The sequence below is a fragment of the Phaenicophaeus curvirostris genome, chromosome 3, assembly GCF_032191515.1.
Source record: "Phaenicophaeus curvirostris isolate KB17595 chromosome 3, BPBGC_Pcur_1.0, whole genome shotgun sequence".
Classification (NCBI taxonomy): domain Eukaryota; kingdom Metazoa; phylum Chordata; class Aves; order Cuculiformes; family Cuculidae; genus Phaenicophaeus; species Phaenicophaeus curvirostris.
This window is the reverse complement of record NC_091394.1, coordinates 70,456,120-71,028,512: the sequence shown is the minus strand read 5'-3', so window position 1 is coordinate 71,028,512 and position 572,393 is coordinate 70,456,120. Positions and strand designations below refer to the sequence as shown.

The 572,393-nt window shown below is 37.6% G+C and overlaps 6 protein-coding genes and 1 long non-coding RNA gene across 14 annotated transcripts; 3 read left to right on the top strand and 4 right to left on the bottom strand.

Moving 5' to 3' along the window:
- Positions 1-10,578: 10,578 nt before the first annotated feature.
- LOC138719243 (carbonic anhydrase 13-like) lies at positions 10,579-29,289 on the bottom strand. The gene is made up of 7 exons (XM_069854325.1): positions 29,188-29,289; positions 23,880-24,077; positions 20,358-20,476; positions 16,752-16,847; positions 15,585-15,647; positions 14,786-14,941; positions 10,579-12,736 (listed from the first exon to the last, which is right to left on the bottom strand). The coding sequence occupies exons 1-7, from the start codon at positions 29,216-29,218 to the stop codon at positions 12,623-12,625; spliced, it is 777 nt and encodes a 258-aa protein (XP_069710426.1). The 5' UTR covers positions 29,219-29,289; the 3' UTR covers positions 10,579-12,622.
- A 640-nt stretch (positions 29,290-29,929) lies between these two features.
- Positions 29,930-35,429, top strand: RBIS (ribosomal biogenesis factor). The gene is made up of 3 exons (XM_069854326.1): positions 29,930-30,076; positions 33,773-33,889; positions 35,263-35,429. The coding sequence occupies exons 1-3, from the start codon at positions 29,954-29,956 to the stop codon at positions 35,329-35,331; spliced, it is 309 nt and encodes a 102-aa protein (XP_069710427.1). The 5' UTR covers positions 29,930-29,953; the 3' UTR covers positions 35,332-35,429.
- On the bottom strand, positions 35,387-51,002 carry E2F5 (E2F transcription factor 5). Of its 2 annotated transcripts, none has more exons than XM_069854316.1 (9): positions 50,803-51,002; positions 44,254-44,363; positions 43,455-43,616; positions 42,213-42,256; positions 40,722-40,786; positions 38,824-39,088; positions 37,919-38,119; positions 37,456-37,500; positions 35,387-36,105 (listed from the first exon to the last, which is right to left on the bottom strand). In XM_069854316.1, exons 1-9 carry the CDS (start codon positions 50,938-50,940, stop codon positions 35,996-35,998), a joined length of 1,140 nt encoding a protein of 379 aa, XP_069710417.1. In that variant the 5' UTR covers positions 50,941-51,002; the 3' UTR covers positions 35,387-35,995. The 2 variants fall into 2 exon arrangements, with proteins under 2 accessions (XP_069710417.1, XP_069710418.1); XM_069854317.1 differs by lacking the exon at positions 35,387-36,105 and adding an exon at positions 36,164-36,602.
- Positions 51,003-55,375: 4,373 nt separating this feature from the next.
- Positions 55,376-81,736, bottom strand: LRRCC1 (leucine rich repeat and coiled-coil centrosomal protein 1). The gene is made up of 19 exons (XM_069854302.1): positions 81,659-81,736; positions 81,147-81,352; positions 80,735-80,800; positions 79,791-79,958; positions 78,519-78,688; positions 78,209-78,418; positions 77,224-77,426; positions 74,671-74,857; positions 74,189-74,337; positions 72,850-73,054; positions 64,531-64,670; positions 63,131-63,332; positions 61,928-62,113; positions 60,535-60,709; positions 59,659-59,822; positions 58,575-58,783; positions 58,249-58,386; positions 56,314-56,449; positions 55,376-55,706 (listed from the first exon to the last, which is right to left on the bottom strand). Exons 1-19 carry the CDS (start codon positions 81,697-81,699, stop codon positions 55,584-55,586), a joined length of 3,078 nt encoding a protein of 1,025 aa, XP_069710403.1. The 5' UTR covers positions 81,700-81,736; the 3' UTR covers positions 55,376-55,583.
- Positions 81,737-85,398: 3,662 nt separating this feature from the next.
- On the top strand, positions 85,399-92,242 carry SLC7A13 (solute carrier family 7 member 13). 2 transcript variants are annotated; one of them, XM_069854301.1, is made up of 4 exons: positions 85,399-86,250; positions 88,804-88,932; positions 90,581-90,945; positions 91,899-92,242. In XM_069854301.1, the coding sequence occupies exons 1-4, from the start codon at positions 85,527-85,529 to the stop codon at positions 92,142-92,144; spliced, it is 1,464 nt and encodes a 487-aa protein (XP_069710402.1). In that variant the 5' UTR covers positions 85,399-85,526; the 3' UTR covers positions 92,145-92,242. The 2 variants fall into 2 exon arrangements, with proteins under 2 accessions (XP_069710402.1, XP_069710401.1); XM_069854300.1 differs by having other exon boundaries at positions 85,400-86,250; positions 88,801-88,932.
- Positions 92,243-153,052: 60,810 nt separating this feature from the next.
- Positions 153,053-553,487, bottom strand: RALYL (RALY RNA binding protein like). Of its 6 annotated transcripts, XM_069854303.1 has the most exons (11): positions 553,287-553,478; positions 552,280-552,366; positions 350,248-350,526; positions 231,840-231,915; positions 211,914-211,946; positions 193,123-193,170; positions 189,344-189,507; positions 188,598-188,678; positions 181,168-181,281; positions 174,727-174,905; positions 153,053-155,717 (listed from the first exon to the last, which is right to left on the bottom strand). In XM_069854303.1, the coding sequence occupies exons 3-11, from the start codon at positions 350,501-350,503 to the stop codon at positions 155,700-155,702; spliced, it is 969 nt and encodes a 322-aa protein (XP_069710404.1). In that variant the 5' UTR covers positions 350,504-350,526; positions 552,280-552,366; positions 553,287-553,478; the 3' UTR covers positions 153,053-155,699. The 6 variants fall into 6 exon arrangements, with proteins under 6 accessions (XP_069710404.1, XP_069710407.1, XP_069710405.1 ...); XM_069854306.1 differs by lacking the exon at positions 174,727-174,905 and having other exon boundaries at positions 553,287-553,487; XM_069854304.1 differs by lacking the exon at positions 552,280-552,366.
- Positions 553,488-554,182: 695 nt separating this feature from the next.
- Positions 554,183-564,611, top strand: LOC138718625 (uncharacterized). Its single transcript, XR_011337128.1, has 3 exons — positions 554,183-554,648; positions 562,566-562,677; positions 564,536-564,611. It is a non-coding gene; the product is annotated as an uncharacterized lncRNA (long non-coding RNA).
- The last annotated feature ends 7,782 nt before the right edge of the window (positions 564,612-572,393 follow it).

Genomic DNA, 572,393 nt, shown 5'->3' with positions numbered 1-572,393 from the left:
TTCTTTGTTGGGAGAAGATGTGAAAGAAAAAATGACAGATATCCTCAACAGTCTTTCAGAAAATGATCTGCAGAATTGCTTTGAACATTGGCAGCATTGTATGCAGCTGTGTGTCAACTCAGAAGGGAAGCATTTTGAAAGTGTAGTTGATTTTCTTAATTTGTTAAATAGAAAAGTTACAGCACAGTCTCAGGGGGGTTGTGTCAGATCTTGTATCTTGTAATTTCTGAGGTTTAAAGTGGGCCTGAGTTGCAGAGTTGTGGGTTCAATGATTTGGAAACATTTGCATGTATGCACGAGGGTGACAGAGACTGAGCCAGCTAGATCTGCTGGTTTGTCTCAAGTTCATCTCTAACATAAATGACTTCATCCTGTTTCTTTCAGTGTAATTCCTCTGGAAATTTACTTTAATAAAATATAAGTGAAAACATCAAGCTGGAACAACAGTGAAAATCAAATGGATCTGATTATGGGGACCAAGAAATGAATAAGCAATTCACTGTAGGGAACAATGTGGCAAAGAATGTCCTTGACTTGATAAAGGAAGGGAAAGTTCATTTCATAATATCTCTAGACTTTTACTGTCAGTGAAGGAGATGACTTATCTTTACAGCAAAGGAAAATAAAAAAATACAAACAGGATTTTATTTTAGGACATAAAGTTATCACTATATTGACATCTAATAGTACTCGCTCGGTATATAAAAGAGATGGGAAGGAAAATTACCCAAAGAAGTCATTTGAATGATTTCCCAGTGTAAAAGACTTGAGAAAATTACACAGAAAAACATACATATTTTAAGTCTTATTTTAAGAACACAATTTCTGCCTTTTGCAAGAATGAATTGTTTTCTCATTTGCTGCTCAATATTTCATCTGCACATAAAAATATTGGTATCTGTGTCCTGTACATCAATAGCCAAACTCCACAGTAAACCTTTACTCCCAAATGCCAGAGAAACAGGCAGGTACAAACTACTACAGATGTAACTTGTCTAGAGAACTTCTGCTGAGCTTCTCCTCATCTTGCAAAGACTTTCAAACTACAGTAACTCTGCTAAAATAAAGTTTCCTTATGTAGCTTCACAGCTGTGAAAAAGTAGTTGTACTTAACATTTAGCATCTGATCAGTAGAATGGGCTTTGGGTCAGGCTCCAGCAATCCCTTCCATCTTGAGTTCTGCTAGGTGCAGTAACTAGTACTCTTTTGTTGGGGTTGTTTAATGCTCCACATTCATTTTTTCTTTAGAAAATCATTCCTAAGTCAAATTTGTCCTAACACTGAGGGAAGAAGAATACTATTATAACCAAATAGGTATCAACTGATGAGTAGGCTTTAAGAATCCCTGGATAAAATCTAACAGATGAGATAGATAGCCTGAGGAGGCCTAATTAATGGCTCCTGGTACAGCTTAAGGATTTTAATGTAGGGTCTATAAGTCTCTTGGGAAAGGAGAGACCTTCTATGAGATGTTTCACTTCTTTCATAGGATTTACTGGGAATCCTCTGTCTTGGTAATCCCATCTATAACATGCACAGCAATGAAGGGTTGCAGCACTGTGCAGGCTGAGCAGTGCAGGGTGGGAAATGTAGGGCATGGAAGCATGTAATAACAATGTCAGGCAGTGGAAGAAACAACTCAAAACTGATGTCAGCTGCAATAGACCGTTTTAGAAAATGGCCAGATGTAATAGCACACTTTGAAACTTTTAAAACTGTTTTTCAAGAAAAATTTCTTGCCAAAATTGACACATGTGCTACCTATTCTGAATTTCTTGATTGTGTTATTAATCAAAGAAAAAAAAATGCTGGAAAAATCCCACCAGGATTAATGGTGTGATGCTTACTACGTTATGGTAATGCATTATAGCTTCCTTGCTGTTTTGGGAGCAGTGACAGCAGCAGCACTTTCTGTTCCTGCAGCCTGAAATAAGCACTTCCCTCACTGCCAAACTATTGCCACTTGATGATCCCCTTTTAGGTATCGATTACATTCATTTCCTATTTTGTCTATGGAGAGCCACCACACACATTTTGATAAATCTGTGAAATTGAGAGGCTGGAATACCTTATCCCTCATATGCACTGTATCAGTCAATGTGTAGCCTATACTTAATTTCTTGTAAATATATGCACGCACATTCCAGGCTGGAGTGAGCTGAGGAAAGCCCCAAGCTTCCCTTTCTCTTCCCACCCTGGGATGGAATTGGCTTCATACCTCACATATCCTTTGAACAGCCCCAGCAGAACCCATCGGCTGCCAGGCTCACCCTGACTTTGTCAGTGTTGGGTAAGACAATTTCTTAAGCAGGAAATTTTGACATTTCGGTCACAAAAGCATCAGATCTGCACAGGAATATTGGCAGAACAAGGACATGCTTTTTTTTTGAGACACTACAAATTTTATTTGTGTTGATAATTTGGCCTGCTCTTATTTCCACTGAGATCTTCAGCAAACTGCCTGTTGACAGAAGCTGAACAGGTTAAAACAGTGAACGAAGCCATAAAACTAGGAAAAAATAATGTCCAGCATGACAAAATCTAACAAAATAAAACCTCATGTCTATCTGGAACATTTGGTAACTAGAGCAACATAATAACATGAATCAATACAAAAGACCCAGCCATGCACTGCCAATACTTTTCTAAGTGGTACCTCAGAATGTATCCTCTCTAGCCCTGCTGTATTCTCACTGTTTCAGCTGGAGGAGTGTTAATCAGGAGAGAGTTGAGGGCCAGAGCAATCTGGTCATCAGGGCCACTCCTTGAAACCAAACTGCTTCCTCATGATAAGGAGACTCTAACCCTTGACATGTCAACACTGTGCCATCAGAAAATGTTTAGATTTACCCTTGAAAATGTGTTAAGACAGATTTGGAAGTAGTGGCACAAAAACCTGTCAGCAACTGATGTAATGGGACGGCCTCTGTCTTATCGGGAGGCTCCCAGTGAGGAAAAGCAAGGATGGGGACATTCACAACCACTTTTGTGCAAGTGATTGGGCTTCCCTGCAGTCCTCTAAGGGAGGCCAGTTCTGCATGTTCATCTCCTTCCCTCACCAAATTGTACGCTCTTCCATTGATTGGTGCTGTTCTGAAGTGTTGTCTAATATCCTTTCATAGAACCTTATTTCTTGATTGTCTTCAGGCAACCATATAAGCCCTTTCTGCAATGGCATCATACTTTGGAGGCATGGTCCAATGGAGCCATTGTGTGTATTGTCTGTGGAAATGCACATATGCAAGAGGAATGCCTGAAACAGTCACACTCCAACTATTTAGAGTGTTTTCAGCCCTTGAACAAGTCACGTAGGATTAACGTTAGGCAGCATTTTACAAGGCTGCCAACTAACGATGTTGTATTTTGCATTACTATTACATATGCTACAGCAAAGTTTGCAACATGAATTTACTTTAGTTATGGGGCCAAGGGAGAAAAAGGCTCCAGGGAAAGCCTCTAGAGAGCTTTATATAATTATTGCAAAGGAAAGCTCTGCCAAGACCCACAGAATTGTTTCCTATTTCACTCATTGTACCCTGCTTCTGGCCTCCTAGGTTTTCCTGGTATGAACATGGCTGAACAGTCCTGTGATCTTTTAACCTCCCTTCCAAGTATTTATTCTATGCATATTTCTTTCTTCAAGTGACATTCTAACTGATTTGAGCATATCTGGTTGATGAGAAGGAGGTGGCAAGACCAGACACTTATGCACAGGAGATTAAGCTCTAAACTGTTTCTGAAATCTCGTTTCTGTGATGCTACAACAAGTCAGGCCAGAGATGAAAGGAGCATTCAAGTACTTGAGTCAATAGAATGATATTGTAAGAATAAAGGAGTATATATTAAAACCTAATTGTGTTCAAGGTTGTGACATACACAATATTCATACTCATGTTTTGTAGATCTGCAAGCATGCAGGGATATAGTTATTCCAATAGGATGGTTGAGTAATGATAAGATTCAGCAGCCCTTGTTTCCAGAAGTTATGCTTTGATATCTCTAAGCATCACAATAGAAGTGACCCAGTTTGCCAAAGGGCTGGGGATTCCATTAACTAGAAGATCTTTTAGGTAGTCAGTTACTTCAAGGAAATTGAAAGCTTCTTTTAAAACAGATAGGCATGGAGTTAAGTACTAGTTTAAAAATACAGATGTAATGTGACTGTTGCAAAGCTACTCAGAAATGTGGTGCAAGGTTGGGAACAGAACAGAATTTCTGTGCAGGGCTGTCATGCTAGAGATGGCTCAGTCCCCTAGAGCACACATACCATCAAAACACAGCTTCCCAAAACCACCTTCTCCCTGAGACGCATGCGTGACTTGCCCCTGGCCTGAAGTCAACTCCTTCTACACATCCAGTTTTTCAGGCTGCAAACCAGAAGGCCACTTTCCTCATAGGGGGAAAAGAGGAGGCTCAATCTCTAATTGCTCCTGTCCTCTTAAATCTCACCCACATGCTCCTGACTCTGACCACAGGACCATTTGGTAATAGTTTAACCACATACCTAACAAAGACTTTGCTTTTTTCCATAGTTAGACAACCTTAAACAGCATTAGTTAAAAGTATTTACTTTACATGCTGATTTCTGTGACACAAAAGTCACAAAAATCTTGAATTTCTGCTGACAGACAAGAGACTAATGAACTAAATGTACATTAATGCACTTGTGAATAAGAAGAGGTACAAAAAGGCTTACAACAGCATCCAGAAGATGCATTTTGGCACCTATAATGAAACTTAGGATGAACGTCAGTGGCTAAATTCAGTAGAGAAATCCAGAAAGTGGGCATCAGCCTGACTCTGACATCTACGAGACATCTAAATACCAGTTACCTGGGAATGCTGCACACAGTGGTAACCACACAGCAGCCAGTTTGTGGAGACTTAAGTGTCCAGACCAAGTGGGGGCAAGGTGTCACACAGCTGCTCCAGTGGGATTCAAAATGGAGAGAGGTGCTGCTGAAGACCTGGGTCACGCTGCTGCACATGGCACTGCTAGTACTCACCAGAAGATATATTATGGCCCTTCTTCCAGGACTGGGAAGTGGACTGTGGTTTTTTATTTATCACAATAGGCACAGGTATTAAATTCACTGCAAAGCACAGCAGATACGCTTGATTTCCCTCTGGAAAAGCAGGGGGTGTGAGTAGCTGACATACTCATTCAAGAAGCAGGTGGCTTTTCTCTGCTCAGCTTGAGAGATACCAGTTGCTTCTCCAAGTGCCCTGATGGGCAGGCCTTGAACGAGCTGCACTGATGTTTAAGAAGAACTCTTTACTGCTGTAACTGGATACTACTTACCTTGCGGGTGAGGTATTATGCCTGTCCATAAACTCAGAAAAGGAAGTGATAGCAACAAGAATATGCAAATAAATAATTTCTTGTTAACTACCTAGCCATTCATTTGGTTAGTGGTTTTATACCTTGGCTGCATAGTTTGTTCCCTGCCAGACAAGAAAGACGACTCTCAGTGTGAGTAAGAAGCACTAGTTAATGTTTGTACAGTACCTACCAATGCAATAATGCTAAGTACTAGAAGCAAAGAACATCTTAGCACTCAAAAACATGAATGATGAATAATTGACATATTGCCCAGAACAAGATGACTACTGACACTAAAGAGGCTGAATATAAAGAGGCTGACACTAAAGAGGCTTAACCCATAATAGAAAAAAAATCCAGTTCAGACATATGAGTGTGTAAAGCACAATTAAACAGCAATACACCCTTCAGAAAAAGAAAAGGAATTTTCCTTATTTCAATACTAACAGTTCAGTCAGTCATGTTTTCCTCTCACATAAGTTACTGGATGCAAGATGCATGGGAGAATTCTTTAATTCAATTTTTTTTCTTTTTTAAATCTCAACCCATTTTAGCAGAAGCTTTGTGCAAGTGGCTCTACAAATGCCCCTGAACACAGTCATGACGCAACACATCCTCACCAGTCACTGGGGAAAAGTGAAGCACAGTCATGAGACTGCTGTATTATTTAAGCAGTATCACACCTAGGCAGTGTGCATACTCGAGTGCTGTTCAGCTCTGATATCCTGGGTGTTCCCATCCTGCTATTAGATGGCCACACTGCAGGGCTTGATTGCTTCCTGATTGCCCTAACGCATAGGTGGAGGCAGTGTAGGTTGTATACATCCTCTGTACATTAACACAGAGGGTGAATTCCAGACTAGTAAAAATGATAGTTATCCAATAAATTGAAAAAAAAAAGAAGGAAGCAGGTCAGGAAAGAACATTTTTGGTAGTGCATTTTCCTGCCCATAAATCCAACTCCCATCTTTCTGTAATTATGAAGATCTTTTTCCAATTAGCATACATTTGCTTGTGTGAACCAAGAAGCCTGCTCTGAGTCCTAACAGTGACATTTAGACATCTCATAACTGAGACATAGGTAGGCAAATGCTTTCTGGAACCTCACACAGAGAGTTAGGTGAGAGCGGTGCCACAGCTGAAGTGAGCACAACCCTTCACCTGAATCAGTCAGGAAACTGAAGCAGAAAGTGGTTTCAAATAACTAGCCAGGTTTTCTATATGAATCTTTACTGTTCCCTTTGCAAAAAATCTGCTTAATGATGATCACTTATGCTTGGTCTTGTTTACTGCCTGTGTGAATTTGTCCTTGCATGGAGCTGGCTCCCAGACCCTTGGGTGCTGGTACAGTCTGAATCGCTGCCTGTGCTCTGCCACACAGACCATGCTCAGAGAAGACCAGCTAAGCCAGAATATGATGGACATACAGAGCCTGATTTCATTGTGCTGGTGTAGCCATGCACAGTCCAGGCTCCCTGTACACCAATGATTTAAATATTCTTTTCTTTTTCTTCTTCTTGCTTTTTTTTTTTTTAAATGCCTAGGGAAACTTCCAGCTAGAAGAAAACACAGAAAAATTTACCCGGCTTCTACAGTGGTTGTTTCTGGCATGTGAGTTTTAGGCATGTGTGGAACTATGTTATTGCAATTGTTTATGGAAAGCTGTGAGCATTCAAATACATGGATTCACCTAAATACAGTCGTTTAAATCAGAACGTCTTCTGTTATGTGTCTGAAAGTAATATTTTTTTTTTTCCACAATCCTTGTTTCACTTTTAAGAAAGGGAGCAATTCACAGTTAACAGCACATCATCAGTACATGAGATATGTTGCAAATGCATCTCCCACAGGCTTAGGCTTCAGGACGCTTTGGGCTGTTGTGTCGGTGGGAACATGACACCCAGCCCATTATCTTATTTGCAGTGACATCTACTGGCAAAAGCAATCTGCAAAGGGCCTCTTTTTCTATTAGAAGCCTTTTTCAGTGTTGGTTCTCGTAAGTTTGGCATTTTTCTTTGTTTTCTTCACTGTTCAGTTGTTCCCAGTCAATTTTACATTTTAGATTATTTAATATAGTTTAGTTATCATCTTTTCAAGCCTAGTATCTCTGTCCTCAATCAATCATCCATCTCTCCAGAATATACACCAAAACAGAACAAGGTTTTGTATAATCATCACCGTTGGCCGGTGCATGTAAGAGTGCTGGGCATCTCTGACATCCAGGAGACACAGTTTCTACTGAGCTAGCATTGCCTCAACATCATATATTTAGCATAGCCATATAACTTCCCACAGAACCTTGTCTGTAGATTTCAGAAGGCTGGTGGAGTCCATTGTCAGCTCAGTTCCATTATACTCAATAGAATCAATCTGCCGTGCTCGAGTCATCCTCCAACTCTTTCTTTATATTCAACCGTATTATTTAGTTTGATATAACAGTAAGATATTGTTCTTATTTATAACTATACTTGCAATGAAATAGCTAACTAATACTATTCAAATAATCTTCAGAAAGTTTTGGATTGCCACTGCCATCTGCAGACCTGGGGACACAGGTTCTTTCAGCTATTCATACAGAGGTAGCTATGCATTCTGCGTAACCATGAGGATTTTAAAACAATTTTGGAATGTACGTTTGGATGCTGAGATGCTTAGTGATTTCCAGGTAAACTGTTTATTCATGACATCATAAACTATGTAAGAAGCTGGAGTTTAAACAGGACAAAGAAAACAGAAATCAAGAACAGATTCTGAAAAAACACCAAGGATGAATGGGTTCCTTCTTTTTCCTCAAAACCATCAAAGTACTGCTTTTTTAAAAAAAAATATTTTATTGAGAGCACATTGCTGTCTGGAGTTCACATAACTGTAGAAAACAGAAGAAATGCAAGCAAAGTGATGGCAATTATATGGCTGATGCTTTACTCAAAATATTTTAAAAATAGAGACAGAAAAAAAATAATCAGATCTTCACAAAAAAATACATTTGTTCTATCTGTTCCATGCAACATATATGATTTACATCCAAAAAAAGAAACTGTCAGAAGCATTTACAAATTCAGATTTATGTATCCAAATATGTGAGTGAAATTAATTAAAGCAGAAGTGATGCAGGAACTCACTGTGCAGCACATCAATCTGTTAATTGGAGACAGATCACATACAAATGTTTCACCACAATGAAACCCTGTACTTGGCAGGAATGAAGGAGAGCTTGATGGAAATAGGAAACAAAACATTAATTTAGACTCTTTTTTGCTTAAGCACCTTATCATTATTTCCTTTCTTATGACGACAGAGATACCCAGAATAGGCCGTCTGTCCTCAGAGGACAAGCACCTCATGAATAAAAAGTATGGAATTAACAGTATCTAAGAGATCAAGTCATAGGCTAGATCTGTAAAAACAAACAATAACAAGACTTAATATGAAAAACAAGCAGGCAATATATCTGTGCCATCGTGGTGGAAATAAAATGCTACTGCATTGTTGTATGACACCTTATAAGTTAAGGGTTTTTTCCTAAGTCTCAAAGAGATGCCAGGGAAGACGTATCAAAGAAAAATGAGCATAGGCAAGAAATGGTAATTGAAAGCAAAAGTGGAACAAATTCTTTACTCCACAGATAAAACCAGAAATCAGATTGTGGGAGGAATAAATAAATATTAGGTCAGAAGTTAGATGCAGTCTCTCTACCAGCACAGTGATAAAAGAGGTTGTTACAATGCTTTTTTTATACTAGTTAATAGATGATAGAAGAAATCTTCTTTAGGGCTGCACTTCCCTGGCATTCGTACCTTCATGCTGAGGATGCAACCTGCAGGTGTTCAAAGTCCCTCAATTATTTGTGACTTTTATCATCTGAAGGCTAGGCAGGATTTATCACTAGCAATCTGCATCATACCTACCTAAAGGTACAAGAATCTAAATCCCAAATTTCCTTTCCATTAAGTTTGTAGAAAATATACTATATATTTATTTATATTATGTTGCTTTATTCATATGCCATATTCCACTTCTTTTCAATAAAGTTATTTTAAAATTGAGTATTTGGAAGACTTGTTTTTATTTTCCTGGAACTGATTGCTTGAATGCTTTTAGGTCCTAGATCACGTCTGGAAGTTCAACAAAGTCCTTTTTGCTGAAGCCGAAGACAAACACTGCAGAGGCAGAGAAAGCACAGGTGTGCAGCAAGTGAGCGTATGGCAGCAAACAGACATCTACCTGACCTTCAGCCCACTGTACTCCAGAAAGAAAGGTAGATACATCCCAGTTCTTTAATTTGACATAAAGACAATTCCCAGCTAATGTTAAACTCTGTCTTCACAACATGAAAAACACCATGACTATGACTAGTGAAGGCTGTAAATACATCAGAGCGCACTGCTTCCTTCCCTCCCAAAACCATCAAAGCTGACCCCAAGGTTCTACTGCAGTTTATTTAATCCTGAGAATAAGTTTATGGGTGAACAACTATCCACCCATATACAATTCTTGACAGCCGCTATTTTCAGTAATTACAATATTTTATATATTTTTTTTGGTCACAAAGCATTTCATTCTGCTTAGTATAAAAGCTTCAAGTGTGTCAGAAGGTAAAAGCCAGCTCAATGAGACCTGTAGCTGTGGGGGTGAGGACATATCTTAGCCTTGTCTGCTCTACAGCCATCATAGTGCACCACTCAGCCCACACTTGAGATTTAATTCCTTGGGAACTTGTCATGTAGTCTGGTTGAGATTCAGTGGAGCTTGGGCATAAAGTTAGTGACTAAGGATACAACCAAGTGCTCAGTGCCATGACTGGCTCCATGGTCTCACAGCAGCAGCAGAGAGAGAATCTGGGAAGCTGTTCCCAAAGGATTTCAGGCAACTGAGCATTTCTAGTCTTTTTCAGAGGCCACCACCAGCCCAAGTGCAGTACCATGTTAACTCAACCTAATGTGAACACAGCATCTCCACATTAGAATTCCTGTGAATGAAGGCTTTTTCTAAAAACTTGTTTACATAACTCTATAAAAACAGTCAACAGTTCAAAAAGTCACTATCAGAATTTTTATGATTGCATGTTTTACCACTACTAAGGACATTTTACTTGAAACATAAAAAGAATTATGCAATACTACACTGCCCAAGGACAGACTCCAAATGAAGGGTGACAATTTTTTACAAAACTAGAGCTGCAGGCACTAGTTATAAAACTGCAGCCTTCCCTGTAGAATTTTAATCTCTTCAACAAAATATACAAGACACATTCATAAAATCAATTTTTTATTTTGATAAAATCCTTATAAATATCAAAGCACTGGATCAACGCCACTGTCTTCAATACATAAAAAACATGTAAAACATTTGTTTCTGATATGAAGCAGTAGCCTTATTACTTTCTCTTCCAACACAAACAAACTTTATAACCTCGATGCAATTTGTAAACATTTTGTCCATGTTCTGCAGCTATTCAAATGACCAGGAAACGTATCAGATCTAACACAAAGTCTAAAAAAGGGCGTGAAAACATGCAACATGCTCCCATTTTCTCCATGCACATTTCCCAGACATCCTCATTCAGAAAAGAACCAACCTGAGGCCTTTTCAGCTGCGGTCCTCTCTTTAATGCAGAAAACTGAAACTGCCTGCAGGTTTTTTCCCTTTGGCTAATACTTACACCTGCTGCTGCCAAATGCCTTTTATTTCTCTCCTGGTCTATTTGTTGTGTTCTTCAGAAATCAATTAGAAGGCACTGAGAGATCTTGCAGCAATAGTAACTATATTTTGGGGAGGAGAAAACAAAAAAACCCCATCTATCTTAAACTAAGCTATAATATCTGTGTCTATGCCTAATTTATTAAGTTATAAGAGGGTATATAAAGCCAATCCTGACTGTGATGTTCCTCATGCTCATCCATCTATTATCAAAAGATTGTTGAGGTAAAGGCCACAGTCTATAACACCTATAAAAAAACCCCTAAATTATGGACAGCAGTCATGGAAGATGAGTTGGTCAAAAGTACTACAGAGATTGGTTGGTAGCTGCTGCCCATCAAACCTCTAGCTGCCTTTTCCTGGTATCACTGTTTTTCACTATGTAGTTTTAACAGTCTGAGGGTAAAGCTAATCCTATACTAAGCTACATCCTATGGCAAATTAATTAAAATTAATAAAAAAAAAATTTGGTGTTAAACAAACAATTATATTCAGATAACAAAAGCTCCTGAGAGTAACACAGGCTCAAGTAAATTCATAAAGACGGACATTCCACCACACTGTTATTAGAGGGCTAATCTTTTATTAAATATTGACTTGATTCTGGCTTCTTTGGCTTGCTCTAACTGCCACCTTTGGTCTTGGAATATAAGTGCAACCACCCAAGTTCAGTTAATAGAAGAGAACATCAGCCAGTACCTGGGAGACATTAGATATGTGGCTAGCGCTGTGCTTCACTGCAAGATGTGAAGTATGCAGCGTGTGTGTCGCACTACAACATGCAACATGTCTAGTGTGAAACAGCAGTAGGAGTCAGATGCTACATGGATATAGAGTTCGAGTTCCTTATTCACCAAATGCAACGGACTGGATTTAGGAATGAACAGTTCGCTCTATGCCCTTCCACCTTTCAGGTTTCAGGACGATTTCATCCATGTGTGGTGGAATTCAGCAATACCTAACCCATCTGACATGATCCTGCAATACACAAAATCCTTACTATTTGCTTTTGTTTTAAAAAAAACCAATCATCATTACTTCTATGAAGCAGTCAGAATAACAGGATCAGATAAATGCCTGTTTTACTTGAATGGTGTTAATCATCACAACTTTTTGTAGGAAGGTGAGCATGCTATTGCAAAAGTCAGCAATGAAATAATATCAGCCTTAAAATATTGTTTTCTCGAGAATGACCGCGTGAATTCTTATATGGAAGCTAAATATTATGTCAGAACCAGTAGAATAATCCCAGAACATCCTTTATTGCCATTGAAATCCCATTCAGTAATATACTGGCAAACCCTGGACAACTCCTCCACCACATCTGACCCTTATGGTTAGCACTGTCCTCTCTGTATGCAATACTCATGCCTCAACGCTCCCAAACCAGTGCACTCAAACACAGCCAGACCTGTTAACATTTGGGAATCTGCAGCAACTCAGGACATACATTTTAAGAAATGACTGCACGGTAACAAATAATAAAACAACACCTTTCTGTTATAAAATGCACAAAAAAAAATTAGTCACAAAGTATATTAACTATTGAAATTAATTCAGCCTTTGGTTTCAGATGGCAACTATTCTGGCTTCGCTCCCTTAATTTCTTCTGACTTCTCTTCCCTTCAAAGGCTGGGGAGGCCGATAGTTTCTCAGCAAGCAGCAGGCGACCTCATCCTCAGCAGTGCTCAGGAGGCTGCGGAATTTGGCTAGCTGCAATCAAGAGAGATATAAGGCTCAGCATAAACCCCTCATGCTCATACTAATGAAAAAGCATGTAGTAAATATTAAAGATACTTGTCACTTCTTTTCCACCAAGAAGAACAGAACTGTATTCTTCTATGGTATGTGGGGAATGGCAATTTCACCATTTCTGTCCTTGCAAATGAAAAATGACAACTCCAAAGGAATCTTCCAAAATATGTGTCAGAATGAAACTGTGCATAAGGATTATCTGTTTCCCATATTCACACTTGGTCTTCCATAACCTGATCTAACCTGGAGGCAGGGGTGTGTATTTTTTAGTTTGATTTTACAGTTTGGAGGTTCAGGAATGTTTCATCCCCAAAATTAGACTTCTCTCATGCACCTGTGTACATTTTCTTGTTCAAGGAATACATTCACAATTAACCTGGAATATTAGGTCTGGTGCTATACAAACCTTGTTTAATTAGCACTTTTGATATATTAAACATCTACTCAAACCAGGAGAGATTCTAATCATTTCCCTTGTGGAAACACAGAACAAGCAATTATTTATACTTCAGTATAAGCTTCTCTGCTTAAGCTGACCTCACCAGCAACTCAGATCAGAGCTCCATGTCTAAATCTTGAGAAATCCAAGTCTAAATTCTTACCTGAAGTATAGTATTTTGTCTAATTTCTAGTATTTCCAATATTTACTATTTCTATATGCCACCTTACTTCCCTGCCTAAGGTAGAACAGCACAAAAATAACTCCATTATAATAGAGCATTTCATTGTACTGCACATCACATTGTAACTGTATTAAGAGCAAAAACACAGCCAATACTACCTTACTTCCCCCCATTCTAAAGCTAACATTTGTAATTCAGGCTCCTTGCAAGTTTCTCAAAACTTAAAATTTATTTTAATTTTTAAATTTATTTTAATTTTTTTCCAACCTGAGAAATGCACCAAAAAGTAGGTAGAGCACATTTATATGTTAATACAGTTTGTGAAAAATTACTAGTAAAGGATCACCATATTTGACATTGTTTCTGACACCATGCCTTTCAAACACATGAGTGTTTGCATGCAGTACTTCACATTTTTAAATATATTAACTGTAGGTTAGCCCAAACTGCAAGGGAAGTGGGGAAAAGACACAAATGAGATAAATGGACACACTGTGCAAACACATTACTTCAAACAGTTACAAACCGAATTTGAAGTCTCCTGACTAAGAAGCATCCCATTTACTGAATTGTCTTAACATTTTGTGCAAAGACTGAAGTCCGAGTATGTGACCTAGGGCATTGAATTTTCTGAGGTATTGGTAATACTGATAATGAATGAGATAAATGCTGTGATGCAAAAATCTTAAGGTTTATAGTAAGAATAGAATATTGATAACATATTGCATGTAACATACTTATCAACATCCAATATTAGAAGCTATGATCCGTCATGCTTCAGTGTCTCCAGGGGGAAAAACTAAGATCATCAGCCCATTGGGTGTCACTGTTGCAACATTAATACATAGCATGAAGCTTAACAAGAAATCTAAGCAAACTCTTTTATGAGGCATCACACTTTTCCTAAGGTAGTCTAACATAAACTCCAACTTATCACAATTGTATTTGCTTTTCATTATTCTAGTAAATTCACCAAGTTTTACATACCTGGAATGCAAGGAGAAATTTATTATTGATCTGCCAAATTAAAATGCCAGCAAAGAAGTTTGAGGAAGATATGCAAATAATCAAACTGAGTGGGATTCCAGGACTTTTTAGTGTCACCAGAACCTTTTTTTCATTAAGTTCCTTTTGGATTATTTTTCAGTGTTCATTTTTGGAGTAGGCAAATTCTTTCTTTAAAAAAATGGATAATAAGTAGCTGGTATACAAAGAAAGGCAACAAGAAGTCACGATAAACTTGATAAAAACATTTTGTCTTTTGAAAATTTGATAAGGTACGCAATGACAAGATCTGAAAAAAATATGTATTTTTGGGTGGCATTTACAATTTCAAGTCTTACAAAAGCAATATTTCTGTAGTAGTGAAAAAATCAAAGATTACCTGTTCAGAACAAACATTTATGGGCTCTCTCAAAACAATCCAGATGACACTCTCAAGAAGAGGTGGAACAGTGAGAGAGCCAAAGTAAGTCCAGTAGTCCAGGGATTTGGGAAGCAGACAGCTAGGATCAAAGTTTGTGAATAGTGCTCTTTTACCCTGGAAAAAAGAAAAAGCTTGTTGTGGTTTTACATTAAATATATTCAGAAAATTATTACAGGAAGTTAAAAAGAAGGAAAAAAAATAGAGTAATATTATTTAAAACCAGAGGCCAAGGCAAATCATGCCAAAGGAGATAGGGCTTGTTCCACTATGAAGTGGGCTGGCAAGATCCTGAATGATCACAGCAGGTGAGTCAGTGCCCTTCTGATGAAGTCTTACCTCTGCAACAGCTTTGCTGCCAGCAAAGACACCAAAGGTATTGTGTTAGCAAAGGCTCCCCATAGTTACAAAAGTTGTGGGATGCAAGTTGCAAGGAGAGGTGAGAAGATGTCAGACTTTAAATGTGGAATTGATGGGGCTGGTGCAGTAACCCAATCAGTCCCTTGTCCTGCCACCTGCTCCCCTCCTCCTCTGCGCCACCCTGGCCTATGGGTTACGACTTCTCCCTTTTCCAGCTACTGGGCCAGAGATGCTCGTATGAACCATGATGCTCCAAGTCTGCATGATTTCTCTCAAACAATACTTTATTTCTAACTCTGTACCTCAGTAAAACGGGAGGAAAAAAAAACCCCAAACCCCCAAAACAAAACAAAAAACCCCAAGCCCCAGTATTAATATTCGTTTAGAAGCATCTGTTCACCTTGATTCTGATGGTGTCCAAGCGGTCAGTAATCTTCTTCAACTGCATATTGCATTCACCAATCTATTAACACCAGAAAAAAAGAAATAATTGAGGTCCAGAGAAAAATAACAAAACCAAATCATCAAAAAGCAAAAGAATAGTGAAATTGTTTTGTGTAACTTTACTTAGGTGACCACGAGTTCTGATGGATTTTGTGAGTACCAGCCTGTGACTAGCTGGTCCTTAGAAATAGTACTGATTGTACAGAATATTCACTCCCTTGCTCACAGTATTTATTCTGGTTACTCAGTAATTTCAGTTACAAAAGACCCACAAGCTTTACATTGCACGGAGATAAAAGCAATTTATTTTTCATGGTTTATATGTAGGGTATTAAAAGCTTCAGGGTTACGTATGAAAACTAAATTGCTTAACACAGTGAAAACATCTTTCTTATGTAGCCCAAGCAGAATTTGTGTGCTAAGAAATCCAGCAAAACTTTCCTTAAATCATTATAATGGAATCTTTGCAACCAGTGCATGTAAGAGCTCCCTGATTGCACCTGTGCCAGTGCCAGCACCAGAGTGCCCAGGAAGCTGTGGCAGCCAGGCAAAAATGATAGATTTGAAGACCTATCCTTTGTCATGGATTGTGTGAATTCTCCATATGCTTCTTTGTACAGTAGTCAAAGAAGGTGTTGCAAGAGGTGAATTTCATTTTAGAATAGGTGCACGAGGCAAAGTGGTACATAGTGATTACAAGGAAATTCTCCAGATTCTGGGGTGGTATGGGTTTTTTTCCTAGTTTTCAGAAGAAACTGTTAGAAACAAACTGCTACTGAAGCACTTGATCCAAATCAGATCACCCTCCTAAAGAAATTTGTTAGTCAAGCAAAAGTTATTCAGATCTGTATGGGGGCAGCTGAATTAAGTTCCACATATGATGTTGTACAGGAATGCAGCCTAGGCAAACTGAAGATTCACACTGTCTTAAAAATCTATTAATCTGATATTTTTAATATACAAGAAGCACATCTTTCTGTATTGGAAAGTAAACAGTATGAAGGAAACAATATTATTTAATACCTATGTAAAACAAGTATCTCTTAGCAATAGTTATATCATCATCATCTCTTTGGGCTCACAATGCTTTTTTATTAGTAGAGCTGAGATGTTCTTTTCTTACCTTCAGAAACACAGCCATGACTGCTAATCCATCTGGCTGACGTGCTGCCTCAACAAAACTGGAATATTTTTCTGAGTTCCAGTGGACCACATGAAGCTGAAAAGCAAGAGACACAGACAGCATCAACTCCCGCTGAACTCAAGTAGTCACAAATTAATACTACAACTTTACTGGTTTTGATACGCCATTCTCTTGTATTCAGAGCTATTCAGTTTTCTAAATGCAAATATTTCATGAAATTTATAAGTATGTTGTTCACAGAAATGGCAAAAGCATTTCCAGTGGCTGGGATTATTCAAAATTTAGCAGCAATCAGCACACTGCAGTGCCTGGCAAACTGCTTTTGGGGCCCCAGACTTAGAACAGAGAAGCTAAAACAAGATATCCCATGGTTATATAACTAAAGCTTTTAAATCCATTTTTAGCACAGCAGATTTTAAAAAAGTGACTGAAAATCATGAGGATGTCATTAGTATTTTGCTCCTCTTCTTCCTTAATCAAGCTTTCAGTAACATTAATCAGCCACATAAATAGCTAGAAAGCAGGCAAAGCAACACACATTAAACTTGCACTGACCCCCTTTCTCTTGTTTAGTTAAGGTGAACATCAAATTTTCATTTTTTATACTTTCCAAATGCCATTTTCTGTGATTACCAGTAGTTAGGCACTTACAAGCAGATTGATTATCTCAGGTTTGAGCACTTGCTTTTCCAACAAACATTATTCTGGAGCTATCCTACGGTAGTTGGTTAAGCAACTTAAAGACACTAACCAGCCAGATGGGGAAAGGAAAAGCCCATGATGACTACCCCCATACCACCCCAATCTATCTTGCTAAGGCAGGTTTGATAAATCCTGGTCATGTTCTGCAGCAGGAGCTCCTGGTTCCCAGGAAGTGCCAGTATGTTCCAGCCTTGAGCCATGGTCGGACTGCCAAGCTGGAGAGAGCACAAACACTCACACAGTACTTAAGACTAAGTACTTCACAAACATTAATTACTCTCACAAGTCCTCAGTGGATTAGTAAATCTTACTACTCACAGTTTTTAGATGAGGAGAGAGAGGGTCAAAAACAAGGCATGGGATTGGCTTTTCTAAAATTGGTGACCATCTTTTCAGACTTTGAACTTTACTCTTTAGGAGTCCTAAAAAGCAGCTCTACTGAATAAAATGGGATGAAACTCTGAAAATAAAAGGCTTCCTTTTGGAATATAGCACTTCAAGACCCCTAATGTAAGAGTGATTTAGGAAAGCTGGAACTTGCTTTAATAGCTTTTTATTGGAAGCAACATAGCTGCATGGTTGAAAAAGGGTTCTAAGAGTGTGAAGATTTTGACTCTAAATCTCAATCCTTGCCTAACCTCTATGAGTTTTAATTTTCCATATCTGTAAAACAGAGCTGTTACTTGGTGTTACATTAATTATTAACAAACAATTAATGTTTGTTAAGCACTTGGACTCTAACGTTCTGAAACATTACTTCCAACAAGTAAGGAATCCTACTGAAATCAAGGATAATAATAATGTATGCTCACGCTGAAACACATGCTAGCTCACAGCATCAGAGATCCTTGAAGGAAAGTTGCTAAAAATATTATGAACACAGTCCCCTAAATCATTCTCAGATGCACTACTATCCTGCAGCTCAAGGCACCTTAACCACTCACTATGAGAAATTCACAAAAGCTATATTTAACAACTTTTAAACAATTGCATTTTTACATACACAAAAAGGAAACAGGTACTCTCAGTCAGAATTGACTTTTATTGTGGATTTTGAAAAAGCAAAAACAATAAAGAACAAAAAGCAAAATTCCCACAACTGAATAAAACCCTCTCTCACTCCTTTATAGACTTGTCATGTCTTCCCCTCCCTTCCCAGCCACCTCCCCCTCTGCCAAAACTCCCAACCCCCAAACAAACAACGCTGTGAAACACTTTTGGGTACAGACCCATTCTCAATGGCTTGTGACTTCTGTTTAAGGAATATATCCCGTCTTACCACCGCTCTGTCACTGCAGCTTGTGAAGAGACCTTGATCAGATCATATGTTGCCACAAAGAATGGAGCCGTAGATCCCTTCTGCTTCCTGGTGGGCTTAGGGGGCTGAATCTTGCAGTCTTCTTTACCTGTACACTAATTCTTTCTTCAACTTGGTCAATGGTTTTTCTTGAAATCTTACACATCTTCTTTATGAAGTTGAGCATTGAAACCATCTTCATGTCTCCTTCTGAGGTATTTTTTTTGTGTGAACAGCACTCAGAAGCCTTGATCTTAATTCAGTGTTTCTTATCCCAAAGCCAAAGTGACATCTAGAGAGCTTCTTGTAGAGGGTTACCCAACCAACAGGTAACGGAAAGGTTTTTAGACTGGCTACAAATTCAGAGATATTTTCTCCTTCCATTTGGTTTCTTAGATGGGAAACATACATATTTTCTCAGCTATAAATTTGGTTTTGGTACTTAATGGTTTTAAAGCACCTCTATTAAATTCTTTATATTCCATCTCACCTGGTTCCTGTGGAAAACATAAGCCTTTAAACACTGCAAATGTCACTTTTCCACATTAGTGTTAGAAAAATGATTTTTTTTTCTGACCACTATCTCTTACAGCATTTCCAGAAAAATCTGATCACATCACTGTGCACACACTTAATTTTTTCTTCTTTAGTATTATGTATTATATAGTATTATTTCTTCTTTAGTATTATTTTATTTTTCCATTACCATTTACTTTTTTATGTCTTTTTAACCTCAGAAAAGTCTTCACTGTCTGAACTACATATTGTTAAAGATCCCAGTTTCATAAAAATGCTCCATGTTACTTCCATTCGCAAAGAGGAATCAGATACTGAATATTTTCCAATATAGAGTACTCAAACACACCAAAGGAGGCAGAGCAAGAGTGAACTCTCCATGCCAGAGCAGATGGTGCACTCCTCCCTGTGGCACTCTGCCTCCACTGAAACCCAGCACCTTCACAGACAGCTGGCACCCCACAAATATTAAGGTGCAGTTCTCAAAGAAAGTCATAACCATCTCATTACTAAATGCACCACAAAATCATAGAATCACAGCATCATAGAATAACCAGGTTGGAAGAGACCCACCCGATCATCGAGTCCAACCATTCCTATCAAACACTAAACCATGCCCCTTAGCACCTCGTCCACCCATGCCTTAAACACCTCCAGGGAAGGTGAATCAACCACCTCCCTGGGCAGCCTGTTAAAATGCAACACTCGTAAGTTATGCATAAATTTTACACTGTACCAGCCCCAAACCACCTAATCCTGGGGTTGTAACCAAACTTCGAAAATATTCTCCAAGGAAGAGACAATGAAACACAGTTTAAAATAATTCTTGAACATTAAATCTTGCTCTTATGAAGTTCTTGTCTTCTGTACTCCTTTTTTAATCCTCTCCAAAGCTCTCAAATACATTCTTTTTTGAGAAAGGACCAAACATGCAACACTTCAGGAGGACCACTTGTCTTTTGGTAAAATGGGGGAGAATGAAAAGTAGGAAGAGGAAGGGCAACATTATTCTTAGAATGGAAAACTAGTCACAAGCTTAGAGGTACAGGTGACTCCATGTAAAGCCTTACCTCTGCCGCATACTTCATTCCATCCACTGCATGCTCAGAACCGGCTTCATCATTGGACCCCCAATGGAAGTGAATCTGACGCAGCCTGTAGGTCCCACTCAGCGGCCCCCCGGTCAGCACTGGAAACCCAAACAGAGGAAAAGGATTCACTGCAGGAATGGGAGCTGCTACCCACATCCTCTAACCTCACACCAGATTTCAGTCTTCGGACAGTCCTCTGTTCCTTCTCAAAAGCTGTCTCAGGCAGCTTCTCATCTCTTTGAAGTAGTACACAAACCCTTACTTGTCCAGGATATGACATCCATAATTGCATTTATGTGTCGATTAGTGGTCTATGGCCCATTAAATGGCATGTTGTTATCACCATGTTTGTCCTGCTACGGGCTAGATACTTCTCAGAAGATGGAAAAATATTTCTATTTTACAAGTGGTTTCCTCTCTTGAATGTATTTGAAAGAATCACAGAGAAATGAAGCTTAAAATACAGGTTTTATGAATAAAGAGAAAAATATGATGTGAACAGAATTTCTTCTCATCTCTGAAATTTGGATGAAAGCAGGTGAAGCTTAGAAACATTTTCAAGGCACCTTCCATTATTTGAAACTACGTTCACTTACATCAGATTGATGTTTGCGTAAAAAGGAGAATATATTAACATAAATAAAATGAAGCCAACACTACACATGCACTGTACAGCTGCAATATTACTGGCACTTAATTAGCCATTTATTTCAAATTAACATGCATATTGGTGAGATTTTCACTGTTTTGCTTTTGCAAGCGCTCAGTTTTTGCTAATGAGAGTTGGAACCAAACCATCTCTACACAGACTTTCACGTGAACCACATTCAGAAAGGTTCCTTATTCACCACAAAACCAATTGCCCCACTTTTTCCAGCTTCGTATCTCCTCTGAGGGTTTGGGAATTAGTCTGGGCTTTTTTACTGGCTCATTGTAGAGATTTTATGGGGAAAGGGTGTGAGCTTTAACCAGATGGATTTTGAATTAAGAGTACTGGGGAGGACAGTAGTAATTTTTCCTTTCTTTCAGGTTTAGTCCAAAACCTAAACTTTGTTAGGAATAAAATACCTCCAAATAAAGGTAAAAGAAAAATTTCTTAAGTTGCCTATCTTCTAACACAAGTAGCCAGGCTAATGAAATGAAAGCAGAACTGTTTTTCTGTGGGGAAAAATATGTGACCTCCTTAAAACTTCAACTAAAACCCATGCTTTTACAAAGCCTATAAACCTAGTGAACAAAGGGGATGGGGGTGTGGCACTCCTAAAACTTGGAGGCAAATGACCCTGGAAACATATAAACATCGCTCTTTTAACTGGTTGAGGGAAAACAATTACATAAAAATGCATCAGCATTCAATGAAACACTTCTGAAAAATGTGGAAAATGGCCTGATGATGTAATTGTGCCACATCATCAGTGATGGTAAAACCCGTCCATTCCAACAGTAATTAGGAGAAAGGTCTGTCTGTCGTAAGTTTTTTGAGGCAAATATTAGCATCTCTTAAAAAAGGTGGAAGAGGAGGTCTTTGAAACATCAACAAAACAATTTTAGAGAATGGAGCTAATGTGGCACCCAAAAGGATAAAGAGAATTACACAAACAGCTAAACGTGACAGCCCAGTTTCGATGCTGGACAAAGTGAAGAAACAGTTCCTATGGAAGTTAGTTAATAGTATCTTAAAATTTGCTAATGTATTTAGTACCAATTTGGGGTTTTTATCTTTTTTTTTTTTTTTCACAGAACCACCATATGGCAGGAGTGCTTACTTCACAGGGGTGCCCCAGAGGCCAAATTTGGACCCTAGAAAACTCAGTATTTTTTGATCAATGACCTGAAAGAAAACAAAAACAATACTGATAAAGTTTGTCAGTGCCAAATATTAGGGAAAACAGTAAATAACTCAGTTTATGGATACAGAAGGATGTAAATTATTTGATAAATAATGCATGATGATTGTCAAAATGTAAAGCCATGTATGTGGCCTAAAGAACTTAGTCTATTCATAGAAGATATGGAGTCTGCTAAAGCAGTCTTGGGGATTACATTTGTTAATTATCTGATCAACATCTGTTAGTGCTTTGCCATAACATGAACTATATCCTTGGAAGCATGGCCTGAGGAAAGCAGTAAGAAGAAGATCACATAACCACTGCTTTGGTACCACTGTAAGCCTGCAGAAATACTGTGTTCAGGCCTTGTCACTTCACAGATGGAGTCAGAAAGTCAGCTTCTTGGTGTATTTTTATTTAGTACTTTTTGCAAAAGAAAAGAACAGGAGTTAAAAGGCAGAGTTGATCATCAGAAACAAAGCGTGACTTTGATTTTTTTCAGTTGTGAGGGTAATTAATAATAAGAACAACTTACCAAATGCTGTGGTAGGTTCATCATCTCTGGAAATTTTGAAATCAAGATTGTATATTTTTCTAAGACATGTGCTTTAGTTCACACACGCCTAACAGGCTTGAAGCAGAGATTAATCCTGGGAAGTCCCGTGGCATCTGACACACATGAGGTCAGACCAGATCACTGATGGTCAGCTGATGGCTTTCAGGCAACATCCAATGTTGCTTGTATTGACAGAAAATTTAAGAATTAATCTAAGACTGTCTGGGAAAGCAAAGTATGACGTTTTCTCCATCTAGATCTCTTCCTTTTGCCACTACAAGCCAACAGTTCCTCAGGACTAAAGGACAGGCTGATCACAAAGTTAGTCCTTTTGACCCTTGTGAATGCACTATATGAGCCTGGATCCTCAGCTAAGCCTCACACAACTATGAAAGGATTTTATAGCTTGTAGAAACTGCACTCCTACAGTTTCAAGGCAAGATGTGCCAGTTTTCCTGCTATCCGAGAGAAAGTTTTAAAGATGATGGCACTAACATTACAAAGCCTCTGCTAAACCAGAGAACTGGAAAATAAGAATTACTGCTTAGAAAAAGGAAAGCTACATAATCCTAGAAAAGACTGGGCAAACAAAAATCTTCAGAGAAGAAAAGGGATCATTTAGGACATATTTCATTTGTTTTGTATCAGCTTTTTCCTGATACAAGATGTCCAGGTATGGATTGCAAATGGGGAAAAATCACATAACCAAACCTGCAGCTAAAGTCAGATAAGAGACTTGAGCGATTCGGTTGGAATGAACCTGTAATGAGACACAAAGGATTCATCTGCAGTGAGAGAGAGCAGCATTTGAAAAATTGTACACAACATTTCAAACAGGGGGACTGGCACTATTTAGCTGGTTGGGGTGGATCAAACCAGCCCTGTGAAAAGGGAACCCTAGCGCTTTTTGAGAAATGCAACCTCAAACTCACATCCAAATATGGTCCCACATTGTATCACGCTGAAAGTCAGGGAAAAAAGTAATCTCTCATCTGGAGGAGCAAAGCTTTACTGTTTATTAGGAGTTCATACCCAGCAGTGAGACATGCTCAGACCATATGTACTCTAGTCAGGAAATGGTGGAAGAAGACACAGTACAACAGGAGAGGTACAAACCTGATTTGTTGACAGTGTCATCAAACTCAACACTGGTGGAGTGCCCGTTGTTAAGGATGACTTTAGCAGAAGTTGGATCATAATTCGGATTTAGAGGACGGAGAGAGGGGTCATACTTGGTTTCCTCGGTTTTGATGTCAATAGGTGACTGACGGTCTCCATTAGCAACAGGAAAAACCTCCTTCCAGCGGGCAGGCCCTGCAATGCATTGGAGGAGAAATCTAAATTGATAGCAATATCCAGCTTTAAATGAAAGAAGACTGTAAATGAATTGCTTTTGTTTGCATATTTAAATTCAAAAAGGGCGTATCAGAAAAATACAGATCAACATATTCCGCCACTTTTGCTGCTCCACATTGCAATGGCAGCTTTCAGGACCCCTTTATCTACCTTACAGGGTATATCTAACCTTTGAACAAAACCACATGTAGTGGGTAATTTTTTAATTATTAATAGTAAAGACTCAGCTATGAACAAGACATATGCAACAATTGCCCTATCAAATCATGCATCCTGTATCCAACAGGCACTGTGCTCCAATGTTTTTTTGACAAGCCATTCTTGTCAAATAGCATGTGTCATTATATCTTTAAGGATTACCTCTTATGTATCCAAAATCCCTGCATTATGGGTTTTTTAATACCTTAATCATTGGCTGCAAAAGACCTGAGAACACATCTTCTACTGACTATGCTGAATGAGATGGGGAAATGTCAAAAAACACAAAAAGGCTGAGTGGTGAATGGACTCTCCTGGGGCCTTTAACCTAAGCATTGCTGTACAACAGATCACCTCCTCCCAGTGCACCAACCCTGCAAGCCAGCTGTCACAACATAAAAGAGAGTGTCACCCCCTAACCATAAAGTCTACACGCACGCATACACATGTGCTAGTATAGCGCTGACAAAATCAGGAAAGAACAGGAACACTCAAGACAGTGGTGCCTGCATGAGGTTTGGATTTCTACCACCTCCTACTGATAAATGACAGAAGATCTTCCAGACACAGATTTGCACCATCATTCACCATAGTTAGCTAGAAATTAAAACACTAAAGAAGCTGTTAATAAATACTAGTGATCTCAATTTGACCTTCGTCTTTATCTCTCCATGCAAGCTAAGTCAAAAGTCAGCTGAAAAGCATCGTCTCTGTAAATCAACACGGATATGAGAAAAATGGCAAATGTCGTTCTAAAACAGCAAGAAAAGCTTCAAGGATTAGATGTGTGTTGTGTCTGTTCTTATCCAGCAAACATGAAAAAGTCCTTAATAAGAATATGTGTGCCGTTGTTGAAACATATTTGAATAATAAACAATGTGTAAAGAGGCTATAGAATTAAAACAGGAACAATGAGTTGTTTGGGGAACGTGGTTTGTGAAGTGAAGATAGCAAACAAGGTAAAGAAAGCAAAGAGGTTAAGGGAAAAGGGAAAAGTCTGCAGGGCTAATGATCTTTCAGTATTATAAAGAGCATAGCATTTGCTTTTCCTCCAGGCTTCTCACAGGTAAGAAGCGTAATAAATCAACCAAGAGAGAATGGATATAAGAAAAACTTAAATAAGAGCACCAGAAACTGATCTTGTAAAATCTGCATCACTGCAAATCCTGATAACTTCCTACACTGAAGGTAACTGATCTCAGTCCAAAAATCAGCCTGTTGGTTTGATTCTTTCTGGACAGCTTAAATAAACACAATTACAAAAAAGGATTAAAAAGTTTTATGTTGTGATTAATAACTTAACTTCAAAAGCTGTCAGACAGTTTTCTCTCTGTGACTTCAACAGAAGCAAACATAGCTCAGAAACTCACAGGTGCTAACGTTGCCCAAGTGCCTCAGCAGTAAATCAGGGAGCAAAGCGTCCCAGTGCCGTGGGGAAGAAGCTTGCACAGCCACCTGGGCAGAGCCTGACTCCTCTGAGCAGCACTCAGAAATGGAAGAAGGAATGCATAGCTTGTAAAGACCAGTCTAAGACTTAGACCTCTCAGGCAGAACAAAGCCAAAGGCCTTGAGTCATGAGTTTTTAAAAAAGCATTTTTGTTAATGATTTCATTTATTAAACTCATTAAGCAATCCTCTTCTTAGGCAAAACATTACAATCCTGCTGGACTGAAACATAAAACAGTTTAAACTTACTTTCTCACACTTCCCAAATGGTCATCAAAGCCATTCAATGTTTTAATTATACACTTTGGCATATGATATTATTGTAATTGTGCTTGGATCCTAGTACCTTGTAGTTAGAGATGCTATGTACAATTTTATCAATTGAAGAAGCACCACTCCATCATTTATACCTAACTAAATGCTGCCATTTACGACGCTTCGAAAAAGCTTATTGATACTTAATTTTAATGCTTAGACTATTACTAAACTGAGGAATGGCAAAATATATTTAACTACTTGGCCCTATTACTCTATCTCAGAAACCAAGATTTAGGACAAAAAATATGTAACCATCTGCTGTGAAGACTGCATGTCTTTATTTTGGACTCAGAGTTACTAAATGTGATACACACTGCTGTCACTTTAAATTAGACTATCACTGCTTATAGTACCCATCAGCACTGAACACACTCAGTTCATGAACTCGATCTCCTAAGGAAAGCAGTTATGAGTTAGTCATGAAATGAAACTTGCTATAGCACCTTATAGTTGGTGCTCTTTCACCCAGCTGGAGATAAAGGTGGTGAGTTTCATCAAAAGGTTAGACTAACTGCAAACAAGCCTACAGTAGACATCACAGAATATGGTTCAGTTGCAGTGAGCCTCTATAACTGCATAGAGTACATACGTAAAAATGAATTCTTTTTTTGGACAGTTTGTTGTTATATGCAGAAAGTTTATTCGTTTGGTATGGTCTGACTTTTGCAAGATCGCATCCTGACTTATTCCTAAAGAAAATCCACCACCCAGTGCACATTAAGTTACAGTAAGATTAGGTCAAACAAAAAAAATTGGAAAATCACATTAGGTAAAATTAAGCGCTATTTTTTAAAGCAGACATCAAAATTACAGAATTACATAATTACTCTCAGGGAGGAAAAAAAATAAGGCATTTTTATCCCTTTTTATTTATAAAACATCTCAGTGTTATAGTTGTAACTAGATCAAGATAGATTTTTGCACTATAACATAATACATGCAATTACTTTCCATATATTTTACTAAACAAATAGTAAACTGAAGGCAACTGATTCTCAATTTGCCTTTTAACTGAGACAATTCCCCTGTTAACTAAGAGAATTGTCTCTGTGAAGAGTGAGAACACTTCCCTCTTCACAGGAACCTTGAGCAGCTAAGAAAAGCACGTGTGGTGCCACACTGAAGTCAGTTCTCAAGATGTCAGTATTACACCTCCATACATAAGCACCATCAAAACTGTGAGGCAAGAACAGTGGAAGGAAACCAAAGGTCAAGGTTTGCATAGAAATAAAATAATGCCTCTTTGCATTTCAAAAATACATGAATCAAAGAAGGGAGGAATATTTATTTCTGTGAAAACCAGTCAGACCATGTCCTAATACATGGGATATTCCATATATGCAGTCATGTATGTGTAATATTTGACAGTTTACTTTATGAACAGAATGATTTGTGTTGCAGTTATTACTGCCAAGCGGAGTGTTCTCTCAGTGTATAAAAACAGTGCTTGTATCACTGCATGTAACAAATGCAGAACTCTGAGTGAATGCTGATGTCTTTCCAACTCTTCAGGAAGTCAACTTTAACATATGATGGCATAAAATTTATTAATTTCACTTTGTTGCTACCTCCACATATGCAAAAGCCAATCCCAGTCTCATGGAAACCATCCGGGACTATGCAGGGCAACAAAATTTTTCAAGAATCATACTGTTCTCCTGCATTTGCTGTTCAGCGAATCAAGAAACAAGCAAAACCAATAAAATAAATGCACATAAAGAGAAAAATCTGCAATGAAAACTGATGCTAGGGAAGACCAGTGAATTGTTGGTTATCCATGCCTCTGTCATTTAGTCTCCTGTGAGAGGCGGTGTAAAGAAGATTAACAGGTGAAGAGCTCCCCACCTCAGCTGTCAGGGCTCCAAGAGAGGAAGAGAGCAAGAAAAATCAAGCTCCAACCCAACTATGTTATCAGCCTGTAAACAGAGTTTTATACGAGATACGGGGCCTCAAGCAAGGTCCAGGGCCACCCCGATAGAAATTAGGTGCCCTCCCCTTCCTAGAAGTTGAGGATAGCAAAGGAGGGGAGTAGGATAAGGGAGAGAAAGTGGGCTTCTTATCTGGATGGTGCATGTGAAGTCTTGGAAAACATACGGCGAAACAAATGTGAAAAACAAGACACATTTACGTTTTCAGGGGAGGGGTAAAGTAGACTGCACAACACTAGATAACACACCTAATCATTGCAACATCACTGCGATCCACCACAACCCAGTTTTTCAGGAAAAGTGTATCCATCCAGAAAAGATTGAACAAAAAGACTAGGAAGGAAAGGTAGTACTTGCACAAACAGTATTGCAAGTTATATATAAATGAAGCATATTCCTATAGGCATTAGTATATGCAAGCATATAGAATTCTCCTTTTACTGTTATAGACTCACAGAACCACTAGGCTGGAAAAGACCTCCAGGACCATCGAGTCCAACCATTCATGGTGTTTTATTTCTCTATTATAATAGACAACGTGGGTTATTTATCAGAGCCGACCCCCCCAGTTTACAAAAGTGCGTTGATTTCTATCCGCATGAGCTGTGAGCCAGTCGCACACAAGGGCCGCGTTTGCATGACTTACAATGCAAAACAGAGGAAAGTCTTTAAGCCTGTTGATGAGCGCATCTTGGGACTTCAAAGACCGACAAGCTTAAGGAAACGGAGAAAAATCCCAAAGCCTCTCCTCTTAGGTGCCTAGTTATACATTCAAATGACCGCTCCTAGCAGCCAGCATCTCCCACCGCGTTACAGCAGCCGAACGCAGCCGGAGCCGGGAAGGCGCTGCCGATACCGCAGTTCCCATCACCGGGACCGTCTAACAAACGCCCTGTACGTACACGCAACCCATGAACTAAATCCCCGCGAACGAAATCCCCGCAGAGAACGAGCCGGACCAATTTTTCCAACTCCGACCCATCCCCGACCCTGCACTGCGCGCACCGAACGCCCCTCCCGGCAGCCAACCCCGCGTCGTTCCCGAGATAAAAACCCGCTCGGCCCCGCGCCGCAAAGCCTCGAAAGCATTTCGGTTCCTTTAAGCCTCCCTGTGCGCTCGGGAGCTGCCGGAGCCGCCTGCGGGTCTGCCCTCGGAGGACACCCCGCTATCCCCCTACCGTTGTGCTCCTCGTAGCCCCAGCGCAGCATGGCTCTGGGCTCTGGGCTCTGGGCTCTGGGCTCTGGGCTCCGCAGCGACGGGATGAGACGAGACGGGACGGGACAGGCTGGGCCGGGAGAGGCGCTTTGAAGGGGCCGGGCGGCGACGCCCTGATGCTCGGGCGCCGATAAGGAGCCCGGGGCGCCCCGCGCCCGACCCCCCGGGGCCGCTCGGCCAGCCGCGTCCCCGCGAGCGGGGCGAGCAAGGAAAGGAGCAAGGGCAGGTGGGCCAACTAAGTGCCTGCGCCTCGGGCTACTCCTCGCCCCGACGGCAAAGCAGAGCGAGCATCGCTGCCGGCCCCCGCTGCGCAGCTTCTCCGCGGCCCCGGTGCTCCCCTCCCGCCCGGCTCCGAGGCGAGCGAAGGCGATTCCCGTCGCGAGCTTCGCGCTTTACAGACGGGACCGGTAAAGACAGAAGGGTATCCCGTAACCCGCTTTATCTTTAACCCCCTGTGCTTCAGGGACTGTGGGACACGTGCTTGGGCTCCGTGGCGCCTAACTCGACGGCCAGCAGGGACACGCGAAGCAAGCTCAGCTCACGCGTGCTGGGAGCGGGCTGGGGAGAACGGGACCCGGGCGCTAGGACCCGGGCGCTCGAACCCGGGCGCTAGGACCCGGGGCGAAGGGGACATGCAGCGCCCCCTGCCGGCCTCGCCCGTGCCGCGGGGGGATTGGCCGCTTCCCCCGGCGCGCGAGCGTGACGTCATCAGGCGCGCGGCGGCCGCCATGGGGAAGAGCCGGGCGCGGGCGGCGAAGGCGGCGAGCGTCTTCCGCATCGCCCGCAGCGGCGCCGCCGCCAAGGCCAAGAGCAAGGGCAAAGCGCGGCCCGTCACCTCCGGGCTGAAGCAGGTGGGGGGCGCCGGGCGGGGGGGAGGAGGAGGAGGAGAGCGGTGTCTAGCGCCCCACCGGCAGGCCTGAGCCCGGCCGCGGGGCTCCGGGCCGGGCTGGCGCAGCTTTGGCTCCTCTTAGGCCTCCTCTGCGGGGCGGAGAAAGCGCCTGCGACAGAGTTGTGTGCAGTTCTGGAATCCCCAGTGTAAGAAAGATATGGAGCTGTTGGAATGGGTTCAGAAGAGGGCTGCAAGCACCTCCCATACGAGGACAGCCTGAGAGAGTTGGGCTTGTTCAGCCTGGAGAAGAGTAGGCTCCGAGATCTTACGGCGACCATTTTGTACCTGAAAGGGGCTACCAGAAAGCTGGAGAGGGACTATTCATAAACGCTTGCGGTGATAGGACATACGGAAATGGCTTTAAATTGGAAGTAGGAAGATTTAGATTAGACATTAAGAAGAAATTCTTCATGATGATGGTGGTGAGATACTGGCACAGGTTTCCCAGAGAAATTGTGGATTCGCCCTCCCTGGAAGTGTTTAAGGCCAGGTGGGATGGGGTCTTGAGTGGCCTGATCTAGTGGGAGGTGTCCCTGCCCATGGTGGGGGATGGAATTAGATAATCTCTCAAGGTCTTTTCTAACCCAAACCAATCTATGATTCTATGAATAGAGCTGCTTTATGGACAGAAGTCTGGCTACAAAACTGCAAAGTACACAATTTCAATACTTAAAGGGGGCCTGCAGTAGTAGGATAAGGGGTAGTGGCTTAAAAAAAAAAAAGGAGAAAGTTAGACTAGATATTAGGAAGAAAATTTCTTTTCAGTAAGGGTGGCGAAGCACTGGAACAGGTTGCCTGGAGAGGTGGTAAATGCCCCATCCCTGGAAACATTCAAGGTCAGGTTGGATGGGGCTCTGAGCAACCTGATGTAGTTAAAGATGTCCCTGCTCACTGCAGGGAGAGGGGACTAGATGATCTTCGTGATCCCTTTCAATCCAAACCATTCTATGATTCTCTGAAATTCCTTCTGAAAATTTGGTATATATGTTGATGTCATCATCCTCAAAAAGAGACACAAGAATTTTGTTTGGCTAATCTGCAAGCATCCACAACAGAAGACTAGAGCTGATCTGCTTGAGGAAGCTCATCTAGGAAGGTGGTGCTGAAGACAACAATTGTTTAATAAGTTTAAATTTATTACACGATGCTTGCAGAGTCACTCATGCTGTAATTCAGGATGTGATCTAACAGAATGGCTTGATCCATGGGAAGTCCTGCTCCTTTCATGTTACTGACTCCAGCCCCATACCAGGCTCTGGGATGTGATCCTGCAGCTCACCTTGATGCTGGGTTAGGAACCCATCACGTAGTAGGTGATTCAACTTGCTAAATCAGCAGCAAGAGGAATTCAAAATGTATTTTGCATTTTTCTGTACCAGGTTGATGAGTTGAACAAACTTGAATATGAATGAGTGCAAAGAGAAACAGTTTGGGTGAGAACCAGAAAGGATGGAGCCTTTTTGGATCTAGAAGCTGTTTATTTGTCTCAACTGTCAAGTAAAACTATGACAGTGAGATGCAGTGAACAGATCTAAGAGCATACATTGATATACATTTTACTCTTAAGTCCTCTTTTTCCCCTTTCTGGCACCTTAGGTGGGCTGTGGAGCACTTCACAGACACTTCGGTGAGCTGATTTAACACACTAAAGCAACGGAAAAGTAAACAAGCAAAAATATTCTGCCATTTTCCTGTGCAGAGAGCATCACAGCCCAGAGGAGGGAGAGCTTGGTTTGTGTGACTGGGAATGATGCAGAGGAAGAAGAATGGGGGCGATCTAAGCAGGAGTTTTCCCCTTGGCAGAAGCAAGTCATTGTAAAGTATCTCCTTCTCAAACCCTGCCTCCAGCCTGAGCTGAGAGATCTGCTGAGAGTTCAGCTCAGCCCTCTAGAAGGGCATATGATAATAAAGCAGGAAATTTAGTGGGTTATTGTTCCCACTAGATTTGGTTGCAGTCTGCTGGGCAAACAAAGTTAAATAGCAGCTCTCAAAAAAGGCCCTTTCAGATTTTCTCCTGGAAGCTAAAGCTGCTTGACAAGTTAATCTGGTAGACAGACAGGAACATAATCTTTGGAAATAAACAGGGAGCCCCAAAACAATTCTATATTGCTGGCATCACATCTTCACTTAGTCTAGAGGGTTCTGCATAATAAAGGGAGAAACAGGTTTAAAAACGTATTCATGAAAAGTCAGCAGCTTATTAGGAGTAAAATTTTATTCTGTGTGTTTGAAGCTGTATTCTTTAATTCATTAAGCCTTTGAGAATTTTTATTAAGCATTATAGGAAAACACTCAGAAAAAAAATTAAAATAGGTGTATTGTCTAATAGATAAAAGCCCTTTATAACTATTCAAACAACTTTTGATATAGATACACACACTAGCTACAGAACCTCTCTGTGGAGGAGTCCTGCTAGAGTAGCTGAGGATATCAGGTATTAAAACTGACTAGATCTTTTCACCCTTGAAAAGCTGGAGAACAGTAACAAACAGGAGTCCCATCCACTCTGATTTGAGCTAAGACCTGAGTCTGTATTTCTTGAGGCTGCATCCAGATTATTATGAATTAAACTGCTAATCTGAATAGGCTTGTTTTATCACCCTCTTGGTCACTTGCTTAGAATAAATGGAATTGCTGTTAACATACACATGCTCTGAAATTATGGAAGCTTTAAAAGAAAATGAATACGTGTAACAGTTCACGGTTTGCTTCTGCTTATGTAAATTGCTGAGAGGTGAATTACAGGGGTAGCCTTTGGAACAACAGTTGGTATCCTGAAATTTGGGGTTGCCTGAAGAAGTAGGAGTGTGCTTCTGGAACACTTGCAATGTAATGGAATGTTTGCAATGTAATAGGCCATTACCTGGCTACAATCCCGTTCCAAACTTGATGCTTCAGAAGCAACAGGTGCTAGGACTCAGATCACCTAGATTTTAATTTGCTGCAAGAGTTGATGGCCCCATGCATCCACCCTGCCACTCTATGACAGATTATTGTCCCCAGAGCACTGTACAGTACATGTCCCTATCTTAGCTCTTTTGCTTTGAAAGCAAGCATCTCTGCTGAAATAACTTATGAAGGCAGATTTAGGCTGATAATTGAGGCTGAGGTGTCTGGCGACCAGATACGCATCCTGCTCTGCTACAGTCATAGCACTTTCTTTAAATATCGTAGTAAAATGTGATAAGATGTTGTCGACCAAACCTACTGTATGAACAAGCAGGAATGCTAGCTGTGGTGCTGAAAGATGAATTACTGAAGAAATTAAAAAATAGTAAGGTACTTGAAAATGAAGGAAGGAGCCCTTCCTGGAATTCCACTCCAGCTAAGACGAGCTGAGGGTGGCACAGCAAGGCCTGTCCACAGCCTGGCTTTTGCTTTTTCTATGTTCTGTTTCTGGATCACTGTGGGCTTCCTTTCCAATGGAACAAGTTTAACTGCTTTCATAATTTTCAGTTTATTAGAACATAAGTAGTACATGACTAGGTGATATAATTAAGTTACAGATAAACTCAAGTTAAAAAACTTAGATTCTAAAAAGCAGTTTTGGATGACATGCATGTAACACTGGCTGTATAATAGCTGTACAAAAATGATGCATTTTCACATGCCAATGGAATTTCAGTTAAAAATACTGACACTATTTTTCCCCTCCCAGATAAACATAAGAAATGCTGAAAAAGTTAGCGCAATAAATAAAGCATTTGCTGAAGTTCAGGAAGAAGTGCAGCAGCTATCGAGAGGCACTGCATCAGAAACTCAGAAGAGTCATCAGGTAAGTTCCTTTTGTAAAAATCTTAGGGGGTTAACAAAAGGAAAATGCATGTTCAAAGCACTATATGCTGGTTCTAAGGCTGCAGACAATTCATGCAGTTGCTTTACATCAAAAAAAACCCGCCTTATTTCACTTGTGTCGTAATATTGAAATCTGGTTAGCATATTGAAGTGCTAATAACTACTGAACTCGAGAAGAGAATGGGCAGCCAAGCCAGGGCATGCTTCCAAAATATATATTTAAATTATGTTCTAGCTATTTTTGTAATTGACTTTTGTAAAGTTAATTCTAGCTCCAGCCCTGGATTTGAAACTTACAACTCAATGTGAATAGACACTGAAAGTAAGAATGAACCTTGCTGTTCTGTACCTGAAGCACCTGATAGTGCTTTGAACCAAACAGCTCTGAAAGCTTAGGACTTAGTAACAACAAGAGGCATGTTCCCTCATCAGAAGTACCAACATCTGAAACAATAATTTCTATACTGGAGCTCTTGCCTGTAGCACTTTCAGTTCAAGACAGTGTTTCATTCATCTTCCTTTGTCTACTCTACTAAAACAGGGCTACAGGCAGCCTTGAGAGCAAGAAATAATTCACAGAATCTAATTGCAGACAAGCTCTCATATAAGCTCTGTAGTGCAGATGCTCTTCCTGAAGTACTGGACATGTATTTGGGGGAGACAGAAGGCAGAGGGTCAGGATGAAGTATGGATGGATCCATCCTGGCTCTTGTGGGAAGTAGGAGTTAGAAGTGGACGTGTTGAGTTTCATTTACCTTATGTGCCTGGGGTGATCAAGTTTCTGTATGGCTGGGAGCAACAGAACAAGTGTTAAATACCTTAAGGAGATGCTGGGGGGAAAATGAAACATAGGTGACAGTGTCATCAGCAGAGGATGAGGCCGAGCAACAGCTTCAAGGCAGTTGGTACCTATGGTCCTGTCCCTGCTAGTTTCGTATTGCATGCAGACCGGGATTTGGACAGTACCACTTCTCATGTGCTGGTAGGGCTGTACATGATGTAATGCTGAATTTGATCACTCAGGCTGTAACAGTATTTTCTTCAAAACTGCAAAATTATGTTGTTGAGAGCATTTCTTGAAGTGAAAACTGAGCCTGTTTCCATTTGGCCAAACGTTACTTTACTAGCATGATGCTTTGTTTTTCTTCTGCAGCATAAAGTATTGGCTGCTTATCTGGCAAGTGTAGTGAATCCTGTAATCCCCCAAATTATTGAATTTTGACTGAAAAAGTAGCCTAGATTAAATATATAAAGGCAAACTAATCTTCTAAGCAACAGGTATTTATTAGTTTTATTTTTTAAAGCAGAGTAAAGATATTGCTTTCTACTTTAAACTGTAACTCATTTTTTCAGGTTTCCACACATCTGGAAGAGGAGCCAGCAAACGTGGATGCTGCCACAAGCCTATTATCTCAGTTATAATGCACACTGGACAATATAGGGATTGCAAGAAATGAAGATCAAAAATACCGATGGCTTTGTTTGTACAATTTTATTAAAAAAATCTTGTTAATATACAAGTATTGGCACACTTTAATACAAACTACAAACAGACCTTTCCTGTCTAGGAAAGTGGAATGTCAGAAGTCAGTGTGAGAAACTTAAAGTGCTAGAACAGAAGGCACTTCACAAAATTGGTTCACTGAAACAATGACTTATGTTGATACCCTCACTTTTCAGCTTGGCAGTGAAAGCTTTAAAACTGATCGAAAAGTTAAAAAAAGAATAGAAAGCTTCTTGGCAGTAGAACTTCAAGGAAAATGCTGTTAACTGTAAGCAAGAAGCCTAAACATTTTTTAAAAAACGATCAAGAGGCTATAAAGCATTTTCACTTTTTTTTGCACTAAAGAAAGCTCCAAATTACCCAGAGGACACTCAGGTGGAAATCGTGCCAGAATTTTTGATAAAAGCCCTTTTTCCTGGTGTTTGAATTTGTTTTGTGAAGTAGTTAAAGGAAGCAAAAGGAAATATACTCCCAGAGTCAGTAAACTAAGAAGTTATACATTCATTATTCAAATACTTAGGTTATGAAGAAGTCTAGAATGTTATAGTTAGAGGTAGATAAGTAGTCTGGTTGACACAATATCTAATAATTTAGTATCTGCACATCAAAGAGATCACAGACTCCTTCATTATCATCCAGGTTAAAGTTGTAGTCATCTCCGGGAGTAGGAGACAGTCGTAAGAGAGGAAAAACTGTAAAGCAGGAATAGTTTAGTGTAAATTAAACCACTTCTGGAATATCAGCCCTATCTCATAATTCAGTATGTCATCACCAGTATCAGGGTTAGTCTTAGTAATTAAAATAGTCTTGATTATCTGATAAGCATGCTAGGATATATACTGTGAGTAACTATTGCTTTCAAACTGTATTGCTTTCAGACTAAGGCAGTAAGTGATGGTACTTTTTTGCTTAATATTTTAAGTGAATTAGCTGGAAAGGAGTGACAGCTGTGAAATATAGATTTAATTTCTCCTCCTGCAGCAAAGGAGCTCCTGAGCAGTTTCTAAAACTTTTATCAGACAGCTATAATTTATATTTTTATTCCTTCATCTTGTTACAGTACTGCTTATATCAGCCTTCAAATATATATAATTTTAAGTAAGAAAGTTACCGTTACCCCCATTTTATAGATGAGTGGAGGCTAACAGTTTCTCTGTGCACTGCATTTCGAGCATGGACTTGAAACCATCTGGAGAGGGAATGCAAGGACAGAAGCCTCAGCCATCATGCTGCAACTCAGGAACTCTAACCTCATGCAGATGAGCTGGGCATACTGTATTTGCTCTAAAAGGGGAGACTACTTCCATTTTAGCTGTGTATCAGCGCATTCACATAATCCCATCTTGTCCTTCAGATATTTAATTACATGGTTCTTTCTGATAAGCCCTGAGCTTGTCTGTTTGAAGGGCCAATATTAAAGAGGGGAAGCTCACTCCAGCATATTTACAGGCCAAGAGGAACACCGCCAGCCAAGTTCACCTCTTTGCTTGGCACCTTAGCGAGATAGAGCAGAGAGGCAGGAAGTATGTGAATTTACTAGCTGTGGTTCAGTTCTGCACTCATGGCCACTGAGGTGCAAGAGCAAAAACGGGTGCTATTTTTCTGTTCTGTTAGTGTATCACAGTTGGCCATGTATCAGTCTGCAAGCAGACATGTAACTATGTTCTGAAATGTCTTCTCAAAGCTCCTGCATGAAGCCTGAGGCAGAACAGACTTAAACCAGATTTTTGTTTTTTAAGGCAGCACTCTAGTCATCAGCCTGTTCTTCCTTTGTTTCTAAATTAAGGCCTGTTGGGTTATTCATGCATGTAAGTGCTTGCTGGATTAAGGCTTTCATATTTTGATTGTTAAAAAAACTAACTTGTATGGAATGGAAAGGGGAGCAAGAACAACAAAGATAGAGAAGGCGGTACAGCGGGAAGAAATAGTTTCATACTGACTCTTAGCATCACATTTAATAGACACCTACCGAGAGTGATGTTCACGCAAAAACCATGCTGCTACTTGCCATTATTAGAAAAGCAAAGATGCTAAATACTTACCATCAGAAGACATGAGTTCATCAATAATATCCCCACCGATATTTCCTGTGAAAAACAGGTGCATGTGTTTATGGAAGTCAACACATGTTCTCTGCATTAAAACACTGAACTATAAAGTACAGTATGGCTTCTGTGCAGTGTAGGAACTGAGGAGGTAGCACACTGTGTATATGTAAAATATGTTCATCTTTGTATCAGTTCATTTTTCCTGATGTGTTTCTCCCACTGATCCCTTATAACCCTAGAGTGATATATCATATGAAGCTTATTTGGTTGCAGAAAGGTCAAAATGAGTTTGCTACTCAGAGCTGGCTCAGTGGCTTCATTAGGAGATGAACACACCTGTTATTTCCTCTATGGGAAAAGTGCTTCTCTTCCTCTGTGTAACTCATCAGTAGCTTGGTTGAGGAGAAGGGCTCAGGAAACTAGTAAACCCATTTAAACAGTAACTGCTTCTTCCTACCTGTGGGTTCCTCCATCTTTGCTATGTCGAATGAGTTTGGCTTGAGAATACAGTTAACATCCAGGGGCAGCAAACCCTGGTAGTCATTTGAGCTAGCTGTAGCTTGGGCGACATCTCCTGGAAGGCTTGGGTACAACACCGACTCTGGAAGGCTGGAATAAGGAGCTGCTGGGGTTGTACTGTTCTGCTGCACGCTGCCCTCTACAAAGACAAAAAGGAATGTTGTAGAATCTGTAGAGTCTGTTAAGGTAAAAAGGAACACGAAATGCCAGCACTCGGCTTTGTCTTTTGAGCAGAACATGGTCAGTGTCTGGGATGAGGTGAGAGGAGTCTCCCTCTTCCAAAATCACAGGCACAATTTAATCAGGACCCCTCAGAAATGCAGTCTATAATAGTGACAGCATTTCCTTAAGCCTTCTTATATTATCCTATTATTATTATGAAAATAACACCTAATATTCAGGCAGTCTCTCACTGTGGCTCTGTGGAAGAAGTTAAGCAACCATGTGGCACAAAAGCTGGAACTGGTGCCTGTACTGTCTGTCTCATTAAAAGGTACATGTTCAAATCACACTCGTATACTCCTTCACAGGTTGGTGATTTCATTCCATACTACATTCTGGAGATGCACCTCAGAATAATTAACAGGATTACATCCAAAATCTGTTCAGCATAAGATGCTAAGCTACAAGGGGAGAATCTGTTCCACTAGACAGAAGAGGCTTCTCTGTAACCTCCTAAAAGCTGTTAGTAAACCCTTGGGGTAGTTCCATAACAGACAGCTGCTATGCTATGCAAATTCTTGATCTTTCTTTTATCTACCACCTTTTCTAACAGTTTCTTCCTTCCCTCCAGTTCCCTTCCACCTCCACCCCCATCTGAGGTAGGAAAAACCCTGGACTCACCTGAGGGTGCGTCTGCAACTGATGTTTGTGGTACCTCTTCTTGATTCAGATCATGTTGTTCTGGTGGATTTTGAGGACCTGCAGCAGGTTTAAGGGGAGTTGCTAGAGCTGCAGGTTGAGATGGGGGCTGTGCAAGGTCATCGGGTGGAGGAACTGGAAACACCATGGGCTTGGATGAGCTTGATTCTTTATTTATAAGCAGCACGTGGATAGGTCCTGAGCTACTTTTAAGATTGATCTGGTATTTCTTCTGTCCATTCTGTCCCTGTAAAGGTGTTATATTATGAATGTTACCATTCCTTGAGAACTTGGAACTTCACAAAACGTAACAGTGACTGCACAGAGTTATTTCCCATGGAAAGTAATAAAGATGTTTGAACAGAATTCTCAAACTAATGCAGAAGATAAATACAGTGCTCTTCTAGTTAGATTTCTGGCAAGAGCCAATAATTGGCACAAAGTTATGAAATCATACTCTGAGAAAAAAAATATTTAAAACTAATACATGCGATCTAATAAAAAACCCAACAGATTACAAACCTGCAATGTATTTACCTGACCAGAACACAGTCACAGAGGACACAAATATACAATTCTTTGAAGTGCTTAACTAAATCTGGAATCCAACTTATGTGAGACTTACAGCAGGGCTACACCTTGCCAATAACCATGACAAATCATAATTTCTGTGCACTTAAATTTCTTCCTTTTAGACCAGGCTTCAGAATGATCCTGATTGGGATCAAGCATCCCAAAACAGTTGGATACTTCACATAGATTGAATGAGCACAGGATCATCAGTTGGTAGAATATTTCTTAGCTGATTTTCCAGGCCTTCTTTTGGCAAGTTACCTAGGCAATACAGCTGGGACTAGCTTTCTATAGCACCATCTCAACAAGACAGATGACTCCATATTGCCTAATTCGGTAAGTATGTTCTAGAAAAAATGATGATGAGAAAAGCAGGAAAGGAGCCTTAGAAAAAGGGAACCATAGCAAAAACTTCAAATTTGAACTTGGTGATGGGAGATTAAGATCAGCTGTGTTAGTCTTGACAGAAAGCCAACTAATCTCCCACCCGTAGCACCACAGCTGCTAACTTTGGTCCCACAGAGAACCTTAGCGTTGCCTGAACTGATTTCAGCAGACACGGACAAAGACAGTACCACTGAACAGCTTCAAGGTTCTAGCTTTGGATGCTCTAATGATATTAAGCCTATGCTTAGCCTCACTAAAAATAGCTTGTGAAACTTCTCAGGTGAATCTCAGCCTTCTACAAGCATAGTGGCTATCATGCTTCATACAATGCTCTCTCCCAACTACACAAACCCTATTCAAAACACAGCACTGCAACAACAACAAAAAATTATTAAAGATAGATAGAGTTAAGTAATATAGCCTGCTACTTCAATCTTGCACATTTAAGTTTTTTGGCTAAAGCAAGACTGCAGTCTGTTTCTCTATCCAGTCTAATGCCATAAGACTAAACATAAACTAAATCTAAACTAAACCTACAATTAATCTAAAAAGGTTTTTTTTGTAAGGGATGTGTTTTAACAGTACAACAGAGAAAAAGTCACTGCTAATAAGTTTCCAAGGGAATTAATGGAATTATGCCTAATTTGGAACATTGCAATGGTTAAAAGCAAGACAGAAGAACAGAGCGCAAAGAAATCCACTACTGTATCTTGTTTTCAGTAGAAGACAATGTTCCTGTTAGTCTATCAAAGCGTACAAAATACACTTTTCCCCACCCAGCCTCTCCCTTTTCAACTGAAACCATATTCATTTTTTCTCCCCCTCTCGCAAACAGACACAGATAAATCCTCTCCTCTAACGTAGTTCGTCTTCCTCATTGTCCCTTTAGAAAATTAGGTAAACAAGAAACCAGCTCATACCATTTCGGGTATAGGTACTTCCAACTGTGTACCACAAGGTGCTTGAATTGCTAGAAGTGTGTCTCCTGATTAAACAGAAAGTGTTAAGTGTTCATATTTTTCTTAAGTCTTGCATGGAATCCACTCAAATTATATACGTTAATTCTCCAAGGTAATTTAAAATACTGCATAATTCTAGCATAAATAAACCTGTGGTGGGCTTTGCATCACCTCTGTAAGATCCAAGTATATCCTGTAATATAAATCACAGAATTCCAATACTTAGACTATAGTTTCAAGAACCTTTTCTTCTAGCAGTACAAGATTTACCACTTCCTTAACCTGTTTGTTACTGTCCCTAGATCCCCTAGTTGTATACTTACTGTGAAGTGAAAATATTTAACTAGTTACCTTTTCAGGTAAAACAGCAATCTGGTCCAGTGCACTTCATGGCTTTGAAGAACAGTGGTAGCGGAAAGATTTAACAGAAGAAAAAAAAGGCCTTCATAATTGTCTTCAGTGCCAGCACTTCCAAGCGTCTAAGCTCATGGTTTCTGCAGCACGTACAACTGGGATGTAACAGCTGGCTATCAAATTCGCCTGTGGCTTCTATGCATACTAAAATGTATTACTGGTTAAAGTCGGGAGCTCACAATTACATCCACAGCACTGGCACAACTTGCCTTACACTGCAGGTCACTCACCTACCTACACACCTTTTCCCCTTTGTCCATAACTTGGAATAATGCTTTTCTTTCTCTGCCTCCTCAGAGACATGAAGTACTACGTGACTGGCATAATAGGTGCCTTTGCATTTTGTGATAACTTTTCAGTAACAGCTCATGTTTGCTAAACTCCGCTGTGGTTGTCTAATCCTGAGTTTTTATCCAAAAACAAACCCAACCTTCCTTGTGGCAAAGAAGAGATGGTTCTAAGCCTAACTGGATGCTGATGAACAACCTTCCCCAGGGCACTGTGGCGTCAGAAGAGGATGACAAGGGAAGTAACTTCTGCCAGCAATTCTTGGCAATGTCTTCAAACCTCCTGTACAGAAGGAATCCTTTTAATTTAGTAGCAATGTCCCATCACTGAACTTCAGCTGGTTCCATTTATATAATATCATCACGAGCTTCCTCAGGCCATAGCTGCCACCAGAAAATTTTAGGAAGTTTGGACCTGCTTGGTCTTTCTGGTGGGACCAATATACCCTGTTCCTGGTTCCACTGAAGACCTGAGGCAAGCTGCTGCAAAGAATGAATACAGAGACATCCAAAAGTAGTACTCCAGAAATAGCTGAGCTTTCATCCCATACCATCTGTGATTACAACTGGAAAATGTCAGAACTTGTGGGTCACAAACGTTATGAGGGACAAGTACTTACAACTGATACTATTGAATACTTCTAAATTAAAAATGCTTATAGGGAAAAGGCAGGTTAGTTAGCAAGTTAGTTTTCAAGAGTGAGATGAAGAAATCCCTCACTTTAAGAAATACAGCCTAGCAGCAACTTACCACTGAAACAGTTGCATATATCTTCATGCGTGACATAAGAAAATGTAATTTACGTCAAGGAACATTTTTCCTTAAAGCAACATGAAACTGGTATTTGTTGCCCTTAAAAAGAAGTTTGTCCAAACTCAGGCTAACCTATAAACCTATTGCCGTTACTCTAGGCCATAATCAAGGCACAATTTTAGGCTTTCAGAACAGCTAGTTAAACATAGCAGAGTTCTGTCTTTTAAAGAAAAAAAATCTCTATATATGAAGAAAACAAAGAGGAAAAAAATGCATAGCTTGAATGAGAAGAGATTCTTCTAAAAAAAAGAACATGTAAAATCTTGTTTTGAAGAATACCATTTACCTCATGAACTTGACACTACAGGATTCAGGTATGTATTAGGACTTCCCAGAATCCCACACTATTACTACTAGAGGGGACATGAGAGTTTATCTGCCACCCCATTCCCCTCCCTCAAGGTAGGAACAACTACTAAGACATTCCAGACAGACGTTTGCCTCCCCTCTTCTGGAAAACCTCCAGTGATGGATATTCCCACCACCACCCTGCAGTGTCAATTCCAGTGTGAGCCCTCTGAAAGGGAAGTTTCTCCTAACATTTAATTTCTGTCTCCTTTCTACAAAATCCATTTTACAGCAACAGTTTCTGTAGAGCAATTGCAAGCAATTTTTAAGTATTTATCGTTAGTACTAAAGATAAGAAGAGCACTTTTCTGCTTCAAATCTCAGGTGTCTGTTTTGCTCAGTATCTTGCAAGACAGCTAAATACATGTAAAAAGGAACCCTGTGTTCACGGGGTATTTACACACAGGATGTTTTTCCAGTTCCAAATCCAACAATCTCCAGGACTTTACCAATGCAATTTATCCTTAGGTGATAAATCTTTTCAAGAGAAGGAAGCAACAAAAAACGATTCATGTAAAGCACTGCTAAAAAAACTATAAAGTCACATGCTGGAACACAATGCAATTAATTTAAAATAAGACGCCAGCATTATACCATGGACTTAAAAACTACTGCGCTACATATATGCTAAATTATTTTCAGCACAGAGATTAAAAAGTCATGTAAATAAGATTTGTATTTTGTGTCTTTTTGAACTAAAACCAGAAAAAATATTACCCTTTCCTTGCTTCTGGATGAAACAGACTTATGTTATGTTTTACCCACTATCTACACTTTAACTGTTGCTTTAATTCTAGTTCCAGCATGCACACAACTCATTTAAAAGGATATTGGTGGTTTGTAGAATCATCCATGACATTCTTGATACTTTGCTGAAGCCACAGTTTCTGCTGATCCAATTCTTTTTCTTTTAGCTCTAGATCTTCAATTTCAGCCTCCAGGTATCTCAACCTGTCAATGACTTCTTTTGTATTGCAGCCAGCACCTACACCTCTTAAAAAGGCATATGGGTTCAAGAAACCGTAAGAAGTGAAAAACTGGAGCAACACGCAGATAACTTCAGACTATTTTCAACATTTTGAAAATATACTAATATTCAATATGAAGAAAATGTGTGTTTACTCTCCCAGCAATGTTTTAACAGAAAAAATAAAATTCTTAACTTTAAATAAAATTTAAAATTCCCCTTTATCTATTTTCTTTTGTAATGTAGCCTTTTCTGCATTGGAGCTAGTTTGCAGGCCCTCTCTCTTTAACCTCTAACTCTTAGCCTTCAGTGACCCAGGAGAAAACAAGCATGGACAACTGGAGGTAGAGATGGTGTGTCTCAACACCCTTCCCAGATTCACCCAGAGCAAATCTTTAAACTACAAGTGCTAGTTATAAAGTAGCAGTACCAGTTTTCTTAAAGTTTCTCTACCGTATGCTTTAAACTTGATGTTATGTATCAAAGATGAAAGATAAAACACAAATAAAATTCATTTGCAACTTTACTCTGATTCTAAAACATCATATTGCTTATTGATAATTGCAACATTAATATTACAGTGTCATATCCAATGACAAGTGGAAAGAGACAATTTTTGTTGCTTTTGACCACATGAAAATTTGTAGAATTGGTACAGCTTACTTCCACTGAATGCTGTTTTTTGACTTCTTCTCAATGAGATCAATCCCCTCCAAAACATTGGTGATATCATAGATCCTTCTCTTCTGCCTCACAGCAAGGGTATCAGCAGCCTGTCAAGAGGAAACATCCAACTATCAGCAACTTGCACGCTGAGAGCAAAAGGCATTTAAGCCATTCCCTTGGAAAAGTGCCAAATAATGCCACTCTGAAGGGCAAAGGTGCAGATCTTCAAAAGCCAGATGCTCAATCATGAATTCACAAGTTCAGCATCTACACGTAGCACTCTAAAGCATGCTGAGTGGAGTCACCTCTTTGAAGGCCAGCAGGCCTGCCCCTGTCAGGAAGGAAAGTTCGTGTGCGTGGCAAAGAACACATTTGGTAGTGGGAGCGTGTGCCATTCAACTATATGGAGGAGCTTGTAATGCTCTTTTTGGAAAGCAGGAAAAAGTAGGCAAGGCAAACAGCAACACCCTGCAGTGCTACAAGCCTCTGAAGCCAACAATGTATTAAGTTTATCACCCCTTCCACTGACATCTGAGGTACAGCAAGCAGTCCGTCCTTGGCTTAAGCTATGCCGGGACACAAAACGACAGGGCTGTAATTTCACTAAGTGGCTGAAGGAGAGCTGCAATACTTCAAGCCAGCATTGCCCTCTACCATCACACCGCACAAATCCACGTTACAGTGTACCTGGGCTCGCTCAGCCTGTCAAATTGAGTACCAAGAGCCATTTTACAGGATCCTGGTACAGCTCACAGGGATGCTCACCACTATCACACCAGCACTTTTATGGTAGAGGTGGCTAGGCCGTGTGCCTGTGTGCTGCCACAGCTCGTCACTCAAAGCACAGCATCAGGCAGCATAAACAGTCTGGCTCATGCCATAATTGTCTCTGTGGTGACTTTTATGTACATGATGCAAAGGCTTAAGATAAAATAAGCAAACTTGAGCTAGTCATGCCTTCCACTCTCTCACGTTTTTGATGCTGTAAAACGGCCCAAGTTAAAAGAACATTAACCAAAAGGAAAGAAAGCAAAGAGGAGTTTCACTCTGTACCTACTCAGGACACTCAGACACAATAATTACAGGGATTATGTATATTAAACAGATTAAAAGAAAAAAAAAAGAAGAAAGAGGAAAAATAAAGAGAAGGATAGCTGGAAAAGACTTTTGCAACCCAAATCTGAACTAATGACTAAAGCCAAATAATTTCCACTAGAGGCACATAATGATTTATTTCAGTTTGTCCAACAATCTATTAAATTAATGCTTTTAGTAAAGTAGCCTATAAGAAGAGCACAACCTGAGACAACCACAAACAGGAAGGAAAACCAATAACAAAGTCCATATAATTCCTTTTGCAGTATTTTCTGAACCACAGACAAACAAACTAATCTTCCAAAGAAATTACACTTCCCTATCAGAAAGTTAATTACTAGGATTTAGTACTCAAATTTACACTGGTAAATGTTTTAAAGCAGAAAAAATAATAAAGAAGAATGGTGGTTAAAAAATACTACTTATAGCAAAGAAGTACAAACACTATTCTTTCTTGACAGTGATGTACCTAGTAAACAAAGTTTCTACTGACACTGTTACCAACATTTATCTTTTGTATGGTCTTATGCAGCAGCCTGTTAAAATCTTTACCTATCTAACAAAACAACATACATATAAATATACATTATAGATATATAAATATATATTGTAAAGCACACATTTCGCTTCTCTCCAAGGAAACAGGCTCTTCAGTTACGTGTATCAGCAGGTATGCACCTGCTGTCTTCACCTGCTACTTCCGCTCCATCTATACACACTGCTTACAATTGCAAGAAAAGCCTTAAAAGCCTAGGAAGTGACAAAAACTGATGTTGCTTGTGCCACATTTAATCAGCATCCTGTATATCTCAGTCTTAAGAGGCACAATTTCTACAAGCTCTCTGCATTATTCAGCGCAAGGAGTGGACAGTACACAAATCAGCTGCTATTCTGATTAATTACTTTCAGACTTTTTCCGTTGCTCAATGCACAGACCTTAGGACTTAGGACTAGGATTTAGTCTGCTGCTTATGGTTTGAATGATGAAGAAGCTGCTCTGGAGACAGATTTCATTACCTCATAAGAGTTTTTTAAAATGCTTGGCTGTGCAGCATATAAATGCTTTACTGATCTTAATGTACTTTCAAACTGCTGAAGTTTAAGACTAAAACAAAAAAAAGTCACTAATTTTGAGTGCTCAGCTCCAGAAGTTTCAAAGTTAGAGTGGTCTCAGTACTTCAAATTCTATTGCATTTTGGATGCCCAAAGGAGAGTTCCCATTACTACCAGCAGTGAAGATTCACTGCTGCTGCAATCCAGGCTCCAGAACCCCAGGTTAGGGACTGAGAAAATGAAGGGCACAGTTACAGCGTATCTGACTTGACTTGCACTGCATATAATTCAACCACAGCTACCAAGTCCAGCTACTTACAACAAGAATCTCAACAATGAAATCAAATTGGGGCTAGTCTGGAAAGTTTAAACCAGACATTCACTAACTTTCTGTTGCTGGTCATATAACCTAACTATTTTCTCAAAATTTTATGGGGTGTTTCACAGATATTTTAAAAAACAATTGAAAAGTTCCTCCTCCACACTCTGCAGTTACCAATGTAACACCTTCTGGTAGGCACATTAGCTGAGAAATTAAGTTCAGGCATTCAGATCCTCCACACAAACCATGCACTAATGACTTCAATAACTAAAATAGCCTCATGAGATTTCTAAACAAATCTCCTGTTGTCAAAAATACTTTTAAAACTCAGCATTTCACAACCTTATGCCAAGTGGTTGAAACAGATCCAGGCAGCACAAGAAAGGGACATTTATAACAATGGCCCTCTTACGGTGGCTGGATGTAGCTTCCACGTTCCTTCCTCTCAATCATTTGTATTTGAAGTTCTTTCATAAAATCTTTCTAGTGTAAAGCTGCTGCACTATGGTCTCTCCTCCTAGCATCTCCTCACACCCTCAACTTTTACGCACCCAAAACAAGCACTATATGAGTGTCTCACAGGTTTTGAACTGGAAGGAAAACATCTAAGCGCAGTGCTTTGGTTCTGTGCGCACTCAGATTGTGTAACTTCTGGAATACAGAAAATGTACTGTTCAGCACAGATTCAGTTGCAGGCAAGCACACATACACAAAACTGCCCAGAAATAAAAGAAAAGACAAGCGGAGAAAAGGATAATCAAGAGTTTGGGTGTACTCTCATCTAACTTTTTCTGTGCCTTCCCATGAACTGGCAAAAGGCAGCGGGAATTATCAGCTGCACTGTGTTAGCACTGAAGAGCAGAGGAATTTGCTACAGCATCATGACAGCGTCATACCTAAGAAGCTTAATGAAGCAGAAGGGCCAGCAATGCCTGCTTGCTCTCCATTTATCAAAGGAAAGAGGTCCTGCATCTCCCAGATTGTGCTCACAGCAGATGACAACACCTTCTCCCCAAGAGGACTGTCGACAGTGCAGTGGTAGTTTTAAAATGAAGGGCATGCTTGGTAATACGTACGTAAAACTACTTAGTATCACCGCATGCATAGAGGTTAAAGCAATATAAAATTTAATAGGCATGGGTTTTCTTCTGTGGAATAGGGCAAGCATAAGGCAGTTTTTATGTGCTCCTGATCAATACATTTGTAATAATAGAAGCAAACAAGTATATTTCAGAGTACCTGGTGTTTTGCACTGATGATCAGAACCATCAGTATAGCAGAGATGGCATCCTGGTGTAAACCAAGCCCATTTAAGATATCAAGGCAGAAGCAACTGTATGCTGCTGAAGAGAAAGAATACACAATGTTTTGGGAGTCATTTCAGTGGCTTATCCCTAATCCATTCACCTTGCTCTTTTTATCTCTCCCCTACAATTCGCAGGTTGCTGCATAAAGGAACCTTGTTTTCTTTCCCTTCCATCTCATCCCTTAACGTTTTAAGTTTATTTCCATAACTAGATTTGTGTATATAGGGTTATTCTGGGGCAGTTATGCAATTATTCGAGAATAGCTGCTTGTTTTCAAAGTAAACACTGTAGAATTCAAATTCCAAGCAAAGAAAATCCTCACTTCCACTCCCATGAGTTGTCAGATGTTAGCAGAGACTTGTCCAGCATTAAACCATTTCCAAGCAAAGTTCAGCACTCCCTGCACCTAAAGTGAAGAACAGCGACCACACACAAGACAATGCGTCACTCCTGCTTCATGATGGGTCAGTACACACGTCCACTAACAGACTGCTTAACTATAATTCTAGATATACTGAAAAATCACAGGTAAATGTCCTATATAAAAGCTTTTCACTCTCAATTGCTTAATCAGAAAGCCAGAAGTACATTTTATGTTTCCAAATTATATTTTCTTCATAGGGCACTGCTGGTTTTGCTACGGAAATACTAATCAACAGTACAACATTAGATGGTCAATATCTGTCAGCAGGGAGACATCTGAAGATGTTCACTGCATGAATCACTTCTTGGAACGCTCTGTTCTGTTTCAAGGCCATCCTGTTCTTCAGTTCACTGAGCACACCGACACAATGTGCATGCTGGTTTTCATTCTTCCTTAGACACATGGTTTGTTTATGAGAAATACCGATTTCAGAAATGTGTGTTCTGACTCACAGTTTATGAAAGCATCAATGATTTATTCACTTTGGTTAGTATTTACTTCCAACGAACTGTATTCTGTAATTCAGATACCAGTCTCTCAGAGGTCTTTTGCAGAATCCACTTATTTTTCGCTGGCTATCAACCTTTCTATTCCCTCTGAGTGGATACCTTCCTCACAAATAGGAAACACTGTCCCATCCCTCTACACAGTCCAACTTCCTCTTTGGGTCTTTAAGCTAAGCTTTTCAGCCTGATGTCTTAAAAACTGAGTATGTTTTGCTTGTCAAATCGACCTGAGTGATGTTGTAGCACATGACAGACAATAACAAGCGCTGCACAACAATCCTTTAGACGTGGACAGTTTAGTCCCAGTTTACTAAGGAAGGAGATAGTTAAATACAAATAAGTTAATCAACTTATCTGTGGACGGTTTAGTCCCAGTTTACTAAGGAAGGAGATAGTTAAATACAAATAAGTTAATCAACTTATCTGTGGACGGTTTAGTCCCAGTTTACTAAGGAAGGAGATAGTTAAATACAAATAAGTTAATCAACTTATCTGTACGACAGCATAACTAACGGAGGGATATAAAGCCTCCTAGGGTCCTTCCCAGTTCACCCTGAAGTTTCACTAGCCACAGCAACATCACCAAAGTGCCTGCTCTCTGAGGAGGGACAATCAAAAAATCCCTGGGAACACCATTTACCTCCTGGAGCCCATTAGTCAACTAATAAAGCCACTTTTCCAGAAAGGGCTTCAGGTAACCGAAGTGCCAAGTCAGCCTCTTACTGTGCTTTGCTTAACTCCTCAGCAGTTTGCGGAGGACCTTAACTGGCCAGGCAAAACACACTTTTGCCTCGATGCACTGTGCATCCAGACAGCTAAGCTGGGCCCCAGTCCCTCGGCCAGGGCGACAGCCAGTCCCAGAGAACCAGCAAGTGGGACACAAAGCCGAAGGTCACTTCCAAGATAGAGTGACCTCCCGGAACAGGGAACGGGGCCTCGTTGCAGAGGTCCTTCTGCTGCCTTCGCGACTCGGAGGTTGCAGAAGCAGATGAAGAGAATTTGCCACCCACCCCACCAATTAGGCAGACTTAGACTAGACATAAGGAAGAATTTCTTCACCATGAGAGTGGTGAAGCAATGGCACAGGTTGCCCAGGGAAGCTGTGGCCGCCCCATCCCTGAAGCTGTTCAAGGCCAAGTCAGATGGGGCCTTGGGCAGCCTGACCTAGTGGGATGTCCCTGCCCATTGCAGGGGTGGTGGAACTGGACGATCTTTAAGGTCCCTTCTAACCCTAACTATTCTGTGAGTCTACAATTCTAAGTCACTGTCTTGAATTCTTATGCTCTGTGGACTTCAAAGCTTCTCTACTTTTGCCCAATAGTAACTGAAGGAAGGAAGCACACCTTAGTGAAGGCTAAGACCCACTATATTTGGCCACCACTGCAAGTGATGGGGTAAGCATCCAAAATCCTCAAGTGCTTCTTGCTGGAGCATCAAGTGTCCTGGATGATCTTTAAGGTCCCTTCCAACCAAACTATTCTGTGATTCTATGATCCTAATTAAGATGATTTTTACAGATCTAGAACAGTACTAAAAAGGCGAAGGTCTGTTTTTCGGCATCGTTATCCCTTGCTAAAAGGACATCGACGGGGACAACAGAGGAAGAAGTTTAAGGAACGGCCCGTGGGCTGAGCGCGCAGAAAACATAAACAGGAAAAAAAACAAAACAAACAAATCCATAAGCTCGTTTTTATACACGGTAACCATTTTAAAAAGGCGCCGGGACGCGCACTCGGCTGTCAGCGCCCCCCGGGCAGCCGCAGCCCGTCAGCGCCGGGGAGGCACGGAGGGAGCCGCCCCCGCCGCCGCCGCCATGGCGCCCCCGCCCCGCCCTCGCACCGCTTTGAGGTCCAGCACGCCGTCCTTGGCCTCCTGCAGCAGCGACACGAACTTGGTGGTCAGCAGCCCCAGGCTCTTCTCGTGGCGGCTGCTGCTGCCGCCGCCGCCCGCCACCGCCGCCTCGGCCGCCGCGGCCATGCCGCCCGCGGGGCCGCCCCGCCGCGCCACGTGTCGCGAGCGCCGCAACCGGCCCGGCCCGGAACGCGGAGCCGCCGCCGGAAGTGACGCTGCCGTTGCCGAGACAACGGCGTGTTTGGGCCGCGGGGGGCGGGAGCGGGAGTGGGGCGGGACGTGGCCCCCGGGGGTCGCCGTCAACTGCTCCTCGTCACTCGTTTCCGCGTTTGCGTTTGGTCTACATCCACTTAGATTAATTACAAAGTGGGGTCTTGCGTCTCGTGAGGAGATACGGGCGCGCTCATGCTCCAGCAAGAAGCACTGGAGAATTTTGGATGCTTATAGGGGACAGGACAAGAGGGAATGGCCTCAAGCTCCGCCGGGGGAGGTTCAGGCTGAGCATTAGGAAGAAAAAAATTCACGGAAAGGGTCATTGGACACTGGAACAAGCTGCCCAGGGAGGTGGTTGAGTCACCTTCCTTGGAGGTGTTTAAAGGACAGGTGGATGAGGTGTTGAGGGGCATGGTTTAGTGATTGACAGGAATGGTTGGACTCAGTGATCCGGAGGGTCTTTTCCAACCTGGTGATTCTATGATTCTTACCCCATCCCTTGCAGTGGTGTCCAAGTATACTGGGCCACAGGCTTCATTCAGGTGTGGCTCCTTCCTGCAGTTACTACTGGGCAAAAGTAGAGAAGCTTTAAAGTCCACAGAGTGTAAGAATTCAATAGATTAACTTAGAATCATAGAATGATTTGGGTTGGAGGGAACCTTAAAGATCATTTACTTCCACTACCCCTGCAATGGGTAGGCACGCGTCCCACTAGATCAGGCTGCCCAAGGCCCCATCCAACCTGGCCTTGAACAGCTCCAGGAATGGGGCAGCCACAGCTTCCCTGGGCAACCTGTGCCAGTGCCTCACCAGGCTCTTAGTGAAGAAATTCCTTCTAATGTTGAGTCTAAATCTGTCCTTCTCCAGTTTATAGCCGTTGCCCCTAGTCCTATCACTACAACCCTTGGTGAACAGTCCCTGCCCAGCTTTCTCTAGCCTCTTCAGGTACTGGAAGGTTGCTATAAGGTCTCCTCGGAGCCTTCTGTTCTCCAGGCTGAACAAGCCAAACTCTCAGTCTGTCCTCCTACGGAAGGTGCTCCAGCCCTCTGTTCATCATTATAGCCCTCCTCTGGACTCGTTCCAACAGCTCCATATCCTTCTTATGCTGAGGATTCCAGAATTGGACACAATATTCCAGGTGGGGTCTCAGAAGAGCAGAGTAGAGGGGCAGAATCCCCTCCCTCAACCTGCTGGCCACACTTCTTTTGATGCAGCCCAGGATATGGTTGGCCTTCTGGGCTGCGGGTACACATTGCCGGCTCATGTCAAGCTTCTCATTGACCAGGACCCCCAAGCCCTTCTCTGCAGGGCTGCTCCCAATCACATCATCCCCTATCCTGTGTTGAAACCGCTGATTGCCTTGACCCAGGTGTAGGACCTTGTACGTGGCCTTGCTGAACTTCATGAGATTCACACAGGCGCACTTCTCCAGCCTGTCCAGGTCCCTCTGGATGACATCCCATCCTTCTGGTGTGACAACTGCACCACTCATCTTGGTGTCATCTGCAGACTTGCTGAGGGTGCACTGGTCCCAGTATGGACCCCTGAGGGACACCACTTGTTCATCTGGACATCGAGCCACTGATCACTACTCTCTGAATACGACCATCCAACCAGTTTCTTATCCACTGAACAGTCTGCCCATCAAATCCATATCTTTCCAATTTAGAGAGAAAGATGTCATGGGGGACTGTGTCAAAGGCTTCACAGACTTCAAGAAAAGAAAAGGGGAAAAGACCCTTGGATACCCCATCATGGGAGGTGGTAGAGCACATTAGGAAGCGACATAGCACTGAATATGCCATGTCACGTAGCTGTACCTTTATAGACAATAGCAGCATGTTCAGGGCAATGTATGTATGTATAGCAGCAAGTAGTTATGCACTGTCTCTACACCCTGAGTCACATTCCGACTGGTCTCAGGTAATACAGGAATTTCCTGACTGAATGCATGTTCAATATTGATTTAAATAGATACATTATCTTGTCTGGAAATGAAAACAAAGCAGAATCTAATAATGCGATCTGTTTTAAATCATCATGATTAATGCAGGAGAACATGCCTCACGTCTGACAAGGGCAGACTTCACATTTCGTTTAGATTTTTATTTATTCAGTTATACATTTAGTAATCCCAGGCTGAAATTTATCCCTGTGAACAGGAAAATTTGGCACAGCTTTGGTCTATAGCACATTTTTAGTGTTTTATAATTTTGAGGCCTTTTCCCAAGGTAGAGATCATTTAAATATCTATTTTAAAGCTCTGAGGAAGCCGTGCAAGCACAAAGAAGGAAGTGGTGCCAAATGTAGGATTAGCTGCATGAAAAACAAATAATCCAAACGCTACAAATGCGTGCATTTACCTAAGTAACATAGTGTGAGATTTCTGAGCCAAGAACAAGGAACAAAGAGTTTATGATAAAACCAGTAACAACTCCCTGTGATGAAATCAGAAAATATTTTCAGAATGAAAGTATTGGAGGAAAACTCTGAGCCAACTGAATCAGGGTAAGAGCAAGTTCTTTTACCTTCCTGGTGCATTCCAAGTAATTATTTAGTTCACCCATGGTGTGGCTAGGCTAAATAATAAGCAAAGAAAAAAGAAGCACACAGGAAAGTGCTTGATAAACATGACAGAAAAGCACTCTGAAACGCTCCAGAAATGCTGCAATGTTTCTGCATGACTGACTTCCATGTAAGTGCTATAGAACAGCTTTCCAGCTAAGTGTTTCCTCACATAATACGGCTTCTGCAGAAGCATAAGCCTGCAGAGCACGAAGTAAGAATGAGAAGTCATTTTCTTCTTCATTTAGAGAACATTGATACATTTCTATCAGGGAATTGAGATCACTGGGATGCCAGTAGACCAAGAAATCAGGCTAATTTTAAGCTTCACAGCAAAATATACTAGACTGACATTTGTTAATCCAGTTCTGCTAAGAGCTGGTTCTTATACCTGGCTAGTCATTACCATTATGTATTAACTTTGACCTATTATCAACTGTCTGTACAGATTCAAAGCAGTCAGTCCTTAACAGCTATATCCCACCTTTGCTGGGAGCAAACAGTATCACAAAGTAGATGCCTCCTGGTTAGCTGCTGACGGCTCCACTTCTGGGTGGCCTGCAGGGCCAGGTGCAGAAGCTCTGGAGGAAGGGAACCAGAGCTTTAGCAGGTGTCTGCTTTCTGCTCCCCATTAAAATCTCTAGATTTGGGAACTTAACCTTTTATAAAGCCATGCAATACCTAGACCATTCCTAGCCCTCCACCCTTGGACAACGTTGTGTGAGTGGGATGGAGGTGGTGTTTTCCCAGGTCACTGCAGGTGCCTTATTCAGTCGTTTGGCTGTTTTTGGTTTTGCTTTGCTGCTGCTTCCTTTCTAAACAAAAGCTTTCTTAAAGCTGGCTTGTTGCCAGCTCTCAAGGCTGTGCTTTGTCAAAGAGCAGTACCTGACCATCAGCGAGTTGGTTTTGGTGCTGTGGTCTCTGCTTTCAACTTGTGCCCATCTTTTCAAGGACTTTGTTACATCCCACGCTTAAGCTATATTTCACAACAGGAGGCAGCTGGTATCAAACTCTTGTTCACATGGCAAGTTCTCATCAGTTTATATCAAGCCCAACAGGCCTTGCATGGTCAGCAAAAGGCTAGGGCCTTTTATTAGTGCTTCCACTGCACTGCTGGGCGCAGAAATGCTTATGTAATTATACTATATCAGTGTGCTTATACCTGGCTTCTGAACAAGCTGATGGTAAAATCAACTTCGCAGCTTCTATCATGATTGGAGCAAGAGGACTGTGCTTTAGCTCCTGCGAGGTGCAAGGTGGGAGGAACTAGCGCCACCTGGTGTAGCAACAAATAACTGATTTTACCACTTAGAATTTTACTTGCTACTGGCAGCATTAAAGACTTCAGAGTATGGCATAGTACAAGCACAGTTTGGGATCTTCTGAGTACAAGCAAATGAAATAAATGCCTGAGTGCAGTGGATATGGTAAAGTATCCATCATGAAAATAGTAGAACAAACATTTTGACATAAGACTTACGATTAACTTCCATAAAAAGCTGTTCATCACCTCCTACTTTTCAAAAGCCTGGTAGGAAGCCTATTGCGATAAGAGAACCGAACCATGCTGCCAAAAAGGCCACTCGAAGTTGCAGGGGTTATGCTTTCTTTAACAACGGTGGCAGATTAAACGTATTTTTGGTAAATTCTTATCTCTCATTGCAAGAATCTCTACCTCAGTGAAGGAAACCTTCAAGCTATCATTTTTGGGCCTTTCCTTCTACATTCTTTTCTCTTATTAAACATGTTAATTCCTGACTTGATATGATGCTTTTTATCTGCAGATGTTTTGACAAAACAGCTAAAAATAACCAAACGTTAGAAATAACTATTTATTATGAAAATATGGTAAAAATACTTATGTCCCATTCCCAAAACATCAATACGTCACAAAGAAATAATTCTCTAGAAAACAAGGAAAAGTACATTGTAGTGTAGGAATTTGCTTAAGTTTGATATATACACTAAAAATATGTATTATATAATGATCTTCAAAGATCTTGTTGAATATCATTCAGTGCATGTGTAAGTCGTCGTATTTTATTCTCCATGTTTTTTTTATTGTTTGCTGTTTCCTGCAGAAGCTGCCGCATCTCTTCTTCAACATGGTAAACCTGAAAGAGCAGACAGAGATCAAATAGAATTCTTGCTTTTCCTTAATATACCCAAACCTATATAATCTTGGCAATTTTTAACATTGATAAGCAATGCAAGAGTTATATGTTTATATTTAAATAAGTAATGCACCACTTTTGACATAAAAGCAAAATTCTGCTACTGCATTCCATAAAAGTATTAATTTACTATGAGACAGCAAGTAATATATCAAAACCAAAATACCCACTGAGCAGAAAAAGCACTGGTTGCCTCACTAAGCAATAATGCAGTATATGACAGGAACAGTAGCTGTTAACAAGCACAGGTGAGTTAAACGGATTATCTGGCATAATAATTATTTCTTGTGTGGGTAGATAAGGAATATTTAGCTACTGACTCATAACAGCTACGTAGCATGCAACTTTGCTTGAATGCAGAACATCATGATGGTACAGTTCAAGAGATTTTCTTGCTGTGCAAAGACTGAGTACCAAACCAGGGCCGTTTCCATTCAGAGATTAGCCAGGTGGATACAAACAGGTGAATTCAAGCGCCACTGTCATAGCAGCTGTAGAATAATAAATGTAAATAAAGGAAAAATAATAAATTTAGTATTAAAATTACTTTTTCATTTGCTGCTTCAATTTGTTTTTCTTTTTCATTTGCCAGCTGCAATAATTCTTCCTGATGAGCTGCCAACATTGACTCAAGTTGTTTTCTAAAAGTATTCTCCATTTCATGAAGCTTTTCCACAGCAATCCTAAAAAAATGATTAAAAGAAAAAATAATCACGCTTTTGCAAGCAACTGAAGTATTTTGCTTTGCCCAATACTGCCTTCGATAAGGTTTTAACAATGTAGACACGAAGACAATTAATTCAATATCTAGCTTCAGAAGATGTCCAATTTTCTCAACTACATCTTCTGGGTTTAAGCACTGTGTTTAGGGCTTCTGGCATTCCTCTAAGCAGAAACATTTAATCACTAGCAAAGATTCAGGCTTGCTACTGTCAACATGGATAAAAACTCCACCGATTTTTGAACATCTACTTAACCTGCTTTTGCTTCCTGAGAAGCAATCCTGTAAACAGCCTGTAAGCCTGTGTCTCACAGAAACAGAAGTGTCTGCTTCATGGAAGTGGAACATTTCCTGACTCCAAGTAAATTCTGCTTTTAGGAGATAACTCTAAAATATGTAGCACCAGAAAGCAAGGCAAATTATTCCACTATGCAATTTACACCAAAATTTTGAAACAAAACAGAATTATTTGGGACAAAACTTGAATTTCATTACGGATCTTCCAACCATTCCAAAACCTGGTATTACTGACCATCTGAGGTGGTAAGTTGGTTGTTGGGTTTTGTTTTTGTTTTGTTTTGGATTTTTAAATCAAACTTGACCACCAAGGTATTTTCTTTCATTTATTAACCAGATGACTTTCCTTAAAAATAACAGCAAAAGTGTAATTAATCAGAAAGTTTAATTTAAAAATAAAGAAAAAACCTCAGTCATACTAGCTTATCTTTCATTAACAGTGTGGTTATTGCTGCTCAATAAATATGCAGTCTTACTAAGCTGCTAATCTTTTCTTAAGAATAGTTGTGAGGAAGGAAGAAAAATAAGAGAAAAGGGCCATAGAACAAAGTAAAAAATCATACTAACGATCTAAGCTCATCACAGGCAGCAGTCTACCAAACTTCTCCATAGTGCCAGAGATACATGAAATACCTGAGCATCATCTAAGTCCCTGACCATTTTCAGGCTTTGTTTCTGTATCATCTCATATTTACTATTAATTGCTCAAAAAATTGTCAGCACATGAGGAATAATACAAGAAATTAAAAAGCTGTTGCTACTTGTATAGGAAGAGAATGCCTTAAGGGTAACCTATAAGGGTCTGCTTGTCACAGACTGAAAAACTTATTTATGTTTACCCAAGGTTGTGATAAGTATTTAGGATCTGTTCTTAACTTCCTGCACTACACACAAGGTATTTTCATCCTGCAGAGGTGACAGTGAATGATTAGACCCAGACTGTTCAGACCCCTCTGTAGTGCCTTCCTACCCTCAAGGAGATAGATGCTTCCACCCAGCTTAGTGTCATCTGCAAACTTACAAAGGGTGCAGTCAATGTCTTCATCCAGGTCATTGATAAAGATATTGAACAGGACTAGACCCAGCACTGAGCCCTGGGGAACACCACTTGTGACCAGCCTCCAACTGGATTTATCTCCATTTACCACCACTCTTTGGGCCTGGCCAGCCAGACATTTTTTTTACCCAGCAGAGGACATGCCTGTTCAGGCCAATGTCAATTAGTTTATCAAGCAGAATACTGTGAGAAACAGTATCAAAGGCTTCACTAAAGTCCAGGTACAAGTCAACTGCATAACAAGAATTACTTCTGTGCACAGAGAGCTTGCAGCAACTGGTCTCACCAAGTACTTAAAATGGTATTATGCATAGTTTCACCATATAATCAAGTGGTTTTGTATACTTATTAACAGTGCAACTCTATAGTAACTGAGCAATCACAAAATAAGCTATTAAAGTTTTCACCTCTGAGTTTGAAGACTTTTATTTCTCTCTTCAATCAGCTTCCTCTCTTTGATATCAAAGTTCTCCTTCATTTGTTTAACTTGAACCTCCAGCCGACTTAACAGCTCTCCTTTACCTTGCCACTTCATTTTCAGTGCACTGAAAATAAAATGCACATATTTGCAAAGAATGGTGATACCACTTCTTAGGAGCGTGAGAATTATTCCATGCTTCCATTTTTCCACATTTCTGTGGCTTTTAACAGCAAGCAAGTACTCTCTGAACAGAAAATAACTTCATAGCAATGTTGCATACCATTTTGATCCCAAAGAATTACTGCTACTCACCTGTGTGCATTTTTAATGTCATCAAGTTCTCCTTCTTTTTCTTCTAGCAGTTGCTCTAATTCTTGTTTTCTATCATTTTGCCTTTCTAATTTTTTCATTAGCTCTTCCAATTGAGCATCTTTTTCATCCAACTGTACTTGAAAAAGTTTCTGAGCTTCCGCATTTTCTTGATGCTGTTTTCTGATTTGTTTGTCTTTTTCTTGTAAGCCCTTTAGAAGATAAATATTTCAGAACACAAAAACTCCCTTCATTTTAAGTTCATTGTTACCCTTAAAGAGTATCCTGTTTAGTCTATGCTGGGATAAAGCAGAGACAGACACGGGAAAGTTTATTCTTCTATAAGTATTATTTTATGAAAAATAGTTAGTGAAGTATAGCAATTAAATCATCTTCATAAGGAAAAAAAGTCAAAGTTAAAAAAACCTCAAAACATTAATATGAAATTGAAAACAAGTAAAGAAAAATTAATTTAGAACTCTAACACAACTTATTCTACATACACAAATCATTGAGCTGACATTCTGGTATGTGGCTACACAGTTTGAGTAGCGCATCTAACCTGACTGACATAACACACTACAGAACTTCACTCTGATTAATAAACTTAAGTCTTATGTCTCTAAATGAGATGAATGTAATTAATAGAAGAAAACATAGTAGCTCTGCAGTTAGAATACTGATTTCCAAGACCCTAATAAAGAAAAAAATATTTACATTGTAAAATAAACCTGAAGCAAACTTAAAAAAAATTCATTTTTCTTTTAAACACAAAAATTACGTTATCCTATTTTTTCTAATCTCACAATTGTTATCAATAATAAATTGAAGCAAGGTAAAGACAAGAAAGTTTTTAAATAAATATGGTTCAATGAGAGACCTGAAGTAGCACTTCTGTATATAAAGTTAACACAAGGCCCTCTTCTACTTTCAAGGAAGTCAGTTGCCATTGATTATGCCTGATTACGCTTTCTGAGCTAGTAAAACTAGGAGTGCAGAGTCAGCTTTCATTTCAGATCTTACAATAACTTTCACTTGCAGGTCTTAACTTTAGATAAGCACATAAATTTTCAGACATGGCACTTACTTCTTTTAATCTCCTAATCGTTTCTGTCTGGTCATCCACTATTTTGTTTTTAATTCTTATAGTATCAGTGTCCTGTTCCTTTTGCTTTTTTAACATCTCAATCTCATTTGTTAAAACTTCAATTTTTGCCTCCAGTTTTCCCCGATCTTGTGCAAGATGAGCCCCTAGATAAAACAGGATATTCCCACTTACAGCACTTAATTTACAGACAACTTCAAGATGTGCAATGCCAGGATGGTGGGTGCGCAGGAGGGAAGGGAAGAATCACTTTAAAAACCAAAGATGACCATTTCACCCACTTGAAACACTGTAGGGGTTTAATCTGCAGGTAGGTAGTACTTAAGAGGAAATGTAGAACTAAAGGTCTGTATTTTATCTGTTGAAAACTCTGACAGAAGTCAATAGATTCTTGCAGATCTAGCCAACCAAGAACCCACAAGGTGGTGCTGAATCACATCAGCCAAGGAAAAAATAAGAAAACCCTAAGGTTTTTTTGACCCAGTATTTAACACTCTTTTTTTAAAGATATCTACTGAAATTTTCACATTAGTTTTATCTGACACACAAACAACATTACATAGCACTTTATAAATCCTTACTTTCCTAGTTTCTTTTATTTAAGACTTCTTTGTATAACGTTGTGGTATTTTAACATTTTGCAGAAACACATAAACTGCATTCACAACTAATTTTGGCAACTGCTGTAATAGTTCCTATAATGGCTTACTATTACAGAAGATCTATTTTTGCACATCATCTTTACATCTAGAAAAGATCAACAAGGCATCCAGAGACCCTGTCATGATTACAACTATATTGGAGGGTCAAATACCACCATTTTTTCTATAAAATAAAAAAACTCGATTACAATTTTACCCTGTTGTGCCAACTCCTGCCCCCATATTTTTCTTTCCATTTTTAACCCATCAATCACAGATTCCTGGGCTGTCAGCTGAGAAATAAGCTTTCCATTTTCCTTTTTCAGAAGTTCAATTTGAACAGCCTTCTGTTTGTCCTCCTCAATCACAGTTTCAAGTTCTTCAGTTCGACACTGTATGAATAAATATTGGAAAATGACAGTAAGATCCTTTAAAACAAGGATTCAAAATTTCAAATCAGTTCTTAGCAGCTAGGTAAGTAATTCTGATATACAGTGAATTAAGTTAACTGAGGAATATTCTGCTTGCATACAGGGTTCTGTCTGCATCTCTTCCCAGTAATGAAATGTGAATGGTTGCTTCAAATAGACATACTTCAGTCACAGAAAACTGTAAAACAGACTTCTAAATAGCCACCTCAAATTATCAATGCCATTATAAAACCCCATTTAGAATTATAGAAGCACAACTCAAAAAAAAAAAAAAGAGAAACAGAAAATCAAGTTAAGATATTAAAAACGAAATCAAAGGAAAACAGAAGCTGGGTTGAACTTCCACTTTCCAGGATAAAGATTTATCTTCAGTTATGCAGGCTACTGTTTGTTTTACAGATTACAGCTGTCTAATATAGTTATTCTAACTTTGTTTTTAGCAACATCACTGACTGGCAGAATCCTGTTCTGTATAGAAACACAGTGTTTGGACACCCCAAGTACAACACGTACTAAGGAGATTTAAAACAGCTGTGCAGGGATTGTACTGAAGTTCTAACATAAGGATGGACTGGATACATACATGGACTGAATCACACAACAATTTAAAATTGACATTCCTGAGATTTTTAAGAATGATTTATGGACAATGTAGTACTATAATATGTTACCATACAAAGATCAGTAGTGCAAGATAAAGCAACTGTGTGCACAATATTTAACATTAAAATAAGGCAATTAGTAGTTTCATGCAGCTCAGAGATACTAAGCTGCTAATACCTGCATCTGATTAATTGTGAAATTTCATTTTTACTTCACATACAGTGACCACTACAGAACCATATTTCATAACTTGGAATCCACATAGGGTCAGTGGTATTAATACAGATTTTTAAATCTCTGTTTAGAAAGACCATTATATATGAACTGCTAGCACTCACAATGCAAGGAGCGCACTTCTGAACACATGAATAATGAGTCTAGAGTTTGCTATGTGTGGAGCAAAGTGTTTGTGAGAAATAACAGTGCAAGGTACAAGAATAAATGCTGATGTTGAGTGCTAGGTTTTAGTGGAATAGGAAATGCATATCAACAGACTTTGTATGGATTATGACTTTTATAGACAAAATATTACAAAAAACCCCATATATATAGTTTAAATGTTTTGGAACAAAGTACCTTCAGGTTTACTGTAGCTTCTTCATTTGACTTAGTTAATTCTGCAATCTTTGCTTTCTGCTCTTGCACTATGCTTGTCAGGTCTTGGATTAGACTTGTCATCTCTTCTTCCTTTTGTTCAAGTTCAAAGAGGGCTCTTTTATGTTCAACCAGATCAGCAGAAACAATTTCAAAATCTTCTTTGACCTAAAGTTTTATAAGAAAAGAAGACTTGAAAAATGCTAACATTTGGAAAACCTGTGTATGGATACACTCAAAGGACATGTGAATTTTAAATAGAGAAAAAAATGGAAGTTCCAGGAATGGTATGTGAAATTAGTGACTATCTGAAATTGGTTTTCTGCCAGTTTGTTGGCAATACTTCAACTCAAAAAACCTGGTTCTGCTCAGCTACAAATTTGTTAAAAAAAAAAGCTAGAAAAAGAAATAATTCATGGGTGGATGGGAAACAGAGTAGAAAAAACATAGCTTGGGAAATGAAAACAATGTCTTGTTTTAGTCTTGTTAAGATTGACATTAAAAACTGGAAAGAACTTAAAATTATTTTTTTTTTCCTCTCAAGAGAAAGATTTGAAGGGTGAAAAAACAATCTTTTCTTTCCTCTTTTCTCCTATATATCCAATTATTTCAAATTAAGAAACCCAAATTTAATTTAAAGATCAAGCATTTAAAATTTTTATTTCACTTTACATATAAAATAATGTGAACGCTAGTCACAGAACTAAGTTATCAAAGGAATTTTGTAAACAAGTTTTGAATTTGAATTTCAAAATCCATACCCAAAACTCAATTTTAAAAGTTAAACAGGGAACTTCATTATTAAATGCACTAGTATATATTTAACCATAAACTTAACAAAACACCACAAGAGATTTTACAGTTACTAAATACATTCTAATGGAAGGTCAACATCTTTTAAAGGAAAATAATACCGCCAGATAGTAGTTTTTCTAATTTTTTTTGATTGACTTCTTATGAACAAAAACACTGGGGTTTCTGAGTGCTGACTTGGCATTTGGTGTTTATGTTCTAATCAGTGGTATCTCAAAGATTATTACCATTATTTTTAAATGCATCCTTAGAGCAACGACCTTAAGGATTAAAACAATAAAAATAAACTACTCCAACCAAAGAAAAAAAACCCAATACATTTAAGAGCACTACAACTCCACCTAGTTTGAGATGAAATGTTCTTCATCCTACCTCTTTAAACCTTTTTGCTTCAATTGTCAAAGCTAAACGAAATTCATCTTCTAACTGTGTATGCTTCTGGTTTAACATATTGATTTTCTTCTGAAATTCTTTAACACGCTGCTCGTGCCTCTGCTCCTCTTTAGCCACAGCTTTTGACAAAGCGTCTTGAAATTCAGGTCCATTTAAAGCAACTCGGGTTTCAAGTTCTTTCCTGAAGTTATCAAATGTATACTTGAGACAAGAACTGCAGTATGCACAATGCTATTTCATTTGATTTCATTAGCATTTTTTAAAAGGCATAACGAATTACAAAATAAATGCGATAAATTCCTTAGTTTCACAGCCAGATTTTATTCCTCTATGAGAATGGCCTTGGGATGGGGAAAAAGTGACTACTGCTAAAACATGCAAAGGAATAACCTTACTTTTTAATCCAAATTTTTGTAGAAATTATTCAGTTGCTTTTTTTAACGCTAGTTAGCATTTTTTGCATTGCTGTTAACAAAGTTCTGGAAGAGATACTAGAATCAAGGGTAAGCACTGTACATCCAGATATCCTCTTTTGCTGTGCTTCTCTTCACCTTCATCCAACAACTATCACTTCTCATTCAGACCCAAAACAGCAGTGCGGACCTACAGGGTTCCAGGATAAGCCTCCTTGCTGTCTGGAAGCTTTCCCATAGGAGACTATTGAAGCAAAAATTACCCCGCACTTTAAGACTACTCTGTTCATCTGCTTTAAAGCACAAACAAAACATATTCACTGTCCCTCACAGTATGTCTTTTGTGGATTTATGAGTAAATATGATAATAATTGGAAGCTCTCAAAACTTTGTATTTGAATATATTTATCCTTGTATACCATGCACCAGTTGTTCCCTTAGTTTGCACATATACTTGATTGTAATAGCTAAACAGTACTTACATCCAAGTATTCTCCACAAAGATAAAATTTTGAGAGGAAAGAGAAAAAACAGCCAAATACGCCACTCTAAAGCAAGATACTGTGGAAGCTGATTGTTTTTTTTTGTTTTTTCGAACACCTTGTGTTACTGTAGTAGATGCAGCTCTTCAGTTAATAATTCAAATGCAATTTTATCTATTTTCTGGATCAAGTACTTAAAATACAAGAATGCAGCCATATAATAAGAAAGAACCTATCATATGAAAGACCAGAATAACACAGTTGCCTTACATGTATCTTTGAGCCAATAATTTACAACATATGAAGATGTTCTTAAATGATCAAGAAGATGAGTGGGAAGACATTACATTTTTACAAATATCATCTCTCTAATTAAAAAAGACAAACGAACCCACATCTATGGTTGACACACGACATTTAAACAAAACACGTGTGTAACACTAGCATCTCTATTTTGTGAAAAGAGAATGGTAAGACCTCATACCTTTGCTCTTGTTCTCTTAATATAAGAAGTTCATGTAGTTGTTTTATCTTCTCCTTCTGCTGTCGAAAGGATATTCGAAGTAAATGTACTTCTCTTTCATTTGCTGATGCTTTAAGCTCTGCTTCTTGCACCTGTTTCATCTGTGAAGATAAAAGAAAAGAATAAGATTTTCTTAAAACTGTAGTCTGTTCTTCATGTCCTACACTAGAATACAAAAAACCTGGTGCTTTATTTTATAATAGTTTTACAGAAGTCTACCTGGGCAATTATGTTTACAGCATACACCACAACTATCAGTATTTTAATTTTTATGGAATTTCATTATGCTATTATTTAAGACTAGATGTTTAAAATTAAGTCTTAGCATAACCTACTACTACAACAAAAAAAAGCAACTTCTATGAAGATCTAAGAACATTTACTTAATTTATAAAGAATTTGAAAGCGTCCTCCAAAAGTGGGATGAGTATATTGGCAGAATGATTACAAACTTTTGTACTGTCCCATTTGTATTATTTTTAAGCAAAACATTTCAGACATGTTCACTATCGTTTCCTTTAAACACTCCAGTTACAAAACCCTGCATCTTTCCCAGTTTTACCGTTTAAAGTTGCTGAACGGAGCTGCTTTCCAATGATTTTATGAAAAATCAAGAATCAGTATAAACACCAGGTGGCATACTCCACTTCTTCCACTCAATGCAAGCTTTTATGAAAAAATCAATTTTATAGTCTTAAACCTTTTATATACAGAGCTGTTTTCTTTTACTCAATAAGCAGGAAAAAAGATATAAGAATTATTAAAAAAGATTTTAATTACTCATAAAATTATAATTCAGAATCAAGACACTTCAGAAGGCTGCTAGTTAGTAACAAGCAATAAAAACAGTAGAGGTGATGTTAATGGACATATTCTTATTCCTAATTACCCACAGCATTCACCTCAATGCTTTTGTGCTCAAGTGGTGAGCAGTAACAGCTTTAACTATCTTGTCAACCTATACTCCTAAGCCAACCAAAGAGTCTCCACACTTACACAATGCTAGCTCTTTGCTTTCTACAGTATCAGAGCTGTGAATGGTTAATGGGCTACACAAGACTTTTCTATCAGTTATCTGCTAGAAGCTAGAAGGCACAGACAACCTAGTTTAGTTTCCAATTTTCACGAGAAAACAAGCAAAAAAATCCAACCCCAACAAAGACAAAAAAGTCCCATGTCTTTTCTCTTTCAGAATTCCAACACAACTATGCCCTCACCTTGATTTCTGAACAATCAATCAAAATGAAAAATAATAGATTAAGGAACAGATATATAATGTCCTGCACAGACAAAAACCCCATTGTTTCTAATGTTCATTTCCTGCAATTTCCCTTAACATATGCAAATGATGCTGCATGTCTTGAGTTCCAGCTTGAGAATGCCAGAAGTACGCAAAGTTTGTACAATATATTCACTTGTATCAAAATTGTTGTTTGGCTTGAGTATGAAGCCAAGTCCTCATATTCTTCATGTTAAGTCTCTTTGTTCATGAGTAACATTTAAACATACCCCACTGTATTCCTGTTGTTCTGTGGATGAAGTGAAGCAATTCTCGACTAAACTGAAGAACTTACACCCAAAAATTTCAAGTAAGAACATATGCAAATTCAAAGGCTGCCAGAAAACAGGCTGCACATCCAGATGCATAATAACTTATTTATCTTTAATCCTTTAAAGAAGTAATCTAGTAACACTGACTGAAATCTTCAAATAGTGACTACCTAGAGCATGAAGGCAACTGCCAATGGATACTATGAGAAAGCTCTATAAAAATATTCTAGTATTTGTTAATATTAGAGTTGATAAAATAGGCCAAAGGTATATTAAATCTGAACATTCAAAATGATAAATTAGTTTCTAGAGCATCCCTCTTCTTTGTAGCATAAGAGTATTTCTATGGGATTTTAAAGACAGGAACAAAAACCTTGACCTTAATAAAATTTTGCAGTTAATAAAAAATGATGTTATTACCATCAAAAGAGATGACTAAAGTGATAGGGCCTGTCAGGTCTAAAACAAAATAGATGACCCACTGATGATTTGTATTGCATTGCTATGTGTACTGCTTAATCTGTAGCTTCTCACATTGCTATTATCAGTAGAATTGCGCTGTGCTATTTTTAAATACATGGAGTCTAAGAAAATGTACCATAGTTGCACTATCAGTAGAACTGGGCTGTGCCACCTTAATTTTAGCTTCTTCAGCATACACAGAATGAGCAAGAGAGCAACATTCTGGCTGACCAATCAGCATGAGCATGAACACTTCGAACTAAGCAGGAATGCCGCACCTCATCAGGTCACTTATTTCAAACATAAGGAGACAGCTGGATATCTCTTAGCTCTTTTCTTGAGCAGTATCCAGAGTTCCAAGGGGTGGAGCAATAAGCAGCTGAGATCAGAGATTCAGCATTTTTAGAATGATGCAAGTTGTTTATTTAATGATATAAAAGCTGACCCTCCTGCAGTGACTTCGGAGATTTCACCTACAAGTAGACACACTGTGTAGGATCTCCCAATTGTCTGGGAGGGCTCTCCAAAATCCTCCCTGCAATAAGATGCTCTCCAGCGACTGCAGATCTCGATGATAATAGGACAATTGGTGATTTATCTTTCTTAATTACAACATTAATGGTAATTAATAACCCCCTGGGAGCACCGCGACCTGGAGCACGGCGAAGAGGAGCGTGGCAAAGAGGCGTGGGGCAGTTCGAGCAGCAGTTGGAGCAAAGAGGTACAGGACAGTTTGAGCGGCAGTTGGAGCAAAGAGGTGCGGGGCAGTTTGAGCGGCAGTTGGAGCGGGCAGGGCGAGAAAGCAGGGCCCAGAGAGGACCTAGAGACTAGACAGAAGACACCGAGGACGATGGTGGCCACCCAGCAGAAGATTAAAGCTGCTCCGGGTGCTGCAGCAGGCAGGATGGATGCTGCCACTTAGACAGAGCCACAGTGGGTGCATGCAGCTACCCAGACCCTGGGCTGCAGGCAGTGCCCCGCTCCCACACCAGCTTGTGCCTCTGTTGCTGGCTCCACTTGTGAAAGCTGTGCTCGAGTGGGGGAACTCCATCGTATGGTTAAGGGAGTTAAGGGAGGAGGTAAAGAGGCTGAGGACCATCAGGGAGTGTGAGAGGGAGATAGACCAGTGGAGTAGTGCCCTCTCACTAACTCAGCAGCCTGCTGGAGCTGGTGTGTCCAAACACCATCCATCTGCAGACTGCAAGGCTGGGAGAACAAGAGATGGGGAATGGCAGCAAGTTCCTGCCAGATGAAAGAAACCTGCTCCCCTCACCCAGGCACCAAAACCCCAGATCCCCCTGGTGAACAAGTACCAGGTGCTGCAGGTGGAATCCGACCCTGAGGATGAGGATGATGGCTCCCACAGCTTAGAATCCTTCCCTAGGCCGCACCATCCTCTGAAAAAGATAAAAACATCCTCCATCAAGAAGAAGAGGAGGGTGATTGTTGTAGGGGACTCCCTCCTAAAAGGAACGGAGGGACCCATTTGCAGACCGGACCTGCTCCACAGAGAGGTCTGCTGCTTACCAGGGGCATCAGTGAAGGAGGTAGCTAGAAAACTTCCTTCCCTGGTCCACGAGACAGACTACTGTCCTCTGATAGTAGTCCAAACTGGTAACGATGATCTAGTAAACAGAAAGACCAAAGCCATCAAGAATGACTTCAGGGCCATTGGGAAAATGACGGAGGACTCTGGGGCACAAACAGTATTCTGCTCCATCCCATGGCTAAATAGAGAAGAGCTGGAAGTCAGCAAGAAGAATTTGATTAATGCCTGGCTCCGAGCCTGGTGTGAGGAGAGGGGCTTTGGCTTCTTTGATCATGGGGTGGCTCACGCACCCCCAGGCTTTCTTGCTAAGGATGGGACACGTGTGTCTCCTAGGGGGACTAAAGCCCTTGCTAGAAACCTAGCCAAGCTCATAAATCGAGCTTTAAACTAGATGTGAAGGGGGAGGGGGTTGAACCCAGGCTAGACAGGAACAAGCCTGGATGTTGGGCAATGGTGATTCGGAGCGGGTGTGCTGGTGTGGACCACCAGTACCTCACCACACAGAAAGTGGGGGAGAACACACCTGAGGGTGGTAAGGGAGATGCAGGCACTCTGGCACTAGCTACTCCAGTTACCAGGCAATTGGGAACAAACTCTGTTCCCTCTAAGAGGGCTGAAGGCTCAGCAGCTCAGCTGAAGTGCATTTACACCAATGCACGCAGCATGGGGAATAAGAAGGAAGAGCTGGAAGCTGTAGTAGGGCAAGGAGCCTATGATGTCGTTGCCATCATGGAAACGTGGTGGGATGACTCATATAACTGGCGTGCAGCTATGGTGGGGTACAAACTCTTCAGGTGGGATAGGAGGGGCAGGAGAGGAGGTGGGGCAGCCCTCTTTGTAAGGGAGGACTTGGACACTGTTGAGATGGATTGTGGTGATGAGGAGATTGAGTGCCTGTGGGTTAAAATCAGAGGAGCCCATAAGAAGGTAGATTTTGTGATGGGAGTCTGTTACAGACCACCCAGCCAAGAAGAAGCAGCTGATGAGCTCTTCTATACACAGCTGGGGTTAATCTCTAGATCAATGCCTCTCATTCTTGTGGGAGACTTCAATCTTCCTGATACCTGCTGGAAGTACAATACAGCAGAAAGGAAGCAGTCTAGGAGGCTCCTGGAGTGCGTGGAAGACAACTTCCTTGCACAGCTGGTGAATGAACCAACAAGGGAGGGTGCCCTCCTGGACCTGCTGTTTGTGAACAGAGAAGGCCTTGTGGGGGATGTGGCAGTAGGTGGACGCCTAGGACAAAGCAATCATGAGATGATAGGGTTTTCTGTTCTAGGTGAAGTGAAGAGGGTGGTTACTAGGACAGTAGCATTAAATTTCCAGAGGGCAGACTTTGAAATCTTCAGAAGGCTGGTTGGCAAAGTCTCATGGGAGACAGTACTTAAGGGCAAGGGAGCCCATGAGGGCTGGGAGCTCTTCAAAAAGGAAATCCTAGCAACTCAGGAGAAAGCCATCCCCATGTTCCAGAAAAAAAGCCGGCAGGGGAGAAAACCAGCTTGGTTGAACAGAGAGATCCTGAGTGATATCAAGAAGAAGAGAAATGTTTATGGGCTCTGGAAGAGGCGACAGGCCTCTTGGGTGGACTACAGGAGGGAAGTGAGATTGTGTAGAGAAAAAATCAGAAGGGCTAAGGCTCAGCTAGAAATCAGATTGGCAAAGTCTGTGAAAGATAACGAAAAATCCTTCTATAAATATATAAATAATAAAAGGAGGACTAGGGAGACCATACAGTCCCTATTGGACGCAGAAGGAACAACAGTGACAGGGGATGAGGAAAAGGCTGAGTTACTTAATGCCTTCTTTGCCTCAGTCTTTAATTGTAAAGAAAGTTGTTCCATCTGTGTACAAACCCAGGAGCTAGAGGAGCAAAATGAGGCTCCAGTGATCCAAGAGGAGGTGGTCAGAGCCTTGCTAGCCCAACTTGACAGCCACAAGTCTATGGGGCCGGATGGGATTCACCCAAGGGTATTGAAGGAGCTGGCGGATGTGCTGGCCAAACCCCTTTCCATCATCTTCCAACAGTCCTGGATTACTGGGGAAGTCCCACTGGACTGGAGGCTGGCTGATGTTGTGCCCATCTACAAGAAGGGTCGCAGGGAGGACCCAGGAAACTACAGGCCTGTGAGTCTGACCTCAGTGCCAGGGAAAGTCATGGAGCAGGTGATCTTGAGTGCTATCATGAAGCACATGCAAGAGAACCGGGTGATCAGGCCCAGTCAACATGGGTTCACAAAAGGCAGGTCTTGCCAGACTAACCTGATGGCCTTCTATGACGAAGTGACTCGGCTGCTGGACGAGGGAAAGGCTGTGGATGTGGTCTTCCTGGACTTCAGTAAAGCCTTTGACACAGTTTCTCACAGTATTCTGCTTCGGAAACTGTCAGCCTCTGGCCTGGACAGGCGCACACTCTCCTGGGTGGAAAACTGGTTGGATGGCCGGGCCCAGAGAGTGGTGGGAAATGGTGTGAAATCCAGCTGGAGGCCAGTGACAAGTGGGGTTCCCCAGGGCTCAGTGCTGGGTCCAGCCCTGTTCAATGTCTTTATCAATGACCTGGATGAAGGCATCGAGTGCTCCCTTAGCAAGTTTGCGGACGGCACTAAGCTGGGTGGAAGTGTCGATCTGCTGGAGGGTAGGGAGGCTCTGCAAAGGGATCTGAACAGGCTGGACTGCTGGGCTGAGGCCAATGGGATGAGGTTTAACAAGGCCAAATGCCAGGTCCTGCACTTGGGGCACAACAACCCTATGCAGTGCTACAGACTAGGAGAAGTCTGTCTAGAAAGCTGCCTGGAGGAGAGGGACCTGGGGGTGTTGGTTGACAGCCAACTGAATATGAGCCAGCAGTGTGCCCAGGTGGCCAAGAAGGCCAATGGCATCTTGGCTTGTATCAGAAATGGTATGACCAGCAGGTCCAGGGAGGTTATTCTCCCTCTGTACTCAGCACTGGTGAGACCGCTCCTCGAATACTGTGTTCAGTTCTGGGCCCCTCACCACAAGAAGGATGTTGAGGCTCTGGAGCGAATCCAGAGAAGAGCAACAAAGCTGGTGAGGGGGCTGGAGAGCAGGTCTTACGAGGAACGGCTGAGAGAGCTGGGGTTGTTTAGCCTGGAGAAGAGGAGGCTGAGGGGAGACCTCATTGCTCTCTACAACTACCTGAAAGGACGTTGTAGAGAGGAGGGTGCTGGCCTCTTCTCCCAAGTGATGGGGGACATGACAAGAGGGAATGGCCTCAAGATCTGCCAGGGGAGATTTAGGCTGGACATTAGGAAAAAATTCTTCACAGAAAGGGTCATTGGGCACTGGAACCGGCTGCCTAGGGAGGTGGTTGAGTCACCTTCCCTGGAGGTGTTTAAGGCACGGGTGGATGAGGTGCTAAGGGGCATGGTTTAGTGTTTGATAGGAATGGTTGGACTTGATGATCCGGTGGGTCTCTTCCAACCTGGTTATTCTATGATACGTATATTCTTGTAGTAATGATTAGACACTTTGCCTTTAAAGCTGCTACTGTTAACTTGTTGTTAATCACTACTAATCATTTGTCACCCTTCTTGTTTTAATAAGTTAAATAAAATGATTTCACATATTATTCCATAGTTTGGGCATTTTATGCTGATCACGCTCTGTGCTTAGCACTGCAGTATAACAATAAGTTATTTCTGCAAACCCATCAAAGGAAAAATGAAAAACGCATACACCAATAAAAGAGAAGAAGTGCAAGAAAAGAGAAGAAAACACTAATCTCACAAAATTTAGTACTTTTCAAAGTGAACAAGCTGATATGTGATCTAAACTGAAGTCACTGCTAGATCCGTAACGGCTGCAGGGTATTAACAGGTAAGGAAGAAAATGGAAAAGCCACTCATACTGAAAGAGGAGCTTAAAGTTGAAGGTAGCTAATCGATAACTTAAATGGCACTTGTAGTTTGGCTGTCAGCACACTCCTTAATTCTGTTTTCTTTCAAGTCATCTGAGCGACAACACGTTCTAGAACACCATACTAGCCATTCAGAGACTTTTCAGGATGGATACGTTAGGATTCTATTTCTGTAAGTAGATGCATTCAGTGACACAGAAACGGCCTAGCATAGGAATATAACCAAACAATAGGAATAGATACTGGAGGATACAGTATTTGGCCACTGAAAATTCACCAATGAATTATTCAGTCAGAAACAGTGGCAGTATCTGGTCCAGCATGTTGATTTTATGCATTTGTATAGTAAGCAAAGTGCCTCTGACATCAAAAACGTCAGTATATTATCGCAATAAACAGACAAACCAAGCAGAATCTTTAAAATAAGTTCTCCGCAGTTACTAGTTTGTTCGGGTTGCAATTCAAAGCATCTAATTCCTTAGATCAGCAAATCAAACAGAACCATCAGATTTCCATCCCGCTACTAAAGATCTTTACTGATTTCAGCAACAATTTAAAAAAACCCAATCCTGTCTTTGTTACTGTGTATTTTCAGAAAATATGAACTCTCGGTGTTAGGTACATAGCTCCTTTTTCTTAAAATCATAATCACATGACATTTCTATTTATAAAATACATTAATTGACAATTCAAACAGACACTTGTTATTAATTACCACTATGCAGAAAATAAAATGATCAGTTTTATTGTGGAAAACTCAGACTGGTAAAGCCTAACATTTCTTAATATCTAGGATTATAGTAGTTACTGTGTTGCCACTGTATTATTTATGAAAAATATTTACCTCTGTTGTTCGTTGCTGCAATCTCTGCATCTCCATCTTGGACAGCGTTTCTTCTAAAGCTTGCATGGCCTTCTTATATTCTGCTTCTTTATTTCTTGCCTGATTTAACTCATTAATAAGTCTTTCAGTTTCACCTTTCAACTGCTGGACATCTGCTTGCAGTCCTATTTTAACACCTCTCTCTTTCAATATCAATTCCTTTAATCTGAGAACAAATACCATAATGTTGTATTTAAAGCATTTTCTCAATGTATTTGGCACCAAACTAAATACTAAACAGACATTAGTAAGCGGTGTAGCACTGTATCATGCTCTGTGTTGATTTTTACCATGTACATCATATCATGTAAAGTTGTTTAAACATATGTAAAATATTACTGAAGTCCCTTGTAGCACCTCTATATGGAACTTCATATTAAAAGAAACTAAGCTGAAGACAGTTTCATAGATAGGTCTTTAAGAAAGTGACATGTTAGTATCATTTTACTTTACACAGAAGTCAAACACATAGTATCCATCTGCAATTTGGCAATTTTCATCAGAAAACTTCGAAATATCCTAAATATTCTAGCAATTTTTGAAATCTACCTCAAAAGAAAAAAACATAATAAGCCTCTTATCCAAGATACTAATAAATAATGGTGGGAATTAAACCTAAAACAAGAAGAACAAAAGAGGAAATAATCACAGTCATGGATGGTAACTCAGGATGCACTTGGCATATTCCTTCCTTACAAGAAAGGAAATGTGTCTTTGATAAATAGAATGAAGTTAGGACAAATAGAGCAGACATCTCCAATCGCAGCTGACAACAAGCAATGCTTTGTTAGAATGCTCAGAACTCACAAGGATGATGACAGCAGTCTACATAAAGATACGCTACACCTAACCTACACAACATACTGCCTATGGGCCAACTCTGGCCTGTCAGAAAAGCGTTTGTTCAAGTGCACTGTGCAGAAAAAAAAAAAAAAAATGGATAGCTGTGTATATGTGTGGAAAGGGAGATGGGGAACTGGAAGATGAACTTACGGTATGAGACAGCTACTAGAGCTTGAGCTGAAAGTACAGTTATGATACAGGTTGCTTGGAAAGCAATGGCTAGAAATGGATGTATGTGACATAGTGATACTGTACCAAGACAAGAACAGGAAGAAAACTGCAGACCTGCAGAAATAATTTCATTAGGTAATACCGGAAGAAATACTAGCACAACTTCTTGATGTGTTATTTTCAAGTGTATTTTTCAAAGCTGTTCTTGTTTCTTAAGTCTATAAATCGAATTATCTTGAATTAAAAAAACCCAACACAACATTGCACTACAGCACTGTTTCCTTACCTGTCTGTAGTGTATACGGCCATACTCTGAATATTCTTTTCTTCTTTGGCACACTTCTGTAGCTCTCTGACGTGCTCGGTTAATTTCTTCTCTGCTTGCTCTGCTTTCCATCTCCTTTCTTTCTCCTGATCCAGTTCTTGAATCAGTGCCTTAACAAGAACGTGGTAAGCATCAAATTACTAGGAAACACTCAAATGTAGCCAAAAATGACAAACAATATTTATAATCATAGAAAAAGATTTTCTGTCTTTCTGGAATTCATGGATTACAGAGGAAAGTGCAAGCAACCAGGCCAAAATCCCCTATAAAAGTCAAATAAAATAAATTCTCCTCCAGCAGACACTATAAGAAATCCATTATTTTTTGAGGATATCCACACAAAATTATTTTTGTCACCTCTGCTTTTAAAGTTTCACCAGGAGACATATGCTTGTTTTCATGTAAAGATAAACTCATTCAACTTGAAATGATGTAAAACATACTCGGTATGTTGATTCCTCTGTGGCATTTGAATTAATTTCTTCTATTTTTTCTATATTGCTCTGTCTTCCAGTTAATATTTCAGTTTTTCTTCCCACTACTTTCAAGTCTTGAGCATCTGATGACGAGATGAAATGAGAGTCTCTCTGGCTGGAGTGTGGACACTTCGAGGAACTATTCTTCACTTCCCTATAATAGCAGGACATGAAGGCATATTTAAGAATATGCAGTTTAAACAGTAACAGGTGATTCAGACACTTTCACAGAACAGAATCTTACAGTTTAAATAGAAGCTGAATTTTAGAGTTCAAAACCACACAGAAAATAATTTGCAAACAGATCATAAAACAAACGGCTAAATTAAAATCTTTAATTGCAAGATATTTAGGCAGTGCTAGTAGATGCTACCTGAAAAAAAATCTTATGGTCACATAGATATGAAACAACTTTAGAGAAGTAGAGTACCTATAGAGCTTCAGTGACTGACTAACCTAGTATATTTCAGTTTATATAATCTATTCCTCACTTATGATATTTATAACTTAGATCAAGCAAATGACTAGGGCATCCTCAGTTTCATTACAAAAGATGGACAGTTATATTCTTGACCATCATTCTGTCATCATGAATCTTCTTTTTTAATTTGACTCAGTTCTGCCTGTGGACAATTATTGTGTCTCCACAATGTAAAAAAAAAGATGACAGTATAAGCTGTTAGAATTCTCAACTGGAATCTTCAGTTCTTGGACTTCAGTAAAGCCCTTGACACCGTTTCTCACAGCATTCTACTTGAGAACCTGGCTTCCACTGGCCTGGACAAGTGTACCCTCTGCTAGGTAAAAAACTTGGCTGGATGGCTGGGCCCAAAGAGTCATGGTAAAAGGAGCTACATCCAGCTGGAGGCTGGTCACAAGTGGTGACTCCCAGGGCTTAGTGCTGGGTCCAGTCCCGCTCAATTTCTTTATCAACGACCTGGATGAAGGGATTGAATGTACTCCTAGTAAGTTTGCAGATGACACTAAGCTGGGAGGAAGTGTTGGTCTGCTTGAGGGTAGGGAGGCTCTGCAAAGGGATCTGAACAGGCTGGATCAATGGGCTGAGGCCAGCAGGGTGGGGTTTAACAAGGGCAAGTGCAGAGTCCTGCACCTGGGACACAACAAACCCACACAGCTCTACAGGCTTGGGGAAGAGTGACTGAAAAGCAGCCTGGCGGAGAAAGACTTGGGGGTGTTGGTTGACAGCCAACTGAACATGAGCCAGCAGTGTGCCCAGCTGGCCAAGAAGGCAAATGGAACCTTGACTTGTATCAGAAATGGCATGACCAGCAGGGGTAGGGAACTGATTCTGCCCCTGTATTTGGCACTGGTGAGGCTGCACTTTGAATATTGTGTTCACTTCTGAGCCCCTTGCTACAAGAGAGACATTGAGGTCCTGGAGTGTGTCCAGAGAAAGACAAGAAAGCTGGTGCTGGGGCTGAAGAAGTCTTGAGGAACAGCTGAGGGAACCAGGGTTATTTAGCCTAGAGAAGAGTGAGGGGAGATCTTAACACCATCTACAACTATCGGAAAGGAGTTTGTAGAGCAGTGGGTGCTAGTCTCTTTGCTCAAGTGATAGGTGATAAGATGAGATGGAATGGCCTTAACCTGCTGCAGGGGAGGTTCAGACTGGACATTAGGAAAAACTTCTTCATGGAAAGGGTTATCGAGCACTGGAACGGGCTGCCCAGGGAGGTGATCAAGTCACCATCACTGGACGTATTTAAATACAGGCAGATGAAATGCTTAGGGATACAATTTAGCAGTGGACGGGTGTGGTTGGAGTTGATGGTTTCAAAGGTCTTTTCTAACCTAGGGATTCTATGGTTCAATTTCCTTTTCACATAATGACAGAAAAATCTCATAGAGGGAAATGACTGAGCAAAGAGTGAACTTCAGGAAGTTTCAAATAATACATACTAATAAACGAAGGACTAATACAGAAAAAAATGATGCATAGCATTATTTATATAGCTGTCAGATTAAGAAAAAAGAGGCTTGCATATTAAACATTTAAAAGCTGTGCCAGATGACATGTATCTTGTTTCCTTTGGGGTGTGTGGAATACTTCAGAAGTTTGAAAACTTTTTCTAATTGACATATTTGTTACAAAGCTTCCGTAGCTAATAATTTTTAGAGCATTATTAATAGAGCTAATTTACCTAACTTACCATTTTCAGCAAAAGGTTTCAAGTCAAACTACATCCACTTTGACAATATTCATAGAATCATAGACTAGTCTGGGTTGGAAGGGATGCTTAAAGGTCTTCTAGTCCAACTCTTCTGCAATCAGCAGAGACATCTCCAACCTGATCAGGCTGCTCAGAGCCCTGTCCAACCTAACCTAGAATGTTTCCAAGGATGGGGCTTCTATCACGTCTCTGGGCAACCTGTTACAATGCCTTACTACCCTCACTGTAAAAATTTCTTCTTAAACCAGGATAAAAAACATTACGCCTTGTCTTATCACAACAGGATCAACTTAATTCATTTGGCTTTATATGGCCAACAATGGGTTACCTGTCAGTTACATTCTTCTTATGATGATTTGCATGACACTTAGTAGACAAGGTAGTTCTGCGGTAAGTAGGGATCTTGCTTCTTTTCACAGCCTTCCTGTTGTTCTCTTTCCCACTCTCATTTTCACTCTCAGAAGTTGGATCTGTGTCTCTCTTAGCTTTGAGAACATTTGGAGCAGCTTCCCTTCTTGAGGCATCAGATACCTAAGAACAGAAAAAAAATTATCTATAGTTAATTAGAAACTGTAAAATGTAATTTCTAACATTTGTTTAGGTGTTATCTTTAAATAAGTTAACATTTACAAAATAATTTTGATACATAAGTAAATAACTGCTACCATACTATTCCTTCCTTCCTTGCTAAAACATTTTATTGTTTTAAAGATAAAATAAACCCAAGAGAACAGCATGCTTGAGAACGTGTTGTATGTCTTTGAAACACCTGGAGGCTGCTTAAAATCCTTAGACATAGAAGCTTGGTGCAAGTTGTAAATACAGCACTTAAAACCGAAAAAGGCCTGCAAACATGCAAGGCATATGATAAATTGCTACAACACAAACCTGACAAACATATCAGACTAATTTGACCTAGCAAAATTAATTTTCACCAACTCTATAATCCAGATATTTCACTGCATTCCACGTTTTACTCAAGTTCAGTTACACATATTGATGGCTTCAGGGTAAAAATAGAAGATTTTCTATCTAATGTAATTTGATCAGACATTATATGGGACTGAGAAGAGAACTATGTTTTTTATTTAGTATGCAAGTTCTTGTGATATAAAGTACAATCTTAAGTCCAGAAGACTTGTTTTTATTTATTCTCAATTTCTCAAAATTAAATATACATTAACACAAAGTCAGCACATACACATCAGCAGAAATGCTCCACCCTGTCCCAGCAAACTCTTGCATTATCAAGATTTATCATTTAATGAAAAAAACTTTCTGTGCAATCCCAGGAACAGATAAATTAGAATTACCTTTTGCAGTATCTGTGAAATCTGATCTTCTATTTTTTTAATTCTTATGTCACTATATATTTTATCAAGTTCGGCCTTCTCTGGTTCTGAAGAGGAGACAAGCTCTGTAGAGGAGCTGATCGCGCTTTGTACTGGTTTTCTTGCACGTTCATGAAAACGAGCTAATGCCTGGTCAATATGTGGTGTCACTATCGGTAAGGTAACATAGTTCTATTAAAAGGAAAAACAACCCTTTTAACATTAATGCATTTCACACAATATAAAAATAAAATATATCCATTTTAAAATCGGTAAACAAAAACTATGGCACCTGATTTCTGGATGAGGGGCACCCAGATGAAACCAAACCACCCAGCATGTCTTCTAAACACTGTAAATCTGAACAGTCATCTTCTGCTGGGTCCACTGGTTCACCAGAAATATTTCTTCCATCTAGAATTGTTAGCTGGGGCAACGTCTGAAGTACAGTTTCTCTATAACCTTGAGGAAAAGACCACGTTGAAATTGAAATTAATATCTGAAAGAGATGTCTAGTGTATTTTAGGAACCCTGTCATCTTAAATTATCAATCGCAATTTTATTCAAAGAAAAAAAAAGTAGTGAGTTATCTACACTTTTCCCTACCCATCAGGCTTTCAACAGACAACAGAACTAAACAAATTAATTGAGAGGCTGCTAGCTCTGGTCTACATGGGGATAACCCCACCATTAACAGCATACTGCAGCTGCACAGACAACCTTTTAATATCCGCCTATTGTACCAGAACAGCTGACTGAAGTACAAGAATAGACAAACATAATGGAAAAGCAAGTTCTGAAGGGCTGAGGTAACTTCATCCTTTTTCAGTGAATGAAGTAAGGCATTATGAAACTGTAAGGCACTGAAGTTAAATTTCTTTAATAGAATATGGGATCCTAAGCATTGCAGATACTTTTGAAAGTGCCACCAAAGAGATGGATTTGAAGAGGTATGTAAACACAGGAGAAAACTAGTAGAATTTTTTAAGTTATCTCCATAGCTCTAATAGTCCTGCTCCTGCTTCTATGCCACCTGAATGCACTTGCAAAATCTGTTCATGGAGGCTTTTGAGAACATTACCTAAGGCCTTATTCAGCTTCCCTTAACTATCAAGATTTCTCCATAAAAAGTGTACACATATTACACTGATAATATTTACATGCTTATGTTATGGTTGTAATTTAGCACTATTTTAATTCCTACTGGTTTATTCTTTGTAGCTGGCAATGAAAATTTCAGGTGTAAGTATTTTAGGAAGCACAAGGACTGACATTAAAATATTTCCAAAATTATCTTTGAGCTGTCCCAAAAGCATTAATGGTCCACTTCTACCTTCCTGTAGATTTTCCCCTTTTTTACATACAAAGAAAACAAAAAGCCTACATCCAACACAATGCTACAGTTTAACTTGTTTGAACACAGGGTTCAACATTTAAACAGTAAACATCTTGACAGAATTTAAGACTTCTATAGGCCGGTCAGTTTGTGAATGAATTTGCAAGCTTCAGAACCTGTCCGGCAGCTGAAGGGTACAAAGTATCCACCCTAACATGAGATCCATACCTGCTATGTGACAAACTGGATTGGCCTTTCCATTTTTTTCCAGTGTCAGATTTGTCAAACAGCGCAGCCCCTTTGTGCATTGAAGTAAATGATTAATATTGTTTATACGATTGCCGTGAAGGTCAATATGGCTAATGTTATGGCTGGTTCCATGAAGGCACAGAAATCCTGAAAGTTTGAGAAAAAACAGAATTGAATGATTTCTGCTATGATCCTAAACTATCAGGTTTCAACCAAATGGTACCTTGTTCAAAAATATTCAGTAAATCATACATAGTAACTGGAAATGATGTAACAAATTCTGCTCCACATCCATGTCTATGTATATTAATTATAGTATACTACCACACTGTACAACACTTAAGCTAGTTATGAGAGCTAACTTTAACAAAACATCAGTTTCAAACTGTTAAGAAGCATATAAAAATAAACACTGTGCCTGAAGTTTGTTTCCATAGTTCAGATCATTAAGAAAATTCTTAGCAATGTTCTTTTTAACTTCCTATTGGAAATTCCCTTGATTCTGGAGCTTATAACCTTAGTTAGAAGCAACAACTGACCATTTCAACAAAACATTCGCAATATACTCATATCATCACTGAAGTTGCATTTTTGACCTATAAAAAGGAGAGATGTAAACCTTTTGGAAGTATCTTCCCCAACTATTGCATTTTTCACTTTGGGAATAAGTTTGAGACATTTAACGCACTACTTTGTGAACAAGCTCAGCATCACCAAGTACAGGACAATAAATTTCAGTTCTGAACAACCTCTGCTGTCACAAACTTGAAAGCTGAGAGTAGCAGCAATTGCCACCTTTAGCAGCATTACTCAGTCAATTGGCTGTACTACTAGAAACTCATGAAAACACATTTTGTCAAATTTTTCAAAATTAAAGTGAGGCAAATGGTTTTTATGGCATTCCACATACAAAAATCACTTACCAGAAAGATCATGTATGCGATTATATGACAAATTCAGCGTAGTTAAATTAAAGAGCTTTTCCAGCCCTAAACAAAATACAGGGAAAAAAGAGACAGTAAAATTTTCAGAAGAATGCTCTGCTTTCATCAAATCAAAGCCTGCAAAGTAAGACTTTTAAAATTATAACAGCAAGTTATGAAAATAAGCTATAATTATAATATAAAAATCCTTTTTTTTCTCCTTATGAATTAAAGTATTGTTCTATAATAAAGCTTATGGGTGCTATGTACTCTTTTAAAATATTACATAATATGCCTAGTAGCTTATAGTAACTTCAGATAACCCTAATTACATGCGTACTGTCCAGAAGTAAGCCTGTACACATCTTATAAAAGCTTCCTAAGTAGCTAAATAGAAATATACATTGTGGACCTTCCACTCTCGTTATCAGGTTACAGGACAGGCTCAGGGTGCGCAGATTCGCCAGGAAACTCAGCCCCTCGATCCGGCGGATTTGGTTTGATGACAGATCTAAATGCTGAAGATTCCGGAGGTGGCCGAGCCCTTCGATCCTGGAGATGCTGTTACAATGCAGGTTGAGCGTGTGTAGGTCTGAGCTCAGGGAGACCTCCAGCAAGCTGTGAGGAAAAGGCACCGGCCATCAGCCACGCCCCTTCATCTCCGACCCCGCTTCATTCCGAGCTCCTCCTTTCAACGCGGGGTCCCCTTCCCTTTAGTTCTCTCCCCCCGCCCTTCATCTCCGGCCCCACTTCATTCCGAGCTCCTCTCTTCATCTCGGCCCCCTCCCTCCCTTCATCCCCGCCCCCCTTCATCCCGAGCTCCCCTCCCCTTCATTCCCGTCCTCCCCCACTTCATCCCCGGGCCCCGCCACGGCATCTTCTCTCTCCCCACACCCCGCGCCCCCGGTCCCGCCCGCTCCTCACCTCTTAAGGCCCTTATCCATGAGGCTGAGCTCCCCCGCCATCCCGTCTCCTTCCCGCCCAAACCGCCGCAACGCTTCAAGCTGCCCACGCCGCGTGCTTTACGGCTGAGGCGACAGCGGCTTCACGACAGCCCCGTCGCAAAGCCGCGACCCCGCCTTTCACCCTCTACCCGCCGCGGCGGCCGGGCTGTTCGTGCTTCTTAATGGAGCATCGTAGAAGCGCTAGGTTGGAAAAGAGCTCTGAGGCCATCGAGTCCAAGCATACCTATCCGCTACTAAGCCATATCCTTTAGTACCTCATCTACCTGTTTTTTTAATACCTCTAGGGATGGTGACTCAACCACCTCCCTGGGCAGCCTCTGCCAGTGCTTGATAACCATTTGAGTGAAAATCTTTTTCTGATTTTCGGCCTGAACCTCCCTTGCCGGAGCTTGAGGCCATTCCCTCTTGTCCTGTCCCCTGTCACTTGGGAGAAGAGGCCAGCTCCCTCCTCTCTACAACCTCCTTTCAGGTAATTGTAGAGAGCAATAAGGTCTCCCTTCAGCCTCCTCCAGGCTAAACAACCCCAGCTCCCTCAGCCGCTCCTCCTAAGACTTGTTCTCCAGGCCCTTCACCAGCTTCGTTGCTCTTCTCTGGACACACTCCAGGGCCTCAACATCCTTTGTGTAGTGAGGGGCCCAGAACTGAACACAGTATTCGAGGAGCAGTCTCACCAGTGCCGAGTACAGAGGGAGGATAACCTCCCTGGACCTGCTGGTCACACCGTTTCTGATACAAGCCAAGATGCCATTGGCATCCTCATCCCATTGGTCTCAGCTCAGCAGTCCAGCCTGTTCAGATCCCTTTGCAGAGCCTCCCTACCCTCCAGCAGATCAACACTTCCTCATGTCTTAGTGTTGTCTGTGAACTTGACAAGGGAATATCGCTCATTTTGCAACACCTCTTTACAATGCCACACAGGCAAAGCACAGGAACAACTGCAAAGCCACGCACAGAATGAAAAGAGTAAGTTGATTTATCTTATCTCGTGACCCGGGTTGACTCTGGGAAATAGCACCAGGGCAAAGGGAAAGCGAGTAGGATCTTCTGCAGCTATTAAGTAGCACTCTCTTGACCTCATTTTACTGTAAAAGACAACTCAGTAGCTGCCACTCAAAAGAAATGTCTTTGTTCCCCTCTGACCATATAAGCTGGTGTACTGTGGCATTTTATTTTGTCGCTGATAAAATCTTTCAGTCTGCTTTACATGTCAGGGTAATCTCAGGCTTGGTTTGCAAATATGTCTAGGTTATTTTAATAATTTATCTTTGCCCTGTATTCAGCAGTTGAGTCTTTGGATAATGTCATCAAAGTGACAGTGACCAGATATTGAATAGATAGTTGGGTGTGAGTTAGGAGACACTGACATATGAGACCTTGAGATAATCATATAGACTGTGGTGATTTATCGTCTGAGCCAGAGGGAGAAGTTCCCAGAAAACCTGGGAAGTGCACATTTATGATTTGCTTCAGAAGTCTCTGCGATTACATACTGAAAATGAAAGCAGTTTGTCTGTTTTGTAACCAGCTGTGTTTTACTGAGTTCTGCCCTGGTAATACTCATGATGGTGTTCAGAGCATCAGGTTTTGTTTGTTTGGTTGGTTGTTTTTTTTTTTAGGAATGTTGTCATTATCTCTGTTCTTACTTGCAGACTTACTTGCCTACTCTGGCAACAATACACCATGAATCTCCAGAGCATTTCAGTGAAAGTCTAGGGACATTTATCTGAGGTTGGCAGAAAGCACACACAAAGTAATAAACTCAGTGGGTTTTTTGAAATCAGGCAGCTTTGTGAAAAGTAAAAAATACGTATTAATCTGCTTCTTGGAATATTTTAGAAATCCCTTGGCTATGCTGGAAATCAACATTCTTTAGGATGAACAGCAAAACAAAATCAGTTGCATATGTACTTTAAGTTGCCATTTAGTGCAATATTGATTTGTTTTTAAAATAGTAACCCAAATCCAGCTGTAAATGACAGAACACTAAAAATAAAGAGTTAGAAGATTGCTGGATAGCAAAAAATGTACGAGACATTTACCAAGAAGGAGACTCAGAAAAGGCAGTGACATAAAGAAGGAAATCAAAGATTTAAACTGTTTAAAATGTTTGTCACTCTTAATTTTCCATTAAAGAGTAATGGTGAATAAATACTTTGAATTATTATTAATCATTCATAATACATGGTAAATACATACTTGAACTTAAATACTATTGCAATTCATAAAGTGAATAAGTGCAATTTTAAATGCATGCAAAATTTTATAAATAGACATGTCTTTACTGTATGACTAATCTTTTTGTGTTCTGTAGGACTTAATGTTTTTTGGAGGTGGAAGTATGTAGTGAGTGCTGCAGTGATTTGTGGAATATGAAGGAATTGCCATGCAGTTAAACGCTGTTCTGGAGCTGTGGATCTGTCACTAACTATCCTACATATTTTCTGTATGGTAATGAACCCACTTTAACTAAGTCATTGAAGAAATGAAAAATAAGAGTCTGTGCACATGTCTATTTAAACTACAGGTCTTTTACATGGTAGCATATAACATAAACCTAACTTTTCAGACAAATTAGTTTTGTTCTTGAGTGAAAATTCTGCTGTCCAGGACCAATCTGAGCCTCTGTGCCTTTTGAGATGGCCTTAAAAGCTGTGAGTTTTGTTCACTGTGTTACTGAGCTTTGACCTTTGGGACAAAAGTGATTCTGCAACTTGACTGGCAAAATGTAAGAACTTTGTAGCCACTAGTTTGCGTACTTAACAATCCTTGAAGTATATGCTGAGGGGTTTGTTTATTTGTTTGTTTTTCCAGTCAGTTCCCCTCTTTCTGCTGATGTTTCTCTACATCTCTTAAAAAGAGTAAATGCATTTTTCTTGGGCCAAACATCTATGGTGACAATACTACATATGATTGAGAAGCTCCTTTTCCCTATTTTGAATGTAAAAATGATGAATATACCACAAATTTTGAAATAACTAGAAAAATCAGTGGCTATACCTTAAAAGGCACACACCAGATTGACAGGAACTTTCAACCTTCATCTTTCTGTTCCACAGCCCTCATATAGACAGTGGAAACAATGACATGCCCCCTTCTACTTGCAGAAGTCTGGAGATTAATACTTACTTAGAAAGTGCTTGGTTATTACTATAACAGTGAGAGCAGTAGAAGAGCTGGGAAAAAATGGTAATTTTCTTATCAGCGTTTAATCAGTGAAGTATAGGCAAGTTCCAGTATACTTAGTAAGTGGTGGGTATTTGGCAAAAACGTTCTGGCGTTCACTGGTGATTAGTCATTTTAATGTATTGACAGTGGAAAAATAGTACCGGACTGTTCAACTAATGCCCATGTCACTGACAATAACAGGGAGGCCTGATTTCTTTCTTCATGCTGCCATGCCTTTCTCTTTTCCCTGTGTCTCATGCAGAGATCACATTTACCCACTTCTCACAGTTGTCTCTGAAGACATGCATAAAAATTTTGAAATCTGTTGATGAAAATAAGCCAAGAAATGAGCATTTACTGTGCATTATTTTTATGCCAGTTTCTTTAAAAATGCCCCCAGGTCTTAATAATTTCTAAAGTACATATTAAACCAACATGTACATGATTTGCCAGTGTTTCTTGAAATATTTGGTTAATCATCTTCACACACAGGACATCAAAACCCAAAGAATGCTCTCTTCTCCAAATGATTAAGCCAGGCTTCCCATAACATTTCACTAGCAAGCTGGGCTGGGACGGTCTGCTACCAGCAAAGTGAAAGGGTAATATATGTAATCCAGCTTCTGAAGTCATATAATCTGCTGTGAGAAAACCAGAATAAAATGGGAAAAGGAAAAAGCAGTGATCCCAGAGATGTGAAAAGAAAAGGAAACACCAAGATGCAACTCAAAAGAAATATAGGTTATTTTGATGGGGTAAGTTTTATTATAGGATCAATCGTCGGTGCAGGAATCTTTGTGTCTCCTACAGGCGTGTTAAAACATTCTTTACTAAATGTTGGTGTTGCACTAATAATCTGGACAGCATCTGGGCTGGTTTCTCTGATGGGTTCCCTCTGCTATGCGGAGCTGGGAACTGCTCTGCCCTTCTCTGGAGGAGAATACAGCCATATTAAAAGAGGCCTTGGATCCCTACCTGCCTTCGTATTTATCTGGACATCAACGTTTACCAAGCCAGCATCAAATGCCGCTCGAGCCTTGCTGTTTGCTGAATATGCCACCCAGCCCTTCTACGGCATTTGCCCTGCACCAGAAACGCTGAAGAAATGTTTAGCCTTGGCAGTTCTCTGGTCCCTGGGGATTTTGAACGGCTGCAGTGTCAAAATGGCTGCATGGGTGCAGACAATTTTCACTCTGCTGAAGATGACAGCCTTATCTGTTATTGCTGTTGGTGGTATAGTTCTCCTTGTTCATGGAAGGAAGGAGACTCTAGCCAGGTTTGAGGATGCATTCAACTCAGAGATCCCCGATGCGTCACAGATTGCTGAAGCCTTCTTCCAAGGACTGTATGCATACGGTGGCTGGTGGTCCCTGAATTATATGGCAGGTATCTCACTCCTTTTCTTCAGATTATGTTCTGTGGTCACCTTTCTTATGTTCCTCTGTTCGTCTTAGTAGAACTTGTCTCTCTATCAAGACCATAGGGTCTGTGAAGATACACAGTTTAAGCAAGTCTTGTGTTCAAGCTGGTATAAGAGGTGGCGTTCCTACCTGGGGGCTTCTCTCTTCTTGTACAGTCTTTAGAATCAGATTGACATTTCCAGAGGAGCACAAGAGAAATCAAAAAAGTTAATTTAAAATCTCATGCTTAAACGGAATTTTTCATACCATAAAAAAATGCTTTTTGTCTTTCTCAGTGTCAGTGCATTTTTAGAAAAGGATGCTTGCATTATGAAATCCACACCAAACTGTGTGCATAGTAAGGGTGAAATGAAAAATGATAATTAATTTATTTTTAAATAGCTCTGCCTTCTCTGAGATTATCCAGGTGGTTTGCACATGGAGAAATTATTTTTGAATTGTGTTAAAATATAGCAATTTTAAGGGATGATCAGTAGTTACTACCCTGGGAGTTTTGCATGGAAGGTGAAGAAGAGTCTGAGAAAAGTGGTATAAATCCTTTCATATAATTCATACGTAAAACATTCAAAATATTTTTTTTAATATTCTACCCTATTTTGTATCTGATGACGTGGCAGTAATAAAAAGAGGATTTTCTTTTCATGAAAGCTGCAAAGAGATGATGTTCATGATGGTAGTTATATGTGTCACAAGTTAAATGAATAGTGTTTTATACTATCAGATATATAGAATTAAGTTCTAAGCAAATGGATGATGCTTTTTTATCTTTAACCCTGTTTATCCATTGACCTCTATCACATGTAAAACATTAAATAAACCAAACGTGTGAAATGCATAACACAAAGTTCAATGGCGAGAACAGTGTGAAAATTGGGTTAATGTTTAAAAAAATGACTGTTATTAATAAAATCCTTCTATTCCAGCATTAACAATGTCCTGCAATAAGAAAGGTGATATGAAACAGCAAAGTATAATTTTGAAATTGGTAAAATATGAATTTATTTTTCTATCAGTAATAAATACCATACACTGGGCAGCACAGCTGTTTAAACAGGTGCAGCCTATGTAAGAGTCCTCTTCTGAATAGAATTTCATATTCTTCAACAATAAGTTCATTCCTGTGAGCTTCAGCTAAAGCATCAGGTGCCAGCTGGATGACAGACTGAAACAAGCAACAAAACAAATAGAAAGACAAATATAAATTGGCCATTTTGGCAACTGTCCTGTTTGAGCTCAAAATTGCTAAGTGTGTTTCTTACATTTGAAATAAACCCCAAGTCTCTGATAGCCCATAGCTGAACGTTACTGTTGTGCTCATTCAGTCCTAATGGCTCTTTGCACATACAGGTTGGTATGCTCAGGAATTCTGGAAATGCTGAGGGAAGTGGGAAGGGGAGAAGAATTGAGAGGGAAGGGGTAAAGGAGTGAAAGAGACAAAAAAGACCCTTTTTGACAGAGATGAGGATAAATTATTAGGGTTCTGGAAACCGGCTCCATTTTTTGCTGGGACTATTATCACATGGGCAAGGATGTATGCCAGTGCTTCAGTTGTACAGCTGCAGAGTTTGGAGATTTTTCTTATTTGATAAGAGTAGTTTTAAGCTGAAATGCCAGGCTTAGCACTAAACTGTTTTCCTTCTCCAGCTTTGCCCTGGAAAAGGTAATCAACAGAGGAATCCATCTGGGAATGACCCCCTTTTAAAGCCACTGCGTTACTGCTCTTTTGTCAATACCTTCAGTCTCTTCCCCTTACATTTTCTGTATTTCCTGATGTAAGGACAAAGAGAAAAGCTTTGTATGAGAATAAGAAAATACACTCAAAGTTCCAGATTAGGACTCATGAGGTAATGTAAGAGTAAGTAAACTGACTTCAGAGTCTGAAGTTCAGGCTTGTGATTTAATAGGATGGCTACTTGAAAAGTTCTTAACAAATGAATTCTCGAATGTAAGTCAGATATTTGTTAAATCAGAGAAAAATTATCACAGAATAGGTAAGAGATTGGTTTGGGCTAGAAGGGACCTTAAAGATCTTCTACGTCCAACTCGCCAATCACAAACAGGGACACTTTGCACTAGGTGAGGTTGCTCAAAGCCTCATCCAACTTGGTCTTGAACACTTCTAGGGAGGGGGCATCCACCTCTGGGCAACCTGTTCCAATGCCTCACCACCCTCACAGGTAAAGAATTTCTTCCTAATAGCTAATTATCAGTAATTTAAAAAAAACCTTTTTATTAGTTTACCAAGCCTCTATCCATCCCTCCATCCAAGACTGTTAAAAACAGTTAAAGAAGAAAAAAAGAGATTTGAAAAAAAAATTGTTTAGACTTTTTTGTTAATAAACTATTTGAGAACAGCTGTAGGACCTCACAAACAGTGTAGTTTCGGAGCCATGATTAGGATTTGGGCAGGACTTTGGAGTTGGTCTTGTCAAGGTCTGTGCAGATTTGCTCCTGAAACATGCTTACAGAAGCTACATTGCTTGCTTTATTAGTCTTTTTAAATTGTATTTTTCAGAAGAGATGAAAAATCCTAGCCGAAATATCCCCTTAACTGTGATGACTGCTGTTCCAGCAGTAATTGTTTTTTACTTACTGGTGAACATCTCATATCTGACTGTCCTCACACCTAAGGAAATTGTCTCTTCAGGTATGGATTTGATTTTTTTTAATTAAAAGGTGTGGTCTATTAGCATACCTATCTGATGTCAATTTACTGGTTTACTTCTCATCTATTAAAACTTCACCATCAGAAAGTCTGGGTTTCATTCTATGAACTGAATGCAGATATATGTTATTAGGTGTTGAAAATGTTGGCTTATACCTGCACTGTCTAAAAAAACCAAGCAGAAATGTATCAAAGCCTGGAAAACTGGGGAAGATCGGTTCCCTGTTGAGTATGGAGAAGACTTTTGTTTTGCTGTCGTTTTAGTCCTCTCTCCTCTTTCCTTTGCTACCTCATTATGTCTTATATGAAAGGCAATACCGTTTAGGAGGTGGACAAGTCTACCATCAATAACATAAAAAAAATGTGGCCACAAATTGTAGCCATTTAATGTGTATGTGTGGTGGTTATTCATGGCAAATACTGTGGTTCCTTAGAAGAGCCTGTATGAAAGTACAGTTAATGTAAATCCTCTCTCACGTCCTGTACCAGTCAGCTGTCTGTGGAAAGGTCTAAGAGGAGCTGTATTTCCCCTTCATTGTCCAAACAGCATCTTTTAAATAACACTGTAATGAGACTGTGCTGTCAGACCTTGCCTCCAAGAGTCACAAAAACCATACCTCATTTGGATGGATCAATTATCCCATTTTTCCCCTCTGTTAGAACAGCTCAATAACATGAATGGGAGCGGTGTATCTGTCATTCAGCAATCTCCCATCACCGCTCAGCTGTTTAGCCATTATCAGGCTGTCTGCTGGGAGAGATGCATACATTTGCAGATCAATTCTACAATGAAAGAGGCAGCTGATACCAGAGTATCCCTGAATAGCAGCTGCAGCTCCAAACATTCTGGGGTAGCTGTGCTTGTCTATGTCGGCTGGGGGGATAGCCTGAAAATCATAGCTTGTGTCAAGCATTCTATGCATTGCTGCAGCTCTTGTTTGTTCACTACATATTTTTTTGAGTTGTTTCCACCAGCTCTAATAACTTCCTATGCTGCACAGATCACTGCAGAACCTATATTCCTTGTGGTAGTTAATTATAGGCCCACTAAATATTAGTCCACGCTACAGCCTGGGTTATAGCTAATTTCCAAGAAATATCGACTATCTCTAGTTCTGAAACAGTCTTTCACATTTTCCAGTTCCACCCAAAGCCAAGCCTCATTAATAACATGCTCGCTGACACGTCCATGCCTGTCCATGCACTCATGTTGGCAGTTTCCTCATAACAGTAGTTCATGTCACCACTCTGGTCATGCTGGGGACTAATGTGTTCATTTATTTCCCCACATGCCCTTTCCCATGTGTGTACATTTGTGATTCATGGCAGTGAGATGCAGTTTGTTCCCACTGGGCAGTCCATTACTGTGGTATTGGCCCCAGCAGGTTTAGTCGGCTTGCTCCAGCAAGCCGCACTCTTTCTTGCTGTCACCTCTCTCAGAAACTTTAGCTCTTGAATTAAATACTCTTAGGATTATAGTATTCACGTTTGACTACGGTAACAAAAAAACAAACAAACCAAAACCAGGCATTGCTGGTAAATAGTAGGTATTTATTTTAAGTTTAATTTCTGTTGAGACTGTCGTAGAAACATGGTACCTATACTACATTAATGCTTTGCTTTCTTGCAGTTGCTGTGGCAGTCACGTGGGCTGATCGAGTGATCCCTTCTGTTGCCTGGATCATTCCTCTCTCAGTTGCTGTCTCAATATTTGGTGCCCTCAACAGCAGCATGTTCACACTGGGTCGATTAAGCTATGCTGGAAGTCAGTCAGGACATTTACCTGTTTTAATATCCATGCTTAATGTCCACACCTGTACTCCAGCACCAGCGATGATTTTTTCAACCACTATTGCATCCATTTTTATAATTCCCTCTGACCTTATTATGTTAACAAATTACTTTGGATTTTCTGCCTGGCTTATGATTGGATTGACTTGTGCAAGCCTGATTGTACTTCGATACCGGGAACCTCATCTACATAGACCATACAAAGTAAATGGAAATAAGTTATAAAATACTTATTATAAAAATATAAAAAAAATAAAAAAACCCCAAACTTCTTATAAAAATACAAAAAAAATTTATAAAAAAATTAAAAAAACCTTATAAAAATATATAAAATGTCTCTTCCAACCTGGTTATTGTCTCTTCCAACCGGGTTATTCTATGATTCTATGTGTTTGATAGGAATGGTTGGACTCAATGATCCGGTGGTCCTCTTCCAACCTGGTTATTCTGTGATTCTATGATTCTATGACTTTTGCAGATTGGTTTGAGTCAAGGGTAGCATGCAAAAGTTATGGAACAAGTGCGGGTTAAAGGTGGATAGTCACTACAAAAATGCAAATAATAAGCACAATCTTGAGAGCCTTATTCAAAAACTTTGCTTTGCTGTAGAAGCAAAAGAAGCCAACAGATGATTTCTGCCCCAGAGGGTTTTCACCTGAAAGCAGGAGATATATCTGTGTGCAGAACTGCGGAGATGTGCAAACAACGCAAAATTATACTAGTGTGGAGCAGTAACGAGAACAGTGTGGGATTCAGGCTGGTGGTTCACAGTTAATTAAACCTTGATCTGCTGTCATCTTTCTTGACACAACCACAGACAGTAAGGATAGATTTAATTTTAGGAACTTAAGTTAGACGTGTATGCTCATTGTCATGTCTTCTAGACACCCAGCCCCTAGTTTCTTTTAGGAGCCCATAAAATCATATCTGAATGAAGGACTTTTGGGTCCTGCCTATCTCTTCCCCTTGATAAAAGAAGGAGCATGAACAAGTGTCTTTTCTAAGATGCCTACCTTATAGGGAATTTGAGGTCAGATAAATCTCATCTTGAGTAGAATTGCAACAATGTGAGAAATGATTCTTTTATGAATGATGCATAAAGTCACATCTACTCAGTTTATTTCCTAAAACAGTTTTTTTTTTTCTTTTTCTTGCAGGTGTTTCTACCAGTTGCGTTTGTGATGGTGGCAATGTCTTTCTTCCTAGTTTTAGCTCCCATAGTCTGGTCGCCAAACCTCCAATATGTTTATGCTTTCCTGTTCATGTTGGGAAGTCTTATTGTTTATATCCCTTTTGTACATTTTAAATTGCATTTTGCATTTCTTGATAAAATTACTTGCCACTTACAACTCCTGTTGGAAGTTTGTCCTGCTGATGAGTCTGCTGAGAGCAAGTGTGAATAACAGCAAACATTTAATACCAGTACAACCAACAACCAGCAGAGGATTTTGTTTAACTGAGATTGTAGAAGTTAGGTGTTAGACGTGATATGTAGGCATGCATGCATGTGCATGCAAGTGTTTGTATCTATATATATATAGATGAATATGCATATATTACATGCATATATACATTTATATACATACAATTATATACACATGCACACATATGTATATATACATGCACATATATGTATAAACACACATACATATATATACATTATCATAAGGGGTTTGTATATGTTTTTGTGTGTGTGTATACATGCATATACGTAGATGGATAGGTATGCTTATTTAATAGGTACAAAGAATAGGTGCAAAGAATCTGTTTTAAACTGGTAAAATCTGTAAAATGCTCTGTCTCGATCCTAAAGACATAGTTTATATGATAAATGAGTAACTGCATCATTATATTATATTACTTCTGATTTCCAAACTAAATTATACATCCTTATTAGAACTTCTGATTTTAAAGGCTTTATACTTCTATTCATCTGCTATGTTTTTTGCCTGAATTTATTTTTAATAAAAACCATTGGAGAATGTCACAAAATTGACTGAGGCTTTTTTAATCCCAAGAAAAATGTACATGGTTCATCTTAGCTATTCAAGAACAAGATGAAAGCTTATGAAGCATCAAATCAGACAATAAGAATTATTTATCCTCCTTGTCACAGCAATAAAACTAAAGATACATAGATTGCTTTACTAAATTGTTTATATCTTAGCATTAATTTTGACTTTTTGCTTGGTTTCTTTTTGTACTATTGAGATATGGTAGCTTGCTTAGGTCCACTTCCCCCATTTTTGTTTTGTTTATGAAAGCAAGATAAATAAATCCTTTTTATTTTGATAATTTGGCCATATTAGGTTCAGTGAGTATTTAAACTTAAAAACAAAGAACCAGAACACAAGAAACACCACATAATTAGCTGATTAGTCTAATATATGCTGTTATTTTTGTAATTGCCATAAAATTACATGTGTAAAACGGTTTTTCAAATCTGTCTGTTGAAACTCAGCAATACAACCAGTAGATGGCTCCAGACTAACATCTCTCACACGGCGAGGTTCTGGGTTGCTGGTTGTTGTTTTAGTGAAATAATTTAAGAGATCATTGTGTTATAACATAGTAGAATGAAAAAGTTCTTGGTAGAAGACTGAATTCTCTGATATATGAAAAATTTAGAGGTCACAATGATAGATAAAGACTTTATACATAGCTACTCAAAGTACAGGGTGCCCATCAGTAGTGCTGGAAGCCATCTGAAGGTTTAGAAGGATTTGACATTGCAGTTTAACAACCCCCTAAATGAAAACAGGTACATGAAGAAACTATCTTTTCTCACAGCCAGTAATGTATACAGAATAAACATTTGAAATAAAAATCAAACCCCTTAAAATGCTGGCGGAAGGAAAGCCACACAAGCCAGAAGTGAAGTGAATACAGCTGAGCTGGAGAATGGATCCTCCTGAAAGCAAGACAGTTTAATAGTGCTATCAGAAAAACATTTCTCATGCTATTTAAATGTAAAAATTCACAAGACTAGACAAAACTTTATAGGAGTTATAATTTAAGAACTAAATTCTAGGGAGTATTAAAAGGAAGGATTTTCCTCTGACATGGATCAGGGATTTGCCAATGCAGGTGTGGTGCCAAACACTGGCGCAAATTTTCAACAGACCTTGATCAAGTCATCTATTTAAATACTGATTTTAATCTATAAATAAATATAGGAGCCGTTAGAAGACTTAATTTTGTATTGGAGATCACATGGTTAGAAAAAGCAGACATTGAGGGCATGTTGCTCAGTTGGATGTATAATTTCTATGTAATTTCCTCTCAATAGATCTACTTGACCTTGTTTATCCACTTGAATCCCATCATGAGTTGAAGATTTAGTGAATACATATGTCAGGGTAATTGGAGTATGTATCTATTAATGATACAAATCTTGAATTTAGAGGTTTAGCAGTTTCCACAAATTAGGAAACTAAAAATTCCCAATGAAATTTATATACCTTTTATAATATGAAGTAGATAGTTTTCCTGTTAACGAAAGGCTGGGAAATGGCATATAGACAGGCATACATACACTGCCCCCCCACTCCCAGATTTTCAATGATTATTGCCAAAGAATTAGCAAAGATGAGAACAGTAAAACCAGACCAGAACTAAAACTGCCCATACAAACTTAATCTGCCCCCTCTGTGAAGGCACTTTACAATGACCCTTGACTGTCAGATCATAAACTGTTCTTTCAATATATACTTTTTTTAATAAAATGGTTGTTGCCCAGGTAATTCACTATTATTTTCTTCCCATTTTCCAAGTGTAACCTTGCACTTTATCACTCTCTGCTTTGATGCTGTTCTTGGTACACATTATTAATTTCTTACACACTTTTCTGTGACGTTCCTCAAGACAGCATCTGAGCACTTCACAGCCACCCACTAACTTAACTTTACTCTTGCGAACAGTGGTATCATCTTTGGGGAAGTGCATTAAGCTGATGTGTGGATTGCACAACAAATGCATTCTGTGATGTTCCCCAAGATCTTTCAATTCAGATTAAGCATCTGGATGGAGAACCTCTGGTGGAGATTCAGATGCAACTACGGATGTTTCTTTATGTTAGGAAGCAGGGCCAGGAGAGGGGGACAAAAAGGAATCAGTGTGAATGCATCTACTATGGGTATTTAGCCACTATATACAAATTTCAGTTTTTACATGTCTTTTTGATGGAAAAAGAGGAAATATGGCCAAAATTGCTCACTAATATTGGTTTCCTAAGCTGATGTACCTTGTTTTCATAGCAATATGATCAGAGTGCATATAGTATCCTGGAATTAAGTTACAAGAACCCAGAAACAAGGACAAATTTTCACAGTTATTTTGGTTTAGATGAATAGCAGGCAACCTATAACTTAACCTCTGACTGACTGTGGGCAGCTGCAGTTCCTTTAAGACATTATATAGTCTATGAAATGTTAAATTACAACTATGAGAGTTTAAAATTCCACCAAATCAAACTGTGAGGATTTAAGATGGGACATAGAAAATGAGGAAAACAGAATTATGCAGATTTAAAAAATAATTAGTTTAAATTATTCCAGTATTACCTTAGAATTTTATGGGGAAAGAGAACTTTGAATTCTTCTGGACAATATTCAAATTCCTTAACCCAGCAACTCTTCAGCAAGTGCCACCTCATTCACTACATCAAATTCCATCTCTAGGGCAAGTGAAGGACTGGCTACCTGAAATTTAGCATCTTGTTCAATACAAAATGTTGATTTTTTCCCATACCTGAGTAAGGCAGAAATCTTCTGAAAAATAATTATCCTTTAAAATAACATGCTCTTTGGAAAGGGACTCACACAACTGAACTGAAATAATATTGTGCAAGCAATTTCAGATACGGTATTTCCTGTCTTCTCAATCTGAGTCATTTGATGTTCTCTTAATGCAGCCTTTCTTTTGCCTGAGTGTTTTAAAATGCTAAATCACATACAGTATGCAATTCATATAGATTTCTAATTGTTGCTGGATCATTCTGCGTTTCCAAGCACTAAGCATAAAGGAATAGAATTCAAATTTATAACTTGTATTAGCTTCTCCGGCCAAGAACAATTCAATATTTTAACATTATAGTGCGTTTGCAGAGACACTAGTTGGTCTCAGCTGCTTTCCTACTCGAACATATCTCCGAAAATGCTATATAGAAGTGTGACTGTTTCAGTACTAGACTATGTCAGATTTTTTTTTTAATTTATTTATTTGTCTTTGACTTCATAATTCTTTTAGCACATGAATACTTGCATGTTTCAGAACTCCAGCCTTACAACAAATAAACTTAAAATGTGGATATTTACTTTTAAGCGCCCATTTTGCATGCAAAGTCCCTAGCTGTTTTTCTAGATTCCTAACACAATATTTGTATGTATGTCTGCATTATGGTTTGTGTTGTTTTTTTTTGTTTTTTGGCCATTACCTCCATAAAAAGACAACATAAAACCCAAATGATAATCAGTCATATTGTCATATTTTAAAATTTACTTGTCATTATACATCGTGCTAACTTCATGTGTTATTTCCAACCAAAACATAATCAACTATTGATAAAAGACTGGTTTAAACAGGGGATGGATGTGTGAGGAGGTGCCTGTAGGTGTTTGGCATGTAAAGGCTCAGAACTTCCAATGTCTAATCTTAGGTTTGATACATGGCACTGTGGGTGTTGCTAAGGTTCCCCACACCTTGATTTCCACATCTGCTTAAACAGAGACAATTGTATTTTAACAGCTTACAGGTCAGTTTACTTGTCACCAACTCTTCTGGATTGCAGTCAGAATTTATTCTTGTCATTGGACTCTGTGACTTATTTCAAGGTACGAGGGACCCTGAGCAATCCCAGTTCTTGCTGGTTTTATTTGGAGGGTTAAGAGCTATATGTGCTGCAGAAACTTTGAAGCTTTTTATGTTCCACTTTGGAACAGAAGCTTAAATATTTTTACATTAGTAGGTTGGGATAACTTTTATCCAACAGATTTAGAGGCACTGTTGAGGAGTTTGACTGTTAATGTTGATCTTCAATAACCTTGCAACACAAGGGAAGATTCAGGAGGGCAAAATAAAGTTAACATGCCAATATTTAAAAAAAGAATAAAAGAGATGACCCAAATAATTATAGGCTTGTCAGTGTGACATAAATCCTTGGAATAATAATGGAACAGCTAATATGAAACTGAATTAGTAAAGACATAAAAGAGAGTAGCATAATTAATGCCAGTTCATTTGTGTTTATAGAAAATAATCCTATCAAACCAGCTTCACATTGTATTTTCTGTAATTTTGATGATTAAAGGATAATAATGATGTATAATACTCAAACTTCTTTTCTTGAAATGAGTTGAGAAAAGTCTTCTGAAATATCTGGAAGATGGCAAAAACAACATGACACACATTAAACGCTTCAGAAACTGGTAAATGAAATCTCAATTTAACCTGTGAGAAGGAGTCTCTGAAGCAGCCCCGCAGAGATCAGACCTTGATTCTGCCCTCGTTCATGTGCCTGTCAGCAGTCTGTAAAAATGGAGCTATTGCTGAAAAAAAATTTATACATCACTAAAATGGAGAATGGCAAAAGAAATTTAAGATGACAGAGCCCAGAGCCAGAAAAATCAGGATTCTGTGATCAGCTAGGCAGAAGCAAACAACATACTCTGTAAAAGTTATGGTAATATGTGTAATAGTCAAAACCATTCCCCCCTTTCTGGTGGCAGCACATTATTCAATTGGTTCTGCTGCTGCTGATTATAGTAAGTTGTCCTCAGTCATTGAGGTCAACTGAACTGAGATTCAGTGAGATCCTGCTTCTCTGTGTGCATTGGCAGCAACATTTAGACCTCCTCTGAAGAACCGGTTCCAGTTCTCTCTCCACAATGGGAGAAGTGGCTGTGATTTCTCCCTGAATCCCATCCAACAGCAGACAACTAATAACACAAACCCAACTTTGAACAATAGCTGGAATTTTGATATGTTAGCTTAGCCAAGTGGAATTTTTTGACTTGATGCAGAGCAAAATATTACTAATCAGCTTTTTAATTCAGCAAACAAAAAGACAACAAGATAAAGATACAGCAAGATCCTGAACCATAAAGTTGAAGAAATTCAGACTAAAATTGAAGTACTTTTACATTATTTTGGTAGACTCAGTATGTTCATTCACAGCTCATTAAAAAAAAAAGTATATTCAGGAAACACAACAGTAACTTTTATTACTCCCATTTCTTCTTAATCCCTTTTTGCAACAAGTAGGTTGCAGCCATTGGCATATTTTTCAGGAGAAATTTCTGTCAATGTTTAAAAGTTTCTCTTTTGCAGCACTTTTTGACAGCTTTGATTTTTTTCCAAAATTATCTAATAATTTCATTTTGTCGTCTTGAGCTCATTCTAAGCCAAAAAGGTTACAGCATTGTTTTGAATTTAGTTTCAAAGTTGCAGAGGGTAAACACAGCATCTGCCAAAATGTGTCAGTTAAGTTTGATCATAATATTTCAGTCTCTGCAAAATATGCCTTTCTTGTCTGCGGTTTATACTTGCTGCAAACAGTGTTGGAGTAGTCTGGCAGAACTGCTGCAGCAAGTGCAAGTGAACTACTCAAAAAGTCACCTGAATGTGAAAATATGCAGGACACTGAATTGTGGTCTTCAGCTTTATCTCCAGGATGAGAAGTTTTTAAATATGCTGTCAGAAATGGCATTTCCTCTGTGAGTCCATTGCCATGCAAGTTTACTACCTGTTATCTTAACGCTTGCTGCTTGAGGTTTTGTTTCCACTAATACTCAGGCCTGGGTGATTGGTCTGATGTGTAAAAAATGCATCACTAAAAGTATTTCCCTTATGTATTTCATTTGACTTTCTGGCTTGGTGTTAGCTCTTTCTTTATTTGCTATTATTGAATTAATGTTTACCATAAATATTTTATTAGACTGACCAGGTCATAACAGAACGTTCCCTGTTCACAAAGGGAAATCTTCACTAAAATTAAGGCTTTTTTGACATTTATTTAATGAGATTGATTATATGACTCCTTCTTAATTTTCTCATAAGTGAGCTTATTCAGTGTGCTCTAAGAACACTAAAACTGGGCTTAGTGTGCTAGATGCAGTCAGAAAAATAATGTAATGTAGAGATGTTGAAGGGTGAAACAGAGAAATTTTTACTTGATCTACTTGAAGTATATTCCATGTCTGGCCACAGCCTCACACTAAAGTTATTCTTAGCTAGTTATTTGCCAAGGCTTTGAACACCTGCTCCAAAGCAGAGATTCCCAAGAAAGGGCTCTGTGTCCTGGAAACATGTATTTCTTGTTCCTGGACTGGTAATATAGAAATTTGTATTTCAGTGTCTGTGTCAAAATTATTAAGTATGCCTTGCAGCATCAGCTTACCATTTCGTCACCTGAGATTTTCCTTAGCTTTGTCTGACCCAAAGAATGTCAGGTATTATTTTGTATTTTTGATTCAGGTTAGATAAAATATTTTAAGGAACCTAAGGCCTAAAGGCGTTACATAAGGCACTTCACTAGGAATGCAACTGTTGGAGGATGTATTCTTGTCCAAAATTTACTTTTGTTATTTAATGGCTTTTAATGAATTTAGTATATAGTCTGGTAGTTTTGTGTAATTCCCATTTTTGGAATTTAGATATAAAGTAGACCAAGTCAAACACCTTAAAACATTAAAACCTTATTGCATTGTCATTATTAAATCTAATACATCTAGTAAAATGTGTATATAACATTAAAGCAAATTAATTTACTTAATATGCATTTAAAGAAATAATTTACTACTTCTCCAGCCTCCCCATACCTTTCCAACCACTTCAGCTGAAGGCCAGGTGGGTATCAGTACTTGCATCTTCCTCGTCTGAGACTTTGTATGAGGGCCAGGCAGCCTTCATCTGCACTGGTGTGGCAGTGAAGCCCACTGAGTGGAGGTTTCCTAGAACCAGTGGAGGTATCAGGAACCAGTAGCCCTAGGGAAGTCACCATAGCTGCAGTGTCTGGTCTTAGCCTCTGTGCATTTTTTATACACTGCATAATTTCCCTGGTTGTGATCTAACACTAACAGAGGTGGTCAAACGGGTTGAAAGATGAAAAATTAATCCCCTCAGAGCCAGAAAGCATTCCTGTTTCATACCCAAGCTGAGATAAGGTGAATTTAGTGAGAGGTAACAGTACAAAACAAGAGATCAGTGATCTGGCAGAGGAAGAGGCAGAAATAAACCTGCAGGTAACCACAGGGTGATACTGATCAGTGAGCAGCTGGCTGTGTGAGCTGATCTGAAGCACATAAAAAGCAAGAAACTGGGAGGCAGGCAGGAAAGCAGCATTTATCTTTGTCTGCTGAGTTTCAACGCAGCTTAAAAGATCTGCCTCAAATAAAATACACTGATTTGAGTTTGCAAATCCAACTTTAAATTAAAGCAGGACTGTATCTGAGGCTTGCTGGAGTGAAATCACAGTGAAAGTAACAGGCAAGCTCCCATTAACACAGAAGGACTTTATTTCTTTATTGGCTTGAATCATAATATAGGATGCAAGGGTCTTGCTTGAACTTTCATTCCATATAAATGTTAATGCATTTAAGAACACCCTGCCTACATTTTAACTCCTTGAAGGTCTTTTGAGGGTGTTTTCCTTAAGTTTCTAAACTATTCTCATTAAATTTGTTAAAATACATCTCTTAGAATATTTTCACTTGTTAAAAAGAATTTGTCCCTTCATACTGTAGTAACCCAAATGAAATGGTTCAAAATTAATGTATTGCAGTAGTCTCTTTTGACACCAGAATTTGTCTTGAAATTTTTCCTTCGTGTAATTTTTGAGACTTTTCAGCATTTTTCTTCTTACTGTAATTGCATGCAACATCTCTTCTTTTCAGTCCCTTTGCGCACTGAAGACCTGCAATAACTGCTGCAGTATTTAGTAGCCCACCACCATTCTTGCACGTCCTCATGCCATCACTACCTGTTGTAATCTGCTCTTTCAGGTAGATAATGGGATACATTCTGCATGTGTTCCCAAAACAAGAGGACTGCTTGAAAATGTAGGATTCTCAGAACGACAAACTGAAAGCCTGTGGCACAAACACACTGATTGACGCAGGTGAAAAAGCAGGAATGAGCCCATCTTTTTCCCATAGCCTCTTACTATTTCAGCAACCTGAGTTGAAGTTGGAGCAGCAGCAATTAACTGAACTTTCCTTACTCCCAGAATTTGGTGTCCCCTGAGTCCCTTAAATGCCCACTGCAGATGCGTCACACCAATTAATTGCTGGGAGCTGGCTGAAAATCTGCTGCTGAGGGAGCTGCCACTTCCTACTGACACACAGGGAGACTCTGATGAAAAAGCTGACTTCAAGTAGTTTCGCATCATCTGCTCCTTGTCTCTGTGTACAGCGTATCTTTGAGGAGAGAATGGAGCAGGAAGCTTCAGTGTGGCTCCGATGGCCCTGTGCACACTCCTTAGGTCTTTGTTCACAGTACCTCAACCTTCAGCCTACACCTGCCTTTCTGCTTTGTGATTTCTGTTCCAGAAACACTTGCAGCACATTTGCCAAGGCTTTCCTAGCCTTTGTCCCAATCTCCATCACCAGTATCACCCTTGAAGTCATAATGCTGTGCTGTAGAAAGGGTCAGGCTTGATGTTTGTCACTGGTAACTGATGCCTTCTACTAGAATGTGATTTTTTAAGGGATGGAGGAGGTAGAAAAAGAACCCTTTCCAGGGATTCAAAATGAGATGACTGGCCTGTTAGATCTCCACATTTCTGGCTCATTATCTTGATGAGAAAGAAAGCCATCAGTCACTCTGCTCTTTCAGTGTGTGCAGAGACACAGAAGCATCTCCCTGTCCTTATTCAAAGCACTGGCTGCCAAGGTTTGCTGGCATGGTCTTCTACATCATCTCACTGCTATGTGAGATAACGCAATTTAAGTAATGCTTAAAACTAGTGAAAATTATATTGAGGATCATTTCTGCCCCTATTACCCAAGAAATAGCAGAATTTATCATTTTGACGCATCATTTTGCAATAGCTTTCCTCCTTTTTGCAAAACTATGAAAGTGCAATACGTCAGTAAAGTTTTTCTTCTTGCCAGTGCAACTTACTGTGTACTTGCTGAAGTATTTGCTTTTATCTGAATGAAGTCCAGGAGTCTAAGGTCACAATGGAATAGCATCATATGTTTTTCATTTTAAAGTTGTTTTGTCTTGTTCCCATCTGCAGCTATTTTGCCTTTCTCATATATATCTGGCAAGTGAACTGTCTGTCTGGTAAACAGCTAATTTTAAGCAAACATTGCAATGGTTTCACTAAATGAGCTTTGAATTTTCCACCGCTTTTATTCACAATATGAACCTAATTTTAAATGTAATGATCAAGTCAGGTAGTGAAATATACTGTGCTCAATCAAAGCATTTGTGTGATCATTTTTGCTCTTCCTGAAGAGCAAGTTAAGGAGCAATATTTGTAAGAACTTCAGAAATGAGTTTGAGAAAAGAAATGAGAGGAGCATAAATCGGGTAATGAGAAAACAAAACTTATTTACTGCATTATTGACAATGAATTATGTTCCTAGGAGCGAAGTGCTATTCAAAGTATATAGGATGTGCTTCTTCAAGGATAATTTTCTTGAAGAATATTTACCTGCATTGGCCAGTAAAATATTCTTTATTTTTTCCTTAATATGATATAAACGGTTTTGTACTTATAAAACATTTTTGGTTGTATATTCTTAAAGCTGCACATTTTAAATGTCTTGCAAATTTAAACATCGTTATGTTCAAACATACATTTTGCAAAGTTTTCTGTAACATTTGCTTTTTCATATCAATATTTGGACAAATTGTTTTTCGCTTATATAAATCAGAACATGGATTTTTTGCACTTAAACTTGAATTTATGCTGGAAATGTTTTTCTAGTCAGTTTGTTGCAATGGGAATTAGAATAAAAGCAACAAGAAGACAGAAAAATGACTTTTTATATTGTAAGACAAAATAAAACTAATTGTGAAGTCTGATAACTGGAAATAAACCTGATAAATTACTGTCTCTTTTCTTTGATATTGAAAGAATACAGCTATTTACAAACCATGAGCCCATGAACCTTATTAAATGCAATATAAACTCTTGGGAAAGGGCTGATGGAAAAATATTCTAATATTTAAAACATTTGAGACCTGCTTACTTGTGTTTCATGTGTCTCTGAAGGTTTCAAAGTCTTCAGCATCTCCCATGTTTGTAATGCACTGAATCAAATGGGGATTGGGATCTCTTGATCTGCCTGGCTGGTTGACTAAATCACATTGTGTAAGTTAAGCTGATCAATCCCTGTAGTTAAGTGCTAAGACAGACTTTCTTTTAAGAGCTCTCTCTTCTTTTTGAAGATGCAAAGACACAAATGTTCTTACGTGAATATTTTTTAAAAGATGAGAAATCTTAGGAATGAATCACTGTCAATTTAAACAAATTTTTACTGCAACTACGTGGGCTCTATGAAATAATATGGAATTCCGGTGAGATTTTTCACAGCTGTTCCTACCATCCTCTAAAGCTCAGGGATTTGTCTATTTAAGGCCAGAATGTAGAAATACAGACATCTAATTAAGCTCAATACTCATTAAGATATTCATATAGCTTTCCTACACCATTAAATCAAGAAACAGAGCAGTGAATATCATGCACTGTGTAAGAACTGTAAAGTCATTCAATCCTAGACTCACAGCAATGTTGGTTGGGAGAATCTCTGTCAGTCATCAAGTTCAATCTCCTGCTGAAAGTGGAACTATCATCAACATTAGTCAGTTGTGCCAATGTCTAGGCACAAATCTTGAAAGTTTCCAAGGATGGAGATTTCACAGCCTTTTTGGGTAAGCTGCACTACATTCCCAGTGAAAAAAAATTTCCTCATGTCCAGCCTGAGTCTCCCTTGATGGATTGTGTGCCACTGCAGAGGAGCTGTTCTCTTTGCCACCTGTGCAGCCACAGTAACTAGTAACTGCTAGTTGCTCTGGCAGCATCTTCTCTGTCTAACCCCTGCATCCGTTTCCCATAGTGCTCTCATGCCCTTGGCAGCTCTCCCCTGCCTTACTCCTTTCTCAGAATAAAGAGGATGCACACTGGAAAATAATCCTTATTGTAAAATTTTAGGAAAGTATGAGATATGAGTAGGCTTCAGAAAATGACCTCAGGGTAAAAGCAGTTCCTTTTGATGAAAATATCAGCTCCCAGCCCAGTAGCATAAAAGAATGAAGCAAATACCATGCCAGAGGAATGATCAGTAAAGAACTAGAGAATAAAAGACAGCACAGCACCATGCTCTTTTGTAAGTTAAAAGCAGTGTGTGCAGTTTCAGTCCTATATCAGAAGGATATAGTAAACCCAGAAAACATACATGGGTCGCAAGTGTAAGCAAAGACAAAGACTGACTCCTTACTACTCATAGATTATGAGCCTGGAAAAGACTGGAAATGCAAAATGCAAATTGGCTTGTAAAGTTATAAATGACATTGACAAAGTGCACAAACAACATTTTTTTCTCTTTTTTTTTCAAGACAATATCTAGTAGATATCAAATTATATTATAGTTGGCAGCAAAAAGCAAAAAGGAGGGTATTTTTCACACAATGAATAATCTGTAGAATTTCTTACCAGTGGATGTTGCGGATGCTGGAATTTTATCAGTATTCAAAAAAACAACTGGAAGAATCAACAAATGAAAATCCATTGTGGATTGTTAGCAGTTGTATCTCTAGCGTAGTAAGTGCTAGTGCTGCAGCTTGCTAGAGACTGAGAAAGTACCCTGGGAAAATTTTAACAACACACTTGCTCTCCTTTTTATATTTTTTATTAAGTGTTTGCTGCTGGACAGCATTGGAGGCAGGACACTAGGAGGTAGAATATCCTTTGGTGATCCAGTACAGTTTTTTTATGTATATCTTTTGTGTTCTTATGAAAATCATATATACAGTATTAATATTTTCTCCTGAATTTAAATTATATTCAAAAGAATATGAAACATGTATTTCTAAATCCTCCACAGAAAGAACACTCTGTCCTGCTAACACCAACCCACTTTGTCAGCCCAGTGGTGTGTATGGAAAAATGTGAGATGACTTTATTTTAAAGTCCAGAGCGGATATTCTAAGTGAGAAACAGGCAATTTGGAACAGGAATTCACTACACTGTCAAATATTTTTCATATCTTAATCCCCCTGAAACCTCTTCTGTAGGGACGTAAAATAAGAAAAAAAGCTCTCTAGATTTTTTGCTATATTATGAGTGTTGTTGTTCCCAATTAGTGAAAGTTTCCCCATCCATGTGCAGACTTTTAGCTTATGGGCTCTATTAACTTAGAGACAAGACTTCAGAACAACTGGTGACAGCTTTTCTAGGGCTTGAAAAGATTTTTTGGGGACAGCTTTTTATACTTAAAATAACAATGTTCTTCCTAAGATCAGTATTTTACAACAGCTATAGTCTTCTTCAATACTATGACAGTGATCTCCTTTGTGCTATCAATACAATGATGAAACAGTTTTCCCCTTGCTTTTCAGTGAAAGTTACTATATAAAACTAGTCGAGCCAATTTCCTAAGGCAAACTCAAGACACTATGCAAAGACTGTGCTTTCAATTAACTTAAGCATATGTAGACATACTCTCAGAGTATACTAAACAAAAGCTGAATTAGGATTTACAGAGTCCCACAGCTTTTTCCTCCACAGCTAGGATCAAAAGACATTGACATTTTTGAGCAACTTTCTATTTGATGTCAAAGAGCTTTGTATCCAGACTAATTCTGGGATAAGATTAATCCCTGTGGCAACCGTGAAATGTAATTTTAGACTGTTTTACAGTCTCTGTCATGTGTGGACATGTTCATGGTTCTTGCCCTCTGATAAGAATAATTTTCTTGCAAGTGGTTTAACAATTTTTGCTGCTGTGAACATCTTAATTTCATGTATTTGGCTTCCAAGGCAGAAGGGAACTACGATGAGTTTGTACTTTCCTGGGTGGGCCAGACCCATCTAAACACAGCTGTTAATACACCTGGAACAACCTGTGCTGATCATCATGGCTGGGTCTTTCCAGACCTTGGACTTCCAGGCTGCAGGCTGAAATTCAGCCTGCCTTGGCTCTGGTGCCAGCACTGAGCATCATGTCTTGGCTGTCCACATGGACCTGCTTTTGCTCATGTCCCTCTTCTGATAGACTATAGTTATAGATATCTCTTACGTCTTCAAAAGTTGCAAGTGTGTATGAATCAGTTATTTTTCTACAGCTTTTACTCACTCATCAGTTAGCAGCCTCTTTCCAGATCATGTCCTCCTTACCGAAGGTGCCTGCACAAGTGCTTGCTGTTACCATGCACCGCAGGCTTTGGAACAGCGCTGGAATTTAAATAAATAAATAAACAGATCATGACTTATCTATCACTACTTCAAGAACACATATTTTGTTTTAAAAATGCAATTCTGGGCTCTTAAAACTACCAAGGCCAGAGGGGAGAAGGTGGGAAGGGGGTAAAAAAAAAAAAAAAAAGAAGAGCAAAAAGGGCATTATTAAGATTTGGATTTCAGCTGTGCAGAGCTGAACCTTTCATAAGGGAGTGTACTAATGTACACTGTAGTGTACCAATATTACTACATTGCTGTTAGTGCTTAAATATTTTTCATATCCACACATTCAATTTCACTTTCTAAAACTCTCCCATAATACTTTGCATTGGAAAGAAGGAAGAAAATATATTCCAATTTTTTACACCTCTCTGGCAAAGGCTATAAATCAGTTTCTCTTTGGGGACAAATATGTAATCTCCTATATAATCTCTGACCTTAATAACAAGACAGAACAACCAAAAGCAATTTTTCTTGTTATAAAATTGTGAATACGTAACCAGTTCTAGGTAACATGGTGACTCTTGATAGGAGAATCTGAAGGAAGGAAGAATTCTCAGAGCGACAATGAATTTCTATTACTAGGCACAAGAGGAATCTACTTTGAATATTTACAGAGATAAATTAGTAGGATGTGGAATTAGTATATTTGGAGTCCTGTGCGTTTCCTACCAATTACTGACTTGCTAAGAAGAAAATGTATTTCTAGATTATGCAGTTGGCAAAGTCATGGTGAGGTTTTGCAGTGCAAATCCATACCTTACTTCTGTCTAAGATGCTTCCTTAAGTTTCCAAACCTGGACGTACCTTAAATGAGCTGAGGGCTAATACTCAGTGTAGAGCCCTGAGTTCAAAGTAAGCACAAAACCTGACAGTATGCTGTACCCATTGCACCCCTCTGGAATGTGCATTAGTGAAATAAGTTGCACAGTGCCAGTGATGACAAAGGAAGTAATAATAACTGTAAAGCCTTATTTTTTTCCCTGAGAAAATGAAAACTTCTATTGTTGGGTTTATTTTCTAGTCTATTTCTGTATTACTGTGGTCTGTGTTCCAAATACAGATCTGCAGTAATTCAAGATAGATACTGTATAAATCTGATCTTCCCCCCCCCGCCTCATAATTCCTGTTCCTTCTTTACTCTTTTTATTGCTAGTAAGTTCCCAAGGTCTGGGGCTTGTGTATGATACCGTTTAGTTTTCCTGGGTAAATAAGATTTGCCACTCTACGATGCACTGTGAAACCTCTTCAGAAACTACTTCACATAGATTTTCATTAAGTTTGGTTAATCACTCACTTGTGTCACTGCAGTTTAAGCAGGATTCATGTAAATTTACAATAAGGTTAAGCAAGAGAAAAAGCTGGCCTACGTGGGCCATTAAAGACAACGCTCAAAGCCATGTCAACTTCAAAGGGGGCTTTCTCCACAGGGCCAACCCTCAGCTATGTAGCAGTGCAAAGAAAATGTAAGTTCTGCCCCAAGAGGATGGTGTTGGTGACCTTGTCCTTCAGTTCCGTAGGTGGCATTGTTCAGGGTTTGGGGGCAGAGAGTGAATCTTGGGAGGGGCTGTGAGAGGGACAAGGGGAGATTTCAGGGGGTGGTAGGTCACTACCATAAAATGCCAGAACTTGGATGTGGGATGGACTCACAAAGCTCCAGGGAGGAATGATGTCTGTGTGTCTTCCCTCACTAGTATCTCTTACCTTCTCCACTGAGTGGAGTCTCCTCTGAGCCCTTGGCAACATGCAGTTCGTTCCCTCCACTGCCAGGTGTAAGCAGGTCTGGGAGCTGCCCTTCATCCTCACTGAAACAGGCAGTAGCAGAGGTTGTGCAGACAACAGAGTCCCTGCACTCCTCAGGCATTTGAATTTTCTCAGCAACCACTTGCTCTATTTACATTTTTGGCAATTATAAAGACTTTCTGCTCGCAAATCCATTATTTCATACCTAAATGGTTCTAATTTTTTTTTTTTTTCAAGAATAACTGCAATTCGTCTAAAGTATCATTATTCAGAGCAAAAGCCCAGATTCAGCGAACATAAGCGTTAAAGAAGATTGTGGGCTTGTAGTGGAATTAAAATGAAAATGCAAATATAGATAGAGACAACAATTTGTTTTTCTTTTAATTTTTATTTTGCTTGTGATGATGCTGACTCTTGGACTTCAGATATTTCTTGTTTGTAAGTCAAGGAAGTTTTTACCAGTAGGATGACACCTAGGAAAGATAGATACATTGGGTTTCATAGAAAGTAATAGGAAGAATAAAATATTTGGTAAATTCAACCTCAAACTCAGAAATAAGTGAAAGGCAATTGTATCAACTGTTTTACATGGCAAGAAATCAAAGATATTTTATTTATAAAATCCTGTCAATAGAACCCCAAGAGTTTGCTTATGGATACATATCTATTCTTTAACTCTTGATCTGTTCAAATAAGAGGTAAAACCCTCCCAAGTTAAAGTTCAAACCGATAAAGCTGTGGTTATAATTTAAAATATTAACGTTTATATTTCATTATTAGTAACAACTAAATTCAGTTTTGCATTACACGTCTAATGTCCTTTTTTTGATAACTAATTAATAATATCACTTTAGCTTACATGTTTTAAAGCTGTTAATGTAGTTGTAGATATATCTGAAGAAAAAGCTTACATATTTATTAGACATATTCCACTCTGAATATCAGTGAATTGATCAAAGTATAGGACAAGAAGGAAAGCAATGATAAAGAAAAAAAAGTATTTTTTATGTGTTTTTTTAAAATTCACTTTTGTAGCCTCTCTTTTAAAGGTGGCAGCGTGAAATAGATGTGAAACATACAGTAGAGCTGCATGTCACTCCAGAGGAAGCTCCAGGCTGATGTCTTAAACAGTCCCCCATCTTTGTTCTTTATTTCAAGTCTTATGCTGCAGTGCAAAAGAATTCTATATGTTTTGTGAAGATACTTGCCTGTGTGTTATAGATAACAGACTGCCATGCCTAGAAAGGACCTGGCTTGTTCTTGACTTGAGCTGGCTCTCCAAGAGAAACATTAGTTGTCTCAGAGATAAAAACTGGTCCTTGGTTTGTGCCATGGTGTAGGTTGCCTTTAGTGTTTAAAGACACTGCAATAATGTTTTCAACTTTTCCTGAAGGCTCGCATAATCCAGATTGATGCTGAGTTGCACATGATGACCAGAAATAATTGTAATTAAAATTATGTTTAGGTTTTAAAAATTTAAAGTACTGTTCTCAACATGTCAACTTTTTTAATCAGAGTAATTTTGTTTGGGTAGTTGGACTGGGAGCATTCTTTCAGTTAGTACTTACTCCCTTGATACACAGCAAATCTTTCTGTGATTTCACGTAAATCCAGAATACTTCAATTTCCATCCTCACTTCTGTGTTGTTGCTGTGCTCTTAAATTGATTTGATCCATCAAAACAGTGGATGTATTTCACTAGAAAATAATATGACTAAACAGGAGTAAACATAGCGCTACAAAAACACTTGGGGATCTTTCATGATGAAAGTGCTGTGCTGTAAGTAATTTATTTCCTGGCCTGGAGAAACTTCTTTTTGACCAGCTCAAAGGTATAGCTAAATTGACTAGAGTTTGTACATACAGAATACATCTCTGGAGATTACCCAAACTGAGATGAGACCAGATACTTTAATTTGAATTTTTTTTATCACCTTAAATTAAAAAAGGAAGAAGGATATTTAAAATCTGGATGCACACAAAGAAACTCATATTCATCCTACTATTCAATGTTTCTTCTGAAAAATATGGCCTTTTCAGTATTCTTTTGTAAAAAAATAAAAAAGGTTCATATTTTATTGCTTTAGCGTGAATTCTCATGTTTGAAAAGATTGATAACACAAGGCAAACAGCCAGGGCTACACTGCAATGTAGAATGGCCTTTTCCTTTGCTAAAATGCTGATTAAATGAGTTCTGACCTATACTGTTTTTTTACATCAGTGCCCTTTCACATATACATGAAAATGGAAATAGAGATAATTAACATCAATGAAGTGTGACTTAAACACGGAAACAGATTTTTATAGGTTCCAAAGTGAAATACTATTTTCTTCTTAAAACCCCTGTGGCTGCTTCTATGTGTTGTGCTGTACACCCAAAGTTCAGGCTAGAGGTTAGATTTAGAAAGATGCTTTTTTCAGAGGCAAAGCAGGTGACTGTGTAAAAATTTACTCAGTAGCTCCAGATTTATTTTAAAAACCAGTGCTTAAAGTCACTTCCAACCCAAAGTATTCTATGATTCTATGATTCCAAGTTGAAGAGGTTCACCTTCCTTGCATCATTAGTCTCTAAATGTACTGACTGCAGAAGCGCTCTAATTAAGTCACTGTAGCAAATTACTTATTGATCTTGGAGAGGCTCTTGACCCCAGAAGCAAATTTACAAATTGTTCATTTTTATTATATTAAGAAAAAAAAATCTGCATCTGAGCTCCACAAAATTTGTTTTGGGGTATTACAATTTAAAGATGAGTTTTGTGGCATGCATCCAACATCCAATATTTGTGCTTGGCTGGTGAAAGCACCAGCTGTGAACAATCAAATACAAATTATAAATATCTGTTTTCTCTATTGTGTTGTTGGAGAAGGAGCAGTTTAGTGTAGTTGCTTTTGCAGCTGGCCTTTTGTCAGTGTATTTTAAATGAGATGGTTGTGGGGAATGAATTAGTCAATCAGTTTGTAGAGTTGGCTCTTATGGGAAAAAGATTTCCACTGAAAATTATATTTCTATAAAACAATATTTGTCAATTTTTAGTCTGTTGGAAAAGGTAGAATAAAAATTCTAAAATTAACTGGGAGACAAATTGATAATTTTGTATTTATTAAAGTGACAGAAGAGATTTGGACCATTAATATCCTGACCATCATCACAATTGTGAACATGTTGAAGTCTGCAGCTCAACAAAGGATCAGCATTTTAGTTAGATATGAATGTATGTCCAACATCTGGAAAAAAGCAATCTAGTTCAGGGAGAAATCTTCCTGCCCAGTTGAGATGTCAAGTCATCTAAATTTTAACATAATCTAGATTCAGCTCTCTCAAAGAATGTAGCCCTCTGCTCCACTTATCATTGAAAATGAGCTCTGATCTCACCTAGTGTGATCTACCTTAGATAGATTTGGGAGAGACAGTCTAGTCTGTGTCCAACAACATTTCATGGTGAAGTTATTAAGACCTGCTAATGCAGATGCTGATGCTAAAAGCAGAATGTTTTTACTGTTGCATATGAGTTTTGTTTGACTGGTCTTTAATCCAACAGCTGAATCTTGTCCAGTCCCTATACGCAATGGAATGTATTGCATAGGTTTATCTTTCAAATCAGTCTTATTAAGCAATAGGAATTAAAGGTCAAGAAACTCCTTTAAATATGGTGACAAGATAAATGAGTAGATATTACATTAAACGGGTGCTTGACAAATACTAAATATTAGCATGTTTCATAGATTTAAATAGTCACAAACTAGTGAGTCAGAAAAACACAGATGTATTCTCTAATCTTACTTGGATAACGGGAATGACAGTCTGGGCAATTATCTGGAATAATTCATACAGAGTATGAATTCATGCAAAGTATGAATTAGTATTTAAATTAGAGACATGCTTATGTTGCTGTTGTAAAAACTGCTTTTCAAGAATCTCTGTCTACCATTATGTTTTCCACTCATGCAGCCATAAATTCTTTCATGTCTCATTCCAATATAATGAGCAAAGGTGGTGATAGAAAAAGCTGAGGACAATGGACAAGTCTGTTAGCCACTTTCTGGACTAATCTGAAATATGGAGTGGACTAATCTGAAATATGGAGGAGGGCAAAATTAGCAGAAATTGAACAATGAAGCCAGTAGAAGTGAGGCATTGAGCTTAGAGATGGACGAAATTTTACAATATTGTGGGGGTTTTTTTTGATGATATAGGACAAAATGAAATTCCAAAATTAATAGGAAACTACTGTTAAAGAATGAAAATCTTATTTTAAAAAAAAGTTGCAATGGAGAAGCAGAAGTCTGTGGAAAGGATGAAACCTGTGTCATAGACAGGATAAGGAAATTCTTGAAATTATATAAACAAAAATGCACGTTGAGAAATGTGTTGCTTCATTGAGAGAAGGGTTTGTGTTGGCAGGTAAAGAGACATTTTAGGGTTATTAAGAGGACACCACTGCATGGATAAAGTGATGTTATATCAGCATCATTAACTTTTTGAGCCAAACTTGAAAGGTCATTAAACTTCTAAGATTAGTAACACAAGATTTACTGCCTATGAAGCAGAAAAACAGTTGAGACAGAAAGAAAGGAAAGGTATCAAAATACAATTTTATCATACCCCATAGTTTCCCTAAGTCTAGACCAGTATGTTACTAAAAAAATGCAATTTGAGTTAGCGATTTAATTTTGTTAGATAAAGGATGGTGTTCTCATGTTCTACAAAATCCATTTAGCTCCCAACTGCAGAATTTCTCACTTTTTGTTAAAATACCAGTTAAACACTTAACCTTGTTAATCTTTAACCAAGAAAATGAACGCTACTTTTAAACTCTTACTCAAGTTGCATGCTGTATCATAACAACAATATTTCCTCTTGTTTAGGAGGACTTTGATGTTGCATCCAGCTGCTCTGCTAGTGTAAGAGCTATGCAGTAGTGGCTGGTTATCTGCAGTTTCTATTACACAATTTATGTGGTAGTGGAGATAAACAAAATAGCTTGCCTAATGTCTTAAAATAATTTAAGAAATTTTGTCACATGTTTGAAATAAACACTTAGTATTTTCCATCACTTTTCTTTACTGGGATTTATTCTTCTGTGTGTACACCAAGCTTTCCTTGCTAATGGATCCTGATAGGATTTTTGTTTATTTGAGTTTGTTGGGTTTTTTTTGCATTCTGCAAATGGTGAATAACTAGCATCAGATGAACTACTGCCAAGATTCCCTATGTCATGTGTACCTAGTAGATGAAACTGTCTATGGATGGTATTCATTTCACCTGACGTTTACATGGCAAATATCACTGGACCAATGTGTAGGCCCTTTCTATAAGGATGGTGGAGTATAAGCACCTCCAGAAAGCCGGGGACTAAGACTTCTGGCATAAATCAAGATCTGTCTTGGAGACCATCTAGGTAATGGGCTTAAAACAGACATCTGCCTTGCAGGTAGCTGTTTGTTTGAGCGTAACTGATGTGGAGAAGGAGGCAGATGATGGGATGGGCTCTTGAGAAGTGGCCAAAACTATGTCTCAGTTATATAATGCTATACAGTAAGTTTCCAGTAAGTTGTAACCATACCAGTGTTACACAAGCTTCAAGTCTCTTCTCAATCTCACTATTCATACCTTGTCACAGAATATTTTAGCTCTGAGGCCATGACTTAAAGACCCTGGGAAGGGTTTGCATTTACACAGTAGTAGCATGGTAGTTGCTATAGGCAAAATGCACTAAATAGTTATTGTATTTTCTTTAATTCAAGTAATTTATAGGTAGAAAAATCCATTTAAGCTAAGCTGTATGATAAAAGGCAAATCTAGGCATGTATCCAGGAATGTAGTTTTCTTCTTCAAATAAATGTCACAGCTGTCAATTATAATTTTGCACTGAAAAAGTGGTCTTCAAGATGTGTCGTGTATTATTAGTGATCAAGTTTTTCCTACCATGATATTCTAGGCATGGAAATAAGGAATCATAGAATAGTTTGGGTTGGAAGGGACCTTGAAGATCATCTAGTTCCAACCCCTTGCCATGGACAGGGGCACATCCCACCAGATGAGGCTGCCCAAGGCCCCATCCAACCTGGCCTTGAACACCTCCAGGGATGGGACATCCACAACTTCTCTGGGCGAACTGTTCCAGTGCCTCACCACTCTCATGGTGAAGAATTTCCTCCTTATGTCTAGTCTAAATCTGCCCCTCTCCAGTTTGTACCCATTGCCCCTAGTCCTAGCACTAAAAGCCTTTGTGAACAGCCCCTCCCCATCTTTCTTGTAGGCCCCCTTCAGGTACTGGAAGGTCACTATAAAGTGTCCTCAGAGCCTTCTCTTCCAGGCTGAACAACCCGAAATCTCAGCCTGTCCTCATATGGGAGGTGCTTCAACCCTCCGATCATCTTTGTAGCCCTCCTCTGGTCCCATTCCAACAGCTCCATATTCTTCTTATGTTGAGGATTCCAGAAATGGACACAATACTCTGGATGAGGTCTCACAAGAGAGGAATAGAGGGGCAGAATCACCTCCCTCAAGGAAGGATCTAAAATGAGGAGTAATACCTTTAATCAAATCAATAAAATAACTCACAAGCTTTTTGATGTAGAAACCATCTTTCAGGTATTATTTTTGCCTTTGTCTTTTAGAAGGAGGATGGATTTCTTGTACAAGTACGCAATTGTATCTTTCTGCTGAAAGATGAATGAGGCATTTTCATTGGAAGCTGAATTTAATTTGGTAGAATAAAATGCATGTTCTTTTCTAAAATTTGCTATTGAGAGATAATTGTTTCTTTGTCATTATTATTTCTAGATTTCTCAGTGGAGGAACAAACAGGAAACAGTTGGCAGAAAATCATATCATTAACAGTCTTAATAAGCTTGTGTTCTAAGTTTTTTAGAAGTGTTCCTTTTTAAAATTATTTGTTATTTTATCACTTTATACTAGAGTTCTTCACTCATATCCAGTCTCCTGAAATCTTCATTATAGATCCTGGGTTTTATGACACCCTCTTGCTCTTTTAAATGGAAAAGACATCATTCTGAGCTCTTGCTCAAAGCTACAAAAGAATGTCTGCCAAAAAAATTACCAGTTAAATAATTACTCTTGTTTTACATTATTAAAACAGCTGTGTAGAATAACTTCCATTAATACACGAAGTATTCACTGAAGTGTATCCATGACATGGATTAGTGAATATGTAATGAAAATACGTCTTAGTATTTTGTCTGTCAGTTTTTTCCTGATACTACAAGTGCTCTGGCATCTGGCAAGAATTTTTGCATTTTAAGGTAGTTTGCTTCATCTGATTTATATTTGCCAATTTATATCTCCAAAAAAAGCCAGCACCATTCCCAATGTCCATATGTAATTAATGAACAGAGAGGAAAAATTGTATTTAATATCTCTGACTAATGCTGTTTTACAGCTTTCAAAGATCCTTTACATCCTATCATTTTAGTGCATGGAAAATCTGAGGGTTTTTTGCTTTATCAGACTTGGCTTCCACCTAGCCAGGAACTCATGACGGAAAAGTGACACATCGTTTGAAATAGAAGAGATAACGAAGTGTAATCAGCTTTGGCAATAAATGGCAAACCTGCCAATGACTGGCAGGGTTTGTATTTGGTACTGTTATATTTTTTCAGGAGCTCTGTTTGCAAAATCATCATGCAGCTTTCATTTCCTATCCGGCTCTGCGTGCAGTGTTCTTGCAGGCCAGGTTAAGCCTTCTGGGCATCACTGCTCTCAGCCTTAGCTGTCTTCTTCAGGTTTTTAACTTCATCTATTCCTTGGTAAAAAACTTCATATCCACTTTTCTGAACTTTTGTATCTCCCCTTTTCTCCTGAAACTTAATTTGATCTTTGCCAGTCAGGGGGTCTTTTGCCAAGATGTGATTTGTTCTTTCAAGATTGGCCAAAGAAACAAGAAAACATTTGTTTATCAACAAAAGGAAATTCTTTATAAGAAAGTTCATGGGATATTTCAGACTGTATGGAATAAATAGCAAATTCTCCTCTACCAGATTTGATGAACTTCCTTTTATTGATTTAGGTAAGATATCTGTGTCTGCTATCAGTGCTGTCAGAAGAAGTTGATCTCAGTGGTGATGGCCCAGGAAGTGGCTTGCCAGGCACGTAGCCTGTTGCTGTTCAGCTCATCAGTGTATATGGAAAGCTTTGTCATGAGTACATGAAGCCCCTGAAATCTCTCTAGCTCTACTGATAGCAGCTCCAGGTGATAGGCTGCTGGCATGTCCACTGGCTGGCAGTGGTTTCCAGTGGTTTGGTGCTGTGAGGTCCACCACTGATAACCTCACACTTTTGTTGCCTGTGAAGTGACCAGGAATCAAGTGCTGTGTCAGAGCCCCTAGGACTACTGCAAAGGCCAATGCAGAGTCCCAGCACATACTGGCCCAATCCTAGCGCAGAATTGAGGCCAGACCCTGGGTGATCATCAGGCCTTGTGCTGTCCCATACCAGAGACCAGAAGCCTTGGTCCCAAAGGCGCACAAAATACACACACTAGCTAGTACTTTATGGCTTTCATAAATTGACTAGGCATCTGTAAATGTACTGGCCTGTTTTAGGATACATGACAAGAGTCCCTACAGTAGCAGACAAGACTTGTAAAATCACCTGATTACAAGAATTCTTTTGGCATTCATATTTTGATAAGGGCATTTATCAAGATTCAACTCTAAGGTTAGGTACATTCACTACTTTATTCCATTGGATATAGGAAGATTCTTCATTTGGATAAATGGTCTTTCATGTATGGACAATGCACAAAGTACATAAATTATTGTGACAGAAGTAGTTTTATCAGCTTTTGGCTTCCTTTAAAAGGCTGCAGATCACTGAATAACTGCTCAAGTCTCTTAGTGGTAAACAGCCAATATGACTTTAAACAAAGTTATCAACTTACTTTCTCTTAACTTTGTTGGTATTCTTACTGGGATTCACTGCTTCATTTTTAAAAGCATTGATAATGTGATATGATTAACTAGACATATGATAAACTATGTGATAATGTCTAATGTCTATTTTATCACAAATCAAAGTATAGATATTCGATGTTTAATGAAAGTTGCACAATATAAATGAAACATTGTAGGCTTGTAAATGCAAATAATGGGGCAACACTGTCTTCAATGTATCTAGGATTTTACCCCACATATGCCCCATGTCTGTTTTATTGAATTGCTCAAGTAAACATGGATTAAATATTTCTTGTGAGTAAACCAAAATAGAACCTAGGCCTAAGGCATTATGTTACTAACTTTCAACAAAGTAAGATTCATCCAGAAAGCTTTAGCTACCTCTGAGTGAAGGATAATTACAGAAATATCACTGTTTATTTTTAAAAAGGACATATTAGGATAAAATATTTGTCTCATTAGTTTGTATTTCATAGTCTTGTTTTATTATATTTTGTTTTTAATAACACAAATGTTTGTTTCAGCAACAGTTTCAAAAGTCCTTATTAAAATGCTTCTGACAAGTACTGCTTTTTCCAGAACTAGATTGTACAGAAAGAATGACAAACAGAATAATTTAGCAGCTAATAGGCACTTTTGACTCTAATTGCTAAAATTAAGTTATGTCAAAAAGAAAGGCTTGTAAACACTGGGAATCAAACTTCACTATGGTTTTCACCAAGAAAATCAGTTCATCCTTTTAGAGTCTATTCTTTTGGGATCTACATCCAACAAGACTGTTTAATAACCATGGCTACAACTGAATCTTTCAGTATCTGAAATATAAAATATTGAAACAAGAATTTTGTCAGATTAATGCAGCTATATTTATGTTATTGCTTTCACTCATGAAGTGTCATGAAGAGTTAAAGTTTTATTGAAACTCTTACTTAAAGTTTGATGGAAAGGTCTTTTCCAAAGAAAAGGAATCTTCCTTCTCCCCTTCTTCTTCTTGACTCTCTCTTCTTTCTCCCCTCTTCTTCCCTTTGCTCACTCTTCCTTCCATTTTTAAGGCCTGCTTCTAGGTGTTAAGGTTATAGAGCAGTACTTGAAACTTGTGACCAGAGTACACAGGAAAAATATCCAAACAATGCCTAACAGAAAACAAATACATTGTCATGCATTTATTTTTCATGAGTGTTAAGCAGAAGCCCTGCTTATAAATATTTGAGGTTAACCTCTTCTTGCAACCGTACTACGTGCCTTCTCTTCGCATGTCTATTCTAATGTAAAGAATTTTATTTTTGCTGCTCAAAATAATATAGCCCTTACCTCACTGCTCTCATGTCTCATTGCATCTCATGCCATCCCATGCTACACGCACAGATAGCCAGGACCTTTCTTGCTCAGTGCCTACACAAAGGCTGTGAACTAAAGCTTCTCAAAAGCCTCCCATCTTCTCCTCTGTACTGTGCTGCACTATTCACCCCAGAGAAAATTACTGAGCAAACACATAAAAGGTAAGAGATATACTTACTTCCTATCCTTCTGCTGAGAGCTATTCATGCTATGGAGATGGTGGCTAGGAGAAGCTTTATAAACAACAGAAGTTAGTTTCCTAATTTTTGTACTGAGGTCTCTGTACAGTTTTTTACACAGGGGTCCACTGTTTGCATGAGGTTGATCACTGATCGATCGGCACAGACCCTGAGGATAGCAGAGCTCTCTCAGCCTTGAATGTAAGCTAGTTTCTCCAGAAATGTGCCACATTTTGCTGGGATGGTCCCTGGCCCTTTTGTCCCTTCCCACAGTCCACAGCTGACAACAGCTTCTGTAAAGCATCAACGTAACTGAAAACTTTACTGTCTGCTAGCCACTGCGCACATCTTCAGCTTAGAGATCCCAGTGGAGATGAACAGAGAGCTGCTGTGCAGTGAAAACAGGTTGGAGGCACAGCTCACAGCTACCATCTCAGCTGATTGCCTATCAGAGCCCTGGCTGGTTGTCCACACTCTCCACTACCCAGGGGCAATACTTGTGTCAGAAGCAGGGACAAATGTGGGTGTCCAAGGAAAAGCACACATAAACCGAGTCAGAACAGGCTTTACGTGTCAGTAAAAATTATGAGGACTTTTGACAAAATAGTTGCCTAGCAGCAGAATTATACAGTTGGGCCCAAACTGCTGCTTAAGGGCAAAAGTCGTTGTCTGTTGGCAAGATTTGGAAGAAGCCTCCAGCTGTTTCTCATGGTAACTAGGAGCGTTTGCTTGTTTAAAACTTCAGAATCCATGAGAACATGATGCAAAATTGGAGAACTGTGCCAACATGTAAGCAAACTGCAGGGTCGTTTTTCAAAGTCAAGCTTAAAAGTTAAAGTAAGGAAAGAGGATATTTGAGTCAATAATAAAGCAATCCTTTTGTCTTTAAAAGTAGATTACAACTTTTCTTCTATTTGGTTTGGTTTTTGTTTTGTTTTGGTTTGGTTTGGTTTTGGTTTTCTGCTAAAGGGTAAGCATTGTATTACCTTTCAAGAATTTTATCTGGGGATCAGTTTGTTTCTGGTGCAGAGAAGATCTTGCTTTTTCCTTGACTACAAATGTGCATTTGTGTAATCTGAGTAGTTAATTTCCTTATCACTTTATGGATTATTAAGGTGCGATGATCAAAATGCAAATAGTCAGAGCTGATCTTTTAAAATGGTTTCCAATTGACTCAGATTTCTTACTGTCCCTCTGTGCTAACAAATCTATAAAGACTACCTGTAGAAGTGAGAATTTAGAGAAACAAAGCAATAAGCTAAGAACCATGACAGCTTAACTATATTTAATCTCAGTGATGTAGCGCACTCATCTTGAGGGAAGAATGAATCTGTGGAATTGCAAGTGCTTTATCCACATTCAGAACTTGAAAAAAATTTACAACCTGTTTTTAAACTGTATTTCAATATAATGCCTCCACTATCCTTAAAGAGGAAACAGCCTTGACAAAAATGTAAGGGAAAACTCTAGCACTGACATCTTGAAATGACAGATTAAACTATTTCAGTGAAGGCTGGGGACATTACTGTCTTGGGTCAGTTTTATAAGCTTACAAATGAAACTATTTTACATCATTGCCAACCGTCAGCTAGTTAGTTGATCTAAATCAGTCCAATTTATTTAAATCGGACGCAGGTGATTTACCACAATATTGAACCAAAATCTTTAAAAAACTACCACAAGCTTTTTGGAGGTACTGTTTTAACATTTCTGTAAGACAATTGATGTTTAGTGACGCAGTGGTGTGTAAAGCTAGTGCCTTTTGCCCAGACAATGTACCTTGAAACATTCAAACCAGAAATGTTCCTTGCTGTTATGAGGCATACTGAGTTTTGTAGCTGGTAGTTGTAATTGAACTAGCACTGGTTTTTGCTCATTGGTTAAAAAACTTCTCAAAGTGGGAAGTAGAAATAATATTCTCTGGCTTAGGTGATAAATCATAAACATGCAGAACAAGTAGATACCAACAAATCAGTGGATCATTTATCCAAAGTATTTGGCAAATACTTATGAATATCAAATAAGTACACAGAATTCAAGGTCTGTTTATGTTTGGCATATGAACAGAAAAGAAAATTTATCAATATATTCATAATTAGACCTGTCATATTCTGTAGTTACTTGTTCTATAATTTCCTATAAAATGCAGTCAAGCGTAACACACAATTTGCTGAAAATACTGCTGACCATTGGATCTAGGAAGAATATGCCACCCAGCCTAATGAAGCATAAAATAACGTTTTCTCCTCTTATTGCGTAGAGAAAAACATTATCTAGAAAGATTAGAAAAAAAAGAAACATTAAAATCCAAACCTCAAATAACAATTTTTTAGTCTATTATTGCTTAGGGAAAAGTAGTAAAAGGAAACGCAAGAATCCAAACCCATTAGGCACTGAAAGTTGTCCAGAGGAGTCGTGGGTACCCTGTCCCTGGAGGTGTTCAAGGCCAAGTTGGATGAGGTTTTGAGCAACCTGGTGTCCCTGCCCAGGGCAGTGGGGGTGGAACTAGTTCATCTTTAAATTCCCTTCTGATCCAAACCATTCTATGGTTTTAAAAATATTATGAATGAGGGAATAAAGTTGTTATAAACTGTTGCAAAACTGAAGGGAAATTTCAGAGAAAGTCCAAAAAACCTTTGACAATATCTATGATTCTGCGACAAAGTGTTGGGAGGACACGCAAGGGAGACCTCATTGCTCTTTGCAGGTCTCTGAAAGGAAGTTGAAGCAAGACAGTTGTTGGTCTCTTCTCCCAGGTAACAAGGGACAGGACAAAAGGAAAGGACCTCCAGTTGTGTCGGAGTGGCTTAGTCTGGGTATTGGGAAACATTACTTCACTGAAAGGGTTTCAAGCACTGTAACAGGCTGCCCAGGGAAGTGGTGGAGTCACCTTCCCTGGAGGTGTTTAAGGGACGGGTGGACAAGGTGCTGAGGGGCATGGTTTAGTCGTTTCCAACCTGGTGATTCTATGACTCTATCTTTGGAAAGACATAAAATATGCAGATGTAGTGCCTAAGGGTATGGCTTAGTGGTGGGCTTGGCAGCGTTAGGTTTACAGTTGGACTTGATGATCTTTAAGGTCTTTTGCAACCTCTACCATTCTATGATTCTGTGATTCTATATTAGGTACAACGGAGCAAAGACCCCTCAGTGAATGTGTTCTTCCATTAAGCCTAAGTATGCTTATAGTACTAAATATATTATTCATATGTATTTTATAGGGAATCCTGACATGACTATTTTTATCCAGTAAATTCCAAGCTCCTTCAGCTATCTCTGTTGGGCACAGAAAGTGTTCAGTACATCATAGAGGCAGATCCTCAAATAGAGTTTAGATCGCAACCAAATTATTGAATAAAGGACGAACTCTTGTGACATTTTTCCAGAGGAACTGCAGCATGTCTGTGAGCACTTGTTAATTTAACAGCTACATTCCCTAATTCACTGTTACGCAACACACCATTAGTTTCCTTTTATCAATTACATCAAAGACCATATAAGCATTTTTATCTAGTGAAGAACAGAATTTTTTCACGCACACAGTGCAAAACAGCGGACAGCCCCACAGCTTTTGTGAACTGGGCTAATAGGCTTTAGCAACATTCAGCTAAAATTTCAGACAGTTTGCCACCGCCGGTTCATTTCATCTTCTTTATCTTAATGATCCCTGTTGTATTGTGTGGTATTTACAATGTTCTACAGAAATTAAAGTGTCAACCGCGAGTCCATAAATGCAGGAAGAAATGTTTTGTCCAGTTCTTCTGTTCCTATAAATGTATGCCTTGTGGACATAATTAACGGAGTAAAACATGTCTTAATACATGTCCTGTAGTGATTGTAAGCATTGTGATAAAATACATTTGTCAACAATAGATGAGAACTGACACTCTCTTTTGACGGAACATTATTAACTCTATAAATATGAATGTGCTTGTTTCTTGCTATAAATGAAACACTTAGACTCTAAATAATCTGACTTTCCAGTTTTCCTGCTATGAAATCAGCAGGGAGAATGTTCACCCACCAGCTTTCTGGTACTGTAGTTTGAAAAGATTAGGACATCGATGCATGCGGGGTTTTTTCTTATTCTTTTCATGTCTAATCACTTTTAATTCTAGCTGCTGATTTACATAGGAAAAACTGAATAACATTTTCAAATTAAACAAGTGTGCTTACAGTAATTTGTAGATAAGTGCACTGCCGCAGTATCTGGTGTTTCTTAGAAACAGGACAACCAATGGTTTCTGTGGCTTTGGAAGGAGGCAAAAGTTGCTTTGAAAGTTCTGAAAAATAAAGAAAATAAGTAAAGGCATTCCCTGGATTATGAAGGCTTCTTTCAGAGACAAACAGGGAGAAGAATACTTAAAAGAAAAATACAATGTGGGATGCTTGCCAGTAATCTGGAAATGGTTCAGAAAAAGTACTAGGTTTTCTTTGTGTACTGGCCTCATGCAAATTTTAAGGACATTATCCATAATCTAAACATAAGACAGTGAAGTATAACTCAGAGGCACATAGATGGACAATTATTCTGTGAGACTGAAATGGCAAGTGATGAGGAAGATCCAACTGAAAGGGAAAGGTACTGCTAGTAAAAAACAGTAAAGATAATTGGGCTTACAGACTGAATACATTAGTAAGCATAGTTTCTTAAATGCACGCATTTAGCTATAAGCAGAGTCAGATTTTTTCTTGTTAGCGATGATTGTCAGAAAATATCTATTTCATGGGCTGAAACTATTTGAGGGAACAAATCTGAAGAAATGAAACGCATAAAAAATAACACCATCCCCAAATACCTAGTGGTTCAGTGGCTGCGACACATTGTGAGTGCAGGAGACATGGATTCAACTTACTGCTTTACTGGATACTTTCTTATAACAGAGGATGCCTCTCATGCATGAGGCTGAGAAAAATACAACATACAATCATGAGCAGAGCTCTGCTCACTTTCACAAAAGGAATATACAAACCAAGGTTATCAGTTGCCTCACTTGCTTTCTACCAATTATTATAGAAGTTGACAATGAGGTATGAAATCTTTCAGACAGCTACTTTATGGAATGGAGAAAAATGTTTCCTGATAACTGTCTTGGATGAATCATCTCCAGGATGTACCTATTTGTCTCTATTGGTTGTGGGAGAAGTTACAGAATCACTAGGTTGGAAAAGACCCACAGGATCATGGAGTCCAACCATTCCTATCAACCACTAAACCATGTCCCTGAGCCCCTCATCCACTCATCTTTTAAACACCTCCAGGCATGGTGACTCAATGACCTCTCTGGGCAGCCTGTTCCAATGCCCGATGACCCTCTCTGTGAATTTTTTTTTCTGATGTCCAGCCTGAACCTCCCCTGGCGGAGCTTGAGGCCATTCCCCCCTGTCCTGTCACCTGTGACTTGGGGAAAGAGGTCAGCTCTCTCCTCTCTACAACCTCCTTTCAGGTAGTTGTAGACAGCAATAAGGTCTCCCCTCAGCCTCCTCTTCTCAAGGCTAAACAACCCGTTTCTTCAGCTGCTCCTCATGAGACTTGTTCTCCAAATGATAAAAGATTTTTGTTCGATAAAAGAACAGTGCTGAAGGTCAGATCCCTTTTTTTTTCGTGCTAGGATAGAGAAATAGATTAGCAATTGTGTTGAACCTTAACATGCAGTCAGCCTGGATAATTTCTACTCTGAGTAAAGCAAAGCTTTGCTTATTCGCAGGGATAGCAGAGGTGAAGGTGCGTGCCATTCTTATGGTCTTCTGCAAAAAGTGTTTCTTGATTTCATTCAAATGTGCAATGAAAACACTTGTTACCCCACAATAATTCTTTTTTTTTATTTATACCACTCATGAAACTTGAAATGCAGCAAAAGGAATGAGATGGCACAACATCTAGTGACTGGACAATTTACACAATCCATAAAGCTGTAGAAAGCAGGCTATCAGCTGCCATTATAGAATGTGGCCCAAAATTTCTTTTCGTTTATGTCATTCACTTAATTATTGTGAAATTTTTAAACACGAGTCTTTTCCTGAAGATTGTTCTTAATAGTTTGATCAAATTTCTGGGTTTTTCTCTAATTTATATATGTGCGATATATGTACTCAGTCACAGTGGCAGGCCTAAATGAGTGCAAAGTTTGAGTGAAGCTCTATAACCTTCCACTCAAAAGTTTCTCAAATCATCTAATACCTTCCTCAGAAATAAGTATATTGTGGCCTAGAGCTGGCTGAATAATGAAAAAAGTTATTCATGGGTAATTATTCTATGAGAAATGGCTGAATTTACAATAGGTTTTATTCACAATAGATTATTTGACCAGGTTCACTGGGGACTGCTGTGAATCAAATTTTCTAGGCAGTCAGTATATCTCCTATATGAAATGCACATCTCAATGCTATTAAATGAAATTAAGCATTTCTGCAATATTATTCATGGTTCACTGTAGCCAAAGAAATACCTTATGCTCTGCAGCAGTTTTTATGGTGATATAAAACACTTTAAAACTATCAGAGTGTTGTCTTGGGATTTGTTTGCTGTTAAATACATACTTTTCTGGATCTCCATTTCTGTATAATTTTAATATTTTTATTTTACGGTGCCTGTATGATGGCATCAATACACTGGCTTAATGAATAAATAATTTATTTGCAGACTGTTCTCTGATTAAATACTTATGAGATCTAGGGGTTTATTGTACTTCAGTTGTGTGTAGTATATTTTCTTATTATTTACTCATATCCTCTAACATCTTACAGTAGGAAGAGTACTGTAGTGATGGGTAACGGGGATTTCAGCTGATAAAATATACAGTTGACTTTTCAAGAGCAGGTGGCAGAGCTAACTTGAACTTCAAAAAGCCACACTGTGCCCCTGATGAACTCATGAGGAGATCTAAAGAAGGGTGTAATGACAGCAGTAAACAGAGCTAGAAACTGCATAGTTTCTTTTGAAAATTAATACAATTTATTCTATCAGTGTGGAATGATTGCTTGAACTTCAGTGGGTGGTGCTAAACACAAAAGAAGCCTTCTGGCAGTCTTACAAGGTGAAGGTAATCATACCATTCTTTAGATGGTATCATTGAAATATGAGCGTTTAAGAATGACATCAAAGGTTCAAGGCCAAAGCAGTCAGATTTCCAAAAACCTTTTCCCTTTATGATCAAAGAGGAAAGATTACACCTTAAATTTATTACTACAACTTTAAAGCCAATGGAAGTCATTACCTAACGTTTCCTAAACTGCAGGAAAATAAACAAGTTTTTATTATGTTACTATGCCTGCATGATACTATGATTTTTACATGATGTCTGTAGGGAAAAAGACATTAGAAAAGATTAATTTCAAAAGATCCATTTATCAACCAAGATGAAAGTTAATGTTACCCTATGTTGGAAAGAGTTTATATCAAATAAAAGGAAAACCCCCAAACTCCAAGTCTCTATTCCTTCTTTTTAATTGTCTTTCATTTCTGTCTTTGTATAAATGAGACCTTTGGCTCAATTTCTCTGACTGATTGTATATTGATTTTTAGTCTTGCACTTTTCCACAAAACAGATTTTAGTTAGTGCCTATTGGTGCCTTATTTTAGTTAGAAGTTTCTGCATTTCCAGTTTGCTTAAAATTAATAATTCCTTATTTCTTTTCTGTCTTTGGAAAGGCCAAAGTAGTAAAATTTCCCAGACCACTGGTGCTTCCTTATTTGCCCTTTACCTTCCACAAATAGAATAATTTCATGCAGCATCAGAAATTTGAAAGTATAAAATACAAATGAATATATGGACCTCTGCTACTCACCAACCAAAGAAATATCTGGTCTATTTACAATGAGTATGAGACAGATGATTTCTACGTGTAGCATCTTTAAATGGATGCTTGGCAATAATTTTTTTTGTTTGTCTGAAATGTGTTTGCTGGCTTACTGTGATTCAGCAGGTACTCTTAGCAGCATGACAGCAAACACTCATGCCTTGTAGCCACCCAACAGTTAATACCCTTCTTGTGGACTGTGGGAAAAATGGCCCTAAAACCTGCAGCTCGTGCCTTAGAAATTTGTTCTCTGTCCTCTGTATCCAGGGCAACCTGAGCTTGAACCTCATCTCCTAAAATCATAGAGCTCAGGAACTGGGGCACTCTTCTGGGTGTTGAGAGCCTTGGTCCATGTCCTCAAGAAGAAGAGCAGGTATTCTATGAAAAATTAAGTAAAAAATTATCCACAATGCGTTTATAGCACAAAATTGCTTTGCTTTTGTGAGTGCTTCCTGGGATCCACCTGCCCCTGAAATCTCTCTTTATTTCTGCACCTTCATTGCTTTTGTTAAAATAAGCTTTTTAAGACCTTGAAATGAAAACTGCAGAGATCATATCATGATTGCTAACATATCAGTTCAAAATAATTTTGATTAGTCGAGAGTATTCTTCTTCCTCAAAATGCTGCTTCATCTTTACCATAATTTTGAAATGTTTTCTTGGATCTGCTGGAATGCAAGAAAAAAGGAACCATCTCACTATTTTCACAGATTTTCCAGTGCCAAGATGGTCTAATTTTATCTCAAAGCAAAAATAAGCAGGTTGAAATCCAGCATTTTAATCCTCTCAATTTGTGAAGGAAAACTTACTGCTGAATGCAGATTTGTTTTATGGATATCCACTAATGAGAAAAATAAATGTTAAAATGTAGCTTAATCCAGTTCAATTCTTGGCTGTTCTCAAAGAATGCTATCAGTCCAATTTCAGAGAAGAAAAACCTTGTTATCATAGGAAATTAAAGGCCATTGATATATGGCCTGATATTTTCTTGATTTAGACATTTATGTCTATTTGGTTCATTTGACTATACTATCTCAGTGCTGGTTAAAAATACTGAAAGATAAATTAGTGAAGAGATTAGCTGGAGTTTTATATGAAGCTAAATGATGGCTGCTGTTATTTACCAAAACTAACTGTGGAGGCAAGAATATAATAAAAATGAACTGAATCAAATGCATTTTTGAAGTGGATTCTTACTGGCCTCACAAGATGTCTTGTGATAACTAAGGTAATGAGTGGGCAGCACCAATGGTCAGCATAGTTCAATGTATTGTGAAGGCTAACTTATTTCTCTTATATCATATTCTGAATATGATCTTTACGCACTCTAGGGAAAATACAGATACAAAAGATGCAGAAGAACTTGAGAATGCAGCTTGTAGGTGGCAGAGGGATAAAGGGTTTAAACAATGGCCATGATTTTCAGGGAGTAAATAAGCATAAGGAACCACCTTGCCTGTCACCAGATCACATTTTTTAAAGCAGTGTTTTGGCCTACAGTATCTAAGACTTCACTAACTGTCTTTCATGTGTGTGCTGGCAGGAGAGAGAAAGATTTTGGCTTTGCCTATATTTCTCAGTTTCCTACAGACTGGGAAATGTACATAAACTGGAGAGAGAATGTTGTTACCTGGCTTAATTTTCTCCCATCTCCTAGAGAAATTAGAATCCTATAAGTCAAACTCCTTGTAGGTGAGTCAAATTACTTATAGACTTGCTGCAGTAGCACCACACTGCTGCTTGCCTGGAAGCTATCTGCAGTCTTTTTATAAATATCTAGTAAAGCACATAAACGAAAATGGTAACATGCTCAGGGTTCACATATAAAGTACGTTCTAAAATTAAACTTTTGAATCTTTTATGTAGAAATTCATGCAGTCCTGATAAATCATGAGACAGGTCTTTGGGAATAGATTCTTCTGAATTATTAGACATGCACATACTGTGTTGGAAGTGTCATTATAATGCATATAATTTTAACAAAATAATAGATAATCATAGTGAAGTGCTGTCTTTTTTTTTGGTTCTCTCTTCAGTAATTGGAATAATTGCCAGAGGTTTCAGTTGTCAGCATTGTGTCTGGAAATGCTTCATATTAATTGTGTCAGGGTCCATGAGGTGAAAGTGAAATTCCTTTACCAAATGGGTGACAACACTTGCTAAGATAAAAGAAAAAGGTAGCTATATTGGCACTGAAGACATCGGATTGCCTGTCAAAATAATACTACAGAGAAAGAGAGAAAGACACTTAAATAAAGTTTACTTCTTTTGATGGTCAGAATGAAAACAAGAAAAAAGTTTATATGATTTTGATTTTCTGAAGACAAAAAATGCAAAATTTGTGAATATTAAATCATCATGTCTAAAACCTGATATTTTAAGTAGCTGCCTTGGTCTGCTGTACTTATGTCTTCCTGAGTTTCTTATTAATTGCAAGACATTCCATAAAGTAGTGAGAGACAACATGTGAAAACTGACACTTTCAGGAAATACTAGGCAGGGCTTTAGTTTTGCGAATGTCTTGCATGTGACATCCTTGATGCCAAAATGACTGCTTGGGATAGTGGTGCTGAACTCAAGGCCCAGGAGAGGCATAGGTTGGGGTTATGGGAATACAGCAGCCCAAAAGCATTTCATACAGCATACATATTTTAAAGTATTAAGCAGAATAACATACAATTAGGAATCTTTATTTGACTAATCAATGTTCCTAATCTACTTTAAATTAACTAAGCTAGTTTAATATTTTCTATCAAAGCTGGTGTTAAGATTTCCAACTTCATATTATGCTGAAGAAAATGGTAATAGACATAGACATTTTCAGAGCATGTATTATTATAATTTTCCATGAAAGGTAGTAGCAGATTTCAGAGAGACTCAAATAAATAAAAAATAAGAGAATACCAATACGTAACGTGATAATCATTTATTTGTTTTCTCTGTTTTAACGATCCTTCGCTTCAAACAGTGCTAGGTTCAACACTGGAAGAATAAAAATTTTAAAAAGTAGTGTTTTTCAGAATTATGGAGGCAGTGACATATAGTGTAAACTCAGAACATAAAAATCTGAGAAAAATAGGTGCATTCAACTCTTGTCTAAAATAACTGCTACTACTTTCCTCTCAGCTTTACTGGCCTAATGGTCCATAAATTTTTCTGCTTCTCCTGCTACAGTAGAAATATGAGTATTGCCTTAAAAACTAATTGGAAGCCTTGCTGGGTGAAACTTGATATAATCCTATTTTAAATCTCTCAGCCACAGTGAAGATTATAATAGAGAGCTTTTTTCCCTAAAAGTACACTATTCAATAAGCCTGTTTGTCTCTTTTTGGTTAAATGTTTAAGTCAGTGGCACTTAAGAACTCAGGTGTTTTGTGAATCAAGACCTTGGTTTCTTGATAAAACAGACTATTTTACATCAGAATATGCAAAAACCCAAGCCACAGGCCATTTGCGTGCATACAATTTAAATAATATGGGCTGTAACTTCTGCTGATGTAAATCAACTTAGATTTTGATTCCAGTGATTGCTGGTCAACCTACATCTGTTTAGGATGGTCTGGTTCCATTCCCCATTTGTGAGTCTGAATACATAGGATAAAGCACAAAGCTATGCTTTGCTGATTTACTGTTTGAATCGCTCTTGAGGCTTCACAAAATCCAAGAGCCTCTATCAGCCTCTTGTCAACCTCTTGGTTGACAGCCGACTGAACATGAGCCAGCAGTGTGCCCAGGTGGCCAAGAAGGCCAATGGCATCTTGGCTTGTATCAGAAACGGCGTGACCAGCAGGTCCAGGGAGGTTATTCTCCCTCTGTACTCAGCACTAGTGAGACTGCTTCTCGAATACTGTGTTCAGTTCTGGTCTCTTCACCACAAGAAGGATGTTGAGGCTCTGGAGCGAGTCCAGAGAAGAGGAACAAAGCTGGTGAAGAGGCTGGAGAACAAGTCTTACAAGGAACGGCTGAGAGAGCTGGGGTTGTTTAGCCTGGAGAAGAGGAGGCTGAGGGGAGACCTCATTGCTCTCCATAACTACCTGAAAGGAGGTTGTAGAGAGGAGGGTGCTGGCCTCTTCTCCCAAGTGACGGGGAACAGGACAAGAGGGAATGGCCTCAAGCTCAGCCAGGGGAGATTTAGGCTGGATATTAGGAAAAAATTCTTCACAGAAAGGGTCATTGGGCACTGGCAGAAGCTGCCCAGGGAGGTGATTGAATCACCATCCCTGGAGGTGTTTAAGGCACGAGTGGACGCGGTGCTAAGGGGCATGGTTTAGTGTTTGATAGGAATGGTTGGACTCGATGATCCGGTGGGTCTCTTCCAACCTGGTTATTCTATGATTCTATGATTCTACTGTCCAAGAAGGAAACAAGCAGCATGATCTATCGTTAATAACTTCAGTGTCACATTTACTTCTAATGTTTAAAATAGACAGGAAGAACTCAACTCAGTGAATAGAAATGTGCTGCTAATTTTTATTTTGTTCCAGAATAGACTGATTGTGCTTGAGGTATGTATTCAGTCTCGGGAAGGGACAACTTTCCGTTAAGGGTGGCTATCTGAGGGACAACTGTCTAAAGGGAGCCAGTAGAGTTAGGGTTAGACTTTGGGCTTCGGTAGGGTTGGGATTAGGGATAGGGTTTGTGTTAGAGTTGTCCCTGTGGAGGGTTGTCCTGTGGAGAGTTGGTTGCAGAAAGTTAGCCCCAGAGAGATGTTTTAGACCTGGGAAGCTTAAGAGGGTCTCTACTAAAGAGTAGGGAGTTACAGCACAGAAGTTAAAAATATGTTACAAAGCATGAACCAGCCATTAACAGATGAGATTCAATATGGACTGTCTCCATCAAGATTTTACTCTGGATCAGCTTACCCTGAAGCGTCTTCTGGCTGTCTCAAAACATTGAATTGTGCCCAGTGGAAGACAGTGGTTCACTCAGAAACTTGGTGGAGGAATTGAGAGTGTCACTGTTCCTAAAAACAGGTCTGTTCTGCTGCTCTTGGGGAAGAAGCTTGTCACAAGATTTATTTCTGTTAGATCAGAGAAACTATTTCACAGCAGCAAATACACACAGATTAGTTTCTCCCCTGGAGCACATTAAAAATGAGAAACATGTATTCTGAGGTATGTTTCTCCTCAAAATATGGAGAAAAATCTCTTCTACTGTGCTAGATTTCACAGATCCCCAGCATACACTCCCATGGTAGGATATGAGCTCATTATTTTTTCCTCTCTGCAGGCACAGCTGGACACCATTTAAGCTCCAAAAAGTAGGCTCTACATGTTTCATGCTCTCTCTTTTTCTGTGAGGTTAGACTACCACTGGAGAATTTCAGCTGCATTTCTCCCTGCACAACTCCTTCTTCTGTATTCTTCACAGCTGGAGAAGGGTCCTCCTTCACAAATCATTAAAGAGAAACTATGTAGACCATAGATTTTAAGTACGTAGGTAACTGTAAAGTCCAGTAGTTTGATTTCCCATTTGTGCAAGCCAGGGAATTTTATCCATATTGTAGATAGGTGTTCCTGGGGGCAGAAGTTCAGACTGAAAAATGAAGCAAGAAAACCCAAAGTGAGAGATCTCTGCTACTTTGTGCTTCCCTTCATTTCATTAAAACAAGCAAAACATTATTAGTCAAGAAATAAGAAGCCTTCGCTACATCAAGGACAACAGATAGGACATTGACAGGTTCTTCAAGAGACAATGCTGAGGCAGGAGACTCTTTGAGAGTGTGAAGGAAATGCAGGAGCTGCAAGAGGGCACTCATTCAGCCGGATGAAATCCTGTGATTTCTGGCAGCTATTTAAACTAAAATAAGTTAAACAAGTGCTCTGGCAACAGAGGATAAAAAAGGACTGTTGGGGAAACATCCTGGGCTGGATATCTCTGCCTTTACAGTTAGGGTCAGTGCTACAGAGGTGAGTGCAAATGGAAAAGGAATAACATGAACAAGTGGAGCATGGGCATGGATGAACTAGGCTGTTCAGCATGGACAGGAGGGCAGGAAAAGGAGGGACACTTGCACCTTCTTAACAAGGGTTAAGGGGACCCCTGAATATTGAAAAACTCCAGCAAGAAAACAGAGGTCAAGATGAGATGAGACTAATTTTGGTTAGTTCCAACCTCCCTGGAATGAGCAGGTCCATCTTCAACTAGATCAGGTGGCTCAAAGCCTCATCTAACCTGGCCTTGGGCACCTCCAGGGATGGGCCATCCATGACTTCTCTACAAGTTTCTCTTTAATGATTTGTGAAGGAGGACCCTTCTTCAGCTGTGAAGAACACAGAAGAAGGAGTTGTGTAGGGAGAAATGCAGCTGAAATTCTCCAGTGGTAGTCTAACCTCACAGAAAAAGAGAGAGCATGAAACATGTAGAGCCTACTTTTTGGAGCTTAAATGGTGTCCAGCTGTGCCTGCAGAGAGGAAAAAATAATGAGCTTATATCCTACCATGGGAGTGTATGCTGGAGATCTGTGAAATCTAGCACAGTAGAAGACAAGCCTGTTCCAGTGCTCCACCACCCTCTGAGTGAAAAACCTTTACTTAATATCCAACCTAACCTCCCTTGGCACATCTTCCTGCCATTCAGGGCTCTTGGGCCCAAGAGACCAGAATAGTGCAGCACTGAAACAAATTCACCAGAGAGGCTACTAAACCTCCATTCCTGGTTGTTTCCAAGACTCAGCTATGACCACAGGTGACCTGATGTAGTTGTGGGAATAATCTTGCTCTGAGCAGGATGATGTACTTGACCTCTGAAGGTCCTTCCAGCCAACATTTTTAAAGTTCTCTGTCCACCACACTAGTAAGACAAAAATTAGGAGTATAGTTATGCATGTGCTAGCAGAACAGCTATATTCATGATATCTAAAATTTACTACAACGTAGCTTTTGTGCCTGCTTTAATAGATAGGTTCTGGTATTTTTTAATTAGGAAGGTAGTATTCCCACCAAGGATGCCCACTTCCAATATCTTTTAAAACTATCTCACTGTGAATGCTTGGAGTCTGTTGGATGAAACAAACAATATGGTGTTCTGGAATACAATGGAAGATAACAGGTCCTAGTAAATGTTCACAGAGTCACAGAATAACCAGGTTGGAAGAGACCCACCGGATTATCGAGTCCAACCGTTCCCATCAAACACTAAACCATATCCCTCAGCACCTCATCCACCCGTGCCTTAAACACCTCCAGGGAAGGTGACTCAACCACCTCCCTGGGCAGCCTGTTCCAGTGCCCAATGACCCTTTCTGTAAAGAATTTTTTCCTAACGTCTAGCCTAAACCTCCCCTGGCGGAGCTTGAGGCCATTCCCTCTTGTCCTGTCCCCTGTCACTTGGAAGAAGAGGCCAGCACCCTCCTCTCTACAACATCCTTTCAGGTAGTTCATTTATGTAGCCAACCACACTAGAAAGCATTAGCTCATATTAACTGCAGAATAAGTTAGCCAGTTATGATAATTCTGCTTGGTTTATGCGGCTTTATACGCCCAGAAGACTGGAACAAAATTTGTCTTCAGACTGAAAAAAATGCCTTACCTTTTACTTCCCAAAAGACCTTATTCAGTTCTGTAATGATAGCTTCCTAGTCTTGTAGAGCTGAGTTATGGATGTATGTGTAGCCTACAGGAATAAATTCAGTCAGCCAATCATATAATGGTGTTGACCACACAGAAAAACACATAAATAACCCAAATATCCTCTCCATAAAAGGTGACCTTGCAGTATAATTAGATCAGTAACAGCAACATGTTGGTTATACTTATTAGAAAAAAGGAACAATAGGCTTTTCTAGTAATTTGTTTTAAAGTTTTTGGATTCATATTAAAGGGAACAGATTTCAGAGAAATGGAAGCATTTCTCTAACATAAAGAACTTTTTGCAGTTTTGATCTATGACTCTTCCTTTAAATTAAATATTAGGTGACTGATCATGAATCAAATGACTAATTTTACAAGACTGAATATTATGGTTAAATAGTATTCCTATTTTTCTCTTATTTCTTTTATATGATATTCACTTTAGAAAACATTAGATATAAGGTTATCCAGCATCAGATGATATCATGGTAGCAAAAGGAGTTTGGAATAGGGTCAGCACTGTCCTTGAAATGCACTCTTCTGGGAACAGGCATGTCGCCATGTAGCAGTAAAACAGCTGCTACCTGTGCTGTATTCTCTGCTTTTTCATGTGAGTAATCAGAAATGGAACCTATGTTCTGCAAATATGGGTGTAGAAAGCAATTTTATTTTGGTGGAGGACAAACACATATGATTAACTTTGCCAAAGCCAGAACAATTCCTTCCCCTCCCTATCTCTGGGATTTCTAGTCTATCCCCAAAAGATTACAAGTCAAAGAAAGAACATCCCTTCATTTCAGATGGAATGAAACATTTTTCATTTTTTTCTTCCCCCCCCCAACTATATCTTTGCTGTGATCTGTCACCCCACTAAAAACCCTCAAAGACAAAGTAAAACCTCAGTGTTATAGTAGAGGTTTGTTTTCAATCTCTGTCTCTTTCTTCCTGTGAGAACTCTAAGGATGGTTTAAAGCAATAGGAAGTCTGATATATCTAAGGGTCTGGTTCAATGCCAAGACTAAAAATGAGTTTGATGAAAATCTCTCTATGTAGCATCTGAAGCAATGCCATAGATAAATATAAATTTCTAGAAAAGATATCTCCCTAGTTGTTTAATATATTTGGCAGTCCAACCAGCATGCCAAGCAAGATTTGGAAGTACTTTTCTGCACTGCGCTGCGAAATCTACTTCCAGCACTGATTGGAAGTGATTTCCTAACTGGCACAAGATCTACATACACATTTTTCAGACTGAAGGCTGTGTTGTAGAACACAGTGAAGTACAAATTTCCCAAGGTAGCATGAACTATTGCACAGCAACTGTGCCAATTCTGCAGTGTCTCTGCCAACCCAGTGCTTGGCCCTTCCTTCACAGGAAAAATGAACTCTCCAGGATCTTCTGGGTAGCTACTGAGACAAAAAAAAATAAAAGATGAAAATCAATCAGTCTTGCCACCCTCACTTCCCACCCATTATCCTTTTATTTTTTGTCTTGTTTAGTGTTTGATAGGAATGATTGGACTTAATGATCTGGTGGGTCTCTTCCAACCTGTTTATTCTATGATTCTATGAAATCATAAATTGCAGTAAGACTAAGTAATTTTCATTCTATTTAGTATCCCTCGCACAGAGAAATTTGGGGTTGATGGGTCTTAAGAGATGATTGGTTTTGTGATGTATAGTTAACCTGCCTCAGAGAGAAAATCAGGTATTATCACCAAATAATTCAAAATAGGTAAATTTGTATCTGTACTTCAGTGTATGCTATAAGTACCTCTACCAGATTAGAATACATTCCTATTGAGTCAAAGGTTTAATGAGAAAGCTTCATTGCTTTTTAAAGAAGCAAAATGCAGTACAGGTGACAAGTGGATTGAGACAAAAGTGGATGTCTTCTAAAGGTCAAGAGTTGTGGTATTAATAATTATACAGTAATTGTTTGAAAGACAGTTAGTTTTAAATACCTATCTTTTTTTTAATAATCATGTGTTCATTTTTGTCTTCCTCATTTTTTTTTTAAAATCTTAATTATCGTAGGAGACTATTAAATGCATTGAAAGGGTCTGATTACTTTATACTCTGTTATGGTGTGGTTTTGCTACAGAAAGATAGTTTCTATTTTCTATTCAGAGTTTAAAATGCTTCACTATTTGTAGCGTCTTAAAGCAACATGAAATTTTTCCTAGAACTGTTTCTGAATACCACATATCATTGTCAGAAATTGGTAGCTGTGCTGGTGTTAGGTACCAGACATTACTTGCTGTCCACTTGTTACTCAGTGTCACTGTAACACTTTTGCAAAGTTTAATGATTTATCCTCATTTCTAATGTGTTTACCAACTTACCCACCCTCAGATTTTATATAGATCCTTAAGAATAGTCTCCTGTGTCAAGGACTATTCATAGATCTCTTCACATCTCTATGGGTAGCTTGCCCACTCACAGCTGTGATACCTCTATCTATGGAAAAGGAGAAGTTGAAGCTGCAAGCAGCTTTTCTGAAATATCCAGCACTGGCCACTTGTAGAAAGCAAATGCTAAATAGGGAGATACTGCTGGTTTGCCTCAGCATAGTGACTTGTATTTGCAGATCCAGTTTTGCAGCAGTAAATGAGGATTCCGAATTATCTTCGTTTTGAACCCTTTGCTCCACCTACATGCAGAACAGCAGCTCATATAACATGCTTGGAAATGCTTGCTTAAAATGAATTGATCAATAACGGAAGAAAAAGTTCACTTCCTTTGAGATAAAATCTGAACAGCATCACACACTTCACACAGCTAAGCTCTAGGAGTATTTTTCTGTCTTTTCAAGGCTTGTCAGAATGCTAGTAGAGGAGACAACGCTCGGGTATAAATACAGAATGAGTCAATCCTAACAATCTTTTGATTTGTGTGGTTGAAGTTCAATTTCTACAACTTATGTACTCTGTGAAGGAATAACACAGCAGTAGAAAAGAAACCCTGGAGTTTCTGTCTGATTGACAACTCAAGATCAATTGGTTCACTCCGACACCTGACTGAGAAGCTCCCCTCCCCCTTTTTTATTTCTTTTTATCCAGAAGGACCTCACATATGGCCTCTGAGGAATGTCTAATAAGTAAAAAAAAAAAAAAAGTTCTTGTCCTCCCAGCAGCTTGAAGTAAGGTCACTGTACTTTAAGGACCTGTATTAATGTACAGGAGCCAAGACATTTATGCAGGTACAATTAGTTGATCTGCATGTCTGAAGAATGTTTCGCAAGTGATAAAAATCACTAAAAAGCACTTCTGTAACTTTTTAGGTACTGTGGCTGCTGTGCCGATTTTAGGTAACAGCAACAAATTGCTGTGTATTCATCAGCCAAAATATCACTGTGAAACTTCATTAAATCCCCCAAATCAACAATCTCAAACTATGAAGAAGAAAGGAGCTGCAGATATCTCTCCCCTAAGAGAACTGGCTCCATTTTCCAGATGTTCTCATGCAGATTGATAAAGAAACAATCCAAGTTTGCATCACCGGCCAAGGCAGCCCTTAAGAAATAAAGACCATTGTGTATTTCCAAACTATATTCAGTACAGTTGTAAAGTTGCAGAAGTTTGATCAGGATCCAAAAAGAGAACCAACCAACACTTTCCCTCCTTACTATTTGGCATAACTGACAGTCTAATTCAGCTTTCTTACAGTTGAAATCACACAAACTGACTGAAATGCATTTATAGTTCTTGGTCTAACAGATGTTTTCCCATTTCAAAAAAGCTGGGAATTTCAGACTTTAAAAATATCACTATTGCCATGGTTTTCTTTCCTATTACTGTGTTGTGAATTAGGTTTATCACTTAGGTTTGATATTTTCCTTATTTTTCCTTTTCTTTTTTTTCTTTTAAAGGAATTGGGAAAGGTTAGTTTGTGGCTTTTACATGCTTTCTTGAGTCCGAAGAGTTAGAACACGTATTCCCACATGCAGAGAAAAAGACAAGAAAAAATGTCTTGATGTCCTGGATATCATTTGTTTAATTTCAGTTTACTGCAAAGAGCTACAAGGAAACGAAAAAAAAGTAGTAAAGTACCAGAAGTGCAAGAATTAATTTGCTTCATCAAAATACAGTTTGCACTGAAAATGACTGCAGGATTTTCCACACAATATTTTTGTACAATAGTTCTGGTGATGTTACTCTGTGTTCAGCACAGTCAGTAGTGGGAGAAGACAGACCATCAGGCACTCTGCTTGCTTTCCCAAGCTTCCGTATTGGCCCAAATTTACCTGCAGGCAGCCTTGTGCAGGCAATGTATCACCTGAATCGTACTCAGAAAGCAGGTTGGCAAAGGGGCTGTATGGGAATGGGAAGAACAGGGACCCATGTTAGGCACAGCAAGGAAATTACACCACTCATCCTTTCTGGAAGAGGAACCTGCCACCCTTTGTTTTCCTTTCTAGCACTGTATAATTAGAATGTGAGACACTTTACTATCATATAGTAAATTCAAAAAGAGAAAAGTCAGGTCTACTTGATGAAAGGATCAAAGAACTTGGAAAAAAAAAAAAGAGTTGAAATGCAGTTTGCCTTGTGGATCCTTGCAAGGAATTAACTTCTTATACTATAGCCGTCTTGTCCAGAGAAGGTTGCTTCAGGTGTTGGAGCAGCCCTTACACAATTTCCTCCAGGTGCCAGAGATGCTTTGGTATGAACCTGTTAGATATGAAAACAGGATGCAGAGATGTGCTCATTTTCTGATGGTTTCTGCAAAGCAGATCACAGCAGTTAGCAGCATCTAAATGGACACCTGGCCATCCTTTTAGCTGAGCTGGCTTTGGGCAAGTGTAGTACCATGTGACAGACAAGAAGTTAAACAGTACTACCTGTGTGTACCAGTGCAGACAGTTCTGCATTGCTGTGATCCTCGCAAACATATAAAGCTGCAGCTACTGAAGATTTTTCTGGGAAATCTATCTATGCTAGAGTAAAAGAGAATGAGGAGATGCTCCAGAAGATAGATCTGACATGCTCTCCGAGACTGCAAGGGTGAGTATATTGATCATAAGATTAATATCAACCGAAATCTGTCACTATTGAATTCTCAAGTATCTTGTATAGGAGAAGATGCTGAGCTTCTCCATGACAAAGCCAAAGGCAGATGTATCTATTTTGTCTGATCCAAAGCTGTGTATTTTAAAACCGAATTTAATCTCAGTGTTACAAATGATGGACAAAGCAAAAGATGTGTTTGCTATAGAAGAACGGTATTTGTGTGAAGATATTCAGGTTGCCCATACAGGCGTGAGCAGTAATCCAACCTTTCCAAGAAACCAAATAGTTACACACATTATTTCACAAATTACATCTCAAAAGAGCTTTTCAAAAGATACTAAGATGGCTCTAATAAGTGCATAATAATAAAATTTCCTTCTCTTGTTGTTGCAGAAGGCCGGATAATACCACATTGTTAGTACTTAGTAGTGAAGGTTCACAAAAATTTCTGTGAAAAATATGGAAATGCCATTTCACTGAGTTCAGAGAATGCTAAAATATTTCTAGGTTTAATTCAGATATACACTGAAAGAGAAGATAACAGTGCAGAAAGCAGCACTGCAGTGCTGGAACCGTCTTGCCTGGAGCCAGAGCATTGACTTTGTGCAACTTGCTTGCTGAAAAACTCATTTCACCCTTCTTAGTGGAATTAGTACTTAAAAGGCCCTAGGAAGAAACCCTACTTATATTGTCCTTTCTTTCTTGTGTTATTACAAGCTGAAGGAATAATGTTGTCTTCAGTTCTGCTAAATTGCATGTGTGTGTATGGTGCAGGTCAGGGAATAAAAACTGACATTTCCAAAGTTTGTAATCTGCTTTCAGATCTATATACACAGCTCCAGTGTTTCTTCAGCTTGTCTTCTAGACACACAGAGTGCAGTGGTAATTCTGGGACACCATTTAATACACTCAAGATGTATTACTGAGGTACACAGTAAAGGGATCACAAGTAACTGTAAATCCTATAGGTGCCTCTTAAACAGGTAATGCTTATCCCAAACTAGATATGATGTGGTACATTGTGAGACTTACAGGCTCTCATATAGCGGCCACAAGGTCTGAGATTGCCAGATAACACCAAGGACCTGGATTAGAGTGAGGCAGAGTGCTGCCAAAATGTAAATGTACATACTGAAGCAAAAACTATTTAGTTTCTTTTTGAGGAATCTCTCTTTCTTTCTTATCTATATCTAATCTATATTTATAAACTCTCAGAAAACATAATAATGATGCTGCACTATATATATAATTTTAATAATATAGAAACTCTGTGTTACGTTTATCTGGCTTGTGTTAGGGAAGGTGTAGGGCTCTTGAAAACAGCAGAAGCTAGCAATGCAGAAAATCTATCTAGAGGTAAAACATGACCAATGAGATTGCATGGATTTGCAGTTCTATGTGCATGACAGAGGGAGAAGGACTGTATTTTCCATTATAGCACCATTGGGAAGCAGAATTTGCTGTCTGCTTTTTCCAAGTGAAATCAACTCTCTTCCTAGCAAACCAGCTATCATAACACATAGATAAGATTTTTTAAGATATTTTACCTTGACTTGATATGATTAAGGTAAATTAGTCATATCTTGAGGATACTATATCAGCAGCAAAAGCAGAACAGTTGTAAATATAAGTCTACTTGTGACTGAATAAATATCTAGGGATATAGGCAATGTTTTTTTCACATGGATTAGGTTCACAATCAAGGATATCAATGCTTTTTTCCTTCAATGCACCAGGGGGAAAAAAAGTAGTATTCTGCCTCTGCTTTTTGTTATAAATGACATACTTCAAAGACTCCTTCAAATTTTAAATTGTGAACTGTATATGAAGTGGAAAGGATAGAAAAGTGACGGAAGCTGAAAGAAGAAATCCAAATATTTTAGAAAATTACCACATATAACTACTTCTTGCTATTTAATACTTCCTTTCAAATAGTTTTACTTTGGTCTAAACAAACTGTAATTCACAAAGGCATGATATTGAACTTCCACTTGCTGTAAGTATTAGATATAAAAGGCTTTTCATGTTGGAAAGAAAGAGTTGTTCTGCTTTCCCAGTTATAAACTCAACAGATTTTTCAGTGATTTCTTTCCACATAAAGTGATGCTTATAAACACCATTTAATAGTGTCTTTATATCTGGTGTCCTCAAGAACTGTCAATTTTACAGTAATGGAAAATATATAAACTTCAAGTAGAATTAAAAAGAGTGAGAGAAAATGAAATTGTATATTGAAAAATCAAGCTGTTCATAAACAACGTTCAGTCCCAAGAAATCTAGAAATGCCTCACAGGTATCAGAGTCAATATTAAGGCAATCATGATGATTACATTAGATAATTATTTTGTTTATTAAATGGAGAAGGAGATTGAACTCCTTTTATAAAGTAAACAGGTGTCTGAGAGGAAAGTTTGATTTTTCTTTTTTTAAAGAGTAGCCCCAAACTACCTCAGACCTGAGGTTTTTCTAAAGGGAGCTACAAGAATTAGATCCTCAGATGCTCCAATATATGATCAAACTTCCCTGGGTTTCTCTAAAAATTCCAGCTTTAAGAGTTACAATAGGTGGGGGAAGATGTGTCGGATTTCCTTCCCTTGAAGTGAATTTTTGTTTATGAAAATATTAGGTTTTAGTGTATTAAACTGCAAATTACAAGAAAGAAAGAAATCTGGGAAGATTCAGGATTAAAAACTATGAGTGCCTCCTCAGCTCAAGGTCTTATAATCAGAAGTCATTTGAAAGGTCTTACATACACATTTATCTACAAAGTTTTGTAAATACTCAGTACTGTGAGAAAACTGCTTCCACATTCATGAAAATACAGACTTATCAACAGTTTTGGTCTTACTCTAAACATAAGGGGCACTTATGCAAAGCTAGTATTTAAAATTTAAATAAAGAATGCAAACACAGCTTGTCTGTTGAATTACTCACTCCCTGCTGGCATCACCTTAGTAGTCAGCCCAGGAAAACTTGGCTCCATATTGTGGTGCAACTCTATCGGAACATGGTTTGCATCAGATTGAACTAACCTATTTGAAATAACCTTGGAAGGAAATTATAAGCCCTGACAGGTCATCTTCACCTGGCATAAGATAAGACATAAGGAAGAAGGCTAGACATAAGGAGGAATTTCTTCACCATGAGAGTGGTGAGGCACTGTAACACGTTGCCCAGAGAAGTTGTGGATGCTTCTTCCCTGGAGGTGTTCAAGGCCAGTTTAGGTGGGGCCTTGGGCAGCCTGATCTAGTGGGAGGCGTTCCTGCCCATGGCAGGGGGTGGAACGGGATGATCTTTAAGATCCCTTCCAACTCAAACTATTCTATGATATTCCAAAGTGACTTTTCTGCTCTTCTTCCTTTTTTTGGCCTCACATTCCCACTGCCTCCTATATATCACATATTGTGACCATGGAGTTCAGCTGGAAGTCTGACCTTGCAAAAACCCCTGACATCCTCTCCCCTGCCTTTCCCAACAGGTTTGGGCTATCTTTCTATTAATTCAACTAGTTTATTCAACCCACTCCATAAGATCACTGTAGGGGATATGGGATGGTGGGCAGCACTGCCCCTGCCTCATAGCCCTCGTCTGGGAAACTTTGCCTCAGTCACAGGTGTGAGATTGAGCTAGTTTAAACTAGGTTTTATTTTACCCTAAAACAATACAAAACAAAACAAAACAAACACCAAAAACAGACAAACAAACAGAAAGAGGAATAATGCTTACAACTAACAAACTTAGCTGGAAGACTTTTCTGATTCTGCTGCCTTACTGCTTCTGTAGCTGACTTTGTTCTGACCTGGGACCTGGGAAGCCCCAAAGCCTCCAGTAATCAATCAAGGCCAGTGCAAAGTTTCCCAGAAGATACCTGGCTCCTTTTTATGATCCAATATTAAGAGTGAAATACAAATGTCAAAGCAGCTGTTTACATTGTGTATCTCGCCCTTATATAATTACTTGCAATATACTTCTTTGGGTCTGCTCTCAACAGTGTGCAGTTTGTCTTCTTGATTGAATTTGTGCATAATTAATTGAGTATATTTCCAATAATTTTAGCTCACAAATAAACAAGACTTTATGTAGTTTCTGATGTGATCTTACTTTCTTTCTGCATTAAATGCATCTTGCCAAAATCCAAATTGTTTACAGCCCTCAACTCTGACCTTAACAGTGCACAACAGATGCATGTAATCTTTATATGTATGAATCACCTGTTATTGAAATCTGTCACAATGCATGCATCTCATCTAACTGACCTCTGTAATGCACCATAGATTGTGTCATACTTCTCATGCAGACTGAGAAATAGGGTAAAATTTAGTTGATTGGAAAATAATAAAAGACTACCTTGCAAATGATAACTTTGGTGGTCCAGTGAATTACCATAAGGAAATATAGATTTAGAACAAGTTATTTTAGTTCAATAATCTGAAATAAATTATGCAGATGTAGGAATGCTATTTTTTCCTTAAAAGGCAAACCACTTAACGGAAATGCTCAACATTTGTTTATTTTCCCAGAGTGTTTCATTCCATGAGAAATATGGATACTTCTATTCTTGCTTTTAATATATAGAAGTATTAAAACTATCAGTAAGAATCTCTGAAATATTAATGCAAATGCTGAAAAAATATTTTTCTCTGCGGAATTAAAAAATACTGATTTTCATTAAGCTCTTTTTAAGTAAATAAATAACTCTGGTGCTGTCATTAATTAGCATGCTCCCTTTAGCAGCTCCTTTGCAGTAAACCAATACATTTACCAGATTATTTGCGTGCAGCATTGACTTGGTTTGTGTACATCAGAGGGCAGCAAGAGTCCAGCTGGTCCACTGAACGGGATGAGCTGGGAGTTGAGAGCAGGCATGGCAAGAGCGTGTGGTGATGAAGGTACAGCCCATTGTATCAGGGCAGGGTGGTGGTAGGAGGAACAGTGCCCATCAACAGTCCCAGGCAAGGTGAGCACAAAAGTCTCAGAAGAGATAGGAACCACAGCTGGAGACAAGGCTTCTACAGCATAGGTGCAAGATCTGTCCAAGAAATCCGCAAGCCAGGACAGCCTCCCTGCTCCCTTCTTGTGTTCCTTACAAGATGATAGAGACCAGATAAAGACAATCATCTTAAACAAGGATATCCTGTATCCTCACTTCTGTGGTTCAAGAATTTTTGTAAGCTTCTCTTAAGGAGAATATAATTTTAAAGACTTGCCTTGAAAAAAATGTTTAGTTGCATTGAATTACTGATACATACAAGTCCTAGAATTCAACAATAAATGATACAAAGAAGAAATCTAGCCAGAGTTTCTTGACTCTGGCTTCCTTTACCAAGGCTTGTGTATGCAGACTTGCCAATGCGCAGATCATCACGGACAGAGAAAAGGTCTGACCCTGATTGCTAAATTAAAGGTTTCATCACTAAATAAAGTTAACTCATGAAAAAAATGAATAGCTTCCCTTGAAAATTTTCAGAAAATTAACTTTTTACTCAAAGAGTAAGTGCTGTAATTCAAGTATGATTTAATGCTTTGTTTATACATAATAAATAGGATGAACCATGGCAAAATTGAGTGCAAAACTATGCAGTTTCAACCAGAAAACTCTCATTTTCATGCTGATAACAAAATCTGTATTACATTACGCTTGATCACAGCAGGCCAGAAGACTCCTGTGTGCACAGTTTAATAACAATGTACAAACCAGCTAGGAATTATCACTAGATTAATTGTATATATACCAAACCAGACAGTGGAGTGATATAGTATGGGTAACATGATCTTTCAGCTAAGAATATGAGCTATTCTTGTGCCCTTTGTTTTCTAAAGAAGCAGGAAATGCTGTATAGATGACTTGGCATAGCTTCACCTCCTCAATTTCCAGCAGTATATTTGTACTTCTCTGAAGCATGAGAAGCACGTTGTAAGCTGAAACACAATAGTATTCTTGCCCCTATGCTGTGAATGAGTCATTACAGTACAATTTTGCTCAGTAACACTAGAAATATAGCTGTAATGTGTCTGTCTCTGCTTTACATCTTTTAAGCTTTAACTTGCTTCCATCAAGTCCTATTATCCAGTCTCTGATCATGTTACACTTAAAGGGTGCAGAGAGAAGTGCTAGAAATCCCTAGGTAAATAATCATTCCATAACCTGTTTCCACACTCTATGCTGTTAATTAGTCTTTAGTTTATGCACTTGAGGGAAAAAAAAGTTTATGCCCTTCCTAAAAGAACTGTTCCTGTTTAAATACTCTTGTGGAAATTTTCATTATCCATAGAATGGCTAATCCTTTTCTGAATGCTATTCAAGCTCTTGTCTTTTATTATCTAACTCATAAAGAAACAAGTGACATCATAATTATAATTCAGGGAAGCTGGCTCAGATACTGCAATTCTTTCAAGATCCTCAGCTTTAGCCAAGAACACCAGTGTAAAAACTAAGAGCAGAGGAATAATTTTTAAAGAAATGCAAAGTCTCTGCATTTGTATTTTTTACTTTTAGTCAGATTATAAAGCTGGACATAGTTCAAAAGCTGCTACATACTTCTCAAGACTGATATCTCTAGTGCTGTTTTAGGTGATGGGAGTCTCAACAGAAACTTTTGTAGGACGTGTGAGTATGTGAGCATGAATATATAGTGCAACAAAAAAACAACAGAGCAATATTCAAGACAAGAACTACACGGGTTATTAATTATCAGTGTAATGCTAATATAATATAGGTAGTTTTTTGAGAAAGTACACAAACCAGGCCCATGTCTTGAAAGAAATTTTGCACCTTTCTCCTACATGCTCCTTTTTATCTTTTCCACATGACTGTCCCTTTGACAGCTAGAGAAACACACGGAACATTTTTTCACAGCAGCAAGAATGCACAAGAACTCTGTAATTAATTTAACTGCTATTAAAAAAACCCCAAAACCTCTTCACATTTCATGTATAACAATTTAATAGAAGTCTGTAGTTACACTCTTTACATTATTCTTCTTCTAAGACAGGAGGACAAATAAAGGTATCTGTGGGGTTCATAGAGTTCTGGTGGGGAGGTATTCCACAGCCCTCATGGTAGGGGTTGCCTCTGGGACTCAGACTTCCCTTCTCTGAAAATGACTCTGTTAGCTGGTGCTGGTTGTCTTTCAGCTGGGTTACAGAGAAGCTTTGGTGTGGCTTTAGTGAGTAAAGTGTGTCTAACTCTAAACCAGAGGTGAACCCATAATTCAAAGGGGAAAAAAAGGCTACATCACTTCTGTGTTCATTTTACAGTTCACAGTGAGTAATTATTCTTATTTTTCAAGCTCCTAGAGTGCTAAGCTGTGAAAATGGGCCTTCAGTAATTTTCTTTTAATTGGGAGCCCAGCAGTACAAGGATGGCACAGGCTGGGGTATATTTTGAAACAGCCTACTGCAGTTAGCACTGTGGCAATAATTGAGGCTAGATGTGACTAAAGTATAGTCCGTCTAATGACAATAGTATGTGCCAAAGTCTGATGTTCTTTCATAGGTGATAAAAAGGTAATTTAACACATGCTACATCTAGTTCTTTTTTCAGTCAGTAACACTAGATCAGGATTTCGGTTTCTGCTTTGGTTAACTATTATAGGGCTCACCAGTAACTTTCAATTTTATTGCTGCTAACTTACTTTTTCATAAACTGCCCAACCTACTCTTTCCAATTTTCTATGTCAGTCTTCAAGAAATTCTCGTTATATAAGCAGATTTTTGGAAATTTTTGCTGACATGAGCATGAATTATACAGCTGTGGCTTGCAGTTGAAAATGTACTTCCTTGGTCAAAACTTTTCCTTGTGTTCCTCAGCTCTTTTTACTGGCATCTTTCCCCAGTTATCCTATCAAAGCACAACAGTAGGGCCCATTCAAGAACCAAAACATCTGCATCTGTGTCATTTCAACTGTCCTGAGTAACTGAAACACTTCTGGGACTGGAAGGTATGGACAGAACTATGTCAGTCCTATTCCTTTGTGGAGGATCTAAAGAGGGGTCTAAAACAACAATAAACATTGGTGTCTATGCATCTAAATTGCTTTCTTAGTGTCTCCATTTTAGATCCTAATGAAGGATGCCTGAGGAGCTAAGTGTATAGCATTGCCACTGACTCCAGTAGGACTCATGGACTCAATTTACCATAGAATGACTGCATCATGGAATAGCTGAAGTAGGAATGGACCACTGGGGATTGTCTAGTCCAGCTATATTATGTGCCACCGAGGCACATCTACACCAGCAGATGTAGGGAAAGTCTTGGCCTTCCTTTGCACTGTGGATGGGTTGGAAAACCTGAGCTGGCAGCACGTGTGCTAGCACTCGTACCAGGAGAGTTGTGGGGCGGAGTGTGAAATATAAGCTACCACAAACACACCCGCTCCTGGAAAGCAGTATAGATGTGTAGGTACTGCACATCACCTGTGTGGTTATACTGCTTCTGCATCTAAGCTGAAGGGTCAATACAGGTTACAATTTTAGATTTATTGGCTCAGATCTTTACTGGTTTATGGGTCTCCTTGATGCTCTCTGTTACTCTGAGTAAATGTACTTAATCTTTCAGCCATGTGTTGCATTAAGCAACCTTCCTTGAAGGGATGGTTGCTGCTCCCTCTGCTTGAAAACATCCATCTTAAGTTCAAGTTAAAGACTGTCATCATGATTAATTAAAAACAATGTCTGTGAAAGGCAGAGTCTGGAGATATAGGATCTAAAATATGCTTTAGGGATTATAAGGAATCTTAATGTTACATAAGAACAGAGTAGATTAATTTTTTGCATTGCAGGAACTAGTAGGAGGAATTCTGTATTCTAGGTTATGCTGGTGACAGAATTACCATTATGCATTGTTTTGACCTTGAAATGTATGAAGCCGCCCCCCAAGAATGTTGATAAAAATTATAAAAAATATTCATCAAGTATTTAGGCTGAAATCAATTTGGTAAATTTCCAGGCCCATCTGATTTAGAAATTTTTATTTATTAAACCATATGGTGTTGACTAAATGGCAAAAGAAAATATACAAAAATTAATAGTTCATGTTTGATATTTGTTTGAATCCAAAATAAATGTAAAAAACACTAAGGTAGAGATACTTTTTCGAAGCGACAACATGCCACAGTACTATGATCCTAGCACAATTATAGTGGTTCAAAATAAATAAACCCAATTCTTTTTGATGGCAAATATCTTAATTTTCTCAGTATTCCTGAAAACAAATGCATCACTGGGATACATTCTTTATATTATGCATTTCTGTATTTGCATTGGATACCTTTGTGCCTTTCTAATTTTTCACCTGCATTGCTGTGAGGACTACAAAAATTTGATTATCATTGGTGAAGGAAACATACAACACTATGTTAGCACATAGAGATTAAAGAATTTTGTCTTGCACGCTATTTGTTCCAAAACCTGGTTAATACTGTCGACTTGGAACCACTGCTACCAGGGTATTTTTCTGGAAATTAAAATGTGATTTATGACTTTAATTCCATCACTATGTTCACAGTAGTAAAAACTTATACCCAGCATCGTGCAAATTATTTGGTTTTAGAACTCTACCCATAAGAATACAGAAAGGTATGATCTACTATTCTAAAGAATTTTTCAATCTGTGGTGATTTTACCAGTTATGTATCCTATGCAGTCCTCTGAAATTCTACTTGTTACCAACAGAAAAAGCCTGTGAGCCAGCTAAATGGCCTCTCCATGTCCTACATTCCCTGTCTGTAGCCAAGAAAGGATTTAATCTTCTGTGACAGCTTGAGGTCTGTATATGAAAAATGATCGACAAAAACATTTTTAAAGAGGAGCTAAGAAGCTCTGTGAGAGTTTTGGTCCTCCAAACTCAGTCTCTTGTACCTTTACTGAAAAAAAGTGAATGTTCACACTCTCAAGGACTTTCCCCAAGGCAGTGGACATGGGAAGACATCTAATCCACCTGCAGATCTGTGGATCATACGTATGTGGGTGTGCACATTTCCACTCACTCTTGCTCTTCATTCCTAGGAGAAGACCACTTCGCTGTATTTCTGTTCTCTGAATAAACCTTGTAGTTTAACAGATGAGACCAGCCACACAGAAGGAATGTTCCCACACAAATGTGTTCCCTACAAAAGGACACCTTTGAAAAGTACTGAGGAAGCTGCTGGCAATCTAACATCTGCTTGGGGTGTTTGTTTCATTGACTAGGCAGCAGAAGCAGATGTGCTCTCTTCATAGCTCTGCAGTGCATGATGTTTCACAGAACTTTTCTTGTACTTTAAGTCTGCATTTGATAGACTAGCAGCTAACTTAATTTGTCTACACTACTGCCCACATGCAATACCATTGGCAGTGATTTTTGTCATTTTTCTTATAGCCATTATTGATTATTTGCTGTTATCATGTTATCTTGTGACACATCTTGGATCTTCCAAAGCCAGCGTGGAACCAATTGTTCCTAAAGAGTCACATTTAAGCTGGTAGCTCTCCTGGATTACTTCTTTTCCACCTTGTTGGTCTATCACAAAAACCACTCAGAACTTGCTATTCACTTACAAATGATCCTCACATAAATGGAGAAGTATCCAGATCTGAAAGGTCACTCATCCTTGAAATCAGCACGATTGTTTTTATATAGTCTGATACACTTGCTCTCTGAAGCCTGCTACCTTAAATAATAGTGCTCGATAGATAGATTTGTAAAGCAGCATTTCATACACAGATGCATTGATTACAAGTGATGAGATACGTCATTGTAAGCATGGTAAACATGTATCACTGACAACTGTTCTGTATAGAACTACAAAAAAAATGTCTAGGCATTTATTTGCTAGGAATCATATATTGCATAGAAATCTGTCCTCCTGCGTTAAGTAGAGTGCTGATGGAGATCAGAGTATAGAAGACTGTTGGTGAAAGGGAAGGGAAGGGAAGGGAAGGGAAGGGAAGGGAAGGGAAGGGAAGGGAAGGGAAGGGAAGGGAAGGGAAGGGAAGGGAAGGGAAGGGAAGGGAAGGGAAGGGAAGGGAAGGGAAGGGAAGGGAAGGGAAGGGAAGGGAAGGGAAGGGAAGGGAAGGGAAGGGAAGGGAAGGGAAGGGAAGGGAAGGGAAGGGAAGGGAAGGGAAGGGAAAACCAACACAAATTCATCACTTTAGACAGTGATTTATATGATTCATGCACAATGATTTGTGTAAAAATTACATAAATCAGAATTTTGACTGACTAGAAATCTGACTTGTGGCATAGCTCCATTGCTGATAAGAAAATGTCTATTTTATTTTGATTTGCTGCTTTTAACAGCAGTGGTTTTGTAGACAAGGGCATCAATCATATAAGGGAGGTCTAAGGAAAATAATAAAAAAACCAGATAGCCTTGTACGCTTGAAAGCTTACTTATTTTATCAATTCTGCTTGTCAGTCTAAAATGATACCTTTTTACTGAACTATTTTCCTGTTTGAATTTATGAATTAAAATTTCTCTTTTATGCAAATACTTCCTGAATACTCTATTTTCTAAATGTTTAGGTTTTTTATTTTTATAATTTCTTCCAGTTTAGCATAGAAGAGAGAGGGAAAAATGAGATTTAAAAAAAGAGATGAAATTAAGAAAATGTACTTTAAAAACTTAAGAATATTCTGAAAATAAGTTTTCATGGTCTTCCCCTACTAGTCAGAGATAGTGAACATTACTTCTACTACATGGGAATGATTTAAATAACTAAAGCTGAAATAATTTTAGAGAACATTAAGCCAAATTCTTTGCTGGCTTATGACAGTTCTGTCTCATTTACCTGAGAGGTATTTTACCTATTTTTCATAAGAAAAACTAGCATAACATATAAAAACACTTACTTGTGGTGGAAGGCAAATATGAGGTAAAGTGTCCAGGTGCAGCTGGCAAAAAATCAGCCACTAAATAGAAGTGGTTTAAGCCTGGACAGCTGTCTAGGCTAATTTTTCTAGTAGTAGTGCCCAATTGCCATCTTATAATTACATCGTCTTTCTCCTCACAGGACCAGTGTACATTTTCTTGGAGTCTGGCATTTAGATTGTGTCAGACTTGTAGCTTTCCCATCTACAGTTTTCCCATTCATGGAAGCATAGATTTACTGTAAATGTAAACCGTGACTAGGTATTTATTAAATCCCTCCCCATCCTCATGGATTAAATATGAAGGCCAAAATTCTAAACAACTGATTAATCTTCCACATGACTGGCTACACATTGTTAAGGGTTGAATTTGCAGGATCAGCCAAAATCACTTGGAAATTTGGGGATATATCCTTTGAAAGAATAGTCAGAGTCACGGCATTACAGGTAGGGATGTGAAAATAAATAAATATGCGAGTGGTGGTTCTTCAAAAGTAAAATTAATACAAGTGCAGCACATTGTCTTTCAGTAATTTCCTTGGTCATCCCCAGGCAAGATCCTTTCAATGATCATTCAAGTTTCAGTGCCCCATTCCAGCTGCAGCCCTACCACACCTTATACCCTCTCTTCCTCCACCATGTTCTACCGTATTCCTGCTGCAGTAGCAATACTAGCAACAGCAATATGAGTTATCACTTTTTTTCTTTAACATTCTAAATGCTGCTGAAACTCATAGCGTGATCGCTGTTCTGCTTAAGAATCCACTTGGAGTAAGCACCAAAGGTATATATTTCATGACATATCAGCAGAGTTACCCCAGGGATGAGTTCAGTCATTATTTTCCACAACATTAGCTGTCTCTAGTTAAGAAGAAGCATTTCGAATTATGTAAAGCACAAAGCAACAGAAAAATATTTTTTTCCATGTATGCATAGCTACACATCATAGATATATTCATATATAGTAATACATCACAGAGTAGTTGTGCAAATCTTCTTCTCCATAATCCTAGGTTCTTGAATATACGTACCCAGAATAGTATAATAAAGTTTTGAATGCAATCTTTAGAAACCCTTTTTCTTAGTTAGTTGGATTTATATGGAATGGTTGATATGGGAACAAGATTTTCTGTTAAAATGCAATGTAACCATTGTGGATTAATTCTGTTCTCACAAGTGTGGAACAGTAATCTTTCTTTGAGAGGTTAATCAAATAAATACATAAAATATCTATCAATGAAAACCATCAAGCTCTTATTGTCTTGAATGAGTTAATAACCCCACCATCCAAAACCCAACAATTGTTTATTTTCTACAGCACTAGGTGTTTTTATTAAGCAGCTTATCAGAGGGTTTTCTTATCAGTTTTCAGGAACTGGTTGTTGTAAGGGCATGCATCACCAGAACAGGGCTGTTAATGTTCTACACGAGTACCTTTACTTTCTCTATCATCCTCAGAGCCAGAATATTTAATTGGTGAGAAATGCTCAGAGCTACAGTACTAACTTGTCAAGTTGCACTCGTCTTATACAGTGTACAGAATCTTTCCTGCAACTTTAGTCGTATCCTTGGCAAGACTTTCTTAAAGAATAAATTATCCATAGTCAGGTCTGTCCTTAGCTGACTGTTAAAATTGTCAGGTTTTGGCCAAAAGAAGTATCTTCTCTACTAGTTTAGGTTGTCCAAAATTCCTTACCTGTGCTCCTGAAATTCAGTGAAATATCAACACTGTATCTCTCTGTTTCTCTTTCTCAAATCACTGAAGAATTTCCTCTTTAGGAAGTTTGTTCATATTTCTTCTCAGTCATATTTTAACACAGGGCTGGTGTTTAAATTTCTCAGACAATTAAAATGATAGTAGTATTTACCACATTATTCTCCATTTTATTTACTTAAGAGAAGTACTTTATACTATGGTTACCTGTTTCTGTTTGTTCTTCTTGCAAAGTCTGTGAAGCATGGTTGTATTCCATATGAGAAATATATTTTTCCTGGGAAGTTTCTTTGTCACATTTTAAGAGAAGAAATTACAGAACTGAATTAGTGCATAAATCAGAGAAAATATTTATTTACAGACATGTAAAAATTATGTTACAACTTTTCAAAGAAAATTGTAATGAACCATCAATCTGCTCTACATGGGCAAACCCTGAATGTTTTAGTTCTAACTTGCAGTGGCACCTCTTAAAAATATGACTGCTTACAAGGTTGTAGCTATCTACATAGTTGAAGTACAATGATTTTTCAGAACTAAGAATGGATCTACAGAGAAAACTAATAAGAACTGCAACAATATGTAATACAAGAGTTTACAAAAGTAAAAATACCTTTTCTTGATCCAAACTTTAAAGCTTTTTGGTAAATATTTTCTGGTCATGCAGCTGCACAGGTTTGAAACAAATATCTTTAATACACAGAGTGGACAGATCTGTGTGGAAAATGAATTGGTTTAGTTGAGGACTGTCCATAAAGGATTTTATAGGATTCTTGACTATACAAACTAACTGACGAAATCCTTTATGTTTCCTATTCTTCCATATTGCAAGGGATGAGTGATGTTAAAAACCCCCACAATTAACAAAACTCATGTAAATGAAGTATACGTAGCAATGGCAGACAACACCAAGCATACAGCATACATGGAGAGAACTATCAAGCTCTGTTGAAGCAACCAGCACCCTCTGTAGTGATTTGAAGCAAATATGCCTTTAAGAAACCTTATCAGTAATTGATTGCATGGCACAGCAAGCTTCTGGCTTGCAAATGAAGTAGTGCCTCATGGTGTTATCAAAGGTGTCTTTTTGTGTTCAAAATATATTCAGGACTTAAACTGTGATGTGAAACAGTGTCAACATCATGAATGTGCAATCATTTCTGTGAATATATAATTGGTAATGATTGGAAAGAATTTCTAAAAATCTAATAGAGTGCTTTGTGTGGTTGTTAGCCCATCTGGAATGGAGATGATGAAGAGATAATACATCTAGCTGTTTATCATACATAGTTTATTAACACCAATATCAGAACTGATCATCTTGGGTGACATACTGCATCTTTTAAGTTGGGCAAGAATTTATGTAATTGAAATGGTGAAAATGCCGATTGAGCTGCTAAGGTTTGGAGTTCTTTTTTTCAAACTGTCAGCCAAACATGGAGATCCTAAAATGGCAATTCTTTTTGCCTTTTTACAGTTAAAAATGATCATAAATTCTGCTAATAGATAGAAAGTGGTGAAATATTCCACCCTTTGATTTGACCTAATATTTCACTTACACAGAACTAATGTTTTTTGCTGCACTTTTCTGGAACAGTCATCCTTGGTGGATTCTGAAGCTGCAATTCTTTATGCTCAGGTGTAACTACTTATACTATTCTTTCCTTAATTAAGTAGCTAGGTACTACTCAGCACTTCTGTAAAGTAACTCCATAGACAACAGACAAGCTAAATATAAGATACATAAACATAACTGAGAGCGCTATGTTACATAATCTCCTAATGAAGTAAATTTCCAGTCAGTGATAGATTATTAAATTCAAATGTATGCTCTTCCAAATATTTGAAGAATATCAGTCCTTCTTTGATGACTGTCTCTGTGCTGGAAACCTGACCAGAGACCTTGAGCTTCCACCTCTGCATACACCCACTGTTTGAGGTGATTCTACCACCTCAGAAACTGCTGGTTTTTATAGGCATTTAAAATTCAGTGTATTAAAGAATGACTCTGGTACCTTTATTTTTCTCTTGCTTTCAGCCTACAGAAAATGATTGAAAGGGCAAGGGAAGTGTTCATCTTTGTGGCACTTGATGATACCAAATACCTGCTGCCATGGATATCAGTGGCCATCAGGGCTCTGTGCTGCACAGTGGCACGCAGCTGTCTCTGAGCTCCATTTGACTGTCTAAGGTACTTCTTAAATGAATGTCTCTCCCTCTTGGAATGCCATAGCTATTAAGATTTTTTTCTCCCTGCAATCACTTTAAAGTTGTCTCTCTTTCTACAAGAGTATTGTTCACAGAAGGGTGTAGGTAAAGAAGTATCTGTTTTTCATTTCATGTAATCTGCAGGGCTAAGGAGATCTAGCTTTGGAATAGGGAACAGGTTGGTACTTCATTAGAAAAGAAGATCTTATACCTTTATCATACATACTTTGTTACCCTTAATATCTCAGTAACACAAGAGAAATAGTGCATCCATTTTGTTTGAAAGGAAATATGGTTTATTAAGAAATTCTATACTGAGATTCCCCCTCAACATCTGTAATAATTAATTATTCCAACTGCAGGCTTTTACAAAGGCTTTAGCAGTTCAGGAGTGGAAAAAATACTGCCAGAAAAATAAACTGAAAATATTCAGCAGGCTAACTCATGTTGTCAGATATTGGCAGTCTATAATTAATTTACCAGGCTAGGCAGGAGACTGTCATGTAAACTTTCCATGTAGTAACAGCAAACTGCTTTTAGAGACTTTCAGGAACAGCTGTAACAACTGTCCGATGAATGGCATTACAGAGGGTGCTTATCTGAAGAAAGGGATTTATGGGAAGATCCAATTTATCAAGGATTTCTCTCTTATTTTGACACTTTCACTTTTTAGTTGTTAACGCTATTAGTAAAAATAATTATTTCCAATGATAAATACAATAAATAAAATAATGGAAAATACCATACAATGTATTTAATTTTTGTATTTTGTTTGAATTAAACTGTAAACAAAGAAGTGCAATATCACCTGACTCTAAATATGGTAAAACAGTAAAACATGCTAATCATAAAAATAGCTTTTAGAAATATACATTTGTATACAGTGTTTCCCACACCTGTTAAATATGTCCTTCATATTATTATGATACAGTACATTGGCCTTTAAGACATCAAAATTAAAAAAATAATACCAATAATTAGCCAGAGAAAAACACATTTACAATCTAAACCATAAAAATCTGACAATTGTACAGCTTAGAACATATAAGAAAGGGAGTTTCTAATATTTGAACAATAACGTCCATTTTAATAAGTAAATTGAATTTTCATACAAATTGAATCAAAGGTTTTGCTAGCCAGTAAGAAACCGCAGTTCACATTTTTCTGTGGGGAAGTCAGAGTCTCTCTTCTCACCCTTCAGGAGGTTCACACGTGACATCTCATCACTTGATCTGTAGAAACTGAGAAATAAAATGTTCACTTTAGTACGAAGGCACAGAGTTTCCTCCAATAGAACCTCAAAAAGAAGCCAAACAGAGAAAGAGTAAAAGAGGGAAGACAACTAAGGCTTGACATTTTCAGGAATCAATCAAATTTCAATACCTATCAAACTTTCCTGCCTAAAACCACAATCAGGACTGTGCAACAGTCCTAAGTTACACTGCATGGCTCAAAACAAGATTTAGTTCCGACCCTTTACATTGACTGTGTGTTTTCAGCTATGCTTATAGTTAGCAAATTAATGGATCTCTCCTCAATGGCTTCTCCTTTGATGTTGTCTATTTTATTATTGTTGTTGTGTACTTGCCATAGGCTTTAATTGCATATCACTTGTTTTCTTTTGTTAATTTACCAGCCACAGTATGGAACAACAGAAGTACAGTGTCAGCCAACACTTTTGAGGGTCATTCGTCCAGTAGAAGGCGGAGGTAGGTGTTATCTAAAAATCTGAGAGTCCTGCTATGTCACTTTATAATGCTACTAGCTTCAATAAGCATTCAGTGATGCTGCAGGGCAGCATGACATACCAGCTCCATCTACCCACAGAAAAGCTGACAACACTTTTCCAATCACATCTGCCTGGAAAACTGACAGTAGAAAATGTTAGCGGAAATAATTTCTTTTTTTAGTAAAATTTCACCTTTTTTTTTAATACATTTGACAGGAGAAATATCTTTCAGTCTTTTTCTTTTTTTTTCTTTGGTTGTATCATTATCTGTAACTGAAACAGAAAACAGCTGACAAAACTTGATACGTCTCTGATCAAAACCTGAAGAATTTTCAGATTCTATATTCAATTTCTCTGTCATTACATTCAGTTAGTTTTAAGTGTGCCTTCTTCCTTCCCAGAAAAAAAAAAGAAAAAAAAGATTATTTCAGTTAAAATTTTCATGTATTGAAAATCTAGATTTCCAATGAAGAAGGTTTTATCAGAAATGTTGGAGTCCCTGCAGGACTGGTCCTCTGCCCTTTGAAGCAGCCAGCTGTTAGATATTTCTCCCTTGATGCAAAGGAAGCACCAGATTTCTGGTTGTACTCTTCACAGGTAACCAGAATTAGGAGAAAAACTCATGTGAGAGATCCCAGAACTTTCTATTTTTTTCAGTTAAAATACCTTGAAACTTCTTTACTTGCATAGAGAAAAATATTAATCTCTATTTTTAGCTCCTTGGACAAACTTAACTACATGATAGAGATTTTAAAATGTTCCTCTTCAGTCTGAGAGAGGCCTAATGGTTGTTAAGTAGCTATTCATCTTACAAGAAGTAAAAAAATCCCACTATACATCCTATTAGCTCCAGAGAGAGTTCTTCTTTTCTAGCCTTCACCTATGCTTTGCTGTTCCATTATGCCATTATAAAAAGTAATAATTATGCAAGTAAGAAGAGGGACAGATTTTCAAGCTATTTATTGAATCTTTCTCCCAGCCATAAAACTTTTAAGCATTTACCTGTCACCAGCACTAAAAAGCTTCATTAGGTTACTGTTATGAAGTGGTACTGCTAACCATCTGGATCCCAGTCATTAATGCTGCTTTGTGTTGTTTAGAAACAATGATAAAAATCTACCCTCTCCACCAGTTCAAAATCTTGTATTCTTCATTCAGTGCATGGGCTTGTTATTTGTCTCTTAATGCAAATAATCTTAAAGACTGAGAAGAAACTTTAAAACCTGAAATGATCAAGCTTTTATTTTCCATAGAATGACAGCAACCCAGGGCTATGATTAACCTAGTGTAATGCAATACTAATTTTATTCTATTCTTTCTTCTGAATAGTGTGCAATTTATCAGCTGGCTTTATGGTAGTGCTGATGGTATTAAAAGACCTCATGATGACTAATTTTTTTTTAATCTTTCCATTTCCTTCACGTTATAGATACAAAAAAACCATCCTGACACAACAAGAATGAACTGAATTACATTTAAGCCAGCAATAAGGCTGTCATTTGATGTAGTTCTAACAGAAAACCACTTTAGAAAGCATGATTTAAACATAATGCATTTTAAGAATTGAATAACCCAACTGAGCCTATAGCCTTGGCAGCCGTAGACAATATCAAAGGAACAGTATATACTGTCCTAATTGCCATCATAATCTCTGAAAAAAAGGCTGGAGATAGGTTATGGAATATTTATTGGTTCATTTGCCACCTGAAATTATTTCTGCTGATTTTTTCCCTTTCCCAGCTTTCTGAGCATGAACTGCTGGAAACAGTCATTTTAGGCACTGTATTTCAGTTTTCCAGAAATGCTATTGCTACTGTTATTATACTTTCAGTATGATCCTTCTAGCACTTCTATCAGACTCAAATTATAGTAGATTCAATTAATTTTAACTTTACATTATTACAATATATGTAACATTGGAAGGCCAATATTAAATATTAAACACCTCACTAAATTGAAAGTGCAGTTCTACTCCATGGGTCCCAAGCTATAATTACTAAAAATGACAGAGTAAGTCAGATAAAACTCAGTGAAGATCTAGAGAGTTTTCTGTTTTATCTTTTAAAGGATCAGTGGTTTTATCATTTATCTCCCCTCAAAGCCTAGATATTTCCAGTCTTTACATATGCAGATCTTTAAAAATGTCCTGCATGTAAAGGGCATTATTCTGTGGGAGAGCCTGACCATCTGATTACCTGCCAGGCGACCATTTCCTCTAAGCTCTCTACTTTGTAGTCACCAAAAAAAAAACCACAGTAGTGTTAGTTTGCACTCTGTATTTCTCCCTAAAATCCTTTTATGAGAAGGCAAGCTCAATATAGGGTAAAGACCTGCAGGCACTTTTCTTCTAGAACAGGCTGGGACGCCCCAGTATCTCCAGTCTCCCTGAGCAGCCTGAAGGTGTAATAGTGTCCACCACTTCTGTAGAAGATGGATGCCGCTGGCTTTTCTTAACCCATTCACGTGGACTTTATTTGCCTGCAGGAGGCATAAGTTTTAGTCTCTCCTAGCTGGATCCAAATAGAGCTCAGCTTCTTCCATGCTCTGGTTATTTTCTTCTTCCTTACAGTTCTAAATAAAGGTAAACAGCAGGTATATGTTCCTTGGTTTTCATAAATATCTCATTTCCTTCTCACAGGGTTTATGGGAAATATGTTCTTTACCATGCTTAACTTCCAGACCTAGATGTACAAGAATAAATCTTACTATCTGAGAGTATAAATTCAGTGTGTGTCCTTGGGAGGGAGTATTAAAAATGCATCATGACTAAATGCCACAAAAGATGTACATGATTAACATCCTCCCTTGTAGCATGTGAAGAAAATGTTCAGAGAAAAGTCACATAGAACACAGGTGTTACAGAATTTACTCTATGGTTTACCGCACAATAATTATAAGCAACAAGAGCATCCAATACATATATGCAAGATGTTCACCTAACAAAATGCATCTGTTTTTAAACAATCAACTGCTCTGAATGGCTTTTGTGATAACATTAATGTTAGAAATACCCAGAAAATGCAGTTAAACAGTGGATGGATAGATGAGGGTCCACATACACACATGAGCCTGAAACCTAAAGTCTCAAATATCCTTCCACTTGCTCTTCTGACTCTTTTTCCTTGCCAGATAAAAGCATTTTCAGGACTGAACTGCTGAGTTTAATAGCTGTAAGGGAAGCATCTGAAGTGGATTCTGATTGTTTCTTGGTTTCAGGTAAAATTACATTTCTATCTCTGTCTGGCTCCTGTTATTAGGAGAGTTGATGCCTGACACCTTCCCAGGTTGTTGCTGATGTCTGACTAGGCTTTGGCAGCAGGTTATTTAACTGCCAAACATTGCTCTCTGCAAAACAGCTTCAAGCCCCATTAAAATGCAGCTGCTGCACTGTCTTTTCACTTACAACATCGGCTTTCATACTTGCACTACCTCAGACTGCAATCATAGCACCATTGCTTTTATTGTGCCTGATGCTTGTTCTTATACTGTTATCTCTACAACGGAGAATACTGCACCCAGGTCCACAGATGCTAATACTATGTCCTCTAGTGTAGAATACTCTCTTTCACCTCTAATATGTTTTCCTGATGATGAAATGTACTTTCTGGACAGACGAGGAGGTGAAAAACTGAATCTGTTTGCAGAACAGACTTATTTTAACACAAAGTAGTAGTGCAAGTTGCCATTCTGTTTATTTGCTGCCTCTAGCTCAAGACAATATCCTTCCTTTCTCTTAAGCAGGCAGCTCACACTGAGTGTAAAACCCAGTAATTTATGTTTGTAAGGTTCCATGGGGGCATGTGATTCTATTGGCTTTTACACAGCATTCATCATCATGAATGGAAATCCTCAAGCAATGAACAAAGCTTACCAAAGACCCTTGAATTTTTATTAGCTTTCACATTGACTCTATAGCTGTGTTCATTTGAAATACGCCTTGTATTGTTCCTTGATTTAAAGCATAAAATCTCTAATTAAGTAACACAGTATGTAGGTGATTTAGATAATGAACCCATATGAAATGTAAACGCTCAGTTCAGTAGATGTTAACAGGGGAATACGAATGTGTGTTACATCAGGTTTGCTGATGTCATTTGTAGCACTTGTAAAATATGACAGACAAAAATTTATGGCACTAAAGCAAAACTTTTTATAATTACCTAGTGATAGAATATTCACTGCATATAACAGCAGAAGGAATTATACAGTTTTGTAAATATTAATAAAGAATAATTAAAGGAAGCAGTTGCACCTTCTTTAAGCCTTTCTTCAAATGATGAAACCTAATCATTATCTTTTGCACTCTGTCAATCGTACTTTAATTGCTGAAAACACCTCAGAATTGTTTTTCTGTTCAGTGAACAGTTTAATTGCTTTGAAGTACTAGTACTTCTGTGAATACATGTGAGAATGCCTGTTTTACTCATCAGTAAAGGCAAACTTCTATCTATCTCCTTTGTATTAAAATGCTCTGTTTCAATTGCTTGCCTGATAAAAATCAGCAGGAAGATTGAGATAGCCCTATAAAATACTAAATTTTCCCATAGATTTACATATCTTTTCTTTCTCAGAGTCCTGTCTAGGAAGATTTGTGATGAATACTCTTAATTGTAGTGATGAAGACAGGGTCTAATATTCAAAAAGTACCAGTGACAGTGTGCTGCAGTTAAGATGATGTTCAAGTGTGAAGCTGATGGAACAACTTTGGGATTAGAGTTGCCATGGTCATTTGCAAGCTTCTCTGAGAGTAGCTATGAGGGCACCAATGAGGAACAGGGGAAAAAGTGCATCTGTCTACCATGCTTAACTCTGTGGGTTTTCTACTCACTGTATTGGGTTTTTTTTCAGCAAAATCTACAAAGTTCTTTTAGCTGTAGAAGACTCAGGGACTAGTAGTATAGTTTCTGGTGATGGTGGGAGGAATCTGAAGCTGAAGGCATTGGATCTTCTGCAGAGTGTAGGGTGGGCTGCAGGATCTCCGAATAGGAGAAGGTGGAAGTTGTGAGAAGATGGGAAAGTGGTGCTTTTGCAGCACTCTCTGCCTTGAAGTCTTTACCCAGAATATACTCACAAGGTTACCCCACTGTGAAGCTGTGCTCCCACCACCAGCACTCTGTTTCATGATCTCTCTTGGATGATAAAGATAAATCAAATACAGTAAGGCCTCACTGATACTGCCCCCAGAGTTCCCTCAGCTCATACCAGTGTGCCTTGAGAGCAACTCAACTTGGGATCCAGTGCCAAATATAGCAAAGGGGAAAATAATTCATTCTCCTTTAACTCTGGATACAGGTGGATATTCACAGTAAATTCTCAGAGGCATGACTCTAATTGGAGACCACTAGGTTTTTTTCTGCTTCTTGGGATTCAGCCTGTTCCATGCGAAGTGAGTCTAACTGAGTCCTAGCATGGTAAGAATTGTCCTTTATGATTCTGAATGCTATGAAAAATATGTTTTTAGGATGCAGAGTGCTGTCAAATTTGTAGAATAAATTTCTTTCTCAATTAACCTCTACTTGATGTGAAGAGTAGGAACCGCCCAATGTGAGGTGATGGTCCATTTAGTGTTAATACTGAATTATAGAATCATTTAGATTGGAAAAGAACTTTAAGATCATCAAGTCCAACTGTAAACCCAACACTGCCAATTTCACTTCATATTGAAGGAAATAGTTACTGTCCAACTGACACTAAAAGTGCAGGATTGAATACACAGCTTAAAGTGTAAAGGAACTACTTGTACTGAGGCCACTCACTGTGCCTACACTTTAAGTAGCGTATTTTTAAAATATATGAGAGTTTACTAGAACAATCTTAAACTAATTACAAGGAAATCCCCTGCTAAAGTTTCCCAGTACTGCCAAATTAGGTTTTAGGTGGGTATCAAAAAATAAAGTACACTTGTGCAGGAAAAAGAAATTGTATGCAGTGACAGTAACAAGAAAAGGATGCCCTATCTAATCAACCTAAAAGGAAGTTGTGGAGAGGAGGGTGCTGGCCTCTTCTCCCAAGTGACAGGGGACAGGACAAGAGGGAATGGCCTCAAGCTCCGCCAGGGGAGATTTAGGCTGGACATTAGGAAAAAATTCTTCACAGAAAGGGACATTGGGAACTGGAACAGGCTGCCCAGGGAGGTGGTTGATTCACCTTCCCTGGAGGTTTTTAAGGCACGGGTGGATGAGGCGCTGAGGGGCATGGTTTAGTGTTTGATAGGAATGGTTGGACTCGATGACCCGGTGGGTCTCTTCCAACCTGGTGATTCTATGATTCTACGAACAGGAATTTTTTCAGTTACTTGGAGGCAGAAATTTTGCTCAGCATAAAGACCAGGTGGAGCAGGTAAAAAGCATGTAAATAGAGCAGTGATGACGAGGAGAGCTTGATGGAGGAAACAGTTGGAAGCATTTAGTGTGAGATTACAGCGTATATTGGTTTTTGTAGCAAGGTTTGGGTAGCGAGGGAAGCTACAGGAATGGCTTCTGTAAGGAGCTGCTAGAAATTTTCCCCATGACCAATAGAGCCAATGCCAGCAGGCTCCAAGATGGAACTACTGCTGGCCAAGGCTGAGCCTATCAGCAACAGTGGTAGTGCCTCTGGGATAATATAGTAAAGAAGTGGGAAAAGATTCACAGCAACTGCATCCACAGAGAGAAGTGAGAATAGGTGAGCAAAACAACTTTGCAGGCACCAAGGTCAGTGAAGAAGGAGAGGGAGGAAATGCTCCAGGTGCTGCAGTGGAGATTTCTCTGGACTCCATGATGAAGACCATGGTGAGGCAGGCTGTCCCCTTCAGCCCGTGGAGGTTAACAGTGGAACAGACATCTACCTGCAGCCTTTGGAGGACTTCACACTGGAGCAGGTGGATGTCCAAAAGAACCTTTGACCCCATGGGAAGCATGTGCAGGAGCATGCTTCTGGCAGGACCAGTGGAACCAAGGAGAGAGGAGCCTACACTGAACCAGGCTTTCTGGCAGGACTTGTGACCCTATGGTGGAGCAGTCTATTCTGAAGGATTGCACGCAGTGGAATGGACCCACCATGAAGAAGTTAATGAAGAACCATAGCCTGTGGGAAGGATTCATGTTGGAGAATTTCACGGAGGACTGTCCCCTGTGGGAGTGACTACTCGCTGGAGCTACAGAAGATTGTGAGTTCTTCCCCTGAGGAGGAAGGAGTGGCAGAGAAAACCTGTGATGAACTGACCATAAGCCTTTTTCCCCATGTCCTTGCACTGCTGGTAGGGTAGTAGGTAGAAAAAAAAGTGAGTAAAACTTACCTTGGGAAGAAGAGAGGGGTGGGGGAAATGGTGTTTTTAAGATTTGGCTTTATTTCTCATTATCCTACTCTGATTTGATTGGCAAAAACTTAAACTGATTTTCTCAAGCTGAGCCTGTTTTGCTCAGGTAAATGAGCATGGTAACTGGTGGTAACTGGTGAATGATCTCTTCCTGTCCTTATCCTGACCCACGGGCCTTTTGTTATATTTTCTCTCTCCTGTCCAGCTGAGAAGGGAAGTGTCTGGGTGGGCATGTGGTGTCCAGCCAAGGTCAACCTGCCGCGGTTCTTTTGAGTGTCCCATGCTGGGGCACACAGAAATACTGGGAAATCTTGGAGAAAATGTAGGAAAGAGGAGAAAGGTGAGACTAACACTGGTGCAGCAGATACTTAAACTGCACAACAGTGTACTGAACTAAGAAAGTCAATTAAATACATAGGATGTAAAGTTACCTGCAAAAGACTGTTATCTGTGAAAGACTTTGCTTGGGAATGCGATCCAGTTGGAAATGATAATAAAAGCCATTTCTGCTTGGTATTTTCCTGCATAATTCTTATTTGAATTCAAAGTGCATTGTAGTGCATGACTGTTTTGTTTTATGAGGATTTCAAGAGGCATTCTGCTAAAACTAAACATTAGAAACCTGATTGTTGGACTTGGGGTTGCACTGTGGTCTGCAAATGGTGCAGAATCATCTAATAGCTGAGAAAGGTTTACTGTAACACTGCAAAGAGGAAGCAGAGAAGAATTTAACTTTTTGATTTTCTGTTTATCGGGGCTGGAACACAACTTAGTCTTTTTGGAAGACATTATAAAACTGTGGTGTACTTTTAGAAATCAATAGCAACAACAATTTGGAAACTTCAGATATACATATCAGCATAACAGCCTGGCTAAGATGGCATTTGATTAACTTCCAAATCTTCATTTTAGCAGACTGAGCTTGTTTATTCCTCACTGATTGCTTTTTTGTTGGAAAGGCAATTACAGTTCTATCACCTTCTAAATAACTCCCCTTTTCTGAGGGCTGTAAATGCCTATGTACAGATAAATTCAATCTGCCTTTCATGTTTTCGTATTAATCATGCAGAAAATCTTCTTAGCAACACATTTATATTTTCTCAAAAAAACTGAGACCTTTTGGAATAATTGGGTCACTAACTGCAGTGGCTCTGAAATTTGTATTGAAAACGTAAAAACAGATTTAAAATTTGTGTCTTTTTATATGGAAATATAACAACCTTTTGGCTTTTCAGTGTTTACCTCTCTCTACTTGCATGAAGACTTTCAACAGAAAAATGTTTCCTCTGAGGGTTTTTCATTTACCATTCTTGAGGCTCAAGCATACTGATAAAGCCTGTGAAATGAGTGTTTTCTAGGGGAACTAAAGCTATTTAAGACTGACACACCAGGAAAAATGCGTGATGCGTGTCAATTGCTCAATTTCAGTTAAATCTAAGAACTTGAGGATTAATCAGATAGGTTCAAAATCATAGCCAAACATAGACCCAATGACTGGTCTGAATCATTGTGAAGGATTTCAGTGTCCCAGTCAAAGCCCAGAAAACACCAGTGTAATTTTCCCATTCTCTCACCACATTCCTGCTGTACCTCATACTAGTGCTTTGACATCTATGCTAGGTTATGTTCTGATACCTTCTTTCCAAACACAGGACTGAGGAAAGTTGGTCACAAATAATGAGTGAACCAAACTCAACCTGGCACCTTCCACAAGTTATCCAAAGTCTACTTGAGTCAATCAAAATACAGGGAGGTAAAAGAAGAGCAACTCCCCCAGATTCAGTGAAAATTACATTGGCAAAAAATATTTGGAGTAGAAACTGGAATCAATCTTCATATTTGAAGTGGTGAGTTACTTCAGTTAAATATGATGTTTCTTTACTAGCCACAAGTTACAGCAAAAAGCTGTAATCTTTTTTTATAAGCCACCATCACCCTCTCCTTAAAAGCAATCTAGGTTTGCTTCTGGGTGGTAGATGTTTGACTGTCCTTCTTTCAGTACTGCACTCAGGGGTTGACCCTATGTTCACAAATTTTAGGCTAGCAAAATCTGTGGAGCCAATTCGGATTTGCTTAGATAGAATAAACATAACCAGACTACTAGTACTTAATATGAAGGTCAATTAAATTGTACTTTAGAGGAATTAATCTCATTTAGGCAAGTATTTTGTGTACATGTCTGAGTGAATTTTTGACACATCATTTCTGACATTTCTGACATCATTTGCCACCAAGTCACAGGTTGCTTTTTTTTTTTTTCCAGTTGGAGGCACAACTGTTGTTTGTGTCAGCCAAAGCTATCGAGTACCATGTCTATTTTATTCTTATTTAAAAGTTTGTGATAAACATACAGCCTTGCCTAAAAAGAAAAAAAATCCAAAATGAAATTAGCACAAAAATGATTAATGAATACTGAGTCATGATAAATCTACTGACATTGGATCAACAATGAGCAGAGATTCCATTCCCCCCAAAACAAAGCACAAAAGCTACCCTTTCCAAACACAAGTCCATAGAAACGCAATGCATGAGATTGATAGAAAGCACATAGACAATTTCTAAAAAACATTAAAACATGTTTAAGAGTAATCAGAAATTATTTTACTTATCAGAAATATTGCAAAGATGTCACCTATGCTATCATTTCCAAATAGATATATCACCAACTGTCTATGAGGCTGTAAATCCCACATACAAACAAGCACTCTGTATTGACAGGCATTTACTAACTAAGTGTAATTAGGACTAGATTCATGCAGCATTGGGCTATAACCAACCATTACTTCAGGGTGTCTAGGGTAGTCCAAATGCCAGAATTCTGTGAACAATTCTTCAGGGAATAAAGCAAACTCCCCCACCCTGTTTAATATTTGTACCTGTTTATTGTCTCAGAAAGGATGTACTCCATACAAACTGCTTAAGATATGTGATTCTTCAATGCTCATCTCAGGAAAAGATGACACACAGTGCCTACTCTTGCTCTACGTGGCTGGGCATTCTGCTGGAAGGTGCTGGCACAGTTTATCAATGTTCACTCTACAGGGTCTGAAGGGTCCTATCCAGAATTGCCTTGCCTATAGACCAACCTCAAAAAGAGAGGCCATGCTAATAGTTCTTAGCAGAAAATGTAAGAAGTTAAATGTCAGACAGGTCAAGGCTGATGCAGGGTGCAATGAAAAATTAAAACAAAAAAAATTGAAGAGTATATTCGATGTAGTTTAACGGGCAAAAATAAAAATTGCAATTTTCTTGACTGGAAAGCACATAATTTTTATAAGTTTAAACCACATATATACATATATGGAATATTCCTTTCCCACATGTTGTCTGTAGGACCAAAGGCATTGTTTGCTTGACCTCAGAAAGAGGGGCTGAATCTATATGCAGATTTGATCTGCTGAGCTGCATTGCCCACCATGTTGGCTCATTTGTAAAGCTGAGAATGGGACCCAGATTTCTGGATTCCTCATTCTTTGCTTAAAAATAGACAAACTGAAGGAAAAAAACCCATTATTTTCACTCTCTTTGGCATCAACAATGTAAGATTCTAATGGCCATAAGTTAATTACATTATTTACATTATAAATGTTTAAAAAATTATGCTTTTGAGTTTGTTTTTGGTTTTTTTATTAATTGAGGACTGAAAAATAAAGAGCAGATTCAGAGGGATAGATGTGAAAGGTAAGGAAATTACTTTGCTCATTCATTTTTCAAATATGCAATTACAGGCAGGGAAGTCCAGTGGTAAGACAGAAATGAAGAGCATGATAACAGTGCTTGCATTTTCTGCGAGTTCCTGTGTGATATGTAGGGGAGAGGATGTAAATAATAATTAGAAAAATATTATGTAGTCAGTCAGGAGTAACCTGGTTAAAACCCTGAACACCACTTAGGAGGTCTTCCTCTGAGAAATTGACTGGCAGGAAAAATGTGGAGGAGGAGCTGATAGCAAGGCCTTTCCAATGACTGATAGACCAGTGTGTGAACAACAAACGTGTCTGCTGTGCTACTGCATATATTAAATATAACAAAAGGGCATGTCAGGATGTTTCTTACAATTCTTGATTTCATGACATGCTTTTATTACTTTCTCCAGTTTTTCAGTCACAGGTTATTAGATTTACTGCAGATTTAGAGGGTACAACACATTAGTATCTGTCGAGTATGCTGTCCCTAATGACATCCTTAGCTTGCTCAAGTATAAACATCTTGCACTGATATTTATCAAGTGAACACAATCTTTTACCTGTTCATTTGTTTTAGGAATGAAGAGCTTCATGTTTCCCCTGATACTGAAAACAAGATTTCAATGAAGTTCAACATGTTCAGTGCATTGAAAAGACTAAATATTTCTCTATTTCTTGGTCTCAATTATATTTGAAGTAACCTAAATAAGATTTCTGGCACCCTGTTGCTTCAGCCATTAACATTTATTAGAAGTTTTGTCTTTTTTTTCCTAAGTAGTACTTTGTATAAGTGCACTCTGCAAGCTGCAAATTGCCACAGTAGCTATCGATCTTTTTGACATGCCTAATCAGCCTAATTCTGCTGATAATAGAAGAGTCAGTCTGGTCTGCCCTGGTGCTATTGACAGAAAAAAAAATGTACCTAAAAGGGCAATGAAAAATCCAGTGTGATTACAATAAAAAAAAAAGTACTATCAATCCTATCAAGTAGCCATATATTTTATCATTTTACTATTTGAGATATGCAAAATTTAGCTTAGACTACATGAAATTAAACAAACTTTTATTCCTTTTCTGTAGATCTTGTTTTACTCTCTGCTGAGTATTTTCGTTGTTGGCTTCTCATACAAGATGTTGAAAGTAAAGTTTCACTGTTTCATGCAGATTTGCTATTAAATAACTTTAATTTCCCTTTAACTACTTATAGGAGAGGGAAACGTTTTTGATGAGTTTTAGCCAAAGTACCAGTTGGTTCCATTGATTTGAATGATATTTGCATCAATTCTTACAAGAAATATAGCTATTACTATAACATTTTTCCTTTTTCATATTGAAGCTCAGTGCACCAAGAAAATTATCTGGTCTTTGGGTTTTTTTTGTTTTTTTTTTTTTTTTTGTCTGTGGCAGTTTTGGCATTTATGTTTGAAGCATGATGCTCTAGCAGATCTTAGAAATAAATCCAATAGACTGAGAACATGCAATGCAAAGGTAGTGGATAAGAGTAAGAAATGAAATATTCTTGAGGTGTCAGTGTAACTGAAATATACTTAATAGAAAGGAACTATAATTGTTGTCAGAAAAAACTGCAGTGAATCCATATGGTAACTAGAAATGGGCCTTGCATAGTCTCTGTACTTTTGTTTCTCATATAACTTAATAAAAACGCCTCTCAAGACTTTACATTAAAGGTGACTCATCACTGTGGAACTCCCATATAATGCTTGTGTGACTTCATTATTTTTAGTGTAGCTACACCAGCATAAAATCACAATGCTGTGACTGTGAATATACCCTTCAAATTCTGTCCAAGTTCTAACCAGAGTCTGATCTGAGTTACTACGCCATAAATCTATTGCATTTGAAACAACTGGGTTCACATGCTCTACCAGAAAACACTGTTTACTCTACTGAATGCTTAACTACTGAACCACCATTGAGCTATTATTATTACAGTTATTTATTATGAAAAACTGACAGTTTGATGGAAACTATTCTTCTCAGGCAATGTTATATAGATATAAGTGCTTGTGTATAAGTAATTCTGATCAATTAGTTTGTTGATATTTTATTAAGTATTAGCTGAAAGTGATTTTTTTTTCCAAATCCACAATACTTCAGGCTTTCAGCTAATTAATTGGATGCCACCTCTGTTATTTACAAGGGGATTGTGATGATAAGTTACAGTTCATTTTGAGTCAGTGCTTCCTCGATGATCAATTAGTGCCATTTACAACAAGTTCAGAGAAGTTACAGAAATGCTCTGGGTGTGTAAGGAAACTGCTGCACGTGTTGATTCAGACATGCTTTCCCTGCATGCTCTCAGCTAATGCTATTTCTAGTAGGGAAAAGGAACTTGTTTTAGAGGCGGTGAGGCCAAGATGCTTCTCAAATATCAGAAAGTGAGTTGGACTGTGCTACAAAGGTAACTTCTCCTCTCCACTGTGTAGCTACAGGAATAAAAGGTGGTTATTTGCTTTCTTTCCCACTCCTTGCAATTTAAAGCTGTGGCAGGCACTTGAAAACTGCTTGATACCAGTGATGACTTGTGTTCTGATGATTTGTGGCCTGTTTGTGATTTCTGTGTGAGGTGAATTTGGTAAACAGGAAGATCTTTCTTCCTAGGAGCTTATTTTCTTTAAGATGAGACAGGAAGCTGAGTAGTTGTGCTGCTTTTTTCACAGTGTTGCTGAGGGACAATTTAGATTAAAAGCAGTAAGAACGGATATGTGCCCACTAGGAGTAAACACAAAGGTTTTTAATTAATTTCAACTAGAAACTGTTCTATGCAAGAAATCTTGACTCATTGGTCTGGTGAAATCTGAGATAACCAACTTCTTGCTTTTTTAACTAAAAGGAGCAAAAAAAACAGACCTAAAGTTTTCATCCACTCTAGCTATCTCTGACCTTCAAGTAAGTGACATGAGTTACACTGCAAGTTAATGATTATTTTATATATATACAGCTATAACATATTATTGGATGCCCTTATACAAAGCGCAGTGAAAGGCCAACAAATAAGAGCAAGTGGGTGAGAAGCATATGATACTCTTCACTGAGTAAGTTGAAGTCAACTATTTGACTCTGTCAGTCTCTCCTACTGTTATCAATATTCAGAAGGTGTTTTAAGTTTGAAAGTTCATTTTACTTATATTCGATCTGTTTCTGCTATATGCTTTGCTTGATTAAGGCTCTTATTGTTTAAAATTTTGCAGAATGTACCAGAATCAGAAATTATAGTTGGTTGCTTAAACAAAGGGTTACATCTTTAGCAGGATGGAACATCCTGGAGCCTGTCACAGGTGACTGGTGGTTCAGAACGAGCGGACCTTGAAGGAGGAATATTCTGCAGCTCAGCAAGTTAAGCAACCGCTGAAGTGACCAAGAGTAAACTATCCTATTTTAATGTTGTTATAAAGCGTGATAAAAGTCATGCCTAATGGTTAAGGGACACAGGACCACTCTGTGTCCCACTTCAGCACTCAAATGCAATAAACAACATCTTGTCTCAGTGTGTGAGACTGGCTTATTGCACACCAGGTAAGAATATTTGTCTGTGAGAAAACACTAGCGTATTCATACATAGCTGGATAATATATAGAAAAATATCCATTTAAACAGCTTTTCAGAATGTCAAAACAGCAAAAGTCTTTGGGAATTGTTCTAAGTACATCCTGAAACTGGAGTGTCTGCAGCACTGCAGACACTTACTGAGACACATTTGTGGAAAAACGGTACAAAGAAACTTTCCCAATTACTGATGTTTGATGCCTTTTACAGATACTTCAAATGCAGCATGTCTCTTTTTAGAGTTCAGATGGGCAATCAGGTTATTGTGGCGTAAAACATTTTCACACTTCAGTTGAGCAGTAACGATTGTTTGTTGTCACATCTTTAGCCCATAGAAAATGACAGTGCAGGGATGAACAACATCCTGGTCTAAATGGTGGATGAAGAAAGACTGCAGCTATTGAATGTGACGTGGTTTTCTGTATGTAGCTAGGTAGGCAAAAGAAGAGTCTAAGGCCTCCTTTAAATCCATGCCTGATTTAACTAAGACTTAGGATGGACTACTTCACATTTCTTTACGGTTGGTCTAGGCTGAGAGCAGGCATGAGAACAGCTGCAACCACTCAGTTAATGTGCAGTAACCTGTTCCTCCAAATAGACAGTGTGTGAATTTAGAGAACTGATCCTACACCCAAACCCACAGCATGTATGCTTCATAGTTGCTTTCTTTGCAAGTTAGAGATGGAAACAGAAAAAGGAATATATTTTTGAGTCCTGTAGTCCAACGTGCAGACTCACATACATAGATTCAGAGGCTCCATCCTGGCTGCATCTGGAATTTCACAGCACGCCTGTCCTTATTGAACATTTCCCTTTACTGATAGCCTTTGGGCTGGTCACAGGGGAAGCAAAAATGAAACAACAGTATTGTTTTGCAGCAGGTATTTGGCAAATGCCTTGGCAGATTTGTAACTAAATATGAAGCACTGTAAAAAGGTTAAGATCTAAATTTAAGTCATGTTACTCTCTCCCTCTAATAATATTTTTCTGACTAGTGGACTCACAACCAGGTTTTGGTGCTGAACTGACATCAGAACATTATATATGCCTGTTTCAAATGTTTTTCTATTTGCTTTGCTACTCTGACAGAGTTTTTGTTTCATCGTCATCCTAAAGCCCTATAGCTTTATATTTGGAACAGACTATAGCTTTCATTAAAAAATGCCTTTTGGAGTGGGTTCCTTATTCAGAGTCCAGGGTTGTGCTTTTACACACAGAAAGTTTGTCCTAATTGTTTCACACTCAATGCGTTTCATGCCAGCTCCTTCCCCCTCTTTTTTTTGCTCACATGAGTTATAACTGGCTCCATTCCAAAATTACACATTTACTATTAGTCAGTTCTTTTTCCCAAATAACTTAGTTTTTGTAAAACAGGGGAACAATATCTGCTAGGACTTTTTGTTTTGTAACGAGCTTACCTATCTACTTTAATGTTCTCAAAAAAGAGAGTTATGCCAGATAGAACGACACAAAACCAGAAGAAGCAGACTGTAATTCCAAGTATTCTTAAAGGGTTATTTTCTATATGATAATATCCTTATTGACTTTCTGGTTATCCAGCTATACGTGACTGGAGTGGAAAGTAAAACTTACAGAAAGAGGCCATTATTTCTACATAAATATATATAAGTATAGGTGAAAAAAAGACTGTATTACAATATGCACCATAAACTACCAGTTTCATATTATAACAATATTGTCCAATACTGCCAAATGTCTGGGTAAAAATTGTAGATCAAAGATGCACAGTTCAATTTATAATTGCCTCTCTGTGCAAAACACCCATTGCACGAGATTTCTTTTAAGTAATCCTTTGTACAGCAATCTTTTATCCTATCCATAGCGGTTTTTCATTCACTGATCCCCTAGGCTTTGCAAAAGAAAGAAAGTGTTATTTTCCCATTGTAGCAGGGAGGAAAAATAAGGTGAAGTGGCCTCTTCCAAAGCCTGAGGAAAATGGCAAGGGAGGATGAAAAGCTCAAGGATTTTATATCAGTAGCAATCTTGGTTCTGGGCTTTAGTGTGTGCAATACTCCCAGCTTCTTGGCCAGAGGATCCAGTGTTTAGGAAGGTAAAGGGCCTGAGCCTGCCTGGCTCCACTGCCTTGTCACTGGCCAGGATGCACCTGACTGAGATGATGCATATAAGTGCTCTTCTTTGGCCTTTCCTTGCTAACACAATGTTGGTGTTGGGGGGACATTGTTCATGAACCCTATGGCACAAGACATAGGACGCTTCTCTCAATGTGCAGTGAGCGACCATCTTCTGTCGCTCAAGGGGTGCAGTAATGGCATGCAGAGAAACTGGAACTGATTTCCCACCCACACTGTGCCTTAGATTTACGTCTCAGACCTCTGAGCTGACTGGAATTGTGTTTGCAACACACTGCATTTCAACGAATATCATAACATAAATCTTGGAAAGGCTTTTTAAATTGGAAGCAGTAGTGTATAAATGTGGCTCTGCCTATTCCAGACTTCCACTGCTGGTAAAGTTGTTGTGTTGCTTGCTCTTTAGAAACTTTCCAGTTAACGCTTTTGCTAGATTAAAAAGTTCATCTACACCATGCTTCACTATACCGTGTAGACAGATTATAAACGTATTGTTCTCACAGGGTAAAATCACAATACTAAATGGTTAGGGGCAAACCTACTGTATGTTAACTTTCCCATTTAGTATTTGCAGTAGAGAGTCTGACACCTATTTAGTTCAAAACCCACCGGTCTTGCTAAACTGTGATTACCTCTATTGCCAATATCGCTTCAGCTGATGAGGTATTAGCCATGGTGGGATATTACTTTTTACAACTATTTATTCATTGCAAAATTTGGGCTTCCTACAAATTAAGAGTGGCAAATGTTACAGATGTCCCTGATACCTGTAAAGGAGAACCTGTTCCTTTGAGAAAAATTGATAATGTAATCTATTCTGCATCACATTTAGAAGACGAGGCAATTCAGGTTGCACTAGCTTCTCATGGGCATAATGCTCTTCAGGTTTTATAGATTAAACAGTGCTTTATGCTGGCTATAGGGATTTAAACCCTCAAATTTTCAGTAGGTTTAATTTGTGTTTATAGTAAGCAGTACAAAACGCTGGTTGGTCATATGTCCCACTACTGCAGACCTGGTGTTGTTTCAACTGTGCCTATTGCTGATTGACTCCTGTCGGCATCATTGAATGTTTTTTATAGTGCAGACATGATTAAATGTGTGTTAAAAGCCAAGCAGGGATAGTGACACTGAGTGACAGGAATGATTTCTGCTCAAAGCAGAAGAGAATGGAAGTTGGGCAGAGAAGGAGAGTATTATAGAGTCCTGGTGTCTAAACTAATGTAACTGATCCATCTTATGAGGAATGAAGAAATAAGTATAAATTTGACTTTCAAAATATTTTTAATGTATTTCTAGAAGAACTCAGAAGTTTAACAGTATGATGGGCATTTCATGAAAGGTGCAGGCTCAGGCTGAAAACTCAAACATTTCTTGGCCAAACATTTCTCAGGGAAAAATCCTTCCATCAAAATTCTTTAGGGGGCAAGGCAGTCTGCTTAAGAAACACATGGAAGACAGGAACTGGGAATTGTGGGGGAGAGCATATTTACTAATGAGAAAGTTTTCCGTCCTAGGTTCTTTCTTAATTTCAAAATGCTCCAATTAAAAAAAAAAAAAAAAGAAAAAAAGTAACATTTTCCTTTTTCCTCCACATTTCATTAAATGTAAAATAATAAATGTAAACCAATTTAAAGTACATTTCATTTCCTTTCTAAAATCACCAGCTGTAGTAAAATATATATTTTCTCTTTATCCTCAGGAGGCCCTATACATAATTGTTACTGCAGTCTATGAAGAATGTGGGACTAGGCAGAACATCACCATGCTGCTGTGAGCATTTTTTTTAATGCCAGTAGATGGTTCTCTATCATTATTTGTAACAACTGTATAGAGAGACATGGCATGGTTATTCCTTACCAGCTCATTGCTGCCATCCTCATCAAAATCCTCCTCTATACCATCAGTCATCTCTTCTCCATCCCCATCTGCATCTGGCCCTCCTTCAATCGGCTCTTCTGTAGAGTTATCTGCATTCTCTGATATGCATTCCTCTTGAATCAAATCAGCATTATCTTCCATTTGTTTCTTTTGAGCTTCTGTAATGAAAACATACTCTATAGAGATTCAGTAGATTTCCCTACTGGTGGCAAAGAAAAGTGCTCTGAGGAAGAAATCTAAGCTTCCATCTCCAGATTTTTGTAAAAAAAAAATAGTTTTGTAAAAATCAATCTGTTACTATCTACCAGGAAAATATGACCAAATCCCTTGTTTTCAAAAATTAGTGTGTAAAATGGTTGGACTCGATGATCCGGTGGGTCTCTTCCAACCTGGTTATTCTATGATTCTATGATTCTATGCTGATCTATCCCATGCTGTGGATGAAGGCTTGATTTACCAGCAGATACAGCTTTTTGATCTTCTGGACTATGGTTTGCTTTGGGAATCCAGTTGGTATAGTCACTGTATATTTATTAATCTGTAGACAATGAGAAATTTCTAAATCTCTATGCTCTGAGAAGGTGAAAGCTGTTAAGTGCCAATAAGTGAACAAAGATTTGCATAAATTTGCTGTATAGCTCCACAACCATACAGATAATCAACAAATACTCTAGACAACTTTTTTATGGAATAAAGTAAGTTTCTCCCTGTTGGTGTAATGTGCAGAAGTAACTGCAGGATACTGATATAGGGCTTCTTATGATTTCTGCAAAGCAGTGAGAAGAAAGACCATTTCCATGGAGACACAGATGATCTGTTCTGGTTGGCTTAGCACAGATAGCTGTATTGCTGTGATTATGTATTGTGAGACTCCTGGATATCCTGAGGAATTTCATCCACCCAGCAGATATCCAAAAGAGGACTAAGGGAGTAATGTCAGAGACAGAATGGCCAAAGGAGTGGTTGGAGGGATCAGTCTTATCCCTATTCATCTCAGGAGTTTAAATGGATTCAAAGTGAATATGGAACAGACAATTGGTTGCATGTAGCAGGAGTACCAATGTCTTTTCCATCTGAGGATGACAATATCCATCAATTATCAAATTTCTAGAACAAAACCATTTCTTTATTTGTTAGATTGATAGTTCTGTAACACTAGCAGTGCATCACCTATCTTATTGGAAGGCAAAAGAGTCTGCACATTGCCTGTGAAGCTCTATAGTTTTCAGCTCTATGAATATATTATTATTTTACTAGAGATTACCAGCTGCATATAATATTCAGATCTGCTTGTATTTTTCTGTAGCATAGTCTTAAACCAAGATATTTGTTTTCCTTCTACCTCTGCACATTTATTTTGCAACTTTCATCTCTTCAGTCTTTGTTAGTCTCTAGTCCTTCATTTTCAAATTAATTTATGGAAAGCTTAGAACAATAAAGTTTCTCTCCCTTACTTAATTTCTTCAGAAAGATTATTGAACTCAAAGAATAAAAAGTAAACTTGGATAACTGCTTCAATAGTGCTGCAGTCATGCACATTAGTAGAAGATTCAGCTTATGGGGCCTCATTATCTATTGGTAAAGTGTTCTATACAATGCCATGCTAGTTATGTCATTGTGTTCCTTGCCTTGCTGCTCAAAGAACTGCTTACTGAATTAGCTATGCCTGGTATGTCCTGCTCCATCACCTTCTGCTTCAAGCCACTTCTGAGATTAACCCAGCTGTGGCAGTAACAACTGAATCAACTTTGTTCAAGGCTTTCAAAAAAGGGTTCCTGAAATTATTGATGACATACATTTAAATGGGAAAACTTTTAGGATACAGATGCTAAAATATTAGGTCACTTAACTGTCTGAATGAGAACCTAGACTGGATTCTTCATGGGAGTCTAAAATACCAGCTCAACAGTTAACTCTTTTGGGCTCTTCTGAGAAGCTACACTTAAGATCCTACCTTTCAGAACCCATCTCTGATATTATAGGGAAAATATTACTATTTTTTTTTTTACATCAGAACAGCTTCCTCTCCCTGGTATTATGATTTTTTTTTTTGTATTTACAGGAAATCCTCTTATCTATATTCCCCCTAATGCCAGGGGTTGATAATAATAAAAGACAGAACATCACTTGTTTCTGTAAGGAGAGTTTTCATGGAGTTGTAGAAAAGTAACCAATGTATTCATAACCCTCTACATCAGCTCAGGAGACTTAAAGGGGGATCCAGGTTTAGTGGTGTTTCTGAAGTATTTTTTCTCCTCGCACCCTCCAATGAAAGGCAACAAATATGGGAGACAGGTTTGCACCTGATGTTTTTAAATATCAACAATTTGAAACCAGTTTTTAATCTCTGAAGAGATTATTCATTGCTTGTGTTCAAAAGGCATAACAGTAAGATTCAATACAAATCAACGTTTTCCTCTTTTAGCTGATTTCTATTTAAATGAGTTTGCTATAGTCCTTTAGTGAAAGTGAAAATTGGATATCAAAGTACAATGACATGCAGGTTGTTTTGCATAGTAATGACTTTTATATAAAGCTCCCTGAAGTAGAGATGTGCCATCTCAGAGCATTTCTGTCCACAAATGATTCAATGGAGTGTCTTGCAATTACATCTTCACTGATTATAGCAAATTTTATCTAACTTTCATGAAGTACAAAATAGAATATAATGAATATATATTGTGTACAGTTCTTCTAAAAGAGATAATCACACTCTATACTAATGGTTTACCTTAGACTAGGAAAAAACAACTCAACTCATATTGTGCAGTAAAATATAACATCTGAGAGATTGGTCCCTGCATGTCAACTTAGAAAATGATTGAAAATCAATATAGGTTTTTTTCAAAAGTTTTTTCTTTTTTTTTTTTAAAAAAAATTATTAACAACAAAATATTTTTCCATCATTTTCTGTCCTAGAAAGGCATTCTTTAGAGTTATTTCTGAATGCCAGCAGGAAACTTTTGGATTAATCATAGAATCATAGAATCATAGAATAACCAGGTTGGAAGAGACCCACCGGATCATTGAGTCCAACCATTCCTATCAAACACTAAACCATGCCCCTTAGCACCTCATCCACCCATGCCTTAAACACCTCCAGGGAAGGGGACTCAACCACCTCCCTGGGCAGCCTGTTCCAGTGCCCAATGACCCTTTCTGTGAAGAATTTTTTTCCTAATGTCCAGCCTAAATCTCCTCTGGTGGAGCTTGAGGCCATTCCGTCTTGTCCTGTCCCCCGTCACTTGGGAGAAGAGGCCAGCACCCTCCTCTCTACAACCTCCTTTCAGGTAGTTGTAGAGAGCAATGAGGTCTCCCCTCAGCCTCCTCTTCTCCAGGCTAAACAACCGCAGCTCTCTCAGCCGCTCCTCATAAGGCCTGTTCTCCAGACCCCTCACCAGCCTCATTGCTCTTCTCTGGACTCGCTCCAGAGCCTCAACATCCTTCTTGTGGTGAGGGGCCCAGAACTGAACACAGTATTCGAGGAGCGGTCTCACGATTAAGACACCTCTGCAACATAACAGGAAATAGCACAGGCACTAGAACAAGAAGGATCCATACCTAAATACCTATTTTGCCTGTGACACGTTTTACTGCCAATTCCCACCAATATTTTAGACAATTTGATGGAGCTCTGTGTGTCCTGTTGGCTCTTTTGAGCTTCATGTAGCTCACTGAAGTTTGGCAAAGGACACAATTTTGAGTGCCCAGACACTCAGGCAGCTGTGGATTTTGAGGCAGAATTTCTTTCACACAATTCACACAAAATACATTAAAAAAAAATTTGCCTGAGAATGGAAGGAGGAAAAACAAAAAGAACATTGAGATTTTTCATAAGGCTTCCATTTCACTGCTGTCTCTCATCAAAACTGACTTGCTACTACATAGCTCCAATACAGAGATGTACTATGTGATTTATAAGGAAATACCATAGACAGTGGTAAAGAGATGTGATCATCTTCTATATATAGTGTGGTGAAAATACAACCTTTTAAATCTCTCATAACTGCTCTGTATGACTTTAAAATGCTGACAGGTGATATCATTCAGCTAACAAAATGATCACTGCAATGATAGAAGTGAAGATCTTGATTAAATTAAAATATAGTGTTGGATTTTGTAATTTCCAAGCTTTGCCTCAAAACACATTTCAAACCATAGGAAAGCTGAACTGAAGGTGTGGCTGATTTTACAGAGCCACCACAGCTTTACACAATAGTTTAGTTTAGAAGGGATCTCTGGACTCTACAAGTCCAACTCTTCATCAAAGCGGAGCCAAACTCAAGTTTGGTTCAGGTCCATGGGGCCTTGGCCCAATGAATTTTGAATGTCTCCAAGGACGAGCTACTGCTGTTTCTCTGGCAAACCTGCTGTGCTACTTAGTTGCATCTCTTTTCCTTATATCAAAGAGGAATTTACCTTGCTGCAACTTGTGACTCTTGTCTATCGCCCAGACAATAATTCCTGATATAGACCATCTAATAATTATTAATTAGAATCATAGAATCATAGAATTATAGAATCATAGAATCATAGAATAGTTTGGGTTGGAAAGGACCTTAAAGATCATCTAATTCCAACCCCCTGCCATGGGCAGGAACACGTCCCAATAGATTGGGCTGCCCAAGGCTCCATTCAGCCTGGCCTTGAACACCTCCAGAGATGGGGCATCCACAACTTCTCTGGGCAAACTATTTCAGTACCTCACTGCTCTCATAGTGAAGAAATTCTTCCTTATGTCTAGTCTAAGTCTGCCATTTTCCAGTTTATAGCCATTGCCCCTAGTCCTAGCACTAAAAGCCTTTGTGAACAGCCCCTCCCCATCTTTCTTGTAGGCCCCCTTCAGGTACTGGAAGGGTACTATAAGATCTCCTTGGAGCTTTCTCTTCTTGAATCTGAACAAGCCCAACTCTCTCAGCCTGTCCTCATATGGAAGGTGCTTCAACCCTCTGATCATCTTTGTAGCCCTCCTCTGGACCTGTTCCAACAGCTCCATATCATTCTTATGTTGAGGATTCCAGAACTGGACACAGTACTCCAGATGAGGTCTCACAAGAGAGGAATAGATGGCCAGAATAACCTCCCTCGACCTGCTGACCACACTTCTTTTGATGCAGCCCAGGATATAGTTGGCTTTCTGGGCTGCAAGCACACATTGCCGGCTCATGTCATGCTTCTCATCCACCAGCACCCTCAAGTTCTTCTCTGCAGGGCCGCTCTCAATCACATCGTCCCCCATCCTGTATTGAAATTGGGGATTGCCCTGACCCAGGTGTAGGACCTTGCACTTGGCCTTGTTGAGGTTCACGCAAGGCCCACTTATCTAGCCTGTCCAGGTCCCTCTGGATTACATCCCATCCTTCCACTGTGGCAACTATACCACTCAGCTTGGCGTCATTGGCAAGCTTGCTGAGGGTGCACTCAATCTCGCTCTCTGTATCATTGATGAAGATATTAAACATCACTAGTCCTTGTATGGACCCCTGAGGGACACCACTAGTCATGGATCTCCACCTGGACATTGAGGCATTGACCACTACTCTCTGAATGCAAACATCCAACTAGTTTCTTATCCATCAAAACATCCACTCATCAAATCCATATGTCTCCAATTTAGGGAGAAGGATGTTGTTGGGGACCTTGTCAAAGGCTTTACAGAAGTCTTAATAGATCAGATCCATTGGTTTACTTGCGTCCACTGCTGATGTGTTTACCCCATCATAGAAAGCCACTAAGCTGGTCATATAGGACTTGCCCCTGATGAAGCCACACTGCCTGCCATTAATCATCTCCATGTCCTCCATGTGCTTTAGCATAGCTTCTAGAAGGATCTGTTCCATGATCTGCCCAAGCACAGAGATGAGGCTGACAGGTTGGTAGTTCCCAGGGTCATCTTTTCTACCCTTTTTAAAAATGGGCATAATGTTACCCTTCTTCCAGTCACCAGGCTCTTCTCCTGATTGCCGTGTCTTTTCAAATATCATGGAGAGTGGCTTGGCAACCACATTGGCCAATTCCCTTAGGACTCTGGGATACGTCTCATCAGGTCCCATAGACTTATATATGTTCAGGTTCCTCAAGAGGTCAATTATTACAAGCATGGCCAGGGTCAACAACATCTAACTTAATTCTGTTCAGTCAATTTTTAGTGATTTTTTTTCCAGCACATCTAGTAAGAAACATTTATTTTCTTTTTTCCCTATTACACCGTAGAAAACAATTCTTGGAATGAAATTGCATGCCCTGTGAAGAATACTAATTTATCCTTCCAATAGTTGTACCTGGGAGTTAATTTACCTTGCTTCAGGCCTCCACTATGTAGCAAAATTTCTGGAAAACTTCTCTTCTCTGTGGTCCATCTGCTTGACTGATAACTAGGTTCTAATTTAGTTAACGTGACAACAAATTGCTTTCACCTACCTGCTTCAGCTTTTTGCTGCTTTTCAATCTTTTCCAGTCTCCCTAGCAAGGAGTCAATTTTTGTTTTGATTTGAGTTAATTCTTTCTTGATTGTTTGCAACTCATCTGATTTCACTGTGGAAAGAGAGCAAAGATATAAAACATTAAATAAAACATATAATTATAGCCCTCCTGAACAAAACACATTATTTTTTCTTTTCTCTGTACTTCAAAGTCTACTTTCTCATATCTGACAGCTTTTCAGGGATCTAACTTTAAAAATTAACACTGTTATTTAAAAATGTTGAATCGTAGGAAATCACAGGATAGTAATCCTTAGTGGCAAGGGGTTATGTGACGTGTTTTGCTCTGTAATAAGCATTTCAAGCAAAATATCTCAAGGGCATTCTCAGCAAATCCACATTACTTTTACTGAAAAACAGCCTATAGTGAAAGAATGATTCAAATATGACAAACAGTTCACAATCTTCCAATGCTATTTTGCTGGACGATTTTGTAAAACAACAATAATAATAAGATCACTTTCAATAGCAGGAGGTATTTTTCAACAAGAGTGAATGGTAATGTAAATGCTAGGGTAGCCAAAAATGCAATCTTAAATTCCAGTCAACAACTTCATTGCAATTGGAGGTCTTAAGTATTATTGCTTCAAAAGCTTTCAGTTCTGATAATTTCTTGTACTTTTTCCAGGTCTAGATAACACACGAAAATATTTATTTTTATGATTGCATCCAGGGACACAGAGGCAGTGTCCATAAATTAAAAGCTGAAATTTCCAAATCTTGAGTGCATTGTGTTACTCTTCATTTTTGTGCCGTACTGCAGTCTTGTCTAACATAAGAAGGAGCAACTGCTTTGAGGGTGTTTTGGTTTCAGAAGTAACAGCACTGCTGCACTTATGAATGATCTCATTATCAGGACACAAAGTTTTTATGCTCAGAAGATAGTCCACACAGATATACTTGCTCCTATGTGCTAATGCATCTTGTTGAAAAGGTGATGAGGAGAAGATGGGAACCCTGTGCTGTTATGGGAAAATAAAGCCATTTGTAAAGGTCAAGAGCTGATAACACAGCTGCCACTCTTAAGATCTTGTAGGATGAAAAGGACCATTACCTTAACCTCTTATGGACTGGAAATGGAAAAGCACTGAGCAGTATTACTCTTATATCTTTCTCATTGATGAAGTAGGTTGTGCACTGACTTTGGGATGTATATCCAGAGCAATGGGAGGGCCCTTAGAAAGCATTGGAAAAGGCATATTTTGCCATGTTCCACTTCTTTCCATTGGATTTCCTAGCTGCATCTTGCCTCATCAGTCCTGCTCATTGACTCATGGGCACGTATCTCTTCATGATGTCTCATGGGTATTTTTTATTGGACAGTCAAAATCTGTTGATGAAGTATGTAGGTAAGATACTGCCTGCTTCAATAGTAATAAAAGAGTGCTTCTAAATCAGCCTTATTGCAAACTTGGAGCACATTCATTGAGGTTGAAATCAAGGCTTTTTATCTTAGAGTCTGAGTCATGTGCATTATAGTTATAACAAGTTGGCTGAAGGCAGTAGGTTGCTACATGCAGTAATAAACTTGTTTAATCACATACTCATATTGAGAAATTGCAAGTCTCCTGCTATCATAGTCTGAAACCCCGCACCTCATACTGGATGAATGGTAAGCCTTAGAGAACACTGCTTAAAAGTAGCCTTTCTGCTAGACCCTTATAGTCTGTGCAGTATTTGGTGGAATTATTCAGTGTATTTATAGAGGAAGGCCTTAAAATGTTCTTAGAGAAATAATGGGTCACTGTCCAATCCTCCAGATCAGTAACAAAGTGTTAAGATTCTGACAACTGTATATTTAGAAGGTTACTACTTCCCTGGGGGTTGTTCTGGGCCATAGTGACAAAGCAGCTTAGATTCCAGGGTGAAATTGTGTGAATACGTGCAATGGAAAAATCTAAGTGTCTGCAGCAACCTGCTATGAAGCCACCTAGTAACAGATCCTGTGTGGCCAACTTGTTGTGTTGGAGGTGCTCCCTTGATGGGAAAACAGCAGGCTTGCCAAGGCTAAAAGGTCAAAATTCAGAAGCGACACCACAAGGATCTAATGGTGCCCAGTCTAACAAGAAAAGCGAAGATCATTTGCACGTCTGGATTTGGTAATGAAACAGGCACATACATAGGGGTACTGTTCAACTCAGGTCAAACCTTCTGCATCACAGGGGCTTCCCTGTGGTGTCTCAGTGAGAAATCAGTTTGGGAAGAAGACTGCATTAGAGGGAAAAAAGACACAACAGCGAGGATTCAATAGCAAGCAAAGATACTACAGATGACTGAGGAGCTCTGTTGCTACCTAGCAAAATTTCTCCATAACAAAACTATTTCCTTGAGCTTTGATTGCTGAATCTGCCACTTATCATTCATGTTTAATGAAGTGATTCTGTCATACGGTCACTCATTTCAAGTTAACACTAAAAAGGACTGAAAGAAATAGATGGAAAAGATTTTTAATGAATCTGCACGACAATTTCCAAATTTTGACCCTGGTTCCAACATTGCAATGGTGCAGTTATTTGAGTTGCTTATTGTCTTAATTTGCAGGGAGTTGTACAAATCTTCAAAATTCTTCTCCTAGAGAAATTCCACTCTCAATTACATTTTACTGGGTATTTCTGTAGTAAGCAGCAATTACTAAAGATAGATTATGGCAGGTCCTGATGAATAACAAGCTGAATATGAGCCAGCAATGCACCCTTGTGATAAAGAAACATCCTGGGCTGCATTAGGAGGAGTGTTTCCAGCAGGCTGAGGGAGATTATCCTTTCTCTCTACTCAGAACTGGTGAAGCCACATCTGGAGTAGTATGTACAATTCTGGGCTCTCTGTTACAAGAGGGAATGAAGAAGAGTAAGTAAGCCTCTTCTCAGTAGTGCCCAATAACATGAATAACATGTTAAAGCGCATGAAATTCCATCTGAACACAAGAAAAAGATTTTTTTTTTAATTTTTTTTTTGGTGAGACTGGCACAGGTTGCTCAGAGAAGCTGTGCAGTCTTCATCTTTGAAGATATTCAAAAGCTATCTGGACACAGTTCCGGGAAACCTGCTGTAGGTGACCCTGCTTGAGCAGGAGAGTTGGACCAGATGAACTCCAGACATCCCTTCCAACTTCAGCCATTTACGATTCTATGATTCTATGGTATACACATGATTCTACGGTATAGAGCTTGGGAAGAACTTTAGACTTTTTAAGCATAGCATTATGACAAAGAAAAGATATGAAGACCATAAATACTGTACTTCAAATGTCTTGCTTTGAATATAGAAATTCTTCTTTAAAATGTCATGGATTTGGGTTGCTTTTTTTTTTTTAAATTGATCTCAGGCAAGAAATAAAACAGTTGATAAGCATGAAAACAGAGCTGCATGTGTCCAGAATTTCTGTTCATGTGCTGTTGAGTAATAGAATAGATGACAGAAATGCATGTATTAAAAAGGAAAGAAATTACTAATGAAATTCCTCAAGCACTGGCACCAAAATGGTTAAATATATTCAATAACTTTGATGCAAAAAAAAAGTAAATAAACAGGTGAAATTGACTGATGACATGAAATTGGAAGGTATCACCTTCTCAGAGTGAATTGGAATGGAAGGAGAAGTCAATTTAAGGAATGCTACCTTAGAAAAAACATTATATGTAGTTGTGCTGAAAATAAGTCCTATACGTCATTGACTAACAACACAACTCCTACTCTAAACATGGAAGCTCATCAGTGGGAAAATGACGGTGACAGAATTATCCTTGAGTGTTGTTGTATCAAATTAACAATAGTCTATCACTAGACTCACATCCGTGAGAAAGAAAAAGCAGTGCTAGGATGCATCAAATGATGTATTGCTCAAGACGGAGAAGTACAATGCCATAGTATGAGGTGAGAGCTCATCTGGTATAATATGTACAGGTTGAACCACTAACTTTTAACAGATAAGCGAGGAGAAAAGCCATGAAGAGGACTAGAAGAATGGAAAGCCTGTAGTGTGAGAGAAGAGTTTTACTTGTTTGCCTGAGAAAAAAGATGGTAAAAGGAAATAAAACTTGTAAGCTAAGAAAATAGTGACATAGCAAATGGATATGAACAAATGAGAAACAAATTAAAGCTGGAAATTAGAAGAAACAGACAGACAATCCCCAAACTTTAGCCAGCTTTCAAATGAAAGTTAAAGGATTAGATGATGCAGCTAATTGAAACAGTTAGGAATTAGATTCAGTGACCATCTCCAGGCCTCTGCCAGGAATACAAGTGACTTCCAGGATGCATCTTTCATTGAAGCATCTAGCACCAAAGCAAACTGCAAGAGATTTAAATGCAAGATATATAAAATTGAGGTAAATTGCTTTTTTAGAAACAAAAGTGCTGCTGTTGAATCACAGCTATATTTGTGAAATCTTTTTTTTGCCATAACTACAAATTAATTAATCTACAAAGTGTGATTTAGATTTCTTTGGAAAGAACTGACACATATTTTTATTTAAGCCCTTTGTGTTAAATATAAAATATATTATCATATTGTATTAGTTCAGATTTCACTGAAAAATGGGTTAGCTGATGAAGCTAAATATAAACTATAAGAGGCAAAATGAATTTCAAAGACACAATTCAATACATATTGTAACATCTTAAGTGTCTACTCCTTAATCTCAAGCACATAGGGTATAAAAATTTCTTTAACACTTTCCTCCTGTATTCACATGTGTAGTATGAACGTGCAAGCTCCAAGAGCGTGAGTTTCTATATTTTCAGAAAAAGTGCTTTTTTCCCAGTACTAAATAGCAATCTCCATCTGCTGCTTCATACCATTAACATGAAAAACTACAATGCGTAATTTCTACACTAGCATGCTTCATTTTGTGAGTTACTTCTGATAATGTGGAAGGATCAATTTCTTTCTTCCTAGTCTTTGGAGTTAAAAGGAGGACAAAATATTGTCAACTGATCCTTGAAAAAATCATAGATTCGGGAAAGTTATCAAATCCTCCTAACTTATTTTGTGTTTTGGAAGAAAACTTAGAAACTTTAGGTTCTATCTTTCGGTAGAACAAGTCTTCACTACACTAGCAGACATTTTTACAGATGTACTCATCAATGAGCGAGGAATTTTTTTCATTCTGTTTTTATAACATCTTTGCTGTGTGCCACAACAAACTTCTGTCTTTGGATTGCTGCTTTTCAGAAGTGTGTGCCTCTAATTCTGTTAACTACATTGAGACATCCCATGTTCTGACCTTGTAGTACTACATACATGGCTTCATATTTTTGATCTGGTCAGATCACGGAGAGTAGCTATGAGAGTGTATTCCTATGAGATTTCTACTAAAATCACAAAAGTCTACATGGGGATGTGATCTCATGAGAAATTTTGGGGGTGAAATCTTTCAAGCATAGGTGATACCATTTTGGCATAGTTAATTCTGAACCCACAATTAAAATGTCATATATTTCATTAAAACCTGAAATAGCTCCCTTCCACACACTATGTTTCTCCTTATTGAAGAGGTCCTTTATTTAACTAGCAATAAATTACAATTAGCATCAACAATGCAAGGGGTTCAGTAGCAGTGCAAACAACAAAATGTTGAATTGCTTCATTCCAGAATTACATATAACCAACTTTTCAAAGAAAATGGCAAAAGAAGCCATAAAACGCACATTCTCTAAATTCGAACTAGAAGTGTCCAAAGGAATGGCTCAGTTATTTCCCTGATAAATGTCTTACAATAAGCTGATTATATTCCTGTCCAGGTCAACTAAATCATGTTTCTCCTTTTATGATGGATTGGTTGGACTTGACAAAAAGGAAGCAATTCTATGGGGAAATGAAGCATGAAAGTCTGTATACTGTGTGCCTGACTCCTTAGGAAGGTGTGCTGCATGCAGAAAGAATATTTTGTGCAGTTTTTTTCCAGTACAATAAGTAGTCTCTGCAGTTGAATTCCAGTTGTCACTCTAAAGAACTCAGGGTGGAAACCAAACAGGTGTCAAAATGTTAGACCATGTTTTTAGTGATGTAACTTCGTTCAGTGTTAAAGAGCTGGTTCCAAAGACAATCACCTGGAGCTCTAAGACTGACACTTTTAGAATTCACATCACACCTGAATACATTGAAGGATACTTTCACCAGGGCATATCACTGTCTGTTAGGATCTCTACTCTCCTGATTGCACTTCCATTATACAATTTACAGGTTCTGCAACATTTGCCACGTTATGCAGTGTTTGGAGGTTTTATAGGAAGTGGCTATGGGTACTCAGAGTAGGGTTGAATCCTATAACCTACATTATGCATTACTTAAGTACAAAACATTTTCCAAAATGCATAATAAATAATAAAGTAAATTTATTGATTGTTTTGAGAAACAGACAGCAATATGAAAACCCAGATTTCTGAGTGAGAGATTCTCTTGATGTCTATTGGGATGTCCTCAGATCACTAGAAGAATTCAGGAGTTATTCTTGTCCTGGACAAGGAAAAATACACATAAAAAACTTATCTGAAAATAGTTTATTTTCTGAAGAAAAAGTGTGTCCAAAAAGCCCATTCTTACTAGGCCACATTTTAGTACAAATAGTGAATTGTGTGCACTGTTAGTACTAACTTTTTGTACGGGCAAGGCAACAGTAAAGAATGAACAAAGGAGTGCTACTAAATGAATCTGTAAGTCTGTATACTTACTAAAGCTTTGATTCACTCTATGAAAGAATAAAGACTCAAGGGCCAGAAAAGATTAACAAAATTATTTAAATTCTAAAGCTGCTAAAATGAAGACATTGAACTGTATGCTTTAAAGTTAATAGGAGGAATCATAATTAATTACCTAAATTATTGAGGAAAGAAAAAAAGTAGATATTGGCAAGTGGATTAGTTTGAGATGTGTATGAAAATGTCTAGGCTCATGTTGTTCCTCCAGAGTATAAAGGTGATGTTGCTACTCCCAGACATCCTTTTAGTGTACGAGTGAGCTTTATAAAACAACAACTAAATTGTGTGCTAGGTATCAAAGCTCTCATTATTGGTAATGTACATATAACCAGTTCTTTCACTGGGGACTTGTGTGTGATTCCACTGCACAGCCAACAGAGCCTGTTTCTCAGAACATCATCTTTTCCAAAGGATGGTTTGAGCTCCGTGTTCCTCAGTGTACAACAGAATCTTTAGTTCTGTTTATCCCAATTCCATTCTTTCAGTCATGTGCATATTTACCACGTGTTTTCTTTCAAGGCCTCTTTTACTTCTTGCAGTAAGATGTACTGTTGGTGTATTCATTTATTTCATGGTTGTGTGTAAGACAGCATGATTCTTTGTGGGCCAGTCTGGTACTGCAAGTGTCTTATTGAAGTCCCTTCGTTCTTTCTCATATAGGATCCCTACCTGATCTTTCTCTTCCTCTTCCAGTGGCGCTTCCAAGGACAGTATCACTCCACATAAGGGGCAGGGGAAGGCGAGTGGGTGCTGAAAGATGCACGAAGAGGAAGATGAAGTTCCCAGGACATACTATGGGTTGGGGAGCTTCGTAAGCATGAAGGAGGGACTGCCTATTGTTTATCAGCTCTTCCATGGACAGCTCACTAAAGAAGGGTTGAATAATCCCAAACAGCCAATCCTGTTTTGGACTCCTTTTTGAACAGGCAAAGACACTTTGCCTCTTCCTATCCTCAAAAAAATCTGGCAGAAAATGAACACACACAACCCAACCTCCCCACCACCACCCCCAGATCACCCCCCACCAGCTAACACACCACCCTCAAGTCTCAGCAGAAATCAGTAAGCCTCTGTCTATAACAAGGGTAGTAGATTTGCATTATTATTAGCTGTTCACAAGACCTCATGGTGCGTAAGCAGCCAGGATTATAAGTGATTTTAAACAGGCTTCTTCTGAGGCCAAGGGAGTAATCTGTAGATCAAATTTTGTTGAAGAGATTTCCTTCAAAAGTTACATCAGTGTGCTCTTTATCTTTCAGGAAAGGCTTGGTAGCTTTGGTAATCAAGCCAGTTCCTCATGCTAAAGTCTGGTTGTAGAAAATGACTACAACAGAACAATATAGTAGAAGCTACCTGCTTGCAGAAGTTGCTAGGATCATTGTTTCAATGATATCCAGCTGGTATGAGCAACTCACATTTGGATCCTGAGGAAGAAGCCCCACTTGAGGTGGATCTTGATGTTCCTTTCATGGAGAAAACCCCTTTGCCTCTGCGAGTTGTTGTCACAGCCACACGTGGACGCTTCAGTGGAATCACTGCACGGGGTGGTGGGGGGACACGGCCGTGGTAATCAAACAACCTAGAAAAGATTAAGTCAGCGGTACATCAAAAAACCTTCTGTGATTTCATGTCATGGAAGCCCTGTCAACTAGATTTTCATGTTATCTTTGAGAAAATTAGCCTCTGAAACTGTAATCACTTTATATCACAGTCAAATTAGATTTCAAGGACCTATGCACATTAAGTGCCATATTCAGATTTCAGTCACAGACCAATGCATAGCTCGGATATTTTTTGCATAATTTAAATGAGAGATGCGTTATGGGACTTTGTTATTTGCTGTACAGGAAATCCATAGCCTGCTTTCTACAGGTCCACAAAATTTCATTGCACACAACTAACAGTACCACATTTTGTTGGGATGACATTTCAGCTCCTTTATTACATACATGGCTTAATTCTAGTTTTCTATCTGCTATCTTTTTATAGAGAAAAATATTAACTTTTCTGAAGATAGCTGTCACCATTAAGAAATATCCTGCAATTTGTAAAATAACAAAATAGTCTTTATGGTGAGGGACCTGTATGTTCTTCTGAATGTATAGAAAAGAGGTCCCAGTAGGTGTTCTCTTTATTGAAGAATAAATCACTGCAGAGTCACTAAAACACCCAGGCAAGCTTAATAAAAGTCTTGTTCAAATCAAAGCCACTGTAACATGTAAATATGCAGAGAATTACCACTACAGTCAATAAAAGATATTCTAAAGCCAAAATGAACTATTTTTTCCAAACAGATACCCCAATCCTAAAAATGCGGTTATCAACAGTGGATAACTAACCTGTGTAGAAGAAAATAAGGGCAATAGAAAAGGTAATTAAATGCACAGATACATTTAGAGCATAAAAGCTATGGGCTCTGAATATGACAGGTCCAGAGAAAAATGTTCACTATATTAACATTCCAGTTTAGAGTCTGAAGTAGAGGGACAAGCAACATTCTCACAAAACATTCTCAGTTTTCTTTCAAACAGTATTTGCAACTAGTATGTATGGAAATTTAGAACTGCATGATTAATTTTTGCAGTCCACAGTCCTGGCTATTGTCACCCAGTTGGGTAGACAGATGCTCTTTTGGAAGCAGGCACAGAAGGAGCAATAATTCACTCACCACAGTGTCTAACAGCACACTGAACTGGAAGCAGAAAGTCTTTTAATCCATTTTCTGGTAAGTAAACTCCTAATGCTTAAACCCCGGGATCCTTACTGTTGTCTGTACTATAATCCTACAGACAATATTACCACCTCCCTCCTTTTCCATAGCTTCCCACAAAACGTGTCAATAGAGGTCCTATTGTGCCTACTAAACTTGAACTTCATCACCTTGAATATTCTTACTGAATAGCCAGTTTCTAACCATTGTGAGCATAACTAAACAATTCTGTATGAAGATGAATACTAAAACATTTTTTGAGTCTTTTAATAGAAATATTAAAGTTTGTTGTCACACATCATTTATCTTATAGGATGATCTGCAAATTAGTTACAATCTCCTGATTGACGTTACTGGAACAAAATATTTGAGAACTGTCGGCTGTCATGCAAAAGATGATTTTGCAATTATTCTTCCAATGCAAAATTATGCTTCCTTTTTTTGAATACATAAAAGGACTGTTATCTAATATTACTATTCTGACTTTTGTTTTGGAAATTATGCAAAGCTTTTGGGCTTGGCATTTTGTTGCACCAAGTTCCACATATTTCAGTGATATATTTTCTTTAAAAAAAATCCTTCCTTTTATTATTTTTTAAGTAGCTTGCCTATTTTTCTTGTCCTCGTAGTAGGAGAAATGATAAAAAGAAATGCTCAGTTCTAAAGCAATTCCTTTTCTTTCACTCACCTTTTAAATTGTGCTGCCTTGATATCCTCATACAAATTTTATTTTACAGCACTGATCATTGCTGTCACCCTCTTTTGACCCCACTACTGTTTTAGTCAAGATAAGACAGGTATATGGAAAATTATTGAATATTAGAAAATAAGACCTATGGTTAGGGGTAAAGAAAAGTTCAGAAGTTCAGAAATTCCAAGAACGATGACAATATTTCTTAATTTATATTTCCTATGTGCATGTTGACAGTACATCGAACTTTCTTTTCCATGCCTACTATATTGAGCTTTTCATCTTCTGCTTTCATTACCTTGGATATAAAAGAAACCCGTAATGTCCTAAGCTTTTTATGTCAACAGATCACCATCTCCAGCCTTGTGAGGCTGATCTCATATCTGGGTTTTCTACCATAAAACTTCTAGTCTTTTAATCCTGAAAAATTTGTAAATCAGAAAATAATACTATTGAATAGATTTATGGATACATTTAACTGTCAGCAGTTTTTCATAATAAGACAACCACCAAGATAGACGCAAAGTTCTGATGAAACAACCTTTAATGTTCCATAAATTCGTTGTTGTTGTTGTTGTGGAAATACAGCCATTGTAGTTGTGCATTTGTGCTATGCACAACATAGAGAATTAGTGAAAAAAACCCAACACATTAATATTCAGATGGCATAGATCATAAACAGTACTCTGTTTAAAAACAAAAATCCACAGAGTAAATTTGGAGCTGTGACCTTGGAGAAAGTAAACACAAGCCTGTGGAAGTTAACTTTTTGCAGGATATGCCCCTGCTGTCAAGGCTGGACTGAGCAGAATGAAACTATGTTGATGGCTTTTACTCCATATGTTTATAGCTCACTATTTTTAGCACTGTGCAAAGTGACCATGTTCATTTACATGCACACCCGCCCCCACCTAGTGGCTTGGACTACATGAAAAAACTAAACAAAACCCTCTTGTTTGTGTATTTTCCTACAGTGTTCTTATGCAGAAATGTACATAGCACATGATAACTTAAGTTTAAGGTGTAAACCACTCCCCTGCTATTGTCCATTGCTTTACAAAAAAGAAAGATCAGGAGAGGCTGGTGGAGTAATTCTTTGTTCTTCTCTTACTCAGCCTATGCTAAACCATGATACTATGACGCAGGGAGACAACACTACTATATTATGAGTTGGTTATCCATGGCCACGCATATTAACCCTGTGTTCTGGTGATTCTGCTACATCTGCATGAATACTGCACATAATGCTGAGCTAGGCTATGTGTAGCTACTCAAGGCATAAGTCTCTATTTGCTTAGGTACCCGCACTTCTTTTACTCTTATAGAAACATACTTGCTACTCAAGGTCCTCCTAAACTTCTAAATGTTCTTGGAAGATAAATTTCTGAGGAGACACACTGTATGTTTCCAGACATGGATGAGAAGACATAGACACAAGTGTCATACTGAAGAATGTTACAGCTGCTATATGTTCCAGTGAAAGTAAACCTGGAAGAGCTCTGTAGGCAGAAACACTGAGCAATTAAACTACCATTAAATTGTCCAGCACAGAAAATGTCCCAAAAGCTCTCAGAGAAGGATAAAACCAAAAGAGATATTTAATGATCATACATTTTGTGATGTTAATCTTCTGTTTGTGATATATTCAAATAGTTGTCTTCCGAGACGCAATAGAAATAATGAAATGAATATTATGTAAAACCAGAACAGACCCATCTAACTGAATGCTGTGATCACATTATAAAGAAACAGTAGAAATGGTGTTGCATATACAAAAATATAACCCCACATACCGGTTGTAGAAATCATCTCTGTAGTAATCATAATCGAAGACATAGCCACTGTGGAAAAACACAGAAAAACAAGATTGAATTGATTTATAGAAAAATACACATTGATTAAAACATTTGTGGCTTACTTTTATGTTCCAAGCCCTTCCACTTTCTTTCCTCAACCATACACTGTAGATTTTGATTGTCAGTGCTGTTGTCAGCTATTACTGTAGTATGTTTGAAAATGTGAAGTCTGGGGCAAGCAGAACAGTATAAAGAGTTGACAGCACATACAGAAAGGATTTAACACGCTGTGACAACTCTGTAATTAGAGGGTCATTATAGTGTAATTCTTTGAGTGAGTAAATGAATTGAGCACTCTAATACTGAAGCCCTCTTCATTGCTGGGCTAACAGCATAGTCAGTGAACTTGGAAGACTTAAATACATGAAAGTTTGGTAAAAGAGTGAATAGATGAGCAGAGATAAGACAATGTTTTTGATTTATGAGAAACATGAAAAGGGCTGGACTGGTGGTCCTTGAATTTGCCAAATCTTCTTGCATCATAAAGACAAAAGAAAACCAATAGGAAAATGACTGATACAATCAATAATGTTATGAAGATGCCTTTCCTCTCAGGTTCAGAGGGGAATATGCATATGAATCAGGGGGAAGAAAAGACTCCATCAAGGGAAAGAAACATAGTTAAGACATTTAAAAGGTCAAGGGAAATGCCTTTTTGACCTGTGAATTTCAAAGTCAATCCTGGATTTATCTTCCATATTTTCATAGAATCATAGAATCACCAGGTTGGAAGAGATCCACTGGATCATCAAGTCTAACCATTCCTATCAATCACTAAACCATGCTCCTCAGCACCTTGTCCGCCTGTGCCTTAAACACCTCCAGGGAAGGTGACTCGACCATCTCCCTGGGCAGCCTGTTCCAGTGTCTGATGACCCTTTCCGTGAAAAATTATTTTCCGATGTCCAGCTTGAACTTCCCCTGGTGCATCTTGAGGCCATTCCCTCTTGTCCTGTCACCTGCTCCCTCCTCTCTACAACCTCCTTTCAGGTGTAACATCTTGGATAAGAACTCTCTTTTGAGAGAAGCAGCTTTGCACAACAGTCAGCCCCTAAGAATTTCATTCTTTTACGTTGTTCCCTGTTCAGATAACTTCTGTTTTGAAAGTGAACCCAGTCCTTAATGTTCCTTCAGCTTTGCAAATGACAATTTCAACCCACATGGTGTAATGCCTATCCATGGGGCCAGAGCAGGAAAAACCAGAAGCATATTTTGGAGTCTGGTTTTCACATGACAGTGATTCTTGTAAATTTTTATGTGTTGATATATTATGTTTTAGAAATATTTCATTGCTTCAGAAGCATCTGATACTGTTATTGTCTGTAATTTTCACCTAGAGAAACTGCAGTGGTTTTCAATTAATGTTTTACAGCTGAAGCTATCAAAACAACTCTGCTACAGATGTCGCCTCTAACCTTAAATGCTTTGCATTTTTGTGTGGTTTAGCTCAATCATTTCCTTTCTACTGAATTAAGAGGCAACTGCAGGTATTCTGTACACTGCATGACAGTTAGTCTCTAAAATAGGCATGCATATGACTTTAGCTGCAGGAAACATCCAGGTTGTCCTTATTATCCATCTCTTTGCCAAAAGGTTACTGATCATGCGGCTGGAATATGAGAAACAAACACATTGTGGCTTCTAACAATGCAACCTGCTAGCACAACTTACAAACTAAAGGGAATTGATTTGCTTATTTTCTAGTCACAGTTTATTGTAAATTAAATCATCACAATTCAAGGGCATATCTGTTAATCAAGTCCTTGTGCCATCATATGGGTGCTGGGGACTCCAGCAGGAGGTGGGGAGGGAATTTCTACTTCTCCTAGAGATCTCTGTGCTCTGGCAAAAGGCATTTCTGTGTGGAAGTACCATTCATATGGAGTAGGAAAGAGCCAATTCTTCACATAAAGGGACTCCTCACCATGTGTCACTGCCAAAGATGGGGCAACAGCTACCTGACTCTCAGGGTAGGAATAACACCCAGTGGTATTAGAGGTGGATGGGCTGCTATGAGTGCTCAACAGAGCAAGGGGCTTAATTCCTTTTTCCCCTTTCCCATTACTCAGCCTCCTTGAATAAAGTTGGTGGACTTCAAGTGTAGGTCATGGAGGAAGGACATTTATCCTTCCATGCTATCAATTAAAGTAGCAGAAGAGGAATATACTGTAAGGCCTTATATGAAGGCATTGACCCTTATGGAATAAGACAGGTAAAGGAGGGGTTTTAAAGCTTTGGGAAATCTTGATACGGATCATTCTTTATATCCATGAACTGGGCCTCTGTTTCACTCTCTGAAATACTACCTGCAACTGTGGTAGCACAGTCAACATGCTGTTGCTCCTGAGGTTAAGCATCCTTCACAATCACTGCAAGACATCATGTGAGACCCTTAGAGGTCTAGGGTTCCCAGTCCTCTTGACTGTCGTGAAACAGTTGTCCTGCATATGTACTGAAAAAGCTATGATCCAACAATAAAGAAAAGAACAAAAAATGGATAACCTAGGAGTATAAAGATCTCTTCTGTTCTTCCAACAGATCTCACTTCGCTTTTTTTTCTTTTTCATTCCCTATTTCCCTTATTTATTTTATTATTTTTTAAATTTGAATGATGACATTTCATTTGTAATTATATGTTAAGGAGATTGTACAGTGAAAGCAACCAGTACATTTCTCCAGCTACAGCCATAATTGTTCACACTTGTGCATGCCAAGGGGCAGACATAAACTTTGGTCAGTGCTGTGGTATTAAACACAAAGCAGAAAATTAACATAAATAATCACTGTCACTGAGATCAAGGCGACTGCAGGACTTTTAACCTCTTGAGAGTTATTCCTGAACAACCCACCAGCCTGTGTTAGAGAGGCTGCAGGAAACCACTTGCACAGTGTTGAATACCAAATACTCAGAAAGTCAGAAGCAGGGAAAGGTTTAAATGAAACTATGAGCTGGTGGAGTCAGGAGTTTCCTAATGGCATTGTAAACAGGCAGATTACTTACCCATGAACACATGCCATCTCTGCATATAAAAACCAGAACTGTGTGCTGATGCTGCTATTAATGGCATTTTGGCTTGTATCAGAAACAGTGTGACCAGCAGGTCCAGGGAGGTTATTCTCCCTCTGTACTCGACACTGGTGAGACCGCTCCTCGAATACTGTGTTCAGTTCTGGGCCCCTCACCACAAGAAGGATGTTGAGGCTCTGGAGCGTGTCCAGAGAAGAGCAATGAAGCTGGTGAGGGGGCTGGAGAACAAGTCTTAGGAAGAGCGGCTGAAGGAGCTGGGATTGTTTAGCCTGGAGAAGAGGAGGCTGAGGGGAGACCTTATTGCTCTTTATAACTACCTGAAAGGAGGTTGTAGAGAGGAGGGAGCTGGCCTCTTCTCCCAAGTGACAGGGGACAGGACAAGAGGGAATGGCCTCAAGCTCTGCCAGGGGAGGTTCAGGTTTGACATCAGGAAAAAAAATTTCATGAAAGGGTCATTGGGCACTGGAACAGGCTGCCCAGGGAGGTGGTTGAGTCACCCTCCATGGAGGTGTTTAAGGCATGGGTGGATGAGGTGCTGAGGAGCATGGTTTAGTGTTTGATAGGAATGGTTGGACTCGATGATCCTGTGGGTCTTTTCCAAACTAGTGATTCTGTGATTAAAATGGAAGACAGAAAAAGACTCTGCAATGCATACACTGAAGACAAGAAAGCTCATCAATAAAGTGTGCTTCTGTTAAGCAAAATTCACAGATCCTTTCTCTGATCTAGTATCACCAAGACAATCTTGTGTGAGTTGCCTCTTTTAGCTTCACTTCACTTCACTTAACACCAAATCTACTTTAAATTGTGCATGCCTGAAGAACAAAGATGTCCCATAAGACTGGATTTTCAGAATTGTAATGATGTATGTATTCAAATTTTCTATGCACATTAGCAGCTGCATGTGTCAATAAGGCGAACACAAATTTGTGCTTCTGCATCTTTGAAATAAACCAGTGGATTTTATTATATCTTTATTTATCTGATGACATTGTATATTGAAGACATATCTTTCTTGTGTTCTGTGTTCTATGCCCATAAAAGGTTTTTAGAAACTAATAATCACATGCCTTTTTAATTTACTTAGCTGCAAACACTAGTGAGTGTAGGTGACTTCAGTCTAGATATTCTGATTTTCGAATAGTTGATGCAGAACAGAGTAGAAATAGCTTTCGTTATTTTCATGGCAATAAGAATTTCTGTATTGAATGCGAGACATACTCTAGTTGGTATATATTTTTTTCTTTCCACAGATACAGAGTTGTTTGTAAATCATAAATGTTGACGAATCAGGCATAATGTATCGTAATTCAATTGACAGTGCTATCACCATTTATACTGTCAAATTCTTCTCTGTTGTCAGGGCTGGATAAAAACATTAGATACAAAAGTAACATTCCTTCAATCAAACTCTTTTTAGGAGACAAATATCAACCTAATGGTTGAAACTAGTATTCCAGTCACTTGTAAAATTATTGCTCTTGTAATTTAAAAAGAGTGCTAGAATCTTTTCCTGTTGAGTGCAAAATGGAATCAGTCTAAAGTGACATGATGGTAAAAAAGGGGGTGGGTGAGGGTAACTGGATGATTTAGAGAATAAGCACTGGGAAATGTAAACCTTCCCTGTTAGAAAGTCAGTCAGATGGCAATGACTTCCATAAGCTGTTGAAATAAAGGTGGAGATTGAAGCCAGTTTCGGTGGATGGCTACCTACATTCCCAAAAGTCATGAATTAAACTGGCATTAGATAACTTATTAATTGATAAACTCAGTACCAGTGTCCAAAGCTAAGGGAATACATGGACTGAATCCCACCTTTACTTTAGAGATTATTTGATTTTTGTTATGTCTGAGGATTTTGATTGAAGTAGAAGGTTGTTTCTGTTTTGAAGATCAGGCTATGTATTATGCAGAAAAAGAGAATTGTCTCTAGAGCTTGCTTTTTGCTGACATACGTGCTGTCAAAAGACAAATTTTCTAAGTGATTCCTTCAGATAATATATTCTTTGGTGTTTACAGCAAAAAAGGGGTAGCCAGAAGAGGAAAAGTAGTTGCAGAAAAATATTCTATGGTCATTTCCATAAGGCAGTTTATAAGGGCAAATAGGTATAGTTAAAACAAAAAACTAACCACAAAAATCTCCATCCACTTGTCTCAAAATGCCAAATGATGGAACATAACCTACTATATTTCAATTACTAATCAATTTTCCTGCTATATTTTAAGCATAAATTAAGAAAAGATTTGTTCTAATCCTACGTGTTTGTTGAATTAATAAGTGCAAGACAGGTATTTTTTATTCCTGAGGTGAGGGAGAAGTATGTACTTAAAAAAGTACAGCAAGAAATGTAGTACGCTAAATGGAGATTTATTTATTTTTTTTTGTGAAATTGAAGTTTTCAGCAAATCTGATCTAAACAGGTTAATTTTGTCCAAGTAAGACATGTACATATAAAACAATTAACATACAGTACTCCATTTCCCATTAAAGTATATTTCTGCAGGCACTAAGGAGAATTTATTTGCAATATGACTAGGCTGTATTTTTTTCTCTCTTCAGATACATCCCCTCTTTATCCTCATCCTTTCTCCTGAGAACAGTTTTCCCAATGATATGTATTGGGACAACTGCTGAACTTACTCTCTGACTTAAATTTTAAGCAAAACTTGTGCAAATATTAAAAGCTGTATATACACAATCATGTTATTAAGTCACTTAGATGCTTTCCTGTAGAGAACTAGGCAAAGCTTATGAAGCAGAGGATTGGAAAGACAGTAAGATCAGCATTCACACTCTGGGGATCAGCTGATTTGGGAACTGTTTATAGCTGCCAGATTCAGGCAATGTTGCAGGGATGTCAAGGCAAAATTTAACCTCAACAATTTTATGTACAGCTAAGTGCTAAGTAATAGAATTACTCCTAATAAAAACAGCTTACAGTCTGTGCTTATCCTTGTTAGCCTGATGCTTTTTAGAAGTGAAATAGTAGCTTTTGTATGTAAAGAAACCTGAGTAAAGCTATTTAGTATCTCCTTGACCTTTCTCCTCCTGCTGTTATGCTATTTGTCTGTCATCAAAAGTAAACTCCAATTACTTATACTTCCCATGAGAACATTTTATAGCAAGGTAATGAAAAAGCTTTCCAGTGGCCTAACCAGTGGCCTAAATATTTCCCAAGGTGTTCTTTAATCATATAGAGTGACTGAGAAATTCTTATATCCATGCGGTACATTTTTTCTTAGTACAAGAGTAATGAGTCCTACCTCTTAAAAATGTGTTTTAAATTCAGTGTATTTGAGGTACTACTGTCAAGCTACACATGTGATTGATTATCCAATTAGTAACATTGTATACATTGGAGGAATGTCATTTAGTTTGGTTTGACAAGTACAGAAGACTGTCATTGACAAGTATAGGAATAAATGATGGGTTTAGGCTTTGAAGTGTTTCTACAGCATTTCACTGAACAGCAGATTGATAAATTAAAATCACAGTGATAGCACTGGAGCTGAAAGACAAATTTCTTCAGATTGCAAAAACAGATCTCTGAAAACTTTGCTATGTAATCTTGAGAGAAGCAGTCTTAGGAGCACTGAATGAAACAGAAAAGCACGGTTCACATAAGATAAATCAAATACAATGTGACAAAGCCAAAGTTAATGTCAAGAAAAAAAAATGTTTATTGAAAATTGCACCGCATGCTTTCCTCTCACAGTTTCAAACTGTCAGAAGGCTTCAATTAAATTTAATCCGTTCTCATTTACACTAAGTATACTGATGTAATTGAATCATTTTGGATTGAGCAACTCAAATTTTTAACCAGCAAAATGAAGACATGAAAGAGAACATAAATGTCAGTGTCCTGAGTAAGGCTTGTGAAGAAAGGATATACTGCTCATTTTTCCGAGTGTGGTTTGCAAGTGATATTATACAGTGTAAATGAAAGTGCCAGATACTGGGAATCTAAGAAAGCATTCTTTTACTCCTGATCCATTATGCAACAATTTTCATGGTATGTGGATATGGGAAGTGCATCTGATACAAAGGAGATTCTTTTATAACTGAGCACAGGACTAGACTTAATTCCAGGCTGGTCAGAAATGAGTGGAGAGGGCATCTATGCATCATACATCCAGTTGAGTATCCTTCAGTGCAGTGCTAACTATGCTGAATACACTTTCCTTGGCTTCTGACAAATCCATATCTTATAGTCCTTCAGTGCTCTGTAAGGACCTTTGCCCACTCACTTTCTGCCTATACAGTGAAGAAAACAAGATTTGTTTTCTGTAAGGAAATAAAAAGTCACAAAACAAAGGAACTCCTAAAATATCAGTGGAAAGACCATTTGATTTATGGAAGGGTATTTGAACGTCACTGTTCTCAACTACCTCACTATAAATCCAGAGTGAAATGTTGAAATCAAGGGATCAGAAATAATTATTTGTCTTAAATGAATGTCTGGATTTTTCCATTATGTTCATTCTCATATGGGAAAGAGGATTTTTGTCCCAGATAACTCACCTGAGTGTAGTATGTGGCAAAACAGCCTAGGAGCTTGTTGTGGTGTTGGTATTGCTGTTGATCTATACAGTTTTGGAGACATGGTAGAGCTATTGATTAGTTGTCACATAGACATGACATGAGTATGAATCATCTAGCTGAAAACTTCTTACATTTCCTTTCTAATTTGCAAAGCAGTATTGTTTGACACTTACCAAGAGATATTCTTCCCCACAGGGAGATTCTGTATGGTTTTTTTTTTTGTCTGGTCTAGTGTCTCAGCTAAACTGCATGGCTGACCCCATGGCCTCTGCAACTTGCCTTAGGCATGGCATTCCTTGGAGGGAGCTTAGACACATTTTCCTACCTGCAATGGGCAAGAAACTAGGTTCTGTGCCAGTCTTTTTTTGGTAAGGAATATATTTTTCTCTTTTTTTTATTTTGTCTAGTAAGGGGTCTTTCTCAAGCTTCCTCATATGGTTGTGCTCCTGCCTTCCTGGGCATGCAGGGAAGCTACTGCAGTCTGGGTACTCTCCTGCTTTACTCTGCCTGGTACATTTCTCTCTGGTCATCTCCACACTGTAAGGGCTTACTCCACTCCTGGGCTTACTGACAGGGTGCCAACAATATGCGGTATTAATCTCTCATTCAAGATTTTTTGTTAAGTTTATCAGATGCAGAGTTTGATCAGATAACACTTGTGGCTTCACACATTCAGTAAATCACATGTTGTAATCTCTGTTAAACATTTTAGTAGCATAACTGATGTTAACTTAATGGCCCCCAGTCTTACTGTCACATTAAAAAAAATTATTCCAGAATACATTTGGGGAGTTCAGTATGTGTTTGATATAATCTTCTCATCTTCTCCCTTGTGCTTCCTAGATGTTACAGAATCTCTTATAGATATTCCTTTATATCATGGTATTATGCTCCAGTGTGATAATTGCACAGATTCACATTCTGACAACTTGCTTGTAGCAGATGGACAAGTTTCATTCACTTATTATTACTGCCTTTTAAGAACATAATACTATTTTTTTTTGTAAAATGCCACATTCGATGACTGTAATACTCAAATTGAGAATATTTGTTAGCTTGTTTGGGAAGAACATTTACAAGTGTTTCTTTAGTCTTATCAACCCTGGCAAAAATGATTCTATGTATTCTATGTATCCTATGTATCCTATGCATTCAGACTCTCATTTAGAAAGACATTCTTCACTCTTCTCTAAGATATAGTTACCATCACTGTTCTTAGACAGTGATCTGTATATCCATCTCTTCTCCTCTATACAGATTAATTTAATAACATTTTAGATATTAAGAAAATGACTGCACGAAAGAAGGCTTGGGGAGTGTTAGCTTCCATTACTTCCATTTTCTGTAGCATGTGGCTCTATATCCTGTGGTCACAATTCCTCTCAGATGGGGATTTCACTTGCGCTGGTATGCATGAGTGCTAGTAAACATTTATAGAAAGTTTCATTTCATGTGTTTTATCACTGTGGGAAATTCAAATTAAAAGTTAACAATATAGACACATTTTAGACTAAATTTGGGTTTTTATAGTCTATTGAATTAAGCTACCGTAACAATTTAGTGCTGAGAATTGCCTCCAGCATCACTTCCCAAGCAGCAAGACTCTATGAAGGAACGAAAGCTCTCTCTCCCGCTTCCCTCTCCTTTACCTTCTCACACAAATTTTGCATTCTACATTTTGCAAAACTACATTACCACCTCTCACCCTTATACGACTTAGATAACTAGAATGTTATTTTTCTATGAGTACTCCTATTCAGCAAGATGGTTTTATAGCCTATAAAGTTTCAGTCAGATCATGAAATACACCTAAATACTGACATCTAGCCAAGGTCTGCTTGAAACCAAATGGTATTTGATTCCAGATTTAAAATGCAATCATGATTAATATGTATGTATGTAAATAAAAATGTTAGTTTTTCAAGGAAACAAAGCCTTATTTGATAATTCTCATCTTCCTCCATCTCTACTGAAGAAATGTGAACACTTAGGTATGATGCTGCTATATAAGCCACACTAACAGCAACCAGTTTTGCTTCATTGACTTCACTGTCTCAGAAGATGTAGCTTCCGTTTCTATCCCCTATAGTTCAGTACCTCAAAAAAAAAAAGGATAAATACGCAGGATGAATTAAATTTCTTGAGATATGCTTCAGTTTTCCTCCTTTATGTATCAATCCTAATTTCTGATTCTAATTTCTAAGGGTTTTTGCTATTTTCAAGTAGTCAAAAACAATTCACAGGAAAAATGCAGCCTGAAAGTTGGTAAATTTTCATCTTGACTATTTGTTGTTTGAAGTGTACCTGAAATCTACCTGTAGTTTCTGTCCCTTGATTTAGATGACAAAAGAACAAAAAAGGCCATACCTAGTATGTACTGTTTGGTAATTAATTGCTTTTTGTTAAAATTCCTAATCTGCTTGTAAGTGTTATCTGGGTGGTTAGGAAAATGTTTGACAGAAGTAGCCACAGGATGATAGCTGATTTAGCCTCCCATCCTTACTCCTGAGAGGATGGGCTACAGGACTGAAGCATGAGAGAGTTCAGAAAGGTTGGTTTTGTATAAAGCATTAGAGACAATGAAAAAAGCCCCAAATAGTAACTCTATACTTGTTGGAAATGAATTTCTTAGAATCATAGAATGGCTTGGGTTGGAAGATCATCTAGTTCCAACTCCCCTGTCATAGGTAGGAACACTTCCCCCTAGATCAGGCTGCCCAAGGCCCCATCTGACCTGGCCTTGAACACTTCCAGGGATGGGGCATCTGCAACTTCCCTGGGCAACCTGTGCCAGTGCCTCACCACCCACATCACGAAGAATTTCTTCCTAATGTCTAGTCTAAATCTTACCTCTCCAGTTTATAGCCATTCCCCCATATGCTATCACTACATGCCCTTGTGAAATGTCCCTCCCCAGGTTTCTTGTATGCCCCCTTCAGGTACTGGAAGGCTGCTAGAAGGTGTCCCCAGAACCTTCTCTTCTCCAGGCTGAACTTTTAAAAAAGTGCTTTAGCATCAGCTTCACAGTCACTATTATATCAATATAAACTGTCCATAGCTGGTCATGCGTAACAGTTCTGCTCTGATATTTCTACTTCACGTTTAAGGTACATACTCCAACTCTTAATTCTACTGTAATACGTAGTTGTGAAGAAATTCTTATTATTGAACAAAACTGATCTTTACATGAGTTCAGAACCAAAGCTGAAGGCTTTACAAATGAAAGTAGTTGAAACACAGTAATTAAACTGCTAGCAACAAAAATCTTAGCATACTAATGTTAAGACAGATTGTGACCTAATTCCTGTTTATTTTTGTGTACATCATCAGCAAAACTGTTACCACCTGTTACACCTGTATGTACTTCCCCACAGGAGTGTGTATGGCTGATGTTGACAAAGCTGCACTTTGGCCTACAGAACAATAAGTATTACAAGAACCCAGTCTCACCCTGTCATAAGAAAACCCTCAAACTCAATGGATAACTGCAGATTACTTTTGAACTGCAGTTATTGGAACGAAGGCAGAACCCCTCAAACTAAACCAAAACCAAAATGTCAGAAAATCAAGATACTCCTTGAAATAAACTACAGCTCAGGCCAGGGGCCATTGAATATGACCCTAAACACAGTTCTACCTCTTCTGAAATTAAGGTGCGCAAAGGCTTTGTACTAATACAGTTGAAAAGTGATCTGTAAATGAGGTTGTATCTCAGATTAAGCTAAATTTGTAGATCCTAAGATGGGATTCATTTTACCAGTTGAAAGCTTACCTAGTATCAGGACTTACCCCAGTTTTGTTATAGTTTGGATGAAGGGTATACTACAGCTTGCTTATACACAGCTGAATGATCCAATAAGGCAAAACGGGAGTTGTTGTTTCCTAGTATCATGCACAAGGCAATTAACAGAGCAACACTAAAGACAATGTCTCCTAGCCTGATGCTTAATATCTTTTAAAAGAACTTAAACAACAATGAAAGAGAAATAGGAGCTCCTGTTTGCCTTGTGCCAACATGTTTCTCCGATGTGCCTCTTTCTGCACTGCCTCCTCTCTCAACAAACTTGACACTCTGGGACAGGACATTCTTCTGATTTCATAGAGGGAGTCACAGGCTGAAAGTGGCACTGCACATGCCATGCATCTAGCAGCTTTGTGGCTTCTCTGTCTATCCATAGAGCTGGAAGGCATTTTTTTTAAGATATCTTATCCAGCCTCCTGCCCAACAGGTCACTATATCCAGGGCTTGACCAGGTCAACTTTGACTTTACCTAGACTTGGAAAACTCAGCAGACAGATAGAAATTCAAAAATCTCTCTGGAGGACATCTTCCATTTCTTTCATGACCTCAACTCTGGTGATGCAGCTCTTTGTGGGACACAACACTTCAGTGAAATTATCAGAGTTTAAAATGGTATAGGATCAATAAAACAATTCCCTTTTACTTCACATCGCTACTCATGGTAGTAAACTTCATCCTTAGGGCTTTACACTCCCCTTAAACACAAAGCTTGGAACGAGGAAGAGAAAGGATGGTCCCATTTAAACAAAGAAAGGGTACTCACATACTCTGTTGAGAACACATGAATAGAAGGTAAAACATGACTGTTTTTATAAATTCTATAATTTTACATTGCAAGGAAAAACATGTATTAAATAAACTTCTAGGTAACACAATCTTCTTCTGCCCCCTTGTTTCTCTTCATCCTTACTTAACCAAGCCAGTTGGCCAGCATGGTTAGCACTGCTTTTTGAGTGCTTTCTTCTTTGATGTATTCCCTTTGCTTTAAAAAAAACCCCAGAAAGATAAGACCCCCCCAAACAACTAAATTAGGATCTATGGCAGTGCTCAAGATTTCTTTTTATTTTTTTTTTTTAATGAGAATGTCAAAACTTAAAGCACCCAGTCACTTAGAAAGCCAATGTATATAAAGACTGCTATGAAGCAAGAACTTCTCAAACAAGGCCAGGTGCTGACTGCTATTGTAATCTTAGGTTACCTGTCTCCAAAGAAGATGTTGTTTTATCAAGGAGCTGGAAATTATATTACTGCATAAGGGTGTGAGGTAGACTTCCATGTAAGAGCTAGCATAACAGTACTGACAGCCTTTCTATGGTTTGGTCTTCTAAGCACACATTTCTCCTTGCTGCCCACCTTTCTCTTCTAGCACAAGTGCAAGTAGCATGTTAGGTGGATTTCACTTAATAGTGGAAAAGATTAGGTTGATTTCTAAGGTGGAATCAGAAGGATTAGCCATCAGATCCTCTCTGAATGTTTTTATAAGCCCTGGCACACTAAGAAATTAACATTAAGAAGAGTTTCAATGGTTACTATCATACAAAAGCGGTAAGAGCAACACAGGCTGAAGAGTAGTGGGCAAATACATATTGACTGGTTTGAACAGCATTATAGAGGATTTGAAACTCAAAATATCAAATTTCAAAATTATTATGTCTTTCAATACATTTAACAAGGGGAAGATATTGATATTAATATTCTAGGAAGTAATATTCTAGGAAGCAGTGAAAATAATGGAAGTATTTCATATGGCAATAGTCGTATAAAGGGTGGACTTTCCTTTCTATTCATATATTCCTGCATCCTTGTCTACTTCCTTGAATTCTGCCCCCAACCCCCAACCCCACTCCCTCTGGAATGTTTCAGCCTTATGACTTTCCTTCAGAAATATTCTCTTGCTCTCCTCTGGAGAACATCCAATGTTGTACATTGGTGAGACTAAAGATATCCAGTACTGAATAATTGTACATCATTAACCCAGAACATAAATGGCTTGCATATGGATTGTTTTCCTAGAATAACTAATGACAGAGTAGTCTTGGATGATAGAAAGAAAAGAGACTAAATAAAAGGGAAAGGCAAATAGAATAACCAGAAGAGGAAAAAAATGATCTCATGCTCTGTTTCCTTTTTCAATTATGAAGCACATTGTTACAGATGTTATTAAGGGGAAAGAGGAGAAAAAGGATTTATTAAGGTGCATATTTGTTGAGTTTGTTGTTAATAAAAGTTAATGGAGTTAGGAAAATACTTTTTTTTTGTTAGATGTATTAGTCTGTTTTCTCTGCAATGTGTATTCTTCTGTGTGTTTGAAACTGGAAGTGATGCAGAATGAAAACAACCAGAAACACAGAGAAACCATAAAATAATTATTTAGATTGAAGATAAGTAGAAAAACACATAATCTTGGATCTTTAAACATTGAGTAATGACACAAAAAACCTGAGAAATGCAGTAAAAGCAATCAACCAACATTATTATTACTGTGGCTTTGTAATCTCTTCTTCAGAGATATCTTCAAACAAAAAAACCCCTATGTATTTATAAAACAGTAATATTCATTCACTCTTTCAAAGCCTTAAAATAATGGAAAGCAGGCAATTATAGAAAAGCTTGTGGGTTTTAGCAAATTGTTGGAAGAGAAGTGTATCAGTAATACTGCTCAAAATTAAACCATGTAGATTCTCAGTGTCTTCCATGTGAGGATCTCCAGCTTTCCCTATGTGCTGTGGTCTCTCAAATCCCTCCTGTCTCTCTGGGCATTACCCTGGCAGCCCCACCATGCAGAGAGCCCTCGCAGTCCCTTGACTTCTACTTTTGTCCTCCAAGCTAAACCTTACACATAACAGAAGAATTAGCTGTTTTAGAAGGTATCTTCTGCAAATTCAGAAGGCTTGCTTCTTCCTGTTTAAGTCACAGACTGTGAGAAGTTTTAAGCATGAAGAATTACTGCCTGTCTGTGAACAGTGAGTTTAAATAACTGCCAAGTGTATTCAGCCCTCCCATACTTTTAATGAACACACAGCATCTGAACGCCTGGCCTGAATGTGAATGAGAATTACAAGATTATGTTCAGTTTTGTAGTTTTATTGGTTTCATGTTAGCAATGCAAAATGCACCCAGTCATTCCTCTTCTTTTTATATAATGCCTCTGCTGAAGGAAAATTATTTTCTTAGTTGTCCGTCTTCAAAAACTGAATGGGGACAGTAGAAATAGTGCTTGCTCCTTCCACTGGATGGGGGACGTGTTATGGTAGTTGTTGTACAGAAAATGACATGTGGCTACATCCAGGTTTGTGCCTTACAAGTTATCGTCTGGGGAAAAAAATCCCACATCTCCTGTCCCGTCAACCCTACACAACCACACAAAAACTGACTGTGAATTAAAAACATCTGCTTATTTTGGAAGTGAACTGAATACTATCCTAACAGAACCTGCAGGGACTAGGCTTTTTAAAATTACCTCTCTTCTTCAAAATGGGATCCTTCAAATTCGTGTTTGAGTGTAAAATGGTCTTATGTGAAAGAAAACACTAGAGAGCAAGAGGAAGAAATGTGAGTGACAAATTCCAGTTTTTAGTTGTTTCTCAGAAAAATTCTGCCTAAAAGAAATGAAATAATTTGACTTTTTGTATTTTGGAAGCACTTGGTAAAGCCTACCAAAATTCTTCCATCTCTTCTAGAAGTCTGTACCTGTGATTGGAGAGGTACTGTCATTAAGCTGTGATTTGGAAAAACATGACTTTTTTGGTATTTTTGCTTGCCAGTGAGGAAAGCATTCGTTCTTACAGATCTCTAATCTTAGTGCTGAGAATGTAAATAAACTCAGCAATTAGTGCCAATTTTACTTGACTCTCTTCTTTCTGCCATGACATTCAACTATTCATAATGTTATAAATACATACCATACATTCATTTCACTAGTGTCTCTCTCTCTGGGCTTCCCACTTAAATTTATACTGTTTATAGCAAACAAACAATCTTGAAAAAAAGAGTGAAAAATTCAGCAGTTTTTATTGTATTTTTAAGCATCCACACAATAGAAAGAGAAATTGAATCTCAGCTGGCAAGCAGATGGATAAAACCCATGCATTTCTAAAGACCATCTCCCTGGAGAGCTATTGCCTGCTTATCCTGAAGTAATCCCATTCTCTGCAGCTGGAAGTAGGTGAATCTAGGTTCTCACTAGCCTCAGAAAAAGTCAGCTGTTTCTTACTCCCAAATTCTACAATATGGGACATATTATTAAATAACACCTAACAAAGAAGACAAACAATTATAGAGGTTTGAGCAACTTTTTAGTTGCTGTGATGGACTGTCTACCAGTGCATTTGTTAAAGTAAAGACTGGATGTTAATATGAAAGTTGCATGCAACTACAGTTAGATACAAACAAGAATTAATTAAAAGGATATCTCTTTGTGAGACAGTTACAACAAAATTATGGTTTCTCTTGGCCATACAATTTTCTTATATGTCTTAAAAGATGCTGCAGTTGCTGTGTCTTACAAAATGAGTTTTGAATTTAGGGCTCAGACTGAAGACCAATTATAAATTTGCATGCAGTATTATCTTGAGATTATCAAAGACTAAATTTTTCGATGCAGATAGTTTTCATGAATCAGCTGCTATGCAATCATGCATCATCATTATGGAAGGCGACATGCCAAATATGGTGAGAACATGTGATAATTAAATAGATAATTAAAAGTTGCTGGCATGTTAATTTTTTTATTTGTTTGTAATATTATATATCCTTTGCCAAAAAGTGGGATGAACTTAATATAAGCTGGCTCTTAGGTTGTCCTTTTTGCAGTACCTTTTCTTTTGCACCTCTTGACCTGCCTAGTCCTTCTAGGTCTGAATCTTTCAAACTTCTGCCAGAAGTTAATTTGATGTATTGTCAGTAGTCTTCACTTTGGTGGATTTTTACCGGAACCATTGCCACTGATGGTACAGTCTTCTAGGCATTATGGCTATTTGCATGACTTCTTTTTTTGTTCTAAACCTACATGAACACAGGCACTACATAAGAAGAAGAGGAAAGAAAGTCCAGACAGCTCTTTGTCTTGCTCAGGTTGAATATGGACACTAAACCACAGAATTGTGGAAGCAACACCTGTGGGAAAAGGATTCTGTATCCCTACAACCTATCACTTGTGCTTCAGCCTTCCCTAAGGCTTTTATTTTCTTCTCCAAGAGACAAAGTAAGACAACACATATCTCCAAGTCAGCTTTGTATTCTAGCCCAAAATTGTAACATTAAATTCAGATACTCTTGTGTAAATAGATCACATTGGTACAAGGTTATTACTTCAGTGACAAATTATACCCCTATCTTTGTTGGAGAGTAAAGGAGCATGGATTTTAATTCTTGGCTATGCATTTTGTATAGAAAGAAGGATAAATAAAATTTCCTTCACCAATGAAGTACTGAAGCTGTTCTCTCCTTGTATTCAAGACACAAAATACAACAGCAAGAAATGTAGTCTGCTTCTGTCTGAACCTAGATGCTTTCTGAGAAAGGGGAAACAAGGTACCGTTTTAAGAACCACTTTTCCTTTGCAAGATCTCTCATGAGAAGGCTACAGCCCTGCACATACATGCAGAACTCAACAAATTGTCAGTCTCAAGTTCTTAGGCTGCTACTCTCAATATTCCTTTCATCTACCAAAAAAATTAACAATGGAAAAGCACCAAGAAGTCGTCAGCATAGGCATGGCAAAATGAAAAAGCATAATTAACCCCTCAGGTAGTACAATGAAAATGTAGAAATGAATCTCTGTTGCAGAAAAGAGATGAACAGGAGGCTGGTGTGCCATCTGTAGATAACCTGAAGTGATTTAGGTTGATCTTTTGACCAACCTTGGCTGCAGGAGGCATTAAGGGCACCTGTGTGTCAGTCTAATTGAGGCTGAGACAACATTTATTCTGCAAACATTCACTGTATTTTAAAAGCCTGGTGGTTGCAGCTGTCAGCCTGGTTTAAAACCTTAGCTACAGGTCTTGGCATAAGAGCTCATCCTCTGAACAAATGAACCCCTCAGTTACCATAGGACTAAGAGGAGCATCTCTGACAGTCTCAAGGAGGTGGATGTTGATTTGGGGCCCTCCTCAGAGCATGGTGCTTATACTCTGCCTGAAACCCTCCTTTGGGGAGCAATAAAAGGCAAGAGTAGCAGACTGGCAGTGACTAATTTTTATATTTTCTATCCTTTTCACTATGAACTTGCAAAAAATAGCTCAAGTCCTTTACAGGCAAACTTCTAGGAAGTCCTAGGACAAGGCTAAATCTATTTGCTCAGACTAGGAATGAGGAATCCAGTTTAGCGACAAAGTCACATACAATGACTCTGCGGAGGCAATGTGGATTTACACAGCGGCCTGCAATCCTCTCATCTGGAAAAATCCCTATAAAAATCAACTTTTGTCTGTACGTCTCAAACATTATCTTGGTGCAAGGCTGTATGTGTTTGGGGCTTTTTGCAGTTTGGTAGCAGCAGAGGAGAGAGAGGTGTGGGAGCAGCTGCAGCTCACCCCGTGCATCACCCCGATGCTCACACCTCGTCCTCGTGCTTGAGGTGTGGCTTCTAGTGTACAATGAGCTGTCCTGGGCTACTGTGGCAGAAGGATTGGCAAACCCTGAGGAGGCAGAAGTGCTACTTACTGCACATGTGCTCCCAAAGGGTTCACACAGAGGTTACTCTGTTGAGGGTTTACTGAATTGTGACCCAGCCCCAATTCAAGAACTTTCCTGAAGGAACTTCTGCACATGCCCCAGTTTGAGAATTTGCCATGCACAGAAATGGTGCAGGTGCAGTGAGACTACTCTTCATATGCTAATAGGGGACAGAGCTGCTCTATAAATAACCTGTGCCAAGAAGTACATGTATGAGACCTGTGTCTTGTGGACCGTGTTTCCTGAGGAATCTTTGGTTGGAGTTCAATGAGGTGGTGGTTATTTTTATGTTACATTTATCTTTTTCTGCTACTTCTCTTCTTTCACTCTTTCTGCCTTATTCACTCCTTATTCTCCTTCTTATTCTCCTCTCCTTTTATTTTTCATTTTCAGGTGAATTTGGTGCTATCCAAGTCCCTGTTGTAAACTCTTACTTTGGCTGTGTTCAAAGCACAGATTGGAATCTGAGTTGTTGCTTTGACTGTGTTCAAAGTAAAGACCTGTAATTTTGAGTTCAGAGTAAATAATAGAATTTTGAGTATATAAATAATTAATATTTTAAGTATATAAATAATCATAATGTTGTAACAGGGTGTTTATGCTCAACATAGTCTCACAAATTATACTACATAGTAAATGAATAGATAGATATACATGGAAATATACATATTCCTACTTACCCAACAGACAGGAAAGGTTCCTTTGATTCAAGTCTGTCAAGTAAATAATAGAAGTTTTAAATACATATGTATAGTTATTGTACTTCAGAACATTTACATAACAAATTTAAAAAAGCTCCTTCAGTATCAAATTTAATTGATGACCAATACACAGCTTAATAGCAATAGAATGGCCCGATTCATTATGCTTCACTCAAAAAAAAAATCCCATTTACCTAAGTGAACTTTGGTTTAGAAATGAAATATTTATAAATCAGCACATCTGGGCCTTTTAAATTTCACATTCAGATGGCTGGTAGAGATATTACATGGAAAGGCTAAATGAACAAGTAATATTTGGTCTTCTTGTTTTTTTATGTTAACATATTTTTCTTGATGGCCATGATTTAGGGAAAGTATTGGCTTTTTATTTTTTTGACCCCCCCAACCCCAACTTTAAACATAAACTTTAGTACAAGAGCTTTTCTGGTTTGAGGGCTTCCGCACTCATTTTGCTTGCTTTCCAACACCCTCTATTCATATGACACAGGCAGTTTGTCATCTTGAGAACTTCTGGCACATCTGCCACAAAGAGCCTTGCAATGGAGCTGGATGCCACTGGTTTAGTAGACCCAGAGTCACACACAGTTATAAAACCAATTGCTAAAAGTGTTGTTCTCCAACTCTTTGCTGTTGCTGTCTCTATAAGGAGCTACACCACTTGTGTGTTGACAGGAGCCTCTTCAACTAGTGGTTTCCATGCAACCAGGATAGATTTTAAAATCCTCATCTGTGCTATTGTAACTGTTTTTCCACTCTTGCATCTGTAGTAGACTGTCCTCAGTTTTGTAGCGTGTCCTGGCTGCAATGATTTTATTAATATCAGCTGCTTGTTAGGACAATAAGTATATGACTTTAGGGTCTTTTATAAACATATTTAAAGCAAATTTACAACTCAGTTATTTTGACAAGTTACATGATGTGGAAATGATGCAAAAGTTCCCTATTGTGCTAACACTGAGAGTACTGTATTCGGAAGAACAGGAAATAACCCCCATTACCTATAGTCTCTTCGTAATCTTTAAGAAAATGTTTCTAACAAAAAGCAAAGTACTCCATATCTAGAACTGAATATTTCATTTGTGGTGACTCCTTCCATCTGAAATTAATTCAGTCCCTCAACAAAATATCTGAAGTAGAACTGTAAACATGACTAATTGTAAACAAAAGTACCATAAATAACTTCTCTATGTCTTGAGAATGAACCTTTTCTGTAAGTCTTCTTTGTAGAAAAAATAAGTACATTTGCAGTTATTAGTAATTTAACAAAATTTTTTTACCAATCAACTCACAAACCAGTAGACCAGTTTATTGCCTTTTAACCAGGAAAGTATTTACAAAACATGAACTTGTCAATGTGTTTTTAAAAGGATTATATGATCTTTTCTTTAACTGAAAAATATTGCATGTGATCTTTTTGTAAAGCATTTACTACTTCTTTTCCTGAATCACTAGTGAAAGTAACTTAGGAGACTGTCTTCATTTACAATGTCATCTTCTGATGTATTTTAAACATAACTCCCTGGGGTTAGATTTCCGGCAGTGCTGGAAAGGACACCTTAGATAAGGCTTGAGGACAGGCCAAAATGCATCTAAAACATAATAACATCTCTGTTGTCCTCAAGGCTATACCTGACCTTTTAATTTCTCCCTGAGGTTGTCATCCACATGGAAGTAAAACAATAGAGAAGGGGATCACTGATGGACTTGTGTGTACCTGGAAGCATAGTGGAAGCCCAAAGCTGGGCTTAGTGGGACAATTCTCTAGGGCAGCTCCAGTGTTGTCACAAACACTTTGCCTCTCGGATTGCCGTCCCACACACCAAAACTCTCACAGCACCAAGAAAATCCTTATCTTGGCATCCTTGGTGCTTAGGAGGTAGCACCAGAGAGCAATAAAGACGCAGGGCCCTTCATATGCAGGTTGCATCCTTCTGCCTCAGGCTCTGTGCAGCAACCATTCCAGCTTCACAGACCTGTTTTCCAGGTCTAGTTCACACCATTGCAGCTAAATGTCTGCACCATCTTTACAGCTTCTTTCTGGTGTATGAGGAAAAGCCCAAATAGTGTGTTATTTTTTTTCCTGTTTTCTCCCTTTAATGGAAAAAGTCAGATCAATATACCTAGTGTTTCGCTTCAGAGATTAACTACAAGCAAGATGTGTAAAGAGTGAAAGCCTCAGAATGTATTTACAGACTTCATAATACAGAAATTTTGTAATGAAGAAAGGCCAGGCACTATCTTGATGGAGATCATTGTGGTGGATTTTACTTGCAAACAAAAAGTGTGTGGTAGAATGCCCTGTGGACAAAATACTGCAATTAAAAATATGTTTGAAATCCACTCTCAAGACAGAATTCAATTTGATTCAAATAGTGCTGCCCTAGGTTTGACCCCTCTCTAGTATATTTGACTAAATGATTTTAGATAATTTGCTGCATTACTTTAAATTAGTTGAAGTGTTCCTCATAGTAAAGGAATGCAATTATCTGTCGGCCTTTTATTTAAATTGGTAATTCAGTATGCAGCAAATTAATATAAAAGTTTTGTAACTGCAACACCATATAAAATAGCATCCTATATCATCTTTATCGGTGACAGTTTTCAATATATATTATAGATTTTTTTACCTTTCTTTTCTAGCCTGTTATACACCGAATTCTTCAGCATTTTGTGGAAGTCTTGCATAACTAAACATGATATCTCAAAAAGAGGAATCCTGATAAGCTGTCATATACCACCAGGAAAAATATGAAAACAGAAGCTTTCTGTCTTGGAAAATATATTGAGCATGCAAGAAAGACTAGGTTGGACAATAAAGAGTAGGAATAACGTTTTAATTATTTAGGAATGACAATGAATCTGGAGTGATCAGGGTTTTTCTTTCTTTTCTGAACTGGATTTCCTATCAGAAAATTTCAGTTTGTCAAGGCAATATATCAGTTTGAAGAGGAGGGAGGTAGGTTAATGAGTAACATGACTGTAACATGGCAGACTGATGTTGTATTTCCCTTAGATTCTGAGCTAAGACTTTTAGAAGTCTCTGACTTACTTATCTACATATAATGGATAAGATTTTGCAGGAGGAAAAAGGATTTTTATACTAAAAAAATAAGGACCCTAGAAATTTCCCACTTAGTATTTTACCCCTTACAATCTGTCTTGGACAGACATTTTACAAGATCTGATTAACATAATTGTGTATTTCATGATTTTCATTTCTATTAAGTTTGCTTATATTAATGTAAATTATCTAAATACCATCTTTGACATAGGCTAAACATGTAGATGGCCAAATTTTTCATGGTTTGCAAACAAAAACACAGGGAAATGTGACTAGGTTAAGGGCATGTAAATTCCTCTTTGCCTTGTAAACAAATAATTTAAGGGCAGGAAGATCCCAAAGTAAACTCCACTTTCCTTGTATAGTCGTTCTATTAAGATTAGAGGCAAGGTAGCTTTTAATATCTGAGGCCTGACCCAAGATAGATAAGTCAATATCATTTCTTGTTAAAGAATCCTCACCTCTCCTTCCCAAAACCTATTTACAGGACAAAGTGGATAATGTTTCTAATAATATCAGTGCTATAAACAATCAAATGGAATTTAGCCAAACATTCTGTATGGTAACTCATTATGAATCAATCTATTTTTCCTCATGGTGATTATATAATTTAATCTTTAAGGAGTTAGTAAGAAAAACATGGAACTTAAGGCATTTCTTAGGATTCTTATTCTGAATTTTTAATATAACAGAACTGTCTATCCTGAATCTGTGAAAATGATGGTCAGGAAACAAATTGGTTTTAGATGAGTCATCATTTTGGGTTACCATCTTCAAATCAGAATTCTCAAGGAGGAAAACCTTAGTTGCTGACATCACACATTTTCTGTTTTACTGTAGAACAGATGAATAGTTTTACTTTTTAAAGCATGTGCATTATATCCTTTGGTAACTTCCAATATTTGTATACAAATGCAGGCAGTCCTAATTAAAAGCATGTCTTAATTTACAAAAGAAACATTATTTCATGTAACTTCCACTATCTATGGAGACTGAAATAGTCATTGCTAGTGTACACAAGGTAATCCCTCCCTCTTTCCTTCTTTCTTCTCTCCTTCCCTCCTTGTCATTTATAGTGGTTTCTGTGATTTCAGTTTCAATCCAACATGATTTTTCCAGATATCAATAGTTGTTGTCAGATCAAATAGCTCAATTTTTCTTCTGAAACTTCCATAAATGTTATGATAACATTTGACAATTTTTTTTAAGTACTGTTATAGTCTGCCCAGGGAGGTGGTTTTGTCACCATCCCTGGAGGTACTTCAAAGACGGGTGGTTGAAGTGCTGAGGGGCATGGTTTAGTGATTGATAGGAATGGTTGGACTCGATGATCCAGTGGGTCTTTTCCAACCTGGTGATTCTGTGATTCTGGAATAAATAATTGTAAGTCCAGCTGTATAGAAGAACTTTGTCAGAAGTGTTTCAGAAGCAGAGGGTGTGGAGGAAGAATTTACAGCTTTATGTAAACTTTTACAAGTGCTTGTAATAAATTAAGTAAGTTACACTTCCGAGTGGTGGTTGACATTGCAATTGATAACTCTGGTTAGAAAATGGAACTGTATTATTTTCATGACTACTGTGTAATATCATATACTGTAATATGAAATTTTTCATATTAGAATATTATTAGAATAGAGTGACCTGGGAAGTTCTTTTCTACAGTGATAAATGTTTATCTTATTTATTGAAACCTAAAATTATAGTACAAAATGAAACACATCCCTCAAAGCATGAATGGAAACTAGAACACTTCAAACTTTAAATTCTGTTTCCCAGTGCACACTTACTCCTCTAACATGATAACTGACTTAATGGATAGAAGAAGAGACAGGTAATAGGTAAGATTTAGCCCAATTTTTAAAGCTTTTGATATTGCCTTATGTGATAGTTTCATATCCAAGCAGGGAAAACATGATCTAATTATCTTAAGGGAAACATACATTAAGCCAGTAAAACCCAACATGCAGAAATTTGATTAAAGTTCACAGCTGGAATATTTAAATTTACTAAAACTAAACTTTACTAATTTCTGAATATTTTTTTCAATAAGTAAGTTACTCGATTAGTAATCACTCTAGGGATAAACATAAGTTTACTTAAATGAAGTTATCCCTTTGGCTACCAGATTCGCTCTATGCAGCGAATATATCTATATCTAATCCTTAAAATATGGAATCTGTATAATATTTAGTCCTTTATGACAGCATTGAAGCACACTATGCATTCTGACTAACAAAAAAGGCACATTTTTTTTCTAACATCTTATGATTTCTGGTAAGGTTAGATATTTAATATTGAGAATAAGTTAGCTCACTTCATTAAGCATCAGGTTTTCCCCAGCCCCATGAGGAAAAACTGGCACCCAGAAGAAGTTAACTTTCCAGTATATCTGTAGATTATATGGATGATATACAATTAATTTCTGGTGATACAGATAATTGAAATTATGTTTGGTCCTTATGAGACCAGCTGGAACATTTTCTCTCTTTGAGTGGTTGTGTTTACCCTAGAGTTCAGTTTGCACTGAGGTAGTTACTCTGCATATTATATGCTTCAAGGTGGAGCTGCTTTTAAGTTTTTCAAATTTTTGAAATGAAAGGAGTGGAATATTTGGCTCAGTATACATACTATATGATTTTTAAGCATTTTATATGTCAAGAAAACAAGAAGGCATGGGTGAGAATGCCAGGGGGTTTAAAATAACTTTTTTTTTTGGAAAATAAACCCGGCAGAAGTCAGTGAGTTTTGATGCTGTACATTTTATTTAGCCAGTTCTTCTTGGCACCTAAGCACATGATAGAGTAGTCTCAGGGCATTCTATGCAGAAAAAGGTTTTCAGGGAATACTCAGTGTAGGATACTATCTACAGTACCTGATGTAATGTTGTATAACCTAGCATGCTGGAACTGTGCACTGAAAACTAGATGCAATATTATGGGGGTTTTCAAGGTTAGCCTAAGATAAAGCAAGGTTTATCCTTTCTAATTTCTTCTGCCTTACTCTATTAAATAGTTTTGTTACAGATTTACATAATTTGACCAAGTTTGGGGGGGTTACATAATTTGTAAACATCAAATTCTAGACATAAGTACATATTTCAGGTGTCCCTAGGATTTCTTTCCACATGAATTAATAGGACAGATAAACTTTAGCCATTAGTTAGCAAAGTGCAACTGAATAACCTGTCCAGAATTATTATATCTCTATAAAACTGTCAGCTGAAAAACTGAATAAAAGGTAACTTTCAATACACAGAGGAAGGGCTTTAAAGGGACTGCCTTTTTTCTGTGCTATTTCTCACAACAGGAAGAGGCTAGAATGAAATATAAATAAGCATACATAAAAGTTGGTTTTAATATATCAGTAAAACAATACTTTGTCATGTTAGATGGAAGGCTTTGGTGGTTTCGGTAGGAAAGGGAGGCATGGGGAAGAACAAGAAAGGAAGTAGTTTCCAATGATCCTCAGTAATGGGAGGCCTAAAATTTTAGCCAGCAAGAAGAGAGTAAAACACAAAAGCTGTAAGTCATTAGAGGTTGTATAATAATACCAGAGTGCTAGAACTGAAAAATAGTACCATGTTTATCATAGAGAGTTTAGAAGCTGGTTATAGTTTGTACCTGATATACTATATTTCCTTCTATGTATCCATATTTCACAAAGACAGCATGAACGGTGACATGGATTCTCATGTCTGACATAAATATTAGTGTGTTTGAGAAAAACTAAGTTGTGACTTGGAGAGAAACTAATTCAAACTCTACATTTAAACACCTTCTTGGACAGTTATGGACTAAATTTTCCTCTTACACCACCCAAAAGAAGTCTCCTGTAGCCAAATGGAGTGATAAGAAAGCTAAATAGAACTTAGTCTTTACACATCTGTATGGCATTTCCAGTCAGGAAGAAATGAATACTCAGATTCAAAGTGATATTCTTGCAAAAATCAAGAATAAGAATTCTTTTTCCTTCAGGTAAGAACACTTCTGAGTCTGATCTCATTCCCAAAATGACAATATTGTCAGTTTGGTACCTTCGTTCAAGCATGCAAAGGAAACAGGCTTGAGAATGAAAGTAACTCCACGGCACTGCTGGCAATTTTAATTTGTTTTGTCCTGTGATCTGCTAATACTTGCTTAGTTTTTCAAAAATCTGTGTTTCCAACAAAAGAAATAATTTTAAAAAAAATACAATGGTGTACTTAGCTATCTACCTAAAGTCCTCTTTCTGACAGCTTTAATCATCTTTTGCATGAAGCTGATGTCATTTGAGCCTCTTCTGTTCTGAATCAGAGTAAGAACATTCAGCTCAATATGTACTGGTCTAAAAATGTCTACAATGAGTTCATCAGGGTGGGCTGAATGAAACAGTGTTGACTGATCTAATGCACACAATCGATATTACTTTACTGCATAGCTGTTTGTAGTCACAAAGAGATGAAGGTTAATACAGGCATTGCCTTTGAAGGTCCCAAGGGTAGAGGCTTAATCTCCTTTCCCCTCAATGACACTAGTAACACTTAAAAGTAGTTACAGAATGGGCACTACTCTGACAATGTATGATTCATGTTTGTTATGCTGTTTCCTAGAATAATCTCATTCTTGCAAGACTGAAAAATATCACATACGTTTTTATGCCAATAGAGATAAATTGCTCATTTCTTAGGACTCTATGTAGACAATACATTTATTGACTTTCAGTAAAACAGCCAGTGCTTTTGCTAGAAGTTCTGAGAATACCAGCAACATAATCTACCAAAATGGTATGGAATTTGTAACCTATTGTTTAAAAATAAAATTGTATTTGTCATTATTATAGCAGTACTATCTAAGTATCAGTTTGACAGGCTGGAAAACACTTGCAGATAGTATGCTCTAAGACTAGAAGAGTTCACCAAGAAATAAACCTGCAGGGTAATTTCATTGCTAACATAATTCACTGCATATAAATATGTTGCTATTGTCCCTTTGTGCTGCACACAGTATAGACTTCCATGCTATTTGTAATCTTACTTAACAAGCCATTTTCTCTTAAATTAAATATTCTTTAGGTCTCTTCTTCTGATATTATTCATAAGATTTTAAAATAGCCTCTCATATATAAAGCCATCCTTACTTATTCACAGAATACTAAATCTATACACTATACACTAAATCTATAACTCAGCATCGTATTTCTATTGCTGTTTGTAAGCTACCTAGACTGTGCCCTTGCAGTACAAAAGCAGATCCCAGACTGAATTACAGCCTTCTGTACAATTAGAAGTGTTACATTATGTGAAAACCAATGCCTAATTATGAGCCCACAAAGTGGGCTCATAATGCTCTGAAGCATGGCCTTTCCCTGCATCTCTGATCACTGCTGCAATTAAGGGTTTACTAAATTCCTGAAATGAAGAATCCTGCTGTTTATTTGCCATGGTAGGACAAACTTTTCTCTGTTCTGTGTTGTGAACCCTATATTCTTACTTTTAAGACCTCTATAAAGTTAATAAGACAATTACCAAAGAAACAGAGGTTGCAAACTCAGATACTGTTTCTATGATTCCTGCTTCACTAAAACTCAAATGTGGAAAAATAAGTATCTTGCCTGTTTCTGACTTTTTTAATACGTTTTAGGTACTATCATTTTTTCTTTTTAATCTAAAAGAAACACTGCTGAATACCTACAGAAGGCATCATCTTCCCAGTAGAACACATTGAATCCAAATTCTAATTATTTCTTAGATCAAATGTAGGAAGCCACGCAGTAAGAAAGGGTGGAAATCTCACATGTAATAGCTGATAGGAATGAGGCTAAGATTGTCAAGATTTAAACTGCATGAATGACTAAAAGGACTATTTCAGTTTGCCTGCAGGCAGAACCATCAGTGCTCTAGATCTTCTAGGAATTTACTTTCCAGATTATGAACTAAAGTTTTTTCATTGGTATTAGCAGCGCAAATTCTTGGATAAGAAAGGAGTCACAATAATTTCAATGTCATCAGAAGGTTGTGAATATCTTTTCTCTTCCACTGTGGTATAAACAGTGATTAGAAATCATGAAAAAATAAGATATTTTACAGTTACTTACTTTAGCTATAGCATACTGCTTCAGTTTTCATGGGAGATAAAGAAATCAAGAAAGATGATTAAACAGCAAGGGAAAAAAAGAAAGAAAGAAATAATAAGAGAACAGGCTGTTCTTCTACAAACTTGCTAATCTCTGAGCATGACTATGATTATGTTGTCTGATCTTTTGCAGAAGAAAACAACATCATTCAGATGACTACATATATCATCTTCTGCAAAAGGCTGCAAAAGTACCAAGCTAGGAGAAGGGATGCACCTCTTCTGCAGATGTGTAAATTGGTGTCACAGGCTTCCTCTTAAAAAAGAATAAAAAAACCCCTTACCTGTAAAAACACAATGTAAGCCTAAAGAATAACTCGAGGGGAGATGGGAAGAAAGGCATGTGCTAGTCTTTCAGTCTATGCAGGACAATATTTGATATGGAGCTAAGTTAAGAGCACAGTTTAAAAGCTCTGGTGAAGGTGAACACAAAAGAAAGAAAAAGATTTAGGATATAATGATAATATGAGAGGGAATATCTGCCCTTGTCACTAGTGACAGATTCTAAAAGGGAGTTAGCAGTATTTCTGAAATAGTATAGGGGATTTTTTTTCATTTTTTTTTTTAAACAGTTTTGTTGTCATGGTTGTTATTGGAGTTACCACACAGATTGGGAATGACTAAATGACCAAATCAAGAAGACAAGTGTATTTGATTTATTTTGGTCTTTTAAACTTTAACTGTGATCTGTCTCCAGAAGCAAAGGTTGTACTGGATGTTACTGAACATCGGAGACTACTCCCATTTTCCCCTTTCTCACCTTATCAACTGCTTCACTGTGAAAGGACAAACTTTTGTCCTTAGCTGGTTCCATTGACCCCTCTGAGCACATGGGTTTAATCTTTGAACATCTCTGGCACCAACTTGATTGCAGTTACAATGACATAATTCAGAAATGCAGAGTTGCATATATTGCCTTCCGTTGGCAAATATATTTTTCTTATTCTTATGGTATTAGTTATTTGACAAAAGGATGAAAGAAAATAAACAAAAATGCAGACCAAACTCAATCACTGGTTTGCTGTAGTTTTATCTTTGTGCATTCGAATATTTTTAATATAATTGAGAATGCTAATTATGTTCTTGACACAAGGAAATCTTCCACTATTGTGCATTTTAGGTGAGACTTTCAGACTAAATGATGTTTTCTTCACTATGGTAATGACTGCTTCAAATGTGATCACTGAGAAAATTCTTTGATGAAATGAGTGTAAATAATATCCTAATTATATTTATTTATACATGTCTAAAAACTTTGGTTTATGGGAGCTATATCTTTGGTCAGGAGCTGTAGAGCAACAATCATCTTTGATTGATTCCAAATAAAATACCTTATTTCATGAATGAAGTTAATCAAAGACATCAGGAAGATACATGTCTGTAAAAATGAAATACTTTTATTCAAAAGAAGTATCCCACTCTGTAGTCTTTTTATGATGTATTAATCAAATTATTATATTCCAAAAGCATAAATGATTCTTTTTCATTCACTTTGGAGAAAAACATAAGAGGCATAGTCACAATTTAGCGCAAAATTATAGTATCAGAAAATAATTGGTCAGGGTTATTTTCTGTTGTCTGGACTGTGTCTTTAGGCTCTTGAAGGCTGGTGGTAGGAATGAAAACACAAATGCATTAAGAAAAAGAAGGAATAAAGAAGTAAGTTGTCAGAAATCTAGGACACCATTCAATCAAGAAAGATCCTTATACCGGCAGTTATTTTTATTATATGCCAGTAGGTTAAAGTGTGTCGCTAATATACTGCCAATGACATGCTGCAGCAGCAATTATGCAAAATAGTGCAGTATTCAAATAGAATAGTAATGCTTGTTCGACAGAGAATTTGTTGAATTTATGTTATGCTTGTAAATGGAAGCCTCCTACCCTGGAAGAAATGATCACGTTGCCCAACACTCTTTTTCACATTTTCTCCTGAAATCAAGGGCACCTAGGAGTGCTTAGAAAAACAACTCAAAATAATGTTTGGCTCTGACGACTAAGGAGCAAACCAAACCATACCAAACCCTATAACTGATATCTTAAAATGAATCTGAGAAGCAAGGAACAAGTAGAGAAAGACTGTTAGCAATGTTTTAAGCCTCTGCTGTAAAATAAAACTTCAAAACCAAAGCAAAAGCAAGATGTGAATATAATCCAGTCACTTTTGTGGTGGAGATTATGAAAGTAAAATGTAATGAGGAAGCTGATAAAGATTTTTTGTCAAAGAATACTTTGACATAAAAATATTAGCATACGCAGTAAATAAAAGTGCATAACTTTCCAGTATATTAATATTAGACATTTAAATAAAATATTTTCCTCCAGTGGCCATGGGACTTAGGAAATGACAAAGTAAAGGCTGTTTAATATGGCTAATTAGTAACATGTTAAATCAAGCATGCTAAATATACATTTCAATTGCGTTACATGGGGAAATGGTTGGGAATAGGAAATGACTGTGTATCTACAACCACTCAGGGTGCTGAACTGTAAATCTGGAACTTCAGAGATCAGCTTGGAAAGAATTTCTCCTCAAAGGAAGCCTTTTAGAGGGCCACCGTGTGCTATGGATGGATAGTGCTGTGGGAACTCAGCTACCGCTGGGTGGAGATCTAGCCAGCCAAGACAATATGGATTACTGTGGCCTTATGAGGAAGATCAGAGTTTGGCAAGGGTGAAAATAACTAACATGGGGAGATTTAGTCTTGGAAATGTGTATTGGTCAGATACAATATTAAACTCTATGGCACAAAGAGAGCGACCAGATACCCCAGCAGTGCTGAATAACTTGCCTTCCCAGTTTGCTTCCAAATCCCAGTCCCCTGCCTTCCCATCTTAGTACACTCCTGTGGGATTTCTATTTAGTAAACAAACTGGATTTCTTAGAAAGCAGGCCCAGATGTGATCTGGGGCAACACCCAACTCACTCCCACTTGCACCAGTGTTGCTGCACTAGTTTCAGCTCACCATGACCCATGTGGTCCCCAGCAGGTCCCCTTCAGCACCTCCACTGGTGCCTGCAGTGGCTGTGCTCATTTTCAAGCCACTGAAAATCCCATTATTCTACTAGCCTGCAGCACAATGTTTTCATTAATTCCAGAGACTCAAAAATAGGTGCTCCTCCTATTCCTCTCAAATTCCCCTAGAGAATACTTTGAGCCCACTTCCATGCCAACAACTGTACAGAGGAGTCATGGTGATTCTGTCCTGAGGCAAGGCAAGTCACAGGCAGTGTGTGTGCAGCTTCTCTACTCTGTCCAGTCTGGAGCTTGGCTCACCCCTGGAGCAACTGGCAGCGGAGCCACTAGCAATCTCTATAGTTTAGAACTAGAAGAGTTTGGTCCTATTTCAATAAACCCAGCAAAGACCTCCAAAACAGAGAAAAAGCTTTGAAATCTTGTATTTTATATTTTATAGAGCGTGGTGGTGGACTGAAATGAAGAACAAATAGCTAAAATATTTTTGTCATGTAGAGTAACAGAATGGTGTTACATCAGAGTATGTGTGGTTGGTGGTTCATTTGGGTGTAAGCCCATAGGAAAAGAACAGTAAATGGACTTTTGTTTGCTGACACAGAACTGCTTTAGTGAAATACTGATCAAACCACCACTAAATTAAAGAGATAAAGTGCAATCTTTTATTTTACCGCAACAATGCTCCCAAAAACTGCTTTAACACATTTGTGTCAGTACCTTTAGTCTTCATCTTATGTTTCAAAGATATAAAGATTAGCTAGTAAAATAAACTTCTGCTCAAGGCTAGACCCAAATAAAAAGATTTTAAATCATTTAAAGATGCAGATTCATTAGGCATTTGCGGATGACACTAAGCTGGGTGGAAGTGTCGATCTGCTGGAGGGTCGGGAGGCTCTGCAAAGGGATCTGAACAGGCTGGACCGCTGGGCAGAGTCCAATGGGATGAGGTTTAACAAGGCCAAATGCCGGGTCCTGCACTTGGGGCACAACAACCCTATGCAGTGCTACAGACTGGGAGAAGTCTGTCTAGAAAGCTGCCTGGAGGAGAGGGACCTGGGGGTGTTGGTTGACAGCCGACTGAATATGAGCCAGCAGTGTGCCCAGGTGGCCAAGAAGGCCAATGGCATCTTGGCTTGTATCAGAAACGGCGTGACCAGCAGGTCCAGGGAGGTTATCCTCCCTCTGTACTCGGTACTGGTGAGACCGCTCCTCGAATACTGTGTTCAGTTCTGGGCCCCTCACCACAAGAAGGATGTTGAGGCTCTGGAGAGAGTCCAGAGAAGAGCAACAAAGCTGGTGAAAGGGCTGGAGAACAGGCCTTATGAGGAGCGGCTGAGAGAGCTGGGGTTGTTTAGCCTGGAGAAGAGGAGGCTGAGGGGTGACCTCATTGCTCTCTACAACTACCTGAAAGGACGTTGTAGAGAGGAGGGTGCTGGCCTCTTCTCCCAAGTGACAGGGGACAGGACAAGAGGGAATGGCCTCAAGCTCCGACAGGGGAGGTTTAGGCTAGACGTTAGGAAAAAATTCTTTACAGAAAGGGTCATTGGGCACTGGAACAGGCTGCCCAGGGAGGTGGTTGATTCACCTTCCCTGGAGGTGTTTAAGGCACGGGTGGACGAGGTGCTGAGGGATATGGTTTAGTGTTTGGTAGGAACGGTTGGACTCGGTGATCCGGTGGGTCTCTTCCAACCTGGTTATTCTGTGATTCTGTGATTCTGTGATTTGTTTTTCTGTAGAAGTGCTGAGCTAAAAAAGGAAATTCACAACAATTTTGAACCTTCTGGGATTCAAGTCCCTCTTAAATACTGAAAAACAATTCAAATCAGGAGGAATGCTGCTGGAGCTAAGAGTTATGGCAGATTTAAGCTGATTCCTGAGCACTATCCTAATCATATCTGTATCTGTTCAATTAATATGCTTACAATTAATAATGTATTTAGAAGCTTTCTGAAGTGAAGCCTAAATCTTTCTATTCTCCAAGCATTTTAAGGCCTAGTACAAAGTGGAAGTTCTTTTATGATCGATTGAGTGGCCTCACAATGACACTGACCTGTTTCTGCAGCACTCTAACTCCGTCCCTGCATGTCTAGCCAGTGACCTCCTTGTTCATGCAGACCATCTGCTTGATTTCTTGTTTATTAGGAGGGATCATTCTTGAAACTGAATGAGATGATTCTTGGAAATCAGCCAGCTGCTCTGGCCTCCTCCCTTGGACAGTATCCTATGGGATTATTTCAAACAATGCAAATCTGCTCTCCAGCTGTCAATGGAGGTGAGCAAAGGAATCTTCAGCTAGTAGGAATTAGGGTATTAAATTACATTTGAGAGAGAAGAAGTGGATGTAAGTTCTAGTCCAGTAAATGGCAGAACTTTCAGTTGAATCAGAGAATCACTAGGTTGGAAAAGACCCACAGGATCATCGAGTCCAACCATTCCTATCAACCACTAAACCATGTCCTTCAGCACCTCATCCACCCATCTTTTAAATACCTCCAGGAATGGTGACTCAACCACCTCCCTGGGCAGCCTGTTCCAGTGCCCAATGACCCTTTCTGTGAAAAATTTTTTTCTGATGTCCAGCCTGAACCTCCCATGGTGGAACTTGAGGCCATTCCCTCTTGTCCTGTCCCCTGTCACCTGGGAGAAGAGGCCTGATCCCTCCTCTCTGCAATCTATTTTAAAGGCATTGTGGACCTAGTGTAAGTCATGCGGATGACAGTAAGCTGAGTGGAAGTGTCGATCTTCTGGAGGGTAGGGAGGATCTGCAAAGGGATCTGAACAGGCTGTACTGAGACCAATGGGATGAGGTTTAACAAGGCCAAATGCCGGGTCCTGCACTTGGGGCACAACAACTCTATGCAGTGCTACAGACTAGGAGAAGACTGTCTAGAAAGCTGCCTGGAGGAGAAGGACCTGGGGGTGTTGGTTGACAGCCGACTGAACATGAACCAGCAGTGTGCCCAGGTGGCCAAGAAGGCCAATGGCATCTTGGCTTGTATCAGAAACGGCGTGGCCAGCAGTTCCAGGAAGGTCATTCTCCCTTTAAACTTGGCACTGGTGGGACTGCACCTCGAATACTGTGTTCAGTTCTGGGCCCCTCACCACAAGAAGGATGTTGAGGCTCTGGAGTGAGTCCAGAGAAGAGCGACGAAGCTGGTCAAGGTGCTGGAGAACAAGTCTTAAGAGGAGCAGCTGAGGGAGCTGGGGTTGTTTGGCCTAGAGAAGAGGAGGCTGTGGGGAGACCTTATTGCTCTCTACAACTGAAAGGAGGTTGTAGGGAGGAGGAAGCATGTGACAGGACAAGAGGGAATGGCCTCAAGCTCCACCAGGGGAGGTTCAAGCTGGACATCGGAAAATAATTTTTCATGGAAAGGGTCATTGGGCACTGGCAGAGGCTGCCCAGGGAGGTGGTTGAGTCACCATCCCTGGAGGTGTTTAAAAGATGGGTGGATGAGGTGCTGAGGGGCATGGCTTAGTGGTTGATTGGGATGGTTGGACTCAATGTTCCTGTGGGTCTTTTCCAACCTAGTGATTCTGTGATTCTGTGTAATGACTTTTAGACACATAAACAAATTACTTGGGTATAAAGCATTTTAGGCCATTGATTAGTCTGTATGAATTATTCATGTGCATATCCTGCTATAAATGTAATGCAGGTTTCTTTTCAGACATGCAGGGTGAACAAGTTTGATGCCTCAAGTACTTCACAATAAATAAATCTGTACAACCTGTGTGGCACTCCTGCTTGCTTTCCTTCAAAATGTTCCAAAATATGTCCAAAAATAATTTTTAAAAACATGTAACAAAGGAGACTGAATAAAAAATATTTTAATCTTTAGTACTTGGTTGCACACCATCATACTTCTTCCAATCCATTGGATGTCTATCTTAAGACGGCGTCTTCTAACCATATTTCCTGAAAATTCTAATGAAAACACCACATATGGCAAGTGCCAAAGCTTGTTTAAATTATTTTATAGCACATCTACTGTTTCTTTTTTATCCACTAAATTGGTTATCTTGTCAGAGAAGGAAATTATATTGCTTCAACATAATTCGCTCCTGTTAATTGTATGATGGATTTTTTTACTGTCTTATTATCCTGTAGGCGTTGATAAATTGATTGTTTAATAGTTTGTTCTAGTACTTTTCTGGGAATCAAAGCTAGGCTGACTTGATAGTTTTCTGGGTCATCCTCTCCTTAAAAATAGGTATAATGCCTGCCCATATCCACTGTTTTTCTGCCTTACGTGACCTCCATAATTTTTTGAAAACAATCATTAATACTCCACATACAGATTTAGCTAATCTTTTAAACACTCTAGGGTGAATCTCATCATACCATTTCCACTGAATTCAGTTATTCAAATACTTGTTAGCTAATTCTTTTCTTCCATACCCTCTTGTTAAAATTTATTTTCATAAATAGCTGGTCAAATAAAATAATCTCTTTTGCTAAAGCAAAAGCAGTATCTGCTGTCTTTTCCTGCAACATAACACCTGAAAAACCAGAGGAAGTTACTTTAATAACAATCTTTGTGTTGCCTTTTATACTAATATGTGCATTAACTTTTCTGATGTTCTCTTAGATAACTCTGCTATGGTTTTCCACTCACTCCTAGTAATGGGATTTTGATTTCACATTTTGTACAATTCCTTTTCACTTTTCAGGATATTAAAGAAACTTGATGCAGCCATATTATTCCTTTAGTCTACTGCTTCCACTTCAGAAGTATTTTGCATTAAGCATAGTAAATGCAAGATTTTCTGCTTAGTTTTGTCCCTAATTTTTTTTTCCAAGAGATCCTACTTACCAGTTCTCTGAGCTCATTGAAGTCTGCCCTTTCTGAAATCCATTATCCAGTTTCTGGTGATCTCAGTCCTCCCTTTTCACAGTGAGTGTTTTGAGATAAATAAATTTTTAACCAATGCCTGCCTTAGTCAAAATAAAATCTAAAGTATCTACTTCCCTCTTAACTTTCACTGTGTTATAAGCTGACCCTGGCCAGCAGCTAAGCACCAATACAGTCACTTTTTTATTCCCCTACTGTTGTCCTTCATTGGGATGAAGGAGAGAATAAGTAGAGCAAAAGTGATAAAAACTCATGGACTGAGATAAATGTGATTTACTAAGGGAAGAAATGAGGGAAAAATCAAGTGGTAGAAAGGCAATTATTTTTCACCTCCCATAAGCAGACTGATGCCCAGGCAGTCTCCAAGCAATGCTTACTTTGGAAGGAAAAAGCTCCTCAGTTCTCATTTCTGAGTATGATGTTGTATAATATAGAATAATCTGTTTGGCCTGTTTGGGTCAGCTATCTCAGCTGTTTTCCTTCCCAAATCATTGAATATCTCCAGCCTGTTCATCAGGAAGGCAGAATAGGAAAAGTAGAAATCCTTGAGACTGTGCAAACACTGTTCAGCAACAGCCAAAGAGTTGATGTATTGTAGTAAGAATTTGAAAACAAAGCACCATATGGGATCCTATGAAGGAAGTTAAAGCTATCCCAACCAGATCAGTACGATGTTTTGAGATGAGTATGTTTTCAACATTTTTAAGAACTTTGCAAGCCACTGGTCTCACATATTATGTATCAGACACCAAAATAATTAAAGTTCTCCATTGCCATCGGATTAGGTCTTCCACAAGTTGCTCCAAAAAGCCTCTCATAATGTTTTGGAGAAATAGTCTGTACTAGTTCTATGATAGGATATAACCTAAGATCTTTTTCTTATTAAAGTTCCCTCAGAACTTTTCACAGGTTTTGTCCTGTCTATAGAACAAACATTTATGTGAAACTATTCAGAAGCTTAGAGGTGGAACTGAGTAAAAATGCCAGAAACTATAGAAAATCTTCAAAAATCTTTTGAAACAATGACACAGGAACACAGTAGACCATGGCTACCAGTAAAACCTACAGAGTTTAACAGCTTGCAGTTGAGAGTGGTGATAGAACAGGGATTCTATTCTCCAATAGATTCGACTTCTATCCCTTTGCCTGAGGGCAACAATATGATAAAACTTTACATTACTATTATGTAGCACACAGACTCAGATCTAAATTGCTCCTGGCTGTTTCATTCTGATATCCCATCCTTGAATATCCATCTGAAGCTTTCAGACCAGACCAAGCTTGAAAATGTTCTGCTTAAGTGTCTCTGATTTCACCACTGAGACATTGCTTTCAGAGCCAGTCTATCTATGTTTACACCACAGTAAAAATCAGCCTTAACTCCTTTCATGGATCCAGAGCATAAATTCTGTAGTACTTTTATGAGAAATGAGGTTTATTGAGCAGAAATGCATGCACGCATGTTTGCCTACCAGTCCCCCTAACTATCTGTTATGCTTCACTAAGCTTAATTGGTTTTGAAAAAAAGCTGGGGATTTCTTGAGGTTTGTACAAGCTGTATGGAAAAACACACCTGGGAATAGGAGAAAACCACTGTCAATGCCCTTCTGAACACCTGAGGAAGAAGTCCAGTCTTGTTAGAAGTTGGTTCCCAACCTTGACACTTAAATCTATTAGAAACCAGTTCTGTTGCTCTGAAATTATTGGTTATTTCACCGAAGCCTACAAATAAAAAAGTCACAGGAAGGAGGCCATAGCCAAGCAATAAAGGATAAGGATTAAAAAATGAAATAGCACTTAATATTTTAAAAAAGGACGCAAAAAATGTACTGATTGTAGTACCAGAAGTGGAGACATTAATAAACTCTTCACGAATTACTACATCAGTCCTTTTGTCAGTAAGTGTACTAAATGAGAGATTTATAGTTTTATTGTGTACTTCATTATGATTTTGTTAAACACCACCCTTCTACATGGGCCTAAGGTCTGCTTCTTTTCTCCTGCACTTCCTTTTTCACTTCAGAAAAATAAAAATGTGGTTTGGAGGGAAAATTATATTGCCAGTACATAAAGAACTAAATAAATACCTTTCCATTGCAACACATCTACATTGAAAGCTTGAATTCCAGACTCAGCCCCTGTGTGTGTGTGTGTGTGTGTTTGTGGAAAAAAAAGAACGTGCAAGGTTATGGCATTGCTTTCAAACGTCTTTTAAAATATCTAACATAGCAAGACTCTCCATACAATACCTCTTACAGTTTAAAGCTGCAGCTCCTTCCTTCAGATTGTTCTTGCATTGGCAAATAACATCCATGGTGTGAATAATGAGTTTTTGGCCTCAGTAAAACATAAGGTATTTTCTCTAAGAAATAAAATTATGGTCAAACTGATTTAGTTTTATCTGTTCTTCTGAATGTCTGTATCATCATCTAAATATCCAATTTTTTTACAGCAAACAAACTCTGATGTTCCTTTACAAGCAAAAAGGGGACGTCATGTGCATGTTGTGATAACTGAATCTAAGTATCAGTCAGGAATTTATTTGCTAGGTTTACTCCTGATTGGCATAAACTATTTTTTTTTTAAAGACAGTCTTCATACAGACAGCCTTTATCTCTGGAAGTTAGAACTTTTTGCTCTAGAATGAGTCAACAGGTACATGCAGTGTCAGACACCAGAATACTGGCTCTTTTAATAATATTTATAACCTTTTGGTGTGTACAAGAGCTTGATTATATTTTGCACAGGCATCAAAGAGCAAATGGAAGAAAAAGCTTTTGTCTCATTCTTGGGCTATGCAGTTACATTGGTAGACACATTTCAGGTTACCATAATTTTTCTAATAAAAATTGAATTGTAGTGAGTTAAGATGAAATCTCACTTACCTGTAAAGTGCTGAAAGTGGCCGCTTATTGCCAGGTTTTGGTCTGTATGGTTTTGGCTCTCCTGCCATGTTGATATCTGAAAGCAAACATTTGATATCTGTAAGCCAAATGTCTGGAAGACAGTGAAAACAGACATCACACCTAAAACATCTGTCTGGTTTTACCACTTCTGAACTGATGCTATAAAACTTTCCTAAAAATTCTTGCTGAGATGCAAGAAGATTTTAGGCAAAATGTCACTTATTAGTAAAGGAAGATATTATGTCTCAACCATACATGTATTTCCAGTCTTGAAGCTGAGGCCAACACTATTTCCCTTATACAAGGAGATTTGAATAGTAACTTAGATATTGAGACAAACTATGATCTCATCTCAAATTCTGTTGTGGAGGAATATAATGTTTCTGAAGGGTTTTCATTTAGAATCTAGAGAATTGCACACTGATCCTTAACTGACACTTCACTGTCCACTGAAAAAGAGACATATTAAAAACAAGTAAGACAGCATCTACTTCCATAAAATCTTGTTTTGCATATACTTGAGCTTAGGTAAGTACTTATAATTCTCAACAGCATCAGAAATCTTGTGCACTTTTCACTGGCATTGTTCCTGTGTATTTAGCGTTGACTTTTAAAAAATATTTGAAGCTTCTATAGACATTAGTCATGCTTCTGGTTCTCAAATTATTCTCTTCTTCTGAATCATACTCAAAAGCATACCAGGAAATACATGTCTACTATTTTGATTACTTTTGATTACAGACTCTTCTGTGAAGAATGCCTTACTCAAACTTAGGACGCTGTCTATGTAAAAACAAAACTATATTAAAAAGTTCCTCACTTCCGACTGGGTGTTCCCAAGTTGACATTACAAAAATATTATGTAGATAAAGTAAAACTTTTGATTTGAGTTTTTTGAGTAAAACATTAAAATAATTTAAAATATATTTTCCATTGAAATTTGATATTTTGAGATGAAGCAACATTTATTTAACATTATCAAATGTCCTGAAATGAAAAAAAAGTTTGTAGAAATATTTCATCTGAAATATACTTTTTGGTAAAATTTTCTCCACAGAAAATATTTCAGAGTTAAATCTTATTATAATTCCTTTTGTAGGAGCTGTATTACTCTTAAATCAATATTTCCCATAAACTATCAAATGTCTTGTTTTACTTATCTCTCTGAAGTTAGGTGTTATTGGAAAGAATTTTCAGTCCTCCTTGAAATGCTTTCCTACCCTTAATTTTAAGCAAGTGCTTTACTGAATATATACTAATCTTCCTCTTCCGTGGTTGTTAAAAATCAGCTACAATTCCCTTATTTATAGAAGTATAAATTCTACTGATGCTGACCCAACAAAGTAATATTCAAGCATTTCTGAAAGCCACTTAGGAATTTGGATATCTGTGCTGCAATTACATTGGCTCCTGGAAATAACAGAATTGGAATGAAATTTTAATCCTGTGACCTTTATGATAATTAGACCTTTGCACACTATTTTAATATGTCAGCTTTAAGGTCATTGACTGTATTGACTTTCATGATCTCCTACTATAACTAGGTCAGATTTTAGGGGAAATAAAATAGAATTATAATAAGTTCTTGGGAAATACCTGAGGCTGTGGGATTAATCTTCACCAATTTTTCATGTCTCTTTTCTGCTGTTTTTTTACAGCTACAGCCCAGGTCACTATTCTCAGATGTATAAACAATAAAGGACTTTAAAAACTTTTCACATCTTTCTGGGACAGATCAATACTGTCTCCATGATTATTCTTGTAGACCTACTTTTCCAGCTCTACAATACTCATTTTTAACAGAGATGAGTGGTGTAGGAGGCTAACGGCTGTTTGTTATCTGTTCCCTTTATTTTTATCAAATGCTGATAAAGCTGTAAGTAAACATAGCTGTAAAGCTCTTCAGAATCAGTTAAGAGTTCATCACAAATAAATCTCTAGATGCAGTAGTAGAAAATAGTGAACTACATTAAATAGACAGTAATAGCCAGAATTTCTCTTTAACACAGGACATAGTTCATAGAAAACCTGTGCATGTGGGATTTTTCTTTTAATATGAAAGTGATTAAATAGCTCTGCAAGTCCCTAAACACGTTGTAGCAAGTTAAGAATGGGTGTAGAGAATGGTTTAAAAAGTTAGAACATATTTTCACCTCATTATTTTCAGCACTATTTACTCCAACCTCAATTTTCGAATTAAGATTAGAAGTGAACTTATCAAAATTTCAAGGGATAGAGTATTTCTAGCCCAACTGGAAATCCTGTGAGATAACTTGTTCTCTTGCTTCATTCATCATTAGTTTCACAGCAGACATTTACATCTACTAGGTCATAAAGTGTGTGTCAAATAAATTTGTTGGCTGCAGCACAGAGATTTACTTGGGCTAATGGTTCCACTCCAAGGGATGCAAGGAGGTATCACTCCTTATGCTCCAAAATTATCTACTGCACTTTTACATGAATATGAACCAGAGAACTTGACAAAGGACACAGACGTTCACATTGCTTCTATATGGTAATGGAGCAGCCCAGGGACTCTCACATTATTTTTTCTGTTCGTATACTATAAATGTTTAGTCAGACATCAACATTAAGATAAATTCAACACTGAAATTCAAAATATTAAGGAATCACTATAAATAGGAAAGTGACACTGCAGATAACAGGACATTATAATGCTGTCATGTATGCTTTCTTTGTGCTTTCAGAATCAAACATGATTACTTTAGTAAAATAAATGCATCTTCAGTTCTATTTATTTCTGTTAGCACAGCAGAGATTAGTTAAGTTATGAGGTCTAGATTTCATTCAAGATTGTGTGTCATCCATAGAATATACCTGATTTATAAAAATAGCAGTTTTATTTCTAATTATACTGAAAAGTGTGTCAAAAGTAATGAGAAAAAAACGACTTAAAAAAAAGAATATGCAAACCGTTTAGAGAGAGCAATGATGATTTTCTGTGGCTACACAAAATTGTCTGAAAGTGCAGCTCAACACAGCCTGATCTACCTTCTCCTATCATTGTTTCATACCACTGCCTGCATGCTTTGTCTAGGCAATACAGAAACGACCAAGGAGACTGTCGCGTAAAGCTTCCATTTTTGGAGAAGCAGCGTCAGTTAGCCTTGAGGCTTTGCTCATAATTTCGCTGCTAATACAACCTGAGAATCTGGTCCTGAAGGCAAGTGTTGCCTTTAAACAACCTTTGTAAGTGTAAGCAATTATTTATAAAGTGTATCCATACCTTAGAAGTATTTCAGTACTTCTCAGTATATCTGCTCTTCAGATTCTTTAAAAAATTTTATTAAACAAACACAAATCCAATCAATCATTTGGGTTCACAAAAAGAAATGCCACAAACTACCTACTTCAACAGGCACTAGCTTAACCCATGAAAACTAGGACTTAAAGTCTTTCTGCTGCAAAACTAGGATCTATCTTTCTGGCTACATTTATACTATAATATTAAACACACTTTTCCCAGGCACTAGTACTCATTTTTCTCTTGTATTAAATTGTTAAAGTGGTTCCTGGCATGATGTTTATCCCCATGTAACCAGTACTTTCCCATACAATTTCTAGACATAGGTAAGGAATCGAGCTAAGGACCATTGCAAACTGGCATTCCAGTTGTAGACACGCTGCTTTGCAGGATAAGGCCCAGAGTTCCAAGTACCTACAATTATTACTGATGCGGCTTCTGAGCATGGCAGGATGACTTGGAATCAAGCTGCAGAGCTAAGAAAACTCTAAAGGCCTCTGTAGCTCAACAGCTCGTTTTCTAAGACATGTTTGGTCAGGTGTTTTCCCATTCATTCTTGTGAATAGCTGCAGAAACTGAGACATACACTGAAAAATCCCACAGTTGCTTGACATAGAATTTTGGATGAAAAAGGGTGTCATTGTCTCCTTTCAGATCAGCTCTGCTTTAGATCAACTTTTAATTAAAGAAATGGTAATCAAAATCAATGCACAGAGAAATAGATCATTCAATGAAAACGTAATTTATATCCAGACAAAAATATGGATGCATCAGGATGTAGATCAGGATGCATTGTCTCCTTTCTTCAGATGACCCAAATTATTTGGGGTGGAAGAGTAAGACCAAGAAGTAGATGTAATTTAGAGAAAACCTCTAGACGTATAATTTATACCATACATTAACACTAGTAAAGCTAAAGCTAATCTATCTTTCTTATACCCCTCCACTAACCAATCCCATAAATCTCCGTGTTGTGTACTAGAAGAATTTTAATAAAGTCATATGACATTTTTTACATCACAGACTTTCTTTTTTCTTTCTATGTTACATTAATGACGTGCAATCTTCTCCCTTTTCCTGTCTCTAAAATGTGAAAAAAAAGTGGAAAGGAAAGGACTGTTGTCAGTTCTATTCAATTCTGTGCCCAAATTGCATGGCTGTAAAGAAAAAATGTCCCAGAAAATTGGACAAAAACTCAAATTAACTTTCAAGTCTAGTAAAATATTAAATGAAGGTCTAGGTCACATATTTCCCTTTTCCATAATGGGATTAAGAATAACTTGCTTGTGGGCCTCAGCAGCATTTGGATTTTCACTTAGCATCTTTTACAAAGATGGTAGCTATTGTTAATGCTTCATACAGAAAGAGCTGCTTGTTGAACAGTATTTGAAATTGCTTTGTTCAGCCATCTCTTCTTTCATTAAATACTGCTAAAATGAAACGAAGCTATAGGATTATATAAACTATCATTCTCAACATCATTCAGTAACATGTGTCAGGTGTTGTCTTGCTGGAAAATCACTTTCTGTTCCCTAGGGAACTGGGTTGGTGTGAGGACAAGTGACAGCTATAAGGGGAAATCCTGTACTGTCTAAACACCTGTCACAAACCATTCCTTCCTGGTGCTGGAGACAGCAGTCTCTCCTTTAGCTGCAGAACTCATACCAGTGTGCTTCACAGCTGATGCAGAGCATTGGTCTGCCTTGGATTTTCTCTGATTGTTGCCATCCTAGCACCTCCTGCCCCAATTAACAACACAGTCACTGGGAAGACCTTTCCGGACCCTTTGGGTGCATGACCAACAGTGGTCCATGGCCTGCCCATCCTGGCCAGGGAAAGGAAGAATGATAATTTTGTGGCTTCTAGAAGCCTTCCTATAGATTCTGCTGAGATTACAGAGGCTGTGGCCTCCCAAACTACTTGCTGGTGCTTGAATCCCTGCAGATCGCTCTTGGGGATGGCTGGAGTACTGGGCTGCAAGGGAAGGAACACTGCAGAGAAAATAGCATGTTTTCCGAAGTGCTTCCTAAGGGAAGGAAGCCTTGTTGTCAGCGCTGGATTTGTGGGTTCCACTATGAGAAAATCCATGCTGCTGTTTTGCAGGTGTAAGAGCTTCAGACTCAGCTACACAGGACAATGCGGCCACAGACACTTGTCTGCAGACCAGCCGTGAGAGCTGCAGGAGTTTGTGTGTTAACTGTGGAAACCCCTAGTTGGATTTGTGCCATGATAGCCATGAAGCTGTCTGTCATAGGAGCCCTTCAGTCCACAAAGACAAACTATAGATGCAGGCAAATTGTCAACTGCTTTTTTTTCTCACCCAGAGAACATTTCAACATGACTTTTTTAACACTGACTAATTCTACTCATGCAAAAGAGTGGCATTGACACGAGGATATAGGAAAGCAATGGAAAAGTACATCAGGCACTTTCTGCTACCCTTAGGAAAAGACGACAAATATTTTAATGTAAGTATATCCAGCCAAAGACAAAAAAAGTAGTTCAAGCGAGGACTCTCATATGATCCCAACCCCTGCTTGCACTGTACTTTCTCATTGCTGCTATTAAAGGGAAGCAGAACTGATCCTCCACTTACAGCTTTTTTTTTTTCAGACAGTGAGGTGTGTAAAGAGCACCTCTCTTTCTTTGTCTTCTCCTGATCACAATAAAGATGCTGTTTACAGAAAGAAAATAAAGCACCTGTCTTCGTTCAGATCAAACACAGTCACTACAGGGCAGCAGCCAACAAACTCTCTGCTGCTTTTCTTTGATAACAAAAGATAGTTATTGCCGTGAGACTCAGACAAAGCTTATAGTTGACTAGATGTCTGAGTTTCTCCAAACTGAAATTAGCCTCAAGCAGCAACCTTGAACAGTGCAGTGGTGATACAGTATGAAAGTCCCTCATCTACCTCTTTCACATTTCAACATGATTTATCCAAAGGAACATGCCCTGAACCTCAGTAATTTCCAGCCCTCCATCAAAATAACTTTTCTTCTTTCTTCTAATACTTGGCTACTTTCTCTGCCCCACAGCCTTTTATCTAACTCTCCTACTAATGTTAGCTTCATACTCCAAGCAATAGTTTTTCGTGACAATTGAAATTTGTAGAGTGCAAAAGAGTTCACTATCCCCATTTCCCCAATCCTTTTGTCTTTCTCTCTCTGTCTCCTGCAGATGGTGAAATGTAGTAATGCAAACAGGAACAAAAAGTATTTTTCCTAAAATAACTAACTATAACAATATTTTTTTTAAAATTACCAACATTTGTTTGTCTGCACTTTTTAATCATATTTCTTGGACTTTCCAAAAAAAGATTGCTTGCTTTTAAAATGCATTTCCTTATAATTCTTAGACGTAAATGTTCCCAAGGCACAAGTGTAATGGCTTCCACAAAAATACTTTGCAAAGCACAGCTCATTCAGCTCATTGCAGCAGCCCTGGCATCTGTTTTGATTTGGGCAGGAGGGCCCAGTAGGCCCAGGGGCGCAGGTAGCAGGAGATGGTGTGCTGGTAGTTGGGAGGGCAGAGTGTGTCCCTTGGAAAGGCTGGCCACTGTAGCTGCTTCTGCCCTTGGAACTTGTTGATACAGCCATCATCACCAAGAGCTAGGTGCATTTTTGATACCCTGAACTTTGTTGTCAAAACTTTCAAGGGTAGGTTTGACCTTGAGGGTATTCCTACTGGCACAAGGCTTTCATCCAGGCTGACAACAGATCAGAAAAGAATCATGCTGTGGATTTCACTGAGTCTTGAAAAATGACATCCACAGAGGACAGGAGAGACAAGACAGACCTCTGCAGCCCCAAATGCACTTCCAACACTTCCCACTGATGTTATTCCCCAAAACACTCCTGATTTTATTCTTATTCTTTGTCCTGAGATCCTTCCTCTGTTTTCCACTGTTCTTGTTTTTGCAGTGATCTCATCTTTTAATTTTGGCCCAACCTCACTTCAACAAAGTCCATGCCTCAAACAACTACTTCCAGCTGTACAATTCTTTTTTCTAGATAACCTCTGTCTGCCTATGATCTTCATGTTCCAAGTTTTTCTGGATTGGGGAATCTATAGATGTTATTTTAAAGCACACACTTTGGATTGCATAACACAAGTCTGACAGCATTTCTCTTGAGATATAGTCACTTTTTCAGTGCCAAATTCATGAAAATTTTTATCCTAAATTATAGATTCACAGAATCACAGAATGGTTTGAATTGGAAAGGACCCTTAAACATCATCTAGTCCAACACTCCTGCTATGTGCAGGGGCAATTTTCACTAGATTATGTTGCTCAAAGTCCCATTCAATCTGATTTTGAACACTTTCAGTGATGGGATATGCACAACCTTTCTGGGCAATCTGTTCCAGCGTCTCACCAACTTCATTATAAAAATTTTGTTCCTCGTATCTAACGTATCACATATTATGGTTCTGAAATGTTTTGTCTTTGCAACACAACCATTGCAAAATATATGATGGACAGCCACAGAATTAGCTGATAAGTTTCTGTATAAAAAAATTAAATAATCCTTTAACAATTTCAAAGTTTTGTTATTATAAAATAATGTAGCAGTGATATAAAGTAAAATGCCATGTGGCACTTGCTAGCCTGAAATTTACAATTTTTACTAACAGGTCAGGGTTGAATACGATGACAGTGGAAGTGGAAATAATTCCATTGAAATTTGGCACATGGTGGGAAATATTATTGTCAAGGTGATTTACATACAAATTATATGCCAAATACTGTATTTCTGTATTAGCAATGCTTAGATTCTAGCCATGTACTAACTCTTTTTCATTGTCAGTGCATGCAGTTCTGACAACCAAACTACAACAGCATAGAAGCTTAGTGCAAAAGCAGGGCATATAATAATTGATAATACTGACAAGCTTAAAATGAACAATATACAGTGTTGTTTTATTCAGGTTTCTTTGGCATTTCTGGAAGGAAAATACAAAAATAGTTGATAGGAATAGGGAAAATGCAATATCTTGTCAGACTGATGGTTCATATACATCAGTTTTCTGCCTCTAGCTGCCTCAGATACTTTGGAAGGAGATGCAAGAACCTCAAACTACTTAGAAACAAGATTATTTTCCCTTCATTCTCTTATCACCTCAGCATGATTATCCTAAAATCCTAAGTAGTTTAGGATTAGTATAAGTCCTAAAGCATGATGTTTTATCTTTTCTCCTATACCTATTTCATTAGTACATAACAGGTGCTGACTGGAACTGGAAATCAATGCAACTTCAAACAGTCTTGCTAACTACATAAGTGTCCGGTCATTCTGTTATTCTTACTAATGTAATTATTTACATTTGTGTAGTTTTTTAAGAGCAACAAAAAAGTGCTTCTCAACAAGAAGTGAGTTCTGTTTAGGCTCTTATATTTCACAGAATCATGGAATCACTACATTGGAAAAGACCTTTGAGATCATCAAGCACAAATGTACCTGTCCACTACTAATTCATATCCTTAAGTACTTTATCCACCTATCTTTTAAACACTTCCAGGGACAGTGACTCAACCACCCCCCAGGGCTTGATAACCCTTTCAGTGAAAAAATTTTTCCTAATGTCCAATCTGAACCTCCTCTGGCACAGTTTGAGGCCATTCCCTCCCATCCTATCGCCTGTCACTTGAGCAAAGAGATTGGCACTCACCTCTCAACAAATCTCCTTTCAGTTAATTGTAGACAGTGATAAGGTCTCACCTTAGCCTCCTCTTCTGAAGGCTAAACAACCCCAGTTCCCTCAACCTCTCCTCATAAGGCTTGTTCTCCAGACCCTTTCACCATATTCATTGCTCTTCTCTGGACAAAATTAAAATTTTCATCCAAGTTTCTAATCCCTACCCAAAGATCCTGAGTGTTCCTTTTGCCTCATATTTTTGCACATTTATGCCTCTGTGTGAAGAAATTCACAATATAAGCATGTATTTTAAACTGGAAGTACTGTAATTCATCTTTATCACACAGTTTCTGAAAATAGAAAGTTGCAAAGGAACACTGAGGAATATTGAATTCCTGAATCTGGAATAAATTGTTGTTGTAAAAGTGAAAGCTGGAGTCAATGACTTTAATACAGCAAACAACACATTCCTTAGTCTCAGAAATTTTGTATCTGAAATTATTATCTGTCAGTATTACTAAGGGAAGACTGGTACTGTAGACCTATCTTAAACCTCAGTGTCTGCAGCTTTTAGAACTGTTACATTCGTTCTTTTTTTTTTTTTGTCCCCTCAATGCAATGCAATAAGAAATTCCAGTGGCTAATCAAATGAAACAGCTCTCTAAGCTCACCTAGAAACATTAATCTTCTGGAGATGCTGCATAAACCACTGATCTCATGCCTGTCATTTAAAATGAGGAGCGAAGTACAAGGAAAGATGCAGGCAGACTTTTAAAAACCTTGGCATTGTTTCTTTAATTTGTTTTAAGTCGAAAAGAAGATCCCTAAGTCTTGCATTGCAACAAACAAGAATGGCCAGAGTAAAACACTGGGCTGAATGATCCCTCTGAATAAAAATGAACATGACTCAATGTTGCTTCAGTGCACTGTCTTCTAATCTTAAAGTTCACCTTATCAAACATTGCTGTTTATATCATGACATATATTTACTTGAAAGCAGAGCCAGAGATACACCTAAATCCTAAAAATATGTATATTGGCCTGATGTACATTGGCCCAACAGTCTACAGATAGCTGTGCATATCTTCACTCTGCTTTAACCTCAACCTTAAAAACATTTCCCACAATGCCTGACACTACTTATCAATCTTATAAGCATTTATAATTCCATGTTTAAGAATATCTGTACTTATTTTCCAAGCAATTAACCTGAGTGGAAAAGCAGTACTCATGTGAAAAAAGAGAGAACTTTTTATGAAAGTTTCAAAAGTTCTGTGGTAGTGCAACCTTCTGGTTCAGTCTGTGGTAAAATCAGGTTTATGTCAATGTTGCTACTTTTCACTCTTCAATCATAACTGACATAATAAATAGAAGACTTTGGGAGAGGAGGGGCAGCTGGGAGATGTCTTTTATTTTGGGCGCATTTGTTATGGATTTTAGTTTGTTTTTTTTAACGTGCTGAGGTAGAATCTAGTAAACTTGAGCGAGAAGGAAGAACATTGTGGTCTTTCACATTCACCTCTTTCCTCATTCATATAGTCACTGTCAATGTGAAATGCTTTACTTTAGGGAAAAGTACATCCAGCAACAAAACCTCCCGGGGATTCAGGATGTCACAGTCTGCAATGGAGTTATTCCAAAAGTGACAATGGGAAATTCCAGCTGGCTGTGTGATGTTTGCATGTGTATTTATGGAAGAGGTATTAGAGAATGACTTTGTGCTTGAGCACATGGCATTGCGTTATCAGTATTGTCCAGTCAGTGAGCTACATGAAGAACTGCATTGCAGTCTCAGCTCAAGCTAACTCCTTCCTCAGCTCATTTTCCTTTTACACAGTGATCCACACAGAAATGAAAATAACATTAAGAAACAATAAATTGTAGTAAATGTGCTCATAATTTCATTTTATGTCATTCACTAGGATACTGTCACCACCATAATGGTTCCAGGATGAATAATAACAATTAACCCTTTTTGTGTGCATGTTGTGCTCTTTATTTTGGTGTTATCCCCCAGAAGTCTTTTCCCCCTCTTGACTGCAATGAGTTCTAAAGGCTGAGATTAATAGAAAAAAGTCATGAACCAGAACACGGAAATGCTTCTCAGCTTCAGCTCATATAAATTGATGCTGGCTAAGATCTAGCATCAGTTACCCACCAGAAAGCCAGTGTTCACGTCAAGATATACCCAAGTTCTGGTGTGGGAGGGATGTATCACTGTTTGGGACGGATTCATGTTTTCTTTTAACACAGTTATTCATTTCGATTGGGAAATAGGAGATGTTCTAACTGTTGTCCTGTTTGCAACAAGTAACTCACAAGGGTATTTTTTCTTCACTTATATTAAAATAATTATTTTAATATTTGCATTATATTAGAATAATTATATGAAAATATTATATGAGAATATTATATTAAAATAATTATTTTAATATTTGACACTTCTCCTAAATGAAGACAGTGCTCTAATCTACTGCATTTATGAGATCACAGCTCCAGCAAACACTGCTTGGATGCAGAAAGTCTACTAACCCTTCTCTCCAAGATGTGTAAAATAAACATGCCCACAAGTTACTACATAGAATAATTAATGTCTCTCTGTATTCTCTAAATTAAAAATTGTTTGTTTTCTTTCTTTGATAAGAGTTGCAGTTTTGGGAAGGTGGATAATAAACCTGAGAATGAAAGACTATCCCTGAAGGAATACCAAATCTACTTGCAGTTAACAGTGACTCAGTTTTGAGTTCAACAGGTTTTTCAGGATATGCTACCCCTGGACATATAGGCTGACAAGGACAGTCGTGATGGATAGCACACAGCACATTTTTTTTCTGCTGGGATACCAGCCAAAACTGAAATAGCAGTGCCGCCATAGCAGAACAATAAAAGAGGGCAGATGCAGTAGGGATTAGTGTTATCATTGACATAGACTTCAGCTGCCAGAGGAGGAAACAACCTCTTGTACAGTAAATGTGGATAGGAAGGAAAGTGAATTAAGGCAGCCTATTAAGAATAGAAATATTTCGCTCAGATCTCCTAATGTTCATAAACTGGTTATGTCCTGCTTTACTTCTGCCTTTCTCTGTACCTCTGATTGCTTCACAGGCAGCTCTCATATGAATCTGTGGGCTGCCTGTGAAAAATTTTCTGGCATGTGTGACGCTGTATTACAGCAGTAAGGCTGCAGAACTTATCTATGATGGCACAGACATTCCCTAGGACTTTAAGGATAAAATGAATGTGTTGGTTTTCATAGAGGAGTATGGTGAAGTTTTGTGGTGCATGCATAGAATCTCTCATTTGCAAATTTCTGAATGTATTTTTCATGCATTACCAAGACAATTAACTGTTGGAACATTTGCATATGAAAAGACTCCCTTCATACACAGATTGCCAGGTTCCTGGTTTTTCTAATCCATCGCATTTTAGCTGAATTAATTTTTATTTAATTCTTTTTAAATTGAAAGAAAAAGTAAACTGAATGAAAAGCATAAAGCACTGGAAAAGGTATTATGTTACAGGTGTAAATATGCTTAATGTACTAATACATCTTAGATATTAATACTCTAAATTTTAAATCTGCATTTAGCAAAATTTTGCAGTTTTACAGAATGCATTATTTGCAGAATACATGTAATGAGTCTTTGGTTTCACTGGTTCTACTAAAAGTTAAGTATGAACACGTATTCTGTTATGGAAAAATACTGGGACAGAAGTGAGTCACAAGGTCTTTTCTTTACATAGTGACTTCTTTAGCTCAGTCACTGACATCCCAAGAATGAAAAGAATCTATCCAAAGGTCAAATAGAAATTATATTTATGTGACCCAGAAAAAACACCTTGGCAACAGTTTTAAAAATTTAATCTAATTAAATATGCAGTGTAAATTTTTTTAAATAAAATAATGAATTACTTTGTTTTACTGTTTTCCAGGTATATTTATTTGCCTAATATGTTATTTCAATAGCTGCTATTTTATTCAGTGATAGAAACTGTACAAGAAACTTTCAGTGTTAAATCCCTGTACTCAAGGGAAGGAGGACGTAGGAAGCTAAAGATCCATACTTCTGCCAAACAAGCAATGGGGAAGACATAGCACTGCTAACCAGTGGGCAGCATAGCCAAAAACCTGCATTTTGGAAGAAAAATCTTTCAGTCATTAATCTAGATGTCAATTTATATGCCAGTATTAAAAAAATTAATTAACAAAACAAACAGAAAACAAAACAGGACCATATAAATAGTTGTATTTTGAGAAGAGCTCATCTTTTAGTTACTTTCAAAATTCATGTGTTTCTTCCCTTCTTTCTCTTATATGCTTATATGCAAAAGTCAATGCCCTTTATTTCCTTTGTTATTCCTCCACACAAGACTTGTTTAACAGCAATAGGTTTGGAAATATGAGTCTTCTCTCTTAGCAAACTATATAAAAGCTGAGCTTTCTTACAGGTAACCCATATTGTGAGGCTACCCCGGAAATAGCTGTTTCTGTGACTGTCATGAGCAAGTATTGGGCCATGAGCTTTCATATTTGTTGTCCCGCATTTAAATAAATGGTATGCATGGGACTCCAACTTTTGTACCCTGCAACCATTCTGGCATGCAAACACTTGAGCTACATGGGTCTCTGACCATGCAGGAGCAGCCACCTTTCCCCTGGGACTCACACGCAGCTCTGTGGTGTCTGCTGCATCCAGCAGTATCATGGTCACAATGGGGGATAACACACTGAGAAAGTGTTGGGGCATCCACAAAACCAGGAACATTTCATATAGGTTTCTCCGGTGTTAATTGAAATGTTGACTTATTGACATTGTCACTGTGAGACACAGTTCAGTAGTTAAACCAGTAATTTTCTCACAGAACAACAGCAACAGCAGCTTCCCTTTACTGAAATGGCCATACCTGAGTTACGATACAACACAAGATTTTAAATGGTAAGCTGTTTTAAATTATAACATAAAATTATTTCTCTACAACCAGGCTGTAACTTTGTCAAAACTATTTGTATTTTCCCCAGTGGCTTCACCCATTGAGCAACCTAAACCCAAGATCTATATTTTTTTTTATTTCTAAATATGTAGATCTCTAAACAAATTACTCCAAAAAGCAAATTGCCAAACCATTAGAAAACAATAAATATCCCCGTCCCCAAACTACTAGTCTCTTTTCCTTCACTCTCTCCTTTGTGACTCCATATGAAATTGGAGAAGCAGTTGAAAAAGTTTGAATATTGCAAATAAAATTAATTACTGTGCCCATCATTATACGATAACACAGATAAGGTCGATAGGGGTTTATGAGAAGTTCAAGGAGGCTTTTGTCCTTGTGCTGCATCTGCAGTAAGCCTGTGCTACCACACAGCTGAATAACCCAAACCCTGTGTGGGAAAGAATAGGACTGGCCAGGAGTGCTGTTGTAGCTCAACTTCCAGTCCAAACTGAGTGTGAGAAGCTGTTCCTATTGACCATTTCTGAAACTCATGGCACTTCCCTTCAGATCCCTGGGATATGTGAAAGATGTCATATGATTTTATGCCTACAGCCATGTCCGAGCTCTTGACTGTATTAAAATATTCTGTGCTTTTGGATTTAGGTTCTCCTGCAGCAAGGGAGACAGAGCCAGAAACCGTATTTTCTTTCTTTCAGCTTTAACTCCACTAAGAGGAAATGTATTATTGCTGCCACTTGAATACTTTTTTAGTTATGATTGAACTGAGAACAGCATTCAGGAAAAATAATCAAATGTGTAAACATTTTGGAAAGAAAATGGCAGTTGGGATTAGGAGTTTAATAATTAGCGATAAGGAGTCTATCTTTTTACACAGTTTCTCTAAATTTCTCAGGTAAATATAATTTCTTGAAATGCCATTTTGCTTACTCTATCATTTTAACTGGAGCCCAAAGGAAGAGTTTGTTATCTTTCTTCTGGGAAGGTACTCAAGAAAAGTTCACTGCAGTTAAATGCTGGTCTTTATTTGAATAGCAAGGCTCTTAACATGACATATGTGAGTCTTCCTGACATTATGAAAAAAAATATTAGAAACAAGAGAGTAATAAGAAGGCCTTGTGAAAAGGACATTATAAGGAAAAACAGAGAACTAGTGACTTTCTCCTTTCCTTCTAATCATGAGCAACGTGTTGCTGACTGTAATGTTTTTCCTCATTTTAACACCACCAGTCTCTAAGTTCTGTCCTGAACGTAACTTTTACTTTATCTGTAGCCTTAGATAATAATAGTTAGCATAGCGACCAAAGAAAGGGCAGAGCCTCCCCATATGGCAGGTAACAGAAATACCAAACTGTAGGTGAGCATTTGAGAAATCACACAAACTAATACTGTAGAAGCTGAAGGCAAAATCCATTTGGCACAGGAAGCATGAGCAGTAGAGCATGTCATTTAGCTATACTAGAAACAGAATTAGTTCAAAAGAAAAGAACTAGTTCTTTATTTACTCCTAATAACTAAAATGCTTGTACCTGTGAAATTGAAATTTAGCTGAGAGTTTTGTTGATTTGTTTTACCAAGTTTACATATTTATTCTTGTGTTAATAATTCGGCTTAAAGAAATAGTAATCAACTAAATGTTGACTTAAGTGGGGTTGTAAAAATCACATAGAATTAAGAATATTACTTTAAGTACCAAGAAATAGGAAAAACTCTGCCATTCTGCTATGCAATCTTGGTGGCAAGATCTGAAAGCTGTAATGGTGGTGGGAAGAGACAAAGGCAGGCAAGAATCAGAGGCAGTTCAAGTGTAAAACCATCCACTTTGCTGTATGCACAAGATGATAATGAAGAGGAAAAATACCTTATAAACTTTGCTAAAAATCCCATATTTAGCTAGTTTTACACCATCAAAAGTATCATTCTTTATTAAAGTAAAAATTACCTTTATATACTTTGCATATCTGGTCTTATTAAAAAATTCAGTAAACCAATTTCTTTGGTTTGTGCTAAATCACAAAGTAAGACTAGCTATACCTGTGCACTAGAATGATTACCTCTTTCTCCCATCTCAGCAGTGAAGGAAAGTGGTGTATTGGGGAAAAAAAGAAAATACAGTGAGTTACCACATATGCTCTAGAAACTCTAAAACAGCAAACAATAAAAAGCCATAAATGATCACAGAGGATAAGAAATACCAATGAAAGTAATAAAACATAAATATTTCTATTATTGGGCTATATCAAACTGCTCAAGTATACAAACTATGAATAGCCAACACAACTCCATTCTCTGGTAAACTGCCATTTCCTGACAATCCCTTTCGAAAAATTGTCCACAACATAGATATGAAAACATGTTTTAATTTGTCAACAAGTATTTAGCATGCATTTTTCATCTCTGTGGTTAGTGATTAGCAATATAATGTACTTGACCTGTGTCACTTTTTTCTAAATGTCTCCATTTCACGCTTTGACGCTGCACACAGTCCTGTCAGTCTCATTTACATCACACTCAGGCTGAGCTCTGGGCATGTTCCTCATGACTGCACGGATGCCTCTTGTGCTATGACTTAGCACATTTACTAGTTGGTCTCATTTTAGTATCCTGTAAGATACAGCCACTGACATGAAAAAAACAAACGTGACTTATGCTCTCATAAGAAAAATGTCATAGATTATATATTGCCCTGCAATTTCCTGACAGTGAATGGATAATTGTAATCTTGAGCATGTTACTATTGAAGGCACTAAGATTTAAAATAGTTACATAAATACATCCAATAACTGCATATTTTACTTTGTTATCTGGACCTGGTTTATATATACATTTAATTTTGCTTGAAAAATCCTAACACTTAAATTTTCTCATGTTAAATAACTTCCTTTGTGCATGTTTCACTCTAAAAATAGGTTCATCAGAGTGAACACTTTCCTTCATCTATCACCAATAAGACCATCAGCAGATTATATAAATGTGAAATAAATATTCTATTTTGCATGAAATTATTATTTATAAAAGATTTAATACACAAGACCACAGATCTTAAATACAAGATTTTGAGAAGGAAACAAAGGAAGGCCTGAGGTAATTAGACTTTACAGAGATATTTAATGAAATAGAGGTCAACTGTTTTTCTGCAGAGGACAGAGAATACCCAGATACACTTGAGCTACCTTAGATCAGCTGTAACATGGTTGCAATGTTTACATAACCTTGACTGGGAGTATGATATTTTTTTTTGTCTGTTTACAGTACAAAGTGATGTTAAGTTAGAAGAAAATTGTAAGGAGGAAATTGAAACAAGAAAGAGGCCATAGCACATGCAAACTCATAGACTGTCATTGACAAACCTCCTGTATAAGAGGGAAAGCTGATGTGATTGTCCTTGGTAAAGGGATTGTTTACTCTTTAAAAAAAAATGTAAATGGGATCATATGATCTCTGCAATAAAAATTTTAAAACAGCTATCTTATTTATACAACTAGTTTTATTGTAATCTGTTTTTAAGTCTTTGTATCCCTAAATTCCTGCCCATAGCTATCGAACTAGCCTTGCATATTCCCAGAAACCATATCTTTCAGGTAATGTGGAGCCAACAGGCTTGGACTGTCAAGACTGCCCATATACAAAGCTTTGACTGGTGAGATCTCTTCTGTAATAATTATTGCTTGCATATTCAAGTCCTCCCAATTAACAGCAGTAATTAATAGCAGAGTATAAGTATGAAGTTTAAAGGATCTGAACTGCCATTTATTGCTATAACTTTTCAACACAAAATCATATTCAGTTAATCCAAAACTACCTATAGTGATGGCAGACTTGGTAAGGTAGAAAGAACTCAGCCTTTTAGTCATTGTATTAAAGAAAGCCATTGCCATTGTTACTATTAACTGAGTTGTTTTAGTTTTAAAAAGACAAACATTGAAACAAAATTGTTCTGAACAATATAATATTGTTATGCTTACATATTAAAAATACTCAGTGTTTTTATGCCCTGTAATATTCACTTATAGCATTATTGCTCCAGTACCTTTCTTCAGTACTGCCACTTACAAAGGAGATCATAAAACTGAATATCTGTAATTTTTTTCTAGAACTTGTTCAAATAGAATTTTAAACTGGGGGAAGAAAAGAAATATTACGGAGTCATCATAGTTCCAAAATCATGATGCCAAGAAAAAGCCAAAACCAATGAACATTATGAAGTGTTGTCTGAGAGAAATTTCAAACCATGTGAAAATATCCCATTGATAGATTCTGCCCTTAGGAAATCTTGGTTTTTTTAAAGTCATTGTAACTGATGGGGATGGCAAACAATTTGCAATATACTGGCGATCTACCCTTCTAATGCAAATAACCTGAAGAAAGACACATGATAGTTAATTTCTTAGACAAAACCGGTTATATCTAATTTCAAATTTCTAGCATGGTAATTAATTAAAAATGTTGCACTTCCATCTCTCAACATGGTTTGCTACACTAAATGGAATACCTGCTTTCTGATCACAGAAACAACAATTCTATTGTACAAGCAGGAAAAGGCTTTTGCATAGTTTGACTCTCATGCTGTCCTCGGATTGTTTGAGCAGTGTAATGACTGTGTTATTTCTAAGCAATTTGGATCACTGCTGGTAGGATTAAGCAAGTCAGAAGGAGCTTCTGCAGCCATCAACACAACATTGACTAAAGGCAGAGATTCAGGAAAAAAAAAGAGATCTGTGATCTGTGGAACTCAGGGGAGTCACTGTTGACTCCCCCCATGAACTAAGAACACCACTTCCCCCTCTCCCACTTGAGTCATGAAATGATGCATAAATCTTACTTACTTATCCTTCTCCTTCCTCTTCCACATCTTTAATACTTCTCAATAGTATAATCAGGTTCTCAAAGGAGGAATTAAATGGTCTTCCAAACCCAAGGACAAGTACACAGCAGATTCCTTGCCTTTGCTGCTGCATCATCTCTGATTAAATTTATGGCAGACAGAGCATCCATCTGTAAACACTGATGAACTGGTGAACACATTACTCCTGAACTGGAGACTCCTTTACCTAAAACAGATTCCCCCATGGAAACTGTCAGCATGCCCCAGAAAAACTTCTCTCCTCAGAACTTCACTGGGACTCCAGAGAGGGACAATATTTATTCACAAAGAGCATCTGAGTGTATCTGCTTGGATATCTAATAGAGGATTTTGTCTCCTGCATGGGTTGTATGGCCATGTTCAAATGGGGAAAAAAATCCATTTTCCTGGAAGCATGTGGCCAATGATAAACACCTTGTACAGGAATTCTGGTGATAAATACAATCAGCGCATATCTGCTACAAAGGGATATCTTCTTAAGCTCCGGCTAGCAATCAGCTTAGTTCTGATACAGAGGGATTAATACAGTCACAGGATTTTGTATCAGCCAGTATAACTAGAAATGCCACAAACTGGATAACACATCAGCTACAAAGGATAGATGTATATATATCCATACATTGCTTCATTCATTTAAAGTTGAACATAACAAAAAGATCATTTCTGATCTTCTTTTGTTTTGACATAAGCATGTACTTTGCTTTTTAAAAAAATCAACAATTTCATTTCTCAAAATTCACACAAATCTTTGGAAGCATGGAACCAATTTTTTTAGTAATTACATTGGTTATAGTCGTCTAACCTCTGAGGTGTCAGGTTGCTGAAGAGCCGACTCTGGTGCAAACCAATTTAGCACTAAGCACTGTGTATACAGCTTTCAGGGTACGTTCTCAATAAGCTGTAGTGATTTCATACTTATTTTAAAAGATTAAGAATATTACCTATGTCCACTTTTACAAGCAGAGAAGGATTAAGCTGTGTTTATGCGGGTTATTTATCATCCAGATTAGCCTTTTGCTTTTTTTGGGGTAAAGCTGATGGGTTTAGCACGCGAGCTTCAGTAACACTCATGGACTTCACCATATATAGTATATCCAGGGCCTGACGGTTTTAAGATCTGTCACAGAAGCTTGTGTTCCTAAATCCAGGGGACTCACAGTTATACTTCAGGGAAAGAGAAACTAAATAACAACACTTATCAGGATCATGGTAAACACCAAAATTACATTTCTTAAAGGAGTTTAAAATTAAGATATTTGAAGAAACATATTTGTTCTGTGTATCAGCAGAAGTAATGTCTGGCAAAGTCCACATGCATTCATTTCTGATTAAAAAGACTGCTTCAACAATAAAAATAATTAACCAGCTTTGTGGCAAATCAAATTTATACAACTCTGGAAATGAAACAGGTATGACCTGCACAAATTCTTGGCTGTCCTTTTGTCACGGGACTGCAGTCTCATCTTTTATTTAATGACCCTGCCAGTAGTTATATAGCACAAGATAAGTATATGATTTGTGAGTCAAGGAAAAAAATAATGCTTGTTATGTGCCACACCTGAACAATATCTGTGCACTGATAATGAAAGAAATGCACCAGAAGGAGCAACTCATGCGCTTTGATGAAATCAGGGAGTATTAATTAGACACACGCTATTTAAGACTATAGAGCAGCCTAACATGCCATAAAATTAAGGGCATGATAAATAGCAGGTTGATTGCATATCAGGAAAACACTGATGAAGTTATGCTCCATAATTAATTAATCCCTTCAGAGTACAACTGTCTTAGGCTTTATAAAATATCACCTGAATCACTGAACTAGCTTTGAAATCGTTCCACAGGGGAAATTAAATAAAACTGATGAAAGACATATAATAGATATAGCTATCTTTAGTACTTTTGGGTTCATTGGAACCTGCTGAGTTTCCAGAAGTTTGAGCGGTATTTCAGAGGAAGAACCTCTGGTCCTTGTAGGCAGAGCTGTGAGCTGAAGAGGTACACAGGAGAAGAAATGCAGATGTATAGTCTTTCATTAAGTTTGCTTGTGATGTTCTAATTTTGTGAACTTTTTTTCTGCTACATAAAGAAAATAAAATTTGATTGCAGATTACACCCAGTGAGGACATTCATATAGTTGCAAGTGTGTGATCTCCTCCAAGCTGAAACCAGGGATGCTGTTTCCATTTCTGAGACTGGTTTTACTTTATTTCTACAGAGTCAAAAGAGGAACAGTTACTTCTCCAAGGTGCAAGTTTCTTCCTACAATAGCATAGGGGTTTTGGTGTAGAATGGAAAAGAGCTCCATTTCCTCTCTTCTTCAGCATTGTCTCTTTTTCCCTACACCTAACTTACTTACTTATAAGACACATAAGGAAAAATGCAAATTAATGCATAAAAGATAAAACAGTATTTAATTAAACAGAATAGTTTTGAAGAAATAAATGGCAAATTGTTGCTTTATTAATGCAGTATAAATAGAAACAGATTGTTACTGAAAGAATAAAATAAAATCACTTTGGAGGACTATGTTCTATATTTTACTGGAGTTATAGAAATGTTATGAATGATGCAATTCAGTGGGAAGTATCCAGGATGTGGCTTCCTCTGGTTCTGAGACTCATCTTAAATTAGCTTGTTCTACCATTACCTTTGATCATTAGGAATGTACATTCAAGCCTAGAGATCACAGTGTGAGACAGTATTCTATTTACATGGCCTACATCTGTGACTCTCTGTGTAGAGCATTTACATTAGTTTTATTATTATTACTGGTGTTATTTTTAATGACTTATTAAGGACAGCAAAAGAAGTTTTCTAATTTCTAGAACTTTCATTTATCATTGGAAAAATCCTTCAATATATCATGCCGACTCTGATATGGCTGCATTACATGGATAGAAAGATCAGTAGCAACATTGAGTCCAGCATTGCCATCAAAATGTGACTAAAGATTAATTTTAAAAAACTTTACCTTGACAGGATGGTATTAAATCCTTTGAACTTCAATATAAATATGAACTCTATAATAAAAAAATTGCTCTCATTTCATATTTTCTAGAGCCTAGAGCACCGTGCTCAAACACTGTAACATGAGGTGTTAAGTTATATTAATGAGCTAATCTTTCTGAATAATTTATGTTTAGAAAATTTACATTATAACAGTGAGCAGTATGAGTGTATTCCAAATGGGTTACAGCTTCCCTTACACTTATGGCAGGTTTTATGAATTGGCTGCTTAATTTGCATTTGTTTGAAGCCCAGCCAAAAATATTGTTATTAAAAAAAAAAACAACAGAACCCCATTTCTTTTTCCTTTACTAAATATCTTTTAAACTGATTTGGCTGGTGGTATTTCAGAACTGAGTGAATGAAAATATACGTACATGCCTCTCTGCTGTCTTTCAATGTCTGTCTGATAAAAGACATACAAAACTGACTTGCCAAGTTTCTTTTACCTCTCATAGGTGTAGAGAAACCAAACTGGGAGACTGAAGTTTCAGTTAAAGACCACGAACAACCCATGTGTCTTAAAAAGCATCAATCTTTCGTATAGTATATTCTTCAGGCCTCGCTACATGGTTTCCCAAGAAGGATTGCATAAAATATCATATCTTATAAAATACTATTTCACAGTGGTTTTGCAATGAAACAAATTATTTGCCAACTATGTAAATGCACCTTATGTTCTGCTACTGTCCATGACAAGAAACTTACTTACATGGACCAAATTAAAGGATCCAGGTATGCTTTTGAGCACAAGACATAGGTGATTTCTTGCCAACATCCCAGCTTCCTGCTGGGGAGAGCTCCACCAACATCCTTACCTTTGTTCATTCCTGGACTCTGCTATACACAGAGAAAAACCTGAGTATGGAGTTGAAAGGGACAATCTTGTGCTTACTTAACCTAGATCCCAGGGAAAAAGGACTTCAGAAATCAGTGTAAATGCTGGATTAGTGTGCATGTGTATCTACATACATGAACAATAATTACCTGGAATATTTTTTACATACAAAGTAGACCCTGTACTTTTTAAAAAGTCACAGGTAGGAAAATCATTTTACTTCGAAGACTGAAGTACATTGGGAAGGTGCAACATCTAAGCCTCTAATAACTCCAAAATATTAATGCTTAATGGCTATGTGACAGTTTGTGTGTAACAACAATGGCTGTTTGTATCCATTGATCTCAGCAAACTGCTACAGCAAATGGCACTAATTTGACACTTCTATGGCAGTTCAATAGATGCTCCAACCAAGCAGCTGAACAGAATAAATGGGCATTCACTTGTAAGATGTTCCCCTCAAATCTGATTTAAATCCCAATGGAAGGGATCCCAGGCCATGTTACATGGCTGCTTTCTGTGAAAGTAGTGCACAGGATGACATGATTGTCTCTTCTCTGAGCAGTTATACCTTGATTCAACACTATTTCAGTCAATGTGAATTTTCTGTTCCAGTATTGCATGATCAAAACTTTAGATTCATGTAAAAGTAACCAATAAGAACACATGCAGGAGATATTCAAGGGCACAATGTGCTGTTGAAAGCTTGCTTACTGGAACTGACTTTCATCAGAGATTAGTTGGCAAATTGTCGCTAGACATTCTTCCTTTCTACTCGCTGATGCATGTCCAGATAGCCGTGGATGATGTACATCACTAACACATAACCTAACTACACGCAGAACATCTTTGCTTTTTAATTGCATGTTTTCAGTCAGAAATAAATTATAATGGGAAATTATATATATCAATTCCCTTTAATTTAAAATTCTTTCCCTTTAATTTAAAATTCTCAACATAGAGCACTTGTTCATCACGTTCCTGACTTATAAATTCCTAATGGGTAGAATGTTACATAAAAGAAGTGTAAACATCTGCAAAAATTGTAAGCTGGTTACATGCATGCTTTTTCTCCCTCCCCGCCTCCCCCCCAAGTATGTGCATTTCTGTTTATACGCTTAGAACTTCTTTTGAAAGCAAAACTTCTTGTAGCTGCTTTACATTCTTCAAGTTGACTGTTTGAGCTACCAGGTTCTGTAGTCTGTAGCTGACTACATAGTAAAATATAGATAATTCTAGGGCAGATCTCTTGTTTGAAAACATACAGTACCTTGTGTAGAAGGAGATTTTTTTCTTCAGCATTAATAATAGCATTTTTGGCTAGTCAAATATTTTGAAAACTGAATTCTACTAAGCTTTCTGAGCTAACACAATAATGTGCATATATATTCAGGCAAAGAAAAGATGTAAAAATGCATGCTAATACATTTTTATGAAAAGGAAGAAAGAAATTAGATTTCATGGTGGCTGCACAAACATTTGCAGTGTGGGAATTCATGCAGATGTATGGCCAGGTCCACCAGATTGCATGAGATATTCTCCTTCCTCACTTTTTAAAAAGACCCTGGTCAAAGCATAGGTCCAATTTACTATAAGAAGTGATTATAAAACATTTTGTGTTTACTTTCAAAATCTCGCTAGCATTGCTATCACAATGTTAATCTGGAAAACAAATATTTTTCAATTAATTGCTAAGTATGGTATACTTCATGAAAACACATATATTAATAATCATGCCTCTATAGATAAGAAATAATTTATTGTCTGGGCGCTTTCTGGTGAAGTATAAGTAAAATTTGCATGAGCAGCAGGAAAAAAATACTTTTTGACTAAGATCAAAAAGAATCCAAGTAGGTTCATTTTGAACAGGAGTGTTTACAAAAGCTTGTCTGTGACAGTCAAGATTTACTAAAAATTCATGCAAAATATCTGTAATATACCCAATAATTTTTTATAAACATGCTCAAAAAGCTCTTTATTGAAGATTTTATAAAAAATTACAAATCATTGCATGTGCGTGATTCGTCTCCAGCTGTTGGAATGCACTGTTGGCTGTTTGCAATGAACTCATTGCACACGTCTAACTAATGAACTTGCCTCAAAAAATGTTTTCTTTACTACGTGTGGCACCTGCATTAGCGGAACACTGTCAACTGTAACACAATTTGTGTGGTAGAAGACAGATTACTTATGTTTCAAAATATACGTTACTGAGGGCTGTGACACTGTAGACTTTTCTTCCTAAAAAGCTGATTAGTGAGTATCAATAAGGATGTAAGGAAAATAAGAAATATCTTGGCAGATTTTCTGCTCTCATGAAAGTAGTTTGTAGACAAACATGTCAAACTATTTCAATTTTACAGAATAAAAAAATAAGTAAAAATGTGCTCAAGCTAGATCTGTACAGGTGTAAGTCCATCTTTTTAAGACTTAGTCCTCATCAAATATGTTAAATGGAAGATATAAAGTGATACCCAGTGAGAAGGTCAATCAAATCAGTAGTTAGCTCACCAGAAATGAAATCATAATTTATGTTTCTGTTTCTCAGGATAGGTATCTCATTTTACAAATTACCAGTGTTAAATTGATGAGATTTTCTTTTGTTTTTAGTCCAGCCACTGAGAGCAAGCAGGGAAGTACCATCATTACTCTTTGTCATGGCTTAACCCTAGCTGGCAAATAAGCACTACACATCCACTCTCAATCTCTCCCTTCCAGTGGGATGGGAGAGAAAATAGGAAGGGCAAAAGAGAAAACTCCTTGGTTGAGATAAAGACAGTTTAATCATAGAATCATAGAATCACCATGTTGGAAAACACCCAGAGGATCACCGAGTCTAACCATTCCTATCTGCCACTAAACCATGTCCCTGAGCACCTCGTCTGCTTGTCTTTAAAATAACTCCAGGGATGGTGACTCAACCACCTCCCTTGGCAGCCTGTTCCAGTGCACAATGACTCTTTCCGTGAAGAAGTTTTTCCTGATATCCAGTCTGAACCTCCCCTGGTGCAGCGTGAGTTCATTCCCCCTCTTCCTGTCCCCTGTCACTTGGGAGAAAAGGCCAGCTCCCTCCTCTCCACAACCTCCTTTCAGGTAGATGTAGAGAGCAATAAGGTCTCCCCTCAGCCTCCTCTGGGAACCTCCTAGACTGCTTCCTCTCTGCTGTATTGCAGTTCCAGCAGACATCTGGTAGATTGAAGTCTCCCACAAGGACAAGAGCTAGCCATCTTGAGATTTCTCCCAGTTGTTTTTAGAAGAGCTCACCAGCTGCTTCTTCTAGACTAGGTGGTCTGTAACAGACTCCTATCACAATATCTTTCTTTTTGTGGGCTCCTCTGATTTTTATCCACAGACACTCAATCCTGTCATCACCATTATTGAGCTTGAGAGTATCAAAGCATTCTCTAACATAGAGAGCTACCCCACCACCTCTCCTTCCTTTCCTATCCTACCTGAAGAGTTTCTATCCCACCATAGCAGCACTCCAGTTTTAAAAGTTGTCCCACCACACTTCCATGGTGGCAACTACATTGTACTCTCCTTGCCCTGCAAGAGCTTCCTTTTCTTCCTGTTTATTGCCCATGCTGTGTGCATTGGTGTTAATGCACTTCAGTTGGGCTGTTAATCCCACAGCTCTCATAAAGGGAATAGTCTTCATTCCCAAATGACTGGTCCTTAGATTATCTACCCCACCAGTGCCTTTTATGTCTTTTCCATCATGACATGTACTCACCCCCACTCACTCTGAGCTGACAAACTGGAGGTCCCTGCCAGCACACCATCGCTCAGGCACTGGAGTGCCATTTCAAAGATCAGTCCTGTCTCGCCTGGTTTCATCCCCCTCTCCCTTCGCATCTAGTTTAAAGCTCTATTAATGAGCCCTGCTAGACTTTTGGTCAGATTTTTTGTATCCCTAGGGGACAAGTGTGCCCCATCCCTGGTAAGGAAGCTTGGTGGTGTGTAAGCCAGTCCATGATCAAATAACCCAAAGTTTTGCTCCTCACATGAGATTTGGAGCCAGGTATTAATTGTCTTATTTTTCTTGCTCTCTCCCTATTCATTCCTTGTTGTTGGTATGGTAAAAACAATGAGTTCATTCACTGCTTCCCATCTGCAGGCAGGTGTTCAGCCATCTCCAGGAAAACAGGATTCCATCATGCATACCAGTTACTTGGGAGGAAAAAATACCAGAACTCTGAATATCAATTCCTTCCTTCCTTCTTCTTCCCCCTAGATTTATACACTGGGTATGACGTTCATATAGCATGGAATATCCCTTTGATTACTTGGGATCAGCTGTTCCAGCTGTGTTTCCTCCCAACTTCCTGTACACCCTGCACCTATTTGCTGGTGGGGTGGGGTGAGAAGCTGTAAGGGGCTTGAGTCTGTGTAATCACTCCTCAGCAATAACTAAAACATCCCTGTATTATCAACACTGTTTCTAGTGCCAATCCAAAACACAGGCCCACACTACCTACTATGAAGGAATTAACTCAATCTCTGCCAAAACCAGAACAGCCCTTTCTCCCTGAATTTTTTCTTTAAATAACAGACTGTAAATTTAAAACCAATCTTCCCTTCAAAAAAGATAGCTTTTAAATTAGAAAGACTATTTTCAGAATAATAAAAAAAGGTGCTGAATGTTGTGACTTTCTGGCATTAATTTTCAGTTCTGTGCTGACAGCAAATGTGTCCTGCAAGGAATGGCCTCAAGCTCCGCCAGGGGAGGTTTAGGCTGGACATTAGGAAAAAAAATTTCACAGAAAGGGTCATTGTGCACTGGAACAGTCTGCGCAGGGAGGTGGTTGATTCACCTTCCCTGGAGGTGTTTAAGGCACGGGTGGACGAGGTGCTAAGGGTCATGGTTTAGTGTTTGATAGGAATGGTTGGACTCAATGACCCGGTGGGTCTCTTCCAACCTTGTTATTCTATGATGCTATGATTCTAATAAACCAAAACCAAAATGCTGCAAACAGCTGTGCAAAACCTTCAGTGAGCCCTAAGGAAATAATATCTGAATGCAAGCAGTGAAAACAGGCTAGAACACCTAGAGTCTGCTTTATCACAGACCTGGAGGTGACCCAAAATCAGCAATAGGATGTTGTTAGGAAACTATTAGTAGGACAGATATGAGTAATTTGAAGAATAATGGGTATTCTGTTTAAAGAATTGCAGCTGGATGATTTTCTACGGTAATTTCCAACTCTAGGGGGAAAAGAAGTCTTATAAGTCTTATAATACAACATGTATTTATTATTTATTTATCTATTTTGGAAAAAAACAGCCCTAGGCAGATTTTATTTTGTGTGAAGTTCAAGAGAGAAAAAAATTAATAGTTCATAGCAATCACTGCAGGGTTCTGCAAAGGAGGATGAGGAAGAGATGCCACCTCTCAGCATAGGCAGCAAAACCTACAGCCATGATCCACAACGTAAACTGACAATGCAGCCTATTTTTCAGAATTTTTAACACACTAATGAACGAATAAACCAGAAGAAATGAGGTGGAACAGAAGTAAACAGAAATTTAAGGCCAAAATGTGAGCTCCTCAGAAGTAAAAATGTGATGTTGAATGCTCCATAGATAGGAGCTGGAGTTAAAATGTTCGTCATATGTGCTCACATTCTTCATTGTAATGTCACTCTAATATACTCGATATCTCTGTCTCTTCTGGCTGCGCATGGAGGAAGGCGGGAGAATGGTTCCAAAGTATTGTCCAGAAATATTTCTGGAATTTACTGCTGAAGAGTCTCAGAGATAAAGTTGTTGAAAAAATGCTGGACTTATAATTAGGTCTTGGCTGACGCTTCACAACCAGTAAGTATTCCTTTAATATTTTATCAGATTTTGGACAGTAATTTGAGAGGCTTGAAAGATATTTTCAAAAACCTTATAATTATTTTCTTTGTGAAAGTGTTAATATGCACGTATTGTGCCTGGTTTTATCACTGGTTAATGCTGGAAGTATTTTACTGGATATTATTATTATTGGAAGTCTTCCATTTTTTGTTTGGGTTTTTTTTTTCATTTTATTTGTTGAATTTAGTAATAAGTACTTTCTGTGATTTTTTGAGAAAATGTTGTTCATATCAAAAAGACTGGGATTTCATTTGTCTATAGTTTTAATTACGGAAAGAGGCAGAGATACAGGGTTTATGTGAAGTTAAGACCTGTAACTAAAGATAGGATGGAGGTGATCTTTCCTGCTTTCTTTCTTCATAGAAAGTAGAAGAAAGGCAACAAAAAAAATCAGTTTGGCTGTGCAAATTAAAAAAAAAGTGTTTAAAATCAGGACTTGTACTGCTTACCTATTCACTCATGCAAGTACATTTTTTTTAAAAAATGATTCTTTATATGAAAATATGCAACAGAATATTTTTCACTTAAGAGAACAGGTTCTCATATGTTCTGAACCCTCTGAGATTTTCCTCCTTTTTCTGAGTAGACAGGTAGGTGGCACTGCTACAGCAGTGTACAGAGATTTTAGCAGAGGAAGGCCAGAATCCCTTAAACATTTCCAGAATATTTTAGATTTTAGAGGTTTTATGACAATAATAATCTTTTCAGCATGCATATACCATTCGATTTGAGTAGATTGTAATCAGATAGAATGCATAATCCATAGCACGTGTTTAAAAGAGATTTTTTAAAATAGATGAGAAGTCTGGATTCAAAATCTATGTTATGGGGAGGGAAAATTGCAAGTACTTTCAGGAAATTATGACAGATTATAGTCAGAAAATGTATATATTAACTTAGACTACAGTCACCTCACTTTAGGTTCTAATCACTGGACTTCTGTTTACTCAATTTAAGACCACGAATTGTCTTTCTATATAGTTTGCATTAGACTATGGTTCATTTTTACTTTAGTAGATTTAATGTTTAAATATTATTGCTATTATTTCTGAATCTCAAGTCACTACTGGAGTGCAGTTCCAGAACTTCAGAACTTGTAAGTTTTGATTTTTTTTAGACGATTAACCAACATACAGTAAGTGCTGTTGAACTAATGATAGATTGTAATGTTGGTGAACATAGCAACATTTGCTGCCAACCTAAGCAGGGTCGAGAAATGGAATTCTATGTGTGCTTGAAAACCAATATTACATTTCTATTTCTCATACATTCTTAATTTTCAGTGACCTTTCAGATTTGGACTTTCATTGGTGTGACACATTCATTTGCTAATTCCCCTAACACACTTCAAATCACATAATCCAAATTGCATGATTTACATATGTTCATCTTTTTTGATAATTCCCTTTTTATGATCTTTAACAATAGCTGATGTATTTTTATGAGATCTCCATAGCTTTCCAATTACTCTTTTTTGTTGCAGCATTGTAGTTTGTCTACTATTCTACTAACTTACTTATGCAATACTCCCAATATTAAAGCTGTAACCTTTTTAATGAAGCCAAAGCTATTATTAAGGTTTTTTTGCTGCCCCATAAAACTGAAATGACTGGTTGGATTTCTTTGTTATGTTCTCCACCTGCATTTCAGGGGTTCTGACTTCAGCTCTCAGACAATTTTTGGAAGTAATTTCTGAATTTGTACTTGTATTATTTATTTCTTTATCAACCCTCTTCAAGATAGACTGTAAGTTCTTGATTCCCCAAGCTTGCCTCCTCACTTTTAGTATTTTCTCCCAGCATTTACTCTTCAAGGACAAAAATTCCACTTTTCTTCTGGAGGAAGACTCCCACTGAGCAGTGCAGAGCATCTTGTTTTGCATGTATGGTTTGTTCAGAGTATTAATCTCTCAAAAGATGCTTTTTGAAAAAATTACCTTTCAGTACTTTTGGTTTGCTTGTACAGTCTAGAAGCAGAAAAAACTTGTATGCTTTAGAAGTTTACACAGACACTAGAAAAAGTGTCAAAGAATAAATTATAGCTTATTTACCCTGCATGCTTCAGTGAGGGATATATGTCTCAAGTTTTACTGTTTAGGAAATGAATAATTTCAAACAAACCAACCTCCTGAGGTCACAGTGAATTGCCTTTAAAGCTATGAGAAGAGTGCTTCTTTCCCTGAAGCCCCTGACTAGTTAAGTAGCAATTATATTTTTTTTAATAATGATGTTATCCATGTGATGTGAATATTCAATGACATTTGTACTTCTGCAGGTCATGACTGTCTTCTTCCTAAGACTGATTACTGATACATCTAATTGCACTGCACTCTGCTTCCTCAAAAGGTATGCAGCAATAGGAATATCCTGGGGCTATTCTAGGACAGCTTTATACAAAGAAAACTGTCTCTGTATCATGCTGAAGAGATATTCCCTTGTTGTATGGATCTCTGATGTTTCAAGGAAAGAGGAAGAGCTTTCTTATATGTATCTAGGTCAGTAACTACACTTGTTTTCCCCAATGAGATTTGGTTTTCCAGTCACTTTAACTCCTAGCACACACTGAATTAAAGGCTGTGTTTCTTCTGAGCAGCAGCAGCCTTGGTGCTTGGGTCTATTTATTGCCCTAGGAGGCAAAACCGAGATGGAAGTCATTATAGGCTGACCAAACTGTAATATGGCAAGGCTCAACAGATGCCAACTTTATTTTTTAAGGCCGAAAGTGATTATGCCATCTATATAGGTAGACAAAGATGATAACAGCAAATCCATGATGAAAAGATGGCAAGTGGGACCTTAACCACTAAAAGAAAACATAGTAGGCAGTGCAGTAGATCAAAGAATGCTTATAGGACAAAACGCACATTCAAAATGGAATTTCATAGAATTTTTCATCAGACATTATTAGTATACAAGCTATTCTTTCTCCAGCAAGACGAAGATACTTGAAAACATACATCAGGTGACACTTGTGGATAACAAACCTCTAATAACTGCTCTAGTTTAAGCCAAAACTGTCATCACCTCCTGCAACAGCCACCTGCATTCTACACTGCAGCATTACATTTCATCTCTTATTTAACTCTTTTATAAATGCACATACTACTTTCTACAGCACTCTGCATGCAAGGAAACTTTGGATTCAACAAAAAAATGTTGGGATCTGAGGGCAAAGAATAATAGTACATTTGGCAATTACAGGTAAAGATGTGACATGCCTATTAAGAGGAGAGAGAAATCACTAGAATAGAAGGAATTATGATGTTTTTCCTCTCAACTGTTCTTTTAAAAAATACTGAAATAAAACTAATCATCTCTTGGTTTTAAAAAAGCAAATTCTTCATAACATCTGGATGATACTTTAAAAAAAATTGCTGTTCACAGCATGTCAGCATAAAAAACCAGCAATGACTATTTCAGCTAAGTAAACTGCAATATGCCATGGAAACATACTTTACATGGAACTGATAGCCAACCCATGACAGAAGTCATTTAATGCATTTAGAGTATAATTTCAGGGCCATTTTATTGTTGGTAGTATTCTTCACATTGTAGTGAATGAGTTTGGGATTAGTGCTTTGGAATTAACCCCTTAGAAAGGGAGAGTGTTTGTAGTTCCATTTATGATAACCATTGACTTTAACATCAGTTCCAAATATTCAAAAATAACTGCTAGTTGCCTCAGCTGCCGTTGTGCTCTGATTGCTATTGCTGGCGTGCATAAAAGATACCATAAAGCTCAACAAACAGGAGGCTGAAGAAAGCAAAGGAGAAGTCCTTTTCCCCTCTTATTTTTTCCATCTTTGCTTTAACTTTCTGACTGCTCATTTAGAGTTGTAACAAGGACATCCCACATCAGTGTCTGCACCCTGGGCATTGCTCTATCATCTCCTTCAGGGTATCATAGACACCTTCCTCGAAACGTGGCTGTCTGCCACACTGGCCATTACTGTCTCTCCTTTTGCACTTCTGAGTCAAATTTACAGTGTTAGACTGAAGGACCATTAAGGATCATCTTCATTCTTCTCATACAAAGCCTTCCACACTAACCATAAATAAATAATAGTTATGTGAATTTCTTAAAGCTGGTTTAAAAGTAAGTAATTTTTTACAATGTTATTGTCTTCAAGGGCAGTAGCCTGCCTTGACTCCTGTAACAATGAATTCTACAAGAAAGACACCAGTGAAAAATGGATGCCTGCTACTAGCTTCATGAGAGGTAGCTTGGAGGCATGGCATTTCCAGAAGGTATGAATGACTGCTTCTGCATGGAGAAGATCCACATATACACTACAGCTTACTGTGAGGCTTATGATCACCCGCCTCACTGAATGTAGCCCCAAAGCAGGTCAGTCAAAGATTCGAACCTTTTATTTCAGAGGAGCTTCACAAGATGTGTTTACTGTTTTTTCAGTGTTTATAGGACTGCATTTGTTGCGATGGTTTTCCCTCACTTAGCTCTTAAGTCTGTGCAATGAAACAAGAATCCAGACTATCATCTGGATAACATCCTGAATTAAGGATAAAGCACATTATAGATCAGGGTGTGCAGACATATATATATGCATGGAGATTGTGTGTGCATGTGTGGGTAGGAATATAGGAACATTCATACAGAAATAGCCTTAATCTGAATTTTATTTAGTGATGGAATTTTCACAGTTTACTATGATATCTATTTTAAATTCTCATTATTCAGAACCATGTATGGAATAAATAAAATGTGTTACCTACTTAATATGAGTTCCATTTTGAATAGATTCAAAACCAAGGGTACAATGAAAGTAAAAAATTAGTTTTGGACTAAGAAGTCTCGCGTATGATGCTGCAGCTGAAAAACTATGTAGGGAACTTTTACCCCATTCATACAGACAGATGAGTAGACCCATTTTTTGCATCTACTCCTCCAGCAACAGTTTTCTACCTGGGGTGGAAATTGGAAATGGAGATTACTTCTATTTTATGTCAGACAATATTATCATTTCTCTATTTTTTCAATTCTCCACTCTAATATGATGTACTTTTAATTTAAGTACAAGATTAAGTAAGATGTCTTTACAACTTTCTTCAAACATTAGAGAAAAAAAATGGGTTAGGAAAGCAATGCTTATAATAATGTTCAGAATATAGCAAATCCAGAAGCAGAACTTCAATGAATAAGAAATATCCACAAAGCTCACTTTTGGTTTATGCCAGATATTAGTGTTTTATTGAGAGATAGAGAGGAGACAAAACCCCCAAGGTGTTCCCTGTATGTATTGGAAATTTTATACTGAATATATTTTATTATTGTTTATTAAGGGCCAAGGAAAAGACCTTCAAGTTTGAAATGGAACGTGTTAAATGTAGTTGACAGAAGATGTAGTACTTGCCTACTGTTTAATACAGCTGCTACAAGTACTCCTTGTGTTCCAGAATAACAGTTGGATTAAATCCATTGAGTTACATGAATAGGAGCAATATCAAAATTACTTCAATTGTTTCGTTTGCCTGTTAAGAATTTTGCAGTTGATAATTAGCTAAGAGATACTAATGAAGCATCTATGTATACAGTACTGGTATGTAATATAATGGAGACAGTTTTATTGAGATAGTTTATTGATTAGTTGATTAGGATCTTAAAAGTAGAGGCAGTTTTAAACCAAAAAAGTGTTGCAACAGCCACCCTCATTATTACAAATTTGATTCTAATTATGTTTCTTTCCTCTTGGCAAATCACAGGTTTTCCTTAGGGTCAGCAGGAGTGGAGGTGAAAGCAGGAGAAGGCAGGTTCTCTTCACAAAATAATTCTTAGAAGTGTCTCGTGGTTTTCATGAATGACTATGTCCCTACAACAAAAAACCTAACAACTTGGCTACCCAGACACAAATTTTGTTATTGTACACTATAAATAGGCTTGAACAGGAGAGAATGCAAGAATGCAGCTGGCTATCTAAAGAGCTCCCAGTTTACATAATAACAGCAATAGTAATTAATATTTTAAAATGAATTCAATTAATTAAAATCTGGCTGTATATAAATAATTTTCTTTCACTGCTGCTACAGGAACAAGATTTATGACAATTCATTTTATTTGAACGTGAAGCAGATGATTCATTTCTGTGGCAGACAATTTAGCAGAGATCCGTCCTGCAAACTTTCTACATGCAGCACATTCCTTTGTTTTGTGCAGGAAAAACTGAAAGAGATCTGTACAGACCAGGAACTGAGGCCAGTGATAAAGCTGTATAGAGTCTTTCAATTCTGAGCAGTAACAATGCTCATGTCCAAATAAAGTCCGAACTTATCTTCTTTTGAACTGAAATACCTCCCATCCTGCTCTCTCCTTGAAAGCAGACAGTTCCTACATGGCATTTTTCTTAGAGCAATATCTCTTTTTTTCAGCCTCAGGCATGCTCTCCATTTATAACTTGGCCTCTTGCTAGATTTCCTCACAGTAACACATACTTCATGACCTGACCCACAGTACTTCATTTTCACTTGCTTCATCACCCTTCCATAATGTTCTGGAGGAGACAGGTTTAGCACTGAAATTCCCCCAGCTGATGCGGTAGCAATTTAAAAAGTCAAACAGGTGCTTGACTGGAAACTCATACATTTAGAAGCTGGTGGATTTTAGAGGCTGCAGTATCTTAAATACACAACAGCCACACATGCATGTTTCCTTCCTTATCAGTTTCTGTGGTTTGAGAAAACGAGTTAATTCTGAGAGTTGGGGTGAAGGAAAATAAAATAACTGCCCTTAAACTCCTGGTATTGCAGGCTCCCTAAAGTGAACCACATAAAGAAGTCCACCAAATGAACACTTGTCAACCCTATCAAGTCAAAGGCTATAGCTAGCCCATCATTAAACTTGAATAAAGGATGCTGGTCTGAACTTGTATTTGATCTCTCTTTCTTTGTTGATACTATAAAGCAATCACTTACTGAGGGTTTCCATAGTAACAAGTGAGCTATTTTTTTTTATTATTATTATTTTAAAGCTCCTTCATGCACTGAACATACACATACAGTGAGGTAGTTGCCAGGGAATAGAATTCCTGCTTTCCTGGTATTATTTAACCAGAGCAGGGTAAATGCTTTACAATTAAACTGGAGATTTATTTCCCCTCCTTTGTAAGAACATTAAAAAAACTTTACAATTTACTTACATCTTTGGTTTCTGCGTTTGCTCTTGTACATAGTCATTCTGAAGAAATTCCACTTTCTAAGAAGTAATTGCCTTGAACACAGACAAAAGAGATGAGATCGTGCTTCTGCTTTGCAGTGAGACAGTTGCTCACTGACAGAAGGTAACCAGCAATCTCTCAGAGAAAGGCAGGGTAATACCATTCTCCTAAAATCCAGGGGAGATACTACTGGCTCTAACTATTTTCTCTGTTACAGAGCTCAGAGATGAAATGTATTTATTTCCATGTTTTTTCCTATGTATTTGAAACTAGCTAATAAAATATAGAAAACATATAGAATCATTTAAACAAAGTGGTTTAAAGTGCTATTCAATAGCCTGTTATCAAGATTCCTCGAAAAAGCCCTGATAAAACAAAAATTGCATAAATGACCTAAAAATAAATTAAACCTAACTTTTCATTTAGAGGTCCTAGAATTATGCATATGAGGAAATTAAATGTTTTGGGCTAAATTTTCAAAAAAAATTGCTGTTAAAAAAATCAACACATGTTGATCAATGAAATCCTGAGTTCATTTATAGGTTATTCAAAGAATAATATATAAAATTCAGGGTTTTTTCATACCTATGTTTACTTCTGCATTATCTTTCAGTGATTTAATCTGAGGAAAGGTATTTAAGTGACATTCTGCTGATTGTTCATTTTTATAGCTAGTTCATTGCCTACTGGTCTGTTGAATCACAAGGTCATGTGAAAAAAGTGGCAGCATACTGCATACATATATGTCACCATTTCAAATAATCCAGACGTCTTGGTAGTGGGAGCAAGGGAAGGGGGAATAAATTCTTGTGGTGTGAGCAGATGAGAGGTATGATGACATTCAAGAAAGAAGATATCAGTGCCATCTATGGAGCTGGAAAGCAGTAGAAATTCCATTTCATTCAGCAGTAAATCCACCTTCAATAAAATTGTACAAAAGTATTTCTTAATTTTTTAAGAAATTCATGTTTTGAGATCCCCTTCACGTTTTCAGATCCTGATCACAGATACCACAAATACAGAAGTGTCAAAAGATTAGAGATAGAGGATGTAGTAACATAAAAATAATAAGTATAGTGACTGAAATATCTTGAAAACTAAGAACAGTAGTCTTACTGCTGTTTAAAATATCTAGCTTGACAACAACTCTCTAAACTACCCAAGAACTGTAAAGCTAATATCTTTGGGTTACATTATAAAAATTTACCTTTGGTGCCTAAGGATCATTCATGTTTCAGAATGTAAAGAATTCCATTTCAAAGAAAGAAATAGTTTGCAGCATCCATGTAAAAACATTGACCTACATTTATTTTCTTGATGAAAAAAAAAAAGACATTATAAAGAACGTCTCTCTTTAACTCCATACCCTAAAATTATAATTTTCCCATCTTTTTTTTATCCTTCTCAGTTTGTTTGATACACACACATACACACGTAAATAAAATAAGCATTTTTAGCTTTATGCATCATTTAATTTTCCTTTCAGTTGTTCAGTATTCATATGTACTCACATTGGCACACCTCTAGCTACTAAATGAAATCTTTATATTGGCTTAATTCATCTACTGTTCCTTCTCTGTCAAAACCTGACCACATGTTTTCATTTGGATTTGTATCAGCATAGATGAGGATAAAGTGTAGTCTGAAGAAAGCGAAAGCAATGGATGAATTTTTTAGATTTATTTAGTATTTCAACTACAGTTGTCTCAAAATGCCACAGTTAAAATAGCACCATCTCAGTTGTGGAGGTCAGCAGAAAGGTAGGAAATTGCAAAGCACATCAACAGTGACAGCAATGAAAAAATTTGCTATGTTCTTGCTAAACATAGCGGCAAACAAAATGTCTGTACTGTATAGAAAGACCCTGCGAGCTACACACCCAAACATCATCATGCAGCTTATATCCATTAAACATAGTATTTTTGCAGTAATTTATATGCTTGGAGGATAATTCCCTAGTTTTCCTGCTTTACGTTTCCCAGTGTTTATTTTCAGCTGAATCAGATCTGTGATCTGACTCAGATTACAGGGATCTATGGTCTCCCTTTAGGCTTGTTGCTTTGTGTACCAATCCCTGTTCTCTTTTCCTGCTCTATTCCTACTTCTTACTGAAGGCTCTGATCCACATCTTAGTTTCAAATTTTCCTTCTTTCATTGGTTTGGTAAAATGTTCTCAATATTTTTCCTCAGTCCATATTAGATCATAAGTATGGAACTAATTTCTTTTCCTTGTCAATCATGGCTATTTTTTGTTGATTTTTATCATGTGTTTAACCTAGTTATTTATTACTAGCTCTCCATATTGTATTACACATAGTACATACAACAAAATGTATATTTTTCCTTTCTTTTATGCATTATTTTATTATGACAATTTATGTGTATGCAAATATATTGGTAATGGTATAATCAGAGAAGTACACCAAACTGAAGTTTCATAGGATAGGGATTCATTTATTTTAAATCAATGATCCTTGAAAATACAGTCTGTATTGGTTTTACTTTGTATGAATTGAAGCGTTGATTTCCTCAGTACAGTAAAATGCATTGGCTAAAAGTAACGTGAATACACTCTGTTTGATAAATCATTCTAGGTCTGGTCATAAAAAATATTGCAGAATAAGTACTTGAATATGCTGGCTAGCTTTGAGTGGGCACAGCAGCCTCCTGTTTCTGTGTTACTCTTCACTGTTAGAGGACTTCAAAATTCACTTCCATGCTATTGCATCTTAAACAAAAGTCAGAATCTTGCATATGCCTGGTTAAATGCAGCAAGTTTAGTGACGTGGGAAGAAATGAATGGAAACTCTTAGCAACAAAAATCATGTAGTCAAATTAGGCTTATTACTTTTCTACAAAGCTTCATCTTCTTAAATGATTACAAAAGTTTAAAATATTCTTAAAACTGTCTGTTGGAATGAATTTTATCAGTTTATTGCTGATGTTGTAAAATAATTAATAATGTCCATGTCTACACATCCCATGTCACTTCTTGTCTTTCTGTCCTCCCAGTCCTATAGGTCCCAGAAAGGAATTTTTCTCTGAATACTGTAATAAAGTAATCAAGTTGTTGCCTAAGCAGCAGTAGAAAAAAAATACAGATATTTTACAAAGTTAAGTGCTGACTTGAGTGTCATATATTACTCATCAATAAACACTTTGTCTGGGCTGTATCCTCAAGTTTGTTTTTAATAAGAAGATCTTAGTCAAAAAAAGAAGGTGGAGGAGGCTTAAAGTATGTTCTGTCTCTCAGTGTTTAATTCAATGCACCCAAAGAGACTTCTGAGATAATATCCTTCTAAAGATTCCACTATGGTTATTTTTACAACGACAACTAAGAAAATACTGCATCTAAGAGGATGATTTTTTTTTTCTTGGAATAAATTATGTGTGTAGAGATCAACGTTTAACCTCTTCCAAGTAATAATCACTCTGGGTTACAATTATTCTTGTGTTAAAATTATACACTTGACGTGCACCTTTTATTGTTTAAAAAATTAGGACAATTATCTGGTAATAAAGCTTTCTAACATGGTATTAAACATATTAGACAAATAAAATCCACTTTACCAAGAAACATCTGTTAGCTATTAAGGCAGGTTTGTGATAACATATTCTGTTTATGGTGCAATGAGGACAGAGCTTAAAATATTGGCCAAACCATATTCCTTTGTAACACCACTACAGTACTGAACAAGCTGTGGCAAGCAGAATAACAGAGAGGAAACTTGTACTTCTGATGCTTACAAGTGTAAGTTAGAATTAAGGAGTTTCATAAATGCTTTTCAAGAGATGACAAAACTGCCTTACATTCCCGAAGCAGACCAGAAATAAAGACCAATGAGAGAATCAAGGAAATGAAAAGGAATTACATGGAAAAAGAAAATTATAAGATATATGACTGATTGTTTTAAAATATCATCAAAGTGGCCGCTATTTGTTAGTACACAATCCACAGTACATTGTGTGGATTAAAAAATTATGCAAACTGAAGAGAAATAGTGTAGCATAATACTTTCAAACCAGCAGTATTTCCTTTCCCTAAAGCCAATAAGACTGTCAAAATGTTTAGACAGTCTTCTTTTACTTCAGCCAGTTTATGGCCAGGCATTCACACCCAGAAGAATATACAGCTTGCAGACATCATGAGAACTTCAAGTATTCATTAAAAATCATGTTAAAATGAAATTTGTTACATTCACAGCATTTTCATCATCCACTAATTTAGAAAAAAAAAAAGAAAGCAGAAAAAATGAGTTTTTTCTGGAGCTGTTTGATTTTTAGAAAACTATTTGGCTGTTTCTTGTCTTGCTTATCATCTACATTTCTGCTGACCTGTTTTAACTTTCTTCAGAACTATCAGACAGTAATGGCACTTTACCACAAAAGATTCCTTTCTAGATAGCAGGAGAAAGTCCCCAAGGTACTGGTCCTTTTTTCACTATAGGGAGTTTTTTTCCATGAAACATCTTCACTAGAATATCATTTATCTAATACTAGCATTTATCTTTAACCTTTAAGGAATTCACTGTCAAGCCCCCTTCATTAGACTAAGTTCTTTTTATTAGATGTGGCTATATCACTAAGCAACAAGATTGTAGAAGTATGACAGAAAGCCAACCATCTTCATTCTCAGGTAGGAGCCTAAAGGCTTCTTTCTATCACCGTTCACAGCGTGTTCCCATTCCTCAAGAGCATCAGAAAAGCATTTGGATATTTTTCTCTGACTAAAACTCTACAGTGATAAAAAACACTCTCCTTTCTGCTTTTGCAAGTGGAAAATGGTAAATCAATCTGAGATGAATGCCATTCTGACTCCTTTCATTTGCTCTACACATTCCATAAAATAGAAGTTTGTTTCTCCTGCTTAGATAAGTTTCTTTCATAATACTCATTGTTTCTTTCATAATACACATCATTTCTTTACAAGTTCATTCTTGGCTAGTTTCCTTTTGGTTTTGAGCAATTAAAATGTTTTGTTTTGTTTTTTCTAAGTCCTGTCTCCTTTTAATCTCAACTTTACTTTGATTTTAGCTAGGTTTTATCTAGCCCTGACAGGTTTTCATTTCTTCTACTACAAGATTTTGTGGTAGTTTGGCTGGGAGTCTTCATCATCTTTTAGTTAATCTTGACAAAGTTGTCAACATCCAGCAACAATATTTTTTAGTTATTTTCGCACTATTTATAAACACTTGTTTAAAAATTGAGACACTGTTAAGAGATATTCTGTTTCAAAATTCTCTGATTTTGGGATGAAAACACACTCCATTAAAAGGAGTTAGAAGGTTTGTGTCCCAAATAATTTTCCAAATATAAACCAAGATTCCACTAAAAAATATCCTTTCTTCAGGATTTGCATTAATATAATTCAGAATGTAAATTATGTATAAAGAGATGGTCTGCATTTTTCTGATCATTAATTTCTTAATTCAATTTATGAACCTTATTGCCAGAAAAGCTTCCATTTATTTCCCTTTACACTAATCTTTCCAATTAATATAATCTTTAATGTTTTGCACAACATACTAAAGCTACAGTTCACATATTATCCTAAATAAAGCACAAATAAAATCATGTACATGGAAACATATTCATTTAATACGAAATTGTAGAAAAATGGCTATGAGATTTATGGTAACAATTTTTATCTGTGCTAGTTAGTAGTACATTAAGAATTTAATTAGTTTAGGTCATTAAAACAATCCTAATGAGTCTACAATTAGCATTTAGAAATGTAATAGTTTTTATCCAGTTGGTAAATTTTTAATCCTAGAGAGAAAATGTCAGAAAGTCATTAAGCGATAGAGACTTTTCCTTCCTTTTCTTTAAATCTGAAATAACTTGTGATGCTTATAACAGTCACCAGTTTCCATCACCTCAGATCTGGTAGATATTATAGGTTACTGCAAAGCAAAGGGTTGACAAATACCAGATGTGGCGTAAACGCAGCTTTGCTGAATTAAAATAATATTACGTTTTTAAATAGACTAGTGAGTGTTCAGTATTGGATTTAATAAAATATGTTTATACATAGTATTTCTAGAAAAACAAAGGACTCAGTATTGGTAAGTTTTCATGAAAGATTTAAGACAGCTTTTTCTATCAATCTATCTTGATATTGCTGCAGTAACAAAATCATTCCACTTCCATATAGTTAGTTGTTTTTAATGGGGATTATTAATACACCCACAGTGTCATATTCTGCAAACAGATGATATCCATTTCAATTTGATAAGTGACATGCAATTCTGTTTTCCTTTTCACATTCCTTTCAATTATCGCACACAAAGCACTTCAGCGTGCTAAATTTAATGGAACAAACCTTCAGAACAGAAGCCGTTCTTGCATAACCCGAGAACATCAGAAAAATCCGCCTCAAATACATGAATCTTGATCACGCTTAAGGGCTCAGAAGTACTAGAACATCTCAAACAGGCTTTTCAGACATAACCTTTGAAGAAACCATTTACTTTCATCACTACTGTACCATGAGATCTTATTTTAAAGTTTTAATGTGTTTATTGAAACAGCAGTAACATACGTTCAAAATACATTTTCAGTCCTTCACAGTTATGAAAATTGGCTCATATATTCTACAGAACAGAAAAGGGAGAGCTTGAGAAAGAATCTCTTGTGAACAAATGAGGCACTTAAAATGTCAGTTTAGGGCTCACAGCAATGCAAACTTATGATGTTTTATGGTATGGCCAATGAGTAGCTGTTGTTTCAACTTTTCATTTCAGACTAATGCTTTTATAACAGCAATCAAGAGAAAGCTGAAAAGGTTCCATTTTCTTTTCACTTTGTATGGAATCTTTCTTTCTCAGTGTGTAGAACTCAAGACAATTTTAGTCATAATCAATGAGTGTAATGACTGTCTTGAAAGGGAGAACAAGGCCTTGAACAGACAGAAAAAGTAGATGATGATTGATTTTTGGAGTTATGGAAAAAGCTGTATGACATCAATTCACCACCAGACCATGATAAAGGATATAACACTATCAGCATACATACAGAAACATCCTTTGAAGCACAGGGCTCTACTCACTCTCTGGAAAATACAACCATGACTTCAACCTCACAACTGCTCCTATTTTGGGTTCTTTTTTTTCAGACTTGTGGAAGAGTTGTGTCTATATATGGTAGGAGGGTGGGGAACGTGCTATGAAGTAGCTTTTACATTAAAACTAATAATACATCTGAATTAATGTCATAATTATGACTGGAGGATGGGTGGGAAGGTAGCATCTTTTCCCGGATGTAAATGAGGCTGTATGTCTATGATGGGATTATATATGTTTTGAGTCAGCTGAATTCATAGGTTTAGTTTTTAGGATATGACAGCTATACAGCAACTTCTCTAAACATTGCAATAAGATCAAAGACATTGCTGAATCAATGGTATCCAATATAGAAACAGGATATTTTGTCTATGATTATAGCAAGTCATAATCTTTGGTTTTGTTTTAAGTTCAAATAAAATTTAATCAAGATGGGTAGAGCACAATATTTAACACCCAAAACTCTACTTTTTCAAAGAACAGCTTCAAAAATGCTGTTTACCCATTTGGGAAAAGGTTATTAAACATTTAAAACACATTTTGCTTTTAAAAAACTGTGGCTAATAGCTAGAAGTCCAATATTTTAAAGAAATAAAAGAATCATTTTTAGTAACAAAGGGCATCTGAATACTCTGTTGCATGATACAGTCCTTCCAAATCAAATGCATTCTCTACTTAGGAATGCTTCAAACCCACAAGAAGTAAGAGGAACTTGGAAAGAGTACTTTTCACTTTGAGATTTTACTACTATCAGATCATACTGTGAATTAACTGCTAAAAATGCACATAGCAACTCTTTTCAATGAGATACTGAAACCCAGAAAACGAAGTTTGCTCTCAAAGACCGGAAAACGAATTCTAAAAAGATGTCAGTTCAGTAGAGGAGATAAAGAATATTTTTATCCCCTTATGTACTTAGCAGGAAAAGTACTTTCTCATCAAGTTGAATAGTTAAGAGACTGTGTGTGGAATTGTGAAACAAAGGTTTGCAAGATGTTTTATAAAACTCTATCCTGAAGTTGTAGGCACAGAAGCATTTAGGTGCTGGGATTTTTATTATCTGTTCTGTGGCACCTTGGAAAATTAAAACTATTTCAGAATATAGGGTCCAGTGTAGAAAGAAAGGGTCCAGTGTAGAAAGAATCCTGGCAAGCGGATTTTTGATAATTTTTTCACAGTTAAATCCCTCCCTGCAGAACAATATCACAAACTCCACACTGTTCTGACAGCAGCATAACATGTGAAGATAATTTTTAAAGATATTAACATTTTTAAAGAGGCTGGCAAGACACAGGTCTAATAAGCAGACCTCATTCAGACAAATAAATGTTCAAATGTTTCAAATCTTTCAAATATTAATAGAAGAATTTCATCTGGATAACATCAAATTACTGACCTTTAAAACCTCTGACTTTGTGGAAGGGGAAAAAGGATTAAGTTTCTTTTAAGTTATTGTACAGAAAACATACAGTGAGTTTCAAGAATGCAATATTTTTTATTAATGATTCAAGGTGAAGAAAATAATCAAATTTTTAGCCATTGTAAAATAAAGGTTATTATATGACTTAGTTGCCTGCATCCATAGATGACTGAGTTCTATGATATGGGAGGTTCTATGTTATGCGGCATAAATTTAGGAAAATCATCAAAATTATTTTAATTTAAATTAACTGAATATTTGGCTCACAATATTTAATTTTCCAGTTCAGTGAACTTAATAGAATAATCTTTCAAGCAGAAGGATAAATTTGAACTGCAAACGGTAGCTCTGGCTAAACTTATGATTAATTGTGCCATTTCACTGCCCAATCTTTTCTTTTTTTGGTAAACACACATTATTGGAAGTAGTCTTGAAATTTTCAGTGGCGACAACATTTCCAAGAATGGATGTGTAAGTATATACTACAGCCCTTCATAAAAATAGGTTACCGAATTTACATTAAGAAGTTTTTAGATGTTCCTTTAGTATCTGCATGTATGAAATGATGTAACCTTAAACCATGATCTAGGATCAGTCTTGAGATATTAGCAAATATAGAGCATCCCATGGTAAGTAAAATAAAATACTACAAAGGAAAGTAGAATGAAAGTGTCATAACTACAAAGAGAGCTTTAAGGGTTTCTTTCATAATACAGATATTTTTTTTAAAAAGTTATAGATCATTAAAAAAAGTTTTTTAGCATTTCAAAGTATATGACACCTATTGAAACATCATCAACACTATTTATTATATATCGAGATTGCTCCATTTCACCTAGACAAAAATGTCATTGCATTTTAATGTATCACTTCTCTGGAAATCTCAGCAGCATTTAATTGTAAACCAATTAAAAAATACAGCAATTTAAAACACATACATGAATTTGTCTGCAAAGGCACCGTTAAAAACCAAAAAGCTCCCAACCATCTCCCAATAAATGCTATGTAGTTTAAATAAATTGATACTTTACTAATTTAAAGATTATCTTCATTTTTGTTAGCAATGTTGCTTGTATCAGACAAATGTCAGACTGGATGATATTTAGCAAAAAATATGCATCTTCCAAGCCACAAACACGCTTCCAGACTTGATGCTACATGTAGTTTGGTTCCAATCTGTAAAAAACCTGGAAGATGCAGAGAGGTAACCTATGCTAAATTTGGAACATTCTTTCCTTTGTCTAAGTCATCTGCATGATAACTTATACAAAGAATCTAATAGAATATAGGAGGAATAGGCCCATCTAATCTTGTCTTTTAAAGAGATCTACATGGATGAATGAACAAACTCCTTTATTCAAAGGGCTGTAAGATTCAAAAGGTGATTCACCATTTATATGAAAAATGGAAATGTATTTGAAATGGAGATATGAATTGCAAATTTAAGATACCCTAAATCAAAACATAGTCATGATGAAAATGATAACGCTCTTTCCTTAAATTTTATGTTCTTTATATTGACAGATTCCACACCATTATAGAGACTTATCACCAAGGTATTCATAATTTCCTACTGAGATTAGCAATTAATTGCTCTCCAGCGAGCCTTCAAATCTAGAATATGAGACATCTACACTCTGAAAATGCAAATAAGAACCTCAGGTAAGTCAAACAAAAAAAAATGTAAGGGTGACAGGTGATTTCTCTCCAAATCGTAGGCAATTGGCCATTGGCTATGGATAATTGGCTTGCCAATGAAGACTGAGGCAAAAAAGTTTTCAAGTACCTCAGTCTTCTCCATATTCTGGGTAACCAGGTCTTCTCTTTCCTCCCATACAGTGCCCACATTCTCCCTAGTCTTCCTTTTATCATAGTTATAGAAGCTTTTTTGTTGTCCTTGATGTTTTTGGTGAGTTTTAATTCTATCTTGGCTTAAGCTTTCCTAACGTGATTCCTGGTTGACTGGACAAATTTTCTGTATTCCTTCCAGGCTACCTACCCTCTCTTCCACCCTCTCTAGGCTTTCTTTTGTGTTTAAGTTTGTCCAGGTGTTCCTTGTTTGTTAATGTTGCCCTCGTGGCATTTTTGCCTGACTTTCTCTTTGTTGGGATGCATTGCTCCTGATCTTGAAGGAGGTGATCCTTGAATATTGGCAAGCTTTCTTAGGCTTCTCTCCCCTGCTGGGATTTATCCCATAGTACCCTACCAAACAGATTGCTGAATAGGCCAAAATCTGCTCTCTTGAAGTCCAGGGTAGTGAGTTTGCTGCGTACCCTTCTTATTGTTCTAAGGCCTTTAGCCTTTTTCTAGAGATAATAAATTGTGTTCTTTCTTCTGCAAGTTGACGTTGCAAATCTAGTACTTTTCTTATACATGTCATGTTTTTATCATTACAATTGTCAAAAGAAATCTTTCATGTATTATTATTCTGTTACTGTTCACCTGTTTCACCTTTCTTGCCTATGAATTTTGACTGGGAAACACTATGTAAAACTTGAATCTCTTGTGATATTTTTCCTTGATTTTCTACTACTACTACTCATTAAATTACTCCAAGCTGGAAAATATGCATGGAATGGGATTTCCATGTGTATATTTAATATCCATAAAGAATCTAATAGAAAAGCATGCTTGAGAAAACTCTACATAACAGTAGTGTAAAGTATCAGTTATTAAAATTTAAGCATAAGACCTATGGAGAATCAGAGAAATAATGTGAGTGCAAGGGGAAACTGTTGAACATGATAAGCCAGAGAGAAAGGCAGTAGCGCTGATCACATTCTGTAGAAGACAGAATGAGTCAGAACACCTATTTTTGTTGTCAAAGTTTTAGTTCAGTTTTGCCAAAACCATATTATTCAAAGCATTTGGTCTTGAAAAATTCAGATCAACAGGGCATACTGCTTTGAGAAAGCTTATTTCAATTAATTATGGTTCACAGCTGCATATATAACTACTCAAATACGTGTGGTATCTTCCCTTTAGTGCCTTCCTACGTTTTACTTTCTTTCGCTTATCCTCTCTGAGCCCCTGAAGGTGCAAGGACATCCAGCTTCTGTAAGAGATTCAAATGACCCAGAGATTCTAGCCATTAAACAATGTGCAGGATAAGATCTGAGCTAGAAGTTGCTCAAGAAATTGACAAAAACTCAGCATCTCAGCAAATATCTCCAAGAAAATCAACCTGGCTTTCAGCTGGTTATGCAGATACCCAAGCCAGACTCTCTAAATCTTTCCCTCTGACACTTGTGTGGCTCTGTACTCAGCATTCATGAGGCCACACCTTGAATACTGTGTTCAGTTTTGGGCCCCTCACTACGAGAAAGACATTAAGGTACTGGAGCGAGTCCAGAGAAGGGCAAAAAAGCTGGTGAAGGGGCTGGGGAACAAGTCCTGTCAGGAGTGGCTGAGGGAACTGGGGTTGTTCAGCCTTGAGAAGAGGAGGCTGAGGGTAGACCTTATCACTGCCTATAACTACCTGAAAGGAGGTTGTAGCAGAGTTGGTCTCCTCTTCTAAGTGACAGGTGATAGGATGAGAGGAAACGGCCTCAAACTGAACCAGGAGTGGTTCAGATTAGACATCAGGAAAGATTTTTTCACTGAAACCATTATCAGGCACTGGAACCAGCTGCTCAGGGAGCTGCTGAGTCACCATCCTTGGAAGTGTCTAAAAGAGGGTAGGTGAGGTGCTAGGGGATATGCTTTAGTAGTGGACAGGTGTGTTTGGAACTGATGATCTCAAAGGTCTTTTCCAACAAATTGAATCTATGATTCTGTGAAAGGAAGCGTTGTTATTTCCCAAACATCACACAAAATGTGACAAAATAGTTCGGCTTTGCAGCCTGCCTGAATTTAACTGATAGAAAAGAATCCATAAAACTGCATCAGTGGTACACAAGTGATGGGACAGACCCAGTACCACAAGGGTTTACAATACAAGGCAGAGAGAAAGACCTTCAGCAATGACATATTGCTTTAAAGAAGAACTTAAAAAGTACGAAAACTTCAAACTTAAATCTTCATTCTCCCTCCGAGGACAACTTCAGTCTCACAGCTGGGTCTCTAGTGCCATCTTCTGACACAGGCTTCCATTGCATCTCCCAAAAGCAAGTTCCTCTAGAACTGAGTTCCCCTGTGCTTTGTGCCTGTGGTAGTACTCGTAATCTGAAATTTCTTGTCAGAATTATAACTATGATTAATTCAACTTGCCTTTTAAAAATTTTGTGCTCTTCTTTGCGGACATGTGGGGATTTTCAGTAGTGCTACTTTTTTATATCGTCATCATACATAACAAATGAAGATGTTCAGAGGATTCTGATTCTACTTAGTGCTTTTAAATAAGCAAACCCCCAAGTTGCTATATGAAAATCTTGGAGTTATATTATAAACTAAAATAGATACCAGGTTTATAGTAGGGAAAAAGTAATTCTCTGCAGTAGCCAGCTGCAGATTCAATATGACCAGATTGACAAATTTGAATGAATATGCTCAAATAATGCCCCAGGGTTGTAATTTGACATTACAGTAGCTTTCTCTGATCTCCAGGATTTGAGTTGAGGTACTTGTCTGTCTGAAAACCCTTTACACGCAAGGAAGATCTTGGCTTTGAGGACACTACGGTTTAGTAGGTCTATCACCTTAATGTGGCACCTGAAAGTAGGAAGTTTTAAAATGCAAAAATTGCATTTTCTAGTATGAAGAAACTGGACAGCACCTACTGGAAAAAAAAAGACATTCAGAGAGTAGTTGTCTGGCAAATATTAGGACAAAAACAAGAAAGATTTTTTTTTCTTTTTTTTTTTTTTGTTCAGATGCTGAGGCAACTCAACAGTTTTACATTGATCTGGTGAAGTCGGATTTCTATGCAATCATTTCAGAGGAACACCAAGAAACAGACAACCCTTTCACTTCTTCCCATCTCATAGAGAGTACAGGCAAAATTTGCATTACTAATCCTTTTTACACACCTTTTTGATTTAGAAGTCTTAGCTGAAAAATGTGTTAGAAGCAGTAAAATAAGAACTTGTGAAAGAAATATTTAAATGTAGGAAAAAAAAAAGATTATTGGAGTGGAGAATTTCAGACAACTGTGAGCCAGTAATAACAGTGGGAGATAATTTTGCTCAGATTTACAGCTTACATGAGAGATTTAGCAAGATGTTTGTAGGAAACATATTGATTCTGATGATAATGGTTACTTCTATGCTAATCATGGGAAGAACAATTACACTAGTATCCCAGAACACTCCCTGCTCAGGGGGGCAGAAAGCATTTGGGGTGTTATGGAAATTCTGTATTCTAATGATGATAAGATGAATAAACAACTGAGTTGTATTTTGAACTGAAAACATAAGCATGTCCACAGACTTAAATAAAACTGAAATATCACAACTACACTGAGAAGCACATTTTCCTCAAATGGAAGATAATATCTGCTGGGAAGAAAGTGGAAAAGTCAGAGTTGGTAACAAGTGCAGGTCTTTGAAAGCATGTTTTCACAACACAGTAAAATCCTCCCAGTCTTTAAAGAGCAGTTCTGCATCTCTAGTCAGTAAAATATGTTCTTGCTCTGCAGTTACCTGGTCATGAGAAAGATACATACAAGGAATGTCTTTTCAGTGGGGTATTCCAGGCATTTTCATGAAAGGGACTACAGCAGAAGTAGAGAAAGTTCAAAAATATTCATAAGCTGAACGGTGAGAGAGAGACCATTATAGAAGTTGTCCCATATGAAGTCAGAAAAATTGAGTGAGTCCAGAGAAGGGCAAAAAAGCTGGTGAAGGGGCTGGAGAACAAGTCCTGTCAGGAGCGGCTGAGGGAACTGCGGTTGTTCAGCCTTGAGAAGAGGAGGCTGAGAGTAGACCTTATCACTGTCTATAACTACCTGAAAGGAGGTTGTAGCAGAGTTGGTGTCCTCTTCTAAGTGACAGGTGATAGGATGAGAGGAAACGGCCTCAAACTGAACCAGGAGTGGTTCAGATTAGACATCAGGAAACATTTTTTTTCACTGAATGGGTTATCAGGCACTGGAACCAGCTGCTCAGGGAGGTGATTGAGTCACCATCCCTGGAGGTGTTTAAAAGAGGGTAGATGAGGTGCTAGGGGATATGCTTTAGTAGTGGACAGGTATGTTTGGAATTGGTGATCTCAAAGTTATTTTTCCAACCAAATGATTCTATGATTCCAACTTTTCTTTAAAATACTGAAAAAATCCGGCATACTTACCTTAATAAGCCAGGAAGGTTTAAACATACTTTAGTTCTGCTTTTACCAGGTTTTATCTGAACATTCGGCATTTTTTTTTTGATAGCATCAATTCTAGCAGCCAGTTCATATCTTAACAATTTCTAATTAACACTAGCCATACAAAGCCAGAACCCAACAGGTACCTAGAACATCTTCGAGAAAGGTGCAGAAAAATAGGAGGAAATATTTTCCTGCTACAAAGTATTTTAATAATTTTCCTATTTTTACTTTTTCTGCTATGTCCTCATCACCTTCCCAGTCTTTTTATTGCAATGCCACAGATTTTTAGATAAATATTCCTTCTACATGATAGCACTGTGCATGGGGTTAGCATTTTGAAAAGAAATCTCCATCTCCCAATTAATTAATCTTAATTAATTTTGGTGGAATCTTACATACAGGTAGCTTCAGAGAATCTGTTATTATTGGCTTAGCATTTCTACTCTGACAACTGATTGAACACGTTAGAAAGTTTACCAACTGTTAAGAGCAATAAACATGCACTATTTTTTTGCAATATTCATATGTTCTTGTAAGTAAAATAAACATCATCATATAATGACGTCATTTAATAAACTTATCATATTTCTTTACTTATTCATGACACTGGAAATACAGATGTAACGAGGAATCATATTCCTTATGTGTATTTCCTTCTGTGACCCTGTTTCTACTTTGTTGCATCCCTTCCCTTTGCCTTTTCTTAAAATGAACTTCACATCACAGAAAAGTGAAGAAACCTTGCCATCTTGTGGTCAGTGGTAGTTACTATGTTATGAAAGGAAAACATGAAACAAACTGCAAATACTATACTGGTCACCATATGGAGAGCTGCAGCCTCAGTGAATTAAAGGAAAGAAATAGAATAAAGCAAAAATTTTATGTGTAAAGAAAATGTCATTCAGTTTTACCCATGCTCTAGAGATAAAAAAGATAGAAATAGCTCAGAGTAAGAAAGAATGAATTAGGGTAGGCTGTACATATTTTTAGATTAATCTGACAAACTCTGTTAACTCCTGGAGATGCAGGGAATATGTTTTTGGCAAATGGTTGACATTTTTCCAAGCAGTTCTGTCATCAAATTCACAAGCTGCCATAAAAAATTCAGATTTAGGTGAGCTGGGAAAACCTCTTAAGGCTGCTATGGATCAGTAAAGTAGCTGTTTTTCATATTGCCTGAGAGCTCAAACAAAAAGTTGTAGTGGCCACCCCCTTGCCTGAAGCGAGGACCCCAAGGAAAGAAACTCCCCAGGTGGTATAAACTTAACAAAACAGCTCCTCTGTCAGCCTTTTCACTTGTCATGATGGACAGATTACAAGGTCATACCTATGCTCTGGTGATTTGTGGCTGTTAAAGCAGTTGACAATCAAAATTATTTTTGTCCTAATTTATGCAGGCAGACAGTCTTATTCTCCCCTAACTACCTGACCAGACCTCACATAGCACAAGGGGCATAAATTCAGATTCATTTGACTGACACTTAACGATTAGTGCAGTGTCCAGGAACAGTTCTTCTTTTCCTTCAAGCAGTTCAGGTTGTCTCCACTGCTTTCAATTTGCAATTTTTTTTCCCCTAAGTCTTGCAACAAATTCAGTGGAATTTTTGCATACCACCCCATGCAGTTAATGTCACTATTCTATTAAGGAAGAAAAATTCTGGGAAAAAAAGGCCATTGTTTTTGTGTACTTCAAATGGCAAGCTCTCACCTAAGGCCCCAGAGTAACTTTGCTCACTGGAAGTGATATGTGTTTAAGAGTTTCTGGTGTTGAAAACCATTAAAAATCCATAGAAGTTACTGGAAAGTGAAACCCACCTAGGACTTTTCTCTTGCACCAAAGGCAAACTACCATGGAATAGTGCATGTCTATACAAAACACTTTTATTCCAAGATAAGGTTTTATCTAGACTACCTATTGAAATGGTCCTCAGCTTAAGCTACCTCCCAAACCGTGCTTTGGTGTTGCCAGGTGAGTCATAGTTGGCTCAAGCCAAAATCATCCCAGAGACTGTCCTAACAACTTATGCTATAGATAGGTGAAGTCTTGAGACCTGGATCATTCCCTTGTGCAGTTTAATGACTATGAGGTGTAGCCAAATACTTTCACCTCGGATTTATGTCAATGGCAGTGGGAAATTGTTTTAGAAAAATTTGGCTCTGAAGGTAAGCACTGAGTTATGAATGATTGTAGTATTCATAAAAATATATTATGTCCATTAATATTAATGAAGATCTTGTCTCAAAAAAATAATTTTTCATCTTATTCTCCGTTACCTTACTGAAGAAGAGGGAAAAACACTGAGGAAATTCCGCTGAATGAGGAAAAGAAATGTAGATGTGTTGTGGCTCGAATGGTGCTGGAAAAGTTTTTTTTCTATTTCTACTACTGTGTTAATGTCTATTATAACACTACAGCTAAATTTGGAACATAAAAGCCTGCAGATCATATGCTATGTTTGAGATCTGCTCAGGAGAATTAGAAAACAATTAATATTGCATATTCATTAATGGTAGAGAACTTCTACATTGTTACAAGAAAAGACAATTTGCCAGTAAAGTGTTCAAATACTTCACAATGAAGCAAGATCCGTTCTACTTTACCTGGAAGCAATGGTAAGTAGGACAAGACAACAGATTTGTTTCTAGAAACTTGCACGATTCATGACATTTCCATTACAAAATTAAGAACACAGAGTTGAAACTGAAGTAGATGTAATTTATTTGCAATTGAGGACAACAAGAATTATAATGAAGAAAGTCACATATAAAGGCAATATGGGTTATCTTTGAAATGAAGACTGAATTTTATGTCTATCCTAGCAATTGCCTTCTTTGCATGAATATTAAGAAGAATTTGGTAGTCTGAACCTAGACAACAATGTCTGAGACTCAAAACCTGTTTCAACTGGGATCCCATGAATGACTTACCTAAATCATTCATTTGAAAGCTGTGAAGCTTCATTCTAATAAAAAAAAATAAATAATGAAGATACTAACAATCATAAGTAGAAATATAAACAGAAGCATATTTGATTCTGACTAATTTTTAACCATTGCAGTCTACCTATAAAAACAAGTCTAAAGGATACAGCCAGCCTCTACCAGCAAAGTCCTTATGGTCTCGGCTACAGTTTCCCTGTGGGTTGTATTGAACAAGAAGATGGCAGGTTCTTTCAGACTACCACTTCTGCATGGCAGGTGCATGGTGGGGAGACGGAGTAGAAAGTACCTGTGTATGGTTCTGTAACAGTGTGGAATCCTCCTTCTACCTTACCTCACTGCAGTACCAGAGACTCCCAGAGGGAGCACCAGACATGTATGAGATTTGATTTATTCTGACCCTAGGGAACAGCTCTGTGCTCGCTTATCATGGCAACTAGAGGATTTGCAGCAGTCCATGCCAGCAGCATGGATTCAGACTCTCAGTTCAAGGCATACATTGTAATAAGATCCTAACCATAGGCAACTTCTATGCAACACTTCACAATTTCACGTGCAAAAAAAAAAAATCTAATTGTAGGACAGAAATGAGTCCTGACACATTCCATCAAGGTTGCTGATTAGGGTCATCATGGGATGACAAGCAAGCAATGGAACTTGCCTAGACTATGGTTCAAATGTAGGCTCACAGTCTAGCTTGAGAGTACCTTTTGATTACATACCTATACACAATTTCTCTTGTCAAGAAGTTAAGCAACTTTTGTTCAAACCAGTATAACCCCAAGGAAACCACTATATTCTCATTCTACCAGGTCACTGTTATTGAATCAATGTGAATGATGTCAATTCCATAAATCTTCTTATAATGTGATTGTTACAAAGTAAAGATGAATTCTTCTGGTTAACTTTGCACATTTGTATGGTACACAAGTATAATCTTACAACATCAGCACTGTGATGCTTTGCAGTTTCAGTGACCAAAACAAAAAAAAAAAGGATGCTACAACATGAATAACTTGCAGTCCTTTAAACAGAATCATTATGTCAGGGAAGGTCATGGAACAGGTCATCCTGGATGCCATCTCACATCACATACATGACAACCAGGTGATCAGGCCCAGTCAGCATGGGTTTATGAAAGGCAGGTCCTGCCAAACTAACCTGATCTCTTTCTATGACAAGGTGACCAGCTTGGCAGATGAGTGAAAGGCTGTGGATATAGTGGACTGAATTTTAGTAAATCCTTTGACACAGTATCTCATGGTATCCTACTTGAGAAGCTGGCAACCATTGGCCTGGACAGGTGTAGCCTCTGCTGGCTTAAAGACTGGTTGGATGGCCAGGCCCAAAGAGTTGTGCTAAATGGAGTTAAATCCAGCTGGAGATCAGTCACAAATGGTGTTCCCCTGGGCTTGGTGCTGCATCTTGTCCTGTTCAATATCTTTATTAACGACTTGTATGAGGGGATTGAATGCACCCTCACCAAGTTTGTGGATGACACTAAACTGGGAGGAAGTGTCAATCTGTTGGAGGGTAGAGAGGCTTTGCAAAGGGATCTGCAAAGGGAACAGGCTGGATCAGTGGGCTGAGGCCAGCAGGATGAGGATTAACAAAGCGAAGTGCAGAGCCCTGCACTTGGGACAGAAAAGCGCCGTGCACTGCTACAGGCTTGGGGAAGAGTGGCTGAAAAGCTACCTTGCAGAGAAAGATCTGGGGGTGTTAGTCAACAGCCAACTGAACATGAGTCAACAGTGTGCCCAGGTGTTCAAGAAGGCCGACAGCATCTTGGCTTGTATCAAAAATAGTGTGGCCAGAAGGAGCTAGGAAGTGATTCTCCCCCTGTACTCAGCACTGGTGAGGCTGTACCTTGAGTACTGTGTTCAGTTTTGGGCCCTTCACCATAAGAAAGACATTGGGGTCCTGGTGTGTGTTCCCAGAGAAGAGCAATGAAGCTGGTGAAAGGGCTGCAGAACAAGTCTTATGAGGAGTGACTGAAGGAACCGAGGTTGTTTAGCCTGGAGAAAAGGAGGCTAAGAGAAGACCTTATTGCTCTCTACAACTACCTAGAAGGAGGTTGCAGAGAGGTGGGTGTTGGTCTCTTCTCCTGAGTGATAGGTGATAGGAAAGGAGGGAATGGCCTCAAGCTGCATCATGGGAAGTTTAGACTGGACATTAGGAAAAATTTCTTCAGAGAAAGGCTTATCAAGCACCAAAACCAGCTGCCCAGGGAGGTGGTTGAGTCACCATGCCCATAGGTATTTAAAAGACTGGTAGATGAGGTGCTTGGGGACATGATTTAGTAGTAGACAGGTATGGTTGGAGTTGATGACTTCTAAGGTCTTTTCCAACCTAATCATTCAATGTCTGTCTTTAGGCTAGGAAGAGTTTTCTCCACTGCTAGGAGACAAAGTGTACTGAAATAAATATATTTTATGAAAATTGCCAAAATTTTTCCTGAATATTACATAGTCCACAGTTGCTGGAGCATGGGGAAGTAAAAGCTAATTTCAGATTGGCTTGAAATTACTATACACGTTGATGATTTTTATTAAGCATATAGACAAAATTATTTGCTATATGTCATAGCAGAATCTTAAAAAATCTTTGTAGTGCACTGTCTTGGAGTAACACATTTAATTTGAGCAAATCACAACTAACAGAATCTTGTTTTGATTAAACCTATATATGTTCTTGCTGTAAAGTCAACATACAATGCAGTTAAGCCATTTGATCACTAAGAAGAAGTCGACTGGATGATATACAGTGGAGACATCTAAAACAGAATTGCTGGAATGTACAACCAGTTGAGTACCTGATTCGTCGATCACTTGTCTCTTCAGACTAGCATCAACTATTTTGCTTTTGCACATATCCATGTACAGTTCAGGGTTCTTCTATACCGAGATCCCCAAAATGCTCTTTAAGTCTGTTGCTGCTGTGCTGCAGGGCAAACGCCTCCCATAGCAATTAACATTTTGTATGGTAGCGCACAAAGCTAGACCAAGATTATGCAATGGCAAGCTCTGTACAATTAACCACATTTGTGGCTGGTAGGAGAGAAATCTGCATGACTGAAAGATATTCAGCTGTTGGGTAGTCAGGAAACAGAACTGTTTAAATGCTTTTGAGATCTTGATGTTTCCATCCATTTTATTATCTGGGAGCCAATATCTCTGCCTCAGCAAGAATTACCAGCAGAATTACCTGAAAGATTTCATTTCCAAGGCACCATGAATGAGTTACTTTCCTCTTGGGGTTTATGGAAGCTGAACTATAGAATCACCATAGAATCATAGAATCCTATGATGCATTCCAATGAAGTGTCCTTTGCTGTGAAGCCTCCGCTCCTCTGAAGAGGGAAAACTTCAGAATAAAGGGAAAGATCTGCATGTTTTATCATGTTTTGAAGGATGGGGTCAGGGGATTACATGTGGGCAGAAAATATCAAAGTTGTAAGTTCTGCTAAGCTTATGGAAATTAGGTCATCTGTTCTTCCTTGCAGGTGAAATCTTACATACATTTTAAATATAATTGTTACAGAATCAAAGAAAAGAACAGAAAGGAGCATTAGTATAGCTACTGGATATCGCTGTGCCTCAGCAAACCTGTCACTCCCCTAGAGTAATGGCGAAAGAGATGATAAGAAAATAAGACCTCAAATAACTGATGGCTGCAGAAGATTGTCAGCAGTGCATAAAAGGACTATAGTCAGGATGAAAATAAAGAACTTTTCCTCTTCTCCCCACTTTGTAAATAACTCAATTAAGACATCACACATGCTGTGACTAGAATTTGCTACTGAATTCATCCTGTCACAGAAAACTGCTCTAGAACATCAACTCTATTTTTGAAAAGAAGATGTCTGCTTCATCTAACTACAAAGGGCTAAGTAATAATGCTCAGCTGACTTTTCAGAGAGCTTGAAACAATAGGTCTGATATGGGCTAATTGCCTCTATCACCAGACTCAGGCACTCTGAACCTGCTGCTCTACAAGTTAATTATCTTTCAGTGTAACAAAAATACAGAATTCAGTGTGGAGACAGTTCATTCTACCATGGCCAGATGCCAAACATCTGTTTTGCTGCTCTGCTTCATCCTGTCATTTTCTCAGTTTCTTTCTTTCACAGAAAAATGTTGCTTGAATTTTATTTCCTTCTTTACTTTTCACCATTATAATCAAAAAAACCAGGATTCAAAACAGAGTAGGGACAAATACAGCCTGGCCTGCAATAGTAAAACTGAGTTGATATTTTAATGTTACAAAGAAAATTATTTGCATTTGGAATTCAAAACCCAAACTCCGTTGTTGAACAAATTACCCCTCCTTGGTTGTTACACTTGAGGGCTGCAAACTTAACTCAGAGAACAACTGTTTCTTAACATGGAACATCTTAGGTGTCCAATATAGCTAAAGAAGCGATCAATTCTTTGCATAACTAGACAATAATTCTTACTTTTAACCCCAACTTTTAAAGATCACAGACCATATTAAAAGATGCTATTTAAAGAGGTGATTGAGTACCTGAAGGTTGTCCCTAAAGTTTTAATACAAATTACATGAATAGTTTCAGCCATTGCAGTAAAATCCGTGGTGCAATTTCACCTATGAATTCCTCATTCTTTTGTCAATCCAGACTCTGCTAGAGGATCTGAAGCCCAGGATCTGAGTGGCAGCTAAGACAGAAATTGTGATCCTTCCCCCAGTGTCTTTTCTTGGTTTTCTTTTACACTTCCTTTTGTCTACTGGACACGTGACTTGCTTTCTGACAAATGCAGGTATTCATTGTACAGTGATCTAACTTGGGAATTACATTATCACAAATTTAATTTTGGAATCTCACTTCCAGACACATTTGTAATAATGGATCACCTATAGATCTGAGCTTTCTTAACCCCTGAAGTTCTCAATACTAGACAGTACATGAGCAAATGTAATTGAAGATTTCATCAGATGGTGGCAGTAAAGGACCTTCCAATGTCTGAACTTCAGCCATGTGTATCCAGCATACTTGCTGCTTATCCTATGTTTTGTTTTCAACTACCACCTATGATTAGGAGTAAACATTGCTCTGCATTTGTTTCAGCAAGAGGAAAAATAACAAGTACGTGGTTTATTACTTGTTTCTCAGAAAAAAAGCTGTTGAAACTGGAGGCAGCTCTCATAGTACAGCCAAATAAATTTAAGAAAAAAACAAATGAGTAAATAAAAGCAAAAAAACCTGCACAAGTAAATAAAAGAATGATGAAATAACCCTGCAATCCCCCAGACAGTGAGAACTTCCTTGGATATTTTTAGCTAGGTGTTAGAAGAAATTCTAACATTGACTGACTTAATAAGTATTTTTTTCAGAACTTACATTTTGTTTTCTCAGTTGTTCTCAGTATCATTAACATTAAAAAAATTACAATATCAAAATAGGCAGGTTCTTTTTGTGCACTTACTAAGTCTCAGCTGTAAGTAAAGAATCAAATCTGAACTTGAAACCTGTAGGGCATAGAAGATATTCATTATTTGTAGATGAGATTTCATAATTTAAGAGGCAGAAGATGGATGACCCTGTTTGGTACTATGGCTCTGACTTATGCCATAGCTCCATTAGCAAAACTGTGGGCAAACAATTAACAGCAAGGTCAGATATTGCCAAGAAGAGATTTGAAAATGGTTGCAGGAGAAGAGGAAAGCAAAATAAAAGTAATATTAAATGAGAATTGAAAAATTAATAGAGAGAAATGAATAAATATATATATATTAAATAAGGATATTTAAACCATCAGGTAGTCTGAAAAATAAATACAGTTCATAATATACTGCACTAACTTGCACAAAACTCGTTTTGATTATTCCTTCCCAGTTACTCTCCAGGTCACATGTTTACCATTACTTTAGTCTATTGAGTGTGAGAATGAAGTTTAGATTTAAACTTCAGAAAAGAGCTCTGATTCTGCAAATGGCTTTCCTGTGCCTGGACATACGTGCTGGCACAGAGTTTTAAGGACTTCAAGAGGCGTGTGTGAGATCCTCTCCAGTCATGCAGAAGAAGCTGGATGACTGAGACAGTGTAGCCTAATCAATCAAGAAATTATGTCTATCCTTTCCATATTTTACCATCTGTTTACCTGCAAATGGCTTCTATTCATAAAGAGTCAAAGGACATTGTAACATAGGCTGAACTCGCTGGATCCAACGGGAGTTGCCTGCACCCCTCTGTCTGCTAATTTTTCATCCCAAGGATACACACTACATCCTACCTGTCGCCCATCCTCGCATTTCAAGGATGCACCAACACTCTCCACATATGCTTTTGATGAAAGCTCTGTACTTTCTTGTTCCCAAGATCTCTGAAGTTCTAATAGTATCAGTACCCATCCCTAGGACTACCAGTTACCTTCCTTTGCTTTCTGTACCTCACGCATACTTCTGCTTGTCCATTCATTCCATAATATTGTTCCTATCTCTTCTGTCATACTGTATCTCTGTCTACGTCGGGAGCTTAGCAACTTTCTGCACTCTTTTTTTTTTCCTGAGGAAAATATCATATAAGGTATCAATACAGGCAGACATTCTGAGACCACAGAAATGACAGAAAGAGCTAATTATCTTTATCTTGAACATGCAGAATGCCATCACATTTTTCCTTGGGCCATGGGCAATAATATCGAAGGAGTTGTTGCTGGGTCTTGTAAACCAATTCAAGACAAAAATGATTTCTTGTGGTCTTCTTTTCTGTATTTCAGATTTTTTTCTATATGACCAGAGTCCTTCCCACTGTAGTTCCTGCCACTTCCATATGCCTTATATGGAGTTAGTGACCAATATTTGTAAATAGCATCCAAACAAATGCATTCCATTTGTCAAAACTTGACTTTAGTTGTCTAGTAATGGAACCATCCTATGTCTGAAAGTCTGCTGGAGGTATTTGCATAGATTCATTCAATACAGCAGAAATGAGTAAATAGACAGGCAACTTTAAATCACCATCACATAGCTCCCTCCATGAAAAGTGGTACCTTGAGTTCTGATTCAGACACTGTGTCTTCTTTGAGATGTAAGCAGTCTATCCAACTTTCAAATAGACAATATGTTAAGGGGAAACACCCCCATCCTCCACCTCCATTTCCCCACCGCATATGCATCTGCACAGGGAAGGTGCTGTGCTCCCTGACCAACCACTTATGATAAGCTAAAGTATGTAGGGTTACTTCAATCTAAACTTAGTATAAGGTAGCACTGCTGCAAATCAATAAACCACTGAAGAAACAAGCTACCCCGAACACAAATAGCAAGTTTAAAAGCACAGAAATGAAAGGTATTAATCTCTTTTTTGTTCCCCATAGGCTTTACTGCAAAACCAGCATTAGTAAATCAGGCAAAAAAAATCATTCTGTTATGCACTCTTTACCAAAGACTGCAGCAAGCCTAAAGAAATCTTCCCAAATGATAGTGGCACAGCATATTTCATAGGATTTTATTAAGAAAATATACATGAATAGTGTTATCTAGCATGATACTACATCCAGACTTGGTGAAAATTGATGAACACCAGGATCGATAAGTTTTCTACATCTTGACGCTTCTTATTCCACTAGGTTATTTAGTTTTATGTTGTGTATGCTACTGCATTCGTCTGTGGAAGCAGTCACACATTTTCTTGAATTTTACCGACTATTCATGTGTGGTTCATGTAATGAAAAAAACAAGATTAAAATAAATCGTACAGGAGCTATAAGGAAATTATAATGGCACTAAAAATAAAATATGCATGTATTTTTAAATATCCTGGACAGAAAATAGTACTAAAGTACAACAAAATGAAACAAGAAATGGAAGTTAGCATCGTACTCAGTCAGTAGCTGAAACAACTCAGACAGAAAAGAACCAAAGTGCTTTAGATAGCTGCTGTTAAAACACTTCAGAGACCCTGGAGAAATCCCAGAATACAGGCACAACTAATGGAGCCCAGTGATGCAATTTTACATGGTTCAAAAAAATGTCATATTTAGGGATCTCTGAAGTCTTGTACCTGGTTGATGCAATGTAACCCATTACCGTATTGTCTGTTTTATGTATCAAATGTAGGTGGGAGAGAAAGCTTAAAATCTCACAGGTAATGAAAAATAAAACTCATCTAGAGTTCCTAAATTAGACCATAAGGCTTTAGAAATAATTAGGTTAAATTGTGTCATAAACCACCATACAAAACATACAAGTCTGCATGTTACTAAGAACTATCAACAGAAATTGGCTAAGATTTGCAAGGTAATAATTAAATTCCAATCCAAGAATGACCTCAGAGTCATTAAACTCTCTACAGCAGCAAGCACTGCAGAGAACCTTCACAGATAGTGACAAATAAAAGTGAAAAATCTTCTCAAGGACCTAGGATGATCTCAAGCTGCCCTCAACAGAAAAATAAAAATGCAGGAGGAAGACAACAGCATCCTTTTTGAAAGCTTCTCTTCTTTCAGTAAATGTTGGGGTTTTTTTTTTTCTCAGTACTGCATGTTCCATCTTTCTCAAACTTAACATCATTATAGAAACAATGCAAGAATGGAAAGTGTTTTCTAGACAAGAAAGAAAAGATTTTTTTTCTGGGGATAAATGCAGACAACTTAGTGGTTTGGCATAGTTATAAGCATTCTGTTTTTCAAGATTTGAAGGAAATTTCAGATTTTCCCTATTTAAGGATTGGAATCTGCAATAGGACTATTACAAATTTCCCACAGCTGCAATGAGAAAAATATGCATAACTGAAGTATTACAGACCAAACCTTGCTCATGATTTCAAGGTCATGTGTTCTGAATGAGTCCTTTCCTTGGTCTTTGACACAGCATATATGTACATGTATATGTAAAAAGTAAGGGAAGTCTAAGATGCATTACCTCAGTGACAAATTTCTGTGAGACATTTTTTATTAGCAAACTTTAAAACTGTTAAAGGAGGAATTATTAAAATTGTTAAAGCTGTGAGAAACTTGAATGGTGCTTTCTGCCAGGACTGTGAAATGCTCCCTACGTCTTTCAACTTTTGTCATCATATCTTACCAGAAATAAGTCACCTTGAAACCTCCTTATTGTATTAACATAATTTTTGACACCAGTAACTCCAAGTCTGCGTGCGAAGATTTACTATTTAATTCTAACTATTTTAAACCTCAGGAGTTCTGTGTTTCTGGGCAAGATGAACTTAAAAAAGATACTATGGAAGGTTTGGCAGTGGAAATCCTAAAGACCCTAAACCTGTGTTGTGAAGAAACAGAACATATGGCTGTGGTGGTGTTGTTTTCCAACCAAAGAGGCAACTTACGATCCACAGAGATGTATTAATGACATTTTATTCCCTTAAGACTGGGGGGTTTTTTACTTCTATGCTTACTCCCTAAGAGACTACCAAGTACTAACTTGTCAGCCATGAGTGGGACATACATGAGGCAATATTCTAAACAATGAGTGTAAATAATGTTACATCTAATAACAGCCTTCCATGCTTTATATAAAGTCATTTTCTGTCATCTATAAGATACACAGTTATGTCTATCACATCTTTATAAATCTGGAAAACTTTCATCAGAGGTGTCCATGATTTTAAACTTCACACTCTCTGTGAAGCTAGCTCTCATGCTGCCTCTGTTCGATTCATGAATTTTTGAACGTATCTACATTCCATTTCCCCAAATAAGAAAATAAATGCAATAGAGACTGCAGAATATTTGAATGCCAAACTAATGCAGGGGCATATAAGCCATTTGGCTAGAGAGCAAGAAAAGGCAGGGAACAGCAACCAATTCCTAATGCAAACAGTACCCATCAAATATGTTATAAGACATGTAGTGCTTTATGCTAAGCAGTTCAGCAGGAGAAAGTGTGGGGCAAGAAACCATAGGGATAGTGTACTAATTAGTAAGTAATTAATTCACAGTGTAATCTGCTCCCACTGAGAACAATGTACTTGTCTCAGTAGGACTTTTAGAAAAATAGGAATAATAGACTCTCATAATTGCAAAAGGAAGATACCCACCTTAGTGCCCAAATGCTTAATTACTCTCCTGCTTTCCAGTATTAAACCTATACCTAGGCAGCTCAGAAACTTCCTTTAGTCTAAGCCATCACAGGAACTGTCGGTACTGAACATGTAGTTCTGAAGTAGGGTCTCTGCACACTGCAGGTCTGCCTTGCATTATAAGTGGAGCCATTATATTATATGATAGAACTACACATTAACTACCTGTGAGCTTTCACACCTTGCCTTTCACTTCTTCCTGTGCATATATTGTAGTGGGAGCACTGAAATATTTTCACAATAGCACAAATAACTGGAATTATTACACATCCATTAAAAATATTTGAGCCTATTCTTAGTAGGGTCATGGAGTGACCTTTGCAAAAGGTCATGCAAAAGTCTTTGCATGTAGCTGCTATTTGAGGGCTCTTAGAATAGTAATGTGAAGAAAAAGAAATTCCTTGGAAACACAAGTGTACACACAGGATTCTGAGCAAAACAAATCTTCTGACACTAAGGATATGAACAACTGGGAAAGGTTATGGAGGTTTTTTTGGGGGGGAAGATGGGTGGTTAAATGGTAGGCTTGTTTATAGGTTCTTCTGAAGGAGTATATAATTTCTCCAGTTGTGTCCATATGCTTCACAGCACTGCTTCAGAAGCACTTAACCAGACTCCTGCTGAGTTGTGCCTTTGAAATGCCCTAAATGCAAGAGATCTTTATGAGTCACAAAACCCACCTTGATAAGAAAGGAGGTCAGGCTGAGACAACCTAGCAAAGGGGTTTCATCAAGCTTAGCTGAAATACACTATTGCACATTTGACAGGCTGTGTTTTATTTCTGCCCTTCTGGTTTAGCTTAAATATTGTTGCTCTGATAAACTCGGTAAACGTAATCTCGGAGGTATAGTGGTATAAAAAATACAAGCAGCAACAATGTGTCTGAGCTTGCTGAATCTATAGTATCATCATAGCATTTTTGGTGAATCTTGGTATTTGGGTCTACCTAATATTTCTGAGTAATAAGCCATAGATGTCTTGTTAGAAACCATTTTAGACCACTAAAGACTGATTTTCCTATTTTATTTTGGTACTTGTCAGGTTTAAACTAATTTTTGATATATCATTCCATGCAGCTGGTTGAACTGCAACCTATAGCATAAATGAAGCTCTTTGACAATTATTCCTTAAGGATAATATTGTAAAAGATTAGCTGGTGTAAGAAACTGATTTTTTTCTGCACTAAATTACTCATATTGCACTGATAGCACTGATCATGTGGGATTTGTAAATCAGAAGGTAAATTCTAGGCAATAATTTGTTCAAGGGGTTAAGAAAGAATTTTTTTTAAAAAAACCTTCTAACTACATTCAATATAGTTTCTTTAAATTCCATATATGAGAATAATTTTTTGTCTAAATTTGTTATATTAGTCCTCCATAGCAATCAGCAGTCTGGCATCCACTAGGATAGCATCCACTTTTGGGGTACTACAAGAAAACAACACAGGAATGAACAGGAAAATCATCCAAAGTTTAGAAAAAAATGAGGTACTGAGAAATACTGAAAGATCTAGTCTCTTTAGTTTAGAAAAAGAAATAAAAAGAAAGAGACATTAAAAACTTCAACTATTAAAAATGAAATTGTTATTTAAGACTGCATAGAATATAAAAACAAGTAATCATTTTAATGAACATAAAGAGATTTTTCTATTATATATTAAGGCTTGTTTATTGTTAAGTGCATTTCCTAGTGCATTAGGAAATTCCCTTACTGGAAGTTCAAGATGTGAACCTGATAGCTGCCAAGTATAAAACAAAAATACTAATCCAGACACAGAATGGGAAATTGGACCTCCTGAGAATCTTTCCAGGCCCAGATTTTTTATAGTAACAGTTTGGAGAACCCATTTAAACTGGAACATTTCTCCTCCTTTTTTTCCTGTGGTCTGCAGCCTACCTATCTGTAACACATTACACCTCTGGTCTGCTTTAGCTTTTTTTCTTGGGAAAGGATCTACCTTCTTCAGGCATTAATAGAAAAAAAGAAAGGTGGATAGCCTGCCTCCAATTCAACAGTCTCCCACCAGCTACAGAACTGAATAGAAACACAGTGGAATCAGACTGCTTTGTGATCTTTGTAAAACTACAAAGAATATGTGATACTATACACTACATAAGAATGTGTGACATTGCTGTAGCTGGGCAGTGTATCACTTCTCAGACAAATTGCTCATGTGGCATTTCATCCTGCCTATCTGTGAAACCTGTTTGGCATTAATGAACATATCCAACCTAATTTAATAATCAAAGAGGTAGCTGGGATAGGCTTTTCCTTTTAGAGACATGGAGGGTCATTCGCATGTTTAAGACACTGAATGGCTTGGAACTGGAGGAGCTGAATGATGTCGACAATACCAACACTGGGATTTGGGGTTTTAGAGCCGTTTTTCACAGAAAGGGTCATTGGGCACTGGAACAGGCTGTCCAGGGAGGGGGTTGAGTCACCTTCCCTGGAGGTGTTTAAGGCACGGGTGGATGAGGTGGTAAGGGGCATGGTTTAGTGTTTGATAGGAATGGTTGGACTCGATGATCTGGTGGGTCTCTTCCAACCTGGTTATTCTATGATTCTGTGATTTCTTCATTATAAATGGAATATTCACTTGTGTAAAAGATAGGTTTCTTAAAAATCACTCTTTTGCCATGGAAAACTTCCATAAGAACTCAGGATAATCAGAAATTTCATGGTTTCATTCTAAAAAAAAGAAAAAAGGTGTTGTTTTCAGTAACAGCAAGGTATGGCAGAATGTTTAGGAAGAAAATATCAGCTCTCAAACATGGTACACTCTTGCACATTCAATTTTCCTTTGAGAAGGTGAGATTAGAAAGAGGGGACCACATGGAACACTAAGTCTCAGTACTTACTGCTGTACTGGAAGATGCTTTAACAGTACAGGGATGTGCTGTTAAATGTAAGTGCTAAAACTGAATTATTCACAGTGAGCCCAAACTTTTGAAGCAACAAGTACTAATGATTTAATTGTTATTGATTTCAGCTGGAATTATTGGACTAACCACCTACTAGAAAAGGTTGACTTTTGTGATGCAGAAAACCATAGATTAAAATGTTCCTCATTTTGAAAGAAATTACCTTTTCTATTAAGAACTACAACCTCATGGCCAAACCAATGAGGAAATAATGACATCCTTGGTACAGTGTACACTGAAATGTACAAGAAATGAGAAAAAAATATAAAAAAGGTTGTGAGGTCTCTTTCACATGCTCGTTAACACAGTCTCATAATTAGGATTTTATTGCCTTGAGCACACAAGCTGGTTTTGCCCCTGAAAGTAAACGTTATGGTCTTGTTATTATTGTATCCTTTAACTCATTGTTGAGTTGCAAGTGAATGTTATTTCAATTATTTTGTTCTTCACAAACACACACTTTTTTTCTCCTCTGAAATCATTCAGAGTTTTTTCAAACACAGGGACACTGATAAAATTTTCACCATCTCTCTCCCACTGCTACATACGTTAACAAAAAGGAACCAGATATCATAATGATTACTGCTCAGCCTTTTAGATCTAGGTGTTATCTACTTGTAAACACCCAGGTTAATAAAAATGTGTGCATGTAAGGTCACATTCTGAACAAAGGCATTTCATCCTATTTGGTATGCTAGTTTTAATGATTTACTTCCACTTGAATTAAATATATCATTTACATTCTGTAGATTTGGATCTTGAGTCAGAATGGACACTTGCATAAAATGGATTATAGGAGCAACTAATAAAGCCAGAAGGCTAATTCTTTAGTGTGACCTGGAAGCCCTGTTAGAGCCACAGTCTCTTGATTAAATTGGTAAATGTGACAGGACTGGAGATGTGTAGTTTTTGTCACCGTTTTTTTATTACCTTCACTTTCAAACTCTATTCCGTCTCACCAAATGATTTCTGCTACTAATATACATTGCCATGAGATAAACATGCATAAAAAAACAGATTTTGAAGGCACTAAGTAATATGATATTAAAAAAAGAAAAAGAAATATTGCTCTGAAAAACCCAAGGTTTCATGTATGGATTAAGTTTCATGAAAAGCTTCAGTAATTTGGCTATGGTATGGCTAAAATGTCTATCAACCTGCTAACTAGATGCAAATATATATGTATATTATGCAAGACTGTAGTTATGAAGTACGTAATACAGTACTACATTATGCATCTGTTTTGAATAACTTTGGATAGATATATACTGAAGGTAATATAATTGCAGACTTAAGGACTGCATCAGAGAAAGAAAGGTTATTTAAGTTTACACGTTTTTTTCTTAATGACAACTCAAGCAGGTTTAAGTATTCCTCATAGAATCATAGAATCATAGAATCATAGAATCATAGAATGGTTTGGGTTGGAAGGGATCTGGAAAAATCATCTAGTTTCAGCCTCCTTGTCATGGGCAGGAACGTCTTCCACTGGACCAGGCTGCTTAAGACCCTGTTCAATCTGGCCTTGAACACTTCCAGGGAGGGGGCATCCACAGCTTCCATAGGCAGCCTGTGCCAGTGCCTCACCACACTCATCATAGAGAATTTCTTCCTAGGGTCTAATCCAAATCTTCCACCTTACAATTTAAAGCCATTCCCCACCCTGTCCTATCACTACATGCCCCTGTAAAAAGTCCCTCCCCAGCTTTCTTGTACCCCCCTTCGGGTACTAGAAGGCCTCTGTAAGGTCTCCCCAGAGCCTTCTCTTCTTCTGGTTGAACAACCCCAACTCTCTCAGCCTGTCCTCGTAGCAGAGGTGCTCCAGCCCTCTGGTCACTTTCGTAGCCCTCCTCTGGACCTGTTCCAACAGTTCCATATCCTTCTTATGTCGGGCATTTCAGAACTGGACAGCGTACTCCAGGTGGAGTATGAGAGCGGAGCAGTGGGGGTGAATCACCTCCCCTGATGCTTCTTTTGATGCAGCCCAGTTTGCGGTTGCCCTTCTGGGCTGAGTGCACATTGCTGGCTCATGTTGAGCTTCTCATCAATCAAGACCTCCAAGTCCTTCTCTGAAGGGCTGCTTTCAATTGTATCATCCCCCATCCTGTATTGAAACCGTGGATTGCCCCGAGCCATGTGTAGGACCTTTCACTTGGCCTTTTTGAATCTCATGAGATTCACACAGGCCCACTTCTCTAGCATGTCCAGGTCCCTCTGGATGACATCCCATCCCTCTGGTGTGACAACTACACCACTATAATACATTGTTAGAGATGAGCTCTTTGTTATTCTTTAAAAGGAAGAAGAGTTTGCTATTGTATAACCAACAGTTGTTAGCCAGGCATGGTCAAACCTCTGCAAGGAAATTGGGGTTTTTTTGTTTGTTTGTTTTTTTCCTTTTCTTTTTAATAGAACTGCTTTTGAGATGTATCGACCGATTCAGCAGGGAGCATTACAGGCTTAAATAACACGCACATTTTGTGCAAGCAGTATTAAAAAGTCACAATCCTTCTTAAATGAAAAGTCTTCAGATCTTATTCTGAATTCCCAGTTCTTGATTCCATTGAAACTCTTCAAATTCTCCAGATCTGTTGTCATTTATAAATACATTTTTCATGCCTAGAGGCACTTATCTGAAATCTGTCCTTTGAAAGGGTCCCTTGCTACACTATGTGGCGACATCACTTAATGCCTTTTCTAAACTAGTCAAGTCCTGTTTAGAAACTTTTTGGGTAACTGGAAATAAAAAATGTAGAGAAGGTCAGTGTAACTGATGACTAATCATAAAAACACAGGATGAATCCTGGATAAAGAAACCTTAATACTGAAGCTTCTATTTGAATTGAGAGTAACAAAATTACAAAATGGCATCCTTCAATGACTTACATTTTTTTGTTGTTGTTTCTTTAAATTTCAGTTTAAGTTTCATACTCTTCTTCTGCAAGGAAAAAACACATTGGAAATTCTTTGCAGATCCTTGCAAGCAAAAAAATATTTTGAGGCCAGGGCAAATATTTTTTTGGGTTTTTTTTCTGAACAGGATGCATTATTGAATATCTGTCCTCCACACTAGACTCAAGTCAACCAAAAACCTGTAGTGCTTTTGAACCTGAAGAGTAGTAGTGAAAATTCAATTTTAGCACGAGGGAGCTATGTCACTTTTTTTGCAATCTTTTGTTTAATCAGGAGGATTCATCACAAACATTAATTTTGTTTCTGTAATGAGAAAGTAAATGAGTGCAGTTTTTGAATCTCATGAGATGGTAGCTCTTCTCTCCTAGTTCATGCTTGCAAAGACTTCCATAAGAGAAAACATTATTTTAAACTCATGTGACACTTGAACAATAACCACACCCTTCAATGAACCTCAAAAACCTCTAAAGTTTATCAGGAAAACCAGAAGTGAGTGTTTCTGCACATACTGTGCACTCAGTATTGCTGAGCTTTGCAGCTGAAAAAAGAAATACTGTGGATACATTGCAACATCTTGTATTTTGAAAATAACACATCAGCAAAGCATCAGTATACTAATGAATGTTTCACAGCTGCAGTATTATAACTAAAAAGGCAAGAAATACATTAGAAAGACACATGGCTGAATAGGGATGCCTCTGTAAGGAGACATTCAGCTACACAAGGATTCAGTTTTCCTATACCTAATATATATAGTTTTTGAAGAAGTTGTTACAGAAATTAGGGAATATTCAAATTCTATGTATTACTTATAGTCTAAATATCTTTTAAAACATACATATATGGACAAATGCCTAAAAAATAGTTCGCCCAAATTTAAAGCCAAGTCTGTAATAGTGGTCAGATAACAGCTGCTTATTTGATACGTGTATCTTTTAATTTCCTTTCTCCTGAAGGTTATTTCTCTTTTTGTATGCCATTGTGTAAAATAGACTTGAAACCATATTAAGTGGCTGTGAGGAGTTGAGGGTGGAAGGAGAAAGGGGAAAGAGAAGACTAATGATACTGCTATGATGTGACATAATAAATGCTATGACAATTCTGACAGGCTGTGACCAGTAAACAAATTTGCAGTGGAACAGAGGAGATTATGAGGTTTATCAGGTTCTCAAAAATCCAGATTATGTCTGGCCCAGTTGCATATGCCCAAGTTCTTGCTTAGTTACACTCTTAGAATCATAGAAACATAGAATAACCAGGTTGGAAGAGACCCACCGGATCATCAAGTCCAACCATTCCTATCAAACACTAAACCATGCCCCTTACCACCTCATCCACCCGTGCCTTAAACACCTCCAGGGAAGGTGAATCAACCACCTCCCTGGGCAGCCTGTTCCAGTGCCCAATGACCCTTTCTGTGAAAAATGTTTTCCTAATGTCCAGCCTAAACTTCCCCTGGCGGAGCTTGAGGCCATTCCCTCTTGTCCTGTCCCCTGTCACTTGGGAGAAGAGGCCAGCACCCTCCTCTCTACAACCTCCTTTCAGGTAGTTGTAGAGAGCAATGAGGTCTCCCCTCAGCCTCCTCTTCTCTAGGCTAAACAACCCCAGCTCTCTCAGCCGTTCCTCATAAGGCCTAGTTCTCCAGCCCCCCCACCAGCTTCGTTGCTCTTCTCTGGACTCGCTCCAGAGCCTCAACATCCTTACTCTGGATCAAAATGAGAACCATGCACATACATTAATGCTTTTATTTTAGTCCTTCTCTGGAAAAAGTAATAAATTTGGAGAGGAAATATCACTGGTACCCACCTTAAAGAGAATCAAAGTTGCTTGTACCAAAGATATCATGATGGACTGAAAATTGCAGGTAACCTGAAAACTGCACTAATCGTGATAACATGTTCACCTTGCATCTATAACTGGAAATACTGTCCTAAAGGCATCCTTCTAGAGTGACATCCTTTGCTCCAGCTGAAGCAGTGGAGATTCATGCTTGAAAATTGGCTTGTGGACTTCAGATCATGAGTGACACACAGAGTCGCATCTTTTGACCCAGTTTGCACTGTTACAAGGACATCTGGTGGTTCTTCAGGAACAGTATCATATAAGTTTTCAAGACAGGCCACATCTAAGTGCCACAGGCTGATCAAAACCAGCATCTGCTCTTTACGAACAGTATTTCCAGAGGCTTTTTCCTTTTTCTTCTACCCCTTTTCCCATACTCACACTTATTTCTAGGAAAGAAATCTTCCCCAAATGCCACTGAGCATGCTCCTTTAAGACCTCATAAGCTATCAAATACCAGGCCCCAGTAGTTCAATATTAGACTCAATTCCTGGGTACAAATTGTCCTATTTGTAAATTACCATTTCAAATCTCTTACATTTAAAACATCCCAGGAAGTGTTACTATTTGGCACAAAGCTGATGATCAGCACTCAGTTACAGTCACTACCACAGCATCACTTCCTTATGGCAGCAAACAAGACCTTCAGAAATTTAGTTTTCAAACAACATCCTGAAACATACATGATTATTTCTATCTACAATGTTTAAACCTACAAAACCTTCATTACTCTGCAGTTGAAATATACGCTCCAGTCTGGTCTGTACTCTTTAAGCATTTCACATCTTAGAGAAAACTTTTATAGCAGGTTATTTAGTATGGCCTTATTATTAGGATTGTTTACTTGATTTTTTTCTAAATTTCTGAATGAGATGTAGCATTAAATACGTTGGGGAATGACATAAAGTCACAAATTAGTTATGAAAAATACATATGAAAATGTAAGAATTTTGTGAAGTACTTTTTTGGTATTTTTCTTGATTGCTTTCTCACACAGCTGGTCAGCGTGCTAGAAGTTGGTACCTGTGTTACTCTGCTGCCTTCTTCTCTTACTCACACAACTGTCTCTACCCATTGTACCCTATTAGGAAATTAGTCCTTTTTCCTTTCACACGGTACTGTCTTATCTTGCCACCCATGTGGACTGTGAGAGTCAGAATGCTAAACATAATAATTGACATTACTTTTAATGCCAATAGTTACCTTATGACACATGAAAGAGTTTATACTTTGTAACTTTTTTAGATGTAGCTCACTTTCTCATTTAGCAGGCAAGTGATATATTGCATGGGCATTTGTTATAGAGTTGTGTTAGATAGTTTTCAAAAGTACCTCGTAAGTAAGAGGCTTCTACCTTCCTATTTTTAACCTTTGTCTGCTTTTCTGCCACCACATTATTAGGCATGAAAAATAAATAATCTGTCCTGAGTAATTTAGGGAAATTCACATGAGCTAATTCCAAGTTGCTTACTATTTTTAAACTTTTTTTCTGCTTTTTGAGTGCCATTTTATTAAGAATAAAAATATTAATGACCTGACCTTTTCATGACTGTAGAAAGATACGTGTACAAATGAAGAGCAGAGGTTTTCAAATCAGAGAGAAATGTATAATATTAATGATAACCAAAGCTTTTATGCTGCATGCCCTCTTTATTTCTCCATGTGATTAGATTCTCTCATTAGAACGAAAACCATTTATCATCTTCAATGTACAGATAATATGATGATTGATGGCTCTGCAACCAGCTGTACAATATGCAAATATGTGACTTTTTAATATTTTACAAAACATCGCATGCATACATGGTTGTTTTAATCCCTTTAACACTCACATTATAAGCATGCTGTGTAACATTATCACAGCAGGGCCACTGGACCTTCTCTTATCAAAACAGACCTGATTTCAATAACAATCCAATTTTTTTCTGTTGACATTTTCATAGTACACTTGGGCAGCAGTTCTATAAATGCAATCATTTTGTTTCCAGCACAGATGCAAAACATCATCTTTGCTAAGAGTAGGTTCATTAATATGTTCCATGTTATTAAGACTCAACATATTTACAGTTATGAATAAGTAGAAGAATCCTGCCATCAGCTAGGGGAGATGTTATATTTCCTTCTTACCTCACTTTTGATGCTAGTTTTTATTACCTACAGCAATATGATGAACATATGCAAAGACAGTATGGAGCCAGTGAAGTGAAGTCTGCAGCTCATGGGAGCCAATCACTGCCCCAAGCCCATGGAAGGGCTAAAGATAATGTGTGCTTCACTCTGAAGAAGGGAAGGAAAAGGAGGATGATTTTATAGAGCCCAGCACTTCAGGAACCTGATTATTTTCATTTGAATGAGGAACTGGTGAGAAAATATGAACGCAGAAAAAGTGGAGAGCTCTTTTTCACATTAGCCACATCTTTGAGATCCAGTAGAGTAAGTCCACAGACAAATGATCTAATCACAAGGAAATATCTCTTATGACGGTCAAAAACATGCACCACTGGCAGCCCTTCAGCTTTGGATAAATAAGTCAGGATTTTCGTTCTCCAATTTTACCTAGCATAGTTAATTTAAGACATTTCAAGACAAAATTAAGAATCATAGAAACATAGAATAACCAGGTTGGAAGAGACCCACCGGATCATCAAGTCCAACCATTCCTATCAAACACTAAACCATGCCCCTTAGCACCTCATCCACCCGTGCCTTAAACACCTCCAGGGAAGGTGACTCAACCACCTCCCTGGGCAGCCTGTTCCAGTGCCCAATGACCCTTTCTGTGAAAAATGTTTTCCTAATGTCCAGCCTAAACTTCCCCTGGCGGAGCTTGAGGCCATTCCCTCTTGTCCTGTCCCCTGTCACTTGGGAGAAGAGGCCAGCACCCTCCTCCCTACAACCTCCTTTCAGGTAGTTGTAGAGAGCAATGAGGTCACCCCTCAGCCTCCTCTTCTCCAGGCTAAACAACCCCAGCTCTCTCAGGCATTCCTCATAAGGCCTGTTCTACAGCCCCTTCACCAGCTTTGTTGCTCTTCTCTGGACTCGTTCCAGAGCCTCAACATCCTTCTTGTGGTGAGGGGCCCAGAACTGAACACAGGATTCGAGGACTGGTCTCACCAGTGCCGAGTACAGAGGGAGAATAACCTCCCAGGACCTGCTGGTCACACCGTTTCTGATACAAGCCAAGATGCCATTGGCCTTCTTGGCCACCTGGGCACACTGCTGGCTCATATTCAGTCGGCTGTCAACCAACACCCCCAGGTCCCTCTCCTCCAGGCAGCTTTCTAGACAGTCTTCTCCTAGTCTGTAGCACTGCATAGGGTTGTTGTGCCCCAAGTGCAGGACCCGGCATTTGGCCTTGTTAAACCTCATCCCACTGGACTCTGCCCAGTGGTCCACCCTGTTCAGATCCCTTTGCAGAGCCTCCCTACCCTCCAGCAGATCGACACTTCCACCCAGCTTAGTGTCGTCAGCAAACTTGCTAAGGGTGCACTCAGTGCCTTCATCCAGGTCATTGATAAAGACATTGAACAGGGCTGGATCCAGCACTGAGCCCTGGGGAACCCCACTTGTCATTGGCCTCCAGCTGGATTTCACACCATTTACCACCACTCTCTAGGCCCGGCCATCCAACCAGTTTTCCACCCAGGAGAGTGTGCGCCTGTCCAGGCCAGAGGCTGACAGTTTCTCAAGCAGAACGCTGTGAGAAACTGTGTCAAAGGCTTTGCTGAAGTCCAGGAAGATACATCCACAGCCTTTCCCTCATCCAGCAGCCGAGTCACTTGGTCACAGAAGGCGATCAGGTTAGTTTGGCAAGACCTGCCTTTTGTGAACCTGTCTTGACTGGGCCTGATCACCTGGTTCTCTAGCATGTGCTTCATGATAGCACTCAAGATCACCTGTTCCATGACTTTCCCTGGCACTGAGGTCAGACTGACAGGCCTGTAGTTTCCTGGATCCTCCCTGGATCCTTCTTGTAGATGGGCACAACATCAGCCAGCCTCCAGTCCAGTGGTACTTCCCCAGGCTTCCAGGACTGTTGGAAGATGATGGAAAGGGGTTTGGCCAGCACATCCGCCAGCTCCTTCAATACCCTTGGGTGAATCCCATCCGGCCCCATAGACTTGTGGGTGTCTAGTCAGGCTAGCAAGACTCTAACCACCTCCTCTTGGATCATGGGAGCCTCATTTTGCTCCTCTAGCTCCTGGGTTTGTACACAGACGGAACAACTTTCTTTACAATTAAAGACTGAGGCAAAGAAGGCGTTAAGTACCTCAGCCTTTTCCTCATACCCTGTCGCTGTTGTTCCTTCTGTGTCCAATAGGGACTGTATGGTCTCCGTAGTCCTCCTTTTATTATTTATATATTTATAGAAAGATTTTTTGTTATCTTTCATAGACTTTGCCAATCTGATTTCTAGTTGAGAAACATCTTAGCTCAGTTGACTATATTCAAACTTGACTGCTGATTAATTACTCTCTTCCCCTCTTTTCCCTCCCATGCCTTTTCTTTTTTTTTAATTCAAAGTCAACAGCACCTGACATGCACAGTCAAAATGATTTTGTTTTGTGGAAACAGTAACATCAACTTTACTGATGTTCACTGTAGACCTCCCTCTGAGCCTTCAAGATTCTCTAGGTGTCTTTAAGGTTTTTAGACTCCTCTTTTCTCAAAACATTTCTTCATGACTTCCAGCTTTCTATCTGTGGGGGAAAGATTAGTCTCTCTTGCAAGATGATGAATGCTGCTTTTTAAACAGCCAGACATTTTGCCATCAATTGATACAATAAACTTCACTGTGATGATTTCTAGAGTAACCATTTCTTGCACTGGATATGGACTTGCAGTTACAAGGGAGTAGGGGATTGGTGGGGCTCCCATGTGACAGAGCATTCTCAAAGGCCTGTTCCTTCACTGCAAGAAGTTCTGCTTGAAATAATATTTTGACACAAATACATCCCCAAATGTATATGTTGTACAAGAAAACCTTCAAATTCTTCCAACTCTGTATGAATATGAATTTCAAAACTGTTTGTTATGCCCACAAAAAAAAAAAAAAAAGTCTTTCTCGCATCCTTTGTCACTGCTGTCAGAAAACACACTGGGGAGACTGGAAAATAGTATGCTTAAGACCGTTTTATCCCTCAAGGTGGTGACTCAATTACCCTGTTTTTCTGTCCAGTGGCAGTACAGCTACATTCAACCAAATATTTGAAAAATTATTGCCCAGAGTTCTCCAGATACGGGGTGGCTGGAGACTTCCATTAAAAGACTAATCAGGCAGCTGCCTGTCCCAGAGTCTGGGTTGAGATGGCTCCTGCTACTTCCAGGCACTGAGAAATTCTTAGTCTTTGCATGTATGTGATGAATATCTAGCTTTGATATCAAAGGGCTATTCATTGGTGCTGCATATTTTGAGAAGATTGTGGTGGATGGTTTGTGCATCTGTAAAATGATCAGCTGACACAGCATCTTGCAGCTCAGCAGACGGTCTGCACACCTAGGCATGTGACTTCCAACCCAATGTCTGGACCCCTTCTTACTACTCCCCAACACCATCTTAACCTGCTACTTTATGGAGAAGATGGAAGAAGTGAACAGGAAAGAAAGGAGGAATATGAGAATCTATTACTATTTTTGTATTTTTCCAAGTGAAATGTCTATCACTACCAGAACAGTGACGTTGCAGGGCTGTCCATCTTTCCCTATCCTTCTTCTGTAATTAGTATGTTCGTGCTTTGTATTGCAGTGTGCACGCTTTGTACAAGGGTTTGCAAATTTTGTGATTTATCTGTATTGCAAGGAAGGGCTGCTCTACACATATCTTTCACTTTCAAAATTAGCATGTATTCTGCGTACTACTCTTCTGGGAATTACATCATCCAAACCCTCCCTGTTCTACAATGATTTTTTACTAGGTCACATCATTCTAAAAAGAAACAAGAGTAATGTGATCTTTATAAGTTTCTTGTTCTTCTCATTGACCTTGTGATAGTGGTGATCAATTTGTAGAATTTTGAGGTAATTTATATTTTACTTAGCACTACCACTATAGTCTTAGCCAGTCATCAGAATTTCATTGTTTACTCTCCTTTTTCCTTATAAGAAGAGATGACTAGATATATGCTTATTTAAAAAAACCAAACAAAACAAAACCAAAACCAAGCAACTAAGCAACCCACCAATGAAATACTAAATGGGAAAACACCACCAATATAAGCATGATGCTGTAACCTTATTTTTCAAAGCATACATCAAAGGCCCTTCATCCATTGAATCAAGGCTTAGGAGGTGAAACACCTGTATAATAATTCCACAAGTGCTGTTTAAAGGATGGTACGTTGAAATAGGACTGATAAGACTGCACCCTGCTAAGCAGCCAGACTTACTGGAAAGTAACACACAAATGACCATATTTTCTCTCTATTCCAGTATAAAACAGATTCAGCCTTTGTTGTAAAGCATACTGTATCCTAAGGCAAAGCATTGTATAAAAAACTACTATCTTACAAAGCCATCACTACCAATTAATCTGATTTCAAGATATTGTTTTCTTAATAAAGTCTTTCCACTAGTTTATGGTACAAAATCACAAACGACTTTTATTCCCACTGAATCAGTTTTCTGCTCACTGGAAGAGTAGACTTTCTTCCATTCTGCAAGAAATAGAGTTGTAACACATATATCTAAGATGGTGTTCTCATAGAATATATTTTTTAGAATACTGAGCAGTAATTGCCATACCTTTTTTTAACTGCCAGCTCTAAACTTATAAAAAACAGTTTTAGTGAGGTTGGCTGCACAACGTGAGGTATGAGTTACTGAGATGAGATGAAGCTACAGAATATTCCATGAAAAAAGCAGAGTCCCAAGGATGGTGAGGAAAGACTGGAGTCCAAACTCACAGCCCTGCAGCTGGGGCACAGCTGTTTTCTTTGGTCCCTGTGCATAGGAGGGAAACCTGCAACTGCACAAGGTACTGAAAGCAAGACCAGGAGTTGGAAGAAGGAAGTGATTCTAAGGGAAGGAAGTTTGGGCAGAGGACAGCATGTGCTCATGTTCTTCAAGTGCCATAGCCTATCTGGAAGTCTTACCAAAATAAAATAAACTGTTATATGTTAGGTATCTAAAACTGTTTTACAAACACTGATTTTTAAAAAATCAAACTCGAACTGTATAATGAGTTAAAGTATTATTGATTGATAAAGGTAACTACACAATTTATCTTCTGTATAGCCCAAATTAAATATATCATTATTTAATGGTATACTAACAGCATATTTGTTCTACAATAATCATTCAAAGCCTGCTAAAAGATCTATATCTCAAAGAAGGATGAGTTTGCCCTTCTAAGTCATTAACATTACAGAATCCTGTCACCCTACTATCCTGTCTTCCTCACATACTCCATCTTGATTTTTGTCATAAACTGGAAGTAACTATTTCTCTGCCAAATCTAAAAAGAGAAGGTAAAACATGCATAAATGTGTGTAAAATTGGATTTTTATAGAGATAATTTTATTCTGTGAATATTCAGGTAATGAAATTGAAAAATGTTTAAATATTATGGCTCAAACAAATATTTTCTTTACTAATATTAGTGTCATAAAACAGTCTTTCTTACTTGAACTGAGGTGACAATTACAATAAATGCATTTCAACTTTGACCATGGATTGAGATCATTCATTAATCTATGCACATTGTCAACTCTCAGCTGAGATTAGATTTAAATTCAATTATTTCTTTAATACATATAACATGTAAATTTCCTTCAGCACTCTGTTATTAAATAACTACTACCTCAAGCTTTTTATCTCCTGCTTGAGTCACAGAATACCTAGTTTCGTCGTTCAGTATTATTTCTAATTAGAGCTATTAAGTTAATAACTGATGAGCTTTCTTTTCACTGAAAAACAATCTGCTGGACAAATCTTCCCTTATTTTCCCAAAACCTATCTTGTACTAAGGAAAATAATTACTGGAAATCTAAACTTTTATTTTGTCTAAGTGTTTGCAGATTAGATGTTTGCTGTTATTAGAGTGCTGAGCTGCTGCTTTTATATGAGTAGATTTTAACAGCAGACATCCTTATGGAAATAAAAGCTGTCCTTTGCTGTATTAGAAATAATAAAATTCCAAAAGCTGATTTTTTTATTTAAATACTAATGAAACAAAGGAGATTTCTTGTATCTTTTAAAGATTTTTATTTTTTCCTAATAAGCACTTCCTCAATTTTTTGTCACCGCTTCTGATGGCTATAGAGACTCTTAAAACCAATTAAGGTTAAGAGCAACCTCTAGAGATTATCTAGTCCCATTTCATACTGAAAGAAAGGACATCTAGTTTAGGCTGTTTAGGGTCTTGCTCAGTCGGTTTTTTAATATCTTCAAAAGAGGAGAACTCACAGCTCTCTGAACAACCCGTTCCATAGTTTTATCACTTTACTGAGTATAAGGTTTTTCTTCTCATCTGATCACTACACCTGATGTGCAAAGTAAAGAATATAGCTCTGTCTTCTCTATGCCATCCCATTAGGCTGATGAACAGGATCTCCCTCAACATCCTCTTCAGGCTGAGCAAATACAGCTTTCTCAGTTTGTCTTTGTATGCTATATGGTGTCAAGCTGTATACCCATGATATTCGTCATGTCCTTTCACTAGGCAGTCTTGGGTAATTCAGTATCTTTATTTTACCAGGGAGACACAAACTGGACCCAAATGGTACTCCAGATGCCATCTCATAAATATTAGATAGAAAGGAAAAAAACTTCATTCTGCCTGCTGCCTACGCTTTCCCAAACATAGCCCAGCATGTCAGCATGTTGCTGGCTGCCTTTGCCACAGAGGCACAATTTAGTCATGATGACCTCCAAATTGTTTCTTTAGATGGTCTTCTCTAACCAGTTGACCTGTACTGTTGTGTGAGTATATGTACAGGTACAGGATATACGATTTCCTTGTCCCTTTTGTTGAACTTCATGAAGTTCCCATCAGGTCATTTCTTCATGCTGTCCAGGTCCACCAGAATAGCAGCCCTGGCCTGTGATGTATCAACCACCCCAGATCACCAGTTTGGTGCCACGTGTAACCTTGCTGAGATGGGTATTTCGCTGCATCATCTGGATGAAAGATAAAAGCATGAGCATGAACACTGTTGATTCCTAAAATACACCACTAGTAACCAAGAACCAGTTGGGTTTTGTACCACTGTTCCCAAATTGTTAAACCTGGCAATTTAGGCAATTTTCCACCTATGTTAACTTCGTTTTTGCAGATGTCACCTATTTGGATTTATAAATATATTGTGGGAGACATATTGTGCTGTAAGACTTGAGGAACATCCCCTGTGTATTTTCCTGCATAGTACTATAATGTGGCCAACTTATGCAATCAGTTTTCCTCTAACCCTGAACTGCTGTTGAAATACCTTTTCCTCAGTTTAAAAAGGCAGAAAAACACTTCAGCAGGAGACAATGAACTTCATAGGTCCATTCTGTAACAATTCAAAAATTCTTAATGCTTTTAATAAAATTCAACAATCTTAAAAAAAGCATTTAATTAATGTCTGACTTTAAAAGCAGTAATGATTATATCTAGTACTGAAGTAACCCTTTGTAGCACTACCACCATCCTGCTTTCTGATGCTCATCACTCTGCTGTCATTCTGCATTCCAGACTTCACTTCATCTGCCAGGCTCTTACACAGCTGCCACAGAGTCTGACATTTAGCCTTTTCTGCTTAGCTTTTGTCAGTCAACCTTGTTCCTTGTCTGAACTCCTGGAATGCACTTTGCAAATAGTTGGATACTGTCAGGTGCACTACAATTGTGAGATTGACTGTTTCTTTCCCTCCAAAAAGCCTGCAACTGTGCCAAGCGTAACTGTTTGCCTACTTGTCTTATAGCCTATCTATCACTTGCTTGGGTATGGGATGATCTGAGAACTGTCAGATAATGGCTGAGCCAGGGCATTTGTATCACCCCTGGGGAAACACCTGTCAGCTGTTATGTACAGCCTAAAGTTTGGTAAGCAAGATGACAAGGAAGGCTATAGAATCAAGAGAAGAAAACTCATTTGTGGCTGTCAGAAAACAGGTTGGGCAGAAATCATTGCTGGCTGCGCCAATCAGTGTCTCAATTGGCAGTTGTTTAGTGTTTGGACTGTTCAGATGCATCTTGCTGGTAGACTGGGGTATATTCTGTGAGTCAAGTGACTTAAATCACATTTTTGCTGCTATACTGTCATTTGTAGGACAACAGTTTCCAAGAATGGATGGGTGACAAATGACAAAAAAAAAACCTGGGCAGCTTAGAAATTCTAATGTGAAGATGGGTGTTTAAATACCTGTATAACTGAGCTCTCTATCTTCTTTATTATAAAAGGCAAAAAGACTTTAAATGAGAACAAAAAAAGGTTAAATTATAGGAAACAGACATAAGAAAGGATAGATTTTCACAGAACTCAGAAAACTAAGACTCTTTACTTGGGATGAAACAAAATGTTCAAAATTTAAACTACAGTTTTCTCTCATTTGCATTAAAAACAAAAATCTAAATCAATGATGTGGAGTCGATAACCAGAAGTTCTGGAAATTTTTTTCTGGAAATAAACTTTGGGCAAGGTCCTAATTCTGCAGAAGACTTTCTACAAGAGAAAGTTATTTGCTAAACATAGCATGATGAATAAATCTTTCCAGTTCATTACAAGATAATCTAAGGTTCTACAAAACTATGTATGCAGAGACAATAGTTCAGAAAAGGACACCTATGCTGCTAAGTAATTCTTAGAAAAATTAATTATCATCTCAGGTTGACTACCCACATAGCTAAAATACAGGAACAAATAAAATGATGGTCTTAGAGTAGTTCAGGGTTTATTAAGGGCATACAAAGGGTAGAAGAGAGATAGCCCTTTCCCAGAGTCACCCCACCATTAAGAGGCAGAGGGAGGTTTATAAGCATGACTTTTCAAGTCACTAAAACTATTTCCCAGAACAGCCACAATCTGGAGTACAACACTTAGCCAGATGTTGTGGAAGCACGGATAATGACCGTAAAAATGGGCTGCTAATAAGCTGAGCATGAGTTTTTCTGACAAATGAGCTGTTGGGAAGCAGTAAGCTTGCAGAAGGTGAAGTTTTCTTGAACTGTATGTTGAGGTAGCCTAAGTGCTCTGCAACAATACAGGATGCCCAGGTGGGGAGCTTCAGACAGTACCTCTCCTCTTCTTTCCTATCTATCCTTCCAAAGAAAAAAGTTCACGTGACAAGACATTAGGATGCTGAAAACAAACATTTGATTCTGCTTTAAAATTTAGTCCTTTTTATCTTAACTTCTACAGTGCAGAACATTTCCAGCCACAGATACATTCAGTACAGTGATATGGTTTCAGAGTGAAACCTTTGATTGTCCCTATTTAATATGTGCTGGCTCAGTTCAAAGACTGTTATTTTTGTTGATGATATCTAAACCTCTCTTGGAGAAAGCTAAGATGGGAGCTCCGCTCCAAGCATGCAACAAACATTCTCCCAAACCTAATGAGGACAGAGGCTAAACCAAAGAAAGGTACTTCAGATGCCTTCATTCATATCTTGTCAATGCCAAACTAAATCTTGGCTGGAGTGAATCCCTGAATCACACACAGGCTAAAAAATGTAGGTTTACAGTGTAAACTAGTCTGATTATTGGTCCATTTCTATTTCACTAAATTGCATCCTAATAGAGATAAAACTTCAATATTCAAAAAAAGATTCCTTTTCTAAAGTCTTGTAAGTTTGAAGCCCTGGGCAAGAGACAGTGAGGTACAGCATAGTGTGGAAAAACCTTCTGAAATTTGGAAATTTTTTTCCTCCTGCTTACCAAAATAAGCCTTCATTATGAATGCCATTACCAAAATTATATCAACTGGCATTTCCTTAAATATTACATTAAAGATTTAAAAATACAGAGGATTTAAGTTTGACACCTTAGCATTAATAGGCCATGCAGTTACTTGTGACTATGAGGAGCTTTCTGTGCATGGCTTAGGTTAATTTTCACACTTGCCCAGCAGCAATATACATAAAGCATCTTGCTCCACCAAGCAAAAAGAATGGGGCTTCTATGCTTAAGGATATTTTGGGCAGAGTATTTTCCTGCATTTGCCAAGAGGGAGCTTATTATGATGAAAAGCAAATATGTGATTAAATTCTTAGCAGACTCCTTTAGAGTATCAGCATGCAGAAAGGTTACTTACCTTAAGTAACACTTCTTTGACATTTGTTGTCTATATACATGTTTATGTTGTGGTTTGTGGACAGTTGTGTTCTGAAAGAGTTTTGGGTTGGGCGTGAACATTTGCCTCGATCCATCCCAAAAGCAGATTTTAGAAAAGAGAAAATGAAACCCCATCCCTTGAGTCTTCAATTCCAGTGGTTGTCTAGTAGGACTTAACTCTAGACAGTAACATAGGAGAGCGAACTGTAAATTATAACCTCCTTGACAGAGAAAGAGAAGCAAAGGTAGTATTTCTGTATATTCCCAAATTATATACGACATGTAATAAAAACTTAAAGCTGAAGGTACTGACTTTAAAAGTTCCTGGAACTGAGGCTGTCAGGTTTACTCTCTCTGCATCTGTGTTAACTTGCCTGCACTTTGTTTTCACCTGGTCTAGTTCTAACATCAGTTTTTATTCCTGATACATGGCTATTTCTTTTTCCTCTTTTTACTTTTGTTATTTTTTGTATGGCACAACTACAGTCTAATACAGTTATAAGTAAGAAGTAGTTACCCTGCGCAGAAAGAGATACTTGGGACTCAAAAGTAATGACATAGCATCAGTAAATGCAGGCTTCATATGACAGCAGAGGCTTTGCTAAGTGGCAACTTGGGAAGCCCTTCAGAGGAATATGGGCATGATTAGTACTGCGGCACAAAATCACCAATGGTCAGATAAAGAAATGCAGATCTGGAGCTGGACAAATCTGATTTTAAGGAGAACAAAGAGAATAATGAAGTAGTGTCTACCCTATTTGAAAGGCACCTTATGTAGTGCACTTGGACGTAACATGGAGATGCAAACCAGTGAAGGAATAGCAAAGGTGTTAAAGTGTTTTAGCAAACATAAAATGACCTGTGGTGAAAACAAAAAACAATTCTGTGGTTAGACTCTTGAGATTTCATTTCAGTTATACTAACAATAAATTCTTGGCTTCATAAACAAGACACATGTATTTTTTTCCCATAAACAAGGTTGCACAAACAGTTGAACAATGGGTACCCTAAGTCTCTGTAGGTCTGTTTAGTCAAAGACCATTTCCCTCTCTGTGCTTCGTCAGAAATATCAGCATTAGTACTACAGAAGTAACACTTCAGACTCTGTGCTGTCATCAGCCATGTGAAAAAAAACCAGACTGCTCAGGATTATTTAGTCATCTCTACTGGAATATCATAGGAAATCAGTTCATCCCAAAAACCAATACTTTGCTGAAGACAAACTAGAAAACTTCAAATTAAATACCATCACATCCATGTCTAAGAGATAGCATAAAGCAGCAAATTACAAAATGTCTCCTGTGGAGTCATCCTTTTTTTTTTATGCCTTGTGCAGCAGTGGGAAATAAAACATGAGTATTCTTTCCCTAGAAATCACTTTGGGTGAACAGATTTCACCTGAAGACTCTGTAAATGTGTACAACATCCTGCATGTCCAAATATACTTCTCTCTAAAGTACACCAAATAAACATGCCTCGCAAGACGTACTTTAAGAAAATAAATCTAAGAAACTTTTGCAAGGAAGGAAAGTGAACTGGGAATGAACTGAGGAAATCCACATTATGAACTGGTGAGCAGAGTTTCAAACCTCTGCTCCCTAGACAGAACTGGTATTTGCCTTAAAGAACAGCCTCATATCCACACAGAGATGTCAGAAGATGCTGAACAACCTTGAAACTGGAAGGGTTGAAGACATGCCTGTATTTTCTTTCCCTGCATCTATCAAAGAATTTGGTGTATTTCTCTCTCTGTCTGAAACAGAGTCAGCAGATTTCAGGCTGCAGGACTCACTTTTGCCTTCCCTTGGCCATCAGCTTCAGCTGGCCTGCCACAAATTTCCCTATCAGTCCCCCTGACTGATTAATGAGAAGGAGCAGATGTCCAAGCCTGTATCTATCATGGCAGACAGCTCGTTCTGTTATTTAACTGCATGATAAGCACAACCTTTCCTTGTGCTGGAGGGCCCAGCACTAGAAGGCAGAGCCTGGTATTGACCGAGCTGTCCACCTACATCTGCGTACTGAAAGCACACATCCATTGCTGCAGCTGCAAGGAAGGAACTAATTATAGACCCATCCTAGTGCCTGGAACAGCACAGAGAAACTGTCACTGTAATGTAGGATGATGGGTTCTTGTGGAAAGAAATCCGTGTTTCCTTTTCTTTTAGACATACTATGTAATTTATTTAGATATTTATGTGTTTCAATCTAAATGGACCAGAAAGTCCCTTGTACGTGGTTTCCATAGCACTTCAAATATTCTAAAACTGAAAATTTACTGTTAATTGGTAAGGGTAAACAAAATCTGTTGAGAAAAACTGACCATAACAACCACTTATAACCTGAGAAGGGAAAGGCAAAAAGACGAGAATGATATGGTAGAAACAAATATGTTGGATTATGTTTCCACAAACTCCAATTATTAACTTGCAGAGGCTGTTGGCAGAAATTAGTTTTTGGCCTTTCTTTTTCTGGCTATTAAGGTTCAACAGAGCTCTGGCAATGTTGAAGTAGAGGTATTCATCTAGTCCTAATTGACACAAATCCTCTTGTTCAACAATGTCTGCAAAATATTTTTATATAACAACAAAATGTGTGGAGAGCTTGATTTTAAGGTTCAGGTTTTATTAAGCAAATAAGGGTAAATACTTCTAGTACAAAAACAAGTGACTCAAGTAACTATTAATACTCCTGTATGAAACCTTGTTTTGTCCAAATACTTTTCTTGAAAATAATTTTTTTGTGTGATTTATTTTAAAGGAGTTTTTAGTAACATGCTCTCAGAGGAAGTGCATCTGTAGAGCCGAAAGGTTCGAGGACAGTTCTGAAGTTTTCACTGAGCTTCGTTTATTCTGATTAAGGATCAAATCTTAAGACCCTACTCTTCCACTCAGTAGAAACAGAAATTTGATCTAGGATCTGCTGGCATCTTTTGTAATGAAAGCTAAAAGTATTTTGTCCTGAACAGAAGTACAATTTTAAAATCTGGCATTAGAACTGTAATTGCCTTCTGGTGAATTCTAGTCTAAAGCTTTTTTTTAGGGCTGTTGTAAGCAATGTTTACACTTAGTCTTCCACATAAATATTTAATTTTTAGAAGCAAATGTAAGAGATGAAACCATCATGACAAGGACCCAATAGAGATTATGGCCTATTAGGGAAAGATTATGGCCAAGTAACAAAAGATTATGGCTTACTAAAGACTGGGCCGACCTAAGATACAAGGTCCAGGGCTTTCTGACTGTTGAGACCCCCATTCCCTGTTCTCTCCCACTCTTGCACTGCTGACATGGGAAAGCTAGGAAATTGTTGCCAGGAACGCAGTTCTGGAAGATGTAGATCCCTAGCCTATCACAATGATCACAAATCACATTCAACTAGGTACAAAATGAGATCCTGCTGGAAAGCCAGTTTTAGCCAGTTCCTCCTCAGAGTAGTGTGTCTACAATCGGGGAGTCTCCACTTAGACTGAGATGCTGCCCAAAGCAACTTCCCAGAGACTGAGAGCCCTCGTCTTATAGATGAGTAACTGTATGCACTTTGTGTCACTCTCCTAAAGGATTATTCACGAAACTTAGGAATTCTTAAGGTAGTCCTGTAGTAATAATTCCCAATTGACATCCAAGCCTATAGTTTATTTTTGTTTGTTAGAGTGCTATGTAAATCCTGGTTATTTTCAATGACGAATTGTTCTGTTATGCGGTTGCCTCTGCAACAAAGCATGATAGTGCTGTTATTGAATAGATTTAAGATATTTGAGCAACCTCCTCAGTTGTGTTCACAGAACTGGCAAACCTGCATGCTGGATATAACATGCTTATTCCTGGGTTCATCAACAAGTTGCTAGAGCAAAGGCATTCTGTCATAACCGGCATGACTGAGATTTGCAAACTGTTAATTGGTGAACCTTTTGCACTTAGGATCTATGTGTGAAAACGAATAGGTTGAGTAAAATTTAATGATCATCTTCTAATTGACAAGGAGACATCTAGACCCCTAGGAAGTGAATTGGGAGATGGCAGGGGTTATCGTTAAAAGAATATCTCCATATTCCTGTTGGGAGTCTATTGGCTGATTGGTAGGTTAAATCAAAATAATTTTATAAATAAGAAGTGAACTGATGGTCATTTTCAAAGGGCAAAGCATTCCAAAGCTCTTGGCTGAGCAAGGGAAGTCTATCTCATCATATCTCTTTTAGCCATAATCTTATAGGATGTTAAGGTGTCGCCTGTAGACATGGTAATTTTTTAAAGAATCTGTTAAACAGAGACTGAGTTTTAATGAATAACTGGTTTTCTTCATGTTCTAGACACTTTACCATTTGAGAATGGAAACTGTGCTTTGGGAGAGTGATCATGCACGGAAAAGGTTGTTCATACTCAAATCAACTCTTGCTGAGAAAACATGACTATATCAGGAAAATAATCTGTTTACTCTAAAGAGAAAATTAAGAAAAGGATAACAACAGACATAAAAACCAAAAAGGCTGCTGCAGAGAAAGATATTTTTGTTTTCTATGTCCATGGTAGGCAGAAAGACAACTAATGAGTTCAAAACAAAGACAAGAAGATTCAGTTATTATTTGAAAGAATGGGAAATGCAACAAAACACTGCAACAGATAATTCAGAGAGGTTTTGAAGTGCCTCTGCTGCCCACCCATAACTGTATCAAATCATTAGAGCTGTTTAACACTAGCTCAGAATGACCCAAAGGTAACTTTCATGAATAATTCAGCATTATAAATCTTGCCTTAGAGCTGAAAGAGTAACTAGATAAGATCTTGTGATGTTTTCCAACCTTATGATGTCCTTAGGCTAGTAAATCCTGTCTATTTAGATTGTCTATTTTGCTAATAACCACTAGGAAATAACTATTAGGAAATAACTATTAGCTGATAACTATTAGCATAGTCCAATGATCAATGTGTGTCCTACTCTGTGACATAAGAAGAAACAGTCTGGTATTTGGAAAACCACCCAAAAGTTCACCAATTCAGTAGTTTCTTAATTCTGACCTATTAGGTGAATCTTTTGTGCTACAGAAAACATACTTCTGAATTTATGAATTCTTCTAAAAGTTACAAGGATGCTGAATTCCTTATTTTTTTTTTTCTAAATCAGGAAATGCAGAAGACTATTTTACTCTAATCTGCATCTTAATATGTTTAGGTAAGAGTTTCATTTAACCAGAGGAACGGGATGAGGAAATATTTAGATTTGCTAGCTAACTGTTCCATCCTTCACGGAAAAAAAATAGGCCACGTCAACTTGTGTAGAAGCTCATGCTACCAGGTGTTAGAAGTTTGAGCTAGAAAGTGTCTCTGTAGAGAATACTTTCCCTATTACTTCACAGTGCTAAGACACACTGTGTTTTATACTACATGTTGTACATCTGTGCTATCTTGTAGACAGAAGAACACTGTTACAAGATCTTCAAGAGGAGACTCAGTCATTTTGAAATCAAGAAGTTCACTGACCACATCAGGAGCAGTGAAAAGACCTAAGCAGCAGACCCTCCTGTCAGGAAAGAAGGGCGCTCATTCAGCTTTAATGCAGGGATATTTTTCATGTAAAATATTTAATACAACAGTTTAGTAGGACACCTATAATACATATGTTATTGATGAGACCAGAAAGTAATAACTGAGCTTTTAAAGTGACCTTTCTCAATAAATAGATTTGCTGCTCATTTTGCCAGACATCTAATACCTAAATCATTTGGCTTTCGGTCACTATTTAATGATCCTACTCTTCTTTAGAATTCACGGTGAAATTCAGAATTATTTATTAGGCACTATTATGCTACTTTAGTTTGGAAGCATTCTAAAGTGGGTGGTCAGTCATTAATTCATGCAGTTTTCACTGTAACATTAGTCATGATAAATTAATTCACTTTACTGTTATGTGTGATGTGCAACTTAATTTATAGGAGTTAACTCGCTAATTTTGCAATTAAAATGACATTATCTTAAAATGTAACAATATTTTTTCACAAATATAAAAAGATCAGCAAAATTTGTAGTTAAAATGTTATGTAAGCAGACACACTTGTGCTAAGGAATGCTAATCAAGTTCTAAGAGCAGCTGCTAGGGAAACACTTTTGCACTCACTAGTCAAAAAAATATAAAAACATTTAAGTACACCATTCCACTGGTACTGCTCGTTCAATGCGCTGTTAGCATATGTTTTCCACCATGCAGTTTACTTTTTCTGGGGTCCAGGAGAAAGGTGAGAACAGCATATAGTGAAGACGTAGCAAAATATTTATTGCAAAATATTTCAGTTGAAGATGATGTTAAAGATGAAGCTTTTGATTAACATCCATAGCTGCTGAAGTACAGTCTGTACTTGCTTGCCAAACCTCTTCCCACCATCTACCAGCAGTCCTGGCTGAATGGGGAAGATCCATCGGACTGGACGCTGGCAGATGTTGCACCCATTCATGAGAAGGGCCAGAGAGAAGATCCAGGAAACTACAGGCCTGTCAATCTGACCTCAGGGTCAGGAAAGATCAGGGAGCAGGTCATCCTGAGTGCAATCACACAGTGCATGCAAGACAGCTGGGTGATCAGGACCTCTCAGCACGGGTTTACGAGAAGCAGGTCCTGCCAAACTAATTCAATTGCCTTCTATGACAATGTGACCTGCTTGATGGATGAGGGAAAGGCTGTGGATGTAGTATACTTGGACTTTAGTAAAGCCTTTGACACCATTTCCCACAGTATCCTACTTGAGAAACTGGCTGCCACTGGCCTGGATAGGCATACTATTTGCTAGGTTAAAAACTGTTGGGATGGCCGGGCACAAAGAGTTTGGTGAATGAAGTTAAATCCAGTTGGAGATCGGTCACAATGGCAATGGCATCTTGGCTTGTATCAGAAACAGCATGCCCAGCAGCACCAGGGAAGGGATTCTGCCCCTGTACTCAGCACTGGTGAGGCTGCACTTCAAATACTGTGTTTGATTTTGGGCCCCTCACTAAAAGAAATACATTGAGGTCCTGGAGTGTGTCCAGAGAAGAACGACAAAGCTGGTGAATGAGTTGGAGAATAACTCTTATGAGAAACAGCTGAGGGAACTGGAGTTATTTAGCTTGGAGAAAAGGAGACTGAGGGGAGACCTTATTGCTCTCTACAACTACTTGAAAGGAGGTCGTAGAGAGGAGGGTGCTGGCCACTCCTCGCAAGTGATAGATGATAAGATAAGAGGCAATGTCCTTAAGCTGCATTAGGGAAAATTTAGACTGAACATTAGGAAAAATTTCTTCACTGAAGTGTTTATCAAGCACTGAAACTGAAAACCCAGAGAGGTGGTTGAGTCACCATCCCTAGAGGTATTTAAAAGATGGGTACATCAGGTGCCTGGGGATATGATTTAGTAGTGGACAGGTACGGTTGGAGTTGATGATCTCTAAGGTATTTTTCAATCTGATAACTCTCTGATTTAATAAAATATTTAATAAAAATAAATTACTATCATCAGTTAAAATATGATCTATATGAATAACTGTATACTGCTAAGGTCTGTCTGGGACATTTTTCTTATCTCCTGCCAGACATTTATATTTCACGAGTTTACCTCTAGCCACCTAAGTTTACAATAGAAGTAAATGGAATTAGAAGCAGTAGAACTGTGGAAGTAATACATAAATATACAGACAATGTAATAATACTTATGCATTGTATATCTGTGTACTTCTATTATCTTCATACTTAGATATAAAATCTTAAGGAACACAGGATGAATTTTAGCACAACCAATTTCATTACAAGGAAAAAGTGTGTGCATTTTGGCAGGTGATTTTGCACTCTGTAGGTAGCAACAAAGAAAACATGCAAAGTAACTTGTTCATTGATAAATTGAGTCAGACACCAGCATGAGATAGCCAATAAGACCTGTATTGCCTCATTTCCTTGTGACAGCTGTTGTTATTAGTGCCCCAACAAAACTTAGTTATTTCCCCCCAAGCCTGTGGTTATTTTTTGTAAAAAGATATAAAATGACAGACTCATACATGCCTACACAATGATAGAAAGAAGCACTATTCCTCCTCACCTGACCATCAAACCTGTAGCTCCAGAGAGACATGGAACACTAACAAGACTTTAGCCTACTTTTACCCTGAGGAGAGAAATTAGGTCAGATCCTTATAAAAAAAAATAATTCCTCCTTGTACAAAAGACCCTTGAGCATCTGATTTGTAAGCAAGTCCTACTTGAAATCAGTAACTCACTTTGAAATATGTTTGTGTATAATTCTTTAATAATAGTACTCAATACAACTGTTTATGAATCTAATACCAAAGACTATATACTAGATTAAAAACTGGGGTGAGGAAAAGAAGACAGAACAATTGCCCTGAACAGAATTCCAGACTGGAAGGGACCTCAGGGATCATCTGGTGATGACCAGATGAAACAGTCAAAAAACCAAGATTTTCCCCCATGGGAACAAGTATATATAATCCCTGAGTAGAAAAGCAGATAAGAAGATGGACTCACCCAAGTCAAATGCATGACTAAGTAGCAAAATAATTCTGCCCCAAACCTTTATAATCTCATTTTCAAAGAGCTGAAGAACACAATATCCTCCACATACAAGGCACAGGCATTTAAACATCTGTCTGTACTCAGGTGACTTTTCTATCCTTTCCAGGGGCAGTGTGAGTAGGAATCCCAGTGGTCTTGAGATGTAACTATAACTGTCTATATGCAAGCATTTAATCTTCTCTGGTTATCTTATCTTCAAGATTCCATCCAGTCCTACTGCTGTAGATTGTTGTCGTAAACCAGAAAGAGATGCTTTTTTTCAAGACTGTTCCTTGCTGAAAAATAAAAAGTAGTACTCATGGTTCTCAGTGTTTGTTTGCTAATCAGCCTGGACACATGAAAACTTCAAACATGTAGTTTATTTCTCTACTATTCTGTCATATTTGCAGTTGTGGTGTTTTGGTTGTTTTTGTTTTCCCAGAGTGGGAATAGGGGGTTCCCAGTGACTGAAAACCAACATGTCATTCTATTTCAATAGGGTAAAAAATGTTTGCATTTCAAAATCCATAACAGGAATCAGACACTTCCTCTAATGAAAAGGAGCGATACTGACTGCAGAGAAGCTAACAGCCTTATAATTAGGGCATTCATTTGAAAATTGAGACAGCCAGATTCAAGTCTCTATCGTAGCAACCTGACTGGGGACTTCAATCCAGGTCAGTGCCCTAAATAGCAGAGTCTGTGGCTCTGCAGCAGAAGTATTTCTTTCTGACAAAAAATGAGTGTCTCTCCTACTCGAGGGGCAACAGGGAGAGTGAGGAGCTGGGGAGGTGGCCAGAAAACCTGTCTAGATTCAAGATGGCCTTTATAGGAAGGTCTAACCCAGCTGTTACAATTCTGCAGAAACCCCTCAGATTTAATTAGTGTTTTACAACTTAAAAACCCACAAAAAACATTTCTCAGAGGAAAACTTCTGCAGTGTCTTCTGAGTAAATGATTGTGTAGAGGTATAACCTGAAAAAATGGTGTGATATTAGATATACAGATTTTGGAATAAAGCACCCTGACTCCATTTTTTTTTTTTGTTCAAGCATTGTTCTTGCAGAACTAAAAGTCACTTCCATGTATACATGTGGTAGCACGAAATGCTTCTTATTCTCTAAATCCATGTTTAAGAATCTAGATTAAAAAGTAGTACCCCAAACAATTTTACCTGTAAAATTCACCCCATTCTACATCAGAAGCTTGCATACAAGTTGTCTACTAAATGATTTGACAATTTCTGATTCAACTACTATAATAAAACCAGCCAGTAAGTAGCTTGATTGGCAACCCTTTTTCCTTCTTTCCACGTAATGGCTTTTTAGCACTATTTAAATATGAGCCCTGCAGAGTCACAGCTTTTAGTACAGAAAAAATATACAGAGCAGTAGTCAGTTTTCAGTCCATGTGATATCTAAAGGTCATGAAGAATGAAAGTGGTCTACAGCTGCTTTTATCTAAATAAAGATCTGAATCGAATACAGTCAAATGACACAGTTGGTAGTGCAAGTGCATTAAGATATTCCACCAGGAATTATGTTGGCAAATGTTAATTTTAACTTTTATGGATAGCCTAATTGCATTTATTTTTGCCTAATTACATCAGAAAATCTCTTGAAAGTTAATTTCTCTATGTAACTGCAAATGCATCATTTAAGATTACCTCAACCTGATGGTGGCATCATTTTACATATAAGCAGAGACAAGGCTGTACACAACAGCTGGGCTTCTGGCTCCAGATGTTTTTCAGAGAAGTTTCAAGGAATACATTTTTTTGTGTGTATGGCTGTCCTTACTGCTGGATTAAAGAGGTAGATTGTATAACTATTCCAAAGAAGAAAAGCCAAAAAGGTGTGCAAAAGGGATTTTAACTGCCATGTGATTTCAAACACATTTCTTTTTCATTTGTGGAGTAAAGTGACACAATACCTAGAGTGGCTGATGTAATCAGGTTTATTCTTGAACTCTCTGAACTTAAATGTGATTTTGCTAAGGAAATTGACTTGATAATGCTAGAACAAACTCATAGATTCTACCGGCAGGAAAGGAAGATTGTTCCTTAATGAATGAGTTCTGTGATCTAGAGATGCTTCCTATAAAAAAATTTTTTTAAGCAACCACATGTAATTAAATGCAGAAAATAAACAGTAGTAAACAACAGCTCTAGCTGTACTTTACAAGAGAAAATTAATTACCTAGAACAAGCAGCAGATTTTGTATTTTTTTCTAGTTGAAATGATTCACCAGCTAAATAATAGTATGATCCTCTCTGCTTTAATTTCTGTAGCTGGTGTTTCAGACGAGAAGTGGAGTTGATTAATTTTGATAGAGTCTTCAGACTAGTCTTTACTCAGAGGCAGTGATTGAAACATTGAAAATATCCAGAAAATGTATTTCATTTTCTACAGTATTTGTCACCATAAAAAAACAAAACAGCCAAGGTGATTACATTACCTTTATTATGATGTAGAGAGATAACTGACGGGACTTTCTAAATCTAAGGCAACACTCTTAAACAGCCTACTAAAAAATGTCAAGTACCTGAAAAATTAGTTTCCAACCTACCCAACACAGTTTTTTTGCATGATTAAGGAAAATATAAAATACTTTGCTTGTTTTAAAAGGGTAGAATAAATCCCTGCCTTGGTTTTGGCTGGGGTAAAGTTAATTTTTTTCTTAGTAGCTGATATGAGAATAATGTTGATAACACACTGATGTTTTAGTTGTTGCTTAGTAGTGCTTATACTAAGTCAAGGACTTTTCAGCTTCCTGTGCTCTCCCAGTGAGGAGCTACTCAAGAAGCTCGGAGGGAGCACAGCCAGCTTAATCAAACTGGTCAAAGGGAATATTCCATATCGTATGATGTCGTGCTTTGTATATACATGAGGGGGAGTTGGCTGTGGGGCTAGGATCACTGCTTGGGAGTGTACTGGACATTTGTCAGTGGGTGGTGAGCAATACATTGCACACCACTGACTTTCTGTATTCTATGGTTATTGGTATTGGTACTATTATTGTTGTTATTATTGATATTATTATTATTTTCCCTATAGTCCTATTTACTGTCTTTATCTCAACCTTGGATTTTTGCCTTCTTTAATACTCTACTTCCCATCCCACTGGGGTGGGGTTGGGGAAGACAAACTAAGCAGTTGTGTTGCTGGGTGGAGCCACGACAACCCAACCCACTGTTCCTAACACATCTCATTGATTCAGGAGTATAAATATTTATTCAGGCAGTAGATTTATAATTTCATGTAAATAATAAATATCAATAATAAACCAGAATTTTAGCATGTGGTGCAAAGCCAAGTAACTTCTGTATGGTAAGATGAAGAATAAATAAATCCAGAACACAATACAAAAATATTTGTTGCACTCAGTACTTACAATAAAAAAAACAAAACTATCCAATCCTATGCTAAGTAAATGGCAATCCTTTCAGCAAATTAATGTTATATGAGATCAAGGCTTATATTCTGTCAGATGTATGCAAGTTTAGGTGTGTCATATTTATTCCCAGGAGACAGCATGTGTAATGAGTCTGTTGTGCATGGAATGTATCAGCCCGCCTTTATTTGTGCTTCACAGATGGTTCTGCAATAAAAGCAAATGATTTAGCACTTTTACCATTCAGGCAGAATGTCCCTTGCAGAGTGTATGCATAAATCTGAATGTTCACAGATGTGTTGGACTTTGTGCACACATGCTGTCAAATTTTCTTCTGTCACTGTCCTGACAATTCTTTGAGCTTTAAGCAGGTAGGAAAACTAATGCAACAGCAACCTGAACCATCGCAAGCACCACTGAGACAACAGCCAGAAGTAAAACAAGCAAGTGACACCTATGATGAGAATAGAAACCAAAATAAAATACGAGCAGATTAGAGCACATGATCTGGTGACCCTGACCAGCATACTGTGCAGCTGGTCAAATTTGACAGCCCAAGTCAGTGACCTTGCCTTTACATTATTAATTTATTTATCTATTTTTAGTAACATCTCTATACAGCATTCAGCCTTCTTTTCTTTCAAGTCTTTCCAAGTTTCTGTCTCCCCCTCCCTAATGCCTTATCTCGAAAGCATATTTTATCAGAGGAGTTGGACTAGATGATGTCAGAACAATTTTGTGATCCTGTGAGTGCATGGGACATTTTGACCAAAATGCACTGTTTGCATTCTGCTCTGTAAGAGAATTATCACAATGCAGATCTCTTCAGCTAGGCTCCACAGACAATCTTTGCAACACCCACCTCCTAAACATGTCCACATTTCTCAAACCAATCACCTTGTTGCTTAAGCTAAGTCTAACATTTGCAGGACAATAAGATTACTTAAAAAAAAAAGGAAATGTTACTATTGAAAGCCCTGATGATGTCAAAGCATCATCTCTGTAAGGAGCATGCACAGAAAGCAGGCACACTGTAATGTGCTCTTTGTGAACTCTGAGCCATCTATAACACTTATTTTTGCATGGTGATTTCTTTCGTAGGTGTGGCATGTAATCATGCAGAGGTGTGTATCACTGTGGACAAGTTTAAATCTAATGTGACAGGACAGAGAACTCTTCCAAATATAGAGGAAAATAAGTGCTTTTTGGATCCCTGCCTATTTCAGGGTTGAAAAGCAACAGTAAGTTTTGAAGCAGCTGAACTTCAATAAAATAGCAAGTCTGCCAAGTGTCTCTATCATGTAAAGGCAGATGTGTTAAGTGGAGAATGAAATCTCAATGAAATCTCAAGGTCATAAGTTTTTGAGTCTTCCGTTTTTGTCCACAACAGTTTCTCTTCACTGTTCAAAAGTTTGTCTTCATTCACATGTTGATCTTTTGTAAGACCTTGAACTGAGGAGGAAGATTATTTAATATAATTTGAAATCAATAGTGAATGCAGTAGCACTAGATGTTGACCATTTACTTTTGGTAGTACTCTCATTCAGCAGTATTACTGGACTTCATAAAGAATAGAGAAGGACAGGTCCAGCTGTGCAGGTAGAGAGGTTAAGAGTTTTCGAACCCGTTAGCATGTTTTAATATGACAGGAAGAGTTTGAATGAGTCTTATCAACCTTGTGAATCCTTAATATCTCTTTGAGAGCAAAATATTCCTAGACTGAAAGGGTATAAGTGCTGCCTATCATCATGCAGTTTTATGTCTGTTGTCCTGGATCCCTACAATTGCCTGAAACTCAGCAAGGAAGGGCAGATAACAGCCCTAATGAGATTCAGTTAGCACCTGCCAGCTGTTCAATTAGCTTTTCTAAAGCATATATTTTCCAAATCATTTCCCCCTCATTTTCATCACAGTTCTAATATTTGCTACTTCATGCCCTGTTTACAGCAATATCCTCTGGTTCTTGTTGCAGCTACATCCCAGTGATCCATGTAATCCAACATCTTCCTTGAGGACAGCCTTGTTTTTCTCCATTTCCTATTCTGGCAGTAAACCAAGATTTGAGATTCTTGTGTTTTTGCCCCAGCTGCATTCATATCTTTTTCTCAGTGCTCTAGGCTTCTAGTTTCCCCAGTTTCTTTTTGCTCCGCTTTTCTCCAAAGGCAACTGCCCATCTTCCCCAGCTCACACGCTTCACAACCCTGCTGCCACACACCTCTTGCCTCTTCCTCACTCCCAGGGAGCCTGAGACTTGGCTTCTCTCCTGGCTTCCCTCCAACTTCTCTGTGACGTAACCACAGGAGGGAAAGGGCCAGTTTTCAGGAATGAGTTACCAACAGCTCCCCACATTGCATCTGATTTCTTTTTGCTTTCCTTGGAAGCAATGCCTTCTTTCCCACACAAAACCCTAATCTCAGGGTAGCCTTCAACAGTCAATAAGTCTTCCTTTGCATCTAACTTACAAGACAAACAATAGGCATCTTCAGTGAGAAATATTTTTGTTTTTCTTTTTGTACTGTGTCTCAGTCAGTCATCTATTTCTCTCTTATATGTTGGATGTGATTTTAAAGCTACATACTGAACAAGTCAGATTTTAAATATCATTTATAGGGAAAGATACTCTACAGAAATCTCCTACACTTAAGTAAAATAAGTTTTCTGGGGAGGAACCTAAGGGAAACAAAATATCAGTTTACGTGATTGACATTCAAGGATAGCTTTGACCTAAGTTATGTTTCCTTCTTAAAATCAAAAGGACCATCACTGATACTGGAGTGGACCACACAGAGTAGAAAATAGGAAAGAAATCCTTAATACAGCTCCTAACATATGCTGTCTAATGGCAAAACCATGAAAGAGTACTTGATGAATATTAATAAAAAAATATTTTTTTTTTCTGAAAACAAAAATAAACTATCTATTTTCTGTGAAAGGTATAGATTTAGCAAAATCAGTTACTGAGCTGCACAATATTAATAGAACTGAACACCTGGATTTTCATATATATATTTCAAGTCTCTGTTTTTAGGACACTGTGTAAGAAGTAAAGAGAAATAAATAAGAGGCAGTGTAAAAAGCTAAGGTAGAAAATTGTCTGTTCTCCCCCATTTCCACCAAAGTGTCTGGCCCATATTTTTAGTGTATACATTCACTGCTCTTTAAAAATAACTCTATGATGTACCCTGGCTGTACAAGTCATGGACAAACACTGCCCCATTCATTCTGTGCTGCATCAGTATACATGAAAAAAACATGTGTCTATCAATGAGAAACAGAGAAATCATTTGACAGTGCTGATTCAGCCCTGGGGGCATAAGGACAATACATCAGTGATGGGTAGTAGTTAATAAAAAACTTAGCTACGCTACCTTTTTTAGAGCTTGATTTTATAGTCACAAGGGGACACTTGGCAGGTCTACCCTTCTTGTGTCAGAACAAACACAAATGGATATAAATATTCAACATATAAAGAGTGTTGCAGGGAAAAAAGTAGGTATATTACCCCTGCAAACTTAAAATCCATAACTACTTTATGGCAGGAACATTTTAAATTTAATGAACAGAACTGAAGGATGATGTACAGTGCACCTAAACAGGTCTAGAAATGCTGTACAAGTAATGAATGCCATATAGAAGGATTTAAAGTTATTCTCGAATCTAAGTAAAGAAGAAGGACTGAAGGAAAATTTTAAATATTTCAGTCAGGTCAGTGTGCTGCTCATTGGTGTATTGACTTTACTCAGCCAAAAGGTACCCTAGGAAAGAAGCTATAGTTTCAGTTCTCTCCTAGTTCCTTCCTGCAACCATGATCTTGACGTTTGTACTGACAGTAAGGGAAAAATTTTTGGAAAATCTCACCTTTCCTGTAAACCTCACTGAGTAAGACTGATTGCCAGCTAAAATTTGTAATCTAGTTCAAGAACACTCTAATGAAAATATGACAGAAATTTCTGTTTTCTTCCAAGCACAAAGGGCGTAATTTCACATAGACTACACAGAATAAATAAATAAACAAGGCAATTCTGTAAAGAGGTTGATGAAAAATAGTTGGGAATTCCCCATCCATCATTTTTCACTAGCCACAACTTATATTTTGCATGTGTCCTTTCACCTTCTTGTCACATTTTTATTCCCTACACTTAAGTAAGTGCCATTCAACCTGAACCAATGCCTGGATTGTGGTTTAAAGATTCAGATCATTTGAGGCTGATTGAAAGTCTTTCCCCTAAGTGTAACTGCAGCTGAGCCTGTGGGGAGAAGGATCAAACTAAAATGTTGAGGTCCTCCTGCGTTTTCTGAGTGTGAAGTCTCTGAGCTACTCTTACATCTTCAGGGCGCAGCACAGTCAGGACTAAATGTGCTGAGAAAAGGATCGAAATAACACCAAAACCAAATGAATATGCATCAATACTGGCAATGTGCAATTATTTCTATTCCCTTCACAAAAAGTGATGGAAAAATAAGAGGACAAAAAATCATTTGCACTGCTCTTCTGGTCCTCCGACAGATAAGCATGTTGTGATTTGAGCTAAATTAGACTCAGTTTTGTAGCTTACTCAGTTACTCTAAGTAACTTCATCCTCTGAAAGCTAAGTGCATGTTTTTTAAATGGAGCTTCTGGTTATAAGTGATAACATAGGCAGATGCTTATACTTATTCCTATAGTAACCAAGGCCATCCTCGATCTGGTGATAAAGGGCCACACATTCAAGGAAGGGCAGACAGGATAGGTGACCCTAAACTGACCAACAGAGTATTCCATCCCATCTATGTCATCCATGGTATAAAACTGATACACCATTTGGGTCTCAGCCCTCTTCTGCGATGGCCGGTGAGGACCCATCTACAAGAAGGGTCAGAAGGAGGACTCAGGAGACTACAGGCCTGTCAGTCTGACCTCAGTGAGGGAAAAGTAATGGAACAGGTGATCTTGAGTGCTATCATGAAGCACATGCAAGAGAGCCGGGTGATCAAGGCCAGTCAACGTGGGTTCATGAAAGGCGGGTCTTGCCAGACTAACCTGATCACCTTCTATGACAAAGTGACTCGGCTGCTGGATGAGGGAAAGGCTGTGGATGTGGTCTTCCTGGACTTCAGTAAAGCCTTTGACACAGTTTCTCACAGCATTCTGCTTCGGAAACTGTCAGCCTCTGGCCTGGACAGGCGCACACTCTCCTGAGTGGAAAACTGGTTGGATGGCCGGGCCCAGAGAGTGGTGGGAAATGGTGTGAAATCCAGCTGGAGGCCAGTGACAAGTGGGGTTCCCCAGGGCTCAGTGCTGGGTCCAGCCCTGTTCAATGTCTTTATCAATGACCTGGATGAAGGCATTGAGTGCACCCTTAGCAAGTTTGCGGATCACACTAAGCTGAGGGGAGACCTTATCACTGGCAACTACCTGAAAAGAGGTTGTAGAGAGGAGGGAGCTGGCCTCTTCTCCCAAGAGACAGGGGACAGGACAAGAGGAAATGGCCCCAAGCTCCACCAGGGGAGGTTCAGGCTGGATGTCAGAAATAAATTTTTAATGGAAAGGGTCATTGGACACTGGAACAGGCTGTTGAGTCACCATCCCTGGAGGTATATTAAAGATAGCTGGATGAGGTGCTGAGGGACATGGTTTAATGGTTGATAGGAATGATTGGACTTGACGATCCTGGAGGTCTTTTCCAACCTAGTGATTCTGTGATTCTGTGATTCTGTGACCTCATCTGTCTGATTGCTCCTAATCCCAGGTCCATGTGCTCCTGAATGCAGTTACTGAGTCCAGCTCCCTCCTAGCCATGGACCCATTCCCTCATGTCTGCTCTACAGCATTTGTGGTGATATTTGGTTATTCAGGGGTGGGAATCATTTATTTGTATATATTGCATTGCTTTCTAATTATTTTCATCATCACCATCATCATCATCATTTCATTAAATCTGTAGTTTTAGTTTCCAACATTAAAGTCTTTTTCCTCTTATTTTCCTTTCCCCTTTCCCTGAGTTGAGGGGTGGGGGTGGTATTTGGGAGTCCAACTGCACAGTATTTGCTGCCAAAATTACCTGAGCTGGGCCTAGATCATGACACAACTGTATGGCTGCTGAGCTATTACCCTACTGTCCCTAAAACTTCAGACCTTGATGGGCTACAGCAAGAGGAGGCAGCTCCTAGAGCTCTCTGTTGACTGGCACAATTGCTGAGAGGCCTCTTCAGCAATGGAAAATTAAGAGAGTGTGTATTTAGCCAGATGTGGGGCTGGGAGAGGTGCAAAGCTGTCTGGAGGACACAAAATGATTGATGTGGGGCTGGGAAGCATATAATTAATTGATGTTGTTATACTAAGAATGCATAATAAATTGCTGTATGTCTGGAGGGACACAGATTAATTAATTGGGGCTTAGGGAGAAACTGGTGCTCTTAGTAGCACTGGGCAATATTTTATGCAAATATGTGTAATGTTATGCAAATTAAAAATCTACTGGGGTTTTTGTGCCATAAGATATTGGCAGAGATGTGCCTGCATTGTAAAACAAATTCCCTCTGCAGCTACAGCCTGACTAGAATTGGGTGAAGAAGGTAAAAATTACATCTTTTAAAATATTATACTGTTAGTAAAATTCTGTGTTAAAAATATTTTCTACTCAGATGCATACATCTTGTTTTCCACGTGTTTTTATAAATGTGTATTGGTCTAAATAATTAGCTGAAAAAAATACAGTAATGAAACTTTTCAAATTATTTGATGACCTCTGCATAACTGACAAGCTGGCAAGATGTGCTCCTTGGGAAGAGAAATTACAGGATGCCCATGAGGGGAAGTGCATTTCAGTGTATTGTGAGAGGGCTGTAATTGCTACACTCTGATATAAGAGAAAGAGAAAGGATCCTGGCTACAACTACTAAAATAAGCATCTGAAATATGAGGGCAGTAAAACCCTAATCTTTCCTGACCTGGTGTCGGCCCAGACACACAATATAGAACCATCAGGGATTAATCATTTGAGGAAGTAATGCAAGAAGAGTTATTGTATCCCCTTCAAAATTTTGCAAGACTTCTCTGAAGAGAAAACATTCAGGAATGTGGTGGATGTCTGTGATCATCATTTGAGGTACTGCAGTAATTTAAAGTAGAAAGTAGCTATAGAAGAAGGATGAGATCACTAATGGATGTTTCAAGAAACAGTGATTCTAGCAAGAACAGTGCACTTTCTCCAAATGAATTTGATTGTAGCTCTTTGCACCAGGGTTAATTTCATCCCGAGAAAAAAACCACTTAAGACATTGAGATCATATTAAGCTAATGGCATTATTATGTTGTTTGTCTTTCTTTTCCTAAGGACAAATAACTTTATGACTACAATGGTCAGAAAGTTGGGTGAAAATATGTCTCTGCTTGTCTGGAATGAAAAAGTAAGTTGCAATAAAATAGAAGTTATGGGACTGATGGGCAGATTTTTTGCTTCTGTAGCAGAGAAAGCTAAAACAAGATTGACTTTATAAAAAAAAATATGTAAATTTCTTACAGATTATTACCATTCTTTTTCATATCTTTCCAAATATAAAAAAGATCTTGTAATAAATATATATATAAAGACATTCTGTGGTGTAGAAAGCTCAGTTTTCTAAATCCTATTCACTCCCTCATTAATTGTAAATATCACTGGGGAAAAGCTTCTTATTTCTACTGGCTAAATTAAGCCAAGCGTGTTTTTACATGGCTATTGCTAATCTGATTGTCAAAGCTGCTGACTCAACAAGACTATTTGTATAATTTTATATGTTTGTCATTAATATCAGACATACATCACTGGAAATCCTACTAAAATTTTTTTTAAAAAAACTTTATTTTTCTTGATTTATCTTGTTTATTCAAAGTGACTGCAGAATTCTAGTCTTCAGAGGCTTCCATAGCTGGTCTGACAAAAAAATTCCAGTCTTGTTTTGTACAACAGACCACAGAATTCTGAGCTTCACTAGGACATATCCTTTATAATACCATCTGATGCTTACTTTAGAAATTTTAAACTAAACTTTTGGTAAACCTGTTCCTAATGTCCTCACTGCTAAAATGTGCTCTATTTCAAGGTTTTCTTTTTCTCACTTCAGCTTCCAGCCTTCAGATTTTGTTACACCTTTCTCTCTCATACTGAAGAGCTGATCATTAACGTGTTGTATTGTCTACAGAATTTATCAGTGATTTTTGTTGTGTTTACAGCTGAATAAAACAATAGTTAAAGACCTAATTTACCATGAATTGCACAAAAGACATACACTTGCTGTACAATTACTTCCCATTTACCAATCTTTTGAGACTAGTTTTTAATCCATTTGGCATGCACCATAGCAATGTTGTAAGACAGTTTCTTAACCAATTTTCCATTTGGAATGAATCAAGTGCCTTGCAAGAAGTAGTTACATCAGATCAAGCATACTATATGGTGTTAAAATATATATATATATATAAACACACACACACATTTAATTTCTAAAGCCCTATTTTCAGCAAAGTCATGCTGACGTTAGTAAAATTATCCCCATATTAATTCCTGATCAGTCAATCTCCACGCCAGCAATTTCACTATTTTTTCCTGCAATTTAATCAATTAGAATAGGACTGTTGTAGCATGACTTGGCTCTTTTACCATTTTAAACTAATTATACAATATTTGTTTCTTCTGTAGTGTGTGTGCTTATAGGGCTCACCCTTGTTAAACAGTCTGGGATAGCAGCAGCTGACAAGACAGGAATAAATCCAAGGATGTGATTGAGTGGGATATCCAAACTTCCTGAGACAGTGTTTGCCCCAGACTGATATAAGTAAAGAGGATGGCAACTATTGGGCCAGATTAAACATTAACTGAGGAATTATCAGGAGACTTGTAGGAAAAAAAAAATCAACTAAACAGAAATGCAAGAGAAACATGAGGATTTGTAGTGGGCAGGAGAAGAAGGGAAAGGAGAAGCAGGCAGCCTAGTATGACCCTGCCAGAGATAACCCCATGGCCATAGATGCCCCCAATCACTGCCTCCATCTTGCCCATGGCCAGCATGGGGGCATCTAGGGACTTGCAGCCTGCGGGTGCAGTTATGTCCTGAGGGCTGTTACCCACCCCCTAGGGGATATGGGGGTAAACTGGAGCACATATCTTCTACAGCAGGGGTGTACTTTTTTGGGATTAATTCAAGAAGGAGATTTAGAAACTTTGGGAGCATTTATGAAGATTTTGCAAGTGCCTAGCATTATGGTTGATCTCTTGTTATCAACATGGCCTATGAATTCCATTTAATTTTGTGTTATTAATAAATCAGTAAACTGGTTTAATCCTGATTTCGTTTAAATTACGTGAACAGAACAATTTCTCCCTGTGAAAAACCCTCCCTTATGAAACTCTTACTCCAGTTCAAGACTTACTGAGGGTAGCTCTGCAAATCTTAGCAACTGAGACTCTCCCTGGAGAACATTACTGCTAGTTCTTTAGAAACTCTGGGAGGAAAGCTAATATTCTGGATTTAAAAATAACTTATTTTTTAGCTCTGTAGTGAGTTCTAGAGTGGGAACCATGTCATCTTCATTCTGTGATGTGAATGTATCTCGCAATTTCCAAACAGATGAGGAAAAAACCCTTATGGATACATCTATATTGAAACTTAACCAGCAAATGTCCCATATTTTTTTCTCAACAATACATTGATACCCTTCTTTCAAACTGTCTTTGTTCCTCATATTTAAAAGACTCATAAATATAACATAATTTAACTTACTATATATTCTATTGTTTCAGTTATCTACAGCTTTCTCAGATGGCTAGTTTTTTTATGGTGTGTTTTTAAGCAGACCAACTTAGTTTCATTATAATTTCTCTTTTGGCAACAATTAAAATATTTAAATTAAATTAAATTAATATTTTGAATGAATTAATAATTTTTATATTAAATTAATAATTTTATAATAATAAATATCAAATTAATAATTTTATATTAAATTAATATAAAAATATTTTAATTCTTCCTGATCGTGTTCATATTTGCCCATTTCAGCTCTTTCTCCAAATTGAGCTTGCTCATGTCTGCTTTCAGGGTCTATAAAATTAGCCTTTATGAGCAGTAAATACACTAAATAAGAGCAGCTTGTGGCTATTTGTACCTAAGCAACCAGTGCCTTTTTTTTTCATAATCGATTCCTCTGTAACTATTGATACTTATTTTTTCTGCACAAGGCTTTGGAATTAGGAAGCTGATTTTTCTAATAAATAGACATTTAGCTTGAGTTCAAATTAAGCACAAGAGCTCTCAGTAAAGTATCTATTTTCTGTCCTTTTACACAGATTTGATACCTTCTGTCTTTCCATTACTTCATCTACTTTATTTTAAAAGAATTAAAATCCACGTTAAATTTCTAGATTCTTGAAAGACACTAACACACTGTCTTCTTACCAAGATGTCAATAACATAATGGCATGTAGTCTGACAGAAGCTTTATTGAAGTAAATAAATTGGGGTCTGAATGCTGCACTGTAGAATTTACTGTATTTTTTTCCCTTGATGTTCTTATTCTAGATAGGTTAGGATGGGTGCCAAGCAACTGTTAGTAAGCACTTTTCATGTGTTTGTACTTCTGAAAATGCTGACTCCATAAAAGGTGAGGTGACTTGCCTTCATTTCTGTAGACATAAAGAAATCATAAGCCAAAATGAGTACAAAATATGGTAGCCATCATTTTTTTGGGATTTTCATTGCCTCAGCTCATGAATTTTATACCTTCTTATAAATTGTAAGAACAATTTGACAATTTCTGCTAGTATCGCAGAGCCAGAGTATCCCTGTGAATACTAATGAACTTTTACTGGAATAAATATATTGTATACAGTGGTGATGAAGTTCACTGTCAAAGAACCTCACTATAAGTATATTGCAAGCCATCAAAATTTAAAACAAATGGCTTGGAAGACTACTGGTAATTTTATGTAGTCACTACAAAAAAAATTCGCTTCCCCCTGTGAATTACTGTCATTGGACTGCCCTGTCACAAAATTCATGGAGCACATGTACCAGGACTGGGAGAATACTATACTCAGAGCTAAAGCTTCTGTCTTTTTCCTGAAACTGTGGTTAAATCAGTTAATACCTGCAACATCAGGCCAAGTCCTGAACCTATCTCCCTTTCAGGCATTGTTTCCAAAGCAATGTCCAATTTCAGAAAGAAAAGACAGGAAGATACAAAAAAATATGATGCTTTGCCTTTCCTCTGTGCACTCTTCCTGTTAATTGAATATGAATCATGGGGAGATAACTCCTGTAGTTTGACTTTTTACAAAACATTTCTGTCCAGCAGCTTATGTGGTTAAATCATATTGTTTGAACACAACTGAATCAATCACTTTTTGCTTTTGTAAAATTCTACCACATATGACATTGTTACTGCAAGAAAATTGGATTTAATGTGTCTTTTGTCAAATACTGGATAAGTAACACAATGAGGAACTACCATTCCTCTTTTTGTTTCTCCTCATCACAAAGCGTTGTGGGAGCTTGCACAAGAGCTTTTGCCATTCCTGTTATGGCCACATAGTCCTGCACCTCCATCTTACTGGGATGGTCCCTCAGAGGGAGCAGATAGTGTGTGGAATTGCCAAAGCTCACTGTTAGAAGGTGAAGGGAACAGTCCTGACAAATAAATTAAATAACAAGGGAGCAAGAGCTGCAGATTAATTATGTACTTGGTGGGGTAAGAAAAAGAAGAAAGTAGATTTTCCTGGGAGAGGTAAATAAAAACTAGGAAGAGAGGAAACTTATTGGAGAGGTTAAGATATATTCTTTGGCTCAGGAAGGTATGATGGTGAGCAAAGTGCTGATATCAGTGGAAGGAACAGAAAAAATATTCTTTGTATGGCAAATGTAAATGAAAATCAAGGGTTTCAGGATTTAAAAAACAAAGGTGGGGTGGTATGACCTTAACACATTTTATGAATAGGGGAGAGTTTTCCAGGACAATCTCATAAATATAAAATAAATTTGTAAAGTTAACAAGGAAAAATGGGCTAGGGATAGACAGTGAAGACTTTCGTGAGGAAATAAGATGATAAAGGAGCAGAACTTGGAAAAGGTTGAGGGGGAAAATGGGAATATAAAGAGAAGCAAATCACATGCTCAAGGTTTTGAGAGGTCTCTATTCAGGGGCTCTGTGCCTGGTCTATGTGGCCTGGAGTAGGACAATACATTTCTTGCTGTTCCAACATGTATGTCAGACAATTCTGTAGTCAGAATGGACCTCAGTGTTGAAGAGGGATCAACGAGATAAGACAAACTGGACAATTTCAAGCAAATCAAGCTGAGAGCCACGCCCAGGCTCACTAAGGACAAGATGACTAGGAGCAGCCAGTTCATTTACTGAGCCAAATTATGCTTGACTAGCCCAAAGAGCTTTCTATAACGGCATTAATTGCTTAGTAGATAGAGGAAGAGATGGTGTGAATGCTCTTCACCTTGATGTTAGCAAGGTCTTTGATGCAATCTCCCATAGCATCCTTACAGCCACGAGTGGGAGGTTTGGACTGTATGGGTGGATTCTAAAGTGGCTGAAAATTAATCTGTGCTGTCACTATTTTGAGTCAGCACAGGAGATGTAAAATTTGCTGTATAGCAGCAAACAGTAGGAGAGGTGGACAGATGCCTACATCAAATTACTGCAGCAGTCAATTGGAAATGCTCTCTTTTAAATGAGATTTTAAGAGTGTGCAGGAATGAATGTGATTATAACAGAAGTGTTTGGATAACATGAAAACAGGGAACACTCACATTGGAGAGAAGACTAGATGAACAACTGACAGAACTAAACCAATGAGAAACTACTAATATCCTGAGACTGACACAAAGGAAAAGGAAGTATTTTAAGTGTTTAAGCACACCACCTCACACCTTAAAAAAAAAAGGAAAAAAAAAAGATATCTTAGACATGGTACCAGAGACAATCAAGCAGGTTATGTCCTGCTTTCATAGATATATAATTATAAATGTTTTTTTTCTTTTAGCAGTGTGATAAAAGACATGTCTGTGCTGTGCAACAAAGTAGGGCATAACGCACTGTCATCATAAGACTGTCATCAAGCTAGCTAACAAATCTGAAACAGGACAGTTTCATTGATAGCTGGGAGACAAGTTTTGGCTTACTCTGGTGTGCATTAGTTTTGGAAATGATGTTGTATTCTCTAGCTAGAATACAACTCATGCTAGTTGTATTCTCAGCTTTCTGCTATTCATCTGTAATATGGCAGGAGAAAGCTCAGGGCTCATTGTCCTGGTTTTGGCTGGGATAAAGTTACTTTTTTTTCCTAGTAGCTGCTACTTTTTGGATTTAGTATGAGAATGAGGTTGATAAAACTTATTGTTTTATTTTTTGCTAGGCAATGATTATACTTGGCTGAGAGAGGATTAATTTCTTTCCCAGCAGTTGGGTTTTTTTAGATTTCATAAGAGAATTATATTGATGATACGCTGATGATTTTAGTTGTTGCTAAGAAGTCAAGAATTTTACAGTTTTCCATGTTTTGGGATTTTTCAATATCCCATGTTTTGCTAGTGTACAGGTGCAGAGCCAGGACAGTTAACCCAAACTGGCCAACGCATATTGCATACCATAACATCATGCACAGTACAGGAATGGGAATTTGGCCAGAGGGCAGACAGGCAAACTGGATTCTGCATTCAGTATTCTGCTTGCTGCTATCTCTGCTTACCGTGATGTCTGCGTTTACTGCTATCATTGTGTTTGCTGTGACCTATGCACTTGCTGCTGTAGCTGTGATTCCTGTCACTCACTGCTATCACCATGGTCACGGAAATTGCTGCTGGGGACAGGCCAATCATTGGGCAGTGAGAAGCTGTATATGAATATATTCTTTCATATATATTGTTATTGTTGTTATTTCTTTGATTGTGTAATTAAAATAGTATCTTTTTCCTTTCAGATTCTCTTCCCCATCCCACTGTGTGGGGAGAGGTGAGAGAGGAGCTGCCTACTGTTTAACTCATGGCTAAGGGCTAAAATACACAACTTACATATCTAAACTTACTCATATTTCAAATGAGAAATTCCAGGCTGGGTTTGAACCTTAATAGTGTCTTTCGATAACTATATTATGATTTTGTAAGTAACACAAAGTATTCTGTAAAGTATAGAAAGACTTTATGCAACTTACAATAGACGTGAAATTATCTAGCTTTATACTAAGTGACAGATAAATTATTTTTCAGTTGCCCTTTTGAATATTACAAGTCTTAACATGAAAATGGTTCTAATTCAACTGCCAGTAATTTTCTAGAAGAGACTAAAGCCACTAAAATCACAACAGTTGCAACAATCAGGAGCATGAACAGTGTTTAGTTCTGAATAATTAAAATACCTAGAAAATAAATTTTAATCAAAACTTTATAAGGATATGGTAGAGTTCAGCAACACTAACATTTCTTCCAGGTAGGAAGGAGCCATGGCATGGAATCTGAACACCTAATTTGTCAAATCCCCGCCTTTTTTTTAACCTGTGAATTCACTTTGTCCATATGAAGTGCTGAAAAATAAGTGAGTTATTAATAGGGTGTTGGTATAATTCCCCCCAACCAATATATGTGATTTACACAGTTTAGTGGAAGTAATCTTCTATCACTGAAAGAACTGTAGGATTAAGTGTGAAACCTGAGGCAAACATTTGATGAGAAGCAAGATGATTTCCTCTGCTCTGTTTTCTTTAAGTGTGAAATGAAAGCAGGCTTAAGACACGAAATCATATCTAAGATTGTAAATATGTCTTCATAAGCATTTCTTGTCTCTGTTAAGCTAAACAGAAAGAGAACTGCATTTTAGCTGACCTTGCTGTTAAGAAGGGAGAGAAAGGGAAGAGTGAGCCTAAAATTCATCATGCTAAAGATCTGCCTTCATGACCTGAGATTATGACTGAGTGAAGGATTTTTGTCTGCTACATCAGTATTCTGGCAGAAGAAATATTTACTGTACTCTTTTCTCCAAAGAGCTGAATGATATCTTGGGATGGACAGCTATTGCATGGCTTTAATAGTCACAGTCCTAAAGACAAATAGCAGGGCTGGGATTTACTTGGATTCTACAGTACACTAAAATAGCATTTACTCTGTCCTGTCACTCATTCAGTGCTAAATATCTAGAGGGAAAAAACCCCTCATATTTCAATTGTAGATTAGAAATATAAATATTAGCATGTCAGATTTAGATAAGAAATCATCTGACGTGTTCTTTCCATACACCCTGGAGCAGATATGAATTTTTCCATATGTCTTTTGGAACAAGGTCAGCAAATGAAATATTTTAACAATATAGTGAGAAAACATGGAGATATGGTAGGTACACATATAAAACCAGGTAACATGATATTGGCAGCACTAACTTCAGCCATACATGATGAAATAGTGAATCATAGAATCACTAGGTGAAGAAGGTATTGCCCCATGATAAATCAGACTCAGTCCAGATGAGGTTCTGTTTGAAGTGAATGAAGCCAAATGCATTAAGATAGTCTATCAAATTGAATCAAGCCAGGTCAAGCAAAGAAGTGGTGCTGTAGTCAACATGAGATCTCCTAGAACAACAAAATCAAAAACTGCAGAGCATCCTAGAGATAATTCTTCTTTTCATACAGTACATCCCACTTGAGACACTGAGACAAATGTTATGAAAGAACCTATCATGACAGTAGTTTTATCCCTGCATGATGGTAGGACAGTTCACAATGAAACATTATAGAATAGATATACAAATGTTAATGACTCCAGCAGCCAGTATTCAAAGCAAAAATATTTAAGAAAAGGTACAGAATTTTGTCTGCCACTAAGGAAAATAATTTTTGTAACTTCTTATAATGCTGCACATACTTATGTTCAAATCAAAGGGGAACTGCTGGATATTGTTTGCTAAAAAAAACCTCATCAAAATATTAATGGAATAAAGGCTGAAGTACTGGGAACTTTGAGGTAACATTGCCTAAAGGTTTTTAAAAACACTTACAAAATTACACTGGATTACACAGACACATAAACATGTAAATATTCATTGCAAGTAGATTTGAAGGACTTAAAGTGTAGGATGTTATGAAAAACAAGGATGAAATGGGGAAAAATGTAGAAATTAATGCAGATGAGACTGTATGCTATATACAGATATATCAGGCTTCAGAGAAGGGTGCAGAAAGATCCCATAATAACAACTTGTCCATGATTTTTAAGATGAGCCAGCTATGAAGAAGACTATGTGAATCTTAATATGCGTCTGCGTACAGCCTTGCAGGAAAGTTTTTCTTACAATGACTCTTGCTGACTCTTGACACTTAGACAGATGAAATAGTTAACATTTGCATGAGTCCATATCAGGCTGTTCAGAGTAAAAAATCTTATGTCAGGCACAATTTTGCAAATTCTATTTTGTCATAGTTTAGGAAAATATGAAGAATTTCACAGGAGGAGACTCCAAGCAATCAAAAAGGAAAGCTTTGTTCTCATGATCTCACCTCATAGCTAAACTGTTTTCTTAATATGCATTCGTGCTTCCCTGAACATGAAAAAAAATTAGTTCTCCGAGAAAGTCAGATTTAAATTGCAGATTTAAAGTCTTTGTAATGAGTTTGAGTGACCAAGTCCTACTAGGAGAGAAGTAGAACATTTTGAAAGATACAAGAAAAAAACTCGCTCATTCTTATTCTAGATATTCTCAGTCTAATGAAATTGTTCATTCCATTAAAATGTGGATTTTATTATGTGATGAAGCATTCAGCTTGCTCTTCTAGAACAGGCATATATCAACCATGCAATGGTATCCTACTCTGAACTGCTGATAGAGTGATGATAGTTTAAAATAAGCCCTCCTTCCTTCATATAAGTTGCTTCATATGCATGGATAGTACCTGAAATAGTTCATGTCAGTGTGACTAAAAGATGAGAAATTATTGATTAAAAAACCCTGCAACAAACAGGACTAGGGAGTGAACACAAGAGTTAATGATCTTTTTTGGATTCAAGAGCATACGGAAAGACAACTGGGTTATACTGCTGTAACTTAGTCTGCTGCTGTGGCTGTAGACTGTCACCAAAATATACCTCACTGATACAACAATAGAAGGTATAAAAGTATTGGGAGACACTACAGTATGCAATGGGAATGGTCATATGGAAATTATCCATTATCAAAAGATCTCCATGAGCAATATTCAGTGACCATATCCAAGGTCCCCTACAGTGAGACTTGAAACCAGTGCCTGCTGTTACACAGGCGGTACCAGACCACAAAGGTGTAGGTAGGAACGAAGAAGATGGAGACCTATGCAATAGATTTAGATGTGGTCCCCATTCCTGCATGCAGGAGTAGGCTGAAACAAGATTACAACGGTTCCAAAATAGAAATTTGATTAAAGTCAGTTCTGGTCAAAATTTAACAACCTCTGAACTAATAAGCGGAAGGTCAATTAATAATTTTCCAGAAGTTCTGTAATAGTCTGTCCACGTCTGAGGGCTGGACGCTGAAGTCATTGACTAAGATGTGATTTAGTGGGAAAGACTTCAGTAAAGACAACAGACATCTAAGTTGATATAAAAGGCATTACTTTCATCATAACTAGATAGACACAATACTTGAGGATTTTGTTTGGATGTTTTTTGCTTTCATAAGAAGACTGTTTGGTATTTAAATTTTTTCTAAAAAATATTGGATCAAAGATTTCTCAAAACCTGGCCCTAACATTGACAGCTAGTTTATAATAGCAAATGGTCTTTTTTGAGGAAGCATCCAGCATAGTTATATGACTTCAGAAAATTTAAGTCATCCCCACAATAAGCTAACATCTATAGCATCACAGGTTTTATAACTTTGTATACAGGTTTATGGATAAATAATTTCTGCTGTTTCAGGTATTTGCTTATTTAAACATATTTTTTGGTTTTAACTTACATGGTAACAATAATTCTTCATATAGCATTTGACATGTGTGGTTTGGTTTTGCTTAAACACTATTCAGAAAAAAATGGATTATTACATCAGAAGACAAAAAATTTGAGGCACAGTATCTGAGTGTTGAAAACCATACACTTGCAATTTATCGAGGCTTAAATACTTTGCTGTCTAAGGCTCACTTGGATAATTATACACATCTTACTGAATCACAGTTCTAAGATTATATATTTGTAATGCAGTGCTGATAAGTACAAAACATTTGTGCATTTGCAAAAGTTACAACGGACCAAAGAATTTTTCACAAAGTATTCTTTCTTGTCCAGTAATATGAATATGAAATATCGAAAGTCATAAAAATAAAGGACCAAAAATGCATTTTCAGTATATAATTAATTAGTATAGGTGTGTAATAGTCTATATCTTATGTCTCATCAAAATATATGTTAAAATACATTCCTACTTTTCCAGTATATTGATACAAACTGCAGTCTTTACACACTTGACAAAAGTAAAATAAGAAACTTCACTTTGCTTATCCATTATACATTTTAAAACAAAATAGCATTGTTCTCCTGTTATCCTTCACAGGTATATATGGTAGCTAGATGTAGGGGAATAAGAGTAAAAGGATTGCATCAGTAAGGCATGAGTTATAACTGTACAAATTAATGTCTTCTAAGGTGGTTGTACTTACATATTACTGACTGTAGGCCAATGAGAAAGTTTGAACAATTAGTAATACGGTTTTGAATTTCCTTTCTTGCTGTACCATTGGTTTAAAGAAAGCTTTGTCAACAAAGAAATTTGCATGCATGTGTAATTTTTCAAGTCAAAGTGAATGTTTCACAAATGAGTTCACTATGGAAGCATAAGTATTTATTAATTTTAAATACAAACATTCATGACATAATTAATGTTGCCTGATTCTCAGATTGAGTTGAAGACTTGATTCACTCTGGAAAATACTAGTTCTGCAAATATGGAAATTTTCTCACTGTTGCTAGATGTTACAAATAAAAAATAGAGATCTGTTTTGAGTAGAGGCAAGGGAAATAAGAATAAAAACAGCCCTATTATCTATTCAATTTACAACAAATATACATGTTGAATCACTCTAAAAGCTCTCCCTAATACCTGCTCTTGTCTTTGGATATTTTCTACTGGGTAGTCATAATTTAGAAAGCTCCTGAAAAGCTTCTATGTTTCTCAAAAAGATGTGCAATGGAATATATCACCCAAAATAATTATCTGCAACCACCATCCTACCTTAGGCTACATGTCAATTTGGTACTCAGAGACTACATTTAATTTAGACCTGAAGGCAGACATGTATGAAGAATACTGTCAGCAACAAAACAGGATTGAAGCCAGAGTTAAACTAATTTGTAAGTTAAAAAGGGCATCAACTGAACAACTAGGGTCTTCCATAATCTTAGTACTGTAGTCTTTTTCTTTTTTGTGAGCATTGAAGAATGAAATTCTATGGTGTTTTACGGAAAGCAACAGAAGAGTCCAAGAGCACTAGCCTTGCTTTCTCGAGGTGCCTATAAGGAGGTTAAAGGAATTATGCTAGTTTAAAAATACATGTGAAAGAGGAAAAAAATAGGCAATATAGTTTAAAAATATAAACTATACACAAGAAAACAAAAGGGATGTTATAATCTAGAGCTTGCTATGATAGCTACACCAGAATTTTGGATGAAAAGTTTTACATATATTTGGCAAATGCATAATGTAAAAAGGAATATAAAGTAGAAAGTTATGGAACATAACTGCCTTTTATGTGGTATTTGGCTTCACGGCAATCACGTGTGCTGAGATGGAGAGAAAAGTTAAATAGCATTGATGTGACCCTTGTGAAGAACTACAAAAGCGGGCGAAAACATCAGGTGGAGAACTATATTCCCCATCACATGACTGAAAGTGCAACTCTTGCTGCAGCTCACTGCTCAGATGACAATGACAGACTTGTGCCATTCGCTTTAGAGTAAACAGGTCTCTAGTCCTCATCTGACCACAGAGGGGTGAAAACACCTTTGGTAAAGCTCATGGACAGACTCAGTATTTCCTAAGAGTAATTCCTCTTTGCCCTGCCTTTTTGCTTTATGTGGCAAGGAGGCGAATATGGACAAATATCCTCTAACTTGTAGATGTGTTTAAATAGATGGAAAATTTAAAGGTGATAAAGAAGAGGGGATTAGGTAGATACATTCCCACAGCTGGGAACATAATTTATAGTTTTGTCCTAGATTGACTTGAACATATTCTTGGCTTCTGCCTGAAGAAATTCACAAGACAGTCATTGTGAATCAAACTCCTGTGCCCAATACTGACCTGTCCCTGCACTGCTGTGAGGCAGGAAAACATGCTATCCCCATGAAGATGTAATATTACTTCAAGAAACTACACTGAACTTCACAACAGTACCAAAACATTTCATAAGTATGGTTTTTTTGATCTCTTTGCTGCAGCTTTTCAGAGTATGTTGCTCTTCATGAAACAGAAAACTTGGAGATAACCACTCAGGTCATGAAATGCACTCCCTTGAAGTTGTAATATCCTCAGCATAGCCATTACACATCACTGGTCACCAAAATACATTGATAGGAGCTTGAGAGTTGTCTGAGGAGAAGATTAGGCCAATTATAATGACCCTCAGGAAGCTGGCAAGACTAAGGACAGTACAGATGTTTCTGAGGAAGTCATTAAACAAAATGCCTTGTTACGGAGCCTAACACTTTGGGACTCCGTCTGGGAAGAAACATTTGGATAGAACTCTAATGCATAGCATTAATGAGATTCCCTTGCCTATAACTGGATGGGAATTGCAGCAGTATCTCCAATGAGCTCTGCAACACTGTATACAACTATAGGAATTTATAGGTTCAATTTTTAATTTCAGTTATGCACATGCAAATAGTTTCTGTTTCATGGGCAAAGCTCATGTAGAAGATATCACAGTTTTGAATGACAGGACTCCATAGACAGGAGCTAACATAGATAGTCAGTTTGACAAATCTAAGAAGGAACTAAGGTAGATTAATGAAGTCTAAATTAAATTATTCCTTCTTCTGCGAGGTACTGAGTATTAGAGTGTATATTACTACCAAGGACATACTACAGGATAATATTTTCCAAATATTCTTTTTATCAAACTCACTACCGTCCAGCCCTCATTATATTACTTGTATATTCTAATTCCATCTAAAAAAATTCAGTTATATTAGTAATTTTTATTTGTACATCTGTAAAAGGCTTTTCTTGTCCTTTTTCCATACCTTGATTGTTGATATAAAGTCACATGTTCTGCTTAGTTCAGAATGCAAGGCTCTCAGGACAGACAACAAAATGTTTTTTCATTGATTAGTTTCACAATAATGAATTTACCCACTACTTCCTTCAATTCAAATGCAAAATTTTCATATAAGTTATTCTTCTGGGTCACAATGTCAAGCAAATTTTACCTATCAGCTCCTCATTATTTTAAGGCAACTGTTAATAACTACTGCTAATAAAAAGAATTCATAGTAACAGTTTGTCTAATGAGGAGTATAACTTTTACAAAGTCATTTTCTTTGTCAGTCAATATTGATGACAATTGTATTTCATATACAGAAAGAGTAAATGAGGTTTGGAACAGCTAAAAGACAATTTCACGTTGCTTATTCTTTATATTCCTTGATAATACTACATAAGGAATTGAGGCATGAAATAGGCCATCACAAGACTTTGGGAATAATCAAAGTATTTTACGATTATACAGTTGAAAGTTAGTATTGAATAACTTTGCTATTCTTATTAAAAGATTTGAACAATTCAAGTAATTTTCGGTCCTTTAAATTCTTTTACAAAAACTTCACTCTCTGAGTAAAGCAAGGGCATCTCTTTGTAAAAAGCACTTGGCATATTATAGATACCACAAAAATACTAAAAGAGACTAGCAACAGTAGTCATAGTAATAACAGATCTATTGCCTTAGGAAAACACAGTTTAAAAAATCTGGTCAGACTAGTGTGCAAAGAGCTGTAAATAATGCACTGATGCCATTACATGGCCTATTGCTTGGAGACCACTGCTCCAGGACACATCTTCTAATAATGCAATCCCACAGACTGACTTTTCTGCCTTGCTTTGTCACTTGAGTTCTTTTATTTCACTCGTACATATAACTTTTCTTTAAAAAATTGTAATCTCCTTGAAAATGTAATTGGATTTCTTAAATCTGTTTTTCTTTTGGACTTAAAATACAGAGGTTATAAAACTTTAAATTACCATTGAGCAACTGTGACAAAACAACAACCCATCTAACAAAAATACCTCAATTTCTACAAATAATCAGAAAAAAAAGATTTCTATAGCCTGAGAATCTAAAAATGACTAAGCCATATCCATTCTTTATGACTTGTTACAGCCAAAGCACTCACTACATTTCAACTTTCCTGACACAGCTATTACACACATGGATTTGGCTCTGAGCAACATAGTTCAGAGGTCTAGTAAAAGATCTCTGACTTCTACCAAACATCTTGCTATACTGTCCATCATTGCTATATATATATGACAGATGGGGTTAGACCTGTAGTCCAGATGATTTTATCATTGTCAGCCTCTATAGCTAAACTTTCTGCAACAAGAAACATCCAGACCTTACATAAGCATTCATGACAATGCAGTAGAAAATCAAATTGTTACACTTTTTTTTTTTTTTAATTTGTAGTTTGGATGCCCACAATATTACATAAGAATAACTTCAACATAAGTTTTTCATAATAAGCTTCTCTAAATGAATAATAGCACTGCAATTTTATTTGGTATAATTTCAAGGGTTAACAAACCCATTCTCTTGCTTCTACATAAAATCTGACATACCACTGGGCCATATATAATTTTTAAAGCACTAAATGGAAGATAACAACATCAATTAGATGATTCTTGTTATATTACATTAAATTTATTAGCTGGAATCTAAGATAAAATATATTTTCCTCGCATGAGTAACCATGTTCACTGCAATGTGATTACACAGAGAAGTATAAAGCAGTCAGAAGTGATGTGTTTCATAAATCAACATTTTATAGCACTAGGCACTTTGTAATATCAAGGTAACATCTAATAGTTTGAATATTCTGCCACATCCAGCATGCTAGAAATATATTTAGATGGACCATGGTAAAAAAACTTACTAGTCCCTAAGGTACCAGCAGCAGATGATATTTCAAAAAGAAAGGAAAGAGAAAACAATATTTCAATGACATGAACAAGCCCTTACCTAGTGGCTGTCCTGCTATGATCCTGGCATTCTCTCCTGCCACTGCAGCCCTCGCGTGCCTCTCACTCATGTACTGTACAAATGCATAACCTTTGTGCACTGAGCAGCCAACTATTTTCCCATATTTTGCAAAGATCGCTTCAATGTCGCCTTTTTTGACAATGGCTGTGTTCAGATTGCCGATGAAGACTCTGGAGTTGATGGACTTTGGGTCATTCTTATTGGTGACATTGCTGGTCTGTGTTTTGCCAGTCATGGTTGAATCACTTGGACTTAACCCTTGAACAAAGAACAAAGAGAATTATGTTTAATGCATACAATTGCCCCTGACTTTGGATTATTTTTCCAGCAAAAATTCAGTTTTCAATTATCACTTATGTTGAACCTAGAGTCAGAAGAGTTGTACTTCCTAAAAATGATTATTGGTAAAGCCAAGGTAGCACATTTTATGACATTGTTTACAAGTGAAATTAAAATTTCTTATTTTTATATATATAAAATTTATCAGTATATCTGTTAATACAATGCTGTGATAGTGGAGCTTTACAGTAATCATATGTGGATTTTTGCTCAGAAATTCAGTATTGACTTTTTAAGCACCTAGCCATCTAGAAACTGCAAAGCAAGAAAGTGAATCATTATCTTATGCTAAAGAAATGAACATCCAAGTCTATGTAGAGAATAAATTATAACAGTAAAAGACAATTCTGCTTTTATTTGGTAAGTGTCAGCTGGAGCAAATTTCTCAGTGGTTAAATATCATTGACCATTGTGAAGAAAGCAGGGCAGGTAACATACAGATCTGCAATCAACATGTTTCTATTAAAACAATTTCCCTATTAATTCAGTACAACAAAAATAAAAGAAAGGAGAGGGGAAGTACAAGTGGATTACGTTTCTAGGATTAAAAAGTATGAAAACAATCTTCCTTAATTATAGGAATACAGAGTAGAGTTGCTTGCTGCTGTGCTCTTTCCTCTGAGTTCACAAGTCTAAATGCATTCTGGCATATCACAAATCAAAATATTCACATTATTCCTGAGAAAGTTTTGGCAAAAGCAAAATACCTACTTCTTAGTGTTCATCTAGTCTTCACTTCTGAAGTGCACCTAATTTTATTAATATGTATACAAATTACACCTCCCAGCAGGCCCCTCCATTTACATCAATTTGTTTAAATGGAAGTAAAATTAAAGGAATTGTCCTATTCTGCAGCTGGGGGTCTTTTAGTCACATCAGACAACAGAAATGTCAAAAATGTGCGCACCTCTAAATAGTGAACACTTGTTTTTTTAAGAAGGAGTTCCTTTAGACAGCAGTAAAATACAGATCATCTCTTACAGCTAAGAATGATACTATTTTTTAACCTGTTCATACTTATGATCATGTCATAGTAGCAGCTCAGAAAAGAACAGTACTGACTTGAATACTGCTCACAGTTAAAGCTCAGTTCATTTCTCAAACGGAAAAGAAATAATGACCTCTACTTTGGACACCTAAAGCTCTACCCTAACTAGCAGAAGGCTCATATTTTAAATGAATAGCTACCATTAAGCTAGACTGACAAAAAAAGAAACAGTTGTTCCTGAACTCTGCACAGCTCCCGGTGAACAAGATGACCACAGCTACAGCCATCAACACTTTGACCGTCTCCATCAAACGGGATCCAACCCCCACCCTTCAGGTAAGAACACACAATAGAATTTTGTGGGCAGTCCTCCCAAGTCCTAGCAAAAGAGTATTAAAGGAATGCATGAAGTGGAGCTATCAGTTAAATAGCTTCCACTTGCTTAACAACTAAATACACCAGCTTCATATGACAACATTTAGAGACAACACTGTAGAAAACAAGAAAAAAAATGTTTTCTTGTACATTTATAGATTTTAAATACATTGTAGTGACACAAGACACTGTATACATGAAAAAATTTAGTCTTGGAAAACCAGGATTTTTGCCTCTGAGCTTTTTCATCCGACAGCCTCAATAACATATATTTTGAGACTGCTGTGCAGATCATCCATGTTGAAGTCATGTCTATATTTAGTTAACTTGAATATCATGAACAGTCATAATAATATGTTTGGTACCATTATAATTTGAAGAGAAACCACCTACAAAACATAAATATAATGCATACTGGAAACCATGTTTGCATGGTGATATTACCCGATATGATGAAAATGATGTTATCTGAGAACTAGAAACTTTAAATCCATCTTAGGTATACCTGTTTTTACACAGGACTCAAAGTGACAATAATTGACAATATTAGCTTAACGAGACCTAATGGCCCAAACTGAAGAAGTGACATGGCAGAGTAAGCTAGGCATAAAGATAAAAGTTAATGCTGTCAAGTAGCTGGTGAAAGGGAACCACTGGTGTTCCCTGTGGAACCAAAATGCACAACAGTTCAGCATGCAAATACCACTTCTCTTCAGAAAGCATAACACGGACATCATTGTGTTAATCTTCAAGAAAATCCAGCAAAAAAAGCTATATCTGTCCTTATGTAGTTCTTAGTATCTTGTTCATGTTGTCTGTGTAGGTTTATTATCTGTGTAGCTGAACTGACTTTACTAAAGTCACAGAGGTAGTGACTCACAAGCAAGACCACTAGTCTAGAAAGCAGTAGACGGCAGGTAGACCTGGGTTTTCAACTAGCTTGCTGTATGATTCTCAGTAAGACACATTTTGTTCCTCTGTTTTCACTTTTTAGGCATCAAACTTGCATTTTTCTTTAACTAAGATCTGTCTCTCAATGTAATTTTATATAGCTTTTAATACAAATATGTGACCTTAGCTGGAACATTTGGGCACAACTGGAATACTAATAACAAAAATGACAAGAGGATAAAATCTATAGAAAATCTTCTGCCAAGCAAGACCTGCATGAAAATTGCACACAATGAAACTCTCTAATTATTATCATCACAACTGTTTTCAAAACACCAGAGTACTACACTCTGTATTTCCTCTATTGGTTAACCATTTAACATGGGATTTAGTAAACCTTTCCATTTTTTGTTTAATAAAACTTCTTACTTTAATTTTGCCCAATCTTGCTATGCGGTAATTAAAATAGACTTTGAATAAGACATTGGAGGTTTCTTTCTTGTAGTCATTCTTTGCAATGCAAATTTACAATATTTTTATAACACAAAGAAAAGTAGTTGTCTAGTAGGTTCTCATTCAAATGAGCAGTCAGGAAAATGTATTGCAGAAATTCAAAGGGTGAGAATAGTATTAACATGTGAATAATTGAGATTTGATTGCCTTGCTGGTTGACATACTATACTATTGTGAATATTTCATAAAAATCAAAGATACATGGGATCTTCATTACAATAAGAAAGAATTTACGATAAGTTTTACACTTCATAATTTCCTCCTGAGAGTACTGAATTATACCTGTCTTCTCTAAAATCACAAACACTGCAACTCATACAACCACAGAAATAGATTAAATAGTGAGAGAACCATATCTAAAATAATCTCATTTCCTTGCAGCCTTTAATAAGGTATCTTGCTAATTTCCTATTGTTGCTGTGACATTTTCTGGTAAAAATTATCCTCTATACACCAAATATATCTTTTAAGAAATGCTTTCTGAACAGCATCTAGTTGTCAATACATCTCTTTATATTTATTTATTTAATACACTTCCTTATATACAGCATTTTTTTTGTGCTGTGGCTCATTTAATTATTCTACCCAGAACTTACTAATTTAAGTCATTGTACACTTAAACATAAAGGTTATAAATTAGACCATTTGCATTATTACATAGACATCTGGCTCAAATAGCAAGGTTTGCAAACCTGTTTTTAACATTAAAATTTCTGATATGTTAAACAGGATTTAAAATGTAAATGAGTAGTATAAGATTCCTACTGTCCAAAACACACACGGGATAAGTCTAAACCACTCAATTTGAGGTGCTGAAAAGGGGGGTAGATATTAAGCCCTGCCTTCCGTCACTTTTCCTTCACTTTCTGGTGAAGTTCAGTTAAGCACTAGCATGACAAAGCTTTGCTTTGTGTCTGAGAAACTCATTCTCAGTTCATAAAATGAGCATTTGAACCCATATATTCCATTTCACAGGAGGTGATCATCCTAGGACTTTGTAGCTAACACCAGAATAGTGATGACAAAGATTCTTTTTAGAGTTTGGCTGTTTCCAGCTGCAGGGAGAAGCACAGGATCTGAAGCAAAAGACAGGGAAGTTGTCCAATTGTACATCCCAGGAACACTTAGGTATTTTGGAGGGGAGATGGGGCAAGACAGGATCATGACAATCTTATTGGACCTCTTCTTCCATGCTGCTTATACATCTTGCATTTTGCAAAACAATTTGGGTCATACGGAGACTTGAGAACCTAAGCTGCTTAAAGGGATTTTGAGAGCAAATCACTTCAGCATCTTCCTAGTTGTACAACTGTTTCTCATCTTAAAAAACTGATTGGAACTCATCACTCCAGTTAAATTTCTACTGAATACTAAAAATTTTTCTCTGAAATTATCTTTATGCATTTTCTTGTGCTGAATAGACCAAGAGGCCAACTTGAAGAAATTTTGTTAGACTCAATAGGCAAAACTCTTTAAAAGAGTTTAAGAAATATTATGAAAGATTTGGATTCATTTTTTAGTTTCAGTTTTGCTTTCAACAATTTTAGTAATAATTTCAGGAGCCTTGATAAATTTGTCTTTTTATCCTGGAGCTATTTTCTTTCATGTTCTAATGTTGTTTGAGGGGGAATGTCTTTAAATTGGAGAGGGGGAGACTTAGGTTAGAGATTAGGAATAAATTCTTCATGATGAACATGGTGAGACACTGGAACAGGTTGCTCACGGATGTTGTGGATGCTCTTTCCCTGGAAGTGTCCAAGGCCAGGTTGAATGGGGCCTTGAGCAGCCTTGTCCAGCGGGATGTGTCCCTGTGCACAGCAGGGGAGCTGAAACATGATTACCTTTAAGGTCCCTTCCAGCCCAAACTGTTCTATGATTCTATGATTATTTAAAGCAAATAGAAGAAGTCTGTATATATGAATTTACTACTTCTCACAGTGACTTTAGGAAAAATTAATGTCTACTGTGGAAAAACCAAAACAAGAAAGCCGGGAACATTTAAAGAAAACTGAAAACCTTTCTGAAAATATCTTTGAACTGTGTTACCATATTACTTATATAGGGAGAGATTTAACATCATGCATCTATGTACTTATTATTGTTTTTACAAAGATAATGTTAGAAAAAATGAGACATGCTTTCATTTCTAACCCTCCCCCCCAAAAAAAAATACAAATTCAGTTTGAGGTCATCTTTAGAAGTGAGCCAGGAAATAATCAGGACTCTGTACTACATCTATGTAATAACAAAAGACTAATTCTGCAGGGAAAGATTTTTAAATATGAAAATTCCCATCATAGACACCTTATTCTAAGCACCACTAAATGCCAAATCTTAACTTTTACCATTTACAATAATAAATTTTGCACAGTAAGGTGCACAATACACATTTTATAGTCAGGATTCCTGTCAGGAAAAATAGAAAAAGATCTAAACAGACATGTGGTTGGCCAGTGAAATCTGTCTCAACAATAATATCTACAGAAAAATGTACCAACTGCAAAAACTAATTGCTAAGATCTCTGGGAGTTGAGCTGAATGTGGTCATCCTGGCGTATATCAGACATCACAGTATTTGTCCTTAGATGAACAAAATGCAGCACTATAACACATGGTCACTTTCTGGCCTCAAAGACATGGTGCTATCTTCATGATTTCTAAGCAACTTTTATCTGTCGTTCTATTATCCAGCATTAGTTAATAGCTGAACTTTGGTAGATATCAAAATTCAATCTCTGCTTAAATAATTGAGATTTTCAGTGACTCAGTCTCCTTAAGATTTAAGAATCAAGAAATAGAAAATATTTATCAAGAAAAAAAGCATTAAGACCATAATACATTTTCTCTCCTTTTGAATTACTTTTTAGCAACAGTGGCAACATTCACACTATTGCAGTGTTGCATACAAAGTTAAGATATTTAAACATTGGAAGTGTCCTGGTCCTGCAGTGGATAAAATGACCTACAACTAGATATATCATGCATTGGTGCTAATGTTTTATGAATAAAATTCAATATTAACTTTAATTTCTTTAAATAGCAGTCATTAAATCTATTTTATCTCAGCTAAAACTAGTCCTTGGCAAACCCCTATAAAATACTACATACCTGCTGGAAGTAAGAATATTGGCTATACCATAATGGGAGGGAAAGAAGGAGGTAACGGAAAAAACAGAAAGCTATCAGATAAAAATATATTTTGTCTTGGAAAATCCATTCTTCTTCATATTTTAAATTATTTTTTAGTGAATCCCTATATCTGGGTCACACAAATAAAGAAAAACTTATTCATAAATTGTTTAGCTAAGTACACATCAAAATATTTGAGCTTTTCCAATCCTCATTCAAGTCAAAGAATCTTCTTCCCTTTTCTCCTCCTAAGAAATTCTACCTTTTACACACTTCTTATTTTTTTATGGTTTAGCTTTAAATTTTCCTTTCAATTACTTTTAAGAAGAGGTTGACACACCATGTCTATAGCACAGACAACACTCCCTTCAAGATTTCATTTCTGGAGCCATATAAATAACAAAATGCATCAATACTCGCTATGCCACATCTTGTAAAGAAATAAAAAATAAAATGACGTAAACAGATTGCACTTCATCTCCGGTTGTCACTCTTCACAAAGAGACAAATACTCTATGTGGAAGGTGAAGAAAATGTATCTACTTTATAATGATATTATATGACTATATAAAGGTATTTATAACTAGACATTAACAATACCATTCCAGACAAATACCATAAAACACCTTTAGTAATTCATTATTTTAGGTCAGTTGTTTAAACATTTGAAAGATTTAGGGGGTGATGGGTACCCTCTCTCAGGAGCAGCACCACCTCCAGGAACGGAGAGGAAAGAGGAGTAAGTCTGAGGTCTATACAGTTAGACAGAAGCTACAGCTTCTCACTGTGCTGCACTAGCTCATGGCACTGAGACCTTCTTCTACTCAAACAGGCAGAAGAAAATGAAACCTGTTGGAAGAGCGTTATGGAGATTTTCCCTCCCATTCACATAATTTTTGTTCTCAGGATATTGAAAATAATCCTAAATAACCATGTAAAGAAATATGGATACCTAACAAATGAGGACTCAAATACGGGTCTTTTTTACACATCATATTTAAGTCCTGTTTCATACAAATCTTTCCACATTCATCAATTGTAAAATTAAAACATAATCCTGTTGGCTAGGATAAAAAAATAATTATGATAACACATACCAGTATAGTTGTGTAAATAATACAGTGAATACAGGAGAGAAATATTAAACCAAATCTAAAAAAGAAAGCTTAGATTATCTGGGAAACTGAGTGAAGAGGAGTTTGAAATAGGGCAAGTATGTTACATTACCTAACTCTCTAATCACATAAGAGATGAGCTTTTCCTGGAAAGAGTGAAGGGACACAGAAATTGAGGTCACCTAGCAAATTCCAGAACAAGATTTTCAGTATTATCCCTCAGGTAACATCTCATCTATTGTGAGAATACAATTAGAATATTTTGACATTAATTCCAGGCAATAAAATAAAGGGTTAACTTTCAAACTTTTCTTTAACATGTCTTGGTTACAACCTGTGCACTGGATATGTCTATCCAGGAAACTAATAATGGAAACTTTTCATCTTGGGATGTGCTACTTTTATGTGCTGTCAGTCAGGCTCCTGGAGATAGAACTGAAAAAGATTATTTTTTTAAGTTCTTATTTAGAAAAAGGCAAACAAATGTTGCTGATTTTTCCATTCATTTCTAATATTTTGGCCAGATCTATTTCCAGCCAGCTATCTCATCTACTCTGAGTTATCATTTATCATTTACACAGCAAGCTATTTTAATCTTTCCTGATCAGTCATTCCTGCTGGTTTCTTAATAATTTTTAATGTATTTCTGACTTTCTACAGTTTTCATGGCCTAAATCTGTTTTCAGTCTTCATTTTTAGGTATAATGACAGTAAAAGTTGCAGGACTGCTGTGTTTTTATTCACTTAGTGACTTGGTGGTATTACGAATTGCCTATAAACAACCTTAGCTATTTGTGCTGTTATATATACATTTCAAGCTAATTTCAAGCATTTTTTGTTCTCTGATTGCATGTTCCCATTTGGCAGTGTTGCTTCCTCTTGGTTTTGCTTTCTCTTCAGCTTCATATCACTGTGAGGATTAAATGAGCCTTGGCAAGTAACATTCTCCTACTATCATTTTTTATATTTCTAACCTTTCTAATATACTTCATCAGTTTTTTCTGCTCTCAAGGGAGTTCACAGTCTAAAGCACAACATCTTTTAAAATTTTAATCAGTGAATTGTTATAATGCCTTAGAATTTAAAGCCATTATTCAAAACCAGGTCTAATAAGGATACCTGTGACATGGTTAGATGCTTCCCCTACACAACACTGTCATTCCAAACCTTCTCTATTATATACTAAGTTGTGGGACATGTGACATTAAATGTAGTGACATTCATATAAATTATTTTTTTGAATTATTCTTAAGGGAACAAGATTACTTTGTCATGCTTTTTTTTAAAGTAATGTCCCATCTTCATTGCTTGTGGAATTGCTATATATGACTCATAGATGGACTATTTCAGCCAGTTTTATTCTACGGAAGAGTCCAAGAAAACTTTCAGTAATATTATTTTGACTAGAATTTTGCTCCCTTATGTTTCCTCTATTATTTTCTAAGACTCTGAAATCAGATTTTAATCATGTAGAATCATAGAATCACTAGCACTTCATCTACCCACCTTTAAAATAGCTCCAGGGATGATGACTCAACCACCTGCCTGGTGACCTGTTCCAGGGCTTGATAACTTGTGAAGAAATTTTTCCTAATGTCCAATCTGTACCTTACCTGGCTCAGCTTAAGGCCATTTCCTCTCATCCTATCACCTGCTGCCTGAGTGAAGAGACCTACAGCCTCCTTTGAGGTAGTTGTAGACAGTGATAATGTCTCCCCTCAGCTTCCTTTTCTTAAGCTTAAACAGCCCCAGTTCCCTCAGTCACTCCTTATAGGACTTGTTCTCCAGCCTTTTCACCAGTTTCATTGCTCTTCTCTGGACACACTGCAGGACTTCAATGTTTTTCTTGTAGTGAGGGGTCCCAAAACTGAACACAATATTCGAGGTCCAGCCTCACCAGTGCTGAGTACAGGGGCAGAATCCCTTCCCTGGTGCTGCTGGCCACACTGTTTCTGATACAAGCCAAGATGCTATTGGCCTTCTTGGCCACCTAAGCACACTGCTGACTCATGTTCAATCAGCTGCCAACCAACACCCCGAGGTCCTTCTCAACCAGTCAGCTTTCCAGCCACTCTACCCCAAGCCTATGGCACTGCATAGGGTTGTTGTGTCCCAAGTGCAGGACTCTGCACTTGGCCCTGATAAATCTCATCCCTTTGGCCTCAGCCCATCAATCCAGGGATGCCTGTCCAGACCAGGGGTAGCCAGTTTCTCAAGCAAAATACTGTAGGAAATGGTGTCAAAGGCTTTACTGAAGTCCAAGTACACTGCATCCACAGCCTTTCCCTCATCCTCCAAGAAGGTCACCTTGTCATAGAAGGTGATCAGGTTAGTTTGGCAGGACATGTCCTTCATAAACCCATGCTGACCCAGTTGTCTTGCACATGCAGTGTGGTAGCACTCAAGATGACCTGCTCCATGACTTTCCCTGGCACTGAGGTCAGACTGACAGGCCTCTAGTTTCCTGGATCCTCCCTCTCACCTTTCTTGTAAATAAGTCTGCCATTTGCCAGCCTTCATATGGAACTTCCCCATTCAGCCAGAACTGCTGGTAGATGATGGAAGATGAGGTATGCCATGGTATAGGCTGCTGAATATCAAAAAGAACTCAAGAGCTTCCAAATTGTAATCCTTCCTCTGCTACAGACTTGATAAGAGGCCTTATGCAAGTCACTTAATCTCTCAAACTTATCCTCTTTCTTTAGAAACTGGCAATTATACTGTTGATATTCCAGGTCAGTGGGTTGTTGCATGAATGAATTGAAAGAATGCAAAGCCCTGCAAAAATGCTAAGGCACTAATAGAGAATATACATTTTGATAGAAAACACAGGACTGTTTTGAGGATTAGTGGTATCTCTTTCCTGTCCATACCACTTATACTTGTATATTTCTAAGTACTTTTTCTGAATTTTCTTTTCACAGGTATTTTTTACAATTTATCTTCAGTATTAGTTGATCAAAGTAATTATTTGATGTTTCATAATGAAGGGAGGAATTTAACAGTACTCGGCTTTCGTAATCAGAGACAAATTAGAATCACATTTGCTATTACACTCACTCGATAACGTCCCTCTCAGATGTCTGTCTTGGGGATTTATGCCAGATAACCATATTGTGCATCTGATTTAGAGGAAGAAAAGCTAGTACTGACAGTGAAGTAATCCTGATATCTGAATCTAGCTCTGCCAATAACTTTCCCCAAATGATGCAATAAATCACTGGCATATTGTGCTTTTGTTTTATCCATATCATTCTTTTACCCCATTTATTCAGCCTGGTTAGATTTTCATATTAGTCATGAGTGAACTGCATCTTTAGACTCAAGCACATTTGCCGACAACATATGGTAGACTGCTACACCCCTGCAGAGCCTCGGATTTATTCGTTAGCCTATGCAGTACATCCTGAGTCATAAACCCAAGGTATTGGGCTGTCATTCACCTGAACACCTATCCAGAAAACCTAGTCTATCTTTTCAAACTATGAATATGATATGCATATATCAAAGTTTAAGATTAAAACCACAGTCAAGAACCAAGGGATCCTTCCAGCCACTGAGGATATGCAACAAGACGTCTAAAATTCCTTTCCTTGATAAGTCTTACAGTTCATTGTATGCACAATGGCAATGGAATTTTATCCATGGTATTAGTAAAGTTTCCAACATCTATGTGTAAACTATTCAGGCATCTAATAAAGAAAAATTTGAATATTGATTGAATGATGATGTTGTTAGAGTCTTAGAGTCAGTCGTATATTTCAGTCTGATTTCAGTCTTGTACTTGAGTCTGATTTTAGCTCCCTTTTCCACCACAGTCATGCAACCCCTTACTAAGTAGATACATAAACTTTTCTGAGACATTTCATAAACACAAATCAAAAGCTGTCTGTAGAACTCTTCTTCCTCTACCCTCTCATCCTGAAGGCATCTAAGGAAAGCTGTGATCTAGTTGCCATCACTGAAACTTGGTGTGATGAATCCCATGACCAGAGTGTGGTGATCGATTGCTACAGGCTGCTCAGAAAAAACAGATGGGAAAGAGGGGTGGAGGCATTGCCCTCTATGTCAGTAAAGGGATAAAATATGAAGAGCTGGCATTGAAGAGTAGCCACAAACAGGTTGAAAGCTTATGGGTCAGAATAAAAGACTGAGGAACCTGTGGGATCCTTGTGGTTGGTGTATACTACAGGCCACCTGATCAAGGAGAGCAAACCGAAGAAGCCTTCTTCCTCCAGCTACAAGAGACTTCATGTTCGCAAGCTCTTATCCTACTTGGGGACTACAACCACCCCGACATATGCTGGAAAAGTAGCACGGCAAGCTGTAGGCAATCCAGGAGACTCATGGAGAGTACTGAAGATAATGTCTTTATCCAGCTGATAGAGACTCCCACCCGAGGAGATGCAATACTGGATCTGATGGTCACTAATACAAGCAAACTCATCAGTAAAATTAGGTTTGGAGGTAGCCTGGGCTTCAGTGATCATGCACTGGAGGAGTTCAAGGTCCAGAGGCATATGGGGCAAGAGAGGAGTATAGTCAGGACCCTAAATTTCAGGAAAGCAGACTTCCAGCTCTTCAAGGAGTTACTCTGAACAACCCCCCGGCACATGATCCTAGGGAATAAGGGAGCGGGACAGAGCTGGCAAATATTTAAGGACGCTTTCCATGAGACACAAAAGCGCTTAGTCCCCATATGTAGGAAATCAGGCAGCAAAGGGAAGAGACCACAGTGGCTGAGTCAAGACTTGCTGGTCAAACTCAAGAACAAGAGGGAACTGCACAGTGCAAGCAGGGACAGCTAACCCGGGACATGCATCGGGATGCTGCCTGGTTGTGTAGGGATGAGGTCAGGCAGGCCAAGGTGCAGCTGGACCTGAACTTGGCAAGGTCCTACACACTAGTCAGGGCAATCCACGGCTTCAGTACTGGATGGGGGATGATGTGATTGAGAGCTGCCCTGCAGAGAAGGACTTGGGGGTGCTGATTGATGAGAAGCTTGACATGAGCCAGCAATGCATGCTCACAGCTCAGGAGGCCAACCATATCCTTGACTGCATCAAAAGAAGTGTGGCCAGGAGGTTGAGGGAGGTGATTCTGCCCCTCTATTCCGCTCTTGTGAAACCTCACATGGAGTATTGTGTCCAGTTCTGGAACTGCCAACATGAGAATGATATGGAACTGTTGGAACAGGTACAGAGGAGGGTTACAAAGATGATCAAAGGGCTGGAGCAGATATCATGAGGACAGGCTGAAAGAGTTGGGGTTGTTCAGCCTGGAAAAGAGAAAGCTCCTAGGAGACCTTATAGAGACTGTACAGTACCTGAAGGGGGCCTACAAGAAAGCTGGGGAGGAACTTTTTAGAGAGGTCTGTAATGATAGGACTAAGGGGAATGGCTATAAATTGGAGAGGGGAAGATTTATACTAGACATTGGGAGGAAATTCTTCACAATGAGAGTGGTGAGGCACTGGAACAAGTTGGTCAGCAAAAGTTCTGGATGCCCTCTCCCTGGAAGTGTTCAAGGCCAGGTTACCCAAGGCCTTGGGTAGCCTGATCTAGTGGGATGTTCCTGCCCATGACACGGGGGTTGGAACTAGATGATCTTTAAGGTCCCTTCCAACCCAAAACATTGTACAGTTCTATGATTCCATATGTCATAGTGTGATCAAGGAATGGATCATTTTGTTGTGCAAAAGAAACGCAGAGCAGACTTTGCCACCGTGATGTTTGTTTTTGTTATTTTCATTCAACTCATAGATGGCATCATTTTGTTGAACTTTTTCTGAATTTCCAGTCAAGTGCAAGTGTCAAACAATTGTGGAATGGTCAACCTTTAACTCTTCTGTAAGATCTGAAATTGTTTTTTGTGAGTCTTCTTCAATACTGACCCACAATTTATAGCCCTCTATCACAAAAAAACTTCCACAACCCTTCTCATCTTCAAGGCTCTTGTTCCTGTTATGAAATTTTTGGAACCAATGTTGAACTGTTTGCTTGTTGATGGTCCCCTGGCCAAAAGCTTGGTTATTATTACTATCAGTTTCAGCTGCTTTATGTCCTGCTTTGAACTCATACAACAAAATTACTCAAATCTGCTTTTATCCATGTGTAATTTGACCACGTAATATAGAAAAGAATAAACAGTAAAAAAACCCCCAAAACATTAGCATAAATAAGTAGGGTAAATTTGCACTTTAAAATGGCATACTGCATGAACACTTATATAAAAGTTTAATCCAAAATAAGCAACATGGTTTATAATGACAAAAAATAGCAATTATTTTTGCACCTACCTAGTATATTGTACCTAAAAGTGCATGGTCTTGCAATCACTAGATCAGCCACACCTGAAGTGAATGTAATCTCTCATTCCTTATCAGGAGCTGACTGTATTGCCACTCAAAGTGAAACTGTAGCCTTCCCAAGTCAGTTGCAAAAAAAAAAGTAGGATTTTAAGTGCAATTAAATGGAATTTTTGCCTCTTAATGTAAGTCAAAAGTAAGGGCACTAGATATGTTTCAACTGCAAAACATTTTTAAAGATTGTAAAAGAATGCTTCTGGTAACACTGAGTATGCAGTACATTGCTTTTTCTTTCCACGCTGCCGATACATGTGGGACAGGATAAGAAAAAAAGGATAAATGAACCAATTTCCACTCAATTTTCAAAATGAAAAATGATTATGCTTTATTTTTTAAGCAAAAAAATACAAGCCTTAAAAGAAAATTTTTAGAAATTTCAGTACAAAACATTAAATTCTAGAATTTTTAACATAAACATGCTTCATATTATCTCCTCTGCACCCCCTGAGACTGAATAAACTTGAGTGGATAAATGTCCCTATGAATCTTACACTTAAATAGTTTATTCTGTTGATTACATTCAATCTCTGACATCATGCTACAGAGCTGTAAACTATCTGATAGGAATGCAGTAAAAACTGGCTAGAGTAAATAGTTTAACATGAATAATTTATTCCTCAGATTTTCTACCCTGTAAAGATAATTCTATAGCTCTTGCTGTCATAGTATCTAACCTCTGGGCTAATGGATGACTATTATTAGAAGGATTCATTATTAAAGTAACTCTGCTTTAAATCACAGTATAGCTTTAATTGGCTTAACAGGGATGAGGAAGGGTATAAATTGAAATGGCAGGGTTTTTGATGTCATCCTCCAAGTGAATTTGAACAGATGCAATTTATGTTTTTTTCTTCAACAACTTGAAACGACTAAGGATTTTCCTTCTTGTGAATGTGTCCGTTATGAAAAGGTCTTTGATAGCCCTTGAATTTCAATAATTATTATTCTAAATATTCTTTAATTTTATCTAGTTTACCTAGATTTTGTTTGATCTAGCATGTCCAAGGTTACTGTTTGCTTCCAATTAACTTTTTGTGTGTTTCTTCAAACAAGTTTTCTCAGGAAACGCTCAAATATGTATTAAAACACATTCACACTAATAAAACTTGGCTACTTAAAGGTGCAAAACAAAAAGACCACAGAAGCAGGCAAAGCTAATTATAAGTGTGTATGAAATCTATGGAAGAGTTGTGTGTGTTATTTCACTTGGCTTAAGTGATTAACTTCGGCAGCTTGAATTGATTACTTTCAGTCCATACTGTCTTATCATCCCAATAACAACACATGTGATACTATGTGTGCTTAACTTGGTCTTGTCAACAAATATGAATTATTTGACAGAGTTAATTATTTTGAAACTAAAACATACTCATCAAGGGCCAGACTGGTCTTTTAACATGCATGTCACAGTTCCCCAACCACAGTGCATACCACATAAAGTCCCTAATTTCTGCTAGTACTGTTATTCTCCTGATGTGTTTGTGTATTCTTATATCCTTTTTGGAAAAAAAAACCAAACCCTACTAAAAAGCATCTTATCACTTTTCAAAAATTGTGTAGCTGCTTTGTTAGCAGTACAACAACAATTCCTACATACGTATCTCATTTGTGTAAGTGATGAGAACTGTCATGTGAGGAAGGAACTGTTCATCAGTTCCTGCATGTGTTACATAAATCCTTTCAAGAAAAAAAAAAACAACCCAACATTGGAATTATTTTAAATTCTAAGACTAAGCTGCAGTTGAGTAGCATCATTGTATCATTGTCATCATCAATAAGATATGCCACTTAAAACAGCCTTTTACTATTTTTATCCATCCTTGCAGTGTTTCCTCTAAAACTGATTAGATGTTGATTACAGATATTCTGACAAGTTATTCAACTCCTGATTATTGGGAAAATTCATGAGATGTTGTGGAATAAGAAACCAGAATAAGAGATCAATAGATACAAGTAACATTTTGGAGAGAAACTGGAATAAGCTTACTTTAAATTAAATCTTCTAAGCTAGCTCACCTTCAGTTTATGTAAGGACTTGCATTTAAAATTATCTGTATATTTACAGCAAAACCATGCTGATTTAATGCTTTTTTCTGCTTCTGTCTTTGTGTTTTTCATTGTAGAAAGAACTAGGAGTCTAAAGAAGAAACAATGTTTGAGGAAATGGTTATTAGTCCCTTATTTCTTTAATTTTAATTAATATGTGACTTTCATCCCTGTCTTTAGTATTTACATAAAGGAAATTTAACTGCTACGAGCTTCTAGAAAAGTAAAAATACATTCACAAGAGAAGTGTTTGTCATGGTTAGGAAAAGGATCTGGATGAAATTTCCCTACATAGGTATTACAAAAAAAGTGATTTCCTCAGATGTTTCCAGTCATTTTTATTGAGCTATTTCTTTCTCTGTCTGTTGACTCCTCTAAAGGGTATAATAAAAAAGAAGTGTAAAGAAACACATTTAAGATGGAGTGGAAAATTGCAGCCACCTCTGTCTTTTATATATTGGTAATCTAAAAATAACAACTTACTATTTGATGCATTTTCCTCTCTTTGAATGTTTGGAAAATGCTCTGAACAAGCCATCCATTCTGAAACACTGAAGTTCTTTTGGAAACTGAGATCTTTACTACCAGTCCAAAATAAATTGGGAATTCTAATGTATACACTCATGTTAAGAAAAGCAACAAATTACGTAGACATGCACTTATTCTTGCTTTCCTTTCCTTGATGAAGCAGTATAAAAGACCTGTGAAATGCTCTGACTAATACCAAAGTTGAAGCGTAAACTGTAGGATCTAAGGACAGTAAAGATGTCTGACAGAGTAAAAAACTTGTTCTTTTGTTTGTTGCTATGTGACCTATAAATCCTCAGATGTATAACTTACACATTTGGACTGCTTGACATGAGTGGAAGGGATACATTAATCTACGTGAAAGCATGAGTAATACATGCAGTGTAGTTACAACAGCTAAAGCAGAAATTTGTAATAACCTTGTCCAGAAGAACAATTGCTTTGCAAAGCATAAACATTTAGTCATGTTTCTAAACAGTTCAATGGCTACTAAGATAATACTTCCAAGAACTTCCATAGAAACATGGACAAACATCTAATGTAACATTGTAACAATCACCCTAATGTAATATTCACCCTAAGTAAGTTTGTGGATGACACTAAGCTGGGTGGAAGTGTCAATCTGCTGGAGGGTCGGGAGGCTCTGCAAAGGGATCTGAACAGGCTGGACCACTGGGCAGAGTCCAATGGCATGAGGTTTAACAAGGCCAAATGCCAGGTCCTGCACTTGGGGCACAACAACCCTATGCAGTGCTACAGACTGGGAGAAGTCTGTCTAGAAAGCTGCCTGGAGGAGAGGGACCTGGGGGTGTTGGTTGACAGCCGACTGAACATGAGCCAGCAGTGTGCCCAGGTGGCCAAGAAGGCCAATGGCATCTTGGCTTGTATCAGAAACGGTGTGACCAGCAGGTCCAGGGAGGTTATCCTCCCTCTGTACTCGGCACTGGTGAGATAACACCTTGAATCCTGTGTTCACCACAAGAAGGATGTTGAGGCTCTGGAGCATGTTCAGAGAAGAGCAACGAAGCTGGTGAAGGGGCTAGAGAACAAGTTGTACAAGGAGTGGCTGAAGGAACTAGGGTTGTTTAGCCTGAAGAAAAGGAAGCTGAGAGGAGACCTTATTGCTTTCTACAACTACCTGAAAGGAGGTTGTAGAGAGGAGTGTGCTGGCCTCTTCTCCCGAGTGACAGGGGACAGGACAAGGGGGAACGGCCTCATAATAAAAACTGAAGAGAAGTCCTATTCTTCACAGGAAGCAGAACTTGGCAGATCTCCCCAAAGGAAGAAAATGCTGTCTTCACACTTTAAGACTAGCCCAGTAAATAATGGTTTTATTTTAAACAGAATGCAAAATAGCTTAAAAAAAATGTCCCGAACCTCTGTAATTAAATTCATTCCCTGACCACCAGAGATCTATGAAAGTGTACCACGCCTTCTTTCTGTTTTTATGTCTCTGCAACTTTGCTACTCACCTGAACTCAAATGGACTAAGAAATGAAGATAAATATCTTCAAATAGTAGAAACTGTGTCTTTAGTCATGTCCTTGGTTTAGAAAGAAGGACAGTTTGAAGTATTCAGAAACTATTCAAATTCTAATCTCTTTCATGTGAAATCCTGAAATACTGAAGGATAAGGAAGAGCAAAATATAGTGGGATTAAGTAGAAAGAACTGCTGTTAATAACAATGGCATTTTGGAAAATGATGCTTTTTGCTCACATACTGAAGATTTAGAGGGCAACTAATTTCCAGATGCCTTTCCCTGGAAGATTTTATTTTTAGGACACTTAGTAGAAAAGAGAAATTGAAAATAATAACTAGGAACAGAAAGAAAACACCTGACATCTTAAAGACTGGTTGCTAAAATGCAGGGTGGGAATATAAATTATAATCAGCTTTCCTATTTATTTATGTGCTGTTCTATCTTTGCAAAAAATACAAAAGAAATTCCTTTGGTTGAATGTCCAGGGTTTACATATATAAAATCTGTACCATTAAAGATAAACAGGATGGGATTATTAGACTTCTCAATTTAAATCATATTTCTAAATAATTTTCCATCAATATTTATCAAAGTGATGTTAACACACTAAAATATCCTGTCATGATCTTTACCTAGTACACATAAATAGACATTTATGCTTTTTTTTTCCCAGGGACCCATCCAGGGTGTTACAAGTCACTGATGTGAGTGACTGGTATACTGCTTTTTCATTCAAAGAAACTCTGAAAGGGGAAAGTGCATCTTTAATTCTGGGATAGTTACAGTTTCTAACTGCTTATTTTCTGTATAAAAATGTTTTTTAGCACAAACCCAAGCAGATGTTTGCATCCAAGTTCTGGTACATTCCAGATTAGAAACTTAACCTGAAATAACAGTCTGCAAATGTAAGCACACCACCCACCATGAGCAAAGCACAATCCTGTGGTTGTTAAAATAGTCTAGACAGACTAAAAAAAGAAAGAATTAAAACAAATGAGGTGCCCTTATTACACTTGTGTTTAAACGCTGAATAAATCTGCCAAGACTTTTTAAATAAAAAGATTCAAATGCTACTGAGAAGAAAGCTGTAGGCACTATCTATTTGTATAGGCGTCAGTCTCAGAAAAAGGACTTTCCTCAGCTCTCTTGGTAAGCCAGGCTGATGCATCTAGGAGTATACACAATGCAAGACTGAAGTTATTATGAGGAATTCAGGCTCCATTTAACAAAAGTTTATGAAACATTTTATAGAATTCAAAGAGATTCTTTCTAAAGTGTATTTTTATTACAATCACTAAGTTTATATTATGTTACATTTTTACTTTTAGCCTTGATTTTTCATGAGTAAAAACAACGCACGTTTTATTTGTATAGATTTTGCACTGATTTCAAATGTGTTGGTTTTGAAACAATACTGTACATCTTCTAGTGCTGACAATGTAACTTTTGGGCTACAGTTAAGGTGACTTATGAAATGGTTATGCACATACTTTTATAGAATTACCTATGCCTTGGTTGATTGTATTTGATTTCTCAGGAACTGGGACTTTTCTACTAACTCACTTGCCTAAAGGATGATAGATGCTAGAAAAACATTTACGACTGTCTCTCTATCCCTGTTTGTATGAAAAGTTCTACTTTTTAAAAGTTATCGGAAATTTGATGAGAGAATTTACTATGAACTACATAGTATCATAGACAAAAGTATGTTATATATATATATATAAATAATTTCCCTATTCTCGGTGTTAGTGCTACCATAAATACTTTCACATCTTTTGCCTTCATCCTTTATTTTCAGTAAGTAAAAAATGGAGAAATAGATCCACATGCAGTCATAGTTTTCTGTAATCCAAACTTTGTCCAAAAATAGAATAGAAAAGCATGTTTATATGCCAACTACCTGATCAGCCGTCTAGCTACTTTCTCAGAAATGTCTTGACACTAATATTTGGGTTTGGGTTTTTTCTTCCTTCTCTATGCTATGAGTTCACTAGATCTTTAAGGTAAATAGTAGAACACTTCTGAGAAACTCAAAATATTAGCATTCTCTCAGACAACCCAACTGTAAGAATTACAAAGAATCATAAACTGCAAGAATTATATGAGCTTGGTTAATAATCCTCTAAATTTAAACATATATCCACCTTCTCTATCTTAATATATAGTTTATGAATTCAAATACATTCACTTTAAAGTATTTACTATACTAATATTGAAGATACACATAACAAAATTTTTCCAGCTATTGAGATCCAAAGAATCTTTAGAAACTAATAATTTTCAAATTGAAGTACATTTTTAACTAGTCTGTAATTACAGAATCAACTAAATGACATAATGGGTGCCAGAAAGTAGACTGTAGAGAGTAGATTTTTCATTTTGCTGCTGATTGAAATGAAAAAAGGAAATGTTTCAGATCAGTTTAAAACATGAATATGTTTTAAATATGTGAAAAATGGGGAAAAACATTGTCTCTGGTAAAAGCTAGAAGACAAAACAAGACAAGAAGACAGGCATTTTAAAATGTCAGTATATGGGAAAATTCAAAACTATTTTAGGAAGCGGACATGTAAAATACTTTGATATTTATTATCTCTTCATTTTTCACACAAAAATAATGTGATGAATTTTACATAATATTAAATGTAGCTGCTGGAAAATTTTACAGTTTTTCAGTGATTGTTCCATATTTTCCAAATGGCATCACTTCACAAATGTTAATGAGTTTTCTTTCCCAATGTCTCCTGCTGGGAAGGAGGTTCTCTATCCCACCATCATAACAAACTGGCAAAGTATTATCTTTAGAAGCACACAGACTCTTATACAGACCTACTTATACACAAATGTAATCCCCATTGAAATATAGCCAAAGCGATTAAGAGAAAGACTTAAATGAGAATTAAGAACACTATAATGACATCATTCCGTGTTCTTGCAAAACCTCTCTTATGAATGATTTGGTTCACTCTATTTTAATATCTGTTAGCTAAAGTCGTCACTAAGATTTTTTATTATTATTTGTCAACGAACGAGCACGACCACAATGATAGGCAGTTTTAAAAGGACACACACGATGTCACCTGCACTTGGATGAACTTATTTTATTCTAGCCTTGCTTTTTCTTGCGTGTTTCAACAAAAAGAATTTTGATAGAAGAGACTGTTGAATCTTCCCCAACATTTATATAGTTTATAGTTGCACAGTATGTACTGTGGGTATTTCCAGATGCTGTGAGCTTATACAGCATTTCAAAATAAATTCTGCAGGCACCATACCAACTGAAGGCTTACAGATGGCTGATTGAGAAAAGCCAATAGAAAGTCTGAGTCCATGTAGCAGCAATTTCTGATTGAAACAGTGCAATGAATTGTACCCACTGCTTATTTCATTTTGGATGGGTTTTTTCCTTCTAGCATCACTCAGTAGAGCAAATAGCCTTCCTGTTCCTTGTCACTACCTTTCATGACAGACCAGCAGGGAAAACTAAAAAGTAGAAAACTCATGACTTTCTTCGTTGTCTGGCCTCTCCCAAGTTCCAAGTAAATTATATTCTTGCTAAAATTTCCACAAATGCTTTTAGAGGGTATTTGTGATTGCACAAGACTAGTATTGACAAATATGTCATTTAGGGGATGCAAGATATAAGAAGCAAAGAAAAAGAGTGCACTGAAGCACATATGTCCAGTGCAGAAAGACATTCTAACATAATCGCTCTACAGGTTCTCATCACCAATATTTTGGGCTTATTCCCTCTTTTCGTTCTACTTGCCCTTCCTGACAGAGAATAACAGAGCAGGAGCACATCTTAACCCCAAGAGCAGAGTGTCAGCCATGGGTACCCAGAGAAAAAAGTTTATTACTTAAAGTCATGGTGGGGCAATCTCCTTATGCTCAAAGCTCATATTGATTTCTGTGAGGATTTAGAACACTACCTGGTAAGTATAAAAGAATTAAAATAAACACAGAGAAACATAGCAGGATTTCTGGAAGAGAAATAAGATAAATTTTTTGATTTCTCATTGTCACTTCCTATCTTCCCTCCTTATGTTTTTAACAGAAGTAACAGCTTCTGTCTGTGAATTTCTTATATGATCTCTGTTCTTCCCTTCGAAACAGGCAGAAACTCTTTATCTAAAGATGTTTTCCCCCTTAACTGACTGCCACCATGAGACCCAAGGAAACAATGTATTTAACAAGCAAAGGAATGTGTTGCAGCCCAGCAACAGTTTTTACTAAATTATAGAAAGATATCATTGTGTCATGCATGGCACTATGAAAGCAGCCTGAGACTTGGAACTCATTAGAAACTGTTCTGGTTTCCAGTGTGTAATGCCACCAGCAAAAGTGCTGGACATCAAGCAAGTAACTGCAAAAACATGATATATTGAATTCAAGCTTTGAAACACTAGGGGTCTAACTTTGAAAGGAAACAGAATGCTCAACACAGGGAGCATCAAAATGGTTAAAAATCTCAGTGGAAAAACAAGTCAAATTCAGGAAAAACATTTATAGATGGAGAAACTTTTCTCTCAGGAGTGTGAAAACAAGATATGCCTTTCATAACAAGATTCTCAGGTGCTCTATCCCTGCACGAGAAAAAATTATTTTAATAGATTCAAAAGCTTCACTTTACATTGACGGTGAGAAATATGACCCATTTGTAAACAGTGATTATGTGCACACAAAATCCTAAGTTAGAAAACCGGTAAAGATGCTAAAACCACTGCTTCATTTGCATGGAGTGCGTTGTATGCTTCTGTGGTTCAGTGCATCAGGTTTTATAATAGGTAACATTGCTTTTGTGATTCTTTTCTCCTTTGCTGGAGCCGACAACAAAATAAGAGGTTACAGTAGGAATGTGGACACTCAGAATAAAAGTAATGCCACTCCAGAAAATCTATTTCTTCCCCCTCTTCCTGTTCCATTGTGATGCAAAATGTGGTACTTTAGGCAAATTTCTCTTTGAACATAATCCTCATTTTTCTACTTCTCAGTTCAAATACAGTGAAGTTTAGACTTGTCCTGATTTGCCGGTGAGTTGATGGGCTTTTGTGTTGAAGAGCTGTTCCTTCTTGTCCAGGTCAAACACAATGGTAAGACTGTCATCTCTTCGAATATAGGAAATTATGGATAATATAATCATAGAATAACCAGGTTGGAAGAGACCCACCGGCTCATCAAGTCCAACCATTCCTATCAAACACTAAACCATGCCCCTTAGCACCTCGTCCAGCCGTGCCTTAAACACCTCCAGGGAAGGTGAATCAACCACCTCCCTGGGCAGCCTGTTAATGTACCTTGAAGAAGTTAGTCCTAAGTGCCTCAAATTTTGACTGAAAATCAACAAGTGCTTCTGATTTCTAATTTTTTTGCAACCCTGTTTTCCTAAGTAAATAGAATGATGTCTTTTCCCAGTAATACGGCATGAGAACTCTGTGGCCAATGCCATAGGAAAGCTCATGCAGAAATCAAAAATTCTATATACAAAATATATTTTGAATGAAAGATAGCCATTATTGAAAAAAATGGAAAAATTGACTACTAATTAAGGGAATGCTATCATCTATCACGGGAAATGAATGAAGCTGTGATCCTGTGCAAAAAAAAAGGACTGCATGTAATAATTCAATCCAAAGTCTGCGTGATGAAACACAGCCCAAAGTAGGGTAAGTTAGGATTAAAAGAGTACTGTGAAATAGCTGTCATTTTTTAACTTCTGTGGTTTACTTTGCACTGTAATTGGAAAAAAAAAACCAACCAAAAAACCCAAACCAAACCAAACCAAAAAAATCACAAAAAGCCAAAAACAAGCAAACTTTTGTTTGACAAGGAAACACTACAAACAAATCAATCCATGCCCCCACCTCTTCTCTCCTCCAAACTCTCCAGCTACCCATCACACTGCCACTACCATCCCTCTGAATATTCAACAAGAAGTTTAGTCCATCACACATGCCAGGAACATTTTTTTGACATGGTCCTCTCTTCTGATAGATCTCTGAAGACACAATTACTTCAAGCAGCTGCACTGAAGCAATGCTACCAATTATACAAAAAACAGATATGTCCTTGGAGCTTCTTACTGGCAGCTGCACTTAATCTATTCTAGGTATTTTCTATAGTCGTATATGATTTGTAAACACATAAAACCAGGTTTTCTTAAAAGCGATCCTATTTAAATCTTTGTTCAGATGCCACCAGCTCTGGTACCCAAAGATGAGTAATACAAATATGTTTTGCATACACAGATCTTGACAATCATTTACAGTACAACATCTCTATGAGAAACAATCTGTATTTCTGAAATATATTTTTTAAAATGTTTATATTAGTGGTTTTGGAAGAAACTTCTTATTCCAACTGGATTTTAAAGGTATAACAAGTGCGAGAATCCAAGTTTTCTGAGCTGTTCACTAAAAGGAAATTATTTAAACATGAGAGTGTCTTTAAACATTTTAGAATCTTTTGGATGAGCCTCCCAGATTTTGAAACTTTACAACTTGCAATTTAAATTTTGGTTGGTTTTGGTAGCTTTGATTTGCAGGGTTTTTTGGGGTATGGGTTGTTTGTTTTTTTTTTTTTAATTCATGATATGTAGGATTAGAAACTTAGACTAAGGGGAAAAAGTAGTCAAGAGGAAAAAACAATGTTGCTACATCACATCATACTGTAAGCTTAAGTACAATGGAAAAAAAAAACCTTTAAGAACTTTTGATATAGTTTTAATAATTTGTATTTCTCAGCAGTAGGAGACAAGCATAGCAAGATCTACAGGAATTAAATCTTCCAGGTCGTGGCTTATGTATGCTAAGGAGAGTCAAGTTTGAAAAAGCTATGCAGTGGACTTTGACCTTTCTCTGGTAATTAATAAAAAGCTAAGTAAATTTAGTGTTCATGGCAGGTGTCAAAAAAAATATCTTCAAATTTCTTAATACTTTCACAAAGGACAGAAGAGCAGCGCTGCAGAAAGTTAAAGAGTTGAGGAATCAAATTACATAATAAAAGAATTATTTTTAATCTTCACTTATCTACCTAAACCTTCCTGAGATTTCCTTCAGAAGTCCAGTCTATAACTTCTTCCATATTCCTACCTTTTGTAAATCCCATTCTAAAGCAAACTAAACCAAAGAAATTAGAAGAAATGTAGTCAGCACTTACAAAGCAGTGCCCCTGAAATACTTTCACCATGTGTTTTTTATTTTTAGTTTATAACACCAGAAAATGAGACTGAGCTGGAAAGATACTCTTAAGATACTGTATATCAGTGCATTAAGATGAAGAAAATGTTCATGAAATATCAGAAAAAAATTCAACATAGAGGTAGGTGTTTTACAAACACCTGGGTGTGATTTTATTAAAAAACAGTTCCTAAATTAGTTCCCTTAAATCTTGATGTTACTCAAATGTCCTTTCTCATAAAGAAAACATCCTTGATTTGTGCTCTAGACTCCAACTTCTACCAGTTGTATCATTGAAAGAGCAGCAAACTACAGAAATAATTCTTTAAAATGATCCAAAAGCACATCCATCTCTAGAGTTTATTCTTCTGAGAATGGATAACAGAAGCAAAGCCCAGTCAGAGAATAATCTGCAATATGCCTTTTACATCTGTTACAATTCTTCACAATAAGGATGGTGAAGCACTGGCACAAGTTGCCCAGGGAAGTTGTGGATGCCCCCTCCCTGGAAATGTTCAAGGCCAGGTTGGATAGGGCTTTGGAATCTTTGTCTAGTGGACAGTGTCCCTGCCCATGGCAAGGGGTTGGAACTATAAGATCTCCAAGGACCAGTCCAACCCAACCCATTCTATGATTCTAAGATTCTGCCTGCAAGTAGCAAGGGACAACAATAACTTCTATAGTCTATCACTAAGTCTGTTGCATTCATAGATTAATTTGCCTTTCCCATAAAACCTAGATCAGTTCTGCTACCTTCAGTCAAGCTGAATCAAGTAATCCCTGTTATTTCAGTGAACCACAGAGTATAACAAAAACTGAATACAAACTGCATGATTTAGCTAAATTGCTTAAGTCTAGGAACAGCAGCTGGATAGTGGAGGGTAAAGTGATAGCAACAAAACATTATGTGACTACAGTAACAAACTCAAAAAGCAAACAGTTATTAACAGCAAACTTCAAGTTGCAAGGGGAGGACTTCCATATTAATTCACAGACTGCAATAAATAATTTGGACACTTCTGTATCATACCTGAACACAGAGATCCCAGTAAAAAGCAAAATGACACTGAGACACTGAGAACTTTTAAAGATAAAGGCAGAAATGAAATGATTACATTTATTCTACTCACATTATTCAAGTAATGATGTAGGATCTAGAAATATAAAAATAAAACCTTCCAATCCAAAGCAAATATGTTATTTGTAGCAAATGGGATAGTTAGTCAGGACATCCTGTTTAAACATATATCTGAAAAGAACTGACAATTTAGTATAACATCTTGTTCTTTACTGCTTTTATTAGAAGGTTACTTATGGTAGGAACCTTCTGTTGCTTACTTTTAAACAGACATTTAATAACATTTATACAACTAGCAGTACTAATTATTCCAGATAATGCATTTTAACACGTCTTATCACATAAGCAACCCAATTCTTTGGTTCCCAGCACTCACAAAGATTGGAGAAAAATAGCCCACTTGTGTATAGGGCAGAAAAGTCAAACTGTCTGAGAGGAAGGAAGAAAGACTAACTTGTTTTAGACATGTCTAGTTGCAAGTATATGAAACTTGTTAACAAGAAGGAAATAACTGAAAAAAATTTCAGAATTGAAGACCTGGCTAATGTGCTCAATTAGCACATTTTAAACCTCCCATAGTTTCATTTAAATTGCTGTTCAGCTGCTGCTTTAAGGAAAACTAGACCAGGGATACGTATAATTTAAGACAATTTATGAAATCAGATCTGCTACATATGAAAGTAAGACGATAGCACACAGCAGGGTACTTGAGATTCAGTCTAGTCTTGTACTGGGTACATTTTCTGGTTAGGGAGTTTATTTTTTCGCAAATAGAGATGACTGCAAATGGGTTGACACAGGTGCAGAAACAAAAATACGGAGGATATGATGTGGTCTGTACAATTGCCTTACATTTGCTTTCTTGCTGACCAAATTCTTGACAGCCAGTGTAGAACATATTTTGTGTCTTATTCATGTTATCTGATTTGTTCTAATTACAGCATTATTCTAGTGTTTATTGGTAAGCCCTGCTCAAAGTAGTACTTTTCTTTTAGCTCTACAGAGACACTGGTTTTCTATTCATAACATCATTCCCAGATACCCCTACCCATACCCACTCTTCTTTATACTCTATTGTACTACATTATTTTTAAATTATTAAAATATGTTAATAAAATTTCTTTCAAAAATATAATTTCATAGACTCTTTTGGTTGGAAAAGACCTTTGAGATTAAAAAGTCCAACAGTACCCTTCCACTACTAAACCCTGAGCACCCTATCTATTGGTCTTTTAAATACTTTTGGGGATAATGAGTAAAGCACTTCTCTAGGCAGCCTGTTCCAGCGCTTGATAACCCTTTCAGTAAGAAATGTTTCCTGATGCCTAATCTGAACCTCTCCTGGTGCAAATTGAGGACATTTCCTCTCGTCCTATTACCTGTCATTTGTGATAAGAGACCAACATCCACCTCCCTACAACCTTCCTTCAGGTAGTTGTAGACAGTGATAAAGTATCCCCTTAGCCTCTTCTTCCCTCGTTAAAACAATCCCAGTTTCTCAGCTGCCTCTCATAAGACTTGTTTTCCAGCCCTTTCACCAGATTGATTGCTCTTCTCTGGACACACTGCAGGACTTCAATGTCTTTCTTGGAGTGAGGGGCCCAGAACTGAACACAGTATTCGAGGTGCAGCCTCATGGGTTCACAAAAGGCAGGTCTTGCCAGACTAACCTGATCGCCTTCTATGACAAAGTGACCCGGCTACTGGATGAGGGAAAGGCTGTGGATGTGGTCTTCCTGGACTTCAGCAAAGCCTTTGACACAGTTTCTCACAGCGTTCTGCTTGAGAAACTGTCAGCCTCTGGCCTGGACAGGCACACACTCTCCTGGGTGGAAAACTGGTTGGATGGCCGGGCCCAGAGAGTGGTGGGAAATGGTGTGAAATCCAGCTGGAGGCCAGTGACAAGTGGGGTTCCCCAGGGCTCAGTGCTGGGTCCAGCCCTGTTCAATGTCTTCATCAATGATCTGGATGAGGGCATCGAGTGCACCCTTAGCAAGTTTGCGGACGACACTAAGCTGGGTGGAAGTGTCGATCTGCTGGAGGGTCGGGAGGCTCTGCAAAGGGATCTGAACAGGCTGGACCGCTGGGCAGAGTCCAGTGGGATGAGGTTTAACAAGGCCAAATGCCGGGTCCTGCACTTGGGGCACAACAACCCTATGCAGTGCTACAGACTGGGAGAAGTCTGTCTAGAAAGCTGCCTGGAGGAGAGGGACCTGGGGGTGTTGGTTGACAGCCGACTGAATATGAGCCAGCAGTGTGCCCAGGTGGCCAAGAAGGCCAATGGCATCTTGGCTTGTATCAGAAACGGCGGGACCAGCAGGTCCAGGGAGGTTATCCTCCCTCTGTACTCGGTACTGGTGAGACCGCTCCTCGAATACTGTGTTCAGTTCTGGGCCCCTCACCACAAGAAGGATGTTGAGGCTCTGGAACGAGTCCAGAGAAGAGCAACAAAGCTGGTGAAAGGGCTGGAGAACAGGCCTTATGAGGAGCGGCTGAGAGAGCTGGGGTTGTTTAGCCTGGAGAAGAGGAGGCTGAGGGGTGACCTCATTGCTCTCTACAACTACCTGAAAGGAGGTTGTAGAGAGGAGGGTGCTGGCCTCTTCTCCCAAGTGACAGGGGACAGGACAAGAGGGAATGGCCTCAAGCTCCGACAGGGGAGGTTTAGGCTAGACGTTAGGAAAAAATTCTTTACAGAAAGGGTCATTGGGCACTGGAACAGGCTGCCCAGGGAGGTGGTTGAGTCATCTTCCCTGGAGGTGTTTAAGGCACGGGTGGACGAGGTGCTGAGGGATATGGTTTAGTGTTTGCTGGGAACGGTTGGACTCGGTGATCCGGTGGGTCTCTTCCAACCTGGTTATTCTGTGATTCTGTGATTCTGTGATCAGTGCTGAATCTGTTCCTTGGTGTTGCTGGCCACGCTGTTTCTGATACAAGCCAAGATGCCATTGGGCCACCTGGGCACAATGCTGACTCATGTTCAGTCGACTCTCAACCAACACCCCCAGGGCCTTCTCTGCAGCTTTCTAGCCACTCTTCCCCAAGCCTGTAGCACTGCATGGGGTTATTCTGTGCATGGCACTTGGTCTTGTTGAACCCCTTACCATTGGGCTCAGGCCATTGATTGAGCCTGTTCAGCTCTTTCTGTAGAGCCCCCTTACCCTCAAGAAGATCAACATTTCTGCCCAGCTTAGTGTCACCCGTGAACTTACTAAGGGTACACTCAATCAATTTATCCAGATCAATATCTTTATCATTGACAAAGATATGGAACAGAGCAGGACTCAGTGCTGAGCCCTGGGGAATACCACTTGTGACTGGTCACCAGCTGGATTCAATTCCATTTACCACACCTCTTTGGGCCCAACCATCCAGCTAGTTTTTTACCCAGCAGAGGGGATGCCTGTCCAGGGCAGTGGTAGCCAGTATCTCAGGCAAAATACTGTGGGAAATGCTGTCAAGGGCTTTACTGAAGTCCAAATACACAACATTCACAACCTTTCCTTTGTCCATTAATCAACTATAGAAGGTGATCAGGTTAGTTTGGCAGGCCCTGCCTTTCATAAAGCCATGTTGACTGATCACCTGGTTGTCTTGCATGTGCTGTGTGATAGCACTCAAGATGACCAAGGAAATATTTCCAATGCTAGGCCTACTGATGTAGCTTGCTAAACTGATCACCAACCTACATTCCAGACACTATCTTAAATTGAAAGTGTTCTTGAAAAATCAACATCCAAACATTTGTATGTCTTCCAAGACTGCAACACAAGAGTGTATTCCAAAAAAATACAGATAATTTTTATTACTCTGACACTTTCTCTAACACCATACAGTTTATCTTTCTATGCCTCAGTACTCTTGGGTTTGTGCACAATCAAAGCAAGGAGCCTGTGGGTCATGGCTACAGGCAGTCCTCCTCCACCAATATCTACTTCTGCTTCCTAATTATATCATCATTAGAATATAACCAGTAGCATGTCTTCCAGAGGGGTCACCATTCATTAATGCAGGCAGATAAAACTGTGATCCATTGAAAGTAATGACGTGGAAACATCCACATCAGTTCTAAAGCCCTTGAGACCATGCCTGTAATATCCTCTGTAGTCCACAAAGCGCTGTCAGGCACCTTCTGTTGTAACTGCTCAAGTGAAACAATTACCCACATAGTTTGTGGCTCTGGACTTTGCTGTATCAGAAGGAAAATTTCTGTGTGTTATCTTCTATCTGTATATTGCCTAGCACAATCTTCGTTACCTCTCCTAACATGCTTTCTTTTTAATTTCCTTTCTTCTTTTTTTTTTTTTTTTTTAAGTGTCATAGTTTTTTTATTTGCTCTTTGCACTTAATTCACAGTCAAATGAAGGCCACCAAGTGGGAAGATGGTCAGACTTCTAATACAGGTTTTCTGGGCAAAATACTTTCTACCACCTAAACATGTAATTTGGGAACAATATACTTAGTGTTGATAGGCTTATGAGTTTTATTTCAGAAAACTAAAGCTAATAATTTTAGCAGGTAGGAAAAGCTTTTTCAACAGATGTTCCTAAATCAAGACTAAAAAGAGTCTTTTACGTGTTTATAGACAGTGATTTTCAACAATTTGTTACAACCAATCTTTTCCTCCTTCAATACCTTCACGCTCTTGACTGTAAAGACACAGGTACTGTTAAGTTTCTTTTCCCAGGTGATCTAACCTTTCCCACTGAAATCCTGTTTGGCTAAGAATTGACTTTCTTGTCAAATCTCCATTTTCTAAATCTCCAATTCTTTTAGTTTTCTTTGCATTTACACTGGTAGAAAGGGCAATAGTCCAGCTGGCCAGGAAGAAAATAAAACAATCCTTCATGCTACTAAGAACACTCACAATGAAATATTTCTATGATGTAACATATAATATCAGAATCTTTAATTTTCCAAAATATTTTAGTCACTTGTAATGACAGTAATAAGATTTTCTTATGACAAGTTCCAATTCTTTTCTCGTGCTCCCTTACAATGAGACTTTGCATTAATATTTTTCCTAGTATAAAAAGGTGGAAAACTTTCCTGGGAAAAGGACTGGTTTGCATATTATGCAGATTATTTCACTTGCTTGATCACTGTAATAAATGCCAGAGAAGATAAATAAATACTCCTTGCAAATGAAGCATTGCATGCAAATTTCATTTTTATTGGGATGACACTTGGTGACCTATTTTGGAGTCTTGAATTGATGAGCTTTTCCTAACCAGGCATGTTTTCTAATATTCAGTTAATGAATATAAGAAAAAAAACTCAATGATTTTTATTTAAAAAATACATGCATAAGAAACCTCATTAAAAACTTGGGATGGAGAATATCACATTGAAAATGCTTGAATAGACAGAGATTATTACAAAGCTCAGAAGAGCAACATTTCATGAATAAATCAAAAGGTATTAAGATTAAACAAACATGTAAAGTTTGAAAATTAAAGGAGGTCAATTAATGAAAGCAACAAATTAATTCAATTTTCATTCGAGCACTTGACTTTAAACTTGCTGTTGTAAAAATAAACACAATTTCATGGTGTTTGATGCAGAAAACCTTGTTGCAAGAAGCCCAGAATATGTATCAAAACTTCATTTCCCTGATTGCTGAGGTAAGACAAGCCATAGCTTTGTCCTAACTGGCATGAGGATGCAGGATTAAAATCTTATTATAATCAAATCAATACTCATATCACATCAAACAAATCAAGATGAACATTGAGCATAACAGAGAAAAAACATGCCTATTGCAATTAGAAAAGCAGCTATTTACGACATGAATATGCTCTTAGCAAACAACTTTGTGGGTACTACACCTTATTTGAAATTAAATGGAAGTCTACTACTGATGCTCCATGCTATAAAGAATAATCTGAAAGCACAGTACTTCTGGAAAACAACAGAAGGATGTTTATATGTGTCATACTGGACCACAGTATTGAGAAAAATTTCCTCAACCATATCTGTAACATGGTTGGAATGTTGATTTCATCAGAAAGGCCTTTGTGACAACTTTTTTACCTATTCCACTGCCACCGAAGAATCAAACAACATAGAACAAGGAACCAGCTTCTCAGTAAATATGATTTTTTCTGCACACGTAGCATTCCAGAACAAAATGAGAATAAGTTTTTGTGTCTGGTTAGCAAACCTGAAGAGCTACACAATTGCAGAGTCAGCAAGCATTTCTTTCAGTGCTCTTCCATATAAAGTTCACTATGGACAATTCATATTTATCCAAAACTTAAAGAGGAAAGAGAAGTGTAAGATGGCATCAGATCTCAAAATCTTTGCAAAGAAATTACTTACATAGATTTTTATATAATACTTTAATTAAAAACTGGTAGCGTATTTATTGATACGAACAATATTTTGGAAGTTGCTAATAAGAACACAGAACAACTGCTCTTCAAATCCAATTTAAATTAGGCTTTACTACATTTTGTGCAATGTGAATGATGTTTCTGAAACTGTAAGTGTTAAGGGAGTTAATTGTGAAAGTAGCAGAGAGGCCACCTACTAGAAAATGCATATGGTCAATGACAAAAAGGTACGTCTAGGTCTAAATGCCAGTTTAAATCTCTCCTCTGCCCTCTTAAACTAAGCAGTGGTCTCTAGGGAAAGATACACAAAGGATGCAGGTAGTAGAACGAAACTGAGCACAGGCAGAGAATAGTTGCCTCTTATCAAACTACGTGTCAAAAATAATACTGGAATCATTTATTTCTGAAATATGAATTTGATAAGACCATATTTCACCACGTAATAGCATCTATGTAGATGAAACAATAACAGCCTTTGTATAAGTTAGGGAGAAAAGACTTATTTGTTTCACAAACAAAACTGCTCCTGCCATGACCTAATGCATGACTGCGTTTTCAAGTAGGGATGTCTCCATGACTCTCTTCCTCAGTGATGCCTATGCCTTTCACATTATCCTGAGAGATATAAATTGCAAATGCTCATGTGATGTGGCAGCACTGGAACATGTACTCAGACCTCTGAGCTCTTAACATGATGTGTACTCATGAAAAGTTAGTTACAGTTAAATAATAGATTCTTTATCAGAGAACTGTTGGGTTTTTTTTCTATTCCTTAGAGCTTATCTAAAAAAAATAGAATTTAGAATAGAATTTAGAGCTTATCTAAAAAAATAGATTTTTTTTCAAAACTGCAACTCATTTTCCAAAGCCATCTTCTAAATAAAACATTTTTAATGTTTATTTTACTGGCAGGGACAATTTTGAAAGGATACAGAGGGACAGAAAAATATGTATTGAGTCTGTTGAATAGCTAGAATCTTAGTCTGTCTTCTGTCTTTTCCTCACATCCCTGTATCCTGGTCTTTCATGGAAACATTTTCTGCGGTATAGAATTTAACTTTTCTGTATGCATTTATTTTAAACCTTTGCAAAACACATTTTTAAAGAAATACAGGATTTTATAAAGTGGATCATCCTAGCAAATCAAGAATTTCATCATTCTTATTAAAAATCCTTGTGTAGGGGCTTGGCACTGATGGTATAATTTATTCTGCTCTTTAATATACAGTATTTGAGCTTTCATTTAGGCCAGTAGCACTTGAGTAAACAGTTATCTATTTATTTTATGGCTTGCTGAAAGTCACCAGACCTTAGTACGCTCAAAGAATGAAGATGGGACCTTTTCAAATTATCATTATTGCCTAAGCTTGCCAAAATTTTCTTAAGTCAAACATGCACATATTTTAACTTACTTACTAGTTTTAATCAAGACAACTTCCTGTTCATATTTTTTCTTTCCTAGACTTCCTTTTTGAATTCATTCTAAGATGTACAGCTGAATTCTTCATTTTCAGTGAAAAGAAATTATCCATTTTTATTTACATGAGCAGCTACAGCTGTACAATATTTATGTATTCATCCTAAGTGTCTGAGAGGGTATCAAACCCAGCAGATACTGTTCAGTGTTACAGAAGAGAAGCAGTACTGAAAAGCATAACAAAGTCCTCTCTGGGATACATCAACAATGTCTGACTTGGGTAGTTTGAAATGCTAACAACACGCCATCTGTGTTTTACTGAGGGTTAGCTACTGCTTAAATGATTGTGATTAACAGCTAGAGCTTTATACACTAACAAGCCAAGTTTGATTGTAATTCTTTGGAGAGTAATCATCACTCTACCCTGCAATTATACAAAATGTGTGTTGAATTAGAAGCAAAGAAAAAGAACAAGAAATAACTTTCAGACGTGCAAAACCAGGCTATTGAACACAAGCCAAAGGTGAGATGGTTGGTGAGAACTGTGATTAATTGTAATATTGCTGATATACCATAAAAAGATCAAAGGAAATGACAGTGTGAAGAATTACTGGGAAAAATTAAGACTATGTCAGGAACATAACTTATACTAAATAGGTAGATAAGCAGCATATAATTTCAGGAAAAAATATAAACATTTGATTTTACAACAGAATTGTGAACTATATAAAATCTTTGACTTTACCTCACGCCTTATTTCTTTTGCTGATCGTTAAGTGTTGAATGACTACTTTCACTTGTGCCCACTCACAACAGATGTGCTCTTGCCTTTGCTTCCAACTTGCTCTAAAGCTGTAATAAGCAAGGATTAAAATCTATGCAAAGTTCCATTGAAATCTTTAATCTCAGATTAATTTTCTCGAGAAAGAAGGAAGAAGAATATTAATGCCCAAAACCCAGGGTTTTTTTCAGCAGCAAATTAACCTTGTTTACAATGAAGATACAAGGGGATGGTTTTTTTAAATGTGAGAAAACAAACAGATTAATTATAAAATTACCATGCTTGATTAATCTGTTTAAAAATATTTAAGAAACAGACATCAGAATCTCCTAACTGTTAATAATTTCTGTTCCTTTATGACAAACAGCCAGTCACTGTCGTCACATCACACAGAAGTTAAAAACCATACGCGTAATGCCTGAAGGTGATATGGAATTATAAATGGACTAGTAAAATATGTTTATCAATTTCCTTCTGAGCTTTCAAAGCAACACTGCAGTCAACCGTACATTTTAAGTATTTAAGGAAGAGTGGAATGTTTAGCCTAGGAGAGTGAATATGTTCCCCCCACCCCAAAGCATATGTTTCTTCTCACTTAAAATGTAGAGCTATTGCTCATTTAACACTAACTCTGCCTCCAAACTTGCAGCTCCCTTTTCAGTCTTTCCCTATTCTATATCTTGCACCTAATCTGTTTTTCCCCTCATCCTTTCATTCTGCAAGACCCAGATCAAGGCAATGCTGATTTTTACTGCCTTAGGGCAGACCTTTACGACCAAGCGCAGACCTTGCCACTGTTGTCCTGAGAAAGAAGAGAAGCTGAAGATGCAAGCAAGGCAGAAAAGTATGGTGTGAGACATAGAGTCTAGTTTGCTACATGAACTGCTAGCAGAGTAGGTGGGACAAGGAAGAATCTTCCTCCCAGACTTGCAACCTCCTCCATATTTTGTGCCTCTGGGTGTGAGAAATTGTCACCAGGCTGCCTTTGCATGACTCTGCCACAGGCAAGGCAGGCAGCTCAGACAGAGCTGCTGCTTTTTGCAGAGTGCTCCTCAAAACAGCTCCCTGCTCCAAATAGGCCTGGAGCATTCCCCACTTCCACTTCTCCCAGCAGCACTCAGTTCTCTTCCCTCCCACAGGTGTTTCACACTCACGCTATGACTCGCTCTCCTACCCAGTGCACCTACAGTCTTGCTGCTCTGTGTCAAACAGGAGTGTTAAAGAAGTGGTCATTTATAGGCCACATCAGCTCTCTAGCCCCCTTCTCCAGCAAGATAAGCAGCTTTTGCCTAGGTCCCTAATCATCCATAATCTTCTCTTTCCTGCCTGATTAGCTTCTATTCTGCCAATTTGATGCTTTTCTTGAACATCTACTCCATCACTCCCTTCTTTTCTAATAGCTTGTGGAGAAAGAAATACTTTTCCATTTCTTTTTTTATTTTTTCCCTTTAATCTTCCTTGCCAGCTCAACACTCCCTGCTTCATACTCTTCACCCCCAAAATATACATTCTTATTTAGAATATATTTTATTAACTTTAAGAAAAGGAATTAAATCTCTTAACAGATTTTTTTTTCTTCTTCTTTTTCTTCTTTTTTAGCTGCAAAAATGCTGACCCTAGATCAGCAGTTTCAAAGTGTCATCAAATCTATACACACATCAAAAGGAAAAACATTCCAGTCATGTGCAATAAATACCTGTGTCCTTTATCTTGGAATAACTACCAATTGCTGGTACTGATTTCCAGTAGTAGGACAGAGATCTTGCAGCACTCTTGTCTTGGGGGCACATAGTGCTAACTTGGTTTTACCTGTAGTAACTGTTATGAATGTTGATTTTGAAATGCAAAGAAAACAAAATCAACTAACTTTACATAACTCTCAGCTATCTCATTTTTTAAAATCCAAAGCCTTGTTCAACTGATAAGTCTCATTCATTTATAAAATAAACTCAGTAGAACTGGAAAATTATTTTGATCTCTTCTCCTCCATTTGTATAACTAAGAGATTTTTCTTACTGTATGAAAACTAATTGCCCTTTGACTGACATTTTACAATCTCTCTCATATCTGTTACAGTGATATCTCAGAAACTCTAGTGCCTGTAGAGGATCAGAGGTTTCTGAGATGCATTGTTCACCTTCAGTAGGCTTTACTATACATTCTTCTTTCTACTTAGGATTGTTCTCTGCAAGAATCATATGGAATGATTCAGAATCACCATCACGCTTCAAAACGTAACTGTGCAAACACATCAAGCAAACAATGAGTTTAACTACTGTCTTAAAAAAAAAAAGAAAACTCTTTTTTGGTGAATGTTTTCTCTAGTCATGCTCAAATTTATTGCCTGGCCACAGCAATTCTGATTTTGAACCACTGACCAGGCTCTGATCAAACTCTGCATGTTAGGCAGGAGAACTAGGGAGCCCCAGTGAGCCATGAGACATTGCTCAAGTCCCTTAGGCAGCCCTATCAGACATCTTTTGTCAGAGCAGCATTACTCCTGTTGCAATACTATGCATAGAAATGGCTTACAAGGAGGCTGTATGTTGATGCACACGCTCAAAAAAGTGCTGGCATAAGAATCAAAACCAATATGAGATAACTCAGATTGTCCCGAAGGACAGACAAATTCAGAAGGAAAATGCCTTTCTTTAAGTATAACAGCTGTCCTATGGGGTGAACCAGAAAACAATCAGTTTATTTACTTGAATTACTTAGAAGAATCACAGAAAAGCTTACAAGAAGAGAGGACCATGAATGTGTGGCAGAGAGTCAAAAAAGCCTTTCACCTTTTTAAGACTTTGATTCTCCTTGATTGCAGCTGCTTACTGGAACTTCACCTGGGTCAACAGACCAGCTGTGTAGAAGCAGACATGCAGCCCTATTTCTGTAAATACATGCGTGGGGTTTGTTTTGTATTTCATTCTTTAGTTCTGGCATCATGAGGTCTTTAGAGCTGCTGTGCTGAAAAATTAGACTTTTTCAGAGATGTTTTCTAAAGTAAAAAATCTTACCTGAATTCCTGTGACTAAAAAACTATAGCCAACAAAGTTTAGTTTTATATATACACACAGACCAGATATATATGTTAAACGTTTATATATATTTACATATATGCACACACTAAAGCTACACAACCAATACATTTTTTGTAGCCTGTGTTTGCCATATACTTTCGTTGTTAGTTTCTCTTCTATATAAAAGTTAGTCTGTCCCAAGTTTCAAATGGTATTTTTATAAAGAGTGGTATCATCTTCTCACATACAGCTCTCAGTCAGGTTTACAAGGATTAATTGATTTCACTATTGTTAAATTTTATAAAAGAAGACCACCCAGAAGATAAGAACACAATTATTTTTAAGCCTATGCAGTACAAATTGTAGGGTGGATCTATGTCCTTGATATATGTAATTTATAGATGTGGACTATTTGAACTTGTAGTTTTAAGGTTTAGGATATTTTTAGCCCAAATCCGGAAAAGAGAGAGGGATTTAACAGTTCAAAGTAGAAATGTAAAATCTGTATGAATACACAGTAAAATTAATTTGAAAATGAAAATTGTAGCACTCGGCATTTAAAGTTTTACTTTCAAATGGAGTTTTTCATAATCTATTTCAAACAAAGACAATCAATATTCATTTTCCAATTAAGGTTCCAGAGTTGAGTGCACTGAGCATGATTTTTCTTTAATTCACGCAGAACAATGCCCACGTATGCAGTCAGCAAGAAAAATTCTTTTTCTATTATTGAAAAGGAGAAAAATGGTTACATGTCTGTATCTCTGGAGTTTTCATATCCTATGGTAGGACCCATTTGAAAGACTGTTATTGATTATGTTAATATCTTTTGACAAGTTAAATGTCTTAGAGAAGGGTTAATTAGGAAAGAAGAAGGAAAGTCTTATGAAAGAAAATAAAATTGGTACATTTTATTTTTAAGGTTACTCTTTATCATTACATCTGAGTCTTCAGTGAAAAGAAAACAAGAAATTATGACTGTGTGTTGCAGTTAACACTTTAAATATTTTACTTTTCTTTTTGATAAATGTAATCCCCTCTAAACTGGTCCTACTAAGAGGAATTGGGTTATAATTTCTTTTTACCTGTCAGAAAGACTCGTCTGTTTATAAACTTGAATGGAACAAGATGCAAACTAAATCTCAGGCTGACATTTTGTGCAATGGACCTGCAGAGGCAGGAGGATGACATGTTACTCAACCTCGATGACGGACAAAGTACTAGAGTAGAGGGCTATCACTGCAACTGATATGTAGTTTTAGCCAGGAGGCAACCTTGAAACTATTCAGAAAAAATTTACTTAAATATGACAGTGGAGGAAAGCATTCAATTTATCTACTAGCATAAACATATACAGTTGCTACTAATCTAGTATATTTTTAAAAATTAACTTCAAAGAAATCTTTGTTTTAATCTGGAAGGAACAGTAATCTTCAAAATGGTTAATCCAGATTTCTAATATTTGGACTTTAGGAAATAATTTTTCACCAAAAGGGTCATCAGGCACTAGAACAGGCTGCCCAGGGAGGTGGTTGAGCCACCATCCCTAGAAGTATTTAAAAGACAAGTACATGATGTACTTAAGGATATGGTTTAGTGGCAGATAGGTATGGTTGAACTTGAAGTTCTCAGAGGTATTTTCCAGTGTGATGATTCTATGATTCTGTGATTCTAATTATTTTCTCCAGAATCCTATCTCAATAAGATAGGGCTAAAAAGGCAAAGTCATCCCAAAATAGTCATAAAACCAGAAATAAGACTACTTGTCTTAAAAGCTCCAGGACAGGTTTAGAACATATTTATTTTATTTATTTTCTGTATTGGGTTACAAGGTCATGTGTTCATGGTTGGTTTTCCTGTACATAGCATGAAAGTAGTTGTGTCTTCATTTTCTTATTGGCTTGTTTATACAGAGGTTAAATTCTAGTTAATCTTTAATGCAGCAAGTCATGTATGCGTGTGTGTACATGTGGATTTTTTTGTATAAATACGTATAGATCCATATGACAAACAACCAGAAGATATACTAGAAAGTTATAAAAGCTTGCAACATTAGAAATATTAACTGAAAATGTCTTAGACTTTGATGAAGTCTGAAATACTTTTGATTTATTGTCCAAAGAATTGTATTCAAAATCTATAAGAAGGGCAATTTCTGCTTGAATTTCTGCATCAAATTAAGACAAAACCACAGAGTTTGAAGATCTGTAAGTTAAAGCTCTCTTATGGGGAGAGAGGTGATGGACACGTCTCAAAGACCAGCTATAGGTCTGCTAGAAATAATCAATTAACATTTTATTCCATATATCTATTTTTACACAGTGTTTATCTTAAAGCCATAAGTTAAATTCCAGACTGGCTTGTTTAAGTTTACACTGAAAATTTCCCATAGTCATTGGCTTAGAAACTGGCAGTTAATGTGCAGTAATCAATATCCAAAGCAAAGCCTTATTACAAAAAATGCTGTGCCTTCATTTTTCAGATACTTTTGTATCGGTATTTTGAGATGAATACAAGTGTATAGATTTTTCTAATATGAGAGTTATCTTCATGTCTCTGCTTTGGGGATGTATTTGCAGAAATTAAACTCTCTTTTGGGAGCTTCAGAAATAGATGTGCAAGATAAAATGCATACAGGCAAAGTTCTGCTTTCTTGTAGACAGACATTTGATGAGTGAATCTATTTTCTGTATACCACCTTTGGAGGGGATAGCATTGTCTTCTAAAATGTGAATGAAAGAACAAAGCACGTTAAAAACAAAATCCTGGCCTCAGATTTGTCTGTTATAACTTGCATCTCTAATTGAAGCCTGTGGAAAGAAGAAGCCTTTCAAACTCCTTTCCTGAAGGCTGGAGGGAGACACTACCATTCAAAATCGAATCACAGTCTTAGAACAGTCCTCAGTTCTGTATCATGGCAATGGAAACTGGATGGCAGAGGCACTGGCCATCAATAATACCAGGTGAAGAAAATCTCCATTCACAGGAGTCTTCAGACATTAGATTAATTTGCTGATGATTAAATAGAAAGTTTCCAACACCAAGCTTCTATCATATTTAAGAATGGAAATCCACTAGACTTGAAGCTAACAACAGAAAAGACCCATCTTTGCCCTGCTTGTTTTAGTACAATGAACTCAGGTGAAGGGCACCACTGCTATCCAGACTTCAGCAGCTTGGTTTCTTCTGTCTCTATTATAAAGTCAACGAGAACCATTTACTACATAAAATATAGTTTAAGTGATTCGACACTGGGTCATCAAATCCTCCAAAAATGACAGAATGGACATTGCAATTGCCACATAAAAAGAAAAGGGTTGGTGGTACCAACCCCTGCTTTCTAGAATCATTGCATTTACAGTTCCAGCCATTGGCACAGTTAAGTTGAGCATCCAGGCCATCAGATCACACCAAGCATGTACATGTCCATGGCACAGGATACAAAACTTGTACTCTAGATGCTCTCGGTTCCTTGGCAGAAGGACTGTGCATTACTGTATCTTGGAGTGCATCCTCCACTTGGGCTTCAGAGGATAAGAAATTTAAATTTTGTGTAAACTCCTTAGTTTCTGTCCAGGTTTGCACCATGTGATTGGTACCTTTTCTGCAAAATAGATCTGTAACTTTTGATTGAAGTTAATTTATACTAGTGTTTACTTAAAGAATCCTTACCATGAAATAGAGTAAATAGTGACTTTATTTTGCTTTTCCTTTCTTTATTTGTACATGACTTTCTCTTTTTTTTCTAGCTCTCTCCCCTTACTCTCTTCCATGATGTAGATGAAAAGGAAAGAAACAGTTCTAATTCCCCAAATCAAATGTCAGATAAAAAATTGCTTCCATCTGAATTTAAAATAAATTAAAATAATTCCAGTTTAGTTAAATTCCAGACCATTTCTTCCTTTTTGTATTTTTAAATGCTTTTAACAAAATGTCACTGAACTGCAGTATTTCTCTCTCCCTCTCCCTCTCTCTCTTCCTCTTTCTCTTTCTCTCACACACGCACACACACACACACACATACACACACACTCAACTATCACTGGATATAAACTGTGCAATAAAGATGTAGTAAAGATAGTCTACTGACAGACTGACTTACTAAGAGATTTTAGTTGAAATTATAAATAACTTGTACTCACTGACCTAAATTAAATGAATATTGTAGAGATAGTGCTAAAACTTAAAATATAAATAATGCACATTGAACATAAGTAAAGTTTAAAAATTCATCATACAAAGAAACTCACTTTTACAGTCATAGGTAATTGACATTGAAAAACAAATACCCATAATAGTTGTGCTTAGAAAATAAAACCTTAGAATCAATGTTAAAACCATCTCTGGTACCACTCAGAGATTACATGATATGCAGAAAATGAATTCTGTTATGGATGTAACAACAGCATCCATTACATTTCTTTTTATTGCCTTTTGCATGATCCTGAAACACCCACTAAACCACACCTGTCTGATTTCCAAGATGACATGCTGACCTGAGACAGCGTGAAAGGCTCGATGACTCCACTACCCACAGGTGAATCCAAAAATGCCTCCATGGCCCTAATCAAAAAATGCCCCCATGTCCCTAATCCAAAAATGCCCCCATGTCCCTCATCCCAGAAGCTTTCACTGTCATCAGATCTTTCCAAATATTTTTAGTGTATTATGGAACAAGGTACTGCAAAGGCAAACAGTCTTTTGAAATCATGTAGAGAATAATTTAGCTGAACAAAGAGGGCCACATACATTAATTCAGTTTTGAACATGTGTAAGTGGGCATCTTAGGCCACTGTAGTTGAAGCTTCCCTGTTCTGCAGGATTACATAGAACACTCTTTTTTTTTTACACTTATCTTTTATCTTTTTTTTTTTCTGATCCAATTCCTCCTCCAGGCTTGATCCTTCAAGCTAATTCATCTTCCCTATTCCATGATTAGCCACTGGAGTGAGAAGTTTTCCATGTGCTGTGTGGGACCACAAAGGCAGCACTTGTGCTACCACTGCATGTAGGTGTGTGCTCACAAGGGCAAGAGAAACAGTACAAGGTGCTAAGCTTTAATCCTTTGAGAGTCCTCTCTTCAGGGCTTGTTTATTATTCACAAAGTAACAGCAAGTCAACTGCAAAAAAAACACATGGCAATAGTCCCCAGAGGCTTTCTTAGCTCCGATCAGCCAGGACAAATGGTCACACTCTCCCCTCTGATCCCGGTTCTGTCATTCCCTCTTGCTCGAGCAACCATATGACCAGCCAAGATCACTTTAATGCCTTACTGGCTGTGTTTATAGTGAAAGCTATAATGGTTACATCTAAACTCAACAGGAGGAAATTGAAATTCAGTGGAATTTACGATTGTGAAAAGAATTTCTCAGCACTAAATGTTCATGGCAAACATTTTAATGGCCATAAAATTAGGGCTTTTGTTCCCACAGCTAGAAGACAACAGAATATCAATACAAAGGGTTTTTCCTGACACAATAACTGAAAACATTCTCAATCTAGGTATCTGTATTCCAGCTGATTTACTAGAATAATTTACACAATCCCTGGTGATGTTTATCTGATTGGGCCACTGCTGAAAAATAATACAATATGGAATTCAGCACAGGTTACTCAGAACCACATGCTTTGCTATGTATCAATATGCAACCTCCTACTATATGCACAGCAAAAAGAAACCAGTAGAATTTTCAAGCCTGTCTGAATCACACAATTTTTTTCCCCATCTAATTTGCATCTTTCTTTAGAAGTAGTCACCAATATAAGACCACCCTTTGGATCTGACCCAGAGCCACATGACTCAGAAAACAAGATTTACAAATGATATATGAGTCACCTTGCCAGTGGAGGTAGCATCCAGCCTGGAATTACAAGCTGAAGAGTAATTTTAATGATTATTCTCCATATATGAAACATGACCAACATTGGGTTTTAGCTGAGACAGCAGCAAAGAGAACACTTTCTTATCACAATGAAGAGGGTTACCAAATGTGTAGATATGACCTAAAAAGAAGACTGTAGTCCTAGAAACCACAATTCATTGGATTCTGTGTTTTTATGATTTTTTATGTTATGTTTTTTTGCAGAAATTAATCAGCAATATTCTTAGGTATGAATGAGGAATATGGAAGCATTGTTAAATGTTTTGACGTTTTACCACCTTAGGTTTGCTGCGCATCAACTTGTCTTTACTTTCATGACTGCTTTGAATTTAATTGCCTGTCAAAGTTTCCTAAGGTGCTACTGTGGATACAGGGGAGGAGCATAGAAACAGAACCACAGTGTCACAGAATCGCAGAATGTTTTGGGTTGGACGGAACCTTTAAAAATCTCCTAGTCCAATTTCCTGCTGTTGGCAAGGACATCTCCACTATATCAGGTTGCTTAAAGCCCTGTCCAACCTGACCATCATCATTTTCAGTGATGGGGCATCCACACCTTCTCTGGGTAGCCTGTTTCTGTGTCTCATCACCTTCATCATAAAAAATTTCTTCCTTATATCTGATCTAAATCTACCTTTATCTTGTCCTCAAGATGCTTTTGCCCACAGCATCCTCAGAATGCAGAATTGGCCTAATTGCTTTACTTTCTCCTTCTCCATTGCATAAAATATGCAGTGGATGTAGTTTTGCAACAAGCTATTTTGGTGCTTTCTTCTGTCAATATGGTACCAGCAAGTAAAATTCCAATTGCAGAGTTTGTGTCTACATTTATTCTCAAGCAATATTCATGTCTAGCAGCAGACAGCTAACAGAGAGAGCAGACAGATAGTCTGTTACAACCCTGGAAGCAGAAATCTTTGCCAGGTAGAAAGAACCTAAACCATGACTCCAAACAAAGTTGGAAAGGTGAAGCTGATGCTGAGATAGTTTTCCTTATTGGGAATAGCCTAATCTTTGTGTAGCTCGTAATGGAGAAAAGTCATTACATTCAGTCTGTAGGGAATCACTTTTTAAATGGGTCAGAGACTACATATTTCAGAAGTTAGATTGTTGACTATAAAGGGCATAGTTTCATTCTACAATAAAAACAAGCTTGATGTTCACAGAAATAACACTGTCACAGTTGCCCTTTAGAACATTGATCCAGTGCTGGTAAGCATCAGGAAGAGGACAGAAAGCTTGCTGTGAGTACAAGCCACAGACATTGTGTTATCGAATTGCAGTGAAAACAAAATAATATGAACAAAACAAGCTTGAGAAACTCCTGATGCCAATATTTTTCACCGTAATATGGTACCTGCAAACAATCTGCACTGCTGCCATAAGGAAAAACTCATTTTTATAATAGAAATATTTGCCCACTAGTCCCAACTGATTTGTCAGTAACACTTTTAATGTGCTAGGAATGGTAATGTGATGATTTTGAACACACTTTCATGCTTCCTTTGACATTCCATGCATTTCAGTGCTGTCCCTGAACAAGAAAATCACATAATTAATTCTGCAAAGAGGCTTGTCATAATCCAATGTTTAGTATGGACCTCTTTTTTCTAAAGAATGTGAACTCTAAAATACAAAACTCAGTAGGAAACAGACACAAAATGTACACATTTTTCAATAGAAATAGTCTGTGCTGACACAGCTACAGCTTGTTAATGTAACTGTTAGATTGATAACTGTGAAAGTGAAACCCGAACAATGAGACTTTCCTATCAAGTTTTTCATTTCCATAGGTTACCTCAAGGTCTCCATTCAAATTATTTGGTCTCTTATATGAAATCAACAAACATGAACCACTCCATTTCTCAGCACCAGTTTCTCCTTGTTTCACTATTTTTTCCTTTCAAACTCCTCACCTTCCACAAAGCATTGAACCTCATGAGACCAAAATGTGATCCAGCAAGTGAACTTTCACATTATACAGTAAAGGTATTTACTGTAAGGTTTCACACAACAGATGAAACACCAGACAAGAAAAAAGAGTTTGAGATGAGAGAGAATTCATTTGTTTATAACCATATTTTTTCACAATAAGAAATACCAAAGCACAGAATAGCATAGCTTTGTGGCACACCAGGGCTATGATAAAGCAGCGACGAGAAGCTAAGACTTAAATGGTGCAAATGCCTCAACATAATAAAGAATACACTCTGTATACAAAAAAAAAAAAAAAAATCACTAGAAAAACCTGTGAGGGCACATGCTTTTGTCAGCCTTTTTACCTCATGCTTTAAGAATTGCTGGTTAGACCTATGCTAAAATTACAGGTTGCCAAAGCCTGCCTTCTGACTTTGAAGACAAGAGGCACTGCACAGATCTAATTCATCTGGCTAAACCCTTCCTTGCCTTCTGCTCATACCACAACATCCTCTTCCCTGCAAATGAAGTGGCTATGTTTGAACTACCCTTGCCTTATGCTTCTTGTAGACTGTACACAGTGATGAGATGCTTGTTGGTGCAGGACACAGCACAGCAGCTCACATGCCATTGACTAAGCAGTCCTGACTCTTTAGTGGCTGTGCTTGAGACTCTGCCTTGACCCTGTGTTTGACCCTTTGGGCATTGGGGGAAAAAAACTTAAAATAACAGTCCTGTCCTTAAGATGTAGGATCTTATAGGTGAAGTTTAAAGATGTCTCTCCTGAATTGCCTCTGAAGTTTAACCAACACTGCTCTGTGCAGAAAACTGTTCTGTCAAAGGAGATGGCCCTGAAATCTGCCTCTGAAGGATGAGAAAATGCCATTGAAATATAACATCACTGGGGACAAGAAAAGTTTTGCCAATTTCCTCCAAGGGCAAAACACACATTCAAATTGTTGCACCTTTTGAAAAGAGAAAAGGTGCATCCTACAGAGCCATCTTTCGTTTCTCTGTACGCCCATTAATAGGATTAACAGGAAAATTAAAAGCAAACTTTCCTGGTTCAATTTGGCTCTTTTGGTAGAGGAACAAAAATCATCACTGGAAAAAAAGAGAGATATACAGGAGGAAAACTTTGTCTGCTGAAGTGAAGCAGGAACAGTTTACTTACCACTAAGGTGACTCCAATAGGATGGCTGTTTGCCCCCTCCCTCTATTTACTACATATGACATGTTACACACGCAACCTTTGCAGCTGATGTGTTACACTCAGTTGGACAAGTCATACAGCTTCGCCATGACTCAGCTGCTGACCCGTTCACACCTGAAAGAAAACCTTACATTTATCTAGTCTAGTTAAATTGAAGGTGCCTTGGGTAAACTGCCTGTTACTTTACGAACTGCTCCACACAGGCCTCATTTTAGCTAATCCCTAGGCACTAACAGAGTACGTCTAACAGAAGACAGGGGGAAAAAAGTACAGGATCTTTTTGTTTTCTAAAGAAGGTCAGACTGTGTCCTGTCAATATGAACGACTTCACTACATTTTTAGAAATGTGAACAAAATAAACCTATGGATAATAAGTGGTGGTGTGAATGAAACAGAGCTAAGTCTGTTCTTGTCAAAAGAATTACATACAAAGTCGCATAATTGCAAAAGAAAAGTATTTTGGTTAAATCAGCAAAAACAGATTGAGGTTTAAAACATTTTACAAATAATTAAAATATGACCTTGATCCTCAGTGTTGCTTAGAGATGTGTCTTCCATTGCCAATCCAAATTACTATGTAGTAGCTTTATTAGAAAACAACACAGCTCACAAATTACCAAACATATATCTCCGAATACCTTTTAGAATTAGCTTTCATGCTTGAGTGAGCTAAGCAGTAGTTGATTTTATAAGAAATATAAAGCTGCTCCTGAAAACTGCTGAACATTTTAAATCCCACCAACCAATACACTACAAATAGCCATGTAAATGTCACTGACTGTAGTCCATACTTCCCTTATGCAGAGGAATCAAACTCTGTAAGCAAAATAATCAAGGAGTGTAGAAATATCTGTGCAATTATAAAAACAATGCAAAAAATAAACTCACTTTATCCCAAGGGTCTAATCCTGGCAACAGTCATACACAGAGGTAGCTTTATTGTAGTCTGAACAGAGACTTTACTGCAATAAACATTCCTATACAAGTGTTTCCAGGATCAGTTCCCAAATCTATAAAGAAACCATGTTAAGAGCTCAGGTAAAGTTGTTTTCTACATTTATATAGTTTACATTTATATAGAATTACATAAAAACATGTAATTTAACATTAAAACTATGCTATGAAATGGAAATAATTTCTTGAGGGTTTTTCCTCTATTGGTTATCAAAAAAACCAATTTGAATAAAAAGGGAGATATTATCTGAACTGTAGGTGTTGTGAAAACTGTGCGGTGAAAATTAAAATACTAGTTTGTGCTGCAGCCATAAATTACTAAACTAATTATCTAGTAGCAGGCATAACTGAATCATTCAAAGGGGTAATTAGCAATCAGACATAATGAGTAGCGCTACTATTTCTTGTCATACTGTATTTAGCTTCTGCGCAGCCTAGAGGAACTGAATTATTTCCTACCCTTCTTGGAGGGCATTACTGCTATATTGAGTGCATCAGCCCATATTATTACTCCCAGTAGTTTAATTCTTCGTTGGACTGCGCACTTCTGATTTCTCCTGTCAAAGTTTTGCCTGATCTCCTGGGTCTTTTTAAGCCAGTATCATCTTCACAGTTTCCTCCTTGGCCTTAGCATAAATGTAAACTGTGGCATAATCAAATTATATAGCTCTTTCATTATTTTTATTGTATTCCTCTCTGTGAATGTATCTTATAGATAGTTCATGTTTTCTATAGTGCTTGGAAATTATACAGAGTGTAAAATGTAGGACTTGCATTAACTGTATATCCAGAGACCATAGAAGGGAGGTTTACTATTAATGCTGACCTTTCAGGTAAGAAGGTATGTTGTTGATGGAAGATAGTTTGGGGAAAACACATTATTTTCCCATAATTTCAACACCCACACATCACAACTAGGAATAAAATCTACAAAAAAATACTGGTGTTTCTTTTATTTGGGAAAAAAGTTAGCGTGTAGATTCCTCAGTTTATTTGAGGTCTGGTTTAACCTTGTCTTTCAGTACAAAAGTTTGGTTTCAGCCAGACAATATCTTACTGTGATGAGCTTCACATTACTGATGGTCTCACATTTTCCTCAATGTTTTGTACATGAGCATACTCAAAAATATACCTGTCAGAAAGTTCAGTAGAATATAATGAAAGTGAGATTCTACCAATATCCTTGCATATGTACAGCACAGTTCAAGGATTATCTAGTATTACACATCAGTAGAGGAGAGGATCACATATGAAAACTGGTGGAAGCAGAATTCTGCATTGAAGTAAGTATCTTAGAGTTATAAACATTATCAATGTATTATACTATTATCTTCTATTATGTTATAATAATACACTTAATGTTATATTATGTTAAAATGTTATGTTATGATGGCGTGACCAGCAGGTCCAGGGAGGTTATCCTCCCTCTGTACTCGGCACTGGTCAGACCGCTCCTCGAATACTGTGTTCAGTTCTGGGCCCCTCACCACAAGAAGGATGTTGAGGCTCTGGAACGAGTCCAGAGAAGAGCAACAAAGCTGGTGAAGGGGCTGGAGAACAGGCCTTATAAGGAGCGGCTGAGAGAGCTGGGGTTGTTTAGCCTGGAGAAGAGGAGGCTGAGGGGTGACCTCATTGCTCTCTACAACTACCTGAAAGGACGTTGTAGAGAGGAGGGTGCTGGCCTCTTCTTCCAAGTGACAGGGGACAGGACAAGAGGGAATGGCCTCAAGCTCCGCCAGGTGAGGTTTAGGCTAGACGTTAGGAAAAAATTCTTTACAGAAAGGTTCATTGGGCACTGGAACAGGCTGCCCAGGGAGGTGGTTGATTCACCTTCCCTGGAGGTGTTTAAGGCACGGGTGGATGAGGTGCTGAGGGATATGGTTTAGTGTTTGATGGGAACGGTTGGACTCGATGATCCGGTGGGTCTCTTCCAACCTGGTTATTCTGTGATTCTGTTATGTTATGTTATGTTATGTTATGTTATGTTAATATCAGATAAAATGAGATATAATATTCACTAGTAAGTGATTAGGCACCACTCTCCAAAATTTTCTTTCGTCATTTGCAACTACAGGCAAAACTCTCCTCTGCCCTCTATCAACTGTCAAGGGCTCTGGTTGTGTTTTTATGGAGCGGCCAAGCCCTTACTTGTGGGGATCTGGGCTAATAACAAGCTACCAAGACTGAAGTCCTTGCAATAAGTTGACACAATATGGCAACAATGGAGAAAATATCTCTTCATGAAATAGAATATAACTTATGTACCAGCATGAGCAAATTCCTCTTTCTCCTACACCGAATATCTTGTTTTGCAGTTGTCAATGACAACTAATGTTTGCTGTTGTTAGAAAATAAGTAGGAATTGCAGTGTGGGATTATTGATCAGCCTCCCTGTTGATGGGCTCTTTATCACATCATTTCCTTGCTCACTTTGGTGTTTCTACAAAGGCCAGGACTTGACATGTAGCAGTTTGACCCCAAAACCAGATTAACATAATTTAACACCAAATTAGCATTCGCAGCTCAAGAAACGCTGACTGCAACTTCAGGGCTGCTCCATTTAAAAAGCAGAACAGAGTTTTTATGAGCTGCATCTACTTTTTAGTCAGTATTGATGTGTCAAGAGTAGTCCCACTCTGAATAGACTGACAGAGTGTCTGCCTGAGGCAAACACTAGTCTTTTCCATCAGTTTCTAGAAGCTGTTACTTTTATTTGAAAAAAAATCCCACCCACGAGAAACTGCCCACTTTCAAACATCTAAATGTGGATATCGGTATGGAAGGATGAAAAGAGTTTATTTTACTTTTTTTTTTGTTCTCTCACAGCTGCATTGTGCTCAAATAAAGGTCTCCAGGAGTTGTAACAGCATCTTCCTTGCACTATGACTACCAATTTCATGGCTGTGGACTGTAGATTTACATTGGTCTTTACATCTAGATAGCACCTAAGTTGCTAGTGCCCTAGTGCCCCAGTCCTGAATACATTCATTGAAGATAAGCAGATCATAGAATAGTTAGTGTTGGAAGGGACCTTAAAAATCATCTAGTTCCAACCCACCCCCACCACGGGCAGGGACATCCCACTAGATCAGGCTGCCCCATCCAGCCTGGCCTTGAACAGCTCCAGGGATGGGGCATCCACAACTTCCCTTGGCAATCTGTTCCAGTGTTTCACCACTCTCATGGTGAAGAAATTCTTCCTCATATCAAGCCTAAAACTGCCCCTCTCCAGTTTAGACCCATTCCCCCTTGTCCTATCACCACCAGCTTTCTTGTAGGTCCCTTTCAGGTAATGAAATGTCACTATAAGATCTCCTTGGAGCCTTACCTTCTCCAGGCTGAACAAGCCCAACTCTCTCAGCCTGTCCTCATAGGGAAGGTGCTCCAGCCATCGGATCATCTTTGTAGCCCTCCTCTGGACCTGCTCCAACAGTTCCATATCCTTCTTACTTTGAGAATTCCAGAACTGGACACAGTACTCCAGAGGAGGTCTCATAAGAGAGGAATAGAGGGGCAGAATCACCTCCCTTGACCTGCCGGCCATGCTTCTTCTGATGCAGCCCAGGATACAGTTGGCCTCCTGGGCTGTGAGCACACATTGCTGGCTCATGTCAAGCTTCTCATCGACCAGCACACCCAAGTCCTTCTCTGCAGGGCTGCTCTCAACCACATCACCCCCCATCATGTACTGAAAATGGGGATTGCCCCAACCCAGTTGAAGGAACTTCTACTTGCCCCTGTTGAACCTCATGAGCTTCTCATAGGCCCCCTTCTCCAGTCTGTCCAGGTCCCTCTGGATGGCATCCCATCCGTCTGGTGTGGCAATGGCACCACTCAGCTTGGTGTCATCTGCAAACTTGCTGAGGGTGCACTCAATCTCACTGTCAATATTATTGATGAAGATATTAAATAGCACTCGTCCCAGTATGGACCCCTGAGAGACACCACTAGTCGTAGATCTCCATGTGGACTTCAAGCCACTGACCACTGCTCTTTGAATACGATCATCCAACCAGTTTCTTATCTGCCATACCGTCCACCCATCAGATCCATATCTCTCCAATCTAGAGAGGAAGATGTTGTGGGGTATCGTGTCAAAGGATTTACAGAAGTCTAGATAGATTACATCTATTGGTTTACCTGTGTCCACTGCTGCGGTTACCGCATCATATAAAGCCACTAAGTCAGTCATACAGGATTTGCCCATGATGAAACCACGCTGGCTGCCATTAATCACCTCCCTGTCCTCCACGAGCTTTAGCACAACTTCTAGGAGGATCTGTTCCATGATCTTCCCAGGCACAGAGGTGAGGCTGACAGGTCGGTAGTTTGCAGGGTTGTCTTTTCTGCCCTTTTTAAAAATGGGCACAATGTTACCTTTCTTCCAGTCACTAGGGACTTCTCTTGATTGCCATGACTTTTCAAATGTCATGGAGAGTGGCCTAGCAACCACATTGGCCAATTCCCTCAGAACTCTGGGATGCATCTCATCAGATCCCATAGACTTATAAATGTTCAGGTTCCTCAGGTGGTCATGAACATGATCCTCCCCTACTGTGGGAAGGCTTTTAACCCCTTGGTCAACATCTTGTTGTCCTATGATCCAGGAGGGGTGAGGAGAGTGGTTATCAGTGAAGACTGAGGAAAAAACGTTAAGTTCCTCAGCCTTCTCCTTGTCTGCTGATACAAGATCATCATTTTCATCATCAGTGGGGTATGTTCTCTTTAACATTTCTCTTTTGATTGACGTTTCTGTGGAATCCCTTCTTGTTGGTCTTTACTTCCCTTGCCAAGTTCATCTCCAGTTGCGCCTTGGCCTGCCTGACCTCATCCCTACACAACCAGGCAGCGTCCCTATACATGTCCCAGGTTACCTGTCTCTGCTTGCACTGCCTGTGCAGTTCCCTCTTGTTCTTGAGTTTGACTAGTAAGTTTTGACTCAGCCACTTCAGTCTCTTCCCTTTCCTGCCTGATTTTCTACATATGAGGACTGAGCACTCTTGTGCCTCATGGAAAGCATCCTTAAATATTCACCAGCTCTGTTCTGCTCCCTTATACCCTAGGACCATGTCCCAGGGGATCCTACCGAATAATTCCTTGAAGAGCTGGAAGTCTGCTTTCCTGAAATTTAGTGTCCTGACTATACTCCTCACCTGTCTCTAGACCTTGAAGTCCTCCAGTGCATGATCACTGAAGCCCAGGCTGCCTCTGATCCTAATTTTACTGATGAGTTTGCCTGTATTGATGACCATAAGGTCCAGTATTGCATCTCCTTGTGCTGGGCTGTCTGTCAGCGGGACTAAGAAATTATCTTCAGTACTCTCCAGGAGTCTCCTGGATTGCTTACAGCTTGCCGTGCTACTTTTCCAGCATATGTCAGGGTGGTTGAAGTCCCCGAGTAGGATGAGAGCTTGCAAGCATGAAGCCTCTTTTAGCTGGAGGAAAAAGACTTCATTTGATGGCTCTCCTTGATTGAGTAGCCTGTAGTATACACCAACCACAAGGTTCCTGTTGGTTCTTCTGTCTCTAATTTTACCCACAAGCTTTCAACTCTTCAATGACAGCATATACAGAGTTCAAAATAAGAGAGATTATTAGCTATTTGTATGAAACAAATACATTACACTCCAGAAAGCATATAGTTTTAACTGGATTGTTACTAGTCATCAACAGAAGGCACTTCGAATTCACACAATTTTTCAACCTTATTAAAAAAATAATGTGATTTTTGGCAGGTTGCTGAAATTTCTTCTTAGTGAGATGTTGCAAATAATAAACCACATTTAGGATTGTCTCACTACTATATCATTTTTGTTTGTAATAATTATGACTTCCATATTGTCATGTATGTCTTCAGGGAACATTACAAATTCAACCTCACTTGTATACTTTTGCTTATTGCATTTCCCAAGCAACTAAATTTTGCCCTCTGTTTAAAAAACACATTAACAAGGTACAGTTAATAAAAGAAGGAATTTTCAAATAGATCACAGATTATTTGATTTTTTTTTAAAATTTGTGCAGCCATGAAAGTCAAGCGTTTACTCTAACTGCAATTTCATTTTTATGTAATCCTTCCATGGAATGATTTATAGCATTCTTCACTCATGTCAAGTGGTCACTGTGAAAGCTAATGTTCTTTCAAGAAATATGAAGCTCCCTGTTTTCTTTTTTCTTCCCCTCCTTGCTTCATCCTGCCTTCTCTTTTTGTTATCAAAAGGAGAATTAGGGCATTTTGATTTAAAATGCACATCACACATATGGGTTAAAGCTTTTCCACTTTGATCTCCTAAAAACCTCTCAAACCTCTTGATCAAAGAACTCCTTCCTAAGGTTTGAGTTCCGCAGCCACTGGCTGTTTCACTGATAATGGTGAGAATCGGATCATTCTCAGGAACACATCCTGCAAGGCTGGCCTTGAACAAATGGAGGTAGAATGCTAACATTCACTAGCTGCATTCAGATTTTCTCTACCTTGGCAGTTTGTTCTTCCTCATTATCAGCTCTTCCATATCTCTGGCAACAGATCTATTTCTAATATGCAAAATGTACATTTTTGACATTGTGCAAGTAAGAAACTTTAATCTTTCTATGTCTTCATTTATTTTACAAATTTTTATTAAAAATATTTTCATCTCAGTCAAGTGATAGGAGATTTCATACCTGACAGCTGTGTCACAACAGAGTTCTAATCAATGCCTATTACAGTAAAATATGACTGTGGTAAAACTAGCTGCCTCTATTCCTAAGGTTGTTATCTAATCATTTTTAAAATGTTATTCCAGTCACTGACCACATAGGTTTGTTGATAACCATTTTCTCAACTCTTTCCATGCTTTTGACCATATTTTACATAAATATGTAATCTCCAGTGGCAAGGTACTCAGTGTTTCATCAAGAATAAATGTGACTTTTTTGGGTATTTTAACACCCAAGAGTTTTGAGCACATGGAACCTGTCATTACACTGCTTTAAGAGCAACATACATTAACTTATGGAAACAATCCTAGAAATGTAATTCTTACTAAGTGAAATCCCCACTGAGATTTAAATCTTTGAGTGGGGGAAAAAAATAAAAAAGCAGATTATATTTCTTTTTGGATGCAGCTTGTTCTGTCCCATTGCTTTCTGGGAGCAGGAAGGGAAAGGAAGAAAAACGTGTTCTTTCTTTGAAGATCATAGAATCATAGAATCACCAGGTTGGAAAAGACCCATCAACACCTCGTCTACCTGTCCCTTAAACACCTCCACGGAAGGTGACTCAACCACCTCCCCGGGCAGCCTGTTCCAGCACCCAATGACCCTTTCTGTGAAGTTTTTTGGTTTTGGTTTTGGTTTTTTTTTTGAGATATAGACCTTGAATTATCCTGTACTGAGTCTTGAAATCATCATTATACACAGTCAAAAAGAAAAGGTTCTTATACAACAGAAATCAGATAAAAGGACCAAAATAACCTCTGAGATTAAAATAACTGACAGAAAAAACTGTTAGTTTAGAAAAGCTAACATTATGACTTCAATCGCAGATTTTAAGACACATTTTCAGAGATTCCAGGTTTCTGTAGAAATCTTTTCTAAGTATCATTAAGTTCTAGTCTTTGTCTAAAACTGGTATATCACATCTAGTTTATCTCACAGCACAGCAAAATGATGAAAGTAACAGCAAAAGTTACTTTTAGAAGCACGCTTTTGAAAAGCAGCTATATTCCTAGTCCTCTCCTGGACTAAACTTAGTTACATGATTGCAACTGAAAGCAGAATTCCTTCCAGGTTTTAAACATGTATTTACAGTGACAAACACTTAAGGCAGAAGCAATGCCCTCAGATACACTTCAGCAGCTGCATCCATTACATGTTTTGAAAGCAGATTTTGCCCTTAAGAAGTAAAATAAAGGACAGTCTCATAACCTTCAAGGAAGTCACACTTAAACGTGACACTAAGTATTGAAGCTGGCAGAGCATCAGCTACATCTAGACGATTAGAATCCATATCGTTAAAAGTAAAATATTTTTAATATAAATACATATTGCATATAATACAAAATTCAACAAAAGCTTTTCTCCAGTTGTCTAGGTAAAGCTGATTTCCATTTTTATATTGGAGATAAATAGCACTTATTTTTAACATTCTGTACTGCTTATATTTTGTGAGTTAGTAAAGACAGATTATGGATGAAATTCTCAGCTATGAAGCACACTAGCTTTTGAATCTATAGTTAACCATTGCTTTTCATGCTATCATCAGTTTCTAAAAGTATAAACAGCTTAAAATATAATTTTTTTTCCACAATTATATGTTTTGGAACAATTTCAGGAGGCTGTTCTCACTAAAAGGTCTGAAAATCACCACCATGCCACCAAGATTTCATACTCTCAGCATTAGGATACAATAGTTTTTATGCAGAAACTGACTTTTCTAACTTTGTGTTCCTTATGGCACAGTAATTGTGCCCTTTTCTAGGCTGATTTTAAAATCTTTTGCATTTAGAAGGAAGATTCAAACATAGGACATATAAAACCTCCTTTAACTTGATTTCAAGTGCTAGCTACTTAAAAAAAATACACCAATTTATCTGCTATTTATATTTTAATTTGCAGAAAGAAACAGAAAAACTTGCATGAATACTAAGGTATTGTGATTTCATGAGAGACACATTTGCTTTAGAACAGACCTAAATCGAACTCTAAACTCTATTATTTTTATTATGTCAAGCATCGTGATGGCAGCATTGCTTCAGAGATTTACACTTACTTTCTCAAGTTCTATATTTGTCTATACTTAAAAAGTTATATCCATTTCTAATATAATATAATATATTAAAATAAATAATATAAAATAAATATAATGCACTGGAGGAAAATTCAACATACTTCTTTGAAATGCTTTCTTTCAACACCAATTCCAACTTCAAAATACTTCAAAGAAAATGTCTTTATGTACCTGTTTCATTTCAAAATGGATGAACACAATGAAAAATAGACACAAGAACTTTAATGTCTTAAATTGATGTCTGCCTACAGTCTGCTTTCACAGCATTCTTTCTTCAGGTTTTAGAAAGTACATATTCATTTCAGATGTATTTGTACTAAACACAGAGCAAAGACACAGAAACAAAGTAAGTAAGGCTTCTATATACAAATAATTATTCGATACTTATTCATTAGAGCCTCAGATTCTAGTATAAAGCAAGGAGAAACATTATAAGCAAAACTGTATGGTGAAACCTAGAGAGAAGTAATGTTTGTTTTGTTAGGGTTTTTTGTTGTTGTTTGACTATATTCCAAGAAAAGACACAATTGCAGTTCAAGTCCTAGCACAGGCCCCTAAGTGGAGAACTGTTCTCAATTAACTTTATTATCTTATGAAGTTTTCACTTATGAACAGGATCAGAATTACGAAGATTCCTATGCTAGGAAGTTTTGATAAATTCTTATTTCAAAGAGTTAGAGAAAAGCAGTACAATATTCACACGTGTATCAACAGAGCTACTGCTGTAGCTATATATTTCAGTGGCTTCCTTCTTTAATGGGTTCTACAGTTTCCCTGCTTAGGTTTAGCACAGGCTTATCAGAACCTTACATCAACATTACCATTGCACAGTTTCTTCCCTTATGTCTGCCTTCTTTTTATGGCAAGAGCATTTCAGAGAGGATCAAAGTTTGCACAAGCAAGTTATTTTCAAACAAGCCAGTTTGGCATAAATCAAGTAAGCAAACTTCAAGACTGTAAGGCTTGCTGGCAGAGATGGCAGTCTCATATCTAGTATAACACGTCTAGTATGGGCAAACATCACAGTGTTAAAGCTTCTGTAGATAAGTGGCTGTCTGCAGCACTGACAGTTCACCAAGAAAAAAAAAACCAAAACAAACCCAAAAAAAAAAAATTCAAATATTTTCCCTACTAAGTAATCAAAGTCAAAGATGAACTGTGGGCAATTATGCTTTTATAAATGGAGCTAGAGTATCCTAAAAACACCAGACAACTTCTCTCATGGAAAGATATATTGCAAGCTCATTTCTGATAAGGGGAAAAATGTTCACTTGTCTTCCCCAAAGGAGAAAAGCATTTGTATACAACTTAACCTACCAGAAGTTTTGAAATTGATGAATTGTGTACTTGCCCTTGACTTCAACTTCAGAATGCTATCTCCACTGGACACATCAATGCTTATAAGAAGAGTTCCTCCAGCTGATTTTAAAAAGAATAGCTAAAGAGTAGGTATCATTAGAACTTGAGTTTAATTTTGCAGAAAGTTCAAGTATCAGTTTCAACAAGCAGAAAAAAGATGCTGCATTACAATGGCTAGATCACTGCATTTGGTAGTTCTGCAATAAAAATATGCATGAATAAACAACGGATGTATCAATGTGATTTTGGCTTATAAAAACTGACAGAATTGGTTGATATACTTTAAAGATAAACACACTCATAGGACTTGTTTCTGAAGAAAATTACTTTCCATACTATCCCCATACATAAGTGTATAAACTTAATACTGCAGCGTTCTAAAGAGATACGCTGAAGTTTCAGTTTTTTTCAAATCTTATTTCCAGTTTTATATATATTTTTATAACTAATTCTATGATGATATGTAAGGCAAGTTTCAAAGGAATAGATAACATGACTAAGGCTGAAAATCAATCAAAGAATTCTCCTCCAAACAAATTGACTGCTGTCATGTCCCATCTCTGACTACAGTTTAATTGAAATAGATGGAAAGATAGAGGAGTAATATTTATAAAATTAATACACTAAACACAATAGTTCATTGCATTATTTCAGCTGTCTTTTGCTCCCATTAATATGAAGACAGCCTCCCACCCCAGCAGAAGAAATATCAAATCATTAGAACTGTAAAAATTAGCAGTGTCCCTGCCTTGGTCCACAAACATTTATTGGTTTGCACAGCTAGAGAATAGTTAAGAATGCAATAGGTCATTTATAATCAATACAGCAGCTTGCTTTTCTAGAAAAGTTGTGTAACTATTCATAATACATACTGTCAGCTGCTCACATAAGCCAGCGATGTACCTTTGAGAACCACACAAATGTTTTTACTATTTTTATGGCATTTACATCAAGTCTATAACCCAACGCCTATTAGTAGATAGACTGACCCTCTCTTTTCCTCCTCTTCTCATCTCCAAATAACATAAACCACTACATACTATTAAACATAGAATATTAGAGTAATATTTGTTAATGATATAACATTAACATGTATCTAACTTCTTAATGTAACCTTTTTTGATCATCGCATAGATGGATTTTTTTTAAAAAAAAATCTTTTTTTAAGGATAAATTAGGCAAATATCTTGGCACTGAGCCAGAACAGGGCAGAGCCGTCTGCCAAACACAGCTCCAATTAAGTTCCAAAACTGAAGCAGTCCACAATCTCCTCCAGAGCTAATACAGTATTTGATCAGTTTAAATGTACACAGCAGATTAATGCACAAAAGTAGCACGACTGTGGGAGGAACTAGCTAAGTAAAGGATTCTAATGAGGATTCACAGAGCATTATTTTGGCATAAGGCCCTAAATCTTCATACTGAAAGAAATAAAATATATGAAGTCTGAAGGCTTTGTTCCTTTGAGATCAACACAGAGACCTCAGCTGAGATGGAAATGGAAATTCAATAAAGAAGCAAGCACTGGAATCTTAACAGCTGAAACTAATTATTAGGATTTTTTTTGCTACAGCTTATGACAGAGTTTGAACCCATTAAAGCACTGAAAAAAACAATATTAATAAACTAAGCAATATTTTCCAAGTTACATCCTTAGAATTCAGAGTCTGATTATCTCATTTATTCTTCACATCAGAACTAAGACCACCTAAAACGTATAAAAAGCCAGAACAAGACCTGAGAATTTAATAATTTTGTAAACATAAAATAACTGAGATGAAGGCCTGTGCTCTGAAACTTCTGAAAACGTGCAGAAATGTCAAGTACTTGAGAGTTTCAGGAGGTGGGTGCTCTTTTTTTTTTAAAAGGAAAATTTATTTTAAACACATGGGATCATTCATCAAGATATAAAATGATATTGCAAGTTTGTTTCAGTACTCAACAAACAGCACAGAATAGAATTTCTGGATGCATTTTCTTCTTGTTTATGAAAAGTTTATTTCCAGAGTTTACAGAACAGGCATTTGTATCCTGGAGAGCTGGTTGTTCCCACAGCCCACTAAGAGCAGTTACTACTTAACATATTCCATTTCCTCAAGCAGGATAGGAAGTGAAGGGTTTAAAAAAACAACTAAATAACAGAGGTCTGCCCAAACCACAGCAAATTCATGCTAGAGTATGAGTCTACCCTTTACAGCATCACAATGTAAAAAGAAGAAAAAAAAAATCTGTCAGCAAGCTAGTTCATCATCCTAAGGACTCTGAGAATGTTCGAATTCCTTTTATATCTGAGATATGAGCATACCATCCTCTGGTGCTATTACTAATCTTAAATCCCCTACAAGCTAAACCACTTAAAAAATTAGCTGCTCATTTATTGCTGTTATTTTTCACTTATTCAAGTCAACCTAAGATAATTCACTACAGTTGAAGCACAGCTGACCTTCAGACCTCATCTCCAAATGCTAAACTTAACCACCGCACTGTTCATAATTGAGCAGATGGTTATGGGCTTAATATGCGCATGTGAACTTTATACAGTCTGTTCTCCCCTCCAAAGAAGAGACACGGAAATGTATCAAGGTCATTGAAGCATTCCCTTTGCTCTTCAACTTAAGCAGAATGGGGAAAGTAAGAGGAAAGAGGTGAAGAAGAGACAGGCTGGAGGCAGAAAAATGAAAAACATCCTTGCCATAGTGGCCCAGTCTTTCTGTAGTGCTGAGTCTGTGTTTGTAGCTAATGAAAACTGAGACACTCTGCTGGTTCCAGTGCTTTGTCTTTTGCTTCTTTATGTTTAAGTCTACTCCACTCTCCCTCTATTATAGCTAGTTTCTTAATTTTATCATAAGAATTTCATAATTGATAATGACTACTATGGCTGCAGACAATAATCATAAATAACTCTCCATTTCTATTCAGTAAAAAGTGTCTTTGATTTGGCATGTATAATGAAGCAGCTTTACTCAAGTTAAAATTAATTTTAAAAATCATGCTACCATCCCTCAAGTAGTTTTTATTCCGCACATAACCCCCAAAAAGATTTCTTCTAAATATATTTTTTTATTGTTTCATTTGTACATTAACTTTCCCAGCTCATGCAGATGTTTGAATACAAACCTGAGAATATATTAATGAATAAAAATCAGTCTCTATACTGGACCATAAGCATTATACTGACTACTACAGTATGCCTCATCCACCTCTGCAGGTGGAATCCAATCCTGCGGATGAGGATGATGGCTCCCCCAGCCTAGAATCCTTCCCTAGGTCGCATCATCCTCAGAAAAAGATAAAAACATCCTCCATTAAGAAGAAGAGGAGGGTGATTGTTGTAGGGGACTCCCTCCTAAAAGGAACGGAGGGACCCATTTGCAGACCGGACCCGCTTCACAGAGAGGTCTGCTGCTTACCAGGGGCATCAGTGAAGGAGGTAGCTAGAAAACTTCCTTCCCTGGTCCACGAGACAGACTACTATCCTCTGATAGTAGTCCAAACTGGTAATGATGATTTAATAAACAGGAAAACCAAAGCCATCAAGAATGACTTCAGGGCCATTGGGAAACTGATGGAGGGCTCTGGGGCTCAGATAGTATTCTGCTCCATCCCAAGGCTAAACAGAGAAGAGTTGGAAGTCAGGAAGAAGAATTTAATTAATGCCTGGCTCCGAGCCTGGTGTGAGGAGAGGGGCTTTGGCTTCTTTGATCATGGGGTGGCTCACGCACCCCCAGTCTTTGTTACTAAGGATGGGACACGTGTGTCTTTTAGGGGGGCTAAAGCCCTTGCTAAAAACCTAGCTATGCTCATAAACCAAACTTTAAATGAGATGTGAAGGGGGAGGGTGTTGAGACCAGGCTAGACAGGAGCGAGCCTGGACGTGGGGCACTGGTGATTCGGAGTGAGTGTGCTGGTGAGGACCACCAGTACGTCACCACACAGAAAGTGGGGGTCAACATACCTGGGGGTGCTAAGGGAGATACGGGCACTCTGGCACTAGCTACTCCAGTTACCAGGCAACTGGGAACAAACTCTGTTCCGTCTAAGAGGGCTGAAGGCTCAGCAGCTCAGCTGAAGTGCATTTACACCAATGCACGCAGCATGGGGAATAAGAAGGAAGAGCTGGAAGCTGTCGAAGGGCAAGGAGCCTATGATCTCATTGCCATCATGGAAATGTGGTGGGATGACTCGTAACTGGAGTGCAACTATGGTGGGGTACAAACTCTTCAGGCGGGATAGGAAGGGTAGGAGAGGAGACGGGGTAGCCCTCTTTGTAAGGGAGGACTTGGACACTGTTGAGATGGATTGTGGTCATGAGGAGATTGAGTGCCTGTGGGTTAAAATCAGAGGAGCCCACCAGAAGGTAGATTTTGTGATGGGAGTCTGTTACAGACCACCCAACCAAGGAGAAGCAGCTGATGAGCTCTTCTATACACAGCTGGAGTTAATCTCTAGATCAATGCCTCTCATTCTTGTGGGAGACTTCAGTCTTCCTGATATCTGCTGGAAGTACAATAGAGCAGAAAGGAAGCAGTCTAGGAGGTTTCTGGAGTGCGTGGAAGACAACTTCCTTGCACAGCTGGTGAATGAACCTACAAGGGAGGGTGCCCTCCTGGACCTGCTGTTTATGAACAGAGAAGGCCTTGTGGGGGATGTGGCAGTAGGTGGACGCCTAGGACAAAGCGATCATGAGATGATAGGGTTTTCTGTTCTAGGTGAAGTGAAGAGGGTGGTTAGCAGGACAGTAGCATTAAATTTCCAGAGGGCAGACTGAACTCTTCAGAAGGCTGGTTGGCAAAGTCTCATGGGAGACAGTACTTAAGGGCAAGGGAGCCCAGGAGGGCTGGGAGCTCTTCAAAAAGGAAATCCTAGCAGCTCAGGCAAAAGCCATCCCCGTGTTCCAGAAAAAAAGCCAACAGAGGAAAAAAACAGCTTGGTTGAACACAGAGATCTTGAGTGATATCAAGAAGAGAAAAGTTTATGGGCTCTGGAAGAAGGGACAGGCCTCTTGGGTGGATTACAGGAGGGAAGTGAGATTGTGTAGAGAAAAAATCAGAAGGGCTAAGGCTCAACTAGAAATCAGATTGGCAAAGTCTGTGAAAGATAACAAAAAATCTTTCTATAAATATATAAGTAAAAAAAGGAGGACTAGGGAGACCATACAGTCCCTATTGGATGCAGAAGGAACAACAGTGACAGGGGATGAGGAAAAGGCTGAGGTACTTAATGCCTTCTTTGCCTCAGTCTTTAATTGTAAAGAAAGTTGTTCCATCTGTGTACAAACCCAGGAGCTAGAGGAGCAAAATGAGGCTCCCATGATCCAAGAGGATGTGGTCAGAGCCTTGCTAGCCTGACTAGACACCCACAAGTCTATGGGGCCAGATGGGATTCACCCTAGGGTATTGAAGGAGCTGGCGGATGTGCTGGCCAAACCCCTTTCCATCATCTTCCAATAGTCCTGGAAGACTGGGGAAGTCCCACTGGACTGGAGGCTGGCTGATGTTGTGCCCATCTACAAGAAGGGTCGCAGGGAGGATCCAGGGAACTACAGGCCTGTGAGTCTGACCTCAGTGCCAGGGAAAGTCATGGAGCAGGTGATCTTGAGTGCTATCATGAAGCACATGCAAGAGAACCAGGTGATCAAGCCCAGTCAACACAGATTCACAAAAGGCAGGTCTTGCCAAACTAACCTGATCACCTTCTATGACAAAGTGACTTGGCTCCTGGATGAGGGAAAGGCTGTGGATGTGGTCTTCCTGGACTTCAGCAAAGCCTTTGACACAGTTTTTCACAGCGTTCTGCTTGAGAAACTGTCAGCCTCTGGCCTGGACAGGCGCACACTCTCCTGGGTGGAAAACTGGTTGGATGGCCGGGCCCAGAGAGTGGTGGGAAATGGTGTGAAATCCAGCTGGAGGCCAGTGACAAGTGGGGTTCCCCAGGGCTCAGTGCTGGGTCCAGCCCTGTTCAATGTCTTTATCAATGGACCTGGATGAAGGCATTGAGTGCACCCTTAGCAAGTTTGAGGACGATACTAAGCTGCGTGGGAGTGTCGATGTGCCGGAGGGTAGGGAGGCTCTGCAAAGGGATCTGAACAGGCTGGACCACTAGGCAGAGTCCAATGGCATGAGGTTTAACAAGGCCAAATGCCGGGTCCTGCACTTGGGGCACAACAACCCTGTGCAGTGCTACAGACTAGGAGAAGACTGTCTAGAAAGCTACCTGAAGGAGAGGGACCTGGGCGTGTTGGTTGACAGCCGACTGAACATGAGCCAGCAGTGTGCCCAGGTGGCCAAGAAGGCCAATGGCATCTTGGCTTGTATCAGAAACGGTGTGACCAGCAGGTCCAGGGAGGTTATTCTCTCTCTGTACTCGGCACTGGTGAGACCGCTCCTTGAATCCTGTGTTCAGTTCTGGGCCCTTCACCGCAAGAAGGATGTTGAGGCTCTGGAGCGAGTCTAGAGAAGAGCAACGAAGCTGGTGAAGGGGCTGGAGAAAAGGCCTTATGGGGAGCGGCTGAGAGAACTGGGGTTGTTTAGCCTGGAGAAGAGGAGGCTGAGGGGAGACCTCATTGCTCTCTATAACTACCTGAAAGGTGGTTGTAGAGAGGAGGATGCTGGCCTCTTCTCCCAAGTGACAGAGGACAGGACAAGAGGGAATGGCCTCAAGCTCCGCCAGGGGAGATTTAGGCTGGACATTAGGAAAACATTTTTCACAGAAAGCGTCATTGGGAATAGGAACAGGCTGCCCAGGGAGGTGATTGAGTCACCTTCCCTGGAGGTGTTTAAGGCAAGGGTGGACGAGTTGCTAAGGGGCATGGTTTAGTGTTTGATAGGAATGGTTGGACTCGATGATCCGGTGGGTCTCTTCCAACCTAGTTATTCTATGATTCTATGATTCTATGATTATAACAAATGATTAAATACCCATTTACTCTCAGTGTTAATGTTTCTTTTCTTCTCTATTTCAGAGCTATGTTAAGAGAAGCCTAGCTTGTGCTTACTGTCTTTTGGGAAATTTAAGATAGCAAAAGACAAGTTTAAAGCAGGTAATGTTCTCAAATATCCTTACAACACAAGTGTCAATGAAGATCTGTACAGCTGCAATGTGCAATGCTATTGCTACAAGAAACAGAGTCATAGAAGAGGGGATTTGCGATGTTGATTTTATCAATAGTATATGAAGTGTGATTATCCTCTTTTCAACATTGGCTAATATTTGCTGCTTCCAGGCAAGTTTTGAACCTCTCTATCAGACAGTTTCATGGAAAAAAACACTTATAAGTGTATTCCTAATCCTGCAAAATCACCAAATGCCTGGGAGCATGACAGCTAATATTTCCTTTAGTTTTTTAATCCAACTTGCAACAGCTGAAATCAGCTTAAGGAAGGAATTAATAGAAAACAGGAGAATAATTTCCTTTATTTTCGGTATAAATATCCTGTTAAAATAGTAATTAAAAGGGAATAAATGGGAGAAAAATCCTCACACAATATTCAAGTGTAATGAGAAGGAAAGCCTAATACATAGGAAAAAACTATGTTTAAAACCCTAAGAGGAGAGCAAATAGAAGCAACCCCAGGAACTTCTGTCCCACTCAAAAGCACCACATTTGGCTTTATACAAGTCTGTTCAAAAGTAATTTTATTTCTTTACAGGTAAAGAAAAAACAAATATGGACAGAATATATGATTCTATGACATACTGGTATATGCAGAGCCAAATCTAGGGAACAGGAAACAAAAGGGGAAATAAGATCTTCGGAAATTCAGTTGGACAGAAAAAAAATTGAACAAAATATCCTCACTATTTGCTCCTCTGTGGTCTATCATCTACAGTCTCCCTCATAAATTAGCCTTTGGTGATGGGTCAAGTTAACACAGCTGCTGCAAAGAATCTGAATTTTCAAATGTTAATGTGATGGCCAGTCTAGTAAAATAAAAACAGTACAATGACAGACGGGAGAAAATAAAAGAAACCCCACCCCCAGAAGGTAAATCATGACCTCTGAGAAGCCTAGTCCAAAACATGACTATTTCTTTTGGTCCTCTGACTTGTAGCCAGACAGCAGTGATAGAGGAACAAATCTCCCACTGTGCCTGAGAGTACAATGAGAGCAAGGGTTGCAATGTTATTGTAAGGTACTCCAAATTGCATGGACATATGGTCATAGCAACTACTGCCTTTAGCTTACAGTACTGTGAAACATTTCACAGAGGACTAAGAGATTTGGGCATCTGAAATGTCATGATTTATATGAGACTTTTTCTTGCTTGAACATTAAACCATGCAGAGAATACATTGCATCAGCTATCACCGCTCCTTGGAAACTGCTAGTAAGAGCCTTGACAGATGTTCAGGTTTAAGTTTTACTTTTACTATGGTCCCTCAAGTCAGCCTCTCCTGACAGCTTTACCACCCTATCAGCTGATATTTTCAAGGACTGAAATAAAATGATGATGTCCATTTAGGCTGTCATGGCTATTAGGAGAGTAGTTTCTAGCAGAGTATGAATAGCTCATGTTTAGATAGATTAACTTCTGTCACTCTCTACCAGTGCCAATGTCTTATGCCGAGTTCCCACTTTTCCTCAGCTGAACCTAGCAGCAATCTTTTTTCAGACAGTGGGGAAGAAAGAAGAAATATTAGATTAGTTTTTCAGAAGTAATGCAAACACTTTCCCCTTGGCTCTCTGGAACACATACACATAATTTATACTATTTCTTAGGCTGCTGCACAGTTGTAGAGTGAAGGACTGGGCTGCTCATCTATTTGGGAAGGGAAAGGAACTGTATTCCAAAAACTTTGCATAGTTCTGGTCCCTTAGCAAAAATAAAAAAGCATGATGGCTTCAGTTAATGACCCATTGTTCCCAAACAAAATTGGAGGGTTTCCGGAATATGATTTTAGTTATTTTCCTTTGGATTGTACCGAAAATAATTTTCTATTCTTGTTACAATTTTTTGGATCAATGTATTGAGTTTAAGTGGCAAGGTTTTGGTAGTGGGAGGGAGCTTCAGGGATGGCTTCTGTGAGAAGACATCAGAAGCTGCCATCACATTGGACAGACTCATTTCTAGCTAGGTCAAGACAGATGAGAGGAAGGGAGAGGATGGGGACAACAATGTTTTCAGATTTGTTCACATTTCTCATTATTCTACCATGCTATTAATCTGCAGTAAATTTATCTCCCCCAAATCAAGCCTGTTTTGTCCATGGTGGTGATTACTGAGTGATCTCCTTGTCCTTATCTCTGCCCATGAGCGTTTGATCGTATTTTCTCCCACTGTCTTCTCGATGGAGGGAAAGTGATAGAGCCTGTTGGTGAGCACCTTGCAACCAGCCAAGGTCAACCTGTCACAGTGACCACTTAAACAAAGGCCTTGTTAAGACAAGATCAAGTTATAGGAAAAAAAATATTTAAATATAAGAATATTTGCACCAGACCAAAGTCAGCTTCCTAAGTAGTTTGATGCAGGCCAAGAAACTAAGGCATTAAACTTGGCAGATGATCTGCTCTCAGAGATGAATGGAAGGGGTAGCTGCTAACTCACATGCTGAATTCCAGGTAAAGCAGCAATGTATCAGTTTATAATGGGGCTTTGGTCACCTCAGCAATGTTATTATTTGATAGATTACTGAAGAATCCAGAACAAAGTCTCTGCAAACAGTTACAGGAGAGAATGGAGATAAGGATGGAAACCCATGTTTTAGCTGGGTGGTAAATTTGGGATTGGCTGAATCCACACCTAAAGTAGAACTCTCCCTAAAAGGAAAGGAGGGAAGAATTAGACTTATATGCACAATGTAGGACTGTCCTAAAATAAAAAATGCTTTGAGTGAAAAAAAATAAATGAATACATGCATTTTATTTTGTTGAATCAGTGTATTTTGCTAGGTCTGAATGTAGAAGGCTTTTTTTTCTCATCTACCTGAAGTTGAGCAAAGTATTCAACACTGTCCCACATGGAATTCTTGTCTCTAAATTGGAGAGACATGGATTTGATGGATTGACTACTCAGATAGTCTGGGGGGTGCTGGTGAATGAGAAGCTCAATGTGAGCCAGCAATGTATCCTCGCAGCCCAGGAAGCCAACCAAATCCTGGCATACATAAGAAGAAATGTGAACAGGAGGTAGAAGGAGACAAATCTGCCCCTCCACTCTGCTCTCATCAGACCTCACCTGGAGTACTGCATTCAGTTCTGGAGTCCTCAGCACATGGATCTGTTAGAGCAAGTACAGAGGAGGGCTGTGAAGATGATCAGAGGGCTGGAGCACCTTCCATATGAGGACAAGCTGAGAGAGTTGGGCTTGTTCAGCCTAGAGAAGAGACGGCTCTGAGGAGACTTTATAGCCGCCTCCCAAGGGGCCTACAGGAAAGCTGGGGAGGGTTTCTTTATCAGAGAATGCAGAGATAGGATGAGGGGTAACAGTTTTAAGCTGAAAGTGGGTAAATTTAGACTTGATATTAGGAAGACATTTTTTACTGTGAGGATGGTGAGGTACTGGAACAAGTTTCCTGGAGAAGCTGAGGAAGCCCCATCCCTGGAAGTGTTCAGGGCCAGGCTGGATGAGCCTTTGAGCAATGTGACCTAGTGGAAGTGACCCTGCTCATGGTACAGGTGTTGAATTTAGATGATATTTAAGATCGATTGCGGCCTAAACCATTCTATGATTCCCTTGTGAAAGTCCTGCTACTCACATGATTGCATACAAATTTCAGAAACTAATTCAAGAAAAAGATGATTATAACTTTTGATCGTATCTTTCTGAAGCAGCTCATTGCTTGGTGGTGCAGAACCAGCATCTGTACAAGCAATGACCAGAAATGCCTGAGTGAGGGCAGTAGAAAGTGTGGGACTATAGCAGCTCTTGCTTCAGTGAATTTGTGCTAATGGATAAACATACCTGACACACTACCTTTCACGCAGGCCAAGGAAATGAAAAAGCCCTTACCACTATTTTTGCCATACAAAGGAAGTTAAAATAAGCCAAGCAGCCTGGACCTAGATACCATAATTCAGTGTCTGTGTGAAAATTGCTCATCGTTAGTGGCACTGGGTATTTGGATATTTTATAAAAGATCTATGTCATAAACAGTGTGAGACTTCTCCACAGAGCTGTCACTAATAGCTGTGACTCTGTGATATTTTTTAGACTCAAATGATATAGCTCCAATCCATTTAAAGGCTTCATTTTTCATGAAGTCTAGCATCTTAGCACTTCAACAGGCCATAAAATATCTTTATGAAGTTTGGCAACAGTGTTATGCACAAACTGAAAGCGAGAGAGTTTCACTTTGTCAGATTCAGTGATGTGGCAGATTTATGGATAGAAGGGAAGAATGGACGGCTGCTAGATTCCTCTCCATATAATGCTGTTTATTAAATAATATAAATGCATGTGCATGAACTCTCCTCAATAGCCAGCTTATATTGTTCTCTCTGACTCAGGAGAAAAATTAGGTCTGTATATATGGACATAGAAATAAGGCATTTCTTGTCACCACAAGAATAAATCAATTCATTCCATATATTCCTTCTCCCTTTTTATACATGATAAAAGGTGGGAATTTAGGCAGAATATACCTTTACTAGCTCTATCCCCCTCACATTGTACTAAAATATCTCTGTTTTATTTCATTGCCACCTTTGAAAATTTTAAGTAAGCATCCCTGTGTTGTAATGTATCATAGTCAGGAGACAGTGAAGAAACTAAATACATGCAAAAAGTAACCTAAACTGAAGGACATCGACTCTCACCTTGCTGCTATATTGCAGGGTCATAATAAAATTGCTGTATCGATTTAGACAACTGTCTTGCCTATTCCAGTAACCAATACTAGCTAATAGCAGATGTTTCTGAAATAGGTTAAAATACATCTTTATAGTAGGTTACTCATATTTCCATTGAATTGAGTTATTTCAGAAAATAGTCTAGCTGGAAATCCCCAGATATGTGCCATGTCTTTAACTTGGAATACTTCTTGATCCAATCAATATGCTGAAAAGGAAAAAATCAGTTTAAAAGAAGTTGCTATATAAAATAAAAATATATGAATCTCATTTTCTGTCCCTGACTTTTAAACAGAAAGTTACAGCATGGTTGAGGGTGGAAAGGGCCTCTGGGTGTCAACATGTCCAAGCACCCAATGTCAGATTATAAACCAGTAGAAAAGAACAATTAATTTATTCTCTATATGAGTTTTCATTCTCTTTTATCTCTTTTTCCTGTCTCTCTTCTCCTTCATCACCCTTCTTCCCCATGAAGTGAGAGACTCATGTAAACATAGTAATAACTTTTCTTCTGCTGTCTTAGGTAAAATGAAATAGTTCCTTCGATAAATACCATGGCTTCATGGCAATTTAAGCTCAAGGTCCTCTCTTATTCCTTCTCCTGTTCAAGGGATATTCATATCCCTTATGACTGTTTTGGTAACCTCCATGCTGACTATGAATTATTAATCAAAACATGAGATTTTTCCAAGACTGCCCTTATAAATCCCTTGACTTTGTCTACTTAGTTAAATTAATCCTGCAAATAAACGGAACTTATTTAGGATCAATAAAATGAAGACAAAAACTTAAGAGCTGGTTTTGGTATTAATTTGTCTCCTCCTTCTCTAGAACTGGCTAATCCTGGAAACAGAAAATAAACAAAAATGCCTAAGGCCTTAGTTACAATCACTATGTGGAAATAAAGTAATTTTAATACCATTTTATTACATTGGTTTCTTTCTACTCTGTATGGCATAGGAAGGCTGAGACAAGTCATGGGTTTTGGTGTTCCTAGACTCTGAACAAATGTACAACACACATATTTATGCAATTAATCTAGTAGCACGTATAAGAATATGCAACTTCATGAAAGTATTATAAGGTCAGACTCTTACTCCACTGTACTTTCTTGTTTAGATTGACAGCAGTAGATAGAAGTGCAAAGTGTCTAGAAAAAATAATTTATTCCTTACATCTATGGTCCAGATACTATACAGAAGGCGTGCAGGACAGATTAATGCTGAAAGTCAACTTCTTGTTCTCTCCCAGCACAGTCAGACATCTGACTGTTGAGTTGTTTTCTTTTTCCTTTTTCTTTTTAGTGCAAGAGCACTTGGATCCCTGAAGAAGCAAACAATTCCCCAGAACAATTTTGCCATATATTTTCTCAGTTAAGTTTGGTGAACAGGATGATGCTTAGTTTTAAATAAAACTCAGCAAACTATCAGGAAATTAATTATTTACTGGGCATAAGATAATTGATTTTTCTTATGCTACATGAATAATTTGCTAAATTTCTTTTCAGTGAAGGCTCTGTGACAATGCACAAACTTTGCTTTAAGCTATGAGAAACCATATATATATATGTGTATATATATGCCCACTTTCTGTTAGTACACGTTATAAAAATAAAAAAGGGTTGACTTCTTTTCAAAATGCGCCGCAGGAAAATGTTGCTCTTCCAATGATTTTAACTTCTTACTAGTGGTGGGTTTCAGTCTTCTATAATCTACACATAACCTTATTAGGCTGGTCTAGTTTAATAGATGCTAATATTTTCAAGTTTTTTATTTGCTCTTGTTAGTGAACATGAATTAAGCAATGTCAGGTCAAAGACCTAATTGAGGTCAACAAAGGCAGTTGTAGGTTTCACAACATTTTCCACGGAGGAGAGGGGGATTTTTTAAAATAACATAAATTAAGTTAAGAGGTAAAAATGTAGCAGTGACAGGCCTTTAGAACTGCTTTCTTAGCACACTGGGAAAGTAAATCCCTAAGTCACATGTCCAACAGTTTCTGTTTATTCAGAGGAAGAAATGATTGGATTAACCTCTTCATAAACTATAACACATGTGCAAGACTATCAAGGCCACAAGCAGGTCAGCAGCCATAAATGCTAGTTCATCAGGATACATGAATGCACTCTCTTCCTCAATGTATTATGTTTTATGATGATGACGGTGTTTATTGGTTTTGCACTGCACTGTATTTCTAGACAAATAATTTGAAAACTGATTACAGAGATATGAGATTACCTAAAACATTTGTTGTTCTTGAAATACCTATTCACATAACAGCAGATAACCTGTATTTTAAGGCAGTAAAGTCTAGAGGGAAAAAACCAAACATTAGAAAAAACAATCATTTCTAGATGAACAGAATCCTGTGATCTAAAAATGTGTGAATATGAATTGACACAAGGACAGATATGGAAATAAATAGAGGCTACCAATTGATACATAACAAAATATCAGTCATGATTTACTTCCTGACTCAATTTGAAATGTAGTAAACATATCAAAGCATAGATGATGGCCTTCACAAGGTTATTTAAGCAAGCACTGCATTTTTGGCAGTATAGAAAAAGAGCTATGTCTCAGGCTATCCTCCCTATGCGTCTTCTGAAGGACTGCCTCATCACTGCAGAAACCAATTCTGGAAGGCAGGTATACTGAGGGTTCCCTCCCTGAGAAAAATAATGTGGTCACATGCTGGCCTGCACAGTCTCACACACTTACACTGTGACATCTGTGTTATTGACATCCAAACAACAGCATGAGAAAATTTTTATTGCCTTATTTCACCTTAAAATCTGTGACTAATAGGTGATTAATAGGCGAGCAATTAAATTCTGTTTTCCTAACGGTTATGTATTCAGGTTACAGCTTGACTGATTGTGGTAGGACAGCCTTGGAGGGATCATCCAAAACAATGGTCATTAATGTCTCATTGGTTAAAAATGTCATTAACCAGCAAAGTCTTGTACAATGTCTAAGTATGGTATCTCATTTCATCTGTCTTTTGTGGCCAGCAAAGTATGCAGAATTTAAGGAGTAGCACTCATAGCATGCTAATCTATTACCTTGGAAGAAGCTCTGGAGGGACAGTGACTGAATTTTCCTAGAATAACTTAAAATCTATTATAAAAATATCATTGAGGTGTATTTTCTCATTTTCTCATCCTAGGCCACTTAACAACTACACCCCAACTTCTATAGGTCAACCTAAAAATTTACTTTCTTCACTACAATGAGGAGCAGTCTACGGGAAGTAGTTTTGTGTATAGAGCAGCCTGTTTCTGGAGGCTTGTGTTGTGACACAGGAAAGGTTGATTGACACAGATCCAAAAGGTCTGTTTCTGCATAAGGAAGTCCCTGTGAGATTAGGAATTATCTCACTGAGAAGCACTTGTTCTTCAGCTCCAAAACCATGTTCCAGGTCTAGAGGTTTTTCCCTGTAGTTGCAGAACTTCAGTTAGAAGCTTTTATAGCAAATAGAGCATCTCAAATTTCTGTGTCAGAGAGCTCTTGGAAGTTGTGAAGTCCAAGTAGCTCACAGGTAGCAGAGACAGATTTCTGCTAAACAGCTCAACTGTGTAGTTGTTAAAAAGAGCATAGCAAGAAACTTGTAGAATCAGAAGAGCCTCAGGTATGTGTGCTAGTATTCCCCAGTTATCCTTTTACCTCCCAAAAGTGTTTGAATGAGTTGTTCTGAGATGCCTGATCGTAAGAAATATCTGGGATCATTTATGAACCCAAAACTGGCAGTTTACTGTTATCTCTGGAGAGTTTTACGTCCTCTAAAAAAAAAAAAAGTACTGTGATTGGAGCAGGAAAAAGTAAAAAAAATATTCAGAACCAGGGTTGTGTATGCAGGTTTTTATTTTTTTGACTGAAGAAAGTGTGTAATGAATTTTTAAGCTTTGTATCTGTGTAATTGCAACTTACAATCAAAGAAAGTTAGTCACACTGAGCAAGGTGGCGCATTCTCAATACTGAAATTTCTGAGAAAGTCACTGTGCTAGTTGAAGGACTATTCATTTTAACAACAGCTTACAGTTTGATGGTCCAAGGTTATCTGACCTAAAAAGAGAAACAGATGCAGGTAGTTTTAAAACCAAGCAGAAAATCGTGAGATATTGGAAGAAACAGCCTGCAGCTACAAGACCTTGGTCTGTGACCTCACTAGATTTCAAAGTGTCAGAGGCAGACAAGATCAATACTTGAGGGATATACTGACAAAGAAAATTATTTGGATGTTTCAGAAGTGTGCTAGAGTTTCAACAATAAGCTTAGAGTCTTCAAGTGAGATTTAAAACAACATACTGTAAAACAGAACATATCATAATTTAAAACAGATACTGTCATCTTCTGCCCTCCTCTAAAGGGATCACACCATCTCCTTCCATTCCAAAGATTGCTAGTGTCAATAGCTGTCTTTAGAGATCTTGAAAATGGTATTTTACACTTAACCTTCAAGGACTAAGAGATTTCAAGTCCCATACCTTAAGACGACAGGAAGAAATGAATACGATTGACATGGGAAGGTGTAGGTTTCTGGTAGAAATAAATTCTGCATCAAGTTCCCCAAGAAAATTTAGTATTAAAAATATCACATAATAAAATAGTCTTAAATAAAAAAATCTAATATAGACAATTTGCTAGACTTAAGATCATGTTTAATTTTCCAAAATCTTAATCTTACTTATGGAATCATAATTACTCTAAGAAGTAAGTATGCCACTTTTACCACTTTTTTTAATTTTGGCTTCTAAATATGTGATAACAAAGGTAGCACAAGGTAAACATAACAAACTACTAATGAAGAACTTTCAACCTTAATCAACAGCTTATGTTGAAGGAGAAGCAATGGCCACGTAATGTGTGTATCTCTTGATAACACCAGCCTATGTTCAACAGAAACTTATCAGAAATCACAAAGCAGGACATTTCTAAAGTTTGCCTTGCACCAGTTAAAATTACATGCCTAACCAAATAAATGTAAGGCAGACCAATGTACCTCACTACAAACATGTACATAGGCTATTACATTTTGCACACACAAAAATTAAGATGCAATCTTGGCAAACATTTGCAAGAATGAATATATTTTAATTGAATAAGGCTTGAAGCAGAGATGGCTTTTATCTAGGGTATACTTGTTTCAATATCCCTAAAACTTCATAAACCTTGCTAAAATTTGTTCTGTGGAATGATGAAGAATGGCCATTACCTTGAAAGGACTTTGCAGATTTCTCCTACTTGACTCTAGAAATAATTGTGAAATGCAAGTATTGAATATGCAACAAGCTTCCACATAAACCTGAGCAGTAGCCATTAGTGGTGATTTCCCTGGCTATGTCCAAGCCTGCAGAAAGAGGCATGTGACAAAAAAGGTGAGCTCAGAGAGAAACATATAGGAGAAAGACACATGGTATAGACCATTTTTCATTTTTACCTGTGTATAGCACTTACTTACTTTTCTGCAGTTAGTTTTAGTTTGATGAGAAATAACATATGCTATAACTTTTTTTGTATGATATTGATCTGTTAAACCTCCATTGCATTATACTTGTTTGCATACTTGCGTCTACCATAAAATTTTCTGCTGATACCTGTGCCAGCTAAAAAGCATTCAAAGCTGCCACTGGCTCAAGCACAATTCATTAATTTCATTGTTCCACCAAACAACTGCAAGGAAGCAAATCAGATGCTTTTAGGTAACATAGCAATGTTAATATGACAATGCCGTAGTTTCTTATGAACAACATGGTATAGTGTAATTCAAGAAAACAGAAAACACAAATGATAAAATCCCCAATTGTTAGCTGATAAAAATATGTAAGTACCCTTTTTGTACTGACAGGACGAAAAACTGCCTCATAGTTAACTGCAAGATGAAGCTAAGGTCTCAAATATTTGATATATGACAAAGTTTCTTAAATTCTTCTGATCTAAGCCCTGTAATGATCCCCCAAGGTTGCAGGCTTTATACCTGACAGATCATTGTTTTATAGTTCAATGCATTTTCTTCCAGCAAAGCAGTGCATAAACAAGTGCTTTAGCAATTAAGCAAATGTTGCAGCAGCATGTAATGGGACCCATACCTCATTTCTATGAGCTTGGTTATCTATGTAATAGAGTTAATTGCTCCCACAGTGAGGGACAGCATGGACTTCTGCCAGCCCTATTTAAAGGAGCCTTCTACTGTGTGTGACCAGCATGAAAACCAAACAAAACCACTGTGCACTTGCAAAGACTGTTGGAACTGTTCTGTCCCCTAGAAAAGGTGAAATAGCAACAGTGGCACATTTGGCCTATCACAATAGACAGTGGGAGGGTATAAGTTTATGCAAGGAAGGCCCCTGTGAGTAAAACCTATGTATTTTTTGTGATAAATTCATAGGAGTCCTGCATCAAGAAGCTTTCTTAAGGACATCTTTCTTCTCTCTGTGAAGCCAGAAACTAGCTATAGTTGGGAACAACTCCAAAAGAGAGTACATAGAAACAAAAGGGGAGAACAGTTTCTTGCATGACTGGAAACCTGGATAAATCAAAACTCCTTAAGCAAAAGAGACGGTGATTTTAGCGGCTTTGTTGGCTAGCTGGGAGTGTTATGTGAGCTGGCTCTTAAAACAGCAGCAAGAGACTAGACTCTACTAACCCAGAGATCCTTCCATTTCTGTTTCTAAGCTGGAAAGCTGAGTAGAAAATATTTTTAACAGTAATCTAAGAAAAAAAAAAGAAGGATTTGATAATCTAAGATAAATTTCAAGCAAAAATGAAAAGAGAAAGGAACAAATAAGAGAAGTGTCAGGTAGCTCAGTGGTCAGCATCAGGTGAGAGGAGTCTTTTATAAACCTATGCAGGGAATTTCAGAGGAATTTCATCAGGCTGACAGAGAAAATGGGGTGTGTGTTCATAGTTAAGCAAAGCGAGTAGCTTCCATTACATGAAATGGAAACTGAATGAGTATTTTTTCTTGTTCCAGTGCTAAAAAATATCATTACTGCTGAAGATTTGAAACTCCTGTTAACCATACGTTTCAGAAAATTGGGAAAATTAACATTTAAACTCAATTATGGCAAGTACGAGTTCTTAGAGTTAAATTATTCACTACTAGAAGACAAAAAAAGGCTGTAGACAGGAATGTTTAAATGAACGAACAAACAGCAATCTTAAACTGCAAAAGTAAATCCCACTAGTGAATAGGCAGTTCTCAAAACATCTTTCTTTAGCTTAAGCTTATATTAGTTGATACAGAGCTGGAAATACAAAACATCAGTGGTTTCTTGAGTTTCAGTAAGAAAACAGCAATAATTTGTGTAATGACTCCTTCCTCTCTGACCATACTCTGGGAAGTGCCTTTTTTATGCTTCTCAGAAAGCTTGCTTAGAAACTATCAGCACTACCATGCCAGCAATTCTTAGGCCTTCTTCCCTAGAGGGCTCCATCATCCATTTGAGGAACAGAAAGGAAAAGGAATTTTCAGTTTGGACAATAATGTCTTCTGAACAACATTAAATTAACAGTGAGATAGCAGCCACAAGTCTTAAGACAAACAGAAAATAGGCTACTGAAAATAAGTTGAAAGCATACAAGTAATACACATGTGCATACATATATGTATGTTTATATGTGAATATACACATTCCTCTCTACATAAATGTATACACATGCCTACATTTTAGAAACAATGGAAGTGAACAGCATGTTACCTAGTTTGATATATAAGAAAAATTAAGAGAGAAATAATCGGAAGATGACAGTTTCCGCTCTGAGCTTCCTATTTTGCAATATGTACCATGTGGATAAGCCTGTTTACTCCAATGAGTTCAGAGTGTGGACTAAGTGTCTCAGTGGAGGCTGGGGGCCTGCAGTGATATGATGTTTACATAAAACATTCTTTCATTATACCAGTCAACTTTTATTACAGTTGCAAAAAGCATTTCGTGCATCAGAAAAACAATTTTCTGTTCAGCCTTTAAGTTTTTCAAAGAAAGGGCAGTCAACATTTTTCTTGCCAGCAAATCAAGATGAAAAGCCATTATAATTCTGTAGCAGTTTCAAAGGCAAACCAAGATTTTAACCATAGTTCCTGAAATCTATTTTTGTGTTGTTAAAACAGGCTAAAGTAATTTAGTAGCATGAGCTCAGCAAACACCATTATTTGTACAGGCTGCAGAACTGAGCACTCCAAAGGCACTGGTGTAATAAGTCTACCAGCAACTTCTAGATACATAACTCTTTAATTCCAAAGATTACTTCAGAACAGCAAAATAAAAAATTTGGATCACTTTTCCCAGGAACAACGGACAATCAAGAATAAAAAATGAGCTTCTCCTTCCATTGGTAACTGTCCAAAAGTTGTGGGAAGGAGAGTAGTAGAGATACAGTTTGTGAACCTCTTCATTAGTATCACTCTGCTGTGGGCTGGAAAAAGAGATAGCAGTGCTTTGCAAGCAGCCTAGGCAATACACATGCTGTGTACCAAAATGCAACTCAGCTCAGGATTACTGCATAATGTTTACTAAATTGTATTGCAGAGATCCCCAGGTAGATAGTGATGATAGATGAGGTGGAGTCGCTGGGCAGCCATCCCTTCTTGTACATCAGTACTCATTCACATCCAAAGCTGCACAGCAGCCTTAAAGCCATATGCAACCAAAGTAAATGATGACTCCTATCAGTAGAAATTATCAGTAGAACCTGGGCATGATACAGTGCTGAGGAGAAGATATTCCTTAAACAAGCTGGCATTGGCCACCCCTGCCGTCTACTGCAGGAAGTTCATCTTCTAACTATATTTCCAATTGGCTTTACCTGAGCTTTTCTCTATGGAACATAAAGTCTCAATAGAAACTTCAACAACGGCTAACACAATTCCTCAGTATAGAGAACAGAAGTTTTCAGGCAGGGTGACTCTGTGCACAACATTGAGATAACAGCCTCTACTGTATTCATTTTTTACACTCACGTAAAAAAAGGAAAATTTGAAACAGATTAGAGTTAACTTGTCATGAATAAGGATTTGCATTTGACCTGACAAAAGTTTCCAAGTGACATGATTACTGTACACAGTATTATACAGAAGAGTGCTTCTTTAAAATAGGACAGACTATTGTTCTGATGTCTAAGAAACAGTTATGAAAGTCATGAGTAAGAGACTCCCAACTGAACACTTGAGAAACATTTAATCAATGAAAGTTAAAGGATGTGGAAAAGTCTCCACCACGAGATGTATTGTTTCCTGTAAATTGATATAGGATACCTTTTAATCACAGCTTAGTCAGCTGGATAGAGGGATGACTGAGGAAGTAATTCTGTGAGCTGTTGTATAGGACTGTACCAGAAATACTAATAGTCCCTTTGACATTCCAGTCCATGAATTTCTAGGGATCTTAAAATGTAAGAGGAACATGCTCATTTTTCTTTTCTGTAAAGAAAGGTTGTCCTGGCCATGAAATCCACATAGTTTTCCTGCACCAGGAGCAGGATTTATAATCCTCACAGGGGAGGTAATGCTGGTTACAAGAATAGAAAGCACTGCATGGGATGAGATATGGCTGAAGAGACAACGCTCAAAAGAATGCAGGCTGACAGAAAGGAGCCAAGAGGAAAAATAGGATTTGATGAAGCTGACATGGCACAAGGGAAACATGAGCAGCCAGGAAATTTTTGTGGACCAAATGAAGTTAATGTCACCAAGTTAGTCTAGGTGCTTAGCTCTCATCACACTGCGTGAGGACCAAAAGCTGGAACAGAGAAAAAGAGGGAATAGGAAAAACAGCTTTGTATGAGTAAAATACTTTGTAGAGTAAAATAAAATGCAGAAAAATAATAAAAAGGAAAATATGCCTACTGTTAGGCAGATTCACATGACCCACAATACAGATGAGCAAATTTCTGTCTCTGGATCACTGTAGTTATTCTCTAAGGCAGTAAAGATTCAGTGTCACTTGCATGTTTCTCCAAAGAGCTACTTAGTGCACAGGCAGAGATTTGAATAATTTACTGTGGGATGTCATTAATCCTACCACTCTAGAACCTTATCAAAGTGCAGATTAACGAGAGGTCACATAACTTCAATGTGCTACTGCTAACACAAGCAATCACTCTGTCACTGAACTATTATACTTCCTTGTTGAGCACTGAGCACTTTAATGAAAACAACAACTTTAAATGGTTAAATAGGAAAAGAAACTTTTTAGCAGAGATATCAGTGACTTAACTTTGGGCTGCATTTTTTTCAATTAATTAGATCTGGAACATTTATATTCCACCATATGAAAGTTAAGAAGTAGCATTAAATATATGCACAAATAAATCTGAAAACACCCTCTTCGATGATTTTCTGCCTTTTCAGATAGGAATCATTCCACAGGCTGAAGAATTGAAAATGTAACCTGCTTTGCTTCAGAATGGTGTTGCTTTGAACTGCATGAGTCTAGACATAGCTGTCAGGATGATGCCACTGCCAGCAATTCTCCCTCCAACCAACCTGACTGGTATGGCAGAGCTCCTAAAACCACTACGCCAGTGTGGAGTTTTAGTGCATAGAACAAAATTAGGTTGATATTAACATACTCATCCGAACCAGGGTTACTGTGAGTTCAAAAGAAGTAACTGGCTGCTTCATAATCCTAACTCCATTGCTCCATATTTGCAATTGAAGGCATGCGGCCAATGCATGTAGACTGTGCTACCTGGCAGGAAAATAAAGCAATTTGGATCGACTTCATTACTGCTAACAACTGTACTTGTAAGTACACTATAAGTTCAACTAACTACACAATTGTACTGTCTAGCTAAAGTCTATATAGTACTAAAGATAGCAGTAAGGAATAAAGAAAATACACAGTGGTGGTTAAAACATTTAGTCAGCCAGTGCAAGAACAGAAACTGAGATTCAACAAACTGATATCCTACAGTATGTATACTTTCTGAACTGGCCCTTTGAATGAGGACTAGCTGCCCAGATGAAAGAATGTAATAAACATTTTAAAAAGATTACTGTGCTTAGCTAATATTAACTACTGGACTGCAGATATGTGGTAAAAACAGCCATGTGGAAACCGCTACTCTTTCATTTCAGCTTTGTCTAGGAGGTAACACTAACATGATACTACACAGTTATGGATGAAGGAGATAAAGCACAGACAGTATCCTTTGGTACAGCAGCCAAATAATGCTGGCCTGCCCAGATTGCCAGAAGGAAAAAAAAATATTCCCCTTTACGTGAGGAGAATTGATAAAATTAATTTTGCTGAAAATGCATTTCTTCTAGATGATTAAAGCTAAAGCTCATCTCAGTGATATTGCCACAGCTTTGAATCAAAACATTAAGAACTGTATTTGGGGAGGTATATAAAATTCTAGAAAATAATGATGATGAATAACATAATGGCAGGGTTAAACAGAAAGGGAAACTTTAAAGCTTGTAAAACCAAAAATGTTTTGTTAACTCAGAAGTAGATTAGAGTGTTCAAAGTGCTTCAGGACTCAACACCATGTAAAGGCTGATTTATACTCCAGGCGTCATAATGCCTACCTACTTCAGAATGACAAATAGAACTGTGCTGAGATCTCAATGGCAGCCCCAGAGCACTAACAGCAAATGTCTTCCATCTTAATCGCTGAGCCTCTGCAATTCTCCTCACTTAAAATTCTGAGCATTTAACACTTCTCTTTGCATCTAAATCCAGATACAAAAACCTTCAAATAAAACTATTTACCTCAAGTGAAATCTACTCTGAATAATTCATAAGCAGCAAGAAGGCTGGAAGTGAAGGAGCTGAAGAGTGTTTTAATGAAGTCTAGAGTTTCAAATATAATGGTATAAAAGCTATTATGGATCTTTTCTAACCTTATAAGAAAGAATATCAGTCTCTGCAACAACGAAAAATCCCAATGAACAGGAAAAGAAACACAGTTCAGGTGACTTGTTGTCAGTGACTGATGCTGTTAACAAAATTGCACAGATTACTGCAGAGAAAGGGCTACTATTTGAAGCAATTCCTGACGAAGGATCTGAAGTGTTCAGATTGATTCTTATTCATCCTGCCCCTGTGCAGTAGCATTGATCTTTAAAATAGCTATAATAAGCTGCAATTCAATTAGAAAAAAGTAAGAAAGTCAAGAAAATGCACTGAACGCAGGGCTAGTGTTATGATGTTACATAACAAGAATTTTTCAGCTCTTAAGGACTAGGCAAAACCATCACTTATTATGTAGCATAGCTGGCCATTTCTTTGCAAGAATCAAGGTTTTGTATTTTTCTGTTCCAGCAAATCTTCTTTATAAAACAGATGCTACTAAAATATTTAGTTGATTTGTCTGGGATATCAGTGACAAGTCAGCACTGTCATGAAACAGTGTCTGCCTTCTTAGCCAGCTACTGACTTATTCTGAATTTAGTTCATGTTAATCACTTATCTACAAAAGTGTGAAGAGGAGAGAGAGAGAGGGTATGAATTAAAAAAAACTCAGCAATAGCATTGCTTTTCAGAAATTTAGGGAAATTTTTGTCTTTGCATTGTGTTGGTGGTAAACAATGCAGTCATTCTTCTGTATTACTGGTTAACAACATTTATTTTTTCTTCTTTCCCACTCCCCCATTTTACACAATGAAAAAACATCATTTCATAAATTGGACTGGTGCATAAAAGTACATTTCTATCTCAATAATAGAAGCATAAATCTTCCTTTTGCAGAGTAGTATACCTGTGATTAAAGTGACTTAGAAGTGGATATTTTCCTAGACAACACTAATGACAGTGTAGTTATATAGTACTACTTACTATAAAGGCATACTGGAGAAGAATTTTTCAGTTTTGAAGTGCATATCATTTGCATCTGACTCGACTGCAACAAAACAGTTAACACTTTTATGTAGATTTAGAGTATTAACGTATGAAAGCTGTTTGCTGATTACTTTTGCAATTTGAAGCTGAAGTACATGCAGAAATCTGCATCACTCTGGAGAAAAAGGACAAGTTTCCACATAAGATATCTAAGGCACGGGACATCTAATCTCAAGCTTCAGATCAAAGATTTTGATACGGCAAGTCACTTATTTTTTTGAGGTCTTATTTCCCCACTCTTATTTCTTAGAATGCTGAAAAGGTAAGGATTCTTCCTATACAACCGTTAATATAATAGTGATATCTTTGAGAAAAATTCATATAGCTTCCATAGTAAAAAAATGCTGTGCAGATACAAGTATTTTAAACACAGAAAGAATATGAAATTATTCAAGATGAGATATGAATAATAATCAATTGTCAAAATATTCTGTTGTAGCATTAAGGAGATATTTTGTAGTACATCTTTTAAGAGCTATCTATGGCTTAACTAATTTATTTTCAGTGAATTCTAGGAACTTTTACCCCTATATTTGATACATTTGGGTAGAGCTACATAAAAATCTCTTTCCCCTCCTCTGAGATGACAGAAGTGCTAGGGCCAAAGAAAGTGAAAAGTACTCTTCTTTAGGAGGAGAGGTAGTTGAATTCATATTGATGAGAGACAACTGGGGATGCAACAAAACTAAATCTATCTCCATGCCTGTCAAAACCTGCATGTGTCAGATATTATCTGCCAATGTAGGCAAACTACCTGTTCAAAGACCAAGGTCCCCAAGCCCCCTTAATTAAATCAGAAAACGTTTCATCCAATGTTGGTTCAGTACAAGAAAAATAAACAGTGCTAGCACTCAGAAGTCTCAGATTAAGAATCTGGTCTACACTTAGAGATCTATCAAAAGGATAAATAAATATAATTCTACAAGATGGAAATAATCTCTGATAGCTGAGGAAGGATTGCATCTCTTGGTTGTGCTTATTCTGCTGTCTTGAAGGAGTCATATTATGACCATTTCTTTTCCCACTCTCCATGATTAATTCCTGATATAAAGGAATTGCCACTGTTCCTAGCAGCAACCAAACCCAGTGCAGAACATGGTCAGAACATCTTGAAGAGTGCAGTGCCGGTAGGAAGGGGATTAATCCCGGGACTTTGCTTGGAAGAAAGTGGAGAAACAAAAAATTATGATTAATAATAATTATGACATAATTTGACACCTTCATAGAATCATAGAATCATAGAATCACCAGGTTGGAAAAGACCCACTGGATCATTGAGTCCAACCAATCCTATCAATCACTAAACCATGCCCCTCAGCACCTCGTCCACCTGTCCCTTTAACACCTCCAGGGATGGTGACTCAACCACCTCCCTGGGCAGCCTGTTCCAATTCCCAATGACCCTTTCTGTGAAAATTTTTTTCCTAACGTCCAGCCTAAACTTCCCCTGGTGGAGCTTGAGGCCATTCCCTCTTGTCTTGTCCCCTGCCACTCGGGAGAAGAGGCCAGCTCCCTCCTTTCAGGTGGTTGTAGAGAGCAATGAGGTCTCCCCTCAGCCTCCTTTTCTCCAGGCTAAACAACCCCAGTTTTCTCAGTCACTCCTTATAAGGCCTGTTCTCCAGCCCCTTCAGCAGCTTTGTTGCTCTTCTCTGGACTCGCTCCAGAGCCTCAACATCCTTCTTGTGGTGAGGGGCCCAGAACTGAACACAGTATTCGAGGAGCGGTCTCACCAGTGTTGAGTACAGAGGGAGGATAACCTCACTGGACCTGCTGGTCACACCGTTTCTGATACAAGCCAAGATGCCACTGGCTCATGTTCAGTCAGCTGTCAACCAACACCCCCAGGTCCTTCTCCTCCAAGCAGGTCCTTCATCCCTGCTTTTCCTATAAACATCACTTTTCTCCTTTAAAATAAAAGCACAACCAATGAAATTATATGTGTGAAGGGACACATCTTGCTCTGGGCAGAGAAGCAAGCATAACTCAACAAATAGCTATGCTTTAAGGGCTAAGGATAGTAATGTACCTAAAAGATGATTGTGCTCCAAACTCTGATAAACAGCATAAAATGTCTTCAGAGAACAACACAGACAAGCCTAGGTGAATTAAAGAAGAAAGCCAGTCCCATCCACCCTCCTTTTTCTTCCGGAAAACTACAGCATAGTTTAAAAAAAAAATAAAGAAATAAAAAAAAAAAGCTTTCCTGTCACCACTCATGTTTATCTTGTACTTTTTCTTTCAAAGTAATTCATGTTAAAGAAAGTTTCAAAATTTTCCTGAGCTATCTATTAACAAAGTAGGAGATTTTCCTTACAAAATATAAATAATTTTGCTAATTGTTAGCTTTTAACCTTTTACTGTTTTTTTTTCATATTCCTTTTCCTGTAGATAAAGCATTAAAGTTTGTTTGGTGGTCAGAGTTCACGTCCTTTGTTAATGTTCTAAATGATCATTAAAAAGTATGTCAGGTTTTGGCTCCTGCATCTTCAGTCTATGTTTTTAAAAAAAATGGGAAAAAAAGGCTTAGAAATAATGAGCAGATTTCAAGGGAGTCAAAAACATGAAAGAAGAGAGTTCTCTAACAGTCAAAAGGCACAATATGGATGTTCCTCCCCAATTTTTGCATGTTTCATGAGTAGTATAAATAACAATTACCCTTTTGTTTACATCAAGCTCATTAGTCAGTTTTGCCTGGACTCAGTGTGAATAAGGTAAGGAATCAGTTTTATCACCTTTATACCCTTTGTTTATGGTTTCTCAAGTACTCTTCCACATGGAGGCACTTTTGCAAGTGCAGCCACACTTCAAACAAAGTACAGCAGGTATCCGCTGAGCTACACAGGAATATGCAAGGCACAGCTTGGAAGGATAAGTCTAGTTTTGTGCCAGTTCACTGGCACAGAGACTATTTTAATGGTTAGAAAAATCAAGAAAGCATGTAAAAATCCTATTTCAGATTCAATAAGGCAAAGCAAACATCAACACCTGAAAGGATTAGAATACCAAATAAAATTATCTTAGAAACAAAGACCACTTTCAAGCGGACAACAGTATAATCCATTTATGAGAGTGCTTCAGCACAAAACACTTTCCCTTCTGAAACATTTCTCTTTCTCCGCGCCCCCCCACCCCCGCATTTCACTTGAATGACTCGTGCTGCAAAACCTTTCAGGGTAGAAATCTTCTATCTACTCACATATAGGTGAGTAATTCAAAGCAAGAGATGTTAATTTACTTGCTCTGATTTCCTGCAGATCTGTGAGGATTTTAAAAAAGAGCAGGGTTTGAACTCCCACCCCCCTCATCTCAGGGCTGCCACTGTGAAACAAATTCCAATAGTGACAACGATATTCTACCTCTGCATTCAACTTTATTAATTCTACTAAACTTTATTGCTAGGCTTTCTAAAAATAATTTGATCTTTCTCTGATCCACAGTAAAACACACTGCTTAAATATTATAACCCCTGCAGATTTCATGGTTTAAAATATTGAAATCCATATATAAAAGAAATTATTTTGTCTCATCAAATGTAGCTTCAGAATATTCAAAACAACAGTTTTTCCAGTCATGTGTTTTGGAAAATATACAATTTCACTGGAACACCACTGATTTTGAGATGCATTAAAGTGAACTAGTAATTCTTCTAATATAATGCTGTATGAACATTTTACCTTCTTAGATTTTATTATTTACTAAGGACCAAAATAAGTTATGTATGATTCATACGACAACTTTTAAAAACAATATCACTGAAAATCTGAGCTTACAAATGTTGCCAATTTTATCAGTTTCAGGGTTATCTTCCTCATTAATGCATTTTCTCTGTTCATCTGTATGCATGATGTATGGGGCTTGGCAAATTGAAACCTTTTCATATGAGAAATTGTGACATAGGAAAACTGAATAATCATGGGAATAGTGCTCTCTGAAGATTCATTTTGTCTGTGAATATCACTAATGTTCTTACGTTGACCTAATACATGTTTTCTATCATAACTTTATAGCTAATTTGGGTAAGGAAAATAAAATCACTGTTATTTTATGCATTACCTGACATTATTAAAAACTAGAATCTAATCTCTCAAGCACGAAAAGGATGGACAGCTCATGTATTTGTAAATTCTTGGCTTTCATTGGTCTTGCTACTTAGTTATATTTTGGACAAGAAAATGAAAAAGTCCATTTGTTTATCAGTCTAATAAATTTAGTATATTAAATAATAACTATAAAACCTGTAAAGATTTCTTTTTCTTTCCTTGTAATGATTTTCCACCTTTTAAGTTTCAAGTATACACCATTTTCTTAAAGGGCGCTCCCTGTCTTTGATAGTCTGTTCAATCAATATTACTGACACGGAAATTTAAAAGTTTCCTAGATGGTGATCTTTGTCTGCGAGTTTTTGAGAAAATAATGTTCAGTAGGAAGGCAGGGAGTAATGAGGATGAAATGTTGGACAGACCAGACATGCAAGGCTTCCTGCTCACTTTGCTGCAGAATGTTTCCCAATCAAAATATAAAGATTACTACCACAACTATAGTGTTATGCTTGTGTGAAGAAGTAGTGCGTATCCATTTTTATTTTTTCCATCATGTGTCTGCTCACTTCTTGCTCTTTCCAGGAATTTAGATCATATTTCAAATTATGAGTTAAAGAGGTTGTTTACAGAACTGCCGATACAGTCAATTCAGTAACCTCTAAGTAAGTTTTAAAGCTGATAACAGGGAATTCTCTCTTCATCCTAAAGTCTGAATAGTTTAAATATTAAATAATATTAATTATTGAAATACATATTGAACAGATAGACCCAAATCTAAAAAAAACCAAAACAAAATCTAAAACTGCTAGCTGAAATAGTGTTGGTCTTTACCGGTGTACTTTCCCTCTTATCTACAAAAAAGGTACATATTTTGTAAGGATGTCTATGCATGGCAAACAGCTGCAGAGCTTGCTTTCTCTTTCCAAACATAGTGAATTTGTAACTGCGCCTTATCAATAAGGTGTAGTAAGAATTTTATAATGCCCAATAGTTTTTTTTGCCTAGTAAATATCAGCATTTATGAAAACATAAACCATGACATTTCTTTGTGAAGAGGAAACATTTTCATGGTTATTATATCCAAACAGTTTTCCTAGCCTTGGAATTATTTGAAGGTTTAATTGGTTTTTTTTTTGAAAGTAGCTGTGGACTAAATAAATTGCAGACTTTGATATGCTTCCAGAAGGATCACTGGCAAGTTACAAGGACAGCACACCCCCTGTTTTCTGTGGTGCTCTTTATGTATATTTATAAGGAAGCTGAGAGACACTAAGTGACAAGCCATTGTTTGCAGTCAGATCCTATATGCTTTTCTGTAGAGGAAAGCTGGGTATGCAAATAATATTTATAGTGTAAAGATTTCCCTTTCAAGAGAAGGATCATGAAGGAACAGTTGCTGAAAATTGTAAAACCATTACATGAAGATAAGTCAGCCAATCATTATCAATGAAAGTTCAGGTTTGGGCTTTTGCAGTGTAGCTTGGGAAGCAGGTGAATAGTTGTTCGCCTTAGCACAGAGGCTGACTGATGTGGACAGTGCAGTCAAGAGATGTTCTTATTAGGACCAAAATCTCAGCTACTTTTTGTTTTACCAGTGCAGCAGCTGTGAAGCTTTCATTCTTTAAGGTTGATCCTGTAAAAGGGCACAGCTCAAGCTCTGGAGACTTGCTTTAAAAGAGAGTGAGAAACTTGTCAAACAAGGCATATTAATGTGCTCCTTGGAGTTCCAAAGACAAAAATGACAAATGATTTGGTTTACTGGCTTCTTTTGCTTCAATGCAGACTAAAGAAATGAAAACCTTTACCTGCAGCAATCAGTGGCATGATTCCTATCAACTTCAATAGAATCAGAATTATATCTAACGTTTCTGTATATGTGGAGAGATGCACAGCACTGGAATATTAATCACACCTGTTGTCGCAGGAAAACTTGCATACAAAAATTCTTTTAGAAACTTTATGAGATTTATAAAAAGCTATTCCTTCAACTGGAGAACTCAGTAGCCTTAGGAGATCCTTGATTTAAATTGTGAATTATGTATCTACATTAATGTCTCCCTCAGATAACTTAAAAACCCTCTACATCCTTTTGTGACTGCCATGTCTTACAAATTTGTGTTGCCCATTCTATGTTCTTACACTGTTTTCTATATCCTGAGATAAGCAGAAAGTGTATATAACTTTCAGGTCCTCTGAATTTTGGTTGGACAGCTTTCACAAAGTCATCATACTATTCACTGAAAGTACAGTTGTAGTTTTCAAAAGCCACACACTTGCAGACAATATGGAAACTTAAAAAAATTATGTTCTTAAATGGATTTTAACAGCAGCTTCAAAGAAAGGGCTTGGTTTATTTCTAAAACACACAAACAAAAAGGTTATGTCTCAATTACATCCTTAGTTCCTCTAGTTCCTGGTCAATTTTTTTAAATCATTAATTCACAGCTTTTCTACGTTCTGCCTTCTGCCTTCCACACCTATCCTTCTACCTTCTGCCTATGCATAAGTCAAATGTTGCAGGAATGTCAAATATTAAAATATATACACTTATTTGTTCATACACACATCTATATTTATATGCACATACACATGTATATGTATCTTTCCATTTCAGGCTGCTGCCAGAACACTTTTTTCCTAATACAGATTTGCACAAACAAAGCTTTCTACGTTCTGGCTGGGAATGTAAGAATGAAGCGAGTGACAGGATAAAGTGCAGGGGAGACAGAGGAACATGGAGAATTCTGCAGTGTTGTGAGAGATATTGCAACAAGAAAGGCTAAAAGCATTAGAATAAAACCCTCTCCAGCATTTGTGTGCTCTTTCTCACAACTTCTTATTCTACAAACCAGAAGATATATTGGTATCCAAACCAGAGGATTCTGCCCTTAACTCTTTTTGGTGATATAGATCCCAGTTGCTTCTCAGCCATCTTATTCAGGTTGAACATACAAAAAAAACCCCAAAACTTTGATATGATACCATGTATCATATTAAAGTAAAAATCAAAACCATCTTGGCATGAATTCTTCAGGATGGTGGCATCCTACTGGCATCACACTAACACTTATGTTCCACCAATACCATCTCCATATTTTAGAAAACTGAAGACTTAAGTAGGTGGTGTTAACTATAATATCACGTTTCTGTGGATTTTTTCTCCCATTAAAGTAATTACTATTACTGGAGTGTAGAAACATTGGGTGCCGGATATTATAAGACAGATTTAAGTTCAAGAAGGTATATACTAGCTGATTAATGAAGATAGATATTTGCAAGTAAGAGAAGATAAATTAATGTTGTTTATACAGTACTAGCATAATTTTTTACATGAATCACCCAACTAGATCTGAATAGCAAAACACCTAATTGACAAACAAGGAATTTTATGCATAAACAGGGTGCTGGAATCCAGTCACCAGATATGAATGGAATTGGAACAGGCTGCCAATGACATTAATACCTTGTTTGTATTGTATTTTATATTGGTTAAATTGGCATATACAGAAGATCAAATCTAACTAATAACCAGAAGTAGGAAAAATATGAAGAAATCATAACCTAACACCCTAGAGCTTTTAAAAAACATGAGTTTATTATATAAATTAATCATTAATCATAAATTCTGAGCCTAATTTTCTTAAGACCATGGGAAAGAAAGGATATTAAAAAATAAGTTCACCAAATGAAAATTGCATCCATTCAAGAGTTTTTTTAAAAACAGTTCCAAGAATTTTTAAAGAAGAGAAAGCCATTTGGATGAATCAAAACTAGAAGCTTTTCCTTTAAAGTCTTTATGGTCTGATAAGACTTAAAAACATCTTAAAATAAAAAAAATCTTATAATTCCTATCTATTTAATTTGCTGGAATTACTGCTGTTAAAGGTTTGAGAAAGGGGATGCCAAATATTTTTTGGTTTCATATACACATGTATATATGGGAAAATTTAGAAACTAATAGTTTTTTTGAAGTGGCTCAAGGGCCTTCAGAATGTTGTTTGTGTCATTTTGGTTCTATTGCCTTTTTCTTCACAAAGGAAAACACCCACTGAACAGACTACTATTTATTCTATGTAAGCCTTTTAAAAATATCTGTACATGCGAAGTTCTCTGCTCAACATTATAATTTCAATGCATTTATTCAACATATTTCTGATTCAGATAAATTCCAAGCCAAATTATTAGCTTTAAGTGCATCATACTCAGTACTATTTGCTAAAGTGAAACCCAGCATCTCTTTCCTTGCTATTTCATATTTTCTGTATATCTGACCTATTTCCATTGATCTTAATTTTCTCTCTGGAATTCACACCACAGCAAAACACAGCAACAAATGAAAGGGAAATCTGATAACCTGCAGTAATTAGGAAGTGAAATATCTTACCCATTTTTGAAATAGGTAAAGTGTGTGTTTCTGTCCACAGCAGCATATTCAGCAACGGACTGAATCTGTATCTATTTTGCATAATGATTTGTGTTGTTGAAGTGTTCCAAAAAGTTGAGACACTTTTATCTAAGAATGATTTTGATTCAGCAGCAGAATGATAGATGGTAGTATTATGCAAAGAACATGGATAGGAGGAACTGGTTAAAACATACATTAAAATCCAACTTTAAGTAAATCTTTTTAAAACAGATTTTAATGTTGAAGTAACTATATAAAATTAAATAAGTCTTTAGAAAGTCCATTTAAAATAGTACAGGTTAGGTGCTTCTGCCTTAGCTACACAGATAAAAGTATTATTTTTTTAACTAACTGAAAAACTGGAAATGCCAACATAGTATGTTACATGCATCTATACCACTGACACAGAAGTAAGGACAGTGTTCTGGGGAAATATCACTGTTCTCTAAAGGGATTGAATACTGGCCATGGTCTCCGAGTTGATTGCAACACTTATAGCTTTGTATTTGCAGTGGAGTGAATGACGATTTTTTACACCTGAAAAAACCCCATATATACCATATGTATATACATTTGTGTGCACATGTGCATTCATGTGATGACACATGAAAGGTTCAGCTTCTATACTTCCTGTTTCAGTTTAGCAGTCACGTGATGAAAGAGTAGCTGCTTCTGGTGGAAGTGTTTATTTCAACTAAAATACATTATCTTCTCCTGACCACCTGAAAGCAGTAGTGAACTCAGTTCCAGTGCTGCATTATACAATAAACTGTTTTAAGGCAAAAGGGTTTTTTTTATAGCAGCTTAAGAAAAATAAACAAGACTACAAAGAATAAAAATCAATTATTTAAGGTAAGATTTATTACATTGTGATTTAAATTGGTGCTTAACATCGGGAATTTAAATCCATCCTATAAACAGTAGCAGTAGCCGAGAAGATGATGAAAGCACACACAAAAAATTAATCCTTGGACACATAGAGGTCCTGTGTTCCACTTTTGCATCTGGCCAGAAACAAATCAGCTGAATTCCAAAGGCAGTTCCACTCTGAATGCCCTACAGACATAGGACAGTCCAACTCTCTTGACCTTACGGACCTGCTTCAGGTTTGGCAGTGCCTCCTATCTAGCAACTTCATACAAGAGGGAAATACTTGCTCATTGAGCACCATTCACACAGAGCTCTCAGAATACAGCAGGAAATTACAGAAGCACAAGGCTAGCATGTCATCCCTGAAGCAGAAGAAACAAGGGAAGTGGCCCATCAGAAAAGCCTATTTTATGCACTTTGCAGTAAGTTCACATCATTTTGTAACCAAGTAGTGCATCTCTTACATGTTCATCTCAATGCTTAATGCGAAAATATTCCAAGTTCTGTTGTAATAACATAAAAGCTATCTGAAGAGATCTAAAATTATGGTAAGCCAAATGAGTGTGGCATTGAAAATCGGAGTATCTATATCTCCTTGAATCTGGAGAAATATGTTTTTAAGATAAAATGGGACATGACATAACACTCAAGTTATCATATTTCTCAATTTATCAAATGCTAGATTGATGCTAGATTTTGTGATCTTAAACAATTTATGACTCAGTGAGGAGAGGCTAAGTACTAGACCTTCAGGAAATTATGAATAAATTGTTAGGACAGAAGTGAACCTCTCTACCCTTCTATTTGAAGTTCTATTAACAGAATTTTATTGTAATATATTGAATAATATATCATTTAGGAAGCAAAAAAAAATTCGTAAGAACTGGGGAGCAGAGCAAGGATTTCCTTTGGACAACAACCTAAGATGATAGAAACATAAAAGCTTTTACCTGTTAATATTTAAGACAGAGTTTTGTTAAAACAAATTTCATTTTCATCAATGACATCATGCAGAACTGAATTCCTCCCTAATGAATGACACAGGCAACTCTGTGGAAATAACTAATGGGAACAGAACTTGCACCTTATTCACAGTGATGCTGAAAGTGTTACAGAAACTGCCAGTTCGAGTTTGTAAACTGTCAGTCTACATCAAGTCTTTTAAAAATTGCAATAAAAAGATTAAGACTTTGTTATAATTAGGATTCTTGAATTGGCAATGATCAGACCTTTGCAGAAAACTGCTGCAGTAACAATCCATTAAGAAAGACAGGCTGTAGGAGCTTGTTTTTTCCACTAACATAACATGAACTATTTTTGCTGTGCTGTCTAGTTAGGCACAAAACCTAAAATATTCCTTTTGTTCTGGGGGAAAAAAAAAAGTTGAAATTAAACATTCATTTTGATGACTAATTTCAAAAGATATTTTCCCCAGGTTTTAGAGGCATTCTCCATACTTGTAAATTTTACTACTGACAAATGTTTTTCCAACTCTACATAGACTACTCTTATAAGCTAGCTCTGTGTGTTAGTTGTTCCTAATCGCATGTTCTCCAAATTAAGCTTAACATCCTCATTGCAAAAAAATACACCAAAATACCAAAACATACCAAAACCCATGAAAATACCCAAATCATGATGAGTGGAAACTCTATCTTTCCTTGAAATGTCATTCTTTTCTATCAGAAATGAATTTGTTGTTCCTGCTTGGGTTCAAGCCCTTTAAATTAGCTACTTGCAGTAACTGATTCAGCCCCAAAGAATTAAACTTTGATAATCTCTGTAAAACTGGGGGGGTTGCATTTAGCGTATGCAAAGATGATGATTCAAGGATGTGTAAAGTGCCCCAGGGCACAAATTTGTCCTTCAAGCTACCATGGTATAACAAGATCAGACCATCCAAACCATTATGGAATTTGCATGGTCTTTGCTGCATGTCCAGGCACCTTGTATTTCAGGATACAAATATAGATGCATATTTGTGATGTGAAACTTGGAGTAAGGAAGGAGGAAGATGGAGAAGGAAAAATTCCTCTCCTCTGCTAGTCATTGGTTTGTTATGGTGTCTTTTGGAGAAAAACCTCGTGGCAAGTAAACTTCCTATGTTCCCTCATTGACTCTGCAACTCCATACCAGGACTATGCACGACTCACTCTTCTAATACTGAAGTACCTTCTCTTTAGCTACAATCATGGCAAAGCTGTTGTACAAGCAGTCCAGCCAACAAGTATTATAGATATCATACAGCCATTTTCCCTTCAAGTGTATCAAGCCTTTTTCCTTTACTTCTCTTTAAAGAATCTGGTTTAGAAGCAAGTTTTACTTTTAAAATGTTCTGAAGAGAAATATGGCAAGTTATTATCAAACTGTTACTGATCTCTAGCTATGGTTTTGAAGACCTTCCTCAGCTCTTAGTGGAAAGACCACAGCAAGACCAGAGGCAAGATCACAGTGTTCTTTCCCTAAATGAAAGTTGTTTTCATGATTTGCTGTTTGCAGTCCTGATTACATTCTGAAAACATAATTGTCTTGTACAACAGTGGGTTAGCCAATGGAAATCATCCACACGGACCAGAAACAGTGAAGGTTATTCTGTTGTGAATCTCAAAGGTTCTTAGGTATAGGTTCTCCGCTCTTGTGAGATCTCCAACTGGAGATTTGTGTCCACTTTTGGAATCTTCAACACAGGAAGGATATAGCACGGTTGGAATGAGTCCAGAGGAGGGCTACAAAGATGATCAGAGGGCTGGAGCACCTCCCATGTGAGAACAGGCTGAGAGAGTTGGAATTGTTCAGCCTGGAGAAGAGTAGGCTCCAAGGAGACCTTATAGAACCTTCCAGCACCTGAAGGAGCTACCAGAAAGCTGAGGATGAATTTTTTACAAGGATTTAATTTAGTGATAGGATGAGGGGGAATGGCTATAAATTGAGGGAGGAAGTTTTAGATTAGACACTAGGGAGAATTTCTTCACAGCGAAGGTGGTGAGACATTGGAACAGATTGCCCAGGGAACCTGTGGATGCCCCCTCCCTGGAGGTGTTCAGGGCCAGGCTAGGTGGAGCCTTGAACATCCTGATCTAGTAGATGGTGTCCCTGCCCATGGCAAGGGGGTTGGAACTAGATGATCTTTAACATCCCTTCCAACCCAAACTATTCTATGAGGCCCAAAGTATACAGTAAAATTTATACCAATTATGGTAAGGCTACTTCATTATCTATTGGCTATTTATAGCAGCATTTAAGGTGCAATCATTGATTTAACAAAAGCAGAAGGAGCAAGAGGAGTTAACAGAAGTATTCATGAGGATGACAAGTGTCAACAGAGAACAAACATTAGTTAGTGGGAGTTTAGCAGGTCAGCAATGCTAGGGACAAATCAATAGCTATTGTTACTATGACAAATCCTGCCTCATCTGAATATCTGTTCAAAGACGCGGAACTTCAGTAGATAGCTGCCAGCCCCAAGAGATGACAAGTGTTTTCTGCCTGCCCATGGTCATAACCACTTCTGACTGCAGCAGCAGGCCATTTCCCCACCCCAGTACTTTTGAGATGTGCTCCTTCCAAAATCTTACCATGTCTGCTTTTTCAAAATGACTGAAATTGCTCCATGACTTCAAATAAGAATTGTGTCTTTTTCTGATGGTGACATCTCAATAAACCCCCTTTTGTTTAAAAGCAAACCAGAAACAATAAAACGTAGTAAAAACCTTGCTCTTGGTTTTCAGTTTACATGTGTTCAGTATCAAAAAATTCATTTTGAAATCATCTTTTAATAAGACTTAATAGCTGGAGATGTTAGTGATATTTCTAGATACTACCCAGAAAAAAAGTCTTGGTGGAATATTATATGCAGGTTATTTAAACACTTGCTGGTGGAAAATGTTTAATTTAAAAAAGGGTGTGAGTCTAAGTATTAAAATAGGTGCTAAAAGGTGCTATTGTGAACTGTGGAAGTCTGTGTTTACTAATTAAACTGCAGAGGAGGTAAGTTGACGTGTAAGTAAGTATTCCTAATGTGACAGTGAAATCAGCTAAGCACTGATTTGTGTTATCCTTTGAAAAATAAATTCTTGGTTCACTTGTTGCAAGACAAGGTCTGAAGGTTGGGCAAGCAGAGACCATCTGAGAAAAGAACCTTTTTACAAATCATTATATTTGCTGTACCAATATTGCCTCTTTCACTACCACAACTTTAGAAGAACTTCCCCATCTTAGACTACAAGCTGCAGAGAGTTATGTGTCTAACTGTGGCAATAGTTCATATTTAGTAAGTATTCCTGGAAAGTACTTGTATCTGCAATCAGGTATATTTAGATCTCCTCCTTGTTACTAATGTCTTAGCCTTCCACCTAGAACGTGAATCTCCCCCAAAGGCCATGTAGATAATAAGACAAACATCCATATCCCACTGAAAAATATGGGAGCAGGCATTCCGATTATCTGAACATCTTGAAGTTTTGCAGTACCAACTATAGTCACTTTTCTAAAACTTTATTTAAATAAACAAATGTGGAAGCCAATACATCAGTAATGACAATGTTGCTTTCAGATTAAGACACAGGCCCATATCCCTACACTTCACTGTTTTTTATTCTCTTAGGCAGAATCCTCGAAGCTGTCAAGAACAATTTCTTGGTCCACTTGACTCAGAAGTTAGCGCTGCAGAACTGCAAGTATAGTTTAGGAGCTTCACCTATTATTATCACTAATGATGCTACCACCATATGTCACAAGTTACTAATTGGTAATAACACCAGTATCAGTTACATCCACATTTCAGACTAATAATCTTAAAATAGATCCTCTTATAATTCTCACTAAGAATAAGATATATATATTAGATATATGTAAAATTTCTGTTGTCTAGCCATTTCATAATCTTTGTAGAGAATAATTTACCTATTGCCTTGCCTAGCTCTCATTTAAAGCTTTTCATTCCTAGTTGAGACAGACATACAGGCATCCCAGAATTTCAGAATTACTTAAGAGGAAAAAAAGTATTCTTACCCTTCCCTGAGAAGGCCTAATATATTCAATTATACTCAAGTATTAAAGATGGGAAGGGGAGTGCTTTAGGGAGTTTCGTCTAGTTGGTTAGGTTTGTTAGATTTGTTAAAGCTAGTCATGGATAATAGTTTATTTTCTCCTGAAAACAATGAAGCTATCTGTCTACAAAACCAGAAATCACTTTTGGTCCCCTATATAACAAAAGATTCTATGAAAATAAATTGGCCAATATTAGGTGAAATTACTCTGAAGGTCAAACACTTTCTCTCTTTTCTAGAAAATCAGTAAAATAAATGCTTCCCAAAATGTCCAAAACCTTTTGAAAAAAATGTAATACAGCTAAATCTATGGAAAGCCTTGAACCCAACCCTCCTAACAGTGTCTATCCAAAAGTTAACGGCTTAAGCAATTAGGGAGAGTGACATAAGCTTTCACACCTTCAAAATAAATCCAGATTGTACTGATATTGAATAGATGCTAATTAAATACCTGACTAAACACAGACAGAGATTCCTGAACAACTAGCTCCCAGGAATGCACAGGTTTACTTTATAGTCTAAAAATATCACACAATAAGCATGACTGTAGTAGAGGCTCTCGTAGCAGGGTCTGTCATTCCCAAATCACAACCAAGACATGCTACCCAATACAGTACATACTAAAATATCTTCAGTCATGTAGAACTTGGTCTTTATATATATCTTTTTATTATTTGTTCTATTTGTATTTGTGGAAAACCTTTTAAAACATCGCCAATTTGGTTATGTCAAAGTATTGCTAATTGTTCTTGCTCGTTGAGATATTACTTGTCAGCACTGACATATGGAATTTTTGAGTCAACATTGCTAGCTTGGACTTGAAAAGTTGTGATTTCTGTATGACATACATTGGAGTTGCACATCCCTTTCACTTAGTGTGGTTCAATCTGATTTATTAGAAATTCAGTAGCAATTTTGTGATTAAAAAAAGAAAGTATATTCCCTTCCATTTTTTCTACCATCTATTAAACTTAAAATGATTGTGTCAAATGAATTAGATTTTCAAAGCTGAATGAGAGATACCTGGAGAGGGGCTAAATTCAGTACGGAACCCATGACCATATGGCAGGATCCCTGTGAACACAATTAGGAATGACAGGTGATGAGGAGTCTTGCTCCCAAGAGCCAGGGCTGTAGCTGTGCTGCACCCCAGGACCAGGCAAGGTCCATTCATGCTGAGCTCCTGGCTGCTTGTGTCCTCAGTAGCTAATGTTACTTCAGCTCTCCTGTCATTTCCCCAGCAACAGTGACAGGCGCATAAGCATATCCTGAGTGTAAGAAGAGAGAGAACAGATGGAGAGTGCACAAAAACTGTGGGACCATATTGGCAGTAGTTATAACATGTCACCAGGCTGTCGGTATGATCCCTGCAGGCATCAGAGCAAAGGGGAGTTAAGGAGGGATTTGAAGGGGATAATGGAGTAACCCAAGAGGCATTTACAAAAATCTCTTCTCAAGCATGAGGGATGGTGAAAGAGTAAAGGAAGGTTTTCTGACACACACAGCAGGAAGGGGGGAATATGTTGACATCAGGAGTCATCTGTGACAAGGAGTGAGGCATTTGACACCAAGTGGAAAATAAGCAGAGAGGAGTGATATTGTGAAGGGCTTTGAAAGCAGAGATAATTTAACATCTGATGCACAAAGGAAAAGCAATATTGTCATAATGACTGGCTAGCAAAAGGTTGTTTGCAGCTGTAATCTCTATGTATATCAACACAGTAATGAAGGTTGGTAAGACCACCAAAACAAAAAGGTTTTATTTATTTTCTGCACTGGAATTAATTTTAAAAAGCCTGCATCCATCATAAAATAGAAGCAATGCAATATAAGGAAAAATAAGGTGTCTAGTAAGAAAACCAGTTGGCAGATCTGGCTGGTTACATTTTACTGCATAATACCAACACTAATTCTAGCAATACTACCAGTGGAACACACTAAAATTGTCATTTCCGACAGAAAAAATATTCTGGAAGACAACCAAATCTATGATGGATGTAGCCAGGCACAAATACATTTAAATCAGTGGTGCAGCACCCATTTCTGTCAGCTGCAATAGTCTCTCTTGATGTTTCATGAAGTTTATGACAAACAAATTACTATATATGAAGAAAGAAAAACTTACTATGTACATACTGAGATATAAATATGGCAAAAGGCTGCTTATTGAAACTTGTGTGTACCACTCCATATGACTTCAACTTGGTAAGAACTTGCACAAGAATCTATATTGAGATAATATGGGCATAAAATACAAAGTTTTTCAGAAAGTTAAATTGCAACACTCTAAACAAGTGATTATGTCACTCTATACTTAAAGTGCCACTCATAGCATTTTTACCCTCAATAATTTAAAACTAGACATTTGCAATTCATTTCCCTGCAGGAAAGGTTAGAAAAGTATCTTGAAGAGTGATAATTATGTAGGGTTTAAAAATTATGTTTTTCTTTAGTATCTAAATGGTTTTAAGATTTTTCACCTATCTACCATCAGTAATTCAACTTCAGTTTAGTTTAGCTAATAGGTAAATAAGTAAGAAATAACTTTCTTAATAAGAAAGAATTCTATATAGTCAACAAGCTGTTCTGAAATACCATGTAATACAGAGAAGCTAAGTAAACTAACCACATTTGCTAGAATAAAGGTCCACATGAACACATGACAAAACTAACTGACAGTTAGTACATTTTCTCCCAGTATTATTTGGTCTTCTACAGATCTGTGAGTATAATTACTACTAAAATTATCTTGGCTTCACAATCACTTTCACAGAAGACCTCAACTTCTCATTTTCAGATCTTTTCCTGGAAAGATACATTCAACAATGACAAATTGTTCCTTTCCTTCCCTGTTTTTTCAGAAGTCAAAGCAAACAAAGTTTAATTATAGGGACAAAAGGAGACATTGAGTAATTACTTAACTGCCTAATGGGAAGAGAATTTGAATCTCATATGAATTTTTCCCATCACACCACAGAAGATAATTTCTGTCCCTCTTTTTGAAGGATTTCTCTCTCTTTGATATAACATAATATTAAAACAACATACAAAACCCTCATGAGCTACACCATATCATCTTTTGGTGATGATCAAATTAGGATGCAAAAAGGTTTATAATCTCTTCTTTGGCTAAAAGGAAGGAGCTCTGTAGAAAAAGAAGAGTCAAGAACTGCTTCCTCTAGAAAGCCCAAGAACCCACATCTGAGGTTAAAAATCCTCCTATACTTGTTTGAATACATCAGCCTTGGTTTCTGCAGTGCTGACAAGAAAATAAGAAAAAAATAAGAAAAAAACCCATCAGTTAATTGTTTTATTTTTGTTTCCACATTGAACTATTTTCAACAAAGGATCTGTAACATTATGATGGATATCTACACAAAAGAGGAAGCCAATAAAACCTTTTTTGCTACATTAATGCACCACTGAATGCTTTCACTTTCAGACAAAATAAAATTCACAAGCAGAGCATTTTATAACATAAGAGGACAAAAATCCAAGTGACTTTTTTTTTTTTTTAAAGAATAGCCTGATGCTACTTTAAGGTTGCTGAACTGCACAGATACCTGAGAAGCCAAATTCCATTTAGAAGGGACAGTTTAGAAGTAAAAAACCTACCTGTGTGCAGTACATAGTCAGGTTTCATTCACATCCAAACCTCAGCCTTTGCGATGAAAGCTTTTATTATGCGTATATTTTTAGAGAAATACATTACAATTTAATATTAGTTAAATTTATTAACAAAGGGAAGGTCGTATGGTTTCAATTGAAGTAAAATATTTAATACATGCTAATAATATAACCAGTTTTTAGGACTTGATGACTGTCAGGTAATTTAATATTCTGAAATAGCATCGTAGAGACTGCAAAGTACCAGTGGAGCTGAACAGACAGCTTATCTATTTACTACTTTCTCAGGCTTCCAGGCATGGAGGTAGATGTATAAATACATTCAGTTCCACAGATCTATCAAGTCAGGTAATAAGGCAAAATTCTGAAGTAAGAAGAAATGCTGTTACAATTCTAAACAAATAAGTACTACAGTTTGGGGCCATGAGAAATTAAAGTCTCTTGGTAGAGACAATGGCTTTAAGATTAATAAGCTTTTGATACATATTTCAGATATACATTGCATTTTATTATAATCACAGTCAGTATACTTTCACACTATTCTTAATATAGTGTGATTCATATACTTAAGCCTATCTTTGTAAAATAAATCAGCTACTATTTTCGTCTAGTATTGGGTGCTAAAGACGCAAGATTAATACCTAGCTTTCATACTTATTCAAGAGAAATTTGCAAACAAGTGGTATAAATTATTGACATTTCCAATCATTGTTTTCAATGGTTTAGCAGAATTCAGATACCTCTACTCTGCTACTTATCACAAATGAGAATTATTACATAGAAGGCACTCTGAAGAAATTTAATTAAATAAAGGTTCTGTTGTGAAAACAGGTAGAAATAAAGCCCCACCCTATCTCTCAAAACAAACACAAAATTATATTGTGGAACACTGCATCGGAAAACTGGTTAACAAAGTAATATTAGAAGACTGGAAACAGCACAGTACATAATCATAACACCTCACTCTGCCTTCTGATGGAGGAAGGGCAAGATAACTTTTAGTCATACCCCAAAACAAGCGTCCCAAAGGTCTACCCGAATCAATGCAGCAGACACTTATCTTTATGCTTTCATATCCCCTGAAGTACACAATGATATGGATCTCTACCTCACTGTAAACAAACCTTTCCACTACCATATCCAGCTCTGTTTCTACATTATTTCATTCTTAATGGTTCCTTAGGTACTCAGACTCTCAGTTAAAAGGGACTAAGACAAATCTGATCTCCGAAATCTTAGCAGACGTCTGAGTCTTTCCACACTAAGCAGAAACAGATTTAGGCCACCGCAGCACTGTATGTGCCTCAATACCTCAGTTTCTCTTGCAATGTACTGAAAACTCTCTGGAATTGAGGAAAAATAGATACACCTAAAGATCAGAGCTGTCCTAGCATCCACTTGTTTCCTTCTAGAAGAGATCTTATCAAAGCCTTCTAGCAAATATTCTCTATCTGCTTGTTCAACCACTTCCTGCCCCTCAGGAGGGAATAGAATTTTTCTCCAGTGGAGCTTTCAGTTCTGTCAACATTACAAAAAAAATTCTGCAGGACATAACTCTGGTAAAAAATAAATTTCCAGAAACTGTGGCATGAATTCCACGAGCAGCTGCCAAATTTTCAATACCTAGTTAGGGGAGATAACTTAGGGGCTTTTGCACTCTGGACCTTAGTCACTATCAAGAATTTGCTAAAACCCAGTCTTTTAGTTCTCTAGAAATCTGAAGGACTCAGAATAATTATTCAACTGTCTCTAATTTGTTCAGGCAAGTTCTCTAAATACAAAAAGATAGATGTTATACACTAAGCAATAGTTATTGGTGGTATTTATTTTAGGGGAGTAAGCACAGCACAAAATCTAAAGTCCATTTTAGAGAAATACCCACACATAGGCTATCTCTGGAAATACAGCAAAACAATAGCACATTCATTTTATATGTAAGGCTAGATTCTACTCATGTTTGTGTAACTCTGGTGCTCTCTTTGGCTTGAAAAGACAGAACTCTTCCCCTTGTTAAGGGAACTTCTGCCCATATGACCAGTTCTGTGGCATCTGGGCACCACAACCCATCTGTTCATGCTTATGGGTGTAGAACAGTGACAGCTTTACTGCATGTTAGTCATGCATCATGTAGCACATTTCTTGACAGAGGCAAAAGCAGTTTATGACTTGAAGCAAATCATTTTATCTCAAGGGCTTCTCAGAGCCAGGCAAAAGGCCAGGGCTTAGGTCAACATCTGAGGAGTTTGGCAACTATTTCCTATCATTGCTTTCTTTGTGAGGGTCTCTTAACTGACTGTGTCGGAGAATGTGGTCGTATGTTATGATAGAGAAGGCATTTTGAGTCAGCTATTAAGGAGCCACAGAGACCATGAGCATGGATTATTCAATCACAGAACCACAGACTGGCTGAGGCTGGAAGGAACTTCTTAAGATCATCTTGCCTACGCCCCTTTCTGCTCATTCAGGGGCAGTTAAATGCAACTGTGCAGGACCATGTCCAGATGGCTTTTGGATATCTCCAAGGATGGACACTCCACAGCCTTTCTGGGCAACCTACTTGGGCAGTCTATGACTTGCAACTAATATACCTAAGGAAACAGGTCACCAGAATGAGGACACAACCACCATATTGTCTGGTGTCTACAAACCTATAGAGTCTCTAGGTTAAGCATCATGAATTAGGTCAGTAAACTAGAAAAGCTCCAACCAGCTAAAGGCAAGGGCAACTGCGTGTGGTAACATGGACAGTTTGTATTCCCTGAAAGTGCATCATGCAGCAAAGCAGCATGCAGTGACCTCCAAGTAAGTACTGAAAATGCTACCCCCCCCGAACTGTGTCACCCTGATGTTTTCCCAGGGCAAAGGAAAGCATACAAGTACATGCAGCACTTTGTCCAGACAGCACACTTCTGAGCTGCCCACAGAAAAGATTGCTTGCGTACCACTGTAATAATATATTAAAACATCACTATTTGTTATAAGCATGCCTCCAATTTCCCTAGAAGTTTTAAAGGTAAAATGTACCTGGCAATTTAAAAAGGAGTTAAGCAGCTTAGAGGCCGATGGATAAAGGCCAATCATACTATGATAGATTCTACAGTGTATCAGAAGAACATATAATATGAAAAAATGTATAATATGAAAACAAAACAAATGACCAACCAACCACAGAGTAACAGATTCCGGTAACAGACATGTAATTCAGATTTTGCAGTAAGAACCTCCACACCTATGCAATTGCCTCTTCACTGACAGTAATATATTATATCCCACTATGGTTATCCAGCAACTGCAGGAATATTAATAATGTTTTACAATTACTTTGTTCTTCTAAGTCAAATATTTTTTAGAGAAATATAAAATCCTACTAGCTCTACTCTTGAGGTCATGCCAACTATAAAGTCTAATAAAAAAAACAGATGGCAGCAGCCAATTTCCAATAAGATTTAATTTGGTTAATTGTCTGTCTTATTTACTCTTTTATAGGAGTATGCAGTTCATTTAAATTAACTTCAAATGCTGTCATGATTTAAGCAAGGTTAAACAATCTGAGATTAAAAAAAAAAAGATAAATTTGTGTTTGGGGGAATTGACAAAGAATTTATTCTCTTATTTGACATAGTAATATAGTCATTGGGACTTCAGAGGCTCTTATTTGTGTTTAGAACAAAGGAAAAAGAGAAATACTGCCTAAATTAAGTTAGCATAGGAACTATCAAAGCAGAGAACATTCTCTCTACAATTCCATTAATCATTTAAAAAAAAAAATCACAAACCAAAAAAAACCCAGCAAACATCTGGGTGAGACAGGAAAACAAATAAATCAGCTAACAGGAATAAGGGACTGGCCTCAGCTTAGGAAGCTCGTAGGAGAAAAAAAATCTCCAAGGGACACAGTCCTCAGCACTTAAACTATAGCACCTATTTCTAACACCTCTCTTGTGCAAACTTTTAATCCACAATATCACATTTTCAGTACTGAAAACCTAATTTCTCTGCCATCTTTCCACACTCACAGGAAGGATAAAAGAAATCTTTTTTTCATCCCAAGCCCCAATGACAATTACATACTTCTCAAAGAAAGAAAAAGAAATAAAAGGCAGCACTAGATTTTAATAAGGCATTTGTGGACTTAGGTACAGTTCTGATTGCTCACTGGATTCATCTGGGACAGTGCTTTGTTTAATACTGAATGAGCTCAGCAAGGAAGTAAAGTTTTCACCAGAGAAAGAAGTTAGTCCTTGAAGATATATAAAACTTCTGGGTTCCTACATAGAGTCTTGATTGAAAGTTTTGTCTGAAAATTGAAACTTTCTTCTGAGGAAAAAACTGCAAAGACCTTAGTGAGGTGCCTTTTCATCCTTTCTTGGAAAAGAAAGAGAATGGTAGCCTGCGAAGCCTGCAGAGACAGGGTTGGATGTGTGTCAATTCCTGCACCCTAGGCATCTCTGTCTTACTTGGGCCATTCCTGGACGTGACACAGATCAAAGATTGCAGAGAGTGTGGGAGAGAAGAGGCTGAAGTGTTCTCTGGATTCCTGAATGTCGCAAAGTTAGAAGAATAAGTTTATGTCTGTACTCACAGCATGTTGATTACTGTTAGGTGAACATGTCCTTGGTTGCAAGGTACTTAAACCTCTTTTTTATTGTTCTTTTGCTTTTTTTTTTATCCACTGGATTTTAAGTTTATTCTCTGCTGTTTCCAGTTCTTGAAAGGAGCAGCTTTGTTGGTTTTGGGGGGGTTTGTTTGTTTGTTTTTTTAAGTAGTGAAAACTAAGGAGAATGAAATAACATGCATGAAAGATCTGAGGCCTGAATAAGAAACCTCTGTTATTTGCAAACCCCTTGCTTTAAAGTCCCTGACAATGACAGCTGTTACGAAAGACCAAGTCCTCCCATCTACCACATAAAACATTATTCATAAGCAAAAAAATCTAATACACCTATAAACAGTACAGCTTGCTTCCTTTTCAATGAAGCTTGATATACCTCTACACTAGGGAGCTGTTTCAGACAGAAATGTATTTTGTGAAATGCTGGCAAAAAACCACACATGCAACAAGAAAAATGCACTGTAAGATGACTTCTTAGAAGGTCAAGCATCGATGTGACCATCCTCTGCTCACTACAATTCTTCCCATGTTTTCTTGACTTTCATCACAATTTCTATCCCTAAACGGAAATCCTCCTCCAAAAATCAAATCTGAAATCCACTGAATATGCATAGACAGTAGACTGTGCATCAACATAAAGCAGGAGAGGCTATGTTCACATTAGCATATCTGCTGTAAACTCAGAATGCTCTAAGTGCAGGTATGACAAGATTGCTAAATGGCTTATTTGTACCTCCTGACTGAAGAGGTACCTGGTGCTTATAAGCAGCAAAGAGCTGTCTGGGATGTTGAATGTCCTTTGCCCTCATTGCCTCATAAGTCTCATAAATGCAGTGATGATTTAAGAAAGTAATGGTTTTCTTATCCTATACAGGTGGATCGTCTCGTGCAGGGGCCTGAGCTAAGATAGCTCACTTAGAAGCACTTCTAATGGCCAAGTAACAAAGCAATTCCATGCACAGAATTTGGTAGACCATTTTTCCTGCCACTTTTTATATAGCTTTCTTATTTTCAACTAATGTCTCATTAGTGAGAAATAAAAAGTGATAATTTCCAAACTATGATTAAGGGAAAGGCCTCTGTAGAGTGTTAATGCTGAACTGGGAGAGGAATAAGTGGCTTCTGTCAAATACGACTCCTTCCCAGTCTTCCTGTCTGAGGCAAATGTTCACCAGCTTTTGAATGGGGATTGACAGCTTCATGAAAACAACAAGAAAAGATATTAGGAAAAAGTAACACTTTTAGAGTAAATGTCATGCAGCTCTGCCTAAAACACATGCTTGTTACCATCTGTTGTATATGACCTGTGTGCCTCAGCTGCACTCTGAGCATGTTACTGTTCCTTGGGGCGTCACCGGCAGCTTTCTCACTCAGAAAACATTGGATGTGGAATTGATTTGGTGGTATATCTATATAATTCAAAGTGCTGCACATTTATCTGACTAATTTGAAAAGAATCTCTCCTTTGGACACAGAAGAAAAGTTATTTTGCACCTCCCTAACAGATTTTGCACACAGTGCTTTTAGCCCAGCCCAGATTTCAGCCTGTGCAGAACTGACACTTAAAGCCAGATATGGTGGTGATGTTTTTGATCATTCTTATGTTCTCATTTTGCTTCAATAACAAGGGAACGGAAGAACCATTTTAGTTCAGGAGCCGATATAGTTGAAGCTCTCTTTAGGAACTTGGTGAAGTAAGGAAAAATGTCTTTCCAGATTGATCTGGACCACATCAATTCAATAGTTAAAATATATGATCTGAAATAGTTATTGCCAGGCAAAGATATGTAGGATTAAGAGGTATTTTTTTGTAGTTTCTACCTCTGTTTTGTCATAGCAGATATTTATAAGTCTTTTAGACTTTTAGGTTGAAAAATTTCCTCTTGCTTTAAACTGTCTGAAGAAATGTTCAGATTGTAAAATTTTGTTTTAGCTATCTCATTTCCTTGAATTCCAGAGTTAATTTGCTTTTTAAGGCATACAAGTTAAGGCTGTCAGTATGTATTTGGAAAATACAGTGGGTCTCATTTCAAATAACTAAATAGAGAGGTGTTAGAAGGATCTGAGATATACACAGTGCTTACTAGTATTAAGAGGTCATTAATGTGTATCCACTTGGACACATGAAAATAAAACATCCAGAAAAGTTTTAGCAGTACTCATATATTTTTCTCACTGCTTTCTAACTTATTTTGCATAAATTCTACAGTCTTTGTGATTTCATTTTTTTTACCATACTCTATTTTGACTTTTTTCTAGTATTTGTATTGGTAAAGTTTCCCATTTTTTATAAATTTGACTCCATCTGCCTCTGTCACTCATGTTATTTTTGTATTTTGGATCTGGATGAGCTGCAATCATTGAATTATTTAAATATTTACTACTTAGTATGAAAAGCACATATACAAAAATTAAAACAGTGCCAAAAAGCAACTATCTCCCTGACAGCCTTAATGTAAATATTCCAGTCTTCTGTTCTTGTCAATGGTAGTTTCTTTATTGACTTGTTTAACTTTAATCTATTCATGTTCTGTCTACTTAGTCTCTTCCTACAGTCAGAATCTCCTTCAGCTCACTTGTTTTCTCATCCTATCTCAGCTCTCTACAGATCTCCTCAAGTCCTAACTTTTTTACATATATTCGTGCTTCAGCTCAGTCATAACACTTCCCTTTTCTTCTTACCCAAGGAAAAGAAGCATAGGTTCTTCTAAAGTATCCACCATTCTGTGCTTGCTTATATTTATTTTTTTCATAGACTCTTACAAACTGTGTAGTGGAACAGTAGACACAAAGAATTTCTAAGCACTACGTACTGTTGTCTCATAAAAGTTTGACAATAACAATGTCTAGGCTCTTTCTCTCTGTCTCTCCATATTTTTTTTTTTAATTTTTTTGTGGCTAACCATAAACTTGCATGAAAGTGTCCTGTAGAAGAGCATCTGTAAATTAATTATTTGCATATGATCTTTCCCTATTGTTATGGAAATCAGTAAAAAATTCTAATGTCACCTCTATCAGAGATTGACCTTTTGAGACAAGACATGGCTTAAATATCTTTTTGGTCTTTTAACTCTGATTTTAACATTAGATATCTGTGACAATTTCACAAAAATAAAATACATAGATAACTTAAATTTAAAAAATTTAGTGTATGTCTTAGCCTCTACAGCCTCCTTGAGTGGGGTTGATATGATAAAGTACATGAAAGGTTTTATTTTACCTCTTCAGTCCAAGCACTGTTTGTTTTTTTTAAGAATGATTTAATATTTTTATTTGTTAGCATGATTGAGACTCCTTATTTATATTTGTTGTACAGACAGATAGTATTATTTTGATCATAAACTTCTTCACAAATCTTTAGTAAACTACTTGCAATCTTTGTGACATCCTATCCTACTACAGGGAATTGTCTCCACTCTGTGAAATAGTGATTTCATGTGTGGTTATGGTGTGTTGTCATTTTTTTAGCTTTCTGAGCCATCAATCCTGATTACATATTAAGTTATATTAGTATCATCCTGGAACCCTATATGACTGTTATGACTCCTGATGACAGAGGTTCATGGCAAATGATCTTGGAATTCACTTAATTCTCAGTGATATTTAGCCTGTTCCCATATAATCTCCTAGAGTTCTTAACGTGAAGCACATCAAATCTGATAGTAATTTTACACTGACTGTCATTATTTTTTGATTCAGCATCACTCTTTCTCATCAGTATCAAATAATTATGCATTGGAAGTAAGCAAAAAGAATATCAGGTTCCAAATTAGAGTTTGGATATTCTTTTAACAGCTTCAAAATGAGAATATTCTAAATACTCTGAATATATACCTCAACTGAAGCGCATATGCTACATGTAAGTGGAAATACAACTTTCAAATGTCAGTGCACATCCGGGATGTTTATTTCCACATAAACAGAATGAGAACATATGGCCAACCAATAACAGTATATCAGCAAGCACAAGTACTATCATATGCCTCTTCTAGATATTGATTCTTGTCCCTGTTCAGCTGTCTAGGCACAAAAAGAATGGGGTGGTTCTTAGAGAAACAGCAATATTGTTGATTTGAGTGTCAAACTACTAAGCCCTGAAATATGTATATTCTATTGTGATTGCATTCAAAAGAGGAAAGATGTTCTTACACGCTAAGAAAAAAAGTTTATTCTATATATCTCCTCGATAATTTGACTTCAATCACTTAAGGCATTAAGAATAAGGAGATGCTTCCTAAACTTCTACTATAGAAATAAGGAAAAGTATCAAAACTACATTGCACCAGCAATTGCTTTTTCAGGTGAAAGGCAAAATTCTAAAAACTGTAAGGATGTAATTTCCATCCTCTGAAAGTCAAAATGAAAACTTTGTCATAACAGAAAATTTTGTCTGAAGCATTTCCTAATATTTATTTCTAGAGGAAGTTTGCAAAAAAAAACCCCAAACCCACAACAAACTGATCATTCTAGAACCATAATTACTATTTGATATTCAAAATTAGGCCAGCTATAGCTTCCCAAATGAGTAACTGGGAGGTATAAAATATGATGATGAACACAACATGATGCAGATGCAGTTGGCAGGGTAAGACTGAAACAGTAAAGAAAATAATATTTTTCAGGTTGAATTTGAGAAAAGAGTTTGGACACAGTCAGAGAAATACCTACATTTTAAACAAAGTCCTTAAAAATAAAGCTCACACTTACAGTATTCTGTTTATGAATCAATCAAACAAAATAAAGAATAGGCTTGTAGTTTTTAATGTGGGAAAAACAGCATTGTTTAAAAGATGGTTTATTTTCTGCATCTGAAGAATCCTGTTCTAACCCCTATTTATGCCTGTCAGAAATCAGCTCTCTTGGCTGGCAGTTCAACATACTAGCAGTACTCCGTCTGGTCGGAAACCCTAAGGAGGATCTAAGCTTTTGCAGATGAAACAGACAGAATTGCAGTCAAGTTAATAGGCAATGAGATTGTGAACTTTTGGTTTTAAATAATTGGCTATGACATAAAGATGTGGAAGGTAGAATAGAGATGAAAATACAAAGGACTGGATTAAATTTTATTTGAGGATACCTCTTTCAACATACAAATAAATTAGAATACAAAGAAAACTATTTATATAGTATTTCAAGGGAAGATACTAGTAAAATGACAATTTGACCATAAGAAGCAATCCAAACATGTTCTCTTGCACATGCAAGAGAACCGGGTGATCAGGCCCAGGTCAACACGGGTTCACAAAAGGCAGGTCTTGCCAAACTAACCTGATCGCCTTCTATGACAAAGTGACTCGGCTGCTGGATGAGGGAAAGGCTGTGGATGTATCTTCCTGGACTTCAGTAAAGCCTTTGACACAGTTTCTCACAGCATTCTGCTTGTCAGCCTCTGGCCTGGACAGGTGCACCAGTGACAAGTGGAGTTCCCCAGGGCTCAGTGCTGGGTCCAGCCCTGTTCAATGATTTTATCAATGACCTGGATGAAGGCATTGAGTGCACCCTTAGCAAGTTTGCGGACGACACTAAGCTGGGTGGAAGTGTTGATCTGCTGGAGGGTCAGGAGGCTCTGCAAAGGGATCTGAACAGGCTGGACTACTGGGCTGAGTCCAATGGCATGAGGTTTAACAAGGCCAAGTGCCGGGTCCTGCACTTGGGGCACAACAACCCTGTGCAGTGCTACAGACTAGGAGAAGTCTGTCCAGAAAGCTGCCTGGAGGAGAGGGACCTGGGGGTGTTGGTTGACAGCCGACTGAACATGAGCCAGCAGTGTGCCCAGGTGGCCAAGAAGGCCAATGGCATCTTGGCTTGTATCAGAAACGGTGTGACCAGCAGGTCCAGGGAGGTTATTCTCCCTCTGTACTCAGCACTGGTAAGACCGCTCCTCGAATATTTTGTCCAGTTCTGGGCCCCTCACCACAAGAAGGATGTTGAGGCTCTGGAGCGAGTCCAGAGAAGAGCAACGAAGCTGGTGAAGGGGCTGGACAACAGGTCTTACGAGGAGCAGCTGAGAGAGCTGGGGTTGTTTATCCTGGAGAAGAGGAGGCTGAGGGGAGGCCTCATTGTTCTCTACAATTACCTGAATGGAGGTTGTAGAGAGGAGGGTGCTGGCCTCTTCTCCCAAGTGACAGGGGACAGGACAAGAGGGAATGGCCTCAAGCTCCGCCAGGGGAGATTTAGGCTGGACATCAGGAAAAAATTTTTCACAGAAAGGGTCATTGGGCACTGGAGCAGGCTGCCCAGGAAGGTGGTTGAGTCACCTTCCCTGGAGGTGTTTAAGGCACGGGTGGACAAGGTGCTAAGGAGAATGGTTTAGTGTTTGACAGGAATGGTTGGACTCGATGATCCGGTGGGTCTCTTCCAACCTGGTTATTCTATGATTCTATGATTCTATGAAACACCAGTATCTGGTTGGTTTTTAATATCACCCTACTGAAAGATGAGTTCTAATATATTCAGAATCTCTCTATATATATGGTCGTGCATAATTACTGGCTAGCTGGAAGCTGATTTACTAGATTCTCATTTTATGTAGAATGCCATCATCAGTTTCACTAACTAAAGTATACAGGTGAAAACATTGGTGGTTGTACAATACAAGTATGCCAAAATATTTTTAAAAATTCTAAAAATCATGTTTCATCTCAACTCTTACAAAATTTGATATTGTATATGTGCCTTCCTAAGAGGATTCACAAAATTGCAGGTTATAGGAACTCAGACATTCCTTCTCTCTATGTATTGCTGTAATTCTTGATGCAGTTCTGATAAAAAATATATATAGCTAGGGAGAGGGTACAGTGATTAAAATTTTTCAGAGAGACATTATCTGATCTACATCCTAAGTATATAATTTTCCTGTATGGCAAAATGTTGAATGTTGTAGTCCTTACTACCTTCAGCCAAAATGTGAGGAGCATGGCACAATGTAGAGTTGGGATAACACAGTCATTCTGAACAGTGTTCAACTTTTTTCAGCCAACTGTTTCAAATGTCTAAGATTTGCCCAGGATAACAGAAGAAAGTTTGAAATTTTTAGAGATTAAATTTCAAAATTCAGAGCATGGACTTTGTGAATGGACTAAGAAACTGTACCGAATACGGTTGCAAATCACATTATTTGAAACTGAGACTCTTTTCTGTTTTCCTAATGAAATTGTCTTTATAAAGACAAAAGTCCTGAAATGTACTGATAAATACATGAATTATTTATAGTTTTGAGCATAAGCAACCAAAATAAATAGTTTCTACATAGCTAAAATTTGTTCAAGTTTATTTCGATCTCATTAGGATGTTAAAAGTCTTTGAAGAGATCTCTCAGTCACTTCTAATCAATAATTGATTTGTTATTCTCATCATTACAATTTACAATATAGTCTTTGAAAATATTTCCACTTTCCTAGTTTTGATTTTGGTTCACAAAACACTAAATGCAATTAGTGACAAAATCATTAGTTATTTAGTTGCTTGTACAATCACTAAATATTTTTCTACAGCACTGTTACAACACTATTGTGAAGCCAAGGATGTGCCCTAAACTGTTTCTCATCTGGAGTCTGCCAGTCTTCTAAAGTTAAAATGTTCCCAAACTGTGCAACACTGACATATGATTTAATTTTATGATGTGTTGTATAATATATGACATTTTTCTGAAAACCTGCACCACAAAGATTTACAAATTACTGGAATATTTTGTTTTCAATTTGATTAGCTTATATATCTGAAGTTTATGATTACAATTTGTGGCTGAGCTGTAAGCAAAATATATGCTACAAACTCACATCAAGAGAAGATCAAAATATTCAGTGTTTATTCATTTAAAAAACTTTCATTAGTTTTGAAACCTGGTTTGTAATTTTGTTTTTTAAAAAAACAGTTTTAGATATACTGCTATAATTGAGGCAATGCTACAGCAGATTCTCAGAATTCATTAAAACTCATATATTTCACCCTTCAATCTGCAACTGTTTTCTATAAGCCTGCTGAGGTCCTTCAAATCAGTGTTCAGAAACAGAATAATTATTGCTTCTCCTTATTTAGCTGTATTCATTTGAGTGGCAGAATTAAATATTTATGTTCCTTAAACTTTGTTAAAATAGAGGTTTTGATACAGTAATTAAAATGGCATTTGTAAATTTTAGTGCTTCTTCTATATTTATAGCAGAAACTTATAAAATTTTCATAGATTTACCATCTTTTTTAAAAAAAAATGAACAAGAGCTTGACAAGCATAATGTTTGAAGAGAGGTTACACTTGGAAAATAATTACCTGCACTCATCAACTGCTGTAGAGGTTTACTAAAATCTGTCTCCACAGAGGTCTTCATGAGGTGGAACTGTGCCCATTAATCACAATATATTTAAAATGCAATAAATTGTCAGATGTCCCTGCTCCTTGCAAGGAATCTTTCAGTCTTCGGAATTAAATTCAGTGTTGTGGTATTAAACATTTTTCATTGTTATCCTCATTAAAAATGAGGGAAGATGTCCAATGCCTTTTCTTGTCCTTAACACTATTGTGGAAGGTGGAGAGAAATTTTACCCAAAGTCATCTGAGAATAAGACAATTAAAGTATTTAAAAAAAAAAATCAAATTAGTATTTTATATTTTTAGCAACTTACCCTGATTTTTAGCAATTTTAAAGTATACATACATTCCGTTTACTGCCATTAAGTTCTAAATCAGAAATTATATCCTGAAACCTTACATTCACCTAGCTATGTTGTTCTTATGCTGTTGTGGTTTCAGTCACAGACCTGATGGTTACTAAGGTACTATTCTGCTTTCAGCACTTTGCGATTCTGTCTCATGACATTTCCAAGCTCCAGGAGTTTTTCTTGCTTATTATCTTGGACATTCTTATGATGGTGTTACTGTAAATAAGGTCATTGCATGAAATAAAAGGAATAATAATAAAAATAAACAGTCCTATTTTATTATGCAGGGTTTACAGATTTTTCCAGGAAAAAAATATTTTAAAAGATATGTGAGAAAGTTGTTGTTGTTATTGTCATTATTATTATTCATAGAGATTTTTTTGTAGTAGGATCAATTTATTATCTTTTCCAAATGTTATTGATAAAAAAGAATAAATACTACAGAATTTTAGGACTGTGATTGCTGATCCATAGTAGTGAATACGCAAAATTTAGAAGGCAGAGCTTGAATGGCTATACTAAGAACTTGTATCAGCCAATAGTACAAGATATCCATCAATACCAAATATATTTTCTTTTTCCATATTCTATAACATATGGGTTTTGTGGTTTTTTTTTTTTTGTATGCAAACATTCTTGTAACGAAGAACACTAAAACAGAAGGGACCTTCTGGATGACAGAATGCAGTATGCTGTGCTGTCCCCAGCAGTCTCTCTTGTAACACGTGCAGGATACTCATAACTCCTCTAGGGAAACTAATCCAAAATCTGACTGTAACAACTTTTAGGAAACTTCTTCCAATATGTCTCTGGAATTAACTGATTTTTGTATGTAGCACCACTGCTGTTAATGACCTTTTTAATTCCTTGACACATACATGGATCAGATTTTACAAAGGCTAAAATCCCCGAGCTGATACTTTTTCTGTATACTTGTGCTGTTTTGAATAAATACACTTTGAACTTGGGTCTTAATAATAGAGCATTACCAATCCCTAATCTACATCAGAAATATTTTCCTAATATATGCTAGTCTTTTTTTTATTTTGTGTTTGGATACTTGTGGTAAATTTGGATGTATCTAAAGCTAACTTCTGAACTGCACTGCAACATGCCTTGGGCACAGGTTACGCTCATGTATGGCTCCATCTTGAACAAAGGAGGAGGTAGAAAATATTTGAGTTCATCTTATGATATGTGATCAAGTAATGCACACAGACATTTTAAAAGAGATGTGCCACTAATGGCATAGGGAAAAAAAAAGAAGGAAAAAAAAGAGGGAAAAAAGAAAATAAAAAAATATAGAAAAGAATGTTTGGATTTTCCACTACTGAATTTTATCCAAATTCTTTTACTCTAGCATTTGAGGACATCCATTTTTTCCTGTATATATGAGACTTGTGTATCTTTATAGTACCTCCTCATTTTTGTTTTCATTACAGTTCTCCTAATATTACATTGTAACTAATACTTTTCTATGTAACAATTTATAAGGTTCAAAGATGAGAAGTACAATTCCTTTGTCTAGAAAACCAAAGTAAATTCTTCAAAGTACCTTCAGTTCTTTCTATTGCAGTTTGGCACCACAGAACCTCAAATCTAGCATCTCATAATTTATCAGTTTTCTACTGTGACCATAATCCACCATACAATACTCACAAACTGATTTACTAGAAGGTGACTATCTACATTTTATTATGTTTTTATATTTGGAAATGAAGAGTATGACATTATCATCAATTTTTTTTTTGTTTTCAATTTCCTTCAGAAGTATTAATAAATCAATTTGTAGGTTCCTAATCTTTACTCTTATTGCTTCTATCTGGATTTTCTAGACTGTTTTGCAGGCTTACTGCCAGAAACAGAAATTCAAAGTCTTAGGCCCCTGCAGCAGATAAGGATGGCGAGATTAGTTTTATATGCTAGTATATGTGCATACAACCAAGACTCACTATTAAAAAAAATTAAAAAACTCAAGAACTGTGATGCTGAGACACAACAGCTCATTCATTGACCATATGCAGATCTAGTCAAAATCATATGTGCATCTGGCTGAGGCAACTGTGGATGAGCATAAACAGTTGTAGTTTCTTTACATTCCTTTCACAGTGCAATGAAAGGCACTAATCCTCCTTATGTGGAAGAATAGCACTAAATATTTGAATAATACCTCTAGCTTCTCCCTGAAACTTCTAATGAGCCAAGAGCTATTTTCATGTATCACCACAGCTTGTTTTTTTCAATAATAACAGTCCAGGCTCAATAAAATAAATATGACAGAGGAAAGTTTTACAGAATGGGGAATCCTAGCCATTCAATAAAGGTTAATGTTTCTAAATTCTTGAATAGATTCTAGGTCTACTAATTCTTTTAAGATTCATATTTTGTTTCCTGTTTCTTTAGAGAAAATGCTCATGTTTTATATTATTTTGAATATGGAGGTTTTATTTACTTTTACTTTTTCTATCTATCCTATTTATGTGTACCCATATATTTGTTTGCACAGCTTCATAGTGCATGGCCAAAGTAGGTCACTACTGCATAATGAAAGTAAGAAATTTTTCTTCTATTCACAGGTAAATGTATCCATTATCCACTGTTCTGAGAAATGTGTCACATGCTCATAAAAAAAAAACATGAGAACTGTCAATATGATGAAGTACAACTCACATCTCATTAATGTTGAGCACAGAAGCAATATTCCACATCAAAAATGACTGCTAAAATATTCTCAATTACCAGCTGTTCAGCATCCATTCTATATAGATAAAAAACACGTCAAAATTAATTTAGCAGCTGTTTTCTGTTGTCATACTTCTTTTTTATCCAATGTACTGAAAAGTTATCCAAAACCCCTCACTCTTATTCTAGACAGGTACTGTATAGGCAAAAAGAATAACATACATGCTATGTATCCAGGTATAACAGATACACAGGTTAATAATCTTCAGAAGGTTTCTTCACTTTAAAAGCTACATGAACTGTTTTGTCTCCTTTTCTGAAAGGAGGTTCAAAATGTTTTTAGTTTTTGTTACCATGGGCAAAATAAATAAAGAATGAATAGTATCTCAGTACATATCACTTGTTACCTTTCCTGGGGTAAATAAATCAAAAAGTCAGATTTCTTGTAAACAGAAGGCATAAACCACACCTCATTTGAGTATGTGGGGCAGCATGGTGAATGCTTGCTTAGATGTTCAGTGATGTTGTGGAAAGAAGTTGGCTTCTTAGTCTTGAAGAGATCACAGAGAATGAGAGAGCCTGAAGCATTATGAAGGCCAAAACTAGCAGGATTTTTTCTAAAACAAATGTTCACTATCTGAGTGAGGAGTGCTTTTGTTGCATTTTGATGACCTCTTAGGGGTCTGGGAATTACTTAAATTGCACACCCGAGGGGAGGTAAACAGGGGTGATTGTTCTTAGACTAGACATAAGGAAGAATTTCTTCACCATGAGAGTGATGAGGCACTGGCACAGGTTGCCCAGGGAAGCTGTGGATGCCCCATCCCTAGAGGTGTTCAAGGCCAGGTTGGATGGGACCTTGGGCAGCCTGATCTAGTCGGATGTGTCCCTGCTTATGGCAGGGGGGTTGGAACTAGATGCTTTTTAAGGTCCCTTACAGCTCAAACTATTCTATGATTACCCTTTATTATGTGCTTGTGAAGCTGCATCTGGAGTATTGTGCCCAGTTTGGGGTTCTTCAGTACAAACGGGAGTAATGAAACTGGAACAAGCCCAATGAAGAGCTACAAGGATGGTACAATTCCACTTAACTTGGTGTTGTGTACAAACTTACTGAGGGTTCATTCGATCCCCTTGTCCAGGTTACTGACAAAGGTATTAAACAGAACTGGCCCCAAAACTGAGCCCTGGGGAATGCTACTTGTGACCGGCCACCAACAAGATTTAACTCCATTCACTGTAATTCTTTGGCCATGCCAACCAGACAGTTTTTCATCCAGCAAAGAGGATGTCCATCCAAGGCATGAGCAGCCAGTTTTTCCAGGAGAATGCTGTGGGAAACAGCATCAAAGGTTTTACTGAAGTCCAGGTAAACTACATCCAGAGCCTTTCTGATATCAACTAAGCAAGTCACCTTGTCATAGAAGACCAAGTTAGTCAAGCAGGACCTGCCTTTCATAAACCCACGAGGACTGGGCTGAGTGGCATGGATTTTTTCAGCCTGAGGTGATGTCTGTAATCTTGTAGCTGTAGAGCAGCCCATGTGACCCTATTTGTCAAGTGTCTTCAGATACACTGCAGCTATGTATCTCAATTCCTCTAAACCACAATGGAGTAGCTGAGATGCCACTGCACTCCTGAAAGACAAAGTAAACTCAGCTGATTTTGTAAATTTATGTTTCAACATTTTTAAGTAACCTGCTTTAGTAATTAAAATTTAACAGAAATTTTAAAAAGGGTAGAAGGAGTTTTCATTTTCATTTGAACTAAGACTGAATAAAAAAAAATCTAAATCAAAACCTCACTTTTTCACATGAAAGGTCTTTTATTTCACCCTGCCTGACAGCTAGGAATGCTTAGGAAAAAACTACTGCCCAAGAAACTACAAAGCTCTTAGTAAATCTCCTTTCTCTGTCAGTATCCTTGGCTATTGTTTCCCAAATCCATTTTCTTTTCCTTTTCTATCAATAAGATTTTTATTCCAGTCTGAAAGCTCACAAGAGGAAAAACTGTTATCTTTTGTCAGTGCCCAGTAGAGATATTTAGTTTTTTCCAGGTTTCCAAGTGAAGGTTGAAGCACATTTATTGATTAAATTTATAGGGAATCCTCCAGCTATTCTCAGCATAACCCTTTTTGTTACTGACTTCTAGCAGGAAGGTTATAATTTATTTCAATTTCATAGAAAAAAGGTCATACAGAAAGGGTGACTTCGCACCACCATGTTATTTTAAACCTGTTCTGGTGAGATCATGAGTTTCAGTCTTTTGCTCAGACTTTTTTTAAAATACTAGTATGAAGGCTGTATCAATTAAACCAAATATAAACTTCTCCTGTGGTTCAACACTTGTGTCATTAGCCTATGAGGACTAATCTTTCCATGCTAGAGACAATGCAGTAGAAAGATGCTTCTTTACATCTTTCAGTGGACTTTTCTCTCTTTGTATTTTGATTAACACTATTATTTGTTTAGCATTAACTGTGGCTATGTTTGTAATGTGAGAGAAACTTTTCAACCTAGAAAAATTGCAGTTTCAATTGTAAAGCTAATTTTATTACTCACCAAAAGAAAAAAAAATCTACAAAAGTCCAAAACAAAAAACACTAAAAAAAATCACCAAAAAACCCCAACCCCACAAAATGAAAATGCTGCCCTTGTTGTTGTCAATAAAACATTACAAATATGGCCCGGTTACTGTACATGTTATGTGCTTATAGCAAGTGTTCAGTAAATAATGGAAAATATTTCAGTCTGTGAGGTCTTTGTATGTCATTAAGTTTAGCTTTCTATTGGTCATTAACTTCTCTGATTGGTGTCCTTAGGCACATAGCACTGTACCTTCACTGGATGACTCAAACGTTTTAAAATGAGAATGGCAAAGGGTGAACAATGGATAACAAATATGCTTATTCCCTTTAATATATGTATTTGCATGCACATAATGTTAGCAAGTCATACAGACCTTTTGAAAAATCACATGCAAGGCAAGTCACCTTCAAATAGATACTCATAAATGCTGAGCACACTGGTACATATTGATTCATCTGATACTTTGAATTGTAACAAATACTTACAAACACTGTTAGCAATATCCCATATACACCTAAGTGATATGAGACTGAAAGACATTTTTTGCTTTACTTTTAAATCTACATGTTACTTTAAATCTAGCATTACTTTTCTACTACTTTTGTTCTTCTAACAAGCCTAAGCTGGACACAGTTTACACTGAATGAATAAGGAAAGCCTTAAACACTCCTTTTTCTGCTCCTGATAATGGTACTTCTTATATTTGCTTTCCTAAAGTAATTGAAGAAAATCGCCATATTCCAAACATACTATAATTTATTTCCTAACTGTGGTGAAACCTTGCTCCATTTACTGGTTCCTTGACCAATATCCATGTCTAACACTAGGGCAGATGTTGTTCATAAGCCACCTTAACATGTGATTGCTTATTTCTTCTGGGTGGGATGTGAGCGTACTGTATGGTCCTGTTAGCATCTTGGATTTCCTTTTCTGCATTGTATCTGGGTTTTCTTCCACTGAAATTCAATGATATGAACAAATATAACCAACAGCCTGAGCAAAGTAGACCCTCACATAATCACCTTTTTGTGTTGCAATGATTCTAAATGTCTTCACACAGATGTAACTATAGTATCAAAGAATGAAAATTTGTAAAAAAAAAATCCACAGCCTTGACATTCCCCAATTTTAGATGCCAAGTCAGCTCCCTCAGATCTCAAGATGTACTTTTCACTTGTTCTTCTTTTCTTCTTTCTGCATCACACTTGATTTGTGTGGTCCCAGAAGCCTGAAAGTTAGTGTGTGACTACTCTCCTGAGCTTCCATTTCTGTAAAGCTGACTCTGGCAGGCCTTAACTATATTCAACTACATGGGTAGGCATTTTTTTTCTGAATCATAGAATAGTTTGGCCCTGCAACTGGCAGGGACATTTCCCATTAGACCAGGCTGCTTAAGGCCCCATTAAGCCTGGCCTTGGACTTTTCCAGGGAAGGGGCACCTACAGCTTCCCTGGGCAACTTGTTGTCAGCATCTCACCAAATTAATTGTGAAGAATTTCTTCCTAAGATCTAACCTAAATCTTCCACACACCAATTTTAGTCCATTCTCCCTTCCCCTATCACTGCATGCCCTTGTAAAAAGTCCCTTCCCAGTTTTCTTGTATGCCCCCTTCAGGTACTGGAAAGCTGCTATAGGGTTTCCCCAGAGCCTTCTCTTCTGCAGGCTGAAAACCTCAAACTTTCCCAACCTGCCTTTGTAGCAATAGTGCTCTAGCACTCTGATCATCTTTGTAGCCCTCCTCTGGACCCATTTCAACAGTTTCATATCCTTCTTATGTTGGGGATTCCAGAACTGAACACAATTCTCCAGATGGGGTCTCACAAGAGCAGAGTAGAGGGGCAGAATCATCTCCCTCAACCTGCTGGCCACACTTCTTTTGATGCAGCCCAAGACAGGTTGCTAGTTCTCAGAGTAATTTTTTCTACGCTCTTAAAAAATGAGCCAAAGCTGCCCTTCTTCCAGTCACCAGGGACTTCTCCTGATTGCTGTGATTTTTCAAATATCATGGAGATTATCTTGGACATCACATCAGCCAATTCCTTCAGGACTCTGGGATGCAGAGTCCCACATGCAAAAATCTACTTAGAATTTGTCAGGTTTTGGTGTCCTCTGCATGGGTATTTCCCACATGGAAGACTATCTAGCTCTTAATTCCTTAGAGCTAACTGATGGATTAAATATATTGTCTTAGAAAAAAATATATTCTTTACGTTCAAGGTGTGTGGCTTAAGTATTTTTGTTCCAGCTGAGTTTCTGCTTTTGTGAAATTTACTTAACAGCCCCCAGTATACTGCACCCTCTTTATTATTAATAAACACGATATACTAAAATTCTTCACTTCCAGATTATACTCTACTTATTTAAAATAACATTCTGAGAAATATAGTCTCCAGGAGAAGATTATTGTGGATCTCCAAATCAGAAAATCATACTGCATTTTCAGTTACTGACAGCCTTTAGAATGAAAACAAGCAAGTAAAACTAAGCTTCAAGAAAGTTCCTGGGTCATGGAGGCTCTTACTAAATATTTCATAAAATTGTTACTGTCTAGACAGAAATCTGATGTAAGGATTGCATACCAGTAGCCACAAATAATCAATATGACAATTTTGGCATGGAAGCATAAAGTTGGCTGTAACAAAATCAATAACAGAATGAATCATCATGTCCTGGTATGCTAATTATGCTTCTAAGTTTAACTATTAGTATCTGAATAAAATATAAGTTAATAATATATCCTCTACGGCTGTCATTAATAGTTAAGTGCTGACAACTAATTATCAGCCTTTTCTGAAAGTGCTAGATGTTTTATTAATGCACTACATCGGTAGATTATATAAGTAGATAAAAAGTAATTCTCTTTTCAAAAAAATCTCTTCGTGACTTTAAAACTGTTAAGGCCTTAATAATGAGTTTATATATATTTACGTTTTAAGCACCTTATATAAGAAGGTTTCTATCCATTTTAGTTTAATCTTCAGTTCCTTGTCAGCTTTAGATGTTGCAATATAAGTTATCATATGAGAAATTGTTCTAGCAGCTTTTTCCAGCTGCCCTAAATACACCAGTAAGATGGGGACAGGCACAGACAAATAAGTAGTTTATGTTCCTCTCTATGTAGTTAATATGTGAGTAGAACAGTCTAGGAAAAGAAAAATCTCAGGAAACCCTAGATAATAAAAAATAAATCTTGCACCAGTGATTTATATATATGATGCATTCACCTAGTTGTTGAAAGAGGTATCTCATAATATCACCATTTGTGACTTGGAATATGCTGTGGTTCAAAAGCAGATTTTCCCTATGATCCTTCCTGCGATTTTAGCCTTAATTCAGGATCTGAAAGAAAAAATATTTTTTGCATTCTCATAATTATTATCATGTATGTTTTAATAAAATCAAAGACAAATTGGAGGGATCTGGGAGATTAAAACTTACCTCGGGTGTGTGAAACTATCAGAAGTTTATGAAACATAACCTGTGACAAAAAACTGAAGGAATTAGAATTGTCTACTGCGAAGGAGATAAAGTGGTGTCATGAAAGGAGTCTGCCAGCACATGAATGGTTATTATTATTACATCAGAATATTGTCAGTTCTTTTCTATGCCCACTAGGAACAGTACAAGAAGATTTGTAATTTATGAAGGTTTTAGATATAAGGAGAGTCTTTCTGCCTGTAAAAATACTGAAATGCTAAAAATAATGAAACAACTAGAAAGGGTTTTGGTTCACTTTCACTACATGTTTTTAACAATATTTGTATTAATCTGTCATGGATAATGAAGTCATGCTTGATTTGACTTAGTAAGTAAAGCAAATAAAAACAAGAAGGATCTGAAAACCTAAGTCATTCCAAATATCTGATGCAGGACACGTCTGTAGACCTTGAAGAATACACATTATCCACAACTAACAGCATGTTAAGTATCTATATGATAAAATATATGAGTAATAGCATTGGCACTGGAAATATTTATCAAAATTATTGAAGCTGTGGCAATCTGGAAAAAAAGTATTAGGTGTATCTTCAAAAAGGTGTATTCTTGAGTAGTTCATTTAACATGTTGGAATGAAATAAATATCTATAAATACCTATAAATTTGCTCCAAATCACCAACAAACACTTGCATGTCTTTTTAGCCATGAAAAAAAAATCAAAATCTATTAGATAATATGATAAACACATACATAAAAACATATAAAAGACTGTCCTTTTTGTTTATATAGCTAAGCTGAAGGGCCTCCAACAAATTCATTAAAATCTTGAAGGAAATACAATGCTAATAATATAAAGACATTATTTTTCAAGTACCTATTTGCTAAGAGTAACCTTTTTCCATACCTGCAATTATCTTACTTTAAACTGATTGTTGTTGACATATGTAATTAATGCTCACAAAAGGACAAACCAGGAATTAAGGCAGGCAGCAATTATTCGAAGTGTAATGTCTGCCAGATTATCGTTGCTGTAATGATTGTTCATTGTGTATTAAAACTGCATGACAACTACAAGAAGAGCCCTTGAAAAGCTGGTTTAGAGGAAAAATCTAAGATTATTTATATCTAATAAAAAATCAGACTGAAGGGGCTGCAACCCACAAGTTGATTTTTAGTTCTCTTCTAGGGATTACTTTGACTCAGTAAACCAAAAATAATCCCGTTAATAACAGACTTTTCTCTGCTTGCTTAGACTTTGTCACACTAGGGCACGACCTATGTCTACTAAAGTCAGCAGAAGTTTTTACTGAACAGGATTTAAATTCACACTTCTAGTAAGCTTTTACTGGTTGCATAGGAAATTATGGTGTGCTTAATTATCTGATTTTTTGTTTTGTTTCACGCATATCCTACCTCTTATTGCCCTGGTTTTTCTTTTGGCTGGGATTCTGAGAAACTAGAAAAGATGCTTTAAATAAACAAGCAAATATTTAGCAGTTCACTCATACCTGCCTTCTTCTGTGCTTCAAAATAATAGTAATAGAAAATAAATCTAACAAAAATATTCTGAACTATATAAAATTTTCTTTAAAATTACATATGTGCAATAGAACTACCAGCTAGACAGAGGAAAAGTAAAAATCACTACATAGTATATATCTTTAAAGGAGGAAAGAAAACTAAAGAAAAGGATAAATGCATTCCACTAATGATCCATAAAGACTTCTGACCATAAGCAGCAAATATGATTGCCAAAATAACTTGCTTAATGAAAATTGTTTCAGATCATTGATACAGATGAATAATACATAAAAGTAGTTTTGTTCAAGCTCATGCCTACCCAAAACTGCCTTGAGTTAAGTGGTAGGTGTCCCAAAGCCCAAACCTGTCTCCTACTGTCCAGATTAGTTTGTTTCCTGAGTAGACCTTGCACCTACACATTAAGTGACTTTGTCTCCATCCATGCCTCCTGACTTCCCTGAAGGGATCCATAGGCTCACTGTGGACTTGACTTGACTCACCCTATCTACAACTGTCAATGGACCTTGTCACTCCTACCACCGTGCCCTGATAGATCATCAGGGAGGGACTGCCCTATTCGTGCCATAACTGCTCTCAACTCCTGCCTCAGCCTGTCTCATGGATTAACTGGCTTCTTGCTCCTCCCTGGCACAGATATGCACTGTGGGTGCTTTTTAAAAAGCTGTAAACCTCAGATTAGCAATGTTTGCCATCACCTTGCATTCATATCAGTTAAGTTTCATCACAAATACTGCTATGTATCTCAACTGTTTGCAAAATCCATAGAGAGACGGGGGTTCACATGGAAGCAAGTTATTGGATGTGACTAAAATGGAAACATGATGAAATAGCTGCTGCACTGTTGTTGTGGTGAAGCAGTCCCAAGGAAGTACTTACTGAACTTTTTCAGAAACTAGAAGCAACAAACATCACAGCTGGTTTATCACTGTACGGACTTAGAGTTTTTAATGATATCCTAAAACCACAGATTTGTTGAGGTTGGAAGGGACTTCTTGAGATCATCTAGTCTACCTCCTCTGCTCAAGTAGTATCAGCTGGACCATTTGCCAAGATTGATGTCCATACGGCTTTTGAGTATCTCCAAGGACAGAGACTCCACAATCTCTTTGAGCAGCCTATGCCAATGTTTGAACTTTGCAATTAAAAGGTTCTTTTCTTGTGTTCACATGAAATTTTACATTTCTTAATTTGTACCCATTACTCCTGTCCTATCCACGGGCAGCACTGAGAAGAGTCTAGTATGTATGGAGCATGCAGCATGAAGCCTGCCATTCCTTTGAAATGAGCCCAGGCAGAACGACATGGAGCATGACAGGTGTTTGTTTCCATAAGCAGAGACTAAGAAAGGAATTTCTTTGAATTTTAAATTGATTGTTCCTGTGTTACTGCTTTAAAAAAAATAAGTATGGCACTGTCAAGAAGCCTGGATGCTTGTTGGACTCCACAAGAACCAAAAAGCTTTTCAAAAATCAGTCAGAGCATAATACACAGAAAAATAGCTCTCTGAAAAGTGAAAAAAAAAAAGATCAAAAGAATTAATTAGTTTGGCATGTTTATAGTTTTGAGTATCATTATCAATGTTGGAACTTGATTCAGCAATGATTAGCTATAAGTCAATGCTAAGGATACAATACCCAACAGAAGTATTTCTTTAAGCTACTTACATATTGTGAAACTAAAACCCCAAATTATAACTGTTAAAGTGGAAACATTCATTATATCAGCCTCCTATATTCATGCTGTTCTTTCTTCACCATCTAAGACTGTGGCAATTTGTTACGTAGCAGTAATCTGATCTTTGATGTAACTGCAAGCTCCATGCTGTTCCTTCTTATTAGACCTTAGAAGCATCTCCATGTGTATACAGCTGAGCTTTCTCACCATAATGGAGAGGAGTGCTTTAACAGCCCAAATCCAGTTTTAATCTGCAGTATTGTACTTAAAACAGCTCAGCACGTGGTAACTGGGCCAAAGTTAATGTTTAAGCACCATTAACTGAGTGTTGTGGAGTCCTCTGAGTAGGAGCTGCTGAACAGTCCTGAAGTTGGACTCAAACAGCCTCAGGACCATCTGTACATCAAGTGCTGCTTCTGCCATCTCTGCATTCCTTGTTGAGTGGATGGGAGAGGGGAATCAGGTAATTCTTTTTGTTTTTACACTTTAAAGTTCTTTTCTTACCTGGCAAACAACGTGTAAAATTGCATTAAGTATGGATCATTAAGAACTGCTTGACTATATGAACAGGTTATTATTTTTCTCTTTCTGGACATACAGGCTATGTAATTACTGAAACTTAAACCACTATATTCATTATTCTGGAAACATTTATTATTCCAGATGTGACAAGCTGGCTAGTGTAATATTTTCATGTAATTCAATTTTGAAAACTAGGCCTTATAGACATATCCATATATAGACATATCCTTGTGGTAACTACAAGGACAATAGGGTACAGTTCTCAATAAAGTATTTATTTTTTCATGAGATTTCTTTCTTAACTAGGTAAATGCTCCTGTAATGCATGTCCATAAAAGAAAAAAAGGAAATTATACGCCAGTAAATAAGCAGGATTTTATATTCTGTCAAAAAAGGATGGATTTGGCATGAAAACAATTTTTGCATCACCAGAACTGAAGTAGATTTCTAGTTATCTGCATCCCTGTAGAAAAGTAATGTTTAGGATTGTAAGAAAACCACATTATGATCTTGCTGTTATATTCCTTCTGCTCTTCTACAGTATTAAATGTTTTCAAAACATACCCAATTTGTTTGTCTTGTGGATTTTTAGAAATCCTGTTGAGCAAAGAAATTCATTTTAAAAATTAAAATTCAATAGTTTAGAGGAGTTAGAAGGGTGTTATTTGGTTGTTCGGGCATAGACTGAAGAATTTTAATTTATCAAGTCTAATAAATTTTTAAGTCATCTGCTTTTAGTAGATTACTTTTGCCTTAAATAAAAGATAGCATAATTTTCCAGGGGCTACAGTGTTAGTATTAACTATCATACTGAGACAAGTTATTCAGCAATAAATTCACTTTTGCAATTAAAATCAGGCATATATGAATTCACTCTTGTAGAGGTAACTAATCCATGCATGCATCCACTGAGACAGACAGGAGTCCTAGGGTAGATCTGAAATTAAACTCTGCAACACAATAAGACTTTTTGTAAAGCATGGGCTTGCAGTGCTGGAAATCAACTGGTCCTGACATTTCCAAGGATAGGGAACATCACCTTTAAAATGCTCTTGGCAAATGGAGGGAAGCAATGTTACCCTGTCTGTGCCGCTGGAGACTCCAAGAACTGTTTGTTCTTGCTGTTCCTACTGTTTGCTGAAGTACTCAAGCTATTGTCACCTATGACTGCTTCCTGAGTGGCATGAGGGAGAGCAGAAAGTCATTGGCTTCCCAAATGTCTGTGCTCTAGGAATCTAGTTGGTTTAAGGTTGGGAAAAAAGTTTGATTATCAGTTTGAGATTATCTGAGGCTGGCTATAATTAAATATTGGAATTTTATTAAGTAACTCATAGAATCATAGAATGACCAGGTTGGAAGAGACCCACCGGAACATCAAGTCCAACCCTTCCTATCAAACACTAAACCATGTCCTCGTCCACCCATGTCCTAATCACCTCCAGGGAAGATGACTCAACCACCTCCCTGGGCAGCCTCTGCCAGTGCCCAGTGACCCTTTCTGTGAAAAATTTTTTCCTAATGTCCAGCCTAAACCTCCCCTGGCGGAGCTTGAGGCCATTCCCTCTTGTCCTGTCCCCTGTCACTTGGGAGAAGAGGCCAGCACCCTCCTCTCTACAACCTCCTTTCAGGTAGTTGTAGAGAGCAATGAGGTCTCCCCTCAGCCTCCTCTTCTCCAGGATAAACAACCCCAGCTCTCTCAGCCGCTCCTTATAAGACTTGTTCTCCAGCCCCTTCACCAGCTTTGTTGCTCTTCTCTGGACTTGCTCCAGAGCATCAACATCCTTCTTGTGGTGAGGGGCCCAGAACTGAACACAGTATTCGAGGAGCAGTCTCACCAGTGCTGAGTACAGAGGGAGAATAACCTCTCTGGACCTGCTGGTCACACCGTTTCTGATACAAGCCAAGATGCCATTGGCCTTCTTGGCCACCTGGGCACACTGCTGGCTCATGTTCAGTCGGCTGTCAACCAACACCCCCAGGTCCCTCTCCTCCAGGCAGCTTTCTAGACAGTCTTCTCCTAGTCTGTAGCACTGCACAGGGTTGTTGTGCCCCAAGTGCAGGACCCGGCACTTGGCCTTGTTAACCTCCTGCCATGGGTCTCAGCCCAGCGGTCCAGCCTGTTCAGATCCCTTTGCAGAGCCTCCCTCCCCTCCAGCAGATCAACACTTCCACCGAGCTTAGTGTCGTCCACAAACTTGCTAAGGGTGCAAAACAAACTTGTTTGTTTTTCTGTTTCAAGGCGGTGTTTTTGAAGAGCTTCAATGCAGTTATTGGAACTGTATCCTATTTTACAGCTTTTCAGAACATCCCATACAGCATGATCTCATTGCATTAAGAAACCAAGTGTACAGCGGGTTATTTTTGAAAATCAGTGTTTGTCTAGGTACCTGTCCAGAAAATAGCTATTGAACCATGGCAATAATACAATCAAATGTTCACCCACATCCCAGCTGTTATTTTGAATTTTTCTAAACTTCCCTTGTCTATAGATTTATTTTCCTAAGAGCTGGGACATGTGTTGACTACAAATAGCTTATCAAATTCATCCTTTAGATGCAAGGACTTCTGGACAATCTGACGCTGATACAATCTCTTACAGTGTTATGACATGTCTTGGTGTTGGCAACAAATGATGGTTTGGATGCACTGTGCTCAGGAGAACAACTGACGTAGTAGCATACTACAAGTCGATTTTACTGCTTTGGTCTGTAGCTAGGGTTTGCAAGTGGATTATGATAGTGCACTGATTATTGTATTATATGCCCCCAAACTACTACAAGATCTGGCTATGCAGGTCACACAAATACTCTCAAGTAAATCTTGGAGTCCTCCAATTCTCTGATTCTATTACTAGTTATTCTTAAGTTTCCACAATTTTTCTTTTTCTTTGTCAGACTGTAACACCATCATAGTTTTGTGTTCTCTGTGTTTTACCAACAAAATTTCTGAGCAGATTATTGTAAAATTTTTGAAAGATCAACAAATGGGTTTCTTCTGGAGACGCTTAACTTCCATTTTCTCCAGAGATACAACTGCAAGGTGTTTTATGTCTAACTCTACTAATCATAATTATAATTCTTTTGACATAATAAAGAAAGAGCTAAAAAAAAAATGTGTAATGGTAGTATTTCCTGAGGTATTTTTGCTCCATGTCCAACATTTGTTTATGTTTACTTGAATGTACTTTCACAACATTTACAGTATTATTATTCTTGCTCATATTAAAGTAGAAATGGATGAAGAAATAAAACTGGCAGAGGAATTCATTGGAAGCATCTTAACTTCACTTGTATTGCAGCAGGTAAATGGTAATGGCTCCCGAATTCAATCAAATGAGATTTTCATCTGAAATCTTTTTCAAATAATAAAATCACTCCTAGATTTGTAAAAATATAAAATTGTCCAAATAAGGGATACTCATCCTGACTGTGACTTTTGATATAAATACTTAGCAAAGAGGTTAATTTTTATCATGCAAACAAAAAATTAGGATGGAATCTTAATCCTTTGTTGTTTCAGCAGCAGAAACACTTCAGGAAAAAGGAAAGAAGACTGAAGACAAAAAAGGACTGCTACACATTTTAAGGAGTTTCAAAATAATGAACTGTGTTGATATTGAATGATTTCAGAATTTTAAGCAAAACATTGGTGAGTGGTAAGCAGCAAGTAAATCTTCTTTCAAGCACTATGTTCAGGCATGCTGTCTTCTGAGTTTTGTTCTTTTTTCAAATTGCAATTGATATGGGAATTGATATTTTAGTAGTAATGCACTTTTATTAAATGGTGCATACATGACCTTGAGTATATGCAGCATTAGAACAAAATTAAGTGCTCATATACCCGTGTAAGTTAATCAAGGGCTGATATATTTGTTGATAATGAAAATTATCTATAGATTTTCTAAAAATATTTAGTATGTCTTTATTTCAAAGTCTCACTTGTGACAAATAATTTTAATAAAGATTTTTAGAAATTTTTATCTTCCTTTAGCATTTTCCCTTCTCCACTGACTTCTATTTAAGTGCTGTCTTGTTCAGTGTCTTTTTTTCAGCTTAAATGTGAGATTTATTGCTAAGTGAAGCTTTGCATCTCTCCTGCCTATAGACAGAAGAGGAACCTCGAACACCATTGCTTTGGTCTCATATTACACAGCTGTTGGTAGCATGGCAGGGCAGTTTCTCAGATAATAATGACATGCTTCAGAGTACTGGACTCTTCAGCCTTTATGGGGAAGGATCTAGAAGGCATGAGTAGGGAGCTCTGCGCTGATGTGCAGTGCTTTCCTGATCATCTTTCAAAAAGTAATTTTAAAAAACTATGTGGAACCACCAGTAAAACTATCAGAAGTTGCTGGAAGGCACGAATTCCATATAAACTGCTATGTAGGAGTGGATGTTCTTGTATTAACATCAAATCCTTCATTAAAACCAGAGAAAAAGTGTTTTCTGAATGGGCCTATGTTTCATTTCTATGAGGACAACTCTGGAAAAAAGGGGTCAATTTAAGGTTTTAATTGCACAGGAAGCAGCAAGCAATATCTATTTATAACTATGGAATGCATAAACTCAGGTCAATGGTTTGACAGCTGGATTATTCTTATTTACGGTACTAGTATTCTTATTATGAGTAGAGCTGTGTGCTGCCTTTTACTTCAAGCATTTAGTTTAATCAAACAGATTCCATAAGCCCAAATACTGAGAATTTGCATCAACTGAACTATTCATTAAGGAATACAGTCTCTCAGAAAATCTATACATGTAATATCAAGCCTCTTATCCAAAAAAAAATGTGGATTTTTTTGTATGAAACTGTTTTTCTTCTCATTATTTTCTCTAATTTTATTCAAGTTAAACAGTCAATATCACTTTAGAAGAGGACATTTCAAGCAAAGAAATTTTCTTTCATCAAAACAAAATACTGTTAACTTAAATTGAGTTTTTAAATTTCTGAGACTGATAGCACCCTCCACAGTCCATTATTTATCCAGCTTCACCAGTAATGTGTAGTGTTCCCTACTAAGAATGTTGGCATTTACTTTCTTTTATTTCTGTGACAGAAAAATCCCTAGAGGTTTTTTTTTGTGAGCAAAACCCTTTTTATTCTGACTGTTAGAGGCTACATTTAACAAAAAATAGTGTAGAAGGAAGAGGAAAAAAAGATCTTCTTTGTCCTGTCATTTGGAGAGCCAAGAAAGTCTTCTTTCCTGTTACTTTTTTGAGGATGAATCAGCATATCATCTTCCCCCAAATTCATTTCATATTACAGATGGTATTGCTACACCAATATTGTACCCTATACCATGAGTCAAACTAGTTCAATACAGTGAGTTTAATTTATTTCTTCAAATCACACAGCTGCTGCACAATTTTGTGCTTAGAGTAAGACACAGCAAGAGATGCTTAAACACTTGCATCTGTCCCTGATTAGCTATCTTGGAAACTAATTAAGCAATCAATAAACAGAACAAGTACAAGTCAATGGCATCTCTGATAAGCATGCATGATCTTAAACTTAAAGCAACATAGTTGTCAGCAATTACAAGGAAAGCTACACTATCCTAAGGTTCATTAAGATACACTTGTACAGCTATTAAATGTCCATCTACTAACAGATTTTGTACAATACATAAGGCGGGGGTGAGGGGTTGTCATTAGCTTTGGTGGTGTTGAGAGCAAATTTCACTTGATCATCAATTAGAAATACAAGATGTAACTGTGTCAATATATATATGTATATATACACTTACATGCATGAAAATATATATGAAACATAAACAAAACCCTTTTTTCTTAAGAACAGTTGAACATTCCAGTTAAACTTATGTCAGTAGTTGTCAAGGTTTGAACTTGGATGCATTTAATGTGTTGCTATTGAAGCATTATGTCTCTTTCCACTGCAAAAGTGATATTTCTGAATAGAATCCGGCCGATTTCAATCTTTGAGGAACTTCAGACATATGAGTTTGATGATAAGATTTAAAATTATTTGCTTATCTAAACCCACATACAGTTTCTATTTTAAGCTAAGTAAAAATGAAAACTTTATTACACAACCTAATCTTATCAAGGATATTATATGTAATTACATGGCAAAACAAGGAAAAAACAATCCTGTCCTAATTGGAGCCCTATTACTAAAATAATAACAATGATCTTGCTGTACTTTGCTGTTCCTCCTGCAGGATCCCACGGTGCTTTGACAAACCGTTGCAGCTGCTGCCTCTTGAGCTCTGGGATTGCTAGGATTGTACATTACCATAGTAGCTTGAACATATGTACCATCCTTTCCATTGACAGTCACCTTGTTACTTAAAAAGATTTAGGTTGTGTTTCAACGTGACTGTCTTTAAAAAGAGTTAAGCAAGTTCTAATCATTTGCCTTTGCAACTGAAGTATTTGTGGAAGGGTTCAACATTATTCTAACTCTGCTCCAGCTTCAGTGCTGACAGAAGACCAAATAAGTAATTTGAGGTTTTAAAATTTGCATCCAACTTCTTTTTAAATAAAAAATACAATTTACACAAAAATACAAATTACACAGTTCAAATTTTAGGGTTTTTTTCAGGTGCCTAAAACTGTGCAAGTACTAAATGATTTAAAGGAAGAGCATCTTGTCTATGTGTTTAAATGTGTTCCACAGCATACAAGAAAAGTATACTGAGGGAGAAGTATCATTAACACAAGAAACCTAGCACGTCACTCTCCTGAATTATTAGCTTCTGAAATGCTAATCAGGATGTCACATGTAATGCTTTCTTGTGTTGTATAAAGAAGTTAAATTGCTGTCCTGCAGATTAAGAATGGGACACTTCCTTAATAGAGTTAATAAATGATCAGGGTGACAATACAACAAGGTAGATAAGCATGTGATGGATTTAGCACCACGTTCCAAGTTAGAGACATGTCTAATATCTAGGACAGTGGGTAAAAAACAGGACTTGTCTTTTGAAATAGGAAAGGTGATTGTCAATGGGCAGAATGTAATTTTCCAGATTGGAATTCGGCCAGCACAGTGGATGTTCTGCAGTGCAACTCTGCCAAAAAGTATTTTCTGCTCTTTAACAACTAGTAACAGTCAGACGGTTGGTTTTATGTTTCATCTGAAATCTGACAGCAAGCTTTCATCAAAAACACTATAATTTTTCTGAAACTTTCAAATGATCTGATTTCTTGTAAGGAATCATCTTTAGTTAGTATTACTACTATTATTATTATTAACAATAATAATGATGTTGCGTTGCCAAATATACAGCCTTGAAAATAGTGCTTTTGCCAGGCAGTATCATGGTTAATTTTCTATCAGTTGTGCATAATTATGACTTCTTTTAAAAAAAATATTCCTTGCTATTGGTGAGGTATTACCCTAAGCTTATACCATTAAGGATTCAGTCTCCATGCTATAATTAAAGATTTCTTGTGCTAGGAAGTACTACAAGAGAGAATAACTGCAGTATGCTGGTTAGGACTTTCACCTTCAGAGTCAAAAACAATGTTTGTAAGTCATATACCAAATCTGAGTCCTGTCTGAAATGGTCCTTAAATCAGAAAAAAACAATTCAGGTTTCCCCCCACCTTGAAAGTGCCCTGAGCACAGAGCTGAAGTGTCATAGTCACAGGGAACAATATTCCCTCTATATTTGTGCGTCTGCTTTTAGTACTGTAAGCCCATTTTTATCATGCATATTCAGCATACAATCTGTTATTAATTTTAATTATTTTCAGTATTAAAGGCCCATGACACTATTAGCTGACCATTAAAAGTCATCTATAGCTCATTATCAATGATTAATCACCTGCTGTCTTATAATTAATGTCTATTAGGGGAACAGTGGTTTAATAGCTGTTCCATATTTTCTGTGCTAATCAAAAAAACTAAAAGACAGTCATAGGGGACTTTCAAAAATTTAGAATTACATTTTTCAACATTGACTTTTAAGTTTCAGGAAATAAACTGTCTTTGAGAAGTAAACTTACTAGCTAAAAAAGGTATAAAAGGAATCACACTAAAGACTTATTTTATCATAATGATAGTCACTGAAGCCTTAATGAACTATTGTCCCTTTGTTGCAACTACTTACATTTCCAGCTATGAGAGTCTGGCCTTGGCAAGATTAGCTTGCCATATTCAGCTAACATGCCTGTGACCATCTGGGCAAATATTTATTTCTGCAAATTTATGCTTTTGGTTGTGTCATGGGTGAAAAAATAAATAAATAACTGCTGAAATAATGGAATTAAGTATCATGTCAGAGTTTTTATTTATAGAAGTACCTGCTCACCTGTAAGCTAAGTGCAGTATTGAACAGGTTAGGCATTTTGAAAACACTCATTTTAAAAATCAGCAATTTTTCTGTACAATTATGAATCTTGTTAGATAAAAATGACCATGATAGTTAAAGCCATCTCATTTGCTGAGATACAGTCTTCATTTCTATCTTGTATCTCTGGAATTTGGGAAATCAGTATATGTTACCGCTATGGTAGCAGATGTTTAACTTCAGAAGACTTCTGAACACACCAGAGTAGTGCAGTATCACCAGCTTACAAAATATTGTGAAAATAACCTCTGTTTGATACTCTAAGGGAAACAAATAAGAAATTTCAACCTTAAGCTGCTTGATCTTCAGAGAATCATAGAATCATAAAATGGTTTGAGTTGGAAGGGACCTTAAAGATTATCTAATTCCAACCCCCCTGCCATGGGCAGGGATACCTCCCACTGGATCAGGCTGCTCAGGGCCCCATCCAACCTGGCCTTGAACACTTCCAAGGATGGGGCATCCACAGCTTCTCTGGGAAACCTGTTCCAGTGCCTCACCACCCTAACTGTGAAGAATTTTTTCCTTATGTCTAGTCTAAATCTTCCCCTCTCCAAATTACAGCCATTCCTCCTAGTCCTATTACTACATATCTTTCTTGTATGTCTCCTTCAGGTACTGGAAGGTTGTTATAAGGTCTCCTCAGAGCCTTGTCTCCTCCAGGCTGAACAACCCCAACTCTCTCAGCCTGTCTTCGTATGGGAGATGCTCCAGCCCTCTGATCACCCTTGTAGTCCTCCTCTGGACCAGCTCCAACAGTTCCATATCCTTCTTATGTTGGGATTCCAGAACTGGACACAGTACTCCAGATGAGGTCTCACAAGAGAGGAACAGAGGGGCAGAATTACCTCCATTGACCTGCTGGCCATGCTTCTTTTAATGCAGCCCAGGACACTGTTGACCTTCTGGGCTGTGAGCATGCTTTTCTGGCTCATGTCAAGTTTCTCATCAATCAGCATGCCTAAGTTCTTCTCCACAGGCCTGCTCTCAATCACATCATCCCCTATCCTGTATTGAAACCACAGATTGTCCTGACCCAGGTGCAAGACTTTGCACTAGGCCTTGTTGAACCTCATGAGGCTCACACAGTCCCACGTCTCCATCCTGTCCAGGTCCCTCTGGATGACACCATGTCCTTCTGGTGTGGCAACTGCACCACTCAGCTTGGTGTCATCTGCAAACTTGTTGAAGGTGCACTAGATCTTGCTGTCTATATCATTGATGAAGGTCTTAAACAGCAATGGTCCCAGTACAGACCCTTAAGGGTCACTAGTTGTCACAGATCTCCATGTGGACATCAAGCTACAGAAATTTCTTCTTAGTTCCTACTAAAACATACAAGTAACTATCCCAAGAGATAGAGAATTATAGAATCATATATTGTTTTGGGTTGGAAGGGACCTTAAAGAACATCTATGGCCCTCTGCCATGGCCAGGGACACCTTCCACATCTGTTCGCTCAAAGCCTCATCCAACCTGGCCCTGAACACCTCGTTGACGTGACTTCAACAACTCCTCTGGGCAATCTGTTCTAGTGCCTCACGACCATTGCCATAAAAAATTCCTTCATAGTATCTAACATAAATCTACTATTTTTCAGCTTAAAACCATTACCCCCAATCCTATCACTGCACTCCTTCGTAAAACACATTGATTTGTCACCTGTGAGTGACATCCTAACCTTCTTGTTCCCACATTGAGATGAAAATCAGATATCAGATGAAAATGAGCCCCAGATATCCTGAAACATACCCAGCTTCCTGCTGGTCACAAGAGAAAATAAGTCCCATCTCTCACAGATGCCGGCCCTAGGGTTGTGAGAGTAGTTAGGGTTTTTTTCTTTCATTACTTCTGTAGAGTATTTCCTGAAGCCATATTCTTTAATGACTGAGTATCTGACTTCCCATCAAAATTTATTCTGGAGCTTTCTAGAATAATTTGTTTGACTGCCCAGACCAAATTATACTTTAGGTCTTTCTGAGTGGATTTTTCTCTAGTTTTTATTTTCCTTTAGTTTACATGTACACTTACACATAGAAATTGTGTCCCCTCTCAGCCTCCAGTTTATTAGGCTGAATAAAACAATAGTATCATAGTTTCTTTCTCCTAATGATCAATTTTGCAGACCTTCTTTGTACTTATCCCCATTTTAAATCACATTTCCTAAAAAAAGGTGTTTTATTTAAGATGAAGCCTTGCCTGTGCTGGTCAATAGCTATAGTTATATCCTTGCTCTGCTGAAAACATCTTTGATAAATATTAATTACGTACTTTCTCATGGTTGAAAAATATTTATGTCTATTAGTATTGCTGGGAAGCTGAGGTGCCTCTCTTTTTCAGTGATCTTTTACTGATAAACAAATTATAATTAGAGATTTCATTCAGTAACCCCACATTCTTGGCCTTCCCTTTTTATGGTATTACAGTTTAAGTAATTTCTGTTACTGCAGTCTTTGATGTCGTTCATTTCATTTATGATGCATTCCTTTGAGTTAAAAGAGTAAAGGATACCCTTACTATATTAGGGATCTTTAACAGATCTCAGCTTTTGTACATGGGTCGTGGACTTAAACATTAATTAAAACTGATTCGGGGAACTCCCTGTGGGTCGCTCCCTGGCAGTTTCCTTTCCTGCAGTGTCTTACCACTATCCTACTAATTTTATCCTGGAAATCCTAGTTCCTTCCTTTTCTCACTGATATTTTTCGTGTGACACCAGCAACTTTGAGCAAGAAACTTTAAGCTAACACCTAAATTCCATAACACACAATCAACTCCCTATGGTTGCAGTATGCACACATTGAATCAAATATTCCCACTTGGAATGGAGCCCAAATCACTACGTGATAACAACAGACATTGCTTCAGCAGTTTAGGGGAAAAATCTGTAGGGAACTGTCTTGCAGCTTCTAAACATCATATGCAAGAACTCTTGGCTGCCAAATGTATACTTAACTACAGTCTGCTCTAAAAGATTTTTTCTGCAGTTAAAAGCTTCTTAAGTAAGATCTCTCCTTGAGAGAATTCCTTGAGGTCAAAGAAAGGAGGAATACCACTTCTTAGCAAGTATCTTGAAGATGTTGATCAGTAAATAGCTGCCAATTGTTTTTTATCTGCATTTCAACAGACACATTGCTTCAATAGCAATAATATCACCTTGCATACCACAGAAACCCCCAAACTTACAAAATATGTACGTAAAAGATCTACTATACAAGAATTTATATCACTGCTTTTCTACTTTAAATATAGGAAGTCCTAGATTAATCTCATGAAGTCTGAGACTTGTGGCTTCTGCTGACAGATATGTACACAAGAAATTGCATAAAAGTTTGCCTGGAATATGATCTATAGGTCAAAGTAGTGACATTCCTTAATACAGTAATATATAGAGAAGAGAAGAGAAGAGAAGAGAAGAGAAGAGAAGAGAAGAGAAGAGAAAAGAAAAGAAAAGAAAAGAAAAGAAAAGAAAAGAAAAGAAAAGAAAAGAAAAGAAAAGAAAAGAAAAGAAAAGAAAAGAAAAGAAAAGAAAAGAAAAGAAAAGAAAAGAAAAGAAAAGAAAAGAAAAAAGAGCTACACAAAGCAGTAAAAAAATACAAAATAGAAAGGAAAATAGCTTTATTTTGATACTTTTCACTTTTCCTTTCCTCTGCTTTCTCTCCTTGCATAGAAAATGGTCAGCTAAAGCCCTTCCAGCTATCTGAAGTCTGAAGTTGTGGATAAGGCTGGGAGACATCTGAGGCTTCCAGGTTTTGCCCTCTGACTTTTTCCTTAGAAATAAGTTCAAGACAAGCTGAGAAATGTCAGAAAGACGCTGAAGGTTATTTTTGCTATGAAATGCTAAATGTTGGTTTTTTTCCACAAACTGTTATTGCTTCTATATGGAGGTGTAATAACAGAAGTAATTAAAAAATTGTGTAGATCAATAAATTTATATGAGGCTATAAACATACAAATAAACCTGCATTGTGTTGTTTGCCTGTGATATCCATGGTGTTTGAGTTTAATTTGTCTTTAAATAAAAGGGAATTGTTACCCAAGTAGAAAAGATATTCTGCTTAATTTTGAGACTAAAGGGGGTTCATAGAGAAGATGCCCTTATTTTTGAGCCACGGCTGTTCCTGAGTTAAGTGTTAAGAACATTTTGACTCCAGGAGCAAGACCAGTAAAGCCCTGTGCTAGTGCACAACCAGAAACCTGAAGGAAAACTATAACCCCCTCCTCACTTTAATTAAAAAAATAATTTAAATCTAAATATCCATGCATATTTATGAAGCAAGTAAAGTGCACCATTATGGCTTCTCAAATTATAATAGCACGGATTAAGGCCTTAACACATTTATTGTACAAATTGCATTTGGTGCTTAATAATAACTAGGATGAGAGAACAACACACATGAGAGAACAATAACAGAAACAAAAACTTTGTACTTTCATAGTCCTTTAGCTGTTCATAGCTGTCTGTGATTACTAGCCAGGTCATCATTGCAACAGTTCCAGGGAGGAAAACATAAAGACCATGTCCTCACTGTAAAAACAGGGAAACTGAGGCAAAGAAATTCTATGACCTCTCGCTTCTACAGACACTCATGCATATGAGTAGCTCAGTCAGGATCAATTTTTCACTTGTGTAGATAAGGATTTAAGGAAGTAGCCTATAATTTTCTTCAGTTATTGCTATATTAGAATAATGGTTAATGTATTTTGCCTTGCTATGTTACTAAAAGTAATGGTAAGATAAGGAGAAGAATTAATCCTTCTGGCAGTTTCTGTGCTCTGCTGTTCCTGTGGAGCAGTGGGCTGCTTGTAATGTGCATGGCGCTATTACTATGCTGAGGAGATTTTAGGTGTAAAAAGTCAGAGTTGGTTAAAATTTTCTTTTGCTCTGATGCATCTTTCTTGTCCACTTTAACCCAGTATTGAAGATGATTATTAATAAGTTAGTCTATCCACATTTTCAAGGTCATTTTCTAGTTTCAGAACCATGACAGAAATACAAACAATTCCCAGTGCTTCAAATAGCCCTGAGTCTCCATGGTGAAATACTGCTCTCTCTGTTTGTAAAAAGGAACTCCATTTATAGGAATGAAACTTCCAACAAGAGCCAAACAGTGTCAGTTACAAAAAAAATCCCTTTTTTGTTCAAAAAGGCAGACTTTCTTTATCCATGTAATTATATTCAGGAACAATTCTGTGTTGAATAAAAAGTCAATGATTAAAATTCTACCCTTCTAATTAATCCTTGTGTCAGTCTATTTTTTATCATGAAGTGGATTGAATATACTGCCTATCACACGTTCATACATTTCACACAAATTAAAAAATGCTTGCATGTAGATTTACATTTTCATCCTCAACATGTGACAGTCAGTCGAGTTGCACAACACAAGTTTCTAGTATTTCTGTTCTTTCCTATACAAAATAAAAATTCTACACTAGACTAAAATAGATCTAAATTGTTGCAGCTTCAGCACCAGTCTTTATTCTACCATCTAAATTACTTGACTTTTTAGAGATTTTGAAGATTTTTTTTTTATTTGGATATCGCTGTCTTATAAAAATTTCATAATGTTAGAAAGGAACTGGCTTTGCCTGAGCAGTTCCTGCAACATTTTGGAAAGAAAAGCTACTGCATAGATCTGTAAGCATTGGCTAACATGACGTCACTATTCCAGTCAGAGAAGTTATCAGAAGGTGATAGCTGAACTTTTTTACAGATGTTTTTGTGAATTTTCTCTCTATTTTATATTTATAAATTTAAATTTTTAATAATTATATAGTTTTTAAACACTTTTGCTGTGGTGGTGTTGTCGAAAAAGTGAGACTCATCACCTGGCACGCAAATATCTGATCTCACACACCGCATCGAGACATTGATTTTATTAGAGTGGCACAAGTCTGGGTGTCTTTCCACAAATCAAGTGCACCTGACAGCAGCCTCTGCACTCAATTTATTACAAAAGTTACAGAGTGAATACATGCCAAGTACTTCCTTGTACAAATGATTGATTGGTAACTTACATAAAGTTATAGGTGATTTTATCATACAAATTCTCTACTACACATGCTCAGTGAATTGCACTGCTTCTGGAGGTGGGTTTCTTATATTCCTCTGCCAAATTGGCAGACCTGATGACAGGGCCTGATTAATATATCCTCCCCCGATGCAGATGTCCAGCATGCTCTCTATCAGACTTTCTGTGTCCTTTATTCTCTAGCCAACGTTTGCTATTTCATTTTATTTAATATTAATAAATGTTAGCCCGTTCTACTGATTGCTTATCAAGATGTTTAGAACAGTACACTCTTTCACAACAGTGTGGGCTTTTTTTATTGCATTAAGAACATCAGAGGGGAAAGAATGGAATTGGTGGTTAATAGAAGCAATAAAACCAGCCATTTATATTGAATAAGGAAAACTATTCAAAACACAGAAGACTAATCTGAATGAATTACCAAGAGGAAAACCCTTGTAATTTTTCTAACAGTATCATGGCTCACAGGAATATTCACAGTAAAAGCAGCTATATAACAGCTGGTAGCACTACTACATACACAAGTGAAACTCCCTGACCCTGCCTTCCAATGTCCGTGTTGCCCTGTAAATTTACGATCATTATAACCAACTCGAGACAACATGACTGTTGTATAACTAAGCATCAAAATCCCATATTTGACCTAATTCTTAATTTTTCTTAATGGAACAGTCTTTTGGAAATTTATGACTGGATATGGAAAATGATCTTTAGAAATGATAATGTTAAAAGGGAATCTTTTAAAGGGACACAATGCTTGTCTGTGCTGCCCTTGAGATTCATTTTCTTGTATCTTAATCAAACTACCACAGGATGTATACATAAATACTCTGGTAAGCCTGAAATCATATTACCTATAATTCAGAGGGCCTGCACAGTTTGGGAGAGGGAAATTATTACTACAGATAAGGCTAATGACCAATGATTCTATCAGGGGAAAAAAGCAGCTCTGCTGCTGCAAGTATTGACTTTAGGGTATGATTTAGAGGTGTTTGCCAGACCAGGCAGAAACTGATAGAATCCAGACCATTTTTGCCACTTTGTCACTTTGAATGCCCATTCTAGTTTCAATGGAATATGACTTTCAGTTCTAGTTTTACAGCACTAAAGCAAAAGCAGAAATAGGACAAGCTAGTGAGAGGAAATGCCTCGGAACAGGCTGTCTTGTTGCTCAGTGGGAAACCCAAAATTTGGTGCTTTCATCCCAGCATTCTAAGGTAGCCACAAATATTAATTTTGATTTCTGATATTCAAGGCTACTACCCTCAGCCTTGTGACAAATTCCAGCCTGTCCCCCGTACATCCAGTGACAATTACACTAGTTCTATGAAGTATAACAGCTTTCAAAAGGAGAGAGAAAATGTACAAAGGTGTTTCAATAATGCAGAAGTATGCTACAGTGGTAAGTTGTTCTTTTTGACTGCATTTTATATCAAGTATGCTTTGCTGTTCTATGAAAAAAAAAAAAGTAAAATTTCTCAATGTAATATCAGCAGGTTGGTTTTGTTTTTTTATCCTTGCACGGGTGTATGGATCCTGGATCATGCTTTAACCTGCATATGGACTAGAGCAGACATCTGGAGTGTAGCTGAGACCTAAGTAAGAATCAGTCATTTACTCTATAACCTGAGGGTTGAAGCACTGATCTGTGCATGAGACGCCTCAGAACAGTGACTGTTTGCAAGATATTTGGAATGGAAAATGAGAGTCTGAGCTGAACAGCTCTGAAAGATTTTCTTAATTCTCCTGTATTTCATGTGAGTGTTCCAACCAGCTGACTGGTCTCCCTCGCTGTGCATTTCCTGACATCATTTTTTATAGGCATTATTACAATCTCCCAATTTTTTTGACTTGCAAGAAGCTGTTAATAAAATGAATCATTCAGAAAAGTCTGTCATTGTAAATAAGAACACTTGCACCATTTTTCTCTTCACATAAAAATCCAGGGTCATTTAGCACTGTATTTGAGCTCATACTTACATAAAAAAATGTTATGTTGAACTTGATTTAATTATTTTTCATCGATTTTTTTTAATCTAAATGAAGCCCACAAACATTATTTGAATTTCACATTTGATTAATAGAATAAAATAAACTTAGTTAAGTTGATGGAGATCTCTTTTAGATATGGAGATGTGTTTATTCAGGAATATGCTGTCCTTTTTTTACATGTGTCATTGAAATAATGAAATTTTCATGAACAGTACTTTACATCAACCTCTATGGATAAAGGAGATTAATCAATATGTTGTCTTACATATTGATATTTCTTGTCATGTTGTGGCTGTTTAACAGGAGGTCTTGTTTTTTAACATCTTTACTGTAAAATTTTAAACATCTCTTTCTACTGCTTGAAACAAGGTAGAGAGGGCTATGGATCTAAAATGCCCAGTGTCTGTGTAGGATGTTATACATCAAAACTCCATTTAGAGGACAGAAAAACACAAGAAATCAGAGTCCTTTTTACTGGACCCAAGTATTTTTTCCTAATCTGAACAGTTCATTTATTTTGTTCATTTTTTATTTTTAAATGGGGGGGCTATTTTACAAATTGCAAAGGTCAGAATTACAATAACGAGGAGAAATGAGTTTTACTGATACTAATGTCATTTACTTCCCCCTGTACTGCTGATAATATATTATACATAAAAAAAAATCGCATTCAAACAGACGTTTTCTACTTTACCGCTTACCTTTCTGTGAATAAGTAACCTTTCACATTGCAAAAAATTTTGTAGCAGATTATCTCTCTACATAGAGTTTATACATCCTACATGTCATGCTACAAAAGCGAAAGCGAATAAGAGGGAGAAAGATTGCAACCTGTCTTGTAAAGGTTTATCAGCAGGGGGGAAAACATCACGTATTTGTTATTGCAGTTCACTATCACTGCTGTATTACCAGTGGTGAATGTTGTTATGCATTAAATGTTAAAGTCTGGAGATTTTCTTTCTATTAATTTAAAATACTGTTGAATTTCTTTTTAAGTGTTAATCTTGCTTCCTGTGTCTGGAACATATTATTATGTTACTTGAAAAACCAACAGACATTTTTCTTTTTTTTTCACATACATAGTAGTATCTGCAGGGTCGAGTTTCCCATGCTTGGTTAGAGAACTATTTCAGCACGCAGACTTTCATGCCAAAGCACTCTACCAGTCTAACATAGAAATCACTTGTATAACTACCGCACAATAATATTGACATCAAATACCTAGCATGATTAAGAAGAAAACTGGATCTTCACAATTTAAAATTGAACTGAACTGCAGCTGTGGTCTGCTTGAAAGTATTTCCTTATGTGTAGCCTGGCTCTTCAAAGTTTTAACCCCCATATCAGCACGACTTCTTAAACCGGGGTAAAATATTAAAGAAAATCAAAGAAGATGTACAGTCAGACTACAGTTATCCAAGCTCCCAGAGATGAAGTAGATACATAATAGCATGTAAGAACCAGCTGATGTGGATTAAATACGAGTGGGAATTAGAAATATAATATAACCAGATATTTTGAGCATTCTGCTATTGTCTAAGTACTTTCAAAAATTAAATCCTTGAACTTTTTAATCTAAATTGCATCTGAAAGAGGATCCAGGAAAGGGCTTACAATATGAATATGACAGAATATAGGTATCTTCACTCAAAGTAGTTATCAAGCCTTCATTGTTGTTTCTCAGTTACACAAGAACTCCTGTAACTAGATCTGGTTTTGGCATGAAGATCACCGTAAATACCTAGAGCTCTCAGATAACTTTGCCACACGCAGTCTAGAAGCATGCTTCCCCTTGCTCCCAGAAATTCTGCTAAAAGTCAATCCTGTGTTTTGGAAGAAGGAGGGCTGAAATGAGAGAAAAAGCAAACCAAACCAAAACAAAAAAACCCCCAACAATAATATAGGTTTCATAATAATTATTATTATTCTCACTTACATATGGCCAATGACCCTACAAAAGATGAAGTAAGTACAAAGTCCCAGCCAACACTGGGCCAATATCTAGACTATCTTTCCCACAAACAGTTGGACAAGATGATCTTTTGAGGTCTCTTCCAACCTGATCTATTCCCATCCTGTCCTGTCCTACTGTACACTAGTCTGTTCTTCTAGTTCAGTACTTTTTGTCGAAAGTTATAGAATAAAATACATTACAAGTATATTTTCTTAGCTGCAGTTCCTGATTTTGGAGAATGACTACCTATAATTCTGAATGAGGCCTAGGAGAGAAATGAAACATAAGACAAATTCCTCTATCTTTGTGTCTGCCCCAGTGGGAAGTCCTGCAGATCAGAGAGTGTTTCTCTGGTATTTATGTGTCCTTCTTTGGGGCATCTAAGCAAAGAAAGCTGAGACCCCCAAGCACTCCATCATCAACACCCACTGTTCTATACTGGAAAAGAGGCTGTGATGCTCTTTATTATCTCTTTGGCTGCATTAAGCTCTGTGTTTAACTGTATTACCAAATACTGCCCAGGGAAGGAACATTTACTCAGTGCATTCTGATTTTGTGCACTGAATCTTTCCTCAGTCCTTTAGTCCACATCTACATGGTAAGCTATGAACCTTCAGCACATGGCTGAATTGCAAGCATCCTGCAATGGCTCAGTGTGGTGTAGCTTGTGGCACAGGTTTCTTCTCAATGTACCAGTTCACCAGAGGGTGACTGGACATGGCCAGGCTTCACAGGGGCACTGACTCAAGAACTATTCACACAATTCAAACTTAGATCCAGCCTTAAGGATTCAGAAAACATTGAACAACAGGGACCATTTCACGTTCTTCCCTTTCTTTTACTGCTGTATCATTTCCCCTAAGAACAAGCCAGAACTATGGCTTAAACTTGGAAAACAATTTCTCATATCTTATGCTAAGTCTCTGAGCAGAATATTTCTGAAAATTATTTCTCAGCCTGGAGGCTGAGAAAGTGAGACCATAAACAACCAATAATAAAGAGTGACACATGACTGCTGATAATAAAATAGAACAGAACCCTAAGTACCCTAACCCTTATAAAGTTATTTCAGGTATTATTACTTTTGCACTTTACTGCATCAGTTGAATTGCATACTACTTTTTTTTAAAAAACAAAAAGAAAAAAAGTTGTATTTGTTTTTGCTGCAGTGTATTTCAATTTTAATAAATGCTTTCAAAAAAACATATTCATTAGCATGATAGGTGGTTTTCCTTCTCTATGTTAAAACCCCAAACTGAACTATTAAAAACTCAGTTTATTCAAAAGATGAATTTATCCTATATTAAGCCAAAAATGTTAATTGACCACCAAAATTTAGACTATACACTATAATGTAGTTATATAACAGGTTGGTAAGAAAGACTCTTCACAACTAAAATTTGTTATATTGAGATCTATAATATACGATAATTTCAGATATACGTGATAGAAGTAACACGGATTTCTTCTTAAATCCGTGTTACTTCTATCACGTATATCTGAAAAGTTGCAAAAAGACTGTGGGTTGTGTCTGTGTAGATTTTAAGCTGAATTCTGAATACATTTATTCATGTGTCAATATTCTAAAAAGTTACTAAAGAGCTCTTGAAAATTTAACACACAAATAATCCCCCTGAGCAGTAAAATTATGTGTTCAAAGTTCAATACTTAAAAACAGCTTTGTGACTAAAACTCTTTCAGAATATCAAAATGTCTTTGTAGGTTTGAGACAAAACTTTTTTCACAGATTCACAGTTCTGTCAGTATAATATAATGTAGTGTAACTCCACAAAAGAAAAAAAAATCACAGGAACTACTTGTTGCCTTTCACTTCAGCTTTGCTTATTTTGCTCCTTTATTACATATCTTTACATTATTATTAATTAAATTCTGTTGAAGTAGATGGTTTTATTTAAGTTCAAGCATTATGGATTATCCCTACTTCTATGAAAACTATTAATAAATACTAGTTAATCGGTGACCACTCACATTTTCCAAATGATATTGTAAAGACAACATAACTGCAGATTTATTGCTTAACTGCACTAGATTTCTTTACATAAAAATAATAATTAACATGCTTGGTATACAGTAAGCAGATTAAAGAAGTCACTTTGATGATATTCAGTCATTGCTAATCAATCTGTGCTATTAATTAAAACTTAATGACGTGAATCTTTCTGTTATTGACAAAATGTGCTTTATAATTACAAAGGAATTTAAATAACATGGCTAAAGTAATGCTAAAAGGGCAGACTCTTAACAGTTTGTTTACTCACAGAGTGAAGTAAAATTTCATAACTAAGCTTCTCTTTTTAATTAATAATAAACTTGATAAGTTTTCTTTTTGCTTGATAAAGTTGCTCACTTTGTATACTTTTGTAAATCAATACAGCATAAATATTCCATGGAATTTTAGTCTATCCAATGCAGATGCAATGGAAAGTGTTTTATAAGTCACTGCTTAAATGGACACCAGGTCATAGATTTCAATTCAATTAGCTTTTGAAGTAACACATTAGGTCTTACAGGTCTAGTCTTAAAGTTCAGTAACATAGTTCTTTTATATATTAATTATATTGTTTCTGTTAAAGAAAAACAGAAGACACTGTCCTTGAAAACAGCTGTTTGCTACTACTCTAGCTGATAGCATAACATTTAAGTTTCTAGTTCCGCAGTGAATCTGAAGAAAGAGACAAAATTGTTTCCATCAGGTACTGCATTTTCACTACATAGCGCTCTTGGGGGTTGCTTCTATGGTGTGCAAGGAGCCAAAATGAAAAGGAGCTCAGGGTTCCTACCTATGATCTTCAATTCATTTTACTCCTGTAACTCATTATTGCTCCCTTCTTCCAGATGCTAACTCCTCACAGGAAAGACAAGAGAACTTATTGTAACTCTTCCCCTAGTGGGACAGGGATGGGCAGGGACACAGGTGAGACTCTGCTTGCTCCATCCTGGGAGGGTTCCAAGTCCCAGCATAGCACAGCCCTGAGCAGCCTGGTCTGAGCTCACAGCTCTGAAATTTATCTTGGACTACCCAACTGTCTGGGCTCCTCTCTTCATCTGTTTAGGTTCCAATAGGTTTTGTCCTCTCCTACCTTTTTATTTTCAGTTGTTTGTTGTAGTTTGTTTTCAGTAGTTTATGAAAAACCTCAAACAACTTCCCTGCATTTTTCTCCCTCTATTTTGTCCTTCAGCTTCAAATGAATGAATCCAAATGGAAAACATTTTCTTACATCTTATTTTTTAGATAAATCCAAACCAATGAATAGGAATATTTCACTGAAGAAAGACATTATAGTTATGAGTAAAAAAAAATGTGAATTCTAAGGTTTTTTGCTGTTCTAAGGTACAAAAACAGAGATAATGAACATGTTGGTTTTATTCTAAATTTATATGCAATTAAGTTAATAATACCCGATTTTAATGTAAATAAAATTATAAGTAAATTAAATAAAATAATCAAATTTTGTTTTAAAGAGATTAATTTAAAATCACATATTTTCATTAGCATATCCATACGATGCTGATTAAAACAAACAAAAAGACAAAACCAATTACGTTTTAAAAACTTAGCTTCAAGGAAAGCGATTTACTAGAGCTAGGAGTAACATCTTGAATAACTTTTAGCATCACTGTCAACACTACTGAAATAAGCACTGCTTAACTGCTTCAAAAGATTTCGGTTTTAAACCATGTTTTCTCATGCAAATTGGAATACAGGTGTCAGCACTTGGCCTCCAGTGACTCTTCCTGTATCTTCAACTGAACATGGTATCTTTTCTTCCTACACTTTTTTGTTCAGAGTTAATTCAAACTGTTTATTTAGAGATGCTACTTCAGATTTAGGTGCACTTCTACGGCTGGTGAAATCCTCCTTGCCTGTGGTATGTACTCTTGAAATATTTTTGGGAAAAGTAATGTGGGAATATCAAGCACTATTTTAGGGCTAGATTCCTGTTGAAAGCCCCACTCATGGAAAACTGGCTGACAGGGACTTTTGATTTATTTCCTCACATTCTACTCTGCCTTCTAGGTTTCACAAATGGCAGATTACAAGATGAGCCTGATCCAGTATTTATTTTGATAAAGTAAGATTAAAATCCAATGAGAACACACAGAACTCCTCATATCCACATAAACCCAGTAAAGTTTGTAAAAAGTTCCAGCAAGGGAAAAATTAAACTTCCAAAATTTAGACAAGAAACAATGAAAACAAGAAAGAGTTAAGAATAAGTAGAACCATGAACAAAAGAGACACACAAACAATGATAAAATTTTTAAGTAGCCAACAAAAAAAGTTGCAAGATTGCTCCCATTAACTTAGTCCAGGAAATATCATTATTTAGGTATTTTAATTTATGGTGTTTTCTTCATTATTTATTGACTGGCCTTCTAGAAAATAATGACTTGAAACTTTATTCCAACAATCCATTTCCATAAGATAAGATGTTTTCCATTAACTTCAGCAGTGAAATTAAGAAAAGGAAAAAAAAAATCCACATAAAAAAATTTCTTTCCTCCTTACTAGAATTCAATTCAATTGTATCACTGTTCATTGCTCTAAGTATTGTTATTCATCTGTAGTCAATTCTACTACATATTGGTGCTTCATGCCAATAAAATATAAATTGTGATAGAATGATTTTAAGACGATGTAATGTGTACGTAAGGGTATAGGTGCAAAATATTATTCACATGTTAATAACTAAGCACTCTCACTATATATACACACATTGGAAGTGAAAAACTAAACCATGCCCCTCAGCACCTCATCCACCAGTCTTTTAATTACCTTCAGGGATGGTGACTCACCACCTCCCTGGGCAGCCTGTTCCAGTGCCCAATGACCCTTTCCGTGAAAAATTGTTTTCTAATGTCCAGCCTGAACTTCCCCTTGCAGTGCTTGAGGCCATTCCCTCTTGTCCTGTCCCCCGTCACTTGCGAGAAGAGGCCAGCACCCTCCTCTCTTCAACCTCCTTTCAAGTAGTTGTAGAGAGCAATGAGGTCTCCCCTCAGCCTTCTCTTCTCTAGGCTAAACAACTTCCCACAGCCGCTCCTCATAAGACTTGTTCTCCAGCCCCCTCACCAGCTTCAGTGCTCTTCTCTGGACTCTCTCCAGAGCCTCAACATCCTTCTTGTGGTGAGGGGCCCAGAACTGAACACAGTATTCGAGGAGCGGTCTCACCAGTGCCGAGTACAGAGGGAGAATAACCTCCCTGGACCTGCTGGCCACACCATTTCTGATACAAGCCAAGATGCCATTGGCCTTCTTGGCCACCTGGGCACACTGCTGGCTCATGTTCAGGCAGCTGTCAACCAACACCCCCAGGTCCCTCTCCTCCAGGCAGCTTTCTAGCCACTCTTCCCCTAGTCTGTAGCACTGCATAGGGTTGTTGTGCCCCAAGTGCAGGACCCAGCATTTGGCCTTGTTAAACCTCATGCCTAGCGGTTCAGCCTGTTCAGATCCCTTTGCAGAGCCTCTCTACCCTCTAGCAGATCAACACTAGATCTAGAAGGCATTCTGTCAAGACATGCAAGAAATGCAAAACTATCTGGATGATAGCACTACTGTATACCTGACACTCTTATTTGTGTGTTGTGTTTGAGGTAGCCCACACATTATAAGTAATCTCCAGTTAAATAAATATTACATGGAAAGAACACATTCTATTGTATAATCCAGTCAGTCTTATTTAACTTCAAAAAGATACTTAGCTTCTTATGAATGCTTATAAAAATATTTATCAAGAAAAATATTTATGCTAAGTTTCAAGATCCTTTCCTTAAAACATATTAGAGATTTGAGTATGGAGGTATGGTGAAACATTCCTAATACTTTAAGAGCATCAAACATTTCAAAGTCCTTAAATGAGAGTAATGAAACAGTATATGTTTTAGTATTGCTCCTTAGGACACCTCTGAAGCTGATATTTATCCTTATATTATAGGGTCTAGAATAGAAATATTATTCAGAATTAATTAACTGAAAGACATATGATGTTAGTTTGTTAATCTGCAAGTAACAGTTATTCTCAACAAATTTTTTTTTTTTATTGGGTCAGAAATGAACACTTAATCTGTTGGCCACAGTGGCCTGTATTTCACTGGAACCACAATACAGTTGCTCTTTCCTAGGCACATTCTTTTAATGACACAATTAATTTTGTTTCTATCTCCACGCATATTTATGGACTGAATTTCTCTGAAGGTCTGGACATTTGAAACCACTCCTAAAGCAGGAAGTTACAGCCTTTTCTAGCATTGAGCAAGGGTCATCCTGGGGTCTTTTCAAAAAGCATTCAGCATTTATTAAGTCTTTTAAATTAAAAATCCGGGCTAGTGACAGGAAACTCAAAATATGCAAAAATCTAGGTAAGGTGTTCAGCTTAGTGATGCTAATTTTCTCCTTCTCAGAGGCTCAGAGGAAGCAATTGCCACTGATTGGCATTATCTGCTAGCTACGTAAGGTGGGTTCCAAACACCTTTACACTGTTTTTAAAGATTTTTTGTTATTTTTATCCAAGCATTTAATTGACTTTGACTGCTTATGAAAATCCCATTGGGAAAAGTCTCTGTTACAAAGACAGACATTTCAAGTAGCTTTGACATTTCCCAGTTAATTCTATAGTTCATACGTAAGATGAAACTTTATATTAACACCAGAAAGAAGAGATATCAGAGCTCATTATAAACTAGAAACACACAAATATATTTCTCAGTAATTGGAGCCTTTTTGTACAATCTTAAACTAGGGCCATGTAACAGGTCAAAACCTAACCTTGAGGCACTCATTAACATTCATTCGCAGTTTACTTTGCCAGTACTCTGCATTATTTTCCTGAGGGTGGTAGTGCTCAAAGGCACCACTGCTCCATTACAGAATCCATAGTAGGCTTCAGAAAATTTGGTTTGGGTACACAAGCATTGAGTGTCTGATTGATTATATATGCTTTTTTGTAGTATTACCAACAGAAGGAAGTTTCTGTTATCAGTTTAAGATTGTACAGACTGCATAAGATGGAGTATAATTCATTAAATTTAAAAGTCAGAGATGCCTTGTATAATAAAATTGAACTATTTTTATAATGTCAGAGTTATCATGTATAAACAATTCTTCGTCACCCCCTTTACCATATTTCCTGACAATTTAAACCAATTGTCAAGTAAAATATTATTAAAATTCATTATCCAATTCTTAAACAGAAATGTCAGCTACAGAAAATAGAAAGTATTGGAACTTGCTTAGAAAAAAAAAAAGATATCCTCCTTTTATTACTGTCCTATGCCCCTAACTCCTGTGCTAGTGGTTATATATGACTTTGAAGAGCTCAGTGTACAAAAATGTACGTTTCTTCCTTGCTTGCTACAATGGACATTTCATTTATATGCATCTTTGTAAAAGATGATAATATTATTACTGTTTTGACTGGGTTTTTTTTTTTTTCATTCACATCTAACTCCAATTTGTGTTTCTTGTACTGGCTCTTTTGGAAAATAAATGGAGACTTCCAAGAAACACAAAGTATTCTTTATATGTAGTATTTTCATGCAATTATTCAAGAAACATTTAGGGAAATCAGAGAGAGAATATATTTTTCTGACCAACTTCCTTGCTTTAGAAAACCCCACTGTAGCTGATTTTTCTTAGACCAATAACTATATCTTCTGAATATTTATTTCAAAACAATCAGGTTCCACTCATGCAAAATAATTTTCTCATTTTATGCACAATTCTTACTAATTGGATATATATTATTGGATATAAATTATCCAATTATTTCAAGAAATATAGTTTCGAGAAATATAATTGTCTAAGTGATGACAAATAATTATGTTAGCTAATTATCCTTCTGTTTTTCCTGATTATTCCTGTCCATTTCCCAGCTCACTCTTTCATCCCTCCTGTGTGATCCACTCTGATTTTCCTTCTTAGCCCTGAGCAGACAGCAGAAAAGGAGTCCTAAGGCAAAAAAGACAATTTGCTGGTGACTGAGAGAGGGAGGTGAGGTTCTTTTGCAGAAAGTCTGCCTGTGGGACCATGCAACAGGTCAAAAACTGACCTGGAGGCATTCATTATTATTTATTTACTGTTTGCCAAAACTGTTTTCCTGAAGGGTGGCAAGGCTCAAAGGTATCGCTGCTCCATTACAGAATCCACAGTAGGCTTCAAAGAACCACAGGAAAACAGCATCTGATGTTCACATGATGTTGTCATGAAAGGTCTTCATGAATTCCAGGCCACTTCATGAAAGCTGGCATGGTCCTTCCATCCAAAAATATTTTATTGAATACTTATTAAATTCTATGATTCATGAAGCTTTTGAAATGGATACTACATTCCTTTCAGAGAAACAAGACAAGGAACCTTATTCAACAGTTGACTAGTTTTTCTGTTCATTTTTGTAATTTCTTTATCACTTCCAAAAGTGACTCTTCACGTCCACAACAGTGTTGCATATTCTTTATCTAATATTTTATTAAATGGACCTCACCTCAGGAAACCAGGTTTTCCTCCTCTTGCAGTGTGTGAAATTATCTTTTATGAACATGAAGAATACAGCCATTAAGGCTCATAAGCAAAAGGAAGGGTTTGGAACCAGACACCTGGGAACATTTTCAGTGTAAATACGATTTAGATCTGTTTTGTCCATTAACAACCACAGGGTAAGTTTCAGGTTTTTCCCTAGTTCTACACCTTCAGGGGTCTGTATTATTGCCTTGTGATGTGCCTTTATGATTGGCCAGACTAAATTAAATTCATCAGTGCACCTAGAGGCTTGTTGTCTTTGGGCAAGTATGACTTGAATTTCATCCTCTTATAGAGCGATAGAAGAATGCAAGAAAGCAGCTGCTGTTTGGAGAGTGGTGACTACAGACTTAGTTGTGGAGAGTTCTATAGTGCTACCTTTGAGTTGAGTCAACACTGGACACTTCTCCTGTCTGATCAACACGAAGGGGGAAATAACAGGCCTTATGAGGAACGGCTGAGAGAGCTGGGGTTGTTTAGCCTAGAGAAGAGGAGGCTGAGGGGAGACCTCATTGCTCTCTATAACTATCTGAAAGGAGGTTGTAGAGAGGAGGGTGCTGGCCTCTTCTCCCAGGTGACAGGGGACAGGACAAGAGGGAATGGCCTCAAGCTCCACCAGGGAAGATTTAGGCTGGACATTAGGAAAAAATTTTTCACAGAAAGGGTCATTGGGCACTGTTCCAGGGAGGTGGTTGAGTCACCTTCCCTGGAGGTGTTTAAGGCACGGGTGGACGAGGTGCTAAGGGACATGGTTTAGTGTTTGATAGGAATGGTTGGACTCGATGATCCGGTGGATCTTTTCCAACCTGGTTATTCTATGATTCTATAGCATATATGAAACTTAATAACATTAATACCAAAGATGGGGTTTTTTTTAAAAAAAAAGCATCCAGAGTACAACAGAGTTCAAAACATCTTTGTATAATGGGTGCTTTGGCAATTTTAATGTCTTTGATGAAGTTAGTTAAATGCTTGTAATACCATTGCATATAATTCTTCTTCTTTGTAATATCTTAGTAACATATTAAAAGACATACGAAAACATTTATCACTAAACTTACCTGCTATTGCCTTACAGTGTAAAGTAATTTTTTTTTCAAATTCTGTGTCAGAAAGCAAGACATAATGTTGTACTCGATCAATGACATTTGTCAAAACACATTTATCAACAAGGTAGGCAAATAATTGTATTTTCACACACAGATCTTAAGATGGGAGCAAGAAAAAGACTTGCTATGAGATTTACTGAAATCCAGTCACAAGTCTTCAATCCCTCTGACATGAATGCTATTTGAGTCCTGAGGAAGGAGGTGACACAAAGGCAGAGAGGAAGACCTTTTGCTGTGTAAAAATCCAGAGGTGAATAGAAATGTAGAATGGCAAAAAAAATGGTGGTGGTGGAGTGAAAGGCTGGATCAAAATGAACGTATGCCTGGGGTGACAATTCAGGTTGCCTGAGTAGCTTTAATTCAGATGTTTCATAATTTCTGGGTTCTTCAGTTACAGCCTTCGTGTTCCTTTGACACAGTTCAGTAGCAGTGTAGTAATAAGACTTCACAAAAATATTAACAATATAAATCTGCTGAAAGAAGCCGATCCCTTTGGGTACTCAACAAGGATAGTCATACTGAAGTTTCTTCAAGTACTTGAACTAGGGATGACACTGGCAATGCTGTTAGCCTCCAGGTGGTCCTATCCTTCAGGGAATGAAGGCACACTTAAATTTCTCCGCTATTTTCTAAATAAGGGAAAGCAGACGTTCATGAATAATGGAATTCATTCCTATATCATACAGAAAAAGGAATATATTCAGTGGGTTTGAGACACTTCTGCACCAAGTTCCCTGTGAGTCTTTCCCTTACTTTGGCCTCGTATTTAATTCCTTTCCTATTATAGCTTCCATACTCCTGTTTCCTCAGCTGACTCCTGCCTGCCTCCTCCCACTCCACACTTTTACTTCTCTCACTTATCCTATGCGAGCCGGGTCATCCCCTTAGTGTAACTGCTGGCATTTGCCTCTGCTGCTCTTCAGTTTCTTGCATCTTCCCTAGGAATGTTTATTTCATCTCTATCTGTAGTCTTTGCTTTAAGATCTTTCTTAACCACAGTCCCTCTTGCTCCTGTCTTGTGCAGTCCTTTCCCTCCATCCTTCTCTACATGGCATGAGGCAGGGCTGGAGGGAACAGATTTTGCATTCTTAGGATTTCTTAAGAAAGAGCTCATTTTAATCAAACCTTTAACAAAAAAACCTGAGAGATCTATTCAACAAAGACTATTAGAGCCACAATAGTGTACATTTGGCAGAGCTATCAGCAACTGAAAACAGAGGCTTGTGATTGAAAGCCTCTGGCAGCCTCACTTATTGGCATCAGAACTCTGCCACCTATTACAACATGCTGTTTAATTAACAGTTTCTGTTAAATTAAATTACTTATCTTAAATCATGGCAGATATATTTTCTTATATTTTAAATAGCCCTCCAAATGTTTCTTCTAATTTTTGCAGATAAATTCTTGTCTAATGAGATGATGCTGCTGCATTTTCATGAGTATAATAAACCTCTTATAGTTTGGCCCAAGCTGTGTATGTCAAGGAGACAAAAAAAAGAAAGGAAGGAGGAGCCAATATAATCAGAAACTAAATCACGTATAATATGTTAAATTTCAGAAGGTACTGAGGAAGTCCACAATATGTGGAAGATGAAAATTACATAGAAAGGTACAATACCTTAATTTTTACAAATATTAAAATAGAGGCTTTATTGTTATGAGTCTGATTTTCTCTCATTTATCCTGGTATATCTTGTAATTCTGCACACAGAAGGAATACTAAAATCAATTAAATCTGTGGAGATAAACAGAGGTAAAACTAGAATCCAACTCCTGCAAATGGAAATGAACAGCACAGAAATTGGGAGGTGAACTTCTGACAGTGCTGAGGTACTTACAAAGGAAAGCTTTCATCATGTAAAGTTAATGATGTTTAAGGATTTTAAAAATTATTAGGATGGTAAAATATCCAGAGTAGTAGTTGAGATTATTTTCTACCTGTAACTGTTGCTTGAAAAATGGGACTTGCATATATACACTAATATTTTGATAACTTATACAAGATTCCACTGAAAGAAAAATTATATTTGGCTGCAACAGCATTAAAATCAACTTGTACTGAAAAAAGAATCTATATTTTATCAATTTTTTTTCCTGATTCAACTACAGTGTAATATCCCTCTGTCCCATTGTCATGAACTATTAGTGATTCACAGAAATATAAGCAGTATGAAGGAAGACTAAAAGCAAAAAGGTTTATTAAATAATCTTGTACTAAACTTCTCAGCACTTGCGGTTTTCTATTAGGTACATAATGTGGCACTGTATAAAAAGCTTTTTCTTTACTCTCTTAGCAGTGTTGTTTGTGTGAATGTGAAGGTGTCATAGGCTGAATCCCACTGACAGTAAGTTTAATAGCTCTGCTATATAGCCTTGTTCTTCCTGAAATTATTTTCACTGCAAATTTATGAGTTTTTCAATATATTAAGACTCTCATCTTTGTTGTTCTTTAAATAAAGATTACACATCAAATTAAATGCTGGGAAGTGAAAAGAAGGATAAGCGAGAGCAAGCATTTTACAAAACATGTTTTAGTATATTTCCTTCCACTGACCAAAAAGTCACAAAGGCTAGAATTGAGTTATGCAGTAGCTTGGGAGTGAATAAATACCAGAATACTGCAGAGTAGTGTGTGCTTAAAAAACTACTGCCTAACAGTGCAATATATCTAGTATTTTTCTTACTCCTCCCAATCAAGAAGACCAGAGAAAGTCATACAGAAGATCACATTAGTTATTTGCTCCCATCTTTATCTAAGCAGAAAGATCTGGGTTGTGAGCTACTGCAGCCCAGCACTAGCCATTAGTACAGAACAAAACAAAGCATCTTCCTCTCTAACTTTCCATGGGCTCTGATCAACTTTCCAGGAGAAATTACAGTGTTTACTTTGGCAGTCTACATACAGGCCAGTGAAGACCATTGGTCCAGTCACTACACAGCAGGGACTGTTCTAGACAGTTTGCTCCACCACTTGATAAACCCTTACCACTGCAGTACATGAACGACTAAACTTATCTGAGTAGCAAAACAGCTCTCTGTGAGCTTCTCAGGAAGATATACAACAGAGAATCTGCACCTAGATGAGACTGAAAATTAGAGGTAATATGTCTAATATATTAGAGAAAAATTTCTTTCATCTAAATACATCACAAAGAGTAAAATTATTCTCCATTTTATAGGTAAAGCTTTATCAGTGAAATGATAGTGATCTCACCACCACCTTTTTATGCTCATTTTAAATCTTTTCTTTTGCAATTATCCCGCTTGATACTTCCTTTGCTTATAAGTGGTTTAATAAAAATAATTCAGCCTTTTTTTTTCCTAAAGTCATTAGTTGTCATGTTCGAGATGTAATAAATATAGATCTAGGTTGATAACCAATATAGCAGTGCTGTTGCAAGCTTTCTGTCAAGCATACTGAACATCAGCAATTATTTCTACTTATGGGCTAATTCAGTGATGCTAAGGTGCTGTTTCCTTATACTTTGTCTCCATCCTATTCCTGTATTGTTCCAAAATCAGTTCCCTGTCAAAGACATTGTGCTAATTAAAATAATAAAGCCCCATTTAGCTGAAACAAAGACTGTGCTGAAAATTCTCAAGAGCAAAGGCAAATGAGCTCACTTCACAGATGTTTTGCCTTACCTACAGTTTTCTTTCTGCATATTTAGTTGGAATACCATAGTTTCCCTCCTAGTCCATTGAAACTTGTGATTCATATTGTATTTCTCCATCTCCACTCACATTGCCAGATACAGTCTAAATTAGCACCTTGACATTTTTCTACCATGTTTATCAAATAAATTCATTTTAAAAAAATGGTATTTCCTGACATCAAAATCTAAAATGAATTTCATTATTTATGATCATCTACTTCATTAGAATCAAGCATCATTTAACTGAAATCTTAATAACTGAAACCTATAAGTGGTTAGCACTGTTAGATACTAAATAGCACGTATTTGTAACACAGGCACATTAAATGACAAGGAATTCTTCTAGGGGACTCATCTAACAGTCAAGAGTTGATCATAAATTACGCAAAATTTGTCCTCTGTGTGCTGTCTTCTAAAAAGCAGATGTGTTGAGAGACGCTTGTAACACATGGACATTTTTCCAATGCATGTTCTTCCAATAAATTGGAAGCTTCAGTATTTTTAGTGTATGTCATGGTTTAAATAACTCATTAATTGAAAACCCTCAAAGGAAAATAAAAGTCCAATAAGCTTGTTGCTAAATTTAATTATTAGGCAAATTTCCTGATTGAAGAAAACAGTTTGCACAGGCAGGGTGAGCAGGCAGGCTACAGGGAGGATGCACGGAGGGTGCTGGAGCTCGGCCAGAAAGACCAGAGAACCATGGTATCCACTCTGCAGGAAACTGAGGTTGCTCCAAGCTCTGTACCAGCTGTAAGTGATGCAGCCTCCCAGACAAAGCCACACTGGGTACATGCTGCCACCCAGATGCCAGGCTGCAGGGCCTGTCCCACATCTTGCACTGATATTGGACACCAGTGGGAGATTCACTTGCACGAGTTGTGCTCAAGTAGAAGAAATCCTCCGCTTGGCGACAGAACTCAGGGAAGAAGTGAGCAGGCTGAGGACCATCAGGGAGTGTGAGAGGGAGACTGATCATTGGAATAACATTCTACGCACCCTGACTAGACCCAACAGGCAGGCATGCCTCCTGTGGCAGAGGACTCTCCGTTCTCTCTCCATTCAGCTGAGGAGAGAAATTTAGGAGATGGAGGGAAATGGCAGCAGGCAGCAGGTTCCTGCCCCGTGCAGGAGGCGTGTCTCCCCTGTGTCAACCTCAGCCCAGGTTCCCTTGCACAATAGATATGGAGGGAGCTGGGTCGGGAGACTTGCTCCAGGGCCTCCTTTTGTGTCTCCTCCTCCTTGCCTGCTTGGCTTCTATCCTCCCTGGGAACAGCAAAGCAGTGCCAGGGGAGGTTCAGGCTGAACATTAGGAAAAAATTTTACATGGAAAGGGTCACTGGGCACTGGCAGAGGCTGCCCGGGGAGGGGGTTGAGTCACCTTCCCTGGAAGTGTTTAAGGGACAGGTGGACGAGGCACTGAGGGACATGGTTTAGTGATTGATGGGAATGGTTGGACTTGATGATCCGGTGGGTCTTTTCCAACCTGGTGATTCTATGATTCTATGTGGAACCAAACCTCAATGAGGATGACGAGTCTCAGCCTACAAACATTCCCTAGGTTAAGATACTCTAAGCCATCCATCAAAATGGCCTCTGTTAAGAAGAAAAGATGGGTTATTATCATAGGGGACTCCCTTCTGAAGGGAATACAAGGTCCAGTCTGCAGACCAGACCCCTTACATATGGAAGCCTAGAGGTGTGGAAATAAACCTTCCAGCTCAGGTCAGGCCCATGGATTATTATCCCCTATGGATTTTCCAAGTAAGCAGTAATGAAATCTGAAGAAGAAATCTAAAGCCAATTAAAATGGGGCTTCAGGGCCTTCAGACATATAGTGAAGGGGTTGGGGGCATAGGTAGTGTTCTCCTCTGTCATTCCAACCACAAGGAATGAGGAGGGAAGGAGTAGGAAGAGCCAGGAAACAAATATCTGGCTCAGAACCTGGTGTGAGGAGCAAAACTTTGAGTTCTTTGAACATGGGCTAGCCTGCACATCACCAGGCTTGTTGTCCAATGATGAAGGTACTCCTGTCCCCAAGGGGCAAAACAATAATTACCAAGAAGCTAGCAGGGCTCATTAAAAGAGCTTTAAACTAGATGTAAAAGGGGAGAGGGGCAAAACCAGGCTTGAAAAAACCTGGGAATGGCACTCCAGTGTTCAAGAAATGGTGTGCTGGTGAGGACCTTGGGTGTGACACTTCAGAGGAAGTGGGGAACAGCACTTCAAATGGCAGCAAAGGTGCAAAGTTTATTGATGGGTTAGAAAATTCAGTGAATACTCACTTAAGAATAAAGACTATTCTCCTTAGAAGTGTAACAGGATCAACAGCACAACTGAAGTGCATCTACACAAATGCAGCATGGACAACAAACAAGAGGAACTAGAAGTTATTGTAAGGCAAGAAAACTGAGATAGAATTGCCATAGCAGAAACATAGTGGGATGACTTGCATAACTGGAGTGCTGCTATGGCTGGCTATAAACCCTTCAGGAGGGATAGGTGAGGACTGAGAAGCGATGGGGTAGCCCTCTATTTTAGAGAGAGTTTTGATAGCCTTGAGGTTAATGATAGTGATGATAGGGTCAAGTGTTTATGGGTAAAAATCAGTGGAGCACCTAAAAAGGCAGATGTCATGGTGGGAGTCTACTATAGACAGCCTAGCCAAGAAGAAGAGGCCTATGAGTTATTCTACAAGCAACTGGGAGAAATCTCACGACCACTAGCCCTTGTCCTCGTGGGAGACTTCAACTTGCCAGATGTCTGCTGGAGGTATAATACAGCAGGGAGGAAGCAGTCTAGAAGGTTGCTGGAGTGCGTGGAAGACAACTTCCTGACACAACTGGTGAGTGAGCCAACTAGGGAAGGTGCCCTCCTCGACCTGCTGTTTGTAAACAGAGGTCTTGTGGTAGATGTGACGGCTGGAGGATGCCTGGAGCATAGAGATCATGAGATGGTAGAATTCTCAGTTCTAGGAGAAGTAAGGAGGAGATCAGTAGAATGGCCACCTTACACTTCCAGAGGGCAGACTTTGGACTGTTCAGAAGGCTGGTTGATAAATTTCCATGGGAGACAGGTCTTAAAGGCAAAGAAGCCCAAAAGGGCTGGATGCTTTTTAAGAAGGAAATCCTGGCAGCACAAGAGCAGGTTGTCCCTGTATGACGGAAAATGAGGTGCAGGGGGGAAAATCTGCTTGGCTGAGCAGAGAAATCTGGGTGGATATCAGAAGAAAGAGGAAAGTATATGAGTTTTGGAAGAAGGGGCAGGCGTCTCGGGAGGACTACAGGGATGAAGTGTGATCATGTAGAGAGAAAATCAGAAGGGAAAAAGCCCAACTAGAACTTAGGAATGGCAAATTCTTGGAAAGATAATAAAAAAATCTTTCTACAAATATATCAATAACAAAAGGAAGGCCAAGAAGAATCTCCATCCTTTACTGGATGCAGGGGGAACAATAGTGACAAAGGATGAGGATAAGGGTGAGGTACTTAATGCCTTCTTTGCCTCAGTCTTTAATAGTAAGGTAAGATGTTCTCTGGGTACTCAGCCTTCAGAGCCAGAAGACAGGCAGGGAGACCAGAACAAAGCTCCCGTGATCCATGAGGAAATAGTTAAGAGACATGCTTGGCCAGTTAGGCATTCACAAATCTATAAAGTCATATGGGATCCACCCGAGGGTATTGAGGGATCCAGCAGAGGTGCTTGCCAAACTTCTTTCCATCACCTACCAGCATTTCTGGCTTGCTGGAGAAGTTCCAATTGACTGGAAATTGCAAATGTTACTCTCATTTACAAGAAGTGTGGGAGAGAGGATCCAGGAAACTGCAGGCCTGTCAGTCTGACCTCAGTGCCAGGAAAGGTCATGGAGCAGGTCATCTTAAGTGCTATTACACAGCACATGCAAGACAACCAGGTGATCAGACCCAGACAGCATGGATTTATGAAAGGCAGATCCTGTGAAACTAACCTGATCACCTTCTATGACAAAGTGTCCTGCTTGATGGACGAGGGAAAGGCTGTGGATGTAGTGTACTTGGACTTCAGTAAAGCCTTTGACACCATTTCTCAAAGCATTCTGCTTGAGAAACTGGCTACCACTGCCCTGGACAGGCACTCCCTCTGTTGGGTGAAAAACTGGATGTCTGGGCCCAAAGAATTGTGGTAAATGGAGTTAAATACAGTTGGAGACCAGTCACAAGTGGTGTTCCCCAGGGCTCAGCACTGGGTCCAGCTCTGTTCAATATCTTTATCAATGACTTGGATGAAGGGGTTGAATGTATCCTTAGTAAGTTTGCAGATAACACTTAAGCTGGGATGAAGTGTCAATCTGCTTGAAGGTAGGGAGACTGCAAAGGGATCTGAGCAGGCTGGATTGATGGGCTGAGGACAACAGGATGAGGTTTAACAAGGCCGAGTGCAGAGCCCTGCACTTGGGATACAACAACCCTGTGCAATGCTAAAGGCTAGGGGAAGAGTGGCTGGAAAGCTGCCTGACAGAGAAGGACCTTTGGGTGTTGATTGACAGCCAATTGAACATGAGTCAGCAGTGTGCCCAGGTGGCCAATAGCACCTTGGCTTGTATCAGAAACAGTGTGGCCAGCAGGACTGGGGAATTGATTCTACCACTGTACTCAGCACTGATGAGGCTGCACCTTGAATATTGTGTTCAGTTTTGGGTCCTGGAGTGTGTCCAGAGAACAGCGACAAAGTTGGTGAAGGGGCTGGAGAACAATTCTTACAAGGAGTGGCTGAGAGAACTGGGATTGTTTAACCTAGTGAAGAGGAGGCTAAGGGAAGACCTTATCACTGTCTACAACTACCTGTAAGGAGGTTGTAGAGAGGTGGGTGTCGGTTTCTTTGCCCAGGTTATAGGTGATTGGATGAGAGGGGATGGCCTCAAACTGCTCCAGAGGAGGTTCAGGTTGGACATTAGGAAAAATTTCTTCGTGGGAAGGGTTATTGGGCACTGCCACAGGCTGCTCAGGGAGGTTGTTGAGTCACAATCCCTGGAGGTATTGAAAAGATGAGTAGATGAAGTGCTTAAGTATGTGATTTAGTAGAGGACAGGTATGGTTCGAACTGATGATCTCAAAGGTCTATTCCAATCTAGTGATTATAAATAAATAACTATTCAAATATATATATTTATAAAAGATAGATGACTTCAGACCTGCAACATTTTTCATATTTGTAGATTAGCATCATAAATAGTAATAGACTATCCAATATCAGCCAAAGTTGCTACCCAGTATAGGAAAATGAGCTTTGCAATAAAGCAAGGAAACAAAACCCAATAAATTCCATTTCACCATTTTGTACAGCCTTTTTCACAACATCCACAAAAATATCTTTTTTTTTTTTAGGAGTATACTTGAAATGTCTAGGATATGTGTAAATATTATACCCCACTTTACTATTTTCACCCACAAAATATTAAAGATATGTCACTAAGCTGCATTAATAATGGAGGAAGAATATCTATTTCAATGGAAAGGATTTAGGCCATCTTAAATGCAAAGTCAGTGAGCCGAAATTTCTCAAAATAATCACCTCAGCTAACAGTCTTTTTATCATATAAGGTCTGTGACCTTATTAGACAGCAAGACTGGATGCTCAGAGAGCATGAATGTAGTTTATTAACAAAGCATCAAAGAAACCTGATAATCAGAGTATCAGAATGAAGGATGGCAAGAAGACTAAATTTATAGATCAATTGGTAAAGGACAGCATTAGTGTTTTCTGAAGAAAATCAAGGAAAGAATATAACTCAAACCAAAACAAAAGATCCATATTAATTGTTAAAATCAAAGTTTTATTTAAAGAAAAGAGGAGGACAAAAGACAAAATACAGTATTTAAGGGATCAGCTCTTATTGATAGCTATATTGATGGCACGGGTGGACGAGGTGCTGAGGGATATGGTTTAGTGTTTGGTAGGAACGGTTGGACTCGGTGATCCGGTGGGTCTCTTCCAACCTGGTTATTCTGTGATTCTGTGATTCTGTGATAATTTCTATCAGCTAAAAGCTCTACTTACAGACCTAAGCTGTGCTGTGCTAAATTCTATACAATGTATTTTCCCTATTTCTGAACATAGTAGAGATGCCACACCCTTCTCTTTATTCATCCCCTTTGAGAATATAAATGGCTGATAGAGAAGGTTTTAATTAGTTCTCCACATCCTAGATAAGTGTTAAACTGTGTTCTCAAGTATGTCTGAGAATGGATTGAATCTGTTTGAAACATCAGTGTCTGGCAATGTGATGGGGCTTCCCATATTGTACTAATAGCATCCCAGGTTGCTGAGCCCTGAGGGTGGTGCATTGGATCCTTTGGAGGACGAGAAGCGAATTTAGAAACTTGAGGTTTGCAGTGCTACAGACTAGGAGAAGTCTGGCTGGAGAGCTGCCTGGAGGAGACGGACCTGGGGGTGTTGGTTGACAGCCGACTGAACATGAGCCAGCAGTGTGCCCAGGTGGCCAAGAAGGCCAATGGCATCTTGGCTTGTATCAGAAACGGTGTGACCAGCAGGTCCAGGGAGGTTTCTCTCCCTCTCTACACAGCACTGGTGAGACCGCACCTCGAATCCTGTGTTCAGTTCTGGGCCTCTCACCGCAAGAAGGATGTTGAGGCTCTGGAGCAAGTCCAGAGAAGAGCAACGAAGCTGGTGAAGGGGCTGGAGAACAGGCCTTATGAGGAACGGCTGAGAGAGCTGGGGTTGTTTATCCTGGAGAAGAGGAGGCTGGTGGGAGTCCTCATTTCTCTCTACAACTACCTGAAAGGAGGTTGTGGAGAGGAGGGTGCTGGCCTCTCCTCCCAAGTGACAGGGGACAGGACAAGACGGAATGGCCTCAGGCTCCGCCAGGGGAGGTTCAGGCTGAACATTAGGAAAAAAAAATTCACGGAAAGGGTCATTGGGCACTGGAACAGGCTGCCCAGGGAGGTGGTTGAGTCACCTTCCCTGGAGGTGTTTAAGGGACAAGTGGACGAGGTGCTGAGGGGCGTGGTTTAGTGATTGGTAGGAATGGTTGGACTTGATGATCCGGTGGGTCTTTTCCAACCTGGTGATTCTATGATTCTATGAAATCTAATCTCACTAAAAGCCTTGGGAACACTTCCCATGGATGCCAGAGTATGGCTTACACTGCCAGCTCGCTCTGTAATGCCCATTGTTGAGAAGTCTCAATTTAGCAGCTTAGCTGAAAAAGCTTATGCCTAAACTTCCTTAGTTTCCTTCCTTAGATCAGCTGGCATTTTTTTTTCATTTGTCAGATTGTTTGTTTCTTCATTTGTTTTCTCCTGTAGCAACCTCCTAAAATGTTGCAGATAAAGTGAAGAGCAAGAAAAAAATATTATCAACACTATTATTGCCAGTTTTTCACATGTAGATTTTTATAGCTCTAGTTTATTAACTATACACAGGCAGATTTAGTGTTTCTACAGGAGGAGACATGGATGCTAAACAAAAAAATCCACCAGGATTTTGCCACGTCAGAAAAGGAGAAGGCTAGTGTTTGGCTAATAAAGCCAGCTCCCAAGGAAGCTGTGGATATGGACTGCATACAAAGTGATAATTTTTTTCAGAGCCAATGAGAAAGCTGCCTTTTAACTGGACCAAATTAGCTGTTTCATGGGAGAGCAACAAACCAGAGCAAATTGCTCAACACTATCCCTCTTAAAATGTCAAAAGTACTTTGTCAAGCCGAATCATTATTTATATCATACAGACTTCCTGCATCAGCTTTTACTCTTATCATGGCCCAGTTTAGAAATATTCACAGAAAGCATCAACAACAAAGAAATAAAGATAAATGGTGCAGTTCACAAAACAGAACAACATCGTTCCATCAGAAACTTATATTTTGCAGAACTCCAGGTTTTTACTCAGCACAGATTTCTTGCTATCTGTTAAAAATTAAAACTCTTGAGAGCTACTGAATCTGCTGTTTGCAGGTAAAATTTTTCTTCTATTTTATCTAAGAGACTGTGATAGTCAGGAGAAATCATTATTACAAGACCCTGGAACAGTCTGGTTTTTTCTGATGTTCTCACTATTTCTAAATCTGCTTTCATTTTTGCATGAGGACTCTTTCTCATTTGAAGGAAGATTAGATATTGAAGAAGGGAGGAGAAAATGCTTTTCTTTTCTTGCTGAGGTCATATTTCTGTGCTTTTGTAACTCCATGTAATTCCACTGACTTCAACAGAATTTCTATAATCACCCTGTTTGAAAACATAAACCTTTAAAAATGAAGAATTTTCTGTAGTTAGCCCTATTCTCTATGGAATTGGGATGCTTTAATTATATGCTTATTGTTCAATTTGTCCATAATACTATAATCCTTTGCTTTTTGTTTACTTTGTCTGTCCATCAGGCTCTCATATACCTTGATCCTCCATGACACTGAGGAATTCAGTGTATGATATAGTAAAAGTGTGATACAAGCTTCAAAATCCTTGAGTACAGTCACCTCCTCAGTTCTGATTAACATTGTTTCTACTGAAGCTAGACAGTGCAATGGAAGTGGCAGGAGGAGACATTAGTGGAGGTATTGTTAGTCTCCGTTTCCTCATTCAGTCCCAGATGTAATGCTGGCAATCAGTCTTGTGTACAACTGTGCTGTACTCAGCCCTTCCTTATGGTGCTTCTGTCAGGCATAATTAATCAGCTCTTTTATTGGCTGAATTTTGCATATTGGCTTTTAAACCAGAAAAAAAAATGCAGTGAATAAACATGTTTCTTAAATGTTGTCCTGCACCAGGACTTCATCACCTGGTTCAACACACAGACTACTTCCATTGAATTACAAGGGTAACATATCCTAGACAGTATGAATATCACACTCCTGGAGCTGGTCAAGTTGCTCTACTATCCTCCACTTTTCTTCTGCAGGGCTGCATATGCCCTGCTCAGAGAAAGCTCTATATTCTGTATCATAAACTCTACAGGTGAATATAGTTAGAGGAATGATATCAAAACTTACCATTTATTCCATTCTTAAGAAATGGAATCACTTACAGGAAGAATTTACTCCACTCCAATTCAAAGCTTATCTAAAAAGCGAAGAGTACAGTTTAAAAAAAACCCAAAACCTTCAGAATTCTCTTCTGGGCTTAAAGATAGGCACTTCTATACTCTGAAAGCGTTTACTCAGGTTGTCCTGTAATTTGGTTTGCTTCAAAAAGTACATCATGCGGCTGAGGTTCTCAACTTGTAGTCATTTTAAGTCTCATAGCTGGCTTTTCCAAATTATGTTATTAATGATGCATTCACCTATATTTTCCACAGGCATGAAGTTGAAGCTGTAACTCTGATAACACTTAAACAATTCTTACTTGTTTTTCATTTCTATAGTTACTACACATATGTATTTTCCTGTAAATTTTGTTTTTGGGGGGAGAAGAAGAGCAACATTTTAATAGGGAAATGAGTCATTATGCTGATCTGTTGCAAGATGAGGCAAAAGGAATGAGATCACAGGGAGCAGACATTCACTTACTGCTGGGTTCTTAAGGCATAATGGTCTAACTGGATGGCAGTAAGAGAAGATGAGGGGAAGTAGTGACAGGACAGTCAAAGGGTGAAACAAAGAAGCATATGATGGAGATGCACACATCTTAGCTTGGTGGTAAACACCATTTCTTAACATGTAAAAAATTCCTGTGATTTTTTTTTCTGGTCTGTCATAGACCACTTATTCAAACATTTTGTTGGAAGATAATTTAAGAAAGGGGAAAAGCATTTAAGAATCGCATAACATTACTGCCTTTAGCTAATCACAGGCATGCCTCAACTACAATGTTAACTGATAAATATAATTCCATAAACAACTGCTCATGCACGTGATGTTACACTGGTTCATGGAAAAATGTACACATTTAACATAACAGCCAAACCAAAACTTCTGAAAATCCCAAGTGACAGAGCGGATGACCAGCTTTAATTCTCCTCATAGTTCCTCCTGCTACACGCCCCTGTGACACATATATCCTTACTTCTTCATACCAAAATGAGTAAGAGCTGCCTGCCATGGTTGCCTGGTACCCATCTCAGGGATGAAGGTTAGGGCATTATACCCCGGTGTGCGCCCTAAATCCACATCCCTGATTTTCACAGATTCTGGTTTTATAAACTTCATATACAGAAAGACACTGTGTAACACTACTATCTTCTATGGGAAGACAAATATTCGCTTTTTTGATTGTGTGGTGGATTAGATTAATTGTTCTGGCATCACAATCCAGATTCCCAGCTCACATATGTTAAGTGAAGAGGAAGAAGCCACTGGATGTTGTTCCAAGTGCTTCGAGGAATCAATGCAGTGAATGAGATGTGAAAGACCAGGTATCACATGACGAGTGATATTCCTGGGTTCTTTCCAGTGCTCCTGCGCTTAACCATGGGAGTACAGTCACAAGTGACATTTTCTGCTATCCCTGTGCCCCTAGCCATTAGAGAGCTAGTCAAAGATCAATGTGAAATGAACAAGGGAGGCAAAGAGACCACAGGCAAAATCAAACATGCGCCCTACCACCACTGCATGTGAAGAGCCTATCTAAAAGGATGTACAACAAATAATTACATTCCTAGTTATGAAAACATCATTAAACGGTTCTTGGAGAAAAACTCCTGTTCCTTTTAAGCTCCTAAATTAAAACCTCACATGTATCAGAGGGCTATTTAATGGGTCTGTTCATGAATTATACCTTGTTTTAAAGATTTAAATAGATCATTATTGACATATGAGGATTTGCATGTAGCAACCAGCTTTTTGATTTGATTAGTCATTCAATATTATAACATGAGAATGATAACAAGCTACTAAACAGTCCACCACAGGTAAAGATATGAATATGTAAAGCATTAATTTTTGTTTTTAAAAGTATATCCTTTATTCTGATGTACTATATTGTACAGTTAAAAATAAGACAAGAAATGTTAAATGTTTTTTATTGGCTAGAATCCAGAAAACCCAGGTTCTCTAAAGTCTAACTATACACTACAATTAAACTGCTAAAGTTTTTCTATTAAATAGTTAAATACAGTAATAAAACCAGCATTAATAAACTGAGTGTATCATGTCTCTTCCTGGACAATTTGACTGTGGAGGCTTTGACCTATACCTTCAGTTTCTCTTATTCTACAAACTGGTTTTGCTTCTTAACCAATCATCAGATGAATTAATAGTATTAGTCATTACAGATGGTAACTACACACACGTATATATATGTATATGTGGTTTTATGGCTTCACAGCTAGTGTCAGTCATGAAGATAATCTGGCAACACTTTTGATCTGCTCCACATACTAGCATTAAAGGCTCAATTCAAATCTGCTGAAAGCCAGGTTTGTGAGAAGACCTGGCATTTTTCAGTTCAACATATTACCATACTATTTTATCTGAAAATATATAAACAACCCAAGTCAAAAAATGAGACCTGCCACTGCAAATAGTAAATAAAAATTATGGAAATATGATCACAAAGTTGATGCTTCAAGAGTAGCTTTCAATTTCTAAAGTGGTTGTTACCATTTTTCTATAATACATATTGCAGACTGTTGCTGCTTTGCATGAGTGAGGAGGTCTAAGAGAAACCAATGACACAGGAAAACCTGAAGAAGTAAAAAAAAACAGCAAACAAATAAGATCCATTTCTAAACACAGTGATTACAAACTGTATTTTGTCTATTAAATTAAGATAGTAATTTCATCTACAAGTGCTAAACAGCTCCTGGTGGGTATGTTTCCACTGTATAAGCTGTTTTTCTGGAGTGAATTAGGCCAATGACCAGATGAGGAGTGGAATCATGGATCTGCTCCTGGGAACAGCCTCATGCCTTGGGTCTCCTCCTAAGCGAACACGTTTGGCCTGCATGGTGACTGCAGCCCTTAGACTGCAGTATCAGGTCTTGAGCAGTCCTGAGTGGTAGCTTTTGCTAGGTGGATTTAAATAGTATGTCCTGGCAGCATCTTGTTTCTGTTGTTAGCTACTCACGTACATACAGGCCTTCCCAGGGCTTCTTCCACTGAGAACATGATTTTGCTGCCATTGTGCAACATTCATCACAACACTTACATTTGCACATCACTGACACATCAGAGCCTGGATAGTGGCAGGAGTCTGCTTTTACACCATCCCCGTGTGATGATTTAAGCTTCTAAGTAATACAATGTTTTCTATCAGTGTCTATTTGACACTGAGTAGTTCTAATTTCTATTGTCATACACTGCAAATTCTCAAAGCAGCACATTCAATAATATTTCAGCAAACATAGAGCTCCGCTTCTGTCCTTGCAAAACCTGATCAATACAATGGGCCTATGCTACCAGAAAACAACTTATACATTGGAATCATCTCTGAAAGTACTAATTAGTTAATCACAGGAATGTCTATCTATTAAAATGAAGAACATCTCAGCCTTTTTGATCTACATAACCAAAAAGGTTATAATTAGTATACAAAACTTTTCCAATTTAAGCTCTGTATTTCTTTGCCCGGATCACTGAAATATTAGGATTTACATCAAATCCACAAAGAGGCTTTGCAATATCTTGCAATACTCAGGGGTTTAATAAAGCTATTTCTGCAGGTTGTCTGGAGGATTCTACTTAATTAATTAACTTAATTAATAATGCCATATGAAGACTTTTAGGGAGAACGTGCACTCTGGTTAATTTTTTAGCACAGATAAGGCTGCCAATCTGCAAGAAAACCTACTGAAAGCAGTATTTAGGAGAGGAGCACCACTGATAACAATACCTTATTTAGCTAGCATGAACTGATCTGGAATTCCTGAAGGTCTGAATTTAGCCTGGGCAGGCATAGAAGAACCATCTTACCTACCTAATTGTTCCTGCTATCTCTATTAGAAGTTAGGTACAACAGAAATCTTGACATCAAAGAAAGCAAATTTGCATAGCACTGTCAAACTTGTTCCTCATAGACCAACACTGCTAGCACAAAAATTAGTTTTGAATAAGGCCATAAGTGTTGTCTTTTTCAAAATAACAGCTAAGTTCAGCTTAGTGCCACACTAGAGAAAACAACCTAGTTAACATATTTCTTAACACAATCAGTCCTCTGTTACTGGAAAGGCACCCATGCCCAAGCACTTCCAGCTTCCAGAGATCCGAACACTTTAGCAATACTTTAGGCAGTACTGGTGTTCTCCCTTAAGTACTCATAACATAAAATGTTCACATGTATAAATGTCCACTATTAGAACAGATTATGCTACAACAGCACAAACAAATTAGTGAGAAAGTTAGTTCTTAGGCAGACCTTTGAAGATCAATGATATATTTTTCATATATCTAGATGTAAGATGTCATTTCATAATTTTTAAGACAGTTACCTATGCAGGAGTTAAGAGAACATTATTTATTTTCTGATGGATTCTGAAATATACTTAAAACAGTTAAAGGAAAATATGAAAATATGCAATTGTTCTTTTAATTACTGCATTTGGGAGATGCACATAAATATACATAATATATATCCTTTTGTTACCCAGGATTTCTAGTATACACTTTAATATAAATGTTTATAATAAATTGCATTATATTTCCCCTACAAGATTAATTTATGAAACCATATTGTGGTCGATGGTGGCAGCTGAACCCCTCAATGGAATTAATTAAAGGATAATCTCCATTGCTTTGTGGCATATAAACTAATAAATGGCTGCTGAGATTAATAGCTGAAGCGAAGCTAAAGTGTTTAAGGAATTTCAAACCCCATTTATTACACACACCCTACAAAGCAGGAGAGATTATAGCTGTACAGCAAACCAGAACATCAAAAAAAACCAGAACCAAAAACAAAACCAAAAAGAAGGCCACACAAGGAAAACATCATTTCCTTCCCTTGTGAATATTTGAAAGCGATGCTTCTTTGTTCAACAACTCTGCAGCATACAGATGAACTTAGGTAGAATATAAAAAAAAAAAGGGATGAAGCAAAAAATGTGTACTGGCTCTTTTGTTTGTTCATCTAAAACAAGGAGTATCCAGAGAAAACACTTAAAAAAATAGAACAGGATATTATTGATGAAAACATAAGTATTTTTTTTAAAAAGAGTTTGGATGTGAAAACTTAAATTTTTATATTCAGGAAAGTATTTCCCAAACACAAACTTGGAAATGATAAGGCTTGCAAGGTATTTGGAGACTGTTTTCTTTAGAGTAGTGACTGTTGGATCCTTTGGAAGAAATTGCTTCTGCAGCTTCATTAAATCTCCTTAGCTAACAGAAATGAGATTCGTACAACATTCAGGTTTCTTTTTGGCTTTGGTTGGAGCAAATAAGGTATAGGTGTGTGCTACAGCAGATAGGATGTTGCAGTCTCAAAGTTTGCCCAAGTGACAGTTAATTTCTTCTTAAGTCTAACAAGCACTCCCTACAGGTATTTTATTTCACTTTATTTAATTCCTCTTTTCATTTTATTCTTCCACAAAAATCACTATCAAATTCTGAAATTTCCATTTTAAAAGGTGTTTTCACTTTGTTTTTCTGGCTATAGAAAATTAATTAAGTCAAAAGTTAATGAGGTATTGAGCATGGTTTAAACATACTCTGTGCATCTTTACAGCTGTTGATGGTTAAGCTTTCTAAATAAAATGCATTGTTATCTGTGGACAAAGACTTGTTTCAGGATAACAAGTGTATTTAACAGAAAGGGGGGAAAAAAAGTGAAGCATATGCATCACTGTCTGGTTGGCTAGCATCTGCTCTGGTTTCATGCCTGCCTGAGAAACCTGCCTCAAGAGCAGTTCACTCTCGATCCATCTGTGCGAGAGGGAAAGGGAAAGATACAGAAATCTTAAAGGATGTGTGGCCACTTTATCATTCCTTCTGAGGTTAACCCTTTGGAGAGCAATAGGGAACACCAAGTTTCAAATAGAAAAAGTAGAGTACGAAGATTCTCACTTTCTCTTAGCCAGTAATATCTTGAAGATAATATAATTAGAAATATATTCAATGACGTTGGGTCCAAAGACATATTGGTAATGAGCCAAAAATGTAATTTATTGCATTCTCTTTAATATGCTTTCTCAGCATTAAATTCAGGAGTGAATTTACTTCAGCTTATTTTCTTTAGCCCTTAATAATGTGTGGAATTTTACTGCATTACTACAAATTAGTCATAGACCTTCAGCAGAGATGTCCTTTAGATTTCCTTAAAGGCATACTGCACTAAACAGATTTTATAAGCCTTTTTTTTTTTTTTTTTATAAAAGCCTATCTTAATGCAAATAATTTGACAAGCAGGAATACAGAACTATACCAGGAAGCATAAAGATGAAAAGCACCTGTTCAAAACTTTACAAATACTGCTGAGGTTTGGGGTGGTTTCTTTATTAGTTTGTTCCAAAATTTATCTGAACTGTGAAAAACATCCCAACTTTCTTTTTTAACAAACTTCAGCTTTCTTATGGTATTTAAAATACTTTAATTTCCCAGAAATCACATTTTTAAATTCCTACCTCGAAAAGAATATCTGAGGACTATATTGTGAGTCTGGAGGCTTAAATTATTTTGAACACTCAGAGCTGAATCTAGTGAGGTGCTGAGAGTTTTCACCTCTCTCATCAGAGCTGAGGCCTCTTTCCTGCTTTACTGAATAAGGTCTTTTGCCTTCTAAAACTTATATTTAGTCTATAATTCTGGCATAAATTTCAATGTATCCACTAACCAACATATGATTGATACTGTCTCATATGAATGGTCTGTTTCATCCCCAGGGATAACTTATCCATCTGTAAAGCATTTTTAGACAGCCCAGCTGAAGTGTACCAGGTATTATATTCTACTATAGCTCTTCTATAAACAACATGGATAATATTTGTTACCCTCCCTGTTTAATAATTATAATTTGAGTCCAAACTCTAGGAGGCTTCTTTCACTGAGGTAAACACATCTACCTGATCTGAAGATTATTCATCTCTGAGACAAATGCTTCCTTATATCCTTTTCTATACAATGTATCTTTAATGTATTGTTAATACAAGACAGAGAACAGCTGAGAAGTTTTCTATTCATTATATGTATGTAATATAACTTACTAGCAGCATGACTTTTTGCAGTCTCAATGCTCGACCCTAAGCTGTGCGCTGTTTCTGAGCCAGTCTGAATTCATTGCAGTTTTAGCAATTTGTTGGACAAGAATCTTTATCCAAGCTTAAATGAAATTCAAACTTTAAAAAGCCTGATTGTCTCAGAAAAGATATTGAACATGTCTAAGAAAGACTTCAAAATGAAGATCGAGGCCTGAGTAGTTAATATAAGCCTTGATGATCTAGCTATGTATAGCTTCCTTCCTTCCAGCCTAAATTTGACTTGGTCTTCTGGCTAGCACAGCAAGAAAATGGCCATGTAAATGAGCTACACAGGGTTAACCTGTTGCAAGCAATGCAGTGAGACTGGAAAAATAAATCTCTTCCATAGCATAGACTTGTGAGACAGTCAGCAGCAGGAGCCCCCCAGGGCAGCGCACACTGCTCTGAACATGCTCCCCTACTCTCATTCCTTCAGGCCAGCATATTACAGCCACAAAGGACCTGCCGTCTACCTGGCTGCCTCTGAAGAGCAAAGAGTGATTCCTTCATGCTTATACACTGCTAAACACAAAGCTTCCACTGAATTCTGTGCATTCTTATACCCCAAATCAAAATCACAGTGATCATTCTGGAAATGGTGATGCAGCCTTTCCTACCTTGACTATTTAGGCTTACAGCTTCTTTTTGACCTATTACTCTTCTCCATCTCAGACAATTTTATAGTTCAGCACCTGTAATAAACTTCCATGAACTGTCTTTAGCAAACAAGATTGCTAGTTCCACCTCTCAGTGCTGAACTAGGATCAAGTGAATCCCTGGTGCTAAACCAATTTTCTGCAGCTACCTTTTAAAAGAAGCACCATTCCTGGGGGACTGAGAGTTTCTCAGTGGAGCTTCAACAGTGTTGCCCATCTAATCAGATAAAATAATAAAATAATAGTAGGGAAAATGTACTTTAAATATTTTCATCCATTATTTATGTTTCTTGCTTCTTTTTCATAATAGTTACATAAATATGTAGGGCAAATCTCTTGATTCTAATAAACACTGTAAACCCCTGTAGTTCCAAATGCTTATATTCCACGCAGAATTCCCTTTAGTGGCCAACAAGAAAATAATAAAAAAAATGGTTTACACATTTACAGGACCTTTCATCCAACAGTCGCCAAGGGGTTGCAGAAATATGTTCATAGTAACGTTTTCATCTCAGAGCTAAGGAAATCAAAGGCTAGGCAGATTAAAGCCCAAAGCTTTAAAGATGCATTTGGAATTAATTTGAGCCTTGAAAATCTTTCAGGATTTTCACCTAAGTGACTTGTCCGAGGATGCACCCTGCACAGAACTAGAAAATAAAAAACAATGTCATTAATGACTTTTTCCTTAGTTTAAGGCCACTGAAGAGGAATTCTGCATATAGAACACACATAGCTAAATGACTTCATGAAATTCATAGAAGAGCAATTGCATCATCAAATGTAGTTCCACAGTACTCATGACACTCAAAATAAGCTTATTGCTTCATGATAGCAAGTATAGACAATCACTGTATTATAACCATTAATGTGTAATGCATGGGTTTATTATCCTTTGCATTTGGAGAGGCCTCTAAACATACAAGAATAGCAATCACTGATCATAATCACATGTGCATGTGTATGAGTGTGTATGCACAAAACATTCAGTCCCAGAGGGCTACTTGTGTAGTGCAGGAGAGTCAGGTTCTGAAGATTTGGACCGTTTAAACTTAGAAAACTAACTTTCCTATCTAGACAGTGGAAAAAGGGCTAGTTCTTTCAAAAGGTAATCAGAGTGCTGAAAGGAGTTGCGTGAAGCTGGATGAAATGAATATATCACTCAAGAGATCCACATCCTGAATCAGATCCAGCTGTTTAGATGCTTAATTTACGCTCCCTACTGACACACAGGGATTTTTATCAGCAAAAAGGGAGGGGAAGGAGGAATCAGGTTTGTGTAAGCAAAATTTTTCAGAATTTTACAGAAATTTAGAAAACTTCTATACTTCATAGCATGCTAACATGATTTCTGTCAACGACATGGACTAAAATGTGATCCTGCTGAAAGTGGCACCATTTTTGATGGTACACAATTGGACTTTAAAGGCAATTATGTATTTTATTGAACATTCAGGTATTAACTATTCTGCTAATCAAGTCAAAATCTTACAAGATGAATTAAATTTATACTGAACATCTCTTTGTACTTTTTATATGTATTTCACATATGTTCTAATCATACGCTGCAATATAGAATTTTACCCTATAGGATTAAGTATGTTTTTAATTATTATTATTATTAAATATATTAAATGTCAGCATTTGTTTTCACGTTTTTTTTTTATTTCAGACATGCTAATTTTTCAGCTTGGTGTTTTGAAGAAAATATTGATGTAAAATAGTACAGCATGCTTTGAAAATTACAGGTATGAAGAAAATTGGAATGAAAAAGAAACCTCCTGGGTGAGATTATTCATCAGAAAACATGGAAACACTAAATAGATCACAGTTTTTGAAACAGGAAGCACCCTGGAGCAGGTGAGATTTGCATCCTAATTAGAGACAAAGTTTATTCAGTCAGGCTTACAGGCCAACCTATCTTCCATCACAAGACAGCGTCAGTTTTAGAAGATTCAAATCTTTTTAGCTTGGCTGCTGGTCTTACAAAACCTGAAATATTTTTCAGCTTTCATTACATTGTTTTGCTTTTGGGGATTTACAATTCAGTGACTATTACTTTTTCCATGTTTAAATTAATTCTGTTTAGAAGTGATTTTTATTGTAAACACAATTTCACCATTTTTCAGATTTGTCAAAAAAAAACCCCCCCCCGAAGTGTCTAAGTGGTGTGATTTGCAAAACAGTTAAAAATCAGCCAGAAGCAGTGCAAAATATAGACTATACAAAATCAATATGACAAAAAGTACTGGAAGGACTTTACAGCTGAAAACTCATGTTAATAAGTGACCCTTACTTAATATTTAACTGCAGCTCCATTACCCCAGTCCTAAAGGCTATTCACTTTCTCTTGCATGGTATCCCAGTCCTTCTATGTGTTTTTGATGCCATTCTGCGTATCTGATATGAGTAAATTTCATCAGCACACTCCCAATATTTATCAACAGTGAAATGATTAAACAAAAAGCCAATATCAAGACCATTTCCATAAAATTCCAGATGTAAACTACCTGCAGCACCATACATCTCAATTTAACACTGCTGTCATCTGCTTATTTGCTAATTCCTTACCCTCTTTATGATTCGTTTTACTAAGCCCCATGTTTTCCTTTTTAATTATTTCCAGTGTGGCATTGTACTCAAAGTACATATTAGCTTCCCTAGGAATTTTAATATCTAAACCTATTAATTATTTTCTGCATTTCTGGATACCTATCTTCATTTAATTGCAATGAAAACATTTAGAAGAAAATATGGGTTTAGAAGTTTTAAACTGAATACGTACAAGGCCTGAGGTACTTAATACTATATCAATTCAATTCAAACCTTGTGCTCAGTCCCATGGGAAGAAAATGTGTCAGAAAATTCAAAATAATGAAAGGAATTATAGTGTCAGTTACTTTAATTAATCATTTTCATTCATATTAAAATGAAATATGATATACAGGAATGTTCTGCTATTAGCATGGACTCCTTTCCCAGACCACAGCTTAGTCACTTACAAAATTATTGGCAATCCTTTCTCAGTCATAAAACACTTTCACTGAAAAAATTAGTTTTCATCAGTCACATATATATGTACAAGATTCACCTGAAATAGTCATTTGATTGGTTCCTCAATTTTTAACAAACACGATGCTTAGGGCAAGCATGCTGCTTCTTCTAGATGGGTTTTCTGTTTCCACCTTATTTTTTTTTTTCCTGTTCACTCATAGACACAATCAGTCTAATGTGAGCACTCTGACAAGTTTACTTGACTCGTAAATATTTCCTTGGAGATGACGATCACTCTTTTGCACCTAGCCCCAGTAAACATGGCCTTATCACCAGCAGGTGAGAAGGAAGGACTAACACCTTCCTTTGTCTCTATAAAAGTAGGGATTATAGCTGCTACTGTAATCTCATATGCCGTGAATGTAATTGTTGCCTTTACTGGACTAGTATTCTGACCCAGAAAAGCAATACCAATAATGGGTTTGATGGTGCCATTCAAGCTGTCATCTTACCTTGCGGTCATACAGCTAGCTCTATGGCCAAAACACCACTGTGCAGTTTACCCTGTCCCCTCTTGAAGACCAGTTTCACCAAATTTCACCAAATATAGCCATCAGCCAAATCTCTATTCAAAACTAAAGGGAGTTTCATTTACAAAAGACTTGAGACTCAAGTCTTCCTAACCTACTGAAATGCAATGTAATATTATCACACTACTTATTAAAAGACCATTATAAGAATGCTGTGCTTCAGAAAACACAGATCTGAGCAAGACAATGCAAGTTTTTATAGCACTAAAGACAATAATAATTAGCATAGCACAGCTAATGTGAAAAATATTCCTTCTTTACAAAGTCACGTTTTGAGACAACTGTAGCAATTCACCCTGAGATACAATGCCATTCCCAAAACTTCTGCTTGTAGGAATCTTCACAAATCTTGTTTGCTTTGTTTTTGCCTAAGCAAAACAAATTTGGCCAATGGATCTGTTGCTACATAGGCTGATCCCAGTATAGGTCTGTCTAGAAGAGAAAGCAGCTTCAGGCAGGAAGTTCATTGCAATGCAGCCAAGAGAAAATCATGAGCTCTCAGATGTTAATGGAAACCTTGCCTTTAACTACTCTGGAATGAGATTTCACTCTCTCTTTCAAGTTTAGCACTTGTCTCTACAAGGCTTATTTTACAGCTTTGAATACGCGTTCACCTACATCCAACAGGCAGGATTTGGAGCACTGCAGTTTCTTCACAGCATGCTAACAAGCAGAAAGAAGGACACAGGGGTGATGAGCACAGCATGGAGACATCCTGCAGTGATGCCGAGCTGCTGGAGTGGGGGCCACATAATTTCCCTTCCTCGGATCTAGTACAGTGAATTGCCAAGGGAAATAGGACAAGATTCAGCCTTCAAGGCAGTCTCTGAATGTGGTAATAACTCCTTGGCTACTGGCAGCAAAAGGAATTTTTGAGCAGCCCTCTGGCATAGAGAACCACTTTAAGGAGTGCAAAATAACCGTATGCCCTTTTATACAAATAATGTCACACGATGTTGTTGTGAATGAATGCCAGGTATGAAGCAAAATGTTTTCTCCTGACCTTGTGTCACATGTCTTCCTCAAATTTCAAAATAGTCCCTGTAAAGTGTCCGCTTTTAAGAGGTTTTTCCAGCCGCTATGCAATCTTCATGAGATAACCATACAAAACCTGTTTCCCCTAGTGTATCCAAGTATATCATTAGTGAGCCAAGTTCTGTTATTTCAAATGGAACAGAAAACTATACACTCCACACTTCAAATATAATTAACAATAAAGTGCCTGTTTGTTATATATATTAATTTATTTCATAACACTGCAACACTGTTCAAAGGCATAACTAAACTGCACATTGCCTTGAACACTGAACTTCAGGACAACAAGGTTTCAGCTGTTTTAATCACAAACTAATTTTTCCTTGCTGAGAAATACTCATCTTCTCAATGGCAAAATTTAATTAATGTTGTCTTAGGTTCCTAAGTGTAATATTGGTTGCTATTGTTGCTGTTATGAGTGAAACAACTAACATTGATAACATTCGGTTCTTCCAATCTTTTACAAAACAGTATAATTCTAAAAGGACAAAAGAATAAATAGAACAGACAAATATATTACAGATAAAACATAAACATGGTCATATACTGTTGAATTTTAACAGGGGCTGCCTAAAGCCTTTCACAAACATGAAAAAGCATTGCATTATTCATTACTTCAGTTTAATTACAGAATCACAAAAGTGAACTAGAAGAAACCTCAAAAAGTCATCTAATCTATGCCTTGGCATATGATGTCTGATGTGGAGATTAGTCTCAATGTGTAATCAATCAACTTCACAATCTGAAGAATAGACACAAATTTCCTTATATTTCTAAAAAAATATCTGTCTCAAAAGTGGGACAAAAACTGCCAGAGGACAACTTTATATTTTAAGTATGGAAACCTCACGTCAACTACTTCTGCACAAACAGCAGCTGGTCATGATTCATAACTCCTTCTTATGCAGGATAAATTACTCTGCTTCATCTTTCTCATCCAATGGTATAAAGTGCTGTATGACATAATTAACATATTCTGTACAAAAAAATAGGCCTCAGTATCAAATTCAGGCTGTAGCAATTTATAATAGATGAAGTGTCAAAGACAGAAAGCAATTTAAAGGAAATATTAGTCATCAAACAAAGAAAACACTACAATAGTTAAAAAGATGACAACAGGCAGGTTACTTACCTTAGAAAGGTATGCTCCACTAGAAAAGGAAAAAAGGCACACAAGATGCAGTCTGCTGTTTTTTGCTTGGCTGAAAATTATTACTGAGCTTAATAGATAATTTTCACAAGGATTGGGCTGACTGAGGACAATTACATTGAAGAAGTATTAAGTAAAGAATTTAAAATGCATGATGTCAGGAATTGAGAAAGCGCATTCACAATAATATTAACATGATCGTTTTTATAATGTAACATATTCTAATTTTCACTTGAGTTATTTCCTGATCTTTCAGAGATAATGAGCACTACCAGCTGCAACTAAAGTCAATAGCATTGTAGTTATAATTTCTAAACATCTGACTCTTCACCTATATCAGAGAATTTACTCCATAGTTAATTCCACACCCAGCATTACAATCCACACCATATGCACCACTTAATAATCCCAGTGCTGCAGAGTGCATGGATAAGCACAGGACATACATAACTAACCTTAACAAACAATTTCTAAATAGTGTCCCCTACTTACTAGCAATGTTTCAATAGCAAAGAATTGTAGTGATGTCTACTAATAGTTTTGTACTTTCTGAAGATATACTAACAAAATATTTGAAGCATGATACTAAGTAGTTTATTCAACATTCAACAATCTATATCACATCATGTAGAAAGTATATTTCTGAAAGATTATACTTGCTGCAATTTTTAATTATAACCCCTAATTCAAAAGGGTGTCCTAATCATTCATGTAAATGAGCAGTTGCAATCAGTGGTGTAACTTGAGAAATGAACTTGTTTTATAAATTATACAAAATGAAATGGAAAACTGAGTCCTGAGCTCATAAATGTCAAGTATAATTTTGTTGCATGTCAGACACATCTACATGTTCTATGTATGTAAAGAATTTGCCATGAACATAATCCACTTTTGTGGTTGCAGAAAATGCAATGATGCTCAGTCCTAATAAATAAATACATTAAAAAACACAGTTATATTAAATTTAGTTTCAGCCATGGGCCAGAGCTAGTACAGGAGTAAATCAATAGAATTCTGTAGAAGCTAAACTATTTCTGACAATTTGCTCTGGATCTGGCCCTCTATGTCTCACTGAAATAATTTTTTTAAATGATTAAGTAAAGTACTGCACATATAAGGCATTGATTTTTATCATTGATTTTGTGCTGGCATTTGAGCCAACCCTCAAAAAGCTTGAGCGTTTTATGTATTTACAGCTGTCTGTTGGCAAAGAATAATTTATTCACCCCAAACAAAACATGCTCCTGAAGCCTATAAAACCAGCATTTTTCTAGACTAGATTTACAAACAGTTTCTCCTAATAAAAAGTTAGAAAATGTACTTTAAATCATTGAAACAAAAGCAGAGCTCTGTTTCTCAGGGTTTTTTTTCTTGTCAAACAAATAAGGCAGATATAGATTATATTTTTCTCCCGAGAGAGCTGTTCCATCAGCAGAGAGCTAAGATCAATGATGAATCATCATCTTATAACAAAATATTTCCAGTGACAAAGTGAAGCATATTGGTTACTATTTTTGGTTAAATATGTATACAGGAAAATTTTGGTTGCCTATCACTGCATTTTTTCCTAAGCAGAGAAATTCATCCATCATTTCACAGGGAGAGCAGCATTTCGTTTATTGGTTGATCAAAGGCAATTACAGACACAGGTCCAGCATGAGTAGAACCTACCCGATTCATTTCAAAACCTCTCTTGTGTCACATTCTAACAGAACAATAAAAAGCTACTACCTATATATATGAGAATAACACTCTCATAGAGACCACCATCTATTCTTTTAAACCACTCAACTTCCCCAAGTCTCAACTGGTTAATGTGTTATTCCAGAGGAAAAATAGGGTTTTCTCTTTCAGAACCAGTGCTAAAGCAGAGAATACTGCTTGCTACAATGACTTTGGCAAAAAGGAAAGAATGAGTAGTAAAACAGTTATTCCACACCTTTCAGCTACATATTTTCTCTTTCTGCAAGTCTGAATGACCTTTGGCTGAGCACAACATCCAGAACAGACTGTAAATTTATTAGCATTGGGCCCTATCTTTTCAATATATTTATAGGCAACCTTGTGATAGTGGTGGAGAAGATAGCTGCTAAAATATTTGCTTTTAAGTCTTAGGGAGTGATGGATAACTCAATATACAAATCTTCAACAATAATTTTGATGATGGAGGGTTTTATTCCCATTTCAATGACAGAGAAAAAAAAATGAAGCAGAGAAGGTACAGTTCTAAAGCATTAGAAAGACTAGAAGAGACTAGATGCAGATTGAGATGCAATCCTAGTTCTGTCCAGGGTGAAAAATAATGGCATTTAGGAAGCATGAACAGAGTTTGCGTTCAAGTTTTAGATTGATAGAAAGCTGCATCAAATAAGGTTTTATTAATAAAGGCATTATTTATAGAAAATCTCACAGATAAAATTACAAAATCCAAATCTTAGATTCCTCTACCAGGTGTCTGCTCATTGGTGAGGCGACTCAGCAGTAACCATTGAAAACACATAACAATTCTGCACTACTTCATAAAAAAATGAGAGAACAATAAACAATGTTTATACCACGTCTCTGTCACTATAGGCTCTATTAAACTCATACTTAAGCTATTATTCAGTAGTCTGAAAGACCGGGTACCAGCCATGACAGTCATTTGTACTTAAATCAGATATGGATCCAGTCAGGACTCACAGGTGTGACAGGGGACAGGACAAAGGGGAATGGCCTCAAGCTATGCCAGAGGAGGTTAAGACTAGATATCAGAAAGAAAATTTTCACAGAAGGGGTCAGCTGGCATTGGAACAAGCTGGCCAGGGAGGTGGTTGAGTCATCATCCCTGGAGGTATTTAAAAGATGGGTAGACGAGGTGCTGAGGAACATGGTTTAGTAGCAGATAGGAATGGTTGGACTCTATGATCCAAGAGGTCTTTTCCAACTTGGTGACTCTATGATTTTTCTGATCAAGAAACAATGGAATTTGGCACAATGCTTATTTCTGAACCAACATATAGACAAAGATTCTTTCAGTTTAACATGCTGATATTATGATCTCAGAAATGTTCAGAGAAGACTGACTACAGCCACATTCTGGCAACAGAATGTGCCTTTTTTAGCACTGAAGAGAGATCAGTAAAGCTTTAAGACATCTAAGGATCCTGCCAGTCTGGGAGAATTAGCAGCAGCTATAGCTTGTAACCATATCTTATCCTTCTACCCAATGGATCATGACAGGACCCTGAAAAATTATGACCTATACTTTGACAATTCCTGCCTAAAAATCCTTTTTGGGAGCCACTGGCACAAACCAAAGCAGCTGCTAACTTGAGCATGTACAAAAGTGAGAAACAGGCTGGCAGATACCTCTATTTCAACTGTCCAAATTCTTAGGTCCTTTACTAAGCACAGTTTCCTCCAGCCCCAAAAGTGCATGCAAAAGGGGCTGAATAATACTTGATGTGGAAATATTTAAGCATTACATTTTCCTATTCACACATTCACAAAGCTGCAAAGCACCTTCGTAAAATTTCAACTTTTTGTCCTTTGATTGCTTTCATGGATGTCACAATATCATCTCAAAGGTATTGTCTCATCTCATCTGAATTCATCAGTCTTGGCCAATCTTCCAGCCGTGTAGGCATTCCCTAATAAAGTGAAAGGAATTTGTCTTAATACTATTTCTTGCTGCACAGCTTCTCTTTTATAATTGTAGTTTCATTATGATGCTTTACATCAACAAGAATGTATGTGGTTTCACATAGAAAAATAATTTGAATAATAATAGCAAAGAAGCTCAGAAAGACTACACCACAATGTCAACAGCAAAACCAAATCCTACCTACTGTCCATCTTATACTTTATCCACGAGGTGACAGCTGAGGCTCAGGTGCCATGAATATATTTCCAGGTTTTATCCCTTGTATATTTTAATTCTCCTCCTGCTCCCTTTCTTTCATACTGAAAAGCTGAGTTTCTGAGAGATTAAGCTAAGTAGCATATATTAACTATGGCTCATTACACATACCAATAGAAAAAAAATATTGTTTCTAAAACACAGAAGAGAAAAAAGTGTTACAATAATGACTTTTTCAACTTACAGATATTTTTCTCTTTATAAAAGAAAACGAGCCTAAATTCTTTTCTTAAAAGATCTGATTCTACAGTTAAAATCTCATCTTGTGTGGCATGACCTTTTAAGCCCTCTCAGCCATACTGGCTCCAAAGCATACAACCCAAACTGAACTTCAGTTCTTTGTCCAAAGCACGACAATCAGAAGAATGATGTTTTGACAGCTGGACATCTGATGATTCTATCACTTCAACACTTCTGTTATTTAACCCTTCACAAGATTTAACATAATAACATGTTACATTTTATGTCTAACAATAAGTCTAAAAATTTGGTTACCAAATGATATCACATTGAATTAATTTTTATATTAGATACCTCAAAGGGCCTAATTAATGACAAAATGTCTAGGAACCAATAATATACCCTCTTCTCAATGCAGTTTTTGCTAAGTAGGACATACCTTAGTTTATGTAAAATGTCTGACTGATTATAATCAATACACCATTCAAGGCACAAGACAGATTTTTCTGCAATAGTGTGTAACATAAAATTGCTAAAAAATATGCAAGCTTATGCCCACCACCCTCCATCAGAAACAACTGACTTTCTAGCTGTTCTTTTGCTATGAATAATACATTCTTCTAAATCCTCTCAAAATGCAAAGGAGAAGCTCTAGAGCTAAATAGCTTTCACTGAAAAGATGGTTTCCAAGTTCGTAATTTCTGTGCTCAGGTTTCCTATGCATAACATTTTCCAGCACCCTCCACTTACAGCACTCACATGCATTACACCAACATTTTCGAAACTCCATTAGTCATTCTGCAATAAGACTGAAATCATCTTCCTAGTATAGAACTAATCATCCTATTTTCCACAACTTATCACTAAAAGGAAGCAAATACCATTACATTTGCTAAGAACAAGTTATGAGCATAGAACCAGGTAATCAATTCTCTATTGATTTAATGGAGACATCCTACCAATTTATACCAGCTGCAAATACTGGTCACTAAGTCTAAAAATGCCTAAGATGCAGCATTTTTTAAATTCTAGCTCAGCTTCAAAAAAACATTAGCTTGGATAGCCTTCTTGTCTTTTAATATCTGCTTATGGGAACATTTATATTTGAATCTGCAGAATTAGAGAAAAGATTTCAGATACGTTAGCAGCTCTGTAGAGGGACATATAGAATTGAAAGTAGGAGGCCTTCATGTGAAACTGAAATCCTAAAGAGAGGAAAGGAGAAGAGTAGAGGGGAATCTCGGTGGAGGTCCAGGCACTAATCGTTTCTGTTGTTCAAACATATCCTCACATTACATATTATGCTCCTTATACTGTCCAGTACATTTTTAGTTTTTACTTGGCTTTTTTCTTTCTTACACTGTTCTACTATATAACAGTAGTTCATGTATGTAGAAGAAATTAGCCGCAACAAATCAATAATTTGCATCATCAGGAAAATTATACTCCTGTGATTTTTTTTATTTCCGTGCTTTTAAACAAATATGAAATAAAAGTAACTAATAGCCAGCATTTATTGTGAAAGTGTAATCAATATACTAATAGGTAAGTCTCCATTAGATGTATTTATATATGTTTAGTAAAAGAAACGTGTTACTGGACCAGTCTGCTGTTTTCCAGCAAATGTCCTTCATTCCAATTGGACACACAAGGAAATTCTCTTTCTTTATACTGTAACTTCCTACAGGAAAGAGTGTACCCACAGCCCAAAACATTGATTCTCTGCAAGGGGTTTAGGAAGCGCTTGTTTAGATAGGAGATTTGACAGAGGACTGAACCAAAAAGAGAATAAGCTGTGGGTTTGAGGCCACACTAACCCACCACTGAGTATGACCTAATAAACCATATCCAGAGCCCGCTGAAAGTCCCATAAACACTACAGATTTTACAGACACTCAAGCTAAGGTGGCTAAAGGTTCTGCACATGTGTCTACACTATAGATGTGTTATCAGAAAAAAGGCTGAGAAAAAGATTTTTGGGAAAAATATTGCCTAAAAGGAGTCTAGAAACTGAGTGACAAATGTCTCTTCCATTGCCTGCCTTCTGCTGTGTACAAGAAAATTTCTCATTGTTCATTTTGTAAATAAACATGACCTCATAAAGCAATTTTTTTTTTTTTTGTAACATGTTTTTGAAAATTACTGGTTTGGATTATAACGCTTTTCTATAGAATATACATGTAACATCATCACAGTCCCAATGGGGAAAATTCCTTGTGTTGAGATTTGACAAAGGACAAGCATTTTAAATTCATAAGAAGTCCAGATGATGGCAATGCTCCTCCAAGCCTTTTGGGGGAGGAGGAAGAAGAAATTCCAAATTCTGTCAATTTATTTTGCAACAAGAATCTACTTGATTAAATTTATAAAATTTTGGTTACATCTGACATACAAATTTGGATGCCAAAATGTAACAACTGTAGATGTCCTTCTTACAGCAGCCAGTTGAATCCAGGATCTCAAAAAGAATCTAACTAGCTAGTTAAATCTGACTTTAGTATTTGGACGAGAATCTGACTACAGAAAACATCAACATTTATTTACAAGAAATCATGCTTTATCTTATCTGGTATTACAGCAATTCTCAATATAGTATTGCAGAATAAGGTTATTATGAAAGGGATTTTCCCCCAGGATGCAACACTTGCATTTCAACCACACAGTAATTTTTACCCACAAAATATTTATACATTATTCTTGACAAACTGTTGAGTTGTAGGATTTGACCATTTTTAACGATGTGATCATGTAAAATACAAATTTAGAATATGAAACCTTAAATTATATGTATGTTTGGTGGTAGACAGGAGAGAAGTCTTTACCTGCACAACCAAGGGCATTGCTAATCAAAGCCAAAACCCACATTACTCTCTGCCCTACCACAGGTTTTGCATGTTTTGCATCAGTTAGATGGAGACTAAACATGCAAATGAAGCTACATGTTTTAAGCCAGACTATTAGCTCATGCAATATCTTTCCAAGAAGTCATGACAACTAACATTATTTTCACTAAAAGAAAATTACTTCTTTTAGTCTTGCTTCTGAAAATGTCTATCTTCCTTTTTCATGATTCAGTTGTGGTCTAATACAGGGCACTGGGAAATAATAAATTGACTTTCTCTGCTGTAAATAAATGAAAATTTAAATCTTATCTTAAATCATATATCATAGAAGATAAGATCATGTAAGATATAGGACATATTTCATAAATGTAGCTTATATGGTATAAGAAGGAAGAACTTAAGCAGCATAGATTCTCTTTAACTGTTGAAACATAACTTCCATGAAAATCAAAATCAGCTAAACGTCTTTTAAAAAATCTTGCCTACAAAGGGGCTATAGAACTTTTCTGAAAATTTCACTATGATAATTTCACTATTTGTTAACTTGGCTGTGATGTCTCATTCTGCTCCACCTGCTCTGAAATGCACTCTTAATATTCCACTAATAAAGACTCCTTTTTTTCCCTTTTTGTGTGTGTGTGGTTTTTTTGTTTAACTGTATTGAGAAATATAGTAACATAAAAAAAAATCCCCAAGTGAAAGAACTATCTGGGGATTTATAAAAAGCATACAAGGACAACACCACCATATCTCAAGTATAACAATAGGCTTATATACAAAATATACAGCATGAGAGAAAAATTGCTAGGAGTAAGAAATACTATTTTTAAATGGATAAGGATATTTTCACTGATTACCTTTTCAATCTACTGCTGGTAGAGAGATTGTGACTGAATGAGTTCACAGAGGTAATGCATGCAAACACTTTGGATGATTTCACATTGAAAAGAATTTAAATATTTACAGTGTGCATTATTTTGAAAAAATAATTACTATTATGGAGTACATACACTACTGCAGAACCCTAGGTGCTCATGTTGGGTTGCAAGCTGCATATAAATCATGCAGTTTTGAGGTTGCAGCTTGCCCTCTATTTTTTTGATAAACTGCTAGCCTTGTTTCATGGATGGGTTCCTATGCACTTTGGCAACAGGAATCAATGAGGGGTTTTTTTTTTGTTATCATTACCTAAATGATAAGCATTTGTAAAGCTAAAGGTTTTCAAATTCTTAGATAAATTTTGACTAATAAAGTAACTCCTTAAAGAAATGTTACTGTTTGAAATATAAATAAGTAAACACATCTAAGAAGCTGAAGCTCACAAAATCTGGAGGATTATAATAATATATAATAATATATAACTTCCAAATTCTTCTATAAGAAGCTACAAGGCAATGTTCCAAAACAATTTTCATAAATGTCTTTATATGCTATTATTTCTACATATTTCATAATGAAACTTCAAATATACATGTCTAGATATGTAATCTGCCTCAGTATAGTAAACATAGATTGTATACATACACATTCAAAAAACATTATATTGAAAAAAAGTTACGTAGGTCTGCAAAGTCTAGGAATACAAAGTTAGAAAATGCCAGAATTTAGGAAATTACAGACTCCTATCTCTGAAATTATTTCAGGAGTTTGATCTGAGCTGTAATACTAATCTAATAATGTACACCTACTTCATCATCTTGCAAATATATTGCAAACGATTTTTTTTTTTAATTTTTAAAAACTTGTTTCAGCTTTAAGCATACTTTCTAAAGCAGATTAAATTTTTGAGTTTTTTTATAGAACAAAAAGTTGCCGTTCATTGATACTATCATTAATAGATACTCTGTTCACTTTTTTGGCAAGATAATCTGATCTGTCCTGATATGTATCCAATTGTACAAGGTATTAATTTATGTATAACTTTATTAATAAACTATTCAATAAACTATAACTAAACTATAGGCCAGTATAATTTATACTTGCTTTATTATTCCGGTATTCTATGTTTTCTGCTAGAAAGTAGCCTCTTGCAAGAACACCATTTTTTTTTTATTCTTTACCACCAGCAGAAACAGAATAATGAGTTATCTGGGCTTTGAGTTTGACCCGCTACATCAGCTCTTTTTCATTTTTATTAGACCAAAACAAATATATACCAACTCATTTACCACAAAAAAAAACACTGCATTTTTTATATTAAATCAGATTTTTATTATGCCGTCTTCTGAATGTCTGATTCAACAGGTACCAGACTGTTTGTTCTACCGAGTTAATATCCTCTTCCACATCTATATCAGAAACACAGCCTGTTGTATTGAAAACAGAAACTTGATCTTACTCCCAATGAAATCAATAAAAGTTGTTATAGACTTAATTACAAGATGGGGAGTATCTTTGGGTATAGTTACATAGGTACATCTTTTACACATCATGGTACACTGTACTACTTAAAATACACGAGATTGGGAAAGATAGACTTTTATGAGACAATGTGATGTACAATTTCTCATCTTTAATATAAAAAATCAAAGAAATTATGTCCTCAGATAAAACTCTGTTGCAGTGCAATCCAAACAGACTCACAACCAAAGTGCTGCAAAATTGCAAGCGAGAGCAGTACTTGACTTCCAGTTTCTGCATGGGATCCATCTTGCTATAAGCTACATATTGCAAGCTACACATTTTATGTTAAAGTGTACCTGATGTGCCTTGTCCTTGATGTATTTACTTAAAATATCTTTCATTATGAAGTATCTTATTGATGATAATGGCAATGTTCATTCAGCCTGGTTTCCACCACAGTTCTGTTTTTGAGGCCAAATAGGGATTGCCACCATGTACAGTAATCTACATTCTACACACAGTAAATCTTCTATAAAGATGCTGAGGTCAGGCATTTAACTGTGAATTTAGTAGAGATGTCCAAAATTCTCTTGACTTTCAAAAGTACTTATCCTTTTTGCTCTGTCTGAGCAGCAGTTAACAGGCAAGTATCATAACTAGGAAATCTTGCTTTGAATTTCATGGATGAAGTCTAATACTAGAAAACTAATGTAATTTATTTCAAAACTTACATGTTACACTTAGCATCCAATACCATGAGATATGTTTTATATCACATTCCAGAGGTCACAAGGCATTTAATTTGAAAGAGGTAGGTTATAAACATTTACATAAAGAACACTATCCTTTCAGGAAAGATTCAAAGTTTTCATTAGGAAGTTCTCAGCTTCAAAGGTGCCAACTCTATTACTTCACTTCTATAAAGATATTCTACTGATGCACTACAAGGCTGTAAAACATAATAGCAAACAGCTGGTCATAAAATAAATTGATGATTATGGATTATACTGTAGTTACATTTTGAAGTGAAATGGCAATTGCTATATGAAATTATTTGGTTGCACTCTGAAGAATAAGATAAAAGTTACAAAAGAAACTACAAAGTTAAGGTATAGAATATTTGTGGCAGAGATGATAGAATGGTATGCCTGAGAAAAGGCAAAGGATTTAAGTCAGTCCAAGGAAGACACCATTCCTCTACTCCTGACTGGAAAAGTATTTGCTTCAGATTTCTTTCCATAGTCCCTTCTTCATCTTACTTGTATGGGCAGTCTTAATGACCTCACCAGCACCAGTGGCTTCAAAATACATACTAACAGGGGCAAGAAAGTCAGATTTCCTCCCTTTGCAAATAACTACAAATTCTGAAGCAGGAGATGCATTGCATCACATTTCAACAGCAGCTGGGAGCAAGTTTCATATTTCATACTTTCTGTTGTATTGTCAGATAAAGTTACCTAAAATTAAGATAGGCTTCCCTTACTTGACCTTAAATAAAACTTAATGCTGGAAAATATAGCCTAAATCTCAGAGAGGTATGCAGTTTTCCTGCAACCGTGCTACCTGCCTTAAAAAATAGTAAGTTCCACCTGAGACCATAAATTCCTGAAGGCCCAGGGAAGTCTTCAGTGAGCCCTCCCCCTTTAAATAAACCCCAGAGGTGGCATGTGCAGAGAGCAGTTCTCTGGTTCAAGCAGGGGGATGGACAAGCTCTCTGCCAAGTACCCCCTGGTGCATGCAGGAGCTCCTTTTCATCCTGTGGGACAGTCACAGCTCTCAGTAGGGTTTTCTGAGGAACTTAGGTAACTTGCCTAATTGTCCCAAAGGGCTCCTTTCAAGGTGCTCCCTTTTCACAGAGACTGCCCAGAGACCCAAAGTACCATGTTAAGGGGCTCTGAATATGCTGCTGAAATCGGAAACTTACTGTTCAACTGTGTGACTCACACAAATTGGGCAAAAATAATCCAAATCTAAACAAAATGCAAAAACCAATACATACAGCGAACTTCAATATCAACTGAAATTCAAAATTTCTAGTCAGGTAATGAGGTAACGTCAGTGCATTAAGAAATTTTAACATTTCCTTAAACATAAAAATCCTGAGGGAAACCATTGTTTTCTTGCAATTTCATGTTCACTTTATTTTTATTCAATAGCATGTTTGCATTTGACCTATTATATCCAGATATGCATAATACCTAACAATTTGTCTACAGTACTGTTTTAAAAAGTTTCTCCAGGATATAAAGTTTATTTCAGCCTTTTGGACTCGATTGTTCTGCTCTGGACCTGATCCACCAGCATCTGCAGTAACTACTTGTTTCATCCAGAATCTTCTGATACGTAACACCTCTCTTTACTCAGTTAACTATAATTGGTTATTGTATATAATAAGGACCTGGGAATTCTTAGTATTCACCATTTAAAGAATTAAGTCTGCAAATTTGCAACTGGGCTTTGTGTTTTATTGGCTCAGTGGTTTTTTTTGTATCAGATAGATAGGTACAGGGGAGTCACAGGACAAATTTAAGCTCTAGGTTTAGGAAATACCTTCTTAGAAAGACCAGTTACCGGGTCCACCCACACCATCAAGGCTCTTAAATCAACCTTGTCAGGTAGAATGCTTCCTGGTGGGAAGGGCTGTGAGGAGGAAGGTATGCATAAGAAATGAAAAGAGGTTTGGCAAAAGAGTCTTTTTAATCTGAGCCCTCCTCCACCTTCACAATGTCTGACAGTCCAGATGGGAAGAAAGACCAAATATCAGGATCAAGTCAAGTGCTGAACCAGCACTGAGTAGTGGAGCCTCTATTTCTCGCCTGTCTAGCAGTCACACTGCACAGCAAAATTCAGATTGGATTTTTAACTCTAGTGGGAGTATTTGGCCTACAAAGCTAAATAATACACTGCAAATTTCAAACTAACTGAAAGAATTAGGAACGGCTTTTAATTTTTATTCCTACTAAGATAATGGGGAATAAGAAGGACACTTGGAAGTAAAGCTTTGAAAGAAGTGAAGGTAAAACAACAAATAAGTAAATAAAGGCCAGTAGAAAGTCTACTTTTGGATCTAGATTAATACCACTGAAACACCAAGTCACATGCACACTGATTTAAAGTGCTCACCTAGCGTATAAAAGGAATGAGAAATCTAACCTTTTAATTTTGTATCACTCACAAAGTATGAAACCATTCTATACTTTCATAGTTAAAGAAGTAAGTCTACTTTACTACTTCACCAAACAATTTGTGAGAACACTATATTTTGTTATTTGCAAGACTTCAGTTGTTCTGAGTTTGCTCTTTAATAAAAGAAGGAAATAAGTAGTGAAATATCTGTAATGCTGATAAAAGCTAAGGTGGTGGAGAGGGAAAGAGGCCTGAGCTCAAAAGGAAGGTGAGGAGGAGCGGGGACTGCAAACATTCCCTTTGTCTGGAGCCTTAACTAAACCACTGGAGATTTGTTTCTCCATTTCTATTACTGCCCCTCCTGCCTCTCTTTCTGCTCCTCTCCTCTTCCATCCCTCTCCTATTGCTTCCTTTTCTTTCATCCTTCTGAGCTGTGCCGATGCCAGGGGAGAAGTCCAGAGCAGGAGGGAAGGTCCAGCAAGTCTGAAATAAAAAAAAATTACAAATAAAAGATAAAAAGGATCCAGAAATTCAAATGAACACACTTTACATTTTAAAATATGCTTCCCTCTGTCACTGCAGACTTATATGACACGGGTCTCTATGACAGGCTGATTCTGATCTTAGAATATCTCAAAGTGAAAAGTAGCCAGACTTATTCTGACTGTGATGAATATTTACAACAGCCATTAATATTTGTGACTAAGTATCAAGAACTTCTGAACCTATTTTAAAATTTCTGAGATGAAATGTCACACTATATAGGATGTTCATTTCTGTATCAAAAAAAAAAAATCACAGCATTCCTGAAATAGCTTATTTCCTTAAACAAAACTGTAATTATTTTTCTTGTAATCTCGCCTTTCATAAGCATGTCCCTGAACAAATATTCCTCGTTCAAGGTCCCTGAACCACCTACTCACCCAGAGCAACTGGCAGTTAGACCCAGTGACATCTAACAGCACAGTTTGGCCCACTGCCCCACCCTCACTGAGAAATTCAGTTGTGCTCGTCTATGTCCTGACAACCTATGGTCATGAGACCTTTATATTCCCATGACCACATTGTGCTTCTAAGTCTGAGCCAAGATGCATGAGTGCAAAAGGAAATGTTAGAGTGCATAAATGAAACAGGGAAAAGAGATGAAAATTTCATGAAGTCAGCAAATCCTTGTACATCTGTTCTATATGAATACTGCTCAGACAACGTATTTTTGAGGGACAGAACAAAAATCTAAGATACAAATATAGATACATTATGAAGAACAAAGATGAAGACCAAGACGTGGTAAAGTGTGTAACATGACACGATAGCTGCAACTAGCTGTTTATAGGTGCCAGAATATATTACTATGCTTACAGACACAGTAATTTGAAAGTGCTAAGAACTCCCAACTTTTTAACTCCTCTTTTCAGTTCTGACAAGCCTGTAAGATTTCCAAATCTACACAAACCATTATAACGTGTCTGTGAAGGTTCAGAGCTGCATTTTATTTTATCTCGGTATTTAGGCAATTAACTCTTACTATGATGAGTTTTGTGCTTATTCCTATTATACCAAATGGTTCATTTCTAATTTGGACTCAGCTTTAAAGGTACCATAGGACATTTGGCACTGGCATAAGTTGGTCAGTATTTTTGCATTCTGCTGTTCACAAGGACTTGGGACAGATCTAAACTAAGTCACTGAAATAAACTTTGTCCAAGAGATGGTTTAGATAAAGGTTAATGTTCAGTCTTACAAAATTCTAAACTTCTCTAGAAAATTACCAGAGACAAGGAAACCCAAAATGTATCTGCATATTCAAAACTACAGGTTTTACTGGATTTTTTTAGAACAGGTTTGTATGTGAGGATATTAGCAGCATGCCATCAATGGCTAAATATTTGACCTGCATTGCTTGAATTACCTCAGCTTACAAACTATTATTTTCGCTTCTTCATGATTTAAAAAGCCTTCTTCAGAGCCATCTAGAACTTTAAAATTCAGGTCTTCTGCCATTCATTGATCTGCTAATGATTTTCTAATGCTGTGACTATATATCTAAATTAATTTACATATGCAAAGTGCAAGTAGCTGATTTCATTGCCACCCAGATAATCATTATCTTTCAACTATTTTCAAAGGTTTCTCAAGTTGGGTCCATGACTGTACCCAATACCTCAAGTCCCTGGATTATAGAACAAGATTCTGTGAGAACTCATTGAAGGATTATGTTGTAGGGTTGTATTATAAACCATCAGAAAACTGGGTAAAGCAGTGGAAAAAAAGGTGTGACATTTTTGATATAGTCCAGAACGGATTCAAAATGTTTTAAAAGACCTCTGCATTCCTGTAAAAAAATTACTGCATAAGATAAAAAAAAAAAAAAACAAAACCAAAAATTAACAATCAAGTAAAAACTTATAGCCATGAAGATTCTAGTGGTAACAAAATAAGTTTTCAACAAAACATTACATTAAGAAATTATTATTTCAACAGACACAGGGGAAAATAAGCATGAGATTCATCTCTAACTTCATCCAACAAAAACCCAGGAATCTAGTTTAAATGTCTCGTCTAGGTTCCCTCTTCTGTAAAAAGAGAGAGGTGTTTTAGGAAGGCTGCTCATCTCAGCTATCCAAAGATGACTCTCTTGGGTTGTAATCTGTAATTCTCTGGAGGTGTCTCTATATCTCCATTGACTACAAAGCCTTGAGCAACTGTGTGAGACTTCAATGACTAACTTTTAGATGGGTAAAATAATGACTAGTTTACCACCGAAAACCTATTTTTTAAACAGCAGGGTTAAGTGAGATGAATTAAGCCTTTTGTGTAAATCACTTCATCAAAAATCTAGAGAAAAAAAAGGTTTTGACAGGAAAATCCGACGAGCATAAATATCAGTGATTTCAATAGGACCAGGGTTTAATTCTGCACCTTTCTGTTTATACATCATCCACCAGAACAGGGTGCATTCTAATGAACAGTAGCACAGCATGGTTCTCTCATAAAATAATAAACAATAAAAATAGCATCAATGTCCTGATAAACTCTGCCCCTAAAGTAAAAGTGACATAACATCAAAATATAAGTGTAGTTACTCTTTTCATTATGCATAATATACACTAATTGTCTACAACATACAAGTGCACAATCAGAAGATGCTAACGTTTTCAGAGCGAGTCTTGCAGTTGTCCCATTTACAGAACTTTCATTTAACTGGAAGTTGCATATGCAGGAAAAAAAAAACCAACTTAATTACATCCTTCTTCTGCAGTTCAAAAAAAAAATGCACACTTATGCAGTATAGAATACATTAAAAAACTGACCTACTGTGCAACTTCTTGAATGCTGGGGTTTACCTGTGAAATAAGTGGCAACTGCAAGAGGAGAAATAAGATAATAGCACTGATATTTATTACACAGTATAAATAATCCCTTTTGTAGGTACCCAAACAGGAAGTTTTGTGACTGTTTCATAGATGCTGCATGACAGTTTACACAAAACATTTTTAAATGTTCTATAATTTCTAACCTAATATTTACTGGGGGAAAGGTCTTTTGATAAAATAGGATAACTAGGTAGAATTTCCTTTTCTTTTGTAAAAAGTAACTGTGTATTACAGATCAAGCTCAGAAGCATCACGCTGCAGTTACTAAAAACAGTGTTTCATTGTAAAAGTCAGTGAATTACTATCACTCCCTCTACCCACAAGAAAAGCTGTTAGCATTCTGTAACCCTTAAAAGAAGGCTTAGTGTGAAAGTATGCACAAAACTCTCTTTGTTACTTCTATGAATTTTATTTTTCTTCCACTGTATTTATTCACATAAAGAAAGTTCTGATAAAAAGGATGCCTAGAATAGTGCAAACATTTTAGTAGTTCCAAGCAATAAACTCCACAATAACATAACCAAACAGAAAGGGCCAGCATTGTCAACACCATGCAAATATAATCCTTTGAGACTGAAACTCCGGCTCTTAAATCAGCCTAAAAAAACTGCATGCAAGGTTTACATATGCAATGCCTCTTCCCGATCCTAAATTTACCACTATTTAACAAGATGTATGTTGTATCTATTTGATATAGATGCTGTTCAGCTTACACACAAAACTCTCAGCACAAATGGAGATACCTTTTGCTGAATGAACTGTGCTAGTGTGACGTTTTTCTACAAAACAAATTTAGCCTTGCTTCAGTCAGGTGAAGAATCCCATTAATATTTGATTTGTGCCAGATAGCCCCTTTTTGTTGACCCTGCACAAATAAAGCACATGCTTGACTCAAGGGAGGATCTTGACGAAAGCAACCGATGTGACTGAGCAGGCTAAAATAATGGCTGTTAGTATAGGGCACAATTGGAAGACTGGAACATAGCTTTCACCAAATCATGTAATAATTATCAAGGTCCAACAATTATTATTGGATCCTTTATGATTTATTGTTCTTTAAATAATAATAATGGCCTGTACTGCCTTTTATAAGCTATGGCTGTCCAAGGGCCTCTACACAGTTCTCAGAGGACATCTGAATTGTCCATGCAAAGTGTCAGCTGTTTTCAGAGCTCTGCATTCACTTTGTTGTTCAGAGACTGCATGTAGGTAGAGGCACAATCACTGACATCAGACAGCCACCTGGGATGTACAATGATGTAAACCGAGTTTAATCAGAGCTTTGGGTGTTTTGGGAGAAAGACTCACAAAGGTGCAAAGGAAAAATGAAGAGCCTGGGGAGCATCATTTATATTCCACCATGTTCACACACACTGTTGGTCAACACACATATAAAATCCACCTCTGCTTCTTCAAACATCCACCAGCCAAGCCAGTGTAAAAATTGTGTTTACTAACTTAACCATGAAGGAACTACACCACAGAAAAGAAAACTGTTCCTGAAACTAAATTGACAAACTAAACAAAATCATTGTTGTTTGGGCCCTGACATGCCCAGTCAGTATGCAAAAAGCCTGGACTGGATGCTGGGGAGGCATAACGAGTACCACCATGAAGGCAACTTAACTCTGTGGCTTTTGTCAAGTAATAACATCGGTGTGTGTACAGTCACTACACAGAGAAAGTTAAGCTATTTATTCTTAAACAAAAATATCGGTTAAGCCCTGAAGTGTAAGATTTCTGTTAATACTCTCACACTAAAAATGTCTCTAAAATATCTATCCATACAATTCTATTTATTAATCTACCTATCTTTTTTTCCCAGAATAACACAATGATAAAAACAAGTTAATTGCATTCACACTAAGCAACCTGAGATTTACTTAATAATTTGAAGGTCTACTTGATTATTTATTTTAATTGTTGGCAGTGATTCATTGAGATGGAAAAATCACACTTCATTGTGCAAAGATAAATGCTTTCAGAAAGCACTTCCAAAACTGCAGTATAAATGCTTTTGAAGGATTAAGAACATAACAGACATTAGAGTGTAATTTTGAAATAAGAAAGAGTAAAGATGACAAAAAAAATTGTACAAGTTACTCTAATATGTGTTTATGCAAAATAATGATCTTCAAGTCATTTTATTCTGGTAATTATTCAAAGGTTATAAAATAACATTAGTACCTTAACAAAGGTGGGAATGTTACACTGTAATCTTCATACCATTTAAAAATAGCATTTTGTCTTCTTCTGTCAGACAGGATCTGAGAAGATACACACTAGATGACTAGGTAGATGGTGTCACAGATTACATAACTTTTCATCAGTAAATAGTCAGCTTTAGCCTTCTGTTCAGAATTCTGTAAGTACTTAAAAGATTCAGCTCCAGAATTTGACAGAGCACAGTATCCTCTAGGAAGACTAAGGGAAGTTAAAAAGATTCATCTGAGGGCAGACCTATCAATCTTTACAGTTCTACACTTTAAACACCATGAAGCTTTTTATTTTATCTTATCTTTCAAAATCCACAATGCAGGAATGAAGAAAATAGGACAAATTACACTGTAAGAAAGAAATAAACTTCTTTTAGAATCATGCTTTTGAAGACTAGTGATCTAAGATATAAGCAACCTGGGAAGAAACTAATAAGGAAAAGATAGTTTAAAAAGCACTGTATCTTAAGCTGATTCAGTTTCCTCATGTTAGTATGAATGTAAAATAATAAAACAATAATTAGTAGATTCTTGGGAGTCTAAAAGTTACAGTGTTGCTGGAGAAATTTCTGAGAGTCTTTTGCAGTTATGTTCTAGCCAGAGAAATTCCAATTGGTTAGGCATAGTGATGGGAAGGTCTGCACCACACAAGCCTCATTCCACCAGAAGAAGGTATGTCCACAGTAGACCTCTAGGTGTAAACATCCAGGCTGATGTGAAAGCCAGAAACTGGACATCCATGTTTGAAGCTGAAAACAGAACAGACCAGTGTGGAAGAAGGGAATTAGAATGCAGCTGCCCTCCTTCTGCTACAGCATGACTTTGGTGAGGGCCAGTCTCAATATCCCTCCTTCTCAGTGATGGCCACGCTATCAGGAGCCTCACAGGAGTGAAAAGGGGCTGTGGCTGCTTTCTAGAAATTCACTCTGAAGAGAAGCAGTGATGTGGATGAGGAACCTTATTGTTTAGGGACAGCACTGGCACAAAAATAAAGGTGTGTAAACCGTCTGAGAATAAATTCAGGAGAGGAATGAGGCTTCTAGCAGCCATAAGAGTGAAGCTCTCTCCAGTCTTTGTAGAGGTGCAGGGGGAGTGATGCTCCAGCTAAACTTAAACTGTAGCTTACTTAAATCTGAACACAATAAGAAGACCAGCCTAGCATCACAGCAAAATGGAGCTGATGACTCCACAGGCCTCTCTAGTCCTATCACCTATGTAGAAAACTGCAAGGAGATACATTCCCATTGCCAAACCAGTCCACCACAGCAGCTACAACCATGTATTTATATGTCAGTGCTCTGGCACTATACAGTTAGTAACTTCTGTTCACCCGTGATGTTTTTACTTGCTAGTAAGTGCTGCTAATGATAGTTAGTAATGGAGGAAGAAAAGAAAAGGCCTTCCAAACCTTTCATTTTATGAATCCTTATGAAAGTATCTTAAATTACTAAGCTGTCCTGAATATCAATACAGATGTAAAGAAAAACAGAAGATGTCACATAAGTATGGACGCTCATTACTTTAAGGAGTAACTACAATACAGAACCATCTCTTACTAAATATAAGAAATGTAATTTATACCATCACTTGTAGAAAGAATGCAGCAATTCTTAGACAAAATTTTTATTCATCCCAAAAGTACAAAAAGGACAACTGTCTTTTACACTAACTATGGCTTTTCCCAACATGCTTTCAACAGCATTAGTCATAGCATAACTATGGAAACACCAAGCTGGAACCAGATCTGCCAACCGAAATCCTACTGAGCCCACATACTGCACAAGGTAGAGGTATCCTCTTTCAAAATTAACTTCTTTATTCATATTTTAAAGTCCTTAGACTGTTTGATTTATACAAAAACATAAAGCCTCATATTGCTGCAAATTAAATATATATATATTAATTACCATGTTACTTGGACAATAGGTGCTTTGTAGATGAAATTTAGGTGCTGAAAACAGTACATTGCTACAACTTTATTTCTCAGACTTCAAAGTAAGACTAGGTGAGCAGGATTAGACCTTCAGTCAGCAATTATCTGTACAAAATTACTCACACAACACACCTGCAATATTAAAAGAAAGGACGAAAGGAACAGCATACTGGAAAGTGCCAGCCTAGATACTTTATTTCTGTGCTTTAGCAATATAAAAAATGTTTTGCTTACTGGCAGTTCCACGTAATTTAAAGAAAGATTTTAGTTTAAAAATAAGGAGGGATGGAAATAAAAAGAGGGGTGGAGGATAAAGTTTCAATCACTCTTGTATTTTATTGGCTTGCTTTCAAATTAAATCATGAAAAAATAAGCAGGCTGAGTCTTCTTAAATGTGAAATATTGACCCAACAGATCGTAACTGTTTCAGAGAAGTCATCATAATCTATCATGCAAATATCTAGACAGTGTTTTTTAGACACATGGGTTATTGACCCCGGTATGCTGCCAAAAGTATTCCATCATGTCAGAGCAGAAGCTGTACATGAATATGTGCTAATATTTTTATTAGATTTAAGCTGGAAAAAGCCACGGTAAATACATAATAGGGAAGTCTCTACAAAAATAAATGAATTTTTTTTTTCAACATGACTAATTGCACGAAAGAATGCTGAAGAATTCATATACACACTTTCTACTTCAAAGGAAGCTGTTAAGTTACAAGAATGTAAATATAAGTGTTAGAAGCTTCAAACTTTCAAATGCATTTCTAGTCCTATGAATTGTTTTGCTTATACCACAGTGATAAAAGAAATACATCCCCTTTTACTTACTTTAGTTTCCACATCTGAATACACAGCATATCTTAACAGTCAGTTATATATCCCTAAAAGCTGTTTATATAAAACACATTAAGCAATCCCATCACAATGAACTACAGAGAACACTGCGGATCCAAGCATTCTGCACTTCAACTATAGCATAATATTGAACTAGATCTCTCTGCAAAAAAAAATACCCTCAAAAAAAAAAAAAGCAACCAAAAAAAACCCCAACAACAACAAAAAGCCCTAACAACAAAAACTGACCTCTGGAAAAATCTTTCCAAATTCTATTTTAAAGAACCAATATCCTGTCTCTTACATCAGGGGCAGCCTCTGTTAAGCATTTAAGTGCCCTCAATGAAAAGCAACAGTTTCTTCACCAATCCTGAACTCTCAGTGACCGTCACGGAAAGTAACAGTTTCCCATTCTCTGTCTGCCAGTGGCATTAATAACCATCAAAACAAAGTGAAACACCTCCAAGCAAATATCTGCTTCTGATTAATCTCCAGCCCAATGAACAAAATTCATAAAAGGCAACCTGCTGCCTTGTTACGCCTTTTTAATAAGAGGGGCAGGAGTTGGATATAAGGGGTTTGCTGCCCTTAGGGCTCCTAAATATGCCTCATGTGGCAGTGAGCCAGCTCTCCGAGGGAGCCTCCTTCGCTGTTTCTCTCACAGCTATTTTCTAATGGATAGTTTTTAAACAGACACACACAAACACACACGAGTCACCACAATACAGGGCTGGGGTTTTTGTTTCTGTCTGATGTCCTGTAAGTATTTACACTCCTAAGGAGGATCTCAAGGTTTCATCCAGTTTGGGTTTGGGATTTAAGGTGTTTTTCTAAAATGGAAAGGAGCTGGCAGGGTGGGAAGGGACAGGGGGTCCGGATTTTTTTTTCCCTACCTCTATACAGTACATGAAACACCTCTCTTCAGCTTAACCGACCTAGGCTCAATTAGTGCAACATTTCCCACACATTCAAGCAATCACGAGGCAGAGATATTTAGTTCAGTCCTCATGCGTAATGCACAGAAACCTTTAGTTAAGGGTGGAAAGAGATTTCTTTAAAAAAAAAAAAAAAAAGATATCTCGCAATTTAATTTACACAGCGTGGAAACGCCTACAAGGAGATGAAGTACCTGCACTGGGGAGATGTTCAGTTGTTCACTTCATCTTCCGTTGACAAGGAAACCAAACCGCACTTCATTCTCCAGGAAAACCTTCCACTGCCATCATTTGAAAATGCATTTATTTGTATATATGTATATATCTATCATCATCATAATCATCATGATAATAATAACCATCATAAAATACTGCTGGTAAAAGAATGAAAAAGTCAAGGTGCAAAATGTGCAAAAGTAAGGATCATTTCTTGGGCTTTCTGTTTTGCTTTGTTATCTTAAAGGAGGAAAAACGTGTTTAAAAATGATAACTGTAACACGCTGCAAGAAAAGTTTCACATTATAAACAGGAATCAAAAAACGAAAAAGGAAAAAACCCCTGCTGATTGCACTGTAAAAAAAAAACCCAAAACCAACCAATAACAAAAATAATAAAATCAACATCTTGCTTTGTGGCTTCCACCAGTATTGCAAGATTACAAACTCTCTGTAAACACCGTTGTAAAATGCATTTGCAATTCCCATCTCTTTATGAAAAAAAAAACCCTTAAAAACACCCAAAAATAAAAATAAAATACAACCAGAGAAAATCCTCTGCCAAAAAAGAAAAAAGAGTTAGAAACACGCCTTTTCTCTTATCTTTAAAAAAATAAGCATCATATTTCACATTGCTTTTCCGTGCCACAATAAAACCAGTTGCATATATAGATATATAGCTACTAAATGTATACCAGTTGTTGCTGGACTGGCAAGTCTGTATTATAAATATTATCATTTTTCATTCCCAGTGACTCCCGGCCCCAGCAGCACCTTTTGCTCACAGTTTAGTAACCATCGCATGCTAGGAAAAAAAAAACCAAAAAACTTGTCATCAGTAAAAGATCAAATCCATTTAAACAATAATCAAAGAGGAAGAAAAAAAAAAGAAGAAAAAAAACAAAAACAAAAACAAAAAACCCAAAAGGAAGAAAAAAAAAAGGACAAAAAAAGGAGGACAAGAATGTCAGCGGAAAGGTACTCACCGAGAGGGAGTAAAAGGGAGGAATAAAAATGAGAGTTACTATAAAATACAGTATGGCGGTGGAAGAAGGAATGAGGCGCTTTTTTTTTTTCTCTCCTCTCTAGTCTCTGCCTCCGGCAACCGCCACGTGATCCCGAGCCGGGCGGACTCGCAGCCGGGAGGGCGCAGCGGCGGCGGCGCGGGGCGCGGACCCAGCGCGGACCCAGCGGGGACTCAACCCGCCCCGAGGCGCCGCGGCCGCCGGGCTCGGCTCCGGCTCCGGCTCCGGCTCCGGCTCCGGCGGGGGCTGCTCGCGCGCGCTCGCAGCCAGGCGCGGGCGCGCAGCTCCGGGCGCGCCTTCGCGCGGCGGCTCCGCTCGCTCGCCGGCTCCTCGCCCCACGCCCTCTGCCCCTTTGCCCGGGCTGGGGGGCGCGGGGGGTGCCGCCCCCCCCCCCCCCCCCCGCTGCGCGCCCCGCTCGCCGTCCGCACGGGGATCCCCCGCGTGTGCGGTTCCCCTCCCGCGGCTCGGCTGCGTGTGCCGGGATGGCCCGCGGCGGGGGACCCCGCCGGGCACCGCGGGGGGGCGGGCGCGCGGCTCGGAGCGTTCCCGGGCCGGGGCGGGGGGGGACGCGGGTGCCACGCAGCCGCTCCCGTCTCCTGCCGGAGAGGACACGTACCGCCGGTCCCATCTATTATTTTCGCTTTTATTTTTTTTTCCCCCGTGGCCTCTCCCTCCTTCCCTCCCGTCGGTGGCAGCGGTGTCGCTTCCCGTAACAAAGTTGGTGACCGGGGTGGGAAGGAGCAAGCGTTGTCGGAGGGGTTCGCGGGCGGGGTGCGCGCTGCCCAGGGCCCCCGCGGGTCCCCCCCGCGGCACCGCGGGCAGGTGGGGGCCCGCATCCTCCCTTCGGCGCCGGGAAGCGCTCGGGGTTGGGCCTCGAAGAGAGCGGCAGCTCTGCGGTTGGCCGGGTGGCAGCTCTCTCCGCTTCCCTTTGACGGACGAGAAATCTGCCGGAGCGGGTTGGATGCTACTGTTTCTGAGAGTTTCCTCAAGACGCTTGCTTTTCCCTTTTTAGCTCTCCTGCCTGTTTCCTTATTAACAAACACAGCGGTGGCAGCGAGCGGCTGGGGCCGGGAGCAGCTCTGCTCGGGCTGAAGGAAACTTGGGCGCAGCACTGCCAGGCCCCAGCCTGCTGCCCCGGCTCGGCCACCAAAGGTCGCCTCCTCACTTCACTACTTCCCAGAAATGCTCACAGCTAACCGTCTTCCCAAAAACTTACTTCATTACTGCTTCTGCAGTAGGAGAGAGGGACACCTCTATGAGACAAATTGAGAATTGGATGTGTGTACCCATGAACCAGGAGCTGTGATGAAGAGAGCAATCTAGGTAATGCTTCCCCGCTCCATCCTCCCCCAGTTTTCCTCACTTTTTCTTAAGAGCCCGTCTCTTTTCATCCAGGTCAGGAGGCAGGGGATATAGCTGGGTTATTACTGTAGAAAAATTACTGTGGCCAGTACGAGGATGCCCTGCTATATAAAAGACTGGTGAGGGCACCAGCCTGCCTTCTTCATATCCTCACACAACGCTTTTCCCCTTGCTCTCACCTTTTCTTTCTTTCTTTCCTGTCCTGTATCTCTTCTAAAATGTGTTCCTAGAAAATTGAAATAAATGCTCCCTTTCTTCTTCGCCTTCAGCTTCTCTTACAACATATGAAAAAAAAAGAACGCTGGCCAAAGTTTGAAAAAAGTGTGTATAAATAGTTATATTTTCTTGCATGCTTTTTATTTTGGCACTGGGCTTGTTCTGGCATTTCATACTAGTCCTTGTTGTTCTCCCCCTGCTAAGTTTGGCTCTTTGCATTAGAGCTGTACATCTGGGAATGTTTAAAAGAAACAAACAAACAAAAGGAGATCCTTAAAGAATCTTTAAATATACAAGAAATGAAAATGTTTGTTGTGAAAACAAACTAACCTAACGGTGCGACGTTTTACATACCTATGTCAATGAACTCAATGATATAATTATGATGATATCATGAACCGTTACATCTTGAGATTTCAGGTGTGGGAGATGTTTTCCCTTGGCTGGTGCACTCTGGTTTTGAATAGTATTTGGTACCACATGCAGAAATACAATTCAATGGCTGAGGTGTTTTTTTAAATGATATTTAACATCAAAATATATTTGCAGAATCGAGGCCTAAACTACAATCTCATTTTATTGTTTCACATTGACACATATACAGGAAACTGGATATGTACAGTTTGATCAATATATTTTATGCATTATTTACTCTGTAGATTCTGAGAACTAGGAATAAGGTAAACACAAATATATACATTTTCTTTTTCAATGTATGTATATTGATTTGTTATACTATGAATGAATTAAAAAGTCATTATGATACATTGGGTAAATTTGAGTATAAACACTTATTGGTGCAGAGCTTAAGGGTGGCTTTAGATCCCAGGGGCAGTGCAGTGATCTGTTCCGGACCAGGGTCTAGATACAGAGCTGAGAGGGATCCAGGCTCAGAAACTGCGACAAAATCACTTCCTGCTATAGTTCATATTGTAAATATTGTGAAAATGAACTGGTTCCTAAGGACATAACCTTAACTTTACCTAAGGAATCACCAAAGTATGCTTCTGTTACTTTTTTGCTTACAATCCATTAAGGTGAAGTAAGCATTAGGGAGCAAGAGCTGCAAGAAGTTTGGCAGGAATGCATGTTTGGAATAGGTTACAAGCAAGCAATTAGGTGCTTGGGAGAATGCTGTTTTCACAGAATCCCAAGAAGACTTTATTCATCAGCATCTCTTTTCTGGCTACTCCTGCTGGAAGTTTCCTCTAAGAATGGATGTACACTTGATGCTAGATCAAAATGAGGAAAAATTCAGCACATTGCCTACATTGTAGCTTGGTTATGTTCAGTGCTCAACAAAGTATACAGTAAAAGGATGCATTTTAAAAAAAAGGAAAAGGAGTGTCACTTACATAGTTTCCAGGATGTAAGTGTTCACATGTAATCTAATGCATGCAAGTAAAGTGCCTGCTGGCATTTTTTAGGCTTTCCTTCAGCAGGACAGCCACTGATCTCCATTACTACATGACTAAGAGCTGTCCTTAAAAGTAACTAAGAATTCTGGGCAGAAAGTGTATGAAACAGCATTTCTGTGCTTCTGTGTTAGCTACTAGCACAGAGATGCTTTCTAAGGTTCCCAAAACATTAACTTAACATGCAGTGCTCTGTGGCTTGTGCTGGACTTGCCATTGTTAGGCATGCGATACAATCCCAATATTTCACATCTCTTTCCTGTATCTCTGCAGTACCACTCCCTTTCCCTCCTTCTCCCCACTCCCTCACCCCCAGCAGCCTCTGTAGGAACAGAAGTAAGTACATGCTAAGGTTACTTCATTACTTATAATCTGTTTCTCTTGATTGCATTTAAACATCTTTGCTCTCAGCACGTGTCTGCTGGTATATAAACACCTTGCTTAGGCAATTTTCTTCCCTTTCTACTGATGATAGTATTGGAAATACACATACTTTTTTAACATCACTTTCACTGCACTTACACTTTCCTAAAATAAAGAAGCTTCTCTTTGCAGGTAGTAAGCAATTAGTTGGAGTCCAGCACTAACATCCTGTCTTCGCACAGATCTGTCAGCATGACTCAGCAGCCTGCAAGCCTGAGCTGAAGTTGCAGTTGCTAGTATCTCCTATTGCACTGGCAGCAGTCAGCTAAAACAATACCAGATGCGAAAATAGCAACAATAATAATAATAACAATAATGATAAAATAATTAGTAGTCCTTTTTGCAAATAGAACTGCGTGACCCTGTTTTATTGGCTAATGTATCTGTAATCCTTTTGAGACCATCTGTAACTACAGAGTTACAAGGTTGTGTTTTGGGGTTGTTTTTTTTTTGTTCATGTTGTTTGTACCTCTCATGACAGCAGGAAAGGGAAAACTAGCTGACTGGCAATAAATACAAAATGAAAGAATTACTTGAAGTTGGCCAAGGTATTAAATTGTTAAACTGTTAAAGGAAGAGAAAATTCTGTATTTGTCAAACTTTAAAATTAATATAGAGTTAGCAGTTTTCATTTAAATTCTTTATGTCTTGGTTTTATTCTGATTAAATTGCTATACCTTAGAGAATATCAAACTGAGTTACTGCACATTTTTAAAATCAACTCCAGTTCATGTTGATAAATATGGGGTATTACTTTAGACTGAAACATTTTTTTTAAAAAGACTTTTCCTTCATCTGTTTTTCTCTGCATGTTGTCATTGTTACTGCTTTTTTTTTCCTACAAAATCATTGTTTATTTTCACAAAATTCTGCACTTTTTTTTCTTTGTGTCTTACACTGCTTTTAAAACGCTATATTTATCTATATAGTAAAACTAACTCGCTTCTTCTGTTGCCACCTTTTCAGCTGGAATTTCCAAGTAGCAGAGCACAATGCATGTAAAAAAGTCTGGTAACGAATATTAGAAGAAATAAAAGTAAGCAGCTCTGTTTAAAAAATGGCAAATAAAGTACCTGAATGTTACACCCACTGTGTAGGGGAATGGAATAAAACAAAGGAAATGCAAAACTTTCGTAGCACCCTTTATAATTTCTTTTGTTATGTTAGAGGCATTTTCAAGAGGGAGGAGTTTTTACCTATTGAATGTTTTGTATTCTGGAAAGTTTGATCTTTTAGCTCTTGTGTACTATGCTTTGAAACAATCACGATCAAAGCACACAGCATACAACAAGCTTTATGTGCTCAAAATTACTATTTTCACATGATGTTTTATATAAATCAACCAAAAGTGACATCTGCATTAAAAATCAGTGACAATCAGAGAGGGTACCCCAAACACCTTTCTAGTTTCAGAATTGTTGCCTTTTGCTCTTTTAGTGTGTTCTTTTCTTGAAAGAGTTAATTAACAAATACAACTTATAATGACCGTGTCTCAGTTTGTGAGTTTTGCAATAAATAAGTCTAGGAACAGTGTGAGATAAGGCAGCTTATGATCAAATTCACTGATCTGCAGATTGTGGTGTATTGGCCAGGAATAAATGGTGCTGATGACTGGCACTCATGGTTGAATGGAATGACACCAAAAGCTGAAAGAGCACATTTATAGGGTTAATCAGACACAACGCCAGAAAGTGTGCCACTACAAGAAAAGAATATGTGGTGCAGAAGATTAAAAAGAGAGAGAGATTAAAAGAACACTAATTTTTTTTGGCAATTTGAGAAACAGAGTTGGAGAGATTTAAAAAAATTACATCTGAACTGAGAAACCTGACTTCAGAAGAAAAAGCGGGAAAGAAGAACTTTGCCTTCTGTGACTATGATCCCACATGCTTAGTTCGAATACCCATCATTTGAACAAACTTGCTATGTAAACCTTTTAAAATTTGTTTTAAATGATTCAGCAACCATAACCTGCCTCTGTGTCAGTTAGAACTCAGTTACCAGACATGCATTCATCTCTCTAAATTTATAACAAACCTTGTTCTTGCCTTCAGCTGCTTCAGTTTACACAGCCTTATCTGCTACAGGGCATCTTGAGTACCGATTGTGAGTATTGTATAATACAAGGATAGATGAAGAAATAAATATGCGACTATAGAGCTGGTCTTTATTATAATGATTGTGCACTCGGAGGTGAAATTAGGTTGCATAGGCAATTCTAATACAGGAATATCCTGGAAAAAAAAAAAAAGAAATTTTTATTAGCATTCCACCATTGTCGCACTCCAAGCTAGACAGAGTAGGACCTAGAATTGTATTTAAACATTTAGTTTATTACCTATAATGTTGTAATTCTAAGTCAAGAATATAAGCTTAAGTCTAGACCAATATTAGCATTCTACAGGGGTTTGAAAAAGGAATATATGACCTGTACGGGGTTCAGTGATAGAGTCTTTAGATGTTTCCTCGAAGCTGCTGCGAGTGAAGTTTCTGCAAACGCTCCGGTGCTTGTGGATTGTGGACGTCAGTGGGGGATCTCAGACCAGCTGAGAGGGAGCTCTGATTAGTGCTTGCTCCTCTTATTCGCTTATAGTCCATTCTGGAATGATAACATCTAGGGTACCAGTCGGCCCATCTCCTTTACCTTTTGTTGGTGGCGCCCATGGTAGAGGACACAGTGGATTGCAGTGCAACCTCCACCCATGTGTAGGAATCCAGAGAACTCCAGGGTCGTAGATCAGGATATTTCCATCACAATACCTCATATCCAAGTATAACATATGTAGATCTCTATTCACAAATCTTATTAATACTTTTCTTTTGAGGATCAACTCTGAGTCTTTGGTTTTGTTCCACAATTATGATGTACCTCTGCATACCTGCGTGTAGGGGAGGGATATGTCAACTCTTCAACAGTTTCAGGGGGGAGGGATGTCAACTGTTCATAAACTTCTTTGTGCATGCAGGAAAAGCCCATATATTCATACACAGGTACATCAGCCTCACATTAGCTGTTCTACTATTTTCTTTTTTTTTTTCACCCTGCATTCTAGCTATGAACCAGAGCTAATCTTAGCTAGCTAATGAGATCTGACAACATCGAAGCCCATAGCAGTATGGCTGGAGGCTAGAAGATTTTTGTGTGTATTGTTTTATTCATGTGTTGTCCTGGAGAGGACTGGAAACATCACGTAAGAGTGTTAAGCACTCACTGTCAGCCTCTAGGCAAAATACAGGTAAAAGACTCCTTAAAAATTTAACTTTTTCCTTAAAATAGAAAGGCAATTTGTAATAGAGGAATGTCTGACTCTAAAATCATCTGGCCTACATAAACACAGAAAATTTTTAGATGAGAGAAGACTTACTTTATAATTACAACAGGTAAGTTGAGGTCAGTAATTTTGAAAATTTATATTGGCATGCTAATTAGTATTTATTAATTTATCTTCTTTTACTTTTCTTTTGAATAACACAAGTTCTTTTTCACAATTGCAATTTCTTTTCTCCATCCTCCTCTTATCAAGTATTATGTTCTAGGACAGCATCCCTTTGTTCCTTCGAGGTATATCAGTAGCCTGTAAGACCATGTAGCAAATATGTATAAGATTTCCTTTTCCCCCCCTTTTGCAGTGCAGCTGCACTAAGATTTTGGGAGTTTTGTGCTTGGCTCTCTCATATAGTTAAATCGCTGCACTGCTGCAGCTCTTTGAAAGCCTTTCAGCTTGTAAATGACTCATGCAGCACACTGCCTTCCTTCTAGCCAACATGGAGATAGCCTGGAAAACTGTGCTTGGGAATGATCCTACTTCTGGTTTACATCACAAATTACTTCCATACAGGATAATGCCCAAAGGCACAATCCAGCCTGAAATACATAGTCATCATGAAACATACAAATACAATTGCTTTTAACAGAAGTTATATGCCTAGAATAATTTGCAATTTTAAACCCAAATGCCTTTCAAGTCTACCTTTCCAAAATTTTAAAAATTGGTTTCTTTTTTTGGTAAATGCCAATAACTGTATACGAATGGACTATGTTACATGCAAATGGAGAAAAGACAGACAAAGCCATCCAAACATGCTATTATTTTCTGTGAGATTAAAGCAGCAGTTTAAGCACAAATTAATCTTGGAAAAAGATCAAGATTCTTCAAATCTGCCAGCTCCTTTAGATAGGTACTTGCTGCAAAGACTCAATTCAATCTATATTCTCCTTGTCAGCTATTGCACAAACATCATCTCCATCTCCCTTAAAAGAAATCTGCAAATTTGCCTTGTGTGTTCCCCTTAAAAAAAAGAAGAAAAGAAACTCAGAAATTGTCCATGAAATCACCATTTATGTAAGAACCTGCTGTAGTCTGATCTTCAAAAACTCCAGATGACCATGAAATTGTTATGGGTACCCACCCCTTCTGACAATCAAACACTTGCTGCTCAAGATCTTTACCAATTTAGGTGTCAAAAAACCTTCCACTTTTTTGCTAAAATACGCTTCACTGTGAAAGAGAGACCCACCAGCCTGTGATGGGTAACTTTGCTATTGTGATAACAGCGAAAGAAACAAACACTCAATGGCTAACTGTGTTTGAGTGTGCTTACTTCCACATATACAGTGTTACTATGCCAGTGAATAAAATTTCTTGTAAAAAATGGTGCATCATACCTGTTAAAAAAAATGGACTGGAGTAGCTTGCACTTGTGTTAAAACTTCACTTTGCCCCACCAAACCAGCAGATTTAGTATCTGTTCTTTTTTTTTTCCATATTAAACTATATCCCCAACTTTGCACACTGAATGAGAACATTTTGAACTGGATAGAAATAAAGCAACGTCTAGAAATGTGTTGAATAAAATGCCTAATCACAGCAAAGACGTAATAGTAAGAGAACAAAGTATTCAAGTGGATGCTATCCGCATCCAACAACTGCTGGTGCACGACACCTACCACACCCATTGCTGCTGCACTGTAGGAACAGTTCTGCTTTCAACAAATGCCCAACAGCTAAGTTTCTCCTGGGAAAGGAGACAGTGCTAGGCAATATTTATAACTCAAACACTCACGTTGTTCAATTATTAGTCTAATGTTCGGCTCACACTAGGCAAATCGTTCCACATAACTCCCAAAGACTGTTTGGAGGCCTGGTTCTCAGGCACTTTTAGTGGAACAGACATGTTAGTCTAGTGGTAGTAGCAATTAATACCTGCAGAGAAAAGGGAGGACTTTAAGGTGGAATGGACTGTATCTCCTCTATTGCATACACAGACCAAACAGCACTCACCACTGTTTTAGTCTGGACGCTGCCCTGTTACCAGAAACTCAGTCTCCAAAATCCCAAATGAAGTGTAACATAGTGAGGGAATGTGATCCTGTAATCTTTGCTTTCTAGCTTCCTCAGTTCTTACAGCACTGTCCTCAGATGGAAGTCCTTGAAAAACAACAACAAAAAGATCTCAACCCACAAACCAAACCAAAACAAATCAAAACAAACTCAAAACAAGCCAGAAAAGCCTGCATGCCAACACTTAATTCGTTAGGAATCACAAATCTATTGCTAATGAGGTATATTAATTGCTAGTAAATTTTTGAAACTAATATTTTTCTAAATAAGTAAAGATACGCCTTGCAACTTCAACAGCAAATTTTAGATAATTTTCAATTCTTTAGAATACAAAACAGAACATGAGTACAAAAGGAGAAACATCACAGGTTGTTTTTAGGGAAGGTATTGTTTTTTCCCTAAAAATTAATTTAAAGAAAAATCTGTCCTCCTGTGGCTTTTGAAGACAATCTGTTAACATGCAATATTTTTCTCTGAAGCAGACCTGCTCAGGTACATAGGAACGTCTATCAGAAAACTTTGGAAGGTGTCAGTAGGAGAACTTTTTCTTCAGTCTTGAAGATACACATGGGAAATGTAACTACAAACATTAAGGTGACTTTTGATGAAACAATTGTTGATAATTCTGTTTTTAGAGGGTTTTAAGATGAAAAAGTACAGATCTCTCAAGGTGGAATTATAAACTTCTGCAGGACTGATAGTTCTTAGCCAACTCTACCCTATCAGGAAATTTACCTGCAGTGCAATTGGTAATACCAGTAACATAGCAATTCCACAGTGAAGCATTAAATCAGTATCATTAAAATGGTAAGTGGATGATATTAAGTATACAAAGGGAAGGTAGAAATAAGAAAGTAACCTAGTTTTATATGTTTGTGTATATATATATATATATATATATACACACACGCACTCATATGTATACATCTTTTACTTTCTCACACCTGCTTAATATTTTTTCCCTCTTTGTTCTGCAACATGACTGTAAGTTGGAATAAAACGCATTTATTTTCATGTATTTCTCTCTCATCTACAGGCTGTCTTACTTATCTGTTCAAAATGAAGTGTATATCCTTGGTTTATAGTAATGCTGATAGGGAGTTGCTCTGCAGTTCAGGAAGAATAATATAAGTTCATGAGAAACCAATAGGTTCTAGTGACCATTTTTATGAATGAGAATGACAAATATAGAGGGAGGAGAAAATGAGGAAATTGGGAAAAAATGAAGCAGTCTGAAGATTGCCAAATGTAATACTGTTGATAATGTAAGCAATCTTCTAGAATACCAATTACTGATTGTTTCTAGGATCCTAATTAGAATATAAACATTCAAATAATTTGTAGCAACAAATAAATATGTGCTGTGTAAATACGATGTTCATTTGTCACGACAGAACAACATTTCCACCCCCTGTCTCCATATTGTAATTGTCTGCAGGTAAGAAACATATTCTGTAGTTGTTATCTGATATTCTAGTTACAAAAAAGCTGTACGGTAATATGAAAAATAACTTTGAATATAAGCAGCACACACATTTTTACATGCTCATTTTTCTTCTATGAGTTGTAATAATGTACATACACATAATATAAATAGACAAGGAAAACATACTATTTAAATAATTTAAATCTGTAGGAAAGCAAGGTTCTTATAAATAACATGAGTTTTACAAGCACTCATTTAAGTGATCTTCATACAAGTAGCAGTATTGATTTGAAGTGATGCTTTTGAGAGTAAACACTACTTATATTATTAAAAATTTGCAGGAAATGTTTCCAATTCTGTGGAGATCCCTTTTGGTCTGACCACCACTTCAAGCTGTGGGAGGAATTTTTACAATGTGGATTGCTGTTAGCTTTTAAAAGCTGAAAATAGTCTTGTAGCTTCATCAATATGAAAGATAAGAGCTCTGCTTTAAAAGGATTTTGAAGGTTCAGGAGGAAATAATGATGGAGTAGAGGGATAAAGAAATGAGCAAAGGCTTTATCATGATACATTTTGTTTATCTCTCCTTTTTTTAATTTAGTTTTGTTTCTGTGAGGGTGGGATGGGGAGTTAAAGAATTAGGCTCCTGTTAGGGATATCACCTCTGACTTCAGCCTAGACAGGGTAACCAGCCTGCACTACTGGTTATTTATCTCTGCTTCCTCAGCTCTCTTCTTCTAGTGGTTCCTCAGATACAATGACGTAGCTGCAAATACAGTTTATCTGGTTTTGTCAAAAGGATCCAGATTTTTTAAAAAGATCCACTGTTAAAATGTTTAAGTGGAAAAGGATCTCTAAAGACTGGCTATACATGGTGTTGTGCTTGGAAGTCTGAAGTGATAATACCAGCTGGAAAAGATTAGTTGTGACAAACAATCATGTTGTAGATGACAACCTTCTCATTGTGTCGCCAGATCAACATATTTAAATTCACATTGTTTGGTTTGTTTTTTTTTTAAAAAAAAGGACATCCCAAAATGTAATGGAAGATATAAACTCAAGAGATCCAAAGAAAATTTGGAGAAGGTTGAGGACTGGTGGAAGAGGTTTGAATTTGGATGATAAGCCAGTAAGTAACCTGCAACACGGTTTAGAAATTAAGTGAGATGTATTTATTCAACCTTTTTTGAACATTTTTGAGGGAGAGAGAGAAAATAAACCAAGTAATAGAGGTTAGAGAGAAGCTGCAGGAGATATAAGTGAAATCTGTAAGAACTGGAGGAATAGGGTAGAGAATTAAAGCCAAGAGGAAGTCAGGAATGCAGATATGGAAGAAGTGCTTCAAAAAGTAAAAGGAGTGAAAAAATTAGTGCTTGGGTTAGAATTGCCTGAAGCAGGAGAAGTGAAAGATTTTAGGTCAGGCCATAGGCATTTTTAGTAAAGTAACTGTGGAAAGGATTTTTTTAATTCAGTAATGTAAAAAAAAATTGGTAATCACAGAAACTATGTGAAAGTTACAGAAGATAAGCAGTGTTATGGAGTATATTGACCTTGTCATAAAAATGGAGTATGGCTCACAGCAGTAATATTCCTCTTGATAATTTCCCAGAGATTGCATTTGGCAATTGCGTTGGCATTTTTGAAAAGGTAAAGTAGAAATTCATAGGTTGTGAGGTATTCATCTGTGAGTGCTGAGATTTTATACCACCTCAGAATGTGCACTTAATAGACTTGGTCAGGACACAGGACAGTTGGCAGCAGGATAGGAGTCAGGAACACAAGTTGCCTCAGTAATGTCTGTGTTGTGTAGCTTTAAGTCATTGAATTGCCAAATGGAAGAGTAGAAAGGAATTTCACTTTATTTGATTTATGATCAGTAACTCCTTACCATGGGAGCCAAATCCCTTAAAATATTTAGATTTGCTTTTGTAATCTGTTCAAAGACTAAAGCTCTCTATTGTCTCCCCTTCTCCAAAGACAAGGAACAAGCATAAAGTACGTCTCAAGAGTATCTATAATTCCCAGAGTTTGAGCCTTCACAAATGAGAGTAAAAAGCTTTCTTTGGTCTGATAGAATCCCCTCTGAGTCTGTTGACTGAATGCAAAGTAATCATGCATGGAGAAGGACTACTCTTTAACTGTCTTTTTTTCAGAGAGGATTGGGTTCTGGCTCACACATCTGTTGGCTTCACAAGTAATTTTAGTTACTTATGCTTATATGAATACGTCTTTAGAAAGAGAAGTTTATAGTGTGTGTCATTGCAGCTCATGTCCTGTGTGTGTGAGCAAATTCAATAGCTCCTTTTTGGTAGTGTGTAACTCCTTAAGATTGTTTAGTGCAATTAGTCCTGTGCAAATCTTCATTGCACAGAAAACTATGCAGTACAGTTCTATAACCCACCAATGCATTTTACTAAGCATTAGAAGGACGGCAAGATGCTTAGATCATTAGAACAGCATGAAGAACAAAGCACGCAGCTCTTGATTAGGTGCTTCTCTCTGTTTCCACACATCAATTTTCCTTACTCAAATGAACTATAATCTCTCCTGTAAGAGAAATACGCATTGATTGCTACAAATGTAGTCAAGAGAGATAGCATCTTCAGTATTTTCTACTTTGACTAGCATAGATTTGTCACAATGGAAATACTTTCCTATTTGGCTTTTTCCTACTAAGTGTATAGGACTCACATGTGGTAATATACATTAATGGAGAGCAATGGATGTGCAACCCGGGAAACTGTTTATTTCACAAGACATAATCAAGGGGCCTTGGGACTAGTAGCTTTCATGTCTGTAAATAGAACTTCCCAATATCTACATTTGAGATCTACAGATAATATGTTGATTTTTCTCATGAACAAGCATGTCTTCTACATTTGAAATATTGAAATTACTGCTGTTGTACACAATTTGGAAGTGGATCCTCTAGAATATGTAATGCTACATTGTTTCTTGTTTTGTCGTGAACATTGACTAAGGATTCTCAAGGATTATTGAAACTATAGCCTTAAGTTAAGATTGTATGTAGATAAATTTTCTATGCAAAGAACTTGAAGACATTAAATATATAACAAGCATTTCAATATCATGCCTCAAAACACTTCCTGTACAGGCAGTGCACTGGTTTCCCTTTGTGGGAAATTGTGTCGGAGTAAGCTGGACACAAGGCGGGTTTGAAAGAAGCCAGGACAAAACCTGTGTCTTTTCTCCAGAAAGGGAATGTGACAGAAAAGGAACACTTCACTATGTATTTCTCTTCCTTGAAGACCAGAGGAAATAAAAGTTTATGAACTCTTAGCTGCCTGAGAAACTGCACCTTAATACTTTGCTTCAGCAAGTAAAAGTAAGATTGCGTGTGAAGTACAGTCAATCTTTCAACATGGATGTCTTTAGGGTTCCAGTCTTATTAATAGGAGAACAAATCCTGGTAAGCCTTGTACCTCTGCAAGGGTATATAAAGGGAATAGACTTTTCAATAGACCTGCAATGCTTTCTGAAATCTTGCTAGGGTATTTTTGTAGACCTGTATAGTTCATCAGTTGTTTATAACATACAGCAATGTTTTCCTTTACTTCTGATCGGTGGCAGGGTTGGTGCCTACCTTTGGGAGCCCTCCCTGTATGTGCTAACATTACAGCTCTCCTTTATGCAAACTTGTTCCACTGAGCCAACATAATGACAGCTTCTAGAGAAGGGCAGAGAGGAAGGTGACATATCCAATGCCTCACTCATCCAAAGCTGAACTTGGAATTTAATCTTTGAGATTAGTGCTTAAGAACTCTGAGCTCCAGAGTCTGGATTTAGCTTTTGCAAAAGTCAAGCTATGTAATTATTTGAAAGCTCAGTGCTAAAACCCAAAAAGCTCAGACTTTGCTGAGCAAGCTAAGTGCAGCTTTTAATAATGTTAGTTTGTAATTTCTAAAAATGCAGAATAACATATATGTAGGGTAGTATAGTAAGGTTTAGTTACTGAATGGGTATATTTTCCTGATGATAAGAACTGATAAATCAGTTAAATGCATTAGCATGGTATATAAAACTTTTGAATCATGTTATTCATGAGACAACTGCCTAGACTCTGTGTGCAAAATATGCTTGTGACAAGAGGGAATGATCAAAGACAGCTCAGATATGTATGGATCAATGCTTGAAGTTCCCGACTGCAGTGAACAATCTGAGAAACTGAGCACTCTGCAGAAAAACAAATTAATTCAGGCTTATTTATGTACATTTAACTTTTTTAAAGTTGTAATGAAAGATGAGGTTTTTTGGATTCTTTTGTGCTTTAAATTTTATTCGGCGTTTTAATAAGCACACATCTGTTTTCCTTTTTGGAAAAGAAGCAACAGCTCACGATCCTTGATTGGCATGCTTTCTTAGATGGAATATCAAAATTGGATAATAATTTCTCTAAATGTGTTTATCAGGTCTTTACAGATGCTTTTTTTTTTTTTTAAACAGCTCATAGTGTGAAAATAAAGCTGGATGTTTGAAAGTGTCAGTAAACCTCTGCTTCTTATGAGATTGTTTCAGACTGCTGGAATTTTGTTGATTGAATGAAAGCGGAATCTGCATTGTTTCATTCAAACAAATCTCTTGTTTCTAGTGTTATAATGATGTATTAAACCTATGTAGAGTATTTACTGTCTTCTATACTAAGTTCACTTTCACAGACTATTAGTTTCTAACACACTACTAATTCTTAGATCTTGGCATTCATGATGACATTACTCAATTCAAGAGAGGAAAATACTGGGAGAGGAGGTGAACCGTAAGGTTTCCGCTGTGTGAAACTTTTTTTTGGCTGTGGAGCTGATGTGTCTCCTTATGGATCACTACACCAAGATCTTTTAATATAGGAACTTTCATAGATTAGGCTTCCTACATGCCTGTTTAAATATGGAAATGGTTTGTAACTGCTGACAGATTTAAAGTTCATCTAATTCCTGCCATTCAGTTTAAACTGGATTCAGTCAACTGAAGTTCTACATTCCCATCCAAAGCTTTTTGTTGTTTGTTTATGGAAAGATGCAACCATGCAAATACCATGTTAAAACTATGTTGTTTTATGCAGAGAGAAGTTGTAATTTGAAGATTCTCACTATTCTTTTCTCTCTTCTTCTGAAGGTCTGAAACACAATAGAGTAAATCTAACTTGCATAAACAAGATTAATTGAATCACTCCATGATTTTATTATCACAGTGCCACTTTTTTGTTAATGTAATTTAGTGGTAACATTAATGGTAGGGTAATGTCTATAAAATCACACAGATGGTGATCAAAAACAGTTAAGGTTTTTTACTTAAGCTGTTGGAATTAGATTGAAGTTCTTTGTAACTACCATGACAGATTGTCTAGTTCATCAATACTCAAACAGTAGAGAAGTGAAAGTGTATAGATTAAAACAGAACAAGTAGCTGGAACACAAAGAATTGAAGAAGAATCCTTAGAAGTGGGATTTTTTTCAGCTGGAAGTGGAAATCATGTGTTTGCATTGCTGAAGGCAAAATCGGATTTAATATGGCCATCTTAAGAAGTATTTTCCTAGAACAAGGCTTCCTTGAATAGTTGTGATCAAAAAATCATTGATCATAAAAAACCCATAATTTCTGCATGGAACTTTTCTTAACATCAAGTGATTTAGAAAAACAACATTCTTCAGATGCTGTGGCTTAGAAGATATTGCAAAGAACATGTTTGAGAGAGATGAATTTTTGATTTTCAAAAGAAATCTGTGGATGAGATGATGATGATAATGATTACAGATCCTTTAAAGAAGAGAACCGAAGTAATACAATGCTCTTAACTTGTCATGAATTTGACAATATTTCCATGAAATTAACAGTTCATCTAGAAAGGAGGAACCTATCACAAAAAAAGCGTTGAGGCTAACCAGAAAATCCTTTTGGGTAGGAATAACTTATTGAATAATACTTGAACAACTTTTTCTCATCTACAGCCCAGTATTCAGTTGGTATAATGTCCGTACTTCTTACTTTCTAGCTGGCTGGCCAGTGCCTGTTCATTTGTCCAGCCCCTATCAGGTCCCTGTCAAGAGGAACAGTGTTCAGGCTTTTCAAAAAGAGCCTTGACTGCCTAATTCCTGCCAGACTTCCACATATTGTCAAAATCTAAATAGATTGCAACAGTTAAAAATGGCACAGAAAAGAAGATTAAAAAAGGTAGGTTTTTAAAAATACAGCAGAAATGAAGTTTCCCTATCATTACATGATGGATATCACATAAAGATTCAATCCCTCACTTTTTATTTTATTCCATGCAGAATCCCGACCATAACAGAGCACATAACAGTAATGCAACCAGGCAAAATGACTTGTGATGAACATTCATTTTGAAGGGAGAAGGTGAAACTCTTCTGAATTATTGAGAAGGGTAGGGTGATCAAACACACTTTTTCTAAGGAACTCCTATCACTTCTGTTCTACTTTCAGAGTCTCATTTTATTTCATCATGAACATTTTGCATTTATAAAGTGCCTACCACTGTGGTATGTGAAGTCATGAAAACAGCAATTGGTTTAAAACTGTGAAAGGCCCAGGCAAATCAAAGAGTTTAAGTAACATGATTCATACACCCAAGCTCAAGAGATTGTCCCTCAAGGAATAACATTATTTTAACATGGAATTATTCAATTATTTTCTCTTTCTTTCTGAATTTTACCTCTATGTCCTGGGGGTGTTTGAAGCCATAGAATGTTGATAGAGATAAAGACATCAGGTGGCTTCAGCCTTCCTATAGATACTATCCTGGTCTGCTGTGTTGGGGAAGGTCCCCTGAAGTGTTTGTTTCCCTCATCCCTATTTTCTTCAGTTCTGTGGCAGAAGACCTCTCTCAGTTCTCCTCTTCAGCAATTTACTGTTTAGTGCCCTCAGCCAACATCATCTCCTCAACCACATGTGTGTTCACCACCTACAGTGAGACACAGTCAAAATGATGATGTCCTGTTTCCTTCTATGAGAAGAACGAAAGAGGAGAAAGGAGTGCAGTGGATGATGGAGGCAATAGTAAAGACCCAACTCTGTCTTGTACTACAGTTTTAGCCAAGGAATAAAAGTCCTACCAATACAGAGACTAGCACTGCAGAAAGATAAAAAGATCTGCATGCTCGCTTACAGTTCCCAAAGCTTCGCTGTTACCTCGCCATTCAGATAAACATTGATATAATGTCATGATATCTGATGAAATTGTACTTTTGGGTATCGGCACGATGAAAGATTCAAACAGTAACATACAGAACTGCTAACAATAAAGATGCTTATGAATCCCTCTAGTTTTTCATTTGGCTTTGAAAACAAACCAAGGGAACATTATGGCATTGATTCCCAAAACAAAATCATCTTAGATATTGGCTGCAGTATTTCAACTTGCTCATTGTGGAAGTGGATGCTCAATGATATCCAAACAGCAATTTGTTCAGTGCAGCTACAAGTCAGAATAACATCCTTGTCTTTTATTAATTTTTATCCATTAATAAGATACAGAATATAGGGAAAGGAGGAATGTGAATTTAAGTGAAATTAGGGAATGGAATCTATCTTGACCTCCCTGACATTAGGCTTTTCTGAAGCAAATTTTACAACAGCTGTTAGTTTCATTTAATTAAAATTGAATCAATGGGAGTAACTGCACAAAAAATGGAAAGCAAAGTTGAACCTTAAGCTTAAGGACACATTTTTAACAAAACGTGGCAAAATAAAAATTGAAGTTAATTTGACATAAAAAGTCCAAGTTAAGCATGTGTTTTTATATAATCAGAAAATGTGAGAAAAAAGCTGAAAATTAAATTCAATTTTCCTAATAAAGCAAAGAAGCTTAGAAGAAATGCCCCTAACTCATTCACAAAGAAAACTGTTACTCTCTCCAGGTATGTCAGACATGTTTTGCGCTCTTGTTAATTATCTTTTTTTTTTTTACAAATGCAAAGCACAGCTGTCTTATTTTTCTAAAGTTATGATGGATTTCATTATATTTATAAAATCATTCTCTATGTATAAGACCAGAACAAATTTCCTCTGCATTTTCCTTGCATATTTATTTATTTTTGTGATATCCAATTAAAACTTTGGGAAGGGAATTATGGGCATGACCACATGCTTGAGAAAACATCCTTCCGTAATGCAGTTCCTACCATACTATTTGTGATTTATTTATTGCAGGGAATGAGGGGATCATAGGGAGATTCTGGAATCTTACATAGAGTTCCTGTTTTGCAAAAACATGCTTGGGGCATTTAAATTAAAATTAAACTGAAAATTCTTAGTTTGGGGAGAGTTGTTCCTAGAAGTCTCTTGCCTAAATTCACTAGGACTCTAATGGCAGAAATCTTTTCTGCTATAACTCATTTCATCTTGCTGAATATCGTGTGGCAGACACATCAAGGCTTTCCCTCAGGAAACAGCTTTCCATGTACACGGGGAACATTTCATAACAAATAAAAAAGGAAGAAATTCTTAAATCAGTGCTTGTAGATATTTCAGAATACTTGCTTAGGGTCTTAAGAAGACAAAAGTAATAAACTTCATCATGTTAATATTTCCTTTCTGGAGGAAAGGACAAGGGGAAATTTCAGTTCAGTTCACCTGGGAACCTGGGAAATGCCAGTCATTATTCTTAAATGTCATTTCTACTAGAAGACTAAAATACAAAACAGGTTAATTCTGGCTAAACTCTACACATTAAGAAGATATCTTCTATGTATACTTTGTTTTTTTATTTCTTCAGGCCTTAGGTAATTGTTAGTAGTTTCATTAATATGATAAAAACACTTCAAATAAAGTATAGGCCCAAATACATTTCTTTCTGTAAAAACCTTTGCTACCTTTTTGCTGATGAGTTGCATAGTGATATTGACAAATCTTC

What these genes read in the sequence shown, in the direction of transcription:
- LOC138719243 (XM_069854325.1), bottom strand. Translation starts at nt 29,218, where the DNA reads ATGCTGCGCTGGGGCTACGAGGAGCACAACG. An exon ending in GGGCTACGAGGAGCACAACG is followed by an intron (nt 24,078 to 29,187) that starts GTAGGGGGATAG and finishes AATGCATTGCAG; the next exon opens with GGCCTGCCCGCTGGAAGGAG. An exon ending in TGGACACCATCAGAATCAAG is followed by an intron (nt 14,942 to 15,584) that starts GTGAACAGATGC and finishes TCTTTTTTCCAG; the next exon opens with GGTAAAAGAGCACTATTCAC.
- RBIS (XM_069854326.1), top strand. Translation starts at nt 29,954, where the DNA reads ATGGGGAAGAGCCGGGCGCGGGCGGCGAAGGCGGCGAGCGTCTTCCGC. An exon ending in TCACCTCCGGGCTGAAGCAG is followed by an intron (nt 30,077 to 33,772) that starts GTGGGGGGCGCC and finishes TTCCCCTCCCAG; the next exon opens with ATAAACATAAGAAATGCTGA. An exon ending in AAACTCAGAAGAGTCATCAG is followed by an intron (nt 33,890 to 35,262) that starts GTAAGTTCCTTT and finishes TCATTTTTTCAG; the next exon opens with GTTTCCACACATCTGGAAGA.
- RALYL (XM_069854303.1), bottom strand. Translation starts at nt 350,503, where the DNA reads ATGACTGGCAAAACACAGACCAGCAATGTCACCAATAAGAATGACCCA. An exon ending in AGAGATGATTTCTACAACCG is followed by an intron (nt 189,508 to 193,122) that starts GTATGTGGGGTT and finishes AATCTTTTCTAG; the next exon opens with GTTGTTTGATTACCACGGCC. An exon ending in AAGAGGAAGAGAAAGATCAG is followed by an intron (nt 181,282 to 188,597) that starts GTAGGGATCCTA and finishes CTCTTTCCACAG; the next exon opens with TGAAATCAGATGAGTTGCAA.
- SLC7A13 (XM_069854300.1), top strand. Translation starts at nt 85,527, where the DNA reads ATGGGAAAAGGAAAAAGCAGTGATCCCAGAGATGTGAAAAGAAAAGGA. An exon ending in TAAGGAAATTGTCTCTTCAG is followed by an intron (nt 88,933 to 90,580) that starts GTATGGATTTGA and finishes GCTTTCTTGCAG; the next exon opens with TTGCTGTGGCAGTCACGTGG. An exon ending in ATCTACATAGACCATACAAA is followed by an intron (nt 90,946 to 91,898) that starts GTAAATGGAAAT and finishes TTTTTCTTGCAG; the next exon opens with GTGTTTCTACCAGTTGCGTT.
- E2F5 (XM_069854316.1), bottom strand. Translation starts at nt 50,940, where the DNA reads ATGGCCGCGGCGGCCGAGGCGGCGGTGGCGGGCGGCGGCGGCAGCAGC. An exon ending in GCGTGCTGGACCTCAAAGCG is followed by an intron (nt 44,364 to 50,802) that starts GTGCGAGGGCGG and finishes TCCTCTTGACAG; the next exon opens with GCTGCTGATACCCTTGCTGT. An exon ending in GATGATTCTACAAACCACCA is followed by an intron (nt 42,257 to 43,454) that starts ATATCCTTTTAA and finishes GACGTAAATTAC; the next exon opens with ATTTTCTTATGTCACGCATG.
- LRRCC1 (XM_069854302.1), bottom strand. Translation starts at nt 81,699, where the DNA reads ATGGCGGGGGAGCTCAGCCTCATGGATAAGGGCCTTAAGAG. An exon ending in GCCGTATACACTACAGACAG is followed by an intron (nt 73,055 to 74,188) that starts GTAAGGAAACAG and finishes ATTTGTTCTCAG; the next exon opens with ATTAAAGGAATTGATATTGA. An exon ending in TTGAAGCAGCAAATGAAAAA is followed by an intron (nt 55,707 to 56,313) that starts GTAATTTTAATA and finishes CTGCTCTTTCAG; the next exon opens with GTTTACCATGTTGAAGAAGA.